The sequence below is a fragment of the Diorhabda sublineata genome, chromosome X, assembly GCF_026230105.1.
Source record: "Diorhabda sublineata isolate icDioSubl1.1 chromosome X, icDioSubl1.1, whole genome shotgun sequence".
Classification (NCBI taxonomy): Eukaryota; Metazoa; Arthropoda; class Insecta; order Coleoptera; family Chrysomelidae; genus Diorhabda; species Diorhabda sublineata.
In genome coordinates, this window is record NC_079485.1 from 24,214,212 (window position 1) to 24,639,811 (window position 425,600).

The window sequence follows — 425,600 nt, forward strand, 5'->3', positions numbered from 1 at the left end:
CAACTCTTTCCCAAACACCCACTAGGTTTCCTCATTAAAACCCAACTATACCTCCTCCACAAAGCGTGCGTCCAAATTATCTGGGTCCCATCGCACACCAATATCTCAGGAAACGAAAAAGCGGATCAATACGCCAGAGAAGCAGCAGATAACAACAAAGCAACAATTGTGCGCGAAGTGATGGTCAGTGATTTCAAAGCGGTAATAAAAGCGAAAGCTCAGTGTAAGTGGCAAAGTGAGTGGAACAGGTCGCAGTCAATATTGAAAACCATCAAACCATTCGTTAAACCATGGAAAGGTAGCCCAAAAAGTCGCGCAGATCAAATAAAAATCGATCGCTTAAGGCTGGGTCACACTAAAGCAACACACTCCCATCTATTTAATAGAGAAAACCCACCAATATGTGAAACTTGTAATGAGAACCTTAATGTTGAACATTTATTGTTAAACTGTCGAAAGTACAGAAATGAAAGAATACTTAACAATTTTCCAGACAATATAACCACCTTACTCAATGAAAATTGTAATAATGCAAACATAATTAAGTATTTGAAAGACACCAAATTATATCACAAACTATAATTGACATGTCGCTAATAACCTTTGTAGTTGGTGCGACAATAAATATATAAAAAAAAATATTTTATTGTGAACACGTTGATATAGGCTGTTTGCAAAAAATTTGATCCTGATAAAGGTTTGCGAACTTTAAAGATTTAAATTTCAACGCGTGTGGAAATGGATGACAGAGTGATCTGAGGCAAGTATACAGTGTAATAATAAAATAATAAAGGACAGAACAGTCATTAAATTTTTTTACGCATCAACCACGCAGGGTTATTAGTGAGTAATTAATTTTTGATACGAGAGTTATATTTTTCGGTAATCAAATTTTATTTTTAAAAAATTTATTTGATACCAAAATTACAATTATTGAATGACTACAATTAATCTCTGAAGCGAATTAACTATAAACATTACAAAGTTGTTTACAATAATTCATATTTATAATAAAATAAATGCTGATGAAGTGTTTACGATATTTAATACAATTGCGTTTTATAAAAATGTCCTTCTAGAATTTTCTTCATGTAACTCTAGTGCCGTTTTTTTTTCAACCTCTGATCGCTCCGTGCAGACGCTACGCGGGCAAAAGGAAACGGGCATGCTCTGTAGGCGACTGCGAAGCTCTCGCACTACACACTCTGCCATTGTTGACTTTCCGGCGTCAGTCGGCATTGTGCTACATGCACGTAATCATGTCCGCCATTATTGATGCTCCAGCCAAGTGTGATTCGTTTTCTACAGGCTGAAGGCCATAGTACTGCAGAAATTCATCGGAGAATGAGTCCTTTGTATGGGGAAAACTTCATGAGTGATGGTGTTATATGGTGTCGAAAATTTAAAGATGGCCGTTGACAGAATGGTTAAAGAAAACCGCAGATTCACCATAACTGCTTTGTCTACGGAGTTTCCAGAAGTTTCAGGGTCTGTCTTGTACTCTACTTGAATTTATTGACGGCAACTTTCTTTGAAGAGAGTATTGAAAAGCTTGTCCACAGATATGACAAATGTCTCAATCTCTTTGGTGATTATGTGGAAAAGTAACCGTAAGTGTACCAATCTTTTGATAATAAAATTATTATTTTATATGAATTTGTCTTTTATTTATAGCCTATCGGAGGTTGAAAAAAACGGCCCTATTACATTCGATTGTTAAATCTAGATTTTACTACTTGGTTTGCAGTATTTCAGGTATTTCATAAGTTTCTTTGGGTCTTCTTGAAGTAGCTATTCCAGTGAATAATGAATAATTGATTTATTTTTCGTTCCTTTTCATATTTTAAATAGTCAAGAGATGTTTTACAGTTAACTCACTATTTCACATGCCGCACATTGATTTGTGATTTCCCGTTAGTAGGTAGTAATTTGTGGATATGAGTATGCCCGATTCTTAGACGGAAGAGGATGACTTGTTCACTTCTACTTATATTGTTGGAGTTATAGTCGTCATAATTTTTAACGGGTTCGTGTTGGTTCTGATTTGCTTTTCCATGGCATTTTTCCTTGGATGTTCTTCTCAAAAAATGCTTTGAAATCGGTATGTACTATATAGTTACTTTTTACTGATTGCACATGAATTTAACATTTATCTTATTCATTAACATTATATTTGTACTTTTGCTATTTTGTTATTTTATTATTTGACTTTTCGGCAGTCCACATTGTTTCCCTTTAATTTTTCTCAGAAAGAGCGAAAAAGTTATAGGTTATAAGTTATATATAAACTTATATAAAATTATATAAAGTTTTTATATTTTTTTAACTCATGTTATTATGTTAAATATTAATATTTATTAGTTTTATTATACTTATAAGTTGTAGTATATTTTTGTATTATATTAAATACATTAGATTGTTATATATTTAATTATTTCGTTTTAAATTTAAATGTCAGTTGCTCCAACATAACACCATACTGTTTACAATATGGAGGGTAGTAAGGGTACCTCTACCTCTAAATTTTCTTATTATCCTAATGTTGCAATATTTAATGGAAAATCATTTTTTAAAAAATAATTAAAAATATTCTGTCAACCCATTTTTAATATATTATCTAATATGGGAAATTTATCATAAAATAAGTCTCATTCTGTTATTAGGTCGATTTAGGTTCGGATCTCAGACTAAATTCAAATGTCAAATGCAATTTTGGTTACATGAAAAAAAGTGACACTAGAGAGATAATTGAAATAAAAATATCTTTGCCGTAGGTTATTATTAACTGATACTGATACTGTATTCTTTATATAATTTCTCGTGAGGGCGGTTTTCTGAAAAACAGTTCAGTTTAAGTCGAAACGTCAAAATTTATCTTTCTTTCAAAAAAATCTAATTTTAAAACAGAAGAGACGTAAAATCAAGAACATTTAGATGCATTTCTAGACAAGCCTTGTCTATATAGTTCCTTTGCACTCCCCTTTGTCGCCTTAGCCCTTGATGTCTAAAAGATTGCTCCAATCTTTGCTAGCTTTAAAGCAAAGTTCTTCCACTATGTCAAGGACTTTTCCTCATTGTGTTAATAAGTATAGTATTAAAGAATGAAATAAGGGAGAAACAAACACTTTATAGTGGCGAATAAAGAACTGTACTCTTCCTAATATCCGTCAAACTTTTTCTAGTACCGGGTTCATATGTTAGGAACGGGTATAAGATTTTAGGATATTTAATCTCTATATCATCATCTACCCTATATCATATAAATACAGGGCATCTTCGAATTTGTAATAGATTTATGTTTGTTATAATTTACAAATATTTGGAAAAATTTGTAATATGTCAATCATTCACTTGTTGTGATCTTTTTCCTATAGTGGCTGCTAGGTCTCTGTTACATATAATTATAAACCTCCCAATATATTTGAACTTGGCAATTTATTTTAATTTTACTGTAATTGTAACATTTTCCTAACAAATAAATTGTAACGTAGTTAAATTTTTTGAGAGAAATAATCAAAATTTCTGAAAATTGTATGGTGAAAACCCTTTTTTACTCTGTATTATGGCTCCCAAAATATGATCTCTATTATAGAGATAGATGCTAGATATTTTATAAACACCTATGGTTCTCAGTCATATAGCTAAAATTAATATATTTAACTCGAAATACAAATCACAGTTCTTGTTGTTAATGATTTTCATGTACGGTACATTCCACGAAGCGTCGCGGCGCCTGGTCGGTCCACATAGCGTTCGTTATGGTCACGGCGAGAACTTCACTAACGACGTCATGACTAACGTTCACGACGACCCTTGTCAAGAGGTGGTTCGAAGTGATCGTTGGGAGAATTAGCGAAATCTTCAAAACTCAAGCAAGGCAGATTATGAGAATGTATCTCATTATTTGATGCGATATGGGATATTAAAGTACTTTTGAAACTCCACTTAAAAATTCAATAACCTACAAATTATAACATAACCTATACCGCTTTATTTTTTTTTTCTTTTTCTATTAGTTAATATCTATCTTAACGCTCAAAATGCCTCGTAAGCCATTTCACTTACTTGAGTTTACGATTATAACGCGCTGGACTAAGTGGGAAAAATCTTGTAATTGTCGTGAGTGCCTAGTGGAATGCAACCGTAAATATACAGAGGTCAGCGCATTGTTGCCCGACTGCTGTGTATTGTATAAGATGTATGTTTTGCAGAAATATAAAAAATATTTTGAAAGTTATAGATTTGCATTTGAAAATTATAATTGTTTTCGAGAGGGATTCTCCCACATGTCTATTCCTGTATATACGGACTTTTGCATCTAAAGAATTGCTTTCTAAACCCTTAACTAATGCAATAAATAAAATAAATATATGAATAAATTACTACAAACTAATAACTTTGGTGGCAACTAGTTCTTTTTTTGAGCAACGTTCTTTTTCTTCACGGGAGTCTTTTTTACATTCGTTTTTTGGATTTTAACAACTCTCTTTGTACACGGTATAAGAGTACATTGAAGTTGCCTATCTCCATATTTAGATATCCTATCTAGCTGGCTTCCAAATGTACCAGGGGCTATACGTTTCAATAACCTAAAACATAAGATAACAAAAAAGTAAGAATTATTTGTACTAGCTAGAAATAATTTATCATATGCAAAAACGCTTTTATTGATTCCACTCAGGTTATCAAAATATTTGTATTACTAAATTCTAATAACGATTAGACTTTGATAGATTTGATACATTAGTTTATATATTCCTGTAAATGTTGTTTGTTCATTATTGTATTTTTAATTCTTGATTCTCACTTTCTATGGCGTTTATTTTGATAAAATTCCATCTAGTATTCCATATTTTCCTCACTTTTTTCCAATTTGTTTCTTCTATCCATATAGGACATAATAACGTGGAAATAAATTATCTTAATACTCAAACCTATATTAAAATAATATAAAATTTCTTACTTTATAAATCGGTTGTCCTGTAAATTGAAATTTCTTGCTGTTTTCCTCAATTCACACGCAAATCTTTCTCTGCAATCCTTTCCTTCTATTGCGTTCAAAGCTAATCTAGCAAGTTCATCCATGTCCTCATTTTTATGCCACAATGATGCTTTCTTCGGTTTTTTATTTTCAAATTTTGGTAATATTAACATGGATATCACAAACATAACTGCCATGCCCACAAATCCAGATATTGCCATAAAAAGTGGTTCTAGTCCTTTCTTTTCCTTGTTTTCCTTTGGTTCACTCTCCTTTTTAATTGTAACCTAAAAGTTTTCATTAGAAGCATTTATGTAAATTCTCTTCGAATCAGTAACCATTCAATTTTATTAGAAGTCATCCATGTAAAATTGAGGATTAATTACAAAAGAATGGAATAAATTCTGTTACTATATATACTTTTCTATCAAATTTTCTAATTTAGAGAGAAATAGTTAATCTATATTATGTAAAGCATCAGTTTTACAAAGGCGATTTAACGGAAGTGGAACTTTCAACATAACGTCTTTTTGACTCTACACCATATAATATGTAATACTTCTATATGGACAGTTTCATCTAAGGAAGAATGGCAACGATTTCTCTATCCTCCAAGGCTCCAGCTCCAGCTCCAAGGCTCAAGCATGCGCAGTATAGATAAAGTGTCTCGAACAAGAGAGAAAATGAATATTGTCGGCGCAGTACCGTAGGGACGTTTTTTCCCATACCAATTGTCCATATAGGAGTATTACATATAAGCTCTACATACTTAGCGTTATCAGCGTTCAGATAAAACCAGATATAGGCGTGTCCGGACAATATAAACGATGTCTGGCTTTTGTTAGCTCCGCCACCTGCCAATTGTGACGTTAGAGTAATAAAAATGTGTCATTACAGTCAATTTCAATATGTCATTCGTCATCAATTTTTGAATTGCCGCCACATTTCCTTCAGATTTCGGTACACAGGTAGGTGATAATATGTAATTTATAATTATGAGTTCTCTATGAAATCGGTTTGATTGGAGAATATACATTCCTCAACTTACAGTCAGGTTGTAACTTTATATTGATGAGAATTTGTTTTAGAGCCAAAGATCTTATTGGAAATAACTGAAAAATTAACAGCTAAGTATCCTTTTTTGTAATTTTCCATTGAATATTTCAGGATGGACTTAAAGGTAGGTGACAGAGTAAAATTTAGATATAAATATCCAGGCTACAATAGTGAATATATGGACGGAAAGATAAATGAACATTTTTTTCGATTTCTCAAATGCTTTCCTTATGATTGTTTGTTTGTTTCTTGTTGGGAAAAATTTTGTAAAACAATACTCAACACCAAATTATCGCTTGTGTGAAAATCATTTTCTGGAAAGTGATTTTTCAAATTGCAATAGAAAACATTTGGAGTATCAAGCTATCCCATTTATTCCTATCTCTCATCTGCATTCATTGTCTAATTCCATAATGAAAATCATAGTTATGCCAAAGTTCATGACTGTATAACAAACCAAGAACATTCATATTACATAAATATAGATATAGTACACACAGAGAAACATAACATTTTCAAATGAATTTTCAGATTCCATTGTTACAGAGAAAATTAGTAGTTTTGACAAACAAAAATCGGGTATTTTGACTATAGCTGGAGGTGGCAAGAACACCTAGGAAAATGGTTATGTATCAAGCTCTCACCGGAATAAAACATTCAAAATATCAAAAATGAAAAACATTTTGAAGAATAACATAGAGCAGTTAAAGACATTGAAGAAGATGTGTGAATTTGGAACATTTGAGTGTATGGAAGAAAGTATAAATAATAGTAACGAAATAATTCATAAATTCACAGAAATATTCATAGACAAGGTACATCAAAACGATGGACTATACAGGATAAAAGTTTTGCTCTGTCTATTTACATTTGCCTTCAGTTTTAACACTAATAGGAATGTTGTCAAGAATACCTTTTGAAACTGGTATCAATGATACTATCAGGGAACAATTGAAGCTCCAAGTGAATAAAATGAATGATTGTCACTGTGTATTATTACTTGATGAAATTTCTATGTCTACAGGCCTTCATTATGAAAAGGATAAAAGTTCTGTTTCAGGATATGTAGATTGGACACTTTGAAAAATCAGTTGGCTGACCATGCATTAGTTTTTATAGCTAGGGGAATAAGGAGGAGCTGGAAGCAAGTCATTGCCTATTATTTTACACCACATACAATATAGACATCTGCCTTGAAACTTAAAATTATGTTTCATGTGATCCAGGAGCTACAAAATATCAATTTGAAAGTTGTTGCTACAGTTTGTGATCAGGGATCTAAAAACAGAGCTGCATTGAATGAACTCATGCAAGAAAAAAACGAAAATAACACTCCACCTTTTTATTTCACTGTGAATGACAGCCCAATCTGTGTGATATATGATCTACCTCATCTGTTACAAAACACCAAAAATTCTTTACTAAGGTGCTTTTGTGAATATGCTCCTAACAAGATTATTATTACACTTTTCAATTTGTTTGTTAGAAAAATCTGTTTTGTTAGTTTTCATTTTAAAAGTAATATTGTAATCATGTCTCCTAATTTTCCTTGGTTTGATTGCAATTGTATGTAAATATTATTTTGTAAATAAACGTGGCGCCAATTATAAGGTGTTTTTTTATCGTGAATTCAGGAAAATGTGAAATCAGGACTCGATGGAAATGAATAACTTAGAATACAGTAGATATTCTTTGTTGTAAATTTAAATGGACCGCGAAAATATATGAGATCTGCCCTCGAGGACACTAGAATCGAAAATCCGCTATGTTGTTTCCATTGAATAACAACTAAGTTTGCATCATATATGTAATACTTCTATATGGATAGTTTAAACGGGAAGGAATGTCCCACTATTAAGGTGACAACAATATACTATTTTCTCTCTCGTTCCAGATATTTCGTACAGGTTGCGCATGCTTGAGAATGCGCAGGACCGAGTTGGAACCTCGGAGGATAGAGAAAGCATTATCATTCTGTATTCCTCAGTCGAAACAGCTTTCACTTATCGAAACTGTCCACACACACACACACACACACACACACATATATATATATATATATATATATATATATATATATATATATATATATATATATTATTGCATATATTAATTAAAAATAAAATATAAAATGTACAAGCCAATCGCAAAAGCCATTGGAGGTGAAGTTGTAAAATTTAAATATATTCTTCATTGCAAAATATTGCATACCCGTTACATACAAGCGCATGATATTCATTAAAAATAATTGATTTATATAAAATTTTGACAAATTACATCAGAAACATGGCGGTAAATAACAATAACTACCGTAGCGAAAGTGTTGCAACCCTTGTAAAGTCACTCTTTCGTTAAACCGTCCTTGTATTTCGACAGGAATGTAATCTATAATTAGGTAATAATATACTGATAAGAGTACCTCGTGATGATGTGAATGGTACTGATAAGGTGGACGGTGAGTTGTAGTTGAATATTTCCATGGTTTGGATTCTTCTCGAGTAGACTAAAAGCAAAAATAAATTAATTGTAAACAATATTACGTATTCTCAAAAACTATAAATATATACTTACACTGCCGCTGGCCATTTCATCCATAAAACTTTTAACGGGATAATAATAATAGTAATATCCGTCTTCATGTTTAGACTCTTCCCCACCCGGAGGATGTTCGTGGTTGGAATCAGACATTTCATGATCCAATTCATGGACAGCCGCATGTAAGTATCCGTTGTCTCCAGTGTCTAGTTTCAAGGTCTCTCCTTTTGCTATTGCACTTTCGTAAAGTGCTGCTAATTCTCCTTTTGTTAAACTCAAAGGTGGAATCACCACGCCCTAAAAAATCGTAAGAACTCAATATAATGAAAAAATGAAATTCTCTACATAGAAATCATTTTACTTAATATTGAAACGTTTCCACATTTCTATTGATTTCTTATATAGGTTTCTAGATTTTTATGATATGTCTCCTCTTTCTTTATGTACCCATAATTTCTCAAGTCTTTTAGAACTGCCTATTTATAATTAAATAAATTCTAGTTTAAAATCATTGTTTATAAAATGAATTATCCTGTAATAACAATGTTACAGCCAATTTTCAAAAATGCTTTAATGAAATGACTAAAAAACATGCTATAAACATGATAGAAGAGAACAATTCTCGAGTACTATTTTGTGAAAAATGAGTGTTATAAAGAGAGAGGTTCGTTGGGTTGTTTGTGATTTGTATGGGGAGAGAGATATATTAGGTTTGGCCCTGATATGGGAAAGATTCCTCCAAAGGGTAAGGAATAAATAACATTGGAAAACTTAAAATCTAATTTTGCCGAAATTTAATATGTTCACCTCTGATGGTGGTGTTTCCTGTCTGGGTGTACTTTTCGTTATCAATGTATCTGCTCTTCGCAATGTTTGTCTGTAATTCATTCTTCGTAGATCCCTCACAGCAGTTTGAAGATAGAGAGAACTTTCTTGACATTTGATACTGCATAGTAACAGTATAAACAATAATATTCGACACATCCTGCAATAAAAAGTCAAATTTATTAAAAATTGAAATGACCCTTGTTTTAAAATATATATTTATCCATATTTGAAACAAAATTATTCTAAAAACTACACCTCAAAAATGAAATTGTGAAAGGACAGAAGTTTTAAGTATTTTGGAGAAAAATAACGGTAGTTTTGTTCATAGTTGTTAGTGGAAAAGTGAGCGACGGAAGGCCGTTAAGCACTTAGGTTTTCTAATATGCCCGTTGTACCCACTTGAAATTACCAAAGGCTGATATTCCTTGAAAAGTCGATCAGGCGCTTTGGCTTGAACCTTTTGAGGTCATTAGGCTTGTCCAAGTGTTTGAATCGCTCTCATGTGAGTGCTGGGCACTCACAGATTGTGTGGTCTGCAGTTTCTGCTTTCTCCATGCACCAGCGCACTCTGGATCGTTCATGATGTTCTTAGTGTAAAGATGAATTCATAGATCACCACGGCCGTTTAAAAGTTAGAGCAATTGTTTAGTAAGAGAGGCAGAATTTTCATCTAACTGTACCTTAGCTTGTCTCATGCCAGGTGTCTCTATCTATCTCCGCAGAGTCTGTCTTGTAAGCAAGCCGCTGCTAGACATAATAGCAACAATTATAGCTACACCAACAATGGGCTCTGGTACCATTAGTGGATTTGGCGAGTGAGCCCTTCGTTTCCATTGTTGCCCGAATGACCAATGATTCAAACGAGCTGCAGCCATCACTCACTAGTTTTTGTAGGACTTCCTCGCACTTCAGCACTAGTTTATATCACATAATTCCGGCCCTTATGACTTGTATGACAGCTCTGCTGTTTGAGCAGTTTGAGATTACTGTGTATCTATGGCGTAAATTGTGTATCGCTCATCCAGATTTCATCACAGCGAATACCTCGGCTTAAAAACATGTTCCACAAGCGCTTATTTTTGGGTGTCTCCCGCAGAAACTTGCTCCTGCTAATGCATCCATCCTGGAGCTATCTGTATGCCAGGTGACTTCAGTATTTAGTAAAGCGGACTTATAGTTACTAGCACACTGCTTTCTATCAGTGATGCGTTCCTCCAAGCCCTTATTATTAATGGTTATGGGCGCCATTTCCGTATGATCAGTTGGTCCAGCCTGCAGTTATTTGAGGATGTTCGGCGTATATGCTATCCTTATAGCTTCAAATTTTATCATTAGATCCAAAGGTAGACCGAGTAGAGCTTCAAGGCCCTAATAGTTGTTATGTGCATGAGAAAAAACAGTGATAATCTGATTTAGACAAAATGAATGGTGTTAAAGATTGTGAAATAAAACTTTTGAACTATTTGTCATGATTGTAAGATGGAGATAGTTTTTGCATGAAAGCTGTGGTAATCTTATTTAGAAATGAATGAATCTCTGGTAGCTGGTTGAATTTTCTGCAGTGGAAGCTTCACACAAGACCAGAAAGAGCGTCTCTGGAAAATCAGTTGTTTCGATAAATTTGAAAAGTGTGGGTTTATTCCCATTTTCGTCTTCAGTTTTTTTGTCCCCTCTAGTTCAAGTTACGAAATTATCAGAAACTATTTTCAAACTCGTGTAAAGTTGCTTCAAAAATTATTGTTTATATTGCCAACACTGAAATGCCAAAAATTTTATATAAAGGCAAAAATATATCGCAGATTGTTACCAGATTTAATATTTGTAAATGAGAGATACAGTAAAAAATGTATTTTTTTCTCGTGAGCTTATTTTGAAAAAACTTGAACGATATGTCCGGGTTTTTCCTTAGTGCTAGGACTTATCAATATTAGTTAGTTAGGAAAATATTTGCCCATGAGTAAAATTTCAGCCATTTTGTAGGCTCAGTTTCTGCTTGACAATCGTGAGCGTTAGTGAGTCGTTATGAAACTGAATAATCCAAACATGGCCATTTCGACATGACTGACGACGAGTAGATCGGTACGGCTAAAAAACTGCGACAACCAGCGATATTATCGAAAAAACTTACCAAATACTCAGGGAGCATCGGATCAGGGTTAGAAAGATAGAAAAGGTTATCAGCATAACAAAAGAACTTTTCTGTATCAATTCATAGCTATAGATGAAACCTGGATCCACCACTACCCTCCTAAAAGTCAGTTGTAATTTTTGGAACCGTTGGTGGTATTGATAGTGAACTACCACTACACCAACACCCACAATCACACTCTCTGACTTCTTCTTGTTTCCTAACCTCAAAATTTCGGAGGAGTGATTTGTATCAGACGAGGACGATATCGCATACATAAATGCCTATTTTGACCAAAGACGGCAATTGTTATTTGGAAGATTTAAAAAAGTTAAAGCATCGCGTATATACGGTGAAAGTTACTATATTCAAAAATAAAAATATTATGGTGAAAAATGTTATGTTTCTTTGTTAGATCGGAAACTTTCCAGGCAACCCTCGTAGAATGTGCCCACTCAGAACAAGAGTTTCCGAACGTTCCGGTGAAAATTTCAAATTTGAGACCCAAAAACCTGTTATATGTATTAGTTTAATTGCATGTGTCATTTTATATTTCATGCTAAAATATTTTCTAAATTTCCAGCCCTTTATTCAGTTATATAATAGATTTTGGGTCTTCAATGATAATTGAGCAGATATTAGCGAATTACTTTCTTACATGGATTTTACAATAAATTTCAATACTAATAAGCTACTTTACTGCAAATTACAAGCCCTAGAAACTTGTTAATTACTCACCAAAATTATTCATAAATTCATGAAGGAATTAATAAATTTTCAACAAAAAAATTTTTGAGTTTTGACAGTGAAAGTGATTCGAATTACTGTCCGAATATTCAGATTATGATGGATTAACCTGAAAATCCCTAGTAAGTGTCTCGCATCAAGGTCATGTGAATCCCTAATTGTAATTAGAATGGCATTCAAATTGTTTTTATTATTTCGTAGTTAATCGAGAAAAAAATGAAAAAGACTATTTAAACCAATTAAATTCTGTTTCTAATATAAATAAAATCTAGCACCTTCCTAAATACAGTATGTCAAAGAGAGAAAGAATAATCTGATTGATTGAACATGCAAAACGTTAAACAGCTGTTAAACAATTCATATAATTGGGTCTCAAAAATTTGAAAATTCTCCTTATAACAACGTTATTAAAATATTGGTGGTCAATAGTCATTTTAATTCAAAGTAGGTTATTCAACAACTTAATTATAGTTCTTCTATTCGAAACGAAATTATGAAGAATCTCTTATGGTGAATCAGAAAATATGGTGTCAAAATTATTTTAATAATTGTATTCAAACAAGTCGTTGCAAAAAGCGATTCTTAATATTCAAGCACAATAAATAGGAAACGATTTATTGAATTTAGAGAGTAATTATGGCCTCAAAATTTTCTCAATTAGTATAGGTGTTACTTCTATTATGACTAAACTGTGATTGAAATTAATGCCTTTTTTGCAATGTAAAGTTTTTAACAATGATTAATGATCACATGCTCAATCAAATAGAAACTATTGGATGTGGTCTTTTATAGATGTTAAAATGATTAAATAAGCTAATTAGTGTAATGATCATCCGAAAAATATAAGTTTGACCTTGATACTACAGTGAAATTCACTAATGGAGGATACTGGTATTATGAATAGTTAAATTTCATTAGCAAATTAACATAGGCTATTAAGAAGGATTCTGGGTCGTACTTTATAGACGCCTAACGTAGTAAAAAATAAATTACTTGAAAAGGCCGTATTCATTGTATGATTTATTTGTCAAATTTGATTGCTTCTAGCTTATAACTTTTAATTATTCATTAAAAACAGAAATAAAGAATAGGATCTGATGTTATAAAAACACATAAAGGCTAAATATACAGTTTTTGAAGCCAGTTATGAAATTACCTATAAATGGAACGATATATATATATATATATATATATATATATATATATATATATATATATAAATATATATATATATATATATATATATATATATATATATATATTAGCGTTTCTTTTCATTCAATACGTCAATTAAGTGCATTGAATTCACTTGTTTCATTACTAGAAAATTAATTGATGATTCTGTATTATTAAACAGATTTATTCTCATCATAACACAGATAGAATTACTGTTCAAAGAATTAATCTCCTTCCAAACTAAAATAATTACATTCAAACAATTGCAACATCTACATAAAATGATCAGTTTGCTTTGTTATTAACGACGGCCAAAATGATGTACCTTTAATATCGGATGTACAACATCTCCGCATTTGTTCGAAAAAATATGGACTGCTCGAGAATATTTGATTTATCAATATTTTTGACAATCACACATTTTACGCTATTTTAATGTATTGTGTGATATTTATTTCGTAGTCGAAAGGAATTTAATTAAATTTACTGAGAAGACAAGTGTCAAAAGTAAAAGGCTTGATATCATAAAAGTGACAAAATGTTTGCTTACGTAGTAAACTATTGATATTGTGTTAACACAAAAATTGTGAAATTCATCATGTCACTCGTTATAAATCTGCGACTGCGACATTATTGTTTGGTATAAATAGGGCATAGAGAGTAAAATAACATATCACCAACATATCATTAAAGTTATTAAAGTAACCCGACCATAAAAAATCAATACATCGAGAACAATAAAAGAATACAAAAAGAATTCTGAAACAAAGTATACGAGGTCTGGCTATTAAATAACGAGACTAGTTACAAAAAAATATAAAAATTATTCTACATTCGAATACTCCCTTTCAATATACTGCCCTCCCCTCGCCACACATATTTCCATAAGTTTTTTTCATTCATCGAAGCAGTGCTGGAAGTCTTTTTGGCGATGGCCTTTAGGAGCTCTGTCATTTTTTGCTTTACCGCTTCCATCGACTCAAATCGGGTTCCTTTCAAAGCAGATCTTTTTGTAACCCTTCTAACCTTGTAAGGAAATCTGAGCAGACCCGTTGATGCGAGAGCTTTTGGTCAGAAGTCAACTTGGCACAGGCTTTTATCGTGTGTAATTCCTCGTGTAAAATTTTTCTAACCATTTATTTATCGGCGTTTACAGTATCGGCAATCATCCGGATACTCATTTGACGATATAAACGCACAATTTGGTTGATTTTGGTCACTTTTTCCGGAGTTAGACACAATCACAGTGCGACGTGGGCACTGGTCATCTTCTGTGCTCTATCGGCCTTCACTATAGCGCTTACACCACTCAAAAACACGCGCACGAGATAGAGAATTGTCCCCTTAGGCCTCTTGCAACAATGTTTAGCACTCGGAGTTTTTTTCAATTTAACGAAAAATTTGAGATTGATAGGTTGCTCTTGTTTTTCGTCACACAAGGTTTTCGGAACGAGAAAGAAACGTGTTTTAGGACGTGCATAGGCAAGATATCTAGATACCCAACGCACTACTCGTTTTTTACTCTACCCGTCCAGGGCGCTTTCTAGATACGTAGTTTCGTTATTTAATAGGACTATAAATATATTTAGATTATTTGATTTTGAGTTCATTTCCCTATTGTGATGTGAATTAAATTTCATAACCTAATTTTTTTGAAAAGTATATACAGAGTGATGTGACAAAATTCGTAATATCTGTTATTAAACGAGGTATCAAAAAGTTATTCACATATATAGTAACCAGCTTCAAACTACACATTTTAAAATAGATACAGTCTTCCATAATATTGTACCACACAAAACCTGTTGTTTAATCGAACATCCTTTTTTATCTCAAATATAAAACCGCCTTCACGCCACTGTTACAACAATGAAAGGCTACAATAGATTACATGTTATACAGGGTATTTGAAAAGTTAAAATCATTTATAGACGAAAATCATTCCTTATAATTGAAAAGGTTTACAAGCCTAATAAGTATATACCAAAAATTTACTCGAAATTGCTCCCATTGCCATAAAAATTCATATATTGAGGACAATATAAAAAAACATGAGCTGCCCTAATTTTATTAGGGTACGAAGGGGTGAGTTTTTTCAAATTTGATATAAAAATCATGATCAGCGACACGAAAACCTTGGAAATTATATGTAACCTCATTACTCTATCAAATATAGTCTGAAATGCAAAGGGTGTAATAATAATAAAATTCCTATAACGCTATTTCGCAGGCAATTTTGCTATTTTTATGGGTGACGCGATACTTTTTTAGTGAAGTGTATTAGAATAGATTCAATGACCTAAAAATAAATTAGTGTTTCAAATTACAATAATACGCTATTATACGAGGATATATTGAAAAATTCTTAACCTACTATAGAACCAAACAAAATTTCAATGTCAAAATATTTTAGTATTCAACGTATTCTCCTCTCAATTTGATACATTTATTACAGGGAACCTGCAACGTCTCTAGACCTTTCAAAAAAAATGTTTCTTCTTGCTCTGCAAACCAGACCTCCACAGCTTTTATTATCTCCTTGTCGGAAGAAAATTTACGACCTTTTAAACTTCTTCAGTTGAGGAAAGCGATGATAGTCGGACGGAGTCAAATCTGGTAAATAAGGGAGGTGTTCTAGTAATTCAAATGCAGGGGCGTTGTCCTGCAAAAACAAAACATCTTTGGATAGCTTTCCGTGTCTTTTCTCTTAATTTTTTTCCCGTAGAGTGGTCAGAATGTCGAATAGTAATCTCCAGTTATTCTTTTACCCTTATCCAAAAAATCAATCATGATTATTCCATGGCAATCCCAAAAAACTGAAGCAAGAATTTTCCCAGCAGATTTCTGGGCACGAAATTTCTTAGGTCTTGGAGAACCAGAGTGTCGCCATTCTATCAATTGTTGCTTTGTTTTTGGATCAGAAAAATGTACATAAGTCTCATCCATAGTAACAATTCGGTTTAAAAAGTCTACATCGTTTTCAAATCGAGCACACATCGAACGCGATGCTTCTACCCTTGCACGCAACATTCAAACATTTGGGGATCTATTTTGCAGCAATTTTTGTCATGTCCAAATTGACGTGAACTATATGATGAACGCGTTCGTATGAAATATTCAGTGCTTCAAATATCCGTTTCAGCCCAATTCGACGGTCTGATAAAATCATGTCATGAACTGCATCGCTATTTTCGTGGACTGACACAGAAACTGGCCTTCCCGATCGGTCATCATCTTCAATGGAAAATTTACCTCTTTTGAAGCTTGTAGTCCAATTTTTACACGGTCGCATACGAAGGACATTGATCACCAAGGGTATTAAGCATATCTTCGTAAATCCGCTTACCTCTTAACCCTTTTATATACAGGTACTTGATGATGGCTCGATACTCGAATTTTTCGATTTTCACAATTTCGGTGTACACCTTTTTTGTTTCAATTTATTGCGTAACTCTGGTTTACTTTTTTGAAGTCAAACTTTACACTGACACTTTTAATAAGTTATTGTTCGTTGCTATGGTAACGCAATATTTTGTTTATGCATGGAACTGGTCTAAGATAACTAGATATCAATACATCCTCGTATATTTAATTGTATGTACAGTAATTAATTCAACAATAAAATCATAGAACCAGAACATACACTTGTGGTTTCCTCCAAGACAATTCGTCAGTTATAAAAGGTCTGTGTTGAAACAAACTGAGCATTGAAAGAATGCTATTATAGTATTTTGAAAGTACAGATAGCATAGTAAGAAAGTTTAAACAAACATGGGATTTTCATTATTCTGATTCAATCGAAGACATTGCAGTAGCTAATCAAAGGATGTGACATAAAAATGTTAGAAAAGGGAAAAATGGAAGAATTGGAAAAAAATACAAATAAGTTTTTTATATAAATTAATGAGACTAAGAGATAAAGAACTTGTTTCGCATAGAGGTCTAATATTATTTTGATTGCAGCTTTAATGACTTTTTGCTATCAGTGAAAAATTAATATTGATTATATATTTCATTTTTCTTAGCGGAAAACATTCTATGGTTTTAAAAAGAAATAAAAACAATTGCACATATCCGTTCTTTTGAACACAATTTAAATGTTAGAATTGTTACTCAAGGGATCCTGCTTATTGTCTATCCACTAATTTATGTACTTTCGAACTACAGATTTATAATTTGAGCACAATACAAATACGGATATGGTAAATAATTTACGATACTGTTTATGTTAGTTTGTTAAACATTATGGTTCGTCCTTCATTTATTATTTAGTGGTTTTTCTAGTTGCAGTTCTGGTTACCTACTTGCAATATATTTTAGGTTGGCATATATCTGTATTAAATCAACTTTTCCTCAAAAGTAATGATCAATATAATTGGTTGAAACTGTTTTACACCTTTTTATGGTCCAAAGACATGTGGTTGATCCAACTATTGTTATACGCTTCAAGCCTACTTATCTACTTAAATAACAAAAATAAGTTCAATAGAAATCGCATTTGGGATGACGTGGCAGAATAATATTTCTTTAAAAAATATCACTAGTTTATTGTTATCAGATACTTATGAATTTTTCTTGTTTTGACGATTTGAAATACAATGTGACAGTTCTGATTCTTTTTGACACTCATTTTAATTATAAATCAAAGATATATATTGTGAAAATCTTTTTTGTCTCATAGGTAAAGGCCTAAAATATCGATATACAAGGTGTGTCTGTATTCGACCGACAACGCTCTACCGCTGGGAGATCTCAATAAATCATTCATTTTGAAATAAGAATACGAACCGTTACGGGGCCTAGTTGCTGAGTTCAAAATTTTAAATCAAAATCAAAAATTTGCCATAAATCAAGCACGCCTTTAAATTTTTTTTTCAAATTTGTTGACCAATATGCTCCTTAATAAAGTAATATTTTGATATAACAAAATTTGGAAAAATTTAGCCAGTGGCGTGCTGTCAGGGTTAGTTGTCACTATTATCCCCCTATTTTTTACGCCACTGGAACAAATTGTTTTTTTAATTTTGTTTTAAATTGCCTGATTATTTGTAGTCAAAAAACTAATAACCTTTTATGGAGCTAAAATGAACGGTGTTGTAGAAATTTGCCTCTAAATAAAAGTCTTCAGGTAATTAAATACCACCCAATATTTCTAAATTATAATCTAGTAGGCACGTGTTATATTTTCGATAGTTCATGACACTTTGTGTATTTGATACGATTTTCCAAAATATGTGTTGTATATCGACGAGGTTAGATTTACTAGGGAAGTCAACTCTAGAAATGGTCACGTTTGGGATGAAGAAAATCCGCACTTTGTTCGTGAAAGGGATTTCAGCATAAATATTCGGTAAATGTGTGGGTAGGTATGGTTCGAAATTGCTTAATTGGGTCTTACATTTTACCAAATAAATTAAATGGAGCAATTTATACGCGCTTTCTGGAAGAAATGCTGGATGAATTGTTAGAGAAGGTACCGTTAAATATTAGACAACACATGTGGTTTCAACTCGACGGGGCATCTGTTCATTTTGCTGCAGCGGCAAGAAATTACTTAAACCTACGTCTTAGAGAAAAATGAATTGGTCGGGGTGGACCCAATTGTTGGTTTCCAAGTTCGCCTGTCTTAATCCTAACGATTTTTTATATGGGGCTATATGAAGTCCTTAGTGTACGAAACAATCATCGAATCTGAACCAGGTCTAATAGCTAGAATTCAAGCTGCGGCACAAATCATTCAATCCCATCCAGATTTATTCTTAAAGACACGTTTTTCAATGACAAAACGGTGTAATAAGTGTATTGAAGTCAGCGGCCAACAGTTTGAACAACTACTCTAATTTTGTCAATTTTGTTATTGTTGTTTAAATTTAATTTGTGCTATTATTATTTTTATTTTCATTACCAATTTTGTTATTATTTCAATACATTTTTGGTTGAAATTGAGATTACGAATAATTTTTATTTGTTTTTAACTACTTACCTTTAATCATTATTCGAAATTAAATGAATAATTAATTAATTTGTAAATTACTTACGTGCTTGCAGACTTTTGTTTAGAGGCAAATTTCTACAACACCGTTCATTTTAGCTCCATAAAAGGTTATTAGTTTTTTAACTAAAAATAATCAGGCAAACTAAAAAAAGAATTTGCTCCAGTGCGCCACTGGGTAAATTTTTTCAAAGTTTTTTTATGTCAAAATATTACTTCATTAAGGAACATATTGGTCACCAAATTTGAAAAATAACTTAAAGCCGTTCTTGATTTAAGGCAAATTTTTTATTTTGATTTAAAATTTTGAACACCGTATATCTCTTTGTGGTAGAGCGTTTTCGGTCGAATATAGAAACACCCTGTATTAAACTATAGATATTTTTTTAAAAATAATCAATAAATATCGTCGATTTTTTTATCTTGAAGTATCGATAATAGATATTTATTTATTTATCAAATTCGATTTTTTTCAAGATCTTTATAATATTTTAAACTAATTATATATTCCACTTACTATCGGAACTATCTGTGTTCATATTTTATAACGTTGGAATAATTTGACCTTGAACTAAAAATTTCGATAATACAAAATATCGATATTTTTTGTTCTGCATAAATCGATATTGTTAAAAAATATCGATACAATATTCTCATCAACTCATCAACGCCACCTATTGTTCGATTGTAAAAACATAAAAATTAACGAATATTTTTTTATTTCCATCATAATATCAGATTTTGTTATATCTGAGTTTAAGAAATATTACAACAAAATAATTTTGACTGTTGTTTTTTATTGATATTTCAGTTGAAAAACTGCATAATATATTGTAGAAACATGAAAATAATGGGTAAATAGTAAACATTTTGATTCTGGCTTTTAGACAGCGATTTTTCTTTAAACATTTTTCAGTAATGGGCCTTCGTACCTTTCTCCTTGATGATACTACTCCAAACCTTCGGAATTATATATCTGCTTGCCTCGCGTTGCGGGCACTATTGTGATAATAGCAATATGAACTTTGTATCTGTTCCACACAAAACAAAAGTTATTCTTTTGATGTATACCTTCTTTAAAATTCAAACACAATGAACATTAATTATAATGAAGGTAACGTTTTTGTAATGATCGCTTCAATATTATTTCTAATGACAAAATGATGATTATCTTCTCCAAATAATTTGTTAGAAAACTTTCTTTTGATTAATTGCATCTTTATTTAAATAAGTTTTCAATAGCGTTCTTCTTACACATATAATTCGTAATTTATTTGCTCTTTATGATTGTTCTTATCAAATCCCTTCCCTTCATCTAGTGTCCCTTGTATTGAGTATCATAAACTAAACGTAAACATAAGTTTAATCAGTGGCGGTTGCCACAGATTACCTATATTTAGATGGATCACGACCAAATTCTCAACCTGAACTACTAATATGACATAAAATACTGGCAAATTTAAAATGTGCGTAATTAAAATTATTTCATGATCATTCATACTGATGCTACCTCAGCACTAATTAACTTTAAAATTTATGTATTTGTTTATATTATTTCTCAAAATGGGATATTTTCAAGATATAATGTCACAAATGATGAAATTTTGAGAATCTTTATGTAAGCAAATAAATTTGTAAATTTATTAATTTTAATTTTAATGGGATAAAAATATCCGTCCAATAATAGAAAAAATATTTATTATTAAGCACTAGCACATACCACTTTTCAATAGCTTAATTATCCCTGGTTACATTAGCAGGTAGGTAATTTTATAAAGGGGCGGTTAATATCGGTTAATTTTATGGCCGAAAAAATACCTGAACTGTATTATTCAGAATAATAAATATAAAAATAACAATAAAAATTAATACTCTGTTGAGTTTGATAGTAAGTGGTTCTCTATTCATAGTGCAAAAAGAGATTATAAATACGAAAATTTCGAGTCAAACGCACCGCAATTACAAAACTTCTCCCAAATTTTGTTATATTTGTGGACAATCGCTCGCAAGCCAGGCCATTTGCCGAAAATGTGAAAAAAGCAGTTTTCAAATATTTTGGTACTTTAATTGGAGACCAAGACAAGCACTGGGACCCCCACGTGTGTTGCGTTAGTTGTAGTGTGTCATTAGTGCAGTGGATGAATGGGAAGAAAAAAAGGATGTCTTTTGCTGTTCCAATGGGATGGCGGGAACCTACTAACCATTTAGGTTCCACTAAGATATTAGAACAATGGAAATTCGATATCAAGGACGATGGGATCCGGGATTACTGTTGTTTTTTGAAAAGAGAAAGTGCAACCCTTCATAAAAGGAAAAAGTGGAGCTAATTGATATTAAAAATAGTTTTTATGAAGTTTTTATGTTTATTAGATGTAAACTACAAATATTGTTAATATATACGATTTAAAAAAACGTGAAATTATTTTTATAATAAATATTAAATATTTTACCGATGAATATGGTTCTATAAATGTAAAATAAATACCTTACGTGTTACAATTATTTTTTTCATATTTTCGTATTTGTCGACCGGTGTTTAATGCGTTCTAAGTCCTTATGAGGATTTGGGAGCAAATGCATTACATTATTAGATTCGCTATGTTACACACAACAATTATCGAAAATCAACATTTAACACTATACATAATCAAAAGGACATAAAAACACAAGCACAACACAACGATAATGAATTCCCCCTATGAATAAGAAGCTAATTTAAATCCGTTTTGATATTATTTCAATGATTCTTTCTATTTAAAAAACTATTAATAATTGTTCCAAATACAGCCGTTTGCCTGGCCCTAGACTCAATACTGTTTGCTCATCGGGATATTAGATCTGATTGGTCAGCGCTTCAGTTGATGTTTGCACTGATCTGTGAGCACATGCAATCAGTACATTTATAGTTATCGTAATAATCGGTCTCGAAACGAGAATTTTGATGAAATGACGAACATTACCGTGCAATATTTAAGGACAGTTTATTTTTATTTACGACTTCAAGACAAAAAAAATTAAAATCAAAATCATTGGGCGTCCAAAACCAAATGTATTAATTAAGAATGTAACTAAATGCGAAAGTCGTGAAACAGAAACTTATGACAAATCTAACTGATCGTACGAGTGTGATGTGAGTGATAGTCATTATTGCTTTTCTTTCCTCAGAATAGACAAAATATTGAATCAGAGATGTGAATGAAATAAAATAATACAATAGGTTAAAATAGATTAACTGTCCTCACTCATAATGAATTATAGTCTATTTCAGAAATGTATAGGGCAATAAAATGTGCATTTCCGTCCAGTTCGGCTTAATTTCGTTGTCGGCCATAGATGTAGGTCTTGAAATATTGTGTAGGGATTACTTAGGTAGTAGATTACACAGTTACGTTTTGCGTTTAACAGGTACCGTTTAACCTTCTATTAGTGCCTCTACCTAATTCCAACCCTATTTCAGATTTGGCTTAACCACGCCCCGTAAAGGCAATGGTGCCTTACCCAAAATTTTTAGACCTTTATAAGTATATTTGTTTAGTTTAACGCATCTATATTTGCTGTTAAGCCGCAAATAGTGTTCACAGTACTATAAGATTAGTAATAAAATGGCGACATTTACACCAACAAAAAGATGTTCCAATAATTCTCCACTATCAGTGAATGAAAAACTTATTATTTTAAATGTACTCGATTGTATAAAATACAATTACCCGAAATTTACTGTACAAGAAACTGCCGACCGATATTCCCGAATGACTGGAGTTGGAAAGTCCACCGATTTTAAATTATTGCGGGGGAGGAAGATAGCAGGCCAAGTGGAACCTCCCAAGAAAAGTCCAGGCAGACCAGTAAAAGTCCTTGATAAAGACGCCAAAAGTGTAATTCGAAGAAAAGTCCACTCTTATTATTTTAAAAAAGAAATACCCACCCTAGATAAGATTTTAATGGAGCTTGGCCAGGATGACAGTATTCCGTTGATAACTAAATACGAGGACATGGATTCGGATATTTTTGAAGACTATTTTGGTGAAATGATAAAATATCTTACGGCTGATTCAGTAGTAGTTATGGATAACGCAAGTTATCATTCTTGACGCATAGAGAAGACTCCAACTTCATCTTGAAAAAAACAAGAAATTATTGACTGGTTAACCACCAAAAGTATTGAATTTGAAGATAATTAAAAGGATTTGTAGCAAGACATTCAAAATGAAAGACGTTAAGCTACTGTTTGACCAAGCCATTAAGGAGGTGACACCAGAGAACTGGCGAAAAGCAGTCCAGCATGTCATTAAAGAAGAGGAGAAAATGTGGGATGTTGACTACTTCATCGATCGGACCGTCGACCCGTTAATTATAACGTCAAGATGACGAAGAATATTATGATTTTTTATAATTTAATTTCTTTATAATGTATTTTTTCTATAATTTTCAATAAAAAATAAGCGTACCTACCTAATACTACGTACATAATGCCTAATTTTTATTCTGTTAAAATAAAATTCTTTCTTTTTTACATGTATCCTACCGGCACGCATTTGGCACACTATTTTCAGTGTTTGTGAATGGATAATAATAGGCTAAACCCATATATTGACCCCAACCCGGTGGTACTACCTGCACTTGATATAAAGAAAGAATGTTACAATGAAATCAATGCCAAATTATGAAAATGGCTTAAATATTCGTTGGGTCACTCTGTGGTCCCTTTGCATACCTAATGAGACTTTATTACTCTACCTTTCTGAAATAAACTATAGTGGAGTATAATACTGAAAATACTGTTTACACTACCACTACACCAACACTCACAATCGCACAATATTAAATGTCGCTTTCATGGACAGACATTTATAGAGAGCTAGTCTCACTTTTATTTGATGGTACAACAAAGGATAACGAATTGTAAAAGATTTATGCATATGATTTGCAAGAGAAGATACAATACAATAAATTTTTATTTTTATTCATATTTGTAATATTGTAGACAGAAAGAGAAGCGGTAGCAGAGACCATTGTTGTGGAGGCTTATGCCTATGAAGTTTGAAATGATGATGATAACGTAAAAATATGGGTTAACGGAGGCGACTTTTCTCTATTTTCGATTCTTATAGAAAAATATCAGGATCCGTGGTTAAATTCTAGTTTTTTTGATTATTCTAGTAATCTACAACATAGTAGGCATCGGATTGGAACTCACCGTCCTGTTTTACCTTACTATTTTGTTCCTGGTGAATGCTTCAATTTTCTAGTTATGCTTTCATAATGTTCTAGTTGCACTATCTAGCCAATTCACAGTTTTCCTCTTTACTTTTTCCTCAGTTTACCTATCTCCATCATTTTCTTGGTCATTCTTTGTTAGCTCATTCTCATTCCCTCACTAATTCAATTGCTTCTTTCATATTTTATTAATTATTGATGTTTACTGCGTCATCTCTCATATATATTCGTTTCTGATTTTTTGCTATTTTGTTTTTGTTACTATTTTTCAAAAATATTTCAATTCTAACACTTTATTTAAATTTGCCTGATTCTCTATTTTATATGTCGTTGTAAGTTTGTTAATTCTTTGTATATTAAAAAAAATCAAATATGGTAAACAGAAAACTTGTACCTGTACTGCTTCTGCTAAAGGTCGTAGTCCAAATTTTTAAAAAATTTATGACTATTCATGACTCCGTTACATATATCTTTTTAGCGATTACACAAAACATTAAAGAGTTGAAAGTTGACACTATTAGAGCTGTATATATGTATTGTTTTGACTTTTTTTGTTATTTCGAGGAATATTTGTCGTATATTACCTTTTAAGGGAGATTAAATGTAAGTCGCCATATTCTGTATCATCATATCAATACATTTTTATAGCTTCATTAAAACCGATATAATTTTTAATATACTTATTCTAGTTTAAGCCAGTGCAGGATATGATAATCTAATAAATATTACACAGAAAAATCAGAACCATTAAACGAAATTATATGTAAATTGTAGACTTTCATGAAACGTGACAGGAAAAATATGGCGACAAGTTAGAATCTTGCAAAAACAAGAAAAACTCTTAATGTTGTACTGAATAAGAAACGTCGTCACATTTATTTCTTATCTGAAAGTAGACGGCAAATGTTTATATGATTGTTGCAGTACACGAGAATACGTATTTAACATATTGGAAAGTGGAGTAGGATAAGAAAATATGTGCAATCCGATACTAGTTATAAATCCCAAATATTTCATGTTAGTAATTCGATTTATCGAATAATTAACAAATTTCGAATCGGAAAATTTTCAACCAAAAAAATACTTATACACACTGTTGATTTGATATTATGGATTAGGTAACGGTGTATTTATAAAAAAAATTAAATACCTCATCAATTAGAAGATTATTTTATTTCTATTACAGTTTCGGAGGTATGTACTTAAAATGTTAAGGATCAGAGAGAACTGACTACCTACTACCTAAGCTTAATATATTTTGGGTTTGTATTATAGATTTTATATTTAAATTTATACCGGGTTTTATTATCAGTAGCTCGAAAACCTTTTTAATCTTTATTTTAGAAAATACCAAAATATATTCTTTAACAAGGTTAAAAATGTGTATAACGTGTTTTAAAATAGAAAACTTCACGTCCAAAATAATATTATATAAGTTATTATTATAAAAGTATAATATCTTAAAAGAGAAGGATTTTGCATTCAATATTCCCACACACACAAACTATCATTTTAATGGTATTTCTTAAATCATATCTCCAGTACCGCATACTATGGAACAAATACTGTATCAATGAAATAACTTTAAATAATGAAAAGAAAATCGTGGAATAGTGATAACTTACACTTGATTGTCCTAAATTCTATCTGAACCTACCTGCAAAAACCTGTAACTATCATCGTTTGCTCGAGCCGAAGAAAAGACTTTTCTGTAAAATGTTCTTCCACGAGCCCCACGTAGTATAATATGATTAATGACACACCCAAATTTGATACACTCTGGGTACCAAAAAAAAATCAGATTTGGACTGCAGTTTAATAGTTATCTAAAAAGAGATGTTTAAAAAGAAGGAAAAGTTACCAAAAAAAGAAAAATATGAAGAAACGTAAAGTGAGAAACGACTAACTTTGCCAGGGGGATTCTGGTGTACTACGCAGGTTGGATGAAGGTTCAAATTCAGTGACTAGGGAGACACTGCAATAACTTGAGACCTTGTCATTACCAAGTATAATTTCCGGAATGGAGTAAATCTATATATAACGGAAAGCAATAGCGAAAATAATAATATCTAAACTACTTATAAGACATTAAACTAGCCTTCACAAAAATTATATTTGTCAAAACGCTTCGATTTCAATATGGACAACATTTCATAAAATGAGCGACTCTGATCTCCTACTAATGGCTAGCTATCAAACATTACAATTCAAAAAATTCTGCGATCCATAGAGAGTAGATTGTTTTAGGAGTCGTTTTGGCTTTTCAACCACTCTGCAACTATACCTAGAAGATATTTTATACAAGACTCTAAATCTTATTGGTCTGCTTCCAAAATACGTAGCCTCCTCCGAAAAACGGCTGGTGTTTTTCGTATTCCACTTCCCAAGGTGTTAGTACTACTACTTAAGTCTTTTGAATAACTGGAGGGACTTTTGCAGAGTAGATGCCCTGTTTTTTCCGTAGCTTGCCCTTAGATACTTCAGTTGACGGTCTCTGACGGAGCAGTCACTTTTCAGAAGACTAACCACCAGTTTGAAGTCGTTTCTGGTCATCACCCTCAGACTTCTTAGTTAATATGTATATCTAATATTGTTTTAGGCATAAAGTGCTTCTCTAGTGAGGCTCTATCTGATTCATTAGCCATCCGTTCAGATCGTTATTGATGTGGCATCTCCTGAGGCCACAGTAGGGCTCTAGTTTTAAGTATGGAGTCGTTGCCCCTTTTTGGCAAGTCTGTCTGTTTTCTTATTATCAAGTATACCCTGATAGCCTGTTAGTCATACTAGAGTTACTTTGTTTCTGTGCTTTTAGAGTTTGGTTCCACTCCCCCGCTAGCTGGGCCGATCACTTAATAGCTTTCAGGACCTTCAAGACCGCTTGGGTATCCGAGACGATGTGAATATACTTTTTAGAGAGGTTTCTATCCAAAAACTTCAGAGCAAATTTGTTTATTGCTAGAAACTCTACCTGAAAAATGGTGAGTAGTTTTTCCTTGTTGTATGGAGCGCTTACATTTTTGCCCAAAAATACTCAATCCATCTCCTTGTGCTAGCTTCGAACCATGTGTATACCAGAAAGATAAATTTCGAGCTTACGGAAGATCTTTATTGGCCCATGACTGGCGGTCAATGATTACCAATTAGAATGGGATGTCTATATCTATCATGTATTTGGCCCAATGGTTTGTCTTAGGTGACTAGTCAGCTTTCCTGACTCTAATTTTTCTGTCTACATCAGCCTGTGGGAGTAGCTGCTTGCTTGTTCGCTTGCTTATTCACTATAATGTGAAGGAGAGGCAAGATTAGTAGAGCATCTAATGTTGTGGTGGAGCAGGTTGTTATTGTCCCTATGATACCCAGGCAGGCATACGAAAAACTATTTATAAATATTCTCTTGACTGCCTACAGTCAGTAAATTATTTATCAACTTCTATTTTAAACAACTTTTTAAAATACACTATACAATACTGTTTGTCAATTATTCCAAAAACAAACAATAAAAATGAGTCACTTTTAGATATTTCGGGAAACATGAAGCCCCAGGTGATAAGGACATGAAGTAAATCATTTTGTTATGTACAATTGGATTCTCAAATACAAAATGGCGAACAATTGGGTTCGTATCTGCCGAATAAAAAATACCGTAACAATCAACGAATCATTAGAGATACGTACCAGTAAATGAGTTTTACATATCTCACTTTTTTAAGTGTTCAAGTATAACCCTTCAGGTTTTCTAATAACATCCAATGTTGTCCAATATCTTTAATATTTCAGCAATTATTTTGGTTACAAAAAATCGATTTCGGTCTATTTCCAAACATGTACTTTTCACATAATGATATACCTAAAGAAAAAAAGTTTGGGCTGAGTCTAATTTGGGCTATTGCTTAGCACCCAAAAATATATTTTTGTTCATTTTTTTTAAATTTCCTTTGTGCTTGATTGTCACGGTCGTAGCCCTCTTGATCTTAAGAATCATTCTAATTAAAACCTAATCTCCTATACACATTTAAAGCGAGTAGATCATTGCATTAGATCATCTTTTCATTTTACACTGTTCGTATAGAATTGCATATTCCTTCGCCTTTTTTTATTACTTCTTCCATTCCTTCAACGATTCCATTTTATTTTGCATTTTCATCATTTCTTCAAAATTTCATCTCATTCTGAAAGCTTTTGTACGCTTTGCTCAGAGCTGTTAGTGATCTATTGATTTATGATTTAACTATACTTAATTATATTCATTTATAAATGTAAAGAGTGGTCCTAATATACTTTTGAGTTGATTTCATCTACTTTTCAATAAAAGAGTTGAGAGCAAAAAATACTTTAACTCTGACCCTTTCCTGAATGCTGAGCAGAATCTCACTCTGGGTAGTTATTTGTATTCTTTTAAACATAGTTTTTGTTCATTGTCTATTAAGACCTTGGGTACATTAAATAAGTTAGTTTCTACCTAGTATTAGAAAATAAGCATAAATTTTTGTCAGCAAACCCAAAAATATCTATATATATATATATATATATATATATATATATATATATATATATATATATGTTTTTTCCCACCCCATAATCCAATCATTAAATTTCGAAATAATACACTTTAACAAATTTCTCTTTTACATTGTGAAAAGAAACGATATCTTATAAACCAAAAATAATAGTGTCCGTTATTTGTTTATACGAGTACATGTTTATATTTTATCGGAAGTTCGACACCTAAAACTTTTTCAAGTACCTGAATTTATTATTAGATATTATTTGACTTTGAATTAATCTTTCTTCGGTGTTTATAATTGTAGTTTAGTCCTAGTTAGACCTGTGAGGCGCAAGAATATACTGTGATTCATACTTTTTCTCGTTCTCTCAAATTCAGACGTCAGTTTTAAAATGGGTTAAACCAATAGGTTATCGGTTGAAACTCGTGCATTATACGCAAGTCTCAATAGTCTAAACAAAGGTAACCGTACCGTTGCCGTCAAGTAAAAAGTACCTCGATGTACTGTGGACTACAACATGGAAAAATATGCATCCACCAGGAGCTTTGACGACAGAAAACGTTCAGGATGGCTTCGAGAAACCACAATCGCTAAAGATAAATGTATTGTATTGATCAGTAAACGATCCACGACTCACGAGCTCAAAGATAGCAGCTCAGATCAATGAATCTAGTGACCTGCCTCTTTTGAAACGTCAAAATAAAATTAAGATGTTACAGTGGGCTAAAGAACATAAAAATTGGACGCACAAAGAGTGGAAGAGAGTTTTATGAAGTGAAGAGTTGAAGTTTGATATTTTTGGGTCTAAGATAAAAGTGTTTGTGCGCACGTCAATTGAAGAACGGATGACAAATCCATCTGTGATCCCGACTGTAAAACACGGTGGAGGTTCGCTGATGATTTGGGGATGTTTTGGAGGAAGGGTAACTGGAGACCTGGGGAAAATTGGAGGCATTTTGGAGAAAGAAGGCTATAAAAAATATTGGAGGAAAATGTAGTACATTCTGGGCAGCGCCTGATTGATAGAAAATTCATCTTCCAGCACTTAACGATGTCAAGTATTCTTCGAAGCTGTGCGAAGAGAATTTAAAAGAATGTACTGAAAGTGATGATTTGGCCGTCATAGTCGCTCGACCTTAACCCGATTTAGTTTTTGTTTGATAAATTGGACAGGAAAGTCATACTTTCATTCCACATCTTTGAAATATCCTGAAAATCAAATGGAACTAAATAGATGATGATTATTTGACGAAATTGTTAAAAAAAAAATGCCAAAATTATACACCGAAATAATAAAAGCAAAAGGGGATTATATGTTTGAATCCAAAATTTGAATATGTAAGAATTATAGACTGTTTTATTTTTACTATATTCTTATTGATAAATGCTCTTCAAAATATGGATATCAAAATCGATCGTATTGTTTTTATTTGTTATGTATCACGTAAACTATAGGGCGCACAAAAACTTTGATCGGTAGTGTATATGTATTAATGAGATTTACTTTTTTTATCTCAGAGTTTCAGTTTCAATGTTCATATCCATTATATAATCAGGGTTATTAAACATATTTTTGAATAAATATAGAATTATTTATGTCAATATTATATCACCAATTATTAACAATGCATGATGAACTAACAAATTTACTTTTTTCATATTTACAATCTTTAATTAAGTCGATCACACACGATCAGGCGTATAAACCGGTCCTGCATTGGGTTTTAATGTCGACGTTCATAGTCTCTGGTATTCATTATTTTTTGTAACATTTTTTTAAGAGGAACTTCCTTCAATTTTCTTATTATAAGCACATTTGATGAATTAGTCACATGTGCTTCAAAATGAATAATTTTTGTAAGCTGATATCCTGGAGTATCTAGTTAATAGATATGCCCGCTCCTTATTAACTAGCTTCTTACAACTTTGAAATTGACATGAATAAACATCAACATACAACTTTTTCGTGCGTACTGTAGTACTTGTATGTAATGTAGAAACACACATGGGCAATTTAGTAGTGTGTCAAAATCATTAAGGGAGGCCAGTGGAGAAGATTGTAATGTAATATATATAATAATATTTCCTCAAGACAATTCTGTATTCGCCACAAAATATTTCTCATTCTCATAATTCCAGTTTTTCCAACAAAGAACAATGTTACCTTAAGGTAAAACCTGCCAATAGTTTGGTTCCTTTTAGAGTCTCTTAAGTCACGATATCTCAGTTCAGTCTTCAAGCTCCCGACATATTATTAAATGTGAGTATAAAGACTAGAATCAAACAACCAAATAAATCTAATATTGTCTGGATCTAGAAGCTGGAGCACTTCGAAGCTGAGATGTCTCTAGGTGCGACTTTTTTAATTTATCATTCTAAATATACCACCTGAAATTTTTCTTAATATTTGGTTCTGAATCATTTCAGGTGATCTTGTTTGTTCGAATAATACCATCGTTACATGCCTTACGTACAGCAGTTCCAAACACTGAACATTGACCAATTCTTTGTTAATGGCAAGCGGCGAGTGTGTACCTATTTTTACTTTTAACATAATCCAAACCCAAATATCCTGCTATTCTTCTTATTAGGGTTTAAGTTAATGTGGATTGATTTATTTCCATTTAATTTCATGCATCACTTTTTTAGCGTTTTCGTCTTCTTCGAGTGCCGTAATTGTATCGATTGTTAACTCCCATGTTGGCCATCATTTTTGACTATTATTACTTTATTTACTACTGCGCGGAATTGTTGTTATTTTCCCGAACCATTGAAGGAGGTTTTTTGACCACGACGTTGTGTGCCAACCTATTATTTTGCCTTGCATTACCAAGTGAATAAGATTGTATTGTACAAGGTTGCGCATCACATTAAGCATTGAACATATATTATTTACTAAATTTTGTGGCTTCGCTGTAGTTTCTTCTATAATTGCCTCTACTACTAGACCCATTGTGTCAACAGCAAATATAACTAATATTATGTTTTCTCATACTGGAATCTTATAGGTATAGTAGTAGCTCAAGAGCACTACCTTGTGGAACCACAACGTTTATTACTTTGAGCTCGAGTAATCATTTTCAATTTTAACTTTGAGTATTCGCTGGTATAACTATGACTAGCGGATTTTAGCTACTGCAGAAAATATATTCTCTTAGAGTTTCATTATGAGAACTTTGGACCACACCTTGTGTAACGCTTTATCGATGTCCAAAAATATAGTTGAGAAAATTTCGCTGAATAATTTCTCTATTGCAATTTTTTGGGAAATTATATGGTTTATTCTTCCTACCAACACGTTCTCAAATACCTTTGTGATTCCGGGTATTTCTTTTTCCCAAAGGTAGAAATATGTTTCAGCCTAAATGATGAATTAGAGTAGTAAAGCTTTACTATATTTTTCCTACTTAATTTGTTTATTATGTAACTTCTTATCAAGTCAGAAGCTTATTTTATATGTTATTTTTGTTGTATTTATAAACATCTTTTGTTGTAGCCAATAATATTTTCTCGGATTTAGTAGTTATCTAGCCATCTACATGCATTTCATCGGGATTTTGTTTTAAGTATTCAACGGAAGCGTCCACTTTCTGTTGGATTTTTGCCGTTTTTACTTCGTGTAGGAGGGATATTTAGAGCTAAGTTCTTTTAACCCTCTTCCAAAGGGAGTAATCAGTGCATTAATCGTCTTTACGGTGTGATATGAATTTACCAAAATTATTTTTGATAATTAACTTCATGAAAACAATGATACCTACATAATTAATAAGTATAACTAATTATACCTCGCTTCTTACGTAACGGTTCCTGATTATTCAAATATATTTAACGGCATCAAATTTTATTTCTATATAATTTACTTGGCGTTAAAAGCATTTTTTTAAGAGGAACCATTAGAAATTTATTGATAAATTTGAAACAAAACAATAACTACTGTTTTACTCGTAATAGGTTGGTAACAAAAACGTAGGTTGGTTACTTTCAACTTTCAAAATGAGAATGAGGTTTGGTAGATAAGGCTATGTACACACGAGGGCGTTAGATGTTGCGGTTCTGCTAGACCAAATTCAGTCAAACAATGAAGTCTGAGCAGTTAACTTGTGTATTGTGGTTATATCATAGATAGGGCAGTAAAGACAGAAAATGTAGTGGTACTTTTATATAAATATAACTTCTTTTGATGAACTATTATCTTGAATCCTGTCAAGCAGACTTTTTATGTATGTAACCCCTTTCAATTATCATTAGTTTACCCAGGCACATAACATGAAACAATATTTGACACTGTCATGTCTTTGTTAGTTACAGATTGTTATTTTCCTGTAGACAATTATTATTTTTGTTTTCTCTTCGTTAATATCTAACCACATTTTCATTTACGGTTTCAAGTTTACATATACTTGAAGTTGATCTTGGTCTTGGTCTTTGTCTCAAGATCAAGATCGAAGCCCCAACTTGTATATAGGCCTTTTTACGAACGTATTCGGCAGTGTATGGAAAATTGAAATTGAAATTTAGCTGCTCTAAAATTTAGAAATTGTACTTAGTATCCATTCATGATAATGCAAAAGTTCCATCACTACTATTTTACTCTTAATATATTGGTAACAAAAACATTACAAAGTAGGCTGGTTGGCCAAAGTTACTTTCAAAATGAGAATGTAGTTCGGCAGATAAGGCTATGTACACACGAAGGTGTTAAATGTTGCAGTTTTACTCGTTCAAATTCAGTGAAACAATTAAGTTTAAAGAGTTAACTTGTTTTTGGTTGTTATATCGTAGTTACAAAGCGAGGCAGAGAAGACAGAAAATGTGGTGGTACTTTCATGTAAGTATGACTTCTTTTGATGAACTTTTATCTTTAATCCTGTTAAGCAGTCTTTTCCAACTCTGCGTTTTTCTGAACGTGATATAACATCCTCGTGTGTGCAAGGCCCAAAAATGGCCCGTTCAAGAACCAGTAGATTATATAACCCATTGGATTATTAGCATCATTAGTATTGAACTACTGTAGTAAATACAATCTTGATGTTTTTTTTTTCATCACTATAGGAGATTATATTTGGAAAACTAATAGAAAGAAGTCTAATTCATTAACCGATAGTGATATATCATAACTATAGATTATAGCAACATAGATAAAGTAAGAATTTGCAGGTGTTTTATTTTAATAATTTTGGGCACAATAGAAACGGTATAATGACTTCAGGAAAAGGAAAGATCGTTTTTAATAACATTTGTGGAAACATTGGTATTGTGGACAACACAGTCAGTGGATTGAAGAGATTTTAATCCTTCAAATAAAATTTTTAATGTGAATTGATAGTGTGATCATATTTTAAAGTTGAAAAATTGTCTGTTCTTATTAAAGATACGAAAAAAACAATTGTACTTCAAGCTTATATGATATTTTCTAAATTGCTTGGTACTGCTTACAATTAATGAGAGAAAAACAGAGTATAACAGTCAAAAAGAACTAATTTTCTGATTGTTATGTCCAATATTGTGATAAAAACTTTAATAGCTGCAGCTATTTTTTCACATTTTACTTTCGTTTTGGTGTTAAGTTCATTACAAAAAAACGTTCCACATAAGAAACACCATATCAACAAAAATGTTTTTTCAAAATAGATTTACGCTTCGTTAAATTTTCTATTTTTAGACCTTTTCACAGGTTTGTATTGATTAATCGCCTTGGTTGAGGTGTCTTCTAATTAAAAAAAGACCGAAATAGATCGCAGCGTCTATATTTTCCCCTTTTTTAAAATCTGATTTTTAATCAGATTTAAAAACAAGACAATTTATCAGATATATATTTATAGGATATTTCTTCAATTTCTTATTTCTTATACCTTTTGATGTTTCTGTTTCTAGATGTTCTTGATTTTAGGCCTTTTCTATTTCAAAATTAGTTTTTTCTAATAATTTTTAAAAGATAGATATAAATTGACGTTTCGACTAATCTTTATTAAAATATGATATTGACACTGATAATTTGCGTATTTATCTTAATCAATAAATTACCTACCTCGTAGACATCAAAATAAGAATAAAGTCAAAATAGGAATTTGTTCTAATAAGAAGAATTAATTTTTTCTTCAGTCTTTAGATCTCAAATATGTACCAGTACTTAATCAATCAAATTATTTGTAGATTTATTAGAATTTACAAAATGGAGCTAAAAATTCTACTTAAATAATTTAGGTCTTTTCTATCATTTATAGCTTTTTCGTTCTAATGAATGTGAACCATTTCTAAAAATTCTCTTTTTCGTTTATTAGATTCCGTTCCAACAATTTTTGAATCTTCATAATTGAGCTTATGTTTTTTTGATATGCTAAATATTGAGAGGTCTGCCCTATGTAGACAGCGTCTATATTAGATGATTGATTGCTTACTTTTGAATTGAAAGGAAACAAAGGGATTTCCCACAATTAAAATAATACATCGTTGTTTGAAAATTCACGAATTTGCTACATTCAGAAACCTTTGAGAAAAAATTCACCAGGATTGAATAAAAATATATATAATGAATGAAAATTACCTTTGTATCATTCAGTATGAAAAAGTATAATTATTAAAACACATTTACTGCTAATCGTCCACAAAATTGAACCGACACCGAACTATGAACAGTAACTTCGCCGCATGTAATTCATTTATCATTCAAGTAAACCGAGCACATGTTGAAGAAAGCTGAAGAGAGGACAAAACACCCGATAAGATCGCGAACTTGAACTAAAGAACTCTGCATTGGACTGTTTTTTTTTGTCGAACCGCATTTTAAATTCATACCGTTATGTATAAATAAATTACAGACATTTATTCGTTTATTAAAGCGTAAACAAACATTTTACCCGAACGCACGATCCGCGACAATTTTATGCCATATATGATATTTTAGAAATTTTTTTAATAACAATATTTTGTAAGTAGGTTTAGGTTATCCACTATGAAAGGGGAAGTAAAGAGATTTTTTGTAACAAGATTCGTTTATAAAAAATAAGCAAATATGATATTTTATTCTACTTTCTTAAGGAGAAGGTAGTATGAGCAACTTCACTATTTGGTTTAGTGCCTTCTTTTGATCCATCTTCCATGTTCCTATACATCCCTAACCGCTTGCGCCTTTTAATATAGCATGTACTCTATGTGTCTCTCCAGCGGTACATATCAAACTCATCCACTTTCATGTATCCTATGCTTTCATCGTTTGCAATTCTGCTCCATACTAGGTTATCAGAAATACGAGGTTTGTCTTATTGCTGGCAAGTATAATGTTATACTCCTATCTTGTTGCTTAATTTTACTATTCACTAAATACAAACTATATACAACTATATACAAATACAATCTTAGTTGCAGTCCAAGGGACTCGAACTAATTTTCTCTGCTATGGGAAATACTAGTATTTGAACTATTTTATATTGGTGTATGTAACCCCTTTCAATTATCAATAGTTTACTCAGGCACATAAGATGAAGCATTACTTGACACTATCCTGTCTTTGTTAGTTCCAGATTGTTATTTTCCTGTAGACAATTATTATTTGTCTTTTCTCTTGGTTTATATCTAACCATATTTTTCACTTACGTTTTGAAGTTTACGTATGCTCCTTAGTGGTCTTGGTCTTGGTTTAGTATTTTCTGCAAGATCAAAATCAAAGCCCCAACTTGTCTCTCTCATCACTATAGGTTTTAACTGCTCTAAAAGATACTAGTTTTTGTATCCATTCATAATAATGCAAAGGTTCTATCAAAATAAAGAACATCCTAACTCGTTTATTAGAAAAAATTTAACGCATTATAATGTATTAACGTCTTATAATTATTTTCTTATCATTAACTCTAATAGAGAATCGCCCTTAGCAATATTTTATATTACCTTGGATGAATGTGGCCATTTTGTATTTCAGAATGCTTATTAATTGATTTCTGATAATTTGTTACTTTCATTATTCATGAATAAAGAAAATAAAAACATATTATTACATATTAAGTACAGTTGGAATCATACGAAATAAATTTACGTGTGAACTAGCAGGAAACTGAAAATTAAAAAAAAATTAAGGCAACGTTAATATCACATCTATTATTCTTGGAGATACCTTCGTGTAATTTATATGTGGACCAGTATGTCAAATGTTGGCGCCTAACCCGTTCCAAATACAAGTATTCCGGTTTTTTCTTTGATTTTAAATTAATGTTGTAGCAGTAAAGTTTGAAATTGATAACAATATTAATAAAAAAGTAACACAAGCTAAACAACCGCAGTGAACTTTAGAATATTGTTACAAGTTTACTAAAGAAGCTATAACATGCCATTCAGCGTGTCACGTTTTTCAATGTCAATATTTTGAATATTCCTTTGTTCACTTATTATGGCTCAGTAGTCACTCCTATTAAAAAAAATCGATAAAATTTCGTGTCGATTCTAAAACGCCTTCTATCTACATTTTATAACGTCCAATTAAGGTTAAAATCATAGTAAATTTCTGTAAATTTGTAGTGACACTGTTTCTTATATTCGTTGCTAGTTTTTCTGATATATTCTCAACTGTGATTTTTATATATAGTGCTTACAAAATTTTAATTCTTTCATAATTACCTTAGTTCCCGTATTTTCTATTAATTTTAGGAAACAGAACGGTAGAATAATATATATTTCTACACAGTTATATGCATTCATTCTTAAGTAATTTCCTTATTATTATTTTTTTCCAGTTCTACAGCTACCAGGTTGGAATTAGCTTCAATCAAGGAATGAACCCGTGCACCACTACATCAAAACCATCTTCAACAACTGGGAATTCAGTTGAGAGCTGCAACCATCCCGGATTTCCATAGATAAATCCCAACCTTACCTTTAATATATAAATAAATCTAATTTGTTTTCAATTTATAACTGTTTTTTTTTTCGTTATACTTTCTTGGATACGCAGTTAATACGAATTTTATTTCTTCTTGAAATGAATTTATTATTTGCTGAAACCTTTACTAAGTTGGAATTTCTGGCGATATTCATACTGAATACACTGTTTACACCACCACTACACCAACCCTCACGATTACACTGTCTGACGCGCGTTTCGATAACCAAGTTATTGTCGTCAGAGACTGAAGGTAAACTGTTCTCGGCTATAAATATCAATTTGGGGATAGTTGGTTTAGTTACTATTAATTTAATTCATAAGACGTTCCAAGCTTTTTCACCTTTTCTTTTATTCACTTTTAACGTTCGTTAAAAAGCTGGTGGAGTCCAATTTAATATTAATTGTTCAACCCAACTGAGTTCCATTTATGTATACTTTAACTGAGGCCAAAGACAAAGACAAAGATGGAAAGATCGTTGGATTGTTTCTATACATGTAGAATGAGGAATATTATAGGTTTGGCCCTGATAGGGGAGGAAGAGAAAATTTTTCGCTGCAGGTTTGGAATTGTGTTGGATTTAGGGGATAGTGTGGAATGGAATGAAATGAAAAAATAAAAAAAAATCATTCGACGAAAAAAACAGCTTTTCGAAAAGTGCAATTAATTTTTCCTTATCTAAGTAGTTGGGTACAGCTCTAGGAAAAATGATCCACAAAGACGATTCATTAGCAGGTTTGTTCCCTATACTCGATCCAGTGTTCTATTTTTTAGAACAATTAAACTATCCTGATTTCTAGTTAACATATGGAAAAATTCGACAGAACAGTAGGGAGCACTAAGAAAGGGAAAAATTGTGGGTATGATGTAGTGCTAAAACTTAAAAAACTCAACATCACAATCGTAAAGACTTCTAGAAATATTTGGAAAACGTATTCAGTGATATTCCTTCTTTCAGTTATATTCCGAACGGAAACTGTTCAATAGCCCAGTTCAGTTCATAATTTAAATTCCAACTTTATCATGTTTTAAATTTGAAATTAGCACCAAAAATTGAGCACGCCGTTAGGAAACTCTGATCTAATTTGATTCTAGGTTAGGATCCACACTCAACTGATAGATGATCTACCTGATCTCAGTTCAAAGTTTAAGAGAAGCCCTAATGTAGAGAATAAAACTTTATTCAAATTACTTGGAATCACTTTTAAAGAATTTACAATAAAAACTGAGATATTTGCAGTCTAACGAATAAACTAGAATGTGCATGGCTTTTAAACTATTTGAAAATTATACATAAATATATAAAGTTTCATTAATTGAATTTCCGTATTATGTTCACACCTGAAGGAAAAATATATTTTATTGGAGTAGAAGGCTTCATTATTTGTTTTGACTAGATTACAACGCCTGGGCAGAAATTGTCTCAGCTGATAACCGAAAATTGAAAAAAAATCTCATTCCAACATTTTTATAAGTCAAAGTTTCTGAGAAACCCTAATGTAGAGAATAAAACTTGCTTGGAATCACTTTCAACGTATTTGCAATAAAAACTGAGATATTTGCAGTCTATGGCTTTTAAATTATTTGAAAATTATAAACATAAATATACAACGTTTCATCAAATGAATTTTTGTAATATGTTTACAGCTCAGGGAAAAATATATTGGAGTAATAGGCTTTATTATGTTTTTTTTTTATCATATTACATTACCTCGGCAGTAAACGCCTGGGCTTAATAAGCTGCTTCTACTACTAGTAAGAACTACTTTTTGAGCACAAATTGGAAAAAATCTGTCATTCCAACATTTTTTGGTAAAAACTCAATTATGGTCGATAACATTTTTCAAAAATATAAATGTTACTATCAGTTACAATCAATTTATTCAAAAAAGTAACTTTTCTGTGATTACTTGTTACTCTTTGTAAATATGATTGAGGAAAAGTTAAAAAATTGATATTTCTCCATGGTTTTGTAATTTGTTTAATATGCCGTATAACAGTTATAATTTTTTGAGGCCAAAAAATAATTCAAGACAATTTTATGGAAAATGTCATTCCATATAGTTTGCGTATAAAACGTTCTCCACATTTTTGAGATTTGTTCATAAAAATAAGTTTTGGGGTAGTTTTCAATTATTTTCTACCCGTCAAATGCAAAATTTATCCGAAATTCAACAATAAAAAATGAGTTTTCAATCCTTTTCTTCTTAAAGTGTCATCTTCGGACGAAGGGCGGCAACCATCATGACTATTTGTATTTTATTCACAGCTGCTCCAAACAATTAGTTTGATGTGCAGTTAAACAACTCCCTTAACTTTCGCACTCATGATATTCTTCGTCGTCTTTCTTTCTTCCCTTTCCCTCTATCTTTCCCTGCATAATCAATCTCTGGAATTCGTATCGTTGTCCCCTTTTACATGACCGAAGTATTCTAATTTGCGAGCTTTTATGGTAGTCAATAATTCTCTTTGTTTTGCCATTTTGCGTAAAACTTCTTCATTTGCGATTCTATCTGTCTATGATATTCGTAATATTCTTCCCAATATCCACATTTCAAAGGCTTCTAGTTTTTTCATTATTGCTTTGTTTAAAGTAGCTGCCTCCATTCCGTACAGAAAGATAGAGTATATGTAACATTTTATCATTATCTTTTTCAATTCGTTATTCAAGTTTTGACATCGAAAGAAGTTTTTCATTTTATAAAATGCACTGCGAGTAATTTCACTTCTTACTTTTATCTCTTCAGTGCTGTCATTTCTCGAACTAATATAAGTCCCCAGATATTTGTATTTCTGTACTTTTCCAATTTTTAACTGTGTATTATGATCTTGCATTTTCAAGAAGTGTATGTATTTAGTGTGTAGCCCATACTGCTCGCTGACTCCTCATCTTTTCTGTAATTCTTTAAAGGTCTTCTATATTCTACGCTATTAAGACAGTGTCGTCAGCATATCTTATGTTATTAAACCCGCTTCCTCTTTTGCTTGTGCTTTCTGGATTATTACTTCCGAATATATATTAAAAAGTATTGGTGATAATATGCAACCCTGTCTTACTTATTGGACTTTTACAACTTAAAGTATCATTTTGAAGCAAAACGAGAGCACTAAACACTAGTAGTGCAACTCAAACTAAAATCAAAAATAAAACTATACAAAAACTACAGAATAAACTTTCGAAAATATGTATGCCGAAACAAGTTCTGGCTAATTTAGTTAACTCATTTGTTACGAAAAAATAATTTTGCTGATAATGCATTCACTACTACTAGTATGAATATTGAATGAAAAAAAACTGTCAATATATTAAATTACATAATAAAACGCCAGAAAGCTGGAGAAGTGTTTAGAAAACTTGTTACAGTTTGTTGAAATCGGAAAACTCAAATATAAAGTACACAAAATACGGAAAAGTCTGGTGTCCTTCAAACTTCTGTATGTACTTCCTACTAAGGATTACTTCATTTTCCTTTTACTAGGAACGCTGTAATCGTTTCTTTAGATGTTTCACTTTCATGTCGAAAAACCTGTTATCCCATCCGCTTAATATGATCAGAAAAAAAATTGAATCTTTCCTTTGAAAATGCAACAAAATCAAATAACATTTTAGATTTAAAATACTTCGTATGATCTATATATTATAACAATAGATTTCGAGTTTCTAACTGAAGCTCTTCTATAACTCAAAATTGCGTTTATTCATTACCAAGTATTTTTCATTATTATTTAAAATCTCCCTTGTTCTCTCGTTGTATGAATATTCATTTTACAAGTACCAAAATATAACTGTTCATACCTTCTGTAGATATGATATAAAAAAGTGCGAACTAAATAAAAAAATAAAAATACCTACTTACTTTCTCGTATTTCAAATGAGTACATAAGAATATTATTATTGAATACTCCAAATCAAGTTCTAGCTTATAACCCGGTTAAAATAAACGTACTTAATCTCACTTTAAATCGAGTGAACAAATCCTGTTTATCATAAAATAAACAAATATTCCGCAAAAAGTGTGACTGATTTCAAATCCGCGCGCACCTCGTATTTTTGGCAAAAATCGACACTTGCTTCACGGAGTTTCGCTCATCTCATTTACGCAAGAGAGCTGAATACTTACTGGAAACAACTGCAACTATTGCAGAAATATATGAGGTACCTTATAAGACGAAGAACGAGCAAGTTGTTTGTTGAAGAATACCCATTGCCTCCAGTCATTTAATGACCAACATCCGTGTTGAAAAAAAAATGGTTTAAAAAACACCTAAATAAGAATGACATGTAATAGAACACATCGAGGTATTCAAATCGAATATACATTATTTAAACATATATAACTAAAATATGAACCGGCTGCTATTAGTAAAAATAACAAGGATATTTATAATATTAAAAAGAACTGTTTTTTTTTATCCTACTTCATACAATTTTTTTTAATCGATCAACCCTTCCACTTTTATAGTTAATTATAACAATTCCCTAAATATTTATTGAACAATTCAATAGGTTGAGTTATACAGGGTGAATCGAGTAGGGAAAATAGTATTTGCATCAAGTTTTTACTTCTTACAACTTTTTATATGTTTTTCTTGATTAATCTTTTGATTTTAGGTCTTACTTGAACACGGTAGAGAAATAGGTTACAATTGACGTTTCCATCTATTTTAGTCTTAATCAAATTATGATCCCATCAAATAGATAAAATTATAGACAAAAACAGGGAGATCCTTTATCCTACGCTGTTCAATATAGTATTATAGTATTAGAATGGATAGTACGTGAAATCGGATTGAACAGAGGAACTAAAAACAAGGCAGACGATATAGTAATCCTCCAACGAAGATAAATCTCAGTTCATGATAATGACAACACCACAAAGGAAAAGAGCAATGAGAAGTTCGTCAATACAACTGAACAGAGAAAAGGCAATGATCTTAGAACACGTTCAAAGTTATGTATATCTCGGGGTGGTTATCAAAGACGACGGTGACGAGGGAGGAAAACTAAAAGCAAGGATGACGAATAGTGAAGTAAACAGTTGGGAGCACAGATGCTATAATAAGATTCCAAAAATCTCCAGAAAGGCGAAGCTACATCTATACAAAACAATAATAACACCAATAGTGAGCTACGGAGGCGAAACGTGGATTCTTAACAAAGCAGAGGAATAGAACATATATCAATATATTAAGGAAGCAAAACTAAGCAAGCAAAATAATAAGATCCAAAAGAATGGGTGGGTCACATACAGAGAATTCCAGATTTTAGAGCAACAAAAAAAAATGATACGCAATGGTACGCAAATTATGACTTGACGTTAACAATTTGTATGATTTGTATTAATGAATAGATTGCTTTTTATAAAAAGAGACTTAAACTCAAGAAAATTTATCAAGGAAAAAATAATATTTCCATTATTAACAATAATTTTAAATCTAATCCATACCTACTTAAATTGAAAAAATGAAATATATTTTTGTTACTAAAACAGTTATTTTTTGAGATAATGATTGGGTATGAACTAGTTTTAGCAAGGACAAATAGTTATGTGAGAGGAGATGTCGCCATTCGAATTAGATGAAATAGTTACAATTTACATCTCACTAATTTAACGTATATAGTCTCATAATTTCTATAGAAGAAAAGGTATATTACAAATTTATAAAATACTATACGCTAGTTAATAAGAAAAAAGCAATAACTGACTGCAATATTATCTAAAACTAACTTTAAGTTGAATTAATCAAATTTAAACTACAAAATATTTCAACATGACCACCAGCAATACTTTTACACGTATTTAACTGTTTAGTTAATGAATGTTTGAGTTTAACAAGGTGGCACAATTATTTCGCATTAACCGGCTTCATTTTGAATTCTATTCCATAATTACCTGAGTATGAACTGCTCGCAGATCAGGAGATAATCGGGTAAAGTGCTGTAGACGTTTGCTCTATATTCGATTATGAAGCGGATGTATGGTTTGTACGTATGAAGTAAGGTGAGGGGGTGGGTGCGTCCAAAGTTTCCTCCGAGCGCCTTCATACTCTGCTCAGAATATCATTCAGATTGGCCGCCCAGCTGAGAGTGTGAGTGAATTTCACTCCCAGATAGACGGCTTCTCTGTGGATCTCGAGCCTCTATTCCCGAGGTCTCAAGTGGAGGTTTTGTGGTTAATGTTTGCGCAAGGAAATCGGATGTTTGAAGAAGATGGCTTGAGGGAATTGAGAGTCACCCTTCATTACCCGCACCACTCCAAAAATTGATTTAGAAGATTTTGGGATTTAATGTTGAGAGAGTGCATATTTTGGGAGGAAGCGATAAGTGTGGTGTCGTCCTCATACAATTGGACCTTTACTGCGGGGTCTTGAGGTACTAGGGCATCATACGTATAGATGATGTTTAGAAGTGGGGCCAGAATAGAGCCTTGTGGAACGCCGGTAAGGGTGGTGAAAAGTTCGGATAGGCATTAAACTAGGTACCACAACGAGAACTTATAGCTACGGATTCTAGACGTGGGCTTCAAAGTACTGGTTCTGGACTTAAAACAGTGTTCGGAAGCTAACGTAAACTCGTAGTCAACACGCTAGACCGATAGGCTGAAATCCTACAGATAACATTGTACAATTACAGTTTCATTATTTGCAATAATTTTGGGCTACTCTCAAGATTTGTGTCATTGGGAACTACACATATAGGATTTTACTATTGGCTCAGTATAGGCCCAAACTTGGGCCAAGTATGTATAACTTTGGCCCTACCTTGGAAGCCATTATTGGTCCTCACTTGGTGGACTCTGGAATGATAACAATGTTCCTCGGTTGGTTTGCAAGCCTGGACCGGGTCTGATTGATTGAAAAAATAGATTTTTTTATTTTTAATAAAATTATAGTTTTATGACAAATTTCTATTAATGCACTCTACTAATTAATGTACTTAAAATATTAGTTAAATAATTAAACATATAAAGTAGTAATACTATTTTTTATTATTCTATTTTTTATTGTGTTTTATGCATAAAAAATTATTACTTTTAATGTTAAGATATTAGAATAAAACAGAGTTCTGCCAAGCCTGGCTGACTAGAGGATGGCCGAGGTCGAGTTACTCAGAGTTCAGCCCGGCTTGGACGACTATAGAATAGCCGAGGTCAAGTTACCCTTAGCTCAGCCAGGCTTCGGCGACTATAGGATGACCGAGATTAGGTTACGTAGACTTCAGCCGGGCTTTGCTAACTATAGAATGGCCGGGGCTAAGTTACCCAGACTTCAACCAGGCTTGGGGCATTATCAGTTTCTCAGCATTGGTCTAAGCTAATCCCCGTCGTTAAAGTCTGGGAGCTCCTACATGGGAGTGGTCGTAGAAATGATGTTTGGGGTTCCACTCGATATTAAATAATAGGTTTCAACCAAAGGCACTTCGATTGGAACGTTGAGAAAAATGGATCAAATTTCTTAATATAAACCAAGTACCAACCGCTTCGTTCTACAAAACCAATGATGAAACTATGAGGATCTGCGTACCCACCGTCCTAAGAGTAGCCTCTACTTTTCAGATGCATTTCATAAAGCGAGTGAAAGGTCAAATTTATGCAACATTGACATATTTTGAATGAATTGTGGATATGTAGAACAATGAGGTTATGATAATACGATGACGCTGTTTAGTTAATTTATTTTAAATCTCGCTACCTACAAACTATAGACGATAGAGAGAAGGAGTATCTCATATGGGAGAAAACTTGAAAAAGTGTATACGATAAATAACATTTCAGAAAATTTTCAGAATATCACTGACGTAGACGAAGGGTAAGATAGGAATGTAGCAATTGTAGACGAATTAAAGTAGGCCGAGTTTAAAAATTTGAGTTCCTAGAACATTTTTAAAAACTTCAATAACTTGCGCTGTACAAGAGTGTAAAAAATTGTCCAGGGCATAAATAATATTTAGCGCTTTACTTAAAAATTTTCCAGATTTTCTCATTATTGTTTATGAAAAGTCGTCCTTATATGTTAAACAAAATTTTTGATCTTAAATTAAGTCGGTCATAACACGAAAAGTCAGCATATCTCCTTTTCGAAATATTTTCGTTTGTTTACATTTACATGTCCCTTTCTTTCCCTCTTGATTCAATGATTCAATATGAGTTGAGACAAACTAAACATGAAACTAAACCAGTTATAGACATTCAACTTAACAGTCCATGACTGTGATGTGGATCAAGATCACTGATTTATGTGGCACGAAGCTATAGCTAGCGTATGGGTAAAGCAAATCGCGTCAAGTTTGTACCAGTTTTTCAAATCCTTCTCAATAACGCCGAGTAGATTATACTGTTTTCAAACTCTTGTACGAGTGAAAATAAGAATGCCCATATTATTACAATGTACACTGAAAAGGAATACACTTACATTTTGCCTGTGTAAATCAGACCAGACAGATAATTCAATAATTAATTTGAGTTCCGTTGCAGTAAAAGTGTACTTAATGCCTCCTCAGTTAACTGAAATTCAGAAAACTGCGATTATTGTCAATTTGGAAGATTGCTGGAATGAAAAACTTAATAATTATGGTATAATGAATTTTTTATGTAGATACTTACCTGATAACTTAATATTGGTAAACATGGCAACAAATGTCAAGTAAATTTACACACCTAAAAAATTTCAAAAATCCGTCCCAAGACTTGTACGCTATTTCACTTAACAGAAGTGTATTTCTCTATATCGAGATCCCATACATCACTTAAAGTAATAAAGTACAAATTTTTGGTTCCCGGATATACTCCTAGGGAGTGTAATGGACATCACGCACTCATTGTAAAAACAAAGAAGCGTACAGAAGTTTCTATTCATCATCCTGGTTGCAACTGTATCAAAATAATAGAAATGACTTCCAAAAATATTAAAGAACGAACTGCAAATGAAGAAAAAAGATAAATCGGGAAATACTTTTCATTAGCACAATGTTCGTGAAATAAAAGTAGAAAAAGATAAGATGGAAATTTCAAAACAAACGTAAGTGAATATTACAGAAGTGTTTCATTCAGAAAGCGAGGTCCCCTGCTCACTTTTGTTCCTGAACCACAGTATACTGTCTCAGTTCTCCATTTATTTTGCATTTTATATTGCATTTTGTCTTTCTTTTTTTAAAAAAATGGAATTTTTGTTTCGGGAAATTTGATATTTATTTTAAATACTATTGTTTAAAATGTGAATAATGAGATAGGTAATTCTATTTTTTAGTAAATTCAAAAATGGTTATGCCCCTTTCTTTCAATTATTTTTTATAAAAATTTGGTCATTGGAGCTTCGTTACTCAATATAAAAAGAAGAGTGTATTTGCATCTGATTATGAAATTTTCATTATTATAAGACCGTATTTATAGTCTATATTGATATTTTAAGTAATTTCCTGAACATTTTAAAAAATTGACTTTTCTTTATTTTCTCTGGCACCACGAATATAGCATGCACACTTTTAGTTTAGATAATTATCTCATATAACTCTCATTACCTCATATAAAACTTGATTATGGTAGATAAATTATTATGTAGTTATGGCTTGTTTACAATGAAATGAGAACATCACGTTATAGATAAAAAAGTTTGTATTATGTGTTGCCTAAATTCAAACGGTACATATATTTATCTAATAATAATTATCCCTGTAACCTTTTCCCTAAGCAAGGTAAAACAAAAAAAAAGTTTGTTATTTGCAGCGCCTTTTATTGATCGATATCGTACTGTTTTAATAACTTATTTAATATTACTATTCCTATATGTAAACCTTACTGTCCCTTGGATAATATTAGTAACTTTTGTTTTAACTATTGGTAGTTACTCTATGGGCAATACGTTCGGCAATAAGTAAATCATGTTACCCAGACTATTCTCATTTTTTTTAAATACTGAAAATGTAAATCTCCATTCGTTTGAAAATACAAAAATATGTATCTATTGAGTTTTCAACTCTAGTCTGATCCAAACTAGAATCCCTAGTAAGTATTTCCAAGAGTTGTGATTAATAACTATCAATATTATACTACAAAACGTATCCAATATGTATATTTTCAAATGCACACTTTCTAATATTTTGTAGTCTTACTTCATTTGTCGTTTTCAAACTGGCCATGTTAACGGATTTATAGTTTTCAAAGTTTTTGAACTATTGAAAATTTGTAACTTGTGATTTCGATGATATTTAAAGTTTTGTACGTGCATAAGTATATTGAATATTAATATTAGGTATGGTACTTATGATATATCAACATTTGCAATAGTTACAATTGATTTATAAATATTTGTCGTTAATTGTCATTTTGCCAAAGTGAAACAAGTTTTTTGGACTGATTTGTTGTAATCATTTTGCTAATAGTTCACTTACAAGTCGTGTTTGGTACATAGTTATAGTAATTCATCGTTAAATTTCTGCATTGCCGTTTTCCAGTATGGTAAGAATTACTTATTTTACATCAATTCATTTTTCTATAGATTAATTATGATTATAGTATGTTTTAAGGGCCACTGTTACTCGTTACTGTAATATCAAGCCTTCAACGGGTTACATTTTTAATTTTAATTGATGCAAATATATACTAAAGGTACTTGAATGAGCTGGACTATTAATAAACCATATAATAGACTAAAGTTATTAGAAAATATGTTAGATATATATGTTTTTTGGCAAACCAATTTGATTAACAGAATTATTCATGTAGGCAAGTATTATCAAGTACATATACCACCTTCAAACATTTTCCTTTATTGTTATCAACCACAGGAAATATTTACTGCAATTTTTTAATAGAAAGTTGTGATAAGGTAACTTTAATTAAAATTTAAGAATAGTAAAAGTCAATATTAATAACAAGCCTCATTATATCCTTTCACCTAAATTATTTAGCAATATAATCAATTATTCAATATCTATTTTGATTAAAAAAAAGTGTGAATAAGTGTGTTGTTCACAATTTTTACATACTTTCTTTTATTTTTGAACATGTTTTCGCAATTTTGCATTGAATATATATAACATGGAAGATCTGAGTTTATGGATCCATAATATTTATTAACGTCCTTGATTAAGTCCGCAATGAGCATACTCATTCAATACTTAACATCAACCAAAAAAAAAAGAAGTTCCTACTAAACATTATCTCTTTATTAATAGTCACAAAAAAACTTTAATGCCTTGAGAAAGAGAATATATTTCCTATCTAACTTGGTTATCACTGATTCTATATATTTCATTTTATTCCATCAAACAAAACTTTATATGTAATTAAAATCAATAAAGATAGAATGAATAGTTACAAAATTATGACAGATTTCTCTACAATATTTCTATATTGTCAAAATGTATTTAGTCAGATATTTTTATTGTTTTAATCATTTTTTTCCTTTTCGAAAATACATAATTTCAACATTTTTAAATTTAAATTATGTCAATTGAGATAATAGTTTTATTTTTTATCATTGTTGTTAGCCACACTGCTAATTGCAATGAGACGCAGATTATCTTATCAAAAGCGATTATAATCCCAAACGAACATATATTGAATTACTATAAACAGTAGCTGTAGTGCAATTGGTGTATTAGAATCAATGTTATACATAGTGTATGAACTGTTTTTTTATACAATATAGAAATTTCATTATTATTTCAAAAGTATAGGTATGTATGAGTACCATAATGAATTACAATTCAATAACTAGGTAAATTGAATTCCATTAATAGATCACCTCGCAAAATTCTATTTCATTTCAATCCTTTAATTATAACCTTCAGTTCTTCTGAATATTTGAATAATAAGTTTATGAAAGATATATATTTTAGGGGTATATTACATTCAATACAATAATGGAATGCTAGAGTCACCCTGTTAGTAACCAATGCCAAAATAATCCTCTGTTTATTACTTCAATCCAATGATAATAAAACAATAAAATACTAGTTTTGAAGAAACCACTTCCTGTATGAAGCACATACAGGAATAGAACAGCATGTTTTCAGTAATTTCATTCACCACAGCTATTTTTAGGGTATAAAAGAATAGAATGAAAAATCATATTGTCAACAATGGAATTATAAACATGACCTTAAAGTATAAGGTAGATTAAAAGACATTTTATACTGATAAGTACAGGCTAGTGAATTCAACAGATCAAATATTTGAATTGTAAAAAAATGGAAATAGGATAATACTGGAATTTGCTATGAAAGGCATATAAAACAAGGTCTTGAAATAGTTTTTTTTATATTCCGGCTTTTAAGATATGTCACTAAAGTTAGCAGAGCAATATGAGCCTACAAAAAAAACGGAAGAAGGGGAAAATTAAGTTCCATATTACAAAATTTTTCGCTGTGCAAGTTATTGAGAAATTGGCTGACCTGCTAGCTTTATAAAAAAGTTAGCAGAGCAATATAATTAAATGTTCGAAATCAAATGATAATTGAAGTAAAATGCTTCCATACTTAAATGCTCCGTTGCTCAATGATAAAATTTTTTTTTCAGAGATGTAATGAAAAAAATTACATTTTCGAGCTGTCTCACCAAAACACTATCATTGGCGAGGAATTATAGACTTGTGTGGCCTCGTTAGGTATTATATAATTAAATCCTCGACTAATGCTAATAAAAAGCTGAGAAGAGCCAATTTCTCAAGAACAAAAACACAGCAGAATATTTCATAATATGGCACATAATTAGCCCTTAATTTTCTGTTTATTTTTTTTATGTCTGCTCATCTTGCTCTGCTAACTTCAGTCATATTTTTAATGTGTACTGGTTAGCTAACAGCTCCCAGGTTTCAATTAAAATTATAAACTTACACCTGAGTGGTGCTATTGTAAGGGTAGAGAAAGCTGATAATCTAACAAAATTGAGAAATTTTAATTACAACGTTTTGGTCACACTAAATTTCAACTACTTAAAAATAAAACTATTGGTTTTCAAATATAGTAATTAAAAAAGTAACATCATTTCCACGAGAGGATTCTAATAAAAATTTCACTAACATAATTCCTCTTACTTTCCTATTTCAGTAACATTTTATTTATTTTTAGCTTAATAGAATGAATGATGAAATATTTATTTTTAATTATGTATCTACACTAAATGAAATTTATTGAAAAGATGTTTTCAATCTATATTTAAACATGTAACTGTAGTTAAAATTTATATTCTCCAAAGTTGAAGCTTTTTTAATACTCACCTTACATTTTTTATTATGCAATGAATGCTCTGTTCAAATATTATTTTAATCATAAACATAAAAAGTATAGACTTGACCTCGCGTCAAACACAATTGATAATATTCACTGTTATGTTTTTATTTTTAATGTTTATTATCTAGTCTAACTGGACTATTTCAGTACGTCCTCCCAACTGTTCGGTCAAATAAATTATTTGAAGATTCGGCGGGGTGAGGATAACTGTGATTGAGTCCCTTGCTTTTAAATTTAAGGCATACAGTTTTTATGGATATAAATAGATTAGTGCGCTTCCAAAATACTGTTCAATATTCCCAACTTGTATTGTCTACAGTCTTTTTCCTCGCGCCCAACGAGTTTGTTAAATTTTGGGAAACTCTTGAAAATGTGCGGATTCATTGATAATGTGAGTTGCTTTGACGGTTCGGTTTATATTTAGTTAGTTGTTTTGCCATATGTGAGCCAACAAAATTGCGATTTATACTTCTTTATTCTTACTCCGAAGATGAACTTTGTTACAAATATCATAAAGAAATATATACAGGTAATATTTCCTATTTTACAATTTATTATTTGCTCTTGAATGATATTACTTAGACAATTTAATAAATTCTCTGAAATATGAATTCTACTGTTCATAAATTTTGAACTGAACAATAATAAATCTAATATATTTTTTAATTTGATCATAATATTTTTTGTGATATGTTTATAAATATCTTCAGGTTTGATGACCATGGTATTTGGGTTAGATATTGTTTGAAATGGCTATGCCTCACTTATTCATCATTATAAATTCGACAATCCCTTGTAATTCCCTAATTCCTTGAGCTTCTTCCGTCACTGACACCTTTACATCGATTCCCCTTCTCAGATGTGTTATCTTAAGGGTATTTTCTACAATTCCTTCATTCTTTTCTAGTTTTTGTTTGCCTCTGCTTCTAGTGCTCATTTGTTGTGATGTCATAATCTTTTACATGTTCTTTGTTGACGTGTCAACTCCGCATGAGCCGTCCAACTTCAATAGTTGTCATTATGTCTTTGGTACTCAATACTTGTTGTTATTTTTGGAAGATATCAAAGTTATATCCATGGAGCGATAATCTATATAGCTCCAATTATCTATTCGAAAGTCAGCACTAGTTTTTCATTAGTTTTTAGGTTTCAGATTCACGTGTAAGGATGAGAAAGTTGTTTGCTTTTCATTTCTTAACTGATGTTATTGCTACTATTCAAGAAAGAGCCCAGATAGACCACCTAAAGATTCTAGTTGTCTACTGTTATTTTTTGTCCAATCTTTCTAGTTTTATTGCTTGCTGGAATGACTTTGGTTTTGTTTTCGTGAACCTTTAAACCCAGTTTATCTGCTGCGGTGCATCATATAGTGTTTATTTTGTGAATTATAAGAAGCTAAACGTCACTATCAAAATATTCTTTTTCAAAAAAAAATTAATTATGAGCTCCCTCATTTGTTAGGACGTTTCCAAGGAGTAATATTTGAAATAAAGAATTAAAATTCAAAACAAATATTTGAAGTCACTAATATTAGTATTTTAAATAGTTGTAAGTAGGTGTTTGATTACTTATATCAGAGAAATGGATTGCATCCTTTTTTGTATCTCGAGAATAAACATAGTTAATTTTTATAAGTAGGTAGAATAGTTGTTGGGAAAATTATCTAAATCACTTATTTTCGTTTTAGTTACACTGCATTATAAATTTTTTTTCGAATGTCAATTGTATTTATTGATAGATTAATTTATGAATGTAAGATATCACTATAATTACCCACCCCTAGTCATCGTTTTTATTGCCTCTAGGATTATAGTTGCCTAAACTTTTTTGAAATTCCTAATTTCAAAAATATAGTAATATAATGTTACCTTCCCTCATATCTGAGTTATTAAATGCTAAAAGTTTTAGATCTAACTAGCTATAAATAAGAAAAATGATAAATGCAAAATTGATTTTTTTTAATGTAAATGCCATTGGTATAATATTGATTCCTCAATATGTGCACATTTATGTACTAAACGGTTTTTGAAATATGTATCAATTGATGTATGATTAATTAATATTTAATTTTTTCGTCGACATATTTCGCACATTTTGTAATCGAATAGTTTTGTTTTTATTTCAGTTTAAAAATGTTTTCATTTCTCTCATTTATTTCTGTCAGCTTTGTGTGAAAGGAATAATAATGTAATGTCCTTGAATTTTTGGCAGCCGTCTCTGGTTTTACTCTAAATTAAAATATTGCTTGTGGTAAATGAGTTGTGACTACTGATAATGGTATTTTATCTAAAGACAATAAATATTTAACACCTTCTGTTTACCTATCTCGAAATTTAAAAAACAAGCAAATTTTATAGTGTCATATTAGTCTAGGAGCTGTCAATCTAAAAAGCCCCCTCATACGGTGCATGTAATTTTTTTCAATCAAAACTTTAGGACTTGAAAAGGCGAGATTTTCGTGGATTTGCAAAGCCGGAAAAGTATTTAAAAATATTAATTATTGAAAAAATCGATAAATGTTTCTCTCTCATGCTATGAAATGGTTTGCCTAAAGTGTATTCGATAGAAAATTTCATTCTCTTTCAGAAAAAATTTACGCAAACCAATTTTTTTTGACCGGGAGAGTCAGGGAAACCTTTTTTAAAAATGTGTGATGAGGGAGGAAATTTCTCCCTCATTACGTAAGATTATTTTTTTTTATTTTGTTCGTTCCAATATCTGCTTTAAGATTATCTTGGTTTGGGGGTCAGAACGGCCGGCAAACCAGCTATTGTTCCATAATGATTAATATTAATAATTTTTTATATAAAATTACTTTTTTATACAAATAATAAAGATGCTGTAGGTAAGAGCTTCTAGAACTACGATAGTTTCTATACTTTCTGTAATTTTTATAACTAATAAATATTTCTACTCAATTTTCACAAATTATTACAAATACGAGGTCTGGCTATAAAATAACGAGACTGCGCGCCTAGAGGGCGCCCTAGTCGGGTGTGGGGTAAAAAACAAGTAGTGCGTTGGGTATCTAGATATCTTGTCTATGCATGTCCCAAGATACGTTTCCGTCACTATTATAGTATTTGTGCAGTAGCGGTTTGAAACGAACGTGTTTTTTTCTCGTGCCTAAAACCATGTGTGACGGAAAAAGGGAGCAACGTATCTCGTTAAATTGAAAAAGGCCTATAGGCACAATTCTCTATCTCGTGCGCGTGTTTTTGAGTGGTGTAAGCGCTATAGTGAAGGCCGATAGAGCACAGAAGATGACCAATGCCCAGGTCGCACTGTGACTGTTTCTAACTCCGGAAAAAGTGACCAAAATCAACCAAATTGTACGTGTAGATCGTCGAATGAGTATCCGGATGATTGCCGATACTGTAAACGCCGATAAAGAAACGGTTAGAAAAATTTTACACGAGGAATTATACATGACAAAAGTCTGTGCGAAGTTGGTGTCACCAAATCCTGAACAAAAGCTCTTGCATCAACGGGTCTTCTCAGATTTCCTTGAAAGGTTAGAAAAAGATCTGCTTTGAAAGGGATCCGATTTGAGTCGATGGAAGCGGTAAAGCAAAAAACGGCAGAGCTCCTAAAGGCCCTCATCAAAGAAGACCTCCAGCACTGCTTCGATCAATGGAAAAAACGTATGAAAAGGTGTATGGCGAGGTGATGGGAGTATATTGAAGGGGAGGGATAATTGAAAACCTCAAAGTATGCGAATTTAAATTTAAATGTTTAGTGATAGTGGATAACATCTTTCGTGCTATAACCAATACCTGTTAATCATAGAGAAGAATATGAGTCGTGGGCGCAAACCGTAATTAAAATTATAATCATTATGGAACAATATTTCTAGATTATATTCATTGACTATAATTCTTTTTATTCAAAATGAGTTCGGAGTCGATGGATTTTAAGCTGGTTTGCTGGATATTTTCGGTCGTTTCTGAGCCCGCAAACCAAGATAATCTTTAAGTAGACATTAAAACATTCAAAATATCACGTAATGAGGTAGACATTTCTTCCCTCATCACACACTTTAAAAAAAGGTTTGCCTTACTCTCCCGGCCAGAAAAATTGGTTTGCGTAAATTTTTTCTAAAAGAGAATGAAATTTTCTATCGAATACACTTTAGGCAAACCATTTGATACCATGACAGAGATTTTTTTAAGAATTAATTTTTCTAAACATTTTTCCGTTTTTGCAAATCCACGCAAACCTGGCGTTTTCAATTCCTCTAGTTTTGGACTATTAATTTTCATAAAAAAATTACATGAACGGTATTAAGGGCCTTTTTAGAATAACAGCTTCTGGAATATACATTCAATATTACTGTCTACTTGCGACATCCAAGTATATCAACAATGACATTGGTATTACTTAAACGTAATTTACACATACCTACCATTATTGTTGGACATGGAATACTAATCGGCCGAAACTGTTAAAAGATGAATGGCCTAGTATAAAATAAACGTTCCGACATTATATTTCCATAAGAAAATTCATTTTTATCAATGTTAATTTGCTATTGATAATAACTACAGGATATTCTCACTTTTCCGTCAAAGATTAGTGATTTTTGTATTATATTAGTAATTTTTTTTTTCATTTTGATATGTTTAATTTCAATATTCGGTTGTAACTCCTAGCCTAGTTTTTTTATATAGAACGTCCATTTCCTTATATTATCTACTGATATAGTTGAAAGAATCTTGCACTTCAACTAAAAGGAATCATTCGTGAATCTAAGCAATCTATAAGGTTGGCAACTAAGTACTTTCGCTTTTTACTGATAGAGAGCTTCGCTTTATTTTTTAAATAACTTATGTTAGAGCAGTACTTTGCCGTTTGTCACTTGATACTGGTCACATTGAAGTAAATTTAGAAACAAATAGTGGCGTGATTTTTATTAAAGCTATTAATTGTGGGTGAATTTTAAATGAAGTGCAGAAACGAACACTTTCGTCAAGTTTATGGTGCTGATTGCTTAACAGAGCGCACGTTTAAGAATTGGTATAAAAAATTTCGTCCTGGAGATATTTCCCTTAAATATGAGCAACGTTCTGGTCGGCTTACTGAAGTTGATGACCAAATCAAAGTCATAATTAAAGAGGATTGTCATATAACTGTTAGAGCGGTTGCGAAGAGGCTACATGTATCGAACACAACAATTCAAAAATACTTAAAATGTTTTGGGCTAGTTAATAAGTTAAGAAAAACTGCCAGAATTTTCAAATCGGAAAGGTTTAGTGTTCCACCATGATAATGCTCCTCACACATCTTAGGCAACTCCTGGGAAACTATTGGAGCTTGGATGGGAAGTGATACACATCCCCCATACAGTCCTGATCTGTCACAATTCGATTACCATTTATTTCGAAGTTTGCAGAATTTTTTGAATGGACAAACTTTCACAAATGACTATGACCTTCAATCTCACCTGGTTCAGTTTTTTGCTGATAAATACCAGAAATTTTATGAGCGCAGAATCATGAAGCTGAAAGAAAGATGTCAAAAGGTCAGTGAGTAAAATTGAAAATACGTAATTAATTAAAAATTATTCTTTGTTAAAAAACAGTGTTTCATTTTATACTACAAAACTGAAATTACTTAGTCGCCAACCAATAATTCTATAAGGTTTCTTTAGTGTTGACATCCCTTGCTTTTACTGGTCACACACGTTATTTCTAAATTCATGCGACAAAATTGAGGAGGTGATTGCTCGTATGAAATTTAGATGGATCTTTCCTATAACAAAATTTTCTCAGTCCACCCCTTTCCGAGATATCACCCCTAAAAGTAGCGACTAAAATCGAGTTTTTAAATTTCAGTAAAGCTAGAAATTTGAAAGGACTTTTTTTCAATATTCCTGTTACATTATACGGGGGTGAGATTAGCATCCCATTATTTCATGTCAAAAGTTTTTTTCAAGATGACGTTTTTCGAAATAAAATTAATTCAAAATTCTTGTTTTGTTTAAAAATATTTTTTATTATTATTTTTTGCCCAAAACAAATAGCTGCAGAGAAAAAAAATAAACACCCTAATGTATAATTTTTTTAATAAATTCAGTGGAAAACAGTAAAGATGTAAAATGTAATACGATTCATAATAAATTTCGGAAATGACTAGCTCTAGCCAAAATACATGAACGTGTCATAGATTGAAGTACACGTTCAAAGATTTGGGGAGTATTTCATATTGTGTCACACGCTATTTGAATACAATTCTTCAAATCGTCGATATCAACTATGGGTGTCGTGTAGACTAATGATTTAAGGTTGCTAGTTTCAACCCGTATAATCTAATAGGAATATTTAAAAAATACTCGTGGTCAGTCCTTTGCGACTGCAGGAAAATTACAGAATTTCAAATTTCTACAATTACTAAAATCAAATTAGTCATTATCAAATTACTTTCAACTTTTGTTTCCAATATTTAATTAAAGGCTTTAATAATTTTATCTAATAGAAATTCATAAATAATTAACTTAAATAAATTATATTTCATGTTTATTATCATGTATTATTTGTTGCAGGCTGATTCATCGCATAAAATGGATCCTAATCCGAAAGAGGGTAAGTTTATATGTTGACATGAACTTTTTGAGATAATAAAAAAGATAATCAATTTAAATTATATCTCTATGGGTACATTTTACTTAAAGTACACAACGGTTGTAAATCCTTTATATATTTGAACCGGGGCCGTGATAGTCGTGAGCAATCGCCGACCTTTTCCGACAGCATCACGCCCTTTTATTGATAGATCAGGGCGGGCTTTCATAAGAAAGTAACAGCAATTCAAACAAGTCACTTGCGGTATCATAAATGCAACCATAAATTAAGAGAATCCATGTTGAAATTAATTTTATCTTATTCATTTCCAAATATCTTACGAGGGACTAGTTTATTAGATTGTATTACTGGTTGCATAATGTTGGTGAAACTAATATTTATTAATTAAAATCTTTATTATTACAACGCGTCGATGCTTTTTATTATAGTTTACTATACTTTTTCAAGACTTTTATGTTAAAACTAAACATTAAACTATTATCTTAGGACGGTCCTGCCCTTTGAGTCATCTAGTATCGAATGAACATAACATATCGAATATCTTTCGACTCCATCGTTCAACGAGTGGAATGTTGTGTAAACAACATATTATTTTAGAGAGTAACGATTATGATTTGTAATTGTAAATAATTAAAATTCAACATGTCATACTATTTATTAACTTGAGATAACATTAATATAAATTCAGAATGATATGAGGTAGTGACTTTATTTTAAATCCAGTAGAATTGAAATAATATTCGATTTTCTCTTAAATGTTCTGTCAAATGTGTAATTATTGACAGTGACAAATAGTTCAATGACGTTTACTTTTTGTTAAGGTTTACTATAGATTTGAACGCCCATTATAACACATGTTATTATGGTGATGTAGTGTTTCAGAAGAAAAATATTTATTTAACAAATTTTATACATTATCGTCAAAAGAAAAACTGGTATGTATATGGGTATTGACATGTTATTTCCATATTGGGATTATACTTTAATATTTACATGTGTAGAATTCGTAATTGTTACTTTTATAACCTTACGTGGGCTTTCTATGATGTTTCATATTAAGATGATTCAAATATCAATTATTTTCAGCTATCATAATTACAAGTTGATACAATACTTACAGATTTTTCAACTCATGTCTAGTATATAATGGGGCAATTATTTTTACAATTTCTAAATTATGAATATTTTGTTTATAGATATTCTCTCTCATGAATCACACAACTTGAATCCTGGAAACAGTGAACAAAAACCAGACTTTCAAGAATCAATTGAAGTATTAAAGGAAACTGTTGCTGTATATACAGAAACCCAGCGCCAATCTGTTGATTCGGAACGCCAATACATTGAAACATTTAATACTAGAGAATTTTACGAAGGATTGTCTGATTGTTCTGTTGCAGAAGAGTCTTTTGAGAGTAATTTTTCTGTTAAAAATAAGAATCTCGAGTTTATTTTACAAAGGGATAGAAGGCCCTCATCCTTAACATCGCTTTGTGACCGTATTAATCTTCTTAATCTTCAAGACAAGGATTCTTTTGAAAGCAATACTGATGGAGAAATTAGTGAAGATAATAAATATGAAGATAATGAAGAGTATTTTCCAGCATATATTATAAATTCTGAAGAAAGTAGTGGTGAATTTCTACCTGCAGTGTCTACAGTTAAATTTGATGACACCTCAGAAGAAACTAATTCAACTAAATGTGAAGATAGTGAACAACAAATATCTTCTAAAGGGTTGAATATAAATTTAGATGACAGTAGTGCTAAATTGCTGAATGCTGAATTAACAAAAAAAATAGAAAGTACTGAGGATGCATTGACAGACCAATCAGTAAAGGCTCCTGAACTTTTTAAGGCTGACGGTATTAAAACAGTAGATAGTGGTAATCAAATTTCATCTGACAGAGAATTTAGTGATGAAATTAAATCAGCTGTAGATTCCACTGAAAACATTGAATGTGCTTCTGAACAAAAATTAGATGAAACTATTAATATTAATGAAATTGAGGAGAAACTAGTGAAAGTACAAACTGAAAAAAATATTGAAGAAACTTCTCCAGGCTTATCAATTGAACCTGATAGTATCAAAATCAATCTAAAAGAGAGTGAAAAACTTAATTTTATTGAAAGTGAAAAAATCCATGATTTAGAGGCTGACACTACCAAAACTCCTGAATCTTCACCTTATAAACTTTTGAGCATTTCTGTAAATGTTAGTCCAAATGAGCTTGAAAAAACCACATCATGTTTACTTGAAGATGATCTAAGCTACCATGATAGTTCTGGTGAACCCAAAGATTCAGATTCAGCAGATTTAAGTTTCAAATGCTCATCGGCTACACAAATATCGTCAAGTGGTGTTTCATCAAATGGAGAAACTGATAATCTTGGCCCAACTTTTGTAGCTGAAACTGATTCTAGTGCTTCATTCGCTAGTTTTAGTGACACTATTCCAATAAAAATTGATGATAAATCTCCAAATACAACATTTAATAGTAATAATAAATGTGTATCAATAACTGAGTCTCCTAAAGCAGCTGTCCCTGAATGTTTGAACACTGAAGACAGAGATAAAGCTACTACTGAAGTACTTGTGGAAACAAACAGTGAGACGAGCACTAAATGTACCAAGATTGCTATTTTTTCTCAAGGAACTAATACTGAGGACTCAACTAACTCTCCCAATATAATTACTGTTTCACAAAGTACTAACACTGATGACTCAACTAACTCTCCCAATATAATTACTGTTTCACAAAGTACTAACACTGATGACAATATAAATAGTGAATCTGAAGATACATTTGGTCCAGACTCCAATAGTAATTTCAAAGTAAGTATTTTATAAAATATTTAGCTATTTTAAATGTGTAAAAGTAGTATACATGTTGCTTGAATTTTGTTTTAATCGATAATAACCATTAGATATATCCTTTTATTGACCTTCTAGGATTTATCTTAACCTTGTTTTTACACTTTTTGTTAACTACTGTTTATCGTTTCATTTGGTTTTTCGTCCTTCATATCGCACCCCTATTTCAACGGTGCTATAAGCTCATTCATGCTTATTTTACAGGGAAGCCAAAATAAAAACGATTGTTCGGTGCATATACAGTTTGAAGATATATAGTGATATAAAATGTAATGTAAAATCTACACACAGCTTTAAAAAATTGATATGGCACTTCTGTTGACGTTAATTTAATCTAGACTTGTTGAGCTAGGACTTAGGGTGAATAAAACGAAATATGATTTGATTTGAATGTTAGTTCAATGTAAGACCAAAATATCGAATCCAAAAATGTTTAAACTAAAACTCGCCCACCAAAGTTGTGTTTGAACTCTGTTTATTGTAAGAAAGAATATCAAAGAACAAAATAATATTGAGCAACATGAAGCGAGGATTTTGAATTAAAATTAATTTCTCAAATCTAACATAGCCTGATAAATAAATAGGTACAAATTGGGAATCACACTGGCTTCAATAAAGATACATATATTTATTTTCCCTCCTTTTTTTCTAGGAAATTTTCACTCTCATAGGAGGTTTTCACTTGAAAGGAAAAAGGTTTTTCCTTCTCTTATTCCATTTATGTCTCTGTCAAAGTTGTTGCCGATCTGCGTCTGAAGATTCGTTATGTTATAAAAATCAGTGATTATGGCACTACAGCTTTTATTTTTATAATATTTCTCGACAAAATGAGATGGCATACTGGCTATGGCACTGTTATTGTATATACAGTCGTGAGAAGTTCATTGTAATATTATTAATATTGACACTTGGCGCTTCACGAGGAATCTGTTGAAATCTCAAAATTAGCTTAAAGTATACAGTGGACGGAAAAAGTCAATTTTAATTTTTTTTAGGGATATGAGACTATAGAAAATGTTGATCATTTTTGTGCTATTTAGTTTTTAATTACAAATATATATCATATAAATGTAATACTTTTATTGCTAGATCTATATTTTATTTTTCATTCATGACCTTTGAAGTAAATCATACATATATATATATATATATATATATATATATATATATATATATATAGTATATATATATATATATATTATGTAAAAGATAAATATTATCACAGTATTATTAAAATTGATAAGATGATGATTCAAAATAATCGAGAAAAAGTAATGCAGACTCCTCATTAATGCATTAGAAACGTAGCAATGTGTTTATTGTGAACATTTTCATAGCAAAAGTTTTATTTTTAATTGTACCAGTAATTCAACAATATCTCATTATTGTTTTTGGTTGAAAATATTTGCTGCTAAAATTTTTCCTGTGATGAATCAGACATCAAGTCATTTTAGCATAAAATAATAATTTCAATGATGATAATTGAATATGTGCTATGTGATATTTTTATTGCAAATACCAAACTAGGAAGGTTGAATTTTCAGAAAACTTTTACTTTATATATTTTTTAAAGAAGGCCATACCAATACTTAACAAGGTTTATGAGATTAATTCCATATAGAGAAAATTAATTGACAGTTGGAAATACATTTTAGATCAGATTCTTTGTATATACTTGAAATGAATGTACAGAATATACAAATTGAACTGCATGATATTAATTGCTTGAATAACAGCCATTTACACATTTATGAATTATGCAGCTACTTCTCCAAAACTATTTTCATGTCCTTAAATACTCAAATGTTATTTATTTACACTTTGAAGTATGAAAAATGTGCTTGCTCTTATTTCTCTTATGTGAATAGAAACATAGTAAACCTATGGTTTTTACCAGAATATACCAGGCAATGAGGAAGCAAACCACCTTGCCAAAAAGGGGCGACTCCATATTTTGGATGAGAGCCCTACTGTGGCCTCATGAGATGTCACATCAATAACGAACTAAATAGATGGCTAAATATTCAAATGGAGTCTTACCAGAAAACACTCCAGGTCTAAGATAATCCATATCAGCTAAGAAGTTTACGAAATTTTTTATGATGTCTATAAATGACATTAAACTGTGATTCTGTCTTCTGACAAGTTCATTGTCCCATTAAATATCACAACAAGACAATAGGTATGATATAATACCACAACTGAATATTCTATGAGCAAGCCATAGGAACAACAAAGTATCTACTTTGTGTATATCCTAACCATTTCAGCAAAATGGCAGGGGTAGGGTAAACATCTTGAGAAGTGGATCATAAAAACCCCCAAAAACTAGCATTCGTTGGAAGGAGTCTACTTAGTTTAGAAGCAGAATAATAATCAGATGTGGAGTTTTATACAAAATATCTTCTAGGTATAGGTGTAAAGTTGCTGGAATACCAAAACGGCTCCTCAAATAATCTACAATCTCACTTCTATTTTTTTATGAGCACAACTGTTTTAAATGAATTATTTACTGTCAAGAACGAGAAATATCCAAAAGTCTTTTTTTCTAGATGTCTGATATGGTTGAAAAACTAAATCAGCAACAGGCTGAAATATCAGACTTGAAACTTAAATTGAATGCAGCTCAACAACACAATGCTTCTTTAGAATTGCAAATTCGACAAAATGAAGAAATTGTTATTAAGGCACAAGCAGAAGTAATAAAAACTGAACAAACGTATCAACAAGAAGTCAAGCAGCTTAAACAAAAAATAAATGAAAATTCCAAAATAATTGAGAAAGATAGGATTCAGGAATTGGAGGAACAGTTGAAAGAAGCTAAAGCAAGGGAAGCAAAACTTTTAGCCGAACTTTCTCAAAAAACCAAAGATGATGTGAATTATCAGTAAGTAAAATTGTAAAAGTAATTTTACCTGAATCTATACTAAATTTAAAACATTTTTACATTTAATTTAGCTCATACTTTTATTACAATTATCTTTTAATATTGTATCTTATAACAAATTATCAATTATAGGAAAATCATGAACCAATATGAAATTACTTTAAAGAACAGGATTGCCGAACTTAAGAAATTACAAGAAGAACATGATACTACGAGGACTCATTTCACAAATTTGGAACTCGCTTTCTCTGATGTGCATTCGTAAGTTATACAAAATTATCATAAAGTATACTGTTGATAACTCTTTTTATGTTGAATAATAGCAAATATGAAAAAACCAAGGCTGCGCTTCTAGGTATAAAAGCAAATGAAGAAAGCTTACTTCACCACCTGGAGGTAGCTCAGTCAACAAACATTCAGCATGAAGAACGATATGAATCACTTAAAGCCCATGCCAGAATCCAAATAGAAAAGTGAGTAATTGAATTAATATATAGAAAAATACATCCAACATTATAGTGATACTTGTTATAAACATGTTATTGTGTGAGTGAAAAAAAATGGCTTGAAAGCAAGTCCATTAACCACAGAATTTTTTAATTTGACTACCTCAATATTAATTTTAATATCCTTGATCTTTGCTTTGCCAACAGATCTTAAGTAGGACAGTTATCTATGCTTAAAAGATGTGTGAGGTTTAAAGGTAAGGAGTAGTTTTGTTCAACAAGTGACTGCAATAAATTGTTTGTTTTTTGAATGCAATTGCTGCATCCAAAGAAAATCTGATTTCGATCAGGTATAAGCTGATGATTGTATGATATGAAACGAAAAACAACTCCCAACGTTAAAAGACTTGGTCCTAAAGTGATTATAAAACAATAAATCGAAAGCTTAGTGATGATAAACCCACTAAACATGTGCCCAGAGTAGTTGTGCCAGATAATAAATATGCAACTCATATGACTGAAAATAAATCTGAACAAATAAAAAATAAAAGTGAACAAGAGAAAAAAGATATGAGTTCGGAAAAAAGTCACAAATTTCTATAGTGAAAGTGCCTACAATTCGAATTAATCAACAATCACTAAATTCAGATTCTACACCAACTTCTGATGAATCAGACACAGTATCTGTTATTAAAAAAATCTAAGTGTATCATGACTATACTTATTTCTAAATATGGATAAAATTTCGGAGTCGTGTAATTAAAAATATAGGTTAGAGATGAGGATAAGGTACGATATATTTGGAAATAGGTGTTTGAAGATTGTGAAGCGTTATCCCAATGTTTCTGTTAGTATACGTACGTTTTATCTTTTATTGAATTAATCGCATTTTCCTGTACATGTTACAAAAAACTCCATTAAATACTGAATCTTTTGCTAATAGATCAATGTTTTGCGAAGCCGCCATGAATGTTTTCTGTCGCCAAAGATAGTGGATGTATATTTTTCACTTCGAGGATTTTTAATTCAGTGGAAATGGTGCGGTTGGTTTTGCTGCAAGAGTTTTAACAGTTAGTTCATCGGTTTTACCCATTTTAAAACTTACAAGTCCAAATTTGTGAAAACTATAACAATTATTATATGAACTTCACAAAAAGATATCACAGCTAAAGAATAATAAACAAATCAATAAACAATATATTTAAAAAAAATGTGAGACGTATATTTGGTTGCATAACTATTAGTGTGAAATTACACAGAACAAATTTACTTACGATACCACACGACAATATTATTCTTTCTACTACATATCTAAATGTGAAAATATTAACTACTATATAATTTCTTTTACATTATAAAAAATAGTAGTAAAGGCAAGTGTATATTTTTAAATAAGTCAAGTTATAAAAGTAGATGTTCAAAATATTACACTTGAAACATTAAGACGTGAATTCTTTATTGTTTGACCTAGTAATCTGAAAAGTAATTGGTAAAATTATTAAAAAAGTTTAAATAACATAAACCCTTCATAATTATTAAGAATCAAAATTTTAATATACAAAGAATTATATTTCCAAATACACTGTAAAAATACATTTACTCATATTAGGTATTTTTTTGGACTGATTTGACTTTGATTTATGTATGAAACTTCTTAAGACCTAGTAAGTTTGTGGTTTTTAACTGAAAAGAAGAATATGTTTATAGTAAGTTTTAACATGTCGCACTCACCAACAAAATATAAACATTTCTGGTATAAAGTAGATAAATAACGAACACTTTTATTTTTGGTTTGTAAGACACTGTTTCGACCTTCGTTTGTCAATATGAAAGTGAAATTTGTTACAAGTGTATTGTTTTGAAATTTAATGAATGCATTTTGGGATGGAAATAAACTTTTAACCAGTAGCGTATATGTAGGTAAAAGTAATAAATTTAGTGATTACATAAAATAACCTGTGATTATACATAATAACCATTGAATTTGGTAAATATGATAGATTATTTCACATTTATCAAATTTGTCAGTTATTTATGGAATCCACGACTCGCAATGGGTAATGGGATAAAAGTCCCCAACTTTACGAAAATTCGTTCAGTTTACGCAACTGCTTGGCACGTGACAACCACGTGATTTCAGAAGTAGTTCTAATTTGGTTGCATGTGGACGTTTTTTCGCTATCCTCTCGTAAAAAATAAATTATTGAATAATGGCTGATATGCTTGAGTGTTTCAATTCCAAATTACTTAATATTATGGATACCAAGAAAACAAACAGTGATTAGGTTAGGTTAGATTAGGTAGTAACTACTCAAAAAAACCTGCACTCTATTCTACTGGCCCATTAAGCAGGGTTTGTTGATTCAAATTTGATGCTAAATCTCATCATCCATCAGTGTTGAAAATGATGTTATACTCATAAAAGGCGTAGCTTCTGGCATGAAATTTACTTCAATTATATTTTATGATGCTGTTAAAAATCTGGATTACTTTTACATACATTAAGTAATGAATCACTATAAATTTGAAGACTCCGATTTAAATAAAAAAAATCACGAACACAGAAGTCAGCTTGTAAGGGTTGATATGATAGAATTGATAGAATTTGGAGTGCCCCAAAGCTCAGTACTAGGCCCTAGTTTGTTTCTTCTGTTTATAAACGACATCGTCTATCTAGATATCAGTGGTAAAATATGTCTTTTTGCAGACGATACTAGTTTCTCTTGGAGCAACCCTGATATCACGGCACTTCATAGGACCATATCTAGTGACCTAATCACCCTTAAATCATGGTGCGGTTCTAATCTTCTGTGTCTCAACGTTTCTAAAACTAAAGCTTTATCATATAAAGATACATTGCAGCTTTTTTTATTCAATAACACCACCATTGACGTCGTTGAATCTGTAACATTCTTAGGGATTGTTGTGGACAATTCCTTGAAATGGGAGTTACATATTGTTGCCTTATCTAAAAAATTGAGTACCTCCTGTTTTGCGCTGACATCAGTTTTCAAAGAACTGAACTTATCCATCTCCTTAACAATCTTTATGCCCTTATTGAGTCGCATCTCCGATATGCCCTTCTGGAGTATGTGAGGTGCGACTCAATTTGAGCAAATCTTCAAACTACAAAAGAGACTTTTTTAAAAGATTAGAAATTCTGACTCTTCCTCCCTTATTCAATATCTTACAATGCAAAAAAATGCATAATTACTTGCCAATTGAAATCAAATCATTATCATCTTTTCCCGCGTTCCGCAATAATTTGAAGACATATTTACTGGAAAGTGCCTTCTACTCGTTAAACGACTTCTATTCTAAGAATAATATTTAATTTCGGCCATAATGGTTTAATTTTGCTGAAGACTTATATACTAATTATTACCTATAAATTTGTTATTTATTGTGGTTTTCTTCTGTATATTGAAATTTTATGTTATTTGTATTTTCATTTATGTTTGTTTTAGTTTCTACAAATTGTAACAATTTTTTGATAATAAAGCATTTCTCTCTCTCTCTCTCTCTTTATCACATCCCCCATTACGAGTTGGAGATTTTATAAACTAATTGGTAAATTTAATAAATATCACATAATTTATCATATATACCAAATTCAGTTGTGATTATTTATAATCACCAGGAATTTTATTTAATCACCAATTTATCATTTTTACTGTAACAGGTATACTAGACATATCTGGTAATCTGATACAAAAAGATTGGTTTGTATTCTAAATCTATACTGCACGTCCAAGTCCAACCCTAGTCTTAGATCTATCAGAATATATTATTGTTTGACATGTTGTTGACAAGTATGTAAGCTTGAGTTTTAAATCAATTGATTGTTGCAGATCAAATAAAGAGATTCATGATGCTAAAGAACAGCACGAACAGGAAATCAGCAAATTAAAAGCATTTGTCCGAAGATTAGAAATTAAAGTCAGCTCTTTAGAAGTATCCCTAAAACAAAAGTCGGCAGAATGTGAACAACTCTCTAACCTTTGTGATGAAGTTACAGGGAAGAAAGTGTAATCGTTCAATTTTCTTGTTAGTGAGTGAACCCAGTCAACAAGAACTTGTTAGTTGTGTTGAATTTTTTATTAATAATCTGTATATAGAAAATTTATTATCGACGTGTATACTATCGCTACTTTCAATTTTAATATAATTATTTGCTAAAACGACTAGATTGAAAATATTATTGGTCCCTTAGATGCTATATATTTAGGTTAACATATAAACATTTATAACTTAGATTATAATGTATTTATCATTCTGGCTTATATCTCTAATTTGAATGGCGTGAAGATTTTCTATATGCAGATTTATCTATTCAATATTGCAGATATTACTTAAATAATTTTTTATATAATTCCATTAAAATAGAAAAGGTGATTAACTTTTTGCTCAGCAGAGTTGCTTATAAAATATATTTTTTGATGGCATATTAGTTTGAAATGGTTTAATAACCCATATCTATGTTTTTACTAATTGCAATTTCATATTTAACTTCTGCGTGATAAAACCAAGTGGAAACGTCACCTAACAACCTTGAAAACTACTTAAAGCTCTCTTCCATTTGATTTATTAGTAGATTGAAATTGAATTAAGTATTGATAGAAACTGTCTAATGATTTATTAATAATATATAATATATATATATATATATATATATATATATATATATATATATATATATATATATATATATATATATATATATATATATATATATTGCAATCTGTATACTTGAAACGCTGATTTTATTTAACACGTTGACGGACAGTAGGAACAAGCGAAGTTCGAAAATTGACACTATATGTTTTTGTGATTTTTAGAATGTTAGAAGTATAGTTTTACTCTTTCTGCTTAAATAAACTTAATTTTGATTAATTTAGTACCTTTAATTAGGTTGTGGCTATAACCGTCATGGCGCCAGCGGACTCTATACACTAAGTGATAGGACGATGGCGGCTATAACAGCAAAAATTTAAAAACGTAAATGACAGGTTTAATGGTTCAAACAAGCAATTTTTGTATGCAACAAAGTATTTTTGGGAGTTTTACACGAAATGTTAGTTCTTAATCAAACAAAAATAAATAAATGACAAAAAAATTTATTATAATTTTATAATTATTATACATTATTTTCGGTATGCCATGTTTCAAAGCATGGTGCAGGACACAGTGCAGGTTTTGACATGCAATTCTTGCAGCAATATGATGTTTCCTTCCTTATTCCCTGTTTATAACATTGTTTACAACGCTGAAAATATGTTTTTCGCTGATAATTTTCAGGAGGTGAAATTTTCTCAGGAAAATGCTGTGTTCCATTGTTGTTGATTTCATTGGTTTGGATTTGTGCACGTTTAAATTGAACCAAAGTTTTTCCATCCCGTTTATTATCTATACCAGTTAGAGATCGTATGATTGCTTCCCTGTACTCTATATACTTCATTTGAGAACCTGTCTTTTCTTTAAAGATGTAGAAAGAATTCCATACTGCTACATCCAGTAGATGAAAGATTACCTTTTTATACCATCTAATTGTCTTCCGTGGACAGGAATAATAGGACATCATCTGATCTGCTCTGTCTACACCTGACATATTCTGATTATAATTCACTATTTCAATTGGTTTTCTCTTTTCCTGTTGTCGCCGGTTAGCTGTGTTTATCATGCTTGGGTGGTAAGCTGTTGTTAGACATAGCACATCCCGTTTATCTTTCCATTTGGACACATAAGTCTGATTTTGGCGTCGCCATACATGTTCTCCTTTTCTAAGCTTACGACGTGTTATTTCTTGTGGCAGACCCTTCCTATTTACACGAAGAGTTCCTGTCACATGTGTCTTTTTGCTAAGTAATTTGTTAGACAATGGTAGACTGTTGTAATAATTATCCATGAACAAATGATGGCCTTTGTTTAAGTATGACTGCATCAATCTCATCACAAGACTTTCAATAGTTGTCATGTTTTCATCGTTTTCTCGATGGCCTTTGTATACTTCTATATTCAAAACGTAACCTTGGGCTGAACAAAGTTCATAGAATTTAATTCCGTATTTTGCCTTTTTGCCTTTCATGTACGTGCGAAAATAAAGCCTTCCTCGAAATAATAACAACGATTCATCTAATGATAATGCTTCATTTGGTGCATATGCATTCGCAAACTTTTGTATGAGCAAATCAAGAAATATTTTTATTTTCCTCAAAGGGTCGTTTGAATTTTCTTCCTCAACCCAAAAACACCTCAATATTTGTTCAAACCTCCTTCCAGACATTTGTGACGGAAATGCTGGGTGGTAATGTAATGCATCAATGGAAAAGAGTTTTCTAATGCTGGAGAATTTTAGCTGGGACTGAAGCAAACACAAACCTAAAAACTTTCTCATTTCGATCATATCAGTATTTTTGAAATTTGCCTTTCTACTATGCCTTGTATGTGGCCGTGCTTGATTGCAAAGTTTTATGCCGTAATCATTCGTAGATTTTATAATCATTTCCATTACTTGGTCATCCCATATTTTTTCAAAAACCTGAATTGGAAAAACATTTTCTTCTATATCCAAAAGAATCCCAGCGGCATCTGCATCAAAAGAAAAGTTTCTTATAGATGTTGTATTGGTATGCCATGTCTCATCATTTTCTGGTTCTTCTGGTGCTTCATATTCCTCATCTGTAGTTGATTCATCATCTTCACTATCCGAATTGTTATTTTCAGCACTGTCAGCATCAGATTCAGACTCACTGTTGCTTGATCCACTATTCATTTCCTCAACAATCTTCAGCAGCCTAGCCTGATCTTTTTCCCAACTGTCCATTTTCTGTAAATATTGAATAAAACATTTTATTTTGTATTATTATTTATTGTATATTATATATATAATATATATTTATCATTTACATTATCATTATTTATTTATATTTCAAATGTAAAACCAAAAAAAAAGTAAACAGTATAACCTATAGTATCGTTAACCTAACCTAAAATGCTAAATTTTGTTTTTTTATTTCTGTTTAAAGTATAAAATGAATAATAAACAAATACATACCAGTATAGTTATATAAATAATAATAAATATCGTTAAACGTATCAATAAGAACTATAAATTCAATAGAAAACACGATCGCACTACTCCCTTCACAACCACGTGCATACTGAATCTGCAACTCGTATAACAGGTGAAATATGAACTTCAACCTAAAAAGATGTTTTCAAAACACGACACTATGCTTCTACGTATACGCCAGTAAGTGCACATTTGTGCTGCTATAGCCATAGTGTCTAAAAACGACCGTTTCGTTTTGGACGGCTATAGCAGTCATGCCACATTGTGAACTTCGCTTTGACGGCTATAGCCGCAATTGTCCGTCAACGTGTTAATTTGTTCGGTGTTACTAGTTGGCTAATTTCTACAGCTTTGCGACTACCAATCATCAGTTATTTTATGAATATATAGGGGTCTATTCTGTAACCAACTTTGGTCCTACATGTAACCAACAGCGGTTATAGTGTTGTTATAGTATTCATTATATCGACAAGGTTTAAGAATATAGAATAATTTAATTACAATAACATTTTATGTTGAGATTAAATGGCTACTCTAGGAAACTTTATTGACCGACATGAAAAGAGGTGACGGTAAATAATAAATTTTATGTTTATAATCTTCAGATTACTTTCCATATTTAACTTTTAGCAGCGAAGCACTTGTAAACTTAAATTTGCGAGATACGAGCGACGTGTTTCAACTTCATAAAAACGATGATTCTTCTTCTTTCGTCACTTTCATATTTTGGTTATTTGATACATTAGTAATATAATGATTGTGTTATGTATCAATTTTATAAATTGTATGTATAGAAAAGCTCAACAGTCCCTAAAGGCACATGGCTTGGAGTCGCTATACTGTTCTCCTCCATTTATTTTTGTTCATGGCTGCTTCACGCCAGTTCTTTTTTCTATCCTTTCTAGATCTTCTTTACATGCTTCTATCCATTGTTTTCGTGGACGCCCTCTCTTCTTTTTCGCTCCTCCCCTTAATAAGGATATTTTCACCCAACTATCTTCGTCCATTCTGTCTATATGCCCCAACCAATGGAGTCATTTTCCACTGACCACATATTCCATCTCATCTTGACCATACGTGATTTGATTTCTGCGTTCGTTCTCCGTTGTTTTCTTTTCATTTTTGTTCATAGTCCATAGCTATAATTTAGACTGTATAAAACTCTTTATTGTACTAAAGTAACAATTTCGAAGATCATAATCTTTCTTCTGGTACTCCATTACTAATTGCTAGGAAATTCTTATTCGCATAATTTGAATTTACAGACTGTAGAATTAGATATAAACTATTGTAACACCATATTTTTTTATTAATATTCAGTATTGTTGTTTCAACGTTGATCTAGGGATGTTTGTTGTGTTTTCGTTTTTTAGCGTTATGAAGAGATACCATTGTTGACAGAACGTTTGCTCTCCGTTTTAGCTGGTCTTCAGTTACTTAAAATGTTTAAGATACCAGTTGTATTATAATCACTCTAATATATGAATGTTCCAATTCTCATGTAGTTTTAAATGCTAGTGATATTAGAATATTTATTTATATTTTTGGTATGCAGCCATAATTATGATATAAATGTTATATAGGACGTGTAGGTTTAATTGATTTAGTGTAGTATTTGGAATTCTTCTCAGCTTTCAAGTCTCTTGAAATCATTAACTTGGAATAAGACTACCCCCGTAAAATTTGTACAGAATGTATGATACCGAAGAACTATGTAATAAGTAAAAGAATAAAACTTGTTTACAAAAAGGAATATAGAAAAATATGAAATCTAGAAACTTGAAAAATATCCAATTTCAAAATTTTATACTAAGAGAGTATTAGAGCAAAATACAAAATAAGTAGTTGTAGGAGTTTAGGAATATGATGTTTTTTTCGTAAATTTCCGTTTTTAGTGATCTATAAATGCAGATTCGCGTAGTGCATTTCCCATGAATTGCTACAAATCACTTCCCGTTACCAATAACTTTTCTACTATTTTAGTTGATGTAATCTGTACTGCCATAATCATTCTGATGCAATTGATTTCACTTTAAAGTTGGGGTTCATACCCATGCTAATGTATTGTGCCATTGTAATTTCTTTCTATTATATGTAGATCTATGAAGTTACAGAATTTGATTGCAATACATTTCCGTCCAACTTTTGTATTCCATAAAATAGTAGATCCTCTTTGAAAGAATGTCTTTGCCAATTAATTTTTGTTTATTCAATGAAATTTTTTTTCCAAATTTATATTAAGTAACTTGTATCAAGTATGATTTCCCAGTAGTTATCTTCTATTTTATCTACCATTTTGTATTTTCCATACTTTTCCCGTTGAATCAATTTACACTCGTTCTTACATACTTTGTCATTACTACTTTCCCCAATGGGTCTGGAACGATGTCTGGTTTAAATTTTTAAATGATTAGGCACGCCGTAATATAAATTTTGCAATTTAACGCACGTATCTGGTACTCATAATAGCGCTGATATAAATTTTTAAAAGTAATATTTTTACTCTTTCCTCATTTCTTCATGTAACGCGCCAATCGCTTGTTTACTTCACCAGCGCCGATCGAGTTTCGCCCGACAAGCTACAGTAGCATCCACACCACGTTGTTTTGTTTTACCATCCTATCCCGTCGTATTAGTTGTATTTTTAAGTTAAGCCTGGATCGACAAAGGTTCGTTATAAATATGTACCAAGACCACTAAATAAAGTAATTTTAAGTATCCCTAAGGGAGAAAAATTACGGAAAAAATGGTGTGATGTAATTAAAAAGGACAGTAGAAGGAATACTGTCTTATAAAGTACAAGTGATCGGTTTTATTGTGAAGATCATTTCGAGGTAAATAGGTACTTTCATTTTTTTCATAGCATATTCAAAACTCAAAACTTACGATACAGGTTGTGTTACTTATTTTTGTAACAATAATGTAGTAGTTTTAAGGTGTTACTTGTGATTTGAGTTTTTTGTTTTTTTGTATTTGCGTGAATATTTTTAAAGAAAAACAGGATCACCACCGGTTTTTCAGAACTAATAATCTTTATAATTCACGTTTAACATGGAGCAAATTTGATCCCTAGAGTATTTTAATAAGTAAAAAATAAAATCGTCAAAATGTGGTATGGACGGTGAGTTGGTTGACACCTTTTGCTAGTTATAAGGCATTAACTAAATTAAATTAATAAAAACTAGGGGTACTAGTAACATTTAGAAAACAATAGTTTTTCCCTACCTCATTTTATTTTGTGAAAATTCGACACTTTTTTACTCCAACACCATAAGTCCAACAAAATCGAAGCCGAATTTGCTCATTTGTAGCAAAATAAGTAGCCATTGCAACGGAGTCTATTTGGGGCAAGCCATTTTTATCAACGAATCAACTCTGTCGTCAAAATAGCACTTTAGCCAGTAGCATTTTGTCAAACCGGCTGCTCTCTTACATAATCGGTGCTGTTGACGTAGTACCTATTTGGAACGGATCTGGGCGATATTAAATGTATCCAGACTTCTAAGCTTTGTACGCTTGTCAATAGTAATCCTATCGAAATAAACACCGTTATTTTTGTAAAATTAAGTTTTATTTATTGTCATTAGAAAAGAATATACTGTTTTTTAAATTTTCCAAACCCATTCTTGAAATCCTCATTTCAAATAGCGGTATTTTAAAAAATATATCGGTAAGGTGCTCAAGGGGACCAAAATTCACAGATCAGAGCAAGAAAACGGAAATCTCTCTGAACTTTATTACAATAATTGTTCGACTTTTTATAACCAGTGTATATCTGTGTTAACTTATCTCCCAACAGTGAAACGTTATTTATAATGTAATTGATCTAGCATTACATATTTATGTTTGCAAAATGAGCATTTACGTGTTCAATATTAAAAAAAATTCGTGGTATTTATTGTATTATTTCAAATAAAAAAATGTTTTCGCGCTATACGGGATGTCTTACTGGTTGAGGCTTGTTGACAGAATAGTTAGGAATTGTTTACTAAATACTGCACTGATAAAAAGTTATTCTAATATTTATTAAATATGTGTATATCCCAACGTGATTCTTATTTTGCTTACACTTACAGGAACTATTTATATTGAATGTTCTATTTAGGACTGATTTGTAGGAGAATTCCGATTTTGGTCATTTAAAATTTTATTATCCAATCGCCGAATAAAAAATAGAATGATCGATACCGGAAGGCGTAAAATATTCTTAACGATTTACTGGAAAACATATTTTAGGTGAATAAATGTATACAAAAAAATTGTCCATTAAAATTAGGTAGTTGGTAATTTTCTAGTGACTTTATTATTTTTTAAAAAAATTGTCTTAACAGGGTTGCCCCAGTGAAAAGAAATCTTCAACGCAAGATTTACTTTTTCAGGATAACGAATGTGGATAATTTTTTGACAATATTTATACTCTTAATCTCCAAAACAATAATATCACATTGTTCTCAATTTATTTAAAAAACGATTCAATGTTTGAAAATTCTGTCTATATGTCTAGAAGAGCTTATATAAATACTCCAAATATTTTTTTGGCTTTTGCTACTAATGTAAAATAACAATATTAAAGAATTATTGGTATTTATTTAAAAATTTCATTCAATTGGCAAAAAGACTAAATAATGAATGGAAATCCTCAATTTCTCCTTCAGATCTTAGATATAGTGTGAATCATAATGTGTAAATATTATCTGCACTTGAAATATTTTCATTAAATTCTGTAACTATTTTTTATTTTATTTATACAATATTGCCTCTTTCCCCGTATATCCTTTTTATCCCAAGGTACAGATACATATGCAAGTTTGAAAAAAAATCAACCTCATTGTCTTCCTTAAAAAAATATAACTTTATTCTTCATTTTGATTTTTAGAGAATCTTTATATTGCAAATTAAGATTCTTCACCGAACACATCCAGTGTTAGAATAAAATTAGAACTAATCTGAATACCATATGGAACAATCTCTCTAAGGTACAAAGATTGGCTTGCATATGGGCAACTGGAGCCATGAAATCATGCTCGACAGCTGCACTAGAAGTGATTCTAAATCTCCCACCTCTCCTAATAGTTCTGGAAAACGTGGCGGAAAAAACATCACTCATATGTTTAGAGAGGGAAGTACCAAGGAAAAACCGTATTTAGAAAATAACCAATCCTGGGACATGCCTCAGGAAGAAATACCAAATAAGTTTAGCTTTGAGAAAAAAAAAGCCTCTAAAGTAGTAGAAGTAATTGGTATCAAAACAGAACTGGAAAAGGAGTGTACGGGACTAGAACCAAACACTCGAAAGCCTGGGCAACACACTAAGCATTTTTCAAGCAGAAATTTATGCATTTGAATAATGTCTGTAGTTCAATCTAGAAAGAAATTATCGAAAACAATAGATCATCTTGTATGACAGACAAGCAGCCATTAGAGCTTTAAACTACAATATCAAAATCCAAAGTAGTTTGGGAATACCTGGACAAGTTAAATAAGCGAAGCCAGAAAAATAAAATCTTTCAGCTGTGGATTCTCAAACACACAGGAGTGGAGAGAAACGAAATAACTGACACACTTGCTAAACTAGGGGCAGACAAACTCTTCATGGAACCTGAAGCTTTCTGTGGTGTCAGCTGCAGAACAATATAAAAAGCTTTTGAAAAGAAGGTAGATAGGGGTAAAAAAAATCACTGGGACAACATACAAGTAAGAACGAGTCCCAGGTTACTATCTCTTTGTTCTGATTATTAATATACTTTATTATAAATATTAATAGTAGTTATGATTACTCAAGATTTCGAACTATACATAATAATAAATTAATGCCTTCTGCGTCTTCTTCATAAGTTATTGCTTTAGAGCGATTAGTCCCCGGATATTTTCAAAATTTATTTTATTTTCCATTCCTATATTTTCAGATAAGATTCACATTATTTTTTAACGAAAAGTGATATTTTAATGTATGTGGGAGTGATTTGATGTAGTCTTGCAGCACAAGCTCATATCATTTTGGTCAAGATGTTTTCTGTGTTGCCTAATCTTTCCACAATTTCTTTACAACACTGTAGCGGAAAATTTAATTGATAATTCCTATCTAGCTCTTTAATTTATTTCAAAGTAGTTAGTCTTAGTGGCGATACCTGGTACAGTTTTTCTCTTGAAAGTCGTTTCAAATAAACTCCAACCCATGTTACAATGTTTAGTGTCTGAATTGGGCCTTAAGTTTTCTTAGGAAAATATTAATCAGGATGTAATTAAATTTCTTTTACAATTTTGATTTAAAATTCCCTGGAAATTCTCCTACCAACATTTATCTCCAAGTTCAACGTAAATACCAATGAGTAACTACTTCCCACTCCAGTCGTGTAGCGTACGTCAAAAGTCATTTGGTTTTCGCTCTTCCGCGAGTAGGTAGGTCTCTGTAGCCGCTTGGCGTTACGTTTAACTGAGGCTTAACATGTAAAATGGCTTCCAGTTCTTTGTGAGTTGAGTTAGTTGTGTGTATTTTGTTTATTTCTGAATTGAGTTTTTACAATTACGGTGTTGGTGTTTAAAAACTAACGAATAGCGGATTTAACAAATGTACTTAATGTGGATTATTATAAAAACGAGGTACTTTCATATACACAACGAATATCAATTCTAATGTATTGCAATTTCAAACCAAAAGTTCTGTGATAAGAGTTGGTAGCTAGAATGGAACGATTGGGCTGCTTATTTTATACATTTTTATATTTTACTGTTAGCAGTAGTCAGACAACGAATTTTCGAGGTAAGTACATAACTTACAATCTGTTTTGTTCAGTTTTAAATAACTTTTATACAGTTACTCTATTCGAACTGCTTCGTTTAGGTGTAAGGTATGTACTAATAACAGGTATCACGTGCTAATGCCCTTAAAGTTTACAAGTAGTACTCGTTCATAGTTAAACTGTTGCTTTAATTTGAAATCCACTTGTTGCTATGTGTAAAAAATGATTTTAGTGATAAAACCTATATTGAATATAATATTAAAAATATGTAAATTATAAATCTAAAGTAGTTAATTAACATTATACATACTTGCTTTGTTAAATTCCTAAGATTTATTTTTGGTGAATCATACTTCTCAGGTAAAATGATTCATAAAATAAAATTCGTATAGGTAGTATTAATTGATTCATTCATAATAGTAAAAGAAAAAAGTAATTTAAGTATTAAAGCACCTCAAATAAAATTGATTTTGTAATTGCAACCAAAAATGGTGCTATAGCATATTATAAAGGATTGTAGGAAAATAAGAAATCCTGTGTTAAAAAGCTTTTGGAATTTTAAATTTATACTAATTAGTTAGTTTCCCTTCTCATTATTCATTGAGGTGGACTTTTTATCTGAAAAATAGTAAAAGTATACTTCTAAACATTTTTCTATTAACATAATCTGTCTATTTATCACTAGACAAACAGTTTTATATTGTTATCAATGTTGTCCCTGTTAAGATTTTTATAGAAACCATTGTTTGATATGTGGAATTAGGTGCTGTAAATTCTAGCCATGTTGACATGGGTTCCTCTTTCTTCATAACTGTTATCACACATTGGTAAATGGTTTAATTTTACTAATTGTCAACAACTAATAACAGCTAATAACAGTACCTATGTAGTTGTTATAGAAGTGGGTCTATTGAACAATGGTAAAAACACGACAATTTTTAATTGGCCTGGTTGTTTATTATATAAAATTCGCTGTTACTATCTCTATTAACAGAACATAATTGTTGCTTAATTAAGAAAATCACATTACATGCAAGTGTAATTGAACTTTAACTGGGAAGAATTATCGTTTACAAAATGAATTCCTTATTTGTTTGGTTTTGACCCTTCCTATAAAATATATTATCTTTACTTTTTTAGTGCCCGATAATGCATTCAATGAATCTTCACTTATTTTTTAAATCTACACACTCGTTTTGCCACACCCAGAAAAACAAACTTGTGAAATTCAATTGTTTGTTTAAAATAACTGTTTTCTAGATAACCAGACGCTCTGAAATAAATGGAGACAGTTTTATAGGCGATTATTCATTAATCATAAATAATAGTGTTTTTAATTAAGAAAAAATAAAAGCGAATGAACTAGAATTGTACACAAAAGCAATTGAATATAAATATAGTAATGTGTGGTTGGTCTTTTTAAGTTAATACATCAGTGTCTTTAGAGGATAATATAAGATATCCATTACTTACATTTTTTTTATTCAATAATTACTTATGACTCCTACAACTTTCATTTAAGGGTGACTCATTGTCTATCATGTGAAATATTTGCTTGCATATGGAGGTATACCTTTAAAGCTAAAATTATTTAATAAATTGTGCAATTTATCAATCATAGCGAGTTGTGAGAGGTTAACACATGAATATTACATCTTTTGACCATATAATAATAAACTTGATTTAGAATGGTTTAGGACTCAATACAAATATGAGGTGATATGTCAGATATTGCCTTACCTATAAATTACGAGCACACAATGTTAGTTACAAAAGTATGTAAATACTCAATTAAAATCAATACTATTGGATATTTGTATTCTTCATATGATACTAAAATAAAATATTTTATTTCAAATAAGTTCAGTCTTAGGTTGTCATTCAATTAAAGGACCTATTAAATAAAGAAAACAGAAGCTTTTTATAATTTCATTTATCATTCCTTTTATGAGGGCTTTTATTAAGTTAATGTAAAGTGTTCTGATTTAATAATTAATCTGAACCCATTAAATTAAAATGGTTTTTATTTTGATGTGAGTTCTTTGTCGAAGTAACAAATTATATTAAAGGCATGAGAGGTTAAATATTCAAGTCATTAAAAAGATATAGTATTCATACTCTTTTTATATAGGTATTCCTTACAATTTTTATGCATCTTTGTAGACTTTAGTCAATTTTTTTTATGGAATAATTATTCATTTGAGAAGAAACTGCTTTCAAACTACCAAAAGAATTATAGCTTCATCTACCAATTGTGGACAATTTTGTGTCATTTCCTAAATACATAAGAATGTGGAGTTTGGAATATCATGTTTTGATTTTGTAAGGTTGGCTGCAAAAAGTTGATTTCTTTCCAAAACAACGACCTAACCTTAAGTTCATCATGTGTGCGGTTTCCTAAGTTTCAGTTGGAGTATTAATAAAAGTTTAATTTAATTTCACTTTCAAGTTCTTTAAATTATATATTAGGATATTTGAATGACATTATTTTGCAGTATAAAACAATAATACATTAATTTTCTTCGTGGTGCATATATAACTCATCTGATTAATAATACTTATCACTTTCAATAGAAATATGATGGAATTATAAAAAGCAAATATTTATTTTTATGCTATCAGTCTATTACCAAAGTTCACATAAAGTATTGAACAGATAATTTTTAAAAATAAAACAGTACCAATATATAGTACAGGTAAATAAATATAAATGAAAACTCACTTCAATAACTAAAAATAATTTTCTGTTTGATACATTTTGTGAGTTCTCTTCACTTTACATGACAATTTTTACATACCAAAAATTTTCGTGTTTCTACTTCAAAACATGTTGGTGGAACATAGATGGTAAATTTTTAGATCCATTATCATGAAACACAAACATGAAACCACTGAGATTCAGACCTCTGGGCATAAAATATTTTGGAAGTATTTTCAAATCACTTTCTATTCTGATTTAATAATTCTTCAATGATAAGAATGGGTGTCGATTATTATCCATTGTAGCATATTCTTTTCAAGTCAAATGGTTAGTTTTAATTTTTTTAGCATCTCAACTACATTTGTGGTACATTCAAGCATTCATTTCATTTACAGAGTTTTGAATTTAGGTTTTCATTTATTCCAGTTTGTTCTCTTTTAGTAAAAATTAGAGGAACCATTCTAAGAAGCAGAAATCTTTTAAATCATATTGTAATGCTCGGGTATAACCAAAAAATATCAAAATAAGGTACAACAATCACATCAATGCATACAATGTGGTTATAAAATTTAATCTTTTTGTTTGTATATAAACAATTGCTTTTATGCCTAATTTTTAGTGCATATTTTCTTTAAAAACATATGTGTCCCAACTTTTGAATAGTAGTGTTTTCAAATCCAATAAAGTTGTTTCAAATTACTGAGAATTATATTTAATCAATCAACAAAGAAATTTACTATTAGGTTTTTCGATAAAATAATAATATGGTAGATCAAGTGTTACTTTGTGAAACAATGGCCAATTACACTTGAAATAAAATGTTTCATTGTATGGTTGAATCCTTTCTCTAAAAATCAATTTATTCTATTAACTTTATAAATATATTTCGAGCCAATTTATGTTATGAAAGGGTAATAGAAATAATGGATACTAGATGAACAATAAAAAATAAATAATAAATTGGAGTAGGGTAGTCATTGTATTGAAACCATAAAAAACCTTTCATAAGTTGAATTTCCTTTATAACCTTGAAATATTATTTCCATTGTCTACATGAAGTCATGATTTTTGATAAAATCATTATACTTTCTATATTCAGTATTGAAAAAGAAAGTTTTTTTTTTGGAAACTAGTTACTATTAAAGATTAATATTAAATAGTAATATCTGAGTGGTGACAATATTTTCGTTACCTAAGCTCTAAGCCTTCAAATTATAGTAATATTTTCAAAAAAATTTCTACGAGAATTTTAAAAACAATAATAAGAGAGACCATAGGTTAAAAGTAGAGCAGGCAGCTTTTGGACTGTTAGAAATGCAAATACTAATAACACTATTGAAAGTAATTAAACAGTAAGTTGCTAGGTATAGATGGGAAGAAGAAGATTAGATGAACTTCTCATATGGACTAAAATAAGTAGATACGATTTGAAAAAAGAAGAGAAAACTTGATACAATAAAAGGCTTTAATATTTTAGAACCAGTTAGCTTCAGTTATTTGTTATGTGCAGATGAGACAGTATTGATTCAAAAACTAATATGAAGATATATGAAATTTGCAGAAATTAATAAATATATGGAACACAGATGTTGGTAGACTGAAGATGGAAATAAACCCAAATACGTAGGATAAAAGTTATGATAATAAACACTGTCAATAAATGAACAAGTTTTTACTGTTCAAGAAATACAATGACTTTAGGTAACAAATAGATATTCAACCAAAGAAGAATATATAATAGAATAATTATTCCTACACTAACATATATAACAGAGAATTGGGTAATTTAAAGACATCACAAAAATTGAAAAGATGAAATAAATTATTTGAGAAAAAAAGGGAAAATAAAATAGGAAAGAATCAGAAATGTACACATGATAGGTCAAACATCAATAATCAATAAAATAAGTAAGAAACAGTTAAATTTGTATGAATATAATGAAAATGAAACAAAAAGAATGGCCATAAAGTAAAAAAGATAATAAACTGAGAAAATAGTGGATGACTTGGACAGAATAAAGTGAAAAATCTGGAAGAAATGAGCGACGAGCGACAGAAGTTTATTTTTATATATTCTACCTGGAATGATCACACCCCAGTTGATTGATTATGGATTGACTGTGGAAATTTATGCTTTCTATCGACGTATTCATTCATTTAGCCGCAAAATGGCCCAAACCCAATATAAAATTATATTTGAAAATTAGCTTCGAAATAAAATTGCGCTTAATCCGTCTAATTTGAGTTTCACATAGCACCAAATCCACTTAACTAATACTATTTTGTTGTTTATGTGTTTGAAATGGTTTAGCTTTTGCCATATAAGAATCTTGAAAACAATCGAGCTGGTAGTCCCTGTGGTGAACCACGCATACATTCCTCTGGATAGACTGTTTGGAAAAAAATAAGAAAAACAACAAATTGTAAAGCCAGAAGAGTATCTAGATGATCTTAAATAACATGGTACAGTTTTTAAATTAGGAAATGATGTTCCTAACAGTAATTGGGAAATTGCATGTCAACAAATTCTGACACCCGTTTCACAGTGGCATTTTAAATTCAACGAATTCAAAAAGTATTATATGACGTAATATAAAGAACTCCATTAGTACTATCCGAGATGAGCTGTCATATCGATCAGATACAGAAGTATTTGGGGGTTTGCAGAAAAGGCCAATCATATATTAATATTCAACAGAAACCAATTGCTATTGGAGTAAATTCAAAATTTAGGGATGTGGATAACCTATTAGGCAAGGAGTGGAAAACTTTAGAAGTTATGGAATACTACAAGCAGGTAATGGAAAGATCTTCCGAACAAAATTCCATTCATACATATTACTTATTTTTCGACGAATGTGAATATTATCGCAGGAAACGCAGGCGAATACTATAATAATGAGTTAAAAAAAGGTCTTTACACACGAATTGCATACAATATCTTTTCTTCTAGGGAAAATTCAGAAGTTTAAGTAATTTTCCTTATATGATATATTCATTGCTATTTTGGACATTTTAATCAAGTTTAGAACAAATTAACAAAACAACAGACGAATTTGTGTTATTAAATTTCTCAACTCTTCTCTTCGGCATGTATAGAGCCACCTAAAAATAATTATTTATACAAAAGTAGAAAAATAAAAAATGGCATCAGCGCGACTTGAATCTGGGACCTCCCGCATGTGAACTTCGTACTCTAGCCACTACACTATGGAGACCTTAATAATACGTTTTTTACGCACTACTGCTTAAAGTATGTTTTTCATGCACGAGTGCGTAAAATAAAATTATGGTAGTATCATTTTTTTTTTGTTTTTTGGCAAATACTTAATTCTACTTTATTGTTTCTTTCAAATTGAAGTTTCTGTTTTATAAAGTGAGGTCAATTTCTGTAATTTTATTTTCAAATTACCTCTAATCCGTTTTCCATATTTCAAAACTCCCCTACATCCTTATTTTGGTTGCAAAATACGCCAAACACCATTTTCACATGTTAATAATTATGTTCTTATGTATTTTCCCAAGATCTGCTTTTTGTATTTGTATTTTTGTATAATATAACACATAGACAAAGTTTAAATAAGTAAAGTTTCTTAAAAATTATCAGAAAAGCGTGCCTACTAGTTTTTGTCGTTTGTTCAAAATTATAAATAATGAATTCACGGGAATATGAAATAGGTATGGCGATTCTTTCCAAAAAAGATTTATTGGTAAATTTATTAGGATCGCCATCTAATGAATGAAATGAAATTGTTGGGACAACCTACAGGGGCTGAGACAGGCAAATACTCTTCTGGGAAACTATAACCAGAGTAGATCTGCTAAATGTATCAACCTAAGTAAGAACAATCTACGAATACTAACAGAAGTCCTATCGGGGCACTATCGTCGCAACGACACCTAAAGACCAAACTTTCGGCGTGCAGATTTTTTTGCGCAAAGTACGAAACCTCTATCCATATTCTCTCATGTGAAACAGTACGTAACTCCTGGGAGCGTATGAAATAGAAGACGAAGATCTCTGGCAATTAAAGCCATGCCACATTCCAGACTTTTTAAAAAGAGTGGGATCAATGGATCAGCTGTAAACACTGGGTTCCTCAGTATCGCAACAAGAGAGGGGGACACAATAGATCCTTTGTGTCACAGTGTATACGAGACACCAAATCTATATAAACATACCTGATGGATCGATTAATAAAAAAATCGAGGTCTAAAAGATCGATTTCTAAGAAATCGTTTTTTTTTTTTAAGTTTGTATTTACAAACAAATATAAATCCATTTTATGAATAATAAGATGAATACCATATAAAACAATCCCTGGGATCTCTTATCAATAAAATTAGGGATTTTTTATTAAAGGGAATTCGATAATAACAATTCTTTTTATTGCCATATCAAAATATTAGATCAGGTATAAAATAAGACATTTATTTTCTAAATGTATTTGTAACATTAAAAAGTTGAGAAAATATACAATATAGCTTATAGTTCCCAATGCTTCTTGTCAAAATTAAAAAACAGTCGGTCAAGTCTACTGGTTCCGTTCATCTCTTGCGATGTCGTTGGCAATTGAACAAGGGCGCTCACAAGGAATAAATGATCCCACGATACTCATATACATCACGGCTATTGAGGGAAAATGCTGATAATAGTCTAGGTTCTTGCCAGTAAAGTATAGGATCATACTTTGAGTGCACAACTGTCTGAGATGAATAATGTTTAATTTTTTCTTACCAAAATACAAAAAATCGAATGTGTATATTCAAGGGTAAAATATCGATTCAGTAAAACAAATCGATTTGTTTTACTGATCGATTGGATTAATCGATTTCAGATCGTCATTCCTAATAGGAAACTCATATACAAATCAGATTAATATTTCATATAAAAAATTGATCATTTTTATTTATAATATTGTAGATTATATTTATTTATTGTATTAGTATATTTGATTATTTTGTGATATAGTAGGTACTTGGACTTATAGAAAATCTTCCAATTTATGTAAATATCTATGCCTTCACTTATTTTGGACGATTTTTACCATTATTTGTATCTTTATTGTACAATACTGATTATTCGGAAAGGTACACTATTAATGTATATGATCAATACAGTATTTTTCACTTAGAATCATTCCTTTTCTCAAGGATTTAAATCCTTTTTTTCTATAAGTTACAAGTTTTAAATCACTTTTCGTAAGTTTGGAATTTGTTATAACCATTTCATTCTAATCTACAACATAATCTTCAATGTTAGCTACTGTATATTCGGTAATAAGTAAGCAACAAGAACATTTAACAGGTCTTGCTATAAAGTACTTCGATTTATGACCTATTATATAACAAGAGTTAACAGAATCGATTCCACATTTTATTATAAATAAACTACGTCAGAAACGAAACAGATATTGACGGTGGTATGTATTGCTATTCTTGGAACCAACAAACGGCCTCTAAAATCTTGTGATTTGTATGCTTCAGTCAGAAATGATGGAATGACTAATAACAAAAATATCCTTTTAAGATATTAAGCGAGGAAAGCTGACAAGTATTTCAAATCTAAATAATGGGTCTAACGTGAAAGCGCTTAAGAGATTGTGTATAAGAGAGATTAGATCTATTTCCTAGTCGAAGTTTTTGTATATTATAAATCAGTATAGTTTATTGATGCTATTCAATCCTAATAACAACTGTAGCATGTACAAAAATTTGGTTAGGGACTTAAATTATGTGACTGACCTCTAATCTATTAATCTTAAGGCGGTAGCGGCGTATTATCTCAAATATTAGCTCAACTGTAGAATTTTCAACAAATTCAACAAATCTTATTGTAAAGATAAATGGTAGTCTGCGGATAATACAATTTTGAATTTGCTTAAACGATTAATGGTAATGTTTGACGTAGTAAATATTTTTCGAAAGTACACATTTTTAAATTTCGTTGTTTTATAAATTACTTTTCATAGTTAGGTTAGTGGGCGGTCGGGGACCTTGCGGACTTAGGCCTGTCGTGCCTTACTTAAAACTACCAAAGGTCGATGTCCTTTGAAAAATCAGGTACTTTGACTTGAACCTTTCAACGTAACTAGGCAAATTGTAAGACATGCCCAAGTGTTTTAACATTGAACGTGTTAGTGCTGCGTACTAACATATTAAGTGATCTGCTGTTTCTTCCTTTTCAATGTATTAAAAGCTTTTCAAATCGTCCATGATGCCTATCCGGTTAAACAGTCAGTCCACAGTCATATTTAAGTGTAGTAGTTACTTGGTAAAACAGGCAGAGGGCTCATTTATGTGTGTTTTTGCTTGTATCATGCCAAATGCTCCCATCGGTCTCCGCTGAGTTCTGAAAGGGCTTTGCACCCACTGGTTGGTTTGCTGATTTTCATGTGGCAAGCGAATAGGCCTCGTCGTTCTCTTTATTGTCAGACTGATCGGGCACCAAAACGAATTGGTACTTTCCAGCCATCGGTCAACACTTCTCGTAGAACTTTTTTGCATTCCAGCACAGACCTACAGCAAACCTTTCAGGCCATAATGACTTTTATAGTAACTCTGCTATTACTCTTAAAGAAATTTTTCCTCTAATTTATAATTAAGTTGTAAAACCGGTCTGAACTTATCATCAGTTGGGAAATAAATTGTAATTTACAACAGTTATATTTATTTATTGCTTCATACAAACTCACAATCTTATATTTCAATTGGTCCGGGAGGATATAACAGTGATATTCTAATGTATTTTGAGCCACTGCGTCCAAATATGCCCGGCTTTTTTTTTGCGAAAAACTGGTTTTGTTTGAATCACAATTGTTTAAAAAGTAGTTTTTTCGGTTCGAACAATTTTTTATGCAAATATGACCAATTATTCCACATTTGAATGCTCCCCTTCAATATACTCCCCTCTCCACGCTACACACATTTCCATACGTTTTTTCCATTGATCGAAGCAGTGCTGGAGGTCTTCTTTGATGAGGGCCTTTAGGAGCTCTGCGCTTTTTTTTTGCTTTTTTGGCACGAACTTCGCACAGACTTTTGTCATGTGTGTCATTCATCGTGTAAAATTTTTCTAACCGTTCCTTTATCAGCGTTTATAGCCTCTGCAATCATCCGGATGCTCATTCGACGATCTACACGCACAATTTGGTTGATTTTGGTCACTGTTTCCGGAGTTAGAAACTGGTCATCTTCTATCGGCCCTCACTATAGCGCTTACATCACTCAAAAACACGCGCACGAGATAGACAATTGTCCCCATAGGCCTCTTGCAACAATTTATAGCACTCAGTCGGAGTTTTTTTCAATTTAACGAGATATTTGAGCTTGATACGTTGCTCCTGTTTTTCGTCACAATAGCCAGACCTCGTATGACACTAGTACTTCATTTTATTAAGAAAGCTATTACATTTCGTTCAAATGTTACAATAATTCAGGTTGTAATTTATTTAGTCGTGTAATTGGAGAGCTTATGTAATAGAATGATATTGTTAATGTTAATGCCAAAGCTTTGTTGTTGATGTTTTTCTAAGGCCGATAGTAAATTAGCGACATAAAATGCGAGCCAGAATAGAGCCGCCTGTATTCGGCGCGCGGTGATCGAGGCTTGTCGCAACGCTCTGCAACGTTGAGAAAGCGCTTAATTGTCAATCGCGATAAGTGCCGAACGCCGGATATGTACTAATATCGAAGTAATTTGTAGAGTAAGGTTTAAAGAACAATTACGATTTTCCAATTTTAAAAAATGTTCAGTTGGCCAAAAGTTATTAACATCGAAAATTAACATTCAAAAATTGATTAATTTTCAAATATGCATTATACGGAAAAATGATAAGAGACCTTATCTACTTAAAATGGGCCATATTTGCATATAAAACTTGCCCGAACTGCAAAAACCATTTATTCATAATTTGTTTAAACAGTTGCGATTTAAACAAAACATACATATTTGGATTCAGCGGCTCAAAATACATGAGAATAATCCTTGGCCTTATGATTACACACGGCAGCATTGACCGCTCCCGGTCTAAAAACATTTTTCATTTTCAGTTTCCTAAAATATTTAGACTTCTGTTTATAGGCCATTTATTCATTTTTTTATAATAATTTTAATTTATTATTTATAGAAATAAGATTTTTTTTTTGTTATTACTAAGCCCGAATATTTGATGTGATAAATTCAATTTTATCGATCTGTTATCAGTTTATCTGCGGGTAAACTAATTTTAAAACAAACTTAACTTTCCACATCTCTCTCATACTTTGTGAATCTATAATATAATATATCACGATCCACTTAACGTTTACAAAAATGCTGAAACCCTTTATATCGTTCCACCCAAGGTCTGTGGTCGTCATTGTTTGCGATCACGTCACGCCTGCTTCCCTCATAAAATCTCGGTGGGTCAGAATAGACTTAACATTAGAACGTGGAGGTTATACAGCGATGGGAATGAAACAAGTTATTCAGAAATTATTGTAATGAAGTGCAGTCAGTTTTGTCAAAATTCACGGAAATCCATGTTTATTTAAATTTTACCCTAGACCAATTGAAATAATGTCTATAGCGCTCAACATATGCGTTCCACCTAATGATTTACATAATCTTCATAATTTGGTTTTGACAAAAATAAAAAAGTAAACCAATCAACATCTTCTTGGAATACAAATTTGAAAATAAGAAACAAAAACAAATGACACGTCTTACGAGTAATATAACATGAGTAAAGATAAATAAGTCTTGGTATCACTCGGAAAACAATTTGTTCCTAGATAGGATTTTTAAAATCTATTTAGAAAAAGTGCTTCGCTGAAGTCTGACTGTATAAAAATTTTTTGAAATTGAGATTGAGATGGAAGAAAAGGGTTTCGCAACTAATATCGTATTCCATGGAATTGCAGCAAATACAATCTGTTTAGAGAATTTGTTATTTTTAGCAGGCGTACAACACATGCTTATAATCAACTAAACATCAATGAAATAATTAAAACCACAAAGGATTATGATTAAAAAAAAATTGTAAACATTATGTCTCATATTATGACACCCACCAAAGGTATGAAATCGTGCTTTTTTGTTTCAAATAATGACACGTGCTATTTCGATGACTCTTCAAATTAAAAATTGTAAACGGATATAATTCCCAACATTATAACTGTTTCTTTTCAATCGATTCTTGATCAATGTCACCAATTATTAATATATTTACTATGGAATTAAACAATGGGTGTTGACGTAACTGTAAATTCATTTACTACATACTAAATAATATAAAAAAAATTTTAGAGCAGGGCAATTTTATGTATAGAAATATTTATGATCAATTTATTTACTAATCCATATTCACTACTATTAATAAAAAATAGAAGATAATTACTACCTTTGAACAAAAAACATTTCTCAGGCCTTATTGAGGCAATTCAAATAAAATAAGTCGAATTTAGCTTCGATTCATAACTGCAGATGAAATCTGGATCCACTACTACACTTCTGAAACGAAAAAACACGCAAGACACAGGGCGAACCGGCTCAGAAAAAGACAAAAACGATTTTATCGGCCGGGAAGCTGTTTTTTGGGATAGCCATGTGATAGTAATAATCGACTATCTTGAAAAATATCAAACAATAACAGGAGTATATTACGCATCATTGCTTGATAAGGAGATAGGAGAAATTACAGAAAAGCGACAGCATTTGATGAAAAAGTGAGTGCCTTTCCATTAGGACAATCAACATTTTTACATTTCAGTGATCTCAATGGCTAAAATTCATGAATTGCACTTAGATGTGGTTGACCATCCACCATCATTATCATATTTGGCGCCCAACGATTTTCTCATGTTTCCTAACTTGCAAGTTTCTCTGGCAGGAGAGAGATTTTGAGGAGATGAGGACGTGATCGCATACGTAAACGCCTATTTCGAGGAGAAGTCTGCAATTACATGGACTGTCTATAAAATGAGGTTCCCATGCGCTGATTTCGATTCTCCCACTATATGAGCTACAGATTATTGTTGGTATTACCAATAATTTAGGCCCTCTGTGAGAATAATGGAAATTTGACTAATTTACACTCTACTTTAAATTATTGATATATAATTGTATGAGAGGGGGAAAATTATCAAATTTTTTCTCTACTCTACGATGGTCAACTAAGCCACACATCAGCTTAACTGGCCAACAAAGAAATTAGAGTGCTTTACAACGTTATAAGTTACGAATTTGAAATAAATATTGAGAATAGCTATGATTACAAAAAAAGGTCCGGCTTCCTCCGAAATGTGGAAGGTCACTTTTCAATCTAGATGTGTTAAAGTAAAAATTAGAACAAAAATCATCTGCCTATCCGATATACTACCGCAAAGAAAGGAAAGGATTAGAGTACGCCCGCCTACCCAATTAGCTTAAATAGTACATTTTTCCTCGTCTAAACACGTTTATTGGAGTTCTGTCTAATTACTAACGTTGTATTGTCCAGTCATGAGTACTATTAAAATTAAATACCGAGATTTGTGTGACTGTTTGTGGAGTGGTAATCCCTCTATAAAATCATTCTGGACTTGACAAAGACAGCATTTTTTCAATGGCTACACCTCCAAACAAGAGTGTTTTGCTTAATTAAAAAAAATCAAATAAAATGGGGACCAAGCAAGGTTCCGAAACATATTCGGCGAATGGATGGAAAATGAATATGTTTTCAATGTACCAGGCAGCGAATCCACAGGATGTGTAAAGACTAATTGTGAAGAAAGAAGCAAGAGAAATCAAATACGCACCCTTCAAGCATCGTACCAACAATGCAGCTGCAACACATGTAGATCACGGTAAATTCGAAGCTTTATCAGCTAATCAGGCATTGCTTATATTTTTCTAGGCCAACATGACAAAATATCAATACGAGGTGATTCGACAAACGCTAAAAGAGTGCCATGTATTTCCAAGTTATAAAAAAATCTTCTCAAAGAAGGAGTGCTACCTTGAAAATATATCAAGTAGTGAAACATTCGCAATGGTTCCTTTGCAGAATTGGCTTGACCATACTGCTAAATGAATTCTGGAAACAAAGCCTCCAGTAGAAAAATTAAATAATCATGAATTAATATTGACGACGAAATGGGAATTCGACTGTGCCTCAGGCCAAAGTGACTCTAATTTAGTCGTAACGCCAATAGTTCTTCTGAAGATAAAAATCCCATTTGATATTGATCAAAGTATAGATAGAGTTATAGTTTTCAGAAAGAGACACTTGATTTGGCGTGATCTGAAAAATAGGTTTTATTCTTGTCTTGGTGATTCGTTCTTTTTGTGCAAAAAACGTTTCTTTAGTGGACATTCATTCCCAACAATATGAGGTGTATGATTGTGCAACATATGTGTAAATGGTGCAGAGAATTCAAAGACGGACGTACAGCTCAGACTTGACCCCCCAGTGATTACCATCTCTTCCCAGAGTTAAATAAACATTTGGGAGGGACGCATTTCACAACCGACGATGAGCTGATATAAGAGGCCTTTACAGCGCGGCGAAAGACTACAACTCAGGCATGAAGAAGATGGTACACCGCATGCAATATACATTGATCTTAACGGTGATTATGTCGAAAAATAGTTGAAGGTCTAAGCTTTCCAAACATGTATTTATTCATTGCTAATTAACACGTTTTACATTGTGAAAATTCGATAGGAACCTTATTTTATGGACATGCCTATTATTATTTGTAATGGTTAAAAATATTAGAGCATTCCTGGAAATGGTGTGTAGATTTGAACAAGAGCCTTTGGTGGAAAATAAAAATAATTATGGAACAAAATGTCTTGTTTTTTTTGTTACGTACAAAATTTTTTATACAACCCTCGTAATATGAATAAACGGAGGAATTAATTATCGAAACATTTAATTAAATTATTAAATCCGCAATCGCGCGTATGTGCGAAGCATGAGTGTGGTTCCTATTCGCATATTCTAAGAGGCTTGTTTCTCGAAAATTGTCGGTTTTTATCCCGCCATAAAGGTTGCCCAGTCGCTCAGTAGCAGTTGCCACGGTGTAATTATAAATTGCCAAAACGCAAAGTAGTAAAGCACCTGCTACAGTGTTTTCACTTTCCATACCTACTACAAATAAACTTTGATTGAGAAAATTACAAGACGTCCATACGCGTCAAGAGCGTGAAGTATACTTTGAGCCCAACGCGAATCTGCGATTGTAGACTGTTGGCAATCTTATCCGCGATTTGAGCTGCCATTCACGCCGTGATTCGTGTGCGAGTGTGGATCGGCAATAACCCATTAAACGCTTTTACATGATAAACAATAGTGAAAGGTTTAGAACTGTATTATTTCTTCATTAACAAAGTCGAATTGTGGACTAGTTTTCAGTTGACATTTTAAAATAAGTTAAGAGAAATATTTTATGAAATAAATCAATAAAATGAAATAATACGTAAAACTGATATATTGATTAATATTTTCGCTTCATTGTATATGCTTAGAAGTTTGTAATCTAGATGTCACGTGTAGTCAGATTCAATGCTACGAGGGTTGTTACTTTTAAGTTTTAAGATATGGCTACACTGGTGTGAATATGTCAAATCTGACTTTGTCATCATACAGTTTAACATTTTTAATGGTGAACGTACTCAGACCGTGTGCTTTTTGAGTTGTTTACGTTTACAGATACTTGAAACTTTTATCTTAGTTAAAAAGTTGAATTGACGTCATCTAAAATCGGGTGTTCTGCCAGAAAAAATCGATGCTGTGCGTAAACTGATATTGCAAGATCGTCATGTGACATACCGACATGATTTTAGCATTAGTTCCACTTTTTTGATAATCGCCTGTCATTAGATTTAACATTGCGATTGTACGTACAAACCGGCTCCTAGTGAAAAACTAAAAACGTTGAATCGTATAATTAATAGGGATTTCTGAAGAAAGATCTTTTTTGTCTAGAGTTTTGTGCAGAATAATTTACAAATAAAACGAAGTAAACTCATTTCATAATTTTCCTTGAGGATTAAGAAAAACCGTCCATCCTCTCTCATTTTCTTTGATTTTTATCATTATTTTGCAGGGAATATTAAGCAAATTTAGTAGGAGCCCAAAAAGCGAATATCTAGATTCTTTTCGCAATAGAATCCTTAGACAAGGTGATAAAAAGCAAAGAGCAATAAATATAAGGAATAATAGAATTTGTTAAAAATATATGGGAAGAATCCAAAAATAGAAAGGGGTGAAATAAGAATTTGAAATGAAAAAAGTTGTGTGAACTGAATGAAAATTGACAAAAAAACTAGATAATGCCATAAAATAATAAGAGAACAAATCAGGTTGAGAGAGAATGTGGAGCATTTGGAAATCAACAAGAATGGGGAAGTTTGGCGTTAACTGATATTGCAAAATCTTCATGTGACAAACCGTGAGCATTAGACATTAGTACCATTCGCATACTTTCAATATTGCATGCAAATAGGCTCTCAAAAAGATTTGTTCGCGCTGGATACGGCATAATTTGACAATTGTTCAAAAAAAGCTCATGTCATGTTATGTTTTTAAACAATCAAAATATCATGACTACTTCTTATTCCCGCAGATCAATATGACTTGTGAAGTCAACGTTTTTCTACACCCGATGAAGCTGTTAATGCGTTCAAATTACATATTTTGGAATTACCTCAATCGGAATGGAAAAAATACTTCGACAATTGGTTCAAGAAAGTATATCCATTTCAATGGAGAATATTTTGAAAAATAATAAAGCCATATCCAGTTAGGAATACTCGGTTTTATTTGTCTATCTTAAAACTTAACTAACAATCATAGTTTGTGTAACATATGCCATTTTATTAGAAAATGTTCATTATTACACTAAAAATACCTGTCCATTTGACTCAATTGCTCGAATTGTATCAACCAGAGCTGTCGATAACCCATTTTATTGTATTTTCATTGAACTCGGTCAGGCAAATGTTGGTAAGTTTATTCTCAAATTTATTAAGACCACAAATATGGATTCGATATATAAAAAACGAGCGAGATTAAATGTTCTCAGAAAAAATACAGGGGGATTCAGGAAATGGGAAATTTTGTTTATTTCCGTGCGTAATAGATATGTTTTCAACATCAGCAGAAGTGCAGTCAAAGTGTTTAGCAATATGCCAAGTGGATTTGATAATTTCAACATTTATGCTGAATGTGGTAATTTCTCCCATTTAGTTAAGAGTGAGTGAAGAGTTGTAAGTTCTCATTGCCCTGTTATAGTTAAACGACCCAAAGCATCCACTTAACGACAAAGACAACTTATTCAATTTTTATAATTTTAAATTTAATTCACCGAATATTTAGATAGGCTGACGAATCATCGGCGAATGATCGCGGATAGGTGTGATTTGTTTGTTTCCCAATGCCCTTAACAGTCTCATACCGTGTACCAAATTTGGTATTTTTGTATTTTTAAGTTTAAGGGCTACAAAGAAATTAATTTTTCTGGAAATTTGGGACCCTACTTCGAGGCTTTAAGGATGCAACTTGGTACATAAGTAAATTACCTCCAATCGTCATATTTTGGACTTCCCTATACGCTTCTGCTTTGTTTCGGCTCTTATTCGAGACACCCTGTATAGTATGTAGTTATAAAAACATATCTCTAGAAGTCATCTAACTTTTTTAAAAATTTGTGTCAACTTTCCAACTCTCTTGTATTAGCATATAACAATAAAATAATATATCCTCGACCTAGAATTTTTGAACGCACTGTATGGAATATAACATGAAAAAAATTTGTTTAGTTTATTTCACTATATTATTAAAACATAAAATAAAATATAAAATTCATACTACACTGTAATTTAATATTTTGACGAACTTTAGTCAATTCGTTTTGTATTCTTTAATCGAGCCACCCATCTATTACCAATATTAATAAATAAATTGAAATGACTTAACTGCAGAGATGCGGGTATTCGAAAGTGCATTGCTCTGTTCTATTCCTGTTTTATACAGCGTATTGAACGTAGCGAGATTAATTAAAATAATCTCTGCTTTGTACTAAAATGCCCTTCAACAATACTTATGTTATGTACAGAGGGGATACAATAATATATCTTCAAATTATTGTGTGCTATATCTATTATATTTTGAAATTGGTCTCAATAAGTTACAATAATTAGATTTATGAGAAAAATTTTGAATCGCCCAAATGTTGAAATACAAATTTAAAGTTAAATGTGTCAAACGAAACAATGAATCTGATGGTTGGAAACAATGTTAAGGTAGAGTAAACTGCTATACGAAATTGTTATTCTCAATAATTACTTTTCAGGGTAAATTCACTTGTATAGGATTATCTAAGTCAAACTCCTGCTGAACCTCAGGTTATGTTGTTTTGGTGGAAAATCAATTTCTTGTTGTGAATCTTATGAAATTAAATCATGGGGTTCCAAATATTACCAACCTCCCTTAGTTTCCCTGGTGTCGATTTTCGAAGCTACACACATGGACATTGAGAAGTTTGGAAAACGTTGGGATTTTTGGTGTTTCGTCTCTTGTATGTATTTATATTAGAGTACCATTTGTCCCCCTTTCTTGTTGAGATACTGTGTGTTAATAGCTGATCTATTAATCCCACTTATCTTAGAAACTTCAGAATGTAAGTTGTCTGTAGCTGCCAGAAATCTCTGTCTTCTATTTCATACGCTACCAGGTGTGTGCTCTGGAGTTCCTTAGTCTCTCACATTTCGAGAGAATGTGGATAGAGATTTCGGTCTCTGCGCCACATAATCTGCACGCTGCATTATCTGCTAAGTGTAGCGTCTTAGGGTGTCCATTGAGGTGACAGTACCCCGACAGGGCTCTTGATAGTATTCGAAGATTGTTCTTACTTAAGCCGATACATTCAGCAGATCTTCTCTAGAGTGTGCGCCTTTCTCAACCCCTGTAGATTGTCCCAGCAACTGGTTTTTCAATGCTTTCTCTATTGTTCTGTAGCTGATACCACAAAAGGGTTGAGATCCTATGAAGGGTTTGTTTGCACCTACTTTAGCGAGTCTTTTTGGTGAAGAAGAAGAACAAGAAAGAAAAAACCAAAATTTTTTCTTGTCACTAATTTGATCCTTTATGGTTTTTAGAAAAAATTCGCACGCTCATCAACACAAATATATAATATTTGATGATTTTAACTTTGAAATAGTATAACCTCCAATTTACATTAATGTCAAGTTTAAACTTTCGCCACTTTGGCGCTAGCTTGCAATATTTAATTCCCAATAGTTAGGTATTGATTAATAAACGTTGTATACATCCTGTATATTCACTATAATTTATTATCCATTGTTTCAATTTACTACGTCAATTATTAACTTTGTAATTGCAATTATAGGTTTCAATTAAGCATGATATATTCAGTCTCAGATAATAAAATGAATGAACACCATTGACGACTGAAAATGTTTTGAATAAAACTTAATACACCAAATTGATTAAGGTGTATAGTTATAGTAAGCACAAAATTTACAAAAAATTATGCGTTTACTGTGGGTTATTAAACCATTGTATTCACAAGATAAAAAAATAATTGAAGAACCACAAAAAAGCTGTTGTTTTGAAGTAGACGCATTGTTATTTACGTGAGTCAACTAAAACTTTCTAGAAACAGAATCATGACACAAAACTTTTACTACAATCCGTATACAATATGATTTAAAATAAAACATGCCATTTTTTTTAGCAGGACCTGTTACTAGCTTGAAATTCTATAGAAATAATTATAAATAAAATGAGTGTAACGTCAATTTAATATATTTTCCGATGTTGATCAAATTGAAATTTGTTATAGTACAGAATCCCACTCGATTCTGCAGGTATCTGTTTCTTTGAGTGTTTAGGAAGTATACTTTGTAATAGCGACCTATCATAAATTAGCCGCAATTACCTGTAATTGAATTTAGTGCAATTATCTTTTTATATAAATGACAATTTTTCAATCAATTTTAGGTCATTACGAAGAAAATAGTATCGCAATAGAGTCGCAACGAGTTGTAAAGTATAAACAGTTGTATCATTGTTAATTATATACAGCCATCTGTTTTTTGAAACAACTCTACTCCAAAATTTCAAGTTTAATACCTAGTGTTGTCGTTAATCTATGGTTGCCGGTTGAAAAATTTTCACAAGAAGAGGTTGTCATGATTGCAAAGATCAATTCATTGCATGAGAAAAGATTATCCGATCGTTTTGTACAATAAACATGAGTGTAAATGAAGTTCCAGTAGTTTTTAAAGTTTCTCTAACACTGTTAATACTATCTGAATAATCATATCTATATTTTTATCTAAAGTTTGTTGTTCATATGAAGACAAATCATTTGATGCCAACAAGTATCTTCAACTGTTATTGGAGTTTGGTCACTAAACTACATTGGTTTTAAATTACTGACCAACCGTAATCTGAATTGAATAAAACATGGCTCAATGGCATTTTGCTATATTTATTAAAAAGTTCGCAACATCTTCTGTTTTTAAGTTTTCCAACAAGGTGGAATTAATTTTGGGTCAAAACTAACGAGTTTTTTCAAAGCTTTTTCATTTATTTTTGTCGCTAAATATTGTTTTTGAATTATTTGGTATTTAGCCTTATTAACACTTGTATATAGCAAGTCTGTGCTAAAATGATAAATTCGTCATGGTCATCCGTCCGTCCGTAATGAATGTCGAGAAGGTCGGCCAAAATCGGTTGTTATTCCGAGAAACATCGATACTATGCACAAAATGGTTAAAGAAGATCGACAGATAGAGTCGTTTCTAAGGTATCGCAGATTGCAATACAAAAAACATCGCATCATTCTTGAATATTTGAAGGAGAATAATATCCAATTTTAGCGATTTTAATCGCCCCAAGAAGCCGTTTCCAGAATTGGTTTGAACGTTTGCAAAAATATATAGACCTTCAGGGCGAATATTTCGATTAGCAACAAACACTTTGTTTCAAACTGGCAACCATATTTTTGTTCTCTTTACACCATTTTCTTCAAATTGACGTAACGTTGATTGAAACATTATATAATTGCAACTATAGCAATATAAAAAAGTTGATTACATTAAACTCAATTAAAATTAATTGCCGCTAATTTATGATAGGCAACCCATCGCTATTACTTTTCATACTCCCTAAACATTCATCTACGCTTATTTCTATAAAAAAAAACAGATACCTGCAGTGGGATCTTAATCTATTGTCATTTCAACTTGGTGGGTATCATAAATTTTGATTATATTGATGAATGAATGTGATTTTGACGAATGTAATCCGGTCCTGAATAATACTTGGTTGAAAAATACTAGGGCTTCCTTCCATGTCATGATTTTAACGGCGCTTCACCATTTTTTCGTCTTCAAGCCAAATATATTTCACGATTTTCACCTTACAATAAAATTTGTTACATAATTTTACCTAGACGTGAATACCAGTTATGTAGAAGCAGCGCAACCGTAGCAACCAGAAAAATACAGTGATTTAGAAACTGTCCCTATAGGCTGAACATTTAAGATCGTAGGCGCTACTACGTTTATTGCTATAAAATAACTTTTCTTCTTTAAATTAAATAAGGAAAAATTAAACGATAGAAAGATAGAAAACCAAATTCCGGAAATAAACAACAAAAATACAGATTTTTTCCAAAACAAAACAAAAATCGACAATTGATTGTCGCGGTGGCCATTAAGTGGGCTATTTGATTACTCAGAACCGGTTATACCACGTTTCTAAAAAATACCCACACGTATTTAATCCGACCCATCCGTAGTATTAGCAGGATTTTCTATTATATAATACACTTTTCACAATTTGAACTTCACAAAATGTACTGACAGGAATAGATATAAAATGCCAAACTCTTCCATTTGGGCAAACAATTTCCTATTAGAAATACGTCTCGGAAACCAATCATCTCGCTCTAACAGGACCCGACAATCATCATTAGTCAAACATTACGGTCTGGATAATTGTTTTTTTCTATTTTGAGGACGTAGAGCGATTCGTTCTAAGGGAAACAATGCGGTAGTTTGCAAAACGATGTGCGAGTAAAAAGACTCCGAAAATAAGTCAACGTCTTTCTAATACGACAACGCCTTGTGCCACAACTCGCATTTGTTTCACGAGTTTTTGGTTGTTAAAACTTTTACCCGTCTTACTCACCAGATTTAGCGCCATATGACTTCAAGTAAAAAAGTACTGGAGAAGAATTCAGCATTAAAAAAATCACCATAGAGTCAACAGAAACTATTCCGAAAGAAGCCTTCTAGAAATGCTACCAAGACATTACTTTGAAGGATATTAACGAATACATTTTGCTGCTTTCACACTTCAGCATGGAATTATTGTGTAATGAATGAAATTGTCCCCATCTTTGAGAAAGATTTTAAAAATTTCAGGAATTATTTATTAAATCTTAGAACCCCGTTACACCATTCGTTCGGAATAGAAATCCTACACCAGCCACGAAATCGAACCTCAATACGGCACTCACTGAAGAATGGGATAGCATCGAACAAGTTTGAGTAAATAAACTTATTCAATCCATGAAAAAGCGATTTGAAGCTGTCAGTAGGGCCACGGGAACGAACACTAAATATTGATAGGTTAATTTCAAATCAATTATTTTGACGAATTTAAGCTTGTATTATCTTTACTGTTAATTATAATTATGCCGTTCAATCTTTTGGATTATGGCTAGCGCTTTGTGCGCCTACAAAACTCTACAACGCTTACAGTTTTTTGTTGATCCTGCTTCGTCTGTCAGCATTTTGCTTTCCAATCTACTATTTCTAGGATTCTGGTATTTTCTTCAATTTGGTTTCTCCAGGTATTTGTTGGTCTTCCTCTGCTTCTTGTCTATAGAGGTATCCATTGTGTTATCCTCCTCACCATTTCTGTAGGTTTCCTTCTCATGATGTGCTTTTATATACCTTGTTATATTCTCTCCTCCCAGTTATTTATTTCTTTATTTTTCTTCCATCGTCTCTCTCCATCTCCTGTATTATTTCATCCGAGTATAGTTTTTCTCTCGATTATCTTCAGATCTTCCTTTTTATTTATGATAGTTGTTTCCATGGCATGGTATTTGGTTTCTTCTTGGTTTATTTCTAAACCGACTTTTCCCACTCCAATTTCCAGTTTGTTGATTGCCTTTATTAGATCTTGTCTTGTATTAACCAATATTTTTACACCGTCTGCGTATGCTACTTTTTGTATTTGATTTCTTATATTATTTTTGTTATTTAATTTTGCTTTTCTCATTACGTTCTTTAAAATCATATTAATCAGGATTGGAGATATCGAGTCGCCTTGTTTGACTCCTTTGTTTATTTTTATTTCTTCTGTTAGTGTTTGCAGATATCTTACTTTGGCTTTCGTGTTTTGTAATATAACTTTTATTAATATCTTTAATTTTTTGTGAGCCTTTTTTGTTTCTAAATCCCCCATAATTTTTTGTCTATTTTTTAAAATCTATAAAGATTGTGAACTCTATTGAGTTCCATTGTTTTTTGTCTATTGTGTGGATTGCGTTGATTGTGGATTGTCCTGATTTGAACCCATTTTGGTAGTCTCCCAGTATGCTATTTGCGTATGATTTGCGTTTTCCATTATAAGTTGACGAGCATTTTACATGTAATGTTAAGAAGTGTAATGAATCTATAGTTTTTACAGTCCTCTGTATCGCATTTTTTGTGCATTGATATAATTACACCAGTATTCCTCTCCTCTGGGATCTTGTTTTCTTTCCAGTTGTCTCGATGAGTTGATGAATATGTTTTTAATTATTTAAGGTTACTTTTTGCTAGATGTTTTTACCTCACCAAAAAATTACTCAACAACATAGACCAGTCATTAGAAAGCTATAGGCTTTGAGATGCTAAAATCAAAAAAGAATGGAAACTACAGATTTTCTGCTAGAGACTTTTCACCGCGAGCGTGTGACTTGAGTCGATTTTTTGCTCACGAGTGTATATTTTAGACGTATTTATTTCCTTTTTTTATATCAATATCTACATTTATTTTTGTTAAAGTACTGCAGAAATAATTTTACAGAGCGAGCCAATTTTTGTATAAGCGGTCAGAACATTACTAAAATTAAAGAAGATTCGGTAACATACTCGCTATGTTTATAAGAATTTTAGAAAATCTACGGGCCAAGCTCTTTATTCTAAATAAAAATTTATTTGAATACAATATTTTCTTTTTACTTTCTGCAAGGCAATGTCAAAATTGTAAAAATGTATGGCCCACCCTGTATTAAAAAATGTGAATGAATGTTGGTGGTTACTCACATTTATAAATAAACTTAATTCAGTTGAGAACTGATAAAATTGAAGATTCAGTTAAAAGTATGATTAATATCTACCACAGAGAGGAAAGTCTAAACAAATGAGTATTGCTAATAATTGTCTCATTTATCATGGTTTTCTTAGTACTCATATATCAGTGACTGAGATTGTGGAATATGGATGATAACATAAATTATCTACTGTTATTTTTTTGGCTTCCGATTTATATTTACGGTTTGAGATTGAATAAAAGATTGCGAATGAAATAACCGATGTTATTAACATTCAAAATCATTTTCATGCCCTCTCCCTATGTGTAAAAAACTTGACCTTATGATTTAAATGAATTATGAAAGAATACAGCTTGCATTGAGATTGATTATGCCTTATAGGTATGTTAAATAAGGTTAAGCCGGTACTGCACGATACTTCCAACGTTGGCGCCAATATTGGCGTTCCAACGTGTGACTGAACATTGGAAGTAAGGCTGGATGCAGTGCTGCAACTATACGATACGTTCAACGTTTACGCCAAAATTCACCTTCTAACGTTGGCTGAACATTGGAAGAAGGCTGGAACCTTATGGCTGGTTTATAGTGGCAACTTTGGTTTTCATAAAAAATATGTAGCATTCACATACATGAAGTGTGTGTTGGTTTCAAATCCGTTCCAATGTTGGGTACTTCTTTGAAGCGGGTCAAACAAACCGACTTTCCATGTCGAACATTCCAATGCCAACCATGGAAACAAAACATTCGTCGAATGACATACGCACTACGACCACACGTGCTGCAACTATACGATGCGTTCAACGTTTACGCCAAAATTCACCTTCTAACGTTGGCTGAACATTGGAAGAAGGCTGGAACCTTATGGCTGGTTTATAGTGGCAACTTTGGTTTTCATAAAAAATATGTAGCATTCACATACATGAGGTGTGTGTTGGTTCCAAATCCGTTCCAATGTTGGGTACTTCTTTGAAGCGGGTCAAACAAACCGACTTTCCATGTCGAACATTCCAATGCCAACCATGGAAACAAAACATTCGTCGAATGACATACGCACTACGACCACACGATGTTTCCAATCATATCAGCGTTTGAAGCATTGAACGCATTAAATAATGAAATTATTCCATACGGCATGTACACACTGTATATATCCAACTTCTAGAGAATGGCATTTATTACAATACAAGTAATGAATACTTTTATGTTATTATGGTGTCTACATTTATACAATTTTATAGGTATAGCCAGACATAATCATTATAGAGTTTACTTTGGATTCACAACTGACGATGAAAAAACTTGAAATTACTGATTCTAATAATGAAATTCTAAAACATATTTTGACTCTACTATGTTATATAGCTTTATTAGCTTTATTATATTTTCACTGCGATTTAATTAAATAGTAGGAAATGTGTCAGTTCCTTGATTAAAGAAAAAGTTGAGTGAAACAGAAAAAGTAATTGAATTTTTTCAAGAAATATGGTCGTTATTCGAGCACAATAAATAACTCATTTCTATGCTTACTCTTAATAAAGGACTTTTGTCTAGTGAGAAAATGAAACTCGATCCCTAATCGAAAGGGCTAACCGTCTCAAATGACGTTTCTTTATTTCTTTATAAATAACTATTGGGTATCTCGTCTGTCAAACCTCTCAAAGAACTTTTTAAAATTAGTGCTTTATTCTTAAATATAAGACAAGTGCTCTACTAATGATATATTAAGTTTGTGAAGAATCTATGAAAGCATTTTGTTCTTTATTTAATATTTTAGAAAAAAGAAAAAAAGTTGTTTATTTGGTCTCCAACCTCTTTAGTTATTAATTTTTATAAACAAGAAATGATTATACGCCAAAAAATTACTGAAAATCGCTCGATGAAATGAAAAATATTCATTAAAATTTATTGTATAGACGCTAATGGATAATCTATTCATAAAACGAATTCCATCCAGCACATACCGACCGCTTCTGAACACATTGTTCATGTTCTTTTGAAGAACCGTGAGTAAATGATAACTCCTCAACTCCGTTTGATTATAGAGTAGTTATATACAGTTCAACTCTATACACCTTGAGCTTCCATCTTTTATTATATTATTCCTACATCATCTATATCCGGATTGACTTCTTGTAGCCATTTTTTCTCTGGTGGTCCTCTTTTTCTTTTCCCACCTTCACCTTCATTCAGCAACATTCTCATAATTATCGGTCGTCACGTTTTGGCAGTGTATCTTAACCATCTGTTGTGTGCCGGAAAAGACAACACTTCATTTGATCATTTATTTAATCAAAATTATGAAGATTTTTACATACTAACTCAATATATTGTAACAATAATGATGTGAATAATAGTACCACTGAGTTTATACTGCCTTCTTAAAATGGATTGCTTCGCATTTATACTAATTCACAAAATATGGATTGAAAATAGACGCCTAAAGTGTATTTATCGAAGAAAAATAGTGAACCAAAATAATGATTAGTGCATGATCATCACATGAACATTCCAGGCGAAACTGGGCGCGGCATCGTTATTGGTCCAGACTGTTGATGACGTTATTTCCAATACGGCAAGTACTTCGGGAATATCTTCTTCAAGTGTGTACCGAATCATTTGTGAGTACAGAGCTAATCATTCAGTGGCGGACACAAAAAGAATCCACCAAAAAAAAATTAACAATTCAATTGATGACTTTGACAGGAGCGCCATCAGAAGAATTGTGCACAATTTTTTTCTTTCAAAATGAGTTATCTACAGTGGATAAAGTTCTGAGATTAGTTTATAGGTAATAGGGAAAACTCAATTTTAGGAAATGGACAGAGACTCATAATTTGTCACATTGGTAGTGAAGATGGTTTCCTGCCAGTTACCAGCTTTACAAGTATTTGAATCAAAGAAAACCGAAGATTATCACGAGGAAATCGACGGGTATCTTTCGAGAATTGTGCTGTCGTATTAGACAATGCTTCGTATCACGCGAGGAAACGTGAGAAAATTCTGACAAAACTAGCGATTTTGATGAAACGATGGTTAAGGCAGAGCTTTTAGAAATTGTCAAAGAGCATTAGAATAAATTTAACCCAAAAATTATTGATGAAATGGTCAAAAAACATCATGATTACCGCCCTACCATTGTGAACTCAATCCCATTAAGTTGATCTGGGCAAATGTGAAACAATATATTGCAGCAGAAAATAATACAATACAATAAATTTTCTGACGTTGAAAATATTTTTCACGAAGCTATTCAGTGAATTACACCTGATAAGGAAAAAGTGTATTCAACATGTCCTGGAAAAGGTTGAAACCAAAATGTGGAATATAGAAATTGTCATTGATAGCAAGTTGAAGCCCCTCAATATAAATGTTGACGACAGTGGAAGACCAATGTCATCTGATTGAGATTAAGAAAATGTACTTTTTGAGGTAGAAAATGAAGATTTTATTTAAATATCCCAATACATCGATTATTTCTTAAGTGCTGAATGCGGTTCTGTTACATGTTCGGCGTTCGCGTTTTCAACACTGATCACGTGCACTATGCGTGAATAAGTTTTGATTTACTATTTTTCTTCGATAAATAGAGTAAAGGCTTTTGCATAGAACAACGTCTTGATTTGACGAAATACAAAATGGATCTGTTAGTGATAATTGATAATAGGAAATATGTTTTAAGATCTCAATAGCTTTCATAGACGTAGCAATGGGAATTTTACACATCTTACTCTTTGTGCTCTAACTATTTATGTTAGTTCCGGGTTGCAACATATAATCATTAGTTTTTTGATTGTACGTCTTCTCTAAATACCTTCTGTCATTTCTAGAGTAGTTATACATGAAAAAGTTGAGGCTGTTGAAATTTTTACAATGTTTATGTAATTAATTTTTTTCAACTTGGCTCGTAACAGAAATATTTCATAATAGTATCGCTATTAAATACTATTCAAAACTAATTGATTTGTAATTATACCAAATATCCGCATTAACCTCTCACATCCAATTCAAATTTGTTACACACATATTGTTAAAGGTATGTAACAAACAGATTTTTGAAAGCAATAAACATAATTATTTACTTGGTTACTATAGTAATTGTTTAACGAGACAAACATATATACATATATCTGTTCCGATTTTACCCTATAGGGTGTAGGGGTTTAATTTTACTTTTTAGCTAATTAAGTATTAAAAGTTCCCAGTCCTCTCTATCTTGAGCCAAATTTTTCGTTTCGACCCATGACCTTCTTTTCGTGTTGTCCCATGTTGCTCGTGTTCTTCCTTTTCCTGACATTTTACTGTCTTCCCGTTTCTTCCAACATAATTCCTAACTATTGAGAGCTACAAACTTATTCTGTAAGTTCCTCTTAAATCCTGATTTTAATCTTTTCTTGTACCTTTGTCACCATAACTTTCATATTCTTTTTATTCATTTTCATTCCGTTTTCTCTCAATATTTTATTCCATTTCTCTAAATTTTCTTGTAAACCCTTCCGATTTTCTGCTATGATCATTATATCATCTGCAAAGACGCATTCCGATATATTAATACGCTCTAGTCTAATCGGAATCCAATGTGAAGTCATCTATGAATAGTAATGAGCTCAGATTGCCTTCTTGCGTTGTGAATGTGGAAGATGATTCGCGTTTGGCGACCTTCCACGTCAAAAACTGATGAAAATATCGAAAAAATCGGTAATCTTGTTCGATCTGATCGATCTTTTATTATGCGAGAAGTATGTGCATAAATGGTACCTAAAATCAACAACACATTTCAACAGCAAGGAGCTCGCAAAAATATTTGTATTGACACTTCGAATGACACAAACTTATTAGAAAAATGACGAATCTAATCTACATTGAAAGAAATAAGATAAGAGTCTATTGAAGCTGAAAAGCGGCGCGCGTCCTCAAGGAACTGACAGAAAAAGACTGTTTCGAACAATGTTAGATTCGCATAGAGCGATCTGGGGTATATATTGAAGGTTATAGATATACATAATATCAAAATAAAATATTCTATACTCTAGTCTCGTTATTTGATAGCCGCCAGATCTTGTATATTATAATTGTGGTTTCGAAAATTTTCATACATAATACAATGAAATTCTAATATTTTTGGAACCATATTCTATGTGGAACAGAGTAAAACTTTATTTATCATCACATTGAGTCGCACTGTATATACGACAAACTGTTAAATGTTGACACAAACGTTTTAAAGTTTAACTAAAATACCGTATGAATTGTTATACTGCTATTACATTAGGAATTTAAATTAAAATGAATAACTCTTAACGAGCTATTCGATTTCCTCTATATTGACCTACTAATTGTGTTGGCCTAGACATTTTTTTCGTCTCCATAACGTAACACAATGTGTATAATATCTAACAATGATCTATGCTCATGTCGGTCAATATAAAGTTTGCTACGAACTAGTTTAATTATTCCAATCACATATAAAACAGAGAAAAAAACTAAATAGAGAAAAATTCTAAAACCCACAAATCAAACCGAAACAAATCTTAAAAATAACTATGCTCCCGCTCTATATAGAGTAGAAACTCGATCCATTTAAAGTAAGAAATTTTCAAATAGTCAGTCTAAAACAGTTTACATTCAGGATACAAAAACCTAATGTCAAATTATGGGCCGATTTCCCTTCTTTCCCACTTTGCGAAAAATTTTTTAGAATGCACATAATGGAAGAATTCTGAAATACTCAATTATCTTCGAGAAAGAATTTGGTTTAAAAAAAATAATTACTCAAGATGCTGTTGCAATGATTTACCCACTCGCTTGAAGTGGGTAAATCCTCACTCTTTGTTTTTCTGGTGCTCGCATAGGCTTGCCATTGTGTGATTCGCAATTTTTGGAGTATTTGCGGGATTTTGGATTCCGGGGAGCGTTCTGTAGATTGCTTCATTCCTATTTAACAAACATAAAACAAAACGGTGATTGGTCCCATCCCCTTTACCCTTCTTATAAACATTACTAGAATTTGTAGGAACGGAAAATATCATCAGAAACAAACTTAAAATTCTTTGTGAAATATTTGATAATAAACTTATAAAAGTAAATTATGTGAAAAATATTATTTTATGCCTTTCATATGTAATATTAGGACGTTCCTAAATTTCGATAATCTTTGGATCAATGACATTAATATAAACTTCATTCGTAATATTAAATACGTAGGATTCTTCTTTGATACTTATCTAAGATGGAATCATCACACTAAAAAAGTAACAAACAAAATTATAATGCTATTTAGGTTTAAGTACCTCAAAAAAATTAAACAGACATTGATCAATCGAAAATATTATGCTACTCTGTCGTGGAAAGTCGAATATTGTATGGATTTTTGTCTTGGAGGAGAGCATACGATAATCACTTAAATAAAGTAAAAATTATTCACAAGGAATATTGAAAATAATTCACTTTAAAAGCTATTAGTAACCATCAGATCTACTACACAAAGAATCCGGTTTTAGAGATAAGACAAATATACTTTCAAATTTGTTTATGGTATTACAAACATAAATTTCGACTGAATTGCTCTACGTATAGTATATCCATGTTACATTGAAGACAAAACGTCAAAGATCAAAAAATATTGGTTGAAGATGCCATGAATACTTGGTTCCAAAAGTTTTTAACCATCTGCCTTTAAACTAAAAAAATCATTGAATAATTGAAAATCAAATCTCATTAAGAAATTTAAACTTTCAATGAACTTTAATTTCCTATCAATTCTCTGTCGACTGACTCAGCACTTTTGTGTTACTTACACTACCGATAAAAAAATTTTGTCCACCTTATAGTTTGTGTGATACGCAACAAATAAAAACAATACGATTGATTTCGACATTTATATTTCTAGAACATATATCGATAAGAATATTATAATAATAACTACAGTCTGTAATTGTTAAATATTCATCGATATAAAACCCCTTTGGTTTTTATTATTTCGGTGCACAATTTCAGCATTTTCTGTAACAATTCGACAAAACCGTCTTTTCATTTGGTTTCCAGGATATTCCAAAGATGTGAAATAGAAGTAAGGCACTGCTTGCTGACTTCCCTGTTTATTTTGTTCCACAAAAACTCAATAGGATTGAGGTCGAGCTACTGTGACGACCAAATACTCTTTGGAAAGCTTTCAGGGATCGTTGTCATGTTGGAAGATAGATTTTCAGCCGATTAGACGCTGGCCATCACCGAGCCTCCGCCGTGTTTTACAGTCGGGATTACACTTGGATCTAACACCCGTTCTTTCTTTGATGTACACACAAACACTTTTCTCTTAGACCCAAAAACCTCAGACTTTGAACCAACAATCCATAAATCTCTCTCCCACTCTGTATGCGTCCAATTTTTATGTTCTGTCCATTTTAAAACTTACAACTCTGATTTTGCGAGAACGAGAACAATTTGTAAGCGAACTTCACAAAAAAATGTCTAAAGTTGAAAAGTATTAATCACAGCACATTATTGCGTCTCACAGAGCTAACTGGGACTAACTACAATCATAAACACCGAAAAAATAATTCACAATCAAAGAATAATAAACAAATCAGTCGGTACTTGTAAGTTTTCACCAACAAAATATAAACATGCGCTCCTATAAACGGATAACGGACACTATGATTTTTGGTTTGCAATACAGCTTTTCAACCTTCGTTTGTTAAAGTGTATTATTTTGAAATTTAATGAATGCATTATGGGGTAGGCAAAATGTTTGGCCGGTAGTGTATATTAGATTATATTTTATTATTATTTAATTAATGAGTTAATAATTGCAGTGTAAGAATTTGAAGTTGCAAGGTATTGTATCATGGGATGTTTGCTTGTATAGCAGATCCTTTAAATCCCAGCGCGACTTTTCTGTACTTATCGTATGTGGCAATAGTTTTGGCACATAATTTTGGAGTTTAAAAATAGATTATAACAATACAATACACGATAAAAATTGTTTATTTTCCTGACATTAGTTTTTTTTGTCAGTTACATCAAAATGTCTTAGAAGTTGTAAATAAGGAAAAGCATCCCTAAACCTAATACATAGTTCGCATTTTTGAAAACCAAAATATTTCATGCAGAAGCAATTACCGTGTAATAGCTGAATGTGAAGAAGTAATACCATGTTTGAACCTTCCAAAATGTGGAAAACAAGAAATATCAGAAAGACTTGTAAGAAAAGCAAAAGACAGATTCGGGGTTTTTGTAAGAAAATTAGCGCGTGAATACCATATATCTAAGATATACATCGCGGGAATTGGCACGGATACCAAGTCAACTAAGGTGGATACATTTTGCGAATGAAGGTCATTATGATAAAAATACCTCACACTTGGCAATTTGGAAATCAAAGGGAACGATGGTTTTTATAGGGACAATATAGAAGAGTGCCCTAACATAGTAAAATATGAAGAAAAAGCAAAATTCGCTGATTATGTTCTAGTCTGGTATGTGATGACGATAAGAGAGATATCCAGACCCTATGTAAGTCGAGTAAAGGGGAAGCTATAGAATGCCTCACGAAATTAGTTAATTTTATACGCCCACATCACGTTAGAAACTATATAATGTTTTGGCCGGACTTATGGTTCTACCATTACGCCAGAGCAAATCAAAATTGGAAATATTTTGGGCACTTTTATCTCGCATAGTATATGATGAGGAGGGTTTAGGGTTAATTGTGGGCGGCCGAGAGGCCGTTGAGCACATAGCCCTTCAGATAGGCTCGTCGTGCCCCACTTGACGTTACTAAAGGCCGATGTCCTTTGAGAAGCCGATCAGGCGCTTTGGCTTGATGGCGGATGACTAACATGAGGAACAATTACGGCGTACAATTTTTGAAAAAATACGCGAAATAGATGTTAAAGTCGTAGAGAAGCACGGGCCCCTTCATTCAGTTTAAGTTATTATCTTTGTTAGTTACGTTAAACCGTTAATTATGGAAATTAGAAAAGTTTCATTAAAGAAAAAATGAAAAAATAAATGTTTTGTGCCAAAACTATTGGGACATATGTTAGAAAGATGAGCAGAGCATGTCAGTGATGATACATATAAACTAATAATAATAAACTAATAATATGCTTTAATATTGTTTTCGTAGTTTTTAACCGTGTTAACTCATTCAATCAATAATGAGTCATTAGAAATAAATTCTCCAAACAAATTGGAACTTTGTAAGGCTTCCACTCGGAAGTTCATTATCTTCCAGATTTCAAATGAAATGGAAAACCGGGAAATTCCGAATCTCGTAAAAACAGTATTAGATTCATCGGGTCTATGAGTCACTGATTCTTAGAAGTAGATGAGTCATGCTATTGGAAAACTTTCATCAGATGACTATGGGGTAACACAACAAATTTATTATAATTATTATAATCGCAAATCTATGCTAAGAAAGTATGGAATTCTAACAAATAGCAAATTCTCTATTAAGCATATTTTTTCTCCAATAATAACTACAATTAACTTAATCAAATATTTTTTATAATTGGCAATTATGTGGACTACTCACTTTCACGTAGGTGTTTAACTATGTGTATGTTAAAAAAATCAATTTTAAAATTTCCTTTTGACCTCTGATGATTCAAGTCTATTATTTTTCTCTGAACGACTTTAAATAATTTCCAGAATTGGATTTGGTTGTCAACGTATTATTGATATTTATTTCCTGTAAACAATTACTTACAAGGTGTGTATTTACAATAACATGAACAATCATTCTACAATTTGACATACATGGTCTGATCAAAAATTGCCCGCGTAAATCGGATCGGTAATATTTTTTCCTCTAAGTTGATACAACTTTATTGATATTCGTGTGACGTTTAAGCGCCATATCTCAATTAATGTGTGTTTGTCAACTGTTTCTTTACGATGCAAGAAGTTTGTTCGACATTATTGACTTCGCTTGAAATTTTGTGTTTACTGTTAACTTTCACTTCATTCTGCGTAATAGAATTCAAATCGATCGGTATTAAATAGGAGGGGGATGTGTACATCGAGACCTGCTTGGAATACTTTGAAAACGATATCTTTGAAGTACAAATAATACAAGAAATTTTTCCTGATGATGAAATTAAAAAATCTTGAATGAGAATCAAAAAGAAGAAAATTTTTTGTAAAACATTGTTTACGGAACTATGTTTTCGATGTGTCGTAATCATAATCCGTCCACTATAAGAAATTAGTTTCGGGAAACACCTGTACGGACTTAATAATCCCCAAAACTTAACGTTTGGAACGGATTCTATCATAGGCCACATCTGGATTGATGAAAATTTTTGGAAATCCTACATAAACAAATTATTTGCACAGAGTATACTTGGAGTTTAGAAATTTGGCTCCAAATGTTTTCTTTGGAGGGGTTATTTGAAATATTTGTCGACACGTCGTTGAAAGAGCCGAAAATATTAACGAATTAACGGAAAATATAATCCAATTTTGTAGTAGAATTACAGCTAAACAGCTGAAAGATATGAGTTTATCTTTGTATAATATATATGGGTATTAGCTGGAAGAAGTGGATTATTTTATCTATTATCACGATAAAATTTTGTTTAATATTGTTTTTTACCTTTATTTTTTTTAATCATCGTTTAGTTATTTTTGTTTATTTTTCGGAATCTATTACAAGCCACATAAATACCTAACTATATTAGTAACATGCGTATCTAACACAAAACATCCTGATTCAATGAATCATCGTTCCTAATTCTTATTTTTGTGGACTCGACATACACCTCTTGTTTTGATACTTGTCAATTTCAGTTCTAATATGTAGTGTCCTCAAAGAATGGATTTCTAATAGAACAGTGGAGTCTATTATATTGGTATTTGGTTAATGTGTTTAAATTGAAATTCTCTGTATTATATTTTTGTATAACTATGAAATTGCTAATTTCCCTAAGTTTAAAATTGATTTTTTCAATAATTCATTATTAATTTTGTTATTTCCGGAACCCAGTCGAGTTGAACTTGAACGGACGTTTACCTAATCATTTCTTTGAAATCAGCAATTGTTTATTATACTTTTTTTATTTGTTACTAACAATATATATTTGTCTAATTCGATTATTGACGAACGTCTACAGTTATTTACATATATCAGAGAACGGCTGCAATGAACAAAATTATTTCAAATGAAAATTTTTAGAAATTGATCAAATAAAGCCTTTAAAGTTTTCAGTTTGATTCAGTCCAGTAGATCATACTTGATTTAATAACAACGTTGGGCATTCTGTCTTTACAAATCTTAATGTCCCTGCTCTACTACAGAGATAATTGGAGCACTGGACAAAATTGTCCAAGCTAGTACAGCCTTTTGCCATGTACCTGAAAACTGGAGTTCAACATTCTTCAATCTAAAGACCATAGAGAGACTTTTGGATCGACACAGTGCAAAAAGATGACACGGCCTACTGAATTGAAAAATAAACGGAACCCGCAATGTTCGAAAACCAGCTAGATGCTGGGGGCTTTGCAATGAGATAATTAATGATATATAGAGAGCCTTCAACAATACCTTAGAGACTACGATTAAGAGGGTACTGACTATTGCAGTAATATCTCTCTCGATCAAAAAATGGATAAACCATTTTGCCAGCCAAACGATCGTGGCCGACAAGGGTCAAACTACAATGGTATCTGGTCGTAAGAGAGCTACTGGAGGAAATAAAGTCAATGGAAAATGCACTGTGGTGGTCGACAACGATGATTTTTTGAGCATCACTCGTGCAACCTTTCTCCACACTACACTACAAATCAATTCTGAGAGTTCTGGAAGTAGTGGGGACCTGCTGTTGAAAGTCAATCACAAGAAGACTGAGATTGTGGTCTTTACAAGACGCTACAAGTGGGATAAAAATTGTAGCCTAACTCTAAACGGAGTGCAAATATCGAAAAGTTATTTTGGAAAGCAAATACTTCTGGAATTTTTATCAAGAAAGGAGGTTCACTGAGGTTTTAAGACAACCATGTAGTTGCTACTACGTATATAATCAAGGAAATCCGTAAACTCATACTATTTTATGATTCTCTGGTCTGGAAAGAGAATACTGGCAAGAGTAAGAGTATACAAGCGCAAAGTAGTGAAATAAATATTTTTTACCTAAGAAAGAACGTTTCTGTTATGCAAAACGAACTACTGGCTATAATCAGTATCAAAATAATATTTTTTATCTAATTTTAATTAGACAATTGAGGCATGTTTGAGAAATTGGCATAATCTTATATACGAACATTCTATTAGAGATCCAAAGTAGTCTTAAGTATTTTATTTTTAACAATCCTTAAATTGGATTATATAGCATTATGTCGATTAATACCTCCCGGGGAAGCTATTTCTCCAACGAGTCTACTCAATGGTCTTGTTGTGTCGTTTTCCTTTTGTTTTTTGTTAGATTCATCCTATATACATGGTCGCTTGTACTAGCCGGCTTTACGCCGATCCGGAAGTTTCTCTGCGCAAACAAAATGTGTTTATTGTCTTAGTTAAAGACCAAATTGCATCATACAAATTTATCTTTGTGTGCACGTTATTCAAACATTTTTTTCTCCTTGTTTATCCTATTTATGTCTCTTAATTATCGTATCTTTTTCAAAGTGGTAAACATCCTTTCACAGATTTATAGAGTGCATAGATTTTTTATTAATAATTCGGTCCCATACACTTAACACAAATATTCAATGAATCTCTAGTTTGATTTGAGGTTTACATATCGTCACCAGTTTACTAATCTATGAAGCGAAAACAGAACCGGATTTGTGACATTTAATATAACTAAAATTCCATAATTTCGTTGTTGTCTCTGAGATAATATGAGTGTGTTTTATAAATAATGTCGGTGTCCAATGTTCACTTTGTTTATAAAATAATAATACAAATAGGAAGTAATATTCGGAGTATAGCCCATCGTATTCTAGGGTTTTGACCCAATGTTCAGCAAGCCCTGAAATTATAGAAATCAGTAGAAATGTATTGCCATTGATGTCAAGGGAACGATACGAACATGCATATAGACAATTCATGGACTGACAAATGGAGAAAAAGTGGAATCCTTGTCAGCGAATGTGTTCATAACTTTTTTGGTGATCTCTGTACCAAATACAAATCCAGTACCTTGTGGTCCATATATTCTATGCTAAGGTTTGTAAACATGATGTGCAACTCTAGTTCTTTAAACTAAAATTTACGTTTTTAGACCTCCTTTATTTTTGTAATTTGTAGATGTATGCGAAAGGTGAACTTTACAATATTAAACTTGGTGATATCAAAGACATGAACTCAGTTTTAATCGTCGATTACTAAAACTAAGAAACCTCGACAATTTGTCATTGCTAACCTATAGGAATATCTGAAAAGATAGAAGATTCTTTGTCAATTATCAAAACGGAAAATGCTCAAAGCAAGCAATTTGTAGGCATCAATAAATTTGGTAGATTAGTTAAAGACATCACTAAATATTTGAAGTTACCTAACCCAGAAACTTACACAGGGCACTCGTACAGAGTACCAACAAAACTGGCGATCTTCTAGCTCTGAAACGATATTGTAGATGGCAATCCAGTGTAACAGCTGACGGTTATGTATACGATTCGATCAGTAAGAAATCTCTCATCGTATTGTAGAAGCTGAAGAATCCTCCTCGGACGCCACTTTTTGAAACTACATTTGCAACACCAGAAAAGAATTGTCAATCTGATACGCATAAAATTCAAAATTTTGTTTCAACTCTCGAACAAAAAATAGTTAATAAACGTCAGTAAGCACCAATTTGTTTTCAAAATAACTTTATCATAAACTTTAATTAAAAAAATGAATACTAACTGCGTTTTTCTGTGGTTGTCGGAAAAATATCGTGTACAACACGTTGTCGATTCGATTTCACACTCATTTGTTTAAACCACTCGCGTACTGGCTCAATTCTACAAACTCGTATGAAATCTTCCAATTTCAACACTTTTTATTCAATATAATATTAATTGTACAACTTGTATGTAACCTGAGTTTTCCAAAATCTATTAAATTACAAATACATCTATCAAGAGCGAATGTTTTCCTTACAAAAAAACAAAAAGAAACTAAATATTATTTGATTAGATGGTAAATTTGTCTTCCTTGTTCTATTTGACAATATCCAAGTCTATTATAGAAATCTGAAAGAAATCTAAAATCGGGAGATTCCAATCCACCTGTCCATGTCCTTGGAAACATTATTCAAGTAATTCCGAAAAGCATTTAGAGTGTGGCGATTTACGGAATATTATTAAAATTGTTGGCAACTCCATTTATTTTATTTACTTTCTCAAAAAATCTAAATATTTCAATCTGTTCAAATTGCCTACAAAAAAAAATCCAAAAAACTTTACCGCATCCGTCTAGGATTGGTATGACTCCAATATTTCAAATTATAGCTATTTATCATACCATTCAAGTATTATTTGTAAAATGAGGGTCTGTATCTACCTTTTAGATTACGATTTCACAAATTAATAGGTAAAAAGGTAAAAATCTGTAGGATTCTAATAAGACCAATCGTATCTTATGGTAGTGAATGTTGGGTGATGACACAACAAGTCCAAGAAAGATTAAGAATATCTGAGAGAATGATTATCAGAAGAAGGACCAAACTTATTCTTTTCAATAATGATACGATGGATCCTACATTAACGTAATGTTTTAATACATCTTCCTGAATAGATGTAAGTTTTAGAACGACTTTTGATTCTCCAAAAAACTTCACAATTATAAAAACTGCAATTTTTGTAATTTTATTGCCAGTCGAATACATTAAATAATAGTTACCTCATCATTATATTTACGGTCAACATTATCAAAACAATTGTTTTTTTCTTGTTCAGTAAACGTATTGAAATTTAAAAGTACCTAATTACAATAAACATTTTTTACTAATAACTGTAAGAAATAATTCATGACATTCAACACAATAATTGATGATTGAATCTTCTTATTTTTTTACATAAACAATTTTCTAATAATTTTCATTTCTTCACGGTTGTAAAACCTAGTAAAATATAGGTTACACAACAGACATTATACGTGTCAATACAAAATTTGACTTTGGCTTTGAAGCATTAAAATTTGATATTTTATGTAATTAAACAGAAAAAAACATATGCCCTTAAAAAGTTTTGAAATTTATGAGTCTGATTAAACCATATTTATCAAAATCTGTAATTTCAATTTAATAATCGTAGTTGAAATCATTCAAATAATTTTTTTATTAAGTTTCACTGTCAAAATAACTTTCAAAAAAGTGAAAGATAATTTATAAGTTCACACTTTTAGCTTTAATAACGCTCTTCTAAGCTCACAATGTTTTGATAAAAACTTTTTCCTTGCTTCTCTGACTACACTCCATTCCCTGTTGTTTTTAAATATATCTAAATGATCATGCAGCATATGTATTTTTGATGACATCCTGTAACCCATCTCCTAAGCATTTATTTAGTATATCTTCAACTAACTTATCCTAGCTTTCAGCTTTGTTATTTCCAAAAAATCCAAAACCAAAACATTTCGCTTTTTCAGTACAATTTAGCAAAATCGTCTGAAGTTCCATCCAGTTTTTGAAAAAATTTTCTCCACAATCCTAACTTGATGTGCAGAAGTAGCATTAACCCTTTTTCCACTTCCAACAATTTGTCTCAAATTTGACGTTTGGTTTTTCGACACAAGGCTCTGCTGTTACAGGCAATTACCATTGAATATAGTACTTAGTTTTCGCACTGTAGTTCCATAAAAAATCCCACCATTTTTAAACCTCCAATCAGCTGCCAGTTATACGCGATACTTTCCGGATTCAAGCAAGATTTCAACAATGTAATAATTTCTATCAAGATGGAATCGATTAGAAAAGATGGAAATTTGAATGTAAATCAGTTGAATCATAAAACAGCTTTAAGCTTTTTATAGTCAATGAATAAACGCCATTCGCTAGGAACGCAGATATTCCAATTTCTTCGAACATACAGCTAAATCTATCTACTTTTGTGAATAACGATAAGAATGTTACATGCCTGGTTCTCTCATCCTTGATATTGAACATCAACTGAATTTCACTGTTTTCAGCACTCTGAAAGCTCTTCTTTATTTTTTTGGTAAATTTAAATCTCTTATCTCCAGTAATTAGATGGTGTTTTGATTTTTCTAGTTTAGGTGAAAATTTCTTATCATTTTTATTAGAACTAAGAGATAAACTATTTTTATGCAATAATTACCTTACCTTTCAAAAATTACAAGCTACAAACAGCTACAAACAATATGTGGAGCCCATAGTTTGTCTTAATGCCGAACAAGACTGTCAAAATATACTTCCTAAGCTTCACAAAAAACGTGAGATGTCTTTCGTTCGTATTTAACATCCCAAACTTCAATAAACCAACCCCACAGACAACACAATACATCTGCATTGTATTTACATTTTCGAGAAAATTTTTTTCTAAATGCGAATGTCATTCGACATGTTTTGTTTCCAACGTTGACCTTGGAAAGTCGGTTTTTTTGAGCCGCGTCAAAGAAATACCCAACATCGAATCAAAGTTCGAACCAACACTTGTGGTACAACTACACACATTTCTTATTTTCTTGCGCGTGAATGCTACGCATTTTGTTTGAAAAACTGAATTTATATAATATAAAAAGGCCTTTACACACGAATTTCATACAATATTTTTTCTGCTAGTGAAAATTTGATAGAAATACAAAAGTTTAATGGTAATTTTCCTTATAAAATATATGATATATTCATTGCTATTTTCAACATTTTAATCAAGTTTAGTACAAATTAACAAAACAACAAACGAATTTGTGTTATTAAAATCATTAACTCTTCTCTTCGACATGTATAGTTACACCTAAAATTAATTATCACTGCCTAAGTAGAAAGATAAAAAATGGAATCAGCGCGACTTGAATCTGGGACCTCCCGCATGTGAATCTCGTACTCTCACCTCTACATTACGAAGACCTTAATAATACGTTTTTTTACGCACTACTGCTTGAAGTATGTTTCTTTACGCACTAGTGTGTCCAAAGTACGTACGCTAGAAGAAAAAAGTATTTTCTTTCCGTTAAAAATATTAATTTCTTTATAAAATTCATAATAAATTATTAAAACAGTGTTTATTTCACATTTTATATTCTAAACCTTGGGCGAACAATGATGCGAAAGATAAAAAACTGAAGATGTTAGCAAAATGCACAATAAATTCTTAGAAACAGTCTCGCAAGCTATATCATTAAACACGTCGCTATTTCCGTACATATTTTATAAAGAATATGAATCAGTTAAACCAGTTTTATACGGGTCGCCAGGATGTTTCTTCGATTTTCTTTATTTTATCTGTAAATTCCACAGAGTCGCCTCACTTATTACACAAGCATTTCGCCTTGTCGACCAATACTAGTGAACCAGATTTACATTGTGTGCATTTTCAGCGTGCGCATTCACATGGAATATTATACCGGCTTATTTTAAAAACTGTTATTAATGATAACTAAATTTTTTATAACTAGATGTCGGAGATTTGTACTAAAAATGAAACAAGAAATGTCTATTTTTCATTCAAATTTATTCTAATACACAATGTTATAATCGTATTTTCAAATTATATTTATATGTAGTTTTTCAAAAATTATTTTACAAATCTGAAAAAATTTTACTCTCAACTTGTTTGGTCATAAAGAGATGATAGGATGTAGAGTTTTGTTAGGATAACTGGCTTGAATTTTAATTCGAGTGTTTTCTATAATAACCATCATATTATCAAGTTTATGTTTCAAACCGGACTAGGTTAGAACAAGAGATGTAAAATTTTCAATAATTATCTTTAGGAGAATATTCGAGAATATTGGAAAATAATTGTATTCATATTGTTGAAGAAAAAAGTAATTTCTTACGTGTTACATTTAATTGCTTAAGAAAGGAAAACATTCAGGAGGAAACTCTTTAAAGATGCCAGTGAAAACACGTTGGATTCAAAATATACCTCAAAATCTTTAGCTGTTTAAGAAGAATCCAGCAAAGCGTAACCTGCATTTTAAACGAAAATATATTTTATACGGGTTAAGAAAATTAACGACTTGTTGAGTCCAATTGTAAAATGGGTAACAAAATTAGAATTTTAAGCTACTACGAAAATATGGTTCAAGATGACGAAAACAAATTCTGGCAAAGTTTGACCTCTTAATATCAATATTTAGAGGTGCCGCATCATGATTTTTGATTTTCCTTTTGAATTACACGGGAATTATTTTTTTCTTTTTGGAACTTTAATGTATTTCAACGAATTATTGTGTAGTAAAAAGAAATAGATATTTTTGTAGGAAATTAAACGTCCTACAAAAAAGGTCTGAAATAATTTTTCGCTCGGTTCAAAGTTTTCGCTTTCATTCCAATCGTGCTATATAATATATGATGACTCAAAATTTTTTATATTTTTCTATAAAAAAATGTTTTAAAAACATAAGACAATATATTTTTCGTGATTTTCCTAATTTTTCCTCCCAAATTTATTGAGAAAAACTTATATAGCACGATTGGATGAAAGCGAATAACTTTGAACCGAACGAAAAATTATTTCAACCTTTTTGTGGTCCGTTTAATTTTCTACAAAAATATCTATTTTTTTCGTCATCTTGAACAATATTTTCGTAGTAGCTAAAAAAATTGAAAGTTACGGTCCGCCCTATTGTAAAGGCATTATTTGACATGAAATGTTTTTCTACAACTGTTACCATGGGCACTAGTTTTAAAAAATGAACAGAATTATGTACTTGAATTTTTGAAGAAGTGGAAAGCTATGGAGTTAATGCCTATTCATTTTACCGCTAACGTTTTGATTTCTGAATTACAACAGAGGAGCAAATAAAGGGTTCAAAATTCATTCTCTCCCTAGCAGAAGTTGTTGAAACTTTTTCAGAAGAGAAAATTCTATTAATTCTATTAACTTAGCTGAATAGCTGAAAATTTTAAGTTATTAAAACAGTTGAAAAAATAAATTATACTACACGTTGGAAAGGGACATGTATAAGAATGAGTCTGGCAAAAATCGCATTATTAATATTAACTATGTCTTCCACAATGGTTGCAACTTAACAAAGTTTCAGTACTTATGGAAAAAGAAATCGATTATCCACAGAAAAATGTGGAAAGGTGTAGTAAAGTAGATCTGTATTCTCAACCTCAAATGTGCGCCAAAAATCTCTCAGCGTCAATGAGTTTGAATAGTTGATGATAAAACAAAACACTGAAATTAAATATAAAAATCGGAAACTAAACTAACATCTGAATATTAAATTGAAGTAATTATAACATGTATTAAATACAACGCTAAGAAACGCCACTGTCGACAACAAACGAAATATTTTATTCAATTCATATAATGCTGCTTTCAAATAATCAGTTGACTTTTTTCTTTCTTTGGCGGCCCTTAGATTTCTTACAGGGTATACTAAGAATACAATAACTAGTGAAAGTCGCTACTTACAAATTCATCCTGGTATACCAGTTTTGTGGTCGGAATTCTTCAATACTCTGTAAACAACCTAACTACTTTGAAAATATAAATTTCGCTTTCATGTTGTCAAAAAAATGTTCTATTCTTCTCTCTTATTTAATATTTTATTAATCATTTATTTTTAATCATCTCAATTCCTCTCATCCAATGTCCTTTAATACATGTGAATATATATTATGTCATTATTAACCAAAGGGTGAAACAGAAAATTGCTTTGAGCTACGTTGTATAAAACTGTTTAAATTACAACATAAAATGTCGAATTAGGTTAACGAACTAATCTACGTTTCCTCAATAAAACATAAACAAGAAAAATATCTGACCTAATATTTAGAGTACAACTTGAATTTCATTACTTTCGCTGTGAGATAAATAGGGTTTGAAATTTGGAAATATATTTAAAAATAGCTCGTTGATAATATCTGGTTAGTGTCAAACGTCAAAGTAAAATTAAGACAACTTTTATATTAAAATGTATTCACCACACACATCAGTATGAGTATAAGTTTTTCCATATACATAGTGCGGTCCTTGATATCTTGGTCTCGTATAGTAAATAAATTTTTGATATTTGATTCATTTGGAAGAATCAAATAAAACCGTGAATGCGGCATATCACTTTGACTTACTAAGGCAGTAAGTATCAAAAAATTATCGAAGAAAGGCGCGGTAAAATCAGTCGAGTGTGCGCTTGCTTTATGACAATGATCCAGTCAATTCTGCTTCGCTTTCTAAGACTACTCGTACATGAATTTGGCTTCACATAGAATGAACTCCCACTATATAGTCTTGATCTCGTTTCCGTCCGACTATTTTTTTTCGCAAAGCTGAAGGTCGAGTTAAGGGGTAAAAGATTAAAACAGAGACGATAAAATTAAATAGGCGGTATACGAAAATTTCGACTCTAATGAGGTTTTTCTATAAAATGATTCATAACAGCTGTATGTTAACATCGATGTAGTTAACATCGCAATGTTAAACCAAAATTCACATCGCAGTTAAAAATCGTGTTCTGAACATTCCAATGTTTTGGTCATCGTTATTTTAACAGCGAAAATATTATTCTACATCGATGTAACATTGCAACCATGCAGAATAGCATTTTCGTAATTTCTATCGATATTGAAAGTAACAAGGCTGTTACCACTAACATTTTGTTCTAAATAAGCGCATAAAGGCGCACCATATTTTTTTAGGGCATAGAAGCTTTAGTCAGACGTTCTCAAAAGTTTTTGGATATAAAAAAAGAATGTATATTGAAAATTTTTTTTCTATTTATGACCGTTCTTTCTATGTTAGGCTAAGATGTCATGGATCACAGTATTTGTAACATTTAGCTGAATAGCATACATGAGTAGATTTAACCTATCCAAAAAAGATTTTTGATGGCCAGAGAAAAGCTTTAAGACGTAAAGTTTTTTGTTATATTAAAAAAACCACATATAGAACAATTTTTGTTCAATATTTAAAAAATGACTTTACAGATTTTTCAACGTAAATCCTGCTTGAAATCCCACCAAAATCACTGTAAAGTTCATATCCCCACATATCTCCCACTTGAAGTGGTTATAAACTATTTTATCTAAACGGAGTCGCATTTTTTCGTAGGTTATTTGTATTGTGGAATAACATAGCTTCTAAACTATCTATTCTGATAAATCTATGAACAATCGATATTCACTAGTAGAATGCTTGATATTCAATTACTGCATTAAACCATCGGTATAAATACAGGGACATAACGAACTTTTCATATTTTAAAATATGGAAAACGCGGCATTTCTTTTTCTAAAAGTTGTAAGTTTATGTTTCTTTGGCAAAGTAAGTTCCACTTCTTAAGACGGTAACCAAGTTCTGACTGTTGATTTAACAACCCAAAATCACGTACTAAATCATTTAACTATTTTTTAACAATCAAATGTGGCTTGCCGCAACTGGAACAATTGTTCCTCACGGCTTCTTGTAAAAACGTTATTATCTTCATTATTCCCCCAAACAATATCTTTTCATCGGTACTGGTAAGTCTGCAATGTGAGGAACGGGTCTTATGGCAGATTGCAAATTTGAATATTCCATCTAACACTTTTCTTTGTTTGAATAACCTTTAGTCATTGTCATACAAAATTAGAAATCATCTAAATGGTTAGTGGGTTCTCGCCATACCTTTGGAAATGCAAAAGGCATACTTCTTTTCTTTTCACTCATCCACTGAACTAATAACACAGCATACATAGGGAGCCTTGATCTCCGATAACAACACCAAACTCATAAAACAAGACTTTGACGTTTTTAGTAAATGGTATGGCTTACGACTCACACCATCAATTCGTCACAAATATAACAAAACCATTTTCGTCGTTGACAAAATTCTAAACTACACAAAACCATTTACTTCCAAACTAAAATGTAAACTAAATAAGAGAATGACAAACTTACACAATAAAATCGCGCGCTTATAAGGACAAGCTAATTTAATAAAAGTTACTACTTGATAAAAACAAGGATTCTAAATATCATCGATGATACGGCAAATGGTACGTATTGTGAATATTTGGAAGGTATTAGCATTATAAAAATAATCTATGAAACTGTGTTACAAAAATCCTGTAGGCCAGTGTATTACTTGAAACCGAGCTTATATTTTTTGTTATTTTTATTACAAATTCTCGGAAATGGCAAGTACTACCAAATTTTTTAACAAAGTTCTGTGAAAATTATTATCTTAACAAATAAAAGGGTAGATTAGATATCATGCATTTGATATTGAACAACAATATGAGATTTTTTACATAGTAGTAATCGATAAAAATATATTATACATACTATCTCAAACGAACAAATTGAAAAAATTACTTTTTTATGATAAATATATTTTTTTATTTTATCACCTTTTGGTTTAATATCTCTTCTCTAAGTAACCCAAAAATTTTTATTGAAAAAAAATTGAGAGTTTTTAATCTGCTCATTTGACAGAACGAGTTCACTGCTTAACAATTTTATAGGGAATAGAAAGGATGATCAGTATATTTAACTCCACAAAAAATTTTCGAAAATTAGATTTTATACCTATATCTATTGGCGATGTATTGTTTAAAAACAATATAATTCAAAGGTCATAAAGACAATAATATTTATTTAGAACCCATGACAAAACTCCTATCATAATTTAATTAGTTTTATTCTTCTGTCAATATAAACAATATTACGCAATAATAAAATGTTATGGTTATCATCTATAATTTATACAATAAATAAAAAGCTAATTGAATAAATTTTACGGTTTCTCATCCGAGTTGATTGACCATGTAAAACGCTATCAGTGACTGATGAATATCATATAATAAAATTAGTAACAAGTCACAGATGAGTAAAGGAAACAAATATTATTAAGTTATAATAATGCATTATAAAAGTATTCTAAAAGTCGAATTAAAATGCATATAATATAACATATTCATATAAATAATAATTAGTGTAAGCTCATCAGGTCGATGACTTAACATTTATACTGCTTTCTTTAGACTCTTCCTGTAGAGGGTTCTTTAAATAAATTTTCCCATATCAAATTCATCATTTTTTATTATCTCAAAAATATATTTCAATAATTTTTTTCAAAATCACTGTTCGAGTATCTGAACGCCTTCTATAATTACCTAAACGTTGCAGAATTAAAATATATTTTGAACATAAAAAATATCATTTATCATGTATTTTGATTCTATTTTTTTGTCTGTTACAGGAATTAATGATGTATTATTAGTAGATACGTTTTCACAACCACATGAAAAGGCAGCAAATATGGTAGTGGACAACCACAAACCAAAATTCATAGGTTGTCAAGATTATAAACCGTCTGTAAAGGAAGAACAACGAAGTGGGACATATGTTATGACTGTAAGTACTATTAAATTATTAAGAGTATTTATATCTTTGTTTGCCTATTTAATAGTTCTTAATTCATTTCAAAACGTGAGTATTCTACTTGAATTCAGGAAAAAATTGCGTTTACCATTTAAAAGAGATATATATTTTAGGTTGAAGCTCATGATGAAGATCCCAAAGATGCAGGGGGAATAATCACTTACTCCCTCATCCACAGAGATGGAGAACGAGTTTTATTTGAAATAAACAACAGAACTGGCGAGCTAACGACAATCCAAGGATTTGATCGTGATGAACCTGTTCGACAAAAGGAACTGTATGTAACTGTACAAGCTGTGGACAATGGTAGACCTCCGTTGGCAGATGTTTGTACATTTACAGTCACTATAACTGACATTAACGATAATGCACCCCAACTTGATAAACTTGTAAGTTAAATGATATATTTGAAAATTTTTTATTATACATCCATAAACTATTTGACATTATTTCTAAAACCAAAAATCTTTGTTGTCAAATAAACAATCAAAAATTCTACTTCTGTTTATTAAAAGAGATTTTTCAACAAATTTTTAGCAATACGATACTCAGGTATCTGAAGATTTAAAAATAAACAGTGAAGTAATGAGGGTATTCGCCTATGATATTGATGATGGTGAAAATTCAAGACTTTCATATAATTTTTCAAATCAGAATAGTCAGTTTAATCAGTACTTCACGATAGACCGAGACACAGGTGTTGTTTATTTAAAAACTCCTTTAACTGATGTAAGTGTTATTATATATTGAAACTTTCTGAGACTAGATTACTTGAGATTTTCCTTTTAGAAAAAGAATACAAGATTTACCAGTGTAGTGTATGTATCTGATAACGGTTATGCTGATCAAGAAGGCCAAAAAGAATCATCCGCTAATATTTCTATAACAGTAGTTGGATCTGATAAACAACCTCCTAGATTCACACGAAGAGATCCTGAAGGCGTTTTAGAAATTCCAGAAAATTTTAATGATTTTACAAAACACATAGTTACAGTTGAAGCTGTGTAAGTATTAATAATACTTTAAATTAAAATAATCACTATCAGTTTTTTTGTCTTTTTCTAAGTTTATCTCTTTCCTAAGACAATTCCTGTTTGATCTTTACCTCCAAGTTTTTGAATTTATCATGGTTTCACTAAAGAAATTTTGTGTTATTTATTTGGTGGTATCTTAAGTGAAACAGTGTCTTAATGAGGAAAAGAACCACAGAGTTAGATTATTTTTTTTTCTTTTAAAATATATGTTTTGAAAGTGACATTGTAAAATTTGTTAATAAGATAAATGTCAATTTATATGTAATCTCTTATACATAACTATATAAAGTAGCATATTACCTTTATTCTGATTTAATCAATCTATGAAAATATATTTGTTGATTGATTTACTTACATATAATTCATATTTTAGGTCAAATTTAAAGGACCCGCAACTTGCGTTTGAGTTGGTAAAAGGCAAGACATTCCAGACAAATAAGGATCAAACTTTTCTACTTGAAGCAGATGGGAACAAAGCTTATATAAAATTAGTTCGTCCTCTTGATTATGAAACTGTAACTGAGTATACTTTGACAATCAGGGTGAATAATAAAGATTCTATGGATGCCTCCATAAATATTCCAATTAAAGTTTTGGATGTTAATGATGAAATCCCAAATTTCCTAGAATTTCTGAAAGGAAGTGTTGTTGAAAATGATAATCCTGGTGTTCAAGCAATACAGGTTAGAGCTATCGACAAAGATGGCACTGCTGCTAATAATATTGTTAGCTATGAACTTTTAGACAACACAGATATTTTTGCTATAGATAAATCAACTGGTATCATCACGTCTAAAATTGCTTTTGACCGTGAAACAGTACCATTATACCATGTAAATGTTAAAGCTTATGATAATTCCCCATCGGCTCTGTTCAATACTTCAGAACCCAATAATGTGAAACAAACTTTCCAAATAAGTATAGAAGATCAAAATGACAATAGACCTGTATTTACACATCCCATTTATACCTTCAGTAATATTACTGAACTTGCAGATATGTTAAGTAATGTTGGAGAAGTCAAAGCTCTAGATAATGATACAGCTTCACTTATAAGTTATAGTATTATATCTGGAAATGATAATGAGTCATTTACGATTGAAAATACAACTGGTAGAATAAAAGTAAATAGAAAACTAGACTTTGAGTGGAAGGAAAACTATAATTTAACAGTTAGAGCCTATGATGGGGCGTATGAAGATTTTGCAATTGTTGTTATTCTAATAACAAATGAAAATGATGAAAGACCAGTTTTTGAGCAGTATCCTGATGATATATATATTGATGAAGAAAGAGTTGATTCAAATTGTATAATTACGGTAAAAGCATACGACCCAGACATCAAAGATAGAAGTGCTGATCAGCATATAGTATATGATGTAGCAAAAGAACAAAAAAGTTTTCTCACAGTTTCTTCTGATGGATGTGTGAAAATAATTAAACCCCTAGACAGAGATCCACCATACGGAAGCCCGATTCGTCAAGCTTTTATTTATGCCCGTGATAATGATGGAGGCACTAATTCTTTGTTAGGTACAGCTGAAATAGCAATCCATTTGAATGACATCAACGATAACGCACCGTTTTTAAATGTGACTGAAATTGTTTGGTATGAAAATCAAGCTGCTGGTTTTATAAGTGTTCTGAGTGCAGATGATTATGATGGCCCGGATAATGGTCCACCATTTTCCTTCCGCCTGGACGATTCTGCTCAACAAGACATTCGTGAAAAATTTTCCATCGAAGGAGATCGACTATATGCTTTAGTTTCATTTGATAGAGAAGAACAGAAATATTATGATATTCCAATTGATATTACAGACAGTGGTCAACCCACCCAACATGGAGTTAGTACTCTAAGAGTTATAATTGGTGATGTAAATGATAATGAAGCAAAAGATGGGAACAGCACAATCTTTGTTTATAAATATGTCAATGGACCAGACACTGATATTCAAATTGGACGTGTCTTTGTAGATGATCTTGATGATTGGGACATTAACGACAAAGTTTTTGTTCAACAGGATTATTTTGAAGAATTTACTCTTAACTTAACTGATAATGGAATGATTCTAATGCGGCCATCAACACAAGAAAACGTCTACGTTTTACATTACAGAGTTACTGAAACACATGACCCTGAAATACAGGAACACACTGTTAACGCCATAGTAACTATTACTGTTAAAGAACTACCAGAAGAGGCTGTAGTGAAATCTGGATCAATTAGAATAAATGGAACCACTAAGGAAGCATTTGTAGAAACTGTTCACGTAAGTATATGTTCAAAATTCTATATCCAAAATCGATGCAAACAGATAAAAATATTTATAAAGAGACTTTCAGGTTAATTTTAATATATATATATATATATATATATATATATATATATATATATATATATATATATATATATATATATATATATATATATATATATATATATATATATATATATATATATATATATATATATTGAAGTGTTTCAATTATTTTCAGAATGAAAAAAGTAAAAAGGATATACTACATCAAGAATTATCGAAGATTTTGAATACATCGATGACAAATGTTGATGTATTTACTGTTCTGCATTCACCACACCAAGATTCAAATTACGTTGATGTTAGGTTTTCTGCTCATGGTTCTCCTTATTATGCTCCTGAAAAACTTCAGAATAAAATAACGGATCACCAAACAGAGGTTTGCATATTTTATTTTCTTCTAACATTAAATAATGTGTATTTAAAAAGAAAACTATGGAAAACAATGTTTGCAATTAAAACGTTCATAAGTAATATTAATTCTGTATCATCTATCCTCTTTATTTATGTGTGAGGATAATAAATAAAGCTAACAATTAAACAATATTAATCCTACCTACATTAATTGTTTTGTGTTAATATAAATAAAATTTTTGTTTTAGCTTGAAAAAAAATTGTATGTGGATTTTGTTATGATAAATATAAACGAATGTCTCAACGAAACAATTTGTGGTAGTGATAATTCCTGTACAAATCAATTGAACATCTCAAGAGAACCTGCAGTGGTGTTTACAAATCGAACATCCTTTGTTGGAGTAAGTGCGGTTGTTGATCCTGTTTGTGCTGCATTACCAAGAGAAATTATTGAATGTTTCAATGGTGGTATTCCTATAGAAGACGTTGCTTGTAGCTGTCCTGCTGGTTTTGAAGGACCACATTGCGAAATTCTCGCTATAGGATTTAGAGGCACTGGTTGGGCTATGTATCCATCATTTGATGCTTCCAATAGAACTGAAATAATCTTACATGTTTTGTCGCAAACTGACAATGGATTAATATTTTATAACGGGCCTTTGACAGTTAGACAAACTGCTTTGTCCAAAGGTAATAATTAGTACATCCTTTAATTGAAAAAGGCTTTTATTGTAAGGAAATATAAAACAACTATCTCTTCTTTTTTCACTTTTGAGAACGAACGAACAAGTAAAAGAAAGCCCAAGAAAAAAGAATAAACTGTTACAGAAGTTATCAACATACTATTTTTTTCACTATCATTATTTACTTATTTATCATATATTTCAGATTATATTTCTTTGGAACTCAAAGATGGATATCCTTTACTACAAATATGTACACATTCGACGCCACAAGAAATATATTTAACTCAACGTAAACTAAATGATGGTGCATTGCACAAAATTAAAATAGGATATGGAATTGATGTAAGTATTATCATTAATAGTTACAATTTTAGAAATAAATAACGAAAATCTACACAGAAAATGTTTGTTTCCATTTTTTATGTATCTCTCTCTTATATAAAACCCTAATAATTTTGTTTTAGGATATATCCTTAGAAGTTGACGATTGTGGAACGACTTGTTCAATTTGGACTAGTAAAACTGTTAAAGGTGTTCTGAGACCCAACGGTCCTCTACAACTTGGAGGCATGAAAAATAAATTCACTAATCAGGAATTCCAAACCATTTGGAATCGTCTACCACCAACAGACGTCAGTTTCACTGGTTGTATAAGAAACTTGACATACAATGATTACTTCTATAATTTAGGTGCTCCATCAGATTGGTACCAAGCATTTCCTGACTGTAATTATGGTATGATGCAAGCTGTTACTTTTGGAATTGATTCCAATTTCTTGGTTGCCATTCTTGTCTGTGTGGCAATATTAATAAGTAAGTTAAAATTCTGAAGTCATTATAATTCTACTAGCTCTGCTACAGATGATACTCTCTGTGTTAATGTTATATGCCCCAGTATAATTAAACTTAGAGCCCTCTAAAGTTGATGTTTATTTTTCTCAATATATTTTTACCTCTTAAAACCTTTTTTATATAGGAAATTCTTGGTATAATAGATTGAATAAGTATTTTTTTCACATTAATTTCAAATTTAACTAATAGATTTAACTCATAAGGACTTTGTAATTTCAGTACTTCTTCTGGCTGTTGTGGTTCACAGAAGAAAGCAAGACAATTTCAACGAAAAAGAAATAGACGATACTCGCGCAAATATAATTAACTATGAAGACGAAGGTGGCGGCGAATGCGACACAAACTACGATCTCTCCGTTTTCCGACCCAACATTGTTGATGAAAAACCTCTAATGAGAGACAATCCTGACGTGCCTGCAGATATAAGTGGATTCCTTGATAATAAAAAGGATAATTGTGACAAGGACCCAGATAATTTACCCTATGACGATGTCCGCCATTATGCATATGAAGGAGATGGAAATAGTACAGGATCTTTATCCTCTCTTGCTTCTTGTACTGACGAAGGAGACTTAAAATTCAACTATTTGTCAAGCTTCGGACCTAGATTCAGGAAGTTAGCAGATATGTATGGAGAGGATCCGAGTGATGAGGATTCCCACGACGGAGGAGAACAATCCTGGTGATAAATTCAATTTCCTGACTCCTTTCAAATAACTTTAGAAACTGATTTCTAATTTGTACTTAAAACTTTTAATATTGTTAACCAAAGATTGCAAAAGTTTTTGGAAAGAACTGAATAAAATTTGTAAATATTTAGACTATGATAGATGTCTTTAGACTGATACATAGCTAATGCTATTTTTTCAAGAAGTGACAGGCAGTTTGCTTTAAGAATAACTAAACTTTTCCGTCATAAGTTATATTTGATGGTTAGTTTTTAATGGCCTTTTACTAGGCTACTGTGATTTGAACAAAGTTAGAATAAGAAACTTCACATTGACTATGTTTCATACAGCATATTGATGTTCGTTCTGTTTTTTTTTTGGAATTTTTAAATTCGGTCAGCTAGGACTACTTGTTTCAGATTTGAATAAACACATGGTAGGTGGGGAACAAATGAACGATCATTTCTAAGTTGGGATTTTTGGAACCGTTGTACACTGTTCGACGCGCGCTTCGATAACCAAATTATCGAAACACGCGTAGTAATTATTAGTGTAAATAGTGTGTTCAGAACTATCATTAGTTTCTGAGGTACACAAATTCTTTTGATTTTATATATTATATAATGTCTTCTTAGATGCATTGTTATTGGGAATAGTAATATAGTTTGTACTTGGATGAATTTTCATATTACTTGTATAATTTTTAAATAAGCATTTGATATTCATATAATTAAAAGATAGCAAAAATTTTTGAAGGTACTTCTAATTGTCTTTATCAACTCCATACATAGGACTTCAAAGTTTTCTGCAAAACTTTGTTCAGAACTATTTTTATTGTATCAAATATTTTTTCTTAGTGGATTAAACAAGTGATATAAAAATAACTTCCAAATTATTTAGCTCTTAGCACAACCTTAGCTTTTCAGGTCTAGAACTTCAATAAAGTGGGTTAATTTAATTTTTTGAATCTTAAATTTTGTTTCAATTATTATTTCAAGTTTGGAGTATCACATATGTATACATTATACCTGTATATAATGTATACATATTTGGAATTTTCTAATTTCGTTGTTTTTACAATTATTAGTTCGAATATCATTATGCTGCTTTGTACTTCTAGGTCAAAATTATTATTGTACAATTGTTAAATTAATATATAATAAGATTGATCTTGAGTTATACATCAACCAATGAAGTTTATAAAAATGCTTAAATTGTGGATGTTATTTCTCCACAAAATAACCGTCGACAAAATAATATTGTTATTGGGAATTCTAGAGGCCTTGTATAGAGTTGCCTTATCAGGTTAGGCACAAATACCAATATCAAAATAGCGTGGTTCAGCAATACAATAAGAAACCATTTTTTATATATATTTTTTTTCTATTTTTTACTAAGTTTTTTTGTTAGTTATGTTGTAATTTGGCATGTATTTAGGTTATATAAATATATTATACATATTTTCTATAATCGCACTTGAAAACTGAATCACTATTGCTGCGGCATCTATTTAGCACAATTTTACACTATTAGAATAATATGCATTTATCTGTTATCTATATGTTTGTGTCCATACATCAATATCGGTTCCCAATTATTTTCACATATTGAATACAGTTTCTCCAGCTTTCAGCGGTTATATTTTTAATTTCCGTTTTTATCAACTCGATCCTACAACTGTTTAAAGTAGATATATTATTGTTAGCACGTACATTAGATTTTAATTCTTACTATATCAACTCGATTAGATTGAAAATACAATAATATGGTGGAAGCAGAATTACTTCGTGATCTGCTTTTTTTGAAATTTTGTCACTAACAAAATATGTCACATTCGCATAAAAAGTCTAGTATTTAACTTTTTCTTTTAATGTAACCTGGTATTTTATTCATTTGGAAACTATGGTAGGATGCATTATCCATCACAATATACTGTTCGGTGGTATATTCGGCATTAATTTATTTTGAAACCAATCTTCTAAGCTGTGATCATCCAAGCTAGAATCCATTATTGTACCAAAAAATATGTTTTACGAAAACTTTCTATAAAAAGTAAGGTTTTAACATAACATAGTAGATATTATTACTAGTTGTACTACAAAGGATGTTCGTGAAGTGAATTCCATATTAAAATAAAAAAAAGTATGTATAGATACAGTAAAGAAGTTTTTTGCACAAAAATAATCTTTACCGGAAATTTGTTGTACCGTATTTTTTAACGCTGTTTGTATCTCTGATATCCAAGGAAAGATTGCCTACGCCAAAAAACTTGAAGTTGCTCTGAAAGAAATTGGGTCTGTATGGAGGATGCTCGAAAACATTCCAGCTTAAATCTTGTGGAGTCTTCTCTACATAAAATCACGGATTTTTCGATGATCATTGAGCTTAATGTATCTTGTATATCACAAACAACGGGATTTCTAATCCACTACCATTTAATTATATGTGCACAAAATAAACAAGCTCAAAATTGCGTCAATTTACTTAACGAAATCATCTCGTATTTTCATCAGACTGCTTCAGTAACTTAGTTGAAGTTATGTTGAAATCAAGTTCCTTTAAAACAATTTTTATACTATTGATAGGTACAGGTTTCTACAGTTTATATTTTTACCAAAAATGTCATGTTTTCTAGTGGTACAAAAGAATTAATTAAAACATTATCTCAGTATGAATTATTTAGAATTTGTAAAAATTTTATGACTTATAATAAAATATCATTTGAGAATTGACAAATCTCTTAATAAAGAGCAATGTGATAATTGTAGTGTTGTTTTATTAGCTTGATCAAAGATAGTTCTTGTTAACTAATTTGAAAACTAGTGATTTATAATGCGATAAATAATTTTTGGGAAAATATATTGTGAATGGACATAAAATGTTCACTGTCGCTATTTTACGTTTGGATTAGTTGAAATGACAAACCGTCTACAATTTTTTCAGTATTAAAATTGATTTTTTTTCTCAAATATTGACTCAGTTTTCATAGTATATATTTCATTTCATTGACTATTTAATATTTATTATCGCAATTTTTTCTCTGAAAATCAGGAAATACTATAGTTAGAGTTTATCTTCATGTCAGAAGGATTTCCTGGTTTTCATTATATAGCTTGTGTCACAAAATACAGTCTGTAGAGAGAACTTGAAAAGTATGTTTTAATTGTTCAAAAACTAAGTTTATTTTGAAATGTTTCGAATTTGTAGATAATTTTAATTGAGTAATATGCACTGATTTTTAAATAATACACACATTGTTCACTTGAAAGAGATTTATTTGATACTTTACAAAACTTCGTATTTTCCTTATGTGTGTTTAAGTAAACTTCAATGACACTCTCCATACCATTTTAGAACCTGGGCGTTGATCTGGCTAGTAATAAGGTGACTTGGGTAATGTTCGTTTTTAATATTGGATTAATAGTGAATTAGATTAACATTTTCTTTCTAAGGTCTAGTCTACAAATTTTGAATGCTGAGAGTCCCAAAATTGGTAAAGTAATATCGATATTAAATATTGACTCAAATATTCTTTGCTTTGGATGCATGATATTAGTACATAACAATTTATCTACTTGCACTATAAGTTATATTTTTCATATGTTTTGGCATGTTGACGTGATAACTTCTTAATATATGTCATTGAGATGTTGCCATAATAGTAAATTTTGAGCAACATATTGATCTCTACAAACTGTCTTATGATGCAATTTCTATTCTAGATGGATATATTTTATTTTCACTATTTGTACTGGGTTGTGCTTGAAACAGTTTACAAACAGAATACGATGGAGATAATACGGCTGTGGTAAAAATCAAAATAATCAATGTGATTCATTTTTATTAAGGTATTAAAACATATATTTTTCATAAAATATAACTTTAAATCCTACTGATTCATTTTGACAAGTGTCATCTATTTTTCACTTTTCAAATTTATTCTGAGAAATTACTTGTTTCATTTTTATATATGGTGGTCATTTATGGATAACCGATGATTATTACTTTCAAATGGTTAACACTGTGAGAAAAAGTGGATCTTTGATGGGTATTAAAAAATGAATTTAGTGCTAATTTTTCAATGGCTCACATTGAACAGTGTGCAAAATGGTATTTATGAGGTAACATATTCAAAATGGTGAATATCTGTACATGAAGAATTTTTGTGAAATTATAGGTTATTCCGACAGTTATCAGAATCTGTTTAAACCATTTTAGTGTTGTGCCAAATGTTTAATGACAATTGAAATATTTTTCTCAATTAAAAAGGTGATATAATGTCACTGGGAAGGCCACTACTAAAAATGTGATCTCCATCTGAATTTGTTTCGTTTATTTTATACAAATAAATATTATTAAAAAACTATTTTATAGTATTCGATATGGAACATTCCTTTAATAATTTGTGATCTATATGGCAGCCATAGGTGAAATTTTTATTTTGATAATCTATTAAAATTTTTGTCATTCCTTTTTTTATTGATCAGTATTTTTATCTCTGCATTTAAAACTTATTTATTAGTTATGGATCCAATATTTTAGGGTAGTTGTTTTGCATTGTATGAAAGTACTGATTAATTTAGATATATTCTTGAAAAAGTATTAGCAAAACTAAACACTATTCAAATGTAAATATATATTTCATGGATCAATTTGAGTATTCAGTATAATTTTTTAAATGTGCCTTCAACTGAGCTCCAATAAAAGATAGTTTAGAATTATAGACATAGAATTTTTGCTCACTGCCATTTGTTAAAATGTGTAACTTCGATTTTTAATAAACAACATGGAAGAAAATATTTTGTTGCCCATTTCATCTTATTTCCCTATTCCAACATATATTTTAGTGGCCAAAGGATAAAATGAAACTAAACAATAAATGTGACACATTTTTTATTAATGCACAAATACAGTAGGTAACATTTAAATTGTATACATTTATATTAACATTATTATAAATGGTAACTTGCTACAAAAACATGGCTCAATAAAATTTTAAATTCTGGAGATGTAATAAAAATAAAATTTAAACGTAAAATTGTCGCTCCGACCGTGAACAACGCTTTAAATTAAAAAGACATAAAGACATCAAAAGGTAAGCTGGTACAGATTATTTTAATGCAAGAAAATACGATAAAGAAATAAATTATTACTTCTAAAACTACTAAAATGATATATCAAGAGAATATTAAATATTTTTAAAGTGTAAAACATCAAATATGTTTTTTACACTCTTCATAGTGATTGACTGCTAGATAATTGTTATAACCTTTTAAATTTATAAATTTTACAGATATACCAGGCAGTCCAAAGTTTCAGTTTGGTAATAATATGTAATTCATTGTAAAAGACCATTAAAATATTCTGTTCTGTTAACATATTTTTCACTAATATGGATACAATGAAAACATTATATTACATACGACTTATACATTATTATTAAATGTTTTCTTAATATAATTTTATATCTAAAGTATTGTCATGAACCAGATATAAATAAGTACATTTTCAACGAGGTTAAGTGTGTTTTATATTATACAACACTGTCCAAAGGAGAGTTTAATTTTTTCTACTAATAAATTTTAGTAAAATTAACGGTCTTAAAAACATATGCAAAATTAAGCATTTTTTTATTTACAATTATATTACATACTTTTATACATATATTTTAACAATTCATAAAATTTTTATATTGCAACTTTATTATAGTCTGAGAAAGAGTAATAAAAACTAATATCGAAATAGAGAGTAAATATATACTTCATAGACTATGAATAAAAATAGTTAGGGTTATATTGATATGAATATATATTGCTCCTTTTTATATTACAGGCTAAACTCATCATCCTGCATATCTGTCAATATTACGAATAAAATTAAAGTTAAATGCAATCAATTAAATAATAACTTTGCTTTTACTGCACCTGAATATTTGATGTCAATTAAAAATTCAACACAGTAAACTTCTAAACTAAAAAAAGTTTCTGATGTCAAAAATGTTGATATTGATGGAAACAAATTTTAAAAATACTGGCTTCTTTTCATATAGGAAATATAGTGCTATGATAACCCTCTATTGTAAGAAAATGCAGATTAACGTGAATCAAAATTAGTGGTGTAAATATAATTGAATTTACATCGACAACAGCGTGCCCACAAAAAAGAACTTAAGTTCATACCAACGGGCACTACAGGCAGAGGGAGATCAAGGCTAGGATGGAGACACTGGGTCTCTCAAGATGCTACAAAGATCGGTGCAGTAAACTGGATGGTCTTTGCAAAGACCAGAAAGGATGGCGTTCGAGGCTCCCATGTAAGGCTGTAGCGCTCGAACTCAATACCAAGGTTCAAAATTGCTATTATGAAACAACACTATTTAGAATCAAATAACATACTAGAAAAAAACTGAAAACTATTAAAATTCTGGTAAAATGTTAATTATGACATTAAACTGATATTCTAAAAATTTTGTAATGAGTAAACACAGTTAATATAATGATTCAAACTAGAAAGTAGTAATACAAAATCAACAAAAATGTATATTGCAGGCTCGGGTAATAATTCCAATTTTATATTTTCATTAATAGTACAATATGATTAAAAAATCAGGAGTAACATTTTTGGAAAAGGAAGACTTGTTTGGAAGGATACATATTGTGGAAGCCTTACAAATATCCTGAGGAAACTAATTAAAACCATGAACTGCATATATTATACTTACTTGATTATCTCACAGAAGCAATATCGACAAAGATGCAGTGATATCTTTCATTAAAATAAATATGAATTTTCTTGTATCTAATAGAATAATTATGAAAATGAAATTGAAAAAATTTCTCATTTGCGGTTATCATAACAAGAAGGGATGAACATCTGCTCATTGATAATAAGTATTTTAAAATTTTCAGCAAAAATATTTGAGATGCAGGTATTTTATCACTTTTCATCTTTGTTACCTTCATTTCAGTGTCCATCCCTATGAGTAAATTATGATTTGAATAGAGAACCACTGGAATGTTTTAAATACATTTTTTTGGATGTGTTTGAAAGGTAATATAAAACACAACGAAAACCGGCAAATATCTGGTATGTATTAATTTCACACAATTATGATACATCTATAGCATGTCGAATGACGAGATTAAACAATTTTCCATATTTCAGCTGAAACTCTATACATTAATATGAAATTATATAAATTTGTATATTATACCAGTTTGTAACAATATATTTTGAAATCATCAACCTTTTGCAGATCTGGAATTACAAATTTTTTATTATTGGTAAAACTTTATGAAAAATTTTGTAATAGAGTTTGGTTTTATTTTTTTATAATTAGGTATTTCAATTTAAATTAACCCCTTGTTCATACTATTTATTTGGATTGGTACAGAATTTATTTTATCTAAGGTTCTAATCTACAATAACAATTTTTTTGATTCAGTCACTGAAGAGTGTATGAGTTATCGTTGAATTTTAGAAATATGATTTTTATTTAGTACAGTAGGAGTAAAAGTCCTACTACATTTTTATAAAATATTATTCCAATAGCAACTGTTTTATGAAAACATTATCAAAAATTTAGAGCTTCTTCAAATATATATAAATAATATTTGTAACATTTCAAGATTTTAGTGGTGTTAATATTGTATCGTAAGAGCTTCATTGTGGCAATTTTAGTGTGAGAGAAAAGTGTATGCGTCGTTTCCATAGGAATATATAAAGTGTCAGCAGAAAAACTAGCATCTACATTTGAAAACATCAACAAAACAGGGTTACTTTATATTTTAAACATTAAATTTTCCATGCAAATAACTTTTTTGGCAAGTTGTAAAAGGTTGAGACATGTAAGTCTTTGATAAAACAGCAAATGGATATAGAATTGTCTTCAAACGTTCCACAACTCAGAAGAATAAGGCTGCCAGTGCCATACGAATACAATCCATTATAAGTAGTATTTTCCTTTCTCGGTATATAATTTGAAAATTTTGTATATTTGAGTAACAAGTCAGAATTAATCGATAGAAAAACAAAGGTTGCATAACGACTAAGTAAAATAACTAAACTAAATTTACTCAATATTTACAACTAAAATTAATGTTGATCGCATTATTCCTTCATCGCAGTACCTAGTGACCCATCATCATTTTCTATAATATCAAGTGCTCATTTTTAAAAATAAATCCAGCTGATTTATAGTTTCAAAGAACAAAAAAGTGAGATTATCCCTATGTATTGTTCACTTAATTCCTTCTACAGCTAATTTTTCAAATTGGTTTCTAAAGATCTCCAAACTCTCAAATAATAGATTCCCGATTTTACAAACAAAGGTGCCAAACTTAATTTTAATACTCTTTAAAAATCTGTAACTAAATTTGCTCAATCGATTCGGGTTCCTTGAGAATTTAATATTTAACCAGGACTGACTAAAAAACTTTTGCCAGTTTCTTCACGTTGAAGAAACCGGGCCTTCTTATAGTACTTATTAAGGCTTTTCGGCAACTGATGACCCTGAATTAATTGGATCAACTGATCACGGATCTTAGCCAAGAACAAGATTTTTATGAATTTCCAATTGACACGTTCAATTTCCAGCAGACATTTCAAATTTTAAACTTGATCTACCAAAACCTATGATTATTATTACTTTATTAATTAATTTATTTATTAAATTATATATTAGATTCCAAATTTCTAATCATTGTTACCTAATAGTTACCAACGATTTACCCACTAACAAGGATTGTACACTAAATTTTGATACAAATAAACTATTTTTATGTTGAAATTACTAAAAGTAAAAAAGCCGCAAACCTCGGTAACCTATCAATTACGCTCCTCATGAGAATAGTAGACAGCCATTTGAGTGCAATAAATAATTTTGCAAGTTCAACAAACCATAAGACGAATAGAATGACCCGTCAGCGGATCGCATTTACTCACTGGTCTACCAGGGCAGAAAAGATCATATTTTATAACTATGACCCGATTAACTGGATCAGTTTCCGAAAACAACACTGAATGTGATCCGATTTAGTTTCCGAAATGTCCTATTATTTGATAAAAAAGCAAGACATTATTTTCGAAGAGTATGTACATTCTAAATATGAGATTAAAACGTTTTCAACTTTTCACAAGGGAAAATGTAGTGGATCACTTGGTATTTTTTTTTATTTTCAATAAATGACACAATTTTCAACTGCACGCAAACACACTTACATTCAATCCATTTAAAAGATCTTTAAAATTAATTAAAACTTCCTCGAGTACGTTTATATACTATATGTACAAAATTGGAAAGAAACTTCAATATCAGGAAGATTCTGAACATATTAAAAATTCAGTACATTTTGTTCTATCTAACTAAATTAAATGCTGTTTAATCACTATCACATAATAAGCTATATATGGCTTAATCTCACTTCTTGAAGTGCAGTTGAATTTATCTATAAACAAAGTATTTTTACAAACGGCAAGTAAACAGAAGTAACGTGCACGAAAGATCTAAATAAATTATAAAGGGCTGTTCCTGATTCTTCACTTAACCAGTGGTTCATGGTAATGGTACATCCACTCTTACATAATTTACTGGAAAATATCCTGTACGACCATTAACACTACCCTCGAACCAATTTTCATCGATTTTATTCAGAAGCATTATCACTTCATTTTCCTTAAACATAAATATATATTTTAGTCCATGTAAGCATTAGAGGAATTAATGTTTGGTTACAACAGATGAAAACTATTTATGTTTCAACAATATTTTTGAATACTATGTTAAAATATGTTGCTTAAGTTGAATGTATGAAGTGATTATAGCTTACCTTGAATCCAAGTTCTCCAGGGTTTTCGGGATCAAAATCGTACAGAGCTGTACAACATGGTTGCCTATTCATAGGAGTCCTGGCAGGAGACTTCATTGGGGACGGTAACGGTGATGCTACAAATTAACAAAATTGAATATTATACAAAATAAATTTCATCAAGTCATATAGCTCTATTATTAAGTAACTACTGTAACTGTAAAAATAATATATAACAAAGATACTATTTCTAACAGATAAAATACACTTACACAGGAATTAAGAGCTAAAACGTCCAATATTTTTCTGTAAATTCAATTTTATTAAGATATTGGTCACATTTTACCAGGCAGAGTTCTATACGGGTATTTAAATTTGAAAATATTGAGTGCTCTTGCTACAAAATTTAAATTTTGGATGTGTTATCATATTTTTAGGTAAACACAAAATTGAACATAAATTCTATAATGAATAATATAATTTTTACCAAAAAAATGACAGCAAGATATGGAAATAAAATAACATTGAAATCGATTTAGTACTAAATAAAAAATCTAGAATTCATTTGTAAATGAAATCAAAATTAATTGGAAATTAAAGAATAATTTCAATGTCACTCTGTATTTTTGACGATTTAAAAAAAATTATTTTTGTACTGGAGTATCTGTATTTGATTGTTGTGTAAAACTTATTTCATTTTACTTTTAAAAACATCATTGGAAGCCAGGAAAACAAAAATGTATAGAACATTTAATCTTCCTATTCATTACAGAAAATGTGATCTCAATAAGATAGTATCAGGTATTCAAAATATTTGCAGGGTAAGTGGAGTTGACAGAAATATTAAATTTTATTCTGTTGTAAAATTTTTAATGAAATTGTGACAATAAATATTATTTCATTGCGCCAGACAAAACAAAAAGCTCGAAACCGGATGTAATATTTTCCAAGGAGCCTGCAGGTTTTTAATAGACTCCAGAATGTACATTTTGTTTCGATATTATTTTTGCAGCTTTTGATTTTGTCTAGTATTTTATTAGATAGATAAAATTAATTTTTTATTTTTACATTAACACAGCAACAGAAAAACAGTAAAAAGCACAATTACAAACGAAAAGAAGGCAGTGAAGAGAAATAGAGTTTACCATTAGCAGACTGTTGTCCTGGATGCAATTCAAGTTGGTATGGTTTATGTTGAGGTGAAGACACTTGAGAAGAGCCTAACAACACATCTTTGTCAGAACAGCACGTCAAGCATTTCAAAAATAACGGAAAACGAGCAGTTAATGACATGTTTCTATCTACTGCTAATCATTAGCGTGTCAATTATAAAAAAAATGTAAAAGAGCACTTTTAACATATATTTTGGTAGAGAACCGCCATTTTTATTAATTATACAGTAAAAATAACAGTTATTAAGAACACAGGTTTATTATTTAAATTTATTACCAATTTACAACCAAAAATATATATCAGAAATAGCTCCTTTCAAATTTTCTTTAAAGTGTTAACAATAATCCTGATTTGTTTGCGAAAGTGCTTAAAATCGGTATTCACTAGCGGTCTGGGTTACATTAATGAACCATTTGACTTATCCACCCACAACCCAACTTTATTATGATTGTGTGAGATCACATTCTGCTATAAATAACGAATGTTTGAATGTACGTTATTTAGCCAAATTTAAAAATAAAATCCATACGAAATGTTTGTTTTACATAAATTTGTTACGCACATTATTAATATGTCTTCAATCAAATATCTAAATATTATTGTATCCAAGGTGAAATGTAGTGCATCGCGAATTTCAATGCCATACCCTCTATTCGAAGTATTTGAAGATTCTAATTATAATAATTAAAACCAAAATTGACTTCCACAATTTTCTTCAAATCTTAAAAGTCAATTAATAATTTGAATAACTTTTCCTAACTTTGTAAAACCAAATAATTATAGAAAGTAACATGAATGAGTGAAATTTGGTAATTGAAATGAGGAAGTTTTTGTGCGTTAAATAAAAAATCTTGATAATATTCAATTCTCATAATAAATATATTAAAGATATTTTTATTGCACTGCTCAAAAATATATATGAAACTTGTAATTTTAGATACATTTGTTTGTGATATCTCTCAGTTACTTACAGATAAGAGTTAATACATATTCAAATTAACTACTGATTAAAATAGGGAGTTAATTGAATCTATAAATTATAGAAAATAAAGATAATTCACCAGTTCTAACAGATGAAGATAATGAGATTTTAAAACCAGTTTTTTCGAATCGAAGCACCTTCGCAAACACCTCAACACACCCGTACAAGACTACTTCGAATACACTTGGAAATATAAACATGTTTTTTTTTCTCAATTAGAAATAGATTCACTCATCATCAGCCTAAGCGAGATTTAAAATCTGGATATATGCCAAGTTGATTTGTTGTTTTTTTGGTTAATCTAAATATATATTCCGGAATCAAGAGTGAAATCATTCAAAAGGGTAGAATGAAAATAGAGAACATCATCTATAATTATCCTTTCTAAGGAAATTATCAGAATAATGATTTATTATGTAGGAGTTGTAACTATAGTATAGAAAATATTAACCGTGAATAGATTTTATTTACTCACCATCTGAATTGAGCCATAAAAAATTAAATATACATAGTTACATACATATTTATATGACTAAATATTCACACATATTTATATTTTTTTTATTACAAATTGAAATTATTTATTTAATATTATTTCTTTAGACATATATTTTATAAACAATAAGTTTATATCTTAAAATTCTATAAAGCAAGTTTATGAAATAGACTTACTAAGGAATTATGGTAAAACAGATTCAAGTTTTTCCAAAGGCAAACCTCATATATTTTTAGATTAATATATTACTGTATTATAAAAAAGTGAAGTAATGTCTATATTAATTTTTTAAACATAATAATTTGTAATAATAACATATTTTTTATGTCTTTATTAAATGGCTACATTTTGAATTGAGAAATATTTGGAAAATAGAAAAAATATATTGTTGAAAACTCTATTTAATATCTTTGATAACTGGAAGTAACATGCTTATAATCCAAAATTCAGTAACAATAACACATATAATTGCATACACAATGTATCTCAGTTGAACCTACATGTGAGGACATAAGAGTACATACATATATTTATAAATAATTTGACATTGTCCAATTGTCAATGCGAAAGAGTGGAAATTTGTAATGCGATGGATCAATGTAATAACATTTTTCAAGAAGCATGGAACTTTTTACTGCACAATACGATTATGCACAACCACATTATGTATTAATCAATTTGAGTATCATTTTCTTCAAAATATATATCAGCTTATGAAGACATACAGTGGTCAACAAGATTACTGGATTTTATTAATATTAACAATTAAAAAAATGACATATTGGTTGATTTTGTCACGATATATTAAAATGTTGAATTATATAAACTCCCAGGCCAAAAAAAAAACAGCCACTAAAGTTTAATTTGATTTTGTTATTTTTTTAAATTTAGATTGATTTCTCAGTAACAATTATATGTCAGATATTTCCATTCATATTTGAATTTGAACATATACGGGGGGTGTAACAATGATATGTAGAGTACAACAGCTTTATAAATTGGTGTCTACATGAAACAGAAGAATTTTTCTTATAAGTATTTGAATGGTGAATATCTAGTATTGCCTACCGTTGGCCAAAATTGATAAGGTTTGTAAGCAATGCTAGTAAAATTGCATCAAATTCTTGATGACGTGTAATCCGCAGATTATGGAAGTTATTGGGTAAAGCAGTTCAGCAATGAATGCATCTTTGAAATCGGTCCCAGAAATACTCAAATGAGTCGAGATCAGAACTGGAGTCTGATCAAACGATTCTTTAGCTTCTAGTGCCATGTACAGTCGCACATTATGGTGCAATTATACGACGCTGTCCCCTCAAGTTTTCCGCTCACTCCATCACAGACCCTCTATTAAACACGTTCCTGACCATCAGGTGGTCGTAGACAAATCGCGACTCATACGTGAATAGGACGCAAATTGAAGACGATATCTTGGTAATTAAATCCAAAACACCTCCGTCACATATAAAGGTATTATTTTATTTTATGTAAAACAACTTCTCAATTTGTTGTTGGAAGTTTTGGACTCATTGGTGATATTTATAATGAATACACTGTTTACATAACCACTACACAGACACTAACAATTACAATGTCTGACACGGGTTTCGATTACCACTAGGAGACTGAAGGTAAACGTATCTAAAGACAAAAATTCGATTGTGTTGGTGTAGTGGTAGTGTAAACAAAGAATCTAGTACGAGTTCTTAATGTTAATTTCGGAAACAAACAAAATAGTCGGAAAGGATCAGGGATCAATGTGCTTCCAGTTGAAACTTATAGCTGTTGCATTCCACAGGGTGTTATAAATTTCAGAATATACGCTTCATCTCAGTGTTGTACTGTTATTGAGAAATCAATCTAAAATTAAAACAAAAACATTAAAATCAAATCAGTGACCGGTTTTGAGTGTCAAAATATTTACGTCCCCACTACACACAATCAAAAACACCAAGCTAACCAGAACTTTTTTAAAGGTGGAAAGGGTAGAAGCGGGAAAAGAACTAGTATCCACAAATGCAAGACATTATTGTAAATACCCGCTTTAATGAACTTAAATATTTGAAATCCATTTTGGAATTCAGGGAAAAAAACTTAATTATCCAACCATATTAAAGTTTTATATTTTTCTTGTTAAAAATATGATATGAATGAAATAGTTTGGTGATAAGTACAAAAAACTTCTGGCAGCACGTAAATAAATTGAATGTGAGCTCTGAATATACAAGTTTGATTGAAAAATATAAATTATCATAAATTGGGAATATCGTATTGTCGACAAATAATATGCCACTTTGTGATATCTGAGTGAGTTTAAATGAGAATGAAAATCTGTAAGCAATATTTAAAATAGATTGTTATTTGTATCTATTTAAAATATGAATCAATTTCAGTGGTTATTAATGAAAGTATTAATTTTATTTTCACGAAAAATGAAATTCTAGGCGTATTTGAGATTCCAAAGCCAAATTATTTAATAGATAATAATAACCTGAAAGAAGAGAAGCATCGATGATTGCTAACCTTACAATATTTTGAAATAGAATGTATAAAGTGTAATTACATTGGAATAGTGGAAAGGATTGAATAAGAGGATTAGAAATAGCGTACAAATAAACAAATCCATTAAAAATAATCCTAAAAAATATTGTCTGAATATAAAAAAAAAACTTTACTTGTTTGCTCATTGGGTTTGAAACTGCATAGGTGTACCCTAACAGATGGGCTGAGCAGTCCGTAGACGAGCATAAAGAAACATCTAATTTTTGATTTTATTATTCAATAAAGGTACTTTCGAGGGCGATGCAACGATTATAGCGGTCTTATAAGTCATTGATAGCATTTTTTAGTTGTGATTTGTTTTTAGTCCCAAAATAGTCTCCAGTTTAGGCGATAACCTATTTATCGATCAAAAATTTCTGTCCAGTGACTATTCTCTTGAGATCTGAGAACCGACTGGGGGCCAGATCTGGAGAATACGGTGAATGCGCAATCCTAATTCATCCAATATAGCCATAGTTTTCATTGATTTGTGACATAGTTTCCATGAAATATCAGTCCCTTTTTATAAAAATGTTGCCGTTTTTCCACTAGTTCGTACTTCAAGCACTCCAATAATACTAAATAATAGTCGCTGTTTATGGTTTTTCCCTTTTTAAGATGAGTATAATACCATGTGTCTCTCCAAATACTGATGCTCTAACCTTGCCTGCCAACTTTTATGTTTTCCCACGGTTCAGAGTCGGTTCATCACGTGCAGTTCACTCGACTGCCTGCCGATTGGACTTTTGTGTGAACTGATACAGCCAGGTTTTATCCATTGTTACATATCTTGGTAAAAATTAATTTATTACGATTGAACAGCTATAAATAATGCCCAGATTCGTTGTTGTTAGAGTCTCAGTTATCTCAATCGGCTTCACTTAAACTATCCGAAATTATTCTGTGATATTCTTGACGTTTTCTTCGGTGATAACCTCTTTTAGGCGTCGACTGCGTGCATAGTCTTCGGTCCTCGTTTCGTTTCGTTTAAACTTAACTTCCAATCTGTGCAATTTCCTGGCGCAAAGTACGAATAATATTTATCAAGTCAAGCATTGGTTTCAATAGTATTATTTTGCCAACAGCAATACCTTATCAACACCTTTCGTCCATTTTTAAAAACTAATAAATGTTTCACTCAAAATGCTATGAATGAAAATCTACGAAATTTTCAGCCCACCTAATATACATAAGATGAAATATACTGTGTAGTGAATTCTGGAAGTGTTTGTATGTATTATTTGAGAAAATTATGAATAGTGTTTTAGAGACTATAACCAAGAAATAAAAAAAAGTATAAGAATCACTAAGGCCTTGAGAAATAATTGAACAGGAAATTATCAATGATCAACATTTTCACGTATGATTTTAATGCATATGGATGGAAATAAAAAGAACTATCTTCAGGTTCATAAAGACACCTCTAAAAAGGAAGTGAGAAACAGAATATAGAAGTTTTGAGCTCTTTTTATAGATCTGAATCTTATCGCAATTTAAGCATTTGCTGTTGAAACGAGAATAAAAGTATTGATGACTCAAAAAAAAGTGGAGCAGTTTTTATAGCTGAATATACGAGAGCCGTTTTTTTCAACCTCCGACCGCTCTGTACAGACGCTACGCTTGCAGAAGAAAGCTAGCATGCGCTGTAGAGGACTGCGAAGCTCTCGCACTTCATACTTCGCCATTGTTGACATTTAGGCGTCAGTCGGCGTTGTGCTACAGCCACGTAAACATGTCCGCCATTATTGATGCTCCAGCCAAGTGTGAATTGCGAAGTGTAATTCGTTTTCTACAGGCTGAAGGCTATAGTACTGCAGAAATCCATCGGAGAATGAGTCGTGTGTATGGGGAAAACTTCATGAGTTATGGTGTTGTGCGTGAATGGTGTCGAAAGTTTAAAGATGGACGCAATGATGTGAATGATAAAGGGGGCCAAGGACATAACAAGTTTGAGCTTGCTCAAAGTCTTTAATGATGCTGTAAGGGAAAAATGATAAAAGATGTTTCTCGTTTGTTATGTTAAACTAAACAAAAACAAAATATAAAAAAGTAACCAACTGAAAGTTAGTCAAAATTAAAACTAAATTAAAGATTAAAGAGATGCCGAATTAAATGCGAACTCTATGGAAAACGTTTTAATAGCAACGAAACTTTCATATTCAATTATTTTTTAATATTATTTAATCTAAGTTCTTGAATTCGGCAGCTCAAAAAATAATTCGAAAAAAAATTAAAAAAATGAAAATACCTTGAGGGTAACTCCAAGGGTCAAAAGGATCAGGTAGTGGTTGAGTCGGGTGATTATTGTAATTTGTTGTTTTGATAGGAACTGTTTTTGGTGCGGGCCTCTTGAATATATGCCCACTACCGCCGGTGCTTAAAAAATTTGAATTACTGTGATGATTACTACTGTGATTAAATAAATTATTGTGATTATTTGTACCATTTAATCCGTCCTGTACAGTTTCTATATGAAGGTCGTGAAGAGTTTTCGGAACAAACTCGACCTTTGGACGATTAGCAGCTTCATCTGTCCTACAAACAAAAAAATTGTCAATACAAAGCGTTAATTCTTCAACAACTTTTCTCCCTATTTAATAATTTATCATCTGCGATTTTAAGTACAGATAGTGTATTTTCATTTCAATACAATCAAATAAAATGGATTTATTTCATAAAGATTGAAACAAAGTGATATTAGCGCACAATCATAAATTAGTTGGTAAACAAAAAATATCCAATTGGTCGAAGAAGGTTGCTTGACATGGAGCCATCTGGTACACAGGTTGAATGGTCGGATTAAGACATCTCGAAATAAGTGAATTTATTCCGCATAAGAAACTTGCCACTGTTTTCCAAGCCAAAGTATTGGCTGCTATGGAATGTGGGCGTGCAATACTTAATCAACGCCATAGAAATACAGTTATCTCAATCTGCTTATACAGGAGAGCTGCCATACAAGCCATAGCGACTGAAACGGGCAACTACGAGAGTGATTCGCTCGCCACATTCGGCAAATTTTTCAATGGACCAAGAATCTATTGTTGGTATAGCCAAAATTGTTTCTATTACATCACTAAGGCGCTGCGGAGATAGTATACCTTGTATGAGACAAACTTAGGCACTCTCTTGACAAACAACTGCTCCACTTGATTATGGCGAATTCTACTGGTGACTCTCTTTTCAATCAGATATGATAACCTAAGATGCAATCCTCACACTATCATCATCAAAAACTCATGGCTCATAGTGTGCTTAGTGACGTTAAAAGGTGCAAACCAAAGTGCCTGATTAGATGTTCAAAAATCATGGGCCTGGTTTTCAAAGAGGCGCGACCACAATCAAACTATGAAATATGAAGCAAGATATGTCAATGCGTCAAAATATTGTATATGATGATCATTTTTTTTTTCTGTTTTGTTACCAACTCTACAAAATGACAACTGAAGTATATAAACTCCTGGACAAAATTAACGCATCACTCATATTTTTTATTTATTGTACGACAAGTAGACCATGGACCTTATTTGACTTGTTGACAGTTGTTATTTAAGTTAACTATAGTATCACATAATCTTGTTTTGACAGTAATTTGTATTAAACCTCGTTTTAGACGAGCACTGTGTTAACATTTTCTCAAAAATTGCTTAAAACAAAGTTTCTGTTAGAGGCAAGCAGTTGATTGTAATTGTTTTTACTACATGCTTGTTTGGAAGTTCATCTGGGATTATATCAAGTAAAAAATTAATCGCCAAAGAAATTTGTCAATGGAGGAGGCAGTGCGAGGATCGACTCTCCTGAATGAAGGATATTCAATGTAGTATGTTGCTGGTTTGTTGGGAAGACATCATTCCAGTATCAGTCGCATAGTGAGGCGATATAATGAAACGGGTTTGTACCATCTTAAGACCAGGACAAGGGCAAAAGCGTTGCACTAATCAAATTGATGATCGTTGTATGAGACAACGTGCTCTCAGAAACTGGAGAGTCACCAGCAATCTGCTAAAAAATGAATGATTAGATGTTCGAAATATCGATATATCGTCTCGAACGGCTAGAAGACGCTAACATGAAGCAGGCTTAAGCAACAGAAGACCATCCAAAAAACCTTGCTTACCAGAGAACACATAGTTCAGACATTAAATCAAGACTATATCAGATTTGGACCATCAATGATTGGAAACGGGTTCTGTTCTTCGATGAAAGCCTTAAAGCTCCAGATGCACGTGAGTATGTCTGACGAAGGCAAGGAGAAAGGTTTGCCAGCTGTCATATCCTCCTATAGTGCTTTTTGATGGTGGGTCTAAAATGTGTTGGGAAGGAATTTGCTTCGATACTCATAAGGAATAGGTCCCTATGCGTACGAGGTCTATGAATGTTATTTAGACAATATTATTGTCGAGAATATGAAGCCTTTCGTTCCGTTTGTTGAGCCTAATTTATTATTCATGCAGGAAAACGCTCGTCCCCAGGTAGCTGGACAGATTATTGACTTCTTACATGATATCAATATCCCTTTATTAGAGTGGACACTTAACAGTCCGGATATGAATCCTATAGAACATCTATGGGACTATCTTGAAAAGAGGATTCGAAGTCATAGTCTCCTTGGTCTAATCACCACCAACTCATAGAGATCGCAATTGAAGAATGGGAGAATATACCGCAAACTTGTGTTGAATATTTAATATCAAGCATACCGCGAGGCATGAATGCAGTGATAAGAAGTAGAGGGGGACCTAGGAACTAGGGTTGGCCCATATGCAATTATTCTCTTTTACGGATTTTTTCTTTTTAATTTGGAGGTATGATAGCTTATGTATGCATTCCAGCAAAAACAAACTTTTATGGAAAAAATAAGGTAAATTAAAGCTATGTAAGGTAATATTCGACTAATTTGTAGGTGTTCATTATTATTTCAGTTTAAATTAGTTTTATTATGAGGTTAAATTGTATATATTTAGATGAATTAAAGTGGTGCGTTAATTTGTCTAGGAGTTTAAATACCAGTAACAAAAGACGAAAAAGTTGCTCTACTCGATTAGCTGAAGTGATTGACATTTGATTGTATCTAAAAGTAAATAGATTTCATCGTAGAATTACAATTTGTAAAAAAACCGGCACCATGATGAGGTTGGAATTGTAAGATCTTTCATGAATCGATGAACTTCATTTGCTTATTGTATTGCTCTGTTATTAGTCACAAAAGTTTCAAATCATACAGAAACCTAACTTGATATTTCCACTATATGTATATAAATATTAAAGTTATTTTCACTATTTTATGTTGTAAAATCTGTGTTTTTGGAATTCTACTGGTTTTAAGAACACGAATGCAGATTATAATACCTTGAAGATTGTTTCTAAAACATGCTAACACGTTTGCATGACAAATAATGAAGTAAGCCTTCATTTTTCATCACAAATTATCATTAATCCAAATAGCCGGAAAAAATATTGAGTAATTTCTTATTAACTTACTTTTCCGATAAGGTTTCAGTTAGATGCTTCAAAATTTCTGTACACTGGCTATGGTAATCTAACAAACCTTCAGCGAACGTTGCTAATTGTGAAATTTGCTCAACCTGGAAATATTTTTGGGGTTGTTAATTTCCATTTGATAGAATTAATTGGTTGCAAAAATTCTTAACTCAGTCATTTAACCTTATAAATAATTCATGGAAATTGGAAGTAAATTATAGTATATCCCAAATTTTTCAGTGAACTTGTCCTAGACCTCCATTTTGTGTAATTTCCATACTATTCGTTATCAAGATAATTAATATCTTCTATTTGACTTGAGAATATCACAAAGAGATGAAAACCCACCCACTCAAAACGAGTGTTCTTTATTGGTTTATAAGAAACCACAAATAAAAGAAATGTGGATATTATTTTCAAGAGAATTCTATGGTGATATATTTAAATGAGATTTGTAGACATCGTTTGAATGAGTATAATTCGACAAAACAAATTTAACAACAAATAAGAAGTTTTTATTGAACTCTTTCGTTGTACACAACTTCTCATTATTAAAGATCTCACTAAAACTTACTAAATGCTTATCCACTTCTTATGTCATAAAATATGTCGTGTTGTTTGTCGGTATGAACAAAATTGAATTCAAATTCTTAATCAGCTATAAGTCTCTTCATTCATTACTACTAGTAAAAATGTGAGTTAGACTCCAATCTTCGGTTTTGTAAACATATCCCATATTTGATTTTAATGTGATCTTCTATCTATTAAAATTAAATTAAGGTTATGCTAGTCGATGATTCTTTCTATCATTACTGTATATATAGCAGCACTAGCATATTATGGTCCCCATATAATCCGTTTGATTAACGCTATTAAACTCATGCTTACCTCAATTTTTTTGAGGAGCTATCATTAAAAATATTACACTTTTATTCATACACACGTGCACTATTTTTGCTTATATTTATAACAAATATTTGTTCCATAAGAGATATATAGTGTGTTTATCAAAATTCGCAACATATAGGAAACTTTTTTATTATTATCATTTTGATAAAAAGTCTAGGATGTAGTTGTTAATAATATTTTGATAATCTATAAAATTACCAGCTTACGGCATTTGTTGAAATGTTTTAACAAAATTTTTCTTTCAATATGAATAAAGAAAATAATAATTCTACAATCAGTAATGCCTCAAAGTATCTACATTCTCTTTGAATACAAGTTTCCGACATATACTGTATATTGGAATATAGTTTGAAATTTCAAATACATTTATTTCATTAAAATTTGTATACATTACGAGCTCAGTGGCGTTGAAAGATATATTTTTAGGAATTTATCTCCTGACGCAAACGAATTGAAAACATGATGCAATTCTTCAATTTTAATCTAAAACACAAAATTGCTGTAATAGAGAAATATATTTTATGAATTAAGAAAAATGTCGATTTTGAAAATTCACAAAACTAAATCATCAATGTGTTTACTTAGCCTTTTCGACTGACTGCTTCTATTCGTCTTGGCATACTATTAAATAACGTTTGCCAGTATTGTGGTGTAAAATTTTTCCAGATTTCTCGGAGAAAAATCTGGACCACTAGATGTCCATTTTAAAACTGACATCAAATTTTTTACTTCTTTAACCGTACGGCAAGAGATACCATATTGTTAGAAAATACATTCAATATTATTAAAACACATGTCTTAAGTTACTTTGAAGCATATTTTGAAGACTGCCATTTAGACACATCTTTTTACTAAGTTGGAATTTTTGGAGCCGATGGAGATGTTCATAAAGACACTGTTTACTATGAAGGTTGTTACTTAAGTTTTGAGATATGGTCACACTCATTTGAATATGTCAAATCTGACATTATCAACACAAATTTTGACATTTTTAATGGTGAACGTATTCATAACGTGTTGTCATACAGATACTTGAAACATTCATCTTGGTCAAAAAATAGAATTAAATCGCGAACATTTTCTTGCGATGATTTTCTATGACTTCCGAATTAAACAGACAGGAGTGTGCCGATTAATACGCTTCGAATTTTATTGATGAAGCGCATCTCGAGCCACCGTGTTTCGCAGGTTTTCCAAATTCAATTGTGGTCGCACTTCGCTACAAGATTAATTGCGTGAAGATAGTCCAAAATTGGTTGTTGTGCCAGAAAACATCTGCTGCGCGTAAACTGACATTGCAATTAAGGATCTATGCATATGAAACCAAAACTAAAAAACAATGGACTGTATGTGTCTTTCAATACAATAAAAGTATCCGCGCACGATGCACTTCGACGTAAATGGTCGCCTGTTTTTTCGGAATATCTGGACATGTCGCTTTAGGTCTATTAGAGCAACGGAGAACTGAATGGTACAGCAGCATTTGTTTGCCAGAAGTGTTCGAAAAATCAGGGAAACCAAGCGCAGAAGACGAATCTTCTTCACCACGAAAATGCGAGCTCTCCCACATCAGTTCACACAAAAAGTTTTTTGAACAGTCAAAACATCGAATTGACGGGTCATCCGCCATACAGTCCCTGTTTGGCATCCAATGATTCCTTGTTATTGCCGCAGATCAAAAATAAACGCATGCAAAAGTGTATTAATCTTAATGGAAAATATTTTAAGAAACAATAAAGCCATATCCAATAATATATATTTGTTTTTATTTGTATATCTTGAAACTTTAGTAGCAACCCTCGTACTATCACGATACCCAATTGCACTACCTTACACGCATCTTCAGATATAAAGTTAATCCAAACGATGGAGTCCATAATTTTTGATCTGTGACCCATGCTAAAACAACAAAATCAAAAGTGGTAATAATCCTCGATGCTCTCCCGGGGATTCATGACACTAACGTGAGATTCTGCTAGGTACTTGAAGTGGAGGGGAGCTCAAAAGCAAATAGGTTTGCAAGAAACAGGACGAAGGAAGAAGACGCCGACAAAGTTAATAGGTCGAAGGAAGAGGATGCCGAAAAAACAGTTGATACTACCAATGAGATTGTTAGAATATGGTATTGTCACAACAATATGAGACAAACATCATAGCGATTTGGCAATAAAGAGAAAACGAAGAAGAATAAGATTCACTCTATCCAGAAGAGTATGGGAGTGGTCATTGAACATTGTATTGTTGGCACAAGACTCTGGAAATGTGGAGTGCCAATAGACAACTATTACTGTAACGAGGAATAATAGACGATCGAGCGTCTGGCTTGACAAAAAATGACGTCGATGACTGGGTGACGATCGATACAATAAATGGTCTCGAAGATATATAAACAGTAAAAAATTGTATTGATAATACTTCAAAATAAGGTATAAAAGGGGATTGAGAAGCAAGGGGGTTAACTAAGGTTCCACTTTGTAGAAAATAAAAAGTAACCCAATGAGCTTGAGTCGTTTGAGTGAACCACGACCAATCTAGATCGAGATTATCCTCACTAACCTAACCTATCCACACTATTTTGCATCAAAAATAACGAAAAAGGAAAAATAGGTCAATATTGTTAGTTTTAAAACTTAGTTTTTAGGCCATTCTGTGACAAGTTCTTAAAAAATTTTTAATGGTTGCGTTATTCCATAATATTCTTAATTCGTACACAGCTCTTGAAGCTATTTAGTTAATTTTGGAACAATGCGGCTGATTTGGAACTTCACTGAATGGCAATGAGTGAAATTGTTAAATTTTAACATAACTCGTCTATCTGATTGTTGTAATTTAGGTTTTAAACCACGTACAACTTTTTATGAGGAATAAATTTTTTCGTAATATTAAAAATAAAAGTTTCCCATACACTGTCAACTTTTGTAGGTACATTGTCTAAACAACGGAATCACTATTTAATATTAGTACTTCCTCAAGTTCTGTTCTCGAGTTGAAATATTTCTCTTCCTGTAAACTCATAAGTTTCGATTGCGTCTTGTTCTAAAAGCCGCTTTCAATCGGAATACTCAAAGCCACTTATCTAATAAAATGAATATATTTCGTATACTTACATCATTTTCTAGTAAATTGAACATTCCCATTTGAGCAAGTTGAAGGGATTCGGCGAACTTCTCTTCAGCCATTCTGATTTCATCATCTGGAATATTTGATCCTGTTATGTTAAGTAACAGGTCAAAACATGCCAAATTAATTCATGCTCTAAACGAATACTAATGACATAAAATAATATAAAAGGGTGAAACTACGATAAAATTAAAATTTTTATCGAATTCAGGCAAAAAGAAATAAAAAAATCATTTTTCATTCATGAATTCAAGGCAAAGTGAAGTAATAAATATGTAATACGATGTGGTAAAGTAACAGATTTTTATGTTTTATCAAAAACTGTCATAAAATAATTGTATTTGAACACGCAGGTCAATTGAAGAAACTCTAGAGGATAATCTTGTTAGAACATGTATATATTTAATGTTTGCATCTGTCACATTTTAAAAATAAGTGTGAATAAATTTACGGAAAATTGTTTTCGAGTTACCAAGAATTTGGTTTACAAGATAATTTTCAGGAGAACATACTATTTGGCATAAATTGAAGCTTTCTAATGTCCACATAATAGAAAATAAACGATTCATCTGGGACTACTTTACAACGAATTTGATAAATTTACTTTTTATGTATTTACCAAGCAATTTTCGAAACAGATATAAATCAGAAACTTTTTTTGAACGAGGGCGAAATGATTTATATTAATTAAACATTATCTACGATACTAAGGTAGAGAGATTTCAGTTTCATCTCTATTTTAAAAATAAATTCCATATCTTCAGTCTTGTATTGAAAATAAGCGATCATAGTAAGGTAGTAAAATACGAGGTCTGGCTATTAAATATTCTATATTCGAATGCTCCCCTTCAATATACTCCCCTCGCCACACACCTTTCTATACGTTTTTTCCATTGATCGAAGCCATGCTGGAAGTCTTCTTCGGTGAGTGCCTTTAGGAGCTCTGCCGTTTTTTGCTTTACTGCTTACATCGACTCAAATCGGGTGCCCTGCAAAGCAGATTTTATCTTCGGAAACAAAAAAAGTCGCACGGTGCCAAATACTGCTTCACAGATAGCGCGTTATGGACAGGTACGTTACCTTGGTGCAAAATCGGGCCGTTTTTTACGAATTCGTTCTTGCAATGTTGCCAAAACTGGCAATAGTAAGTCTGGTTGACAGTCTGACCCTCTGGCACCCATTCAGTCATCACGACACCATTAATAACGATAAAAACGACCAACATTGCCTTGAAATTTGATTTGCTCTCTCGAGTCTGACTAAAGCGCTTACACCACTCGCACGAGATAGAGAAGAAAACACAATTAATGTCTAGAATTATAGGAATTGTTTTATTTTCTCTCAGAGTTCTCCATACTAAAATTTGTGAAATCTAGAAACTCATGTGAGCTGTTTGAGAAATTAATTCACTATATGTATTTTGACTGTATAATGACTTAAGTTGGGATTATTAAATCTATAAATAAATTCACTAAATTGTAGTCAACTATTTCTTGTTACGGCGCATATATAATGTGCTTTCTGGAGTCATGGATAAACCGGGAAATATAGAATATCAATTTTGAAAGAATCTTTATTTCGTATTATTATATATGTTTTGATTTTTTTGTTGTGCAGTCTTCAAATTGTTTTTGATGAATTTCGAAAAATGATAATATCGATAATATCTCTTTTCGCCTCAATTGCTGAATCAAAAACTTCTTATGAAGTTTGTACGAAATATATTGCCAAATTATTTAAACCAGCTGGAAAAAAAGTAAGAGCTCGTTTATAGCAAGCAAATTTCTATGTGCCAGTAACGCAGTAAAGACTTCTTATAGTATTATTTCTTTATATTTCCATAAATTTAAAGGGATTTAAGCTTCTTCTGGTCCATTCCATCCTATTGTTGATCTTGTGTCAAACGTTTTAAATATTCAATTCTTATATCCTCTCACTTGATCCTCCCATGTTTTTCTTGGTCGTCCTCTTAGTTTACCTTCCATTGGTCTCCAATTTCCTACTTTTCTATTATAGCATGTGGCTACCCCATCTCTTCGTGTCCATATTATTTCAATTTTTGATATTTTATTAATATAAGTATGTTTTGTCCTTATATATGTATGGTTTTCTATATCCATTCTCATCTATTTTCCTAGGCCTTAATATTCTTCTGAGTATTTTCTTTCGAATATATTAAGGTTGTCTTCTTCTTTCTCTTCTTCTGATCGGATATTTTATTTCTGATTTCAGTCTTTATGCTAACAATTCTGGAGCTTGTTTAGAAAGTTTTCTTATAAGACCTCCTTTCCTGAAATGGATTTTGGCTCATTTGACATACCTTCAAAATCATCATCAATTTCTTCTTTTAAGGGTTCAGATATATTTTTAGGCACTGAACACAACTGGTACTTGGATACTGTTCCAACCTTAAAGGCACTTCTTTTACCATTTTTCTATATCATATATTCCACACATGATTCATAAAAAACATTGTCGAGACCAAGATTTCTCATTTTTTTCAATTCGTAATCTTTCCATATAAATGATCTGGATTGTTTAAACAACGTAAAATGATAAAATTCAAAAACAAAATAACTCGCCAAAAACAAGTCATAAATGAACATTATCAAGAATAAAACTAGCGGAATAGACAAATAGCTAAATTTTGTGAATTGGTTTAATATATTGTAAAGGTTGGAACTAAATACTGTCTGTGAATCACGCAGTGAAGGACTAGTACTTCAGGCAGTTGTCGCATCAAATGAACTTAGAATCACGATGACGAGCATCCATAGTTAGTGCAACTACATCGAGTTTTTTAAACGTATACCGTTAATATTTCGTTATAGAATCATTCTAATAACAAGTCAGCACAACTTGTACAAAACCTTCAACAAAAGTTTCAAATACGTATCAATCAATAATAAGAAATTAGTTTCTGTTTAAGTCGACCACTTTAGAAAAGGATTCTGATTGTAAATAATATTAGAAATTTTTAAAAAGGATCTAAGTCCAATATGTTTCTCACGATTTCAACGGAAAGTATTTCTTAACGCGACGTATTGATTTTAGATCTAAATGACTAAATGGAATGAGAAATACACTAAAGATTTTTATGTTGAAAATTTTTTAAAAGAAACAAAGGGCACCATAGCAACTAAAAGCAAATTTTTATACGTATGTAAATCATCCTCTCTATGTCTTTTGATAAGATTTTTTTCATGGAATGATTTAAAAATAATGAAAAACAATGAAATATACACAAAGAAAAAAATGTGTTGGTGTGCTAATACATGGTACAGGCTAAACTTCACAATTGAACACTATTTACTAACTGATAACAGGTTAGTTGATAAAACAAATTCCAATTGTAATAAGATCGTAATTTGAATAAAATAAATCAATAGAATGTAACGACGGCAAAATCATGTATATACTCGCAATAGGGCGTATGCATGTGGTATAAATTCCATTGATTATTTTTTCTCGGGAACACCAAGAGAGTATAGCCAACAGGCTAATATCTTAACAAAAAAAGATAGACATCCCAGAATCTCCCATAGAACTAAGGGGAGAGGAAGGAGTCTACGTGCAAAACTGCGACGCGAAAGATGAGGATGAGGACCTGTCGAAATGACAGGGGGTGGTGGAATGTTCTTCTTCGCACCAACTCGTGGATTTATCCGGGGGTGGATGCTTAGAGGGACGAGCTTTCTCATGCGCAAGTGTGTGTCTCGGGAACATTAGGTTTGTTCCAACCTGCTATTTGGGACCGTACTTGGAACGGTTATCGGAAGCGTTTATAGATATTTTCTGCACAATCTCCGGCTATGCACAGTTCTTGTAACAGTACTTGCCATCAACCAAGTATTGAAAAGATCGTCCCGGAAACGGTTCACAAACGATATCTAACAATAAGTTGGTTGGAACGCAAAACAGGTATAACGGTAACCGCCTGGATGGAACGCGTAATTTTTATTGCGCAGAATCGTCACCGTACCAAGGACAGTTTTTTGATCGGTTGGAACGAGCCTATTAGTCCAATATTACCATAAAATCTCCATTTCAACATTAAATTTGTCTTTAATTGTATGAAATGATCATTAAATAGTGCAAAATAACCCTGCTAATTGGACCAGTAGAATAGAGTGCACTTTTTTTGAATAGTTACTACCTAACCTAAACACTGTTTTCTTGGTATCCATAAAATTGAGTAATTTAGAATTAAAACACTCAAGCACACCAGCCATAATTCAATGTTTTATTTTTTACGAGAGGATAGCAAAAAAAAAACGTTTTCATGCAACGAAATTAGAACTACTTCTGAAATCACGTGGTTGTCACGTGCTAAGCAATTACGCAAACTGAACGAATTTCGTTGGGGACTTTTATAATATTCCCCATAAATTAACCGGTAAATTTGATAAATATGAAAGAATTTATCATATTTACCAAATTCAGTGGTGATTATGTGTAATCACCGGTAATTTTATATAATCACCGAATTTATTAATTTTACCATAACATATATAATTAGTTATTTATGCAACAAGTGAATAAAGTAATACTTTTTTCACGAGTAGGACGGTTTGATCAATTCCTACAAGTGAAAAAAGTTAATTACATTACTCACAAGTTTCATACGAAATTTTTTCTACGTCCGTAGACTTGAAAATATTCGACAAAACTTTTATCAATTTTTATTAGCTGTAATAGTTATATTAAAAGTATAACTGTGAGCATTATTAATTTGAAGTCAATTAGAAGTTACATTACTGTTGGTACTTGTGGCAACATTTATCGAGTTTAAAGAAATAACATCGTCTATAGTTGTATAAGTACTTATTTGATTGTTGGTAGGATTGTGAACATTTACAATGTTGCTTGAAATCGAACTAGTGCTTATTGTTGAATTATATTACCACCGAAATCCGCTAATAGAGACGCCGAAGAGCGTCGAAATGTATGCCCGGAGTATTTTTTAGATTAGGTAAATTCAAATATGTTGCAATAAGCGAGGGAAGAAATAAAAGTGTGACAGTTTATAGGAGAAACGAATTGACATTAGAAAGAAAGCATTCACAGCCCACTATTTTGATATAATTGCATGAAAAAATGACACGTTACATACAGATTATAATCGGTTCAACCTAATAATAGTTTCCGAAAAGTTCTTTAGCACTTTCATTGGCAATAATTAAAATTATTGTAGCAATTTCTGCGTTCAATTTCTAGCAGCGTGTACATTTTATCTTCATCCCTTTTTGCATATTTATAATTTAAATTTTAATCAAACATTTGTTTATTAACTGATTGGCATTTCTGTCAAATTTTCACTGCGTTCTTAGCTGGTTCACCTTATAAAATGTGATATTTGTTGTCTAAATTGATCAAGTTAGTTCCATTATTATTGATATTGATAGATAAATTAATGTATCTGATTATTGTAATTGATAAATATCCTACAACAAAAATCATTCAGAAACTTATGGTTAAGATCTTTTATATCGACCGGTATAAAAAATGCAATGCGTTAAGTTAAATATTGCTTACTAATGGTGGAAATTAAGTGATGAAACTCGCAACGTAGCGTTCGTTACGGCAAAACAGTAAGACTTGAGTCACATTGGTTGTGCGCAGTAATTGATGTTGTGAAACCGTATGTTGAAGTGTGTTATATAAATAAATGATGATATTTCCACAAATATCACCAAAAAAAAAACGAATATAACACAATCGTAAACACGAAATCGGAAGCACCTTTTTTAGTTTTTTGAAACACATTTACTCTACCAGCGTTATAGGAGTTTTATTCCTGTGTACAATTAAAAAAGTTTCTTAAAAAAACTTAGTAGTCACATTTAATCTATTTCCACACTGATGAGATGAATTACAGAATACCCGTTTTCTAACGAAAACATTTGTCGTCAAAGACAAGCGCAAGCAAACGTCGAAATCGGGACTCGATCACAGCTCAATTTCGATTCAAATTATAATATAACGACCTTATAAGACGAGGCAGTCAAGTTGCGCAACCAGTCGCCAGTCTGGCTATCGAACAAAGTATCCAGTGAAGCAGCTAGAAAATCATCAATTTCGAAAGAAGACGAAAAAGGAAGATAATGCCCAACTTCGCTGTTCAGTATAGACAGGAACGTTTATTGAATATGACAGGCAAGATGAGAGAAGAATATTTGTATTTTTTGTCACTACTCATGAAAAAAGGAGACGAAAAAGGACAGTGCATATACATCGAATTGTTTCTTTTAGACCATCAAAAGGATTATACTACACACTTTTTGATGAACTATGTGCAGATGACACTGGGTGCTCCAATTACTTTCGCATGTTGAGACCAAGTTTTTTCGAGCTGTTTAATATTAGATTAATAAGAGATGACATAACTGGGATAGGTATTCAAATGAGAAGATGTATCTCTCCAGAAGAGAAGTTTCAAGTTAATTTGAAGTAATAAGCATTTATGACCCAAAGCCCGGTGACGGGGTCAACGACTGGTTGCACACTTTTGAAATTGCCATGACGAAAGCATTGTATTCAAACCAATGTTTATTTAAAGTAAAGAACATAAAGTGGAAAACTCTTCCAAAGTAATATCGTCCAAGTAGCCGCCATCTAGTTGTTGTCATTCCTGAAACCTGGCCATTAGATTTTCGAAAACTTTACGACATATGGCGTCAGGTAATTTACCCCAAATGTTTTCCGTTAATTGTGGTATTGTTCTTGGTTTGTTTATTTAGATACGACTTTTGAGAAAACTGAATAAAAAGATATCAGCTGAAGATAGGTCTGGGCTGCGGTAATGCCATCTCCTCCTCCTCTGTGAAAGATCATTTTGGTTGGGAATTTTTTTTACCAAGGGTGAACTCTCGTTGGATATGAGAGGTTGCGCCATCTTACCGAAACCCTCAAAATGAAGTATCTGCGGTTGATAAAATTCTCATAGCATTCTCATAATATATTTTGAAGATTTAACAGTTACTGAATCGCCGTGCGCATTTTCAAATTGGAATGTTGTGCCCTTTTAAGGTATTTTCACTCAAAAATGTAAGGGGTTTGAAGTTTCACTTTATGATTTTCTTTACTTCAAAGTCTGTAATTTTGAACGTTAACATGTGCCCAGTTAAGTTAACGTTACCGAGAAAAAAATGTTATGAAAATTGCTAAAACGCGGTAATTTTCCTTAAAAGTTCACAATTTTCAAGTCCAACAATTATGACAATTACGACTAACGTGTGCTATCAAATTTTGCTTCAGACTTGGGCGACAATAACTTTTGCCAAGCTTTAGCAAGCTAAGGTGCTTCGGTAATTTAATACTTTGCTAGAAAGACGACAATCGATGGAAGATAATCCACAGGCTTTTAAATGCAAGAACAGCTAAAAGATTATAGAGAATGATCAAGAAACAGTTGAATTTGCGTGAAAGGTGCCTGATTTCTTGAAACTTAAACCTCATTTTAAAAAAACGTGTCATTATTTGTAGCGAGACTCGCAAGACCCCAAAAAAACAAGAATGATTCAGAGTTGAGATGCATGCTGATTAATTGTGATTTTGGAATCTCATTAAAAATTCCTGCTGACTGTTTTTTTTTTGTCTAAATTGAAACTCATCTAAAGGGATGGTATTCCAATACGTGAGCTCGAGTAGTGTTATGAGGAATATCTGTAGCGCTGTATGGCAACCAAAGAGAATTATTTTGAATGGGAAAACATTCCATGGAAAATATGTTCGAGTAAGCCAGAGGTAAAAATCAGTCTCATAACTCAATTTTCATTCTTCGTATGATATTTTCAGTGCAACAGTTATAAAATAATGTTGAGCTTAGAAAACTCTGAAGGACTACGTTAGGGATTGAATTTTTACAATAAACTGCCTGACGAAAAAAAATATCAGAATTTGGAAAAAAGTTAACTTCCCTCGCATTTTCTTCTAAATCCGGGGTACTAGAAGATGCTTCTAATATTGGTGCTGGTATGACGCGTAGTGCGCAAAACATTCGACGAATATTTTGCTTCCAACGTTGGCCATGGAAAGTTATTTTTTTCAGCCGCGTCAAAGAGTACAACGTCAACATAGGAACGAAATTGGAACCAACACTCGTGGTAAAACTACACAATTTTTTATACTCTTGCGTGTTTTTTATGAAAAACCAAAGTTGCACAGTATCATCCAGTTTATTTTGATAGAATTGATATCTGTTGTATGCTGTTAATCACTTTTTTTCCACGTTTAGGTAAGTTTCTAGCCTTCGTCCAATGTTCAGCCAACGCTGGAAGGTGAATGTTGGTGCAAATGTTGGATGCATCGTGTAGTTGCAGCACTGCATCCAGCCTTCCTTCCAATGTTCAGCCGTACGTTGGAGCGTGAATGTTGACGCAAACGTTGGACGCATTTTGTAGTACCGGCTTAACCTTATTTAACATACCTATAAGGCATAATCGATTTCAATGCAAGCTGTATTCTTTCATAATTCATTTAAATCATAAGGTCAAGTTTTTTACACATAGGGAGAGGGTATGAAAATGATTTTGAATGCTAAAACATCGGTTATTTCATTCGCAATCATTTATATAATCTTAAAACGTAAATATAAATCGGAAGCCAAAAAAATAACAGTAGATTATTTATGTTATCATCCATATTCCACAATCTCAGTCACTCATTATGAGTACTAAGAAAACTAAGAATTAGTAATTTAGGAAGCCTAATATGAATATACCAAAAAAAGCAAAATTTTTCATGAATGTAATGAATTAGTATTTATGTTTATTCTATTTCGTAAATGTGCTACAAAAAAGCTGCAATTTGTAATAAAACGTTTCTTTAAAAGTTATTTTTGCTGTAATCATATAAACTCTCAGAGGGGTTTAAGGAACAACTGTTTTCCTAGTCTTTTTCAGTACTGAAACTTTTCTCACTTCGCATCTTTTATTTAGTTTTCACAGTACAATATATCACAAACTTCCTAAACTTTCATATATAACATTATCATGTTATATAAAATAAAGGAAAAATGCTTTAAGAACGAACCTGTTTCAGTGTTCCACATAAACTAGATCAAAAGTACAAGGTGTAGGGTGACAATTAGAATACCAGGGGCAACTGAAATTGACTAAACATACCATGAGATGCTCCCTGCGTTTTTATAGGACTGGAATATGGGCTTAGTGACCCTTTAGATGCTACAAACCATGCTTATTATTGTAACATGCTTTTTGTTGTGTGATAAATGAGTTTTGTTGCGCGTAAACAAAGTATATTGCTTGTATTTTCAAAATATGTATCAAAATATAAAATGATTCACATCACAATTATTTTTATTGTATTATCTACAGGGTCTTAGTAAATTTAGCTCCAAAATTTCGAGAGCGAGTTGAAGAGCTCAAGATAATTCAAATCAATATCGGCTTTTTTCCGAATTTTCTAAAATAAACCCTTATATTGCAATATGCCATTCGGTCTGTTACGTTTTTCGTCAAATATTTGTCTCTAATTATTTTAACGCAGTACACACTTTTGTTTTGTAGCCATTTCCAAATACAAGAAGAAATCAATTTGTTGACGACATCCCACTCAATTCGGAGAGATTAATAAAATATCAGTTTCCAGTTCAAAACGTCCTCTTTACCTACAGCGCCTACTACAGAATTTTAGTGATTGTGGTGATCTTATTCTTTAAAATGGTTCTAATATTTTCAACTTTGCTTTCTATATGTATTGCTCAAAATTTATTTCATAATTATATTCTTTAGTGCTCGTCTGTAGTATCGGATTTAGGGAGGGACTAGCGGGGCACTAGGAGCACCGCAAAATTACTAATTAGATCATTTATCTTAGAAGCATTAATTTTTGATTTCCTGTGGGTCCCGCGTCGATTTTGGCCCCAGGCCCCACTACTTCTTAATCCGGCGCTGCTCGTCTATTATTTCTTTTAAAAATAATTTGAAGCACATTTGGTGAATTCGTATTTTTTATTAATTTTCCACTATTTTCCAGCATCTCTGCAACTGTAGGATTGGAATAAAAAAAAATCATACCAAACCATTAACAGCTAGACACCATAAACGGCAACTTGCACCATATTTAAAAGTTGAAAACCATCCTTGCTTTTCTCAAGTAGGTTTTTTTTATATCTGGCATATATACGTAGTGCCGTTCATGAGTTCTTGGGATGTTAGTAAATAGAGCACGTTTGCAAAAATATTTGTGCACTTGTCTCAATAAGCTTTGCACAAAGTTTCAACTTGCTGCTTCGATTCATTTTATTATAGAAGAGCTCGAACGAATAATGTCTCAAATCGAGTTTCGTGCTGTTTGACTAAAGATGGATTAACATCAATATAAATCAAAAACGGAATGAAGGCTGTTCATTGTGATTTAAGTCCATCATTTTCAACAATCAAAAATTGTTTCGCTGGGGACGATAATCATTAGAAGATGACCCACGTGCGGAAGGTCCTGTGACAGTGACTACTCCAGAACGACGCCCAAAAAAAACGAAATTGCGGCACAAGCCTGCATTTTCAATACAAGTGTTCTTAGAATCCTACTTAAACATTTAAATATGACAAAAGTTAATGCAAGGTGGCTGTGTAGAATTCTCAGCTCGGAGCAAAAGCAGCGTCGAGTAGAATGTTGTGATCGATTTTTAGAGCTTTGATGCGAGGACCAAGAAAGTGTAATAGGATCAATTGTAACGGGTGATGAAACTATGGTTTTTTACTATGATCCGACATCCAAAGAAATTGCATGTGTAGAATTGAAAAGGAAAGCCTGTGCCTAGTACAGCGAAGGTCACGAAAAGTACCAAAAAAGTGATCGCAACAATATTTTAGGACTGCGAGGGTATCCTTTTGATTGACTTCAATATACACCAATTAACGCGGCGTAATACTTTGACGTACGTAGGCAGTTGCATCAAAAAATTATCGAAAAAAGTTGCGGCAAAATCAGCGGTGGTGTACTTTTGCTTCATGACAATACTCCACTCCACTGCTTCGCTTTCCAAAGCTACACGAATGTAGCTTTACAGAGATTGAACTCCCACCTTATAGCCCTTTGTTTGTAAATCTAAAGGCCTAGTTAAGGGGTAAAAGATTTAACAGTATTACGAGTATTTTGACTCTTGATTAAATATTTTTATCGTGGAATAGAAGCTTTAATCAGACGTTTTGGAAAGTGGTTGGAAATAAAGGGGGAATTTGAGGTTATCATGTTTTCAAATGATTTTTAATTTGATTCACTTTGGAATGATACAATAATATTTATCGTTTTTTCTAGCGCACTGATTTCCCGCACTGAAAATTCTCATTTGACTCAACTCAATTATTAGTCAAATTATAAGAACATTTTTAAATCTTTAAAAATTGACAAAAATATTGAAAAATGATGAAAGTGATGTGAAATATTTTGACGATTTCAATATTTAACAGACAACCAACTACTGTGGATTATAAAAGTACAAGCAACATACTGTTAAAACATTGGGAATCATATTATAAACCGATGTATTTTTTTTTCATTTTTCAAGATTCTGGTTTTCCTAAATAATCTTTTCGTGAAAATTGATTTAGAATGACGAAACAATAACTGCTCGAAAAAGAAATTTATTTTTTATATTTATTTACTATGATGTTGGGTTTACTATATATGTATAAAAAATAATTGAAAAGATCAACTGGGAAAAACCAACGCATCTAAGTTCTGTTTATTAAGGTAGGAAACAATGTAGATATAGGTAGCTCAGAAGTGTTAAATCTGTATATGTGTATAAATTTGACTTAATACTATATGAATAAAACAACAATATCCGACAACCATATTAAACCAAATTATTTAGTCATCACTTAACGATTCTCATTTTTATACAGTTGTCCAAAAAAATTGATGTCGAAATAAAAATGAAACAAAAAATTGAGAATAATCCTGATACAATTAGTTTTGTTGCTGCCGAAGAATTGGAAGAATATCTTCTATTTATTTTTATTTTTTAATATAATCTTTCAAAATCAAGACCATTTATAGAAGGTGTCTCTCAAATAACACAAATAATATCGGTTTCTAGCTCCTGTCATTTATTTCTTCATACCGACCAAGCAAATCAACGACAAGCAGGAATCAACCAAAGCAAGAATTTCGCCATGGATTTGAACAAATAGTAATCTGACGGTGCAAGGTTCGGACAAAATGCTGGGTGTAGTAACAGTTAGGTACCAAGATTTCATAGCATTGTATCGTGTTGTAAGAGAACCCGCTTTGGGTTAACTAAATCTCGCTATTCCTCCAATAAAACCTCATAAATTCGCATAAGCTGTCAACTATATGCCTCGGTGTTGATAGCCGACCATCTGGAATAATTTTGAAGCACACTAAACCTAATAAATCCATAATTCTGGTAATTCTCCTTCGTCTAACCTCTGATTTTCCATGTTCGGGTTGTATGGATAGATACATTTTTCATCGCTAGTAATAATGCGACTAAGAATATGATATTTTTCGGTAGGACTACACCACTACTCGCCGTTTAATTTGAATTTGGGTTAATTCATGTTAAAACCCCATCTGCTTCAAACTTTGTTTGCAATACATGAATTTCATATTTATTTCACTCCATGCTATTTATTATAAAAACGTACCGCGTCGCCAAAGAAAATGATTGAAAGAAAGTAAAGCGATTGTAAAATTGCAAATTGTGATTGTAAAAAAAGACAAGTATACTCTTCTGCAAACAATTATGCAAGGCAGGATAGATGGTAGACGGGGTGTCGGGATAAAGAAGAAGTCGTGGCTAAGGAGTGTGAGAGACTGGACGAATATGAGTGTGCCACAATTGTTCCACATAGCAAAATATAGAGAAGCATTTAAAGTAGTGGTCGCCAACCTCCGTTAGGAGTAGGCATGAAAAGAAGAAGAAAGCGATTGTAGTTTTCGTAAGATTAGAGACTAGTGTTAACAAGTTACGACATGTCTAACCTGAGACGTGCAAATTTTCACATATAAGAACCGTCATTATTTATGAGACAACCTCTGAAAAAAAAAATGGAAAAAGTTTTATTTATATGACTTTTAAACTGATATATCTGTCAGATTTAAGTAAAATTTTGACAGATTACGTTAGAAGTATGTAGCGAAAGCGTTGATAACCTCTGTGAGTCCGTCAGTCAAACCGCCCTAGTATGAATTATGAGGACGTCACAGTATATTAGAATGCGGCGAAAATATATTAATCACTTGTTTTTTAAGTAGACATAAAGAATTTAATCAGTTTATTTAGCAGAATTTGTATACATATATACGTACTAATGCACAATGTATTTATTCAGTTAATATCATCTGCTATCAAAAAAACGCCCCTTGTATCATAACAAACCGATTGACAAATATACTAAAACAGAGCTTTCTAAATTTATTTCCTCGTTGATCACATTCAAAATATTACTGACTTTGATAGATTTTAACAATATTACCAGAAATCGTCATCAAATATGAATATGTTCTTCCCTGGATCTCTGGGAATTGACCTGGAGCACTTTAGGAATAAGTGTACTGTATAATTAAAATATACGAACATTTATGCTTTTTGAATTCAAAAAAGGCATGTGGTGGTGTTACAACAAAAGATAGTTGTGAGAAATTCAAGAAAAAATCTTTTCCGCTTTTTATATTATTTTGTTATATTTCATATTGAAACTTCGCACTATCACGTGGTCAGTTTTTGCAAAGCAACCAACGGGAATATTTTCCAATGTGCCTAGTACAAAAATGATATTTTGAATATTCTAATTCTATAAAATACTATTGTTTATTTGTATACAAATTTTCATTATAATCGATTTTCTATTTCTGATCACAATTTAGTAGGTTTCATGTTATGCAAGGTTGGGTAACTTCATATTGTTAGAAGCTTGTCCATTGACTTAGACCGTGAAGCTGGTCCTGTTTTATTATGGTAATAGAACCTAAAGTTTGACGAATGCGCTTATATTTCCTGGACTATCTTCATGAAGCTTCATTCCTTTGTATTTTTTATAGGCTATTTAAATTATGTTGTGATCGTTTTTATAGAGACAATTTCTTGTTTACATTCTAGGCAACAAATTATCTAGACATCCGATGGATATATATAAATAAGCGATAGTTTAGCAGTCAAAGTCAGTAATTAATTTGATGTTATAGTGAACACATCGGGAGAATGGAAAGTAAACCAAAAATTTGAATAAAGTATATACGAGGATATATTGAAAAATTTTTAGCCTACTAACCCAACAAAATTTCAATGTCAAAATATTTTATTACTCAACATATTCTCCTCTTAATTGGATACATTTATTACAGTGAACCTGCAACGTATCTAGACCTTTCAAAAAAAAACGTTTCTTCTTGCTCTGCAAACTAGAACTCCACAGCTTTTATTACCTCCTCTTTGGTAGAAAATTCACGACCTTTTATACTTTTTTTCAGATGAGAAAAGAAATGATAGTCAGAAGGAGCCAAATCTACTGAATAAGGGAGGTGTTCTAACCCTAAATCACGAATTATTTGCATGCCAACACGAGATTTGTGTGCAGGGGCATTGTCCTGCAAAAACAAAACACTTTTGGTTAGCTTTCCGTGTCTTTTCTCTTTCATTTTTTCCCGTAGAGTGGCCAGTAATGTCGAATAGTAATCTACAGTTATTGTTCTACCCTTATCCAAAAAATAAATCATGATTACTCCATGGCAATCCCAAAAAACTGGAGCAAGAACTTTTCCAGCAGATTTTTGGATACGAAACTTCTTAGGTCTTGGAGAACCAGAGTTTCGCCATTCCATCGATTATGGCTTCGTTTCTGGATCGTAGAAATGTACCCAAGTCTCATCCATAGTAAGAATTCGATTTAAGAAGTCTACATCGAGTACCTTGCACGCTTTTGATCAGCATCCAAACATTTGAGGATCCATTTTGCAGCAATTTGTCTCATGTCCAAATTGACGTGAACTATATGATAAACGCGTTCGTATAAAATATTCAGTTCTTCAGATAACCGTTTTAGCCCAATTCGACGGTCTGATAAAATCATGTCATGAACTGCATCGATATTTTCGGGAACTGACACAGAAACTGGCCCTTCCTGTCGGTCACCATCTTCAATGGAAAATTTACTCCTTTTGAAGCTTGCAGTCCAATTTTTCACGGATGCATTCGAAGGACATTGATCACCAAGGTTATTAAGAATATTTTCGTAAATTTACTTACCCCTTAACCCTTTTAAATACAGGTACTTGATAATGGCTCGATACTCCAATTTTTCGATTTCCACAATTTCGGTGGACATCTTTTCTCTATTAATTTATTGGTTTACTTTTTTGAAGTCAAACTTTACACTGACACCTCTAATAAGTTATTGTTCGTTGCTATGGTAACGCAATATTTTGTTTATGCATGGAACTGGTGTAGGCTAACTAGATATCAATACATCCTCGTAAGTGCTTGGTGATAAGTTGTGCATAGTTTAGTGAATGGTTAAATGTCTATGGATAATTTATAGTTTAGTGTATAGATAAATTCTCTAAGTAAGATACAACTTGTGTATAAAACTCTTTAAATAAGTAAGAAGAATATTACATGATAATAATACTGAGTTGAGAGCGCTGCTAACAGATTCTTCTGGCACATGAGTAGTCTGTTCTGTGTAAGATTCAATGAAATTACTGGTTAAACTCATAATAATTTAAAATACATTTACTAGTGGTTGCTTTTAAAGCGTAATAGAATTTACGAAAAGATTAACAGGCATTTTGACATTTATATCAGTGTAATCTGGTACATCATCTCTCGATTATTTTCTGTGAGGTCACGTAAAGTCACTGGTTTGTGATGGAAAATGACGAGATGAAAACCAATATTATTCGTTACATGCCAGTAATAAAGCTCAAAAATCATTTACAAATTTTGAGCCTTGCATTGATCTTTCCATTAAAAATGTTATGAATTAAAATTTCATTTTTAACAATTTAAAAGATGTATTACGGAATTTGACATGAATGACAAACAAATGAGGGGAATTTGTTTTTTTGTTTCTGATTCATGTGAGAATATCGATATCAATGAAGTAAACAAAACAAAACGATTTGTTTAATGTATCTTATTCTGGGCTACTGTTATCGGATATTGTTTTTTAATATTTCGTACCTCAAACAGACATGTAATATTTTTTCTAAATAAAAATATAGTTGAAAAATTATACCTTTAGCTTGCCGCCTCCTTTTGCAATCAAAGTCAAGTCGTCTACCTTGTAATTTTTTCCGATGGTGCTGAGAAGAAAACAATATATTAGGTTAACGGCAACAGGTGGAAAAATCCTTCGCTTTTATCCTTAACGACAGCAACATTCACCCTTTTAGAGACCCCATTTTCCCCGTTAAAATTACCAGTACTTTATTTTATGTACTTTTGAAACTAATAAAACTTTTGATGTAATGTTGAGAATTAACATAAGAAATTTGTCTATAGATTTAATACTAGAAATTCTAATTCAGCTAACTTACCATTACTTCTTTCAAGTCTTTAGTCTGTAGATGGTGTAGAGGTTCCAAAAAGTTTTGTTTAATATTATCGTCGAGTGAGTATTTAACATCCGCCATTTGCTTCAGGGCCTCACCCATTTCGATTAAGGCTAGTCCAAAAGGACTATCGTCTCCTAATTTCTTACCATAGGTTAGCATACAGTCTCCTAGTACCCCCTCTGGTTGGGGATAAGTATTAGATTTTGCTTGACCGCTAAGTTTACTTATACCTTTAACTGCAGCCATCTTGGCTCGTGCTGTAGGGTTAGGCTGTAGGAACTCTTTTGTTTTAACCTGCAGTTCTTCTACAAGTTCTACCGTGACGTCTGTTTTCTACAAAGAAAAGTAAGCAAATAAATTGTAATTCCAACCAACATTGAAGCAAAATTTTATAGGTTGTTAGGAAAAAAAACTACACTTAATCATATATGAGTTCAAGTGAGTGAGATAAGAAAAATTAGATTGACATTGACACATATTAAAGAATAAAAAATACCCCAATATCTGAAAACCAAAGTCTAACCAATTAATACGGTTGCTAAACATAGAAGATCACAAAGGTAAACATCGATAAAATAAAGATCTAACCAAAGGACGTTAAACAGACAGGAAAAGAAGCGACTGGATCCGTAACAAAATAAATTTAAGAGATATGTAGATAGGATGAAAAAATAAAAGGGAAATTTGCAGGACATACCTTGAAATGAAAAAATGACTCATAGAATAAGACCTTGGGAGTATAAGACGCAAAGAGAAAAATCCCAAATTGTTGGCGATTTTAAAAATATCTTCTTGTTCTTTTTATAGGGCATCGAAAACGTATTTATTATCCATTTATCCATTTCCTCCATATTTTCTTGTCCTGTGCAAGTATCAACATTTGAATTATTGCCTGTTGCCTTTATTTCCTATATCTGCTATTTGATCGTTCCTTGTTTTTATTGGTGTGTCCCTTTTCCTTCTTCATATAGTTCTTGCTTCTCAAATTCGTTTTGCTAATCTTGGTCTATCCTTATCAAATGTCCAAACCAGTTTAAGATTCTCTTATTTATTTTGTCTTTAATTATTCCTTGTTTTAAGTTATTTCTTATAATTTCATTTCTTATTCTATCAATCCTAGTTTTTCCTTCTATTTTCCTCAGGTATTTCATATCGATTGCGTTTACTCTACTATTCTATTGTCAGTAACCCACCATGAACTTCCATATCGTCGGTTAAGTCGCAAACCTCGTAACTCCGTAGCAGCAAATTTTACAGTAGAAACTTAACGATGAAAAAAATTGAATGAAGACTTGTTTTTTTAATGGATAGAAATAGAGGCCATATATTAAATTTCGAGAAAATAGTTGAAGAAAAACAGTACAAGTAAATTAACACGGATTGAGGTTAGCTTTAAACAAAATGAGGCTCTGTGAATGAGTCTTTCATATCTCTTTCTTATTGAAAACCGTTTTATTCAATGCATGGTATATATTTGTTACTTTTTATTCTATTTGTAAGCTCTGCTTCTATTTTGCTCTGTTGTTACTGTTCCAAGATATTCAGAAATTGTGACTTGTTCCATTTGTTCTTCTTATTATTGTTTAGTATTTCTCTATGTCATTTTCCATTTGAAATTTTTCTATCTCTTCTACCCAAATTTTTGTTAGTGATTCCATTTTTATGTGATTTTCTGCCATAATTACGATGTCGTCTGCACATAATCTAAAAAGTTCGTAGGACAAAAATGGACGTAATTCTCCCAAGATAAAAAGGCGTAGATTCCTATGTCCTAGAATTGTAAAATTGACGTCTGAGACTTATAAGATAGATAGAGAAGTGAGGATCATATGGATGAATAAATAATTTTTCTAACAAATAAATTGTAAATATGTAAATAGAGTGTAATTATTTTCTAGTAAAGAAAAATGTGCTTACCCTTTCCATATCCATAAAATCCAAATCCAGTTTCGTACCTTCCGCTCCTCCCATTTTTTCCGTGACATACTGAAACAATAATACAGTTGATACGAAACGTCCGTATTTTTATTGTATTTTAAGAGTACTTCCTAATAGAAAGTTGGTTCAATAAAATTAACAACCAGCGATTACGCCTTTATTAACGACCATTATGAGAAAAAATATGTTTCCCTTATTTTAATAAATTTGATTAGGTAATTAGACACAGGTTAGATTCAAACTTAAAAAATATTAAATTAGTTGTATTGTAACATATCAATAAGGCCGCTCGAACGGCATGTAACATGATAATCATCAACCCCTAAAAAGCATGATGTGGGTTTTAAATAGTGTAAGCTTTTTTATCCAAATTAATGACAATATAAATTCTAAATTAAAAATAGTCTTTTGTATTGTTATAGCTAATGCTCGACTGTCGGTTTTCTATACGATTTAACTAACAGCTTGTTATATGTTGTCTTGATTTGCTGATTTTATTTTAAAATTTTCTTTAGAATTAAAATGTTTTGTAGAAAATGATAGTCATCATAATGATGTACATTCTATTTAGAATTGTAGTCGCTCAAATTGAGCTTTATTAACTTTCTATTTTGTGGGAGATCAGGCCACATTTTATTACTACTTATTTACAGTTAAATACATTTTTTGCGGCGTCGACTATTCTCAATTTCATTTTGTTGTGTATCTGTTTATTCCAGTCACATACTTCTAGACTTTACATATCTTGTACAATCTGATCGCTCCATCTATTTTTTAGTCTTCCTGGCAATGTTTTCTTGTTCGTTCTCTATTCTATAATTTTCCTTATCTCCTGTCGCTTTTCCATTCTTTTAATAAAGTCGGATCGGTGGAAGTCTTCTATCACACGACTCAATATACGATTTATCAAACACTTATTTTACACATACTATATTCTTCTATCAAAAGAAATCAGACATGATAATCTTAAATCGATTGTGTTCTCTTAAAGACCAACTACAAGACATACGTAATAATTTCTGTCAATTGACGGTCATCGTAAAAAGAGACAACGATATAATTGACGTAACATGAATAACTGACTGTACTAAAAGTTGAATTTGACGTGAGCTTTGTTTACTGTGTTGTTTTTAGGGAATTATTGGATTTCCCTTGTATTTATTGTTGAAATCAGTTCTTTTAAGAACTTATTTGACTTTTTATTGAATTTTACATCGGTAAGTACAAATATATCATCAGATTGTAAACTTTTGACCTTTTATAATCCCTATAACGCCGTGTGACGGGAAGTTTACAATGCTTATGTTAGTGGTAAATAGTGTTTATAATTTTGTACAATTCGTAAATTTTTCAAAAAAATGGAAAACAGCTTAATTCACGAGTACAGGAGTTTGTTATAAATTTGATTGAATTTTTTGAGATGGAGAAAAGCAACAGCGGGTCTTTTCAACCTTTCAGCTGTTTAGTTGGTATTGTAATAAAGTCAACATCTATTACGAGAATGGTCCCTCAAGTACCTGCCCTGACCTAGAGATGGCTGTAGTTGCCTGAAAATTACCACTGTAGAGTACACAATCTATATAGTACACGTTTCAAGTTTGAAGACGCCATTTGAAAAAATGGCAAAATGGTATTTTGAGGAATTTGACGATTCTTATTATGAAAAGGGTATGGAGCTAAAAGAATTTTAGATAGTTGAAACTGCTCCGAAAAGTAAAAAGGTTATATTCCCTTAAAAAAGGAAGGAAAATAATCAAATTTTCAGAACACCACTCAGTCTGACACCTCAATTAATACTAAAAACAGAGGATGTACCCAAGAGAATCAAAATAATATAAAATATATATATATATATATATATATATATATATATATATATATATATATAATAAAACAATACCGTCCAATGTTCTTAACCATTGGATTAAAGTCAATAAAATTTTTAAATAAACTTAAGGAAAATTAGGATTCCACATCATAGTGCATGCAGTATTATCTAAACAGTGTGATTTTTCACCAGTTGCTTAGAGTGTGGTATCTGAAATTCTTAGAAAACTGCTAGTTTAATGAAGTATAAGTATACAGATCAGATAATTTTAAACTTTTTATTTTTTACATGATACTGTCAAAACCATAAATGACGAACTGAAGAATAAGGAAATTCTTTCCATTGGAAGTATCTCTTTATCGGTGTTATTGAAAATTTGGAATTTAAATATAAAAAGGATGACAACAAAAGGGCTTTAGTAGAACGAACGAATATTGCTAGCCAACGAGCATCTTTTTTTCGAAAATATAGAGAAAATCGTGATAGTGTATTTTCAAATTATATTTGTAGATGAAACATGGATATAAGCCAAAGGAAAGAAATTAAGTTCTTGGCAAGACAATAATGTTAAAAGTGTACCTAAAAAAGGAGGTTACGATAAAGTAAAATATTTACAAAGTGGATTGCGTCACAGTTATTTCCTAATTTAGAAGAACTGTCATTAATAGTAATGGACAATGCGCAGAAAAGCAACCTTCGTCAAAAAAATATCAAATTATCACTTAATTATCCCACCACTCCTGATGGGATCCATTAGGATCTGTTAATCATATAGTTAAGTGATATATAGTGTCCCTTATTTCATCCTCCATTGACTTATCGTCTCGGAATACCTAATTGTTGTCTACTTACTTTATTTTATATTGATGTGACTCTATAAGACTATAAATATCAATTTTAATAATTAATTACAGCTTTTGTATTCGATAACATTTAGTATATAAAGCAGCTTGTACATGGTTACTGGGTTCTTAATAGTTTGACATTCGTCGAGTACGCTAGTCGGATTGTTGAAACCAAGTTTAATTAACTATTTTTTTGCTTAAGAAATAGTTTTTACAAAGTTGTGAATGAGTTATTCAGCTACTTAGTTAAAAGCCAACAATGTTGAGTTTAATGAAATTGCTAAAATGTACCGGAAAGAAAATGTATGTTATTGATGAATTGTTTCGAAAACATGATCATAAAGTCTTAAGGCTTTCACCCCACCATTACGAATTTAATGCCATTGAACTTATTTGGGCTAACTTCAAGACATATTGTAATAAGTGTATTCGTAGAGACGGATACGGTGATTAGAGGGTCTTGAGTATGTGTAAAGAGGTATTGGAAAAGTGTAGTGCTAATGTTTGAGATAATTTTGTTAATTATTGGTTTTTTCGAAGAGGTTTGCCAAATATGTTAATCTTAACCATATAAATAAAATACAAATGATTAAAAAAAGTTAAATTTCTTTTTCAACTACCAATTCGTGAAGTTTTGATTTGATTCAGATGAATATTGGTGCTAACGTATTAGTCACGTGATGGAAGACTTCCGCCGGTCCGACTTTATGTCCGTACCAATGAATTTTTTGTTTGCTTTGATTATGTTAACTATATCCTAATTTTCTAATACATTCTTAATTTCATAGTTCATAAGTCCTCTATTCCCATTATTTTCAACTTTCACTGGTCCATGAATTTTCCTAATTATTCTCCTCTCATATATCCTTAATTGTTATTCTTCCATATTTGTTAGTCTCAAAGTTTCCACGGCGTATGTAAGTAAATTTTTCATGACTGCAATTTATTTTTTTTTGTACACTCATTCACAGTTTTCGAATAACACAAAAAGCTCATCTTATGACGCTATTAGTTTTTGACTAGATACTTCATTGGAATAATAAACACTATACAATAACTAAAATACAGTGTACAATATTAATTATAAATACGAAAATAGATGCAATTGGAACCACAAAGATGCAATTCTGCAGAATCATCAGTTCAATGAAATAATTGTTGAATCAGCAACTTATATTTGTTAATTGCATTACCACGTATGTATGAATCATGAGTTAATGAATTGAAACTAGTGACTTTTAATGAATAGGAATTTTTAATTTTTCAACATCTTCGGGATTGAAATCAGGGGATCTTGAAGGCCATGAAATAGATCAAGAGAGAGAGAGAGAGAGAAATGCTTTATTGTCAAAATATTATTACAATTTGTAGACAAAAGCTTGTAAACTTGTAGAACCTCCACGTCTTATCCACCTATTGCCATAAACATTACTTAGATATTGTTTTACAACCAGTAAAAAGTGGGAGAATACCCTATCATGCTGAAAATATATACCTTGAATAACAACGTTCGCGTTGGCAAGCAAATTCGGAAAATATTTTGTAGAAAGTCCAAATAGACCTATCCTCTTCAAATATCATCAAAAAAGTGAGGATCTACTAATTGGTCATTTATGACGCCAATTCACACGTTAACTGCAAACCTTAACTGGAAACGACATTCTCGAATATCATGAGGATTTTCCTCTGCTCACACATGTGCCTTACGAAAATTATTTATCCCGTCTTTTGTAAATTAGGCTTCATCTGTAAATGTTGTCCTGTAAAGCGTTGGTCGCTAATTGTTGATTCATCTACAAAATTCCAACCTATGGATTTCATGTCATGGTCCTGCGCTCCATCTAGATGTCGTTCGGTTCTTCCACTAGAAAAAGTGCCATTTTCTCGCAAATAATTCAATGTTGGATGACTAGGAGTTTGACGATCAGGAAATCTCTTATGATATTCTCTAGCAGCAGTTCTACCTTTACCATTACAGAGCCCATAGAAAAAAGTTTCGCATATGTGGTCAAAAACTGATGTAGCATTTTGAATGAAAGTAACAAAAGCTCTACCAAAGCTAACACAATAGTACATAACGTAAATACACACAGAAGAAATATGTATTCTTAAGCCACTTCTTAAGGTCCACACAGGTCGGATATGAAAATGCCAGAGGCTGAAAAACCTTATAACGTGCGCGCGTGAAACCTTTTGTAACGTGGGGTTTAAACCTCAAATAAGAGCAGTGTAATAGTGCAAGAAATTTTGTAGGCCCGAAAACCCTCCTAAGAAATGATCGAAAGTAAACCTTTTTATTAGGCTTTTGGTGTTTCAACTAAGAGCGGTGTTATAGCGCCAGAAGTTTTGCAGGCCGGAAAACCCCTGAAAAAAATTGAAGAAAATCGGCGTATATTTGGAATGAAAATTTTTCTTATTCTGAAATGACACGCACCCTATCGACTCTGATTTTTGTAGTCAGCTCTGGGACTATCATTAACATTAAAAAAATATTATACAGAGTGCAATATTCAATACGAATCATTTCATTAATTTTTACAAAGCCGTTCCTGGAATGTATAAGTTTAGTTAATACCAGTCGAATGTTTGATAGTAGTGTACTGCATCATGAAAAAATTGAAATGAGCTGTGTAACTACTATAGCCAATTAAAGTTTATGGTCAATTTCACAAATTAATAAGTTCCTCGAGACTCACCCTGTATATAGCAATTTTTCTAGTATTCTTAACGTTAAAACACCGTTTCAAATATTTTTGTTGTGAATAAATTTAAATTTGTTCAGTTCCGAACTTACCATGACACAACAAGAATTTAATTCGAAAGAGAAAATGTATTGACTTTTTAAAAGAATCAAAACAAATTGAAAATCCTAATAAACGAGGCAATTTGTTAAAACATCTGTTTCACAATCATTCTTAAAGAAGAGAAAATCGACCTTTACAAATATTTACTATTGACTTGTTCCACGGAGATCGTATCCTGATTGTCCAATGCTCCATTTTATTTTCATGTCATGTGGAAAAATGGGAATTTTATTTTTTCTAAAGACATGATGTTATAAAAGTAAACTTGAATTTAGAGTATACCTTTCAAAACTATTATTTTATTATGCAACTTTTTTATATAAAAAGGCTAAATATACCAGCTATCCCACAAGTATTAGAGAATATTCTAGGTACAGCTTTGATTGATTGATGTTATAATTTATTGAGAGCAGAATCTAGTCAACTCAACCTAATTGATAGTGAAACCGGACATCCACAATACTGGAGCATTGTTTGATAACATCGTGCGATTTGTTTGAACTTTCAAGGTGGACACACAAGATACCGAGCAGCCGTATAGGGTAAAAGTGGGATAGACACTACACTTTTTGAAAAAAAAAATTGTCACAACTCTATTAACTCTATTTCAATTGAAACAAAACGAACAAAAATAAACTATCTAGTCTACTTTTTTTATTGTTTTGTTTGCTCAAAAACTTTACGCAGCGGAAATCATCACCACTATCGATAAGACCTCATCATCAGTGGTCCGATATCAGAAACAGTTAACTCAGAGCTTGAAGTACTAGGCTGCGGTTCATGGCTCTGTTCTTTGCCCCAAGTTCCAAAGAAATCGTTGTTTAGCTATGTCTGGAATATGTTCGGAAATTCTTTGACAGCTACAGCCATCCCATATACTCGATTTTCTAAAAGGAGTGGGATTGATGGATCAGCTATAAACACTGGGTTCCCCAATATCGCAGCAAGAAAGAGGGGTACAATAGATCTTTTGGGTCGCAGTGTATATGATACCTCAATAGATACATACATACAAGCCAGATTTTGATATCGTCTTTGAGATTACTTGGAGAACAAATTTCATATATTATACTTGACATTATTCACAAAATGACATGAATATTTGCATTAGTTTTTCTTTTACCGAATTCAGAAGTCTTATATTAGAATTCAAGCATTTCTTTTTTTCGTTTCAATAAACTAATATCCAGCATATTTATGAGAGTGAGTAATAATTTATGAATTTTTCCTTATTTTATATTCCAAAGAAAAACTTTCCAGAATATAACTAATTAAATGAAAATAGCGAGCAGAGATATACAAACAGTACAACTACTTTAATCAAGGAGTCATATTAATTAGAAATCTCCTAAGCAACGACCTACACTGGGAGATACATGAAACTTTGCAATACTGTGAACATGGAGTATTTGTAATATCATAATTATATTTTAGGGCGCATGTGACTAAAAAACTATTTCACACTTTAGAATTAATAATTAACTTTATTAATTTAATGTTAATTCTTAATTTTGACTGTATAAACCAAGCTTCAGGGTGGCTTTGAAAACCATGCTAAGCAGAATTGATACGAATGATTCAATTATGTTCAAGATATTCGTTTCATGGGTTTAAAATAACTTAAATAAAACTCTACTCTTCAATTTCATTGGTACAAGGTGTATCCAGAAAATAAGTTCCGTTTGGTTATATAAAAAACGTATACAGATAAAAGAAACACATTCATTTCAAGGAAATCTTCATAGAAGGTTGCTGTTTGTTTTTTCAACCATGTGGTAACATGTTTGTGATCATCGTTGAAGGATTGACCACCAAGGAAAAATTTTAGGTGTATGAAGTCGTTAGGAGCGAGGTTTGGAATGGGACTTTTACAACTTTTTTCCGATGTAGAACTGCCAACTTAAGATCACTACTAACAAATAAATTTTGCTTGACCTGTGACCTCACTCGTATACAAGGTTGCTTATAAGTAGGAATAAAAACATATCTAATGAATTTATTCCGAGTTACATCCTCAATGAAAGCGGAGTGTGATACCTATAGTATTTTTATTTGTTTCAAAAATACCTTTGTATAATTTCAATCATTTTATTCTTTATTAGTTTCCTTTTGACTCCTGCCTTGACATGTAGTGTCCTTTTTCATGTCATGTACATAGTACATATAGTTACCTCAATGTTAATTTTAAATAAAAGGAAATTTTTACTGAAGTCTTTCAAATTTGCGAAAATTAATAAGATTTTTCTTTTTTTTTCTGGTAACACAATTCATGACTAGCCATTTCGTCGACTTTCACACTTCATTTTGCTTAACAACATCGCTAACAAGGTTCCATTCGAGTTAGTCCCTTGGGATTTACAAATGTCACGAACAAACTCGCGAGCACCTACACTTGAATAGCGTTACAATTTTGAGATTAATGAGGACGATGTTTATTACAATAAAACAATTAGGAAGTAAATGGAATTCTCAGCATCACTGACTCATTTAATTTAACGGTTATGAATATGTTCCAGGAACGTATCGAAAAATGAATAATAAGATTCGGATTTCGTGAAACGCAATTGCCAATTAGTAACGAAAAAATCAACAACTGAATAGACAGTACAATACTTAAAGTTAATTTCTATAAATCTATAGTTTAATTAGGAAAGAAAGTAATAATAGCCAAATACGAGGATATATCGAAAAATTCTTAGCCTACTATAGAACCAAACAAAATTTCAATGTCAAAATATTTTATTACTCAACATATTCTCCTCTTAATTAGATACATTTATTACAGCGAAACTGCAACGTCTCTAGACCTATCAAAAAAAAATGTTTCTTCTTGCTCTGCAAACCAGACCTCCACAGATTTTATTGTTGGAAGAAAATTTACGACCTTTTAAACTTTTTTCCAGTTGAGGAAAGAGATGATAGTCGGACGGAGCCAAATCTGGTGAATAAGGGAAGTGTTCTAGTAATTCAAACCCTAAATCACGAATTTTTTGCATGACAACATGAGATTTATGTGCAATGGCGTTGGCCTGCAAAAACAAAACACCTTTGGATAGCTTTCCGCATCTTTTCTCTCTAATTTTTCCCGTAGAGTGGTCAGTAATGTCGAATAGTAATCTCCAGATATTGTTCTACCCTTATCAATCGTGATTACTTCATGGCAATCCCAAACAAGAAGCAAGAACTTTTCCATCAGATTTTGGACACGAAACTTCTTAGGTCTTGGAGAACCAGAGTGTAGCCATTCCATCTATTGTTGCTTTGTTTCTGGATCGTAGAAATGTGCATAAGTCTCATCCATAGTAACAATTCGGTTTAAGAAGTCTACATCGTTTTCAAATCGAGCACAGATCGAACGCGATGCTTCTACCCTTGCACGCTTTTGGTCAACATTCAAACATTTGGGGATCCATTTGGAGCAATTTTTCTCATGTCCAAATTGACGTGAACTATATGATGAACGCATTCTTATGAAATATTCAGTTCTTCAGATAACCGTTTTAGCCCAATTCGACGGTCTGATAAAATTATGTCATGAACTGCATCGATATGATCGGGAACTGACACAGAAACTGGCCTTCCCGATCGGTCATCATCTTCAATGGAAAATTTACCTTTTTTGAAGCTTGCAGTCCAATTTTCCACGGTCGCATATGAAAAAAATTGATCACCATGGGTATTAAGCATATCTTCGTAAATCTGATTACCTCTTAACCTTTTTAAATACATGTACTTGATGATGGCTCGATACTCCAATTTTCCGATTTTCACAATTTCGGTGGACATCTTTTTTCTTTTAATTCATTGCGTAACTCTGGTTCACTTTTTTGACGTCACTCTTCAGATTGACACGTCTAATAAGTTATTGTTCGTTGCTATGGTAACGCAATATTTTGTTTAAACATGGAACTGTTCTAGGCTAACTAGGTATCAATACATTTTCGTACGTCCCAATTTCCCACATATAGGTTTTGCGTCCAGGAGCTCTTAACCCGTAAAAATCTTTATGCACGCGTCAGTGACAAGTCTTACAAGCCTTACAAAAAGTTTCAGTTAGCTGCTTCGATCCTTTTTATTATAGTAATGCTCGAATGACCACTCGAAATATGTCTCAAATTCGCTCTGGTATACCATTTTTGACTTTTGAAGAAGAGTTAACACCAAGACAAATCAAAAACAGAATGGAGGTTGTTTACACTGACTTGTGGCCATTATTTTCAACAATTAAAACTTGCTCTAAGTTGTTTCGCTGGAGACGAGAATCATAAGAAGATAATTCACGTGCGGGAGTTCCTGTAATGGTGACTACTTCAGGAAACATGAAATTATTGAAATAAATTGTTCCAAATTGCAGCACATACTGGCATTTCCAAAATAAGTGTAGGATCCTACATGAACATTTAAATATGATACCAATTACTGCAAGATGGGTGTCTCGGATTCTCAGTGCAAAAGTAGCGTCGAGTAGAATGTTGTGATCGATTTTTAGAGCTTTGCCGCGAGAACCAAGAAAGTGTAATACGATCAATTGTACACATCCAAAAGAGTGGCATCGGGAAGGAGAGCCCATGCCAAAAAAGCAAAGGTCACGAAAAGCACCAAACAAGTGATGGCTACAATATATTAGGACTGCGAAGGTATCCCTTTGACTTTAGAGAATCAAATACAACCATTAACGCGGTATAATAGTTTGACGTACTACATCAAGAAATTATCGAATAAAGGCTCGGCAAAATCAGCCGAGGTGTGCACTCACTTCAAGACAATGCTCCAGACCACATTGCTTTGGTTTCTAAGGCTAATATACACGAATGTACCTTCACAAAGTTAGAGTACTCACCATATACTCCTGATTTGGCTCCGTCCAACTGTTTTTGTCCACAAAGGTGAAGGCCAATGAAATTAAACATTTTGACTCTAAAGATGCATTATAGTTGTATAGTGGAATAGAAGCTTTAGTCAAACATTCTGAAAAGTGTGTGGACAGGTTAAGAGTTCATGGACTACAATATATATTTTGTGTTTGATAATTTGTGAAAAGACTCTTTGGAAATTGATTGAGATAGATATTCTTTAGAAACTTACGACATATTTTAGGTCGTGTATCGTGCTTTATCAGGTGTTAATATATTTTAAAGATAAAGAATTTAGTCGACAGTGGAGGTGAAAGTGAATGGTCCAGTGAAAACAAAAATGGTGTTCGTAATAGATTATAGTCAAGTAATGCATAATCAAGTTCGAAATATGATCAGAGCATACTGCTGGAACAAACCTATTAACAGGTCACGTTTTTATCATAGCTTTTCGTTTTAAAATTGAATAGTGAATTGCCTACGGCAATTTATCAGATCACTTACTTTGGAAACACGCTGTATGTACCAGCCGTGAAAGAAGATTGAAATTTGCTCAAGTATTGTATGAAAAAAATGTTCATAGCTCGATTTTACAACAATACCCTTTATTTTCCTTAAAGATTCGGTTAAAAATTCGGTAAAAATCCATCGTTTCTAACACAATTTGAGTGGGTCGACTTCATCAAGTGAATACCGCTTTGTCTTTTCATTTGTAGAAGCTCTTAGAAATCGATCAAATAAAAAGGTTTACTATGATGAAAGGTTTTGCATGTCGTGGAAAAGTATATTAACTTGGATTTTTTTAAAGATCAAGTTTGTAACGGCATCGTCTCTTTTAGAAATCCTATTCGAGAACAATATAAAATCCCTGTTTTATATTTTAGAGAAATATGTTGGTATTCTGGGACAAAATAGCCAATTTATGCTGAAACCTCCAAAATTGGAGCACAAACTTTTGCATTTTCAGTCATTAGAATAAATAATTGAACAAATTAAATATCTACCTGCCGAAGAAAAATTTTTTTAAACTTTTTCTCACATGTCTAGGCCAGTTTGAAGTCGATCTTCTTCAGTGAGTTTGTACTAATGAATATAGTTAACCATTTTGAGTGTTTTTAAGAATTTTTGTGTTATAAGTAGAAGTGATTTGGTTTTTCCAAAAATATAGAAACTACCCTTTCAGTTATGTAAATTGTGTGAATTAGTAAAAAAATTTTCTACTGTAATAGTGTTTATTCTTATGCCCAAAAATTAATATCGATGTAAAAAAAGCGTTTTTATTATTTTATGGTCTTTCAAAGTTTAGTCCTTATATTTAGAGCAACCCAAAATAAGACAAGAGCCGACCGAATTTTATTAGGAGGTGAATGGTTAAGTTCTGATCAAACCTTGGAAGTGATATGTGACTTCATTGCTAAATACAGTATGGGATGAAATGCAAGGGGGTTGTAACCAGGCGGTGAAGAGGATGAGATTTTGTGAATTTGACATCAAATTTGCAACCACCCCTAACCTAACTCTTGCTTCATGAAGTATGCACTACTTCATGCAAGAGTGTGGTTGTTGGGGGTGAAGGGGGTGAGTTTTTGTCAATTCAACATGGAATTTATAGTCAGGGACCCCTGAATTACTCAAATGTGAGATTTCAGATCAATAATTAGAATGTTTTATTTTGCCCCGCTTTTGGGCGATATGGTTCCACTGTGCTACGAGGAGTGCTGTACGTTGTTTTCCTGCGCACACCACATTCCATAAATGCTACATACTACTCTAATATTTTTGAAAACACACAAGAAGCCCGTTTATCTCGCGGAACGGGAGGATTACTCCAGCGCAAAAATCGATTCTTCTCCAGGATAACGCGTGCCTTCATATCGCGCGTCTTACTCATTATACAATACAGACTTGGGGTGGGAGATGCAGCTACCATATATTTGGATGACAGAAAGAAGAGTCCAGTTGGTCAAAAATTCAACACCTATGACGAGGTGGAGTAGTTGGGGTGCACAAGGCTGGCCGATTCACCCAAGGAATAATTCTTCGATATCAAAAGGCTTCCCAAGAGGTGGCAAAAATGTGTAAACAGTGAAGGGAATTATCTAGAAAATCTGTAAATTTCTTATTTCTTAGACGTTTTCATATGTTTATTGTTCTAAATATTCCAGATTTTATGTCTCTCCTGTTTTAAAATTATTTTTTTATTTTTTATAATTTTTGAAAGATAAAAATCAACGTTTCGACTATTGACACTGACAAATTGCGTATTTATATTAATAAATATTTTGATAAACAGAAGTCGAAATGTTTATCTTTCAAAAATTCTTAGAAAAAACTATTTTTAGAATAGAAGAGACGTAAAATCAAGAACATTTAGAAGTATATATATATATATATATATATATATATATATATATATATATATATATATATATATATTCCTCTTCCAACGAGGAGGTAATAAAAGCTGTGGAGGTCTGGTTTGCAGAGCAAGAAGAAACAATTTTTTTAAAGGTCTAGAGACGTTGCAGATTCGCTGTAATAAATGTATCCAATTAAGAGGAGAATATGTTGAGTTCTAAAATATTTTGACATTGAAATTTTGTTTGGTTCTATAGTAGGCTCACGCTCGCATAGATGACATCAAAAATAAAAACGTATCCATACGAATAGCCCGTTTTAAAATAAAAATCGACGGGTTTCAAGATTTTTCCTTAAAGTCGCCGGTTTACGAAATAACGAATTGATTCTTTCCATTTGCACCATACTGTATATATGTTCAGTTAAACCACGTGGTTACAAATCCTTTGTGGCAACTGCCATCGGAATCTCCAAAAAGTTTCTAAAATATTTCCAGTAAATAAAATAAAAAAACAAATCTACGACATGTTTTTCGAGATATACCTACTCTACCGCCATTGTGAAGTTATTCACGATTTTTTTTAACATAAACTGAACAGACATATAATGACATTATAATAAGTTACATAATTTTATGACCAAAAATTGAAGATTAAGTGGATAAAACATTTTAAACATGTTTTGTACATACATTGTACAATTAACCAAAACTTATGATGTAAGTATTTTTCATAGCGCAAAAAAATCATCAGCTTTACGTTTGAGCGCTGACACGCATAGTTCGTTTTGGAGTCGAAACCCCAAAGTTTCTTCAAATTTTCTTTAACTATTGCAAAAAACATTCAACTACGAGCCTATTCACAAAAAATTGTGATGTAAGTATTTTTTATAACTTCATTCATGGAGTTTACGTTAGAACGCTGACGAGCATCCAATAGTATCGGTTATCTGCTACAAAAAATGTTAGATATCCAAGGAAATTCCATACGGGATAGTGCTAACAGCCAAAATGCAAAAAATAATACAATTTAAAAAATACGCCGAGATCCAATCCAGATATTTTCGTATGAAAAATCTACCTATATTCTCAGTATCTTCTTCTCAAGAGATTTGGAAGACAGAATCTAAATATAATATTGCTCAAATTTACAATTAACCAGCATTTGGCTATACAATATCAAACATTTATAAAACCTTTTATCTGATAAATTTTTAGATATAATTACTGGAATTACAAAAACGATATCTACCGTAATGGTTATTAGAGTGCCGTGTTGTAAGAATAATTATATACCATGCCAACAAGTTCAGATACACGGAACTTGGTGTAATTGAGTTAAAAACCCGTAAATGGTGGTTTACCTAATGTTTGGAGACTCAATTTGTAAGCCTTTAATAGTTACAGAGTTATAAGATACAAATTATAGACTTATTTCATAACATAATGACAAACTTTAATGACGTTCGATCTCTCAAAACTTTTTTATTTGTTATATAGTAATATAAAAAAATCATGAGAGTAAAGAAAAGTAGAAAGGACTATAATAAAAGACCAATTTAATGTAATTATTTTTGAATAAAGAAAATGATAAAATCAACAGACCATTCTACTGACCGCAATATTGTTAATTTTTGTGTATAGAAACAGCTAGTAGATTTTGTCTAGATCTGCTTTTCGAAATATACTACATTTAGCACTTGGGACAATCTGGATATGATTATAACGCATAAAAACGAGTGTCTAACAGCCGTAGTAGTCAGTAAATAATTTAATGCCCCCCTTCTGGATAGACAAGTAAACCAAATGGTAAATTTAAATAAATTATATAAGTATTTGGTAGTGACTTAGTGAACAGTTAAGTCTAAGTGGATAATTTAGTGGATAGTGAATAGTTTAGTGTATTTCATTTTATTATGTAAATAAAACTATTTAAATAAATAAAGAGAGAGAAAGATAATCTTTATTGTCATCAGAAAATTTTTACAATTTTATAGACAAAACTACATAATATAAAAATACAAAATAATGATTTAATTCAATAGTAGTAATTATATAATGTATATAATATCTTAGATCACAGATTGAATTATACCAGTCTCTAAGAGTCTATGGTAAATTGTAGAATTCAGCTACCGAAAAATAAGATCTCTCAAGCAGAAATGCTTTTGTCAAACCTTGAAACTTATCAAAATTTTTTGCCATTCTTATTTCAGAAGGTAGCTGATTGAATAATTTTTTCGCATTGAAAATAATGGACTTTTTCACCAGACCAGAAGTAGGTATAGTCAAGTAAATATCCAAGCATGGGTCTCTCTGTTGAGTTGAGGAAGTGTTTGCGAACCAAATAAACAGATTCTAAAATGAAGAGGGCGAGGAGAGTTAGAATTTTGTGTTTTTTAAAATAGAATTCGCAATGTGTTCTACTAATAATGAAAATATTGAAGTATCGATATTCCAGAAATGTGTTGAGAAGTTTGACTAGTTTTGAAATATTTCAAAAACACATGGGATTGACATATTTTTTGAGCTCTTGATAAAGGCGTTTTTACATTAATTAGGAAACTATAGTATTTATGCCAAAAACAAAAGTGTTATACTTACGAGAAATAAAATAAATGCTAGGATATACCAAAAACAACAAAACTACTATAATAATGGGCGATTTCAATGTTGACAACATTGGAGTAGATAAAATCGTCGGTAAATACGGCTTAAGTAAACGCAATAGTAGCGGAGACAAGCTAGTACAATTTTGTCAATAAGAGGAATTTAGAATTACTAATAACATTGTACAAACTATCAGAAAGAGGTATACTGGCAATCTCCGCAACACCGTCCAGATAATATCATTCGCAACCAGATCGATTATTTCCTAATTAAAACAAGATTTAAGAAAGGGATAAAAGGTTTAAAAGCTTACTTTGGGACGGACATAGGTTCAGACCATAATCCTGTGGTAGGTAACCTCGATATGATATATTAAAAGGGCTAAGAAAGAGTAACAAAAAAAGGCAAAAAAATTTAAAGGCAAAGATACACAGACAAAAGTGAAAGAACGAATAAATGAAGAATTTGCAACTATAACACCAGATATGAATATAGAATATGTCTGGGATCAAATTAAACATGCGATAGTAAAAGTAGAATAAGAAGAAATAAGATAAGACCAAGAAAGAATGGATAGAAGAATAAATTCTACTGATACAAACAAATAAATAAAGAAATAAGAAAGAAAATGAAAGAAAGGTGCGAGGAGATTGAAATACTTCAAAATAAACAGGACATGGTAAACATATATACGGAAAACATTCGCTAGCGATACTTCACGAATATTCGACTGGAATAATGAATGGTGAGTGGCGAGGAGTGAAGAGGCTCCAAAAATACTAAAATCAGAGATAATCAAAGCACTTAAATTGAGTAAAAACGGAAACGCAACGGGCCCGGACGAAATCCACATAGAAATTATGAAACTAATAGGGAACTACGGGGAGTTCATACAACAGGCAATATTCCAAAAAACTGGTTTACCTCTGTATTTATTTCCAAATCAAAAGCCAATAAATGTGATGAGTTCAGACTGAAAAGCTTGAAGATCCTACTAAAAATTATACAAAATTTGTATTTCGCGAAGGACTAGGATCAAGGGAAGCACTAGCCAGCTTATTAATACTCTTCCAGAAATATCGAGACATGAGGAAAGAAGTCTATGCCTGTTTCATAGACTACGAGAAAGCCTTCGATCGAGTTAATCTGGCATTACTACGAGGATGTTTTGATATCTAGTTAGCCTAGACAGGTCCATGCATAAACAAAATATTGCGTTACCATAGCAACGAACAATAACTTATTAGAAGTGTCAGTGTAAAGTTTGACGTCAAAAAAGTAAACCAGAGTTACGTAATAAATTAAAAGAGTAAAGATGTCCACCGAAATTGTGAAAATTGGTCTATCGAGCCATCATCAAATACCTGTATTTAAAAGGGTTAAGAGGTAAGCAAATTTACGAAAATATGCTTAATACCCTTGGTGATCAATGTCCTTCGTATGCGACCGTGAAAAATTGGACTGCAAGCTCCAAAAGAGGTAAATTTTTCATTGAAGATGATGACCGATCTGGAAGGCCAGTTTCTGTGTCAGTTTCCGAAAATATCGATGCCGTTCATGACATGATTTTATCAGACCGTCGAATTGGGCTAAACCGGATATCTGAAGCACTGAATATTTCATACGAACGCGTTCATCATATAGTTCACGTCAATTTGGACATGAGAAAAATTGCTGCAAAATGGATCCCCAAATGTTTGAATGTTGACCAAAATCGAGCAAGGGTAGAAGCATTGCGATCGATCTGTGCTGGATTTGAAAACAATATAGGCTTCTTAAACCGAATTGTTACTATGGATGAGACTTGGGTACCTCCTCTTCTAACGAGAGTAATAAAAGCTGTGGAAGTTTCGTTTGCAGAGCAAGAAGAAACATTTTTTTTAAAAGGTCTAGAGACGTTGCAGGTTCACTGTAATAAATGTATCCAATTGAGAGGAGAATATGTTGAGTAATAAAATATTTTGACATTGAAATTTTGTTGGGTTCTATAGTAGGCTAACAATTTTTCAATATATCCTCGTACAGAAAAAAGGGTTAGACATCGAGTTTATTAGAAATCTTTATTGGAACTAGGAAGCAACAGATAGATAGGGTCAAACGACATCAGAACAGAAAAGAATAGAAAAGGGGGTACGACAAGGTTGTGTTTTATAGCCAATACTGTATGTACTCTGAGCACATATTTAACCAAGCAATAGGCGATGACGATGATGGAATAAAAATTAACGGCAGGACATTAAACAAAATACGTTATGCAAACGACACGTTTATCATTGCAGACAATCCAGAACCCCTTTTACGCCTAATCAACAAAGTTGTAGAAGTGGGAGATCAACTAGGCATGAATATTACTGTTACAAAAACAAAAGTAATGGTCATAACAAGACTTCCTACCCACAACTGAACATAAACATCTATAACAACGTAATAGAGAAAGTTGAGAAATTTAAATATCGTGGAAGCTGCATAACGATTAATGTAGACTCTGACGTCGAAGTAAAATCACGTATAGAACAAGCTAGAGCCATATTCCTAAAGGTGAAAAACCTCTTATATAACGCAACCTTGAACTTAAACTTAAGATACCGTTTTGTAAAGGCGCACGTGCACTCAGTTCTCTTGTATGGAGCAGAAACATGGACATTAGAAGTGGATACCATGAACAGACTCAAGACTTTTGATGTGGATCTTCCGTAGACTACTAAAAATATTATGAACTCAACATATACCTAACGATGAAGAGCTTGGACGTATGGGAAATGAAGGAGAGTATGATATACTGAAATTAATAATAGAAGGAAAAATCAAAGGAAAACGTGGACTGGTCGCAGAAAATATTCATGGTTAAAAACATACGCGATTGAACTGGTATGAGCACCACTTAGGACCGAAAATGTCGCCAACCTTTGGAGATGGCACCTGAAGAAGAAGATATTTGATGAAAGTTCTTATTTGCTTAAATCCCCAGCCCTTCTCACTTTTAACTGGAATACCTCAAAAATGAAAGGCATCAAAAAGTAAAATCACATATCTTGTAGCTCTAAAAATTTTCTTCAATATTATCTTCTGAGGGTTGCAGATAGCTCAAAATTTAAAGTTGATTAACAATCGTTTTTTGTGGTAATTGTAGGATCACGTTTTCACTGTATTTTGAATTATTTATATATAAAATTTATAGAATATGTAGAATATATAGAATTTACAGAAATAATTCGTCTACACGTATTATACTGTATTTATTTACATTCTTTCTATTCGTGTGGTGAATAAACACTCTTTATTATTATCATATTTCCAATTGAAACTTCTCATAATATTGTTTTTAACGGAACAAATTTGCTGCTGTCATCGAATTTTAAACTTCAGATGAAGAACTGGAAGTTTGGGAAGACTGCTGAAGGATGGACTGGATAGTTTTACCGAATTTTTCTATTTACACTATCGGTCAAAAGTTTTTGCCCAACCCATAATACATTCATTCAATTTCAAAATAACACCCTTTAACAAATTTTTATTTGTTGTGTATCAATCAAACTATAGGGTGGGTAAAAACTATTGACCGGTAGTGTATACTGCGGAGCTGTGGGCTATCTTAAAGAGTCATTTCTGGTTGGAGTCCAATAAAAATTATGGGGGTGTGATTTTATCTGGCTCTAGATCATCAAAGAGACTTATCTCGTAAGAATGAAATATCATTTTTTATGTGACATCAAAACTTTGAGTTCCACGCAAACTATAAGGTAGGCAAAAACTTTGGATCGGTAATGTATCTAAACTTTTAATAAAAACTACGAAAACAAAGAGATTGCCGTAATGGTTTCACGGTTGATAATTTACAGCATTTTCTTTTTTCAATTGTTCGAGTCGCAAATTCCAATACATGCTTTATATACGGAATGTGAGACCAAAAATTTCTCCTGATCTCTCAAATGAATGTTAAAATTGTACCACAACATACTAAATCGAGTACTATCAAAAAACTATGCACCCGACTTTAAAATTAGTGAGGATGAGGCATATATAAGTCGAAGGAGTCATAGAAATTTTTAATAATTTAGTTAAAAGTAATTTATTTTCAATACATTGCGAGGATAGTAAAATTTTTTTACCAAATTTATGTGTTTCTAGATAGAAAAATGAGTAAATGGTAGGTGAATATACAAAAATTACTCAATTTAAAATAAAATATGCTGAGATTTAGTTGTGAACATAGAATAAATTAATCTACTTAATCTTATAGTCTATATAAAATACGGTAAAATTTGCTTGCGATATCGTAGGGAGTAAATCTTTTGAATCTACGTCGGATGATAGATTCTGTGGTTAGTTGATTAGGGTGTCTTTCATTGTACTTTTTACTGGTCACTTCCATTTCTTCTCTACCTAAGAGGACTTTTAGATCTCTTGCAATAATATTATTGGACACATACCATGGATCATTTGTTATTAACCTCAGAACTTGTGACTGAAATCTCTAAGTAATATTCATATTTGACATAGATGCTAAGCACCACATGTCCAAATAAGTTTAAGTATTTTCTTACATACTAATAACTTATTTTTGAGAAATAGTTGTGATTTTCCTACAATTACCGCCGTAGCTTGTCGAGATTTGTCTGAGGGATTTGTGATGCAGTTAGAGGATCTCCATGTGAAGTTAGTAAAGTAGTGCCAAGGGCATATATATGTATATAGAAGATATAGGAGAGGAGACCTAAAATGCTACCTTGGGGAATACCTATGTTGATTAGATGTATCATTGACTATTTGTTTTGGTACTTAATTATGAAATACCGATAGTATATAGAACAATAAAATTTATCTAATCTGACTCTGAGATGTCCTAAAACTGTCCAATTAGAATTGAATAAACTACAAGTTTCAAAGATAGTCCTCGACAACTGAGTGTAGTAGGGAAATCATCTCATCAAGTACATATATACGTGGAATTAATCGGAGCTGTTAGTTAAATATAAACATTACAAACATTTAAATTAAGTTGTTGGTTTGCTGACCATATTTGCCTCTGATTAAAATTTATTATTTTCTATATAATTTATGAAAATATGTATCAGTTAGACCCGTAATGTACAAAATTAGAATTTTTATCATTTCCGAATCGACATAAAATTCTGTTGAAAATATATTAGCTCTACCCTCAATACGTAACTTAACCTTTAACTAAGATCATGAAAAATTCAGAGGAGATGCGGCATCCATAACGAAAAGCGATTGAATACTTCTCACTGCCTTAGAAATCAATCTTCCATGAAATAAATTGATTTCAAGTTACCCAACTATCTCAGAATTAAGTCCATTACTAGGTAGACCCAAAAACAGTAACAAATACTCATCTTCGCTCGTTTTAATCTAATATTCATTGAGATATTCAATTATTAGCGGTCAGTGATATATTTTACGGTCAGTGTTCTCTCGAAAGGGATGACTAAAATTTTAATTAGAAATAAATCTTTTGAATCAATAGAATAATAATATTTTTCTTGATTTTTTGTAATTCTGTAAAACGAGAGAAGTACTTCAGTTATATTAATAGAGCATTTGTACCAGGAAAGTAATAGCGCTAAAGAAAAATGTGAAACTTGGCGTCCTAAGGTAACTAAAGCAAGAGAAGATCGGTATGTAGCAAGTGACGTAATCCAGCAAGAACAACATCGGCTGTGCAATATCATTTCAAAAAATCTTATGGATGTTTAATTTCCAATACCACGATACAGCGGAGACTTGCTGGAACGAATTCGCGATCTAGGAAACAACTAAAAGTGCCCAGGTTACTTTCCAAATACTACTACTACTCGTCTCAGTGGGCACAGAAATACAGAGACTGGTCAGTGGCTAAATACCGGAATTTCTTGACAGAGTTCCAATAAAAGAAGGAACAGTAATGTTTTGGGGAGTCAGATATGTTCGAAACCTCCTAATGGATACCATTAACTCTTTTATTATTTCTATGCTCAACCAAGTTAACTTATTTCCACAGAACAGGGATGGAAAATTAATGCATTTTTTATTTCGCCCTAAAGTACGAGGATGGTCCCAGAAGTACCTGGCCCAACAAAGAAAATTTTGGACTAAAATATATTTTGGACAATAATATATATTTATTTTTCAGCCTATAGCTCCATACACTTTTCCAATCCATGTTTAATAAGTTCGATACCCTTTGTATAATAGGAATCACCAAGCTCCTCAAAATAACCTACATCACCTCTTCTTTGTTGGAAAATCCTGAACGACCAAGCCATGTTTTCAAGTCTGGGAACAGAAAATAATCCGAGGGGGCGAATAGGTAGCAATTAAAACTTTAATTCATCAATTTTGGATGTGTGAAATGGTGCATTGTTTTGATGAAACAACACTTTCTTCTTAGCCAAATGCGGCTTTTTTGCTTTATTTGTTCACTCAAACATTTCAATGAGTTATCACAATACCCGCCGTTGATAGTTTTTCTTTTTTCAAGACAGTCAATGAAAATTATCCAAGGCGTATCTCAAAAAAACCGACGCCATTATCTGGTCTGCAGATGGAACGGTCTTTGCCTTCTTTGGATCCGGTTCACCCTTTTCTGTTCATTGTTTTGATTGTTATTTTGTTTCGGGTGTAGAGTGATGGAACTGCGTTTCATCCATGGTTATGACACGGCGCAATAATTTGGCTTTATTTCTCTGAAACATTGCCAAACACTCGATGGAAACATCTCCACCATGCTGTTTTTGTCCCATTGTGTGCAAATGAGGCACCCACCTTGCGCACAGCACTTATGTCCAAATTTTCAGTAAATATGCGATGTACGGCTCGTTTTGAAATGACTACTATGTTTGCTACCTCGCGCACTTTCAGTCAACGATCATCCAGTACAGCTTTGTAGATTTTCTCCAACATTTCTGGAATCGTCACCTCATTTAGTAGACCACTGCGATGCTGGTCTTCGTAGGTCGTACGACACCGGTTAAACTCTGCAACTATTATTTTACAGTGGATAACGAAGGAGCGGACTCACCCAGAGTAGAATCTATCTTTTATATTGGTTGATCTAATGTCTGTCAAACTGTATCACATTACGATAATCAATTTTTCCATGTTTACAAATTCACTGAAAACGTTTATTATTGATGGCTGCCAAACAAATACTAAACAACGTGGTGTCATCAAACTTGAAACATACACTGTATACATTGTGTACTTTCTAATACAGTGATATTCTGGTAATGATCTCATCATACACTATTGGTTTTTTTTTGGTTGGTTGGAATCTAGTTCAGTCAATTTGCATTGGGTATATAAACAAATCAAATGCACTCTGTAGTAGTGTCCCATTTTGACTAACATGAGGGGGTCCTAAAATTATAGGATGTGTATGTGAACAATCAAGTGGAAAAAAATTTTAAAAACCACATTTTTATCGTACTAAAAATTGAGAAAAAAACGCAAAGTAACGACAGAAGTGTTTTGTCAAAATATACACTGCCAGTGAAAAGTTATTGCCCACCCTATAATTTGCGTGATACGAAACTAATAAAAACAAGTTGATCGATTTTGATATTTATTTTCTAAAGAGCATATGTATATAAAAATATAGTAATAATAAAACTATAGTCGGTAATTGTTATATGTTTTTCAATGAATCGATTTCGGCAAATAATCGTCGTTTATTTGGTTCCATTCTTTTCTCAGAATATTCCAAATTTGTGAAGTGAAAGAAGGGCATTGCTTTCTAACTCCTTTCACAATTTGTTCTACAAGTCAACTAAGTTGAGGTCGGGTGACTGTGGCAGCTAAATCATTGCTTTCAGTACATTTTGTCTTTCCAATTATTTAAAATATTCTTTGTACAACTTGGAGGAATGCTTGGGATTGTTGTTAAGTTAAAAAGAAGAATAAATGTATCCAATTAAGAGGAGAATATGTTGAGTAATAAAATATTTTTACATTGAAATTTTGTTGGGTTCTATAGTAGGCTAAGAATTTTTCAATATATCCTCGTATTTGTGGCATTCAGTCAATATGTGTTTTATCGTCAGATTGGAACTACAGCTGGTGCAAATGAGTCTGGTGGTAGAAGATATTAGATAACCATAGGTGAGTCGAGTGACCGATTCTTTTTAAAATGGTTAAGTCTTGTCTGGAGACGCCTGCGAAGTGTTTTGCTGCCACGTTATTCTGATTTTTCTTTTAAAGTGAGATTTTAAGTCCTAATAGATAGTTATATTATCGGTAATAGTATGAGTTAAAGCACTTTCTGTTTGTTGGTCTGCTAATTGATTAACTACGATCCCAATGTGGGAAGGTAACCAAATGATAGTAGCTGTTTTTTTTTGGGATGTGAGAGATCGGTAGGAGTTATGTATAGATTGGACAATAGGGTGATCCGTAAATATTTTTTTTATATACTGTACTGAAAATTCGACTTTACAGTTCTAATAACACTTTACAGAATCTTGATGAAATTGATGGCTTGTAAAATGCTAAATAAACACCCCACAAAAATTATCGCATCACTCATTATTTTTTAAATACTTTAAATGTGTTCCCTGTTTTTCGAATTTTATTATTATTAGGAATTAAAACACCAATAGATACGCCTTTTGCAATATTTATTTTATATCAGCAGTTTAATCTACAGAGGACAAAAACCAAAACATAGAAAATATTAAAAAAATTGTACAAAACATCTATAAAAAAAATGAACGGTGCTTAAACTAAAACCCGCCAATCAATTTCTAATAGCGTGTGTTGCCACCCCTCGCTCTAATTACAGCTTCCATTTGTCTTGGAAGGCTTCTAAACAGGTTCTGGACGTATGCTTGCGGCATGTTTCCCCAGAAGTTAAAAACAACATTTTGAAGATCATCTAGTGTTCTTATTGGTGCCGGATGTTGCTGAATTTGCCATCCTAGATGGTCCCAGACATGCTCTATTGGGTTGAGGTCTGAGATACGTGCAGGCCAATTCAGGGTGGATAACTCGACCTCTTCTAAGTACTGCCGAACCACTCCAGCAGCATATGGACGAGTATTATCGAGCATTAGCACATAGTTGTCACCGATATGAGGCATATAGCACAACATGGGGTTCTAGAATATTGGTTATGTACCTAGCAGCATTTAGTCTTCCATCATTCACTGGTACTAACTCCGTGCGACCCTCGAAAGAAATTTCTCCCCAAACCATGATGACGCCACCACCAAAGCTTTCAGTTTGAAATTTGAAAATTAACCTGATCACCACGTCGCCTATATACTGGTACACGCCTATCAGATGAATACAGACAAAATCTTGATTCATCCGTGAATAAAAGATTGAACCAATCTTGAAAATTCCAATTTGCGTGTTCTCGAGCAAATTCCAATCTTGCTACTCGATGTTCTCTGGTAAGACGTGGACCTCTAGCTGGCACTTTGGCTCGTATACCTGCTTCTCTCAGCCTATTTCGAACTGTTTGTAGGCTTATTCGGACATTACGAGCAGCCAACAGATCTGTTTGCAGCCTTCGAGCAGTGGTATGCCTAATTCTTATCTTCGTTAACTACCGAAGTTAAGATCGAAAAGCACCTAGGCAAAGACGTAAAGTTATATTATGCAACAAGTTTGAAAGATCAAGGTCAGATATATATAGCTTTCGAATACTTATGTATTCATCGTCTGAGAAAATATATTGAAGTTAGCTAATAATATAGCTGGCTATATATATATATATATATATATATATATATATATATATATATATATATACATACGGGACAACCATCAACCATAAAGTTTTAGCAAATTAGGGTTAGTATTTTGAGAAGAGAATTTTCGTCAGCTCCCCAATGGTACTGTGAGCGAATTTGAATAACGTTATTATAATATTTGTAGCATTTTCTTTCGATTCCCATGGTATTTTGTTTCCAAGTAAGTCGAATGTTAGGCCCAAAATTTTACAGGGATCCATAACGGGAAGGGGGATGTTCTCAATAAAGACCCCCCTTTGTCTTTACACAGGGGGATATTATCGATAATCGTCTTCTAAATTTAATAATTTTGGATTATGTTGCGGATAGAGTTAGTCCTAAGAGGCTTGTATTTTTGTTTAGAGTATATACTGCTGACTGAATTAGACTAGTAGTACTTGTGATGGATGAGCCATGGCGAAAAGTTATTAAATCATCTGCATATAAAGCATATTTGATGGGGGAAGGGAGACCAAACCAGAGATTGTTAATAGCTAGATTAAATAGAGTAGGCCTTAAAACGGACCCCTGGGGACACCGTCATTTTGAATGCCATTGGCAAAGACTTTGAAAAAGTTGATATGGAGTGAAGTTAGTTTATTTAAAATTGATTGTCTATTTATGGTATCAAAAGCACCAACAATATAGAATATCGCTACAATGACTTCTTGTTTTTTGTTTAGTGCCGCAGATATATGGGATTGTAGAACAACTAGATTGTCTTGAGGTGATCTAGTTCGTCGGAATCCGGATTACTCTTTAGAGATTACATTATATTTTTCAAAAAAGCAGAGTAGAGTTTGATTTACAATTTTTTCCAATAATTTGCACATGGTACAAGTGAGTGATATACGGCGAAAAGAGTTGGGAGAAGTAGCAGCTAGATTGAGCTTCTTAATTAGGATTTGTCGTAAATGTCAGCCTTAATGCTATTACTATTAATGAAATTGACTTTACGTCCCTAATGAAATTCGATATACCACAAAGTCTCTTTTGGACTAAGTATCGATGTTTTGTGACCAACTATAAACGTTATCAGGGGTAATATGTAATCTTTTAAATAAAATAAAACTCCTTATAATAAAGTTTGTTGAATTGATTATACTTCACTCCCAGTACCTCCGCCAAAAAGTAGATAAGCCACCACCATTTTTTAAATATGCGTTTGAAGAGTTAATACAGTATTTCTGTTTACCAGGTAATCGTTAATTTAAAAATAGATAAACAGAAAGGAATCTACAAGAAAACTTTTCAGGAAAGAATCACACTAAATTTATTGATTGACCATTCAATACGTACTCTACCACTGTTTATATTGATATAACCATACATTTCTATTCGGATATGTACAGGGATACAAAATAAACTAGCCCCTTGTAGCTCTAATTTTTATTTGAAAATTCAGCCTTCAAAGGAATGGAAAGGGATATGAAAGTTTATTTGTAAGTCAGTCAATTTTGAACTTAGGATCTTCCAATTTTGTGTTTAGGTTGAATATTAAAGGATAACTAACTACGTAGTTCAGTATTTTTGGAAATTATACCCGCAAAGAGGTGAGCATGGGCATGAAAGTTTGTTTAGAAGTCCGAAAAGTTTGAAGTTAGGCTGGAAACTGAAGAATAACAACTATGAGGGTTGTATGGAAAGTTTATGACTTAACGAAGGAAGAAACGATTTTTTATCCCTTATTCTTATTTTTCAAAATAATAATTGGCGCCTTTCTTCTCCAAATAAGTATGCTATAACGTCCTTGTTTGATAAAAATCTTAAGATTAAATAGCAAGAAAACTCAGTAGAGATCAGGTGCGGTGAATACGATGGTTGGTAAACCAATTCAAAGTACAGCTTGTCAATTTTAGCAACGGTTATCACAAAAGTGTGAGTTGTCTTGATGTAAAAGCTTTTCCATTTTTTATAAATGCCTTTCCTTTACTTTATCATGTCCTGATACGTAATAATCTACTGGTATTGTTCTACCTTTTATATAATGAGCACAATCCTAACACAGTCCCAAAAAAATTGTTCGTGTTGGATACTGCGTAATTTGACAATGGTTCCAAAATCTCGAGCCAAATCCAACAATAGTTGCTCGTGCAGGAAGCACTTCGAAGCAAATGGTCACCTGTATTTCGGAATAACTGGATATTGAGCCACCGTTCCATTAGAGCAACGTAAAACAATCAATTGTTATGGTACTACACCAGCATTTGTTTGCCAGGAGTGTACGAAAAAATTAAGGAAACCAATCGCAGAAGACGAATCATTCTCCACCAAAACAATACGAGCTCTCACACATCAGTTCAAAAAAAAGTTTTTGAACAGTCATAACATCGAATTGATGGATCCTCAGCCGTACACTGATTGTTGGCACCCAATGAATTCTTCTAATTTCCGTAGATCAAAAATAAATTGCAAGGCCATCGTTTTCCTACATCTGAAGAAGCGGTTGATGATGGTAATGTATTTACCGAAACGTCAAATTTCAAGCTGTCTACGAATCTTCTATTTAAAACTTATTGCCAATTAGAAAAACGTTCTAGTATAAATCAGTTCATAAACTTATACACTTATACACCCAGTATATCGATAATTTTATCAAAACAGTTTTGCTTAATATGTCGATATCAACCATATAAATAAAATACAAACAATTAAAAAACTTTAATTCCTTTTTTAATTACCAATTTGTTAAAGGCCGATCTTTGGAATATTAGTCATAACGATTATATCAACTGAGTTGTTAAGGCCGCTTGACATGATGCAATACAACGTGCAACGCAATGCAAGACGCAATATTTCTTGATCAAAAGCATGCGCAGATGAAGTTTAGCTGATTGTTTCATTCATAATCTCGTACTTGCAAAATTATCGATTTGGTACCATTTTTATGGTGTGCAAGTTGCAATTCTAGGCAGAAATCTAGTTCCTTTTCACGACACAACCAAAATGCTCATCAGGCTCCAACCTCAATGACCACTTTTTTCTTTTTCATTTCGTTATTTACATTTTTAAACCGGTCACAAATTATTAAATTAGGTTCTACGTTAGGAATTTGTTTAATTAAATGATGGAGTTTTGACTTTGAAAAAATTGCATGCAATTTCTTACAAGCTGCCTTTAGAAATTTTAATTTGATTCATATGAATACATCAATCTGACAGTCGTCCGTTACCATTTGGTGAAATTTTCGATGACTTCGCTGGTTGTCGCAGTTTTTGTATGCCTCGAACGTTCGTCATCAGTGAAGCTGATACGGCTACGTTTGAATTCATCTACCCAAAATGTTACGGTCGTAAATGATGGTTCAGAGACTTTGTAAACACTGCTTATCTCCTACTCCATTTGCATAGGCGTATAGCCTTTCAAAAACAAGTATTTAGCTCGGTAATCAATTATTTCCATTTTCAGAAAAAGAAAAAACTTCACAATTCACTTATACGAATGTCAATCAGAAACTAAGCGTCAAAAATGGCTGACATTTTAGTGAGAATATCTCGATACATGCGAAAATATATTTCTCAACTTACATCGCTAAGCGTTGATCGTAGTAATATTGAATACTGTAATACGAAGAATTGCTTTTATAACATACAATACGGATACGTTTTCGGGTATCCCAATAAAATCGATAGAATCCGCATTTGAATCTATTATTGTCAGTGGACGTTTTGCTAAAAATAGGTTGAATGGGATTTAAAACGTTACCGACGAAGTTTTTAATGCAAACTGGTATTTTAACGTTTTCAGGCTTTTCTGAATTCACTATTGAAATATGCGAATTCGGTACTCGACATAATAATATTCAAGAAATAAAAACATGAATGGAAATCTGATTTCTTCAAGATCACAAATTATCTTATGATTTTTATCATTTTATCAGCTCTAGTTTCTGAGTTCCAACTATATAAATATAGAACAGAAAAAATTTATTTCTTCCATGTCATGTAAGTCCTGATGCAAATCTCCTAAATTTTCCGGGAACTTGTCCAGGTGACTATGGAGGAAGTGGATTTTCATGCTCATATTTTTTGTTTTCGATGAAATTTTTGCATGACAAAGAGCCTCTAAATTGAGTATCTTCGTAAGTTGTCTAATTTGAGGGCTATCAAAAAACCAACCTTTTCCGTAGTGAGCTGAGAAAATTTTTGATAAATGTAAATCTGGTGATTTGACATACTTTTTCATGATGCTCAGTTTTATATGTAATGGTGGAGCTACTAACGAATTTTGGACTAAATTCTTTTTTCCAGGCTCCATATGTTCTACCAAGAGCCAGTTTCTTCTCACCCAATGCTTCTGTCCCAAAGACATATAAAATAGAGAAATTTGGTGTAACTACTTTATTTGCCGGCAAAAAATTTTACCATTTTTAAATCGGTGTAAATTTGCCATTTATGGTCATTGAATTTTATTATCTTCAAAACTATCGTCGGTGCTGCAGTTTTTCTGCGGTTTCCCTGAAACCTGGTGAACCAGATCTCCAGCCAAATGGCCGACTATAGGGAATAATGTAGTCGCAGTTGTAAAATATTTTCAAAAAACAAAAAAAAAAATAATAAAATCCCTCAAAAATTGGAAAAACCCAAACCGAGAAGAGCCGTTTTTGCTTACAAGCTTCATTTTCGTTTTCTTATGGCCAAAATGTCCTTTCAGAAATAGTTAGACAAACACGACTCAATGCGACTACCACAACCCCAGCCCTGCAGAGGAGCTATTTCTATATCAAGGCCTACTCCAACAAACCCCCCTCCTTACAAAAATCCTCCTTATCCTACCAAAATTTAACCAACCAATCTCTCTCTCTCTCTCTATCTTCAAGGCTAGCCAACAATCTTTTTTCCTTCAATTTGGTACACAAAAGGTACTCTAGCTTATTCATTTCCATTATGTAATAGAATACATGTTATGCTACGTTTTGAGCTGTCAACGAATAAACGTTTGTCATTTGGTTCGATTTGTTTCTAAAAAACTTCATTCCTTGTTCTTCTCTGATGTGTAGATCAGAAATCAACAATTGTCAGACATCATATTTATATTCCAGGGACACTGGTAGCGCTCTTCCATGTCACGTAAGTCCCGAGGCATACGCTTTCTCTGTTCTTCGCTTATATCTCCTAAATTTAAAAGGTAATACTGGTTTTTTCGAAAAAATAACGCCGTAACTCTTTATCTATTTCAGGATAAAAACTTATTTTAGTGGCTGAGAAACTCAATTTTTTTGTTAAGAAAAATTAATATCTCTTACAAGACCATCTAGCTACTGTTGTAAAATGCAATTTAGCTAATTTGACATACCTACAAAATCAGCATCATTTTATGATAAGATCTAAGGGTTCAGATATATTTTTTGTCACTGAAGAGTCAGAAGACCGCTGTACTAGACGTTGAACACAACTAGTACTTGAATACTGCCATTTAGCTCGATATTTAGCGATCAAAGTGTTTACGTACACGCTACAATTATAACAGTTTTCGAGATGGTTTCGTGGTTCTTGCCAAATAGACGGTGTTTCAATTAAAGGCACTCACAATATTGCACACACGATTTACAAACTCAATTGGGAGCGTAAGAATTTTCATTTTTATCCAATAAAATCCTAATGGTAAGTTTTTTTGGAAAAATTGCAGAAATGAGCCGGCACCTTACGATGCTACGGCTGGGTAGAAAGTTTTAGAATAATAATATGATTATTCAATCCAGTTTGAATATTTATCAACCATCATCCTTTGTAACATCTTTTTCGAATTAAATGAAGGTTATAATCTAGCTATTAATACAATAAATGAGTATGCATGGTCAATTTTAATAAAATGTGTTAGTTATGTCTCTCATGTGAAACATTTTGAGTACTACCTGTAAAGTATGAGTTTTCGAAACTCATTTTATCATAATTTAAACGATGAGGCTACTATTAATTAATTAAACAATAGTAGATCCCCTGTATGAACCTGCATAAACAAAAAAAACAATTTAGAAAAACTTAATCAACGTTTGAAAAAAAATCGCATTTTACTCAATGGACATAATTAAGATAAAATAGACATTTTCATACTTGTTTTACGGCTTAAAGCTTGAGGATATTACACAAATTTCTGTTACGACACTAATATATAAAACCTGAAGGACTCAATAACTATCAATAAAAGGTTTTAATAAACTAATTTTATGATTATAACGAGTATAACGAGAGGGAATTTTTCAAGATCTTTATCAGGTGGATGTGAAAATAAATAAACCTTTCAAAATAAAAAAAATAGAATTTCTATGTAGGATAGTTTAAAATGAACTGTGTTTTACCATCTCTTATAACCTCAGAAGTATCAACCACCAATGTGGTCACAATGTCAAAGGGCATAAAACATCAACACTAACAAGCTTGTCAGGAAGATAACCTACAACAAATTCCTTTTCCCGCATTTCCTGTTTCTCTGTAAGGGTAGCAATCTTCTACTTAACTTTATCTATATTTGAATTAATTGGATGTACTCATATTTGTATCAACAATTCACTGTTGGATACATAATTTGATAATATAGAGGGAATCTTATAAATAATGTCGGTTTCCAATGATTATTTTGTTTATTAAATTCCATCTCCGCTCAAATAAAGTCATAACTCAAAAAATTAGACTAGAATAGAACTTGAAAAACTTCTATCAAATTGCAGTAACTTTGTCAGTTTTTAAATTATCACCCGAAAAATGAAAAATAAAGTTATAAATAATTACAAATGCTTATATTTCATATTTTTTTTTTGACTTTTGACACAATTTGAACAGAGTTGCGAAATAATCATATAATAAAACCTTAATATTCCAGGTATATCACATCGTATTCTACGTTTAGAAAACTTTTTGAGACCTTGTCGGGCTGCATTTTTCAAAATCTCCATTGGATTCAAAAATTTTCCCACGCAAGAATTGATTAGTGGATGTAAATAAATAATAATCTGACAAGGTGCTAGGTCCGGATCCAATGTTGGATGTTGTTCATTGTTCATTAAACCCACCTCTGCTCAAATAAAGTTATAACTCAAAAAATTAGAATATCTCTTCTTTTGTACTATTGGTGCTATAAAACTTGAAAAACTTCTATCAAATTACAGTAAGTAAATTTGTCAGTATTTAAATTATCATCCGAAAAGTAAAAAATTAAGTTATAAATAATTGCAAACGCTTATATTCGAATTTCTTTCCTGATTTTGACACTATTTGAACGGAGATGGGAAATAATCATATAATAAAACCTAAATATTCGATTTATATCACATCGTATTCTACGTTTAGCAAACTCTTTGAGACCTTGTCGCTCTGCATTTTCAACATCTCCATTGGATTCAAAAATTTTCCCTAATCTGACAAGATGCAAGCTCCGGACCTAATGCTGGATGTTGTATTTCAATACCACCAAATTTATCGATCTTATTTCGCGCAAATTTCGAAGTATGTGGTTTAGGATTGTCTTGTTGTAAAAGAACCCGCTTTCGATTAACTAAACCTGAATATTTTTTCGATAAAATTCCATATATTCGCATCAGCTACCTACTACATACCTCGTCATTGATAGTTGTACTATGTGAAATTATTTCAAAGTACACTAAACCTAAAGGCCGCTTGATATGATGCAAGACAACGTGCAATGCAATGCAAAACAAGGCGCAAATTTCTCTTGATCAAAAGCAGGCGCAGATGATGTTTCGATGATTGTTTCATGCAAGATCTCGCACTTGCAATATTATTGTTTAGTGCAATTTTATTGCGTGCAATTTGAAATTCTAGGAAGAAATGAGTTTCGGATCTCTTGATATTACGTCTCTCTCCAATGATTTCTCAGTTATCTCATGTCTTATTTTCTTATGAGTTTTTCAAATGTTTCTTCATCCATTCTCGAATAATTTTTGTATGTTTTCTCATCTAATTCCAGGAGCTTTTTCCACCATCGCCTAGGTGCTCTTTTCTGTCTATGAGACTGAAAAAGCAAAATAGCAGCATATGTAATTATTGCGTGTGATGCACTTTTTCATATCCACTTTACCTAGCTTTGTTATTTTCATTTTTATACCGATCACAAAATATTGAATAAAATTTGAGGTTAGGAAATTGTTTACTTTCACTTGGAATGGAATGGAATTTTGATTATTGGGAACCATGACGCGATGGCAAGAGACTTGCAAAAGGGCAATATTGCAATATTCGTTCATGCAATATTTTGATTTTGCAAGAAATGCCGGCCTTAAATCCATCAGACACACAATAAAACTACCTCTCGAATCGACAGGTTCTGATAATTGTCCTTTGTCCTGCCACTGATTTCCCATGTTCGAGTCGTTTAGATAAATCCATTTCTCATCTCAAGTAACAACGCGACTGATAAAACGTTCATCTTTCGCCGGGGCAAGGACTTGTTAACAAACCTCTACTCGACGTTTCGCTACAATCTTCATGCATTCTTATGGCACTATTTAACAACTTTTCTAGATCTTGTCTAATGGTATGATATATGTAGATGGTCCAATGGAGTCAGATAAAAGGAGGGTGCTAGAACTAGATTGGTTTTCTACTGCTTCTTTTTTTTCCTGTAGTAAGGCAAATGGTATCAGTTCTCGCATTGCTTCGTTGTAAAGGCTGTCTTTCGTTATCTCTAGTTCCCACTCTCTTTCTCTTTGGTTTCTATTATAGCCCGTACCGCTTCATAGGTATAATTTCAGGGCTCCCCTGATTCTAACAAGCATTCCATCACGTTGGCAATATTGAAATTTCATCCACTTTTCTGAGTATACAAGTTTCTCAGTTCCTCCCACCTGGAGTAGTGGAGGAGTGTATTCTTGGCATCATCTTCCTCACTGCATAAGGTGCATTTAGGAGTGTCAGATCTCGGCCTGGTACAAAGGTACCTGTGAACGCATCTATTCCGTGAATGCTTGTGTTGAGAAATAGTCAGTTTCCTCATGCTTCCTGTTCACCCAGACGATAATAGGAATGAATCGGTGGGTCGATCGGCCAGATGTTTCGATGTCCCATTTCACTTGCCAGCTTTGGATAAGATTTGTTTTTGCGTCAGCCTTCGACACTCCGTCTAACCTGTCTTTTCTCTCTTTCACTTGCAGCTCCATAAGAGCCAGTCCTGCGATTACCCCTATTCCTTCGGCGGATACAGTCCGCTAGGCACTGCATATGCAGATAGCACTCTTCCTCTGTAGTTATAGTAGACAGTATGCCATATTGGTGCGCCGTACAAAATCTGGCTACGGAACACGCTCGAAGGGATTGTCCTTTTAGATGCACTAGGACCGCCAATGTTTAGTATTATACTTATACTGCCTTTTCTATTGACTTCTCTACGTACAGCTGAGTTTCGTAGCTAGCCAAACGCTTAGGTACTTTTTTCACTGAATTTTCCTTTTATGGGTCAAGAGGACAGCTTCTGTCTTTTTCTAGCGCTTCATCAAGAGTGGTTGTGTTACAACTGTTGTTATTAAGGCGACCTCTTTTGGAAACCCAGTTAGGGTAACTCCTTGTGGTATCTCTATTCTAAACAGCTCATCTTACAAGATGTTCCACAGAGTTGGGCCCAGTACTGATCCCTGTGGTACACCAATCTACTGCTTTCCTTGTAACTTCAATATCCTACGTAGGTAGACCACCTGATCACGAACGATCATAAAACGTCAAATCTCCAATATAAAGTAAATTTGATATTTTCCGTACTCCATACTATTTATTACAAAATGCTAGGAATTTTCACATATGAATACTTCAGTTAATTCACGACTTACCTGATTAGCTTTGTTTATCTGTTTCTTCAACCCCGCAAACGCCATGATTAGTAATGTCTTCTACCTGGAATAATATTATTATTCAGTATATTTATAATAATTTTTGTTAAAAATAGAATTACAATCGGAAAATTAAAAGTATGTTGTGATATGAATAGAACAATCACCTCTGTCTAGACGAAATCGATTCTTATAAATCAATATCGAAGATTAAATGGAATTAAATCACGCAATTTCCATTATCCAGAATTCATTTTTAAACTTCCATAGAAAATTTATACATCAGAACGTGGGTCATGTCAAACATTCCGAGTCCAAATAAAAATAATAACATCAATTTAAACATTATGACTTTCTTTATATAACCCCGAAATAAATGTTTATTCATGTGTCAAACTACATTTCTTAACACGTTAACAGCAAATGGTAATCGACAGTGGCGCTCCTTCGCAAATGGCGGCCGTCGACGACCCTTCGACACCTGTTAGTGCTGTTTCAATTCATTCTGTATAAGTCTAACCAACTGGAAACTTTCTCCTCGCCTTTTCGAACAGTTCTAATTTATACCTGTGCCACACGTCAACAGATTTTTTTATTTTTGTTTGGAGCCTCATCTCTCAAGAAAAGTTCCACAATCTATTTTTTTCTTATTTACACAGCATCAAATAATTATACAAAAATATGAATGTAGTTATGCAAAAACAATCCGATACACAAACGACTTTTTCAAAGAAATTAAAAAAATCTACCGTTTACCGTTGAATCTAGAAATGTGAAAAAAACTTTCGTGTAAGAAAACTATGTCTATATATTTTTGATCAAGATTTATTTTATTTCTACTATCCAGACATCCAAAAAATTTTTCCTTGTAGCCTGTTCAACAGAAATATTGCGAATTGACTTTTTGAAAATAATGAATACTTTTATAAATTTAAATATTTTAATTTATAATAATATTAATTTTGATCAGATTTGAATGAGTCCAAGAAGAGTTGCGATCAGTGCACGAGTTTCAACTGATAGTTTCTTGATTTTACCCATTTTAAACTTACAAGTCTGAATTTGCGAGAATGAAAACAATTCGTATACGAACTTCACAAAAAGATGTCTTGGTCCAAAAAGTATAAATCACAGCACATTCTTGCGCCTCACAGGTCTAACTGGGACTAAACTACAATGATAAACACCGAATAATTTACAATTAAAGAATAATAAACAAATCAGCCGGTAGTTGTACTCACCGACAAAAATGCCGTATAAAGTAAAAAAAAAACGGACACGGACTTTTATTTGTGATTTGTGAGTTACCGTTTCGACCTTTGCTTGACAATATGATAAGAAATCTTTTAGAGTGTATTATTTTGAACTTTAATGTAAAGTTTTCTAAAATTCAATGGCCAGATTTCAGGAATACAGCAGACAAGATGGCTACCACTTGGACGATAAGAAATAAATTTCCATTTAATATTCTTTAATCTAAATAAACAAATGTTTGGTTACAATGAATTTTCTTTTATTATGACAAAAAGTAAAAATCGACCTTGTATACTAGGGTGGCGCAAAAAACCGACTATTTTTTTTTTAGTCTCGGATGAAAAAATGTTAGTTTTTGATGTTTTAAGAGCCCTCTCCAAAGGACAGCTCAAAAAAAAATTTAAGAGGTCGCTCCAAAGTTTTTTAAATTTCGAAAATCGTCGAAAATAGAATTTTTTTTAAATTTTTTTTCTCATTGCGGTATAATTTTATAGACCAAAAAAAAGTTTCTGAAAGTTTCAGTTAAAAATTTTAATTTTGAAAGGTCGCTCATAATTTTTTTTAATTTATTAGTAAATGACTAGATTTTTTCGAGTGATCTTTTAATATTAAAATTAAAATTCCGGCCATATTTTCCCTTTATTTAGTACAATAATCTATAAAAATACACCACGAAATGAAGTAAAAATCAAGGATAACAAAAAAAACACAATTTTTTTCGATATCATACATTATTATATCATATATTATTTATATATATATATATATATATAATCCATTCATTAAACTACAAAATAATATACTTTAACAAATTTCTTTTTCATATTATTAGCGAAGGCGGAAACAAACCAAAAATAATAGACTCCATTATGTGTTAACTTTACACTAGCGCACTTTTACATTTTGTCGGTGAAAGCGACAAGTTAAAACTTGCAAGTACCGTATTCTTTCACTGTAAATTATTTCTTCGGTGTTTATGATTTTAAAGTCAATCTAACGATTGTTGAGCCCTGTAACGATATGGTTGAAGTCGGCCGAGTTTTTTTACCAGATTGAAAAGTTGAATGATCAAATTTTAAACACTAAATATTATTATTAATTAACATATTTATTGTGGGAGAGCAAATACGTCTAAAACGTTAGATATATTTTTTGTAGTTGGGGACAATTGAGAAAAAGGATTTTTTCCATAAAGTTTAAACTGCTGATGCAAGTGTAATTAAATTATGATTTTTTTTAAAAATTGGGATATAAGTCCTTAGGACTCACGTCTGATTTTATATTGCATTTTAATAAAAGTTTATCAAAAAATTAAAGTTTTTTATCGGCGCTGATTTTTTTATTTTTTGGTTTTAAATTATAATATAGGTAAATATCGATTTTTACAAAAACATTAAAAATATTAGAAAATAAAAATACATATATAAAATTATGACATAAATGTTTTATAAAATGTTTGTTATGGTTAAGGTGGCAACATTGCCTGTTTGGGGTTGTCATGTTAATAAAAATCATAAAAAAATATCGTTTTGTTGTACACAAGTGGGAAAAAATATTATTAAAAAAAGTTTAGTTCCAGTTAGCTCTGTGAGACGCAAGAGCGTGTTGCAATTGTGATACTTTTTGGACCAAGACATCTTTTTGTGAAGTTCGTATACGAATTGTTTTCGTTCTCGCAAATTTAGACTTGTTGGTTTTAGTTTTTGTAGTTTTAAAATGGGTAAAACCAAGGAACTATTAGTTGAAACTCGTGCGTTAATCTCAAGTCTTCATAGTCTAGCCAAAAGTAATCATATCATTGCCGCCGAACCAAACGTTCAGGGCTGCCGGGAAAACCACAGCCACTGGAAATAAGTGTAATATATTGATCAGTAAACATGATCGACGACTCATGGACTCATGGACCCAGAGATAGTAGCTCAGATCAATGAATCTAGGGATCTGCCTTTGAGAATGAGCTGAGATTATTTGGCCTTCGTAGTCGCTCGACATCAACCCGTTGTGGGGCAAATTGTACAGGGAAGTTAAAAAGCAGTGTCCTACTTCCACATCTTTGGAATATCCTTAGAAATGAATGGAACCAAATAGACGATGATTATTTGTCGGAATTGTTACAGAAAATGACAAAATTGTGCACCGAAGTTATGAAAGCAAAAGGGGGGTTACATCGATGAATCAAAAACAATTACAGACTGTAGTTTTATTATTACTATGTTGTTATGTTTACATGACGACAAATTGAAAATACTCAAAAGAAAATACGCTTGAATTTTTTTATATTTCTAATTCCCTCTTTAAGATAGATATAACTAAAGAAAAATTTATTCTGTTAAAAAAGAGAAAATTAATTTTAAAATAATATTTATAGTATCGGTTAAGTTTGGCATGTTTTGGACGCCGATTTTTTTAGCGGGCTTTGGATGACGTCGATGGCCACGTCCAGTATTTGTTTACTTCAAGTATGACAATTACTTTATAGGTTATAATATCGATAAAGTCATGGAAAAAGTTAAAAATCAATCTATAGGTATTGTATTGTATCTAAGTGTGAAAATTCTATTAAAAGAAAGGCCGATAGAGATCAGAGACATGAGAAAACAACAATGCAATATTTGTAATTTTTCAAATATCATTTTAATGCTTTTACTTTACTTTGACCTTAGCCAATATAAAATTTGATTGGATGCAAAATATGCAGTCATCATGAATGCCAGAATGTCAGGAGAATAATCAGAATCTAAAAACGTTACCAAACACAACCAGCACCCTGTTTGGACCTCAATAAATCCAGGACGTGTCATTTAACATCACGACCAATAATGAGGCGTTTATTAAATGTGAATTTCGCTAGCTTACGAGGATGATCCCAGAAGTGCTGTTCTGACTTAGAGATGGCGGTAATTGCTTGAAAAATACCACTGTATTAGAAAGTACACAATCTATACAGTATATGTTTTAAGTTTGAAGACGCCCTGTTGTTTAGTATTTGTTTGGCACCCATCAATAGTGAACGTTTTCAATGAATTTGTAAACATGGACAAATTGGTTATCGTAATGAGGTACAATACTTTTATTTGAAAGGCATTAGCTCAACCAATATAAAAGCTACAGTCTACTCTGGGTGAGTCTGCTCCTTCGTTATCCACTGTAAAATAATAGGTAGCAGAGTTTAAACGGACCTGCGAAGATCAGCATCGCAGTGGTCTAACAAATGAGGTGACGACTCCAGAAATGTTGGAGAAAATCTTCAAAGCGGTACCGGATGATCGTTGACAGAAAGTGCGCGAGCTAGCAGACATAGTATGCATTTCAAAAAGAGCCATACATCGCATATTAATTGAAAATTTGGACATGAGAAAGCTGTGCGGTGGGGAATCGCATTTGATCACAATGGAACAAAAACAGCATCGTGGAGATGTTTCCATTGAGTGTTTGGCAATATTTCACAGGCAAGGTCATGGCGTCGGTTTTTTGGGATGCGCTTGGGATAATTTTCATTGATTATCTTAAAAAAGGAGAAACTATTAACGACGAGTATGCAAGCTTATTGTAACGTTTGGGCGAAGAAATAAAGCAAAAATGGCCGCATTTGAATTGAAGTTTGAATTGCTACCTCATGCATCCTATTCGCCAGATTTAGCCCCCTCGGATTATTTTCTGTTCCCAGACTTGAAAAAATGGATCGGTGGTCAAAGATTTTCTAACAATGAAGAGGTGATGTCGGTAACTAATGGCGACTTTGAGGAGCTTGACGGTAATTAGAAGCCGCTCATAATATAGCTGGAAAATACTTCTTTACATTTATCATTTACAATCATATATATATATATATATATATATATATATATATATATATATATATATATGTATATATATATATATGAAAAAGTACAAGTATAAGATTTGCGTGGTGAAACATTGCAACAAAACGTAATCATACAAACATAATCGTGTCAAACAGGAGGTCAAACAAAGAGATAAAACAAATCGATTCAATGTCAACTTCTCACATCCCCGGAAGGACACACTTCCTTTCAAATCCCACAAACATTTTAAAGTAAAATTTACAATAAATGATATAGAAAAAGAAGATGTAGACATTTTATTTAAATATGTCATTATTTTTGGCATTAATTAGGTTTGTGGCTTCAGGCTACGAAAAACATACAGTCACTATGTTCATTCACATAATGGGAAATCCAAAATAATGAGTATGCACTAGGTCTTCTTTTCTTTAAGATCAAAACGTTTTTATTTTATACTCGACATTTTAATTGAATTTGAATCGAGTTATTCGATGTTGAGTAAGAGCAAAAAGACTGGAAAGAAGAGCAAAAGACAGAGTTGGGGTTTCCGAAAGAAAAGTAGCGCCTAAATACTATACTTCAAAGAGTATCGTATCGCGGGAATGAGCAAGAAATGGTCAAATATACCAAAAAAAAAACGGAATTCTTCTAAATATACCCTAAAAAATCAGCACGGATACCTAAATGCTACTAAAGCGGATACATTTTGCGTATGAGAGAGGCATTGTTATGGACGATGAAAAATACTTCACACTTGCCAATTCGGAAATCAGAAGAAACATTGATTTTTTACAGTCAATATAAAAGAGTGCCCTAATAATGTAGAATAAGAGGAAAAGCAAAATTTGCCGATTAAGTTCTGGTCTGGTGAGCGATTTCGACAAGAGGGATATAAATACCTTATGTGTGTCGAGTAAGGGGGGAAGCTATAGCTTCTGAAAGGTATATAACAATCGCCTCACTAGATTAGTTGATTTTGTTCGTCTACATCACGTTGGAGACGATATAATTTTTGGCCGGGCTTACCGTTCTGTTATTATATAAGGGCAATTCAAAATTGGCCACATCAAAATAAGATACCTTTTGTACTGAAAAAAGAGAACCCCCCAATTTATTTCAGGCACGTCAAATGGATGATTTTTGGGCACTTTTATGTGTATGACAATAATTACAGCGTGGAATCTTTAGCAAAATACACGAAATAGATGTTCAAGTTGTCCAAAACCTAATGAGAGATATTCGCAAAAAATGACTTCTAGTTGAGGAGCATGGACTTCTCCATTTAGTTCAAGTTATTTACCATATATGTAATACTCCTATATAGACAATTGGTAAGGGAAAAAACGTCCCTACGTTACGGTGCGCCAATATTCATTTTCTCTCTCTCTTTCGAGACACTTTATCTATACTGCGCATGCTTGAGAATGCGCAGAACTGAACTGGAACCTCGGAGGATAGAGAAATCGTTGCTATTCTGTCTTCCTTAGTCGGAACAGCTTCCACTAATAGACACTATCCATATAGAAGTATTACATATATGTTTTTTACTTTGTTAGCTACTAAGCCGTTAAATATGTTAATATATGAGAAAAGTTTTATTGAAGATATTTATTACTAAAATGTATGGTTAACTATTTTGGGCCAAAACTATTAGAGACATAAATATGTTATAAACGTTTGTTTCTGGGCATATAAAAAGGCCAAAATCTGTTTAGTTCTGCTATCAATACCTTGAAATGAGCGATGAATTAAAGGAAATGGTGACTGCAAATCATCGTTTACGTATATTAACATTCAGTCTAATTCAATGAATAAATAATAGTTGTTTCTGATTCCACTCCCAACATAGGATTTAAAAAAATATAACTAACAATGACACACAGATTGCTATACCTGTCCAAGATATTTAATTTCAGGTATATCAATAATCTCTAGACTAAAAAATAGTTATTTATGTAACAAGTGTATAAAGTAACCTTTTTTCAACGAATACGACAATCACTTGAACCGAAAAAAGTCCTTTACACACGAATTGGATACAAAATTTTTTCTACTAGCGAAAATTTGATCAAAATACAGGAGTTTAATGGTAATTTTCTTTATAAAATAAATTTTATATATTAATTAATATTTTGATCAAGATTAGAACAAATTAACAAAACAACAGACGAATTTGTGTTATTAAATATGTCAACTCTTCTCTTCGGCATCTTATGAATTCCACCTAAAAAAATTTATTACTACATAAGTAGAGAAATAAAAAAATGCATCATTGCAACTTAAACCTGGGGCCACCCGCATGTGAGCCTCGTTCTCTAGCCTCCACGGTCTCTACGGAGACCTTTATAATACGTTTTTTAAGCAATACTGCTTACATAATGTTTTTTTACGCACTAGTACGTAAAGTTTTACGCACTCGAAAGTGTGTCTAAATTACGTACTTTACATACGGTAGTAGAAAAAAAGTTGTTTTTGATAAAATAATCTCAAACATCACACATAGTTGAATTTTCGCAAATATACGAGGATAATTAAATATACAAATAATAAAAATCAGATCCCCATAGTTATTTATCAAATTTTCATTGTATTTAATATACAGAGCAATAAATTCAGCAAACCATCCACTGTTTATTATAAATAGAAAACTTTAATTAATAAAAAGAATCAAAAATATGTTCAATGAATTACTTTCCTACGATAAACAAATTTTAATCTAACCCAACCAAATCTTGACCTAACGTTACATAATATTGTCCTAACTTAACCTAAACATGAACTAGTCTATCCTAACCTGTCTCTGGACCTTATCTAACCAAATCTTGACTAACCTAGGATAGGCTGGGTTGAGATTAGATTAGGTTAGGTTAAATTAGTTTTAGATTTCTACAACTTCTAAATGCTCAAGAGAACATAAAAATGTTAAATGGTAAATAAATTTTTAAAATTCTAGCTACTTAAGAAAATCTAAAACTACTAAAGTTGAAGAAAAATTTAAAAGTTCTAAACGCTAAAGATTGTCTGAAAATTCTAACAGACACTTTTTTTAAATGACCATAAAGTTGTGTTATTTTTGTCAATCCTTCCTTCTATAAAATTCAATTTACCCTTCTAAGTACGGTGAGCCTGCCTTACATAACTTGCATCTGTCTTCCCACAATAAAACTGTCAAATGTTCCAAATTACTATCCAATTTTTAACTCTGTTAAGGTATTTTTATTTGTTTCATTCATGGTCTAAATTAGAGTGAAGATATTTGACAGACACGGGAAGATTGATGCGAGACCCAGTATACCAACCTAGTTGTTTTCAGACAAATTTTTGAACTTCACTTTTTAAAATAGGTGCTTAAAAGATATTTTTTTGCTATATACATAGTTTGTCGTAACTTGAAAAGATGTTTTTACATATTTCAGTGTACAGCACTCATAGGTACTAAAGGGCGATAGGATGATGATTGCACTTGGGTGCTACGTGAGTTAGAGACGCCGCTGGAAGCAGTATAAATACATCCTGTATTTACTACATTAATCTACGTTTATAATTTGTAGGACTTCTTACATAAGTACATAAACATTGTTTTAAATAATGTACATAGGCATCCACAATTAAGTTTTGAACTGAGCCAAGTGGAAACTAGCCAAATTTAACGACATCAACAGTAATACAACCTAATGTATGTAATTAGTCGCCGCGTTCGTTAACATCCGGATTGATGTAACTAAGTTAATCCCTGGCTAGCTCTCAAAGGTACATAGAGAGAGAAAGAGGGAGACAGAACCAAAATAATAGACATTAGTAGAGTAATTTCTTCTAAAATTTAGAATTATAATTTTTGCTGAAAAAATTTATAAAACAAGAACAAATTATAAATAGTGTAAAAACTGAAATTTTGACTATTGGATATATAAGTGAGCTTTCGCTCTATGTCGTCTGATGTCACCACATGTAACACCTAAGGTAGTTTCCTAGATGTCACAAGATGTAATATAGTAAATATTAATTGTCAAAACTTCAATTGAAGTCATCCCTATTAAACCCAGTAACATTTTTAGTGGAAACCACGTGGATTCCACCAATGGAAAAACTTGAACATGTATCGCCACTAGCGGTTACCACGTAATAGCCATGTAGCTACGAAAAAAATGGCCCCCACGTTTCAATCACGTTTGAGAAACTTATCCCATAACAATACAGCTACGTATCACCCACGTGAGTGATACTATAAGAGTCGCCTCTTCTTGATTTCTTCTTTTTGTGTGAAAAAAAAAATAAATAGTATGTATACAGTTATTTTCGTTGGTTAATGTTGTCGTGCCTGTGTTAATATGTCATACACCTTCAAGGTTGTTTCTAAGAGAAAAAAGAAAGAGATATATTTTACTGCATCAACGGGAGCAGAACGAGTTTTGTCAGGACACTACGCAAATACTGTTAATTTAAAATAATCACTATAGAGTGATTATCACTTTGGAGTAAATTTTAACGGCGATAATAACTTTATAGTGAATTTAATTTTATATCAGTAGCACAGTCTGGGAATCGCCACAAACATTTTCCATTTAAAAGTTAAATGCACTTACGGGTGATTGTATCAGGCCAAAATAACGTTTGTATTCACGTAACAACCCCTTCCAGCATAAGTTATACTACTTCTGATGCTATTCCTTTCGAAAACTGGAAAGGCAGCTACTATCACCAGTGCTACAATTGGCGAAAATCACGTGTCATTAGATGACGTTGAATTTGGCTTCTATAGCAGTGAACAACAATGCAACCTGTAAGGATGTGTTTTTAGCGATTTTGGTAGAATTTTCTCAATTTTTGTGATTTCCGTTATTTTCTAAACGTGTATGTGTGATTGGAACAAAAATATGTGATTAATAATCGGTCTAAAAATGACGAATATTGAAGTAACCCTTTTCACATCAAGGAATATATTGGAGTCAGAAGCAGACCTCAGAAAGCAAAGCGGGACATACGAGGATGTATTGACATCTAGTTAGCCTAGACCAGTTCCCCACGCATAAACAAAATATTGCGTTACCATTGCAACGAACAATAACTTATTAGAAGTGTCAGTGAAAAGTTTGACGTCAAAAAAGTAAACCAGAGTTAAGCAATGATTTAAAAGAAAAAAGATGTCCACCGAAAATGTGAAAATCGAGCCATCATCAAGTACCTGTATTTAAAAGGGTTAAGAGGTAAGCTGATTTACAAAGATATGCTTAATACCCTTGGTGATCAATGTCCTTCGTATGGGACCGTGAAAAAATGGACTGCAAGCTCCAAAAGAGGTAAATTTTCTATTGAAGATGATGACCGATCGGGAAGGTCAGTTTCTGTGTCAGCCCCCTAAAATATCGATGCAGTTCATTACATGATTTTATCAGACCGTCGAATTGGACTAAAAAGGATATCTGGAGCACTGAATATTTCATACGAACGCGTTCATCATAGAGTTCATGTCAATTTGGACATGAGAAAAAATTGCTGCAAAATGGATCCCCAAATGTTTGAATGTTGACCAAAAGCGTGCAAGGGTAGAAAGGAGGTAATAAAAGCTGTGGAGGTCTGGTTTGCAGAGCAAGAAAAAACTTTTTTTTTGAAAGTCCTAGAGACGTTGCAGGTTCGCTGTAATAAATGTATCCAATTAAGAGGAGAATATGTTGAGTAATAAAATAGTTTGACATTGAAATATTGTTTGGTTCCATAGTAGGCTAAGAATTTTTCAACATATCCTCGTAGAGTATTTTGTGGCCTAAAAGGAACAAATTCAAAAACCATTAAAATTTTGTGTCTAACAACGTCAGGTCCAACTTCCTAGACTCATGAGATAACAATTAATCGAAATGATGAAGTTAAAGATTCGAAATGCATTTGTTCATGTAAGTACTGTAGGAAGAGACTCGAATATCTACACGAGACTACTAAAAAAGTTTCATTGGCCACCATTTGTAACACTACAACTTTTACCACGTATTTATTGTTTTCGAAGTGTACGTGCTTTAAAGAGGTATATTGTGTTATTATCTAGATTAAAATTTCAAATAACACTTTCTATTGTTTATAAAACAATAAAAATAGTTCTGGCTTTATTGTTCACCTCTATTGATGTTTGAAAGAAAATCAACATATGTCGCCCCCTTCGAAATTTTATCGAGTAACCCAAGGAGCGCAAAGGGAGTTGTTAGGGGGTTACTACACTCTCCACAAAAATCGCTGTGGTTCGCCTGGGCTTACAAACGTCTGGACGGGGCGCTATTTGAATGTGGCCCTATTTGAACAAACAACTAACTATGCTTAATATTTTATTTTGTTTGTTTTATTGTAATTTTTTGTTTCTTCAACGCTAGGAAGAATTTTGTAGTTACAGAGTGTTATATAAATTAGTCGAATAATAAATTTTTTGTAAATAGGATTTCAATAACATTCAACGAATTCTAATTATGCAGCATCATAAACGTTAAATTGTTCCAACATTACTTTACGTATTTACATTTTTTCGTTACATGAGAATGCCACATCAGTGACATCCATTCGATATGTAAGTTGTTTGGAAAAATAAAAATAACTGTATTATTACATAACAAATTCAATATTACGGGGGTTGTTTTTTAAGTTTTGAGATATGCCAACACTGATGTGAATACGTCGATTGAATTGAAACTACTCAGAACGTATTATCCTACGAGTGCTATTTGAATTGTTTACAGATGATTTCCTACTACTTTCCACGTGGATTAAACCAACAGCTATGTACCGATCACCTCGCTTCGACTTTGTTCCGCTGGTTTTCCGAATTCAATCGTCGTCGCCCTTCGCTGCAGGATTAATTTCGCGAAGGTCGTCCAAAATCGGCCATTATGCCAGAAAACATCGATGCTGTTAGTTAACTGATATTGCAAGATCTTCATATGATATACTGTAAGATTTAGGCGTACTTGGTAAGCAATTCCATTCGCATACATTCAGTATTGGCTGACAAAAATATTAGTTTCCGTTAGATACCGCAATAAATCACTCAAAAAATAGCTCATGTCGAATGGTGCGAAGAAATTCTGAGAAAATTCAAAAGACGTCTGTAAGGTGACAGACAACAAGTAACTGTACGGGTCTTTCAAGACGAGCCAAATCTATCAAAAGTTTTTCACGCACGTAGCACTTCGGAGCAAATGTTCGCCCGTTTTTCCGTAATAACAGTACATTAGAGAAACGTAGACCGGTAAATTCTGATTGATACATATATCAGCATTTATTTGCTAGAAGTGCTCGAAAACGTTTTTGAACAGTCAAAACATCGAATTGTTAGGTTGCCCGCCGTTCAACATTTGTTTGGCATAATAAAGCCATATCGAATCATAAATATTTGTTTTTATTTGTCTATCTCAAACATGAAGCATAAACCCTAGTATAAAATATGAGAGCAGATGTTTATAAAATAATCATTAAGAAGTTTTCAGATACGCCGATACCTCATAACAAAACTTCCTCAAATTTCTATAAATAAAATAATCCCTGAGGTAAGTATTACGAAATAATATAAATAATAATGGATTATACAAGTTGTGTATCAACTCACAATCCCTTAAACAATTAGAACATGATATCTCTGGTATCAATTACCAGAGAAGTTTCCCTATAATAGGGGTTTTATTGAATTCTTCGAATGGAGTAGTGGGTCGATTAATTTCGTCAAAAACTTGAGAATAAATAAATCAGAATTCTTTGCCATAATAAGTGAATTAAGGAATAAACATTTTTAAAGAAAAATATAACAGGCCTAATGGCATATTACCTTTCGAAAACAAATATTAAATGACAGCTCAATAGTCAATTTTTTTCATTCATTTCATTCATTCATCGTTTACTATTATTGTTTATTGTGATATATTTTCTCGTGTCATAAAAACTAAAATATCAGGTAATATGTATGCAATTATATTACATCTATTTCAAAATTATCGGCTTCGTTATTGACGCCTTCTAAAGCACTTAGCCAAAGTAGCCGAACGTGTTTGAATTGGCACCGAACACTGACAGCATTTTTTTCAATCATCGTTGCTATTATTTTTATGGTAAAATAATTTTTCGTGTCAAAAGAAAATCATTTGAATTTAGTATCTAAGTAATGTAAAAGGCTTAATATCTAACCTCAAAAGTATGTATTTATGCAAAAAATATTTATTTTCACGTGGAAATTACATTTTTTCCTTCACTTTGGTTTTTGGTTTTTTGTGATTGAATCGGCAAACTCGTGACACATTTCTAATATTCTCTTGTGATTAAAAAAGCTGATGTTGGCCAGAATTTTAAGTAAGTGTTTTAGACTGCCGGTCAAAGGTTTTGCATAATCCAAGCGAAGGTCGAAACGGTGTCTCACAAACCAAACATAATAGTGTTTATATTTTCCTGGTCAACTGTAAATCATTTCTTCGGCGTTTATGATAGTAGTTTAGTCCCAGTTAGACCTGTGAGACGCAAAAACGTGCTGTGGTTTATACTTTTTGGACCAAGGCATCTTTTTGTGGAGTAGTATACGAATTGTTTTTGTTCTCGCAAATTCAAACTTGTAAGTTTTAAACTTTGAATTATCGTTTGAAACTAGTCTAGGCGAAAATAACCGTACCATTGCTACTGAATTGAAAATACCTCGACGTGCGAAGACTACAACGTGAAAAATCATGCAATTACAGGAGCTTTGGCAATCGAATACGTTCGTTCATTGTTTGTGCGCAGGTCAAATGAAGAACGGATGGTAGTTGAAGTGTAAACCCGACTATAGAATACGGCGGAGGCTCGGTGATGGTTTGAGGATATTTTGAACGAAGGGCGGCAGGAGACCTGGTAAAAATTGAAGGGATTTTGTAGAAAGGAGGCTATAAAAATGGTAAAATGTAAATGTTCCAGCAAACGCCCGATCGGTAGAAAATTTACCTTCCAGCATGACAACGATCGCAAACATTCCTCGAAGCTATACAATGAGTATTTGAAAGAATTGGAAGCAAGAATTTACTGAAAGCCTTCGAACCGATTGAGTTTTTGCAATGTCCCACTTTTACTTCACATCCTTTGGAATATTCTGGAAACCAAATGTAAACAAATAGACGACGATTATTTGTCGAAATTGTTACAGAAAAGCCAAACTCTTGAGTGAGTAAACATTTTTGACCGGTTTGTTTGAAAAGGATTTGAATACCTCAAAATTGTATCGCGAAATTGCAGATTCACTCACAAACAAACAAATAAACGAAACAAAAAAGCAAAATTAAAAAAAAACAATTTTAATCGTAATGTCATGTTTACAATCATCGTTACTAATTTCCAAAGAATCTTGATTCTAATAGTGAACAATTAGCGGTTTCATCAGATCCGAACAACTAGAGAATAGAAGTATCCAGATATTGTCAATAGATGTTTTAATCAGGTTTCTAGGAATATATCCATGTTTCATATTCTAACACCGCTTTACATGTACCTGTCTTTCAATCAGCGATATTTATGTAAATTGAATGTAGTTTCACCGCCAAAACTCAATACATCTATTAATGTTTTACATGCTGAAATAAAACCACTTTAAAGCACAGAATCGATAACTTCTATATCGAATAACGAATACCCTAACGAATACTGAATTCTATCGTCAGATAACCATAAAACACAATGAACAGCTGAAGAGAGAGAATTTAATGGGAAAATTATTGCCTAATTCTCATCATTATGGTAGAAGTGTTACTTCATATACAGTGTGATTGATTGCTGTAAATATTTTACAAAGAAAATTCTGGAATTCTAGCAATAAAGAGACAAATACAGAAATGCTCTATGCGGGCACATTCAAATTATTAATCTTGTCAAAAATAAGCAGTTTTCGTTGCGAAATATGCAGGATGTATCGCCTAAGAACCGATACAGAGCAGTGTCGTATAGGGGAGACCAAAATATGACGATTGGAGGCAATATACCTTTATACCAAGTAGTATCCTTGAGGACTTACAGAACCTCAATTTGGGTCCACAATTCGAAAAAAATTTATTTATTTCCAATCTTAAAAATTGCAAGTTGGTACACTGTATGAGACTATAAAAGGCATTCAGTAATGTTAATAAGTAGAAGACGATCGAATCAGTCTGAAGGATTAATTAGTCGGACAACCAAAGACATTATTTCAATGTCGGTTTCATAATCATGTGGTACTATTTATAGAAAGTAGACTTTCAATGCTACAAATTGGACAACCAAAACATATTTCTGTTGGAAAGAAAGAAGAAATTTAAGTTAAAATCCTCAATGCAGCACTCGACAATTAACAGCAATTACAACTCTTCAGAATTTAATACCAAATGATCTTACTAAAGCCTTTGTACATAGAAAATAAAAATGAAAATGCTCACTAAATCTAAAAAACTTTCTTTGCCGATGAGGTTACTTCACTCGTGAAGGAGTGTTCAATTGGAAAAATCTTCATTTACTCCATGAGTCTTAATTTCAACCTTGTTGTTTAGGAAATTCACCCGAGGCAGTCCACACGAACAGTGGAGATTATTCCTATATCAGAGCCATCCCAAATAAACAAAACCTTACATAAAATATCTTCCATCTACCAATAAAACCAAGTCCAACAAGCATATCTCTTCTTTTCTGAAATATTAGTATGGTGAGTAACTTTTGGAAATAGTTTTTAGGGGTCTTTAAAATTGCCATATATTGGATTGGTCCTTATTATTTGTACTATTTACAACTTCTTGATGAGATCATTTCCACTTCATGTGATCGTTGGTATTGCAGGTTTTCTGCGGTTTTTCTGTAACCTGGTGAACGGGTTCACCAGCTATGTCCGACGACAGGGAATAATTCAGCCGTACTTCTACCCACTTACTCAAATTAGATATATATATATATATATATATATATATTAGATATAGCCTTTCAAGGTTACCGCATCTTAACATCGCCGAGGGTTTGTTATATTCAAGACTTGAGGGTGGTTTTCGGGATCCGGAACTCATTTAGCAATCACTTACTCCAAAAAGCGCGTATCCGTAACTATTTTTTACATCGAAATAGCGTTTTCAGGCTGACGCAGCTTTACACTGTCGAGGGATTGTCGAGTTCGAGCCTTCTGGGTGGCTTTCGGAATTTGAGACTGGTGCTATCATTCAACAATTAATTAAGAATTAACTATCGCGTCGAGCTGATTTTGATAGGTTTCACCGATCGATAGGTTGCCGTAGGTTAATATTAAGATAGGGGGAAACGAGTTTTTTGCAACAGCGTAAGCAATAAAATCAGTTTTTCTGTGAAACAGAAAAAGATTATGGTGCTCATCCCTAAAATGCCTGCCGCAACTTAATATACTACAAAAAAATATATCACTCTATCATCCTAAATCCACAATAAGTACGCCCTGCAGAGGAATCTTTCCTATATCAAAACCAAACCTAATATATTCCTCCTCCCAAATAAATAATGTCCCCATCCAAATCACAAACAACCCAACGAAACTTTCACTCTCTCTCTCTACCTCTTTCTCTCTCCAATTGATCTGAGAAGAGATATGTGGTTCAAGCAAGATGAGATACCATATCATTATCCTAATAAATTTCCACACCCTTGGATTAGAAGAAGGGAGTTAACATCTAGAGTGTAATACTTAAGATTTCTATTTTTGGACATCCCTCGTATGCTTCCCAGAAATTAATAACCGTCAGAAGTTGTAGAATCAAGTCAATGATGTTTTGGCTAATTGGCCACAAATATTTTTTAATATCAGGATATTTTCAAATAAAATAATAAACAAACTAATGGGTCGAATAGGGACCACATTGAACATTGGTTGAAAGCAATTTTTTGGATTTCGTGGTATTGAAGTCTGATTCTTTCAAAATCATGTTTACTATATTTTCAACTTAATATACTAAATATGTGCACATTACAATTTTATTGACAAAATATTATGTTTTAAATGGTCTTTATTGATATTAAACCGTAAACAGCATATAAAATGTTTTATTCACTTAATAAATGCAATCTCATGATGACAAAGGAAAAAAAAAGAAATATCACAGAGACTTATGTTGAATATTTCGGTTTCAAAATGGACAGTCCCTAATAAAGTATTTGAGTTCTGTGTTGAGTCTTTACGATTATGGAAAAAAGGAGAACGTTCTGTATTAGACTTTGGAATTCCTATGATCTGGATGGAGATTTCGAATTATTTAAATGATTGTTACTTTTGCGTAGTAGATGTTAAAGGTTTTAATCGAAATCAAACGTGGATATATCCAGACTTACACTCTACGAAATGTCCGGTTCTACACCGTAAAAAACTCTCCCTCGGCCTTATCAAGCCTCAAAAGCAATTCGCATGCCCTCAGAAACAATGATGTTGCCAAATTCCCAGAAATGGGACCGTCTACCAGTCAATGGGAGAGTGAAACATCTACACCAAAATTATTTTCTCAAAATGAACTCAGTGACTTGATACGTGATCTTAATTTATCAAAACAAGGATTAGATTTATTAGCCTCAAGATTGAGAGATATCGCGAAGCTGCTTCTAGACATGACAGTTGCAAAAGAAGTTTGATATGCGTTTTATTGCACAATGTACATAAATTTGCATCAATTCCAAATTCCCATACAACGAAACGAAGAAGATTATGAAAATGTAAAATTATTTTCAGAGAAAATTAAATACTCGGAGCATCAATGGCCTATTTGTGTGAATTTAAGAATGGTTAATTTTTTACTTGGTCAACAAAGTGGATACACAAAATACCCTTGCTTTAGTTGTATATGGGTCAGTAGAGCAAATCAACTTCATTAGGATCAAGATGTTTGGCCTGTAAGAAATTATTTAAAGCCGCTGGTGAGCAAAGACAAAATCACACTTCCACCCTTTCATATTAAGTTAGGTATGGTAAACCAATTTGTAAAAGCGTTAAACAAGGACAGTGATTGTTTTAATAACATTTGCAGAAAATTTCGGAAGCTTAGTATGAAAAAATTGAAAGGTGGACTATTTGATGGTCTTCCAATACGGCAATTAATGAAAGACTCAGATTTTATCAAAGTTATAACTGTTCCAGAACGAAAGATTGAAAAAGTTTCGGTTTTGGTTGTCGAATATTTCATAGGTAACCATAAAGCATCAAATAATGAAGAAATTGTGCAAAATATGCTAACAAACTTTCAGTTTTTAGAAAGAACGAATGCAGATTCGTAGACAAAATAATTTTTTCTGATGAAGCGACGTTTCAATTAAACGGAACGGTTAACAACCAGAACTGTAGATATTGGAGCATAGACAATCCTCGCTGGATGTGTGAGACTCACACTCAATATCCTAAAAAAGTGAACGTTTGGGCTGGTTCATTAATAATAAAATTATTGGCCCTTATTTTTTTAAAGGGAAAGTTAATGGTGAAGTTTATCTAGATTTTTTGATTAACTTCTTAGTGCCTTCATTACAAGACTTTTTCCTGATGAGAATCATCCAAATGAGATTGATCAATCAAGTTATAACTGTTCCGGAAACGTAAGCTTGGAAAAGTTTTGGTTGTCGAAAATTTCCTAGGTAACCACAAAGCATCAAATTATGAAGAAGTTGTGCAAAATATGCTAACAAACTTTCACTTTTTAGAGCAAAATATGAGTATTAAGTTACAATATATCCGCAATGATCTAGATAAATTTCCGCCCAATTTAGGAAATTACAGTGAGGAAGAGGGAGAGCGATTCCACCAAGATCTAAAAGTGATGGAGGAAAGGTATCAGGATCGATGGGATTGTCACATGATCGCAGATCACTGTTGGAGATTCTCCCCTGTAAACTGATGAAAGAAAAACATAAAGGCGTTTTATGAAAATACAGAATATATTTTCGACATTTTCCTCTTTATTTATTTCCATGTATCCTAATTTTTTAAAACATAGCTGACATTATAAATATATCTGTTATTTGGTTGTCGTTTTTTGATTTTTATCATGTGAAATGGAGAAAAAGATTTAAAAAATCAGAACAAATCTTACAAAATCATTTATAGTTTCAAGAATTGTGTGAAATCATTTTCATATCTGGGGTAACCTAACCACTGTAGACCATTTTATTAGTACATATCGGCAGTTGAAACGGATTTGTTAAAGTTGGTTTATTGACTTTTGAATCTACTATAAGAACATGAATGCTGATGTCTTTAATGAATGGTTCGAAAAAATGATGAATCTTCTTCCTCAGAACCGTATAATATAGTATATAGTAATGGATAATGCAAATTATCACTCGAGACTTTTAGGAAAATTGCCACAACCATGCCGTTAAAAAGAACTCACAGAGTTGGCTAGAATCAAAGAATATTAAGTTCCATTACGAATCTGAGAGAAAAGAACTGTATTCTTTGCAAAAAATCGTGGAATGACTGTGGATTAATCACCACCATACCATTGTGAACTCAACCTGATTGAGATAGTATGGGCACATATGAACGGAGAAGTTCCAAGAAAAAATAATTCTTTAACCAGAAAACTTGGAAAAACCAGATATTATGCAATTGAAGGAGAAGGGAAAATGTGGAAGATGGACAATATTACTCATGAAATAATCTAACCATTCACTGTAAATATCGATTGCGGCAGTTCATCTTCTGATTTCGACCAGTAAACCACAATGTTGATAACATACCTTGTCAAAAATAATAATTTAGGGAAAGTTCTCACATTTAGCTGTTTAAAAGTTATAAGGAGGTTAATTAGGTGAAAATATAAGTGTATACCCGATATATTCATTATACGGGGTCTTTCAAAACGTTCGCATGCGAGTTATATCACTGCATTAAGCGAAAAAAATCTATTAAAAATCACCAAACAAGCACATGTCTATAACGCATACATTAATCGCAAATTAACAATAAGGTTTAGCCAATCAAAACTCGTGGAACGTTTAAGTTCCTCCCTATCGAGCGGTCGAGAGAGCCATAAAAGTATTTAGCTGCTGCCGCATTTTTGAACTTTGCGTTATAGACATGTGATTGTTTGGTGATTTTTAATCCATTTTTTTCGCTTAATGCAGTGATATAACTCGCATGCAAACGTTTTGAAAGACTCCGTATTTATACAATCCATATTTATGAAATAAAATAAATTTTAGCGTTATTATGTACTATGTGAAAAAATCCTGAAAAAGGCGATTTTTATTCTTAAATTGACAATTTACACTAAGGAAACATTATCCCCTGCAGCACTCCTCTGAATTATAATCATCCCCTCGAAAATTATGTATAAGAAAGGGGGTCGTGTGGCTCTTTGTTGGAAAGGGATTTTAGTTCTCTGTTCAGCAATATAAAGTTTTGTTAATTGCATGGTGCAATCATAACTACGAAAATTGATTTTTCAGATGTAAAATTTTGATAATGCCTATCACAAAACTTTATGTAGAATGAAGATAGATAGAAATAGTTTACAATTAAATTAAATGTTCCAAATGACCATTTCTTGGCCATAAGCGAGGCGATTTTGGAATTCATGTACAACATATTGTATGACCTCAGGGGTTATTATGTTAATTTCTTTCGTTATCCTAACTTTTAAATCAGCAATATTGTCTGGTCTATTGAGAAATTCTTTAGAAATAATCAGGTATTTTCGTATCTGTTCTGCTAAACATAGGAAAAAATCTTTGAAGATACTAAAATATTAGTCAAAATTTAATATGAATCTAGTAGGCTGCTGTCATTTAGTTATTTAAAATTACTAAAAGACATCAGTACAATATTTGTGCGCGTATTAAATTTAATTAAGGCTCATTTGCTCTAGACGCAGAGAATAGACATTTTAATTATGATTGGTTGTGGTAATAAAACAAGAACTCAAAGGAGGTTTGTGAAATTTTCAATAATAAATACCTTGGTCAACAAGTTTCGCAGTCTACAGTTAACAAAATTAAAAAATAGTTTCATGTAAAAAATATTGAAACAACCAGAACTGTAGATATTGGAGCACAGACATTCCTGGCTGGGTGTGTGAGGCTCAAATTCGATATCCTAAAAAAGTGAACGTTTGGGCTGGTATAATTAACAATAAAATTATTATCCATTATTTTTTTAAAGAGAAAGTTTGTGGTGAGATTTATCTAGATTTTTTGATTAACTTCTTAGTGTCTACATTACAAAGACTTTTTCATCCAAATCATCCAAATGAGATAGATCGATCTATTTACTACCAACAGTACAGTTAGAAATTATTCAAACGAGGTTTTTCCCTATAAGTGGATTGGAAGACATGAAAGGATCGAATGGCTCTAAAGTCTATTTTAATAGACCAGACAATATAACTGGTTCAAAAGTTAGTATAACAGAAGAAATTAACAAAATAACCCCTGAGGTCATACATAATGTTGTATGAGGATTCCAAAATCGTCTCGGTCAATGTCAAGAAGTGAATGGTGGTAATTTTGAACATTTAATCTAATTGTGAAGTCAAAAAATACATTCTAAATATTATGCGACAACATTCAACGTTAAGTTTTGTGATAGACATTATCAAAATTTCACATCCTAAAAATTAATTTTCTCTGTTATGATTGCATCAAATTTATATTGCTAAACAGAAGACTAGAATCATGTGTTAAATACCACCCGCAGTTGGGGTACATTTACAGTTTTTTGATTCTTCAGAACAAATTGATATATTACAAGAATTTTATACAAATATAATGAATACATTTTTATATACTCAAATCCCCACCAATTTTTGTATTTTGATCCAAATTATATATTTAAGTTTGAGATGAAAAATTCACTTCATCTGAATTTGTAATAGAAAAAATATTTGTATATTAAAGGTGGTTATTATAGAAAATAGACTAAGAGAAAAACTTTGAAGGATAGAACAAATAATTATCGCTAAATTTGTTTTATAATCCTTAATTATACCAATCACTAAATGATAAAATAATTTAAGTAATAACAAACTTTGTTATATATGGCAAAAACACGTTTGAAAAACCAAAAACATTTCCAGACGTGTAGTCTCCTTTATTGGCATTTTGACAGCCCTTTCGTATTACTTGACCTATATTCCATTGCCTTGACACAGATTATCAAATTCAATAAATGGGAATTTTCTCTTATACACCCTCTAATAAGGAACATGATAATTTAAACCGAAAAACATTCCGATTTGATTAGAACACAAAATGTATGTAACATCTATAATTATAGAAAAGCATGCTTTATCACATGGTGTAATACTATCAAATTTTTTTCAAAATTCGCGTAATCCATGAAAAAAAAGTGAATCAATTAAAATAATAATAATTTTATTGATTTTTAATAGATATAAAAAGATTACGTACCGGAAAATAAGAGACTAATCGTCCGGCGAAAGACACACAATATAAACACTACTGAGCTAACGTGAAAACTGAAAACGGTGGAAATACAAAATTCATTCGCCTATACTCTAACAGAAAATATCGACTCGAGATGTGAATGAACTGACGCGCATTTCTACTGCGCACTTATCGATACGTATGCTGTAATACACTATACGCGAAAGCGAGACGCAGGAAGCAATGTGCCAAAAATTCAAATTTCCATAGAAACTTGTTATTATCACCAAAATTCAAAAGGATGTTATCTTCCCAAACTCGATACCATACCATAAAGTAATCAGTAACGATAGAAAATTAAACTTTAAAAAATCAATTTCCCACAAATCAGAAAACGACAAATAGACTACAGGGGCAGCAACAAGTTGACGCCACAGCTGTAATTTAGACAAAGATACCAGTAAAAAAATCAAGAAAACAGCAAAGGTAATTATGAGTTTGGATACCATCTGGAAGCGAAAGAAAGAAAAGTCGCAAAACAAGAAGATACATGTACATCCTGTTTATTTAGTATTTAATCTACAAGACAAATGCATTGGTTTTAAATATCAGGGTAACTTTATTACCAGCAAACAAGCAATTAATCAGGTACATTTAATTTTCTGGAACAAGTATATCATCAAAACAAAATGGCTCCATCTTCTACAAAATAATGTGTCTAATAGAAACCTGGGAATTGATTCACAGGAGTACTACCGGAATTTTATAATACGGATTAGCATTACCGTGGTGGGAGCTTTTATAGTACATAAGTCTTTTGCTGGACTTTAGATAGTGCCACTAATTACCAGTTCAGTACAGTGATGCCTACTTGGCAATTTTTCCTTACTTCTAGGTTTTTATTGTGCAATACAGAAAAGGAAGGGAATTACACACAACGTCCGAAGAACATTCAATTTGGTTCAATTAATATAATTTTATCTAATTTTTTATATTAAATATCCTGCATTAATAAATTTGTAACATTGGTTAAGGTTTATTTGTAGTACATGAACAACCATTGCCCCCATTTTTTTATGTGGTAAGCAAACACAAGAGGATAGAACCTTATTACATTCGAGTAGTTTAAGTGGTGCCTGCCGTGTAGAGATGCCTGTGGATATTGATCTGGAATTTCTGTAGATTGTAGTGTTCAGAAAAGACGTGTCTTGGTAGCAGATTTCATACGCTTGTACTTCTCCAAAGAAAGAAATCCCGATAAATTGACGTTCTGGGCGTCTGCAGACGAGCTCGATGTTCATGAACCACATCTGCCTGTCGAAAAGGTATTGTAGATACTGCTCTAGGTGGAATTATGTTGGACAGCTCGGAAGAGCATATGCCGTGGTGGTATTAGTAAAACAAGTCAACTCTAGATCGCCTATAAGTCGAACAGATCTCTTCTTTATTGAGTCGAGCATCCACAGAGTATGCTTGGGAGTTGACCTCCAAAAGTGAGAGCAATACGCCAATGGACGAATCTGGGCCTTGTAGAGTATTAGAAGCTGTTGCGGGGTATATAGCTTTTTGGTCTTAAAAAGGGCTTCAAGTTTTTGTGAAGCTGCCTTACTTGATTTGGTCACATGACTATGCCACGACATATTACTCCCAAACTCAACATCCAAGAGGATTTGCGATGATGGTGGTATTTTATGTCCAAATCCTGAGCCGCAGTGCCAGCCTCTTCAGTAAAAACAGCAGCCTGGGTCTTTGCGGCATTAAGCGCAATTAGACTGCTTTTACCTCACTCCAGCAGTATTTTTTCAATATCAGTGTAGTTGGTGGTAGCTGCCTACGGATTTGGGTGTTAGCCTCCTTTATTGGGGCGGCTGATATGAACGAAGACACCACTGTGCTATCGTCAGAGAAGCTATAGATCGAGTTTGTGATTTTGTCAAGTAGATCGTTTATGTACAGAAAAAAATGAGTTGTTGACCTGAAACCTTTCTGAGGTGTGACCATTGATAACGTCCTGAATAGATCGATCTTGTAAAGCTACTAAATCAGTGATAAGTGAGGATGACAAACCATACGATCTTAATTTATTTAAAAGGTGGGCATGCCAAACCCTGTCAAAAGCCTTCGATTTGTTTAGGGCAATTGCTCGGGATCGTTATATTTCTTTAAAGCTTCACTCCATACTTTGATGACATAACTCTATGCTTACGAGAGCCGCAGATGATGTTAACAGACTGAAGATATCTGAAGATTTGCTGTTAAACAGAAAACTAAATAACTTAGCAAAGATAATTTAACTTTCGTGATACAAAGTCATTTCATCTAAATGTGGTATAAAATTTAAATCTTCCCAGTTATTTTCTTCTTCTTCGTCTTCATCTTCCCCATTACTTGTATTCAGTTTTTACATTTGGGTTTCTTTTGGTGTGTCCAAAATAAAGTGGTAACCTAACCCCCCTTATACGGAACTCGGATGCTTCTTCGGCGAAATGTCTAATAGGTAATGCCATAATGTCTGAAGAATGAATCAACACTTTATGCACCGAAACAGGCATTGGCTACTACCAATACGTTGGAATTATGACTGTGTCAAGCATCATTTGAATTACAATTTCCATCTGTTTTAGATTTGTCAACACGTAAATTTAACTTTCACCAAAATCAACTTTGTTTTAACCGTTTCTTCTCGTTGATTGCTGGTTTTTGTTTTATTTGTCACTTTCAAATTGTTAGTCGCATAATAATTTAAAAGAAATGTATCCAGCAATGCAGAGGACTTAATCCAAACTGAAGGTTTGCTAGCTTAGTTTGAAAATTTATCGGAATTAACATTGATTATGTTTGCGAAATCTGTAGATATTGCATTGCAAATGGAACAAGCTTGAAACGATGTTGTACCAGTTATCGTATTCCATACATTACCACTTCTTATTGTAATCAACAATTTAACATAACCCTTCAAATTGTTTCCTACGTTAATTTCTTATTGAAAATATTTTTATTTTTTTCCTTTTCTAACCTATTTCTTTTTCTCACATGAATTCTTTAGTTTCTTTTGAATATTCCAGCTACAGCGGTCCGCAGAAACGTATCGAACAAGGAATTGTTCAATAGAAGCATGCCATCATATGTTAAAGTCTCAGATGAAAAATTGTTGTGGCAAACAATGAAGTACCTAAGTGAAAAAAATTCATCATGACCATGCGACTCAAATTGTTTAGCTACAACTTCTTTTTCCATTCCAACTATTCTCGAAGTTGTATTTTCTAACTTTGCTAAAACAAACTTTTTATCTGTAACTGTTACTTTTTCTACTATTTGTCGTGATTTATATTCCGAAATACTTTTCCACGATCGGTAAATGTCACAATTTCCAAGTTGAGCGCCATCTCTAATGCGTCGGTATTGTCTTCTCTTAAAATTGTTTTCTAAAATAAAAGCCATAGCTTCTACTAGGGAATATTTTTGGAGCTTGGGTTATGAGTTGCTAAGAAATTTTCTGATTTTTTAAGTCGTGTTGCGTCTTTTTGTAGCTTCTTCAGCTAAATCGAATTTTCTTTTTTTTTGCGAGCCCCTATACTTGCTGCTTGCGCCATCAAGAAATTATACTGAATACACTGTTTAAAGGTAAGCGTTTACCTTCAGTCTCTGAAGACGATAACTGTAATGGTAGTGTAAACAGTGTATTCAGTATGAATATCGCCAACGGTTCCAGAAATTCCAACTTAATCAAGAAATGAATCACGATGTTTTCTTTATATAAATCTGCAGCTTTTTTCCTTTTTGATGGATCAGATTTTAAGTGGAAATCATTTCTAGGACGAGCAGGACCATTCAGACACTGCCTTGGAAAAATATTATTAAACTGGAGAAATATTTTTATTTCAGGTTTTTGCGAAAAATTTGAGGCTTAAGCCATAGTGCAATATTGTATTACAACTATTAAAAACTATCGAATTTCTTAAACTAGTTAGGTTCCTCGTTACACTTATTCATTTAACCTGAAACTTGTACGTTTGAAACCTTTTGTTTATTGGTACTTCAATTTATTTTGTTTTTCAATCCGATTAACCAAGGGTTTCAGTAACAAAGCGCTGAAAATAAATTTGCTAATGAAGATAACATTTTCTCCCGAATATTTGCAAGTTTGTTGAAGCATATATTTATCTAAAAATTATTTTCTACTTCAAATAATTGTTATGAAACGTAGTATACTTCCAATTTACTCAAATTATCCAAATAGAAAGCATATTAATGATGATGAAAAAACTTTATGTGTAGGTGCTTTATTTTGCTTGAAAATTTGTTCTGAACATCATAATATCTCCAATACCCTACGTACCTTGTTTTAGCTTTTATTCAGATTTAATTTTTTGTTCGTTTATTAACTTTGTATACAACGTATAAATATTTTTTCAGTCTACCAAAGAAAATATGAGGAAATGTAAATTGACGCAAAATTTACTCATTTATGTTAGTTTTTTCCAATAAACGTGGGAAGACCAATTACGTTGATGATAGAAATAGCATGAAAGATGATAGAAGATGGGATGTCAACTCTGCCTCTTAATACTGTTAACTAACAATGAATCGAACATACATTCAATTAGTGAAAATGGATAAATCAAAGTATGAAAAATCGGATTTACCTACAAAGTTGAAAGGATTAAAAATGTAACTATTTGAAATTATAAAATTTTTTTGTGATGTAATGGATGGTATACAATTAAAAAACTGGAGTTACTTAACCATGTGTATGAATATCAATGAGGCTTTAGGGACGGGCGAAGCACCAGATTTTTACCTTGAAAATAATATCTACTTTTCATAGATTATAAACAAGTTCACGATACAATAGAGAGGACACAGTTGTAAGAGGTTTATGATGGTATAGATCTTCTTCGTCTTCTCTATTTCATACACTCCCAGGTGTAGTGCTCTGGAGTTCCGTAGTGTCTCACAATTCGAGAGAATATGGATAGAGGTTTCGTCCCCTGTTCAATAGAATCTGTATGCTGCATTATCTGCTAGCCTCTTCGGGTGTCCACTGAGGAGACAGTGCTCCGAAAGGACTCCTGTTAGTGTTTGAAGATTGCTCTCACTTAGACTGATATTTTTCAGATCCTATATTGTTACAGTTTTTCAGGAGAGTCTTTGTCTGTCTTAGCCTCTGGAGATTATACCTGTAACTGAATTTGCCCCTATCTACCTTCTTTTCCAATGCTCTCTATTGTTCTGTAGCATATACCACAATTTTCAAATTCTATGAAGGGTTTTTCTGTCCCTACTTTAGCGAGTCTGTCTAGTATTGCTTTACTTCAGTGTGTCCTGGAATTCATTGAGAGTAACTTTTTTTTGTCTAGCTGGTTTACCTTTTCAAGGCATTTTCCAGTTAATTTGAATTTTTATGTTGGAGTTTATAGATTTAATGGCTGCTTGGCTATCGGATAGGATGATGATCTCCTGTTTGCGATAGTTCATATCTAGATTAAACTAAAGACATTCAATTGCATATATTTCTACTTGGTGTGTTACCCAGGTTTTCAGAGTGTTTCGTTCCAAGCCCGTACACCTCCATTCCAGTTCTGTCTGCTGTTTTAGAGCCATTCGTGTACTGTTTGATGGAATTTCTTTTTATTTCATATACCTTCTGAATGACTGTTTTCCGTCACGCTTTCCAATACTATATGGTGAGGTGGGAAATTTAGAATCACTTTTAGTGCAGCTGTTGGGTGTGATCTCGTGACCCCAGTTGCATATGTACAAGCCAGTCTTTGTGCTATCAAGAAATTGTTCCTCGTGGTGTTCACACTAGTTCCAATCTCCCAAACTACTGTCCCATTTGTGATGATTAGTCTCACGATTGCCGTGAACATCTACAATAGGATCTTTAGATTACAACCCCAATTCTTCTCTACATGTTTGTTCCAGAGGAGCTCACTATCTAGTTCAATTCCCAGATAATTCCCCTCTGCAGACGATAATCCATTACTAGCCAGATAGAAAAAGTATATAGTAGATTGGAAGAGGTATCAAGAAGATTCGGGCTCAGAGTAAATGGCGAAAAGACTAAATTTATGGAAATAGAACAGCAAAGCAAAAATCAGGAGGAAAATAGACTCATATACGAGGGAGAAGGAATGAAGCTCATCAACTGTATTTTTCTTTATAGGTTTATGAACGAATCACAAACGTATATGTTTCGGGTGGAAGTTCTGCAAACATAGTGTGTATCAGAGCAACAGATGACTCTATGATAGCGGGTAGTAGCACATCGAGGGCTGTAACCCTAGTAGCGTCCATCGTTTGTCTTCATTCATAAGCTACACATACAATACTGACCGGTCTTCGATCATAACTGGTAGACATACGTTCTTGCTGACACTTTCCTCCTGCTACTGTACGATATGTCACAGTAGATAAAATTTGAGAACACTTCAGAAACAAAGATACGTCGGAACAATGGACTCCATCCCAAGAATGTGCTCCGAACAAAGCCAATAAGGTTATAGTTATAAAGTTTACGTGTTACAAATAATTTTTATTGATTGTTTAGAAAACACGTCCAAAGCCGAGCCAAGGGAAAAACGATTGCATTTGTAGGAAAAAAGAATATTGCTCCTGCCCATTCATCTATTATTGTTCCAAAAAATAGGTAAACTAGCTACAGATTGCTTTTTGTTCAAGAAAAGCTTAATAGAAAGCAATACTGAAGAGTATATGGTGTAAGTAATTGTGCGATCACTATTCCGTCAAAATGCGCTCGTATTTTTGTTTTCCGCTATTATATATTTTTAATGTAATTGTAGACTAGACTCGAATACTGAAAATGCTTTTTTCATGTAAAACTTAGTAGACAATACAAAAAAAATTGAAATAATATATTTTTGTACAATTGGAAAACGCTGTAAAAATTGGAGAGATGTTGAAGAATGAAGGCTATAAAAATATATAAAAATATCTGGCTAGCGCCTGATCCGCTAAAAATTCATCTTCCAGCATGATAACGATCCTATTCCTTGAAGCTGTGCGAAGACTATTTGAAAGCATTGAAAAGGAATAATGTACTGAACGTAATGATTTAGCCGACACAGTCACCCAACCTCGAGCCGATTAGTTGGTGTGGGACAAATTGGACATGAAATTATTAAACAAAACTTCCCCTTCACATCGTTAGAACATCCTAAAAAATGAATGGAAGCAAATAGACAGCGATTATTTGTCGAAATTGTTACAGAAAATGCCAAACTTGTGCACCAACATTATAAAATCAAAAGAGGGTTACATGGATGTATCAAAATTTAAATGTGAACAGTTATAGACTGTAGTTATTATTATTACTATATTCTTACATCACTACTCAATAAATCGTGGGACTGACACATAGATAGTGCTGGTATTGTCAAATCCATATGACGTTTAGGAAGTAATAACTTTCAAAAGACTATACGTGAAATTTAATGATTTAGTGAATGAACGAATGGATTCAAAACAATTTCGTGTCTGAATTTATCATTGCTTCTTGGTGAGGAAAAACTACTGTACCAACTCAGCACTGACTTCAAAAGTGTATAGACACCGAAGATGGTGAACTTCCAATTGAGATGGTTTCTCCAGAAAATATCAAAAAAGGCCCCAAATTGTTGATATCTAATCGTAAATTCAAATTGCATGAGATAGCTGAGGCCGTCAAAATATCAGAACGCAGTCTGTTTGACATTTGACCATACATGACCTTTTTTAAAAGTTGGTGCCACGTTTACTCACATTCGATCAAAAGCAATAACGTGTTGATGATTCAGAGCAGTGTTTGGCCATGTTAACACGTAATAAATCAGATTTTACACGTTAATATATGACAATGGATGAAACATGAATCAATCACTTCACTCCGGAATCAAAACGATCATCATCTGAGGGGACTGCAGTCGGTGAACCACGTCCAAAGACATAACAGTCAGCTGGAAAGGTTATGGCATCAGTATTTTGGGATGCCCATGGAATATTGTTCACCGACTATCTCCATGTGAGAGAAATAATCAAAACCGAATACTACATATAGTTTTTGAATCGTTTGAATGCAAAAATCAAGGAAGAACGTATAGTGCATATTTAGCCCCCAGTGACAATTACTGAAGCTGAAGCCTATTTTGAGGTAAAATCCTTGTACAAGCACGGCATCTAGAAGTTGGAGAAGCGTTGTAATGATTGCATTGCTTTTGGCAAAAAATGTGTTTTTTTTTAGTTACTCACACGATTTATTGAGTGATGTGTTATATATGTTATTGTATGGACAAATATCAAAATCGATAGTATTCTTTTAACTGTTGTGTATTACTTGAACTATAGGGTGGGCTTTTGACCGATAGTGTACAAGAAGTACAGAAATGGACACAATGTCGCAGACCAGCTTTAATTCATTTTAGTTCTGAATATGCTTCTTGTTCTTGTTCTGAAATATACCTTATAGATGTATGATTGAAAACTTTCAGAGTAGTATTTCGGTAAGTATAATTTTAGTTTATAATTCAACCCCTAGTGCCATTCCGTGTCAAATGTAGAGGACTCTAGAGATTCTTCTGTAATAACCGTTATTCTGTGGACTTGGTCCATTGTAGAATGTACATTTCTGAATTCAAATTGGTAGTAAGGGATCAATCCCTTTAGTATGTTGGTGATAATAGAATTGTAAAATAAACTGAGCAGCTAAATACATGATTACAACTTTTAAAAAAATTTGAAATGATTGGACAAAAAAATATTTAGTAAGTTGTTTTTGGTTCAAACCAGGTGAGGAATAATTAAAACGCAAATTCAGAGAAACGATAATATAAAACAACCTGGGTTACAAAAACAAATAGTCAAATTCCAATGTAAAAATAGAAGGACGGCTTCTATTTGAAAAATGAGCAGAGCACAATGTTTTGTAGGATTCAATTTAAACGGTTGTATTTGATACTTATGTTTTAAGAAACGTAAATAAACAAAATATAATTTCAAAATAACACTTTCCACGAGAACATTTTCCACTTTAAATAGAAGATTATACAAAACTGGATTCTCAAACAACTATTTAAAACATTACGTTCGTTAGCTACTAACTTTTTATACACTTGACCCTGTATATTTGTAACTTAGTGTTTTGCCCTACTTTGGGCGATCAGATTCAATTTATACTGAGCCCGTTTGTTAAAGACTGACGAAAATGCAATGATTCCATAAAAATATCTGATTATCCTGATTAGATTCGCAAGAATTCATAAATTTCTTTTTGTATATTTTGCATGAGAATAAGAAAGATAAAGCTAGTGGACGAATTACGTAAGCGCGCAGTCCCAGTCTTACAAAATCGAGATGCAATCATCAACACATCTATACATATTTAAGACGGATCTAAAATAGTAAATTGAGCTGAAAAAGAAAGAAATAAAATAAGTGAGAAACACGCTTTAGTTAGTTATACTAAAAAGGGAAAAATAAATTATAGTTTGGAAAAACACGTTTTTAGAAATAATCAAACTGAGCATCACCTGAGATGTAATTCAATATCAGCCGAGGCATTAGGCAGGAAAGTAGTTGTTTTCTCCTCTGAAGAACGGCAGGTTATATTTCGAAATAATTTTATAAGTTTCTATTCTATTCTATTCTATTCAACTCTAAAATCATTCCGAAATTTAATATTTCGAATATATATTCTGCCGTTCTTCAAAGAAGAAAAAAACTACTTTTCTAGCTAATGCCTCGGAGAACATTGAATTACATCTTCTCTGAAGATCGTGACGTCAATCGACATTTTTGTCGATATTAACATTCTCAATGGCTCACAGTTGCCACTAAGGATTTATAACCATTTGTATTACGTCTCATCAGAGTGGTTTAACAACTCTCGTTCGGGCTTGAGACCCGAACTAAAGACAACGTCAAATAGCGATGCTATTTAGTTAAACCTTCCCCAGTGAACGCTAACTGGCGTCATCTTCACTTCCAACTGTGAACTTATGGTCAGGTAGAAATCTAGCCTAGTCGCCGATAATATAGATTACGATGGTAAATCATATTCCTATTATTTACCCCTGAAATAAGTTCGAAAATTTATTCTACCGTTATTCAAAGGAGGAAACAACTACTTTCCTGGCCAATGGCTCGGCGAATATTGAATTACATCTCCTCTCAATAGCATGATGTCAATCGACCTTTTTGTTGATTTGTTCCCAATAAATCGTAATTGGAAGGAGAGGTTTGTGGCTACGGAATAGTTTCGACGTTATTACGTCTTATCAAAGTGATTTAACAACTCTCGTTTAATTAAATTTCACATAACTATTGGACAATGCATATATTTTCACAAAATACCTTGTGATATCAATGATTCAAATCGATAATTTGAAATTTACATGTGTGAAATTTTTGTCAATTTATCACGTGCCTGGATAGCAAATAATCGGCCGGAAATCTATTAGTTGACATTCGACCATCTATGGTGGAACTTATGATAACTAATGTGAGACAATAAGTTATGTATGACTGAATTGAATCGGTAGTTGTTATAGCCGATACGGGGTAACAAACTAGTCGTGTTTGAAGTAAGGGATTCCATAACGGTCAGATAGCATTATTTGTCAATGTGCACCAGTATATCATAAGAACACCATTAATTACTGATCAATTTAGATCTAATGAAATCAACCTAAACAGGTGTTCGTCCAGAGACCGTAACTGTTTCCGTGTTGTTGATTATATGACTGTTCAACCGTGTATAAATATGAGAGTATATAATTTTGTAAATATATAAAAATTAGTATAATTAGAATATGTAAGATATATATAAATCAATATATAAAAGTAAGGTATTTGTAAGGTCTTATAGACGAATAAGTCACTGTGGACTAAGCCCGTGGAAAACCTCAATCTGGTTCAGAGCATAAGAGGCTCTGAGTTTACGTATTTATGAGTTTTCAACCAATTTAAAATTACAGCATACCTATTCAATGTGAATCGTAATTCATAAACCTTAACTTCTACCGTAGCTTACTTCCTTATGAAAATACAGGAATTCATCCTGGAATTGAACGTAATTGAACACTTCCCGAAAGCTTGGATTTATAGTTTAGAATTCCACTTGTGGTACAGCTGACTGATTACAAATAGTACTAGAAGACAACAATTTTTATTTGGTAATAACTTTTTTATCAGGTTTAAATTTATAATTTTTCAGAATATCAACCATTTTCCTTGACACTATGAATGTAATATGCGTAAGAGCATCATAATACGATAGATATTCGCTATATTAAGTATTTTTAAAATCCACATTGAAAAGGTATTATATAGAGCTCCAATTAAATTTGTGAAACTCAACAAACCTCCTTTAGGACACGTTGTAATTAGCAGAGCGAAGGATATGCTTTTTCATTCAGAAAGCACGTACAATTATTAATATTTATTATCAGAAATATGTTAAATCTTTACAGACGTGGATAAATTTCTAATAATTCCTCACGTAAGGTTGAAACATGAATAATTTCATTGCAGAAACAAACTATTAGCATCAGCACAGATAAAATTATTTAAGTATAACTGAACCCTTTGGTATGTAAATGTAAATTATTAGCCTCTCTTACGAAAAATTATAATTAAATAGATTACAAATATTACAATCCCCTACGGATCTATAAGCTTTTTAATATACAATTCTCTAAATACGTTATTGCGTCACGAAATTTTTTAAGCAAACCTCATATTCGGATTAAGCAACACCAAAAAAACATATACAACCAAAAAAATCAGAATTCACCCCAATACTTTCCTACAAAAAATACCCACATTAACTGGATTCAAACGAAAATATTTCACACCATCATATTTTAACTGTCCCATTAAAGTCCAAGGGACATTCAAATTATAATCTATTCCTATTTTGATACCAATATAAGAAAACTATAAGCAGAATGAACGAATTCAAAATTATACATGGAAAACAACTTTGTACCCATTCGTTAAAATGGCCAAAATAAGGAAAACACCTTTCTATTGCGAAAATTTCTTTCGGTTGGCACCAAGGCTTTAACACATTGAGCCCCTACCAAACTTTATAAACTTTCCCTTGGGTTTAAAAAATTTTTCTGTGGTTTTACACTCCATATGAAGGGTGGTTCCAAGGAAAAAATGAAGGAAAAATTTATTTGAGATGAAAAGTGTGAGAAAATGATGTTTTTTTTGTGGGCCGGTTGAAGCTAAAGCTTTCCCCAGTGCCCAAAGCGGTTCTATGGACCGTACACAGAAAACATCATATTTTGTACCTTCTATTCGAAATTGTCTTCTTTTTTATCCTTTCAACGATGTTTTATGTTTTTACATGTAAAGGGCACAAAAATGTGCGATGTGTTTTGAAAAATATTATTTGAGATCAAGGTAACATGAAAGTATCATAAATTGAAATATTACTCAAATATTATTTGAACTATGTTGAAAAAAGAGAAAAAAGTATGAAACGTAAATTTTTTTGTATTACAATGGAGTTGATCATGCAAAAAAATCGAATGGACCAAATGTAGGGTAATGTTTCTAGAACCCAGGACGGTCCAACCAAATATGAATACCTTGGGCCGAGGTTTGAAATAAAATACGTCATGCAGTCCCTATGATAGCTCCGGGCTGAAGGAAAAGTTTATTTACGGGCCTATGGACCACACCGGGGCTAAACGGGTTAAGATAACGGTGAATTTACCGCATCTCGTTTTTCTATGACTGCGCGCTTACGTAGTTCGCCCATTACTACTTAAATGTTAAGGATACAAAAAGAAATTTTTGAATCCTGGCGAATTTGATCAGGATAATCAGATATTTTGATCGAAATATTGCATTGTCGTCAGTCCATGATTGCTCAAAATAGAGCAAAATCTAGGCCAAAAAGGCAGTTACACACATACAGGTCTAGTAAAAATTGAAAATCAAAGTATACATCAAACAGTTTCTAAAATCCTTGCAAAGATCAACATGTCCTTGTCTTTGACCCCAATGTATTTTTTCAAAGCCACTTTTGCGACAAACCCTAAATCGATATCATGCACTTTTTTGAGGTTGCAGAATAAACCGATAGTATCTTTTTAGAAAATGTCTATTTTATAAATAAGGGTGCTTTGAAATAATTCGCCTACAGCAAACCGCATCATTAAGTTATTCAGAACCGAAATCAAGTCTTCATAAAGAAATTCATATTTTTTCCAAATATATCAATTTTTGAAAAAAAAAATCGGAATTTTTGGTTTGTGTGTTCTAAATATGTTTTAACAACATGAGACCCTAAAAGCTGCTTCAGGAGGATTCCAAAACCGTTGTCAAACCGATAAAAGCGCGTTAATTAGGCAACCATAGATACGCGAGCCCGTAAGAGCGCAGTTACGACGGAGGTTCAACATGTTGTTTCGTAGGAAGATGCGATTTTCGAGATAAATAAAGATTTAATGTTGAGTCGAAATTCAATGAGCTATACCAACATCAACTTGGTATGCCTGATTGGCCCATCGAATTTCCGATTCTATCTAGCTCCGTAAAATTCCCGTATTTTTCCCGATTTTCAAAGTTAACATTGTAGTTTTTATTTTGAAATAATTAAATGTTGTTTCAAAAGAGTTACTGCAGCTTCCACGTCGATTTCCCAGCAGGTTACAGGCGCAAACATGTTGACCCACGAACGGACGTGAGTGTGGAAAAGGACAACTTCGCCTTAATTCACGCCGGCTTTTTATAAAGGATAATGTTTTGTCACTTTTTTACCTGTATTGTACATAGTTTGCAAGACATTCCTTTTTGTTTTTGTGTTGTTTTTTCTGAACAAAAATAAATTGTTCTGCTAATTATTTCTAGTCTTATACTCGACTCGGAGATTATCATATCCCGTAAAGATTTACTGTATAACCAAGGCCAAGTTATGCAATAATACGAAAGCAATTAAGTGTGTTTTTTTTATAAATTAATTACAATTACGTCAATTATTATAAACGCAAAATACAGTGGAATAGCTGACGACCTTCTAAAACATTTTTATATTAAAAGATAAAATTGACCTACGATACCATACATTAATAGTAGTCTTACTACATTTAGACACATAACGGAATTCCTTAAACGGCTTCTTAGTCATGTTTTATAATAGTCAACGCACAGTTATCCACTCTCGAATTTCTGTGAAAGAGTTTCATAGAAATCAATTATGTTCAAAAATACATCGAATTCAGGTAGTTTGACTCGAGTTCCGAAAACGGGAACCCACCGATTGAAAGTACTGGTGAAATTACTTTACTGTGTTTTTTGTTATAAAAAATCTAAATATAGGCACAAAATATCATAAGGTGAAAATTCGTGGATAAGTTAGGTTAAGAAAAGTTTTTTCCCAACCCCTTTCCTTGCTAGACGCCAAAAATCCTTAATAATTGTCAACGATCGTAATTGATAAATAACATCAGTATAATGTTATGTTAACGTTTTAAAAAAATGGAAACAACTAATATTTTCTATTAAACATAAATATTGAATTAAAAAAAGTCAAGATGATTTAAATAATAAATAAGTGACTTTTGATTTTTTTGCTACCTTTATGTGTAATTTTGTGAAAAATCAATGATTTTCTTATTATGGTCGATTATAGCTATTACGAATAACTAATTTTTATGATGAAAAGAACACTAGTAGGTATAGAACAATGAGAGAAGTCAGTGGAGTTCGTGAGTTCAAAACTATTAAAAGAATAATTAAAATTGTTTACCCCCTTCGAGACAGCAAAAGTCCTTTTAAGGTACAATCATCTAGTGTGTTATAGAGTATCTGATATGAAATTTCAAATTATCATCCAAAAGGTAAGCCTGCATTTTTGAAAATAAGTTCGTTTTAAGGATTTATAGTTGAAAATATTCAGTTGGAATCTGTTCAGTTGTTAAAATTGTTAAAATTATATTTATTCAATTTTATAACGAATATTAAAAGAAAATAGAGAAAACATACCTACAATTCGAAGGAGGAATTTTTGAGATCGTATATATTTTTCATTAGTTTACTCAAAAGTTATAAGCCCATTTTATATCAAAAAGAATATGTTTTTAAACCAAACTATGGAAAAAAATTGTTGTGAAATTATAAAAAAAATCTTTTTTATTTTAATTTCTCCTAAAAAAGATAAATTTTGGGTTTATAAAAACGGAAAATCAATATAGTCTATATTTTTTTCAATTTATTATGTTTTCGATGCATTTGAAAAAGTTTAATAACTAAAACTTTTCTAATTAATAAAAAAAATTAAGATCGTATTATTAATAGTACTTTTACTTTTCTAACAAGAATCAAATCGTCGTAGTAAATAAATTAAACAATATTGGGGAATATAAATATTGTTAAGAACAAGCTGGCGAAATGGGTTCTTAGGCCGTGTCTCTCCAGCTACAATGGAATTTTAAAATTCGGCGAATACAAACGACGCCTTTTATCTGTTTTTTATAAATTGTTTCAAAATAATTTCTATGAAAGTCTATTCATCTATTTCTTGTGTTTCTTTTTCTTTTAGAACTTTGTAGAATTCTATTTGTGGTATATAAATAAGTTTATGTAGCAGTGAAAAGAACGAATCAGTGAAAGTAATCCCAGAAATTATTTCAGTGTTATTTTTAAGTAAATTATAATAAGTGTATTGTATAGTGTGTAGATAAATTAATAACGCAAGAGACAGTGTTTATTAATTCACCCCACGAATAGAAATCGTATAAACAATACCATTCGAAGGAAAAATTGGTCATTTAGGAGTAAAGATAAGACAAAAATACATGGAAATGAAATGCTCAAGACGAATAGTAAAAAAAATCTAAAAAGGCCGAGAAACAAATTTCTATTTCTTGATAAATCGTGTTGATTTTAGTTCTTTTTCAATTGAAATTTAGTTTCAAAAATCAGATGAGAAATTGACGTTTCGACCTATTTCGATCCAAAATGATAGAAAAATAAATAGGTACACCAAATGAAGTAACTGAGAACAAAGAGGAGAAACTTTAGAAGCATAGAAGAATATGGCATAAGAAATCGTCCAAGATGGGGATGGGGATTGAAAATGAAGTCTCGGGCAGCTGTTAGCATCTCACACATTAGACACTTTGTAGTTCAAGAAGACTAAAACCAAAGCTATACGGAGAGATCGACACCGGTCTACTCCAAAACGATGCTCCGAAATTTCTCACTGAATTGAACACGAGGCGGGTCGGGTGTTTGCTATATATAACGATTCATTCATTCATTCATAATATAACCGATGTTTACAATTTCCAAAATTTGCTGCAAGTTCCAATATATTGTTTTTTGTTCTAATTAGTCAGCAAAGACTATCCGCCTTGGTACGTTTACAGAAAAGGGATTTTTTGAAAACATAATATCGAACTACGGAGATGATGGGAAGAACAATTCCCGAAAGCTTGGATTTTCAGTTCAATAAAGAATTCACAATTTCCAAAATTTGCTGCAAGTTCCAATATATTGGTATTTGTATATACATATATCAAAAAGGTGTAAGTAAGGATATGAAGAAGAAACGTTTCTTAAAATTTCCATTTACATATCTTGTAAATGTTTGCTAACATAAATTATAGTTCAAAAGTGGGGGCTTGCCTTTAGAATCATAATTTCAGTCTTCATTTTATTGTACTATAAATAACGAAAATACTTTTGAAACGTTGTAGTTCAATATACAAGTTATAAATATTGTGTTTGTCATTGAATGGCAACATTGGAATTAAGTAGGCGTGTGCAACAAACGATTAATTTATCGCAAATTTCATATGTATCATGTTTGTTTAAATCGTACCGATTGAAAGGATATACCCCACATGTTTATGTGTGATACAAAAAATATTTTTGTGTCATCAACATTTGATAATCCATCCGTTTAAGGCTGAAATAACTATGGAAGTCGGTTCAAAGTGCTAGAAGTAATCATTGAAACGATAACAGACTAAGGACCGTAATTGCAGTCACAAACTAAAAGTTCCGGTTTTTAAATAAATATTTAACAAAAAGAATACTTTGTTGATAAATAATTTCATAATAATCATTACTATTTATATAATATTTGTTTCATATAATCAATTTATATGTAAGGGAGAGTAATACAACCTAGTTACTAATCCAAAACGGTCAATTTTAATATTAAAAGGGTTGCTACTTCAGTTTTGAGACAAATAAAAATAAATATTTATAATTGGATATGACTGTATTAGTTCTACAAAATATTCTCCTTCAAGATCAATACATTTTTGCATGCGTTTGAAACAATTTTCGAAGCATTTTCTCCATTCCGCTTCAATCGCTTCTTCAGGTGTAGAAAAATGTCGACCTTGCAATTTATTTTTGATCTGCCGAAATGAGAAGAAATAATTGGGTGCCAAACAAAGATTGTACCGTGAATGACTCATCAATTCGATGTTATGACTGTTCAAAAAAGTTTTTGTTTAATCTTATGTGTGAGAGCTCGCATTGTCGTGGAGGAGAATGATTCGTCTTCTGGCAAAGAAGTGCTGGTGTAGCATTAAGAATTGACCGTTCTACGTTGCTCTAATGGAAGTGCTTCTGCGCGAACAACTTGGCTCGTCTTTGAAGACCCATACAGTTGTTGTTTAGTTTCGGGTTCATATGCATAGATCCATTATTCGTGACCTTTCACGATATTATAGACGTCCTTTGAAGTACCATGATTGAAATTTTTCAGCATTCCGTTGCACCAATCGACACGAGCGTTTGATTGAGCGACTGTCAAATTATGCGGAATCCAATGCGGACAAACCAATGCCTTAGTATGTCTCAATCGCACGGTATGTCTAATGATGATCTTGCAATTTCAGTTTACGCATAGCATCGATGTTTTCTGGCACAACCGATTTGCCGATTTGGAACGACCTTCACGAAACTCTACGACCACGATTGAATTCGGAATACCAGCGAAACACGGTGACTCGAGATGGTGCTTCTTTATCAAAAGTTGGACAAAGTTCATTGGTACACTGCTGTTAGTTTAATCATAGTCATACAAAATCATCGCACGTAAATTTAAATCCATTTTTTTACCAAGATAAATGTTGCAAGTATCTGTGAACCACTTAAATAGCACTCGTATGAAAATACGTTCAGATTATGTCCACCATTAATAATGTTAAACTTCATGGCAATGTCAGATTTGATTCACATCATTGTTGCCATATCTCAAAACTTAAATAGCAACACTCGAATTACATAATAATCTAAATATTTCCTAGAATTTTCATAAATGTATCTAAACTAATACAAGTTTTCGGTCTCCTATATCCACAAGCTCTTATAGAAGGATAGAAAAAGGTTTGGACTGATCCAAGGCCCTGTGTATTAAAAATTACAAAGCCGTATCATAAGATTTGCTCGAATAAGTAGATTCCTATTCTCCAATAAAAGTTAGAAATATTGTTTTATTTTGATTTCAAGAATCTCTTCCCGACAAATTTCACCGAAAATACGACTTTGGGTTTTTCCATATAGTAATGAGGTCCAATTTGTATATTCTTGACAGTTTAGTTTAGTTACAACTTGCAAGGTGTAGTGTGCAATATATTGTAAATTCTAGAATGATTATAGAAAAACAACTCAATTAATGAAAAACATTAAAATTCAATTGTTTTAAATCATTTACAGGATGTTTCTAAATTCAGGCGACAAAATTCAGGGGGTTATTGCTCGTATGAAATTAAGATAAGTTTTCACTATTTCAAAATGTCCTCTTTTTTCCTGTTAGGTTGTACGAGGGTAAAATTAGCAACCCTCACTTTATTTCATATCAAAACTTTTTTTCAATATGAAGTTTTATAAAATAAAATTATAACTTGAAATCATTGTTTTATTTAAAGATATTTCTTATTCCTAAATTTTCTTTCCAAAACCAATCGCTTCAGAGAAACAAATAAGCACCATAATTTATATATTTTTCTTAATAAATTGAGTGAAAAACAGTAAATATCGAAAATGTAATACAATTCATAATAAATATTGGAAATAACTACATTTAGCCACAATACCTAAACGTATGGATTGGTATTGTAGGGGATAACTTAATTGGGACATTTTCTGCCTCAGCTATTGAATGGAATTTCTTACACCAGTTTTCTCGAACATGATCTTTCTGAACTACTTGAAGACATCGCACTCAATATCAGACAAAACATGTGGTTTATGCACGATGGTGCTCCAGTACACTTCAGTAGGACTGATACGCAACATTTAGATACAACATATCCTGACTGGCTGAACTCCATGTAACCTCACCTCGGCCATCCCATATTCACCCAACCCTGGCTGAACTCTGGGTAACCCGACCTCGGCCAGCCTATAGTCAACCGGGCTTGGCAGAATTCTGAGTAGCCTGACCCTGGCCATCCTTTAGTCACCTAAGCCGGGCTGGGCTAATCTCTGGGTAATCCGACCTCGGCCATCCTATAGTCAGCCAGGTTTGGCAGAACTTTGAATAACTATATAAAGTTTTGTTCTAATAACTTATAGATAAAATTAAATAAAATTCTGTTATGCATAAAAGACAATAAAAAATAGTATCATTTCTTTATATGTTTCAGGCCTGGTCCAGGCGAGAGACATTGTTATCATCTCAGATTCCCACCAAGTCTGGGCCAATAACGGCTTCTAAGTAAGAGCCAGAGTTGTACATACTTGGCCCGAATCTGGACCTATGGACCTATACTAGGCCTATCGTGAAATCCTATATGGGTTAGTTAGTGGTACGCTTGGAGTTGGGAAAACTACGATTTACGAAAGAAAGTACATGTATTCTTTCTTTAGAAAAGACTTCTCGACAGTAGGAAAAGTTTGTGTCACGGTTCGAGAAAAAAATAATGATTTGATGAAATATGAATCAATGAGGGCCATACACCACATAAAATTTGTACGCCTATGGATTACGAATATATTTTATTACTCTCTCATTCATAAAAATAGACTATACACATCAGACTTCTTATAAAAGTAACAAAAAATATTCCAAATGGAAACATTTTAGTAAAATCGTTGGAAAGGTAAAATCTTTGAGTAAAGTAAATGAATCTATTCTTCTTTTTTGTGCCTTCTCCTTATCGGCTATGAAAACTTCTCTATGCTCGGTTGTTCTTATCAACTCTCAGTTTTGCTATTACGTTGATGGGACTTCATTATTTTTTTCATTACTCCTTATAGGAGCAATAAAAAACAAATTATGTAATTCTAGGCGCCTCGTCATTCCGTTACCGTCCCAAACATCTCGAAAAACCACATAAAATAAAATACGCGTGTTGTGTTCTAAAAATATCTACTCCGAATTAACATTTGTGTATGTCGTTCGACTAATTGCGTTTAAAAAAAGGTTACTGAGTATGTAATTTTAATGGTCGACAGACACATGTTGTTCCAAAGAATTTACCATTGTATAACACAAATTTTATCTTATCTTACATACATATACTTATGATGCTACTGATATTTAGAGAGACGATTTGAAATAAACTAATATGGGAGGGTGAGAACGTTTAGTATACTTTTATTTTATTTGAGCTGCAATTTTGGAAACAATTTGTTAATTAAAAAATAAAATAATTTATATCATTTTACAGTTTCGAAATCAGTTGCCAACTAGATTTTCAATTTTGTTCCCATTCACACTTGGTTCATTACTATTAGCTTAGCAATAATTAGGGTTGTTTTTTTTCAACCTTCGACGGGCTATAAAGACGGATGAATATACAAAAAATATTTTATTGCCAAAATTAAGGTACAATACAACTTATTCCTCTACATAATCACCTTGACAGTTAGGGTGTTTCTCATATTTGTGAACAAGCTTTGGAAGTACGTTGTGATGGTTTCTTTGATCTCACATCAGTTAAATGAAGAAATTGAAATCACTCGGTGATAGGTCAGGACTGTATGGTGAGGATTCGAAAATGCCCTATTTAAATTGCTGAAAGAATCATTAAGTTACATGAGGGCTGTGGGGACGGACTTTGTTGTGAATAAAAACAATTCCATGCCTCTTCGTTTGTTTTGAATACCTCTCCGTAATCGCCGCAATATTATTCCAGGCTGCATAATCTCCACAAGCAACACACCTTTTTGGTTCCAAAAAAATAGTTGCCATAATCTTACATATGTTAAGGGTTTGTTTGAATTTTGCGGCTCTCATTGGAGGATTCGTGTGCATTCATTGTAGTGATAGTTGTATCGTTTCGGACGAGTCATAGAGAATCCATGTATCCTCACCTGTCACAATGGATTTCAAAAAATCTTCTCCATCAGTATTGTCACGGTCAAGAAACTTTGAGGCTACACCCATTCGCGAGTTTTTTGGTTGTAAGTCAACATCGTTGAGTCCTAGCGAGCGTAAACTTTTCTTTAGCGCCACTTTTTTGAAATGATAGAGTGCAGGGCAGATCATGGAACTTCTGGTAGTTACATCGATAATTCACTTATAGTGATACTTCGAGTATCTCTAACCGCTTGGTCAATTCGCTGAAAAATGTCTGTAGCGACAGGCTTGTGTCTTTGACCCTCTTCGTCATCAACATCAATGCGACCATCTTTAAATTTTCGATACCATTCACGCACAAAGCCATCACTCATAAAGATGGCTCATACATCGAGTTATTCTTCGATGAATTTCCGCCTTTTGTCTGCAAAAAACAAATAACAGCTCGCAATTCACACTTGGTGGAAGAATCAATAGCGACAGCTATGTTTATGCTGCAACTTAACAGGAAATGACCTGTTGGAATCACCAGTAACAGAACGTTTGAGCGGGAAACATACACATTCGCTTACTATGCACCCTAATCACTTGCCGTATTACTGATCATCATAATGTGTAAATGAAGGATGAAAAAAAAACAACCCTCGTAATTTAAAACCCTCAAGATTAAATGTTAGGCTTCACTAATATCTTCCTATATCTGCCCATTTTCCAATTTGTTTCAAGAATTGGGCAGAAACTGCCTGTTCTTTCTCATTCGGAATTAGTCCTTAATAAAATATTTGTTTTTTGTAAGGGCTGGGGATGTAACATGTCACACTCACTCTCCCAAACCATCTTTAACCAAACTAATTATCCAGCCAATCAGTAATCCTTTGTGTAGAATCAGTAGGGCAGCCTTCATGTAGAAATAAATGATTCGAATGTGGAATGAAGGAAGTTCATTGATAAATATTAACAGAATTTTTGAACACGCTGATTTAACTTTTCGATGATTCCTAGCTCGTATGACACAGCACCCTAAACATTCATACAAACAATATTGTTTCCCAGGTCTTTTTAACAGATTAATATTGTTATTGATACAACTTTCTTTTTACTATGAAAGTCTTTGTTACAAATATTGGTTTTTTAAAATAAACATAAAAAATTATAGGTGACCGACGATTTTGGAGTTTGATATAGGGATCTAAATGTTGATTCTAAACAATCTATTTTAATATAATAACTTTTTGTCTTATTTGCTACACAAAAGGTGATTGTGGAGAAACATAGGTTTTTGAAAATTTCCAAATACTTAATTTTGGGAAACTAAAATAGTTTTAGAAATAAGCCTTCAACTAAGCAGGGCTGGACTCTAAAAAGTGGAAATTTAAATTGAGAAGTTTTTATCTGTTACAAAAGTCGTTTCATCTATCTAACGAAATTTAACAATAATTTTTATTATAAATATCTAGAAAATTTATAAGGCTCTATCCCGATAAAATTTCCAATAAGGTCTCAATTTGTGATGCTTCATTTTTTTATACCAACTTGTCCACTAAAATAGATTGCAAAGCCAGCCCTGTTGTATTAATAGATTACAAAGTTTGGCGGGTGCGCGGGTACAATTCCCAGAATAACCAATTATATATTTATATTTTTCATATGCCAGTTATTTCAGTCCATTGTTAAAAACTGTTTAAATGAATAAAAAAATACGATTTAAAGGAATTTTCGAAGTCGATTTTGGGTACTTCGGGTTATTTGAAATTCCGCACACTTACTGAGGACGATAGGAGAAATTAATAAATTCGTTCTAAGATCTGATCAGTTTATCAGGATACTTATTTTCTGATTTCTTGTAGTACTTCCAACTACTAAGAGACGTGTTTAGACATTTCATAATCAAGAAAAAAAAGCGTTATTTCAAGAAAAGAAACTTAAGAACCACTTATCTGATCAAAGAAAGTTAGTTGGCGCGAATATTAGCCACATCTTGGATAATTTATCGACTTTGATTATAAAAAATGGTTATTTGACATATTAAAAAACACGCGACAATAGCAAACCAAATTTAAATTGGAAAAATAATTTTTTAACACTTCTAATAAGAGCAGAGTGATTGATAAAAAATTGAATTTCAATGTAAAAATCGCGGGGTGCTTTTAAGATATTTTAAAATGTCTACTACTATCAGTATTCATCAACATAGACTATTTATATAAATATACATTCAACGCTTTGTTATATTAAAGTATTTTATTAATCACTGTACCTTTATTTAAGGCGATAAAAAAATTATTTATGAATAATATACATTGGATTCGCTATAATTTTTTGACATGTGTTTTTAAATATAATAAGAAAGTTTTGTATACTTTATTTTCTCAATGTTCCCTACGTTTTATGGCTTCATATCTTATCTGTAACTTGATATAGAATATAAATGTTGATTAAATATAAATTAAACTGTATTTTCATCAAATTTTAATTTTTATACATCTATATTTCTGTTAAAAAAGTACAAGTCTTACTACTGGTAATCTAATTTCTAAATACACCATCAATTTAATTTTTTATCAATTGTTCATATTAAACTAATGATTCTATTTCAATGTCATACATTGCCCTATATTAAGGAAAATAATTTTTGATTAAATTCATCAGTACGAAATATTAATTAATTTATTAGATACGTCAACATTTTATTTCGTTGAATGCTTTTATTGTGACTATTTTCGGACTCTGAAAACCCGATAAAAACTTTGATTATTTAAACTTGAATATTTTTACTTACATTCAACTATTGATATTTTGTTCAAATATTTGAATATATTTAGATAATACTTAAATTATGTAAAGTTATGTGAGTATTCTTTATAAAAGTATCGAAGAAACCGTAATCTACTAATTATGAAATAGGTGTAATTGTAGGTAGAAAGTCTTGGTAGCAGTTTCACTTTCATTGAAATATACACTCTGTAATAAATTAAGCTTCAAGATCAACTAGATAGATAATTCCTTCAACTGAACCAAGAACCTTCTTTTCCTAATTTATCAATAAAACACGTAGGATTTGTTTATATAAATATCACCTTCATTCGAGAGAATTGTTTTATAAGTGAGTCGAAATTTACCAATGACAATGGAAATGATTTCTCATTTAGTATATATCAAAATATTACAATGAAGTTGTGAAAAAAAAGAAGTGAATATTAAACTATTAAAGTCTTAACATAATAATATTTCTCGTTCTAGACTTTTGGACCCACGGGAAGACCATACGAAAAATTTATTAATTAAAGATATCTTACCTTGAACTGATGGAATATGATAAATCTTCTGTCGGTAATAATCTGCAAGCATTAACTAGTTATTTATATTTTTTCAGTCACCACTGTAATTCGATTCACTTTGATAAACTCAATAAAAACGATTAAAAAGGTCCGAATCAAACAAACATCTGTCAGAAACTGACAAATGTCAAACTTTAATTAACAAAACTGCTGAAAAGTGAAAACTGCATAGATGATGTACCAATTTCTGCGGTAAATACTTCCAAAATAATTGTAATTAATCCACTGTCCTACAGATGTCCCATCTAAACAGTTTAGGTTATGGTCACAGCAACTGAGATCTATTGAATTCTTTAAAAGAAGAAATTTATTATAACCAACAAATTTGACATTTTGTCGGGTTGTCGGTTTATCAAAATTTGATAAACGTATACATCGTTTTCAGATTTACTTTTTTTTGTCCTATAGGGGATTATATTAAAATGGGTATTTCTTCTGTGGTATTCAATCACGAAAATATTTAATTAAATATTTTTTAGCTGTGGCGACTGGAACCTCGTTGATATTGGCTTCAATAAGCTCTGTACTAATATTTTCTGGAATGCAGATGTTCAAACCTTGGTTCAGTTCATCACAATTGCATACACTTTTTGGTGGATATTTGGGTTCACTTTTCTTTGTACTTCTTCTCACAGCAATAGGAAACTTGGAAACCTACCTCTTTGGAAAGTCATTTCAAGTAAAATTGTTTCCTGAAGGTAAGATATTCTCTACACTTTCGGAATTACTGAGGAAAAGTGTGGTATTAATAAATAAGTGTACTATTTGATATCTATTAATTTCATATTGCTGTATTTGTTTGCCACTAATTTGTGGAATACAACATAGTTAGAAGGTTAACAGAATTAAAACTTAGATACTTTTACTACTACTAACATGGACCCAAAAAAATTGTGTGTCTTATTTAATTGTCTTTGTAATTATTCTGGATATTTTCTCTAAAACCCCACTCTGTAAGTTTTTATAAAGACTAGTATAATAAATGGTGTCAAAATATCTATTGTTGACTTTCTATTACATTGGAATACTTGTTGATTTATCACTTAATGTTTTAGTGTCCTTATCCTTGTTGATCTCTATATTGGCTTCAGCAACTATTCACAGAGTTTGTGGAACATCTTGGTAAGTGTAAAAATAGTAATAAAACATTGAATTACTATTATTTTGTTTATTATCAGAAAAAGCAATAATTGAATTCATAATACAATGAACTAGTATTTCTCAACTGTCAATTAATGAATATTTATGTTTACCTGTAAAATTAACAAAAGTTGATGAAATTTAAAATTTTTTTTAAATTCCATATAATTTCGGAATAGCTCAAAATTCCGATCTTTTTGAAATTGTTTTCTTCTTTTTTTATTTTATTTTATGTTAATCTGTGTAAATTTTTTAGCTTGTTGCTGTCATTGTGCGCTCTCTACTATTTGAACAAGTTTTCCCAGAGGGTCTACACAGTTCAAACTGCCCCTCCTGTCGTACAAACTGGGAAAAAGAAAAAAAATAATTCATAAGTTTCTGCAATCACTCTCAATATAAGAAATTAGTATTAAATGCCTTTTGATGTTTAAATGTAAACAGTTTTCATAAATTACATAACTTTTTGATTAATACAAAATTTTTTATATTAACATCATTGCAAAGCAACTGGAATTATCTTGAAAATAAGTTATTATTAAAGCTTCTGAAAAGATACTGCATTGATGGACAAAGGCAGTTTTAGGAGAACTTGTTAAAAATATCTGTGGTTGTTTCCTTTTGTTGTATGTGCATTTTTTAATTAGCATCAAAATTCAAATTTTTACAAATCAAATTATGTGTATATACAGCTTAGAAATTTCTGTATATAATACTATATCCTAGAAAATAACATTTATATTGACCACATCGTTTACCATAGCAGCACCAATAACTAAATGTTAGGTCCTACCTGCCTTTCATAGGTTCATATCTTTCTCAAAAGACAAGACATTTAGTCCAGTAAACAACGCTTTTTACCTCAGATTTTCATCAAGATGCATCGATTTGCTTGAAATTTCAACAGTAGATAGTTCATAGTTAATTGTGGGCGGCAAAGGAGCCGTTGAGCACATATGCCTTCAGATAGGTCCGTTATAACCCACTTGATGTTACCAAAGGCCAATATACTTTGAGAAGCCAGTCCGGCGCTTTAGATTGAATCCTGTGATACCATTGGGCAAGTTTTAATGCTTGCCTAAGTGTTTAAAGCATGGTCGTTTGAGTGCAGGGCACTCACAGATGACGTGGTCCGCGGTTTCGTCCTTCATGCACCAACGGCACTCCAAATCATCCGAGATTGCGTCTTAGATGGCAGTGTCCAGTTAGAAGTCCGGTCACTAGTTTAATTTCGCGCCTGTTTAGTTGGAGCAGTTGTTTGGTGTGGGAGGCATGAGGTCTATCTATATGTGCCTTCTGGGCTCACCAGTGAGTTTACCAATCCCAATCTGGTGAGTGAGTCTGCCTTTGTTGCCCTATGACAAGGCACCCAAATGAGCTTGATCTTGCAGCCATCACTCACCGATTCTCTTGCACTCCAGCAGTAACCTAGAGCACACCTTTTCAGCTGTTATGGCTTCTATGGAAGTTATACTGTCTGAGCAGATTGAGATTACTGTGTGCCTATAGTGATGAAAAAGATTTGCTTATTTTGGGGTGTCCACCACAGAAGTCTGCCCCAACCAAGCCATTCCTTCTGAAGCCTTCTGTTTTGAAAAATTTGATAAGTGGAAAATGGTCAATTTTACGAAAAAAATGTATTGAATCATTTTTAAAGAACTTTAAAAATTCAAATGAGACTTTGTAATACATAAAATAAGGTAGTTATAACGAAAAGAAGATAGAATCCCCTCATTTCATGGAAAAAGAACGTTAATTCTACCTTTGATAATGCCACCTAATTGAAATAGAAAGTTATAAATTTGCAAATCACTTTAATTGTATACAAATAATAGGATCAAGAAGTTTAAATTGTTTAAAGAGCTTGATTCTAAAAAAAATTATAGTTGCAATGGATAAAACATTTATTAATTTTTTTATAAAATAGTTTTTTACTAAAAATAACTTAACAATATTGAAGATTCGTTAAAACTGCTAGAGAACGAAAAGTTAGGTTTTAAAAAAAATTGATTCCTTTTTTAATTTTTTTCCTTACTTCAGAATTAACAGATATAAACTTTTAAAGTTCACAGTAGCATGTGATTGATGCCGTTTTGGAGCCGTTTGAACATTTCCCTTTTATAAAGAGTTTAATGTATTCCAAACCGTGTTAGCCTAAAAGATCATAAATTTTTCTACAAAATGGTTTTTTAAACGACTTCTAGTTCGAAAATTAAAAAGAGTTATACTCAACTTTTTGCAATTTTTAAGAGAGAAAAATTTGTGATTTGATGAAGAAACATTTGTTGTTAAATACAATAAAAAAACATTTAATATAAATTAACCAAGATAAAGTACTATAATTATTTTTTTTCAATTTTATCATAAAGCGGCTTAGTTTTTAAGAGTTAAAAAACTTAAATAGTATTATAAAGTATCATGCGATCTTTATTTTAAACCTACAAATGTTTTTTTAATTTTCTAAATGCTTTAACTTTTATTTAATTGTATTTTGAAAATATTATATTTTACCCTTTACATTAATTTGCACATATTGGCATAGGTAGATTTTGAAGTGATGGTTTAATAGAACTTAATTCCAAAATTTCAGCAAATCCATGTGTCTTGATGGAATTCTGAGATCACACCATATTTTTAATGTTCTTCACTGGACTAAGTGTAATTGTGGGTATAATTAGTGTATTCAGTAATAGTATTGATAAAGGATTACAGGTTGGGAGAAATTATTTAGGTGGACAAATTAATCAACTTGTATAAATACTCATTTATTAAAAAAATTGTATAATAAATCATATTTTTCTCCTATTGGATGTTAGTGCTTATTATTTTTCAGAACATCCTGTAGGAATTACATGGATTAATATAACTTAACCATTAATTTAAAATATTCGACATGCATATTTGGACTACTTTACATTTAGTTAATAATACTATATTAAATTTGTTATTAAAAAGGAATATCCACAATATCAATAGAAAAAATATTTTTATGATATATCCATATTAAAAATATTCAAATTTTGTCTAGTTTTGGAAGACACAAGATATACAACATGGTCGGGAATTATGTAATCTGTTTTCTTAACCTGAATAATAAGGAAATATAGGGGGGTGAATTGAGATCCCTATTTTATTCAAATATCTATCAAACAGCTTTGATTTTGGATGTAAGGATATTTTATTTCAATTTATCACGTCTACCTTGTAGTTGTGGAAGGTAACATCACGACACATTTTATTTTAATTATTTGAAAAAATTATAAAAATTGTTTTCTCAGACTGAACTACCATTTATTTAAAATTTTATTATACCATAGTTAAATAATCACTGCTAATAAATGAACTTTTAAGTTGGTTTCTCCTTTTTTGAAGTTTTAGAAATTACATAACATAACGCTGCTCCAGGAAAACAAGGACAAAAATGTAATTTTTTCCAAATTTAACTTTATTGCAGAAAAATACTTGAAAACATATTGTTTTTGGAGGAACAACGACATAACTGTATCACGAATTCCCTATATATATCTTCAGGATGCAACAATTGTAGTTTGTATGGGTTTCTGTAAAGTTGTAAGGGTATATCTTTAGTGAAAAAATAACATAAGTGTAAATTGTACCAATCTACCTCCAACTTTATTGGGTTTTAGTTCCATAAATATACTTTGTGTCAATATTTGTCAGAAATTTGGGTTTTTGTTTTTACGTAAGTGTATTTTGCGTCAATATTGGTTGAAAATTTTATTTAAAAGGCCGTTTTTGTGTCTTGATAAAGTTCAACTGTTTTACCCAAAAGTTACTTAAATAAAAATATTTTAATGTTAAATAACCCTAGAAATGACTATTTTTATAACAGACTACGGCAATTTAGAAAAAAGCCAATAATGAATGAGAGGACAAAGACAATTTTGCAGCTTTCTAGTGTACGAAATGCAATTCAAGAGAATAAGTAAAAAGATGGTAACATAAATGTGTTCCAACTTGTTCAAGGGACATCTCAGAGGGTTGCCTACCATAATTTCAAACGGATTATTACCAATAATCATGAGAATAGAAATGAGGACCTGCTGTGTAGTTTATATTAGTATTTTCCTGAAAACTTGGAGCCACTTAAACTTAGATTGTATTGTAAAAATATGCTGTAAAGGAAGAAGAGCATTTGGGAGTTTTTTCGATTTTTCGCCAGGGTCTAACGACAATTATACACCCTCTTCAACTATATCGGTAAGTTCGGAAAGATCAGGAAAACATTGCCTCTGAAAACAATATTCGACAAGAAAATACGACTAGCTCCTATATTCCTAAAATAGTGAAAAAAGAGGAGGAATGAGGATAATTGGGCAAAAAATAAAATAAATTAGAAAATTCCGGGGAAAGTTATTACACAAAGTCCTGAAAAATGTATTGAGGCACCATGTTCAGACAAATGTGTTCAGAAATGTTCTACGAAAATCTCAGACGAACAAAGTAACACAATTTTTGATGAATTCTAGGCACTATCATCGTTTCAGAGACAACGCAATTTTCTTAGTTCGTGGGTAGAACAGTTGGTTTTAAAATATAGAAGACTAAATTTTGCTTTTTATTTTCATGTCAATGGTCAGAAAGTACGAGTATGTAAAATATATCTTATAAATACCCTCGGTATTGCCGAAAAAATTCCTCAAATGGTAATTCAATCCAAAGCAACTGGTACCGGAATTATTGCAGAAAGACGGGAGGGGAAAACATGAGAAACATGCAATGTTGGATAAAGACATGAAAAAAGTCTGTATCGGACCATATTAATTCAATCCCCCAAGTTTAAAGTGGTTATGTACTAATTCCAAGTTTGGAGAAATAAAGAGGCAAATACATAAACACTCAATTGGTTTAAATTGCTTTTTTTTTCAAATAAGGCTTCTGAAACATGACTCATGACATGACCTGACCTTTTGTGTCTTCTGCAAAATTTTAATTTTATCAGTTAAGCCTTTGTTTTACCGGAACAGAGATATAACAAACTGAAAAATTCTATAATATTTTGACTTCGATAGTATAGAAAACATTTAGAAAAAATTGTCGATTCTTGATAGTAACCTTAAAAATTCTGTGAATATATTTATACTGATTAGGATAACAAACTAGGAAAATAAAAAGTAAAGTAAAGGCAAATGACGAATAACTGTGACAAAATAATAGTTCAAGCTGGTTTTGTTCATTGAAATAATGAAAAGCTTCAAATGAATAGTTAATTGTATACTGAAGATGAGAAAAACAATAAATGTTTAGATACAAAACATTTTTAGTGAATGGAAAGAAAACGAATTCTCTTTTGAAAGCCTTTTTCTTTCAAAATAAGCTGTGTCAACTATTTAAATACTAATAAGAATGATCATTTGCAAATTGTTTTAAAATAAATCTGAATCAATTTGGATTTATTAACTTATAGCCAGACCATGTAATTTGTAACTTTGTTCATTAAAGCCAGAACGAGATTTCAATAACTGCAACCCAATCTACAAACACATAAATAAGAAAGATGGTAGGGATTGAATATGAGAAAGTTTAGAAAGATTGTAGTGAGAAGATACCACGTAGGGGGAGATGGGGTACATTGATACATGGGGACATAGATACAGTCAATATTCATAAAAAAAAAACGCTTTAGACGAGCCATCCACCACAAATAAGGTTGTAATACACGCACAGCGCGGAACAACGTTCACTCGACGACTACCTGCTGGCACATATAAACCTGTTTCTGATGTTCGCAACAAAATTTTCATAGTTTTCTTTCTGATGTGATTCTTCCAATTTATTTAGTGTGTTATATTAAGACATTTGATAAGTATCTGTAATAACAATACATAGACTTGAATTTTTTGATTATTAATTGCTTTAATTTTCATAAAATATTTATTTCGATTGTAGGAAGCAGAGGCATATTGATGCTCTCGGGTCACATTGATACTTATCAATTAAATGTATGTGTATGTAAGAATTAATATATTTTTATTTTCTTTTTAAAAAATTTATAAATTTAAACGCAAAATGAAGAGAACTTCCATCAATGAAATTTCTGTGGCTTCTGCGATATCTGACGTGCTAGAAGGAAAATTATCAATAAGAACATCAGTCGATGGATTTAATTTGAAACCTGCAACTCTGCAGCATAGAATAGAAAAAAAGAAGAATAAAGATAGCGAAGGCGTGAGTTTTTCATCTAAGTGTACCTTCCAGGAGATATTTACTACCGAACAATAAGACCAACTAAATGGTTATATAATAAAATTCATTCATGTCAATAACAATGCTGACTTAGATTGGATCTTTTCATTTAATGAGACTACCGTTGAAAACTTTTTTAATAATTTAGAAGATGTTCTCCCAAGATATAATTTTGCAGCTAACTGTATTATTTATTTCGATGAAACCGGCATTACAACGATTATGAATACTCCAAAAATATTGGCAGAGAAAACTCAACGTCAAATCGGCAGAAATGTCTCAGCGGAGAGAGGCGAGTTAGTGACATTAGGAGGAATGGTTAAGATATATAAAAAATTTCACATTCAGCATATCAGTTCTTTCTTAATTAATCGAATTCCATAATAATACAAAAGTTTTATCATGAAATTAACCTTTTTACTGTGAATATTCCTAAATATGTAACAATACTTGATTTGTTTATTATTTGTCATATAATAATAAATAAGTAAAATAACAAAATGATTAAAAACAATAAAAATAACAGCAGTTTAGTAGCATTAACGGATGTAATTACATGAAAACTATTTACAAACATGTACTGAAATATGTTGTCATTGTTTGGAGAGTTATCTTCACCGGATGAAACTCTGACTTCATGGATCATCAGGAATTCAACCTGTACATATAATAATACTATTAGGAAGAAAACGCAAAGATTATCATAATTTTAGATTTTTTCAATGATAGTATTTCAAATAAAAAATTTCTGTATTTGTGACAATTATTTTTCCATTTCCAGTAGCATCACTATTTACAATAGAACTTTTATAGAATTTTTCATAACATAAACTAGTTTACATTAATATACCTTCCGCCAAAAAAGTATAGCATCACTCATAAAAATGGCAACATTACTTACAAAATCATCGTTAGTAGAGTTTTATTATTGTTACACTACTAGAAACAACAAAAATGCTAAAAAGAGACAAGAACATATTTTCCCATCATTAAACTGCAACAACTTTTTGTGATTTTTCTAAGGCTTTCGATTGTGTTATTATCATAATATTTTAATTAACAAATTGCAGTAGTACGTTTTCAGGGGAACACCTCTCGCATGGTTTAAGTCATACCTCACAAACAGAAGTCAGTTTTTAAGTGTTGATGTCTTTTTGCAAGCCAATAGAATGTGGATTGCCCCAAGGCTCAATACTAGGCCCTATTTTGTTCATTATGTTTATAAATGACATCGTCTATCTAGACATCAGTGATAAAATATGTCTTTTTGCAGACGATACTAGTTTTTCGTGAAGCAGCCATGATATCACGGCACTTCAAGGACCATATCTAGTGACCTAATCACACTTAAATCATTGTTGCGATTCTAATCTTCTGTGTGTCAACCTTTCTAAAATTAAAGTTTTATCATATAAAAATACATTGCAGCGTTTTTTATTATATAACACCACCATTGACGTCGATGAATCTGTAAAATTCTTATGGCTTATTGTAGATAATTCCTTGAAATAGGAGCTACATATTGCCGCCTTATTATGCCCTTATTGAGTCGCATCTCCGATATGCCCTTCCCTTCTGGGGTACGTGTGGTTCGACTCAATTCGAGCGATTCTTCACACTACAAAAGAGAGCTGTTAGATATTTACACAGACTAAACAGCCAGGCTCACTGTAGGGACTTCTTTAAAAGATTTAAAATTCTCACTCTTCCTTCCTTATTCATCTTTAAATTCGTTTGCCTAAATCGTAAGCATGCTTCTCCAATTTCAGAAAGATTGTTGCACTTAGGAACGCAGAGCATAACCTTTACCTACCTACTCTTCGTTCAGAATTAGTTAAGGGCTCAGTATTTTACAATGCAAAAAAATGCACAATCACTTGCCAATTGAAATCAAATTTATATCATCTTTTCCCAAATTTTGCAACAATCTGAGGGCATATTTACTGGAAAGTGCGTTCTATTCTGTAAACTACTTTTATTCTAATAATAATATTAAATTCCGGGCATGCCGCATACTGGTTTAATTTTGCTATGGACTTATATACTATATATTACCTATAATTTTGTTACTCATTGTGATTTCTTTTGTATATTGAAATTTTATTCTATTTGTATCTTTATTTAGTTATTTTTGTGTTTGTTTTGTAGTTTTTACAAGCTTTTGTCTACAAATTTTTTTGAAAATAAAGCTTTTCTCTCTCTCTCTCTCTCTCTAATATAATTTATCTTAGATGTATATGGGATAAATTAGTCTAAAGTGGATTTTCAAATTTGGTTTACATTTATACTCATCAAATCGTTATTTGGATTAAATAGTCGTCTGCCAAAGTTTTTTCTGTTTCAATCATCATTCCATCATCCATTCCCCAATTATCAAATTAACAATTCAACGCGAATTCTATTTGAAAAATAAACGATTATTCAACTTCCTACCTGAACATTTTGTGTGTAGTTTCTCTTAAATATCCTTATTACCCTACTATATTGCCAATTCGTATATTCTATATTTTAATTAGCAAGTACTACTCTTTCATTGTCTATTCATAGTTTTCATTTTATCTTATTGGATCACTATTGAAATAATTATTTTCAATAATTTAAAAAATTACTATTAAATGAACTATATTCAGCTCGAGGTACTGTAGTAGTACTTCAGTACAGTAGTAGTACTGTAGGTATTGTTTCACATAGATCGAAAAAAACGTAATGTCATACAAATTGTACTAAAGTACTTTCTTTTCTTTACAAAAATAAAACTGAAAATGAATGATTAAATTGTATCTTTTTTGTTATAATTGTATCAGTATTAAGTGTATTGGTTTCTATTTGTATAAATAATAAAAATCGTTTAAAAAGTCACTAACTTAAGGGTTCCTGGAACGCTCGGCACTCTTTGTATACCATAATCCAATCTGAGAGTAGAAGCATCCTGGGAATGGGTCATATCTGGATGAGCTTGTAAGCCAAATAGCATTTCAGCAGGTTGTGCGGTTCGTCTTCGTATTTTGGATCTCGATTGTAATTGCGATTGGGATGATTGAGATTCTGGGATTGATAAACTAAAAAAATATAATAAGCATATGAAAAATATGAATCATAGACATATTTTTTGTAACAGGTGAGCTGAAAAGTACGTTACATAGCATAAAAATATCTATTTTTTTTATAGAATTTGATTTTATTATTTAATATCGTTACTTTCGAGGTCGATACAAGGCTTATAGCGGTCATACAATTTTTTGATACCACCGGCACCAAATTTCTGTTCACCAAGCACTCTCTTGGAGTCTGAGAACAGGGAAAAGTCGCTGGAGGCCAGGTCAGTAGAATATAGTGGATGCGGAAGCAATTCAAAGCATAATTCATGGTATTTTGCCACCTTTCTTCATCTTCAAATGGTGCCGTTTTTTCGCAATTTCGTCCTTCAAACCCTACGTAAAAGTATCTGCTTATGATTTTTTCCTTTTTAAGATAATCGATGAATGTTATACCATGCGCATCCCAAAATACTGATGCCATAACGTTGCTAGTCGACTTTGCGTCTTTCCTCGCTTTCGAGTCGGTTCATCACGTGTAGTCCACTCGGCAGACTGTCGATGAACTCCTGTATTAAACAATAGAGCCATGTTTTATCAATTGTCACATTCATGCAAAAGTTCGAGTTTATTGCAATTGAACATCTTCAAATATTACTCTAAATTTTCAATTAGTTGTTGTTTTTGTTCTATTGTAAGCTCGCCCGGCACCCAATTTAAACATAACTTTCGAATATCCAAATATTCACCCATAATATGTCCAGCACGTTCCTTTGATACCTTTAGGGTCTCAGCTATCTCCACCAGATTTACTTTGAGGTTATCCGAAATACTTTTGTGGATGACTTTGATATTTTCGTCGGTGACAGCATCTTTGGGACGCTAGCTTAAACTTTGTTGATTTTTCTGGGGCAAAATTCAAATAATGTTTACAAAGCAGAGTCTTAGCTTCAACAGTACTTTTTTTTCAAAAAGCTATGCTTTGTTAACACACGAAATACTTTTATCTATGTGTGCCTACGAACTTTACGGCCCACCTAATATATAAAATTCATTTTATGTTAGTGATAAAATGATACTTACTGCATTTCTGTAGGCGCAGGGGAAGAAGATCGAGACGAATTTGAACTTGTTGTATCATTAGTATTACTAGATATACTAGTAATGAGTTCCTTGGAGAAAATAGGAATTTCATTATGGAGTACATGATCTAATAATTGTCCTTTAACTTTGTTTTCTTGTTGTAACTAGAAAATACATAAAACGATACTGTTACTTATACATATTCTATTGACCACTTAGTCAATTCAATAGACTTACCTCTGACAAAGTTGCTTCGTTTTCTTTCAACTTTGCATCTCTTTGGGCAACTGCGTGATTTTGACTCAATGTCATGTTATACAATTTGTGTATAATGTATTTGGCCTCATCGATATCGTAAATAGTAGTTACTAGTTGTTGCAAATCATGATTTTCACTCGCGTCTTCAGTTTCTTCAATAGCCATAACATTGTGTTGTGTTTCACTAATAGTTTCTTGAACATAATTGATATTTTCTTTTATGTCTTCAATATAGCTGTCTAATTGTGTTACATCTTGGTTTTTTTCAACTGCTTGTTTTCTTCTTTCCTCCAAAGCTTCTAGCTCTTTGCCTATAAACAAAATATGCTATAAAACTAGTGGTTTAATCCGAGTATTTAAAACAGTTAAGCAAAATCATGGTATAAACAGTGTCCATTAAGTATTATTTTTGTTCGTTTATACTTAGATTATAAGAAGACAATCATACTATCATACTTACCTAGAACTTCTCTTTTTTCCAAGAAATGTTCCATTCTAACCTCTTGTTCCACCAATCCTCTCTTGCTCATGGCAATATTATTAATAACTTTCTCCACTTTAAGCCATTTCTGTTTAGCAACTTTTTCAGAGAATCCTTTAGTAACTCTCCCATATGCTTTAAGACTAAGTCTTCCTCGTTGATTTTTCCTTAGCACAGACACCTCTTCTTGTTTCCTTTTTAACACTTGATCCTTAATTTTCCGTTCATTTTGCATAGTTTTAATTACATTAGCATTTTTTCTGGATTCTTTACGCAGTTGGGCGATTTCTCGTAATCTCCTTAATTCTACTTCTTTATGTTTCTGAGATTCTTCTTTCATTTTGTTTATCAATCTTACTTTAGCTCTTTTCATTTCTAATACTTCGTTTTTGTATGATTTAAGTTGATTTTCGTATTGGCTTTGGCTTCTTACTAGCCTAGCATGTTCTTTGTGGGCAGCTTGGAGCCGTTTTAATTCCTTTTGCATGTCTGATAATTTTTTAGTGTATTCATCTTTGACTTTCTTTATTTTATCTGATGGTTCTGCTTGTGCGCTATAGTTTTGTAGAATTTTGTCTCTCTCTTCTTGTGTTGCTTGAATTTTAACTTGCAACTGTAAAAGTTTATCTTCATAATGCTGCCTCATCGTCTGCATTCGACGTTGTGAATGTTCTAGCTCATCTATCAATTTTTGTTTCATATCTATATCATTGGTTAATGTGATAAGTTCATCTTTGAGTTCATTATTTAATTCCTTTTCATCGCTTTCGGTTTCACTGTCGTTATCACCACTTTCCCCATCTGTTTCGTTTTCGAGTTCTAACGATCTTCGGTTTAACTCTTCTTTTTCTTTTTGAAGATCTTTCTTAGCTTTCTCGATAAGAGTTGCATTTTCTTTGATACTTGAATCCAAATATGCTATTTGATTTGAACGGCTAATTTGCTTTCTCAGCTGTTCACAAGTATTGGTCGATTCCATTAACTTCGCTCTCAACTCTTCTATTTCTTTTAAGTATCCTTGGATCATGTATGAAACATCTTGCTCATTCCCGGTGGACGCACCAATCCAGGCTCCTGTAGCTTTTTCTGCTAACAGACTCGTATTTTTGAGTGTTAATGTATCAATGGTTTCCTGCATTGCTTTAACTCTCGTTCTTAGATTATTCACTTCGCCTTGAAGCATATTATTTTCATAGAACATATCATTAACGGTTTCAGCACCATCTTCTCCAACTATTCTTTTACCCTGTTTATATTCAACTAATTCTAATTGTAATTGAGCAATTTGCTGCTTCAATTGCGCTATAGTCTTCGAACTCTTATCTTGATTAACAAAGATTTTATTTTTAATATTTCGTGCTCTATTGGCATATTTCAAGGTATTTAACGTTTCCATAAAGTCTCTGTCACTAGGACTAACACAAGCAATCATCACAGTCTGACTATTACCTCCAAGACTGTCTTGTAACAGCCTTGTAAGTTTTGAATCTCTATATGGTATATGTAGAGCTTTCTTTGATTTATCTCCTAAAGCTGAAATTACATTACCTAAAGCTAACAAACCGCAGTTAATTGAAATGCCTTCTTTTTGTCTTTCCCCAGTTGCACCTGTTCTCTTAAGTCTTTCAGAACCGGCAAGATCAACAAAATGAAATTTGGCACTAAGCGTTTCAAACTCATTGGTTTCATCTTCAGAAGGAACCAATCGTTGCTGCTTTATATGTAAAGTAAATATGGCATGCGAACGTGAGGACTGAGTATTCATCTGCGTGCTGGCAGTTGTCCTGGAAAGGGCTCCTAGTCTCAAACATTGGAGAGCATCCTCTGCTGATAGAACAGTCTTAAAAGTTACTCCCTTTACTTGAATACCACCATATGGGTCTTCGTGAATTTTGTAGACTTTATCCTAAAAAATAATTAATAGATGAAACCATTTTTAAAAAATTCAACATTTTGTTTTGTAAAATCGATTAATAGTTTTCATAAAAAATGCAGTAATATCAAACCTTTAAACCGGAAAACATGATAAGTGATCTATAAAGTCTGATAGGTAAGTAAGAAGACTGATTTGTAGATAACATGATCACCTTCATAGTAATAACTTTCCACAATAATATATGCGATTTTCCCAGTTTTATTTGAATCTTGAATCATCATTCGATCTATTGACCGATAATCTCAGTTGATTAGGACGCGTACAAGCTGCGCGTTAGTGTCGGTGCGCATCTTGATTACATCTTCCACCCTTTAATGGCATTCTTTAAATATTTTATGTCAACAAAATACATATGCACGGTTTATAGAATCATCAATAAACATTTTTAACACTTTAGTTTCAGTTGGTATAATTTCGTACAAAATTTGATCGCGACGTTTTGCTCGAGATTTATATTTCTTTATTTAAGTAACGAGCACAACAAAGACAACTTATATGGATATAGTAGGGTTACCACATTATGCGGTAGAAGTTTTGTTGTCCAGGGTTACCACAACTGGAGGTAAATTCGAGCAAATTAATTACTTGCTCTATCTACGGTTTCACAAAAGTAGTTTTAAATCCACTAGTAAATTCGGCCAAAAAGTATTACAGGTTAGGTTTCAATTCGTAAAATCGGTTGCTTACTTTCATGCTAGGTAAATAAATAATTTGTACTGTTTAGTTTTTATTTAAAATATCTTTCATTACCTATTTTAAACTTTTCAAATTTTGTTGTATGAATTTGCAATCTTTTGAAAATATGAGTATATCTATCTGATAGTTGTATACAATTTTCTTCACTCAATTAAAATATTTTCATAATATCTAATTGAGTTTTTTGGTTTGAAAATAACACCCTGAAATCTGGTCAAGTTTACGTGTAAAAATATTGCATTTCAAATTTCTGGCCGAATTTACCACACCAAAAATTCATCTGTCTACTATCTAGCCAAATTTACTACCGCCCACCACAAGCGCGGCATAAACTCGGTTCATTACTTAATTAGCTGCTTTCCATTTACACCAAAACTCAGATTATTCTCTTTTACTTCATAACTCAGTTCAATGCACGTTCCTTTTCACTCTCACAAGTTAGACCTAAGTGAGTTTTTACTAGTAATCTGCACAAGCTTGAGACCGTATGCTTTAGTGGGTTTTGTGAACTCAGATTGAAGGTGTGGTTGAAGACATCACGTTGTCAGATTTTTTCATCAAAATAAGCAAGCAGTTACACAATACTAAATTATTGCAAACAGTCATTGAAGTAAATAATCTTCTAAATAATATTATTTTAGTTACGTCGTTTCTTTTGCTGTGAGTAACAGACGGTTGGATCACCAATGATAATGGTGAATTTTTTGAGGTTATTGTGTATATTAACGCACATTACACGTTCCTTTTATTCACGGAGCAATGACGTCATTATCTGAGTATAAGATACTCACATAACTGTGTATCTCAGATGACTTAAATGTAAATGGAAAGCAGCTATTGTCAGACGTCCTATTAGTTTAAGAATTGCCGGTTTGGTCGGGCAATGTTGTTTTCATATAATATAAATGAAAAACTTTTTTAATATAAGAGTAGTGGTTTACAAAATTGATTCATATATATTGAGAAGGTGAAGGTTTGTATTATCCAAGATTATAATTCTTGCGAAAGTCACGCAATATCGTTATTATAAATCTAAACAAGTGCTTTGTGCGAAGTAAGTCATGCAAATATGCAGTATACAGTTTGTAAAATATACATATGAGATTCCTGTAATAATTCTAAAGATATTGTTAAAACATACAGCCAAATTACACTGTGGTTACAAATACTTGTGGATGAAACAAGTGTTATAATAGATATCGAAATATTATATTATATAAGCATATAAATAAAAAGAAATGTGATTAGTATTTAAAAATATTAGCTTTTTAAGAACTTATAGTGTTTTGACAATGTTTGATTTTTGGACCCAATCAATGTCGGTTTTCGCGCGCTATTGGTGTAGAAAAAGAAGTGAGAGGGCATGTGAGCAGTGTTTCTTGCATCGCTCGTTGTGTACGACAGTGGGTGTTTGAATATTACAGAGAGATAACGTCTTTCATATCATTTTTCACTGTATGAATCTGTGCAAAATGGCTATAAGAAGTTGTAAACGAGATGCTGACTCGTTTTGTTATATTTGCGGGCAATTTATTAAAGTGAGAGAGAAAACGTATGATTCAAGTACAAATTCAAAGATTTGTGAGGCAAATCAAGCTTACTTTAATCTACCAGTCAAAAAAAAGACAAAAAATGGGCTCCACATGTATCATGCAACTCTTGCAGATACAACCTTTGCGGTAAGTTCATTTTCTCTTTTTTATTCTGTTAACTATTTTATAATATCATGAACTAGGTTTAAGTTAGGTTACGTTTTATTGTAGGTTGATACCGAGGTGAGAAAAGAGCAATGAAGTTTGCAGTGCAGAGAATTTGGAGGGAACCAAGTGATCATTACACTGATTGTTATTTTTGTATTGTGAATCCACAGAGTGAATCAGAGGTACAAATTCAAAGAATACAACTTATCCTGACCTACCATCTACATCTGCTTCAACACCACATACAGAAGAAAATCCTGTACCTGCTCTGCCATTGTTGGTGATTTCAAGATGGTATGCTTTTTGACAGTAATGCAAGGTGGTTATACTGAACTGAACTACACCTTTGGGATAGTAGAAATGATGCCGCTCACCACCGACAAAACCATTGGCATGCACGTACTGAGGACGAAGTAGGAAAATACAATGTCAAACGGGAAGCAGTTGTCGATCTCAAAACTATATTAATGCCACTTTTGCATATTAAATTGGGTCTTATTTAACAATTTGTAAATGCTCTTAATCATAAGTCTAAAGCTTCCAAATATTTGAAAAATTTTTGTCCAAAGCTCTCAGAAGCGAAAATTAAAGCTGGAATCTTTGTTGGCCCTCAAATAAAAAAATTATGTTTTGTGATATTTTTGTAGAGTTACTCAACATCAAAGAAAAAATCAGATCAGTTTTAAGGCAATAGTTCATGGTTTTCTTGGAAACCATAGATCTGAAAAGTACGAAGAGCTGATCACTGACATGATGACGAATTTTTCTATCATGGAGTGTATAATGTCTCTAAAAATGCATACGTTACATTCTCAAATAGATAAATTTGAAGATAAAATGGGAACTTATTCGGAAGAACAAGGGAAACGCTTCCATCAAGACATAGTGGTATTTGAGAGACGTTACCAAGGCCAGTATACTGAAAGCATGATGGGAGAGTAAATTTGGGGGTTATAAAGAAAGATTTTTACCAAACATGACAGAAAGTGTGAAAAAAATTCATTTTCAACTCTCTTTACTCCATTTTAAAACTGTTTATTTTAGATATGTTTTAATAAATTATCTCTTTGGGGATTTTCTTTGTACGTTCATTGATTTTATACTCTTAAAAACAAATTCAGAAGTATTTTTTGTTCTAATTCTTATTTTTATGTATAAAAGCAATAAAAATAAGTAACGTATAATCCATGCGCAAAAATGTTGTAGACAGGTGTAATCGAATTATATCTTTCTCGAAACTGAGAAATTATGTTTTCTGAGGAAAACATTAGTAACACTATATTAATATATGTAAAAGGACTCGCATCTAAATTTGGAGTTAACACCAATCTTTTTATAACGTTAAATAACTGTGGGCGATTAGTGAGAGTTAATATGAAATCAGATCATTGCTTTTGTTATGTAGGAAGCAAATTTGACTTTATAGCGTTTATGATTATCTCAATATACTATGAAAAACGAACATATATATATATATATATATATATATATATATATATATATAGCATAGTTCAAAGCAATCTGTAAATAGAAGTTTAATATATTTTCTATTTAGTAATTGTTTAAAGAGGGTGACTCAGAAATACTGTTGATTTCCAATGTTCACTTTGTTTATTGAATAATTACTAAAATAAAGCTTTAGTATTCAAAGAACAGCTCATCGTATTCTAGTTTTAATCCAACGTCAGCAAGCTCTTTGAGACCTTGGTAAAACCATTGTAATCTGACTGTGCAAGTTCCGCTTTCGATTAATTGAACCTGGATCTTTCTTCATAAAACTTCATAGATTAGCTCGATCATCTGGAATAATTTCGAAGTTCACTAAACCTTCATAATTCCACCAGATAGACTGATTGATTGATAGAAATATCAACGTCAATTTGAATATTAATATTAATACTATCAAAAATCAACGAAAATCAAATGAATCAAAATCAATTATTTCCCAGACGATGAATACATAAGTATTCGAAAGCTGGGAAAACATATTAATATATCGGATCCACATAAACCATATGGTGTGGTTATATTTTTTTGGTAATTGCTTTTATTTTTGCTTCTCTCCACATTGTACCTCTTTTGTCTTTGTACCATGTCGTTTTAGGTCTCCCTCTTTTTTGTTTTTGCCTACTTTTGCTTCTCATACTCTCTTTACTGATCTTGCATCTTCCTTTCTTTATAAATGACCCCACCAACTCAACTGTCGTTACTCAATGAATTCCATAAGTGACATAATTTCCAGATCTTTCCGTATTTGTTAATTTGTTAACGTAACATTTTTTTTACACCTCTCATACGCCTCAAATATTTCATCTCTGCTGCTTGCGATACACTTTTTTGTCTATTAATGAGAGTCCATGTTTGGCAGCCATAGGTTAATATTGATCCGTAAGGACTTCTCTTTTATTTATTAGGCAGTTGTTTATGCTGTAATATGTGCTTAAGACATTTTTAATTCTCTTGGTAATTTCTGCGTTTTAATTACCTGTATTTTCTATTTGCGTTTCAATACATTTTCAACGTTTTAATCCTATATCTCTATGTTTATCGTTTTTTGTTTGAGTGCCCTTACTGCAGTCTTTTCTACATTTATTCTGAAACCAAATTGCTTGTTACCATCGCAAGTAACAATGCATCTAATAACACGATCATTTTACGGCAGTCATGAGCTGTTTACATACTTCTCGACATCTCGCTTGTATCTCGTTTAATGCGTATGACATTATTCAACAACTTTTACAGATCTTACCTGAATAAAAGTCAAAGTTTAAGTCGAGAATGTTAAATGGTTCATTCGGATGTTAAGAGAAGGAACGAATTATAACATGATACAATGCTTACCTGCGCATGTACCGTATTGGGAATGTGGCAAGGAAACGTCAAAGTGGACTAACTTTAATATATTTTCCAAGCTTTCGAATACTTATGTATTCATCGTCTGGGAAATAATTAATGAAGATTTCCTGTGATTTTTGATATTATTAATGTTTGTAAAAGTTTTTAAACTCATGAATATTGAATTTTGAATTCCATGAATCCGGAAAATATATTAAAGTTAGTCCACTTTGGTATTTCATTGACACGTTCTCAATAAGAAACCGCTCTTTTATATATTTATATATTTATTAATATTTATATATTTATGAAAACTAAAGCGGAATATTTGAACTGTTTTACTCATATCCAAATAATAGTCAATAGGTTTTATAACCATTTCTGGTCTTCTCTCTTCTGCAACAATTTCATTTCTCTTTAAATTTTTATTATACTCAGATATTGTTTGTTCCTTATTTATTTTCATTTTCTTATTCTATATCGCTACTACTAATCTCATTACTTATATATACACTTAGTACATTAAATTCCGTATCAATTTGTAAATTAAGCTCATTTGTACAAACACTAGAATTGATACTGAACACACTGTTTACACTATTATACACCAAGACTCACAATTATACTGTCTGACGAGCGTTTCGATAAGTTATCGTCTTCAGTGTCTGAAGGTAAAAAGTTTCTGAAGACGATAACTTGGTTATCGAAACGCGCATCAGACAGTGTAATTGTAGTTTAAACAGTGTGTTCAGTATGAATATTATTAGAATTGAGGCAAGTTGGGATTAAGATAAAATGAAATATGAAATATTTTTTTTCTTCAAGCGTATAATAATATCTATATTCTTTTCGTAGAAATAACCTATTCTTTTACTAATAACTAGTAACAAAATAATGAGGAACAATAGCAACTTTTTATTATGGGCGTTATAACCAAGTATGCAGGAAATGTCATTTAATTTGATGGTTTTCAGTTTTGAAAAGTGTTTTGTAAAAATGTCTCAAGGAGAAGAATTTCGATGTACACCTCCGTTTGAATAAAATATAGTATATGTATATGTCACTCGGAGCAGAAGACCCATTATATGTTTGGCCCAGTTTGCACAACCTCGGCTAACGTCTCGGCAGTGCAAGAATCGGGGCTCAACAATAATGATAGCCTTCTACTCCTAGTAACATAATTTTCAATGGATTAGCGTATCGTTGTTTTTTCCAATTCTGGTATGCCCACCAAATACGACCTTAAGCGCCATTTTTTGATAATAACTTCTTTAATAAAAGTTGGTTTGTGAACACATTTGTAATTTTTAACTAATACTTAAATAATTTGAGCTTCTTCTACCTTTTTTTATTAACACATTTCTATTTACGTTTTCTTTTAGAATTGCGATATTATCAGCAGGTAAAAGCGTTGACAATTAAGTTGTGGTATGATACGAAATGATCCTATAATCTAAGAAGAACCCGCATAATACTGAATTAGTACGGAATTTGATCCTAAAGCCTTTTTAAGAGATGATTTCAAGGTTTTTTCAATTCAGCGTCTTCTGTTGCACCATTAGATGCTGGAGAATAAGGAGGACTCAGTTATGTATTTGATATTGTTTTTTGCTAAAAAGTTTTCGAACTCCTCTGCCATTACTTGAAACTAAAGTAATTGGCAATACAAAAGTAGAGAAAATTTTTCGGAGAACATCTTGAACAGTTAAGGTAGAGCTAATGTTTGACATAAAAAAAATTTCAACCATTTTAAATAAGTACTACAAGATACTTTTTGTTCCAAAATCAAAAAAATAACATATGAATAACAATATATGATATCTTTAGAAGGTCCAAGGGAGTCCGATAATCAGCGAGTGTGATACTGGGTTGGTTTTCTATTGCTTTACTTGTAACCTCAATATCCCATTCAGATGAACGATCTGAATGGAAAACATCTTAAAGCGTCATATATTCAGTATTAATACAATTAAACCAACGTGCTGATCGGCTGCTTTAAACTTTTGCTTCCAATAATGTAACTATACATATTTATCGTATCCATAAAATTTATTATAAAAACACGTCTAAGTCGTCAAAAAACAGAGACAGAATGATTGAATAAAAGAAAATAAAGCAACTGTACTCTTAATAGAAATGAAACTACCGTTAACAAGTTTAAATTGAGGAGAAGGGATTTTCACGTATGAAAACCGACATTCTTACGAGACACCCCTGTAAATTTAAACAATGCAGTAGTGAAATTGTTCTATTAAAATTCATTCCAGTTTTCGCAAGAAGTTATTCACCAATCTCTTATTCACTTTTTTAGTTATACATAATTATAGTCTACTTTTTCGCAACTTACTTTACTATATGAAGGATTGAATAAATCAATGACTTCTTCATTATAAAGTTCCATAAATTGTGCGGATACTTTAAATTCAGGTGGTAAAATTCCAGCTGATTGTGCCTTCTGAATTCTGGAATGGATCCCATCGAAAAGATGGTGAATGGCTCTTGGAATGATTCCTTTTTGTTCTTCTTTCACTTCGACATCGAATCCTGAGCCCATTGTGTAAGTTTTTCCCGATCCTGTCTGACCATATGCAAGAACAGTGGCATTATACCTACGATTTAATAAAGGAATATTAATAAGATACCAAAAAAAAACATTACACTCATTTATTTCCTCCACATTAATATTTCCTATTTTAAAATTTTGCTAGGAGTATATTATTTTATCCATTACTAAATTGAAGAGCATAACTATAGCCCCATCTACCTTATTCACAAAAATTTTGTATTTTTCTCTAATTGAAAATGGAACTGAAATAGACAAATACACCTTTTTCCTGTCCATTCATATATAATTTCTATTGAACTGAAATGGCATGTGATAAACTATTTTTGGAACATCATTATCTTACTTCTCGGCTCTACAGTAAATGCAGGACCTTGATCTCCTTCATCACACAGCTCCACTTCGCCCCATCGCTGGCCTTGTTTTCCCAATTCTTAACTTCCAATCTTTTTAGTTTTAACTTATCCAACCACATTTTCTTTGGCTCCGATTCCTCTTTTTCCTTCTAATGTTCTTCTATAGATGTTCTTCGATGCCCTTTTTTATTCATTCGCTCTAGATACCCGAGCCATCGTATTCGTTTAGTTTGTATAGTGTTCCTTGTGTCTTTTTTTTGAAAGCTTATTAACTCTTAATTACTTTTAATTCCTCAAATATCTTCGTCCTTTTTTGGTCCACACTTGTTTATCAGGATCTTCTTTTCGAAAGTAATAAGTAATTTTTCCTAATTTTGAGTGACAGTCCAAGCTCTTATCTTCTTACAATAATGATGGGGACAAAATATTTAAACTCCGTCACCAAAACCATACTGTTTCCACTTTCCATCACCATATATTCAGTTTCTTTCTTGTTAAGTCCCACAGTCCTTGCCTCTTAAATATCCGTGCAGCTTCCAAATAGGCATTTTCCTATTTTTGACATTATTAGCGAGTGCAAAAATTTGTAACGTTGGGTATAGAATTATCCTCCCTCGACTAGAATACATTCCCCTCATTATGCCTTCCAAACAAAAGTTAAATTGATATTACGAAATTCTGTATTTTCTAATTTTCAGTAGTGCGACATACTCTGCATCTAGCTATACTATTTTCTGCGAGAAAATTTAAAGAGTACTAATTTTAAACACGAGTTTAATGAACCAATGGATTTCTAAAAAACATAAATACGTTTCCACACCTACATAATCTATTCATTAATGTTGTATCTCAAATTTAATGAACTGCTATCTAAAGTGAAGACCAAGTGCTACATGCAGGTAATTAATTCTAGCCATACTTCAAAAACCCTCGTATAATTTTGTAACAATTTCATAATGTTGAAAATTATGATGTGTTCCACATGAATGAAGCATTTCAGGAAATCTGGATAATAACAGTCACAATTAGTCAAATCTGCTTGGCAAGCGACCTGACATGACGTTTAATTTTAACTTCTACATCGCTAATTAACTAAAACTGGTCTTTGAACTTCTCAAAATACTGAAAAGAATTCTACACCGAAAATATGAAATTGTAAAATTTATGTTCTTAATGTCAATAACATCACTTTTTAATAATGAATTAAAACTAAGGGTTGATCTTTTCTATTCTTGTTTTGAAAAAGGGTTTGGAAGTCATCAAATTTACTGTCATTCTAGTGGTACTCAGAAGAAATTGGACCGTCTGTTCATACAATTTTCTCCTTTTGTAGAAGGAAACTTATTACTACCATATATTTTCTTTTTGACAAAACTTCTTGGTTTCAGATTTCTTTTAGTTAAAAGTGAATATACAAAATAGTTGAAAATATTGACGTTTCGACCTTTTTCGGTCTTTGAAAAATATAATTTGACATTGACAATTTGCATAATTATATATATATATATATATATATATATATATATATATATATATATATATATATATATTAGTCATACAACATGAAAATCACACAAAATATTTTTTTATCCTCACTTGTAATTTTTCTATAAGTATAAAATTTTTCACGATCTAAGCTTACCTTACCCTTATAAAGTAGGATTATGTATAGTCCCAACACCTTTCTCTGTGCCAGTTTATTTCGAGCTATGAAACTGTGTATTATGAAGATAGTGCTTTTCAAAACGTCTAACAAATAACGCAAATGTTGGCCCGTTTAAGCAAAAATGATATTCAAAAGTATTTACTTAAAGTTAGTAGAGTGAAGCCACGAGAAAAAACTTATCATCCCTGAAAGTAGAGTTTGAAAAATTGTGAATAATTCGATAGATCTTAAAAAAATACGAAAAGACAAGTGCATTGGTTTCTCATAAGAAGACTTGATTCACTGATATATTTATGGAATGTATGCAGAACAAAAAGTGCCAACGTTGCCTCTTTCAGAGGACTGTTCCAAGAAAGTGATAGTGAGATTAATTGTTCTACTACAACTTTGTGGAGTACTCTACGTCGTTTGGGTTTTTTTTCGAAGGAATATACAAAAGTCAAATAATAATAAAGTTATAGGGCTGGCAAAAACTTCATGATACACCCACTGAAGGATGGGATGATAGTTCAAAAAAATTTCTGCGTTTAATAAAAGTAGAAGAATAACTATTCTACATGCGGGAACAGAAGAATGATGGGTACCAGAATGTCTGTTTTTAGCAGCCAAGAATTCCTCGGATTTCAGTATGGATAGTTTTCAAAGATTGATTTTAAAATAAATGCCGAATATACCACCGAATAACTGTTGTGGTAGATAATGCATACTGTCATAGTCGCCAAATGAAAAATATACCAAGTTACAGTAAAATACAAGATTTTTTTTGCGAAAGCAACCCGTAGAAAACTAACCATTAATATAAAAAATAGTAACGATAGCAAAATTTTAATAGATAATATCTAATAATAATATTTAATAGTAATAAATAAATATATATAAAGATATGTACTCATGTATTTATATATTGTGTATCATTAAGTATATTGAAGATTGAAATTCAACAATCCCATCATATTAAAATTTCAAACCCAACAATGATACAACAATGTTAACCAAATCAAATAAATAAAATTCAAATTTCTCTTCAAATTATAAGGAAAATGTAAGGTATTATAATATAATAGTGCAACCTTGCACAATGTCTTCTCAATAAATAGCCATAAATCTACGACTTTGATATTAAATAAGTTTCGGTAGTAAAGACACTTTATTGTGAAAAATACTATGGCACCATTAGATATATTGAAATTTATAAAATAATAAAATAACAACATATAAGAAGGTCTTATAAGTAAGAAGTTATAGAAATTTGAAAATATTCACCCTAACAAAAATATTAACATAGTTACCCTTCAAGAGAAGATTCGATTAGAGATGCCACACACGTTTCGTAAACCTCAGTTTGGTTGGATTCCATATCAAAAACATAGTTATAGGTAAAGGCCTTATCACTCCCTAGAGTAACTTGTGGTTCCCCGGGTGTAACCGTGGTGCAAATATGACACATGTCGATTATTTCGCGAGGTGTCTGAGGACGAATCCTAAAATCAAAAGTTTATAAATATATCATCATTACATGGAATTATAAACATAAGTAGTGAAAAAATAAACATTCAAAGTAAAAAAAGTATACGAAGATTGATAGAAAAAAGCAATCTCCCCAAAATAGGGAATCTTTCATAAATAACAACTTTGAATACGTGATTAAACTTTTTTATGGAAGGGTTTCAAACATCATCAAGTAAAGTTTCAATAACACTTTTTTATACATGACACCTCTCAGCCAAGCTCCAATAGTTTCCCACGAGTTACCAAAGATGTGTAAGACCTTGCATTATCATGGTGGAACACTAAACCTTTCTGATTAGAAAATTCTGGTTTTTCTTTGATTGCTTCATCCAGTTTCATTAATTAATGACAGTAAACATCAGAATTTATCGTAGTGGAAGTATTAATATTCAAATAGACTAAAAATTGAAAAAAGTATACGAAAATTGATAGAAAAATCTTCCCCAAAATAGGGAGTCTTTCATAAATAACAACTTTGAACACGTGGATCAAACTTTTTTATAAAAGGGTTTCAAACATCATCAAGTAAAGTTTCAATAACACTTTTTTATACATAGTTTGAAAATTCGTGCAAAAATCGTTGACACTACTTGATTGGACTGAATAAGAAATAGTATTCCGTCTTAAAAACATGAGCGTAAATTTTACATACAAAGGGAGAGGGAGAAAGGGAGAAACGCTTTATTGTCAAAAAATTGTTTACAATTTCCATACAAAAGCTTGTAAAAAATTATAAAGCAAACATACAAATAACTAAATAAAGACACAAATAAAATAAAATCTAAATATAAAGTATACACAAGAAAACTACAATGAATAACGAAATTAACTTTGAAAATTTGTAGTAGATTTTTACATAGTTTCAAGATAAAAATAATTTTATAGGTACTTTAATTGCAAGGCTCAAAAAAATAATCTTACAGTAGATAATTAATATTCAATTCAAAGAAAATGTATGGGTATTTCAAATCTGAAATTCAAAATTATTCGTTTTAAACCCTTAACCCGGAGTTCTCTTGGGCGGTCTACATAAAGTGTAGGCCAATGTGTGTCAGCTCTCATTTATTTTATGCTTTGAAACAGATTTTTATTAGTAAAAAGCTAGATGAACAAGACATATTTAACCGAGACTTATGTCACGCAATGATGACATAAAAAATTCTATAGTCAAAGCTTCGTAATCAAAACTTCACATCTTTTTTCTAAAACTATTGCAAATTGAATGTGAATAAATCCTACTAAGAAACTTTATATTCTAGGGAATGTTATACTGCTCAATTATTGATAGGTGTTCTTTGCGAGAACATTTTGCCAAAATCTTACCTCGCTGATTCTAAGGAGTTAGAAAAAACAAATGCGTTGACAGTGGCCAGATTTGTACTCTTTTAACATTTTTTCTACCTACGCCTGTTCCTGGAGATAATTTTTTGCTCATTTTGTCAAATGCGGCACCATAAAAGTTCAGTTCTATGAAGAAAATCTACTGAACACCTCACCTATTGTTACAAGAGATGGGGCACTTGGTTGGAAGCCGCTTTTTTTGTCAACTAAAAGATTTAATCTCAGAATTGTCTGAGGAATCAACCTTTTCGTTTATTAAAACGAATTATAGCTTTGTTTCTAGAACAATAACACAAATAGAGGAATCTAAATTTTCATTAACCCGAAGTAAAAAGCTAATAAAAATATTTGATGCAGCTTTTCAAAATGTCACCGGCAAAACAGAGGCATAGTTTTTAAGAAATTCAAAATTGTGATTGGAAAATTTTGCGGATCCTGCAATAATCAGCAATTATAAAAATGCTCCTATGACACCAGTTGATGTGGAAAGGAGTTTTTCCATTTATAAATTATTATATTCAGACACGAGAAAAATTTTTTATTGGACAACTGAAAATACAGGCCTTTTTTCAATATATAATAGCTTAGTTCGTGATAATGATCCTGAGCATGTTGTGTTATTAGATTCCTGCGCAGTTTTGAATAGTACGTTCGCGGTACTAATAAAACAAGTTCCGAATTGAAAATTCTTGGAGCACAAATTTCTTATTTCGAACGTGTTCTGATTACGTCCGTTGTATCCTCGGACCTGGGTAAGGATGTTTATTCCGACGCTTGTGTAGTCATTCTACTTGCCATTTTTATGATATTTAGATATGCCACAGAGCATATCAATGTCAAACTAGATGTTCATAAATCGTTCGTGGAGAATTTCATGTTCAGAACATATTCTAAACAAAACGATTCAAATGCGCATTTGAATCGTTCAGAAAATATTCAGAATTTATTATCTCGTGTTTCAAACCGCCTACCACGCACTGGTTCTCAACTTTGCCAAAGTCAAAATGTGAATTTCGGTTGGTGCTCGAATTCTTCCCATACCCAACGTCGCAGGGTTAATACCATCTCGCACGACACTCACCAACGGACTCTGCGTTGCTATCAGCTATCATAAAGCCATATGATGTTCTACATAGAAACTATTCCTGCGATACTTCTAGACGACATACATGTTTGTATGTGTCACATATTAACCAAAAAAATTACTTTTGCCCTAAACGTCGTATTTTGTGAATTCTAAATAATTGACAGAATATTGTGATGTAAGCAACAATAAAAATCTAAAAATTACTAGCAATTCAAATTTAACCATAATATCAATATTTCAAAAGGTGAAAATATATCAAATAGTATAAGTTGGTACGTCAGGTTTCGATAAAGCAAACATTGCTAGTAGATTTTTTCCACTGTATATTCTATACCAGCCCTCGTAATTGTATTCGCTTCGCTTTATGTTGGGCTAATTTCGTTTACAGTCTACGACAAAGAAACTATTAAACATTTTATGAACAGTTTGTCTAGTTATGAAGCTTCCTTTATCGCCGTTGATGGTAAACGACAAATAAATCGTTTAAAAATTATTAAATCATCAACATTTTGAATGAAGTATATAATCATTTATATATATTTCATATTTTGTTAACACTGTCATGTAATTTTGTATTTTGAAATCAATTAGTACTAATGATATTTACTACGGTAATTTTTATTTTAATGTTTTTTAATTTTTAATGAAACACCAAAAACGTTTTAGAAATAATCACAAATTATTAATGACAAACTAGTAATTACAGCTCGAAACTTTCGTTTCAAAATTTTTTGACCAGTGATTAAACAAGTTCATTGGATAAAATCAAAAGATATGTTCCATTGTATCGAATTCTTGTTGTATTTTTTGTTTACCCTAACTACTAAAAATAGAAATAAACTAGGGGCTTTTAAGTTCTTGTGATTCAATTTGATTTCATTGAGATTCAGATTTAACAACACTGAGATTGGGAGAAAAATGTCTTTAATGTATTTCATTCAATAGATACTTCAACCATTTCCAAAGTTCGAATTTCTATTTCAGTTGATTACCATGCGTTAATAATAAATACTTGCAAGGTTTCCGCATTTAAATTAAGAGTTTATTGGGTTGGCGACCAAGTAATTTCGGTTTTGTAGTATAAAATATTTTTAGCAAAGAATAATTTTGAATCATGTATATATTTCCTATTTTGCTCAATAACATTTCGCCCTCATAAAATTTTGATTGAAGGTCAACGTCATTTGTGAAAATTTGACTATTCAAAGAATTCTGCAAACTTTGAAATAAATGGTAATCAGATGGTGCCATATCAGTACTGTATAGGGGATGTGGCATCACCTCTCAGCCAAGCTCCAATAGTTTCCCACGAGTTACCAACCTAACCTTTCCGATTAGAAAATTCTGGTTTTTCTTTGATTGATTCATCCAGTTTCATTAATTATTGACAGTTAACATCAGAATTGATTGTAGTGAAAAAATTAACATTCAAATAGACTAAAAATTGAAAAAAGTATACGAAAATTGACAGAAAAAAGAAATCTCCCCCAAAATAGGGATTTCATAAATAACAACTTTGAACACGTGGATTAAACTTTTTTATGGAAGGGTTTCAAACATCATCAAACATCATGGTGGAACACTAAACCTTACCGATTAGACAATTCTGGCCGTTTTCCTATGATTTGTTCATCTAGTTTCATTAATTGTTGACAGTAAACATCAGAATTGATCGTTTGGTTCCTTAGAAGCAGCTCACAAAACACAACACATTTGTAATCCCACCAAACTGACAGCACGAGGTTTTTTGTTGTTTTTCAGCTTTCGATGTGGTTTGTGCTGGTTCATCGTATTTGTTCCATGATCGTTTTCGAACTATGTTACTGTACAGGACCCATTTTTTATCACCAGTGATGATTCTTTTCGAGAAAGGGTCGGTTTCATTTCGTTTAAGGTGCATATCTCTCGCAACCTCTCGAACAGTTATATGACGATCCTCTTCAATTTTGACTTTGATTTGGTCATCATTAACTTCAGTACGCTGACCAGAACGTTGCTTATCTTTGAGGCAAATATTTCCAGAACGGAATTTTTTATACCAATTCTGATAAGTGAGCTGTGTTAAGCAATCAGCAACATAAACTTCACATATTGATTTGTGACCCGCCGCAGCTTTCTTTCTTCTACTGAAATAGAAAAGTAAAATATGCCGAAAATGTTCGTTTCTGCACTCCATTTAAAGTTAAACCACAACTGATAGCTTTAATGAAAATGCACTACTTGCTTCTAAAGTTACGTCAATGTGACCAGTATCACGTGACAAACGGCAAAGTACAGCACTTTTATTCAAAAAATAAAGCAAGGCTCTCTATCGGTAAAAAGCGAAAGTATTTAGTTGCCAACCTTAAATACTATATCCGAAAAGATAAAAAACTAAATACTTATAGTCCTAGTGACGATCATTCAATATAGACATACAGACGTCCTTGTTGTTAGTCTATACAAGGAACAACCTTAAAAGTCATCAATTATCTAAATTAAACAATTAAACATTTGTCTACTTCATTTGCGTATATCACGTAACACGAAATGCGAAATATTCGCTCGATGCTATTTGGAACATGCAAATTAATGTGTTCACTGACCTGCATACACGAAGAAAAATATTACTCCAAAGAATTGGTTAATATGAATACGAATTTTGTAATGAATACGAGTATCTCAGCAATAACTTTTACACCAGATTCAGCACAAATTTAGATTAGATAAATTAACAATCTAAGGGGCACATAACCTGTGATATAAAAAGATATATTAATATTATGTCATTCCTTGTGCTTAAGAGTGGTTAAATCGCAGTTTTCGAATCAGTCGACTTGAATATGCGGCCTGGTACATCCAGAAATTAAGTTCTCCGGATTTTTATCCTCTTTTTTTCGATTTCGTTGCATTTATTAGACTTATTGCGACCATGAAAGTCTTGATATAGACTTCCATTCGATTATTCAACTGAAGTTTTCCATTTTTCTTAGTTTTTTTTAAGATCCTCTACTCTTTCTCGCCGGATAATTGGCTTTCATTCCTCTGTATACCCCCTATTGCGCACAACTTCTATGGTTAGGAATTTCGCTTGGAAGGTACTAAGGTTTCCATTCCATTCCAAATTGGAATGTTTCTCCTTCTTCTACATTAGTCTACTTTGAAGTAGGTCTTGGGGAACAGATATTAGATAATATTATTGTAGCTGGACTATTTTTGTATAGCTCCTGTATTAGATGTTGAATGTAGCGTTCATTATGCGATGTCGTGGCTCGATAGATGATGGAAGGTATGTTCAAATGATGGTAAAGCGTCTAATTAGTTTCATTCCATCTGCAATCGATGGTAACACTTTTCATTGAAATCTTTTGCACATCCCAATAAACGGAGTCCGTAGTTCAAAAAAAGTTTTATTATTGTAGTCGTCAAAAAACAAAGAAAGAATTATTAAAGGAAAACAAACAAGGTTGTACTCATGGAATTAGAGACTAGTTTTAACAAGTTATGACTTATTTGAATTGGGGCGTAGGAATTTTCACTTATGAAAACGTCTTAATTTTTGATAAAAATTAGGTATCAAATGTGAAAGGCATAATATTCATTTTTCTGACTGAAGTGAGCTTCTTAATCAAAATAGAACATTAAGAACTGAAAATACATTCTATTTAGAAATAGTTTGAAAATGATTCGAGGTGTACAGCAAAATTAAAAAAAATTGTGTAGTGAGATTGCGGATTCATTAACAAACAATGAAACAAAGTTAAGAAAAAAATGTAATGATATATCATTTAATTTTAAGAAGTCTTATTTCTATTTGAAACGATTCCTATTAATTAATCTTTCAATCAATTTCCAGTTCTGCATAAATATTGTTATGGAATGACTAATAGTTTGTTTTTAATATATACTCAATGCCTTCAAAAGTATTCAACTTCCGCATGTTTACCTAAAGGCAATTGACTAACCTTATAATAATAAATAAACTGTACTATTGAACTGCGAATTTAAAAAAACTAAGGACAAATCTAAAAAGAAAAAAAAATCTTGCAATTTTAAAATATGACTTCTCTTGACTAAATAACATTTTTTCTGTTATTATTATATATGAAAATGTATCTAAGTGTTTGTTTATTTTAGCTAATCGAGTATAACAGGTAGATTTATTTTAGTTTATTCTAGTACTGAAAACACAAGCTACATTCGGCGGCTTTAATCTGAACTGTCAGCACCTCTTAAAACTTTTTATTTATATTTATATTGTCAAGAAAACATTAACGCTGTAAAGAACTGAAAATAACCGAACAAAGACGTATATACACAATAATTTTAACGACTCAATATGAGAATTATTTACTAGAAGATTTCATAATTAACGTAAATCTGTATAAATGCAATAATCAAAAGATGAGATAGTTTTACTGCTTCTTTTATTTTTGATAAGTGAAAGTAAAATAAATTATAGCTTTTTCAAGAATCAAGGGATAGAAGCACCTAGTCTCAGCACCGTGCCCATGCAAAACTAGAGCCGGTACCGCTTTGATCTGCACGAGCCTTAATTAGATTAGAGGACAGGCGATGAGACGATACAAACCTCTCAAACACGAGCCAAGGCAAGGCAACAGTGGTTTCTTGGCAGAAGTGACAGTTATAATTTGAAACGACTTCCATGTTCCGCAGATGATAATCTTTTTTGTAAACCAGTCCGTTAAATGGGAGAGGAATAATCTAAATTATCTTTATCCCTCGACCATTCGTCAGAATCTAATCTTCCCCTTCTCTTCCCATTACTCTACTGCAATCGCTTGATGGCTAGCTGGGGAACCAAAGAATGGCTTTAATCCAATGAAGGGGGTTATTCCTTCCTCTCTTACCAGCTAATCTGCCAATAAATAGCTATGTACTCCAGAATGACCACGTACCTATATAAAATTGATCTAATTATTTAGTCAGAGTGTGCTGATTGATATCTTCATTCACTCATTAACGGGGAGTCACGTGCTTGTAGCGCCGCTTTGCTGTCAATTAGTATTTCAACTTATGGGGTTTTCTCTCTACTTGTAGTTTTCGAGGCATCGGTATTATAGATATAGACCCTACAGGGAAAACCATTTTGTTATCAGTTTTTTGATCGTGATTTAGGAATCAGGATGATCGATGATGCAAAATCACGCACCTGCTTCTTTTATTGGCATACCGTGTCCAGTTAAAAAGTAATTTATTCTAACCCGACACGTTGCGTGATGTTGGTGTAGTGTTGTTGTGAAAATTTGAAGAATACAGGCTACTTTTTGTGTATTTCTCTCTCCGCACGATGACACTGACATTTACGCGGTGATGTCTTAGACTTTAGAAGAAAGATCACGAGATGGATAATTCTTAAAATGTGATACGTTAACCTGTTTTTTAAGGTAATAGTTTCCCCAGTTTTTCTTATCATTAGACCAACCAAAAATATTATTTGTTACTCAAAAATCTATCATAATTAAATCAAAATTTGTCTGAAATTCGTATGTTATAGAGTTCTGTTATAGTGCCCATGGTATAGAAATACAATACTGAATGATAGGTTCTTGTTTGTGAGTTGAAATGTAATCATGTAGCGATGTACTTGCACGGTATTCCCATAAGAATAAGGTAGCTAATATGGAAAGTAATTTAAAAGATTTTAATTAAATTACTTCCACACCCAAAATTATATTATGAGTAAACTAATGAATATTCATATCCTAGACAAATAATGAAAATATTATGCTACAAAATGTCAAATCTTATGGCTTGTATTTCTATAATTTTACTTTATGTCATGCAATGAACTATATATATATATATATATATATATATATATATATATATATATATATATATATATATAGAGTTATTTTAGGTAAAATTCCTTTTAAACGAAAAATAACTACACCTTTGGTTTCGGCACATTCTAATTTCGGGAGTAGTAAATTCCAAGGAATAAGATCAATATTAGACCTTTACTATTTTGATGGACGAAGCTTGGCAAGTGTAAACCATAAACTGAAGAAAACATTTGACATAAATTTTGAAAAGTGCCAAGCCCATATGCTGTTAATTGATCTATAATTTCCTGTGAGAGACGCTTTTATTCTTTGCCACACAAGATTTATTGAAATTCTAGCCTATAGTGTTTTTATAAAAGTAAAATATGATATAATATGAGAAAAAAATTTTATAAACACCCCGAAAGGAATAAAATAATTACTTAATTTGATATACAATATACTTAGCTGGGTTATTCTAAACAAATATAAAACCTCTTTTTTGTGAATACTTATTGCATTCAAATTTACAAGCTTTTTGAAATATGCGCTTAAACTTTCATTTTATTTTCAAAAGCCAAACCCAAATTCCCCCTATTGGATGGTGATGCATTTGCTTGTCTAGACATTTAAATATAATGTGTAGTAATTTAACTGATATAATTCGTAACGACTCTATAAATTGTATAAATTAATATCTCTACAGAAAAATACTTTTGATCTATATCAGTAATTGGTTTTTATTGAAAATGCTGCTCCTGCCTTAGCCAATAATTATGACATTATAAAATACTTGATAAGTCATAACAGGCATTATATATATGGCATTATTTCTGAGATCAACAAAGGCCACTTCAATAAATCATTCGGTTCCTAATAAGCCCGTACTACGTTGGAATCTTGTGGATTGTATCTTGATCTGCTTGAACACTATAATAAAGATAATTACTGAAATCTTTCTTTGTTTGAATTGCTTTTATTGATATTTTATAACAACGAATTCTAAGCAGAAAGATATTTATCGCTTAAATGGAATTTGTTACAACTAAGATTAATTTATAAAAGTTTTAAAATTTTTAAAAATTAACGAAATGCTTGTAATAAGAGTATTTGACTTGCTTATTATATATGGACTATAACTCTTACACTGTACAAATTTACGTCTCGACCGTAGGGTAAAATCTATATGAAGTTAAGTTATAGTACAGGCACATTGTGTGTAAATTTAGTTGGACAGTTACATAAGTTTACAATATATAACTATAAAAAGTGTCATTTAGGTAAAGTAATTAATTAATTTTGCCTTGCTAAATAGAAAGAAAAGTTGGAAAATAATTTAAAATCTTATAATTCTTCTTAGTAATAAACAAGAGATAGTGGCTTAAATGGAGTATTACTACTGTTAAAAGTATAATTAATGAAGTTTAAAACTACCTGCTTCTACATTAAAGTTACCAAACAAAACCATCTTTAAACACCAAAAGATTAATTAATACATTTGAAGAGGAAATAATTAAACAAATCATTCACTCTTGTGCAGCTATAAATAAAAAGACACCTATTATAATAAAATTAATATTTGGAACTGTTAAAAATGGACAGAGAATTAATTTTTCAAGCAAAATGAATTTTTCAGACACTCATTTATAAACATGAAATATATATAGCGATGAAACCTATTTGATGATGTCAAAAAATGATTGTTTGCAATTTTCAGTGTCCAAAAGAAGACGTCTCATCTTGCCCGCTAGAGGTGCTTTAGGGAACTGAAACACCTAATTACTACCAAGAAATATAATGAGTGAAAGATAAATTGATAAATTTGCGTCCATGTAGACAGAATAGTAGAACAATAAATATTGGAGTCAAACCAGTCAATCAGAACTGTGTAATAATAAAATACGATCATTTAGTGCTTACCATTGAAGCATTCTAATTTCCTATTACCAAATTTTCCTACCAACGCTGTGAACTTTGACAGGACTATTACAAGGTCAACAATTAAATACTTCTACCATTATAATGAAATGTGATTAATATCTAATTCTGTCTAATTTCCTGATTCCGTTCACGTATATTGACCGGACTATCTACTTTTAAATTCGTTTGTTTCTATTAATTTTCTTAAATCTTTTGAAAATATAGAGATAATTATATTTGGGAGAAAAAAAATTACTATAGACACTATTTGGAACTTTGATAAAATTATTTTAACTTCTGCTTGAAGATGTATTTGAAAATAATAAGAATAACTTTATTAATGACAATATATGGTTGTTGACTTTTTGTTATATCTTCCTAACTTATTCGGTTCCATTACAATAAATGAGTTCGTATTTAAATTATTGTATACCCTGTATACGTCTCAACTACAGTGTCATTTTATCGTAAAAGAGTAATAAAGCAATTAAGTATATACTGATAAAAATACATAAAATATAAACATGAATAATTATTCTGTTTTCGTAACTAATAAAACTTGTATCAGTTGAAAAAAAAATACATAGTATTTAGATTACTTTATCTGAACTGATTGAGCATTGGAAAGTCAAATTATTATTACTAAAATTTTTAAATTATTATCTCAATATTTCTAGAAGGTTTTTATTAATTGCTCTTTTCCAATTTTGAATAGAGTTTGTCCGACACACATTTATTCAAGTTAAATGTAACCTACAGTTCGTCTTGAAGATAATGAACTATAGAGCAGTTACCACAATAGTAAATATTTAGAAGTTTTGTTTTTTAGTGCTCTAAAAGTACTTTAAAGGTGGAAGAGACACATATTTTCCGTCATAACACTCATTACCTTATGCATATTGAATGCCAATAAATATCCAATCAGATTGGAATAGGCGGTCATCTACAGTGATAGCACATGAGGTTATGTTAAGTTAGGTTAGGTTTGGTTCATTATATCAATCATTGAAAGCTTATTGACAGTTAATCAAACTTATAATTCGTGGATCTTGATTCCGGTGCATACACATGTTTCCGCACCTTGACATAACTTATTTTACCTCCTAAAAGGAAGTGCAGCAAAAAATATTTACCACTATAATTACTGTATATACATAGATATGCGTACATATCAACGAATTACCATATTGAATCGATGTTTTTACAATAGGGAGGGAAAATAATGATCGATATAATGTTCAATCGATATGTTCTAACTTTTGGATAAAAGGGTTACTAAATAATCCGAATATTTCTATTCAAATTGTTGATTATTTTATTTGAAAAAAAACTTTTTAATATGGATCCGATATATACATATTTTCTATAATTTTCTCTCTAGAGGAATCTACCGCGATGTAGCTAAAATTATTATGAAAATACTCATACTATAGTCTAGCCAAATAAAACTGAAATAAGTAATTCTAAATCACGCACAGAAGGTTGTAAAAGTGTTAATAGTTATATAAGTATCTACTTTATGTTAGTCCAATATAATCAAATCTATCGATACCCATTTGAAAAATAAGAAATGAACGCGTTGGTGTACACGTCTGCGCACGCTTCCGCATACTGCAAATGAAATCACGTCAATAAGTCTCCAGAAATAGAAGATTTTTTTAAATTTTTTATTTCATATTATTAAAAATCAGAAGAGTTTCAATGCGGGTAACAAATCATTTATATTTTATAATATCTATGATATTATAGAAAATAATCTACAAGAATTATTGAAAACGAAAAGAAAAAGATATATTTATGATGTTTTTATATTACAGTTGAACAAAAAATATGTTTTATTACTGTTGTGAATACCAAAAATATCCAATCATAAATGTGATTCGTTCACCATCATTTATGGATCTTCAATAATTTGTTTTGTGCTATAATGAATGCCTTATTTACCATCTGCATCATTACAGAATATTAAGTATATATGCAAGTGAGTTTTGGGCATGAAAGGGAAACATTTTACGATGTTTCACCTTCTTCCATATTACTCTCTTTTTGAAGTAGGTCTTGTTCTAAGTTCTAGAAAGTATTTTTGTTGCGGGACTATTTTTGTATAGCTCCTTTATTAAATGTTGAATGGAGCGTTCAATATGTGATGTCGTGGCTGGTTATATTTCGTCCTTGATAAAAGGTATGTTCAAATGATGATAAAGTGTCTAATTATTCAAGTTCCATCTACAATCGATGGTAACGCTTTGGATTGATATCTTTGGATGATATTCAGCGATGATTGTTTTGCACATCCCCATAAGCGGAGTCTGTAGTTCCAAAAGGGTTTTAATATAGTTTTGGATGAAATATTACATTTTGAATATCAAACTTTGATTAAAAAAACTAAGAGCCAGTACATTTAGCGATATTTTAAGTCGAACTATTTTTTTTATTTTAAATATGTTTCTTCCAGGTAGATTTTTGCGTCTGTTTCTGTTGGTAAGGTATATTATCCATTATAACAGATAGGCAGATTGGTAAACGTCGATTCTCCTTTGTTTACTTTTGCTTTCCATCGCGTGCCCTAGTCATTGAGTATATTAAGGTGATGTTGCATGTCTAGAGAGATTTTTATAGGATCTACATCATCAGCAAACAGCAACTGAGGCAATTGTTGTGTTATTACTTTCATGTAAACCAGCTGTGTAGAGTAGGAAAAGCAGTCCTCCACTACTTAAAACATATTCGTTACATTCGGTTTTCCAACAATGACGAGGTCTGGCAATGCTCTAGTATTTAGCAAGGAAAAACTACCAAAGCTCCTCATCAACTATGGTGGTAAACAGCATATCACTCAAATCTCAAAACAAACAATTCAGAACATAAAATCAACGAATTCCTTGTCATTGAACATTCGTCAACTGAAACGTTCCTATCATGACTGTGTTTTGAAATACATAGAAACAATGTTTTACTAATGATTACACCAAAATTTACTTAAATTAATAATTAGAAATTGCTGAGAAAATAAAAAACAAACTAAGAACTTATGCTGACATATACTACAAAGAAAAATAGTTCAAAACTGACTTTAACCCTTAAAAGATATAACAAATTTCTTTATTTATTAATATAATTATATTAATTATAATATATATATATATATATATATATATATATATATATATATATATATATACATAAATATATATGTATGTATATATATAATTTTGTTCTAGCTCAAAAAGTTTTCTGATTTAAGCTTATATTCGAAAAAATTATCAGAATTCGAGATCTATCAGACGTTCTTTGAAGATTGTCTGTGAATTGACGGGACTATAGAAATTAATAGATACCATAGAGGCCGCTGAGTACGATTAATATTTTTGTCAAATATTTGGATATATCTTTGAATTTTTATATATGCAACACGAAAATTTCCTTTTCTTTAACGGCTACATTATAGTTACCCCTATTGTAACAACTTATTAGAGGGGATGAATTATGTACATTAGCCAGGAAATATCATGACTAAACTTCTAATTGCACATAATATTCAGTTGTTAATAGAAGAGGGTATTTATGCAAGAGATTTCTGAATATAAATATATTATAGTCCATTCCTCACCAACCATAACCGTCCCTTTTAATTATATTTAATTAATTGATATAGCATTGAAATGTTATCCCATATCCCACACGTGCTTAATCGGATTAATATTCCGTGAGTTTGCTTATCAATCAACTTGTTGCATAGTTATTTAGTATATATGTAAAGAAAAATATAATTTTCTTTTGCGTGTTATTTTGCCGTACGTCACATAAAGTCCGTTTGTGACAGATGATCTGTCACTGTCATCGATGGGAAGCAGGGCATAACCTCGAATGTCGTGTTGTGTGATTGTGTGCTGGAAAACAATTTCATTTTTAAGTTTATTTTAATTTGTGATTTTGGAACAGACATTGTTAATAATAACATTAAATGTCGTTTCTTTTCTTACAGGTATGAAATATTTGTTTAGTACTAAATAGGTGCATACTTTTGTTTCATGTAATTTTTAGTTTACATGTTAATAACAATAAATCTCTTTTCTTACAGAGAAACACAATTGTGTTTGATTGACTGTGTCACCAAAACTACAGATATATTGGAAATTGTCTTATATATATATATACAGGGTTTGTCCGGAAAGTAATAGGACTGAGTCGATTTAAAAAAATTTATTGAGCCAATCGTTACAATTCTTTAAAAACTTTCAAAATAGGCTCCTTCTGCGTCGATGCAGCGCTGCCAGCGCGATTTCCAAGCATTATAGGTGTCACGGAAGGCATTCTCCGGAATAGCCTTGAGAGCCCCTTTGTCGTCTCGAAATGCTTGCCTTTCATCGGCCTTTTCAGGCGAAGAAACAAGAAAAAGTCCGGGGGGCCACATCTGGGCTGTAGGGCGGCTGCGGAAGCGTTGGAATGCCGGCCTTAGTCAGGTAGCTGTTCACAAGAAGCTGTGTGAGCCGGGGCGTTGTCGTGGTGCAACTTCCAGTCTGCTGCGATGTCTTGTCGGAACCGATTGACCCTTCGTTTGAATCTCTTGAGCACTTCGACACAGTCGACGGTCTATGTTCAAAACTTTGCGCACACGAGTCACATTGTCGGTGTTTGTCGAAGTCGAAAGTCTTCCAGCACGGTCTTCATCGGCGACCTCTTCCCGGCCCTCCAAAAAGGCCTGGTGCCACCGAAACACACCACTTCTTGCTAAAGCAACATCTGGAGAAGCCTGCTTGATCATATCAAACGTCTCTGTCGCAGATTTACTGAGTTTCACACAGAATTTAATCGCGTACCTCTGCTCTAACGAACGCTGCATTTTCGGCTTGCACAACTCACAGAAACACGTCGCGCGAAAATGCCTGTCCTGACTCTCCAGATGCTCGGAGACAACTGACCAGCCGCTCGTTTGTTAGCTAGGAACGCCCTCAACTGAATCCAGTAGGTGAGCGCACGCTCTGAAGTACAATCGCAGCGGAAGAAAATCAGTCCTATTACTTTCCGGACAAACCCTGTATATATATATATATATATATAGTATATATACATACATATATATAGTATATATACATACATATATATATATATATACATAGTATAAGGTACCCCCCAAAACATTTCGGTACCCCTTGAAAATGAATAACTTTGCTATCAAGACCTATCCGCGCTCCACGTCTTGGTTCTCTCTATACCCTTCTTTGTCTCCTGTCACTCAATACAAACTTGAGCTCTAAAGGCCGGTTAACATGAAGCAAGACAACGTGCAATGCAAGACGCAATATTTCTTGATCAAAAACATACGCAGATGAAGTTAATTGTAACATACAAGATCTCGCAACATTATAGATTTGGTGTCATTTTTATTACGTGCAAGTTTCAATTCTAGAGAAAAATGACTTTCTAATTTGCCGATATTACGTCTCTCGCCAATAATTTTAGTTATGTTTCATTTTCATTAAAGCCGCTTGACATGATGCAATGCAATCGCACTCTTGCAATATTATCGGTTTAGAGGCATTTATTATTGCGCGCAAGTTGCAATTCTAAAATATTAAATGAAATTTGAGGTTAAGATTTTGATTAATACTCTTTTCTGTCCATCACACTTCAAATCAAAGTAGCAGAAGTTATAATTATTGCTAGTTTTTTTATTTTCATATTTAAACCGCACACGTGCAAGAAATTGCATACGAGTGATGTACTTTTTCTTATTCACTTTACTTTGTATTTTCATTTTCAAACCAATCACAAATTATTGAATAAAGTTTAAGATTAGGAAATTGTTTACTTTTTCTTATGGAATTTTGATTAGTGGTAATCATGACGCGGTGGCAAAGGACATGCATAATGTCAAGTGACGTGCAATATTCGTGCATTGAATTGATATTGCAAGAAATTGCATGCAATTTCTTGCACATTGTCTTGCTTCATGATAAGCAGCCTTTAAGAAAAAAGAACGTTTATCCTTTGCTCTGAAAGTCAATGTATGTGCCCTCTAGTCCACACTTAGCTGGCTGTTATGTATTTTCTAATGAGTCGAGGCACTCTTAAAGGTATTCTAGTTCTTAAATTGGCAGCACTGAAATATACGTCTCGAAATCAACGTTTCATAAGTTCATTTCACTAAAATTATTGCCAAGTAATTATTCTTGGCGTATCAAAAGCCGAGATTGACCACCCAGGCAGTTTTTTATGAATAAAAATTTTAAACTGTTTATTTTGAAATTTAAAACAAGCAGACGATAACTTTTTGCTCGACAAACGTTTATTTCTCAATGATGTTTAAAGAAATGGGTGATATAAATTTTGTATTTTGTTCAAGAATTTTGCTCGTGTGTGTAGAATAACCTTCAATAACTAATTATAAATATGTATAAATTACTTTATTCGTTTTTGTAGACATTTCGATTTTGTATATGAGTATAATATTCATATATTTCGTTTAAATATCATTTTCACTAATAAATTAGTAAACATTGACAGATAGATAGAACACAAATTTCAAAGTTTAAGCCTCTTTCATATTCTATAATTGTATTTAATGTAACAGGTGGGCTGGAATACTTGTAGTATATTGTAGAAAAAAATTTTATAGAAATTGATTTAATTATTCAATATAGGTGCCTAGAGAGCAATACAACCATTATAGCAGTCACACAACTTTTTGATACCATTTTTATAGTATGATTTTTCTTATAACATCAAAATAGGTTTCACTTTCAGTGATAAACTCGTCATCTGGGCAAAATTTCTAGTCGCTGTGGGCCTGATCTGAAGAATACGGTGGATGCATAAGAATTTTAAAGCTCGCTTCATGCATACTTTGCGCATTCCAAAAAACTTATTCGTTAACCTTACTAGTTACGTCTTTCTATGCTTTAAAGTCGGTTCATCACGAGCAGTCTACTTGGCTGACTGTGTATTAGACTACAGTGTGAAATGATGTTTCATCTATTGTCACATTCGGTTATCACGCTCCAAATACTGGTCAGAGAGTTATCAATTGATATTTTTAGGGCTTCAGCTACCTCAATCAGCTTCACTTCACGGTTATCCAAAATTATATTGTGGACTTTTTTTATGTTTTCGTTGGTGACATTTTTTTTGGGGTCTTCCACCGTGTGCATGCTCATTTCGTCTCTTTTAAACATAGCAAGCCATTTCTCAGCGCTTGGTTTTTCTGGGAATATTTATCTTGTCAAGCCTTGGCCGCAATAGTATTACTTTACCAAAAAGAAATGGTTGATGAACACATAAGATTCATCTTTACCCATTTTGTCAAAATAACAAAAGATACTTCACTCAAAATCCTAAAGCTCACAAACTAACAATACGACAGCTGTCAAATTTATACACGAGTTTTTTCAAGGTTAGGTCAAACTGAAAATCATATGAATTCAATACTAGTAAGGACATCCATGTGTTAGTTTATGAACTTCTCAGTCCACCTAATAAAAATATGCAAGACAGATTTGTGGAGATCCAAAGTGTTTAAGCGAATTAGTGGGTTTTCAGAAAATATAGTAATCTAAATTCTATCTGCCGAAGAGGAAAACAATATATTTTGTTAATCACTATAGTTTGATTTGGTATAAGAAAACCGAAAAGAACAAACTAATTTGACATTTACGAGGCGTTGTTCATGAACTTATCTACTATCATTGTTCCTTTTCTTTCTATAAATAGAATTAATTCAAGTTGATATTCGGAAAACCTTTAGCAATGAAATAGAAGGTCATTTATATTCGAATTAGATATTTTCTTCTATACATCCGTTATAAATGTATCTTATGTATCGAGTGTTCATAGTTATTCTTTACAGATTTCACTTCAGTCCCTCCGCTTATTGTCAGTTAAGAATCTCTTTGTTAAATTTTTTTCTTGAGATTTTGTGTACATTTGACATTTATTTTTTTATTCTTAACGTACTCGGCTACTCTGGTCACTTGCACAGCTGAAGTTACAATATATTATTACATACATACATTAATACACTACGAATCCTTGGAGTTCACGAGGCCCCAACAGGGCGACGGGACGCGAGCGTCATCTATTGAGTAGTCATGACAACAAGGCGTCAGCCATGTTGTTGATGCGCTTTGAGGAGAGAGCACATACCGGAACATATAGTGAGAAATTGATTTATCATAACTTATCAAATAATATTGATAATTTATTAATAATAGATGTTGTAAGACGTGGAATTTATTTCGCTTCGTGTGTAAAGGTGCAGAAGTACAGATTAGCTTTTCATACGTTTCAACGAGAAACTGTAGTTAGGATTCAACCAATGCGTGTAGTCAAGCGTCGTGCTAAAGAGCTGCTGTGCGTTGTGGACATTTCCCGTGACTGTCTTTCAGCACTACCAGAAATCCTAGATGACATGTGTCCAAATATTTCAATCGAAAAAGTACACGAATCTCTATGGATTCCGTCAAAATTTTAAAAAAGTTTTATTTTTCTCTGTTTTTACGCTGAATTTTATTTAATTATAGTATACCTGAACGCTGTATTATTTTAACGAAAATTTCGTAAATCTCACGTAAGGGGAGGGGGGGTCCAGGCAAATCTCACCCAGGGGGCAGTCTAAACTGCTCCCGTAATTGATGGATGCTCCATAAGGCTCATCAAAAGGCATTGTAAAAAATTTTAATCAATACCAATTTCCAAACAGTAGTATGTAGTTGAAGATATTTGCAGCTGATGCTGCATTATTTACTTAATTAAAAAATATGGCTTAGTGATTTCAACAATGTTACACAAAAGCCCAAGCAACATCAACACGTTACTGCACTACACTACATATGATTATAAACAAGGTTCCCCAACCTTTTTTATGCCATGCCACACCCAAGCTCTTCTTAAATTCTTATGGCCCTTTCTTTTACATAGACATAATTTCTAATATTAAAAAATTGTTCAATTAATAAACTTATATGATAGGTTTTAGGAAGAAATTGTTGACGAAACAGTAAGTAATAAAACATATAATGAAAAACTAAAATTCAAATTCCAAATAATTTTAATAAATATTTTTCCTATAATAATTTAATGTTTTGAATTTAGTAAGATCTTTGCGCTTGATGCTTGTTGCAAAGAAATTTTTTCTTAGGTTACAATTTGCTTAGCTTCAGTCTTAAGTCTTCTCATTCTGTTATATCCAGGCGATTTCCTTTTTTATCAGTAAATCCATATTCAGATAATTATGAAGATGGAAACGGAAACAAAAGTTTTCTTGCACATTTGGTTAAATTTGGGTATTTGATGTTTGTTTCTTCATAAAGCCATACCATCGCTCCTTATATACTAAACAAATTTACAACTATTTCATGATTTTGCATTTCTGCGAGTTCTTCTTCATACTGCATGTTTGATTATCAGACAAAACCACTAATATTAGCGCAACATCTTTACGAGTTTCTTTTATTGCTAGGCATAGATACTTTACGAGTCGCCTCAGTTTTCCTTCTTCATTAATTGAAGTTTTTTTATTCAGTTGCGAACAACTGTGTTGTTTAGTGAGATTTTAAATATCTTGGGGTCCATTTGGAGCCTACAGGGTCTGTACAGGGAAGTTAACGCCAAAAACTCGTTGATAAATTGGTCTCGTCAAACGAATTTATAATATTTATTGACCGCAATTATCTTTAAATCTTGAAATCTAGCATTGCATTTAAATGGCTCACAGCAGAAGGGTTAAACTCGTGTCGAGTCCATTTTCGAATTGCCCCCCTTTACAATCAAATTGACCCCCTCGTAGGACCCTCCGTTGGGAAACAGGGAGTTAAAAGGTGATAATAAGTGTTGACTACATGATAGAACGGACAAATTAACTGCAGTCATTCTTAGAGTTCCAAGATAACTTTTACAGTAGAAGTGACTAGAATTTCAAGATAGAAAAGATATTAACGCATATTTTCGTCAATATGTAACTATTTGCAAAGTGATTATTTACATGATTATAAGTTCGTTTAAGAAGCAATTATTAGGAGCACTATGATCTGAATAACCAGAATATACTGATGGTAATGAGACTGATTTAGCTTCGAGCTCTGATTCAAAGGATATTTTCATCACATTTTTCGTTGAGGTTGTCTTGTGTTGTCTATTATGGATCATGGTGTTCTTATATATACGGATTGAATTATTATTTGAAGATTCAGACTTGTACCAGTAAATATCTTTTAATGGTATCTAAGAGCCAGTGAATAGCAGAAACCACATATTTCATTAAACTCTTAATATCAATGCGTGCATCGAGCGAACGTGAGTCGGGCGCACGGTGGTTCGAGCGCGCAGATTATATAGGAGGGTGCATCGAGCGCACATTTGCAAGTATAAAGACGGTATCTTCAAACCCTGTATTTATTTATTTGAAATGTTTATTACCGTAAATAAAAGATGAAACATTATAAAAAAGAAAACTTATAGAAGAGTTAACAAAAGAGTAACAAAGAGTTAATACTTTCTCATCAATACAATTATAGTAATAATCTCCTAACTTAACGATTCTTAAATTAAAAGGTTTTTTTGCGGAAAATTCAAAATACGAATCTTTTTAATTATTTTGAACCTAATACCAAAAATGCACTCATTCTTAGAAAAAAATTATTTTTCTATGAATTTTTGTTCAATATTTTATATAATATTGAACATTTGCTAATTTTTGGAAATCTTAAATGTTGCTGCTTAGTTGCACGAAATGTTATCTAAATATGCCTGTGCGCTCTATGCCCATGCGCTCTTCGCACCCCACCCTCAATTTAAATCAATGATTCTATCATGTTTATTGTTTATGAGGTACAATTATTGTATTCCATGGATTACAGCTGCGCCTCTAAACAACATTCTTTCAATATCCTTCATTTTCTAGTAATAAATTTCCCGGTTATCGTTTTCCGTGAATATAAAATAGAAGTATTTTTCTACTATCAATATAATTCAATTTCTGTTTTTGTTTTAGATACTGTTTGTTATTATCGTTTAAAATAAGTAAATACTTGATAAATACAACGGTATTTTTATGTGATAATAATAAAGAACGGGGAGAACTTTCTGTGACTAAACTGAATTTTTTGAGATACATAACATGTAGCCTATTCTCAACAGTTTACTGTAAAATTTCTGCACATTTGTACTTTGAGTCATACATTACAAACATAAATACAGGTCATTAGAATTCTATAAATAAAACATAATCACGTATATAAGCCCGTTTTTATGTGTAAACAGGAACACAGCCTTTATATTCTGAAATACGAGTATGTACACCTCTTATACTAATTAATAGACGTGATTTATTACTAGATTTTCGAATAAATCTTTATAGCGAAGATGAGGTGAAAAGAAAATGACAAGTTAGAATAAACGTGAGAGGATGAAGTATGTACTATATCTATAAGAACAGTAAATTTTCTACTCGAAAAATTGTATACTATTAAGTACCATTATGAGCGTTTATGGATATAGGCTTATCTCTTTTCTCCTTTCTGCTCTGTTTTTTACTATTAAATAGCAGTTACGGCATGTTGTCGTAAGGAGGAACAGACACATATTTTATGTAGCTTCCTCCCTCAAATGGCGAATTTCTCATAATATACATCTCATACTTAGTTAATTAAGACTAGCCTCTAATTCTATGAGGAGTACAATTGCTTTACTTTCCTTCAATTTTCTCTTTGTTATTTAGTTATTGAAAGCAACCGTTGTAGCAAAGAAAATATGTGAAATTAAAGGGGAAGACACAGTTGATTAGCGAACGGTACAGCGTTGGTTTAATCGTTTTAATAGTGGATATTAGATCGTTCGCGTTCAGCTTGAGATATTGAGTTGATATTATCCGACTCCCCTGGACTGTTTAAAGATAACATACATCGCGATTTGATTAGGTTAGGATCAATGAGTAAGATTAAAGCGAAAAGTTGCATCGATTAGAGGAGTATAAACGCAGAAAGATTTTCATTTTTTAGGTGCATTGTTACTTGAAAAATTGATTTATCAAAACAACCAGAAAATGCAAAATCAGTGGTAAGACAAAGGATAATTACCAGAACCCGTCACAAAGAGAAGTCGATTCGAGCGGAAAGTCTTGTTGTGTGTCTGATGGTTGACCTATTAAATGCCGATGTATATAGTGATTAGGTTTATCGAAGATATATCCTTGTTTAGTTACCGACAGTGGGTTCTCTTACAAAAACACAATGCTAAACCACATACTGCGAAAGATACGCAGTGTGACTATTTTTTGCATCTAATCCTCTCAGAGAGCTTGCTGAGTATTGGGTTAAAACCATAGAATACGATGGGCTATACTTCGGAAATAATCAATAAATTTAATGGAATTCTCTACTTAAAAATTTATTAGAGAAACCCAGATAAAGTAACGTAAATATCATCGTTAAAATGCTTCGTTCCTTAGAGAATGATTTGTGAGTGTTTCTTTCTTTTGAACGGCTATTTGAACGCAGATGATGTTGAACGTCTATAATCTACTATAACATGGTTAGTGAAATACGTACCCTTATGGTCAGTAATCGTCAAATAATAACTCATAAAGTACATATTTCACTCGATCGGGTTTTTTACATGAAAGGTTGCATATGAAAAAACTACTGCAAGATGGGTAAGTACTGTGATTCCTTAATGCTGATTAAAAAATATCACGCATTAAAAATTCATAAATCATAAATCAAGTTAATTTTTCCATCGATATATTACAATAGATCAACTTTGGGTACACCATTGTACCCTAGAAATAAAAACACAGTCGAAGTAATAAATCCCATTCAAGGAACGTATTCCTAAGAAAGAAAAAACCGTTTTTTGGAGGAATTAGATTATTAGTGTTCCAAGATTTAAAAGATCTCATTGATGATTTCTTTGCCTAATCCGCCTTATTCCGTTGATCTAGCTTCCTCCTATTATTTAATATTTCCGAACAAAAAATAGAGTTGGTAGATTTGAGAAAGGTTATGGCAGAGACAAACGCGTGTATGTTGTAGAATTTTCGATATATTTTTTTTGATGGTTTGAAAAATTTGTGAGTTCGCTGGAACAAATGTCTAGGTATAAGTATGTTGTAAATTAAATATTTCCACTCATAATCTCCCCTGGAGCTTGTATTTTTTGCCGAACATTTGTTCGAAGTGCGAGTTTCTTGGGAATAGAAAATTGAAATTTTTGTAAAAAATTCGTAATCGAGAAATAATTTCAAAGAAATTTCATACTAAAAATAATAAATAAAAAAGAGAATTTTTGACAAATGAAAAAGCATTTATTTTGGTTTGATGTTTGGTGACTTAATAAATTAAGGTGGACTAGATGTTGCATTTTGGAAAAGATAGTTTGGAAGAAATAAAAGTTGAGTTAACTCAATTACTTAAGAAAGTACACAATTGGAGTAGATATAAATATGTATAAAAAATAATTCATGCACTATTATAACATTTGTGCGTCACAGCTGTCAAACCACAAAAATTATCGCTCATTAATTTCGCAGCTAGGTCACAGGGACCAAAAAATTTTCGAAAAATTCAGGTTGTTGTTACAGCAACATGTCAAATTGAATTGACAGATATAAAACTTTCTTTCATCCAAGCTACCTCGTATATTGATGAAATACCACACATCCATACATTTTTGAAAATATTACGATTTAAAATCTACCTATTACACTTCATTAAACATTATTACTTATAACAAAGAAATAAGATATATTATTTAAAGATGTCATAACCTTTGAAAGAAAAGAATCCAAACGAAAAATTATCGTCTAGCAATACCTATGATACAGCACACCACTGGCCTACAACAAATGAAGGTTGAGATTTTTTCAGGGTAACAATATGATCATTCATCAAACTGCGTGACTCATACTACCGATAGTTGTAAACTCTATTTGGAAGTTTAAAAGAAATTATTGGGCAGCCGGAATCTTTGATTTCGGTCCATGTTTACGAATTTAAACAAGTTGTTAATTACTGTTAACTACTCAGATATATATCCTGACAGGATTACAATTTATTAACACTTATTCTACCGTTCCTGTTCGGTAAAAGGTAAATAAATGTATCAGTTTTTTGTACTCTTCAATGACTCGTAACGTATTGGTGATCTTATAATATTGAATGTTGTTCTACCGAACACAACGAAAAGCTGTGACATATATGATATAAAAATTAGATAATAAAGCTGTATGAGTGGAAAACTAGAAAGTAGCATTGAACAATCGATTGCACGCGCATTTATGTATTAGTTTATAAAACAAGCAACTTAATCATTGTAACATCATTCATTTCTCAAACAACTCGTTTATTGTCTGAGTAGTGAGAACGGAAACGTAAACATTTCATTTAAAAAAAACAGCCAGTCAGGCTTAAAATGAAAAGTTAACACTTGAGTGCAATCTAACCAGTTTTATTAGGTAAAAAAAAAATACACTATTAATAATGAGAGTTTAACAATCTCTCACATATAAGGATTATTTTCTGTTCAAGTGAGATAAAAAAAGTATTGGTTCATTAATCACCTCATCTTATCTTGATGATGAACTCTAAGGGTGAACAAAGTAGATCATACATTAAAATATTCTAGAGACCCAATTTTATTGTCATGGAAATCGTAATTTTACACACAATGCCAAACAATCTTCTCGGCGATTCAAGAAAATCATCTAGGACTGAGAAAACTGTTTATTGGTCTGACAAAAAAACCTTTAACCTTGATAGTTTAAAGATATTACCACGAGCCTATTAAAAATGTCATATATTTTGAAAGTTATCGATGTTAATTTTGTATATGTGATTGTTCACGTATGCATGATTTATGTTTTGAGATGTGTTAGGTTTAAGCCTTAGAATATGGGACTTCATATTACTAAACAGTGGTCTGGTTACCCTATCCGACACTAGAACATAGAAGTTGTACCGAAACTCGGATCAGAAGGAAATCCTATAAATAACTACCAGGATACGAATTGAAAACAGAAGAACCCATTCTAATATCTAGATGATTACATTAGAAATGACTACGCTAAATATCCACAGCCAGGGAAACAGTGAGACTATGTCTAGCAAAGATGACCCTTAAAGAGTGGCTGCTGCAGTACATTGAGTAATGACAAAGTTAGCAAGTAGATACACCCTATAAAGTTGTTTGCATATTTATATGTAGGCTAAGAATTTGTCCCTTCTAAAAACTGCGAACAATACTTCAACAAGAATGTCAAAACAGAAGAGAAAAGGAGTAAAGTGTATAGAAGAGGTAGTCGGTTACTTCCAGGAAACACAGGTAAGTAAAAAAAGTATACAACAATAAATAATGCTGTTCAATTCGGACGTGAAGACAGGGGTGGGTTTAGTATATGTTTTGTTCCTAAAATTGGAATTGCAATCAGAACCGGTACAAACAAACCAAAAAAATTATAAAACCAAAAAAGGGGGAGTTTCATCTTTGAACTATCAAGGTTTGATCTGTAATAAAATAGAAATAAATAAATTCAATCAACTATTTTATTTACCAACATGTTTATCAACAAACTTGTTTTTAGAACCTGCTTTTTTAGAATATTTAACAAAATATAATAATATAATAAATTTTTTAACAAAACTAATTTCTATGATGGTATTTAACGACACTTTTTCTGGTGAAAGGTTATCATTGCGGATATATTACATCGCGAGCAATATTGAATTTAAATAGAACTAGTTCATTTTGCAAGTTATTCAATTTAATACAAATTTAATGTAAGCATGAAAGTAGCGAGATTTTTATTATTTTACAACAATCATCATCAATAGCTATCAAGGTTGCTTAAGCAACAAGTTAGAGGACAGTGTTGTAAGTAAACCACTGGCAAAGAAAACTAGGACAATGTTTATTTGTGTATCGGTCTTTGTATTTAAAAATAAACTAGCGAATAATAATATTATTAGTAGATATACCTTAGGATGTCTGTTAAGTACTAGGAAATATTATAAAAAGTGTTGCAGCATTTGAAAAATGGATTTTGCTTTTCCGTAGAGGAGACAGGTGGCACTAATTTTTATACAGCTTGTGTACAAATAGATAGTGCTAAAAGGTTCAAGATTTCTGAAATGATAGAGAAAAATGTCTTGTGTGTGACCTTTTAGGGAAAAAGAATGTATATGCATAAGAAATTAACAGTCAATTTGACAAATTTTATTGTACAGAAGCAATGAGCGAACGTAGCGGAATGGCGACCGCAATATAGCATGGAGTGGCAGATTAGGTATATCATTTCCGATACGTCGCGATATTTCAAGGTATATACCTTATTCGATAAGCTCCAATTCACACAAGTGATTTGCAGTTTCACATTTCTTCAGCATTACCAGTTTAACGACCCATATTTTATTGATGACAGCGTTATAGTGACGAAACTTGTCTTCATCATTAAGTCTCCATAATTAATTAGGCAACTGTTAATCATTAATGATAAACAAATTAAATATTACACCCTCTGGGATTTATGCGTGGATATTCTGTTTGATTACCTGTAGCGTGGTCAGAACATCAACACAGATCGTTATTTTGCCAAGGTTGTGAGAAGCCATATGAAGTAAACTGTCAGGAATTTTAAGTGAACCAATGAGAACCCATAGTGCTTAATCAATTCAGGAATTACTGTGACGATTCAGGAGTCACTCTCGATATTATGTACGTAACATAGACTCTTCTCAAATGAGGCTTTTTTGTCTTTTTGTCCCACTTTCCAAGTGGGACAGTAGCCCTATTCCTTCGAGGTACCTAACGGTTTTCATGAGATGGGCAGGACATTCGCATCCTCTGTTGTTTCCAATGCTTGTTGGCAGAATCTGCAGTTGTTGTTCTCGGCAATGCCTATCGTCTTAAGGTGGTATTTGACGGGGAAGTGACCTATCAAGTTCTTTCAAATATGATGGAAATATTCGCCAAAACTTGATGCAGTGGACACAGGCATGACCTTATTTTTTCCAAGAAGGGTTTCATGAGGTTATTTGGGTAATAATGCTGTTCCTTCTACAAGGTTGTGAGGAGCTATATAAAGTGAACTGTCGGAAATGTTGAGTGAACCAAATGAGTAAACATAGTGCTAAGTCAATCAGGAATTATTGAGACGATTCAGGAGTCCCTCCCTATACTTATATATACATATTTAGCAGCTGACTATTACTTATTTCAGAGGTTGGAAAAGCACTTACCCAGCTAACGGTTTTTCGCAGATTGTAGATTGTTTGTGGCGTTATTTTGGCCCTCCAGCCGCTCTGCATATATATCTTAAATGATATTATGTACGTGACATAGCCCTTCGTGGTACCTAACAGTTTTGATGAGGTAGGCAGGACATGCGCTAAGAAGATCCTCTGTTATTTCTATTACTTGTTGGCAGAATCGGCCATGCCTATCGTCTTAAGGTGGTATTTGACTTGGAAGTGACCTGTCAAGTTCTTTTAAAAGAAAGATATGTTGAAAATATTCGCCAAAACTTAGTGCAGTGGAAACCGGCATTACCTCATTTCTTCCAAGATGGGTTTGTTGTTGTTCGTTATACATAAATTGTTATACTAAGAATTTAAAATATTGTCGGGAATTACTATGTCTTAAATTGTTTTTCTATGTTTTGTAATTTAGTAAATTGTAAATATAGAATTAAGTATATATCCCTAATCATTATATTCTATGTATTTAAATTATTTTGAAACATTAGTATAAATTTTACAGTAGAAACTGTGGAAAGATTATGTGATAATTAAATTTGAGCGCAATCTACCAAATTGAGAATATACATAAATAAAAAAAAACACTTTTGTCAACTCTTGTAAAAACAAGAGATTTTCTTCTACACGATTTTTCGTACACAAGTAGGTGTAAGATTAATGCGTTGTCATTTAGACAAAATTGATTCTCGTTTTGGTAGGTGAGCTCCTCCACTTTCAATCATCGGCGCCGGGTATCTCGCGACGGGATATTTTCAAAATTTCAGATGGACAATAATGAGTTTCAATTTTTTTTCAGCATTTTAACATTAGAACCCCTAAAAATTGACAATCCTGACACATTTTTTGGCTTCGAAAAACAAAACAAAACATAGATACGTACGGTATTTTCATAATTCAAACTACTATGATTTTGAAATTATATTTCAATTTAAATCCTCCAGTATCATTTAAAGAATAAAACGAAATATTGATGGAATATAAATAGTTTTTCTTGACGTGAGCGCAAACCGAACGCAACGCAAAGAAATATGATCTGAGTAAAGTCTAACTGTGATCAAGTACAAAACACCGGTTAATTCAAGCTTAAGTTTTCATCTGTTGTAAACAATAGGTATTTAATTTTGATTATTTTGATGTCAAAACCGAAACTTTGCGGTCTCTTACAGATGAATAATTGAAATTCAAAATGGGTGTCTTTATAGTCTAGATATCCTAATGTTCTGGTTTAAATTATTGGGGGCTCCGTCCCTCAAATGAAGTAATGAGAGGGCTCCAGACCTCTCAGGTTCTAAGGAGTCGGCGCCTATGCTTTTGATAAAGCACAGAACAGTACTAACATAAATTTTTGTTGCGCTTTGAAAATACTGTTATTCGAATAACCCCTTTTACCATATTAGAAAATTGTTATTAACACCCAACTCAAAAAAATTTTATTCGAAAATCTTATGAGATAACGTAAATAAACCATATGTTTCGATACAAAATAATTTCTTTTTCCTCAATATTACAGAACGTGGAAGGATACTTTCAAAACTAAAAATATCCACCGTCCTAACAAACGGATATCCTTTTTATTGTTAGAGCATATGCATGGATGAATCAAAGATAATTTAACTTGTTTCGCCTAAATATACATGAAACTGAATTTACTTGGTAACAACATAATTTTTCATTGGCCATTTCTTCTCGTAAAATATGTTCATGGAATAATTATACAAATTGTTTGTTAAGTAATCCTACATAATGATATCAATTTTGTTAATATTACTGAATTTGTTCATCATCTTTCGCTACGGTGATTATTTTGTTAGATTCCATCATGTTTCTGTCAATGTACATGAATCTAAATGAAAGATTTGTTCTTATCCTCATATAATGAAAACTATTTAGGGTAAATAAGAGAAAAAAAATGTTTATTAAAAACCATTAATGAAGCCTATGAAAATTTATGAAAATATTATTCTTAAAGTAATCTGTTCAATAGAATTATTGAAGTGATTGTTTGCTTTGAAAAGTGGCCATATGAACACGGATTATGCTGAACAACCTAGACCCTCATTAACTCTAATTAATCTAGGAATAGTTAAATCCCTGTCCTTCTACTTAACAGTTGTCGAATGGAAGTACGTGAAATAACTAATGGAAATCAATCGAAAAAGTTACATATGGAAAAGGTTTCCTCCCATGTGGGTACAGCGATTTCTTAAATAATCAAAACTCATATGAGTGGGTGAGTGGGGTACACCATTAACTACAAGAGACCAAAAATACAGTCATCCATCATTAACGTCATCCAAGAAAAATGCTTCAAGAAAGCAAAAACTATTTTTATAAGATAACGGCTTTGATTAAGTGTTTTGGGATCAGGTGATAAGGTGATTGATTATTTAGCTAGAGGGTACACGATAAATGATGAACTTTATGCTGATTCGATGGAACGTTTGTATACCGAACATATAAAAAGCGCATTTGTAAAAGAAACGGGTAGTTATGCAAGACCAAGACCAAGGTCAGTTTAGTCTATTTATTTGTCTTGCAATGTTATTAATGGTCTTGGTCTTGCAGGGTCCAGTCTTGGTCTCTTCTTTTCGAACATGCCAACCTTCTAAATAAATTAAGATCGTACAGTTTGTCGCCCTCGTTCATCGACTGACTTAGTAGCTTTCTCAAATACCGATCCATCCAGGTCACTATTAATGGACACACTTAGAAAGGTTTGAGGTCAACGTTGGTGTTCCCCAGGGATGTATCTTATCACCTCTTTCTACCGTACATCAGAGATTTACTGAACAAAACTGTTAACTCAATCTATAGCTTCGCCGACGATGGTGTCGTTGTTCAAATCAGTCACCCCAATGAACTCGGCTAACACCCAAATCCGTAGGCAGCAACAGATCACCACCATTAATACCGATAGTGAAAGTATTCTGGAGTTGGGTGGTAGTAATCTCATTAAGCTTAATGCAGCAAAGACCTGCTGTTTATAGAAAGAAGGCTGACACTGTAGCCCAGGATTTCGTCCTGTTTGGACATAAAATATCACCATTGTCGTAAATTTGCTTGTTGGGTGTTGAGGAGAGAGAGAGAGAGAGAGAGAGAAATGCTCTATTGTCAAAAAATTCTTACAATTTATAGACAAAAGCTTGTAAAAACTAAAAAAGAAATATAAAAATAACTAAATAAAGATACAAATGAAATTTCAATAAATAGAAGAAAACCACAATGAATAACGAAATTATAGGTAATGTTAATAAGTAATAACTAATATAAGTCCATAACAAAATTATACTAGGTTAGGAGCAATATGTCATAACATAGTCACGTGGCCGAATTAGCTAAGACAGCTTCACAAAAACTTGGAGCCCTCTTTAAGACCAAAAAGCTATACACTCCGAAACAGCATAAGGCAAGCTCGACCTTGGTCTTACGAGATTCTTGCATTACTAGGTGTTGGTGTTGCATAAGTCTGACACTGCTCGGTCGTGGTCTTACGGATCTAAAGCTGGTTTTTGTCTTGATCTTGATTTTTCTCCAAGATCCATGTAGGTTGCAAGGTTCCAGGAAAATCACTTACGTAAACTGTTTTCGTTTTTTCTCAATTATCTCTTAATTGTTTTAGTTTGATTTCTTGATTGTTCTTACATTTTACTATATTTTCGCCTTATCGTGTTGTTTATGTTTTTTTCCTGACGTTATTACTATCTTCAATATTATAAAAAATCAATAATAACTATAATTGAATTTCGCCGTAATCTCTCCTGATATCGATAACAAAAAGATAACGTATATATTTATTGATTAAATTACATACTGATGATTATAATCAAGAAAAAAAAATGAAATTTGTGTATTCCATTGAATTTCAATTTTATTTTGTTTGTAATCTTATAAAATGCGCTTTTATAACATATAAAAAATTCAAATGAACTTATTTGTGTAAGGTAGTTAGGAATTTGAATAACTAATAGACAGAAATAGCTCAATATACAGTAAAATCGAGGAAATGAAGAAACCTCAGCCACTTCTTCATTATAAACATTTCAGATAACATTTTCTTTTTAGTTAACATGATGAATTTTGTCAAAAACAATTCCATTTCCATTATCAATGTATAGTAATTATTAATGCAATAAAAGTTAAAACTGTAGCTCATCCGGTTTTAGTTCAAATAAAATCGTCTGATGTATTTTTGAGCACTGGTAATAGTTTAAAATCTGGGTAGAGCTGCCTTCAGTAAGACGAAACTACAGGTGCCATCATTTGTTGAAAAAATGGTCTATTATAGGTCGAAGTGGGTAATTATCGAGATAATTTTAGTTCTATCTTTCTCAAGTTCGAATGAATAATGATGTAATGTTCTTTGGTTTCTTTTCGACAAATTTTAACGAGCGGTCGTTTGATTTATATTCTCTTTTGATGACATTTTGAAAGACACCAATAATATATTAAGTGAAGCTGTTTGCATGTAGACTAAATGATTTAAATTTTTGTTATAGATATACAGTGTCGTAGAAACAGGAAATTGACTCGAGTGTAACGAATTTTATAACAATTAACTATTGAAAAAAGCTGCTAAATCAGTTTCACGCTATTTTTCATCAGTGGGAGACTAATTTTATATAGTTTTACTTGTATCTTTATGTTCGCTAGTACATAACTTCTAAAACAAATAATTTCCAAATGCCTACATCATTTTTCAAGTGATATTGTCTTCAAAAAGTATTTCTATCTACTGAATATGTTACTATTTTGACTTAATTTGTAGTTATCACCAATAGAATCATTACATTTGAAGAGTATATTCATCCAATGCGATGAGCATCTATAAATTCCTGCGATAAAAATTATTCTTGACAAAGGTGGAGATACTCTCTACATAGCATGATTAGTTTTGTATTCAATGCTTCATAAGTAATGTCGGTCTTCAAATATTATGTGAAAATTCCTACGCCTTAAGTAAAAAATATGAAATTCGTTTATTGTTAAGAAATTAGTGAAAAGAAAAATTTAAAGCAGCCGTGGCAGCGAGATAATATGTGAAATGGAAGGTCGTTGGTGCTTAGGTTGTCCACCTGCATAGGGTTTTGAGGTTACAAGGAGACTAGTATAAAACCAACTTAGTACTAGCATTAATTTATTATCGGACTCAAATAAGATCGAAGAACTTGGTGGTATTGAACTCCTACCACATCCATCATTTAGTGCGAACCTTGCATCGTCATATTACTATTTATATGCTAACCGTTAGGTTAAAACCATAGAAACCGACAATTAAACTATACGCTGCGAAAATTTCCTACTTTCTCTTTACTTAATCCCACATTTTCATTTTCATTGTAAATGAGAACTACGGAGAGAAAGGACCAATTTTCGATGACAGTATGAACAAGAAAAGTATTAAGAATGTATCTTCGACGGTTATCCCTCTTGTAGCAAGAGCTATCTTATTATTTTCTCAAGTTATGGCTCTGATATCTTTATTTTTTCCTCTACATTAACCACAACTGCTTTATACTATTATTTATTTATCCGTAAGTAACAATATCACACTCATTTTACAGCTTCGTCTATAAACGTGGGAAATTTCATGAAAATTTTCTCTTAAATGTTTGTAATATCTTCTCATGTTTCGAAATAAGTGCAACGCCTCTGTTCTATATTGGGACTAATTAAAAACGCGTGCAGATCAACGACGTTATTTTTATTACATGTACTTTTTTTCAGAAAGTTCTATTATTGTACTGCGACGCATCCGGTACCGAAAATATGAGTTAATGTTAAAAAAAAGAATCATGTACGTTTTGTCCCTGTCATGTATCTCTTACAAATTGTACCATTTTTTAAGAGCATCTAATGCCGCACGATACATTAATTTATTTTGATTTTATGCAAGTAATGGCCCAATACTTCCTAATTATTTATAATAAATAAGAGATTAATTAGAAACTTTACAAAGCTGCTAAATAGACACATAAACTACGTGGAAGTTATTGCTACACACCTAGCTTTTGTTTTGAAAATAGAAAGAATAAACAAATGAATTTATTCACAATATTTATTTTACTTTTTCAAATATCCGCCTTATACTACCTTTCGAAGTACGTTGTCCAGTAAGAGAATTATGGTATTGAAACAGGTTTCTAGAAAACCTCCCATATTATCTTTTATAAGGTGGAACGAGAACAATTGCATGTCAAGTCCAAGCTGTAAGACAGATAACTTTTTTTTGAATGTCTAAATACTTGTTTCATGGGAATTTTTTCAACTCGTGCTGTGGTGCAAAATTATTCGGAAGCCTGTTGCAAATAGATAATTGTGCACCACCCTGAATTATTGGTTTTATTTACTACATAACCGGTTTTTGTTAAGAATGTTACCTTCTGTTTTCGTATTGATATACCCATATTGCCTATTGCCTGAGAACTATCTAACTATCTGTTACCATGCTGTGCACGAGTTTGAATCCAAATACAGGTATATTCTTAATCAGATCAAGGCAGCAATCGACAGAAGCATCTATTAACAAATTTGTAATCCTTTTGTAATTGTCTTGAACTGACTCCAATTGGGTTTAATTCATCTAAACTTCTCTAAACCATTATTATTTAAAAAATCCTTTTCGATTGAGTTGATCTGTACTGCAATGGACTTGCCACCCACTTACTGTCAGAAAATACTTATTTATTTAATTAATCTGGAAAATATTCAGGTTTTCATCGCTTTGCCTTCATTTCTTGAAATCTTCTATCATCGTCGTATACAATTCAAGCATTATTTATTTACTTAGTTTCTTCGAAAAGCGCTTAGTGTTTCAATTTACATGAGAGAACATGGACATTCGAATAAGTTTCAGTAATACTATAATATACTAATAATAATAAATTCACATTTGACATGAAAAAATTATGAGAAATAATTTTCAAGACTTGTGTGTCTCTTATAATTTAATATTTGTTCATAACTTTTTTTGTCCTCGCCTTATTATGTGTATCTACTTATATAAAATTCAAACTTCTTGTTTAATATTCCTAATACTTTATCCCTATGATACTTCCCAAAATATAACTGTCTATTATATAATGATCATCCCTATACTTATGTATGTATAGTTAAGGATGTCATTTACCCTGCAGACTGAAAGATCTATTGTACCTTTTTTGTTGTGGTACTGGGATACTCAGCTGATCTATTATTCTCATTACTTTCAAAATTGTTCAAGATATGGGGTAGTTCTAACTGCTAAAGTTGTTCATTTTCTATTTCCTCTCACACGAATCTGCACGTTGCTAAACCTAGTGTCTTTAGATATCTCTTGAGTCGACGATGCCCCAACAAGACTCATGTTAATATTATTAGATTGTTTTTACTTTGGTCGATACATTTAATAGATCAACTTTGATTATAGGCTCTCAAGAGTCTCAATCTCTGCACCTACATGAGTATACAATGATCAGCCATCTAATATTTAGTAAAATATTTAGCGATAATGGAATATAATAGAATGCTGGAAAAATACTAATGAAAGTGAAAGTAGGAAACAGAACCAAATCTACCATTTACACGACCAGTTTGCTGTTCAATAAGCTTCCAGTTGACGAGTAAAGAAATCATAGTGCTAAATCGCTAGTTATAACGTGAAAATATGTGCTGTCATGTGAAACTGTGAGTTGTCATTTCTTTGGCCCAAAAAAGTGTTAGCAGGGTATATCCAATGTAAATTGTGTGGGACTAAAACAAATCATTACGTCATCAAAGATATCAATGAAAAGTTTTGTACATTCAAAAATTTCTAATTTACAGAAAACTTTACATTTTTTATGAGAAAGTCACCTCAATGCCCAGAAAAAAATTTGAATTTCTGTTGTCTTTCTTTCTCGATACCATACGGATGAGAAGGACTTGAACAGAATGATGACTGTTGAAGCGTAGTACATGTCATGCCAAGACAGAACAGTCTATAGCATGAAGTCACACCGATTCTTCAGCCCGACTGAAGAAACTTTGTCAGAGAGAAAACTAATGGATGCTGTCTTTTAGGATGCTCAAGGATCTTGCTATTGAATTCCCGTGTTATAACAATCGGTTCCGAAGATTACTGACTTACATTGAAGAAACTAAAGGATCTACCCAAACGTTACGTCCTGTTAAGTTCTGGGATGCTTCTGCAGGAAAAGCGCACCCTCACACTATTGTAATAACAGGAGAGGTTTTACGTAAATTCAAATCCAGCATCCTTGCTACTGATTAGACTAGACTCCTTCTGATTATTATTTATTCAACGGATTGAAAAAGTGTCTTAAAAGCAGCATAAAAAACGTTGTGGCGGATGGCCGATTTTTATGTATAAAAAATTGATAAAACAGTGTCTAAATAATGGGAAGAATAAATAACTTTGTCGCCACATTTTTAAACTGTGTGACTCTACCATTGTGTAACTGTTAGTATTTGAAATTCATCTGTAAAAGAATTCTCCAGAGCATTGGATATAAGTTTAATCAAACGACTACAATATACATGCAATATACAATCATGTTCTCATTTAGTAAAACTATAAACGGCTTACAAACGTAGATAAGGAATCCATCAATTGTACAGAGTTGTACTTAATATAACAAGTGAATTGAATCTCAGTAAAATTAAATACATAGATAAAAGTGAAAGTAATAGAGCTAAAAATATTTGGCAAATATACATATTGAAACCATGTTTTATGTTTTTGTTGCCATAATATAGAGAGAATACAGTGAATATTTAATAACAGTAAAATTATACTGGGGAATAACTTTTTAACTTCATAGCTATGACAATTTCCTTGCAAATTCTGAAGTTGGGACTTACTCAACTTTTTCCCTGTCTTCATTTATAATACATATACTACAATACAATTATTCTAAATCACTAGCATCACAGTAATCTTCTTCATAATCACTGTAGTTTGAATCAATGATAACTTTATTTACAACTGGTACATGTTTCACATATTGGTTTACATGATTTATGGCATTTCTTCAATTGTCGGTGCTAATGTACATTCACTAATTTTCATTCTTTCATTATCAGCTCAACAACAGAGGACGAATTTTTGGGTAAAGTGTTATTAGTTCTTGCCTAGTCTTTTTGGTCGGGAACATATTAATTCGATTGGATTCAAAACACAGTAGTACGAAGGTAATCTTAGAACAGCGTGACAATTCTTCTTAGCCATTTCTTCTATAGAATATTCTCTTTGTTCCTAAAACCTCTATGAGTTGCTTCTTTGTATAATGCTTTTCGAAATATACATCTTGTTCAGGTAGAAACTCCCGCATGTCGGCTTTGGAAGAATATTTAGCTGGAATTTCACGAATTTGTCGTGAATGATACGAGGCGTTATCTACCCCGAGTACACTGTTTGCTTGTTATAAGTAATACCAGTTTTTCTGTGACCCAAGACCCGAGATGAATCAATATCTTGACGGTAATCTAAAGAGCTATCCTTAACATACTTCAATGCACTATTCACCCGACCTTGCTGCACACTGCAATATAATATGCATATGCGTTTACCTCTGAAATGGAGTGCCTTTGTTTTACATTTCTATTTATCATTTATTCAGGCTTTACGAACTATATCCTGGCTGTGAAACCATGTTTCATCCAAATAATAGATTTGACTTTCTTCGTTACGATACTCCCGAAGTTTTGGTATGTATTCGTGTCTCCACTTTATCAAACGACTACTTTACATTACTGTTTTAGTTCTACAAGAAGACCTTGAAACTTTGGCATTATATTGGATGCGAACATACTGAAAATTATTTCGTATACTAGAGTTAACCTCATGTTTTATTTAAAAAAAAAGTCCTGAAACATTCCTTTTTCTTCTCATTTTCACACTTTGCTTTACAATTTTGTATTCGGAGAAGTATTAGTCAGAAACATTTTTCGTGGATAGCATCTCTTTTGGACATTCCTCAACTACAAAGTCGGTTAAAAACAGATAAAATCACTTTTTGATTATCTATTGATAGATGTTGCCGTCTCTTTTGAACTGTTTGGCCTCTCTCTGTGCAACGCTATTATTTTCTCAGTACTATTCGTAGTAATAGTATTCAGTAACCGGTTTTATTTAGAGATTCCAAGGGATCAATGTTTTGTGTTATGTTGTTTATCTATACTTTTAAATGATTGACTGATTCTGAAAATTAAATATAATGCGGACCTGGACAAATTGGTTACTATTCAGGGGGTCTCTTATCTCTTTTTGTAAAGATAAAGATTTTCGCTATTTGATGACCGGCATTATACTATTATTCTGCATGAACAATATCTACGAAGTATTTCAGGCACCCTAAGTACTTTCCTGTACTAGTTGTTTGGGTTCATCAACTACCTACTCAGAGGTTATTACAGGTAAATACCCGTTTTTTTATTGGAGTAGAGCGAACTATGTATAACAGGAAATTATCAGTCATGGAATAAATTTTTAATTGAAATTTCATTAATTAGACCATTACAGACAACAATATGTGCTCTTAAACAAAACATTCAATCGAGAAGCTATTAAAGAAGTCTGTCTATATTAAATTTGTCTTATTTAAAGCTTTGATTGCTTTCCTATGTGTGGTCCGAAGAAGCCAGTGCCGAATAAGAAAACATCAAATACGATCACATATTTATGTTCTTTTTGATATTGTTTTAACAGTCTGTTCAAATAAACGTTTTATAATTTTAAATGGAAATTTCACCACTGAATCTAAAATAGCTAATAATGGATAGTAAGAATAAAACATATACAAATCACGTTAGTTATGATCAAAATAATTCAGTTTTCAGTAAAAAATTTTTAGAAACCCAATTCAATTTGATTTATTTTTAACGTGCTCAAAATATTAATAAAATTTTGTCATAAAACACGAAAACTACATTAGCGAAATGAAATTCGATCAAATTCGCTTTTGTCAAAGAAAAATCAATAAATAAAACATAGCCTACGCTATCCCGATTACTCATGAGATTTTTCTGTACAAAAATTTCTTTCATATCTTTTACGTGGCGTTAATTTATCGTTTCTCAACCCCTCAGAATAATTCCAGTTTTATTTTTTTCTCAAGTTATTGTTTCTAGTAATAAAATACTAACTTAGTCGAATAAGCAAACGTTTCATTATTGATAGCTTGAGGATGGGCTCAATAAAACCTGATAAAGTGAAAATTTAAATAATAAATAAATTGTAACATTAAATATATACCCATATAAGAGAGCGAGCTTTTCGACCAGTAGAAAATAAGTCATCCTCATCGATAACTTAAGAATTAGTGGCGACCACGCCATATGCCCTCGCATTTAAAAACACTTTACACAGGTACACATTTCCCCCAACAATAAAACAATAATTCTTCAGCCCCTGACTGACCCAGGGTATTCTAAGTTATCTTCTCTTGGGAATTCCAAGTTACCTTTCTTCTATAACCTCCTTAATGTCCTAACAGCATTCAATTAATTTAATTATCTCCTATAAACCCGGTACACGTTTTAGGGAAACCAACATACTTTCATGAACCCAGACGGAGACGTTGTGAAATGAATAGAAGTTCATTCTTTCTCGGGACAGCGAAGCGAGTAGATCTCGAACACGTAGATCTCAGCGGAGCTATGCTGCTCCTAGGAATTCGGCACTTCGACTTGATTTAGTTTTGTATATATTTTTGGGATACTTATTCGTTATACCACCACCACGGAAATTGCGAAGTATGAATAATAAAAGCGTCTGATTGGGGTGGAAGACCATTTTACATAAAAAAATGGCTAGGTTAGGTTAGGTAAGGTTAAGTAAGGTTAGGGAAGGTTAGGTAAGGTTAGGTAAGGTTAGGTAAGGTTAGGTAAGGTTAGGTAAGGTTAGGTAAGGTTAGGTAAGGTTAGGTAAGGTTAGGTAAGGTTAGGTAAGGTTAGGTAAGGTTAGGTAAGGTTAGGTAAGGTTAGGTAAGGTTAGGTAAGGTTAGGTAAGGTTAGGTAAGGTTAGGTAAGGTTAAGTAAGGTTAGGTAAGGTTAGGTAAGGTTAGGTAAGGTTAGGTAAGGTTAGGTAAGGTTAGGTAAGGTTAGGTAAGGTTAGGTAAGGTTAGGTAAGGTTAGGTAAGGTTAGGTTAGGTTAGGTTAGATTAGGTTTGTGAAAAATATTATATACTTTTATTTACATATATGTTTCATAAATGAATTTTATGATTTTCACGTGATGTTTTTTGGGATTATGTATGAAGAATTTTTTCAAAATATAATTTTTTTTGCGTTTTCCGCCTTAATTTTAATTGCTTTTCTTCTAAAACACTGTATTTCGTCGTTATTATTATTATTAATATGATTATTATGTGAAAGACCTATGCACTACTCAGCTTAGAGCCGGTATTATTCACCTATCCTGGATACAAAGTATTAAAAGGATTTGACGATCAGTTAACACAATAAACTTTGGCACGGTGTGTCAAGTATTCAATATTACAGCCGTCTGGATATCGGTGAAGGTGTTTTTTGAAAGTCCCAGTTTGGCGATGCTATCTTGCAGGGTATTAGGCACGACGTCAGTTGCTGACATAATAACTGGGCACTTTCGCCGTGCCACATCTGTTGGATCTCAATTGCGAGATCCGCATATTTCGTCAATTCCTCCTGGTATTTGTTGAGAACGTTATGAGTGTTCGGTATAGCTACGTCGACAAGAAGGACTGAATTGACTCTTCTATCAACCACCACGATGTCAGGTATGTTATTCGTCATCTGTCTATCGGTGATAATGGACCTATCGTAGTAGAGTCTAAAATAGTCATTTTCGAGCACCTTCTGCGGCTGTTACTTGTAATACGGTGTATACATATTAAGAAGACCGAACTTGTTGGCCAGTTTCTGGTGGATGATGTTGCACACTTAGTTATGCCGGTGTAGATAGTCGGTATTAGCTAACACACTACAAGCAGATGTTATATGTTGGATTGTCTCTTGTAGTTATTCGTGTTAATAACTTGCTCCTGGATAGCCATCATGAAGCATTCGGTTTCTGGAAAGAGATTGTCGCTAGTAAGCCATTTTTTAAGCTTCCTTGTCAACATGCGGTTGGTTGAGGTCATGATGATGTCTACCGTGTAGTTACCGTTACCGCTGTTCCAGCTTCTCGGTGTCCAATACTATGTTTAAGTCAGATTCTGGCGATGCGAGGTCGAGAGGTGAATAATTCGTACCCACTTTGGATATAATCCGGTACAGAGTTGAGACTTCAGATTTAATATGAAAGAATTCACGTAGTCTCATTACCTGTCGAGAGGATAGGTTGATAAGGTCGATCAAGCCTCTTATTATTACTATTATTATTATTATTATTATTTTGGTTAGTGGTGTAACGAAGGAGACCCATTTTTGGGTATATTGTTTTGTTGGTATTTATGTATATAAAGTAAGTTTAAGTAGTTATCGAAGTTTGATTATTATACTATTTTTCGACCCTAAGACTATCGTCCATAAAATTATTCAGATAAGGCCTAAATAACTACACTCTAACAACTTTTAGTTGAAAAAAATTACAATATTAGGTAATATCCAGGGATACAAACGAACTTTTCACGTGGTGGGAAATTAGTCATTATCATCGATTGGTTAATAATTTAATCCGATAAGGCCTAACTACCTACTCTCTAGCAACTTTTAAATAAATTGTAGCTTTGAAAGCATATCCAGGTATGCAAGAGAGCTTTTCACCAGGTATGAAATTAGTCACTTTTATTGACAATTTTCAATTGAAAGAGACCTAAAATCTATAAGATTTATCTTCAAAAACTAACTACACTCTAATAAATTTCTGGTGAAGGTCAAATTAATTAATTCATCAATTGCACCTTTAAAAGTATACTCAAGAATTAGTCATAATCATAGAAACAGTCCTCAAATGACCCAGAAGTGACCTCATTGGAATTTAGATAACAGTTGGTTCTAATTTTTTTTTATTTCTACACACTACACCTTCGCATGTAGAAATCAATTTTAAATCTAAAATTTATGAATCCCAACCCAATTAATTGCGTCACATGAAATAAACTTCGGTTAGTTGAATTGTCATGTAGATAGTAGATATTAATTTCTATTTCAGGTTACTAGAAAGTGGAATAAACGAAATTTACTACAATTTATTCGAAAATATAACCAATAATTACTTTATAAGGTGGTTCGAACAATTCGAGGTCAATGTAACATTACGTGTTTTATGTAACAGCAATTATTTTTTACTTTATTTCTGTCACTCTTCCGGTTCCAAACTAAGCGAATAAAAAACACATCAAATGTGTGTTCCTTCGGATAAAAATAAACTTGAGAGTAATTATCGAACTAAAAATACTTTGTCGCTTTATTTTAAAAGCACAAATTTATTATTGTTTTTTACTACTACACTATTAAACACGTCACGATAACTATCATTGAATCAGTTCTATTAGAAGACTAATCCTTTGAGATGAGTCTCTGGCGAAGATAACTTGATAATTGAAATTTTAAAAATTTTAATTAGCAAGCAAATCTTTTACAGTCTTATTTCCACCAATGAAACGTTCAAACCAATTTCGTACGATACGATCAGTTACAGAATTCTCAAAGAAAGCAGCACAAATTTGTTTGCACTATACTCTTTTCTATAATGGAAAACCATTAAATAGCGTTTATTTTCAAAAATTTCACTCATTTCACAAAAATATAACCTCAAATACCACCTGCAAAACGTGCATAAAATTTGCTCAATTGAACAAATAGTTTTTGCCATCAACACCATCTACTAATAAAATCGGGAAATATTCTTTAGATAACCTATTGTTTAAGACTTTAAACATCATTTACAGTTAATTTATTGAATGTCCCGCCTCCGCAATAAAACGGATATATATTTTATTTTAGAGGGAACCACCCTGTGCCACCATTGTTATCGCTTTTGGTACAGTAAATTGCTTCGTCCACCAAATGAATGGACTATAGTTTCATATGACATAAGTGACTGAAACCTGAGTGATATCTACAATTAATTACAAAGTAATCATTATTCTATTACCTTAATTAGATACGCAATTAACTGAAAACACTCCTTGTACAAATAGTAAACAAGCTATAAACTTTGTTATCAGTGGAAATAGTAATAACGTCGACTTAATATTTACCAAAATATATTTGCTTTCTGTAGAGGAAAATTATGATGGAGTAAGGATCATAAAGATTCAATATCGCTCTATTTACCAACAAATATTACAATATTTGATAATTTCAATACCATCATTATCATATTTAAATTACAGATCAAGAAGAGATGAATATTTTTGTGATATGGGAGCATGGGTTAAAAGCTATTTCTTAGAAATTGCAAGTCTTCTGATTTGAGTTAATTTTTTATAGCAAATATATGTTTCACTTTTAACTATTCATCTGATGTTATATTTACCTAAACGTTATCTATTATATTACCTACATTGGAAAACTAATAAACATTGGTTGCTAAGGAATAATAGAATGAAACAGTGATGATAACAATGAAAATGACATAAATAATAGTGACGACGCTATTAAAGGCAAAAGTGAACTGGATTGGAAAGAAAACTCACATAAGTTATGATGACTAAATAATGGAAAAAGAGAAGTGATTAAAAGACAAAATCACTTTGGAAAAATACTACTGAAGATATCCAATTCGTGTTAGTTCATTCCATTATCTCTATAGGTAATCAAAAAATCATCTTTTAATATGATTGAACTAATACTAGAAATAAAAAAATATTGTCTAATCTCTAATTCCACAGAACCGGTAGGCTGTCCGGGTTAGCAGACCTGCCGCATCCATGATACCCGACATCTGCGTGCCCTGTGATTACAACTATAAAAAATCTTTCCTTCCCTTTTGCTTAATAGTATTTCCGCCACCCAATCTGAAGGGTTTGTTTCCCCTATAAAGGTTTTAAGCTAGAATACATATGAGCTGAAGCTATGATTGGTTTCTCCTTTTCCACAACTCAATTTGTTCCTTAATCTGCGAAAAGGAATTTTCACCGCTGGTTGGGGTCCTTTTATTGGTTGGGTGGCTCCAAGCTTGGCCATACCCCTGAGTTCCCTATGTTTAGAGATCAAACGGAGCTTTAACATCCTTTCGCTAACCAGCTCATTGAGTGCCTTCGTATGTTAAAAGTTCAAGTGAAGCTGAGCGATCAATCTCTCTCGGTCATATCTCAGGAACGGATTATATTAAAGTTTTAGGGAAAATTTGTGGCCACACAAAAGTGGCCACGAGAAACACATGGAAATTATGTTCAGAATTTTAGGTCAACCACTAGAGGGCGTATTTGAAAGTATAAACTTAAAAAGGCAGAATTTGTAAAATTTAGTTTTAATCTATCTCTTCAAAATGAAGGTGGGGGAGAGTAGGAACTTTGTTATGAAAAAATGCCTGTAAGTCCAATTCTGCTTAGCCGATTTTTATAAATTTGATGTTGTTTGAAAGAAATATACAAATTTTTTCAGCAACGTGAACGTTTCATATATTTTAGATATTGTGATTTCTTTTGACAAATCTAAATAGAAGTATAAAAGTTCAATTAAATCGTTTAAAAGTTAACTAAATTAACATCAAAATAACAAAAACCGCATATCTTTTTTCTGTTTCGAGATATGTTACGAAATGTGTAAAAGGCGAAAATTTTTTGTATCATCCAATATAATGTGCTACTTAATTGGGAGAGTTTTAGAAAAGTTTGCTTTTTTAATTTTAAATTTTCAAAAAAAAACGCCCTCTAGTGGTAGAACTAAAATTCTGAACATTATTTCCATGTGTTTTTCGGGGCAACTTTTGGTTATATTTTTTTCCCCTGAAGATAATTCGTTCCTAAGATATGACGAGGCGCCGGCCACCTGGTACATGTACTTAAAATACATTGTTGTAGAAAAGTTATTAACAAATATTTAATTTTAATTCATAACCAATTTTAAAAATCATATAATGTACAATAATAATAATAACCAACAACTACTGAAAACGTATATTAAAAATTACCTTGAGAGAAAGAATATTGGTTTATTGATTACTTCGTTAGAGCATGTCTCCATCTAAAATCCCATTAAAATAAATTATTCTAGTCCAATTTCAGCTATGAGATTGAAAAAAAAACAAATAAAAATATTTTAAATTTAATATGGTGCTTTTTGCGTGAGACATTGTTTAATCAAAACGAAATAATATCATTTGAACTAAAAAAATTGATTTATTCTATGATATATCTATCATAGGCAAAATTGACCTTTGAAATTAATGAAACAAGTTCGTAGCCAGAAAAGGCATTATCAGGTTTGAATCGTCTTTTTATTATGCTTTATCAGTAACTTTAGTGCACGTAATACACTTAAGATTCGATATTAAGTTTCAAATTCCAATAATTCAGAGCGAACCATGACCTTAAACCGTGTTGTCAACAAAATCTCGGCCAGAGTATTGTATTTCTGAAACTCTACGAGTATTAACGATTTTGCTCTTTACTGACCGAAATAAAACAAATATGTCGACGACTTATTACACAGAGTGTTATATTTCAGAGTAGAATCCTATTTTTTCGTTTACCAGATTAACGAAATCTTTAAACTACGACTTGTGTATTTTTATTAGAGGTGTATCCTTCCCGGAAGTTTACAGTGTTCGCTTGAAACAAAATAATACACTATTACACACACCACCTTTTTAAACTGAAAATTATTATTTACATGTTTATAACTCAACAAGAATACTTAATATTTAATTATAAGTAAACTAAAAAAAAATCGACAACTTATTATTTTGTATTACGTGTTGAAGCGCTATATCTAGCTATTACCGATTTGAAATACTTTTCTTTAATTGACATCCTACGTATCTTGAAAACCTGTTTGCTATGTTTAAAAATTGTGTAATCATATTCGAAGCCTTGATTACTTAGAATATGTTTGCATTGTCATCATTTAATTTGAAAGAAAAATCCAATTTTCGTCAGCAAATACTAACATTTTGAAATTATTGAGTCAGTCAATATTTATATTTGATTTGATTATTTGCAAACTTACACTCTTTTGAACATAATGACATTCTTAAATATGGGCTCTGAATTGATGCCGTTTTTGCATTCATTTTTTGTAGATTCATTTTATTTATTTAATAATAGTGAGTAATGTATCATTTCTCCATGAACTGCGTAAGTTTTCTGAAAATTACTCACTATTATTAAATAAATACGATTATTGTAGGTTTTTAAATCTTACGATATCAATACTTTTTTAAAAAACTTTGGCTTTGATCGATATATATTTGTATTTTCAAATGAAGTATTTTTTCTAGTCGACACATTCAAAGAATGTTCAGATGTCAATGGCATAGTTAAAATATATACAATAAATATTTCAATTAAGATGAAGCAAAAAATAAATCGAAACAATGGAACCTATCTATATTGTTATATTTTGTGCTCCATATAAATTTTTTTGAAAGCATCTTCATATCTCAATATAATACCTGATCGCAGATGTATTTTAATAATTAAACGGAAGCGTGTTAATGGAACCACCATTCACGTAATGCCTTAATCCTTAAGTATTAAAATGACCTTGACCATATATCTATTTAACGTCAGGATTTAAGAACCGATCATCAATGGAATAATATTCATTACGAATTCAAGTAAACAGTTTTTAAATAAAGTTATATCCGTAGATTATACAAGTTGTTTATTGTTTATGCACAATTTCAGATTCTTCATTCTTGTAAAAATTTTTCATTATCAACGAAATCATTATAACTTTTTCTAAACATGAATTTTTTGTAGATTTTTTGTTTCGTGTAATGTGAGAAAATAAATACATTGCTTTCGGTTGTTTTTTTCTCCGTAAATAATGAAACCAAGAAATGTGAAAACTAGATTTTTTTAAATTATATAGCTTCGTTTCACTCAGTGAAAATAATAAGGGGTTGGTTGTTGAAATGTGTCATGCATCACTGAGGTAAATATACTGAATTACAACTATCTTGCAACAACTATAGCCATTATTCCATAAAATAACGGATTATAATTTGAGTTAAACAACAAAAGTTCATAGACCGTGAGGGAATGGAAAGTGTATACTGAAACTTGTCCTTTTGTAGTTAGAACAACTGTATCTCGCCATTCACGAAGAAAGAATTATTTCTCAGCGAACAGTATAACGTTTTCAATCCTATAAAATAGTGGGAAATTGTAAAAAAATATTCATAATACAGCATGGTATTTTTTTGAGGTTCTGGGACAATATTACATTGTCAGTGAAAGAGAGAAAAATTTGTTTTTTAAATATGTTCTATATTGCGTCGACAAATTATGAGCACATTCTTCTTTGAAGTAGTTCTAAATAGTCACAATAGAGTTTGTTGATTTTAGCATACCACTTATTAAAACTTTATATACCCTACTATTTTACATCTTCATTTTAATCGGTATTGCAGATTTTTTGTGGTTTTCTTATAACTTGCTGAACTCGTCGCCTAATGTCCGACGACAGGGAATAATACAGATGCACCTGTAACCGATCCACAACCACCTTGTCCTAAAGTCTTTTAGTTAGTACAGCCATTTTATTGTCTTAGTTATCACTTCAAAATTAATTTAATGCGTTAGAGTAGGCGAATATACAAATAGTGAGCTCATGCTAACGAATGCGTTTTTCACCAAGAAAGTACTTCCTAAGTAAAATTTTCCAATTACATTGAAGCACATAGCCATAGTCTTTGTGTAAGGGCGCCATTATGAATAAAAAAAATCTTTAATTGAAATTCAATCAAATATAAGAGCGATCAATAGCTATTACTATTACATGATTATTACAAACATTTTCATTATAAAAGCAATACAAAAGCTCTTAAATGAATTGAACAAATTTACTTGAAATTCCAAATTTAAAATGAAAATGTACTAGCTACCACATATTCAAATTTCTATTATCAGAGAACGTGGGTATTGCCAGAAGATCTGAATTTTAAATGCCGCAATGCAAGACAACGTGCAATGCAATGCAAGACGCAATATTTCTCAAAATCTCGCACTTGCAACATTATCGATTTGATGACATTCTTTTTGCGTGAAAGTTGCAATTCTGTCCATCAGGCTCCAAAAGCGAGGTAGCAGCAGACATAATTATTGCCAGTTATTCACTGACCACTTTTATATTGTTTATTTCACTTGAGGCTGCTAATATGATGCTAGACAACATTCAATGCAATGCAAGACGCAATATTTCTTAATAAAAAGCATGCGCAGATGAAGTTCAGCGTGGGAATGTGAAGCCGAGCACGCCTAAGCTTCAAGCACGTTTCATAGTATTCACTGACAATCTTCTTGACAAACAATCTAACAGAAGAACGCCTTTTCTTTCTCAAAAAACCGATGCCCTAATTTTTCGTATTAAATTTTCTTGTTTGAATTTTTGTGGTCACGCCCAGTTTGAAGTTTACTCTCTGGATTGTAGTACATCACCCACGTTTCATCTCCGGTCTCGGTGTGACTAAAAAGCTCGTCACCATCCTTTTTTTGTCTGTTTTTATCAACATTTTTAGCATACATTTCGTCAATAATGGAGCGCATGTTTAGGCGGTATTCCTAAACAACTTTTTGTGTCACGTCTTCATCCTGAGCATTTGTCCTTCCCTACAACATTTGCATCCGTCATCACACTGCAAATGAATTTCAGCAGGACGAGAATTTAAAAACTGAATTTCAAAGTTTACGGGATCACTGAATGACACAAAGTGATAACGAAACAGTTTTACCATATATCTAGCACTGGCTAAGAATAGATGACCTTGAATTGTCATTTTTCAGGATGTACGATAGAGATGTGCAATTTGTTTTTACTTTAAACATGAGTCTCGTATAACACTGTCAAGTTGAGAGTATAACTGAAATGTTTATACTTTTTTAACCGCGTACTTTTACTTTTTAATGATTAAAATGTCATTGCAACCTAAGGGGAAATACCAAGAAACGATTTAAGCTATCTTTAATAGTAGATAGTTTATAACTTAATTTACAACAGCGCGAAATGGTTAAACTATTAAGTTCAATTTGTAATAGTGATAAACCAACACGTCATATTTACAACACCATGTTTCCTTTATTTTCATTTGAATGGATTTTAACCAAGTAATAATATTGTGGCTGAACTCTGAACAATGTAAACTTGTAAAAGAAAACTTCTCACAAAAGCTTAAAGTATAAGTTTAAGTAGCGAAGACAAATGATAGAAATATTTTCAAGAATCAAGTTGCTGGCAGAAGTTTCAGAAGTAACTGGTAAACCATCATTAAGAAATTAACATAGATTTGTTTGGTATTACATGCGAAGATTAACGAAAATTCATAGCTAGAATTCAATGCAGAAATGTACTTTTTAATGTAAATCCCATATTATAAGGGATGACATTTACCAGTCATGAACAATGACATTCCCTTCTAGAATTAACTTTTGGATTTCTATCAATTTAATTTGATACTTTTCGCACGAAATTATGGACATTTTTGATTAGTTGCTGTAGAATCATAAGTATTGTTTTTTTATCAACAACGTCAAGCTGACAGCATTTTATCAGAAATTGAGAGAAAATCAAATTCTTGATATATGTAACAATAAAATGGATATTTTATTGTGGATCCAGAGCATTCCATACGAATACAGAGAAAACGAGAAAACATTTATCCAAATGTTGGTGAATAATGTTTCTATCAATATTCAGATTACTTAATATTATCTTCGAAGTATTTATGAATCATTGTTAGTTGAACGTTATTGATACTTCCTATGTTTGTAGTAGAAACTTAATGAATAAAGGGTATTTTTTAAGTAAACAATAAACACGTGTTATATGGTATAAATTATTACGAACCAAGGTCGATAGCAAAAAAAACGGACACTTGATATTTCTCTTATATTAAAAGCTAATTTTTAGCAATGTGTTTGTTTTTGTGGGTATTCTAGTTATTACAGAGAATGTAGGGTCTAAGTCCATTGAATCAATCACTTCAGGACAAGTGAACAGTTTTGATTTTTTGTCTTGAAATTGATTTACCTGTCGGACCTATTCAAAACTATAAGTAGTTTTTCGCACATTTAAACATCTTTAATTTATCAACCAAGCCATTTCTGTGATTAATAAATATGTTCTTCCAAATGTTGACATAGCCCGAGCTGTTGCCTCGGCCAGAGAAGGCCGGATCTTACAGTATATTGCCCGAAACGCTTGGAGTGGCGAAGTGTACTCCGGCGTCTCCATGAGATTGTTAGTTACGATAGGACGGCTGGCAGTGAAAGAGACCGACATTTAACGGCTCATGAGGTTCGGGAAAAACTTGAAGTAGCTCAAAAAAACACGTTTAAGTGCAGACACAGCGCGGTGGAGACTGAGGGAGCATGATATCCTATCAAGGCGACTCGCGACAGAGCCCCAACTCCTGGAAAGGCATCAAAGAGAAAGTCGATTATTTGCCGATCAGTATTCTCATTGGACTCTGAAGCAATGGGAAACTGTTTTACTTAGCCTAACCAGGGGAGCGATTTGCTCACTGTTCCATTCGTGAATCACTACCTTTTGAAAGGAGATCAGTTATGGTTTGGGGTGAAATAATTTCCACGCCCTGATTTTCTGACTGACCTGATTTTCATAAATAAGTCCTTCTAGTCGCTGTAATCCCATTTGCTTAATTTATTGGTGAGCGATTCATTTTAATGCAGAATAATGCTCGTCCACATACCGCCAGAATTGTTACCGAATACTTGAAGTAAGTGGGAATGACAGTTCTGGACTGGCCTGCACGATCTCCCGATATGAATTCCGTAGAGCATTTGTGGGATAACTTAGGGAGGCGTGTTAGACGTCGTCATACTCCTCCTAGTGCTAGTCCTAGTCCAGAATTTAATTTCTTCTATGCCTGACAGGGTTAGAGCCCTTCGTCGTAGTAAAGGGAGTAATACCCGCTATTAGAATTACATGAATTGTTAGAAAACCTTATAAAACTGAAGAATAAATGAGTCTTCTGGTATCTTCCATGCAACTCGTTTCAATAGTCGTTTTTATAAACACGCTGATTGGCGACTCATTGAAAAGTGTGTAAATTTCATGGTTCGATCTTCTCTCCCATCCTAATTCTGTCTGATTTCCTCCAAAAATTCTTTTTAGTATTTTTTTCTACTAGATTTCCAATTTCTCTTTAGTTCTCTTCTTCATTATTCAGGTTACATAGGCGTATGTTAGGGTGGGTCTTCTAAATTCGAACTTTCGTACATATGGATACATCTTTCGATGTTAATATTCTTCTAAGGCTGCCTGTCTACACATGGGAGGTAAGTTGTCTTGAAACCCGTCATCAAGGGTAATCGATAGCTTTTAGGTAATTGTTACTTACATCCTCCGAAACAGTGTCAACATGCGTCGTTTACAATACAGGGAGGAGAAAAAATTAATTGCGTCTTTTTGATCATTCAAATATACATTATGATAAAAATGGATCGGGTGAGATACGATTCAGAACTTGATCTACAAATCCAAATAGCTCTGTAATGCTTCCTCTAGTCCTACTGTAAACTTTCTCGTTCCATTTCAAGCCTAATTACATTTTAACAAGCCAAAACGGCTGTCTGAGTAATACATGTCTGTTATACCTACCACAGGTTTGTTCGTTTTCTGAACAAAACAATCAATTTAAATAAAATAATTTAACTCATTAGCATTATCATAATATTGAGATAACGTTTATGAATGTGACAGTTGGTTTAATTATTGAACTGAAATTTAAACCACCTGTTGTGAATATGAAAAAATATGGTTATTAGATATTATTATTTGAAAATTGTATGCTCTAGTAAATATGCTGTGCGTAAGTATTACCGACGTGATAATAATAGATCTAGGTGAATAAACCCAATAAATTTTGTTATTATTGGACGTAACAAGGAAGATGAGCAATAAAAGAAATGATCAATAACAGGAAATTTAACAGCCTAATGTTAATGTGGAGAAACGGGGCTGCAAAGTATTTTAATAATTGAATAAAAAAATTCTTACCTGACACCCACTCGTACAGTAACGTCGTCTTCATCCATAGTATTAAATATTTCCAATAAACAAGTAAAAATTACATTCGTCCACTACCACACCTGGCCATAACGCCTACCTTTATTTAAACTATGTTCAAACACCGTTTTTACATAATAGCACGTTGTTTACAACTTTAAGATGAAAAACAATAACTCGATCTAACAAAGAATATATTTTATCATTTTTTTCTAAAATACGCGGGTATTTTTGAATTGAGACTTTTATTATCGGGGTAAAAAACGTGTAAAGACACCAAGTGCTAGTGAAAGTGTTTTGAAACTTAAATTTACAACCCACGGTAAGGCTGTACTGTTCGGAGGACGTATAGATCGAATGAATAGTAGGCGCACTACACAACCGGTCACATACCATGCAAGAGTGAAACTGTTGAACGATTTTCAAAGACTCGACTACCTGTACAAAGTACCTGTGCGGTGCCGCGGGTGCGCTTGTCTTATTTCAAGTGCAAGAGCACACCAAAAACGTGGATGGGGCATCGGTCACTTCAATTGTTTTTTGTACATTTAATTACCAGATAACAGGATTTTGTAATTGGCACCTGAAAAGCCGGAAAAGATTTATTAGCGTGTTAATTTATTTACGTGTAAAGGAATATATTTGTAAAATCTACTTTAATATGAAAATACGTCAATCAAGAAAATACCTCAAAGACTCCAATAAACAATCGTTAATAGGTCGAATCATATTTAGAAAAATAATGGGAGATACTAATAAAAAGTCATTTTAATAATAGCCTATAATATGGGGTGATTATAGCTTGCAAATATGTTAAATTTAAATTTCAATCCCCTTGGATAAGTCGATTTGGGTTAATTATCAAATATATGAGGTGATAAACATCAAATTTCACAAAAGAAAGTAAACAAAAGCGCCCCAATCAAAAGTAATTTTAGTTCATTTAAGGTGATTTTATTAAAGACAGGACCGAATTTAAGAGATTTTTTCATGATTTTTTTATTTACATTTTATGAACATTTTAGTAATATACGCAGATGGTTCCAGAAATACCTGGCTTAAAAAAGAAAACAAAAAATATTGAAAAAAATATATTTAGTTTTCTACATCTTTTAGCTCCATACCCCTTTTTATAATAAAAATCGTCAAGCTCCTCAAAATAGCCATTGACTGCCAACATCACCTCTTCATTGTTTGAAAATCTTTGATCACCGAGCCTTTTTTTCAAGGAACAGAAAAGAATCCAACAGAGTTAAATCTTGCGAATAGGGTGCGTGAGGTTGCAATTCAAACTTTAATTAATTAATTTTGGACATTGCAGTAACCGATATGTAAGCTGGTATATTGTCTTGGCCAAATGCGGTCGTTTTTACTTGATTTCTTTGCTCAAACGTTGCAATAAGTTCGGTTAATACTTGAAGTTGATAGTTTTTCCTTTTTGAAAATAGCCAATGGAAATTATCCCACGTGCACCCCAAAAAACCGACGCCTTGACCTTGTCTGCAGATGGAACGGTTTTTGCCTTCTTTGGCGCCAGTTCGTTGTTTTGATTGTCCTTATGTTTAGGGTGTAAAGTGATGGACCTACGTTTCGTCCATGGTTATGCGAAGGCGGAAGATTTTGACTTTATTTCTGTGAAACATTGCCAAACACTCGATGGAAACATCTCCACGATACTGTTTTTGTTCCATTGTGAGCATACGCGGCACCCATCTTGTGCACAGCTTTCTTATGTCCAAATTCTCAGTTAATATGCGGTCTACCACACTTTGTGAAACGCCTACTATGTCTGTTAGCTCGCGCACTTTAGTCGACAATCATTCAGTACCGCTTTGTGGATTTTTTTCAACATTTCATTTGGTCGACAAGTGCAATAATGGTCTTCGCAGGTCGTACTTCTTAGTTTAAACTCCGCTACCCAATATTGTACCGTTGATTAAGAAGTAGAAGTGTCACTCAGAGTAGAATCTAGTTCAACTTTTCTATTGGTTGGGCTAACGCTTTTCAAATAAAAGTATTATATCACATAATGACGACCAATTTTTTTCCATGTTCATAAACTCACTGAAAACGTTCTGTGTAGAATGTGTACTTTCTAATATAGTGGTATGTTTCAAGCAAATACCTCCATCTCTAGCTCAGGCCAGGTACTTCTGGCACCATCCTCGTATAATAGAAAAGCTGAATAGGGAATGAGCAATATTGATCCAAATCGAAAAAATGCTTGGTTCCTGGTTATATTAACTTGTAGAGTATATGAAAACGCATTTCATTTTTCTGTACGAATTAAGAGAGTCAAAGGTCAAATATACCATATAATATTAATACCAGGCAAAAGGTATTAAGTAGATTCTAAACAACAAAAATAATAAATCAAGGATGTATACAAAGCCCATTATTATGAAGAAATAAAAAAGAACAAAAATACAAATGAAATAGATTAGAGTCAGACACTGGACATTAAAATATTATACGCAAATGACATGGTAGTCTGCAGTTGCTGAATAAAAAAAGAAAGATTATTTACTAATTAATATACAGTTTCTAGCTAAAAAGGCGATACAAAAACAAAACAGGAATATATAAAAAATAAGCTATGTCCATATTGACATAGATCAGAGACATGGAAACTCACACAGAAACAGAAAAACAAAATAAAGTATAAAAATGAGATTTCTAACTAACAAAGACATTAACTCAATGTATGGAACATTACAAGAGAAAATTTTAACTTAAAATTAATCCAAAACTAAATTGAAGAAGGACAATTTAGATTGTTTGGCCATATTATTAGAACATAGGGAAGAACTATTAATACGGAAGATATGTAAAGCACGAACTTACAGAGAAAAAAGGAAAGAAGAAAGAGGAGGAGGTGGACAGAAGAAATTAAGATAGTATTAGAAAATCAATGAAATAAAACAACAGACACAAGATTGGAAACAATGGAAACACAGCATCCATCAAGTCTTACATCTGAAAAGGTAGGAAGACATCAGGATTAAGTAAGTAATGTTAATACGAGGAAAATAATCTCTGTATACCTTCAGCACTTTTTTAGTAATAACTAAAATAATAATTTTGTTACCAATTAGCTGCACTTTTTCAAATTGTTGCGTAACAGATGTTTAAATACCTCTCGGATCTTTTCCACACTTACTTATTTTTCGAAACAACTCAAAATAAATTCTTAAAACTACAATATGTACGCCCAAAAATCGTATTCCTTAACATTACACACAAATTTCATAAATAACTAGTTTTACCATAATTTCTTATTTCAAAATAATATTCTCAGCAGGCATTTGTGACAAATGTTTATTATCAACAAACAAAAATTTTGTTGTATAACATTCAAGATGAAGCTAGGAAAGATATTGATGAATGTTTTCAGGAACATGAATTTTTTGATAGAACATAACAAAAAATACTCTAGAATATGCAAATTCCAATACTTGGATGAAAATGTACCATCTGTATATTTTTATTATATGCAATCATAAAAGATTCTCTAGAAACACAAGGTAAACATATAAACATTATCAATCTTTCAAATTAGTCAAAGTCTATGTACAACCTTGGTGTATCGTATATCATATACTGGTACATATCAGTGCCAGATAAGACTAATCATAATTAGATAATATGATGTATCGTTCAAATTTAGTAAGAAGAAATAAAGTAGTTGGCAAAGTAGGGATCCGTCGGGAACTATATATGTATTTATGTGGCAATAAATTAATAAATCAACTCTTAATACTGTTGGAGCAATGACCTAATGCAATATTGGTTTTTTATTATCTATTCAATCTAATATGTAGTTATCATTGAAAAACTATAAAATTAATACTTACTAATTGTATATTCTCACTAATTAACTATTTCCTTGTCACGTATTTATTTCGATATTTCTTTTTAGTCTAACACAACAAGAATTTTACCTTCAACGTCAAAATTTATGAAAAATACTACCTCACAAAAATATTGCACAAGATTCTATTGAAATGCTTCTATCTCTTTTATAATGTATAAAAAATAGAACTGAAACATTATTAAATATATCTGCAAATACATTACATAAATTTTTATTTTGACGTTTTTAAGTGAAATGAATGTATTTATTAACCTTTTTGATAAAATTGTTGATAACGTTTATAAAGATAACAAAATGTATTTAAATTAAGATCTCTTTTTAAATTCTACTTGCATTATAAAAATCAATCATTTTTTTAGAGCATTCCCAAAGATGACTGGTTTCAAGCTTTTAAGTTGTGAAAGCTTCCGTTACAAAAGTTTATTGATGTTTTCTTTCTCTCAAAATATAAAGCGTAAATATATAGCGTCATTTATATATATATATATATATATATATATATATATATATATATATATATATATATATATAGTGATTTGTAAAGAAGTCTTTGCCAGCTTTTTATTGGAAATGTGGCAAGGACACACCAAAATATTCATTGGCTAGAATATGAATATTAATATAATGAATATATTATCCATAAATTCACCAATCAATATTAAACATCATTCACTAAAACTTATCCTCATCTAATCTATAAAAAATTTAACGTCATTCAAAATCTAACCAATCAAAAATTAATGAAAATTCCTATAGTAACCAGAATCAATATTTCAATTAATAAATATTCAATATCAACATCAATTTTGAGATTAAATTTTGAATTCTATGAGTTTAAAAATTTTTACAAGTTTTAATAACATCAAAAATCAGCGGCAATGTTAATTAATTATTGTAAATTTTATTATTGTTATACATTTATACATATTTCTTATATTGTATTTGACCATAATTTCAGTTTCAGATGATGAATACATAAGAATTCAAAAGCTCGGAAAATATATTGAAGTTAGTCCATTTTGGTGTTTTCTGGCCACGTTCCTAATAAAAAACTACTTACTCTCTTACTCTGGGAAATGTTTAACTACATGTACCAATTGCGAACCTCTTTGACGTTATCTTCAGTTCGGGCTCAAGCCCGAACGTGGGGTGCTGATCTGCTTTGATAAGACGTGATACTGTAGAAGCTAATCAGTAGTTCCACCCTCTCCTTCCAATTGTCAGCCATTGGCATATCGACAAAAAGGTCGATTTACATCATCCATTATACCTAGCATATAAATCTGACCTATAGAATGATCCTGCCATTATATAAATCTTTTTGTAGATATTAACATCACCAATGGCTCGGAGTTGCAAGGAGAGGTTTGTAACCACTGACTGACGCTATATATTTTGAGACACAAGAAAACGTGAACTTTTGTAACCAAACCTTTCACAATTTAAACTCTTGAAATCAGTCATCTGGGAATGGACTAAAAAAATTAATGAACTTCTACATCTATTTCCTTATCTGTAGTGAAACTTCGACGGTTGAAGAATAACCAGAGATAACAAGTGGCAAAATCAGGGGATTAGGGTGGAAAACATGACTGTTACATCATTTCCACGTGAAATATAAATTTTTTGTTGTGCACTATGTGACAATGCATTTCTATAAAGTAACAGTAACATGCGAATATTAATTCAAGAAATGAAAGTATACATTTTGTGGTGTACCAGTTTGTAAGTGACAGTACAACCTTAAATCCTCTCAATAATCCTGTACTACAGAAGAAAACTGCATACTGAAAAAGATCATGTAGAATTGAATTAAATTTTGCGGATTCAAAACCTTAATTGCTTCATAAATGGAACCGTAAGTGAAGAACAGAGCCTAGCAGCATGTACCTCATTATCAAGTGATATTCATCTTTTAAATTCGCTATACAAGCGGAAAATAGTTACTCGTGATGGACTTTCATCACCAAATGCAGCTTTGTTGTTCACTTTAACTGACCTTGAAATCATAGTAAATCATAACGCTCCCATGTTCTCTTTCCAGCTTTACCTCCTCAAGTTTCGTGGCATCTAAACGTACATAATGCCCCTTGTATTATAAATATAAGAATTTAGAATATTTTATACTGTGAAAATAGGTGCGTCCGAAGTAAGTGTTAATTGGAGATCAAAACATTAAGAAGACAGTCCAGAAAAAAGTCCTAATGTTGATAGATGCGATCAACTTCCATCAATATTAATTTAAGTAGTTCGCTTTGAAATTTTAGGATATGAAAAAATGTTGCTCTTTAACGATTTTATAATTTTTTTATGTATGTTGTCTTAGTGTTTTCTTATAAATTTACTCTTAAAAATCATTTTCTATATAAAAGTAATGAATAATACATATTTTTAAGATTTGAATGAATTTTCTCATTATCAATGACGATTGTTTTGAAATACTGTCAATTTAATAATGTACATTACGTAAATAACAGCTCACTAAACTAGTTCACTTGGATCATATAATTATGATAAACTGTGCCATTATTGTATTCCAAAAACACGAGGTAATTTCAACTGAACAGAAATAAAAACTATGAATTTTTCCGTGACCAAAGTCGATTTGAGTAGCAGAATTTTCGAAGTGAGACCGAGTCATTTCGACGTTTCGCCGACTAATACAAACGTCGACGAATTTTAAAGAAGTCTCAGTGTTCTAGCAAAATGAAGAAACATATGAAAAAGTTGCGAGCTCTTGACATGGACTATATAAACATCAGGTTAGAATGGCTATAGAACTAAATAAATTTGTGTTTAAAAACATCTAATTCATACTGAAGTAACATATCGCAATCATCTTAAACAAGTGTAGCAGCTTGAAACATATCAACTTCCATCAATATTAATTTAAGTAGTTTGCTTTAAAATTTCAAGATATATACTTTTAGAAATAATTTTTTATAATAAAGTGATAAATAACCCTTTTTTTGAAGATTCACATGAATTTTCTCACCATCAATAACGATGATTTAGAAATACTATCAATTTAATAATGGTACATTATGTAAATAACAGCTCACTAAACTAGTTCACTTGGATCATATAATTATTATAAACTGTGCTATTAAAATTATAGCTATAGAATTATAATTTATGAATCACATGATGTGTCATTTATATAAATAAATCAAAACAATACCAAGTAAAGTACGATCATTATTACAAGATTGCAAAGTTACTATTGGCATTCAATAGAAGTCATCAAATAAATGTTTTTTATACCTGTTAGTTAATTGGTCGATTTGCCAAACAACGTAAAGATAAATTTGAAATTAGTTATCAGAATCTGAAATATGTTAAACTGCATCCAGACGTCTCAGTATTAGTTAGTTTTTCGCGTGAAGGGAAACCAAAAATAAGTAATAGCATGAACCTCAAATTCAACTCAAAAGTTACCGGTTGATTTTTAATAAATTCTACCAGATAAAAGTGCACCTCGCTCTTTGGTCAAGTTGAAATGGTGTCCAGTCATTCTCCAAATCTATGTGATCATGTTGAATTGTAAAAAAATCCAAATTATAGAATCAAAGCTTCTTAACGTCATACACATTTAAATAAAGACCAAAATTACATGAGTCTGACTTACCTCTATAACCTATTAAGTATCCAAACGCCATCTACTCCATTATATAAATACTATCAAAAATACATGGGATTTCAAGGCAAAATATGAAAATTGTTCTTATATGCATTTGTTTCAATAGATGTAGTTATTTTATACACAAATACAAAATACAAATAATACAAAAAATTAAAGTCGTAGAAATAACACTTACTCCGTACTTCACATTTGACTACTAAACACACTATTCACTACAACATTAAACATTGTCTAACGCTAACTAAGTTATCGTCTTCCGAGATCTTCGATTATCGGAACGCATAGCAGTCATTGTGATTGACAATTGTGATTATGAGTAAAAATAGTGTGTTCGATATGAATATGACCAACGGTTTCAGAAATTCCAGCTTAATTCTAATTTGAGGATAACATATGAACAAATTAATGATGATGCGTTGGGACATTCATATCGTGCACAAGTAATAATGGAATGACGAAAATGAAAGGCATGTCTTTAAAAAACTTGACATTTAGATGACTGCCAATATACATTATTTTCTCGTCAAAAACTGACAATTTATCATTGCTCTTTAGTTCTGTAGAGCTTGAATTGCGATTACAAAAAAAAAACGAGTATATTACGAATAAATTACAAGAACGAAATAATCAAAAACTATCTTATTCACTACAGTATACGAACACGTGTTGATTATCACAATAGGTGTTCGAAATAACCTCCAACTACACATCAATGCATACTTGAAAACGATAATTGAAAGAGTTACTTACATTACGAAGTATTTCTAAAGAAATATTCCGAAATTCATTCCGTATTCAATCGGTCATGTTATCCCTTGTAGTTAGAGATATTTTGTACACTTTATTCTTAATGTAACTCTAGAAAAATTAGTCCATTTTCTGGTGATTTTGGTCTCTTCTTCCGATCCATCTTCCAGGAAGTAGCTCAGTTCACCATTAATTAATTGATTAACGTGAGCAGGAGCACCATCATGCTAAAAGCACATCCTTTGACGTGTACGAAGTGGGACTTCCAATAAAAGAATTCGAATGCTTTATACGCAACAGATCCTCATTTATGAATTTTTCTCACATTGTACAGGATATTACGATTTTTATGGAAAATTGCTTATAACTTTTTAAATACCCCGTAGAACACATCTTAACCCTTTATTATTTTAATGGGGAAGTCAAGCTGATTCCAAATATGCAATAAAGTATAGGGTATTTAATTTAAATAAATCTAGCTTTGATATGACACAGGATTTATCATGTTATTACCATGTATGTATAAATAATTGTTTCTCCTTGTAAATTAAAATTTTCATTTTGTAAATTAAGGATTCTGTATTCTGCGATTCATATGATCTATTAGTTGATATAATCATCAAAGTTGTTAATTTATATTCAAGAAATAAATTGAACATATACATTGCTTACATATGTTGTTTAAAACTTAATTATAATTATAAAAATCAATAAATATTTTGGGAGAAAAGTTGTTAGCCAATTTGCTTAAAAAATAACGAATTCTTATATTATATTCACTATAAACGTCAGCTTTATATTTTTTAATTTGACACTAGTTAACACATGATTATTTTGTAATAAGGAATGCATTTTATTATTTGCTTTTCTTCAGTTGGCCGCATCTTTATTTGATCAGCTTAATAAATAAATTACATCGACTTCAGACACAATACTATTCGTACTGTGTTCAATAAATTGAAACATTATTATTTATCATCTACTTCTTTTAAAAGCACGTTTTATGTTTGCGTTTTAGTCTTGATTTAGTATCGACTTATTGCAGCTAAACATACCGGTAGTCCCTTAGCAAATAACAATGTTTTTACAACAGACATTGTTGTATTTTTGTTTGGTGTTTCAAAAAATTGTTCGGGTCAAATGTATATAGAATAGAAAATAATAGGCACTACAAATATCTTTGTATTTCTAAAAATAGATAATTCCAATTGAACAGAAATAAAAACTATGAATTTTTCCAAAGCCAATTTGAGTAGCAGAATTTCGAGAGTTAAACCAAGTCATTTCCACGTTTCGCCTACTAATACAAACGACGACGAATTTTAAAGAAGCCTCAGTGTTCTAGCAAAATGAAGAAACATATGAAAAAGTTGCGAGCTCTTGACATGGACTATATAAACATCAGGTTAGAATGGCTTATACAACTAAATAAATTTGTGTTTGAAAACATCTTATTCATACTGTAATAACATATCGCCGTATTTAGAATAATTTTAAACACGGTGTGCAGCTTGAAAGATGTAAGATTTCAGTAAACGAATGAGTGTACCACAATTCCAGATAATATAAGACAAGACAAAATGATACATGATAAAAAAAATAATACAAGGCAATACAAGACAATGCAAGATAATACAATCAGTGCAAAACCACACAAGACAATACGAGTCAATACAAGACAAAACAATATAATACAAGATGGAACATGGTTTAACCAAAAGCATGTAAAGATGAAACTACGCTTGGTGCTGGTTTTATAGTATGCAACTTGCAATTCTATGGAGAAATCCACTTACCTTTGGATGCAAAACGAAAAGTCTATCAAGTTAGCTGATCCATTGAAGCATTTTTGGAAACTTAACTAATTTGTCCTCTGTGGTACTTGTTGGTCCATTTTCGCTGCTGGTATGTATTTGCATCATTCTTATGATGCTCCAATATTTTAACCTTTCAAGGGATTGTATGCAATTTCTTGCATTATGTAAAGCGGCATTTAGACAAAATATTTTGCAAGGAGCAATAAGTCTTAATTGCAACTTTATCAACTTGGTACTATTTTTATTACTTGTATGTTGTAATTCTAGATATATGTCTAGTTATATATTAAAATTGAAGTCAGATCGGCTGATTAATTAGAGCAACTATTCTATTTCTGTGGTAAAGCTACTTAGTAACAGAAGAGTTAGTTTTGCATTGTAACAGCCATGATACAACAGCGCAACGCCACATAACGTGCAAGGCCCATCGTTTTCATCCCACAAGAAGTTGCATGCAAATTGTCTTTCTCCATATCAAGCGTTTTTTCAATTAAGTCAAGCAAAGCACAAACATAATTGAAGGATGTAGAAGGTTAAAAAAATAATAATGGAGCACATTTTTCCAGTTCTAGGAACAATGCCTACGTATAACCGTGTATTTTTGAACAGATTTTGACCACGGTATCATTAGAAGGAATTATAGTATTTAAAAATAAAATGCAGTGGGAAAATCTACTTCAAGATATAGAAATTATTATTTTAAATCATGATTTTAAAATGCGATATATAGATCTGATCAAATATCCGTCTTTTTGTTAAATATCAATGCTTCAAATACACTAGACGACACAATATAAAGTTAGATTAATCATCCTTGAAGATAACAAAGGGTTGGTAAACATGCCTTTTCAAAATATATAGAACAATCAATCCATTGTATTACCACAAACGGAGATAAAATAACAATATATCATTTATTATTTAAATATGCAATGTTATCAATTTGTTAAAAAGTATGTGGGTATAATATGAAAGGTAACATACGTATATTGGACATTTTTTATTCTTGACATTTGAAATCGCACGGAATATCAGTAGCGCAACTCTTGGTTAGGACTCAGAGTCAATCTGACAGTTTCCGAACCAACATAAATTGCAACTATATTTCTGATAGTTTTTGAAATAGTTGTCTCAATAGGTAACGGCTACATTCAGGTCTCCTTTCCTCTTAACAAATTTTCAAAGTATTCTTATGACCTCTACTTATTTTGTTTTGTTTGAAAATCATAAACTACCTATAAATTATTTTTGTTTTCACCCAAAACAAGTATTTTGAAATTAAAAACTATTGACCTATGGACTAGAGTCATGTCTTGAGAAATTTTTTTCTTACAATTATATAGTTAATGCATAAATCTATACCAGTGAGCAAAAAAGTCAATTCAGGCAACACCCCTACAATCTCTGGCAGTCACTGGCAAAAAAGCTGAACATCAAATTGTATTCTTCCTAGAAAAATTTTAAGACTAATGGTATTAGCTTTGGAATGATATAAAATATTGTAATGTTTCTTGCTCTCACAGTCCAACAATATGTTAAGATGAGTAACCACCCATTTTATGCTTGTTTACAATAATGCTAATTCGGGGCAACTGACTCTTTTAAAAGATTACCTAACCTATACAACACACACTAAGAGTTAGCCATCAAAGGTCAACCGATATACATATTCGTTAATAACAAATAAAAATCCTACCTGAAAATGTAAACAAGTGATAAAGCTGCTCAAGTGGTCACCCTATTGGGATAAGGCCAGAGTCAGCGAGAAGTGGACGTGAGTCAATCTGCTGTTTCCAGAGTTTACCGTCTTGTCCACTGATGTTCATGTCCAACAAGAGCTCTGAAGCTCTATGAGTACCTGTGTGTGGCAGGACAGTCAAAAGAAAACTTAAGACAACTAACTTTGAGTCAATAAGGCCAGCTACTGGCCCCAAATTAACCGTAGCCTACCGAACAGGCCCATCTACGATTATCTAGAGAACACGTTAATTGGACTGACCGACAATGAGGCTCTATTTTTTTCTCAGACAAAAGCAAAGGGTGTCTGCATGGTAAAAATAGAAAAGGACGAGTCTAAAGAAGATCTAGAGATTCGCGCACTGTTGCATAAAAAAACCTAGCTTTTGGAGTAGAAAACTGGGTGGTTTGGGCGGGTATTTCAATGGAAACGAAATCCGAGTTCGTTTTTATTGATACTGGCGGTGGAGCTGGGGATACATAGAAGAAATTTAAGGGGATCACGTCGTTTCCTAAGCCAGTTTCAGCGGCGAAAACTTCCTCCTAATGCAGAATAATGCCCGTCTAGATACTACAGGTTGCGTACGGCAGTTTTTACAGGATGTCGAAATGGCTGCTTTGCCATTGCGTAGTCTGAACTTAAATCCTATCAAGCATCTATGGGATGAACTAAAGAGAAAAGTTCGGGCTAGAAATCCTGCACCAACAATGAAATAGGACCTCAAAACAGCGCTGTCTGAAAAATTTAAGCTGATGTTTTCTTTACTGTTAATTCTAATCATTTATTATTGTTTAAGATTCCTTTTGATTTGATATTTTTTCTTTACCAAAAAATAAATCGATAACAACATAGACCAATCATTATAAAGCTGACACTAATGGCTTTGAGATGCTAAAATCAGAAAAAGAATGGAAGCTACAGACTTTTCGCTATAGATTTTGTCAAGCAAGCATGCGACTGGAGTAGATTTTCTTGCTCAGAGTGTATGTTCATATTATGTGTTTATTTAGAATAGATGTTTTTTCTTGAACTTTCACCTTATATGGTTTGTTCATGTTTACTAATTGTTTCTGGTATTTCTAGCTCGTTAGAGTATTTTATTCTCTGCGCTTAATTAGTCAATTACATAAGCATACACAAATGTTACGATCTTCTTTTTGTGCATTAAAAGGTAATCTACGTAGGTGGCTAAAACAAATGGTGGCCTTAGACAATTTGATACGCATGGTTTATGATTGGATTTCCTTGGCGAAATATATATACACCAGTACATAATGACAAAACATAGACGTACTCAAAGTTATATTTTATCATAGTTGATTCATAATCTAAAATAAAAATAGTCAATTTCACAATGCATAAAGTTGAGATAGCACAACATATATAGGAAAATTATTTTCCAATCAGTTTTATTTTTCATTGCAAATATATTAATTATTCTGTTCAAAGTTCTGTTCTTCAACTGGCATTACTTCTAACTGATTTCTCACAATGTTTTGAATATTCACCAGAATTGCAAGTAACGCCCTTTCAAGACATGTTTCAATTTCGGGACAAGTCACGAGGGTTCTTGGTCATTACCAATCGTCTCAACAGTGATGCCCAGTGATGTTCTATTCACCAGAGACTTTCTTTTATAAAACAATTTTCAAAGAAATTTAGATAGCTGTACACTAGCAGGGTAGTTTTAAACTGGTATGGCTTTCAACTGGTTTGTCACAGTGTTTTGATTCTTCACCACAATTCCAAATGACGCTCTGTTAAAACATTTTCCAATTTGACAAAAGTAATTAGTATTTCTATCAACAAAATTCACCCATACGTTTCTCCGAATGTCCTTCTGATATACGATAAAAGTGTTCACTCATCCTTCAGTTTATTAAACTCACAAGTCCAACATTGTTATTATTTTTAGAAATTGAACATCTCCCTGACCTCTTTATTAGCAATTTTCCTGTTTCTCTTGCTCTAAAAACACAACTGGCACTCTCAGATATAATGTGTTATTTTCAGGGAGTTAAAACCACCGACTTAATATTAAAGATAGAGAAATCGAGATATGGAACCTTGTTCAGGTGGGATCGAACTGTTTATAATGAGAGAAAGAGCAATGGTATATCCATGATGTAAAGACTACAAGGTGTGCTATTGCGCACCAGCTGGGAAGCAGCCAATGAGAATTCGCTTCCAAAACGACGCGCCAATTTGAAACATTTGATTTGAATACATGATTTAAAGACTACAAGGTGTGCTATAGCGCACCAGCTGGGAAGCAGCCAATGAGAATTCGCTCCCAAAACGACCTGCCAATTTGGGAGCGAATTCTCATTGGCTCTTGAGAGATACGCAGAACGAGTCGAAAATGAACCCTCGGGAAGAACACACCTTGTAATCTTTACATCATGGGTATATCCCTCTCTATCTCTCTTCACTTTATTTTGATTGAATCGCCATGACAACGAAGTCGGGACTGGTGAGAACAACAAATGAATTACAAGCGAGGCTCTGAGAGGTAAACCGATGCTCTTTCTCTCTATTCTAATACTACCATTCCACTTTCATACCGCTCGCTCTATCTTCAATGTTAAGTCTGTGGTTGAAACTTGGACTGAGAAAGAGGAAGGGATAAACAAACCCGTCTATGACAGGCCAGTAGTAACAACGTTCTATTGTTGCCAGGATTATCATATACCTTGTATATAATAAATATATTCAAATATTCTGATATCTGAAGAGATTAAACTAAGTTTGCCAAACACAAATGCAGGTCTTGCATTTATAAATATCTGTATGCCAATGTATACAAATGTAATCATGTGATCGACCAACCTCGACATATTCCGCCGATGAAAGGTGTATTTATATTGAAGCAAAACAAAATAAAGATTTTCAATGAAAAAGTGTTATGGAGAAATCATCACGATTATCATAAACATCAATTACCATTAGGTTGTTTATTATTCAATACGAATATTCAACGTAATATGTATTACATAATTGATTATAGTCGAGAATTGAATTTTGCATTTGTGCCGTATCGAATGAATTCACCTGAAGGTAGTAAATATTTATTCAATAACTTAACTGAAGGTTGCCAAACAATATTCTTGTGCTTTACTAGAATATTACATACCTATGATAATGTATTTTGTAAACTGGGTGCCTTCCGGACACGGCCTGATATTGTTAAGATGAAGGACGTGACATGATTTTCTCAGGAAATTAGACATACGTTTCGACATTTGTAAATCAAATATTATGTAAATATATTAAATCGTATTTAACTTTTTTTTATATACTATAAAATTCGAGATGATTTCGAAAACATGAATCTCCGATTTTGCTGAAATTAAGTTTGTCCTTGACTTGAAAAGAAAATCCCTAAAGGGGTGTTAAATATCTTCGAAAATATTGATTTCAAAGGAATAAAAATCACTTTCTACGGAGGAGTTTGCACATTTAGAAAATATTAGGTTAGGCTAGGCAACTTGATTCCTTCCGAGATATTTGGCGTCATAATACAAAAAAATAGGTTCACATGAAAAAACCTATATATATATATATATATATATATATATATATATATATATATATATATATGTATATATATATATAAATTTCTTTAATTTCTTATTTCTTAGACCTCTTGATATATTAATGCATTTAATGTTTTTGATTTTAGGTCTCTTCTGTTTAAAAATCAGTGTTTTTGATAATTTTTAAAAGAAAGATAAATTTTGATGTTTCGTTTCAATATATATATATATATATATATATATATATATATATATATATATATATATATATACTTGCCGGTGAAAATCCATTTAGGAATTACCTTCTCCAATCAAGGACAAGTTATAGCAAAAATTTGAGCAATAGGTTCATCTAATCGGACCTTAATACCACGACTCTACTATCTACATTAAGTGCTCAAATACGAAGTTAAAGAAAGAATTTTAATTATCATCATAGGCCTCCCTCTAACAACTATCATCCATATGGAGCCCACCTTCTTAATATAGTCAGAACAGCATGTCGGAGGACGTTCTCTACTTTTAAAAGAATCTTTTCTCGGTTTTCACTTGATAATTCTTTTGGTCTACCAATTGTCTATACTTCTAACCACATGGCCTATCCATTTTAAGCTAGGTATTCTTACCTTCGCATCCGTTAAACCTGACTTTTTGCGTTATGTTATATTTGTTACTCTGTCCCTCAGAGATAAACCTAGAATCGCTCGTTCCATTCTTCGCTGTATTACCTGGATTTTGTTTATGATAGCTTTTGTTAAGGTTAGAGTTTCAGCACCGGTAAAATGCATTCTTGGAACCCCTTTCTCTTGAAGCAAATAGAAATTTCGTATTTAAAGACATGATTAAGCTTACCAATGACGGCTCATGTTAAACTTATCTTTCTGTTTATTTTACAGGTCTAGTTATCTCTGCCAATGCCGATGTCGTGTCCTAGGTATTTGTAGGAGATTACTTATTCAATACACCTTCTATACATGGGGATTCACTTAACCAAGGTTTATCATGTATTCCGTTTTTGATTTATTTTGTTCAACCCCATTTTTTTGGAGGCTCTATGTAAATCATCAGGCAGGGTGATGGTCTCACAGCGGTATTTTTTAACATTGCAGTTGAAGGCATAATAAGGGAATGTAATATCGATAGAAGTATCATTAATAAATCTTATTTTATTTATATGATTTCTATTCCTGGGGTTAATTAATGGACACTGTATCTTACGTTCTTAATTTATTTAAATACTATACACTACACTAACTTGTAATAATTCATTTATCATTTAACTAACTGAAATAATTTAAATTCTTCGATTACTTTGACAATTCGTTCTGTTCACTATTTATTATAAACAGAAACTGTACTACGCTACAGAAACTTTTTTTATATCTAAAAATAATTCTCCAAAGATCTAGAAAATAAAGAAACAAAACCATTAAATAAATAGACCTTCCTAGGAATTATTCAAAATGAATAATGAAAGGAGGTGCCTCCGCCGAATTTAAGAATTCGACTATATCCAAGCAGTAGTTACATACGTTGCTAAAACTACGAGTCTAACAAATATAGATAAATAACAACTAAGAATATATGAGAGGAGAATAATTGGGAAAATTCATGCACCAGTGAAAGTTGGAAATAATGAGTATAGGGGACTTATGACTCTGAAATTAAAAATATATTAGAAAATGAGGATACAGTAAATACAATTAAAGCGAAAAGAATACAATGATATGAAAACATTATACGAATGGGAAAACGGTAGGGTACAAGAAAAAATATAGAATGGAGGCCGAATGAGAAGATATTGTGAGATAATCCAAAAAATAGATGGAAATATACAAGTTATGCAAAATCTAGGAGTACATGACTGGAACAATCAGATGTAGGACAGGAATACCACTTCGCCCAACAATAAAATCTCCTCTAAAACCCCCCAAGAAGCCGATCTCCTTACATTTATTAGCCCTCCCGCCAATAATATACTCTCCATGCGCCTCAAAACCCCAAAACTCGCCAATAGGTCCTCTATAATGACAAGGTACAGGCGGCTAGCTCACCAGTTAGCTCAAGACAAGCAGTGATTGTGGTAGTGTCAACAGTGTTCTCGATGGTAAGTATATTATTTTTGTTTTCTATTTTAATCATTTAGGTAGGTAGATTGAGGCCTTGGAATCAACCAAAAAAAGGGGTGATTCGTTGCGTGGAGTAGATATATCAAGACCACGGAATCGTATCACTTATTACAAATGATAAACGAACAAACACCCTATAGCCACCCTTTTCTTGATAATGACTCCAAAGTGAGAGCCGAAACGTCGAGAATCATCACTTCTGACATTGTTGACACAGTCTGAATTAGTATAATGTCGTAGGCGGATCTGAGCTAATTAAGCCTTTCGCCGACTATATTAATACCATTTTTTATATTCAATTTTTCTAGTTTCCTTCAACATATATTCCTGCAAAGTGATGAATAGTTTTGGTGAGATGACGTTACCTTTGTCGTATACTGTTTTATAAGTGCTATTCATTCTATAGACGGCCACAGCTGTCAGCATTTTTGTTGGTTTACTATATCAAACGCCTTTTCATAGTCTACGAACACCAGAATGAGGGATTTGTTATATTCTACGCTTTTCTCTATGAGCGTTTTCATGACTTGCAAATATACCATACCCTGATCTATACCCAGGTTGTTCTTGGGGCTGATAAAGATCCAAAGGTCCAATTTAGACCTTAACCTGTCAGTGACAATACGCATAAATAACATATGGTCGGTGCCATTGGTAAATTGTTGTATTTTTTTATCTTCGCCCTAATACTAAAATTAAACAGAGTGTTATTTCAATACTCTCTAATATGTAGTTGTTTCTAATAATTCCACAAGTATAGTATATTTTACACCAGATAAAATTACCCGGTAAAATAAAGCGTATAGGGTTTCATCATGGTTGATTGGCTTCTGTATATATTTCATTATTTATTTTCAAAGACTGTTGGTGGTAGTAGGTGTTTCCCAACTACCAGTGCCTTTATGAGAGTGTCAGAGTGACTTTTTCCGGATTTCATATTCTTGTGAGTACACAATATATAAATTTTCTTCATAGTTATACAAAATTTTATCAACATAACATCTTGCCTAAGTCATAAAAACCGTGGAGGTCTAAAAGGAAGTGCTGGAAAAATTATGCGTACACATTCAAAACAGAAGAGAGACACTAAAATCATGTTTTTCGAGGAAAAAAATAGTGATATTAGATAAAAAATGCGAGAATTTCAATGCACTGCGATTGTTTATCATATCTTCTTCAGTTTTAGGTCCAGAGCATATTTTTTTCCATTGAACTACAATTTTATTATTTAGTAGCTAGACTTGGTTTATACTCCAATGTCAATTTGTACTGCTAGAAAATGATTGGGGTTTAATTGAAAAAAAAATATTTAACCACTCCATAATGTCCTAATAAGTGTTTTTCAACTTCGAAAAAATTGTGAGATTTTTAAGCTTTTTTGTTTTTGCTTTTATCAAACTATCAAATATTTATATATTTTTCTGTAAGGTCGATGAACTGTCCAGCTTTGGTGAAGAATCGATATTTCTACTGGGCGTACGATTTCAATAGCAACATTGTTTTTTTTTAGATAGAATAATAGCAATAGAAAAACTAATTAGCAGTGTCTTTTAGTTATAGTTGTATTATTCAGCTCAAAAAAGTAATTGTATATGTTAAGTTCATTTTCCAGGCTCATTATGAGTCAACCAACCGAACGTAGCAGACTTATAATTCCTGTAACGAATCCTTGTGAGTATTCGTTTAGTTCCAGCATTTCGAGGGAACGTAAAAGAAGAGTGAAACAATTTCAGTGTTGTCTATGTGCCTTATTTTTGTGAGTAATTATTCTATCATTCATTAAAAAAAATCAAAAGCTTGAGCTTGTTAAAAAACTCATAGACAGTTCAGTTTAAAAAATTTTAACAAACAATCGCAGTAGATAACCTCAAAATTTGACAGCTGTCGTTTTAAAGAAGGAAAATGTAAGGTACCTGTAAAGGAAAATCTGGACACGAGCTATAACGCCTATGTGCAGAACTTTGTCCTTTTCTATTTTATCCTTTCAAGAAATTAATGGCGCCCGCGCTTGCGTGCGGTATCCGTCTCTCCTGTCATGTCGTCTCGCGAATGTAAACAAAACAGACTTGAATTAAACATTGCCATTTGACTCTTCTCTTTTGTAATTTCATTATTTATATCTAAGAATGTTACGTATTTTCTTCATAAAACTTTGACTATAATGTACCAACATATATGTCCCAATAGTCAATAACATAGTTCGATCATTTGAATAGACCGCTTTTTCACACGCTTCTCTTATTGAGGCCACCATCAATTTCTTAGTTCAAGGCCAACCAATCGCGTGTCCAGACTTTACTATACAAGAATTTTAGGAAGATCTGATTTGTGATGACCCCTATCCGTCAGACTAGGGACTTTTAATCCACGTTATATGCTTATGCTTTACCTTCGGAAAAATACAATTCAACTATTTTTCATAGCGAATTTTAACGGCTATCGTAAACTGAATAGGAACTAGTTTGGTATTAAAATTAGATTAGAACTCAGAAATAAATTATTTAATTTATCTGATTAATTATATTAGTACAAGTTACACCAACAAATAATTATCATTCATAGAAACTACAAAATTCCTTTATATTTTTAGATCTATACTTTTGGTAACAATAATCATCACAGTGATATATAGCATAAACGCGAACAGAATCGTTAACTCTACAATTCCTGAAAATGACGGTAATATTACGGTAGAAACGTCAGTTATTTCTTTTATTTCTACGACTTTTCCAATAACGGACAAACAAAAGTCAAACAAAATATTGGAAGATATTGAATTATGGAATGAAGCGATAGAGGAAGGAAAGAGAAATTTACTTGAAAAAGATAAAATTGAAGAAGCTATTCCATCTCTAAATATTCAAAGTCCAAGTTATCGACATCAAAGAGTTACAGCTACCAGTAAACGTGGAAGAGAATTATCTAGAGTTGGATTCGTTGAAGAATTCGCTACAAAACACATATATAGGTAATTAATTAAATATCAATTTGTAACAGCTTTGACCACACATAAATATAAACGTTTTTATTTTCACAGAAACGTAGATAACACAACAATTGATATTATGTGTCAAAACCAAGGTATTCCGTCTGGAGGATGTTGCCAAAATAAGACTATACAATGTAATATATTCCACAAATATAGATCTTTCAATGGAACGTGTAATAATTTAAAAAAGCCATTGGATTACGGTACAGCTTATAGACCATTTAGAAGGATGTTACCACCAAATTACGCAGATGGTCAGTAGATCGATGTTTTTAATAACTTGCTTTACATAGCTCACCTCCTGTGTATTATTGATTTCTTTCTTATTCAGACGCATTCTTTTCTAATTTGTTCTTTATTATCTGATATTATACAGAAAATAAATGTTTTTTAATGTCTATCGAGTTTAACAGATGTAACTCAAAAATGAAAATTGTTATTCTAATACATGTCCTTAGTTTGTATCATTAAAACAGCATGAGAAAATTTGTACATATATGAGGCTTTTGGTAATTTTTTATAAAATTTCCGTAAAAGTGTAAAACTTGCTCGAAGCCTTATAATTTTGTGGCTGTCGCTTGAACCAAAAACAGTATCAACGATCAAAGTGGGAAATTAACTCTGTGTGCCATAATAACCTTTGCAAGTAGGACATACATTACCGGTCAAAAGTTTTTGCCCACCCTATAATCAAAATAATACAATTTAACAAATTTCTCTCTCATATTGTCAAGCGAAAGTCGAAACGGTATCTTCTTACAAACCAAAAATAAGAGTGTCTGTTATTTGCATGTTTATATTTTGTTAGCCTTGTGAGACTCAAGAGCGTCTCTTTTTGGACCAAGACAAGTTTTTGTGTAGTTCACATTCTAATTGTTTTCATTCTCGATCTGCTTTGAGTACTTCTATAGTGAAAAGGATATTGAGAGAAGCTGGCCTTTTTTTAGACGTCAAAATAAAATTAAGTGGTTGCAATGAGTTGAAGGACATAAAAATTGAACGCATGAACAGTGGGAGAGAGTTTTATGGAGTGATAAGTCGAAGCTTGAGGTTTTTGAGTCTAAGAGAAGAGTGTTTTTGCACAGATCAAAGGAAGAATGGATGTTAGATCCATGTGTAATCCCGATTGTAAGACACTCGACACTCTCGGTGATGGTTTGGGGATGTTTGGGAGTAACGGCGACTGAAGACCTGGTAAATATTGAAGGGATTTTTAAGAAAGAAGGCTACAAAAAATATTTAAAAATGTAGTACGTTTTAACCAGCTCCTGATCAGTAGAAAATTTATCTTCCGGCATGAAAACGATCCTTGAAGCTGTGCAAATAGTATTTCAAAGAATTGGAAAGAATGCACTGGAAGTATAGATTTAGCCGTCACAGTCGCACAACCGCAACCCGATTGAATTGTGGGACAAATTGAACAGGGAAGTCAGAAATGCCAAAAGTGTGCACCGAAATAAAAAACATCGATTAATTAAAAATTTAAACATATAACAATTCAGACTATATTTTCAATATTACTTTATTCTAATCTTTATATGATCTTTACAATATAAATATCAGAATCTATCGTATTGTTTTTATTTGTTGTGTATCACGCAAAGTATAGGGTGGGCAAGAACTTTTAACCGGTAGTTTGTTTCTAATGCAGCATAAGTGTAATTTTAAGAGGTATAGCTCTTCCAATATCAATTGCAGACTATAAAAACCCTTGCCGACAATTTTGTTTGATCTACCATAGGCGTAGATACCTCATTTAATAAATTCATTATTTTTATAAATACTTTTAAAAATATGTATATCTTATGCGAGAAAGTATTCATTAAAAGGCAATTGAATCAATATAAATTGAACGCCGTTATTTAGACAGATGCCCTTAATTGTAGTTCTTAGAAAAAAATCATTATTATACCTCGTTAACTTGCTACAACTGAATACCAAACGATAAAACGTAAATAAACGTGTAAAATCTACCTGCCTGTAGCGTTTGGTTTGGTTTTAAGTTTGAGGGTACCAGACGTGAACTGAGCCCTTTTTGTTCCCCATTCGTTTTTTTTTCATTTCAAAGCAAAAATCATAACGGAAAAATACCAATAGAAAAAAAAACATTGCAATTCAAAAGTATCTTTGAAAATAATCATGGTAGTCAGAATCGTCAGAACTAGAGTCATCATTTGATTGAATTATGATGGGTTGTAAAGAGGGTGATACCACATACTCATATTCTTCTTTGTTAACATGTTCAACACAGTTTTCCAAAGCTTTTGGCGGTCTGCTGATAGAACTTTCTTAACGGGTTCTACAACCTCTTTACTCAGTTCTGGTTCTGGTTCTCAGTACTACATTTTCGTAATTCTGATTTTACGTTTGCCCATATTAATCCCATAGTGTTAAATATCCAATAATTAGGAGGTAGTCTGAGAAGATTATGACCCTGCTTTTTGCACAACTTGTCAATATAATAAATTTTCTCTAACTTGGGACCTTTAATAACAGTAAGCAATTCTTTGTTTGTTACCACCATTGGGTATCTTAAGGAGTTGCTGTCATATCTTCATGATAATCAGCTGCACAGTTTTTAATTTTTTTAGCAGATTTTAATAAAACTAATTTACTACATTGTAACTGTCAAATCATGTTTCATCTAGATAAATTATGTGTTTATTAGAACTTCGGTAGTCTTTCATCTAACGCAAAGAATCTTGTCGCCATCGAACTATTCTTGACGATTCTAAATGTTTCTAAACTGGTATAATTGTATTCTGGATAATTTGCTACCCTGGTCTCCTTCTATAAATTATAAATTGTCCTACGTATAAAATCTTCAGTAGCTTTGTCAACTGATTTCAGTTTTTCTTTACATGTTTTTCGGTTCTGTGAATGATCCACAGCAACCCTTTTCATGACTACTGGATAAATAGAAAATTTATTTACTCTAATTAATTCAGCAATTCTTATCATGATTGCATTATAAGATTTCGGAGTATTATCCTTTTTTAAACATTCGAATATATTTAAAATAACTTGCTGAGTTTCTATATCTAAATCTTTATTATTAAATTCATACCTGTCTTTATTCTTACCACACTGAGCAATTTCATTATCTTCATTTGCCCACAGTCTGAAGAACGCCATATATCTATTTATTTAAAGAAGTTTATGAAATAAATAAATCTCACCAAACGAAGCCACTGTTTATCGCAGACTGTCTCTGGCAGAAAGATTTCGAAGAAATTGTGTACACATGCCTTCCGACAGCTTCGGCAAAACGATTTGATGTTTTCATTGGTAAAAAATGTAGATGATGAGTCCACGTGGACTGACGATTTGTTAGATGTTTTATATGGAAAGTAAAAATTATTTTTTATTTCTAAATTTGGTATGAGTACCATGCGTATTTATGAAAAATTGATTGTTCCTCGCATAACTGTCTTCTGCCATTGATATTGGAAGAACTATTACAATTTCTTATAATCTTCAGTCAATGTTAATAACAATGTAACTTCCTTAAATAATCAAACTTTTAGATAATACGATGAAGAAATAATTTTACGAAAAAAATTACGTTACTCATATTTTAGGAAGTTTTAATCATTATTAAATTGATAAATATATTGCAGCAATTAGCAAACCGAGAATATCTGAAACCGGAGAACCTTTACCATCGGCTAGGACAGTTAGTTTAGTTATACACCGACCTTATTACAGAGACGATCCCAAATTTACGGTTATGTTAGCAGTATGGGGTCAATTTTTGGATCACGACATAACTGCCACAGCTTTGAGTCAAAAAGTGGATGGAAGTACAATATCTTGTTGCGGTCAAAACAGTACAACTTCTCCAGAATGTTTTCCAGTGTATTTGGACGAAAATGATCCTTTCAGGTATATGATATAATCAATAATCTTAACAACAAGATTCAAAGTGTAAGTTTTAGAGAATACAATGTGAGTTGCATGGAGTTCGTTAGATCTGCTCCGGCTCCTACTTGTTGTCTCGGACCTCGAGAACAAATGAATCAAGTAACTTCTTATATCGATGGTTCTGTTGTATACAGTGTTGACGAAGATTTTGCGAAAAAGTTACGAACTCTGAAAAATGGGATGTTGAAAGTCTTGGTTACTTCAGATGAGAGAACACTTCTACCAGTTTCTGATGATTTAAATGACGGATGTAATCGTGAAGAATATGAGATGAATGGAAAATATTGTTTTTTAACAGGTCTGATATTGTTTGTTCCTAATTCTTGCAATAAAACAATTTTAAATGTAGGTGATGCTAGGGCGAATGAAAACTTACATCTAACTACTATGCATTTATTATGGGTCCGTCAACATAACTCGATTGCATCGAATTTATCTAAACTGAACTCACATTGGGATGACGAAAGGATTTTTCAGGAAACCAGAAGAATTATTGCAGCTCAGATACAGCATATTACTTATAACGAGTTTTTACCAATTTTATTGGGTTAGTAGTTTTATAACTCCACAAGAATGGATCAAAATATTATTCTTTTATTTTACTAATTAAAAAAAACAATAAACTGTAATTCAATTTACAGGCAAGAGCCTAATGAAGAAATTCAATTTATACCCGAAGAAGAAAGAATATTTTAAAATGTATAATGACAGTTTAGATCCCAGTATAGCTAATAATTTTGCAACAGCTGCATTTAGGTTTGCACACTCCATCATTCCTGGTCTAATGAAACTTTTGGCTAATGATACATCTTCTCCTGATTTTATTCAAATGCATAAAATGTTATTTAATCCTTTTGATTTGTACGAGCCGGGTGGTTTGGATAAGACCTTGAGAGGTGCGATGAATACCAATATACAAGCTTCAGATTCCTATTTTACCAATGAGGTAAGTTATTTCCAGGTACTTTGCACCAAATTGTTATCTATATCAAATGAATACCTGAAATGATAATTATGGTACTAAATGTACTGTTTCAATAACCATTAGCAATTATTGGAAGATATTTTTAGTATTAAATGCAAGCATATGTTGTTTATCATTTTTTATTATCGGTGACATGTATATTATTGAAGGTAATAAATTTGGAAATTATGGAAATGAACAATTTTTCTCTTTTAAATGCGTGTTTTAGTTAAAATCTCACATGTTTGAAAGAACCGTTGAACAAACCAAACAACCAAAATTGTGTGGACTCGACCTTGTATCTTTAAATGTTCAAAGAGGTAGAGATCATGGATTACCTGGTTACACAAAATGGAGACAACATTGTGGTTTGAAAAAACCCTCGAATTTCAAAGATTTACAAGATGAAATGGATCCAGATTCTTTACATAATATGGAAATGATTTACAAGTAGGTTGAAAAATCACAAACAAAATTGATTCAATTGTTCATAAACATTTGATACATTTAAAAAAAATTATGATGATAGTATCTGGTAAAAAAAATGCACGATATCCACAAGAGATGTTCTTAATTAATAATAATGGAGAGCTTTTTAAGTAAACTAAGTAAAATTTGTTCACATCAGACTCTTTCGTATTTAAAACAAAATATACATCAATTTTTTATGAAAAAGTTGTTTCGTAAACCATTGTTCAGTTTCTTCTCCTACTTTAATAATATTTGGCACTTATTTAAAATTTACAAAATAGTTTACACCACACATAACCAAAATATCGTCTTCAGACTGAAGGTGAAACTGTTTTACCTTCAGTCTCTGAAGACGATAACTTGGTTATCGAAATGCGCGTCAGACAGTGTAATTGTGAGTGTTGGTGTAAACATGGTGTTCAATATGAATATCACCAACGGTTCCAGAAATTCCAACTTGGCCGATTCATAAACTTGACTTTCCGTTTGCTATCTATTGACTCTATTCATAAACTTAGCCGACGTTGCTGCCGTTAACCAAAAATTGTATTCTTTTTGACATGTGTACTTACTGCTTTTTGTTTTTGTAATATTTTTGTTTGTTATCCAGTATTTATGGACGATATTATGGGAAATAGCGAGTTTTTTTTATTGGAAGCAATAGGCAAAATCACGTGACAAACGAAAATGTATGTGATTGTTTTTTCCTATTGCCACGAACGGCACCAACAGCAGACAGATCGACAAACGGCAACTATGAATGGTCTCATACATTTCAATGTTTTTAATTTTGTAACAGCAAATGTCAACGGCACCGGCAAACGGAAAGTCAAGTTTCCTTTATTCACATACAAAGATGTGTTACGATTATTTTTGTTATTGGGGGTTGGGAACAATAAATAACATTATATTTAAATCTATACACTTTATTAGAACTGGCGAATAGAGAAGTAATAAAACGTGCTTTCTTATTTATTATTAACAACTTGACAACTAAAAGTTAGGTTAAGTATACTAACCTGAACTCTCCTTATTTACAGAATTTGGCACAGAACTATAATATCTTAATTAGATGCTTCTTCTTACCTCCACCCTCCATACTAAATATAAATTTCTAACTAAATTGTTTTTCTTATTTAAGCAATATCGATGACGTAGATCTATACACTGGCGCACTTAGTGAAAAACCGATAAAAGGAAGCATTTTAGGGCCAACTATAATGTGTTTGATCTTGGATCAGTTTTATAGATTAAAACATGGGGACCGGTTTTGGTACGAAAATCCTCATCCACCTCAAGGATTCGCAATGGATCAACTCAACGAATTACGTAAAACAACTTTGGCGAATATAATTTGCGACAACGCGGACAATTTAGAAACTATTCAAAGAAAAGTAATGCAAAAAGCTGGAAAAAACAATATGTATGTCAGTTGTAAGGACATTGAAAGAACAAACCTTGAATTATGGAAAGAAAATCTAACTCGCTTGGATTTTGTTACAGATGAAACTAAAATTATTGTTAAGAAATCTATAGTTTAAATTATTTTTTTTTCTTCTAATGTTCGTATTAATGAATTCCAATAAATTTTGTTCTGTATATTATTCCAATAACTAAAGTTTTTATGGCAATATAATTAATTTTTTTTTGTTAAAGTAGGTAATACATCAGAAGGCCCATTTCACATCACAGTTTCCCAGATATTAGTACTTTTATATTTACTCACAATAAAAATTGTTTGGGAAATAGGATATTTCAAAGTAATAGCTGATAAAAATGAAAAAAAAACTAATTGAAAAATATGAAGTTTATTCATTGTAAATATAAAATTATTCATTGAAAAATTAATAACATTATGAACACAAAGCAAAATCTCATTTTGTTCTACTCTTTTTTGATAAAAGTTACAATGCAGGTACTGGCTGTGCTATACAGACTTTGCTTAGTGTTGAAATTATATAAAAACAATACATCTATTGGACGGAATCGATAGCACGATACAGTAAAAAATACAGAATGTATAAAAAATATATAAAAAATCAGATCTGATACAATCGAGTACTGAATCAAATGGTTTTTGATTCGAGGTGCCTTCGTTTAATAACCCCTATATAACAATAAAAAATAGACAAAATTCATATAAAAATATAGTATTGTCACGATTGTTTATAAACGAACTGTACCGCTAATGTGATAGCAATGCTCAATAAACTAATTTGTATATCACTAGCTGCGCTGCGAAAATATTGTGGTTCCCCTGAAACATACAAATTATTAGACAAATGGTCCAATAGATATCTCTTAAAAAAACGCCAAAATAACAACTAATGTCCTAATACACCAACTCTAGTGCAATTGAGTGCTGTAAGTTATTACAAATATGTACTTTGAATAATGCTATGTTAATTAGACAGTTTCAGATAACAACTAACTATAAACTACATGTGTTACTAAAAAAGCAAAACTAGGTATTAAAAATAAACAATCCTCCACCAACAATAACAAAGTTTCTAAAGTCTTAACCCACCCATTTGGAACTGCTTTTCTGGTGAACTCATTCTCCCATCTCCACCATTTGAGTACGCTAGAACTCTTAGCTTATAAACCTTTCCAGGAGAAAGATTGGTAACATAACCTTCTAAATTTCCTCCAAAAGGTATGATCGTATCATTTGCTGTGCTTAAATCTTGATCACTCTCCCAAACTCGAATCTAAAAAAAGGTGAATACATATATTTTAAGAATTATTCACAATTTTTACTAATTTATTATTTCAATAAATAATTGTAGAACTTGGAATGTACTTCCAAAGCCAAAATTGATAAGTTGATCATCATAGTATAGTATATTATATGACAATATGAATGTGTAAAAACTAAGAAATTTAAAAATGTATCAAAGTATTAGATAAAGGTATAAGTAGATCTACCTTGTAACCTTGCAACGGTTCTTCTTCCAATGAAGGTTGAACATAACGCCAAACAACTTTAACTGTGGAAGGATTAATACCATAGACCATAACCGAAGAAGGAGGCTTTTGAGGGGCCTTTCTATAAGTACGTTCTGAAAAATAAATAAAAAAATTGTTAAAAAGCTCACAGGTAAATTGAAATTACTGAATTTCTTACCAATGAAACGTTCACTTTCAGGTCCTTCTCCAGCTGAATTGTAAACCATGGCTTTAACAAAATAATATGTATCTGGTTGAAGACCAACGATAAGAGCCCATGGTCTTGTTTTTCTGGACAAGTAGTAGACAGCATCTTGTTCATTGGAACCTTTTTTCCAATACTTTATCTACATCAAAGCAAAGTATTATCTATTACATGCTGGATCTATTTGGATTATTATTATATTTTATCAAATTTACAAAAATTTTTCAGGAAAGCTTGTGAAAATTTTCTAAATTACTTACTCTATGGCCAATAAGTTTTCCTCTGATACTTTCTCTACTTTGATCAACTGGTACCCAACTGACATTAAGAGCAGTCGAGTTGAAGGATTTAGCCACAACCAATTGAGGAGCAACTTGTGGCATGTCTTCGGCAGAATAAATAACTACTTCATGACTAATTGGTCCTGCACCTTCACTATTAAATGCCTGTACTTTAACTACATATTCGGTATAGTAATATTGAGAGTCAATGTAAACAACAGCTTCTCCAACATTACCATATTCTTCTAACTTCTGGCTCTTAAACTCAACTTCACCATCTTTTCTTTTCCAGAATATTTTATAATGAATTCCAGGTGCATTCTGTTCATCTGCTTTAAGAGGATCCCATCTTATTGTGAGATCACCAATTTTTCCACCACCTCCACCTATATTACGAGGTGCAATGTAAGGTCTATCTGGTGGACTAGGGTATTTGGGACTAGGCTGAGATGGAGCTCCCATTCCTAAATTATTCCACGCTGCTACTCTAAATTCATGTACAGCCCAAGGTATTAAATTATTGTCGATAACAGCTTCCTTTCTTCTTGTGTATCTATCTATTTCAGAAGCTCTTACACCATGAGTTATGTTTACCCAAGTTTGATTCCAATTGGTTCTACTGCTGATAGTGTAACTATGAATTGGAGAACCGTGACTAGCACCATCTGTCCACTGTAAAGTAACTGATGTTTTCTTGATGTCCAATACTTTAACACCACCTGGAGGCCCAGGCGGGCCTTCTACAATTACCAAAGCTCTTGAAAATATTCGACCCACTGCAGATTTTACGACACATTCATAATCGCCGGTATCAGAGAATGTTGAGTTTATTATTCTTAAATAACCTCCATCAATTTTCTAAAAGAGAAATGAAGTTGAATATTTATAAACTGTAATGAAAAAAAAAATAGAACAGAGGGAACAATTACATATTGGTTAGCAATTTAAAAGTACTATTCAACTCTCTAGATGGAAAAATAGTATGGGAAAGTGTGAGGAAAATAGGAATCCCCTGAAAAAACATTGAAAAAGAAAAGCTATAAAATGATGGCCATCATTGGCTAGATAAACCTAGAACCATAGATTAATATATTCAGACAATAAGGTAATATTAGATACTTTTAAGAAAATAGAAGTAGATATGGATAAATACAAGACCTGAGAATGGAAATAAATAAAAATATGTAAAAGGAAAGTAATAAATAAAAAAGGAAACATGAGAAAGATTTAATGAAAGGACAAAGAATAAAGTTATCCTATTTGAATATCTGGAAGTGGGTCATTTTAATAGAAGATGGAAAAATAGATATAGAGATAGCAAACAGTGTAATAAAATCCAATCAAATATACTATAAGAAATGAGGTAATCATAGAAAAGCTGGAATAGGAGCCAATAAGAAGCAAGATAGTTAAAAGATGATTAAACTGGTACAGAAACACGAATGAAAAAATAAACTGAAGAAAACATAAGGACAGAATGGTACCCAGGAAAACATGGGTAAAGAAGCACAGAAGAGAAAAAACAATATAATAAATGATTGAAGTAGTAATGGTCTGTAAAGAGTGGAAAATGGATAAAAAAAGAGTGAACACTAAAGCCCCAATACTCCTACTATAATTTCGAATGGTGTTGCAGGTTGAGGACCCAAAATAAAGCTGTCCAAGAGTTTTTTAAAATGCCAACGTTTTGATCTTTTATCTGATCTTTATCAATGCTAAAAAATACGTTACATTAGAACTCAACCATTTATTTTTAGCCTTGATAAAGATCAAATAAAAGATCAAAACGTTGGCATCTTAAAAAACTCTTGAGACAGTTTAATTTTGAATCCTCAACCTGCAACACTATTCGAAATTACATACTAGGAAGGACAATAATATCAACAATAACATGAACTGTAATAATTTTTACTTACTATACGGTTGTAGGAGTTTCTGACATCAATATCACGTATTATCATACCATTATGTTTCCATATGTAGGCAATATCTAACATTTCATCAGTCACTGCATAACAACGCAAGTCAATATTTCTACCGACAGATGTTACTATGGTTTCCCTCAAAGGCTCAACAAGGCGGGGACCTCCTAAAATTTATATAATCTTTTCATATTTATTTATAATGGTGCAAAAAAATGCTGAAAAAAAATCAATTGCGGTGCTTCCACTCACGACTATAATATCGTGACAAGCAACTAATCGACTGTATGAGTCTTTTAAGACGAGCAAAATTTAACAAAAGTTGTTCGCACATGAAGCAAATGGTCGCCTCTTCCTTCTGAATAACTGGACATATCACCACCGTTCCATTAATAATGTAGAATGGTCTATTCTAATTGGTACACCAGCATTTATTTACCAGAAGTGTTCAAAAAAATAAAGGAAACCTATCGCAGAAGACGAATCGTCTCCACAAAGTCTTATTCCCGCAGATCAAAAATACATTGCGAAGTCAACGTTTTTCTACACCTGAAGAAGCGGCTGATTCGTTCAAATCACGTTATGGAGGTACCTCAATCGAAATATGCTTTAACAATTGGTTCAATGACATGCAAAAGTGTATTAATTTCAATGGAGAATAAAGCCATATCCAATTATAAGTATTAGTTTTTATTTGTCTATCTCAAAACTTAAGTAGCAACCCTCATATCTTATAGCAGACAAATTATTCAGTCCAACATTGATAAAATATTAGTTCAATTTATCGCAATGTTTCAAACAATCAGAAACTAGTGACATGGTTTATAACTCACAACTGGTGACTTTTCTGTGTATATGTATATATAACTCATACTTCAATTTCTTATTTCTTCGATCTTTTGATATGTTTATGCTTCTAAATGTTCTTGATTTTTGGTCTCTTTTGATTTAAAATTATTATATAATTATAATTTTTTAAAGATAGATGAAAATAAGACGTTTCTACTTCTTTTAGTTTTTATAAAAATATGATATTGACATTAACAATTTACGTATTTATATTGTACATATGGTAAGGAGAAATGTTTTATGTTCTGATGTCTCGTTTCTGCTTTGCTTTTTAGGTGATTGTAGTATCTGTTTATTCTTTTTTTGAATATGTTGTTTATCATTTTTTTCTGGTAATTATTTTCTTTTAATGCAGTTTTTGCTTTTTGAATAGCAGTTGTAGATGATCTGTTGATTAATATAAATACAAAAATTGTGTCAATATCATATTTTGATAGAAGTCGAAACATCAAATTTTCATCTAACTTTAAAAAAAATAAAAAAGAAAAATAATTTTAAATCAAAAGAACACTTAGAAGCATATAACTCGTTCTATATTCTATGAATTCATCTCTGTCAATTAATTGTACAAGTTTGTTGGATAACCTGCATATTGTTTTGTCTTTTTTAGCAGACCTTGATAAGAAATACTTGTATGCATCCCTAAATCACATAAAAATGACAACTTACGCATTACAATGAGTCGTCCTCTAGATTCGTCTATTCCCAATTCATTAGAAGCAGTACAAATATAAATTCCTTCATCGTCTCTAGATACTGGACTTATATACAAATTACCATTCTCAAAAATTCTTCTATGTCCGCCAGAACCTATCACATTTCCATCTTTTTTCCAAATAAATTTTGGCCTTGGCGCCGCTTCAGGATTACACTTTATTGTTACATTACCACCTTCAGCAGCATATGATTCAAATTCTAAGGGATTCTTCTTAAATGATGGTTTAAAAACTAAAATTAAATTGTTCTTGACTGTAAATTTTCTATACAGTAAAACATCGTAAATCCGGAATCGCTGGGAAAGGATTGGTTCCGGATTTTAGATTTTTTTGTATTTTAGATCATACGAACATTTCAATGCATTTATTATTGCGCCATCTATGGCGCTAACAGAAATCATATCGCATTACACAATAATGTGAACAGAGAGACAGGTATGCATAAAATATAAATAAAAATAATAAAAAGATTAAATACTTTTTAAACAGCAGTTAAAATGACATTAAAGTAATAGTTAAAAACCAAAAAAATAACAAAAAAATTATAACTGGAAAGGGGAAAAAAATCTGATTCTTAATGATATCGTTATGTATGGTGTCGCCATCTAGTGTCAAATACAGAAGCAAAAAATTACGATACGAACGAATCAATTCGGATTTTAGATATTCCGCGTTTTAGAAGTCCAGATTTACGATGTTCAACTGTATATGTATTTAATAATAAAGCTTATTTACACATAATAGGATTAAAAAATGTTGATTGATGGAATTAAACAATAAAATTAATGAAAATAGATGATTTCAAAGTTGTTGTACGAAAATTTCAAATATCTTGTTTCTTTCATAAATTTTGTAATATTTGAGTTCACTTGAAACCATCATCATGCTTACCTAACACTCTCAATTGTGCAGATGAATATGAAGTTTTCAAAGTATTGGAAGCCCTGCATTGATACATTCCAGGATCTCTTTCTTGATCCAAATAAGATATTGTTAAGACATTATCTTGAATTTTAATTCGCCCCCTATCTTCTATATCTAAGTATCCTTGAACTGAAATAAAATATATAATACTTATAGGTGAAAAATTTTTGAAAATATTTACCTAGTTGCCGCCCATTTTTCCACCAAGTGTAGTTTACATCTGGAATACCGAATGCTTCGCATGTCCACACCAACTCACTTTTACTATCCATGTGTCTGTCCTTTAAGGGTATAGTAAATGTAGGTTCAGCTGAAAATATATATAAAACTAAATTTCTATTCTAATGTGAAACTGAGGTGATTTTATTTACCTTGAATGTTTAAAAATACACTATTTTCAATACTAGCTCTATCATTATAGGCACGGCAAATATATTCTCCTTCATCGTCTACTTGAACTTTTGGTATATTAAGAACTCTATTAAAACTTGTTAAATAGGCACTTCTAGGTAAACTACCACCTTTCCTTGTCCAGTTGTAACTTGGGACTGGACTAGAAGAAAAATGAAATTGTTTCTAGAAATCTAGTCCACTGGGAATAATTATAATCAAAGCTATAGGTCAAAGATATAATTCCAATACTGTAAGACCCTGCTTTTATTTCAACCCGGGATTCCCCGAAATTGTGCGCAGCGCTAGGTTTCCAAATAACATATCTGAAACCGTGTATGTAGTTGTACTGGTTAGGTAGGTGCGGTGCTGTATGGATGTATTTTTATCATTTGATTAACATTTGAAACATTTATTGACATTATTGTAAGTGTATAAATTTATATAATACTATAATAATTAATACAGTGACAAATATTATGATCTATAGTTTTTATCATGGGTGATAATTAAAAACAGGAAAAGAAAGAAACTAGAAAAAGCAGTTCACTGAAAACTAAAATGCAAGTGAATAAAATATTAGATTCTAGTCAACGTCATTCTAAAATTAGTGCTGCACTGAATTTGGCAACTTCAACAATAAGGACAATTCTTAAGAATAAAGAAAAAATACTGTAGTCAGCAACTGTAACTACATCAAGCTCTGCAACTAGAATTACCCATTCTAGAAATAACATTAAAGAGGAAATGGAAAAATGTCTGTTCATGTGGATCGATGATGAAATTGAACCCAATATGCCATTAAGCTAACCTAACATAATAGAAAAAGCTAGAAGAATTTTTAATTACATTCAGGCTGAGGTAAGTGACATGAGTGAAACTTTCGTTGCTAGCTGAGGATGGTTTAGTAAATTTAAATATCAAAATAATCTTCACAACATAAAGATTACTGTAGAAGCAGCAAGTGGAGATAGAAAAGCGGCGGCCGAATTCGCTGCGACATTAAAAACTATAATTGAATAAGAAAACTATACTCCAAGAATCAATTTTTAATGTTGTTTTTGAAAATAATACCAAAACAAACATTTCTATCTAACAAAGAGAAATGAGCATCAGGATTTAAAGCTAAACACTTCTACTGGTAGCTAATGCAAGCGGAGATTTCAAATTAAAACCACTACTGGTTTACCACTCCAAAAACCCAAGAGCGATGAAAAGCATACCTCAATCAACTTTACCTGTAATTTGGGAGTCTAATAAAAAATCATAGATAACTATGGAAATTTTCAAGGATTGGTTCAATGAACATTTCTGCCCATCTGTTAAACGTTATTGTGAAATTAGGAAACTTGAACAAAGAGCATTACTATTAATTGATAATGCTCCAAGCCACGCAACACATTTATCGGACTTAACAACATGCATTCCAGTCAAAGTGGTTTTCCTGCCGCCTAACACAACTGTCTTAACCCAACCAATGGACTAAGGCGTTATATCCAATTTTAAGGCTTATTACATGCAGCGAACTTTAAGCAAATGTTGAAAAAACAGACCTGTTTAGATGAGGTAAATGTGGAAGACGTCGAAGAAATAGTTCAAGAAACAGCTAGTTTTTCTAATGATGAGCTCAAGGAATTAACTTATATTGATAGTAGTGATTGTGAAGAAGAGCAAAAAGAACTTTCAATGGTGTTTGTAAAAAGTAGTTTGACCACTATAACTGAAATTATGGACCAATTTGTTGAAAATGATCTAAATTTTGAAACGAGTTCAAAAGCAAAACGGAGTGTTACAGATGCTTTATCCACTTATCAATAACTTCTAACAGAAAATTGGAAACACAGAATAGACTGAATGATCTGACTGACTTTTCTGAATTTTCTTTGTTTTTATAAGAATATTCATTTATATTATATTTATTTTTGTGAAAAATAAATATTTGGTTTTATTTTTATTAATAGAAACATTATTAAATTAAGTACCTAAGCAATTTTCTATCCATCTTCTCCTAACCGCATTAATAACATGTTAAGATAGCCTCGTTAACGCTGTTTTACATTATACTTTACTTTGATGGAATGTGCCCCCTTGTCAAGCAGGGTCTTACTGTATTTGATATAATACAAAATTGTGAATATTCAACTTACTATCCAAAAGCGACACATTCCAGTCGTACATCTTTTCCTGCGGTGGGTGCTTCTGGAAAAGCTTTGGGGAAGTTGTTCGGGAATTTCAACTGTTGATAATTAGCTAAAATTAAAAAACAAATTGAGTATGGCAATTTTAAATCACAATAAAGATTAAAGTCAATGAGGCTACTATTTGTATGATCACCAGCTGGCACTCCTTCAACTGAGGTATTGAAGTATAGCTATCAAAGTTTGTTATTCTGTGTGAAAAAACAGAGTTTAAATATGAATCATTTCCTACGACAAACTCTAAGAATTATATTAAAGCTACCAAACAATGATATTTGAAATTTCAAGGCCTCTAATGACATTGTAGGTATTTATTTTTATTATGAGATCTATTAAAATACTTACAGTGTGGATTAACTCTTAAAGGGAAAAATGGACCATTTCTTCCAGAATCCGAAAACTCCGAATTAACACTACAACTATAATTAGCTCTATCAATCGTTTCTAAAGCAGAAAAATATAAGGCACCGTCATTAGATGAGAATACTCTCCTGTCCTCTTCGACAAAATTTGGAAAGTAATCACGAGACCAGGAGTATCTTACAGATGGAAAGTGGTTGGGAGGGTCACAATATATTGATTTTCCCCAATTTTGGTCACCAGATTCTGGAGAACGTTTCAGTACAAATTCAAGAATAAAACCAAAGTTTAACTGAACACTTTCGGATATTATTGTTCCAAATTTATTTGTTGCTTTGCAGTGATAAGTTGCATGGTCTTTTTGTTGTGGGTTGTGTATTATTAGGGTACCCCCACTGATGGTATAACGAATGTCTAATAAAGGATCTATTTTATGAGCAACAAGCCTGTCATTTTCATAATCCTCACGATACCATTCGTATGTTGGAGTAGGATATCCCCCAGCTAAACAGCTGGAATATTAAAAAGTTAGGGAATTAAAATTGAGAATAAAATAATACATATTTATATATAAAAAATTATTTGTCACATGAGTTTTTTCAAATAAATGTAGCTTACCTAATGCTAACATCATTGTAAAGATTTTTTCTAGAAATGTCAAAAGTAGCATCTACAGGTTGTTGAATGAAATAAGGCCCAATTGGTATTTTTTCAGGATCAGTTACATCAACTCCATACATAAAATTTCTGTCCTCTACGACTAGTCTTTGTAAGATTCCAATTTGTGCTTCACAAATAAATAATAAAGGCTCATCTCCTACAACTGGCTCAAATACCCAACGTAAATGATTTCTTGAAAAATTATAAGCCAAATAATCTTTCCCATAAGAAAATTCAGCATCTGATTTTGCTTTTTCTATATTAGCTAATTGAGAACCATCAATATTTGTATATGTATTTGGAGAGCTTTGGTGGGCGCCAATGTACCAAATGTACCTATGTTGAGAATCAATTAAATTCAGCTGGTTTGTGAGAAATCCATGTTTTTCAGGGCTGTTTAGGGATACTAAATCGGAGCCACTCCCATCTGGACTGTATGTCTAAAACAGTTTGAATCTATGGTAAGTGATAATTTTTTTTCAAAATACTAAATTATTCAATAAGCCTGCATAGTTAGTATAAGTTACAATATACATAAATATGTATATGTTCAGATACCTGACAAATTTTTCTAGCTTCTTTGTAAGCTTTTCTTGGGGATTTAACAAATTTATAACAGGAATTCTGAAAGCGTAACCAGTTCTCCGGGCACTGTAATTCGTCTGGATTTCCATAACCATAATTTCCCCCATACCCATAAGTTGGATAATTTGTATTAGGATAATTAACATCTCTATTATAGTTTGTATTTTGATTATAAGTAGAGCCTGGATTATAGTTAGTTCCTTGATTCAAGTCAGGATAATTAAAACCGGGATTGTAATTTGGATTAGCATTATTTGTGTTATACAATTGATTTTCATTATTTGCATTGGAATTTTCATTCAAATTATTTGTAATATATGGATCTTTTTGTGCTAGACTTATTCCTAGGAGTGAGGTAAGCCAAAATACTATGTACAGTCTCATTTCTGAAAAATATAAATAAATTAGAAACATTTTTGAACAATTAGTAATGAAGGGAGTGGCATGCATTTAAGGTTTTCACTTAATAAAGTATTCATTTCCCGCGATATTTTAAATAATAAACAGCAGATAATTCAAATTTTCTAATCTTATCACTTACCTGAATATCAATAAAGATAACAATAAAAACGTATTCTTTATTTATTTAAGCGTCATATAATAACCATTTTTCACTAGCTAGAATTTAAGGTTGATAACAAACAACTGTCTATTCATATGACATTAGTCACCACAGGACACTGACAGCTGACATTAACATAATTTCAGAAGAGCCAATATGAGCATATAAATTATGAAATAAACAATTCACTATTTCTAAATTTATTTTAGGAATCCGTACGAAATAGTTTTTACCAGTTCTAGATAAATAAATACATGATATTAGACATTTACAAAACTGAAGTTTATTTTTCTCTATTATTTTAAAAATTTATCGATACAAATAATATACAGCAATCTTCAACTTCTGATTGATAGATGGCATTCAGATAATTATACTGAACTAACCTTGAAATTTTACTTTAATGATTGATGATAACATGTTTCATAAACAAAGTAGAATAGTTGATTAAATGTTATTCCCTTGGAATTAGATATGTTCTATAAAATAATTATTGAAGATAGTAGTATGAATATGGTTTATATTTTCGATCGATAATAGGGTTGATTATTAAACTATTTATTATATGATAATATTAAAAATAATTAGGAGTATTTAATTTAATTATGTATACCGTTGTACCAAAAAAAAATAGTTTATTTACGACAAAGTGATATGGGTATTTAAAACATAAATTTCAAAATATTGGAAATTTGAAATATCGACTTCTTCAGTTTTTACATTCACTTAAATCTGGTATTTCTGTAATTTTAGTCTCAAATGTTTCAAAGACATAAAGTAAATTTATGAAATGGTTGAATTATTAATTTATATATGTCGCGAAAGAGCATGCCATTAGGATGAGTTTGACCCACCTTGAGTAGGTACTATTACACCAATTAGAAATATAGTGTTCTCTCTGCTTGCGAGGCCATAAATAGAACTGAAACAATCCCTTGTATACTCGTATACTGCCACCTAGTAAAATTTATATTCATTTATAACTACTGCTAATCAATTTCCGCTAAGCACGCCCTAAAAGCAGAAATGCTTTTAGTGCTCTAAAGTGCTTGTCTTTTGCTGTTGTGGAATAGTTAGAAAATGCCTTTTATATAGTAAATAGTAATAGCACTAGTTTGTGCTTGATGCGTCAGTCGTTCGGTGACAACAAATTGATTTATCCTCTGGGCATAACTTATACAGTAATGTCATGGGTCGTGAATTTATATGGAGCGTAGCTTCTTTACGAAATAATAGTCTTTATATAAGCTTAAATTTACCGCATGCAAGTCTTCCACTGTAAAGTTTCCTACAGGAAGAGTAATTCAATATCAACAAAGCTCATGTGTAGTTCTTTGTTATTACAAATATATTATAACATGCTAGAACCGAGTTTAGGATAACGGAACTAGATTTTTCAAAAGATTTATACACAATATTTTTAATTCGTAAAAAATGCAATGTTATATCATAATTAAGGTTCGAATTTATAAGAAAAGAAATTACTTGAAATATGCGCATATATATGCTCAAATTTCTAGCACTGAAATCTCGAAATAGCAATATAAATAATAAAACACAAAAAATCAATAAGTAAAGTCGTTTTTATTTATCTACATAATATTATATTATCCATTTCAAAAGATTCATACGTTATTATTAGGTACTTTTAAATACAATTTCGCCAACTACATGTCTTTCTGCATTGTCGACTGACAATAACACAGATTCAATATACAGGGTGTTTCAAAAAAGGTGATCCCGTCTCTAGGATAGATAGAAAAAACTGAAAAATATTTGTAGTTTGCTCAGTAAAAAATTTTGGTAACGCCATCCCTATTCAATATAAAGGGCGTTGAGGAAATTATACACATTTTTTACGATTTTGGCACAACTACTGGCAACATTGTATTGAAATTTTATACGAATATATTTTGGAAGTCGATACATCCAATGAATTTGTTTTTATGTCTGACTCTCATAGAAAGCGCTAGTTACTAGGTTCGTACCAAGTAGTATTGAACTTTTTAAATATTAGATTACTGATTACTGATCAGAAATTTCAGGTGTACTTAAATTTGAAAATATGAAGTAATAACCGATGCTGGCATCAAGTAATGATAAATGTATTAATTAAACAAAAAATCACAAGATGAAAATAAAAAAAGGCTAATAATATAAAATGGAATTCGTTTAGAGTAGATGTTCAAAATGCCCTCCGTTTTCACGAATACACAAGTCTATCCTTTTGTCTAAAGAATCATTAATCTTCTAAATGGTTGGGAGTCAGCTATGAGGTCATTAAAGTGATGTTGAATTCTGTCTTTCAATTCTTGAGGTGAATTTACTTATGTAGCATAAACTTTTTCTCTAAGATACGACCAAATTGTGTAATCCAAGGGATTAAAATCACATGACCGAGGAGGCCAATGATTCGGAGCTTCTGCAACTTTAGCAATCCATCGATTCGGAAAATGGTTACTCAACCAATTACGAGATTTTGTATCGAAGTGCCGTGGAGCTCCATCGTGCATAAAAAATGGAGATCTTCACTCATTTAGTATTAAATCTTCTTATATCTCGAATAGGTGATTGCTTAAAAAATCCAGCTACATATCACCATTTAAATCCAGGTAGAATGTGATAACCTATAAATTTGTTACCTAAAGCTGCTGCCCAAACATTAACTTTAAATGAGTGTTGGTAATGTGATACCCTTTTGACATATGGATTCTCATCACACTAGTAGTGTGCCTTATGGGAGTTGAACATACCTTGTCGCGTAAAAGTATCCATGTCCGTAAAAAGAATACTTTTTAAAAATTTTAAAATACATTTAAAAAAAATACACTCTAACCAGTAGATCGTCTGGCAAGATCTCTTAGACTTGTCTGTAATGATAAAGATGTAGCTGTTGATCTTTTGTTTGTTTTGTCACATTCCTTACGTTAACTGTTGGATTTTGATCAATTAAGTTTAAAATTATATTTTCCTCATTAATAGCTTTTGTTGGCCTAGCAGTATTTTTTTTTAAATCTCACATTCCCAGTTTCTCGACAACGACATTCAATGGCTCTAAATGTATTTTTACTTGGTAAGTTTCTTCGAGGAAACTTTTCTACATAAAGCGTAACAGCGGCACTAGAGTTTCTTCGCCTAAGGTTAATAACATGTCAGTGTAATCAAAATTTGAGTACGTTTTGATGAACAATATCTAATTTAACAAATAACAAGGTTTCAGAAATGTAATTATTATTGACTCAACGTCATAACTATCAATGAATGACAGTTTTCTATACCAAACTCAAAGAAAATGCTATTTATTGCCGTGTTAAATTCAAAGTCAAACAATTATGGGTACTCAGCTATTCGGGACCTCAGTATAAAACAAACAACAGTTAGTGTCTCAGAGATGAAATACATGATTATCAAATTTTTGTTTATTTTATACTAAGCCATCCAATAGCTTAGTGCCCATAATTATTTAACTGAAAAACAAGATCTTATACTGAATAGCCTGGATTTTTGTTGAAACGTTACAAGAAACGAAAGCCCTCAGTCCCATTTTTTAAAATTGTATCCGTTTTATCGCTGGTGTCTCATTTATGCGACAAAAAATTTTCAATTCACATAATGCTTACTATTTAATAATAATAATAATAATAATAATAATAATAATAATAATAATAATTAATAACTTTATCGATACTTTATACTAGCATCGGGTATTACTTCATAATTCAAATCAAAATGTTTCGAAAACGGTACATTGTATCGAGTTTAATCAAGAGTATCTTTTTGGTGTAAAATTAAATAATGCTTAAGTTAATTTGAAATTTTGTTCAATAAATCTAATATTGAAAAAGTTATGTTCAATACTACTTGGTACGAACCGTGTAACTAGTGCCCTCTATAAGAGTCAGACATAAAAACAAATTCATTGGACGTATCAGCTTCCAAAACATATTCGTATAAAATGTCAATACAATGTTACCGGTAGTTGCGCCAAAATCGTAAGAAATGTGTATAATTTCTTCAACGCCTTTTATCTTGAATACGGATGGATGGCGTTACGAAAATTTTTTACTGAGAAAATCCCAAATATTTTTTAGTTTTCTACCTATCTTCGAGACGGGATCACCTTTTTTCGAAACACCTTGTATAACGGTAGATTTATATGATTCTACTAAAATTTATAATTCAAATACTGCTTTGGTTTGACTCACTCAGTAATTATCGATTTATAAAAATGATCTTTTGACTAATTCTATCAGTGGTATTTTTATGGGTCACTTGAATATTGGAGTAAACTATTCTTACGAGACAGAATAGGTATTATTATGTTGGATAGTTTATAAAACAATTTGTTTCATATATCTGTTATGCCCTTTAAGTGCTTGGTCATACATTCCATTAAGTATAATAATAACAAAACCGATAGCTTAGGCCACTTCAGCAAGTAAGTTGTTATACTATTATGAGCACTTAAAAAGATATCTTATCTTAATTGTTATATCTATAAAAATTATACATATTATAAAACAAAGTCCTCTGTTCTTGATAACTCAAAAACTACTGAACACATTTATATACGGTTTTCACCAATACGTTGAGTGATTTATGAAAAAGGTTCAGATATATGATCTACTAAATTTTCCTGAAAATTTGATTTAATGTAACAATAATCTTTGGAAGTATCCGAAAAAGTAAAGCTGTCTGATAGCTCTCATCAAAAATTCTACCAAATAACAATACAAGGTGGAATATAGTTCATTTCGTGTAACGTCGGCCATATTAATCCTTATCAAGAATAAAACTTCAGACAAACTAGGTTTACTTACTGTAGGGAATCATGAAATCAGAACTAGTGAGGTAGTACTTTGGAATTAACTTTAATTGAAAGTCTACAGATGTAAACTATGTCAAGTTAGGGTCAAAATAAGCTGTACCGTGAACAAAAAGTTTATTATTAGGTAGCCTTATGATAAATAAACTTTTAAGTGTAAGAAGAAAAAAAATGTTGAATGTTATAAATAGGACAGTCTTAATCGAAACCAAAGTAAAATAAGTATTTGTTTGCTCTTAACATTTTCTATCAGATATGCAGTGTTTTAATATATATTAATTAATCATTATGGCCATAAATTCTTTGTGTGTATCTAATGGCAATTTCCAGGTTCTCTCTGTCTCTAAATTTACAGGATAACTAATCATATTTGAGTCTGAACATTATGCTTTACACACAGAAGCAACAAATTTGAAACACAAAAGTTTTTTCGAAAAAAAAAAAAAACATTTTCAGACATAAAAATACAAGTTTCAACTTGACTTTTGACGTTGACCAGCCATTGAATTTTTACCTTGACTGGTCGTGGGCTTTCGAACTTGACCAGCTATTGCTCTCATCATCCCACTAAAATTCTACAACCAACCATGACACTAGAAGGTGATGACCTTTTTAAAATTATTAGTTTTTTAATATATTCTGTATAATATGTGGTGTATGTGTCGATTGTCCTACGATTGATCGCAACACCAAATACTATGTTGATTGACCGGTTATTGGTATTCACATTGCCAGATATAAAATTATGAGTATCAACCGGAATACTCTTTTTTGTAACATTAATAATAATTTGATATACCCAGTATAATATGTTGGTTGACTGGCTTTTGATAGTCACATTCTTTTACTGAAAAACCCGACTGACCTCAAACAGCCATTGCCACAAACATTCCAAGACATAAAATTACAAGTCTAACTTGATGTTCATCTTGACTTCACCTCAACCTCTCGTTGACCTTGGCTTGGCCTTGAAAGGTCATTGACCTTTGATCTTGGTCGGTTATTAACCTGACCTTGGCGTTGACAGGTTATTCACCTTTGTTTACATTATAAGGATTTTTTGAGGTTATGTTCTGAAATAGTCTATATTTGGATAAAGGTTATGTTTAGCTGATGAATTGGTATAATTTTAATCTGGTCACAAAATTCCTAATTCAGAATCGACATGGCGAATTGTGTTTGTCTTTCAGCATACTTACACATTAGACATATAGCTGTTTATTTTGAAAATGAATGAGTATGTCCACTGGAAACATGAATAATGTAAATAATCATCCAAGAACGACATTGACATGTTCAGAAGATGATTTTATTTTCGAAGGGGCCAGTTTATACGATTTCAGCTACATTATACAAGCGAGAGCGGTCTAAAATCTCAAATGGGTATGGAACTTGAGTGATACTTTATTTTAACGTCGTTTAATCAGCTTTACAAAAATGCTTATTACTTTTGGAGATATTATGTACGAGTAATGCTTGGAATGAAGTTTTTCGCTATAATGCGTGAAAAATTAATAAAATGTAACTTATTTCCTTAAATTTTCGAAATTTTGTCCGTTTTTTTTAAAAACAGTGGTCTGCTGTCAAACTTTGAAAAACTTTCGACTGAAGCTCTTAACATGCAGCTGTTTATTCTTTTTCTGTTTTTTAAGTAATCGATTATAGGTGCTTATATAGAAAGAAATCTAGAGGCGCTTAGTCGGGAGGTCGTGGTGTCCATTCTGTTGTTCCTCTTCGAAAAATTCACCTGCTAGGAAATATCTCAAACTAATGCTACGGGGCGTATCGACTCCATCGTTCCAGAAAAACAAGTATACCACTATTGCAAAATATTCTGGATTTCATAAACCTTACTTTAGTTTCATAAATTTACTTTCTGAATGAAATTTATTTGATTGTAGTACTTTCTCTACTGTTATTGTCCTGAGACAATCCGAGTTGGTGTATAGTGATGAGGAAAGTAAAGAGTACCAGTTTCATTAAACTAAATCTAGGACATATTCATGATATAAATTAAGTAAGTTTTTTGTTGAATAGTAAAGTATACATTTTGAATAAAAAATGTAACTCTACATCACCCAATTTTTCAAATTTGGAGAGCTTTGATCTTTTTCACGTAAGCAAAATTCTAAAATCAATTAATTTAGTTTTCATACAATTGGTAGAAAGAATCTTATTACAAAGCAAGATCTATTTAAAGTACAATAAATATGTTTTGTGGTGTATACAATGAACAAGTCAACCCATAGAAAATTATTAGCGTTGAGGATCACAATGGAAGTAAAAGGGAGCTATTATGCCATTAAATTCATGAAACAACAAAACGACAATTTGCCAACCAACGGCGTAATATTCCGACTGAAACATTTGTGATACGAAGATATAAAGCAATTGTAGAAGTAATCAAGAATCAATTAATCTAATTCGCTCTGACAAAATTTATGGATTTCAAAAATTATTTACTCACATATTACAAGTAAATAGAAGTAACTGGAACCAGAACTTTAAAAAAATATGCTAAACGCAACGCGGTTGTAAGTTAAGGTATTCACAGTTTTCCTATGAAAAGATTTGTGAAAATCGACGTTTTTAAGTCAAGTAATACAAACAAATTGGGAACATTTGATAACTTGATCTGACGAAGAAGCTAGCATAGAAAGTCATACATAAGATCACTCATAAAAACATAAAGGGAAGTGACTAGCAATATTATCAAAATTGAAAACGCGAATACATTATTTAGCTACAGTTATAAGTATAATTCAATTTTTTGCTAGAAGTCTGTATAGCAATATAGATAACTAATTATTTGTAACATTAACAAAAGTGATTCATAGTTTAGTTAAAGATACTTTTTAGGATTTCAGAATGTATATTAGACCTTGCGAATGACATATACAGTGCTTTTCAGATAAAAGTATCCACCTTTAATAACTTTTGTAATACTGGTATTTAGAAAAAATCCAAAAACATGTCAATTTATTTTGGAAGGGGCAAGCATTATGGCTTATTTAAACTTACTGGAAAAGCCACCCCCTCACCCCTAGCAGCATCCCCTTTATTTTTTTAAATTACTTTTCATATTTTTTATGTAAAATTTGGATACTCCTCTTTGAGCTGATTTCAAAAATGTATAATACTTGTAGGTTTAAGTGGTTAGTTTATGAGATAAACAATTTTTCTTTTAAGAGCACAAGTTTTACTTATTATTTACTTTCACCTTATTTGCCTGTACTAAAATGGGTTGTACAACAGTTCAAACTCTTTAATATTTTTAACTGTGCTATTTATTATGAAGTTACAATAAGGGTTCAAAATGAGTACCATTCACTTCCATACAATGGTATAATCTATTTTGAAATGCCTCTCTGACATTGCTTAATACGGCTGGATTTAATTGTCGACATTCATTTTCTATCCTCTCTCGTAAATCATCCAGAGATTCTGGTTGGGTAGCATAAACTTTTGTTTTTAAATACCCCCATAAAAAGAAGTCTAGGGGTGTTAAATCCGGTGACCTAGGTGGCCACTCCATCATCTGCCCCCTTCTACCTATCCAAAGAGCGGAAATCTTCGGAAAGGAGTTGCATGTCTTCCGTCATGTAATTCGTTAAATATACTAGCAGCAGCTCTTGCACAATTATTATTTTGGTAGTATAAACCTACAATTTCAATTCTTTCTTGCAAAGAGTAAACCATTTCAGAGAAACAAAATAAATAATGTATCAAATTACACTATCAATAGTGACTACAAATTCTAGTTGACAATGTCAAACTTTAATAAAAAGTAGAGTTTTTTGTTGTTTGGATTTTTTAAGTAGAATAAATAGCACAGTTAAAAAGATTAAAGAGTTTGAACTGTTGTACAACCCATTTTAGTACAGGCAAATAAGGTGAAAGTAAATAATAAGTAAAATTTGTGCTCTTAAAAGAAAAATTGTTTATCTCATATACTAACCACTTAAACCTACAAGTATTATACATTTTTGAAATCAGCTCAAAGAGGAGTATCCAAATTTTACATAAAAAATATGAAAAGTAATTTAAAAAAATAAAGGGGATGCTGCTAGGGGCGAGGGGGTGGCTTTTCCAGTAAGTTTAAATAAGCCATAATGCTTGCCCCTTCCAACATAAATTGACGTGTTTTTGGATTTTTTCTAAATACCAGTATTACAAAAGTTATTAAAGGTGGATACTTTTATCTGAAAAGCACTGTATATATATTCTTTCTTCCTGTTGTGTGGATATTGAGAATATGATAGCGCTGAGTATTGAGCTTTGTTAATCTGGTACCGACTAGAAACTGCAATCTCTTTTGTCTTATTATATATTATTTTTTTCAGGAAGATTATGCATCTTAAGAGGCAGAAATATTTGTCTTGCAAATATATCAACTTCATAATTAGTGTTTTTTTACGTTACATGCCACGTAATGTGGCACAGTAGTCACTTTGGATTTATTTATTCAAGTTTTTGAAGAAATTAATTTGTTATCCACCTCCTACTCCATTCGATAAATTCAATAAAACCTCAAAATTGATTCGAATTCGACCTTTACCTATCTACATTCCAAATAAAAGTAAGTTTTAGGAAATTTGTGGTGATTTTATTCATTATATTCGTTGTTATACAGCTGCCAGGTTGGGAGTTTCAACCACCAAGGATCCAACCACCAGACTACAAACTCAACCTCAACTCTAACATCTGGGAACCCAGTTGAGAGCTGCAACCATCCCGAATGTCAATACATTTATTTGTTGCAAAAAATCTCTTTTTATTGTTCTTAGCAATAAATAGGGGTTAGTTTTATAATGTTTAATTCTTATTTTTGATTTAATTCATAAGTTGTTTCCAGATTTTTCCGCCTTTTTTATTAATTGTAACGTCGTTCGTTAAAAAGCTGGTGGCGTCCAATTTAATATTGATTGTTCACCCCATTTGAGTACCTGACCAGTTATTGATATACTTTAAATGACGAATACCACTTCCTCAGGAAGGTAATTAAGGTTACACTACAATTATTTTTAGCTTTAAACCTGTTAAGAACAAAAAAAATTTTGATGTTTTTGATTTCTCCACACTTTTAGGCGTCTTCTATTAGGTTTTCAATGTCGCGCGTCTTTCTGTGTATTACCATTTTGAAAAGCAGTAGATGGAGAGCTTTATGTAGTTGGATTATCATTTTATACAATGTAGGTAATTTCGTTTTCAGATAAATCAAATCATAAAAAAACGGAAGGAAATTGGGAGAAATTGAAAGAAGTTTTCTTACTGTTGGATGGTAAGCACACTGTAATACGAAATGCTCATTACAGCGGATCAGAGTATAATAACAAAGGCACATTTGGTATAATTTTGTTTGCTCGTGTGGCTGTAAATCAATGTTGGTAGCCAATGATGCTTAATTTAGTAAGTCGACACTATGGAAAATAAATGTAATACACGAAAAGAAATGTTTAAATTTGATGAAGGTTTCTTTGTATTTGTAGCCCTACTTAAAATAAATCCTCTTTTTCATACCAAACCTGTTTTGGTACTTTTTTATTTGTATACTAATGAACGTTCTTTAGCATAAATTGCTCTCACAGCTTTTATCTTGTTTTAAAGGCTGATAGCCATACAAAGTAAAAAGTATTTTCTTTGTGTATCATTCATTGGTCCTGAAGACATTTTGGCGTCTGAGATATTAACATTAACAATTTCATAATGACAATTTCAGAGCACTTAAATCTCATTGTTTAATATTTCCAATTATTATTAATAGCATTTTAAAAAAATCGTGGTCAATGTTCATGAGTGATTAACATGTTTATAAGAATCTTTTTACCTTGAGTGACTTATTCAAATAAAAAGTTTGTTTAACTGCTCTCACGAGGCAAATTTTGTTGACCAAATAAAGATGATCAACAAAAGTTGAATCGAAACAGTCGTGAGAACGTTAGTTTCAACATATTTGATCTTATCTTTATCGTTCAACAAATCAAATCGCAATGCAAATCCCTAACAATCGCTACACGTGGCTTTTTCTTTGTGGTATATAATGGTGCCTCTGATTTGAACCAACAACAGTGCCGCGCCCCGTTTCGCCCAGGATGTTCACGTGATGATCATACACGGATCATTGTTTTGGTTCACTATTTTTCTTCGATAAATAGACTTTAACTACTACATTCGACGCCACCTTTTTAATACTGAGAGTGATTAATCAATTTTTAGTACACAAGTGAACTCAATCTGATTCAACTCGTGCTCAACTGTCCACAAAATTAGCCTCGTGAGAACCAAAAGGTTACAAAAGGTTACAAAATTGAGCTGTGAGAACGCGTAAAAAATCATCAAATAAATCAAATAAATGTTTGTGTGAATTATATAAAATCTATAATGTATTCCCAATTTCTCTCTTCTATTAAAGTTGGAAACACGAGTTTACAACTGACAGATGTATCTCGTTATCTATCTAAATTATAATTAGTTCGAATATAATTTGATTCTTGATTATATTACGGCGAGGTTGATTAGTTTATTTCAGTAAACACATACAAATACGACGCTGACGCGCAGAAAATACACAGATTGTATAAACTTTCAATACCTTAAACAAACAGGGATTAATTCGAAAATATATTATATAAGCATCGATATATAATTATTAGAAAAGTATTTTTTTGTAGATCGCTTCAACTACTACGGTTATTAGAGACACATATTAACAGTACATGTTACAAAGAAACATGTATTTACAATAATGTATATAAGCCGTATTCCATTCTTGTGGTTTCATATTGTTTACACTCAGTATATGTTTCACACTAAGATCTACATCAAAGGCTTCGCATCTTGTAATAAGATTTTCATGGGTTAAATTACTACGATCCAGTCGTAAACGCGATATTCTCACTTAGTGTGGTTTGTTTGATGTTGGTTGGGGCCAAGGATTTACTGATTGCTTGATTACTTTCAGATTGTTTTGTATTGCACTCCATTATTTTGCTATGTACTGAACAATTTAGATTCAATTTCACATTTCATGTCATGACAAAAAACTTTGTCTATTTGAATAAAGTCCTGGTTGTTTGCTGCTGATCGAGCTAGCTAATCTACTTCCTCATTTCCTTTTATATCGGAATATGATGGTACAAACATAAATTCGAAGGTAGCATTTACATTTTTTAAGTACGTGTTTTCTTTGTGATCAGTAACTCCATTATACTGAACACACTGTTTACACTACCACTACACCAACACTCACAATTACATTGTCTGACGCGCGTTTCTATAACCAAGTTATCATCTTCAGAGACTAAAGGTAAACTACTTACCTTCAGTCTCTGAAGAAATCATTGAACAACTTTGCTATATATAGAGGGTGTCTCATATATAATGTCGATTTCCAATGTTCATTAAATAATCATAAAATAATAAACCTTTTTTTCTATAACCTATGGTATTATATGGTTTTGAATCAATGTTTAGCAAGCTTTTTGAGATTTTGATAAAACCATTCTCTGGGCTTAGATGCACAAAAATGTCGCACTGCTTTTTCAACACCTCCTTTGCATTCAAAGTTATTCGTACGCAAGAATTTCGCCATGGATCTGAATAAATAGTAATCTGACGATGCTGGATGTGGTAGGAGTTCGATACCACCAAGTTCTTATTCCGTGTAACTTTCGCAGTATGTTAACTAAATTTGGATATTTTTCCGATAAAACCACATACATTCACAAGTCATCACTATAAACATCGTCATTGATAGCTCGACCTTATGGAATGATTTCATAATTTCACTAGATACCAAATATGACGTATGTAACCGTTCGAATCGATCTGCCTTTGCGACGGTATTTGTCCTTTGTCTGACCACTAATTTTTCATATTCAGGTTCTTAAGATTAATTTTTCATCGCAAGTAACAATGCATCTGATAACATTTTACGGCAAAAGAATGAACTGTTTGCACACTTCTGCTCGACGTTTCGCTTGAATTTCGCTTAATGCGTATGGCTCTTTTCGACAACTTTCATAGATCTTATATAATGATTTTAAATGACGATGTATGATATCTTTAGGAGGTCCAATGGAGGCGGATGATCGACTAGGCTAGGCTGGTTTTCTACTGCTTCCCTTGTAACCTCAATATCTCACGCAAGTAGACGACCTAAGCGGGAACGATCTTAAACCGTCAAATACCAAGATTTAATCGATTAAACCAACGTTGTGTGTTCCCCTTCAATTTCACATCTTTCTTTGCTTTCACGGTTGCTTCAAGCTTTTGTTTCTAAAATTGACTTAACACTACACGAATTTAATATTCTATACTATTTATTATAAAAATAAATTGCGTCGTCAATAAACAAAGAGGGTGATTAAATTGAGGTGTAGGAATTTTCCAATTATAAAATACTCTATGTGATTTGGAGTCAGTATCAATATCGAAAACACAACAATCCGTGAACATTTTGAAAATTCGTAAATGAATTGAGAGAGCTGTTACATCAATTGTTTTATGAACAGAAAGTCTAATGAGAATAAATAATAAATGTAATTAGAACAGAAATTATAAAAAATGAGTGTCGCAATAACTCAAAAACGAGTCCTGGCAAGATCAAGGGAGTTATATGGTGTGGTAACCCTCTTTTTACCGTCCATGAAAAAGGTTCTTATTTTTACCCTGAGGGTGTGATTGTAAAGATATACAGCTTAGTTTCACTTCCTATAAGTTTCTAGAAATGACATTAACACCCCGAATATAGTAAAATATTAAACATAGATACGACTCCAGGGCCCCCGCTACCATATGTGGAAAGTGTGCAATGCACACGGGGGCCCAAAAAAAGAGTTTGAAAAAAATATAATTTTAAAATAAAAGATGAGAAATTGAATAGGATTAGGTATATGTACACACGAAATTTTATTAGTATATCATCCAGTTACTGTTGATTCCTATGTTGCGAGAACATGTCAAGCGGTAGTTTCTTGACTTTTCCTGTTCGGACATAAATGATGCCGGGAGATATAAAAGCGATGCAACACCAGAGGCGTTTTAAACTCGTTAAACTAGACCGTGCAACAAGTGCAAAAAAATTTGTTGTTGTATAATACAAAATTTTGTTAACTACATTTTCTCTAAAAAACTAAATGCTGTATGGCTGCAATTTCAACGGTACAACCGTTTTTATATAATGGTAAGTGTTCCCTACTTTATACTACCAACATTATCCCTTTGTAGGGAACACGTTGTATATGTAGATATGAGGCAATATTTCTGTTATTTGTTCCTAAAATAATTTGATTTTTAGTTTTGGGTTATTTTCTAGTATTTATAAACAACGTGTCTGTACCCCAGTAGTTAAGTAAATGCTTTAAAATGAGTGTGGCCAAGAGCTTATTATTACTATTTCATTTTTATATTTTAGTCTACAAATAAATATGACTTTTAAAGTTCAGTTCTTTGCTTTATTTCAAGCACCTACCTATAATAAAAAAAAAAGATAATTCAAAGTGCCTTAAGAGGCGCCAAAATTCTTTTTTGCACACAGGCGCCAGTAGCACTTACGGGGGCCCTGGATACGACAGCAATTAAGGGTAGATATTATTTTTCCAATAGCTGGAAACGTTGGAAGTAGTATAGGCAAGAGTAAGATTATCGTAATTCGGGGCGAAATTGATAAACGGGTGCGAAATTGATAATTAGATCATTTGGTTACATTTTTAAATTTAACGCCAGAATCATACCACTAGCAGCGGTCTTGTGCCTTGGTCTTGTTCAGTGAAGCTTTGACCATGATACGTTTCTGATAACGTATGCTATTTTTCATCTAGTTTTTTAGTAAAAATGCTGTTAAAATTGATGAGCTAACATCAAAGTTTCAGTGACTTTACAAACTTTCACTGGTAAGTAAATATAATGATAACTTTATCTGGCCCCTGTATTTTTATTAGTATATGCCTTCTGAGTAGCCATGTTGGAATATTCGGCAGCGAATATAATAGATTTGCGGGTAATTCATAATTTAGAGATGGGAGCCAAATCGATCGGCATATCTTTTCTTCTTTCATACTGATCAAAAAGGTACGAGGCTCTAAAAGGAAGTTGGGTGCTAGAAGGTACAAAGACTACAGTGAGGATACCGTTGAACAGTTCCTAGCGAATGTTACTGAAGAAGGATGGAGTCTACAGAGGGCTCCTCGAGACTATGAAACTCCTGATGGGATGCTAAATAATAAATACCACGGTGGTCATATTAAAAAAAATTGAAGCCAAACCTGTTTTATAATCAACGAAGGAAAGTTTTTTCTTTCTGCAGTAAGTAAGTGTAGAGACTGGATACAATGGATTTGAGACAGTTAGCCAAAAACTCTTTGGAGAGCTAAGTTCGCAATGTTGCAATGTTTCAAAATAATTTACCACAAAATGACTGGGTCTATTTTTTGTTTCAACGACATAACGATGCAGTTGTCAAAAAGGTGACTGCAAAACACTCTCAGGATTCTGTTTCCAGAAAAACCATAACAGAATATTTTATAAATTTACACCAGACATGATCAGATATCCCTGCATGCAATCTTTTCAAATATGATAAAACAAACGTTTAAGATGATCCAGAAGATAAGAAAATATTTCTTACATGAGTCTCTATACATCATTTACAAATCCGAAAAAATGTAGGATCAATGAAAATAGCCCAAAAGGGGCTTGTAGCAATGGACGATGTTTTGGATCAGCATCTAGTTATAAGATTTTCAAGAGTTAAAACAGATATCTCATGAATGAGCTGCTGCCAAAAAATTATGTCTCCTGTTGTTATCACATGAATATAAGAATTATTGTAAATTTCTTCAAGCTTAGAAACTTCCTTTTCTTGGCTGCAGTACAAAGTGTTTGATAGTGATCAATTTCACATATGCGATCAATTTAACACCGAAATATTTGAGGACGAATAACTTGAAAAGTGACGAGAATATTTAACCCAGGGTCAAATTTATCATTCTATATGGTCTCATTGGTATTTAGCAGCAATATGAAAGAGGTGATCAAATTCGTCCTAAATCAAATTTGAATTTGGTCACCCTCATTTTAGAATGTTCTGAAGAAACTGGAGATAATTTTGAAATTGTAGTTCTCAAAATCTCTACAAATCAATCATATTAGTCAAAGTCATCTGAATTTTATAGCAACTATCTTACATTTGGAGTTTCATATAACAGACAAACATTTTAATAATCAATTTAGCCAAAAATTACCTACTATACTAGGGCGTATTTTCCTACTCCGTACGGAGACTATTAAATGTGTGAATAGGAAAAAATTCTATTTACAAAAAATTCGGTGACAAATATTAACAAAAAGAATCTTCACCTAACATACTTTCGTCCAATTTTTCAATTATAATCAACGTCAAAAAAGTTCAATACAATGAACGATTAAATTGAAAATGAGATTTCTATCTTTTAATAATTGCCTTGCCGACTAATCATCCTAAAATTGCTTTTTCCTCTTTTACAAAGTTCTTCAGGGATTTTCAACTTATCAATCAGAAAATATATATTTCTTGTGTAAATTTCATTTGTGATTGATTTCTCAAATCAATCTCAAAGTTTGATCAATTTTTATGTTTAAGTGACAGACAGGGCTTACCTTCTTTCTCTGAATGGACAATACTTCAAATTGTTAGCAATTAAACCACAGTGGGATCAACGATCAAATTCAGCTTGAAATGTATACTTTCGTGGGACTTCCACTCAACATTTGTTTACTTTATTCTGTAATTAATTTTATTTAATTTCTATGAACTTTTAGAATAAAAATAAGCCTATCTTTACTTTTGTGTATGTTTTGGCATTTTTCTCTTAATTATTTAGTATAATCGATTTGATTACCGACTATACGTTTTTTGTTATCTTGTGGCAATTTCCATTTGTACAGGCGGAGTTTTGATAATTTAAAAAGAATGTTAGTTATGACCATGCACTTTTCTTGGCAGATTTGAAAGAGGCGATCTCCTCGTTAGTTACATTTTCCCAGCCCATCCACCCCATTCATTTGTTACATGGATCTTGTTCGATTTTTGAATTCATGCCACCCAGGAGTATAGTGACCGCAACGATGCCATTGTAGAAGTAATCACTTCATTGCTTTTTTCAGAAGCATATACTTTTGACATTCCATGTTTCGATCCTTATTGATTTTTGTATCAGGATGTTTTTTATATCGATTGCATTTTTCATCTTAGTCACAACTGTCCTTCTCGAAGATTCGATCGAAATACTTACTCCGGAAATATATTTGGTCCTGACTTCAACTATTATGATATTGCAGGGAATATCACCATGTGATATTTAATGCCCTGGTTTTCCAATTACCTTCTGTATTCTTATGTCGTTAACTACTTAATGCAGCTCATGAGTCTTCTGGGTTGATTTTTTAGTCGAAGGACAACTTTCTAACTTCTCCATCCGAAGATGTTGGCGAGGATGTGGGGGCTGCTTATTTCGGCAGTAATTAGGTCGTCAGATCCTCATTAGTTTTCTAGTAGGATGTACCGGATAAGCTAGGTTATCACACGAAAAAGTGACGTTAACATTCGGGCTGAAATTTTTTTATTGCCTTTGCCTCTTAGACGTAGGAAGATCTAATCAGTTTTTTAGAACGGCGTTTAATGTGTATTTGGTAAACAATACGCAGCTTTGTAATTTAGATTTCTAAAAATTTGGAATGGAATGTATGTTCAACATATATACTATTTTGGAATTAATAAGAATAGAATTGCTTCTAGATTGGAACATAAAAATGTATTGGACGTCTTTGATTGATACATTTTTATTTGTTATGTATAATTGATTTACTTAGAAGTGTACGCCAACCTCAAATTCTTCATTCTCATATATTAAAACGAAATACAAAATACTAGTTCTTCTTGATTAGCAATTTTACAATACGTAAAACTATCTATTTCAATTTTCATTATTAATTTTATAAACAGAACTTCGAATAAACTGTGGAATGTCATATTTTGCAAAAACAGCAAACGTCTTGTTTAAGAACTATTTTTTTGCAGAAAAACATGATACGAAAAGACCGAAGTCGTTCTACAGTTTGCTACAAATTATTCATAGCTAAATATTAGTGTAGTCAATTTGTCTTTTGGTGTAAAATAGGTCACAGGTAGGGAACACTCTTCGCCCCAATCTTCAAATTTTCACAAGAGTAATTACTATTTAATAATTTATCTCTTTACTTTGGTCGTTTTGTTGTAACTATAGAACTTGAAATAATGTCCTCAGATGTAAATAAATTATTCATGTATGATCAATTGAAAAAAACTAGAATAAACATCTTAATAAATTTAAAGTGGTGTGAAGCAGAATCCATAATCTACTGGGTGATTCGTAAGTAATTCCAAGTACACGTTAGTTGGTTCAAGTCTTCTTATTAATTACAGGATGTTTAAGTGATAAAATGAAATGGACTTTTGTTAGAAGAGCATTAATTTTTTGAGATAATAATTTGAATATGGGGTATGAACTAAGTTAATTCACACCACATGTGCCTTATGAAATCATCTACAAATGTATTGTCACTCAACAGCTTTGTTAGCGGTAGATATCTTTAACATGTTCTGTCACCATATTCATGCGCAGTTTGAAATTTTGCGTTCGCGGTGCTAATAAAACAATTTCAAATCCTGCACAGATTTGTCATTCCGAACGTGTTCTGAATATGTCCAATGTATCCTCGGACAGGTATCCTAGGTAAGGATTTTTAATCTGGCGCTTGTGCATTAATTCTTTTTGTGATATTTACCACGAAATAACCTCTAGCCCGTGTGGTTTTTCTACGTAACTGTGTTTAAAAAACGTGGTAGTTGACTTTATACGCACAAATATCAAGAATAAACTTTCGGCTAGTTAATTTTATTTTCCTAGCTAGTTTTGAGTTCAAATTATAATTCACTATATTCATTATATTCACGACTGAATAGCCTCTTGATTACTTAAGAAAAACTTTGTTAATCTTCAAAATATTAACCATGTTCGAGATATTTGAATTTGGGATGGGATGGGTTTTATTTCCCATTTATTTGATCTTAATGACGAGGGGCGAAAATTCTAATATTTTAGAATATTACCGAACCACACTACTGCTACAGGCTAATGGAGTCCCATTATTGAAAGTCTTGTATCACAAAGGACAAACTAACTTTGCTTTGCGACAATGCCTCAACTTTATCTATGATCAAAGCTTAACTTTGTTATTATGTTATCACGAATAAATAAAATGTATATTACTGCAATAAATAATGATAAATAATAATCTTTGTTGAACAAAACAGTTTTGAACACCACATGTCTTGTATGTGCATTGTTATTAATGTTGTACACATTATGACAAACTTATTTTAAGGTCGTCTTAGAATCTATCAAATATTTTGAATTATATATCATATTTTGAAAAAGACTGAAATAAGTCGAAACATCAATTTTTATCTTTCTTTTCAAAAATTATAAAAATAACTAATTTCAAAACAGAAGAGACCTAAAATCAAGAACATTTAGAAGAATGAATATGAAAAATATTTCATATAAAATTTCACAGCATGGATAAGTGATAAAAAATAGTCCCATGGTTGAAAAAAATCTAGACACAATAGGCAGAGTAACAACGGGTTACAATAGAGAAAGGTTTAATATTTGTTTTAGTTTATATTTTCTCTAGTTATACAAATAATACTGGTGACATAGTTTTACAAAAATGGTTCAATGAAAAATAAAAACAAATCACTTTAGAGAACTAATCAAAAATGATCAATGGGAACATTTGCTACAAAACTATTTTCTTCCAAAGCTCCTCGGTATGATTATGATACAAGAATAGAGATTGTTAACACCTGCTTCAGTGATCAAGCGTAATGCTATGGAAGTTGCATCGATGAGTTCTTCGTCTAGTAAGAAAGAAAGATCATAATTAAAAAAATTGTAATTATTTTTAACAATATATTCTCACTTAATTCCTACCAGTAACTCGACCTTCAGCTTTGCCAACAAAAAATAGTCGGATGGTTCAGATCAGACCTATATAATGGGTGTTCTATCTCTGTGAAGCCACATTTGAGTGCAATAGCCTTGAAAAGCTAAGCAGTGTGGACTGGAGCATTGTCATGATGCAAGTGTACACCTCGGTCAATTTTGCCGCCCCATTTTTCGACAATTTTTCCTGATCCTCGCGGCAAAGCTCACAACATTCTACTCAACACTGCTTTTGTACTGCGCTGAGAATTCGAGGCACCCACCTTGCACTGATTTTTGTCATATTTAAATGCTCATGTAGGGTACTTAGACCATTTGTTTTGGAAATGCCGATCTGCGTTACAATCTTTTGCTTTTAGGCGCAGGTCACTTTGATTGAGTGCTCGTTCGAGCAATATTATAATAAAATGGAAGCAGCAAATTGAAACTTTGTGTGAAGCTTGTTAAGATTTGTCATTAACGCGTGCATAAAGTTTTTTGCGAACGCACTGTATTTACTGTATGTGGCCAAGAAGTCATGGACCACACTACGTACCACAAACAGTAGATGTTTGGGGTGGCATTCTTAAAAAATGTTATTAAAGTTCTTTCATTTTTTGAAGAAATTTTGACTCGTAACCTTGGTATGCTTGGAAAGAATAATTACAAAAAGGCATCATAGTGCAGGCAAGCTTTAATTACTTTTGTTAGATTATTATTTTTTGGAAATATTTATGATTCCATTGAAAATATTTTATTAATAATAACAAAAACATAGCAGACATGAGAATCTGATTTCAAGATCATTCAGCAATTTAAATGACTACTTGGACACTGACTATAGTTTTACAGCATCCTTAGAATTGTAATAATTTTGTACAATGATTAATGCATGCTTTTCACAATCTCACTTCACCAATTCTAAAGGTTTAATCCTCTTTGGTCTTTATTGGCCAGTTATTCCAGCAGTATCAACTTGTACAACACTATTAGTCGTGGCAAATTTCATTATAGTTTGATCAACAGTATGCATATCTACATCCTTAAGGAGGCTACTCTTTCGATTGTACCAAGGTGCATCCACGATGTTTCTTGATACCTTGTCTTAAAATTTTTGAAAGGAATCGTACACTACTTGAACTAATACAGCTTATCATTGAAAATAACATCATATTAGAATGATCTACCATTCAAATGAATTAAACTAAGAGAGCTATTCTCATCAAATGTTTCCGTTGAAAATAAAAGTGACTAGACTTTCCAATTTCATGTATTATTTTCTGCAAAAAAGATTTGGAATTTAACACCTCGTATATGTTCAAAGAAGACAAGAAGAAGTGAAAAGAGATATTTTTTTATTTGCCATGACCTTCAGCCCACGCGAAGGTATAAGTATGTGCGACTTCAATTCGAATTATATAATACGGTTGCCAGAACCTGAAATCATTTTTCAGGATGCTTAAAATGTGAGTAGGATTGGTATTGGGCCACAACTGACATAAAACATATGTTATCAGTAAACCAAATAAATTGCTTCTATACCAGAATGTCGTATCGAGAAAATACATGTCAGTGACAAAAAATAAACAACTGTTCTTTTCATTTTCTTAGTTAGCCATGAAAAATAATAGATCTGGGTGTCATAAGAACATAAGTGCGTTGATTTTTACTTAAACTATTTTATAAAAACAACGAACTTAGATATTTTATTTATATACTCGAAGGGGGTATCTATGTCTGTAGATATAGTGGTATCCTTAGAAACTGAAAATTTTTGGATATGTTACAGACCGTTTATGAAAGATAGACCATATATACAAGAACTAGTCCGTATAGAAAAGGACTAAGGATATTAGTCTATATCTATGTATATATTTAAACACAATTTTTTTTATTTATTTATTTATTATAGAAATGAGTTATACATAAAAATAGTAGTAGTAAGTAGCCACCGATCTAAGAGGGATTTCCCTGTCTTTGGAAACTTCTTCAATTTTCAAAATGTTGTCCATGTATACGACCTAGGCCATATACATACATTTTATATATGGTCTGTAACAGATATAATAGTACAACTATTAGTCTAGAAGCCAGGTACAAATTCGGTCAATTATTTTTTCTGGAGCGATACTAAGTAAAAAAATGTATAAGGACATTATGAATACTCGTCAGCTGCGACTCCGTGGGTGTTGCGGCCTCCCACGAATGAAAAACAAAGTTCTTTTAGCTATTCCCTCCTATTTGAAAATTTGTCAGATTAAGAGCTTTATTCACGTGTATGATTACGAATCAGTTTAGGGACCGATTTCATACGCATATTTAAAATTCAGTCAATTATTTCTTCTCGAGTGATCGTCATCTGCGACTCAGTGGGTGGGGCGGGTAGTGGCGGCCTCCTACGAATGAAGAAAAACTAATTTTTTAAGCCATTTCCTCCTATTTGAATATTTGTAGATCAAGACCTTTGTTCACAGGTCTGATTCCGAATCAGTTTAGGGACCGATCGCCGAATGTTTATTTTTATCCTATCCTTGAAGTCTGTTTTTGAGTGTTCTGAGCTAATAGTTCATTATAAAATAATTTGGCCTTTTGCAGTATAATTTTTTAGTTAGCCATGCGTTTCTCATAATAGAATCTGTTAAGAATCTAAACAGAATCCTACAAAGAAAAGCTGAGGATCAACTGAAACAAACATGACAGGAAAAGTACCAAACTGGGAAGTAATGTATATAGATTTGGCAACTCATACCAAATATAGAAACCTGGCCGACAACAACACACTGGAAAGTGAACTAATGAATGACAGGTCAAAAATGTTTTAAGAAATACATATTTGACAAGAAAAGCGTGGTAAATGACTTGTATACCTACTGTGAAAAAATTAGATGACGCTGTTTACACCCTTTCCCAGTGTCGAAGGTAGGCAGATGCTAGGGCGGTATATGAGAGGAAAGAATAGAGGCCTCTTAACTAGAAACTAGATAAACATGATGGGTAGCATAGTAAAAAATAAACAACGATGAAAAATGCATACATATTAAATAAGGTATATATAAAACCACATTTAAATATAGCCTTTACAGCGACGAAATACGGAGATTACGGCTAATTGAGAGTTTTATTGATGACAAAAATTATCTGAAAATGTATATGTGAATTTCTGAACAGTTGGATACACATTTTTATGTCGGCGATCGATATATGTATCCATAGATGACATAAAAGTTTATTTCTTAGATATAATGATACCTCATTAAAGAATATTGCTTCACTTCGGAGACAGCTAATAAAAATAAACGAAAATGATGTATTTTATTCTAGTAAAAAGGAACGTGATTCTTTATAGTACGATTAGGTGGAAAGAAAAAACTAGAATGGGCTAAGGATAATAGAAGACATAGAGAAGAAATGAATATTGTGGATTAATGTTTTCTGTCTTGTTTTGTAAATTCTTACAATTTATTCTTTGAGTTTAACGACAAAAGAATACATGATGGGTAGGTATCTAATTTTATTAGAAAAATAGTAGAGAGAAATAAAATTCAAATTCTTTTCATTGTTAATAAATGGAATTAAAAATTATTTCTGTTTATTCAAATAGTTATTTAATTAAAAGTGTAGTAACATGAATATAAGAAAATTAATATACAGATGTAAGTAAATAGCGGATGTCTAATCATAGCATACGCAAATGACATTGTCCTGTTCACTAAAAGGAGAAATACAATGTTAAAGAAAGAAACTAACAAAAGAGGAGGAAGAATAGTATTAAAAATAAACAGAAATAAAATGTAGATTATCAAGTATGGCAGGCAACTCAAAAAGAACAATAAAAATTAGGGGTTATGAATATGAAGAACTACAAAGTTCAAATATTTGGGATTAAAGATTAACAGTAATAAGAAAAGAAGGGCAGAAATAAAGAAAAACATATCAGTAGATTGGAATATGAAAAGAAATATACTAAAGGAGAGAACCAAAAGGAATAATTACAAAATAATCAAAGCGCAGGAACAACGACAATGGCGAAAAAGGAAGGAGAGAAGTCGAGAATAATAGAAAAAAGGTAATACGAACAATATTAAGATCTATTAAGATTGATGAAAAGGAATAGAATCAACGAATATGAATTATTGAATAAAAGAAAACCTTGAAAGAGAAGATAAGGGGAAGATGTAATCAGAAGAATAAAATAACAAAAAAAAACGATAGCTAGAGCATCTGTGTAGAGCTGACGCAGGCACCTTAACTTTTACAATACTTCAATAGGATCCATGAGGTAGAAGAAGAAGGGGAATGCCCAGATCAAAGTGCTTAAGAGGACCTGAGTAGAATGGATTTAAGCGATGGAATGAAAAGACCAAGAACAGAGTTGCATGGAGAATAATTAGCTATATAGTAGAATAAATAGACAATGAAGATCTACCCCTCGAAAAAGATCTTCACGCCGCTCGACCTCACAAGAGACGCACACTCACCATACATATTGTTCTAACTCATTCATCAACTTCAAAATTCAATATTCAAATTGACGCTTGATAGAAATATTAAGCGTATTGATTGATTTCAAGCGTCAATTTGAATATTGAATTTTGAAGTTGATGAATGTAATGTTTTTTTATAAGATATAACAATATTTATCACATCACAATTCTTAACTAATTTATTTCCAGACGATGAATAAATAAGTATTCGAAAGCTCGGAGTATATTAGAGTTAGTACACTTTGGTGTTTAATTTTGCAACAATCCCACTACGAAAAAGGTCATAATCTAGCTGGCAAAAACTTCGTTTCAACAGTTAGTCAGCATTCGCAGTTTCATATTTCATCACAATAATGGAATACCGTTCGCCTGATTTGGTCATGTATGATTCTCAGTTATTCTTTCATTTAAAAAAAGGTTAATGTGGTAGAGGATTCACAGAGGCTGAGATAAATGAAGCAAGTCATCAATTTTTTGACAGCATTTCAAAAGATTACTGAATTCAAGATTTTAAGTTGTGGAAGCTTGTAAAATAGATGAAATTATTTTCCTAAAGTGACTGTCTTGTATTTCAAAATATCTAGCGTCATCTTTTTATTTTATTATTGGCCGTTGCTGCAAAGATGGGAGAAGTTTTATTATACTTGACAGTCGACATGTTTACTTGCGTTTATGATGTATAATTTTTAATTTACTTGGGTGTAGTTGAAAAAAAAAAACAACGTAATTGATGTATCGAATGGAATTTTGGAATTGTTGTCATTTATTATAAATGCTATTCCCTTAAACGATAACTTTCCAAAAAAAAGATGACACATCATAACCAGCTAACTTAACATATTTATTAATTATCCAAATTCTTTGTTTGCGGGTAGTCTTTGCTAGTCAGAACCAAAAAACCAATATATTGGGATTGCAGCAATTTGGAAAATGAGAACTTTTTTAAATTATGAATCCAATTTTATTGACCGGAAATGAGTGCTTACCAAAAATACCACCCTTAGGTGGATAATAGACAAGAATCAAATTCGGGATGTAATGTCGCCTTGAGTGCATAACCTACACAAGTTGGTTTCATTGTACAATAATAGTTTCCTATAGAATAAATAAGTACTAATTTTATCAATGTGTGTCTTTTCAAACTGTCTCAAGCAATTGCATCCGGTTGATATATGTGTTTATTCATCACCAATTTGCAAAACGTGGGTATAAGAGACTGAATTAAATAATTTAGATAATAGCAAAGTAGCACCTCCAAAATAGAAATGTTTAAGCAGGTTGTAAACTTTTATTATACACAAATAACAGTTGTTAAAGAGTTAGTATAACATATTAGTACCTTAAACTGTAATTGTGTGGTAACAGATATATTGAAAGTTTTAAATTTTGATTTAATGACAAATATAAATTGAAAATATAAAATAATTCATTAATTAGTTTTTTTAGTTTTTCGTTCTTTGTTTTATTGAGTTACTAATATAATTAGAATCCATATATATATATATATATATATATATATATATATCTTTCATTTAATAAAACATTTTTTCAAAATACTGGTTTCAAATTTACGATAATTGACCATACACGCACGAAAAAATATATAATCACATCTGAAATTTTGGAGTTATGTTCAGTAATATAATATCTACTACCTTTTACTGTCAAAATTATTATATTTGTGATGAATTTGGTATTATTCCAATTCGTTGACGAGATCTCAAAAAAATACGTTTGTGTGACATTCAAAGGTGATAGATCGACATTGCCAATATTAAAACTTCAAATTTCGCATATTGTACTGGAGCCTAGAACAACACCTATTTTCATATCGTACTGGCTTGTCATAGGTCCAAAATAGAAAAAAATATATGGTGAAACTGATATTTGGTTGAACATCTATATAGTTGGTATTGAGAATATAACTTGCGTGTCCAGATCACAACCAAAACCACCCAGATGTATGAAAGGGCGCCAAAATGAGATAATTTTCTATATATATATAAAGACATGTCTATATTTTCCATAAGATGTCAGATTTGTGTCAAATGACGGCAGGTAATGTATATTTTAGGGGAATTATATTATTTGTGGTGGGACGGGGAGCGTTTTGAGCTCTCGAAATCGGGCGCACCAAGTGTCACAATAATTTTCAATACAGGCTTAGCATACAGTAAATCTTAAGAGCCAATTAAAGGCCCACTTCGGCTAACTGCTGGGTAACCGATATTGACTGTCTAAGGTGAGGCGATATTGAAGGTGAGCTCTCAAGGTTGAACGACAGTCTAGGGATTGACAATACTAATATGTAAGGTCCGCTTTAAGTAAGTTTGTAATGGAGAACACTGTATTTATCAAATCTAGTATCATATGCAAGACACATTTAGCAGAAACAAATATAGAAAATTGAAATTTATTACAATTTAATTCCGGAATTTTAAGAGGAGTACATATTTCAATTGATAACTAAGTACATAATTTCAGTAAACTTTGGACTTTTATCTATTTTGAAAATCATAAAAATATGGGGGGTCGAGTATTTTAACTATATATATTTGAACAAATGACAAATTGATATGAAAAATAGTTGTATTACTAGTTAAAAGGTTTTTTAGTTCACTTTTTATTTTATGTATATTATTGCATACTGTACTGAATTAACGATTCTCCAGCTCCTGCTTACAAAATCTTTTACAAAAAACATCTCTATAACATTATCACTCATTTCCTTAGCTTTTGTTGTCAATTTAATCATTATTTCTTTTTTACGGCTCGTCATATAACAGAAAAAGTGGGAAAATTAATGGAATACTTGGAAAATTATTTGAAGAGGATTGGAATATATTTTGATAATTGTGTAATCAGACCAATCTCACTTATCGGAAAACTCCTTTTGTTGAAAATAAATAAATTGGGTATTTCTAGAGATATTTTCATAGCTATATTTGAAATTAATGAGTCTAAAGTATCAAAAATGAAACGACCGAGATTGGGAGAAGTATAAAGAAACATTCATTTATTTCAAAATATTTGAGAACCAATTTCATTATTTAGGATTTATAAAAAAATATCGAACAATTTAGAGTGTCGGAAAATAGAGTATAAAGAATTCCACAATTCCAAAAAATATCATCCAATCTTAGATACGAGGATGGTCCCAAAAGTACTTGGTTCAACAAAGATAACACTGACATTTTGGAAAAAAATATATTTATTTTTCAACGTAATCTCCTTTTAGCTCCATACATATTTAACAGCGATGTTCCATAAGTTCCATTAACTGTCAACATCACCTCTTCACCCGCTAGAAAATGTTTGGACTCCAGAACTATTTTTTCAAGTATGGGAATAGAAAATAATCTGAGGTGGCTAAATCTGGCAAATAGGCTACATGATGTAGCAATTCAAACTGTAATTTATTTATTTTGGCCATAAAGCATCACTTCCTTCTTATCCAAATGCGGTCAATTTTGCTTCATTTCTTCGCGCAAACGTTACAATAAATTCGCATAATAATCGCTGTTTATAGTTTTTCTTTTTTTAAAATAGTCATTGAAAATTATCCCACGCGCATCTCAAAAAACCGACGGCATGACCTTGCCTGCAGATGGAACGGTCTTTGCCTTCTTTGGATCCGGTTCTTCGGGTGTGAATTGATAGACCCACGTTTAATCCATCGTTATGAAACGGTGCAACAACGGCTTTATTTCTGTAAAACATTGCCAAACACTCGATAGAAACATCTTCACGATACTGTTTTTGTTCCATTGTGAGTAAACGTGGCACCCATTTCATGTCCAAATTTTCAGTTAATATGTGATGTACTGCAATTTTGGAAATGCCTATTATATCTGCTAACTCGCGTACTCTCAGTCGACGATCATCCAGTACCGCTTTGTGGATTTTCTACAACATTTCTGGAGTCATCACCTCATTTGGTAGACCACTGCGATGCCGGTCTTCGTAGGTCTCACGGCCTGGTTTAAAATGCTACACAATATATTACTGTTGATAACGAAGGAGCAATTTCACCCAGAGTAGAACCTAGTTTAACAACGTAGTATCTGCAAACTTGAAACATATGCTGTATAGATTGTGTACTTTCTAATACAGTGGTATTTTTCAAGCAACTACCCCCATCTCTAGGTCAGGCCAGGTATTTCTGGAACCATCCTCGTACTTATTTATAATTGAATAATACAAAAACATATTGATTTTTATAGAATACCTGGATCAACATTTGGACATATTCCGAATGTATTCTGAATATCATCTGGACGTGTCAAATGTACATACCTACTCTGTTTAGAATATATTCTGAACATACATTCCTCCACGGACGATTTATTAACATGTAAAATTATAATTTGAATTCAAAACTAGCTAGGAAAATAAATTTAACTGGCCGAAGGTTTATTCTAGTCATTCATTTTTTATAGAATATCTTGTTTATTTTCAAAATTCTTTTACAACTTTTTTAAGGACTATTAATTTGGAAACTATGAAGTATAACTATTAGTGGAATCCTGGAATTCCTAGCATATTCTAAGAAATATGTAATGTTTTGTTTAACTTTTCTCATTTGTTCATTTATTTTCCTAGATGCGCTATTTACTGTAGGTGTCATGTTTAAGGTAGAATAAATACAGTAATTTTTCCTTTTCAATAGATCTAGTTTTCGAATTTCCTATTTTCTTCTTCACACTATGTTTCCTGAAACGAGCACAGCAGTCTTTTAGTTACATTACATCAATTACTGGAAAAATAAGCTTTTTTACTATCCTAGAACTTGAACGTTTTTGGAAATGTTTTAGTTAGTCTCTGGCATTATTTCTCATTTTCTCTTATTTCTCTTTCAATTTTTTCTTTAACTTGAATATTTTGGCATTATGGTATTATTCTCCTCCTTAGTTGCATCTTCTTTAAGTAACTGACAAGCTTTGGCGCTTAATATTATTTTGATAAACGGGCTCCACAGCAGGTTCAGAATTATCAGGTGGTTTTTCATTTGAGAGTCATGTCAAATACTAACGAATTTTGGTATCAATATATTTTACTATTTTTCTTTCAATTATTCCTTTCAAGCCTGATAATTCTGATAATAGAAGTAGGTTTTACTTAGCTATTTCTTTTTTGGTTATGATATTTAACAAAGATTTACTAAATTTTTAGGAGTAGACTTTTTCTCGACGGTTCTTATCATATTTTTTATTTCCTAATTTTGCCTCTATCTTATACAATTTCTTTTTTCTTGTAATAAAAGGTTTCTACAAGTAGATAGACGATATATTCGAATATAATACAAGCCAAAGAAAAACAAAACCCTCTCTCATAAATCGTCATTCCCTGATTTTAAGTTTAAATGAGGAAATGACGGTGAGGGAATGACGAAATACAGCATAATTTGAAGTCTTTGTTACATCGGACTTAGTGACTGTTTGAAATCTCTAATCTACTTTACAGTACAAATGATAATGTCTAAAAATGTAATCTTGGGAACATTTTTCTTGAATTTTCCTGCCATAGATAGTTTAGCGCAAATAAGGTAAATTATTCATTTGGAACAATTGATAGTACCGTCAACTGTCAAAAACCACCAGGACTATGTAAAATTACGAGCAACTTTTCGTTTAACAAAAGTTAGGGGCTAAGATTGAGTATAAAAAAGTTAAAAAACATTATGAAGATTTTAAAATGAAAACTATTCAAACATTTTTATATAGAGAATGTATAGAAATAAATTATTAGCAAGAGAAGATAGGAAATTATTTTCTAGTCTTTGTAGTGGGATTGTGGCAAAATCAAACACCAAAGCTAATACGAAACAATATAAAATGATAAATATAGAAATAAAAGGTAATATACCATCGAGAACACCGTGGACACTAACACTGTCGGTCTTGAGCTTGCTTGTGTTTCAAGGCAGATCGAAACCACGAGAACGGGTCACGTTTTGCCAATGAACGAATAACCACCCTACCACCCCTCTCTTGACAATGGTTTCACAATGGGAGCCGAAACGTCGAGAATTTTCAAAATTCCAAGGCGGTTCAAATCCTCTCTTTTGTTCATAAACCTTGCCGCGGTAACCTTTCCTAACATATATATTTACTTGCTGAAGCCTACCTATATTGTTTAAGATACCCATATGGTTAAAAAATTATATAGTTATATATTATATTCTTATATAAAATAATTACCATCATGTATCGGTTAGATTTTTGTAACAACTGAAATGACAATATTTATGGTATATCATGAGAAGTAATATTTTATAGATAAACATAAATATGCATTTTGTCAACATTTTAAAAGAAAACTCCTTACGAAACAAACCACAATTTTTGTCACATAGAAGTCGTAAAGAAATAATCATTCACATATTTTCCAGATATATATTTTTCTAACACGAAGCTCTTGGCCTATATTTGATACCTTCGCAAAATATGATCGAAAGCTTTATTCACAAAATATAAAAAACATGTTTACCCAATAAAATATAATATGTTCGCTGTTTACTTTGATGCTTTGCTTTTTGTCGGTGACACCATACTGTTTATTGTTTTCGCTGACAACAAAATATCTATCACTAACAGCTTTTTGATTATGTCACTAGGAGTAATATAAACAACAACGTATTTGTATCACGCAAACAATCTAAGATGAAAGAATCTGGGCCAATATATACATACAGGGTGATAACTTTTTTCAAGCATGAAGATTGCCAATTTAGACGCCCGTTATACTTTATTGTATTTAGTATCCAATCTGCTTATCAAGGAATTTTAATTCTACTAACTAACTATCTACTTCCGTTTCTAATGCTTTCTCTATTGTTTTGTAGCTGATACAAAAAAAGGGTTCAAGTCCTATGAAGGATTTATCTGCCCTTACTTTAGTAAGTTTATCAGCCATTTCAGGATAACTTTATTTTGATTGCTTAGATCGTTTAGCTTCTCCAGGCATTTCTAAACCAGCTTGGATTACATGACATTAGAGTTTAGAGATCTAATGGCTGCTTGGCTATCGGACAGGATGGTGATCTTCTGTTTGCGATAATTCCTTTCTAGACTGAACTGGACACATTTTTCAGTTGCACAAATTTATGCTTGAAAAATATTTGGGATAGGCATTTTTGTTAATTTCTCGTATGGTGTTTTGATCCTAATTGCTTCTACAGCTCAAATTTATACTGAGAAGTATCTGCCGCACATGCTCAGAACTGCTATTGCAGCGCTGGAGCTGGTAGGAATAGATATGGAAATTATATTGTTGATGTACCTCGTATATACCTAAACTAGTGATAGAATTTGACATAACTAGTTACCTACTATATTTGTTTCAATCCCCAGATTCAGGAAGTGTGAGCGAAAACTTTAAAACACCCTGTATAAAAATGTTTGTAAAAATAACTATAACTATATTGTATAGGATAAAAATATACTTCATTGACACGATAATAAATGCCACAGCATAATTTCTAACCATAGCACAGCTTTGTAGTAGTCAGAAATTAAATGATAAATTTTATTTTGATCAATTAAGCAACATTACAAACGTTAACTGTCCGCAAAATGATGCTGTAAACAATGTTTGGAAATAATTTTATTTATCAATGTCAGCTGACCTACAATCAAAGCATAGCTTCATGATTATGAAATTATATTAAACAACAGCAGGTTATATTTACCAAGAAGTAGGAAAAATTTTACTATTATTTTGCTTAAATAATAAAAAATCGCTTGTTCACAAACAAACAAACAAGTGAGGAAAGAAATGGAGTAAAGAAGTAGATAAACATAAAAAAAGACAGTGGCTTCGTTTGGTGAGTTATTTTAAATATATTCGAATGTTTAAAAAAGGAAAATATTCAGAAATCTGATAACGCTATAATAATAAGAATTGCTGAATTAACTAGAGTAAATAAATTTTCCATTTATCGAGTAGTCTCGGAAGGGGTTGCTGTGGATCATTCACAGAAACATGTGAAGAAATACTGAAATCACTTGACAAAGCTACTCAAGATTTTATACGTAGAACAATTTATAGTTTATATAAGGAGACCAGGGTTGCCACATTAGAAGTAATACAGCAAAAGGTAGCAAACTATTCAAAATACAATTATACCAGTTTAAAAACAAAAACAAGTTTTGTCAGTGGTTTAAATGTGATTTTAAACACAAAAAACTGAATAAACGCATGGCAATAACCGAATGGTCCAGGATAGTTCGATGGCGACAAGATTATTTGCGTCAGATAAAACAGACTACCGAAGTTCTAATAAACACATAATTTATCTAGATGAAACATGGTTTGACAGTTACAATGTAGTACATTTCGGTTGGGTTGACAACAGTAAAAATTGCTGTTTGAATGGGCCATGTTCTAAAGGGAGACATAATGCTATATTAATATCTGCCAAAAAAGTTAAAAACTATGCAGCTGATTATCATGAAGATATGACAACAGAATTATTTGATAAAATGGTTTAATGAACAGTTTTTACCTAAAATTCCACCATAGTCAATAATCGTTATGGACAACGCATCCTACCAGTCGCAGCGACGCCTTAAGATACCAAATAGTAGTAATAACAAAGCTCAAATTTTAGTATTTATGTCTGAAAAAATATTCCTATTCCTGTCAGCGATCGTAAAAAGTTAGAGAAAATTTATTATATTGACAACCTGTGCAAAGAATAATATGGGAATCGTAAAATCAGAATTACGAAAATGTAATCAGTCTCCATATATGAGTAAGGTTGTAGAACTCGTGAAGAAAGTTCTAGCAGCAGTCCGCCAAGACAAGAGCTTTGGAAAAATTGTGTCGAATATGTTATCAAAGAAGAAGATGAGTATATGGTATCACCCTCTTTATAACCCATCATAATCCAATCAAATGATGACTCTAGCTCAGACGATGAAGATACATTGGAATTAAAATGTTTTTGTTTGTTTTATTTACAAAGAATTTATTTTCCTTAATGGTTTTTGCTTTGAAACTTCGTTTTCCAGAAAGAAAAAACGAATGGGGTACAAAAAGAGCTCAGTTCACGTCTGGTACCCGGCTTAAACCAAACTCCCTTACAGGCAGGTACATTTTACTCGTCTATTTACGTTTTATAATTTAATATTCATTTGTAGCAATTTAACAAGGTATAATAATGATTTTTTTATAAGTTCCTAATAGAACTACAATTAAGTGCATCTGTCTAAATAACGGCGTGTAATGCCGTCCAATTTATAATCATTCGATTGCCTTTTAACGAATACTTTTTCGCATAAGATTTACATGTTTTTAAAAGTATTTATAAAAATAATAAATTTATGGAATGAGGTACCTACGCATATGGTAGAATAAACAAAATTGTCGGCAAGGGTTTTTATAGTCTGCAATTGATAGTGGAAGAACTATACCAATGCTGTCTATTTTTGGATACATAGTGAGAAATAAGGAGTACAGAACGGTTGAGGTGGTGTGAGAAAACGAAAAGAAGACAAGAGGCAGCCCCAGAAGGAAATATAATACGGAAATAACAAACAACTTGGAAAAAAGAGAGCTGAAACGTATACAGGCTAGACTGGAAACAGAGAATAGAACTAATTAGAGACGAAATATCACATCAACACCTCAGGTAGAGGTTGCGGATAAATAAGTAAAAAAAAAAATTCAAAATTTTCAATCACATAAAACCGCCGGTAATGTTTTATGTAATTAGTGAAATTTTCTAGTTTTATGTGAGTTTATTCTCTACAAAATAATGCATCAGTCAACAAGAACCTTGATTAGCATAAATCAAATAAAAATTAAAACCAGCAAATTGAAGTGTCAGCTACATTCATGAAAAATCTTTCTTTCTGAGAATTAACCATACATATTTTATCCGCATCCGCTGAAAGCTATATTGGAAATAGGATTTCCAGTTTTGGTATTAATATTAATAAAAGAAAATATCATGAACAACTAAATTTAGGATATATCTGCTTGTTTCGTATAAACAAAAATACATTAAATATTAAAACTAATATATGTACATTTTTAGCAATAACAAAATAAAACATTACCTAACTTGATACAAAAGGCTTTATTGTTTCAATCACTATGACTATCCTATGTTTTTTTTTCGCCGGAGTTGTACTAAAGTGAGAGGGGGGGGATGTCACATACATTTATAGCGTGATATTTGTTTCTGAGAAGTTTTAAAAATGTTTATATCGAAAATCCAATTCAAACAAATTTAACAGTCAACAAATTTGATAAAATCTTGGTAAGGAAAGTGTGGAAGAACTTTTGTAGTAGCTTTACTTACTAGTGCGCCTTTAAGTGTCAAATGATAAACTGTACGAAGACGGTTGTTCGAAAAAGTTCATTCTATGTAAAATTTATTTCTCTTCAACTTCTATAATAACTACTTTATTGATAAATGTGTTGGTTTAGATGATATACCAAAAACGTAAAGTTAAAACGATAATTTTTCAAAAATGTGGAAAACTGGTCCAACTTTGATGTGCAGAAGTATGGGAACGAGTAATCAGAAAAATGTGCAACCAGTATCATTCAATGCAGAATTCAATGTTCTAAAACTATTACAATAAACATGCTTTTGATATTCCAAGTCTTTTAATAGATATTATCATAAAAGCACAAAAATACCCTTTTTGAGGATACGTTTTCCTCCGACCACTTTAGCACAACTCCGGTGAGGGGGAAAATCTAGGATGGTCGTATTGGGCTGGAAATGGAACCATTTAAACAATAAAACCTTTTGTAGCAATTATTTTCGATTCGTGTAATTTTTATATTTTTCGCTACTGGCGTATTATACAGGGTGCTTCTAAATTCAGCGACAATATTTAGGAGGTGATTGTTCATATCAAACTAAGATGGGTCTTTCCTATAGTATAGCTAGAAACTTGAAATTCTGTAATTTTCGTTCACTCGTAACGGACTAACTACGCGTATTTTTTCAATACTCCTGTTTCATTATACGGGAGTGATATTAGCAATCCTTATTTTATGAAAGTAAGGATTGCTAATTGCTGAAGTTTTATGAAATAAAATCCTTGTTTTATTTGGAAATATTTTTTATTTTGAAATTTATTCCCGAAACCAATAGCTGCAGAGAAAAAAATGAACGATAATTTATTTATACGATTCACCCCCGTATAATGTAACAGATATATTAAAAAAATACGCGTAGTTAGTCCTTTACGAGTGCACGAAAATTACAGAATTTTAAGTTTATAGCATTACACTAATTTAAGGGAGAGTGAGAGAGATTCGTTGTTTAAAGTTTGGTAGAATAAGAGGATTTTGTAAGGAGGGGTGTTTGTAGGAATTGGCCCTGATATAGGAGTAACTCCTCTGCAGGGCTTACACTAATTTTAGAAAAAGAAAGGAAAAACTCAATTATAGTTACACGATTGATATGTCGGAGAGGAGAGAGCTGAAAAATTTTTGTTGAAGGAAAAACCCATCTCAATTTCATACAAAAAATCACCTCCTGAATTTTGTCGCATGAATTTAGATACACCCTATATATTCCATGGTTACTTTCAAAATCTAATTTTCAAAATAAAACGGAGGGCACCTATTTGTACAATAAAGTATTTTTAAAAACAGCACATAAAAATAACATTTTGTATAGAAAAAATATTTAAAAATTGGTTTTCCTCGGGCAAATTATGATTTAATTCATGCATTGAAGATAATGCTCGTCCTTCCTTAGCTTGAATTCTGAATTATTGACAGCAAAATTTATCAGATAAGAGCTGGTAATCAAATGAATTTTAAAAAACCGATAAACACAAATAATATTGCATTACAAGTTATTCGAAAAGTACTAATACTATATATTACAGTTTTAATATTAAATATTATTTTATAAGGAAAAAAGAGTATCCTACATATATTTGTGGAAAAGTGAAAAGACAAAAATACCCAACACTCTTTATTGATAAGTTTTTCAAATAACACATTACAATTAAAGTCAAGCCCCAAACAATAAAAAAGAACGATTCAAAAACAAAAGTATTATATGGTTAAAACTTTATGCAGAGTGACCAAATGGAAACTAAAGCCACAACAATCTATTGAATTTTGGACGTTATTTCCACATTGTTTGATGTATACTATGCTCATTACATTGAAATAAACTGTATTGTTTTAAATGCAGTACCTAGTTTATTAGGCGACTCTGCTTAAGTCGTAACCACGATGAAACATTTATAAATAAATCACGAAAAATAAACTAAACTATTCGAAAAAACACGTTTCACAATAACTAACAACTAACTTCGGCATATGCGTCATTGCGCCTCTTCCCGTACATTACTCCGAAGTGGTACAGGCTCGCGACGCTATTACAACGCCATCTCTAATTTCATTTGTAATGCAAAAGATCAGCAGACAGACATGATGAGTTTCTGACAATATAATGGAGATAAGATGCATATAATACATGAACTATGCTATTTAGTTTATCGGTAAACATCTTTAATTTGTTTGAATTAGTTTCTATTGTATAAATGAATAATCATCGAAATTAATGCCGATACTGTGATATCAGAAATTGAAAAAATTAAAATTTGTTTGTTATTCAAATCGAAACATTGAGCAAAATGACATGAAATAAATGAAAGCTCGAAATAAGTGAGGTGGTTGTCACTAAATTGTTATGCATCTAGTTCTTACTTTTTTAAAGCCTGTTTGTGTTAAATAATTAACAGTTAATTATTATTTTTTTCATGAACTATTCTTGTTCTGCTGGATTATTTTCTTCCTTGAAGAATTTTTCAATTTCTTCTTTTGTTGTAAGATTTGTGTCCAAATTCTCAAGTTCTTCAACGATACTGTATGGAATGTCATTATTTACGTAATAATGACACGATTCTAGTACTCCTGTTGCTTGGTTACTATTGCAAACTCGAGTTAACACGATAGACCTACCACCTTCTGATTTTAAATGATATTCTTGGAGTGATACCGTATATTCCTTTTTTGATTCTTGGTTGGATTCTTCTTCAGCTTTCGTAGTATCCTTATATTTGTCAGTGGAATCAATAATTTCATCTTGTGGATAGTCAAAGTGAGATGAACAAGCTGCTGTGTCGATATTATCTGCTTCATTCATTATGCTATCTTGAATAGCAACTCCTCCAAATTCGATTACAGGTTCGTTTTCTGTTTCTTCCAACATTTGTGTTGCAGGATCAACATTATAATTATGAATTTTAAGAAGATTAACTTTATTTCCACTAGCTTTGTCAATGTGTACCCATTTGAATACTTCAGGATGGTCTTTGACAGATATTTTACACATCAAAGAATATTTTTGAGGGGATTGCTCAAAATCAGCTGGAAGGAAAATCTTAGATTTGGTTTCATTGAAATTTTTTCCATGTGACACGTTTGCCGAATCATGACTTTCTTCATCTTTTAGCTGTTGGGTAGAAGAAACTGGATGCACTGATGTAGAAAAATGATTACCTTCTGTCTTAATCATATTTTTCATATTTTCTCCTCGCAGTTCGGGGGAGTTAATTCCAGAGAACCTACGTATTGGTTCTGTTTCAGGAGGTAGTTGTAGAGTGTTACTTGAGTCAACTTCTGCTAAATGAAGATAACTATTTGTTTGCCTGGGAAATTTCATATTATCGTATTCACCAATTAAACGATATTGGTTGTTATTGTTAGTTCGAGCTGAAGGTGCAGAAGTATTTGAATCATTATGTTTCATTTTATGATACCATAATGTTTGTTCTGCTTCTGTAGGGGGTTGAAAAGTATCGACTGATCTTACTTCTGCTGATTTTGGATAAAAGTCACGATATTGTTGGTTATTAACAATCGGCGCTGAAGATGCAAGAGCATTATTTGAATTATTGTATTCCATTTCTGGATAATAATTTATTTGTTCTAATTTAGGAAATTGTTGCATAGTGTCAACTAAGCTAATATCTTCTTTCTTATTTTTGTGAGGCAAAGGTACTGGTTCATCAGATCTGTATATTTCAGGCATATCGCGTCTATAATTGAGAGATCCACTATTCTGAGCCAAATGTTCACCGGAAGTCGTTTCATTCATAGATGCAATATATCTCTTATCATTGGTCTGTTGATTAATAGATAAATCAAGTGGTCCGATGGAATGAGTTCCAATAGAATGGTGTCTACTTTGTATTCGCCCATTAGTTGACAAACTTGTATTAACATTATTGTTTCCTCTTGGAGCTGGCTGATTGCATATATTTTGCAAAAAATGCGAATACATAAGGTGATAATAAGAGAATATAAAACTGTATAAATTTTTGGTCTGTTCTAATATCGGATAATCGGCACGAAGTGTAGGCATTATTACCATAGGAAAACTAGAAGAAACATTTTCCTGTCGTCTAGTATTAACAGATCCTCCCTGTGGTGGAGCTACCCCGCGATTACCCATATTATCTCTTTTTTGAATTTTTTTCGGAGGCTGTAAGTCAGTAGTTGTATTAAGAGACTTTTGAGCCTGTGCATCCTGGCGTATTGTTTGTTTGAAATATTCGTTAAAACGGCATTTTTCCAATGATAATGCATTTTGAATTGGCTCAACTCGTTCCATGGTTTCAGAATATTCATCCTCGACTTTTTGTGAAGGGATATCGTTTTGTAAATCATCTTTTGGAAGATTTGCCGAAAGGTTGGTCTGCAAAGACGCTCTCGTGACCTGATTCAGATATTGGTTCTCATGAGAGCTGTTGATATTTCTATAGAATCGTTTTGGTAATTGATTTGTTGTAGGAACTGGAGTCATATAACTAGGCCCAGCATAACTTCCGTTGTTATCAGATCGGTCAAGCTGTTCTGGTCTAGTTATAGTGTGAGGCTTACTTTTTTTTCTCTCCTGGTTTTGCCTTGCCAGCCGTGATTCTATTCTGGAATGATTTTGTGTTGGAAAGGAATGGTTGTAAGGGTATTGATAATTATTAAGATACGGCGTATCTTGATTAGAATAAGAATTTGGTGTGTATTTGTTTAATGTTGATGGAAGTGCGGTAGGTGCACCTGCAAGTTCTCTTTCATGCCTTCTGGAATTAAGCAATTTAAATGATTGAGCGTCACCGTTGCCAGAAAAGTTGCTTCGGTTATTCTTTGGATGTCGTGAATCTACTCTTTGAGCATTGACATATGGATTATTAGAATGTTGGCCGGCAGCAAGATTATTTGAATGTGGATATACCGGTTTATATTGTTTTAAACAGTTTCTCAAAATCAGAGTATCTGATGTACTGGCATTAGAAATGTTGTTATTGCCCAAACTACTTTTTATAATCGGAAAATTCTTTGTATTTACCAAAGATTCTTCTCCAACATTGTGGGATATATTTGGTTGGTAGTTTCTTCGTAAATTTCTCCAATTGGAACTGGTAGGGTAATTTACATGCAATTTAGGAGCTGGATCCGTGATATTCTCAGAACTAACACTATGATATGTATTAGTATTTGATATTGAAGAAGATGTTGCGGCAAATGGAGATGAGGAAGTAATTTCCTTGTCAGTATCTGTAATTGAAGAAAAGATGTAAACTTTTGATTATTCACAAAAAACAAAAAACAAATAGAAATCATATACGAAGCGGAAATAAGAACATCACACATTATCAGCAAAAATGGATATAGAAATAGTAGACCAAATAGAATAAATATAGTACAAGAAGATAGCAAAACATAAATTGGAACAGACATACAAGAAGAATATCAGAGAGTAGCCAATAAAAAATTTGAAGATTTTTAAGAAGAATCCCGAAACTGGAATTTAGAAAGAAGAATATATTATATGAGATAGCGGAACAGGGATAATTGGAGGTAGGAAAACAACATAAAAGTAAGCACGGTGAAAATATACACAATCCAAAGAAGATTAACACAGAGAGGTATACATAAAACAGTGAGGCGAAGGAAGAACAAAGTGAAGCGAAAAAGAAAAGTTGGGAGGAACTGAACGAAGAATATGATAATAACAACAGAAAATTCTGGTATAGTATAATGGCATTGGGAGGAAAGAAAAAGATAAAAGAAATTGAAGATTCAACTTAGAACAAAACCTAAAGAATATAAAATATATGGAATATGTGGAATAAAGCGGCTTTGAAAAGTCAGAGAGGCAAAACGGAAAATCAAAATTAACAAAGCGAGCTGAAAAGATAAGATAGATCCAGAAAATGGTCAAATATCTGGGAGAAGAAAGGAAAACAAAGGATTTGGGATATGATGAAAGAATTATTGAGGTGAGGAGCAATACCACAAGAATATGGGGATAATTTGCTAGTTCCAATCCACAAGAAAGGAGAACAAACTAATTGCTACAGACCAATATGCCCAGTTTCAGTGTTTTACAAAATATACACTAGAATAATAGAAGGAAGTCCAAGAGAAGAAGTAGACAAAAAACTGTAAGAAGAGCAAGTAGCATTCAGAAAAGAAAGTCAAATAAAAGATATTTTCATACTAAAAAATATAATAGAAAGACGTTTCGAAAAAAGGGAAACATTGCACTGAACAAACCAGAAACACAAAAAAAATAATAACTATCACAAGAAGTGTATATACAAAACAAGGACAACTTACAACTTTTGAATATCTTGGAATAGTAATAACAGAGGACGACTAAATAGAAACGGAGGCTGCAAACAAAGCAACAAATATATACTATGCATTGAATACAATAGTGTTCAACAACAAGGAAATATCAAGGATTTTGACATATAGAAGTGAAACGTGGGTAACTAACATATATAGTAAATTAAACTCAATGGAGAAGGAAACACTATGATGGATAGAAAAAGAAATAACTCACAACAAGAAACAATAAAAGACAAAATAAATAAGAGAATATTAAACTGGCTTCGACATTTAACAAGGATGGACCAAGAACGAATATGGGAAGCAAGAACTGTAGGAAGAAGGAGAAGGGGCAGACTAAGAAAAAGACAAAAGGAACAAATAGCAAAAATAGAAAGCCAAAGTCAACAGACAATAAGTCAAATGATGAAACTGGCACAAAAAGGAAAAGACGCCTTATAGAGGGCAAAAGGAAAATTCACAGGAAAAAGATAAAATATATGGATATGAAAACTACTGAAATTTTTGAGAATGAGAAAAATATTGACGAATTTACATGCAAAGAACAAAACTCTAAGTAGCAACGTACGTATTGGTGAAATTTGATAAATCGTATGGAAAATACCAAGAACGTACTGCTTCCCAAGCCTAATATAACTAAAAGTATTTTGAGAATTAGAAGACACATTTGAAATAAATAAGTTTTTAAATAAATAAATGAACAATAAATAATATTTCTTTCATAGGTGATGCAAAAAACCATATACTCGTAATATTCAAATTTCTCCAGATCTCAGACTTTTTTATATGAATTTATATGAAAATTGTCTCGTTATGTAATCGAGTTTCATTCAGCGACCTAATATCAAGATATTTTAGCAACAAATATAGTATTTGATAGACATTATCTCTATATTCAAAATAATAATTTGAGACTTTATAAAACTCAATCCTCTTACTGTATCATACTTTCTAAATAAGGTTTGCTTAATAAATCTCTGAAACTTTTCTGACTTCACTTTTCATTTTTAGAAGACAACTTTATTTTCACTATCTTCTAAGATATATAAAAAGTATCAAAACATTCCCATCTCCAGTGGATATTTTTTCAGATCTTCTTGAGTACGATTGAATATTATATTGGGAATAAAAATAATATGAACTGCGTTTGTATCTTCTTGTAGCACTCAAACTTCCATTGAAGATTCAACTAATACAGATAGCAAATATGCAATTTTATGGAAGAGCAAGTTAGAAGAATTTATCAAAAGTTTATACACAGTGGCGTAATAGAACGTACTTATTTCAAGAATAGATTCAAATATAATTAAAAAGATATAGTTGAAATAAAACTATTGAATTGTGTAGTAACAACTGAAGTTTATTTTTAAAAATAACATCATCTAAATGATAACTCTCTTTACGACGGCTCTATAACCGCTAACGGCCACTCTTAGAAACTCTAGTAATGTTGATATAATTGATGCCACTTCGTCACAGATATTCTCCTTGAGTTAATTCATGTTTTTCCGATTATTACTGTACAGGTACCCCCACTGAATAAGTGAAAAGGGCGTCGAAACTGGACGGCCATGGAATATCACCTCTTTTCGAAATCAGTCTGCTTGGGAACATCTGTTTTACAACCACCATGGATTCATTTGAGGTGTGACTGGTAGCTTTGTCTTGTTGAAACCAAGCCCTAAAATTCACTGATCTTGAATTTTAAGGTTTTGGAGTCAAACAATCTTCTAATATTGCAATTCGGTATTGACAGCTAAAGAAAAAAAGCTAATTATTCCTCTGCCAGAGAGTGTTGCCTATATTGTCACTTTGGAACTATGCAGGGGTTTCTGGTGGGATTCTCATTGTTCCAGTAACCAAAATTTTGATTATTTACAAATCTATTGATATGGAATGGGCCTTATCAGAGAAAAGGATATTGTCAAATTTGGAAAATCGCTAACCATTTCTTAGTAAATGCGAGCTATTTTCTGAAGTAAATTTTTTTCAATTTCGGCTTGTATGGATGCAGTTTAAGATCAAAGTTTGAAATTCTTTGAAAACTTCGTTGTGATAACTGTAAGTCAGACAATCTCTTGCGATTAGACAATCGTGGATCTTCTCGTATAAACTGAAAAACATTTTCGATATTGTATTCGGTCCTAGATGTTCGACAACGACCGTATCTTAATTAAATTAGCTCCCAGGGCTAAACTAATTCGTCATAATCTATATTCAGAAGCTCCGTCTCACCAGCAAAGAAAAGTCGGGAAATTGTATTTAAAAAATGTCAAAATTAGGTGCTTTTTTGATGTTAATTAGGTGCCAAGTTCAAAAATTAGGTGCTGTGTAATTTTCACAGCAACGGAATACTCAAAGTTGCAGTGATACGAAACGTGATGCTAGTAACGCAATGAAAATAATTACAAAACATCGATTGTTGAGGTAATAAAATTAGGTGCCTAAGTGAAAGTGACCAAATAATTAATGCATGAGTCAATTTTTTTTACTTTTAATGACCTAACCTAACCTGCTTAGTTGATATTTGATTGAGTATCGATTTTAATGTTAGAGATACCTCATATTTAGATTCATTATCTCACGGAAATTAACTCGTTTATCAATTATTCCTACACATTCACGATATTAGCTCTTCAGCACCTAATAAGCACCTTATTTTATTACTTCAGCAATTAATGTATTGTAATTATTTCAATTACGTTGCTGGCATCAGGTTTTCCTAGCACCGCAACTTTGAGTATTCCGTTGCTGTGAAAATTACAGAGCACTTAATTTTTTAACTTATCACCTAATTAGCACCTAAAAAACACCTAATTTTGGCATTTTCTAAATGCAATTTCTTTACTTTGCGTTGCTGGCGAGTTATATTCAGAACAGTATAATCGATCGGTAAAAATGTAAGAATGACAGTCGTTGTAAAATGCTTATACGCCCACGCCTCTATCCTAACCAAAAAAAGGATGATGCAATATGCAGGTTCTATTATGGCACCCCGTATATATATATATATATATATATATATATATATATATATATATATATGTTATCCTACAATTACTTCGCTACTGTCATTTCAACTAATTATTCATCTAACTTCTGTAAAATAAATCGGGAAGATAAAGATAAAATATCTTGCGAAGATTAAAAACTAAAATTGGAAGATTTGTTTCATGCATGTTGTCGTTTTAAAATTAATTTTTGCAATTACTTAAACAAAAAAATTGATGTCATATCTGGTTAATATCACAAAGCACGTATTTTATAGAGTTAAGATTACTCTAATTTTTATTTAGAGCCCTAGATGTTTTCACCAACAGAAAACAAATAGGTAAAAGGGAGGAAAAAGTTAATCATTTTATATTGGTTCTACGTTGGCGCTTTTGGTACTATGGTTCTGTTTATTGAATCATAATCAGTATGTGTTTCTGTTATGCCTTCCCTATAATTCTAAAGCTTATAGCTATGGTTTTATATGTTTGGTGAATTTTTTCAAATACCTCAGAAAAAATTGGGTTGTACCATCCAACTCCAATGATGAAACATTTTACTGGCTATAAACAATACTGATTTTAAGTTTTAACATGCGTAATATTTTACTTCAATTATATTCGTATGTTATAGTTTATTTGGAAATATTTATTTTTTGAATTTCGTTTTAACAATTTGAGTATCATCATGTAACTGTTGAAAATCGATTCAGTTAATTGTTTCGATAATACTTATTTCAAAATCATTTTATAAATAATTAAAACGTGAAAATATACAAATTTATATTTTCGCATTTGATTCTTAAAATGATAAATTTGAAAATGACGTAGAGTTAGTAGTATGAACTACGGTAAGATAAAATTCAAATTTTGCGCCATTGAAAAAATTTTTGCCACTATTTTGTGAATGTAATTAAGTTTGAAACTCTGAGATGGTGGTATTTTGTTTAAAACATCCCACATTATTTAGAACCTTTTTAAAATACGTGATCTGTGGGGTATACCTATTTAATTTCTCTCTAAGGAATAATAACGAAATAAGAATTCAAAGATATATACTTAATATATTTTGATATGTATTAATAGGGCACACTTTAAGAACCTCCTATAATTTAATTTATGTTATGTATGTGTGATATTTTTCTGGAGGAAATTCAAAACTTTTCGGTGCGAATATATTTTGGAAACTATACCATTGAAATTTTAAGAAATTGTTTTGCAATATTTGCTCCAATTCTAATGAGTGTCAATATCAATGAAACATTTAATTTTTATACCAAATTAAGCAAGTGAAAAAAAGTATCATTAAAAAGGCGCGTAAAAATATATTTAGAAATAAAAAAATTAAACAGAATTTTTAACACTCATTACTCATTACTTACTTTTTTTCGATTTATCAGTAATTGTCTTATCCTTTTTGCTTCTTTTCTTGGAGTTATCCATGGCTTATGAATAAAACACAAACACTTTTTTAAATGGTATTAATCCTCTTCTTCAAATTGTTGAAGAATATTGGAAAACAATTTGGAACTCTATTAAAAATTCTGTCTTTTTTAAGAATATATTCACTTTTGTTGATACTATATTTAGCAAGATTATGAAGTTTGTGAATGTCTATCAAAAATCACTTCTCAATTAAAATCAGGTGGGACAATAATCAAAGCACTAGTAGATACAGGTATTACTACCAAAGTGAAAACTTTTCGAATAAGTGACTGATTAAAAGACTAAATCAAAATGAATGCGCTGATGCTAGGCAATAGTAACAAGTCATCAATAACTTATCAATATTATTGTTTAGCAGACCCATTCACAAATTACATTTATCATTGTTTAAAAATGTACTCACAATACCTTCATGAATCATTTTCAAAACCATAACAACTTTTTATTTATAAATTAAACCTTCCTTGAATTTTGAAACTGGTAATTCTTCTAATAAAAATTATCTTCCTTTTTTATATCCAGTTTTCATTATGAATACTTCTAAATCCTCTTGTAGCAACATGAAATCATTGTATTATAATTATTCATTATAACGTAAGTTTAGATATTGTATAATTTTTTTCCGAACGAAAATTGAATTTGAATTCTAACCAATTTTTAAATTTTTGTAGTTAATATATTCCCGCTTTCGGGATAAAATGAAATGTTACCAGATGATAACCTACATAATGAACAAACACCATATATATAATGAACCAAACAAGCTATGATTTTGGTTCCCTTTTAGCCCATATAAATAAATATATTTATTAATAATCACAATTAAACATAGAATATGGAAATTCAATCGGGTATTCCTAAGGTGAAACATTTTCCTTGCTGTTAAGTAACTAATTAGTATGCCACCAACAATTCAAGCTCGATGCATTATATAAGCTGATGACAACCTCATAGTGACAATTTTTTTTATCTCAATTCTCCAAAAACCATGTAGGTTCATGGTCATATTGGTCTTCCATTTTATTACCTAATATCAGAAGCTAAAATTTTTATTTTCAATAATTTTTTATTTTCAATAATTCCTTGTTGTCATTCATCTGTCAGTCGGCGTTGTGCTACAGTCACATAAACATGTCGCCATTAATCATGCTCCTACCAATTGTGAAGTGTGGTTTGTTTTCTACAGGCTGAGGCCACAGTGCTGGTGAAATCCATCGGAAAATGAGTCGTATGTATAGGGAAAACTTCATAAGTGATGGTATTATGCATGAATGGTGTCGAAAGTTTAAAGATGGCCGTAATGATGTGCATGATGAAGGAGGCCAAGGACGGATATCTAGCATTTCAAATAACCTGGTTCAACGAGTTGACAGAAAGAAAACCGCAGATTCACCATTACTGCTTTGTCTACGGAATTCCCAGAAGTTTCAAGGTCTGTTTCGAGCTCTATTGTTACTGAACGGTTAGGCTACATTGGTGACAACTTTCTTTGAAGAGGGTATTGAAAAGCTATTACAAATGTCTCAATCTCTTCTATCATTATGTTCGAATGTAACTGAAGTGTACCAATCTTTTTGTGATAAAATTATTGTTTTATATGAACTTTTATTAATAGTCTATCGGAGGTTTAAAAAAACTGCCCTCGTAATTATATAAGTTGTTAATGTCAAATCCATATTTTGGTAGAGTCCGAAATAGGTCAAAACGTCAATTTTTTATATGTTGTTTCAAAATTTTCAATCAATTTACCAACAAAAAATAGTATAAAATTTGATATGGAGTAGTAGAGTAGATTTCGTAGAATTGCTGACAACTATGGTTTCAAATGTATGAGCATAGGTCTATCGACAGATAATTTAGATGATTGCAGTTAGGCAATGAGGAAATATTAGGAGACTATTATCCTACTTAATTATATTGCTCTAAAAGAAAATTTGCAAGTTATAGATGACTAATCTATCAGAATTTCATGCTAAACATTCAAGTCCATGTGTATAACTAAAAATAGTAAAATGGAATATGCAAAATATTTCAAAATGCTGTATTCTATTTAAAATTCACTGAAAAATGGAATTTTTGGTGTAAATTTCATACCATGGCTCCTGAACTCTCTACATAAATCAAATGCCTACATGTTTCACTATGTTCATTCACTCTTTAGCTATTTTTTCACACATTACAACTATTTTCGAATCATTTTAATTTTATCACACTGTACGTTAATATCTATGGCAATGAATTTCAACTTAACGCAATATGAGATTTTCAGCCAACTATTAGAAATCATATAACAAACTTTCCTTCAAATTACTGTAACTATATGTTCACACTATACTTTTTTAACTTAGTCATCATCAGCACCTTTTAATTAATCATTCCTAAAAACCAATTGTACCAAGATTCACGTTACTAAAAATTTCAAAAATTCCATTTTTTGGTGCATTTCAGAGCAAATGTGGTTTTTAAAAAATTATTTTTCACAAGCATAAAAATTTCTGAAGAAAAATTGACTTTTAATTTCATGTCTCTAATGAGATTTGATCTGCCCGTCATAGGATTGTAAGCCGCGTTATTGAACCATTAAACTATCGAAGCTATTTTATATTTGTAACCACATTTAGCCAAAGGCTCAAATAGATAATAAATTTTACAAAAATTCGTTACGAAATTTGTAGAATCAAGTTAATTCAATTACAAATACAATTATACGAATGAAAAATTCTTAGCCTACTATAGAACCAAACAAAATTTCATGTCAAAATATTTTATTACTCTCCTCTTTGGATACATTTATTACAGCGAACCTGCAACGTCTCTAGACCTTTCAAAAAAAATGTTTCTTCTTGCTCTGCAAACCAGACCTCCACAGCTTTTATTACCTCCTCGTTGGAAGAAAATTTACGACTTTTTTTCAGTTGAGGAAAGAGATGATAGTCGGACGGAGCCAAATCTGGTGAATAAGGGGGGTGCTCTAGTAATTCAAACCCTATATCACGAATTTTTTGCATAGCAATATGAGATTTGTGTGCAGAGGCGTTGTTCTGCAAAAACAAAACACCTTTGGATAGCTTTCCGCGTCTTTTCTCTCTAATTTTTCCCGTAGAGTAGTCAGTAATGTCGAATAGTAATCTCCAGTTATTGTTCTACCCTTACCAAAAAAATCAATCATGATTACTTCATGGCAATCCCAAAAAACTTAAGCAAGAACTTTTCTAGCAGATTTTTGGACACGAAACTTCTTAGATCTTGGAGAACCAGAGTGTCGCCATTCCATCGATTATTGCTTTGTTTTTGTACCGAAGTCTCTTCCATAGTAACAATTCGGTTTAAGAAGTCTACATCGTTTTCATATCGAGCACAGATCGATCGCGATGCTTCTACCCTTGCACGCTTTTGGTCAACATTCAAACATTTTTGGGATCCATTTTGCAGCAATTTTTCTCATGTCCAAATTGACGTGAACTATATGATGAACGTGTTTGTATGAAATATTCAGTGCTTTAGATATCCGTCTTAGCCCAATTCGACGGTCTGATAAAATCATGTCATGAACTGCATCGATATTTTCGGGGACTGATACAGAAACTGGCCTTCCTGATCGGTCATCATCTTCAATGGAAAATTTACCTCTTTTGAAGCTAGCAGTCCAATTTTTCACGATCGCATACGAAGGACATTGATCATCAAGGGTATCAAGCATATCTTCGTAAATCTGCTTACCTCTTAACCCTTTTAAATACTTGTTGGTACTTGATGATGACTCGGTACTCCAATTTTTCGATTTTCACAATTTCGGTGCACATCTTTTTTCTTTCAATTTATTGCATAACTCTGGTTTACTTTTTCGACGTCAAACTTTACACTGACACTTCTGATAAGTTATTGTTTGTTGATATGGTAACGTAATATTTTGTTTATGCATGGAACTGGTCTAGGCTAACTTAATATCAATACATCCTCTAGAGTGAAATATTGTTTATTGAATCTTGTATTATTATCGCTTTAGATTTAAAAACGAGGATTCTAAAATGTTACCTTAAGATACATTTGACGCAAATGACGCAAAAGATTTTTCCGCAAATTTGCGCATTTATTATAATTTAGATAAGAATTAACTATGTATGTAGAAAAATCTGTTGGTGAATAATTATAGGCCTTCATAACCGAAAATATGATTAATCAAGTCGAAAATTATGTAATACCCAAATATTTGTATCGGAGTCCTTTTGTCCGTATAACAATGACTCAATTTTATTTATAAAGTTTCAGTTTCTTTCATTCAATGAGAATTTATTGAAATTGGAAATGTCTTTTGTGTATTTGACCTTGTCAGTAATGTATTTTTTCCTCTTTTTCTTATTGTTAACAACAGACTTCAAGCTCAGCAATTGAGTAGTGAAAGGAGATTTGGGTGGGTTTAGAATCACGAAGAGAATTTATATGTTATTCCATGAAAAGTAGCAATTTTCTAAATAAAATCATGAGGTCTCATTGAAATGAAGATGACCATCAAGTACTACGAATATACAAAAACATTCAGTTTGATTTATACAGTATGATATCTTAGTTTCTAAAATAAAGCCCCCCATAATACAATATTTGTAATAAGATGGAAAAGATCTTCACTTTGTTATTTAACTAATTTGATCTCTCCTCTCATTATTTCTTTATATTATTTACGAGGGTTGCTACTTAAGTTTTGGGGTAGACAAATAAAATTTATAATTGAATATGGCTTTATTGTTTTTTAAAATATTCTCTATTGAGATCAATATACTTTCTTGAACCAATTGTCGAAGTATTTTTTCCATTCCGATTGAGGTACCTCCCAAACATGTGATTTGAACAGCTTCGTCAGGTGTAGAAAAACGTTGACCTCGGAATTTATTTTTTATCTGCGAGAATAACATGAATCATTGGGTGCCAAACAAGGACTGCATGGCAAATGGCCAATCGATTCGATGTTTTGACAGTTCATACACGTTTTTGGTTTTGGTTTCCCGAATTTTGTCGAGCATTACTGGCAAAACACATGCTGGTGCACCATTCAGAATTATCTGTTCTATGCTGCTCTGATGGCGAACGATGGCGATATGTTCAGTTATTCTGAAAAAAAAACAGGCAACCATTTGCTTCGAAGTGCTTCGTCGCCTGTAACGTTCTTATGGACGTCTTTTGAAGCACCGTGATCAAATTTTTTCAGCATTTCTTTGCACCAATCAACACAAGCTCTTTTGAACGGTATCCAACGCTATCAATTTTTTTGACGCCGAATATTCATGCAATATTGAATGTATGCGAGTGGAACTAATGCTCAAGTATACTTAAATCTCACGGTATGTCACATAACTATCTTGGAATACAAAGCATCGATGTTTTTAGTCGATTTTAGACGACCTTCACGGAATTAATCCTGTAGCGAATTGCGACCAATATTGAATTCGAAAAACCAGCGAAACACGGTGACTCGAGATAGTGCTTCATTGCCAAAAGTTGATCGGCACACTGCTGTTGGCTTAATATACGTTGAAACTCATAGAACCTAATCGTACGAAAATCGTGATATAATTCAATTTTTTGACAAAGATGAATGTTTCAAGTATCTGTAAACAACTCAAATAGCACTCGTATGTCAACACTTCCTGAGTACCATTAAAATGTCAGATTTGACATATTCACATCAGTGTTCCCTCAAAACTTAACTAGCAGCCCTTGTAATGATAAATATCTATCTATCTATAAACAATGTTTCTGTATTTACACGAAGAAATGAATTTGCAACGAAATAGAGTAGTGGAAAAAAGGAATTAAAGAAATTAGGTTATTGTTGAGTTGAAAAATTCATTACTACAAATTGATTATTTGAATTTATAGGATCTATCCAAAGTTTTTCGGTTAATACTAGATACTTAATAATTTATTAACCTGCAGCTCTCCATGACAATCCAGCTACGATTTACTCAAAATTAACAAAATTATTTAGCAAAAATATTTAAGGAATAAGAAAAATGTTCAAGTTCACTTTTAGTAGTTAAGATGGCTTCTTTTAATATGTAGAAGCAGTTACCATTTAATAAAAGAACTATTTCATTGTTAAAAAAGGAATATCCAGCCAAATACAAGTACAAGACAAGGAATGTAGGGAAGTTATAAGCGAAAATATGACCTTACGCTGGATACAAAATATCTATGTAAATTTCTTATTCATTAACACGCTTTTATTAGTTTCACCTGATGTTTCTCACAGACTTTTTGGCTTCGATTTTGAGCAATCATATTTGATTTAAACTTTACTCACTTGTCAAAGACTGATGACAATGCAATTATTCGATCAAAATATCTGATTATCCTGATTAGATTCACCAGGATTCATAAATTTTATTTTGTATCCTTTGCATGACAGTAAGGAAGATAGAGCTAGTGGGCGAACTACGTAAGCGTATATATTAAAGATGGGTTGAAAATAGCTAATTAATACCTTTTTAGAGTTAGTTATATTAAAAATTGAAAAATAAATTATAGTTTAAGAAAACAAACAAGCTTTTAGTAATAATCAAACTGAAAATTTGAAAATAATTATTGGCATAAGAATCAAAGAAAAATAATATCACTATTTTAAAAGCGTGGGGGCTCTCTAGGAGATGTTTCGGAATGAAATTAGTAAAAAATTTAAGTCCTAAATTTCGATATCATTTTTAGCGAGTTAGTCAGGTAATTGAAGAAATGGAAAAGAAAGGAAAGGGAAGACGTAGTTAGTGAGTAATTTTCAGTAACGGGAAAATGATTCGAATGACCCGGTAAAAGAATCGAACTCAGATCTGGTGGTTACGCACCACAAGCCCAGTTAAGCTATCCTGAGACACGTACCGTATTTATATTTCACTCAACTACATAACCAAGAGACCCACCGAGAAATACTATTGTCAATTTTACTGTAGAGAGCCAATTCGACCTTATTAAGAAAATGGGGAACGAAAGGAATATTGGAAAGGGAAGACTAAATTATTTTCAGTATCGAAAAAATCATTCGAATAGTCCTCGGACTGGGAATCAGAAAGTTAGTTGAAAAATTTCAGCCCCCCTGGTTTTATAATGGTAAAATCAATTTTTTTATCTGTAATTTTATTCATATACCAAGAATTTTTTACTAGTATAGTGAGCTCAAAATTTAATTTTAGACACTAGATTATACAACAACATACTGATAAAGCTATTTGAAGTCATTCCAGCGTAAAGTTAATGTGTTATATTAAAGGTACAAACACAAAGGAATTTAAACATTTCCAGAATATAAAGATTAATTTTCAGCGCACGTAAGATGTTTAGTAGACATAAAAACAAGTGCTTACTTTTTCTCATTAATCTACAACTCATTTGGCATTACTCATAACTTTTTCGATTAAATTACATCATAAAAAATAGGATAAAGATAGTAATCAAAACAACCACTCTAGCCACCAATTCATTTCACAAACAGTATGTTAACCTAAATGGAAAACCAAAACTGTTCAGTGAGGAAAATAATATTTAGTTTCAGGCGATTTGAATGGTTGAGAAACTTTCTTCCATTAGAGTTAAATGTAAACTCGTTTATCAACTTTGGTTAGATTTTCCCTTTAATTTAATCGAGTAATAATTAATATTGACTAAACGAGTGAAATAAGTCTATTTTTAATTTTGTTACACAAGTAAAATTAGGGCGAGATTTGATAATTTTCTCATGAAATATCGGACAGAATTACCACAAGATGGAACAGGTCCACTATTATGTCAACAAATTATTGAGAATCGTTAAATTCAACACAACAAATTTATTATTTATCCAAATTCATTGAATTTTCTTTCACGAAAATAAACTAACAAATATTCAATAAAACGCATTTTTCTAGATTCGTCTTGAATACCCATCACAAATTCTCTTTTATACGTTCTGTTTTCTAAAGGCGAGATCTTCAAGGTGGTAAATTGAGTTTTGGAAAGAGAAATCGGCGGGAGCGATTTAAGGAACTACTTTCGCTATATTTTTTATGGGCACTTTCGAAGATGTCCTTGAGGTTTAAAAACGGGTTCCTCTTAGCAGCATTTCAATTGGAGAAGAAAAATGTTGCACAGTGCAATATCAAGTCAATAAGGTTAAGTCAATTATATGTATCGCATGTCCTTGGCTTTAAATTCTTGTGAAATGCGTTTCATCTGAAAATAATGACATGTAAGGCGTTCGTCGATAATTGTTAATCATCCATCTACAAAGTGTTAACCTATGGATTTCATCTCCAGGATGCAGCAGAATGCTGAATCATGATATGGGTATTATTATCTGACTGACTTTTTAATCATTTTGATTTATTATTTATTGAAGATAATGCCCCAATACGATTTTCACCTAAAAATTGAAAATTGAAAAATAATTGATTCTGCCCTTAGAGATAATACAAATAGACAGTACAGAAGTAGTTAAATTTATACATACGAGATCTGGCTAATGAATAACGAGACTGGTTACGAAAAAGGGTTTTATTATAAAAAATATTCTACATTCGAATGCCCCCCTTTAATATACTCTCCTCTCTTCTCGCCACACACTTTTCTATACGTTTTTTCCATTTATCGAAGCAGTGCTGGAAGTTTTCTTTGGTGATGGCCTTTAAGACCTCTGCCATTTTTTGCTTTACTACTTCCATCGACTCAAATCGGGTCTTTTTCAAATCAGATTTTTCTACTTTTTCTAACCTTTCAAGGAAATCTGATTAGACCCGTAGACGCAAGAGCTTT

The 425,600-nt window shown here is 31.9% G+C and overlaps 9 protein-coding genes across 31 annotated transcripts; 4 read left to right on the forward strand and 5 right to left on the reverse strand.

Annotated features, from left to right (window-relative positions):
• Nucleotides 1-3,989: 3,989 nt before the first annotated feature.
• Nucleotides 3,990-51,481, reverse strand: LOC130450708 (uncharacterized). Its single transcript, XM_056789287.1, has 8 exons — nt 51,254-51,481; nt 46,639-46,952; nt 46,448-46,582; nt 9,380-9,557; nt 8,609-8,869; nt 8,457-8,540; nt 4,964-5,268; nt 3,990-4,589 (listed from the first exon to the last, which is right to left on the reverse strand). Coding segments are annotated over exons 3-8 (1,011 nt in total). The 5' UTR covers nt 46,450-46,582; nt 46,639-46,952; nt 51,254-51,481; the 3' UTR covers nt 3,990-4,408.
• Nucleotides 48,134-68,500, forward strand: LOC130450705 (dentin sialophosphoprotein). 3 transcript variants are annotated; one of them, XM_056789265.1, is made up of 7 exons: nt 48,134-48,489; nt 57,808-57,847; nt 59,044-60,683; nt 63,275-63,609; nt 63,742-63,870; nt 63,933-64,082; nt 67,907-68,500. In XM_056789265.1, the coding sequence occupies exons 1-7, from the start codon at nt 48,487-48,489 to the stop codon at nt 68,085-68,087; spliced, it is 2,478 nt and encodes an 825-aa protein (XP_056645243.1). In that variant the 5' UTR covers nt 48,134-48,486; the 3' UTR covers nt 68,088-68,500. The 3 variants fall into 3 exon arrangements, with proteins under 3 accessions (XP_056645243.1, XP_056645244.1, XP_056645241.1); XM_056789266.1 differs by having other exon boundaries at nt 48,151-48,283; XM_056789263.1 differs by lacking the exon at nt 48,134-48,489 and adding an exon at nt 51,208-51,795.
• Nucleotides 68,501-69,192: 692 nt separating this feature from the next.
• Nucleotides 69,193-70,878, reverse strand: LOC130451062 (piggyBac transposable element-derived protein 4-like). Its single transcript, XM_056789861.1, has one exon. The coding sequence runs from the start codon at nt 70,876-70,878 to the stop codon at nt 69,193-69,195; it is 1,686 nt and encodes a 561-aa protein (XP_056645839.1).
• A 6,402-nt stretch (nt 70,879-77,280) lies between these two features.
• On the forward strand, nt 77,281-136,097 carry LOC130450701 (DE-cadherin). The gene is made up of 11 exons (XM_056789257.1): nt 77,281-77,887; nt 125,204-125,358; nt 125,499-125,774; nt 125,923-126,114; nt 126,175-126,389; nt 126,793-128,692; nt 128,919-129,119; nt 129,343-129,784; nt 129,983-130,122; nt 130,245-130,593; nt 130,852-136,097. The coding sequence occupies exons 1-11, from the start codon at nt 77,812-77,814 to the stop codon at nt 131,316-131,318; spliced, it is 4,413 nt and encodes a 1,470-aa protein (XP_056645235.1). The 5' UTR covers nt 77,281-77,811; the 3' UTR covers nt 131,319-136,097.
• A 79-nt stretch (nt 136,098-136,176) lies between these two features.
• Nucleotides 136,177-256,242, reverse strand: LOC130450706 (endophilin-A). 20 transcript variants are annotated; one of them, XM_056789270.1, is made up of 13 exons: nt 256,061-256,221; nt 209,097-209,160; nt 174,274-174,342; nt 172,587-172,689; nt 172,339-172,535; nt 172,038-172,104; nt 164,934-164,993; nt 155,796-155,896; nt 151,780-151,883; nt 148,547-148,833; nt 142,252-142,326; nt 141,128-141,243; nt 136,177-140,973 (listed from the first exon to the last, which is right to left on the reverse strand). In XM_056789270.1, the coding sequence occupies exons 2-13, from the start codon at nt 209,139-209,141 to the stop codon at nt 140,854-140,856; spliced, it is 1,344 nt and encodes a 447-aa protein (XP_056645248.1). In that variant the 5' UTR covers nt 209,142-209,160; nt 256,061-256,221; the 3' UTR covers nt 136,177-140,853. The 20 variants fall into 20 exon arrangements, 19 of the variants coding, with proteins under 19 accessions (XP_056645248.1, XP_056645259.1, XP_056645247.1 ...); XR_008910609.1 differs by having other exon boundaries at nt 140,941-140,973; nt 148,547-148,674; nt 148,742-148,833; nt 172,339-172,689; XM_056789281.1 differs by having other exon boundaries at nt 142,252-142,338; nt 148,742-148,833; nt 155,796-155,881; nt 172,339-172,689.
• Nucleotides 256,243-256,353: 111 nt separating this feature from the next.
• LOC130450711 (protein KRTCAP2 homolog) lies at nt 256,354-260,044 on the forward strand. Its single transcript, XM_056789289.1, has 4 exons — nt 256,354-256,528; nt 256,582-256,800; nt 257,158-257,224; nt 257,499-260,044. The coding sequence occupies exons 1-4, from the start codon at nt 256,525-256,527 to the stop codon at nt 257,614-257,616; spliced, it is 408 nt and encodes a 135-aa protein (XP_056645267.1). The 5' UTR covers nt 256,354-256,524; the 3' UTR covers nt 257,617-260,044.
• Nucleotides 260,045-263,227: 3,183 nt separating this feature from the next.
• LOC130450709 (kinesin-like protein KIF21B) lies at nt 263,228-337,132 on the reverse strand. The gene is made up of 9 exons (XM_056789288.1): nt 336,877-337,132; nt 333,014-333,605; nt 281,345-281,536; nt 277,818-278,079; nt 268,283-270,209; nt 267,802-268,133; nt 267,565-267,728; nt 266,311-266,505; nt 263,228-264,104 (listed from the first exon to the last, which is right to left on the reverse strand). Exons 2-9 carry the CDS (start codon nt 333,049-333,051, stop codon nt 264,092-264,094), a joined length of 3,123 nt encoding a protein of 1,040 aa, XP_056645266.1. The 5' UTR covers nt 333,052-333,605; nt 336,877-337,132; the 3' UTR covers nt 263,228-264,091.
• A 14,237-nt stretch (nt 337,133-351,369) lies between these two features.
• On the forward strand, nt 351,370-360,490 carry LOC130450713 (peroxidasin homolog). 2 transcript variants are annotated; one of them, XM_056789292.1, is made up of 10 exons: nt 351,370-351,449; nt 352,107-352,262; nt 353,097-353,474; nt 353,544-353,749; nt 357,116-357,380; nt 357,434-357,717; nt 357,769-357,966; nt 358,061-358,365; nt 358,613-358,833; nt 359,996-360,490. In XM_056789292.1, exons 2-10 carry the CDS (start codon nt 352,126-352,128, stop codon nt 360,393-360,395), a joined length of 2,394 nt encoding a protein of 797 aa, XP_056645270.1. In that variant the 5' UTR covers nt 351,370-351,449; nt 352,107-352,125; the 3' UTR covers nt 360,396-360,490. The 2 variants fall into 2 exon arrangements, with proteins under 2 accessions (XP_056645270.1, XP_056645269.1); XM_056789291.1 differs by lacking the exon at nt 351,370-351,449 and having other exon boundaries at nt 352,040-352,262.
• A 159-nt stretch (nt 360,491-360,649) lies between these two features.
• On the reverse strand, nt 360,650-371,578 carry LOC130450712 (contactin). The gene is made up of 15 exons (XM_056789290.1): nt 371,435-371,578; nt 370,867-371,279; nt 370,267-370,748; nt 369,634-370,160; nt 369,238-369,340; nt 367,072-367,253; nt 366,882-367,010; nt 366,668-366,829; nt 365,730-366,008; nt 364,206-364,378; nt 362,269-363,147; nt 361,982-362,150; nt 361,783-361,916; nt 361,382-361,565; nt 360,650-361,111 (listed from the first exon to the last, which is right to left on the reverse strand). The coding sequence occupies exons 2-15, from the start codon at nt 371,275-371,277 to the stop codon at nt 361,011-361,013; spliced, it is 3,915 nt and encodes a 1,304-aa protein (XP_056645268.1). The 5' UTR covers nt 371,278-371,279; nt 371,435-371,578; the 3' UTR covers nt 360,650-361,010.
• Between the last annotated feature and the right edge of the window lie 54,022 nt (nt 371,579-425,600).

Excerpts from the sequence above, each read along its gene's own strand:
- LOC130450708 (XM_056789287.1), bottom strand. Across the intron at positions 8,870-9,379 it reads AGGAAACACCACCATCAGAG|GGCGTGGTGATTCCACCTTT; the intron begins GTGAACATATTA and ends ACGATTTTTTAG. Across the intron at positions 4,590-4,963 it reads CAGGACAACCGATTTATAAA|GTTATTGAAACGTATAGCCC; the intron begins GTAAGAAATTTT and ends CTTATGTTTTAG.
- LOC130450705 (XM_056789263.1), top strand. The coding sequence starts at position 51,757 with ATGAACTTTGTTACAAATATCATAAAGAAATATATACAG. Across the intron at positions 57,848-59,043 it reads GGATCCTAATCCGAAAGAGG|ATATTCTCTCTCATGAATCA; the intron begins GTAAGTTTATAT and ends TTTTGTTTATAG. Across the intron at positions 63,871-63,932 it reads GCTTTCTCTGATGTGCATTC|CAAATATGAAAAAACCAAGG; the intron begins GTAAGTTATACA and ends GTTGAATAATAG.
- LOC130451062 (XM_056789861.1), bottom strand. The coding sequence starts at position 70,878 with ATGGACAGTTGGGAAAAAGATCAGGCTAGGCTGCTGAAGATTGTTGAG.
- LOC130450701 (XM_056789257.1), top strand. The coding sequence starts at position 77,812 with ATGGAACGATTGGGCTGCTTATTTTATACATTTTTATATTTTACTGTT. Across the intron at positions 125,775-125,922 it reads CACCCCAACTTGATAAACTT|CAATACGATACTCAGGTATC; the intron begins GTAAGTTAAATG and ends ACAAATTTTTAG. Across the intron at positions 129,785-129,982 it reads ACAAACTGCTTTGTCCAAAG|ATTATATTTCTTTGGAACTC; the intron begins GTAATAATTAGT and ends CATATATTTCAG.
- LOC130450706 (XM_056789268.1), bottom strand. The coding sequence starts at position 209,141 with ATGGCGTTTGCGGGGTTGAAGAAACAGATAAACAAAGCTAATCAG. Across the intron at positions 148,834-151,779 it reads ACTGAAACCTTATCGGAAAA|GACAGATGAAGCTGCTAATC; the intron begins GTAAGTTAATAA and ends TTTTGTTTGTAG. Across the intron at positions 140,974-141,127 it reads CTGGAGAACTTGGATTCAAG|GAAAATGAAGTGATAATGCT; the intron begins GTAAGCTATAAT and ends TTTATGTTTAAG.
- LOC130450711 (XM_056789289.1), top strand. Across the intron at positions 256,801-257,157 it reads AGTAAAATTGTTTCCTGAAG|TGTCCTTATCCTTGTTGATC; the intron begins GTAAGATATTCT and ends TTAATGTTTTAG. Across the intron at positions 257,225-257,498 it reads AGAGTTTGTGGAACATCTTG|CTTGTTGCTGTCATTGTGCG; the intron begins GTAAGTGTAAAA and ends TAAATTTTTTAG.
- LOC130450709 (XM_056789288.1), bottom strand. The coding sequence starts at position 333,051 with ATGGATGAAGACGACGTTACTGTACGAGTGGGTGTCAG. Across the intron at positions 281,537-333,013 it reads ACTGTACGAGTGGGTGTCAG|GATTCGTCCTCAGACACCTC; the intron begins GTAAGAATTTTT and ends TTTTGATTTTAG. Across the intron at positions 268,134-268,282 it reads GGAAAAAAGAGAAGTTCTAG|GCAAAGAGCTAGAAGCTTTG; the intron begins GTAAGTATGATA and ends TTTTGTTTATAG.
- LOC130450713 (XM_056789291.1), top strand. The coding sequence starts at position 352,099 with ATGTTAAGTTCATTTTCCAGGCTCATTATGAGTCAACCAACCGAACGT. Across the intron at positions 352,263-353,096 it reads TGTCTATGTGCCTTATTTTT|ATCTATACTTTTGGTAACAA; the intron begins GTGAGTAATTAT and ends TTATATTTTTAG. Across the intron at positions 357,967-358,060 it reads GTTTTTACCAATTTTATTGG|GCAAGAGCCTAATGAAGAAA; the intron begins GTTAGTAGTTTT and ends TTCAATTTACAG.
- LOC130450712 (XM_056789290.1), bottom strand. The coding sequence starts at position 371,277 with ATGAGACTGTACATAGTATTTTGGCTTACCTCACTCCTAGGAATAAGT. Across the intron at positions 370,749-370,866 it reads AAGCTAGAAAAATTTGTCAG|ACATACAGTCCAGATGGGAG; the intron begins GTATCTGAACAT and ends AAACTGTTTTAG. Across the intron at positions 361,112-361,381 it reads AGAAAAGCAGTTCCAAATGG|GGGAACCACAATATTTTCGC; the intron begins GTGGGTTAAGAC and ends TGTATGTTTCAG.